Source organism: Nylanderia fulva, unplaced genomic scaffold, assembly GCF_048542155.1.
Source record: "Nylanderia fulva isolate GAGA-0341 unplaced genomic scaffold, ASM4854215v1 Scaffold17, whole genome shotgun sequence".
NCBI classification, from domain to species: Eukaryota; Metazoa; Arthropoda; class Insecta; order Hymenoptera; family Formicidae; genus Nylanderia; species Nylanderia fulva.
The window spans coordinates 4,052,135-4,522,061 of record NW_028189945.1 but is presented as its reverse complement, the minus strand read 5'-3'; the positions used below and the strand labels follow the sequence as shown (position 1 = coordinate 4,522,061).

The window sequence follows — 469,927 nt, the reverse complement described above, 5'->3', positions numbered from 1 at the left end:
TTCTGCGTCGCTGTGCGACAGGAAGATGTAATCGGATAAAAAAAATAACAAAGAGAAGAGACGAAGTAAAACGTTTCAACCAAAGCTCCGATTTGAACGAAACTTTGGACGCGAGTAAAATAAAGAATTTTTCTCGAAAATAACAAATCTCTCTTGTAAACAGAGTTCGGAGAACTCGCGGAGGAGGGAAAGTGACGTAGAGGGTTCTATATAATTAACATATATAGAATATTCGCTCTCTCTCTGTTCAGAGAGACACAACCCTTCGACTTGTTCTTCGATACGATACGATTATTTAATCTTCTGTCACCTGATAACACCTTTTACTTGAGAAACGTGCATTATAACTCGTCCGGAAATCCAGCGGATTTTAGATGTAATTGTCAAAAAACAAAAAAGTGAAATACACGTCTTATTTATTGAAACAAACTACCATCCGACGAATGATTTACATTCCTGAATTATTTATACGTCGTACAATACGTTTCCTTAAAAATGCTTCTTACTTTTGCGTCGAGAGCTACAACAACAGAATTAATTATGGGAACATAATTCCTCCAATCTCTTTTAAGGAAACGTTTCATTCAATGTGAGATATATTTCGTTGATCTTTGTATTTTACTGAGGTGTAGCGAATAGAGGTGTTACCAGGTAGATGAGTCAACATTTCCTACGACTTATGTATAGAGACCTAAGTATTAATATTCGTGATTATTGCGATTAACAACACACCGATAGCAGACGATGTAACTAATTGAGTGTATATAAGTAAGTCAATTTACGGGTTGCATTTTGGCTATTAAATATATTCTAATTACTATGTAACTCCAAGGATGAGGAGAGGGAAAGAACAAAAAAAATCGGCAAACTCTAAACTCTGAAACGACTTATTGTACATATTCGTATACATATGTACGTATACACGTAACACAGCTCGTGAGCCTGTACATGCAAACGACATACATATATAAATACATATATAAATACAAATATAAAAATATAAAACGAGAGAGAGAAGAGAGAAAGTGCGGCGCGTTTTAGGTCGCGAATTCACTGTATGCAGTATCTCTGAGCACAAGTCTTGAAAATAATTTCAAAATTTATTATATCCACTTTAATTACGTATATAATTATGCATTTTATGTGTGCGCTCCATATGCATTTTAGTGCAATCATACATTATTTTAAATTTATCACATTCTTCGTATTTATCATGCAGAGAAGAAAGATCTTGCTTGTTATGTTTCGATTATATTGGTTTAACAAAAGAAAATAGGCTTGTAAAAATAAATTGGGATTACATTAGCTTTTTTTAAGAAATTTTATTTACATCGGAAGTTCTTTTGCGAATAATTTTGTTGTGAAATTATATCGCTTTTAACATTTTGTTTTTAATGTGAACATGATTATTTTCTTTGAAAATTATTTAAATATTTTTTTCTACGTAATAATTATATTGTAAGAGAAAATATAAATTTCTCAAAACTTTTGTTATAGATTAATGTTTTATTCGTGGACGAGATATAAACTTTGTATCGGGAGCGCGATATGAATAATTATATCGAAAAACATTGAATTTACGTTGTCGTGTAAATGGCTAATCCTTATTTGCGTTCTTACAGAAAGATTTTTCTTATTAAATCATGTATTTATTGTTTGAATTATTCAACTTTTCCCGCCACTTGATCACGTGACACTGCGTTCTGCGCAGGTGTTGATTCTAACCTGACCTTATTGGCTTATCTTTGTGATCTGTAATGGTGACGCACTTATTCCCGCATTTTACGTATGACAGATTGTTCGTCGAGTTTATTTTATACAGTGATTTCCGACGATGGTGATTTAAATAATTTCTCATTTTTTGATTTCTCTTTCCTCCATGCGTTTACATGCGACTTTCGGACTTTTAGAGGTAAAGCGCAAATGTAACATAATTGAGACAAAGGTTTTGTTGTCACTAAGGCTTCGTCCCCTAAATATTCTTCATCATTCGTGTATAGTTTTAAAATTACGAAAAAAAAGATAAAAAATAAAAGTATTATGCCGTTGATACTTACCGTTCTATTGTGTGGTACGAGATTTATATTTTGACTCTATGTCATTTAGGTAAAAGAATATTTGTATTCGCGCCGGTAATTTGTATGAACTATGTAAATATTGTAATTTCTTTCGTCGATTCGCTATAGTCTAAATTAAGTTTTACTTAAGGATAGGCTAATGTACGAACAAAATAAACAAAGATTGAGAGCACAGCATAATGTGGAATCCATTATGATCCGTTTTATTTCTTCAGGTATCGAAACATGCACTTACAATTTAGTCTGCATTAAGTACCTTTAAAATTGTACATTTAATCTGAGCATGATATATAACTATACTGTGAGTTTACGATGATTATTGAGGATTAAATCATTTAATGTTCTATAAAATGCAAACTACAATAGATCAATTTTATAAAGTTACGAGCAATAAGAAACGTGCAAAAGTAAAAAGTATCAAGGAATCATCTAATCACAGAAGTCCAATTGGGAAAAAAGTAAGTTGTTTAATATATATAACAATTTAATTGTATTAACAATGTTTAAATATTAATTTTTTTCTTTATTCAAGGAGAGACAATTCTCAAGCAAATTCAAATCTGCACATGAAAAAGCCAAACAAAACCCATATGAAGTAAATAGAAGAAAACGACAGTGGAATAATTCATCAAGTAGTCAGGTGCATTACTTATCACAGACTGATATGCAAACCAGCTTGACTAAAATTATGGCACCTAAGCCATTTGGATCGCCAACTATTACATTTACTTCTCCTATTAACAGTCAAAAAGGAACTCCTGTGTCAAAAAGCAGTTCAAAATTTAGTCCAAAAACATCATCTCCAATCTCAATAAGAAACGAGTCACATAGGACTGCAAAAATAGTGCGAAGAAAATTATTCGAAGATAGAACTGAGGAATTAATTTCTGAGACAATAAATAATTTAAATTATGCGAAAGAAGGAGCAATATCTAATAATGACATTGATCTGGAGGAAATTTACTCGAGCAAAAAATTTAACTACATGTATAATCCTATAGATACTACAACTACAACAAAATTTGAAATTGATGACGTAATTGTGCCTACAGACACATATTCGTTGCATTTTTTTCTAGCCATTGTTACTGTATTTTCTAATCCAATCAATTGCGGATACTTTAATGAAGATGAATTAAATTTTATCTTTTCGTTACTTACTCTTTCAAAACACGCACAAGCACTGCTAATACGTATGTTCAAGAGACAGCACACATGGCACAGGATAAGTAACATTAAATACGACGAGATATCCACCGATCTAAAACCGATTTTTGACGAGCTTGTATCACGATCTATTTTCAAAAATAATACGGAAGAAGAAGATATATCTGTTTTGCTGAACTTGTTACAAGTCGATGAAATTCGCAAGATTTGTCGAGAAATAAAAGTGATGTGTGGTAAGAAAAAAGAAGACTATGTACAATCAATACTCAAGTTTTGTAATAAGACAAAATCGTTGTTCCCTGGGATGTCGAATCCCGCAACTAAATTACGCACGTCCGTCAACAAGCGCTTGGGAACTTGTGTATTATTTAATGCGAGAGCAAAAGACATATTTGATAGAATAATTACACTGTTGATACCGAATCGAGATCCCACTCACACTTTGGCGGAAGTATTCCGAACGATGCTAAGAGTTGAAAAAAATGAGATAAAGTTTCCAAAAGTAGAAATAAGTGATTTTCCTATCTTTGCTAGTAAAGGACACTTGTTGGAGTAAGTTACATATTAATCATATATAATTTATATATTTTTAATTTTACATTAAAAGAATATTTTATTTGTTTCTAACTTGAATTTTTACAGTTACATTGATGCTAAAAATACATTATCTGATATATTGAGCGCAATTGAGAAAAAACAATGGGTTATTGTACGAAATCTTGGATCTTTGGCCGCGCAACGTTTACCACTCTTCTTGGAGATGGAAACAGAAAGGTAATAAAAATATAATTTACACATGCTCAATTATTTGGTCATGTTGAAGTAAATATTTGTATATTACACGGTTCTTTTGCAGTCTTCAAGACTCTACACTGCCTCATCATATTAGATGCTTTATGCCAGGTTACATGTGGCTCAAAGTTTTGTTTAAAAGCATAGAAGCATTTAAAAAGACTAAAGAAACATTGCCACAGGCGATAGAATTTTTGCGAATGTTAATAAATCAGAATTGTCATATGCAGAATAGAAAAGGATCATGGTTCAGTGAATTGATCAAAATAGAGGTGTATCACATGAAGAATCTTGATTCTAGTGTCGCATTACTATCGGACGCAGTATCGCACAAGAGTTTGACAGAAGTCGACAGATTAGACTTGTTAGAAAGAGCAGAGATGCTCGTTAAGAGAAAAACTGCCATCAGTAAAAATACAAAAGCTACCGTTCAGCATATATTGGACAACGTGCTCAACAAAGCGCGACCAACTTCCCAGACGTCTTCGATCACGATAAAAGGAGTGTTATGCAGGTAATTTATATCAAAATCTTTTTAATAAAAATTTTTAATGAGTTTAAGAAAGATTTAGAAAAGAGATGTGCATGTATGTATGTTTCTAGAAATATTCAGCAAAGGAAATCTTGTTGGTGTATCAGCAACAGCGAAGATGAACAGATGTACGGTTCGGTCGAAAATTTTGCACTATATCACTACAAGGATAAGGGATATTCGAAGGGTGTGCACTGCGAAGGTGCCTTTCCGATTCTTCTCTTTGGCACATTGTTTTGGGACGAGATTTACAATATAAATATTCCCGGCGCTTGCGTATCAACATATCAGAATGCACCTTTGGATTTATATTCGTCGGAATTTTACGAGAACCGGAAAGAGCAGATAGACATAAAACTCCAAATACTTCGAAAATATGATTCGGAAACATTAAGTAAACATTTGAAACACGCATTCGAGTTACATCACGAATACACATGTCTCTATCAGGGCACTATTTTTGACAACAGTGACAGCTTTCAGGTAAGCAATCAACAAAATTTTTGTGGTAAAAGCAATTTGTATTATATATACATATGTTTGTTTTGCAGGAGGTAGCATTTTGTTTAGGAGTAGAAGGTATCCTTGGTATTTGCGAACGGCTCATTCATAATTTCCGACTCTGGAAAGCTGGCTTCCCAGATTTAATTGTATGGAACAAATATACAAAACAGGTAAATAAATTTTTTATATACATAATTTTAAGAGCTTATATATATATATATATATATTATACTCTAGAAAGTTTTATATTTTACCAAATAAAGTGCATTAAATTATAGTATCTCGTTTTTTCAGTATAAAATCGTAGAAGTAAAGGGTCCAGGCGATTCGTTGTCAATCAAACAAAAATTATGGTTGGACTATTTGAATCATCTCGGATTGAATACAGAAGTGTGCTACTGCGAGGTAATCAATCTTGTATATTATGAAAAACAGATCAATATGTTATGTATATTATGTATTTCAATTTTTAAGGCGCCAATGCTTCTGCTACAGTAGTAGTACAGGGTCCTTGAAAGTGATACCTATGAAATAATTTGCCTTTAAAAATCTTCCCACACAAATATAATATATCTATTTTTTTTTGTTGTAGTCAAGTAAAGGACGTAAGCGGGAACACGAGGAAACTATGACGTAACGTCACAAAATGCTTGCAAAGTTAATTAAATATGCATGAAAAAGTTTAAAGCAATATATTTTATATTGTTGTAATATTCTATATTTTATATATTATCGTTTTCTATATTTATATTCTTCCATATTTCAATTCAAATTGTGAAAGTTAAATCGGTGAGATTATTTTACATAACAATCAATTAAAAATAAGGAAGTTGATAATATATACTTACTGCATTTGTCTCGTTGCTGGCGTTTCTTCTATATTAAACTCTGCTACTGGTACATTACGTTGCGCGACTTGCGGTGCAAACATTGCAGCTGGATATACGATCGCTGAGGTTCCTATGACCAAGCAAGCATCACAACTTTTAACAAGGTCAACTGCAACATTTAAAAAAAATGTAAAATTTAAAGTAAAAATACGTTTAATCTTTGTTATGTCCTTTTTATGTTTATGTGATTAAAATTTTTCTTTTCTTTCTTTCCTGTTTTAAATTGTATATTGTTATTTAATTATAATGTTAAGACTTATTTAATGTTTTCCATATGCATGATTTATATGTATGTATATATATAAGCGCGAGATATAATTTAATATTAAACACAATTTCATACGTACAAGCCTTTTGTAGCACATTCTCATCTAGCTGTTCACCAAACCATATGATATCAGGTCGCAGCAAAGCTCCACAATCTTTGATTTTACAACGTGGTAATTCTTCTGTTGGAATATCAGAGGACATAATGCTTGGATCCGGAGATCTGTTTAGATTCATTATTATCATTCCATTGTCTGCAATTATACTTTCAGAATTCTCAATAACATACCCTTTTCCTGCCAATGCTGGACAGATGGGAATATTCTCATTAATGGCAATATTATGACATTTAGTACAGCGTGTTTTGTAGAGTGAACCATGTAACTCCACAACATCTTGCGCCCCAGCCTTTTGATGTAATCCGTCTATATTTTGTGTGACGATTGATACATTTTTACCTTCTGCTATTTTACGCTTTTGAAATTCAGCGACAGCTTCATGTGCCTAAAGAAAGAGAAGAAAAATAAGAATTATATATCTTACTATTATTTCTAAATTTTTATAGATATTTAAACATGTTTTAAAACTGCCTAAAATATAAAGATATATATCATAGAAAATTTAGTTTCCAAATTGTTTAAAAATATTTGACATTTTTCCAGCGTCGTATTACCTTATTCGGCTTGACTTTGCTCACTAATTGTCTGCGATACTCATAAAATTCCCAGACTAACGAGGGGTTTGCCGCGAAGGCCTCCGGTGTCGCAAGACTCGGTGCCTGATATTTACGCCAAAATCCACCGGCACCCCTAAAAGTTGGCACTCCGGATTCCGCGGAAATTCCGCTGCCGGTCAGGATCAGAATGTTGCTGGTGTTCGAGAGGACCTCGCGAAAGGACTTCATGACGTTACGCATGTGTGTCATGTGTGTTTCTCGCGGCAAAATAATTAACAATTCTCGCAAGTAATCATGAATGACAATTCTTACGAGTAATCACGTGTCGGGGACAATCAGTTGTCAAACAGCTGATGACGTATGGCCACGAGATGTCATCGCGATAGCTATCAATAGTGTCAATAGGAGACGCTTCGATCAGTGCGTCTCCGAAAAGAAAGCATATATATTTTCTTGTAGCAATTTCGATATGATCTACATATCATCTTCTACGTTCATAAAACATTGAAAACCAAGTATTTATTGCATTCATATTACCACGAAATTTTTCACAGTAAGTAATTCATAACCACAGATTAATAGATTAATCTATTAATCTGTGTCATAACATATATATTCTGTTCTTTTTTATTTATGTATTTTGAGATGTAGAATTCAGTTTTTCATTTTATGCATTTTATATATTTCAAGATGTAGAAATTGAATCTTTGCTCGAAGAAATTATCTTAATTTTTGCGTAATTTTGTATAAATGTATAGTATTAGTGTTAGAGTGATTGATATTTAAGATTCGACAGTATGATTATTTATAGATATTTTTACAAGATAATTTCGAACTTGTTGAATCAAAAAATTTCCTAAAATAATATTTTCAACGTAGATCTGAGATGCATTGAATATCCTGGACGTAATCGGTGCTGGTGATAATTGCTGTTATCACACAGCTATATTAACCTAAAATTAACCTAAATCTAAATCTGAACAATGCAGAGGGAAGAAAAACAATTAGATTCAGCTTTAGAAGCCATTATAATGCGAGTAAATGATGTAAAAACCTCAATTGCCGCGATGATATATAAAATGGAGCATGAATATGAGACCATGAATTGGCCAAATTTCCTCGACAATTTTGCCCTTATTTCAGGTCATGTAAGTATATCATTTTGTTAATCGAGGAGAAATTATAAAGTAGCATTTATATTTATAGATCTTTGTTTCTGTCTTGAATTATATTTGTTATTATATTACATTTGTACAGTTGACTAGCCTTGCAAAGATGCTCGGACATGATAAAGCACCCAATCTCAAAAACTTAACTGTTCTACCATTACGTTTGAGTCCAGAAAAAGATGAGGACTTACTTCGATTAACTGAAGGTAGAATTCCGACATTTGCACACGATTTGGTTCCTGACTATTTAAGGACAAAATTGGAACCTCAAGCTGAACAGAAAATGATGCAGTTGGAAGCTAAAGCTGCAAATGTTAACATCGACACTTCACATGTAAGACAATTTTGTATATATTAACTTATTTCACAATTGATAGATCCCCTATATTTTCTTTTTTTTAAGATAGTAAATAGATATTTTAGTAAATTATTAGAATATTAAAGTGTTATATACACACATATAATACAATTAAACTTTTTGAGATTATATCTGTTTACATACAATTAAGTATGTACATACAGTATCTCCTAAGATCGATATACATTGAAGCTAACTAAAGATGTTCTATTTTTCTGTTAACGTGCTAACTAAACAACAACTAGGACTACAATGTAAGCTATTAATTAAAATAGCTTCAGCTTTGTTCCATTCGCTTTGGGCTGAGATTGATGTTATGTGGCAAGCCTATTTTTAGCTACATAAATAGCTAATATAATAGATGTTTAATGTTTGAAATTACATTTGCTATGCAATCAGAAATTTTTGTATGGTCCATTTAGCGAGTGGAACAGTGGAATTCCATAACTTATCAAGTTTCTGCGTGCTTCGTTGGGTTTCAGAAACAAGTGGCGCAATATACAAAGGTGGTTAGTCACGTGTGGGATATAGCAAATAAGACACGTGAAGAATGGGAGAGTGAAGCTGGAGCCAGGGCTACACAAGCACAGACCAGCAGTGCTGCGGACACTCATGCTCTTCTGGCTGCTGTGGGAATGGGTAAAGGTTTAAAGGTACATTATAATCTTACTTTTAAATATTCTGACATAAAACAACAAAAATTTTGAATTAAATAAATGATATTATTTTTCCATATGTCTGTCAGATCATGTATGTTATATGTATTGTATCTTTACAGTCTGATTCTATACAAATGGTTCAATCTGGCGTAAATCCAGTAAATAACAGCATGATGGTGGGCAGACCTGGCAATCAGCAGCAGACACCAGGACAAGGTCCAATGGGTAATCCACAAAGTAAGTGTTTCTCTAAAGATTTTTATTTTTTCCGTGCAATGCTGTTTAAAATAATTTTAATTACCTTTTTAATTTTAAATATATTTTACAGTGGGACAAATGAATAAGGCGCCGAGTGCAATTAAAACAAATATCAAAGCAGCATCACAAATTCATCCTTATAGATAAGAGTCATAAATAAGAGTACACCAGTATATATGTAAGTTATATGATTGAAAATACAATTTGAAAATTGGAGGATATCTATAACTTTCTAATTTTTATATAAAGTGTAATTATAGTAAAACTTAATCATTATATATAATTTATTATTTTAATGATAGGATGTAATAAAAGATACACAGACACAATTATATTTTAAAATATATTTTAGTTTTTATTGATATATTATTTATTACAGTATAATAAATAGAAAGAGTATAATAAAGAGTATAATAAGAGTATAATAAAGAGTCATAAATAAGAGTACACCAGTATATATGTAAGTTATATGATTGAAAATACAATTTGAAAATTTGAGGATATCTATAACTTTCTAATTTTTATATAAAGTGTAATTATAGTAAAACTTAATCATTATATATAATTTATTATTTTAATGATAGGATGTAATAAAAGATACACAGACACAATTATATTTTAAAATATATTTTAGTTTTTATTGATATATTATTTATTACAGTATAATAAATAATTTTCAGCTTTTATGAGATACAATTGCATATGAACGAGGAGATATACACTTGTTCATTACAGGCACAATTACAGCTTCTAAGTTTTGTTCATGCAGCCAGAATAAACGATCTTGTAGAATTAATGACTCTGCAGGAAGTTGTAGCATCATTTGCAGACCAGAGTAGATTTTTACAGTTTCTAATCTTTCACTCTGTTCTTCCCATACTTGTGTTATGCCTTTCTCTAATTCATCATGTACGACATTACCTTTATACATATGTGAAAGTTTCGTATAAATATATATATATATATATATATATATATATATATATATGTTATTAGATTTAATGTTAAAAATTATTAATCTTGCAAATATTATATCGTATTATCAGTGTTACCTGCAAACTTTACGTTCGTATCTGGTACTATATCATATCTCAATAACGAATCGTTAACATAAGTTTGAAAATTCAAACATTGGGACTTCCTCGTACCTTTTCGAACTTTTTTCTTGAGAAGGAGATTATCTAGAATACATCTTTTATGAGCAATTGTTCTATGGCATGTACTTACATCATATAATATCACAGACACCTACTTTGTTGCGAGTATAATTCTAGCACGGCTCGAGCGAGAACGTGAAAGGAATGTTCGTCATGTTTCTCTTTGGACATGCTATGCCATTTATCCACCGATTCTTGACACGCTAATCGCAGAAAAGGTATTCTTAAGAACTGCCCTATGTCAAAATTGTACGCCGCTATCGTTTCTCGTAGACAATTTGATAAGGGAAAATTGTGAAAATATTGTTTTTCTTGCATTGAAATCTGTACAGTCTTGGAAATGGAAAGTTTATGATAACAGCAGGAGATTAGAATAAAGAGTTTAACAGACTTCATTTTGCAGAAAATTCTTGATGCGCTTGCACTGAGGTCTCCGCAGGCATGCAATCCAATCAGACATGCATCCGTAAAGTCAGGGAACTCTTGCTGCAAGATAGATTCTATCGTGTCAGTGGAATCACGTGTCACATCGCAATGGATGTATTTAACTTTGGTCAAAGAATCGGGATACAATTTTTCTTGTCTAATACATGCTCTGTTCACGTTTTCATTGTCTCTTTCCAAACCCAGAACTCGGTAGCCGTACAAATAATGCAACATTTGGCATACATAGCCCTGAAAAATTATTTAAAAATTTAAAATTATTGTAGTCCACAGAAATGTAGAATTTATATCTCTTTCGTATTGTTATTCTCTTACCAAACCAGCTCCCAAATCGATGACTGTTTGTATATCATGCAGCTTACATTGCGTGTGCACTAAATGAGCTAAATGTATTATTTCGTGTTGCTTCTTTCGACTGAGACCAATTTTAAATTTGTGTGGCAATTCTATTTCAGAAAGTGGTGTTTCTACAAGTGGCAGTCTAATAAGATTTTGACATTTCTTAACATATGTTTTTAATGAATCGGGCCATTCGAACTGAAACAACAAAAATATATTAAAATAATTAAGCTTGGAAAACTTGACTTCGACGTAACTAGCTAATTTTATTTGACTATTTCACGACGTTTCGACCATTTGGTTGTGGTTCTTTTCAAGTGAAATTTCCATCAATTAAACTGAGATTAACGTAACATCACACCGGTGTTATTTAAAATTGAAAGTTAAAAGTTAAAAGAGGAACACGTCCCATCGTTATGATGTTTCATCAACGACTATATAATAAAATTTGCTAGTTACGTCGAAGTCAAGTTTTCCAAGCTTATTTTCACCACTAGCGACCAATATTAATTTTGATTAATATTAATTTTAATTGATCTTAAAATAATTAATTTAAAAAATTTTAATCTACTATATAATATTCTTTTTTTACTATTTACTAACTTTTATTGTCTTTCTCACTATAAAATTATTGAATTCCTCATTTGTTAGAATTTGTAAATGTTCAATCCAGTCTTTGGGAATTGCATCTAAAGATGCTTTAGTTAAGATCTCGGTTACTGCTATATTATGAAGCCACTGCATGTCATAAAATAAAGATAGTGCTTCGAAAAAGTATTCCTTTTCAGCATCGGTATCCATATGTAAGCTGATTAAAATAAAAAAAGGAAAATTATACTTTAAAGTAATAAATAATTGTAGTAATAAGTATACGATGTTGATGAGCACATAAGGATTGATGAAAATTAGAAAATGAGTAAAACACATTTTTATTTTTCTTTTTTGCTATAGGATACGTTTTTAATATATAAAATATAGCATAAATTACAATATTTATTTAACAAATGTTATGTATTATTAATGTACGTATTACCTTTTCAGGTTCTAATATACTTAACGTTAAAAGTATCTCATAGAACATTACCAGGTGTTTGATGACATGTGTCTTCGCAGTTTAACATAATAAAACAAAACATGTTTTATTATAAATATTACAACTAATTTCATGAAAAAAATAACAAAGATAACTTGATGTCTATTCAGTGGCTCGTGCTTGATCTGCTTCTTCCTGATTTAATACAGTCCAATTTTCTGTGCGCCTATTTAAAATATCGACATTTGCAGGTCCGATAAGTGAACGACCGACTTTAATATCTTTTTGACCAGGTTTCAGGTACTTCTCAGCCACATGCAAGAGCTGCTCCTTAGTCACAGCCTTCAGCTGCTCTCTCTGCCTCTGAACGTCATCATCCGTGATGCCGTGGGTGAATTTAGTCATACCACGATTGCTGGGAGGAATAGGAATGTCGATTTGCTGAAAAACTCCCAGTTTTGCCTCGTCTACATCGCTCTGAGGTAACGAATATTCGATTAGAAAATCATACGTCTTGTCGAACAGGTCGAAGGTACGAGTGGAGTTAGGATCTCTATAAGAGTAAAAAGCGAAGAGTCCCTCCGACGTCAATTTCGCGCCTCCACCATAAGCTCCGCCCTTTTCTCGAATCTCCGGATGCAGATATACGGAAGTGATCAACTTGGAGAGCACACGTAACGGGGCATAGTCCGGATTCGTATAAGGAACTGTCAGAATCGTCTTGGAGCAATAATTCACTGTGTATGGCAGTACATGATGATTACCGCTTTCACTCGTTTCAGTGCTCTGATCGCTGCTGAGGACGTAGGGATTCTTCGGAGAACCCTTCAGTGACTCGTAGAACGCGCGAATACCGTTGACAGCATCGTCCTTGTGTTCCTCGGATAAATTAATGGCCGATCGAAGGTACTCCTTGTTCAAGACGCGTTCGGCTATCTCCTGCATGTTGAGTATCAGAGAGGACAGATCGCGTATCTGAGCTATTTTCTTCATTCTCCCCACGTATTGCAACCCGGAGAGGCTCTCTTTGGCTCTAGCTATCGGTGAGACCAGACTAGCGGCGCTACTCATCGCGTACATGTGACCCGCGTGCGAGATGCCGTTGATGAGGTCAGCTGCATTCATCTTCACGAGCGTCTCGAATCGCTGAGGATCAGTCAGTTTAACATTGTTGAACAATTCCGTCCACAGTTCCCACATGTAGCTCAAATTGCGGTCTAAGCAGTACGATTCTACGAGAATCCCTTCTTCATACTTCAATTCACTCTCCTTATGCTCGGCAATGTGATTCGCGAAGTGCAGACCGCCGGTCTTCAGCTGCATCATCTGGTCGAAGCTCCTGTAATCGTAGTTCTGTGTCCCCATCTTGGCGATGACGTAGTTGAAGAGCGGTACCAGTTGCTTTAATTCCATCGGCAGCGCCTGCGTGCTGAGTATTCCTCGATAATAGGAGATCCCGTTTGTCGGTTGTACGGATAGTTGAAGAGGTACTCCGGATACTTTCAGATCGAGGGTCTTGTATCTCTCCACATCGGTCCTCAAGTCTTCCATCTTCAGTGTTGGCAGGACCCCGACGTCCTCTTTCTTCTGTTGCTCGTCAAGCAAGATCTTTCCATTGACGTAGATTAGTTCCTTCTCCTCCGTGGAAAGCTCCTCCATTTTCCTCTTCAGTAACTCTTGCTCGGCGAGCGCTTTACTCTGCTCGTAATTCTCGTCGGGCGACATGGTCAACGTCAATCTGTGATTATTATCTTTGAGATAAGTTTTGGTCAAATTTTGCAGATACTTGGGATCCTCTTTCATTCGCGACGCGAGTTTCTTGACCGCATCGTTGATTCTCAACGCCTGCATCAAGTCGCCGTTGTGATTCCACAAGGACGTCAGATTGAAAAGAAGGTTCAGCCCGAAATTCGACGTTTGATGCTTGACCTGAAGCTCGATGCCGTGGAGAACAGCTTCGATGTGCTTCTTCTCGAATCCCTCCTCGATAACTTTTTCCACTGTGTTGTCGAAGATACTCTCGACCTTCTCGAAATCTTCGGGCTTTACGCCCTGCAGACTTACGACGAACATCGTGTCTTTACACTGGGAATCGAAACCAGTGACCGGTCCGAAGCCGGTGCTTATGTCTGATTCGACTAGAGATTTGTAAAACGCCGAATTCGGACCTCTGAGCAACAGCTGCGACAGCACATGCATCTCGAAGGTTTTCTGTATGTCGGTTATATCATTGCACAAATGCGAGATAGCGATAGTGCCGTGTCTGCTAGGATCTGCGAGTAGTGGATCGGGCCTGCAGGCGACGTGTTCCTTTTTAATGTTGTTCCACCGCTTCTCCGGCGGCACTTTCGACATAGAAGCGTCTATTCGGTCGGACAGAAAGAGATATCGGTCATTGATGAACTTCAAATGATCCTCCAATGGGAAATTTCCATAGGAATAGAAGCGCGAATTGGATGGATGATAATACTTCTTATGAAAATTCAGGAGATCGATATACTGCAGATTAGGTATGACGAGAGGATCGCCGCCGGAAATCACAGCGTACGTATGACTAGGTAGAATAGAATTCAGCAGACGTTCCGCCAGAATAGCTTGATTATCATTGAAGACACCCTTCATTTCGTTGAAGACCACACCCTTGAATATGATGGGAGAGCTTTTGTCGTTCACGTCCGTGTGTTCCAGTCTCCAGCCTTCCTGACGAAAATCCAGCTCTCGTAGATTCGGCTTGAAGACAGAATCCAAATAGACTGATTGTAAGTTGCGGTAGTCCTTCAAGTTTTGCGTCGAGAATGGATATATAGTATAGTCTGGCCCAGTCATAGCATTCATAAACGTGGCCAGAGATCTCCTCAGCATTTTGAAGAATGGATCTCTGCACGGATATCGCTCGCTACCGCACAAAGTAGTGTGCTCCAGGATGTGAGGTAACCCGGTGGAGTCCATGGGAGTTGTACGAAATCCAATAGAGAATACATTGTTGGTATCGTCCCTGTCCAGATGCAGATATTGAGCACCTGTGCTCAGATGTGTCAGTCTCACCGCAGTGAGAAATAGCTCCTCTATCTTTGACACTTCGTCTACAATAAATCCATGAATAACTTCGCCCTTTTTAAATTTATCCAGTTTATCCTGCACCAGCTCTTTCTTCGGTTGTAGAGCACTTGATTTCACATTTGTCGATGAATGAAGGGCACGATAAATGAATTGTTGTTGCAAAGCTGTACTTCTTAAAGGAGAGTTTCTCGATAAGTTTAACAGCCTCAACATTTTTGGAATAAAAATGTATCTGAAAATAATATAAAATGATATGTCAGAACTGTACAGTTTAATATATATTATAGATTTTATATGTGCTAAAAGAGTAATATCAAAATTATTATTTCTGAATGTCAAATATATAACAATACTTACCAATCTCTCTTGAATAACCCAAGTAGATTAAAAATTATATGTAAATCTTTTGATTGTGTGTGTAATCGAACACAATTTCACTGACAGACATTCCACTTTAATATATTTTATAAAAAAAACTTTTGATTGCAATTAATTGATATTAGTATGTTTTGAAAGAAAAGAAAAAGCCGTATTTTAAATAAAAATATTAAATATAATTAAAAACTGTAAGATTATTAAGAATACTTTGAAAAATTAGAAATGTCTATTAGTGGAGTAGAATGACTATAAGATAGTCCTTAATGATGCAATATTCGCAATAATAATTAAATACCGATGTTACCGGAATAGCAAAAGACATAACCAATGAATTAAAACTTAAGAAAAATAATCTTACCTCTCGTTTGACCAGAGTTTACTGATATTACAACACAATAATGATTAAAGTATTTCTTTATCAATTTGCTACAAAATTTGTTGTCAAGTATCTTTTGTACTTCTTGTAACAAAACGTTGAATTGCTCAGATTCTTATTTGAGAGAGTTGCATATATTGAAAGGTTAGGCTACTATTTTTTTCACATGTGCTTAGAGCAGTTAACAAATAATAATGATAATTTACGAAACTAACAAACACATGTTTTTTTGTCAATAATATGTATGATATTATATGCAAGTGATTATTTTCTAAAGAACTATACGTGTAAAGAGTAGCTCTATGTTTGTATCCAACAATATCGACTAACGATACAAATGCTAATCAATATATACATATATATTTTTTACATTTTTTAAAACAAAATTCTAGATTACATAATTAAAACAAGTCACAGGTATGTGTATAAATTTATATTTTATTTCATACAAAACAGATATTTACAAATCTTGTTTTAAATATTTTTATTAAATATATTATATTTTAAATATATTTTAAATATTTTTATATATTATATAATATTTTAAATATATTTTTATATATTATATATAATAAAATTATATATAAAATATATAAAACTATTTGTAGAATCTTTGTGTGTTTTAATTTATATTATGCAATATTGCAATTATTATTTACTTTATCAATTTATATATTATGTTGTGTATATATTTATAACTTATTAATATATTGCTCAGTATGGCTCACATTATATAATATTATATAGTATGAAAATTCGTGCTATATATATGTGTAATTTGTACAAGCACATATAATACTAACAATTAAAAAGAAATCTAACAGATCTTGCAAATACACTCTCATATAATATATATAAAACATTTTTCTTTCCTCTTTGAGATTTAATTAAAACATTTTAATTATATTCGATTAGACTTAAATTACATTTGGAGAAAATTATATTAGAACTATATTAAATACTTTTTCGACAATTAAAATTTCCTCTGAAGAAGAGAGAAGAAAAGAAAAGAGAATACAAAAAAATAGATAGAAATACAAAATCGCTCATCTAGTATAAAAATCTGAGTTTTTTGCTTTAGAATTTTTAGCTACTGCAACAAGTAGCAGAGAGAGACTGGACATTTCTTCCTTTATCTACCGTAATGGAGTATCACATGAAGAACTTGTGTATATACTACGTCAAAAGTTATACTTGTAGTTAAGTTATCTATGAGGTAAGTAAAAGACACGGACATAGAAAACCGGCATGACTTATAACTAATCGCTAACCAGCTGAGTGTTTTGTTTCAGAATCTTCAGTATACCAGCATGATTTGCAGAGAAGACGACGGACAGCTTCAGCTCCTCCAGCTGCCGCAGCGGCGACTTGTTCTGGGCATTACGAGCATTCGTGTTTGCGCCGTATCTCACCAGCAGACCCACGAGTTTCACGTTGCCAGCTACAGTCGCCAGGTGAAGGGACGTGTCGCCGTTATGATCCTTGACGTCCAGGTCGCAGGTACCGCAGTTGAGCAGTAACTTCGCCGCGTCGACGCGATCGTTGAGACACGCCAGGTGTAGCGGGGTACGACCCTCCGACTTGGTCATCGCGTTCACGTTCGCACCAGCATCCAGCAGCAGCTGTACCATTTCGTCGCGACCGGTTGCACTGGCTACGTGCAACGCAGTCTCACCAAGACTGTTGCAGGAGTTGATCGCGAGCGCCCGTTGTCTTCGCTCGCGCACGAATTTGCGCTCGCCGAGGGCCGAGCAACGCTCGCAGTCGCACAACGGATGGTGGCACAGACTGGTGCGAGAACCCGGTAGCCGCTCGCCTCGATAAACCTCCAATCCCAGATAGTAACAGGCCAGGCACACGTCACCGTCGACTATGGCGGCAAGCAGTTTATCCATCATGCGATCCTGCGCATTGGCACAGTTCTTGGGATGCGACGCGGGTAAGCTCTCCAAGTTGTCTATCGTGGCCCAACGACATTGCTGAAATGGCATCGACTTACGGGACTGCGCGAGAGTCACGTGTTTCTTCTGGGACAGAGCGACGTCGCTGCGAATGTCGCTCGCGGAGCGTTTAAGCAACTCGGCGATGCTCTCGTTATACGTAGCGATCAGCGATGTTTGACCCTTCCTGTTGGTCGACCCGCAGTTCGCGCCGTATTCCAAGAGAATGCCTACGATGGCGTGATAACCCCATCTGGCCGCGAGATGCAACGGCGTGTCGCCGTTGTCGTTCGTGGCATTTGCATTAACCGAGACCTTCATGTGTTCCGACAGGTACAGCAAGGCCTTCACGCAGCTCTCGTGACCACGGTCCACGGCCAGATGCAGCGGTGTATTCCCTTGCGAATCCGTCATCGTGGGATCCGCGTTGGCGTGCAGCAACAGCAGCAGAATATTCTGGTGGCCCTTGACGCAGGCGTAGTGAAGGGGCGTTGAACCATCGGAATCGGTGACGTTTATATCTGTACGACGATCCAGAAGAAAGTCCACAATCACTAATTGATCGTGTAATACCGCGATGTGCAACGAAGTTCGACCTCTGTCGTCCTTAGGACATGTATTTGGCTCTCGAGTCTTCGTCCATGTCCGCTCGCAGGACGCACAGGTGCATAAAGGATGGCAAAGCACGACCTCATCATCCTGATTAGATCTCTCGTAGGTGAGTATCCTCTCCACTTCGGATAGATTGCCGTTCTTGATACACGCGAACAGATAATTGACAGACGAGCGATCCGATTCGTCTATCAGTTGATTATATTTATCCGGATTAATCGTGCACTTGTCTACTTCGCAGATCACTCCGGACTTGATGTGCTCGATCGCAGCCTCCAACGATGTTACCAGAAAACAGGTTTCGTCCGCTTCGTAAGTAGAGTCTGTGGAGAAACGAAATTGTCTCATGAAAAATAATTGTGCTGTCCAGTTCGGCAGACCGACATTAACGACGAGAAACACAAGTATCGGTAGAAGATCATCAGACGAGACGGTAGACGTTCCGCGCGACACGTAATTCACGGTTCTCCTGAGACACTCTATTTTACCCAATATCGTCACAAAGCAATCTAATCGTGACAGTTCCATCTTTCCTCCGTGGACGCGAGATTCCAGGTCCGGGCGTATTCGAAGATCGCTCAGTAGAATCCCGTCTAGATTCCTGATGATCTTGTTCAAGCACGCATCTTCTACAGCGGTACAAGTGGATAATGATCTTAGCAGTACTTCTCTTAAAGCGTACAGAATATATGTTTCTAGCGATACTCTAATATTCCAACAATACTGCTTATTACCAGAGACCTTTTCTTTCAACACTGCGTTTTCCAATAGCATTTTTAAACAATTTGTATATAATTCGTGAACTAAATCTCTCTGAATTTGCATCGATTTGTGCTCTAAATCTTTGTTGACATGTAAGAAGTCTTTGATTTTGGTTTCCAAGTTTTCGTGAAGCTGTTTATCGAGCAGTTCCACTTGGAGAAAATTTACAGCTTCCTGGAGATTCGTGATTATATTCACACAGTTGTCAGAGACACACATATTAACATCCAAGGGTTGTTCTATGCACCTGTGGAGCACAATCGCAATTAACCAATTTAATTAATGTGTAATTTAACATAATTCTAATGCATACTTACCATACAATATATTTATGCAAATTCTCCCTGTAAAAGATTTCCTCGAAGAGCAAACGCGTGGAGTACTGCTCGACGTCATCGCACTTGACAGTCAAGACTCTGTCAACGAGCAGAACTTCCCTGCCATTCAAACTGTCAAATCGAGTAGTGGAGAAGTCCTGCTTAGGGATCAAAATGTGGGCCTTAATTTCGTCCTCTCGCAATTCATGACCGGAGAAGCTTCCGGACCGTGGAACGCAAACGATCCAGCCTTCCTGGATAACCCGCTGAAGTGTAGCTTCATATTCGTTCCTGAGCTCCTGCAGGAATCGATTCTCCGACAGATCCTCGTCGTATTCCGTATTCATGATTCTAATTGATTTCAATATTTAAATTTCCAGCCAATTCCCAGAGTACCGCTGCCAAAATCGGATGTTCATGACAGAACCTAGTGTCAGAAAACAGCTGATGAAGCCAAACCAGAAATGACATCGATAGTTGTAATTATTTTCTATATATATATAAATATATTTAAAAAATTAGTTGTCTTTAATATTATTCTAATTACTTGATGCATCTCATTACAGGCTTTTCTTCATTCTTTTTCGAAGACAGCATTTTTTATTCGAAGAATAAACATGACAGATGGTTGCAAATAAACGAGATTGAAGGTTGGGTTAGGTCCATATTTCATGTTAAGTTAAAATGCGTTCGAAAATTCTACTCGTATGGGGTAGAATTTAATTGACCAATCAGAAGCAAAGGATTCCTTCGCTTTGATTGGTCCGTTCAATGCTGCTCTATTACGAGTAGATTTTTGAACGTATCTTTAGGAAGAAAAATATAGATGTTATTTTGACTTGCCAGTACATAGTTCGTGAAGGAAAATTAAGGATGTTATTTTGACTTCGTCAGTAGCTACCTAAATGAAGAGAAGACGATTAGCATAGTAGAATTATCTTGTTTAAAAGGTAATTATAATTGTCATAAAGCATAATTGAAGCGTAATACTTACTGCAAGTATAGATTTAAGTAATAGATTAATTATATCTATCTTTCAAGGTTAAGTCTAGATGAATATTGTAAACTGTATTTCATATATAAGAGGAGGAGTTATTAATCAAATGCATTCTGAAATTTCAAAATGGCAGAAGCAAATTAAAATATAATTTTTTTATATATTCATATATATTTGCATATTTTTAAACTGTTATGTTATTATGTATATATACAATAAATGAAGGAAGAGTCGAGAGAAGGATGAGAAGAATAGGGATAATGAGAGAGAGGGAGAGAGAGAGAGAATTCTTATTTAATATCAATTAAGAAAGATATATAGCTTATATTCTTTCTTTTTCTCTCTTTTTTTATATTATATCTCATCTATATATATAAAATATATTTTTCAGATTTTGATAATAATAAGATAAGGAAGTGAAGATCAGAGTATGTGTATATGTAATGTATATATATAAATCTGAAAAATATATTTTATATATATATAGATGAGATATATAATATAAAAAAAGAGAGAAAAAGAAAGAGTATAAGCTATCTTTCTTATTCATATATATATATATATATATATATATATATATATATATATATATACACCTCTGGTTTCATTTTACAGCTTGTGCTCTCTGCGTCTTCACTTCCTTTTTATTATCAAAATCTGAAAAATATATTTAATATATATAGATGAGATATATAATATAAAAAGAAAAAAGAGAGAAAAAGGAAGAATATATATTATCTCTATTATTCTCATCCTTCTCTCTACTCTTCCTTCATTTATTGTATATATGCATAATAATATAACGGTTTAAAAATATGAATATATATATATATATGTATATATATATGAATATATAAAAAATTGTATTTTAATTTGCTATTTTGAAATTTCAGAATACATTTGAACTAATAACTCTCTCTTACATATGAAATAGAGTTTACAATATTTATCTATCTATCTATCTATCTATATATATATATATATATATATATATCTTGAAAAAATGTATTGTGTAACATGCATAATAATAATAATATATATTATTATTATTATGCATGTTACACAATACATTTTATATATATATGTATATATATATTAATTATTATTATGCATGTTACACAATACATTTTTTCTGACTGCATTTCTTGTGTCTGTAACACAATCTGCGTAAACATTACGTCTATATCTACATGAAATGTAATATAATAGGCGTTTCGAGAGTGTTATGGATTTATAATTATATATGTAGGCCACATGACACGATCTTTGTAATTGCGGAATATGCATTTTGGATATCAACACTCCATGTTTCTCGCAAAAAAAATTTAAAAAAATATTGCTTTACAAGTACAACTAATTGACGCTTATTTTACAAAATATCGTCTACATAAAACTCGTTAAAAATCGGGCAGTACGTTATTATTAACAAATGACTATTGTACTGTCTGACAGTCATTAACGTAACAATGCACGCGATACGTTCTGTAAGTTTCAATTACATCATGCAAGTATCACGAAATCGAATATTGAGAACGGATAGAAGTTTAAACGCGACACAAAAAATTATTTAATTTTATCGTTCTAAAAAGAAAAATTAACAGCGGAAATTAACTGTTAAACTGTGTCAAATATTTGATGATTAATCTGAATTAATCGTATCTGATATTAATCATTGAATGATGATCGATTATAAAACGCGATTTCTCGTATTTATTGAGTGATATTAAAATCGAATATCTATATAATTTGTTTCCGGTTTATATTTACATATACGAAGATATTTCGACTGATCTTCAATACTGATTTTTATTATACATATAATAAAATCTTCTCCTCTTTTTACAATCTCGGTTACAATAAAATATTGAACACATTATTGGAACTCTTGGAATAAAAAATTTTGATAATATTTTGCACATTATAAATCCATTATAAAATAAAATCTTATTTGCATTTATATATGTATATACATACTCTTCGATTTTTAATTATTTTTAATTTAACAAATTTTCGGCACATTATTAGGGTGACTATATTTTGTTAAAATATGTTAAAAAAAAAATATAGAATGAATAATTACATAATAAATCTTATTGCATATTTTTGTAAGATATACATTTTAATCTTACGAAATATAAAGATATGCAATAAGAAGATTTATAAACAAGTCGGCATAAAACTTATCTATATCTACATCATTTCATTTGATATCACATCTGTGAACGTAATCTGTTCCTAACAATTACAATGGATAATTTGCACGCGTTTTTATTCAATTTTTGATAAAGCATAAGTTGATGTTGAAAAGAAATTACACGAATTCTAGCACGGTTTTGCAAAGTGTATTTTTGCATAGAAATAGCAACTTCGAATTAAAACGATATGACAAATAGAACTCAGCATCTGTAATTATATGTAACGATGTGATTATGAAGGAAGGAAAGAAAACGTATATTATTACGTAGTCTGCGATTTTCAACGAGTCTCCGGCAAACTTTGACGAGACTTGTATTGTTTAATCAATGATGTAAAATAACATTTCTTTTAATAGCTATAAAATAAAAATCGATTTATTATTTATATTGCATATCAAATGAAAAAGCGAAACATAGACTTGTTGAAAAATTGATAAATTAATCATTAATCCAAGGTGTGTTTATTTCTGAGATTAGCTGCTCTCATTTGTGTATTTTGAATCGTGTTATACAAAATAGCTACGTCTGATTGAATTAGTTTGACGATTTATTAATGTATTTTAATTCGCAATAAGATTTGCCTTCGAATTTTCAGAGATTTTCGAAGAGCTCGAATATATTTAAATTTGTCTTCGCGATGATGGCGATTTATGTGCACTGAAAAAAATGACTAAATTAATAAATATTTATTTTAATACTGCCTAATAAATTATTGATTCGAAACAAATATTTATTTGTTTTGAGAAGAATTTTCTTATATCAAATAAATATTTTTCACATCAAATCAATATTATTAGTTTCAAATGAATAATTTGTTTGACAGTATTGAAATAAATTATTCGAATTCAATAACTTTTTTTTCAGTGCATATAATTAATATATTATTTTAATTAATTAATTAAATTATAAACTTAAAAAAATGTACTTAATCTCTTTTCATCTTACATTATCTGCAATATGTACAATCCGTCCATATATTATTCGTCTATCGTCTCTAATTTAATTCCTCCTTTCACGACAAAAGCTACAACTTTGCTTGCGTAAAAGTCGCATTGCGATGCTGATTAACGTACATTCGCGGTATTTAGAACCGTGCGAATTTAACGCTTGAATTATTCAAGGATTATGTATTATGTGAGATTGAACACACAGCACGTATATGTCTTTCTCATTTATCATCGTCATATTTTCTCATTTATATATGGTCGTCATACAGTTGCGATGAGCGTGAAATCCTTGTCAAGAAGCAGGAACATGGAAAAACGATAGACAGAACTAGTGCGCTTGTAAAAAAAACGATATCTAAGATATCTGCGCAAGATCTTTTTTTTCCGGAAGAAAAGCTGGACTATTTTGTTAAGCGCTTAACAGCGCTTAACTTTACGGAGGACACGCGCGCCAAGGACATTTCACGAGTTCTTCGGAGGTGTCTCTCTGCCCATCTCCTTACGCAGCCGCCTCTCTTCCCGATCTCGTATAACGAAGTCAGGATCGTTCCAGTATTGAACCTCGCCGCTGGCGTACACGATGAAGATTATATTCGTCACGATGAAGACAGCCAGGACGATCCAGAAGACGATTCGCCATTGGGTGAGCGTTTGATCGGGCGCCAACACCCCGACGATGTACGGCGTGATTATCCCGCTGAAAGCACCTATCCCGTTCACCAACGCCATCAGAGTGCCGGAATAATTGGGACTAAGGTCCAGCCCGTTGACTTTCATCCCGGGATAGAAGGTACCTGCGAGAGAAAAAGAAAATTTGAAGAGGATTTGTCTGTGAATTGTAAATCGTAATATACAGAAGGTGTCTCATAGGAAATTGCTGAAACTAATCAGCTGTCATTACTAGCACTTTTTCATTACTTTTTTTCAATAAAATAAACTGGTATGCAAACATTTTATTTATATCCATTAAAAACTGCAGACTCTCCTCTTTTCAATACAATTTTTGTTTTCTCAATAACTGCATGCATTAAAAAATGACAGCTGATTAGTTTCAGCAGTTTCCTATAGGACACCCTGTATAAAGATATCGAGTGAATATCCAAGTAGCAAACTGATGTCATTCGACGTCAAAATAACGTACGCTTGGTACCTAGGTAATTACGTACCCATCAGAGCCATGCCGATGGTGAACATGGCCACCACCAACGTATTGTTGTACCCAGCGTAGGAGGCTGCGATGATGAAGATACCTGGACCTATGGAGGCGATGGTGGTACCGATTTTTCGCACGTTGGTGCGCGATATAATGCCCCTGGTGATAATCCGGTCGGCCAGCCAGGACGACAAGATGCTACAGATCCACATGACGAGGTAGGGCAACGACGAGACGAAGCCGTTAGTCTGAATTGGGTATTTAAGTACGCCACTCATGTATTTGGGCAGATCGGTGACCATGGTGAAGAAGCCCCAGTCGTGACCGATCTGGGCAGCGATCAGCGCCCATACCGGCGCCGAGAGGAGCATGTGACGCCAGGGTACGGGTGGTGGTTTCGCGTGAGTATGCTCATTCATACGTTCGTGTAGATATTTGACCTCGCGCTCGGAAATAAAGGGATGTTCGTATGGATTGTTGTAGCAAATCAGCACCCATACGAGGAACCACAACACGCCGATGCCGCCGAACACGTAGAAAACCACGGGCCACGTGTAGGTATGTAGCATCAGTCCGGAGAACACGTTGGACAGGACAGTGCCGATCTGGGCACCGGCGAACACCAGCGAACCGATCATCGATCTCTCCTCCGGTGGCGTCCATTGCGCCAACATAGCGTTCAACGCTGGGAAGGTCGTGCCCTCACCGAGACCCATCAAGATTCGCAACACTATCAGGCCGTCCGACTCGCTCCAATCGACCACCACCGGCGTCAGTAGGGTAAAGATTGCTGTCGAGAGCATGCCGAGACCGAGGGAGTACTTACCACCGAACTTTTCGGCCAATATCCCGCCTGGCAGATGCGTGATGACGTAGCCCCAGTAGAAGGACGAGAGAATGAGACCCTGGGACGAGGAGGTGCAGGTGTGTAAAGGTAAGATTTAAATTAATATAATATATACATAGGCGTCCGCAGGGGCAAGAGGCATATTTAATATAAAAAATGAAAATAAAATTAACCAAATTAAGAAAGAATAAAAAGTAAAAACAAAATAAATTTAATTATGCCCTCTCCTGGAAAAAATTCTGCGGACGCCTATGAACATGTATATCTTTCACATACTTGCGTATATTCATCCCAGTCGTAGCACTTGATACCTTTTATATTGTCCTCATCTTTTATGTTCGTATTATTGAGATGTTTATTTGAACATGTCATTTCTGTAATAGTAATTGAAAGACAGATTCTCATGGTATATGCATTCAGAAGTGCCAGAAATCCCATGAAGGCGAACACCCATCGTTGTGGCACTCGAGCACCTGTAATTGCAAACCATTTTTGCAAATTTTATTTCGTTATCAGTCTCATATCATTCGAGAAGTTTAATAAACTAAGACTTTAATAGCTATATAATTTTTGTAATTACGAAAACATCTTCTGATTATAATTATGTAAAAATGTTGATAAATATTTCAATTGAGTACATAAAAGAATTTAATATCTAAACTATATAAAAAAATTTATCTAAACTATTTAAAATTATATTTAAACTATTTCAAAAATAATATTTATATTATTTTTTAATATGAATAAAAGGAATAGAATCTAATCTACGACGAAAACAGATTATAATGGATTAATCCATTCGTTTACACAGAAATTGTTTATATACTTTTTGCAAGGATTCGCTTTTTGTTGGACTTGGATCGCGTTACACAAGTGCACTTATCTCGTCTATGTAAACTTTGTTATCCCGTTACTTGTGTTACCTATCGCTGTTTTACCACTATCATTGCCTTTTTTTTATACGATTCCTCTGTCCATAAATCGCTCGCGCGAGGAAATTTTTGCACGACTTTACTTTCACTGACCACTTTGAATGCGCGATGACGTTTTGTAACTCGCGAGACAAGACTTTCCTGATCTACATATATTATATGATTACGCGAGTCTCACGAGGAGAATTGCGTTCTCTAACACTAGACAAATATGACAATGTTACATATATGTGTTACAAGAGAAATGTCAATAACTTTCAATTCCGATTGCGCGTGTGAAAAAGTTCCTCTTCGCAAATGACGAAGAACATTTCCGTTTGGTCTTACACGCAGCATGCAGTTTCCCTTCCCCCGTTTTGGTGAATGAACCTTCGATCGCGCGATTTTCTATTCCGCAGCTGATGCGTCCACGTGCGATCACGTACGCACGCATGCACGAGCCTCGACATACGTAATTAATATGTAAGTATCTCTGCCGAAGAGTGTCCTTCCGATTTTTTTCAGCGTGATTTGATCATGAGAAGAGCTCCAAGTAGAACATCAAACTCATCATGATTTTATTCATCACTTAAAAGTTATCTGGACAAAATTATTTTAAAAAAACATAACCATAGAAATTTAAAGCTCCCTAATGTAATTGAGGTAATCGCTTTGTGTAATTTCAAAAAATTTATGTTACTTGAATATTGTTAGAATATGTGCAAATAATAGAATAAATAAATAATTGTAATATATACAAATTTTTTCTAAAATGAGTTTTCCAAAATGACATTATCAGGACATCATTGTGAGTTCTATATTCTACCTGGGAGAGAAATGATCTTTGAGGAGTCTTGTCTGTCTCTTTCGAGGATTTTCCGGTTAGAGAATTTTGCGATATCTACGATGACCATCCAGCCTTTATTTTAGAGGTATCTTTATTTCAAGTAGCTGTCCTTTAGATTTATTTATTTTTTCCAAAACTCAATTTTGTTCTTCATTATTAATTTAGCATTTTTAATGCCTAATGTCGTAAGTAGTAGTATTAACATATGAGAATTTGTACGAAAATAACAGAACCTATTTAAGAAACCAAGGATTTATTTCAACATCTAATCGAAAATTTTTAACTATAAAAATACAGAATTTTTTTGATCGCAAACTAATTTGAAAACATATATTAAGATAGAGCTTTAAAATTTTCAAATTTGTCCTTTGTTCTTTCTCAAAAAATATGGTCACCGTAGCGATATTCTTTTCTAAAATCTCATGCCAAGAACGAACATTCTCGTTCAACCTTTTTCCTCTATAGAGATGATAGCTTAACAACCTGACATTAGCTGTCACTCATTCAAGTCAAGTCGATCGCTATTCTTTTCTCGTGCATGACCTCAAACTCTCTTCGTCGACACCTTCGACGATTTAAAGTCACGTGCAACGACGTATGCATAGAAATTCTTTTCCGTATACCGTTACCTAGCTGTTTAAACCAAGCTGAAGATGCTTGACATGCGTGCTAATGCGTGATCGAAAAGTGAGATCAAAGGATTATTTAGACGCCGTCATTACGTTTCTAACGTTATACTATAAAAAAATATGTAAAATTACATAATAAGTGTATAAATTACAATATATATAAATAATGAAATATGGTATACATTTTTATCGTGTAATTGTACATTTATTATCTGTATTATATATTTGTAATTTTATATATTTTTACGTAATATATTACATAAAAACAAGTGTAAAATTGCACGATAAGTAATAAAAATGTATACATTTTCTTATAATTTTATACATATTATTTATGTAATTTTTACATATTTTTATGTAATATATATTACATATTTTTTTACAGTATACGTATATACGTACGCAAATCGCACATAATCGAAAGAAGAATCGTTCTCACGAAGCTAAGCATTATTTCAAGAGGAAAACCGTCTCCAGAAGACGATTTCCTCATCAGCTTATCGTATATTAAACAACCGAGAATTCCAAGTATTCGCGATTGAGCCATTCCATTCGTTCCGTCATCAATCTCGCGAGTTTTGCAGTCAAACTTTCCTCGTGGAAAGCCGCGAATCGAGGAAAAAAGCCGCTAATACCCTTGTTTCGTCTTGCAAAAAGAAAAGTCATATAGAAATACTTTTCGCACGTCTTGCGAAAATCTTGTCGTACAAATACCGCAAATTCTTTGACGTGTTTCTTGCAAAAAAAAACGGTCGAGGCCTGAGTGATTATCCTGCAGACTATTTTGCGTGAAACATAACTCGATTCGTAATAATATTCGTGAGAAAAAAAGAGAGAGAAAGAGGAAGAGGAAAAAGTTTTTAAAGTGTCTGGAAACAGAAAAATTTTTATGGAAAATTTAATCTTATCTGAAAGAAGGCGTGTACACTTATCGATTTCTGTAATCAAGAAGCATCTCGATTATCACGACGATTGTTTCGCAAGATAATAATACTGTTTATTCCACGTTATAAATCATTGAATATTGAACATATATTTGCTGATTTTTGATACGAAATTTGTTATATAATTAATTTTATGCGCACTTGGAGTTCAGGTAAAATTAATCTATCGAAACACAGAGATAATTGACACATTTTCACACATATCTACAAACAAACACACACACACACACACTATTATATATGCGAGCTTTGTAATACTTTTTTGTATCAATGAAAATATTTAATTCTTTTTTTTAATATTCGAATATTTTTAATATTCATTTTTTAAATATTTAATTATCGTTTTTAATATCCATCTCGTGTATGAAGAAAAAATTAAGGAAACAAGAGATATTCGATAGAAATAATAATTTTTATAGACTCTGTTATCATTTAAAATTTCCACGAGAGGTGCATCAAATCTGTCAACAAGCGATAATTCGATCATGACATTATTGGTCGGACTTTTATCATGGATTTGTGTTGCTATGAAGCATTCAAGTATTCGAAGTAATTGAAATCGTTGAATGAGCTTAACAGATTAATGGATGATAATTGTTTTGTCGTGCAATGAGATCATCGATCGGTTTTTCCGGGGATTAACGCGAAATTTTTATATACTATTATTTCTTTTTCTATCACTCAAAACGAAAAAATAAATTATCGTCGAATATATCCGACGTATCTCGGCGCTTTTGTTGAATTACTACGAGTATGAATTAGCAGAAAATAATTTGAGACGTACACAACAAATGTGATTTATTATTACGACGTGTAATAATCGCAAGGCTTTAGGAATCGCAAGAAGCAGAAATCCGCGAGATATCGCTAAAACCTGCGCGTTACACATACGTAAGATGCAATCGCGAAATAGATACCGAAAAAGCCGTCAAACAATTTCGAAATTACATTTAACATCTCGACGGTAGCTTTAATGACGCTATAATAACGAATATAAATCAATCTGATTTTTTCATGTCGCAAATTGCACGGGATTTATTAATTTTTTCACTTTGGAACTTTGTCTTATCGCGCGTACGAGGGAAACAAAAAAAATATATTTATTTATATTATTATAGATGAGATTGTCGAACAAGTTCGCTTGATAATAACACGCAAATTTTATTATTATTATTTATTAATGCGTAGATGCGGAAATGTTTTGCTATCATTGATTAGATGGAAATCGATGTCACTGTCGCGTGCCGAAAATTCAATATATATAAATTCTCAATGACTGGGCAATCTCTAGCTTTTCCTCGAGTGTGAATTGTCAAAACGATTGTCTCTTTCTACATTACAAATTATTTCGTTTGTCCGCGCTTATCTTGTGTTTACTTATTAATAAAGTGTCGATATACAATAAAATTTCACGATAATATGCGTTCCACAAAGATATTAACGCAAACATTTCGCGAACAAATGAGTTTACAACTTGATTCGTCATTAAAAGATATATCGCGTAAATATTGACGTTTCAATAATTTAAAAATACGCACACGAAATTTGATTTATGTCAATAATAAACGACTTCTTTCATTTATGCTTAAATATTTGGTTGACGTGTTTGTTATGCAAATGATTATTTATATTATAGTCGCAGAAAGTCGAACAAAGCAGTGGAAAAATAGCGTCAATTATAGAAATAAAAATTTATCTTTTAAATTCGAAGCTTGAATCGAATAAGTGAAATCTCATGAAAGAGCAGAGAACAGTATATCTTTAAAAATAATACAATACTTTATATCTTTGACGCGTGTATTGTTCTCTTTTAATTTACAAAAATATTGAAATATACGAATTTTGCATCGTAATAATTTAATTAAATAATTTGTAATAATTGTATTTTATTGTAATTTAATTTAATTTTTTTTAACATATAGACGTGGACATATATGTAAATATCATATACGTCTAAATAAGGATATATACATCTGCACCATAGCTGATCCGAATGATTAATATATTGCGTTCAATAACGAATAAAAAATAAATCTTCATCAGACAAGATTTATTTATTTTCCGAAAACTTCTTGAAGATATATTACTCGAAAATAACGCAATGGTCTGCGATATCATTGAGTGTCGCTACTTGAAAAGACATTGAGGCGATCTTGCACAGTCTCGAGAATATTGAACTTGATAAAACACAGGAACCCGCGGGCGAGAAAGTTTCAAAGAAAAATGCAATTTTGTGATCGATCAAGTTTTTATCGGTCAGATAATTTTACGATCGTTTTTAATTTACAATCAAACTGAATCTCCATAAAAAATCTTTATCAAGCCGCTTAAAGTGTCTGTCGATAATGGTAATGACTAATCGATACGCGACAGCTATAACACACCTCACAACATAATACAATAAATTGAAACTTTATGTTTTCTTCTCAATCGAAAGTCACCTTAATATTCTCAGCTAAAACCTTCGATTCGAAGCGCGCGAACGACTTTACGATGCGATTATGCACCATGTGTGCACAATATATGCATTATGCGTATATATATATAATGCAATATTAAGTTTGTAAACAACGCACCGTAATTAATAGACATAATAATGATGTTTAACTGGTTGCCTACTGTGTTGAGAGCGCTATCTTATCTCGCGGGAAATACTTGCTTGAAGAGGCTTCAATGTTAGATAATAGTTCTCCCTTTTTTTCCCATCAATTTTTATATATCTGTTTTGTCGAGAAAGATGATGACTTTTTTAAAAAAATTCCAAAGGGTTTGTGAAATCCATTTTTCATGCCGGACTTTTCAAAGCGGATATCTATTCTTCTTTAATACGTACAGCGAGATGTTTGCGATCGTGCTTCGATTTTAAACTTTCGTAACAATAGTGTGGTTTCTTTGCACATAAGTAAAAGTGAACGTTCATATATGCTTTACGAGTTTATTTGTTGCGAAAAAACGTGAAAGAAAAAACGGCCTTGACCGAGAGACGTGTGATATGCACGTCAATTTCCGGTAGCCAACTGTCGCGATTTTATATATATTCAAGGTTTGCGAGAGAAATAGAGGAAAAGAAGGAAAAAAAGAAAAATCAGATATGACACATCTAACAATAATCGATAAATAGTATGTTGGATATACGAATTTGTCACGGATCTCCTTTTATTCTCTGACTTTTCGCGCTTTTGATTGAGAGATGACCCTGGTCGATTCCGTTATGTGTAAAGAAAAAAAAGAGATGTAAATTTCGACTATCTATATATGTATGCATATATGTATACTATAGCTCACGCGATTACGTGAATGTCAGGAAGTGCTGTGTAAACGAACGAGTTGCAATTAATGTCAAGGCATTCCCGCCTACGCGGTTAAACGAACGCGAAATTATGATATGATAGACTTCACAAAGCTGTAACCTTTTCAACAAATCAAGATTTCTAATCGATCAACGATCCCTCGATAGTTTTCTTAAGCCGGTCGCATTTTTGTCTAATAAATGAATACGATAAAGTCTATTTGATATACGAGCTGATATTGCACAATTATCATTTTATTTACCGCTTTCAAGTTTTATATTATTTTCAAAAAATTTATCCTACACTTAAACTGCATATTATATTAAAACACAGTGATCTATATAGAAGACATTTATCGTTATGCAAAATGTTTTTTTTATTATGTTATACTTGATATTTTTATCGTGTTGTGTAAATGATTTTTTTTATACTTGTTATATTTAACTCTCGTGACTATATGCAATATCTTATAATTTAAAAATTACATTATTTTATATATATTTTTGCTTATCGCAAAAAAAAGGTATGAAAAAATATCAAACACAATTATCATTTATTTATTTACCGCTTTCAAGTTTTATACTCAAAAAAAATTTTGCTTATCGCAAAAAAAAGGTATGAAAAAATATCAAACACAATTATCATTTATTTATTTACCGCTTTCAAGTTTTATACTCAAAAAAAATTTTTCAACACTTAAAAAAAAATTATTGTACATTTAAACTGCATATTATATTAAAACACAGTAATCTATATAGAAAGCATTACTTGATTTTTTATCATGTTGTAAGTGATTTTTTTTTTTATACTTGTTATACTTGATTCTGATCGTGACTAAGCAGTATTTTATAATTTAAAAATTACATTCTTTTATATACATATATGCATGCTTATTACAAGAAAAAAATGTGTGAAAAAATATCAAAGGTATCATTTCAAGTATTTTATTTCTTATTATTTTTTTTTAATATGTCATTAAAATATCTCGGACCAATGAAATTCATTATGATTCCTTTTAATCGTATTACTCATTTGAAAGACTCGCGGAACACTCGACAATGTTTAACGCTGATCGACTGGTTTTTCTTATGTCTTACAAATATTATAACGTTATGTGATTTTATGCCGCGGCGGAAAATACCACATGAGCACTTTTTTGTTATTATAATCTAGATCGGTGGTATTAAGCTTCTGATAAAATATAAACCACGTAATCTCGTCGTAACAAAGATTCACCGCGATCGATCAGATCATTAATCGGTCTGTTTTATTCGTAATTCGTAGCGATAAATCACAGATCGATCGGATGATATGTATTATATATTCATTCGATAAATCGCAGAAAATGATACAGAGGCGAACGGAAACACGCGAGTGATTTGAATACGAGATCATACTTACAACACACTTTCCACGTAGAGATCATCCTTGAAGATTTACTTCAAGCACGCGAGATACGTCGATGACAATATATGTGTCTCTTCGTTTTTTCTCTTCTAATTATTTCGTAAAAATTCGAAGCGATGGCATTCGCGCACTTCCGGAGGCTGCCCCTTTCGTTTTTTTTTCACGGCAATTTTTGGATGCAAATCATCGCACAAGTTCTGATCGAATTTCCTCCTTCCTGTCAAGCTCTTCTGACAAGTCGCACACACGTGTCGCGAGCGACTGAATTCGGCACCCTCGATAAGTTCGCTTTATATCTGCTTTATGTACTGCTCGTCGCGCATTATCCGGGGTGGGGAAAAATACGAGAGGCAGGTGAGAGCGATAAGCAGCCTCGGACTGCGGAATCGGCGCGTGTACACATCGATGTGTTTTGAAGAGAAAAACCGGCTCATCTTGTTCTCTTATTTTAGGGTTTTCTACTCGAGCGATTAACGCTGGAAGACGACCGAGTCGGCGAGAAATCGAGTCGAATTCGATTTTCTTAATTCGGAAAAATTTCGCGGTTTTTGTTTTGAAGCAAAACTTGTTTCAAGTAGAACAGCGCACTTTCCGCTTCCGATTTTTGCGCGGCTAGAAAATTCCTAAGCGCGCGTTAATCATCCGAGTTGCATTTTACAATGCAGAAAGAATGACTTGTCTTATATTTTATTTCATTATCGCTGAATCTGTCTTATTGTTAGAGAGCTGAAGAAATTACTCTTGAAAAACAATTTTTAAAAATCTGTCTTCTTAATATTCTCGAGAAATATGGGAACTATGCGAAAATAATGCGTATTATAATTAGAAAAAAAATTAGAAGAAATATAAAAATTCTGGATCTTATTGTTAAAGAGCTGAAGAAATTACTCTTGAAAAAAAAAATTTTTTACAATTTGTCTTCTTATAATATTGTCGGAAAATATGGAAACTATGCGAGAATAATGTATATTATAATTATAAAAAAATTAGAAGATATATATATATACGAATTTTGGATCTTATTGTTAGAGCTGAAGAAATTACTCTTGAAAAAGAATTTAAAAAAGTCTGTCTTCTTAATATTCTCGGAAAATATGGAAACTATGTGAGAAGAAAGCGTAAGAAACGAGACGTTCACCTTAAAACTTTACCTTCGATATAAAAATTACTCATTCATTCGTGTCCTCTCTATATAATTATTTTATTTAATTCGAATTCTTTTCGCGTATATACTTTCATGGTGAACGCCGAACATCTCTTCTTACATTTTTGCATGCATGAGTGTAAATTCTGATTCACGCGATTTTGTACACGTGTTTGTCAGGTGCTCGATATTGATATGCGATATCGATGCTAATTATCTTTCAAGCACAACGCAAGGCTGTTGAATCCGACATGATCTGGGGTCTTCTGCGATGTAAAAGGACATGATTTTAAGGCAATGTCAACATTTGCTATTTTATGATATGCCCCCGAAAAGATTTATAAGCACTCGGAGCAAACATATAATTGTAATTAAAAATTATATTTTTATATTAATTTACTTAAATTGCATTAAAATTAAAGGCCTGTTTATATGACTTAAAATTAATTTGGATTAGTGAGTTTTAATAAATATTGCAGAGAAAATATCGAGTTATCATTATTGTAAAATTTTAGCAGTATTGATGGTAAAGTTTATTTCTTCACAATCATTTCATTAATTAATTAAAGATGAATTAAGTACAATATGTTAATTTATATATCATTAATATAATTGCATAACTTGAACATAATTGTGCATTAATGTTCTTTTGAAAAATATTTTGATTAAAAGAAAGCGATGTTCTATCGATGTATTTTAGAACATTAAACAAATTTCATTATGTATATTAAATATATTTAAAGATTTCACATATATATTTTTTAATACTTTGATACAAGATACATATGTATCAAGATGATATTATATTATAATTTAAATAATAGAATAAACCATTTTTTATATATATTAAAAAAATAATTTTTTATATTATATATAAAAAATAGTTATTATTTATTTCTTATATTTGCAATTTTTATTTAAAAATAATCATACGTAAAATATACTTAATAAAGTATATATACTACTGCGAAAAATCGACGTAAAAGGGAAGACGGTAAAAAGAGTGAAAAGGGGGGTGCATAGATACCGTATACAATCAATTTATTGCCACGGTAACGTCAGTTTATATCGTAATACCACAATTACACAACCTCTTTACTCTTTACATACGCATATATCTCCCAGAATAATACACTTTATCTTACCATAAAGTTATAGTGCACAGAATCCGTCAACAATGGAGCCCCGGGATCTCGAAACAATCGGAATAATCGCATTCGATGGTGCGAAAAGCAACACCTGATTAGATTTTTATAAATAACCAAAACAAAACTTCAAATAAAAAAATTATAAATTAGTATAGATGCTACCCAGCAAACACTGATATATAATTGTTACATTGCTATAATAAAACGGAATTTAACAGGTAATATAACGTGTACGTTACATGTAACATCCATGTTAGTTGTAATTTCCCACTCATAGATGTAACATTTTAATATAACATATATTACATTGTAGTTATATTGTAATTATATACCAAATAGCACATTGATGTATTGATAAGTCCGTGCTATCTTGCGATATAATGACAATATAACTACAATGTAATATATGTAATATTAAAAATGTTACATCTATGAGTGGAAAATTACAACTAACATATGCGTTACATGTAACATGCTTAAGTATATAACATTTATATACTGTGTTTGTTGGGTAGTGATTTATTATCGCGAGTTTATGAAATTGGCAAGATTAATCAAATTAATCAAGATAAAGTCAAATTAAAATTTAGAAGCGAGAAATCTCATTGCGAGCTTAATTTATCAAAAAATCTAATCTAGAAAACAATATTCTAACAATTTAAAAAAATTATACGGCATGTTTTACTTTTAATAATATCTTACAATTATATTTATAGTGTATATTATTTTTATTATTTTTTAATTCAATTTATTGTTATTTTATTTGGCGTTTTTATTCATACGTTCAATATAATTATAATAAATTATACTTATTCACTTTGAGGCATAATGAAAAACGCTCTGCGACTACATCCGGACGAGAAGCATTTCCTTTATCCGATGGGTCACAAGGTGGTGATAAGGAACATCGAAAGTAGCAAGCAACGATTTCTCAGCGGTCACACAAACAACGTCTCGGCATTGTGCGTTTCTCCGTGCGGAAAATACGTCGCTTCCGGCCAAAATAATCATCTCGGTTTCAAGGTATGTACATAAGGTCCTTAACATATTTTCTCGTTTTATATTCAATTGTATTTTATGCAATCTTAGCTGCATCTTACGTTTGTCGCAGGCCATGGTGATCATATGGAATTACGAGGAAGGCACGATGATGGGCAGCTACGAGACGCACAAAGTCGGTGTCGAAGATCTATGCTTCACGTGCAACAGCGATTTTTTGGTGAGCCTCGGTGGCAGGGACGACGGCAACGTCATCGTCTGGGACGTCCAGAAGAATTCTCTTATATGCGGTATCTACCTGAAAATTCTCCAACTCAATCTTTCATGAATCTGTGGAACCATCTCGATTATACGTACGGTGACCATCTGTCCTTTATTTTAGAAGGCGATCCTTTATTTCAAAAAGCTGTCCTTAAAATTCTTCATTCTTTCAAAACCCAAAACTCAATTTTGTCCTTTATTTGTTTATTTAGTTAATTTTAATGTATAATGTCGCATAGTATTAACGTGAAAATTTGTACGAAAACAACGGAACCTCTTATCTGGATTCTTTAAAAAACCAAGAAATTTGTTTCAACATAGTCTAATCATTTCAAACTATAAGAAATACGTAGACTTTTGATAATCACAGAATTTTTTTTTATCGATCTTTACTTTGACCACAAACTGATTTGGAAACATATTGAAACAAAGTCCTAAAATGTTTAGGCTTGTTCTTTATTTTTCTCAGAAAATATGCATGGTCATCGTAATTATATGTCAATATTTGATGTAACATTACGGGAAACGATTTTCGCAGGATCATTCGCCAGCAACGACACGAGCGGCGACGCATATAATATCGCGAGGATGCAGTTTCACAGCAAGTGTTTCGTCACCGCAGGCGACAGGACCCTGAAGATCTGGCGCATCGAGGCAGAGAAGCGAAGGGTGCACGGAATCGACGTGGAAGTGGGCAAACTGAAACGTCTCATCAATTGTATCGTCGTAGACGAAACGGACGAGATCGTTTACTGCGGCACTTCCTCCGGTGATATCATTAACGCAAGGTCACATACAGAAATGCCGTTTGAGAAAAGAAACATTTATGTTTATCATGACAATAATACTTATCTTTTAATAGCTTTTTTAATACATTTTATCTGCTTTCAGCATTATCTCTATCGCTATCTGTCTTGCTTAATTATGTTTCTTTTTTCCGTAGATTAAATTTACGCGACGATCTGGAATGCGACTCGCCAGCTCGTTCACCGGTAATGATCGGCTGCTATTCAAAGATAACGCGCGATCTGAGAAAAATGAAGATGGGTGAAGGCGATCTATATTCAGGCGGAGTGACGAGTCTGGTGCTTCTAAAGGGCGGGAAACTGCTAATTGGTACTGGTGACGGTACCGTAGAATTGATCCAAATAATAAATAGAAAGGAAAGTCGAACGCACAAGCCGTCAAAGTTCCCTAATACGCCACAAATACTCACTGTAAGTCTACTTTTTATAAATCTCCTGAGAAAAGAGATATATTATGAAAAAAGAAATATAAAGAATTCACGCGCACGAGATTTGATTTTTGTTTTCATTTATCAGCATCAAAAGGAAAACGTATGTAGCGCCGTGACATCCATGGTTCTGTATCTGAACGAATTTGTACTAGTCGGGACAGCCTGGTGCGAAATCTATCAAATTCAGCTGTCAAATTTTCACATGCGCCTACTCGTTACTTCTCACACTAGCTGCATATACAGCATCGCGTTTCCGCGGTAAGAATCTTGAATTTTGTAACTATACCAGTTGACAAATACAATCAATTAATTATGATACTTTGATGTCGCAGCATCAGTTCGGAGATATTCGCGACAGGCGGCAAAAGCGATATCAGACTATGGGAGCTGAAAAAGCAAAAAGAGATACTTCGTATCACGGTGGCAAATTTTGTTTGTTCCAGTCTACAATTTGCACGTGACGACCAAATACTATTTTCTGGTACATAAAACTTGGTACTTTAATATAATTTCAAAGATTCTAATAATATACAATTGTTGGAAAATTTACTCATATTATTGTTACATGTTAATATATTAATCATTAAAAGGTTTATATTAATATTAGAAATCTTGAAGTAATCTCTTTTATATTTATGAAAAAATATATTTAAAAATCTTTCTGCATATACTTAAAAATAGTTCATAGTTGAAATTTATCACACGTACAATAATGCATGCGTATCGCCCTAAATTTACACTACGGCAAAAGAATTCTTACAATTCATGCTTTTCAGCTTGGAACGACGGCACAATAAGAGCATTCGCGTCGCACAACGGGCAGCTTTATTTCGCCATTCACAACGCTCATACGAAAGCCGTATCTACGGTCGCGGTTACGAGCGACGGTGTGACGCTCATTAGCGGTGGTTGCGACGGCCAGGTAATTTAGTGTTACGCTTTTTCGAAAAAATGCTGTTTTTATTCTAAAAACTCGTCCGATTGATGCAAATTTTGATAATTTATACGAGACATTTTCCATTATATTTGTGCATATAATTAACTCATTATTCCTTTACTTTAAAATTAATATTATCTATTGCGCGTCCATATATTTTAAACTATTTGTATTTTTTAAGCATAATTATCAGAAGTATATTATTTGAGCAAATATGTATATCTTTATCTACAGAATTGATTCGATTTTCAGGTACGAATATGGGAAATAAAAAACGACGTGCAGCGATTAATTAGTATACTAAAGGAACATCGGGGACCGATAACATCTTTGCACATCTCAAGCAATAATGAAAATTTGATTAGTTCAAGCACGGACGGCACGTGCGTCATTTGGGACATAACGTAAGTGTATTTTCTCTAAAATAAACAAAAATTAAAATATATCCACCAAATCTTAATCTTTCGACATATATTTTTTTGTATAAAAGCTTTCCTTTTGATCAACAATTTCATTTAAAATAATTTAAATTTAATAGAAGAATAAACTCTCTTTTTCTTTCATGTTAATCTAATTGATTATGATTTTGAAATAGTAAGTTTAATAATTAAATAAGTTTGATAATCAAATAAATCTAAATTTATTGTAGCAGATGAATTTTATATCATACATTTATATCATACTAGATTTCTAAAAAGGAGTAAAAATAATCTCGTTCTAGGCGTCGCGTAAGGAAACATACCCTTATGGGAAACACAATGTTTATGATGGCACAATTCACACTCGATGGTATCCAGATTTTGACGTGCGGCACGGATCGAAAGATCGCTTACTGGGAGACTCTGGATGGCTCGTTGGTGCGAGAAATTGAGGGTTCCAACGTCGGGACGTTAAACTGCATGGACATAAGTCCCGATGGTAGGTTCTTCGTTACCGGATCCAATGATTGCACTGTCAAGATCTGGGAGTACGACAGCGCGGATCTCCTTCACATCGGTACTTCCCACGCGGCGATAGTCACCGGGAGTAAATTCAGCGCGGATGGCAAATATATAGTAACAACTAGCGCCGATGGAGCAATTATAATATGGAAATGTCCATCCAAAATCATGGAGGATTTCAAGTCTATGGATCAAGCAGGAGCAGCTAATTCTATATATAGCTTGCGAAACGAAGAGAAATTATTTCGGCAAAAAGAAAGCGATAAAGATGTCGCAGCGGATCAAAGTGTACACTCTTCCAAAAAATCGACTTCATCATGTACAAGTAAAAATTATATTATCAAATATAAAATAAGTTGAAACGATATATTTTTAATGTAACATTAAGTGCTATGTAATTTATGTATATTTGTTTAATAATTTATCAGGTGGTGATAGACAGCAGCTATCAGTTGCTTCCGATCGAAGTAAAGGATCTAAAAAGGAAATTTTCGAGAAAAAAATACCCATTTGTAAATGTACATCATTAAGATCAGCGAACACTATATCAAGTACAGGAACACCGAACAAATGTCGATGTAAAGACACAAATGATGAATCATTTAGCAAAATGAAGGAACAGTTAAAAGAATCTTCAGATGTATGTAGCAGAAGATCTATTACATCAAATAATGTGTGAAACAATAATCCATCAATTAAATTGATTAATTTATCAGAGATTTTAATGTTACTATTGAAAATAAATCTAATAACATAAAGCTAAGTTCTTGATGACACAATATCACAAATATAAAGAGAGTTTTATCACAATAAGTTATTTAATGGAACACTTGTATATTATGCTTTTAATGACAAAAATTAACTCTCAACCCCAGGCTTGACTTTTACAATAATGAATGACTAATTTTCCATCTGCGCCATAGCAATCGTATAAATTTTTAACTGTCTGATCAGGAGCAGGTGCAAACGTCTGATTAACATAAAGGAACTGTAAGATAAAGTAATTATTGTTAGTACCATTTTTTCATATTGTTTGAAGAAAAAAGAATATTTTATCACGTACTAATCTCTCATTGGGATCCAACTTGAGGTACTTTTTAATAAATTCGGAAATCCTTCCGATGGGATTATCTTGGCAGACTGACCATTTTTTCTGCTTCATAATCGGAGCATTGGCAGTGGCCTTCAGGAGTATATCAACTATAAAATTCAAGCAAATCTATCAGTTTAAATACAACACACGCATGACATGCACTCATAATTATATATAATCGAATGATACTAGAAATATGAATGTTTTTATACTTTTCGTTTTATCCTTTTGCGCTGTCTGAAGGCCATTTCGTACAGTGTTTCCCTCAGGGATGGTTTCCAAGCTAGTTGGTGCATCCTCTGTCGTTGAATCCGGTGCTTCTTCAATCTTGGTTTCGGTTGTTGCATTGTTTACCTCCTCTTTAGCAGCCATAGTATAGTAAAATATATAGATTCACTGATATATTTAGAGCATATTTAAAATTATCTCACGACATTGCGTTTTTAATATATAAGATAAAATAAATGATTCTTGGAAAAAATAATGTGAAATTATATTCTACATGCACAATATCACAATCCACAATAACAATCAGCTGATTCTTGTCTTCGAATATATATCTAAATAGATGTTCAACGTCACAATTTTTTTTTAATCATGATGTATGAATATTTAGATAGTCGACTTGATGTTAGAAATACTCGAAAATGGCAGATTGTTAGATTGACCAATCAGAACAAAGGAGCAAAGATTTGCTTCAATGACAGATGACGCATAGTAACAGATAAATATTGGCAAAAATCTGATATACTCGAGTAATATTTATTGTTGATTTATTTTCATTATTAGAAAAATTAAATTATTCTACACTTGATGTAATTATTCTATGCATTCTATTTATTAAATTATTCTATATATTTGATTTAATTATATACAGTCTGAAGAAGTTATATGAAATAAAGGTATGATAATATTCTAAGCTAAATATAAGAAATGTTTTGTATTTGTGTGTATTTGTTGGTTATTCCCAACAAAAAGTCAAATAAATAATTATTTAATAGATGTTTGTTTTAATTAGGAATATTACATTATCGCTATGGTGGAAGGAGCTGGATGCGGTGAATTACAACAACTGGTTCAAGAAGAGGAATGTGAGGAACCACTTAGTCATGGAGGAGAAGCTACTCCTCCATCAACACCGGCAAGATCTCAACGTCCAAACAAAACTGAAACACACTCTAATGTATCGGTATAGTATTTTAACACGTAGTACATAATTCAATGTAATTTACTAATTATAGCAATCATATATTAAAAACATATATTTTCAAGTAATATCTTTGTAGCAACAAATATTATGGGAAAATAATACACAAACTTCACCAATCGTTAGTAAAGGAAGTTCCGGTCAAGGGACAAGTCAAGGTTCTATGGTTTCTGGTCGACTTGCTAATACTTCGAGTCACACTGGCAATCAATCTCGATTAACATATTTTAATGAAAAGGAGAAACAAAGGCCCGCTCGACCAGATCCACCAAGAATCACAAAACAGCATAAAGGTAACCGATGTTCCAGAGAATATATTTTATAAAAGTTTGTTTTATCTTGTTAATTTCTTTGTCTTTTTTTTTTGTTTACTTTTTTTATTTTATATATTAAATATATTCACATTCATACTCATACATTTTAAACTTCAGTTAAAACTTTACAATTTTGTTGTACAAACATATATTTATACTTGAGTTTTTTAAGTTTTATATTAAGTGCATTTTTTTCGATTCTGTTCTGGTATTGTTATGTAAAGCCATGGTGCCATGCAAACACCATTGCTTTCTGTCAGAGGTTCCTGATGTTCGTCATATGGAGCAAGCTTTGCTGCAATTACTGGAAGACTTTCACAGTGGGAATTTAAGAGCATTTGGTTGGTATATCTAGCTTTAAACAACAAAATATTTAATAAGATCGTTAATTGTTTTTCTAGGAAAAGATTGTAGTATGGAGCAGATGACGGAAATACGAGAACAGCAAGAACGTTTAGCCAGGCTACATTTTGAGCTTGGCCAAAGACAGGAAGTGGGTGGAGAGCAATCGGGTCTTCGTCAATCGAGCGCGAATATGAGACATTTGCTTCATCGCCTCCAACAGTTGAGTATCTGTATAGAAAAATTACACAGTAAATAATTATCGTCATATCATAATATGATATTGTTATAAATTCTTATATTTGAGATATATAGACTTATACTTGTTCAAAACAATTTTTATAAAAAGTATATTGTTGAATATAAATACATATATGTACGTAAAATATTTTATATTCTGCTAGCATCTAAAAATCGTAATCTTAAGTATGGCTGTTATACAAATATATGTATATTTGAAAGAGAAGGAAGATAGTTGCATAATATAAAGAAAGGAGTGTAAATACATAGTTTCATAATATTATCTAATTGTGAATATTTTTCAAAGACAATTGTATTTCTAATAATTGCATGTAATTGTATATATTATGTACATATAATATTATCTCCATGATGTTACTGCCAGTACTGAAAATCTGTAGTGTACGTAACAAAGTATAGTATTTCAGTATTGGCGGTGAATATCAGAACACAGCCTATGTATATGTTATATATGTACAATATATACTTATTGTATATATATAATATCTATGTGTCAATATTCAGAGTGTTTTTAACAATTAATTTTTAGTTAAAACAATCGCTCTTTTCACAACCATGTCAATTTTATGCTACAATCCCAATATTTTAAATATTTCATTGCTTTCATTTATTGATTATGCAAATTAGATATTCATACAGTTTATATAAAAAAAACACTAACTATATAAATGTATTTGCGTTTTAATTTTTCTGGTCTTTCTATGAGATATTAAATATTTAAGCAAATTGATTGAGAGAGAGAAATTTGCATTTTTGCAAAAAAGATGAAATCGGTAGCTTCACCGCAACGCATGATTATAATTCACGATACTTTACGACGATTAAGTTATGAAAAATTGCCTGCATTCGATGCACTATGGGAACCAAAAGACATAGTTTGGCATCGATGTAAAAGCAACAGAAAAAGACGTATTCTTGGAGACGAATATCTGGAGTGCATAATCAAGTAATGATTTTTAACAAAATCATATTTCTATACATATACATTTAATATTTGTACATATATATTCGTATATACAATAAATTGAATTCTTATCTTATATATATATATATATATATATCGATGAATTAGAGAAAGACCAAGAAGATATATAACGCCAAGTGTAAGTTTAGATGATATACGAAATAAAAATGAGAGAAAATTAATAATTGATTTAATATACAAAACGACGGTAAATCAAGCGGCAAAATAAATTTGGAATGGCCTTAAAGTGGAAAGCTCTTGTTTACTGTATGTAGAACGAGAAAAACTTGTACTATTTTACCACAGCAATCATTATCAAATTACACAAATATATTATACAGTAATAATTAATAGGTCTCGATACGATTCGATAGTTGACTGATCAACGAGCAAAGCTCATTTGCAAACAAGATTTCGAGGAGCTGCTAAAAAATGAGATGACATGCAAAATCGCTCTTTTCTCATGGATGAGACATGTTACAAGGATAAACGAAAAATTAAATACATAAATGAAACGTACTTGTAATATAGTTTCCAATATTGTCTTTTTCGTAAAGAAAGAAAGATCTCATATCATTAAATAATTACATTTTTTAGTCAACCAGCAGTAGACAAAAAGTGCCAGAAAGAGAGCATCTTATAAGGAAATTAATCAAAGAAAATAAATTATCTTTTATGACAAGTTGCCTTTATCGTATACAGGACATAGATCGTACATTGCATATGGAGTGCTTTTAGAGAAAAAAAGAAACTTATCAATTGGCCAATTAAAAGTAATATTTCAACTCATTTTACGAGTGTACGTCTTTTTACATTATTCTAATAAATAATTACAATTGCAGCTGAGGAAGCATGATAGCGATTCAGCAAATATTATAATGATATAGATACACTGTAAAAAGTTTACATATAAATATTACATAATATATTTTATAAATATATATATATAATTATCAATATATATATATATATATTATAAATATATATTATAATATAAAAATTATATATATATTTAATATATTTTATAAATATATATATATATATATATAATTATATTTTATAAATAATATATATTTTACAATAAACAATATCACAAAAGAATAAAAATGTAGCCCTACAAAAAATCTTATAATTTAAAAGGAAGATGCAATTCTTAACTAGTGCGACAAATTATCGAAATATCCGCGCTAAAGCGTAAAACAAAATGAAAGAGCTTGCGAAGCGCGTATTCTTACGATACTTTTCTTATCACGCAAGAGTTGCAACAGTCTTTGTATGTCTTCAGGTCTCGGAGAGCTGAAAAATCCTAAGAGCAGCGCGGACGTAGCTCTGATATAATCATTCTCCGATTTGGAATAGCCTCGAACAACAGCATTTCTGACAATAAAATGACAAAATTTATAATATATATTTTATACGAAATTATATATTATAACGTCGTTATATTTACCTGAGTTCTTCCGCTCTTTGTGGAAGTTCATCTTTCAAACAATTTATCAAAATCTCGGAAAAAGTTTCGAAATTAAAATTCGCTTTTGGTCCCAAATTCTCATGTATCACATGCAATAGTTTCTTATTCTGCACAACAGTAGTGACCTTACATAACGTCTGCCGTGTTACCTGTCGCATAAAAGATATAAATAAGAGAGTATATCAAATATATCTGATATATAATATTAATTAATTTACTTTCTATTATTATTCTTACCATAACTACCATTGTATTTGAGTCTTCTAATCTTATTATCAGAGACGGCAAACAGCTTAGAAGATGATCGATCAAATCATCATCCGGTGAGCTGATTGATCTTTCCCAATTTGTAGCTATCGCACCCAAAGCGTCTATAGCGGCGAGCCTCATTTCCCAATTTTCCTTCTCGATGAACGGTTTCAAGGCTAATATCACTCGCAGACTTTCGGGCCTCTTGTATTGAGCTGATAATAGTTCGGAGAGACCTCGCAACGATTCCAGTACCACTTCAGCCCCGCCTTCCCCACCAGCGCTTTCTTCTAGTCCGTTAAGTAAAGCATCCATACAATTGTCAAAGTAATCATCGACCTGAAGGACAACGATTATATTATTTAAAAAACTATATGTATGTGAGAATAAAGTTGAGAAAAAATTGATTGACTTTACTCACAGATATCTATACTAATTATATACATTTATATATTATATGTTTATTATATAATGTTATATGTTATTATTATATGACGTTTATTATAACATATATATAATCTGTACATCTGTGACTTTACCAATATCGGATCCAAATAAGCTATTCTAGCAAGTCCGATGATGACGTGCTTTCGCACCAAAGACGATGAATCGGTCTTGGATTCGTGTAGAGTATTAATTATAGTATCAAGCCATATAACGCCACAGTCCACTTTGCCGATCAGTTCCGTGTAAAATGTCACGGCAATTGCCCGTTGTATGGGTATGGTACTAGTCACTAATTTACCCAGGATCTGCGCCATGTTCAACAGAACCTCGTGCCTGTTCGTTATGCATTTAATCAATGTTTGTACGATAAATATCACGCTCTCCTCGTTTTGCGTCTCGGAAGAGGACTGAAAGTTTTACATTCACACGATAAAATCTAAACAATTATATTTAAACTGTCTAAAGCACTACTCTTTAATACGTACGGTTTCCACTAGCAAACTATACGTGATTTCCGGCTGAATGACCATCAATATATTAGTTATTACAGAATACACTTCAGCATATGGATTCATCTTCTGCGCCGCCCGATTCGGTACATATCCGTACTTGGTGTTTACCAGTGACGCAGGAGCTTCAATGCGTAGCCAGCCTGAAAGGTACTTGAGGAGAATCGATAACAATTCCGCTAACTGTTTCTGAATCAAGTTTTCAATATTCGGAGATTCTAAAAGATATTTCAAGGCCACGACAACTGACAAGGACGCGAGAGATGCAGTATTATTTTTTCCAGAAGACATCACAGCTTCACTGAACAGACTGCCAGATTTGAGTTTTATCAGTAGGAATTCTAAAGTCTGGAAAAAAATCATGTCCCATCTTTATATGTATATCTCTATGTATATGTATATAAGTATATGTAATATAAAAAAATTGTATGCATATATATATATTAAAAGATAGACATTTACTTTAGGTCCAATAGAGTCGTTATTGCGAATTTCTTCCCAACACAATTTGGTACCTGCATCCAAAGGTAGTGGCTGAGACAAGAGATGTTCGCACACTTCTTCCAGATGATGCTTCATCAGCGATATTATAGCTACTGTTGCACTATACTTGCAAACTTTATTATCAATTTGTCGCATTTGTATAATAATACTATCTATAATATAGAGAAATAGATTTTTGTTAATAATATAGTATAAAATTAAACAAAATTATTCTTTAGGGGGAATAGGGGATACATGGAATTAAAAAAAATCTCTTGTAGAGATTATTCCAATTTTATATCTTGGCCGTGTCCAAGTAAAAATTTGGTGCCTTGTGCACAGGTATTTAATTCTAACGAAAAAATTTAGTTTCGTTTAGAATAACGCACTGTCATCCGCGATTTGGCTCTTATTGCCTATCTTATATATGTTAAATTTATATTTATATTACAGAGCCTAGTTAAACTCTTAAAATTATTCTTTTTTGATGCAGTAACAGCAATTAATTATAGATAATTTGTATACTTTTCATACCAACTAAACAAACGTCGGTCCTAGATATCTCTGAGCCTCTAATTAAAAAATGTTGATCAAGACATATCGCCGCCATATAGCCTGCTTCTTTCGTTTGATAGAGTAGCAAGCCTTCTATCAATCCCTCTGCAAAGCTAACTATCTCACTGTTGGGAATTTTATTTGATACTGCACGAGCTAGATCCTGTTTGTAACAAAAAAATTGCATGTTATAATCTCGATCTTTCATTAATAATATTTTATAATAAATAATATAAGATTAACTGCATGCTTAGTTGTCAAATAATTCAATTATACAAACTAACTTTTACAGTTCCATAGGACAATGCATCGTTTTCAGTTATTTCTTTCTTTATTTGTTCCAGATTTTCAATCGAGGGGCTATCAGATAATATTTGACGGTGACGAGCTGCAATATCCAAAGAAAGAAGTGTACAATCTATCGCTATTGGTCTCAAATCGCAATCATTGTCCGCGCACCAGCAGAAAATTCTCGCTACTAATTTACCAGCGTCCAACTTGCCACCTGGATATGTATACTTTAAAGAATTATAATAGGACCTGTACAAAAGAGGTAATTTACTTTACAAATCTGGCGTATATATAGATGTAAAAGACAATAATATATTGTAATATTTACTGTAGCACTGTATGTAATACGAAGAGAGTTGTTTTTCTTTCCATATTTGACTTGGCTTGCATCCAAGGTAACACTATATCGAATAACTCAGCTAATGCATCTGCTGAATCAGATACAATTTCACTAGATGTGGCACCCAATTCATCTATGACTTGTCGCATTATTTTTGGATTTACAAGAAGAGTAATCTAACAGACAGATAGTGATTAATCATCTCGATGACAATTATATAAGTATATGATTTTTGTAATCTTAATTTTCATACCTGTCCACTGGCACTGATTGTCTTATCCAATATTGCACTGAGAAATATCTCTCTTTCTTCATTATTTAGCATTGGCGCTATACGTCTATATGAAAATGTTTAGAGAGAGAAATATACTTATTACTTATATATTTATTTCTTTTTGAGAGAGAGACACATAATATTAAATAAATATTAAATTTAACATACATTAGAGAGTTTATTGCTTTTAGTATTGCTGGGTAAAGCTGCAACGGTCTATATCCAGTTGACGATTGCAAAATTCCCAATAAAGTGGTCAGAGCAGTAGCCTTTATACGTAAGCCCTTAAATTCGGAAAATTTGGTAGGATGAACAGCATTAGCTACCTACAAATCAACAATCTTATTAACATTCGACAAGTAAAGAATATTTCACACTTAAGTATGGATATTTACAAGCATAAAATTAAATTATTTAGTACTTTATTAAAATTATAAATTAAATTACTTGTTCCAAGACTAACAGTCCCGCTTCTTTTGTAGACAGTTCCTTAGACTCGTTCAATTGTTTGACGGTCCACGGTAATACGTGCTTTTCATACGCGGGGAAGAATTTCTTCGGATCCACTTTCCGAGCAATTTCAGCATAGGATTGCAACAAACCCGCCTTTGCTGCTTCAGCAGTAGCCGCGGCTTTCGCGTCTCTCATTAAACCCAACAGCTTCAAGGGGACTTTCCTGACGTCCTCGGCAGTGCAAAATTCCTCCATTAATTTCAACACGATATTCAAATGTCGTTTGGCGCAGATGCCGACCGCTCGCGCGAATTCCTTGGTAGTGCCGTGAGAACGTGCGAGTTCGACTAGCAGATTAATGTGAGCATTATTGTTGCACGTAGATGCTAAAAGCAAGGCTACATTCGGTTTGCTTGCTTTCGAAACAAGTTCGTTCGCCACGCTGCCGCCCCACGATTCTCCTTCTAATTTCACGCTCTCTTCCAACCACTCTACCACCTTATTTTCCCAAATTAAATCCCTGCGTAATATCAAAAAACAAATTAAAAAAGCTCTCTCAATAATTATTCATAAGTCAAAAACTAATCTCTGAAAAAGTATTGTTACCATTGCGTGGATTCTTTTGCTCCTTTGGAATTTTTCGGTTCGTTTTGTGCACATTCCTGAGAAAGCTCCAGTAACTTTTCATCCCAGTAAGGTTTCACTCGGTGTCCCATCAAAGGTGCCGCCGCCCTCAAAAAAATCACAACGGCAAGTCGATTAACTGGATCGCTTAATAATTCTAGACATCTACCTAAGACTTTCGTGCCAGGAAAATCCCTCTCGTCTGTTGAAGAGTTTTCACTACATATTATTTTTGTTGCTAACGGAGTCAGTGATTGTAACACAGATGTAGCCTACATATGGAAAAAAGAGCAATTAGATTTGGGTATCACTATACAATAAATATCTTAGTTCTGCGTTGCTTACAGATGCTGTACAAGATGGATCCAGCAATGCATTTATCAAACACGGCCACAACCAAGATTCGGCACCGTTGACTGTTATCGCGACTAAATGTAAAGCTGTAGAACATTCTCTCATGTTGTCGTTCTTCGTTTCACAATGCGACACCTATTCATAACATAACAAGATAAAATTAATCTCTTTATTAGTTTTCTCTAAATTTAGCTTGCACGTTATTTACCAGATAACGAATAAATTTTGCTCTCTGTAACGGTAGAAGAGGAAATGTCGGCTTTTCCGCGAGTGCCGCTATGACACTAATCATTTGCAGTGTATTGTCCTCTCCAAGAGACTCCTGCAGGCTCAGCGCTATTCTTTGCAATATTCCATCATCCTGATAAAACAATATTATATTTTCATTATATACATATATCTCCAAAAACTATTGTATACTTCTATACCTTTGAAAAAGTGTTTATGAGAAATTTCAAAACGACCAGAGCACGAGCACGTTGATTGGCAGTCGGTGACTTTGACTGTTGCAAGATTCTTGACAAAAAGATATGTGCAATAAGTGATTATAATTCTCACAATTTTGTATTTATTAACTAAATATTGAATTGAGAACATTATGCATATTACCTGTCGAGACCTTCTTCAGGATACAAGACAACCAATGATTGTGAGCACTTCAGCACTTCGTGATGGATATGAACCTCATATTGAAGTGCTCCGTAAGGGTTGAGACTAACATATTCGAATAAAATTTGAAGTATATAATCTATAAATGGGTAAAGTGTCTCTTTATCACTTTCGGTGTTGACGCAATTTAAAAGTACAGCTAAAACCCTAAAAAATGTAATGTTACTTGAATAAAAAGAAACAATTGTTTGTGTGAAAGTTAATATATAATACATAGAAGCTCTACTTAAAGTAAAGGAAGAGAAAGAAAGAGAAATATCTAATACAGTCAATTCAATAATTAACTTATTACAGAATATGAAACTTACTTTACTGCAGCCAAACGTGTAGTTGATTTCTTAGAAAGATTTAAACATATAGGTATCAATCTTATAATTCTCTCACTATCTTGCTGCTCGGATTGCAGAGGTATTATAGAAACTAATGCAGTTAAAATAGCTTCTATTGATTCAGAATCACGAGATGTTTTCAACCAATTGTTCATTAGAATATTGTAGGCACAATAGATATCCTCCTCAAAAGTTTGTTTGTTAAATTCTGGGACGTTTGCATTTATCATATAATCATTTATAGCATCACAAAACTTACTAATCACTGTAAATAAAAAATTTAATTGTATACAGTTTTATTAATACTATCAAAAGTATTATAATATATATGATATATATTTACTAAGACAAACTTCTTGTTTAAGAGCTTCTTCACGTATTTGATTTAACATTGGTAACATAATAGTCAATATTATTTTAATAAAGGACAACATCCCATATGGATTCGCTATCGTAAGCTTTTTTATTGTGGAAACTATTGTGGCGTTGGGAATTATCCCATGTCCTAATCTACAAATATAAGATATAAGATTATATAATGTTGTACAATTTGTAAAATTTTTATAATTTATCACTTTCTTTCTGTCTCGAATAGATCAATTTATTATAACTATGAAAGATGATAGAGTGCATACTTAGGCAAAAGTCCACCCATGGCTTGTTTGCAATACATTTTACAAAGTTCCGTCAACAATTCAGCTGCCTCATTTTCAGTCTCTTTTACTAGATTATTTACTGCTATTTCAGCAAAAGACGTTGCTACACCTTTGTTTAAACTTGCAGCTGAATGTCTGCAGATATTGGACATTATGTTCAACAGAGATGCCATATGTTCCATGGATATCTTTTTGAAACAACAAGAGTTATATAATGATTGAATTTGTGCAATATTATACAATGTCTAATTATTATGAATATTATAAAAACCTTTTTATGCATTTCCCAGAAGTATATAGTAGCTCGACTGACAACCATTGGATTCTTCTTGCTTATTCTTTCAATCGATTTAATGACAGATACTCTAACATCTTGATTCTTGTCATCCAAAGAGTTTAACAATGCTCCAATTATACCTAAAAATAAATATTTTAATCATTTATCATTGCAAATATCTATAAAAATATTTAATGGCAAAATAATTTTTTTTTTACTATTACTTAACAACTATTAGTTGCCTATAATATTATTATAAATATTTACCTGGTAATTCAGAATCAATAACCCTCTCAAATTCGGAATCATCATTGCTTTCAAGTTCAGAACCATCATTATTTTCATTCATTTTGATAAACAAGTGTTAGACGAGGAATGTTAGATTGTGTATAAAAATTCTTATATTTTTATCAACTTTAAATTTGTGAGAAACAACTTGTTATACATGTAACAACACTATTTATTTATTAATATTTTTATTATTGTATATATTCTATTTTATATTATATATATAATCTATCATCGAGAAAAAAATGAAACGTGCGTTATTTAATTATATGTACAATTAATATTTAATTAGCAGACTAAAAATGTCATCCACAACGTATTATCTCTGAATCACTGTGTTATATCAATTTACAGCTTACATAGTTTCACAAGTGTTTATATACAAGACATTTCAAGGATTTTTGGCTTATCATAAGATTGTGTTCAAAAATGTATTCATCGAAGAAGATTAGCTCGACATTCTTTATCTTGATTTGTCGATCGAAAGCAATCCTATCGACAAGTGAATTTTAGAATAAACCTATAGCAGAAAAAAATACTAAGAAACGATCATACTGATTGGTCGAGAAGGAAAACGAGATCGATTGGACGCAAAGTTGACGTTTGACATCAAAAGTATCTCTCTTTAGCAAAAAAATACAATAATAAAATCAAATAATTTTTAGGACTAAAGATAAACTTATCTCGTCAATTTCCGTTCGTATATAATTTATAACTTCTTGATATTTGCGCCGAAAAAGCATTTAGGTTACATTTGTGTAAGCTGATCACGTGGTTGCATATTACAGGCGCATTAAAAAACACGTGGTAATGGAATGTTAAAAATTTACAAGATGATTAAATTTTTGCAGATATATCTGGATGAAAAATAAACTTCACAATATTTACTTTTCATCGTTTAATTTTATTAAATGACATATTTGAAATTAATATTAATTATATATTTTTTTTCTTTCTTTCCTCAAGAAAAATTTATAAGATGTATTACTTTAAAAAAATTAATATACATATTTTCAATTATAAAGTTTCTGTTAATTTCTTTTTCTTATAATTTTTAATATAGCTATAAATTTTACTTTAATCGTGAATGAATCATGTATATAAATATAATATAAAATCCAACTTAATATTATCATTGATGAAAGAAGCTAAAAATTGTTAAGAAAATAAATTGATAACATATATGTTATTTATTAAAAAAATTCTTCAACAATATCTCGTTTTCTAAATACAATTATATATTTATAAATGTAAATAAAGTTGAATTGTGTTGCGATGAAACTGCAATGGATTTATAAGATATGGTGACACGATATTAAAGTATTTGGGTTATTTGAACAATTCTTTTTCGGATCTTCTACATAAGAGTAGTCTTAAACAGAGACTGGTGGCATAAGAGTCATCCCATTGCATTCGATGGCAATCTTGACACCAATTACAAAAAAGGCAATGTTTTTTACTACTGACCTGTTAATAAAAAATTATCATTATTATAATATAAAACATTGAGTAATTTGAGATAAAATATATATTAAAAATATCGATACATGTATGTATAAATAATACAGATATACAATTATATATTTCCACTAAGAGATAGTTAACAAAATAATTACAATTTGAATATTCATAACATAAATCATACTATATTAATAAAAAAAAATATATATATATATATATAACAACATTTACGATATTAATTTATTCAAAGTAATAATAATTAAATTGTGTATTTATATATTTTATATTTTAAAAATTATATAAGTGCAATGAATTATGAAGGTTATGTTTCATCAGCAACTCGTGATTGTTTCTCAAGATCTTTTAACAAATGACAATTGTTTACATTGTTTGCGTTAACTTACCATTTAAACGGATCGTAGTAAACATCTTTCACGATCTTCTTAATATTATCCGCCATTGTTTGTCTTTTGTCGCAGACTCGTTCCGAATGAAATCGTTTGAAATCCTCTTCCAACAAAATCTGTACTTATTTCTGCTCTTATCGCTTTAAAGTGCGTCCACGTGTGTTCGTTTTTACGTACTTTAATCTCATCTCTCTGTCTCCTTTCTTTCGTGTCTTCTTCGTTTGACGTCTGAATAGTGGAAGTACAGGAAGTGCAGATAGGAAGAGAGCGTAATGGTCGCTTGTCAGATCAATAACAGTACAAGAGAAGTATGTAAACAATTCTAATTACAAAAGCAACTTCTAATTCGTTTGACAAACCTGAAATAATTAGTCAATCGTTAATGTCAATTTGGAAGAAATACATTTTCTAGTTAGATTTTCTCATTATTTGACACAGTCATTTTTGTATCTGTGGTTATTTTGACAGCTGTCATATACGAGACATATTTTATATATTAGTCATCAGTAGCAACTTCTAATTCGTTTGACAAACGTGAAATAATTAGTCAATCGTTAATGTCAATTTAAAGAAAATACATTTTTTAGTTAGAATTTCTCATTATTTGACAAAGTCATTTTTATATCTGTGGTTATTTTGACAGGTGTCATATGAGACATATTTTAAATATTAATCATCAGTAGCATGTAATGCTGATTGAGGATGATCGAATTTAATGATCAAGATAATTGATGGGCCTACGATTGACACACACATTGTGTAAAATTTTGCGTGTGTGAAAATGGGTGCAGGAAAAAGTCAATTTACTGAAGAGGAATTGCAAGACTATCAAGTACTTATTTTCTTATTATTTTTTATTTTTCAAGAATATATGTATATATTAAATCAAAACTATTTTCTCTGTTTATTAACAGGATTTAACATACTTTACAAAAAAGGAAGTCTTATAGTGAGTATATAATCAGTGAGACATATTTAACTTAAATGTATGCTTAAATAAACATTTATGTTTATTATAAGCATATATCGTATTTCTTATATTATTAATTATTATATATTTATATTTAATTAAAGGATATATAAAATTATATTTTTTTTCTTTATTACAGCGCACATCAGAAATTTAAGGCACTTGCACCAGAAAAAGTTGGACACAATAGAAATGCAAAGCTACCAATGTCTAAAATTTTGCAATATCCTGAATTAAGAGTAAATCCTTTTGGGGATAGAATCTGTAAGGTCTTTAGTTCTAGTCAGGATGGTGATTGTACCTTTGAAGATTTCCTGGACATGATGTCTGTATTCAGTGACGCTGCTCCGAAAGCTGTAAAAGCTGAACATGCATTTAGGATATTTGGTAAGTTTGATATTTCTAATTAGTTTTATTTGTGGAATGCGAGTTAAATTATTTTTATTTTACTGACGCTGCTTTATTAATATAGATTTTGATGGTGATGATATGCTTGGTGTGGGAGATTTGAGACAAGTGATAGATAGATTAACTGCACCTCAAAGATTAAACGACAGTGATATGCAACAACTTCTCCAATATATTCTTGATGAAGCTGATTTAGATGATGACGGTGCTCTGAGTTTTGCCGAATTTGAACATATTATAGAGAAAAGTAGTGATTTTTCCAAGTAAGTTTTTGTATTACTAAATCATAATTTCATTTTCAATTTATCAATAATATTAAAACCTTTTTACAGGAGTTTTCGTATTCGTTTATAAAAGAATGATTAACAAATACTGTTAACAAGATATCTTCTATTACAGTAAAAGACTGAATATATTGATTAATTATAATTGTGACAATGTAGACACATAGGCCTGATATATACTTCAGGAAAGAAAAAAACATGACATTAACACTTGGAGAATGTGCCAAGGCTCTACAATTTAAGCCTAAACCAAAAACGATACTAACAATCTTTTTTTATTTTTTATTGGCCTTATTTATTCTATTATATAATTATATATAATAGATTATATATATAATTATATATATAATAGCAGGAACAGACACAATTATATAAATGTAGTGGTCTAATTAAAACTGCCATACACTATACAATGATATATTAAATACATATATGACGCTCTAATAAATGAAAGAGAAAACAAATCTCTTCTTGATCAATAAATATTCCTCTTCACAAAGTTGTTTTATATTTTATGTGACAAACGTAAATGAATATAATTTAATTATAATTTGGTTAACATTATGAAAATAGTGTCAATTTAAATGTGTTGTCCTGAATATAAAAAATTATTTTTTTATATTAGCACATATAAATTTTTAGATATGTTTAAAAAATACATATCTTTATTTAAGGATATTTAAAAACTTAATTGCACATATTGTTACATTTATACTTTTATATTTATGTATATTTAAAAGAGAGTTATAATTATCCTCCTATCTTATTTTAATAATAATAATATTAAAATTATTTTTTGTTTTACTTAACATATTTTATTACAAAAATCACCAATCAATAATTATTACAATATCTTGTATGTTGTAAGATTTCCCATATAATATATGATATAAAAATGATGTTCAGAATGTCCATGGAATTTACATAATATGATTTTTATTTAGGATTGCAGATACCCCCTAAAATTACATTAAAAAAAATTATTATTAATATAACAATTTATATAGTTGTTTTAAAATGTAAATGTGGCATCTTACGGAAGCTTCATTTTCATAAATATCCAGCATGCAACAAATGACACAAGTATACTGAGAAATCCAACACAAATCAAAAGAACTCTGTTAAGTTTTGGGGTCGATGGGCCGTGAGTCTGATCCAATATGATAAAGCCCAAGCCACCCATTGTAAATAGGAAACTGGAAGCTAAGCCTTCCATGATATATTGTCCATTTACACGATATGGCATAAATGCTACCTGTAAGGATCACTGTTGAATTAACACTAAAGAAATATAATTATTGAAAATAAAAATTCTTTACTTACAGGTCTTGTGTGACCATGTTCATCTGTCGTAGATCCCACACTGGGTGGCTCAACAATTACATCATATATGATTCCTACAAAACATATGTAAGTTCAACAACATTACAAACATTTTTTAATTATAGAATTTTTAATAAACACTGAGCTTTATGCGCAAGATGTGACTTTATTTATATGTATATGACATTATAATAAGATATTTGAATACGATAACTAATATTTTTGCTATGATAATAAATAAAAAGAATCAAGATGTTTAAATCTCTAACCTCCTGTTACCAAGAAGTACGACAGAAGAATGAAGGAGAAAACTATCATAGCACTAGGTTTCACAAACCAGGACGGTTTCTTTAATTTTAAATTAGGCACTTCCAGAATGAAGAACGGTAATCGATAAATATACTCCATTCTTTTGCGATAAAATCTAAAAACTATACGATGGAAAAATAAAGAATTTCCTCCGTAAACATCCACCGACACCGTTGACGTCTACTCCCGTCCGGTTATGCACACGTGTGCCGAAATGATATTTTGTGCCGAACTGTACACCGGCAAACTCCGGTTTTTCATTGGTTGACATCAGCCCTCTGACACTTTCCTATACGTTTATTTCGCAAATCTTTTTCAACTATCGATACAATCACTGCTCAGTCGCGCATGATTTTTTTTAATTTATAAATATGCATATGTGTTATTATTAAAATATTTTCACACTTTGACATACATATTCTTGATAAGAGAACGATTTTTCGAAAACATCGAGAGAGAGAGAGAGAGAGAGAGAGAAATACGCGCGTGATTTAAATACGCATATTTTATAGAAAAATGTAAATAATTCGAAGTTTTTTGTTTACACATCAATTTATACATCTCTTTTTTAAATATAAATTTAGCAATTTAACCTCATTCTCAATTTGTCAATTTAAAGTTACGTGTTCAATGCGTAATCTTATTGGTCGACTGACATTTCGACGCATGAGAAACTGGGCTTTAATATTTTTGCGAGCCGAATGCCGAATGTGGTATATCTCTGTATATTTTTCGGGACTGTGTCTTGTATTTCATGTGTCATTAGTGCAAATATTTGATCGTAATTATTTGTCGGTGAGAAAAAATAAACTCGTGAACACGAAGAATACAAAAAGGATAAAAACACTGTGGTAAAAATTGTATAGAAAGAGTGTACTACATCCAAAGAACGGATTTTCATTAGTGAACACCTAACCTAATCTAACTAAATGTTTAGCTCCCTTTTCCAATAGAAAAGTGCTATTTGCGACATAATTACAGTTGATAACGAGCGTCGTGTCCAATACAATATCGAGTCGTTTTCATTAATATTAATGAGATACTAATTATTCTACAATTTCATCTCGTAATTCATTATTGGTTGAAAGGTTAATATACAGTTTATTATTTAATACATTATTTCTTAACAATGTGATAGTCACATTTTTAAGAAAATTTTCATTGATAATATTAATTATACAATTTTCAACAAATACGTATAATTTTATGTGCTGTTGCAGGACAACAATTTAATGTGTATTTTACCCATATAATGGACATTGTCTAAGATTGATAAGATAATTATTTGCATCAAATTAGCATTACATACAAAAAGTAATTATATTGTAAAGGATGAGCGAGACTCCAACAAATGATATGCCGGAGAGCAACGGTGCAATGGAGCAATCTACTTACAATGGGGAAGCAGAAGAACATGCTGGTAAGCATGACTTGCTTGATTTGTGTTTTATAATGGTAGTTGAATAATTTTTCTCATATCCCTTTTGTTTTATTAGTCAAATCTCCAGTAAGTATCGAAGAGAAAGTACCAGATTCAATATGCGATAATGGTATAAAAAGGAGCGCCACTGGCAACAGTAATACACCAAATAGAACGAAAAAACGCAAGAAGACTCCAAGAGATGCCACTGCGCCAAAACAACCTCTGAGCGGTTATTTCCTGTAATGACTAAATCCAAAAATATTTAGAGTTTATGTTAAAATACTGTTTTTAATGTAATATAATTTACAGGTTTTTAAATGACCGGAGAGAAAAAGTTCGAAGCGAAAATCCGAGTTTAACATTTGCAGATATTACAAAGCATTTAGCTTCGGAATGGAGTAAATTACCAAGTGATCAGAAACAGGTTTGTATCTTCTTGTTATATTTTCTTTTCTTTTTTGCATTTTTATAATAATAATAATAATAATAAAATATTTGCAGCAATATTTGGACGCAGCTGAACAAGATAAGGAGCGGTACAATCGCGAGTTTAACAACTATAAGCAAACTGAAGCATATCGGCTGTTCAATGAAAAACAATCAGAGAGGCAAAATGAAAATAAAAAGGAAAGAAACGGCACTGACGTAAACGTCGAGCAGAATGTATGATAATATTGTTATTTTGTATTTAATATTATTTCTAGTGCAGAGTACTAATAAAAACTTCATTTAGGATGTTCAGCAAGAGAAGGACAATGATTTTACAGGTTTTGATATCCCTATTTTTACAGAAGAATTTCTAGATCACAACAAAGGTAAAATGTTGGTTAAATGTATTCTCGATAAAATAGATTAGTTATAAAATTAATAAAAATATCTGTTATAAAAATGTAGCCTGTGAAGCTGAATTGAGACAATTGCGAAAAGCTACATCCGACTATGAATCTCAGAATGCAGTTCTCCAACGACACGTCGACAGTCTGCATGCGGCTGTAAATCGCTTGGAATCGGAAACTAATCAACAACGAACGAACAATCAAGCTCTACAACGCAATTTGGATTCTCTTCGTTCGCAATTGGCAGGTTGCTTTGCTACCATACCACTTCCAGGTAAGTTTCCCCAGAATAAAATTCGTACGACGATTTTACATAAAAATTCAATGTTTTATTTCTATAAATGTTTGTTTTCGCAAACATATAGGCACGCATGACGGTGCTACATTACAAAATGTCGACAGTTACTTTGAGAGGCTGGAATCGTTATTAAGTGGTAATGTCGAACAAAGTTTACGTAATGCTGTACGCAATGCTGTGTCTCGTCTCGAGTTAATTGGATGACAATCGCCTCCGGGTAATACGTCATTGAAACATCATCGTTCGAGGCATTCACATCGAAAGTAGGGAAAAAATTTAGATGTGTTGTTTTCGACAGTTTGTAAATTCCACTTTGTTCTACCTCGTGGTAGAAACGATACAATTACCATAATTATTTAAGTAAATTACATGTGTATCGCAGCTGATCATTGTTTATATTTCTATGGTATACGTGACAATAATTTACATTTTATTTTACTATTTATATTTTGTAAGTATGATATAGTAACATAATTTAAACTTTTATGTTACATATTTTGATGAAGTCATTGAATACGAATGATTTATGCATTTGTGTATATTGAAATAATTAAATCTATCAGATTCAGATACTAATTAATATCCAAATATATGGAAATCTAGAGCATCTAAATCGTCATTATTTAGAAGTTTAGCGCTTATTAATAAATTTTTGTAATCTTATTACGAATTATTGTCCATATTCAACATATGTTTTTTGAGTTGATTCCATTTGAATCTATAAAATTATAATAATTTTTTTATATTCATATTCTGCTACAAAGACATAAGAATTTTTATATTTAGAAAATTATCATTAGTCTTACCTCAAGGATGCTGCATTAGGTCGATGATATTGTTCAGCTTGAAGGATAATAGCTTCAATTTGTGGAAACAAATTAATTATTATACTTTTTTTTAACGATAGAACAGATCGTATAAATTCAAACGTAAATTGTGTATGTAGCGTCAAATATTTTTGCACTGCAGCAGAAATGGCGGCTTGGAATTTTTCCCTGAAAATATGAAGACAAGATTATAAAGATGACTCGAAATTTAATTTAATATTTCTAAGAAATTTGTTTACCTGATGAATTTATCTTCTTCGTAGTAAGGATTTTTAATTATATCATCAATAAAGTCAATTGTATGTATCTTATGCGGATGATGATCTGGAATCTTCATATAACATCCAAAGATGTTTGGAGAACAAATTTGAATTATATGTTCTATGATATGTTTAGGATATCTTCTTCCTTCTTTAAGCAATGTTTTTATAAGCCAAGTTATCTGTGTGTGTGTGAGAATGTATAATAAATATATTTGCAACCACACAGACATTTTATAAAAAAAATTATTTCTGCATACCAAGTTGGAGTGTTTGTGCATGACGTTGTCAGATGATATATTGTAAAAATTCGACATGAGCGTTTCAAAAATCGAACGCAGAAATTCGGGTTGCGCTTCCTTAAAGCATTTTAACAACGTATCAAAAATTTTAAAGCTGCAACCACTATTAATTTCAGTTATCAAAATTGGCAAATATTGATCAAAGATATCTCTGACCATCGCTTGCAGCAGTATGTCACCCTTGATATTTAATTTTTCCAGGCCGAGAATTACCATCGAGAATATTCTCTTCCCTAGTTGCTTTATATACGAATGCGTAGAATTTTCGGGTACTAAGATAATTTTGTTGATAAGCGTTCTTAACATATCGTTTGGTTGGTTCTGTAAAAGTAAAAATTTTTTTAAAAGATATGAATCTTAATAATTATTAAATTACATACTTTAGTATACAGTGTTGGAGAAATGCAGAGAATCAATGTTCCAAGGCATCTGTAAATCCAAAATGCAAGTTCAGAATCTTTTGTTTCCTCTGTTATAGGTAGCAGAGCCCATTTCTCTACATTTTTGAAGTACATCTTACATTTTGCATTATATTGAAATTTTTCCTGTACAGACTACAGAAATTTTTCAATCAATTTGATTCTGATTATATAAATATCAATATATATATATTAACCATATAAAAATAAATACCTGCAAAGCATTTTGCTTCTTCATGAATGATATTATGAATACTAAAATAGGTTCATCGCTGTTTCTAAATTCGTGCAGATCGCAATCAGATACGAATATTTCTTTAATATCATTGAGGTCGGCAATGTAATTATGCAGTATCTTTATTTCCTCTTTGTCTGTGCCATAACCAATGATAGAACATTTTATCCAAGCCTACAACATGTATTTTACTTATTGACTGCTTCACAATTTATCTATCATATAAATACATATATAATAATAAATGCATTATATACAAACTTGGATAAGAATAATATCGAAATTTGGAACTTCTTTTTTTAAGTTTTGTATAGCTTCTCTATTCTCAAGAATAGATACTAAATAATATTGGGTAATTCTGAAAATATAATGTTATCAACACACATATAATATATTTAGATATTCATTTTTAAATAAATTATTTTTACCTTATATCTTTCAAAAATATCGATGCTGCAAAATGTTGAAATAAAGATACAGCTGAGTGCTTATATTTTTTAGCAGTAGCTGGCTCTCTACCTGCTTCTAATGTAAATATGACAGCTAGTTTGGAAATAATTTTATAATTGTCACCAATAAGGATGGGATCAAAAACAAGTTGGCGAATTCTACTAGCAACAAAACACCATAGTGCTTCTAACATTTTCCTGACACCATCTATAAGCAAGCTTTAGTAAGTTTTCATATATTTCTGGTCTCTCTCTTTTTCAAATTATAAAATATGTATATTATGTAGAGAAAAAATTACACAATGTTTTTTTTAATAAAAATAATACAGACATACCAACCCGAATTGTTACCAGAAATTTGCAAGATGATACATTTGTCAAAAACATTGGCTAGCATTTCCAGCAAAAACCCGATTCTATTCTTTGGACATTCCAAGAGGTAACGATCAATCCAACCACCGATGAAATGATGCTCTCCTAAATCCATCTTGTCATTGTTGGATAAAATCGTATTTAAAACTTCAACAAAACTAGTCATCATAGAACGAGATGTTTCATCTTTACGACAACTTATTAAATTGATCTATTGAACAAAAATATTTCTTTTACTAAATTTATATAATCCACATGTGTATAAATATATTGTAAAAACAAAAGCATACTGTTTCTGTAAAGTGTTCGGCTATAGAGACGAAAGATAATCTTTTTTCGTTAAACAATAGGAGGCACATTAACTTTCCTTTCCAGATTAAATTGTACTTTTTATTATATTCAATGTTTAATTCTTGTGTAGATGGTAAAAAATCTAACATTGTTATACACTGAAAAAAACAATTCACATTTATATAAATATTGTTAATGTATACCTACTTAATAGCAATTGCATATATTTTAACTTACAACATTTGTAACATCTGCAGTAATTGCTAAAGTAATAAATAAGGAAATAAAGTTGTAGAGGCCATTCTCGGAGAACTCTGCAACTTTGTTCTTTGAAAATTTTGTATATACACGTCCTTTAAGTTGATTCCAATATTTCGAATCTGTTTTGCCATATTTCTTTAAAAACGTGCCTGAAAAATTATCATTTTTAGTTGTACAATTAATACGTAAATTAAATTTTGATCAAACTCACCTATCAAGTGCAAAAATATGCCATAGCTAGATTCCTTAGAATGTTCAAACTTGCCATAAATTCTGTTGTTAATTTGTTTCAGAATATCTGCAGCGCTCTTTCTACAAAACAATTTCACATATATATTCTAAATATATATTCTAAAATCTAAAATATACAATTGTAATTATTAATTTATGTACAAATCATTTATATATACTTTTCAAGGGACAAGGCCCAAGGCCCGGAAGTTTGTAATAAGAATGATTGGTTTAATCTCTTATGGAAACAGTCCCAAAGAAAGGATATTATTGGAACTCGCGGCTGCCACCAATTAATAACAAGATCGTGTAGTAGCAATATTATGATTTTGAGTTCAGTATCAAACTCATCTCTTTCACCATCCTTCCCACCTTTACACACGTACGTTTTTAGGATCTTTTCAACTTGTTCACAGTTAGAATTAATCTGTAAATGATAATATACAATACAATAAGTACATATAAATATGTATTTATTTTTTGTGTGAAATTTATTATTTGTTAGTGTGCATTGCATATTACCCTTGATGAATTAGATTGTAAATATACACCATCTATACTATATCCATATAACAAAGCTAAGTGATGTATTATCCAGATACCAAACAGTTCGGGATTTTTACAATTTGGCAGAAAGGAATCCGTGCCTCCAAGCCAGAATATCGTTTCTGTCCGATCTTTACTCAATATTCTATCAATACAACTATTTACATGATCCCAAAATGTCTGAAATTATTTAATATTATTTACAATATGAGAACACTATATTTATAAAATTGTATATTAAAATAATTTACCTTAGTTTTCATTTTTTCTTCCAAGTTATCAATAAATATTTGAAGCATAAGCCATAATTCTCTTGTGCATGTGCAGCAGTATGGTGTCTTTTGTGCAAGATTCATAGTCCAGTTTAAGGATAACTAAATAAAAAAAATATAATATAATATATTAATATTATTATAGAAATGGATTGAATTCATACATTATTTTTATTACCCTATCAAATACTTTCAAGGCAAAGTGCACAAGATCATTAATGACCATTTCGGTAGTATTCTCGAATTGTTCTAGTAATGTATGTGTTTGATATTGATACATTGTAGTCCTTGAATGTATCAATGTAACAAAAAACCATCTTAATTCTAAATGCATATGATAGAGATGAAATTCTATTTGATTACACTGAAAAATGTAAATAACTGTATTAATATTGTATAACTTATTATTTTTGCTTATTTGATACATATATATTAATTACCTTATTGCCTAAGTTAGAAGCAGCACAGTGCAGAATTGAATCCGGCATACCATGTAGTGTATTAAGAAAGCGCTTTATGGAGACAAATAAAGTGTCTACATCTTTGTTTATTTCAGGCATTACTGTTTCCAGTGCACTGAAATCCCATTTTATGCTGAAATATTAAACTTATGTGAGACATTTATTATAATTTAAAAATATTACAGAAACAAAGATTTTCAATTTACCTGTTCATGTATGTACGAAAATACAAAATAAATTCACAAATCATTCTCCTAATAGAAAAGTAATTTACATTATCATTATTGCATCTAGATATTGTAGTTGCATTTTCAATTCTGTTCAATATTTTCAACTGCATTCTGCAATATAAAAAAAAACACATATATATCTAAAATTATTGCAATGTAATAGCTTTGGATAAACACAATGAAGAGATAGCAATATTTTATTAAAAAATTTGTACTTACTCCATGCAATCAGTAAAATGTCCAAGATTCATCACAGCCACAGCTCCAGGCATGACACAGTCAAAGAGCCTTACCTCTGTATGGGCAAAAGGATAATCGGTTTGTGGAAAAAGCACATTGTCCACTTCATTGTGACGTAATAGACCATCTTTGTTCAACTGCCAATCGCTGACATTTACTTTACCATTGCAATCAAAGATAACATCAAAATCCATCTGTACAACTTTTTATTAGACAATTTATTCATATATTTATTATACATTTAGTATTATGTAGTTTATTACAAATTTGATAGAATTACCAATATGTATTACATCATAAATAATAAATATTCTGCATATTTACTTGTGATAAAAGCTGTAATAAAACTTGCGTCTTAATAATTTCAATGATGTAAATTGCATTTAGGCGACCTGGAATTTTTGGCTTCCAAAACGCTTTGAAGAAGCATGTCCAGCCTCTTTTAGGAGCAGACGACTCTCCTTAACTTTCATGCATTTTGGCGGCATTTCCAGCTGGCGCTATCTTCACTCGAGTTCTCGATCATGGCGGCAGAACTAGATGTCTCTCTGCTATGACAAAGATTGGCGGTAAAATATTTGTTATTTTATTGATATATATCCATTGCGCTATTTTATAAAATATAATTATCTTTGTAGAATTAAATTGTGTTACATATAAAATTGATTAATGAAAGGAGATCGCGTTGATTTTGTGGCAAATATTATTTAGAATTGTGTCTGATATTTTCTTTTAAGAAAATTAGCTTTTTTCTTTCTTTTTCTTTGAGGAATAATCGCAAATATATATTTTAGAATAGTGTGAGATTATTTATTAATTAAGATATATGACTTAAACTTAAAAGAATATATAACATAATTTTTTAAAATATATTTTATCCCTTATATATATCATTTTTGCTCTTTCAAAAAAATTATACTTATTTACAATATATACTTTGTAATAATTATATTTTATAAATCTTGAAATATATATGTATTTAAACATTTTTTGTTTTAAAAAATCAAAAATTACAAATTTAAAATAAATCCAAAAGATATTCGTCGCAATTTTTAAAGGAAAATAAATTAAGAATGAAACATCAAAGATTTTGTTCTTTCGCTCTTGATATCTTTATATACATTGTTCTTTGTTTTATTTCTCCTTCCAAGTTTCGGAGATCGCGTTGTTTACAAGCTCGGCTCGGGAGTCGAAGATGGCGGCGGAAACGAGAAGCGCATCATCCGAGAAACAGCCCAACCACGTGCGCGTAATAAATACATAACGATAAAATGCAGCCCCGGCGCGTCGTCGCTCGCCGTTGAACTCGTCCAGGTACCGGGGTCGAGTGCCGTCTTCGGTGTTACGACGTCCTGACAGAGGTTGCCGAAGAACCGCCGGGAGAGTCGTTCCCCCGGAGCATCGAGGATCCGATGACTCACTCGGTCGCTCGTTTGTGATCAGATGACGATGCTGTCGTAGAAAAAACGGGAAGAAATTTCGTAAAACGCGGAGGAAACAGACAAAGACGCGCCAACATGAATCTTGGCCAGCATGAATCTGTCTTTAAAGATTTTCTCGATGAGGTATGTCGCGATTCCTCTCGCCGAATCGAACTCGCGAGATTTGCTAGGTTAGACCGTTTTATGTCAAATTTCTACGCTTTGTATACGTCAGTCACGAGACACGTTCTGTCATTTTGGATCTTCTATTTTTTTTGCTCTAAAAAAATTCGAATACGTATGTCTGTATTTTAGTCCTAATTTTAATTTGGATTAAATTTATTTTAATATAATTTGGAGTTTATTAAAAAAAAAAAGAGAAAGTTGCATAAAAATGAAGTTAGAATAAACAGATTTACATCTTGTTCACATTCCAGTTATGTGCATTATATATATTGTCTTCTCTTTTCTTAAATTGACAAGTGTCTCTAATAAAATGCATTAATTAAAATTATTTAATTACATATCTTTAACCTTAAATATGTATTTTCTTTGGCATTTTATATACACATACATATATATATATAATTAGATATATTTTAAAAACATAACAATTATATAGAATATACAAGAATATATGATTACATAAAGTTACAGAAAAATTTTATATTATATATTTTTGCAGTCTCCTTTATTACAATCCATATTCCGCGGTCATGTGGAAGGAGTTCGTATATTGCTGTCACAACAAGAGGATGTCAATTGGCAAGACAAGGAGCAACGTTCCCTTTTACATGCAGCAGCATATAGGTTACTATCTCAATCAATAAAATCATTATAAAATCTTTTGATTTGTATTATTACATATGTGCATATATGATTTCAATTATTTAAAATGTTTGTTATATTTATATATTGCAGGGGAGATACTGCTATTGTAGAACTTCTTTTGTTAAATGGTGCGACAGCTAATAGTAAAGATAAGAAATGGTTGACTCCTTTGCACAGAGCCTGTTGTTTGGGCACTTACAATGTGGTAGACATTTTACTGAGATATAAAGCAGACGCGAACGCCCGAGATCGTAGTTGGCAGACGCCTCTTCATGTAGCGGCAGCAAATAATGCTGTGCAATGCGTAGAACTTTTAATACCGCACTTATTAAATATCAATGTCACTGATAGGTTTGTACTTTCTATTATTTATCGGATATAATTTCGTATAAATTACAATTGCACTAATTAATTGTCAATAATTTATGATAATATGAGTATTATTATATTTCTAATAAATTTTTTATTATTTTTAGTTATAGCATATAAATTTTTATTGTATTATTAATCTAACAGAGGTGGAAGAACGTGTCTTCATCACGCTGCATATAATGGACATCTCGAAATGGTTGAATACCTGATGCAATTTGGCTGCGTAGTGAATGCCTCTGATAAAAAGGACCGGAGGGCTCTGCATTTTGCGGCGTACCAGGGTCACAACGAGATTGTAAAAGTTCTAATAGACAAAGGCGCCGACGTGGATGTTAAAGTACGCATATAACTTTCTTGTAACACGGGGAGAAGGTGGCTATATGTTATGTTGTACATATATTTTGTATTTGTATGTTAAGGATCGAGATTTATATACCCCGTTACATGCAGCAGCCGCTTCTGGTAACGTAGAATGTGTACATATTTTAATCAACGCTGGCGCGGATATCGAAGCCAAGAACGTGTACGGGAACACTCCGCTGCATATCGCGTGCTTGAACGGATGTCCACTTGTGATCAAGGCGCTCATGACTAATCACGTAAATTTAGGTGAGTCACAGACGACGGAATCTTTTTGGAGAATTTTTGACAAGGTTGGGTAGTAACTAGTTAATTAGTTAAAAGTTAAAAAATTTATAACTTAATTTAGCTTTTTTTAGCTTAATTTAAAATAAGTTAATTTTTAACTTAAACTAGTCAGTTTTTAAACTTAAACTTTTTTCCTTTTTTTTTATCTCTGAATGCTATTATTTTCTTTCTTTAAAATCTTAAACATTCAACAATTGAATTTTTAATAATCATTAAAGTTTAATAAAAGATAATCATTCTATGTCATTCTTACAAGAATTATAAAGGTACTTTTAGTTTTTATTTTTTTTTTGTATTTTTAATTACTAAGAAAACAAAATATATCTATATAAAATATTTCTATATAAAAAACAAAATTTCCTTATTTGTTATTTTATATTTTAAATTTAAAGAATTAACAAATAAAATATTAAATTAAAACATTTTCAAGTTATGACATTTTAATTTAATATAATTAATATTTCTACAAATTAACTTTTAATTTAACTTAAGTTAATTGAATTTTAACTCAACTTTTAATTGAGTTAGCTTTTGGTTCATGCAACTTTCAACATAACTAAATTAATTTTAAGTCATTAACTTTAATTTAACTTATTTTTAGTTTAAAAAAACAATTAACTTATCCAACCCTGATTTTTAGGAATACCGAATTATTCTGACATAATCGGAAATAATTTTTATTGATGCAGAGGCTGTGAATTATCGTGGACAAACTGCGATGCACATCGCTGCCACCAGTTTACACGGTGTTCAATGTTTCAAGATGCTTATACGCGAGGGATTGAAGGTAAATGTTCAGTCGGAGGATGGCCGTACGCCATTGCACATGACCGCGATTCATGGAAGATTTACTCGATCCAAAATGCTGCTCGATGCAGGAGCTTTCCCGGATGCAAGGGACAAGAACGGAAATACGGCTTTACATATCGCTGCTTGGTAAGGTTTCGTTTATGGAAAGGTGTATATATTACGCATATAAATGCATTTACATGCGACATTATCGCTAAGTAAGATGTATGCTTAAGAATACAAACAAGGACAAATTACAGGTTTGGTTTCGAGTGTCTGACAACGTCTTTAATGGAGAGTGCTGCGTCTCCAGCTACGCGCAATGCTCAACAAAGAACGCCTTTGCATCTGAGTTGCCTAGGAGGACATATAGAAGTGAGTTTCATAAAGTTTTCACAATCTAATCTATATATATACGCTGTTTCTTTTCTGATTTAATATCTGAATTTATTAAATTTAATAGGTCTGTAGAAAACTTTTGCAACTGGATAGCAGAAGAATCGACGCGCGAGACATCGGTGGCAGGACAGCTCTGCATTTGGCAGCATTTAAGGTTAAATATATATATATATATATATTTAATATCTTTTTCTACTTTTAAAGTATTATTTATATTGTATAATTTATATATATTAATTATATATAATTATATATTACATAATTTATATTATATAATTATTATAAAAGCATTATATATTATCATATTTACATATACACGGGAGAATACAAATTGCAAACGTTCCGAATAGGGTTCCGTAGATTGCTTAGATTTGCTGTTATCCAGCGGCGCCAACTTTCGCCTCATCGATAACGACAATAGACTGGCTCTTCATCACGCCGCGAGCCAAGGACACTATCCTTGCGTCTTCACTTTGGTCGGCTTCGGGAGCGACTCGAACGCTCAAGATGTGAACGGTGCTACTCCGTTGCATCTTGCCGCAGCGGCATCGAATTCGAACGCCCAGTCAGTAATCAGTCTCTTTATCTCTATCATATTTATATTTTGTTTAATTTATTTCATTTATTTCCATAGATCTTACCAGTGCGTGCAGTACTTGCTGCAGCATCGAGCGGATCCGCATTTACGCGACAAACGAGGTTTCACCGCGATCCACTACGCGGTAGCGGGCGGCAATCAAGCGGCTTTGGAGGCACTTTTAGACGCGCCGTCGCCGTCGACAAGTGTGACGACCGCTTCTTCGCAGAGCTCAGCCTCTACGATTGGACAGGAACAGAAACCGACTCCGCCTGCGTTGACGCCGATTCATCTCGCGGTACAGAAAATTGGAATTTGACATCAATAAAAATAACGAAGCCTCGCACATGCTTGATTTGTAAAATATGTGCGTGTATGTGTTATTAGGCATATCATGGTCACAACGAAATCTTACAATTGCTTCTGCCGCTGTTCCCCGACACGAACATCAAGGAAGACAGCGGGAAGACGCCGCTAGATTTGGCCGCTTACAAAGGACACAAACAGTGCATCGAACTTTTGTTACGATTCAGCGCTTCGGTGTCGGTGCAGGTAAGGATTTTAATTTTTATACTCGATACAAATGTAATGTCGCGCGCTTATTACGTATATAATATACATATATGGCATTTCCAGGATTCTGTTACAAAACGTACGCCCGTACATTGCGCCGCCGCGGCGGGTCACGCCGATTGTTTGGCTCTTCTGCTGCAAAACGCGGATGATCCCAACGTGGTGAATCGTTACGACTCCAAGCAACGAACGGCCCTGACCTTGGCGGTAGCGAATAATCATCCGGAGTGCGTGATGCTGCTGCTGAGGTACAAGGCCGACTGCAATCTGCCGGATGTTAACAAACACACGCCGCTCTTTCGAGCGGTGATTAACGAACGGGATAATCAGCTGGTGAAGTTGCTGCTGAAGCACGGCGCGCGAGTGGCTGTGCAAGACGCGAATGGCAAAACGCCATTACACTTAGCAGCGGCTTGCGGCAGGTCGGAGAAATTACGTTTTTACAAAATATTCTCATCGCATTTACAGAATTGTGTGTCTTATATTCGAATATTTATTTCTAGACTATATGCTTTAGCAGCGCTCGTTCAAGCCGATCCGACCGCGGCTGCTTTGAAGGACGATCAGGGATGTACGGTGCTACACTGGGCCTGTTACAATGGCAACTCCAATTGCGTCGAGTATCTTTTGAATCATAACGTGTATGATTCCTTGGAAGGTGAGTGATTTTCTCGGTGCCTGGGATATTAAGAAAATTGTTTTTAATATTACTATAATATATATTTGATAATATAGTATATATTATAGCATATATTATATATTATAATATAGTATAATGAAGTAAATTAATAGTGTGATATTGTATCGATATCTTTTTTTTATCACTCACAGACAATCTGTTCTCCGCGGTACATTGCGCCGTGTATCAAGGATCCGCGCATTGCTTAGACTTGCTGATCAACAAATTCGGCGGACAAGCAGTTGTGGCTCCGAAGGATTCATCGTGCGGTCTCTTGCATGTCGCGGCCAGCGCCGGATCCGTCGAGTGCGCACGACTGATCCTGAACTCGGTCGGACCGGAACTAGCAGGGCTCGAGACGACCGATTACTTCGGACGGACGCCGCTTCTTTGTGCGGCCGTCAATGGGCAGTGCAACGCCATCGGTAATTACTGATCATTTTTTAAAATCGTGTTTGCGCTTTCATATTAATGAGTTGCATCCTGATCCGATAGAATTACTGCTCGAGTGGAAGGCCAATGTACGTGCTGTCGATTCCAGTAAGAATACGGCGTTGCACTTGGCATGCCAGAGACGACATTCCGCCGCGGCATCGCTGCTTCTAACTTGGATCGAGGCTGCTGAGCGATTCGACGCCGACAAGAACATATCGCAACAGCAACGAGTAGCTATTATCAATATGACCAACAAACAGCAAAGAACGCCGCTGCATCTGGCAGCGAGAAATGGCCTCTTTGCAGTAAGCTGAACTCGCTTATAATAATGTATACTAATATAATATAATATATATATATATGTATATATATATATATATACTAATAATATATACTATATATAAATAATATATAACAAATGTGATAATAAATGTGACATGCAGATCTCTTGTAAAGAAATCTATTTTGTCCAGATTACTCGTCGATTATTGCAATTGGGCGCGAGCGTCGTGGCTGTCGATGCCGTAGGACTCACGCCTGCGTTAGCCTGCGCCCCGAATCCGGCAGTGGCCAAGTGCTTAGCTACTATTCTTGCCGCGCACGGTAAGTTATTTGTATATTTATATATTTTTAAAATATTTAAACAATATTAACCCGGAATCTCTTCGTCTGGTCGCGCAGGTCAGAACGGAGAAACCACGCAGTATTCGCCATCTATTCAGCAAACGTCGGAGGGATATCTAAATGACCGAAATGGCATCGACTCGCAACACAGCTCCGACTCGGAATTTTACTGACAGCGAGTATCGACGTGCTCGGATCGTCCTGCGTTCCAAGCGAATCTGAACATGGAATCGATCGGACGACAATATCGCGATCGCTAGATTAATGTGGACAGGCTGACTTCTTTCCATTCTAGTATAATTAAGACCTCTTAAGAATTCGGACGAGCCGCGTGAGAAATTGTTAAAAAATTGACGAACCTCCCACGGTGACTAGCCACTGTAAGTAGTAATCGTGACAATACCTATGTCTGTAACTCGATAGAGTTACTAATCGACTGCCAAGAGGGGTACGGATGCGTATGTAAGTATGTAACTAGAGTTACTTAAAGAATAGCTAATAGACTTGCTGTAGAACTGTACAATATTCAGAATTATCTCTTCTTAATTTGTAATTACGCATGCAGACCTCAAAGATGCGCTAAGACAAAATTGTTTTACATCACATGACGCGACATTTTATGTAAAGAACATTATTATATAATTTTGTGAAATATATATTTTTTTTTGTAAAAACTTATACAAAATATTAGAGAATGTTTAATTGTCATTTGTCGATGTCGTAACGATATCCGTTTACGATTAACGATAGAATAATTGGTCTCATTTATTTATTATTTATGTTCCAAAAATAGTTAAAAGTTAACGCTATTGCGAAACGGGTCTTTAATTAGGACAAATACAAAATCTTGCAGTTAGCGCTCAGCTGTATTCCTCTTGGACATTATCGCGGTATTGAGATTTATTTATTTTTGACTCTAGCAAAAACAAAAAAAATATCAGGATTATGCCATGAGATCTATTTTTCTCTTCTCTTTTATATATATACATACATAGTATATCTTATACATATATAGTTGAAGACACGAGACATTATAATTTCGCCGTATATGTATGCAATTTCCCTCTCGTAGTCTTAATTTCCAAATTAGTCTAATTAATGCACATAATAGATTTTCTCTACATTTCGAACAATTCCGTATAATTTTCCAAATAACATCAGTAATATAACGCGCATAAATATACATAGGACATAATAGAATTCTCTCACGATCGATTAATCGCGATTGGACCACGGAGAATAATAATTCTTAACAATCGCTAACGAACACATAAATAATAATAATAATAATAATAAATAATAATAGTCGCTAATGGAGATATAAGTAATGATAAATAATAATAATAATCATCATGTTAAGTAGATATATAAATGCATTTGTAAGATTCAACAGGGATAGGAACAGCGGCGTATTATTAATTTTGCAATTGGATAGATGTAATAATCAAAAAAAGCGCAATTAGATGTCAATGCAAGTATCGGCGGATATATAGACAATGCTCAATCAATTGCATTAATCTGTAGATTGATTCTAATTTAGACAGACGTCTTCCATTTTCAGAGCAATATTCTCGGTTAAAAAATCTCGACATTACAACATTAATTATATTTCATTTGCGTTTACACAATCTTTCGTCGAATGATTTTGCATTTATTTTCTGCGTTCTTAGGTATACTTTAAAGATTTAGAGATTATGACGATTTTGAGAGATGATTTGATTTGTCGTATAAAAAGAAAGACGCGTAGGATTACGAATCCTAATAAGGAAAAATGCCGAAAGTATGAATATTTAATTATACCAATGTAAATCCCGTTGTAAATATATCGAAGCGGACCGCGAATTTATCTCTCTCTCTCTCTCTTTCTGGGAGGACTCTGTACACATAAATAAAGTAGGGTAACGTGACAAGGGAGGAAGAAAGGAACGAGCATCTAGCTATTTTCTTAGATATTTGTAGTAAAGCCTAAACTGCCTGACTGTAATTGTACGTCGAAATGAGAAATTGGAGCTTGTACGAGAGGTTTGTAGAGCGAAATCGAATGGAAATGTGTTGGAAACAGTGCTTAATTTTTAAGTGTGTTTTGTGTGTTCTCCGTGTTTTTCTATTTGACACTTTGATTGCCGAATGTCACAAATTATATCTGCATTTTGCCGAAACTCATAATATTCAGATTAGGCTTATTAAGAATTACATTAATTTAATTTTACATTATTAATACGTGAACGAAAGACTATGAAACGAATAAGTGAAAAATAAAATCGCACAATTTCCATGGAAGAAAGGGTCATCCATTTATGTGTGATGATGTGTGATCGAAATGTTACGATGAAAGTTCAACGCGATTATTTTTTTTTTATTATTTTTGTACTTACAAATTTCCCCATAATTTTTGCATTTAATAGATTATAAGCGTGATCTTTAAGCGAGGATATGTATTGACAATTTTTAAAAAAGGCTAATGTGATCAATATCATAGAAAGTCGTATTAGTTCATCGCGCGAAGACGACATTGTGCAATTTTATTAACTTCAATTATACATAGTAGAGTGAAATTGCGGTGTTGTCTTCGCCCGATGAATTTACGATTTTCTATATGTATATATCGCTTAAACGTAATAATTATGTAATTGATAAAATTGTTAATACACTGGGGGAAATATCGCGATCTCCGATTTGTACATGATTTTGTACTTGTGACTGTTGTATAAAACAGGAAAGAGCGAGAAAAGAGCCCGAGCACATCGCGCGTTATCGCTCTCTCACGTGAAAAAACTTCATCGTTGTCATGTGCATATACATATATAAATATACCGAAAAAATTATTTTTTCTAATATGTCCTTCTCTCTCGCATATATGATAGATTTTGCAAAATGTAATATTATATTACATGAGAATTATATCATAGGAGATTTAAGGGATTCCACGCTGCGAATATCACGCATCTGTATCGTGCGAGACAAAAAAGCATTTGTACATCAATATACGTCATTGCGTTTTATTTTCACACGTGGCTCGCAGTGATTTACCCGATTTACGCCTCCGAATCATCATCCCTTTTTCCGAATCTTTTCAATTTCAATTTCGAATATTGTGTAAAAAATTAAATAAAAATTTATTTCAAAGATTTCTATGTCGCACATATTTTTTTTAGATTCTTAAATAGAGATTCAAATTATTTTCCAATTAAATTAAATCCGCAAGAGAGCTGAAAAGTCATTACATTTTATTTTCACACGTGGTTCGCAGTGATTTGCGCCTCCGAAAATCCCTTTTCCGAATCTTCTTCAATTTCGAATATTGTGAATTAAATAAAAATTTATTTCAAGAACATATAGGATATATTTTTTTTAGATTTTTAAATAGAGACTAAAATTTATCTTTTCATTAAATTAAATCTACAAGAGAACTAACTAAAAAGTTATTGCATTTGATTTTCACACGTGGTTCGCAGTAATTTACGCCTTCAAATCATCTTCTGAATTTTTCGAACTTTGTGTGAATGAAATAAAAATTTATTTTAATAAGAATTTAAACATCGCATATATTTTTTAGATTTCTAAACAGAGACTAATTAATTTTCCAATGAAATGAAATCCGCTAAAAAGTGAACGTGTCTACGCCATCGCGATCGGAAAGAGTCGAGATTGACGGCTCGTTATTAGGCGGGAATATCGAGCGAGAAGCCTTCCATCGAGACTCATCGACGCGATGACCCCCGGATGTTTCCGCTCTTTCGCGCCGAAAGGGTCGAGGAGTCTCGACTCCCGAGCGGCGAAGGAGCCGGGGAACGCGGTCGACGGAATTCCTCTAACTTTGGACCGGTAACGAAAGGGTCGAATTTCGTGTTTTGCGATTAGGGCGGCAGAAACGGCGAGGAGTCGTCGACCGACCTCGTCGGCTCCGGGGCTCGGTCTCGAAACGACGGAAATTCACGAGAAATGACGAGCGGCCACCAGGAGTCCACGCGAGCGAGCTAGTGATTGTCATGGCGCGCGGCACGAGAACAGAGTCAACGGAGAACCCTACCGCTGCGCGGCTACCAGGATCCCATGACTCGACGTGGGTGACGCGCGAGTTCCCGTCGACGAGGAACGACGGAAATTCCCGAGAATCAACGAGCGGACGAGGCGGATTACGTAAGTGGTTCCGCTCCCGAGTGCAGAGGCTGAGACTGACACCTCTGGTCCCGAGCCGCGACCCGACCACGAGTCTCGAAGTCTCGACGATCGAGTGTCCGGAGAGCAGGTGAGCGAGCTGGTGCTGCGACCGCTCGGCCGGATCGACGGAAATTCACGAGGTTCGACGAACGGCTATCCGGGGAGCACGCGAGCGAGCGAGCGGCCGGCCCGATCAGCTGATACAATTGACAATTGTATTCGCCGCGTATGCAACGGAGAATGAAAAGGCACGGAAATTCGTGTGCCGGGGATAGAGTACTAGGATCTTGCAGGAGGTGAACGTCGCGATAGAAAGAGAGAGAGAGAGGACGTAAGAAGCCGCGGGTGGGAGAACTGATGAATATCTCGTGTATAAATTAGTTCATTTTTAAAGATCGGCTGTCGGCCAACGCGCATTACTATTAGGCAAACATGTTAGACTGCGAGATCATTGCTTGAAGAATAGAGATAAATATCGCGATATAAGTGATGTATTTCTTGATGATAAAATAATGTTCTTTTTGTCATTTTTTGTTATGTAAGAAATATAATACAAATAGAAGCATATATTATTAAGACGTACAACAATATTGTCTAATCCTAATCGATTATTTACACAACTTATCATGTAAATGAAACTGTATAAATACGTATGGACAAATATTTGTACAATCTGTTACAAAAATAGGCGTCATTAAAAATAAAGTAATAACAAAGGAAATTATACGAAGGAATAATGTTTCCCTAATACACACTTATTTATATAAAATCACAGAAAACATGTGTATATATTGTGTGTTGATATAATCATTGTAATATGCTCTTATGTAATTTATCTTTGATACCGCGCTTTTATAGGAATACTCATAATACTACAGGAACATTTGTTCGGTCGACAGTAAACACGAAGCAAAGCTTTTATACTATTTAAAATCATAAATTAACTAATTCGGTCATTAGTATAAAATAAATAAATATACTTTTCGGAGATATATAACTTAATATACCCGTAAAAATTCACATAAACAAAAGTCTTGTATAAAAATATGTCTTCGAAATCATTTCTTATTAAATATACGCGTGCTCGATTTCAATATTGGTTATGACTCGTTGATCGCATGTTCGTTCTTTCTCGAAGATTTTCTTCTCTAGATTTTCCGGCGGCAACTCCAGGCAGAAGTTGTCGTAAGTATACGCGTTCGTAACGATATTCGACTGCTTCTCCTCCGAAATCGACGTGAATCGCTTGAGGATAATGTTCTTCGGCTGCCACCACATGTTGGAGAAAATCTTGCAAGGACTTGAGCTGTCGTCCGACTTGCGGGAGAACTTTATTTCGATATCGTCGAGACTGCGTCCTCGAGTCTCTGGCAATATCATTAAGGCGAAGACGGCGCCTAAGAGACCGGCTGCGCTGAATATCCACATCGTGATCTCCAGACCGACCACGGCATTCAGATCCGGATACATTTTTATCGTGGCAAACGTCAGTATCTGCGCGATGCTGATCGTAAGACCGCCCAAGCTACCTCTGAATCTTAACGGGTACAATTCCGAGGTCATGACCCACGGTAACGTAAGAAAACCGATCATGGATGCGCCCACGTGGATCCCGATGCAGAACAGCGGCAGCCACGATGGAAGTTCGAATCTGGAAGATCAATAAAAATATTATTTTTGAGAAAAAACACTGAAAGTAAGACTACGAAAGAGTATAAGAGTGTATGTAAAAATTAAATCATGCATGTATAAATCAGACAGAAAAAGATAATAAAACTCTATTGAGATGATCGAGAATGCGAACCTGAAGAAAAGAGCGATTCCCATGGCCGCGATAGCCATTCCGAAACCGCTCACGAAGGCCAGACTTTTTCTGCCGATGGTGTTGGCCAGTCCAGCGCCGAGGATCGACGCAAACAACCTGATGACACACATCCCGACGCTGGCCGCATACTCGTTCACGTCCACGCCGATATCCTCGAGTAGGTTCACGGCGTAGAATAGAATGACGTAAATGCCGGACAGCTGTTGGAGGGTGAAGAAGATGAGGAGTATCAGGAATGGTTTCCACACGTTAGACATGTGCAGCGCCCGCAGCAGACTCTCCTCTTTCTCCTTTCGTTTCGCGTTCGCGTCACGAAGCTCTTGGTACTCTTTGTCGACGTTGAACCCGGGACCGCGTAACCACAGAAGAGCCTCTTTAGCCTCGTCCGTTCGACCCCTCGAGGTCAGCCAGGCTGGAGTTTCCGGTAGCATTCTAGAGAAGCCAATCTTACGTTCATTGATCGTTGTTAAGTGTCACTTCTTGACTGTTTCAAACACATGATATGTTGACATTTTTATTTTTTAAAGAAGATTGATATAAAAAAAATAATTACCGTGTTAATGCGAGCGATAGAATCGCTGGTCCGACGCTGATAGCTGCCGCCCTTTGCCACGTTGTGATGGCACCCAAGGTGTAAACTATCAAAACGCCCAGGGAGACGAGAACTGGTCCACAACTCGCGAGCCAAGCTCTTTGATCTGGAGCTGCTGTCTGAAAGAAAATAGGGTATTTAGATTCTAAGAGAAAATTTTCTCTGTGTATATTAGCGCACATTTCTCTAATGAAATATAAAATATGTTAGATTCATTTTACTATTACTATATTACTAATTACTATTATTATTAATTTTAATTTTTTATGTACATATTAATATTTTTTGCTGTGCCAAATATTAATCAGAGAAACTTTTATAAAATTCTTCCAATGCCGCATTGTCTCACGATTACTATGATTTTCATGGTAAATTCTAAGGAAAAATTCTTTGCATGTAGGAAATATCGGAATGATGTAATCGCTTAATCGTAGCATCGCAGATACATTTCATAGCATCTGCATAGTCGTACCTCGCTGACGTAGAGGTAAAGTCCGTTTGCCATACCGCTGCCGATGCCGCTAACGAATCTACCGGCATACAGCATCGGCACGTCCTTCGATAAGGCAATCAGTAACCAGCCGGCGATGTGCGGTAGCGTCGCCAGGGCGATTGCGGATCTGCGGCCGAAGAATTCGGCGCAGAATCCGGCGACGAGGGCGCCGAGAGGATTCGAGATGACGCCGAGGGAGGCGATCCAGGAGGCCTCCGACTGGTCCGCGAAATTTGACTCGAAGAGCTTCGGGATTAGGATCGCGCTGTATCCCTGAGCCAATCCCACGGAAATTTGTCCAGAATGCGCAGCCAGGCCCGCGAGGATCTGGAAAACAATGTCACATCATCTAATGAAATACTGTAGTACGCGAAAATATTTTTGTTAATGACAACATTGCGATTAATTACTATACGGTAATATTAATGAAAAAAATTATATATTAAATTGTAATATTTTAATATATATATAAAAATTATATTAAATTATTTTTAATTATTAATTATAAATATTATTATTATAATTTAATGAGTATTGAGATGTGTGTGGAAAAAGAATAGATTAATTAATTCAGTAATAATCAATAAATTATATATAATAAATCAAAATTTTTTGTTACTTGCTACAATTTTGAAATATCTAAACTTAAATTTTTAATTTGCTAGAAAAACAGATTGAAAATAATAATGATTAATGTGTGCAGACACTCTCAACATATACGCACACGATAAATACGTAAGTTTGGAGATATTCCTTTTACAATTTGTTTTCGATAATGAAGCGATTGGAATTACAATTTTTCGCGAAATATCGTGTTTGAAATGTCAATCAATTTCCGCGGACGCGTATTGAAATACTAATCAATACTGATCGATTGCACAATAAAACATTAAATCCCGAGGCTGACAAACAAATTTCAGATTCTATGTAAATTGTTCTCTCATCAACACACATTTCGCGATTTACGTAATATATAAATACATACATTAATATCGTTACACTGCATAAACATCATTTGTTATATAATTCAAATAATTAACTTGAAATTATAAAAGAATAATAGTATATAAAATCATTAATTAATGCAGTATCTTGCGAAGTCGTAATAACAATTAGTGTTGCCTGATTTTTATCATGTATGTTATTTTATCATGGCATCAGTTTTAATTATTTCGAATTCGATGAAGCTTTTATGCCTCTCTTAATTTAAAAACATCAAAAGCTATTTATTATTTTATACTAATCTGGAGAATAATAGTCGATATTACGCTTATACTTTCATATAAGAATGTAATTATATTTATAAAATAATCTTATATAATCAAACTTTAAATAAAAATAACACATCATCGTATATATGAATATAATAAAAAATTTTTAATAATTAAAATATATATATATGTATACACTTACATTTTTATAATAAAATATTATATTATTTACACCTCATATTATATAAATATTAGATTATATATGCTTTTTCTATGGGAGAAATAATCTAAAAAATTATTCCTTATTTTTGACATTAAGAAATTTTCATTTGTATTACAAGAAAGACAGCAAATAAACTTTTTCATTATTTCGATATAATTTGGCACGTGTTGAATGTTCCGCAAGCATGCATTTTTATACAAAAACATAGTTTTATACAAAAACAATAATGAATAGTGATATGAAAAATGACGCGGATGACGTGCGTTATCATATATGGTATTTCTCATCTAGTGCGTTCAATTAAAAGATAAATATATATGTATATCACATATAAATATAAAATACGTCTAGACTATACTATGCAAAATTTGTGCGACAAATTGTCGACAGACGAATAAGTCATTCATATAATGATGTATCTCCGCTATTAATCATTATCATTCGGATCGCGAGAAGAAGGTCCATACGTTTCCTGAAGGTCGGATCAAGGTTTATTCGGGGCTACAATACTTACAATATATTGTCGTACAATTTCGTATGGAAATTCATTTCAGAATAATAAAATTTAAATAAGAATTTCCTTTCACTCCAAAAGAAATTTGATTTTTTATAGATCTTTACACACAAATATTAAGAACATTTGCGATTTTAATATAATTATAAGAACTTGGGTTTCTTCTCATTAAAAAAATAAACAAATAGATAAATAATAAATAAAATAATTAAATTATTAAATATATGTATCAACCTTGATGATCTTAAAAATTATGTTCATATTGTTCGTTGGTAATTTTGCACGTTATCAGACGGAAGATCATTGAAGTTGTTAAGAAACAGAGCGTTAAACGAGAGAAAAAAAACGGAATGTATTGTTACAGTCATACATTAGCTTAAAAAATTCTGTGACATCGTACGCGAGCGAAGGACGAAGATCGAGAGAAGGCCGATTTAACAATCGCCTTCTCCGTGAGTGTTTATTCATTTATTTATTTGTAACTCGTCTCCCCTTCGTGGATTTTGTTCGATATAATGTAGGGTTTATGAGATTGAGAGATGACAGACATGTAGAAAATATAAAATAAATATCTGTCCTTTTATCTATTAGCTTTCTTATATAAGTATTTCTTATTTCACTTCTTTAAATTATTATATTACCTATTTTTTATTTATTACATCATATTCACTTTATATATTTTCCAATATTATCTATATTATTTATTATATACTACCTTTCGCCCTAATATATTTTCCATTATAATACATAAGTATATTTAATATACTTAATATATTTAATAAAAGTATATTTAATATACTTAATATATTTTAATAAGTATATTATACGCGTATTTAATAAGTATATTTATATTATATATAATAAGTATATTTAATATACTTAATATATTTTTTATTTAATATATTTTTTATTATATACTTAATTTTATTATACTTCGTTTTCAAATTTATTGTTATCGCGTTTACAATTGTGTAATCAGTGCAAGAAGCACACTCGGCATGCAATTTTCATGTCATCAATCATGTCGGTAATCACAATCAATCTCACATTTGATTGACATTTTCTAAGAGCAAAAATTTGAGCGAAAAAGTTGCACGTATGCGAGCACGTGTGTATTGCTCTGTTCCGTCTGCTCGATTAAATAAATATCTAACAATTCAATCTAAATATATCTCTCTGTCAGATTCTCTCCTTATTTATGTGCTATTTGACATTTGCTACTCTTGCAACAAAATACCGAAATTAAAAATTCTACAGTGCGCATTCCGCGTCGTAATTCCAACCGCAAAAGAATGCAGTATCATCGCGGGCGTGCTTAATTACGATGTCGCTAATCGCGTAATCGTAATACAGAATTAAATGACTTACAGCTTTTTTGTTGCCGGAATGAAGGATCTTCCACCATATCCTTGTTTGCGCGATCATCGTGCTCCTCAGAATGCGATAACTGCAAAATGTTATTAAATAATTGAATAATTTCGCCATGTATTATCACATCAAATTACAAAATATACTTTGAAAATAATTGCAAAGAGATTCATAATTATGCAATATATAAGTTTAAACAATATATTGATTGTTAAAAATTTACTCTATTTATATCTTTTTATACAATAAAACAAAAGGAAAAAAGAATCAAAGAGCTTTCGTGACTTCGGTAAACTCGCCTCTTAATGTTAATAATAGTAATTACGCGTGCAAGTAAACGATGCAAATGCAAATAAATGATTGTCCAACAGATTCTCTAAAAGATTCCACGCAATCTCGTGGAATCAAATTCATCTTTTGAATTACTTGATTCCGTTTATGATTCATTAGTTCTTACAATTCGCTCACTGTCACATTCTATCACATATAATTTATTTACGTAATTTTATCAATCAATATATTATTGATACTTATACATATTATTTTAATTTTTAATTCTATTAATTTTGAGATAAAAACTTCTGTTTTAATTAAATAATATATTCATCGTATTTAAATCCGTAATAATTAAAATAAAATATTTTTGATCTACTCCAAAATAGTTTGTATAAAAATGTTTGTAATAGAACATTTCGAAACAATGATGAAAGACTTTACTGAGCTCTGATTAATTTAGCTCTATTTAATTGCTTAATACATTCGCTCGATTAAACAGTTATTCGCCACTAGTTATTTGGCACTCAAAATGTTTAGAGGCGATAATATTGGATTTGTAATTCATGAGATCGATTCATTACTGTCGTTACTTTTTAATCAGTTTTCACACGCTTAACGCGATTTAATACGGTATGAAAAGGATTAGAGATCAAATGCATTTGATAAAATCGATGTTAATCAATGACGACAGTCATAAATTTGCTTGCAAATGTCAATGCATGCATTCTCATTTTATATGAGACGAAATATGTGTCTCGATGTGAGATCGTTTTATTAATTTGATTTGATAAGTGGATTTAAGGGGACGAGATCACACATCCCTTTTTTTGCCTGTCAAATGCTTAATAAGGTCAATTACGGGAATAATATATTTGAATTGGAGCGATCATTATTTTCGTGTCACATATTCAATTTTTTTTATTCGTGTGGAAAAATTTATAGTAGATTACAACAGATTTTTAAAGATTTAAAAAAAAATTCTAGAGAAATTTCTGTGTCCGAAGATTATTGTGTAAAAACAAGAAATAAACGAAGCTATTGGAAAATCACGGATTGATGTTACATTACACGTTAAATTGTTGCACTTTGATGAACGTACGTTCCTTCGCTATAACAAAGTATATACGTTATCATTGACGTGCAATAACACAATTACACAGACCTTAGATCATTAGATGAAGAATATGAGACAATATTCACTGCAAATTTGCGATAATTCGGTTAACAAACACAAACACAGAATTAAGTATATTTATGGACAAATGCATTTTACAATTTCTCTTTTTTCTTAATGAACAAAGAACAGGTGTATCTAAATAAGTGTAAAAAATTTTAGATGATTCTTTGTCGAAAATTAAGGAAAGTTACACTTTTTTAAAGAGGGAGATAAAAATTAAGTTTTTATTTTTTTCCTCAAATTTCAGATAAATTAAAAAAATAAAATTTGATGTGAATATTTTCCATTAATCAAAAGGATATTATTAATATTAAAAAAAAATAAAAACTTTATTTTTACCTCCTTCTTTAGAAAAGTGAAATTCCTCGCAAAGAAATATAAGAGAGTTTATATTTGTATAAGAAACCCCCCTTAATTTTTGACAAAGAATAATCTCCTAAAATTTTTTGCATTTATTTAGATACACTGCATATATGTATATAAAGTATGTTTGTGTGTTTATTAAATACTTTGAAACGCACTTTCTTAAGCGCAAAAAATAAGAATAAGCAATAATAATAATAATGATCATAAATATAAAACTTTCAAAAATAAAAGAAATGAGAAAGATAGATCACATAAATAAGTTTAGTATTTTACAACCATATTAGCTAGTCTTGACAATAGTTAATCAAATAGAGACTAAGTCCAGCTATAGTTTAAATTCAGCTAATGTTTGTGCAGTCAGTTGATTGTGTACAGTCAGTAGAAAATTATTCTACAGCTTAGTTAGTGCTGAATTTAAAGAAGTGTTTAAAGAACTCAGTTCAATATCGCGGTAGGATAAACATATTTTCAACAACTCTTGTGACTACTTAACACGCTTGACTACTCAAGCTACTAATGAAATTGGCATATAGAAAGTAAAATTGCTAGATCTGTAAAATGTATAGAAAATAAATGCAGCAAAGCAATTTTCTTCTAGTGTCCACTTCGAGCCATTGAAAGCTTTACATAATAAAGTATACTGTGTACGTTTATGCTTTGACATTGAAAATTAATCTACAAACATTTATTACTCTGTTTATCGCTCTGGAGAAAAATACAAGTATTTATTGTTCTGTTCATTGCTCGATAAAGAAAGAGAGAAAGAAAGAAAGAGAAAACGAAATGTAGTAGTATTTAACGCTACGTATCAAATTTGCACATCAAAAAAATGATTAAAAGTTCGTGTTAATTTTGATCATCATTAAAAAAAAATAATAAAATTTGAGAAGTTCATACATGAATTAAACCGGAGCCAAATGCATTTGTCTTAAATTGTAATTTGCCAACTGCAAATTGTGTTGATAACACAATGCACATTTGCATGCTACAATATATTAATACGATATTTGTTTATAATCCAATTAATATTTTAGTGAATTCAGCACTTTGGCAAAACTTGAGACCTTATTTCGAAACGCGTAGGTGGGTTTTCTGTCAAAGTTATTTTTCGAGCGCGCGATTTATAATAATTTCAAAACGCATCGAAGAATACATCAACATATAATTTACATAATGGGAAGACGAGAAAAAATATAGCATTTATCAACATCAGATATCATGAAAAATTAAACTTTATTCTTTCAAATATCTCTATTCTTTTTTAATTAAACGTATTACCATTAAACTCTATTAAATTATTTTAAATTTATATATTAATTTAATTTAATAAAACAATTTTTTAAGTATCCGTCTAATTAATTCAATCTAATTTAATGAAAATACATATGTGTGTAATACTTAAAAAGTAAGTAATTCAAATACGATCAATAATCAAGATAAATATGTAGAATGTAAATGCCTTGCAATTAATAGCTGCGTCCTCTGGCTGGATCAACAACGTGTGGCAAGAATATTCCTCTTCTAATATCTTAAACAATTCTCGCGCCTCTCTTATTGATGCGCGATAGAGATTCACATCCCTCTTCCAGTTAATAAATCGATCACCAACGTATATTCACTTATTTGCGATAATCGCGAACGTTTCAACAGTCATGGACCATTAATTAAGAAGCTAAAAAAGGTGAAAACGATTCTGTTCAACAATCACGGATCAAAATCATCAATCACTCGTAAAAGACAAGAAATAAGAGAGAAAAAGAGAATAAAAGAACACCGAAAGTCTCGTGATGGAATATACTTTTATATAGTCTCGCATTCGTTTCCGGATCGCGAATTTTCGCGATGTCCCTCGTCGTGGTTCTCTTCGCGGTATCGGAGAATACGTAAGTGTATCACGAGCACGTGTTTGTCCTATTGTGTCGCGATAAATCGGGAAGACACAATTGCCTCAACGCAGCGTCGCGGCTTTTTTCACGCTCGACACTGAGAACATTTTCGTCCGCGACTTCACATTTATAGCGACGCAGCAAAGGCAGAGCCGGGGGCTCTCGAAACGTTCCGTTTGCAAAATGCCCTTCCAAACGCCGTCTCTTCCGAGGTCTCTTTGCCGAGGTATCTTCTAGATTAACGAACAGAGATTTTTCGACGAATATTCTTAAATCACTTGAATTCAATAGTAATTTTATTTTACACATATGATAATTATAATAGTTATATATTTATATATGGTAATTATATAGGACAATATCGTATTGGAAGAATTTTATTCTCTGATTGATATATTTACTACAATAAAAAATATTAATGTCTACCACAAGATATAAAATATGTTCGATGAATTTTACTATGAATGCATTAATATTTTTTATTGTACGAAATATTAATTACAGAGAAACTTATAAAATTCTTCCAGTACCACTTTGTCCCACGATTATCATGATTTTCAGAATAAATTCCAAGAGAATTTCTCTTCATAATATATATATATATATATAATATATATAAAAGGTCTGTTCTTTTCAGCTGAACTGGCTACACTAGTTCAGCTGAATCTTTCTTCTTCCAATGTCAAGCAAAAATTATTTATATATAATTATCATATATTATATATAATTATTATATATTATATATTATATATTATATATAATTATTATTGCTATAAATATATATTTAATTAGTATAACTATTATAATTACATACATGTATACATTATACATATACAATATATACAATTTATATACATGTGTATATATTTTTATGAAAAGAATTTTCTCTTAGAATTTACTGAAAATCATGGTATTAGAAAAATTTTATACGAGTTTCTCTGATAAATATTTTTAGCACAATAAAAAATATCAATATATACATAGTAAAATTAATCAAACATATTTTATATCTTGTTGTGGTAGATATTAATATTTTTTATGATGGTAAATAATAAATAATCAGAGAAACTCTTATAAAATTCTTCCAATACCATGTTGTCCCACAATTATAATGATTTTCAAGGCAAATTCTAGGAGAAAATTCTCTCTATGTATAATAAAGATCTAATTTTTATATAATGAGATAGGGAGAAATAATGTGGGATTACGTGGAGGAAAAGAAAGAAAAGGGACAACTCTTGAATAGAACGAATATTCGGATTGATCTTCACGCGAATGAGTAAAAGAATTTTTTGTTTTTCTCGAAAAAGATGAGTTGACCACCGTGATACATTGAATTGTACCTTCTCATGCATAATAATGACTTCTTCCCGTAGCTGAACCGAGCACGTTTTACCGGGTACAATGTGCTATGTTAGCCATTCATGACAAAAGGTACGACCTCTAAAGTAATTGCAAGTCCGTGCGCTTTCATGATAAAAAGCGCACGACAGTTAATAACAATGTGAACAAAACGTAGGTATTTGTTTGTAATCGAGATCTCGATAATCCTGCACATCCCTGACCTACGTCAAGGTAGTTCAATGCGAAAGGCTCGAGAGAAGAATGCTGAGAAATTCTAAATGACGCGAGTTTAGCTCGGTCCATTTTTTTCTTAAGAAAAATGGACTAATAAAGATAGCGTCATTCTCATCCATATTTTCCTTATGCATTGCTACAAATGTTTATAATCACTTCATCGTAGTTCCGACGATAATTATAATTTATAACAATAATAAAAAAGAGATGCGTTTTATAAGAATGATATCATCGTGAATTATTGTTGGCGAAATGTGTACCAGTGTAGTCATGTCGTCAAAATAAAATAAAGAAAATGCATAAGGAAACAAGCTAATATTATTAATAAAAAAGGAGATGCGTTTTATAAGGATGATGTCATCGTAAGTTATTGTTGGCGAAATGTGTACCAGTGTAGTCATGTCGTCAAAATAAAATAAAGAAAATGCATAAGGAAACAAGCTAATATTATTAATAAAAAAAGAGATGCGTTTTATAAAGATGATATCATCGTAAGTTATTATTGGCGAAATGTGTAACAATAGTCATGTAGTCAAAATAAAATGAAAAAAATGCAAGAGATAAAGCTGATATTATACCAGAAGCAAGATTTGCTAATTTTCAGATAAAAAAAAGAACTCTTTCCAATGTGTGTAATATAAATAAAAACATATCTTAAAATAAAATAGTAGAAAAAATTATAAATATAAAATAAAATAAAATAAAAAATAGAGAAAAAAAGAGAGGATAGTTTTTGAATTCATTATAGTATCATCCTTATCAGCACCTCGCAAGGAAACAGAGTTGCATTGAAGTGCAACGACGCCTTCGGCTTTGAGCTCTCTTTTTTCGAAAGCTCATTATATTTTTGCAATCTCACTGTCACCTGAAGACATTCAGTAAATGCGATTATGATCGGCTCACTGTGTATACATACACATATCAATGCAAGTTTAAGTACGGCAAAACGATCTACATCCATTCGCGGCAGGAGGTATGTCCTCCTTAACGATTGCAAAGTTCTACGCTGACTATAAAAAGTCAATGTTACATATCCAACAATAAGGGCGATTAGCGACGATCGTCCCTGATCCGCGACAATGACTGCGAAAACGTCATCTTTGCATTTCAATTCGCCTTCTTTCAGTCTCTCTCGCGAAAGCTCGATATACACTGTAAAAAAAATATGTAAAATTACATTAAAAATATATAAAACTACATAAATAATAAATAATAAATATTGTGTAACATTATGTTGTAGAAATTTCACTTGAAAAGGACCACAACCAAATGGTCGAAACGTCGTGAAATAATCAAATAAAATTGCTAGTTACGTCGTAGTCAAGTTGTTTAAGCTTAATAAATAATAAATGTAAAATTACATGATAAATAATGAAAAAATAAACATTTCTATTATTTATCGTGTAATTTTACACTTATTATTTATGTAATTTTACATATTTTTGTGTAATATATTACATATTTTTTACACTTGTATTTTAGCTAATACAATCCAATTCTTGTCCGAATTTTATGTCAATAAAATTACTTATTTTCAAATTAACATACCACCAAAAAAAGAAGAAACAATATACATATGTCCTTCCATTTGTAAATTGTCATTTCTTAGATTTACAAAGAGAAACTTGCGAAAGATAAATTTAGGTAGAATCTTAATTTAATTAATGCATTAAAATGCATAATTCACATTTACCATATGAGCCTAAACTATTATTACTGTTCGAAAGAACGTCCTTTATTTATGCTCGAAGAATCGCGAACAACTTGTGCGATCGATTCGATCTAATTGAACGTGTGTTAGCTAATTTAACATGTCAATGTTTATCTTGAACAATTCATGGCTCAGAACTTATTTATTTAATTGGCGCCTATCGTTCTTTTTGCGCAAATTTCCTTGATGCGCCTTTAAGATTGAAATTTCTTTCGAGATCACCGGCGGGAATTATACGATTGTCGAGGCCTTCGAAATCAATTTCCGATCCAAGGAGATATCTCTCTTTTTCTTTTCTCTCTTTCTCTTACTCGACTGACCTGAAATCCCTCTTACATGAGTCTCCTTACGAGAGCTCACATGTGGAAATAGACGAAACGGAAATACAATGCTGCGATCTCATTAACAATAAATTATTTTATTATTAAATTAAATTATCAAATTTATATAAAAAAATATATTATTGTGATATGTATATATTGAGCGTGTAAAATCCTGCGCACAACAGAGAAAATATTAAGAATAATAAAAATTAGTTTAAAATAATAAAATTGAAAAGACTCTGATAGAAAAATACAAATTCTCTGATAGTAAGGACTAAGAATCTTTTATATCCACATTTGTATTTGTATATATTTGAGTTTTTTCGATTATTTTAGAATGATTCATATTTCTAATATTTAATATTTATTCCTCTATTGTGCGCAGAGCTTAAGAGTTGTTATTATTATTGTTCCTGCACTGAAAAAAAAATTATTGGATTCGGATAAATATTTATTTCAATATCGCTTAATAAATTATTTATTTGAAACTAATAATATTGATTTGATGTCAAAAATATTTATTTCATATAAGAAAATTCTTTTCAAAACTGATAAATATTTATTTGTTTCAAATAAATGATTTATTAGGCGGTATTAAAATAAATATTTATCTGAATCCAATAATTTTTTTCAGTGTGCGAAAGATAAAATTAAAATATATATATTATTAAAAAATGCATATTTTTCACTCAACCCGTGTTCTATTTATAAGTAATTACAAGAAAGAAAAAAAGAGAAAAACGTTCTACTAGCAACTGATTTATGATCATTTTTTCGCAGTTATTGTCTCCAAATTTATGCATCACAATTTTTTATAATCGACAGTATTGCACATTGATAGCGATTCTAATTTGTGTTTACCATAATATATACATAGGTTCGAAAGCATAGATCGATCCGCCAGATTAATTTTCATCTTCTATGACATGATTAATGTTTTAATTTGCATATATTAGTTTGTCGTAGACACTAAATTGCAATGTGTCGTCGCGCGGCGATATAAATCAGTGTTTGACAAGTATCTACAATACTATACATAGAAATCATTTTCTTTTATAATTTACTCTGAAAATCATGGTAATCGTGGGACAATATGGTATTGAAAGAATTTTATAAGAGTTTCTTAATATTTTTTTACCATAATAAAAAATATTAATATTAACCACATGATATAAAATATATTCGATTAATTTTACTGCATATATTATTTTTTATTCCTTGTAAATATTATCAGAGAAACTTTTATAAAATTCTTCCAAAAAAAAAAACAAATATATTACATCCCATAATTATCATGATTTTCAGGGTAAATTCTAAGAAAAAATTCTCTTCGTGTAGATATAAAATATATTCGATTAATTTTATACTGCACTTCCAAAAAAAAACAAATATATTATCCCATAATTATCATGATTTTCAGGGTAAATTCTAAAAAAAAATTCTCTTCGTGTAGATATAAAATATATTCGATTAATTTTATACTGCACTTCCAAAAAAAACAAATATATTATCCCATAATTACCATGATTTTCAGGGTAAATTCTAAGAGAAAATTCTCTCCGTATAAAGACATGCAAAAAAGTGATGAGTTTTTTTGATTAATATTTACCACCATAAAAAATGTGTTTTTTTGTGTAAAAAACGTGTTAATATTTTTTATTTTATTGTAATAAATATTAATCAAAGACACTCTTACAAAATTCTTCCATGATTTTCATAAATTCTAAGAGAAAATTCTCTCTGTGTATAATAATCGTATTTGATGACACATGTAATTAAAAGACGGTGCACGAAAATACGATAAGTCTCTCATTAATTTGAAGTAATTTTTTGCGACCCTTTTAATTTTTATAAATCCGATTGAACTTCTCAACACAAGTAAATCTCAAATAAAATCGTTACATATCGCAATCGCGATATGCAATGATTTTATTTGACACTTTTAGAGATAGTTAGAGGGAGATTCGAGCCTCCGCGAATCAATGTTCTGTTTGAAGGTCTCGGCTCATTGATCTCGGCGATGATGTGAACAAACGAAAGTCATCTCGACCAGGAAATACGGATTCAAGGATTCGTTTAACACGGGAAGCAACAAGCAACAATCTCCGTGACAAATGACTTTTATGCAAATCACGAAAACCGCAAGCTACTTCCGTTTCTGATTACACTTTGTCGACAAGAATTTCGAGTATTTCCGGCTGATTGAGAAAAAATTCACGTTATCTATGTGTACACGAAGAGAATTTTCTCTTAGAATTTACCCTGGAAATCATGGTAATCGTGGGATAATATGGTATTGGACGAATTTTATAAGAGTTTCTCTCATTAATATTTACTACTAGAAAAAATATTAATATGCACATAATAAAAGTAATCGAATATATTTTATATCTTATTGTGGATATTAATATTTTTTATCGTAATGTAAATATTAATCAGAGAAACTCTATAATAAAATTCTTCCAATATCATATTGTCCCATGATTATCATAATTTTTAGGGTAAATATACTAATTGTAAGAAAAAATTCTATCTGTGTACATGTTTCGAAAACATCGATTTCACAATATCAACGTAAAAACAATATTTAATTATACGATTCTGAATTGTTATAGTTCGCCAGACATGAATATATCTTAAGATCTTTTAATTAATATTCTATAATTTCCAATTATCATTTTTTTTATCTTTTACTTTAATGATCCATTCATCATGTAATGCCTAATGCATTTTACATTTTTTAATATGATGTTTAACTGAAATAAACACGTTCCATTACGGCAACACGTATTCTATCATAATTGTGATATATATTAGATTGTTATGTTAATTCATATTCTTCAATAATTAGGCTATAATTTGCAGCAGTTAATTCGCACTTTCGATGTCGTAATATCTACATTTCTTGATACTTTTTATAATTTTCATGTATATGAAATAGATGAGAACGATGATTAATTATGAACGCGTTAGATCGTATATTAATGCGACAATGACACGATATAATAACTGATATAAGAAAGCTTGAAAAAATATATTTGAAATACATCTTACGATATTTTTTTCTTAAATGTAGCATTACGACGATGACGACCAAATAATCAATGTGACGTACAATTTTAACTTCCTGCTGTTGATACATCATATCTTTGAAACTGCACAAGAAGAATCGTCACACCGTCATATTATTACGGCAGTAAACATAATCATCATAAGTTTATTAAAGACCCATTATTAATATGCATGTCACGACATTCGCGATGCACTCATTCATTATTAAATGCATCGTTTCGTCGAAACATCCAATCTTCATCTTGCTTTATTCCGAAAAAAGATTTAAAAATGCGTTTAGTAATGCCTCTTTTTCTACCTTGTACAGTATTGAGTCAAGATTAAGAGATTACGTACGAAACAGATTGAATAAAATGACACAATAGCAAAATATATGTCGGAGGATGATTTGATTATTCAATAATCATCATTAATTAACACGGTGAATTACATAAATGCGATTATATATGATAGCGATAAAAAATAATGTTTTAATACTATTATTGTTTACATCTATTAATTGAGGCGTAACTCGCGAGAAAATAATTGAATAATAACAGGATAATGACAAAAAATTGATGCATTTGATGCCAAAATTAATTCAATTGTTATCGAAGTGTTGCGTTGCATAAAGTTAACGATTAGAAGTTTTATCTCATACAAAACATACGGAGAGAATTTACCCTGAAAATCATGATAATCAGTGTAGTATTGGAAGGATTTTATAATAGTTTCTGTATGTTGATTAATATTTACTACAATAAAAAATATTAATATGCACATAGTAAATTTTCGTTGGATTTTACTGCACCGAAAAAAATTAATAAATATTTATTTCAATATTGCCTAATAAATCATTTATTTAAAACAAATAAATATTTGTTTTGAAAAGGATTTACTTATATCAAATAGATATTTTTCACATCAAATCAATATTATTAGTTTGAAATAAATGATTTATTTAGCAGTATTGAAATAAATACTTATTCAAATTCAATATATTTTTTCCTGTGTGTGTACATAGTAAAATTAATCGAATATTTTATATTTTATTGTAGTAGATATTAATATCTTTTATTGCAGTAAATATTAATCAGAAAAACTTTTCCAATAACATATTGTTCCAAGATTACTATGATTTTTAGAGTAATTTCTAATAGAAAATTCTCTCTGTGCATACAGATGCATGATCGTCAAGCGTTATAATAATCTCATTGATTCTTGTAAAAATGTTTCCATCGATCGAAGGAATAAGCACTCGTGCGAAAGAAGATCGGAAACATTTGCATAGAAATCTTTATCGAAGGTAGTGCGATTCGATGAATCATGTTTGTATCTATCGTTTTATGTAACTATGATATAATAACAGGGCAAATATCTACGTAGTCGGATAAGATAAGTCATATAAAGTCGCGCGTAATTGCTTTTAAACGTCTTTCGCGTAACCAGTTGCTAAATAATCCCTGCGCACAATTTATTTAAGATGGGCTTTAATTGCAAAGAGACATCGAGAGAACTATCGTCTTATAGATGTAATCTCGTGTAATGAAGGGTTCTTAGAAATTTCTCGTAATGCGAGATGCTTATGACCGCGCGATTACGTATAGTATAAGTATACATTATAATTTGATCGAGTATTGTTACGTCATCGTAATTCACGTGTGCTGTAACAAGTATCAGGTATATACTCGGATTGCGAATTCGCATGCATGTGCAGAAGAAAAGAAAAGAAATTTGATGATTCGATTTGTTGACAAATACATACACAGAGATAATTTTAATTTTCTCTTATAATTTACCCCGAAAATCATGGTAATTGTGGGACAAAATATTAGAAGAATTTTGTAAGTTTTTCTGATTAATATTTACAATAAAAATATTATCTACCACAATAAAATATAAAATATGTTCGATTAATTTTACTATGTACTATATGTAATTTTACTATGTACTATAGTAAAATTTTTTATTGTGATAATATTAATCAGAGAAACTCTTCTTATAAAATTCTTCCATTACCATATCCCACAATTATCATGATTTTTAAGATAAATTCTTAAGAGAAAATTCTCTCAGTATAGTTTCTGAATTAAGACAGATATTCGAAAAAAATTACTTTTAATCACACAATGGTTCTAATTGTTGGCGGCAACAATTCATTCGATATACTGAAAAAAAATTTGTTAACTTGACTAAACCTTTCAACTAAATTACTATTTTGTTAATTGAACATATATTAGTATTTAAATCAAATATACATTTTGTTAGACTTAATATACTATATTTAATTTAAATGTTTATATGTTCAATTAATAAAATGATATTTACATGATTGAAAAGTTTAGTCAAGTTAACAAATTTTTTTTTAATATACTTATTTAAATAATATATCTAATTTATTATCAGTTACCTTATTATCATTGAGATATTTATGTTATATATATATTTGGCAATATATTTACGAATATCGCTTGTGTTACTAAATGTCAAACCAACTTTCAAATAAGTGTTGCAAAGTTTATCTCGCAGATAAATTGAACGAACTGAAAAGTTCTTCGAATTCATGCAAACTTTCAGTGAAAGTCAGTCAAGCGTCTAGTGAAATCATTAGTATACCGATTTATGATAGAGACGAGGCAAAAAGATCGCGAAAGTTCGCGAAGAAAATGCGGACATTATATCACGAATCTTCTACGAATATCTTGATGTAATATGGCGAAGGTAAAATTGCTTTATCGCTTCGCAATTTTTTTAATTATTCGCATATATCATTTTCCATTTGACGCAGAATCGTCAAAGTCAAATGATTCAATTCAAAGCATTAAATCGAAGAAAACAACAATCTCTCACGCAATGATGTCGTTTGCAATTTATAATTACGTAAAAAGATGCCATTATGATTTGTATGGCGAAAATATATATATGTATATATGATTACATTAAACTTGTCTATTTGTACAATCTTATCTCTGGGAACTGATTGTATATGAAGATTTTAAAATTTTAAAAAATAACATAATTATACATATTCAAAATAATCTTCACGTAATTTGACATTTACGTATATAATTACAGCGCTAATTATTAGCACAAAAATGATGTTATTCGCACGTGCTTCCATCGTCATTTAACGCAAACAAAGTGTTTTGAATATCATTCAAAAATAAATTCTAATCTCATGAATAATATAATGCGAAAAATGAAGAAAATAACATCTTATTTATATATTAATCATTATACATTATTCATTTCCTTTATTATTTCGGAATGTTTGCTATGTCAAACGACGACGGAAATCGTGTGAGTAACGTCACGTTGAGTTACGTAGATGTCAAATTAGGCGAGGATTGTTAATTGCGTTATTATATGACAGATTACGAAGATTTATAGTTATTAGGCGCGCGTTTACAATGTGAATTAAAACGCGGACGAAAAATCAAAATAATAAGATTAAATATGAATTTCGCGGCGTTATGCTTGTGTGCTCGACGAAGCGATTGTACTTGTGTGCAAAGTGCGGGACATACATTATGCAAGATACACAAGACGTCCTCGACAATGACCACTGTATACGGGTTACATTGGTACCGACGTCATTGTATTTATGTTGTTAATACGCCGACAAGATAATAAGACTGTGAGAGACGAGATACCCACGTGTTTCCCGCGCAAGAACAAATATTTTTTTTTACTATTTTATGCGATTTGTTAATGATAATGTAATTGCAAGTCGTAAAATTCGCGCGTAAAAAAGATTTGTTAATTTGACTAACCTTTTAAATATTATTTTGTTAATTAAACATATATAAAAATATTTAAATTAAATATAACATATTAAATCTAACAAAACGTATATTTGACTTAAACACTTATATATGTTCAATTAACAAAATAGTAATTTAATTGAAAAGTTTAATCAAGTTAATAAAAAATTTTTCAGTGTATTCTTCCACGTGACTTCCTTAGATTAGACTATTTCATCGACTTTTGTCTGAATAATTTTGTAATTTGATGCTATTCTTTGTAAGCAGTTGAATTCTTTGATATATATTTAAGTATCAAATTAAAATTTTTATTTATTATTAAGGTTCTCACGTAAAATTAGTTAAAAGAAATATATAATTCTATTATTTACTTTTTTCCTAAAAATATTTTGGGGAAATACACAGACTTTCGTGAAGTAAGTGATTCGATCCGAATAAAAGAATTTTACGCTCGTTTTCCACATTATATTGATACTAAGTCCTCTGATATAATAAAAATCTAATATGCGAAAAAACGATGCGTAATGTTTATGCGTGCACTTTATATCCCGTTACATAAGCGCGTATGTAATGATGTAATGCCTTGTTAATGATGTTATATAATCGATTGAGATCGAAAATTTATAAAATGGAAGAGCAATGTTCTAAAAATGAAAAAAAATTGAAAAAAAACAAGAAGAAGCCGAAACATCCGGTATATTTGCGATACTAATTAGTCCACAAAAAGAAAAAACCAACTGATACAAAGTTGTGTTAAAAAAAAGCCGTTGACCTTTTTGATTCTGCGACCAAGGTTCTCAATTAATCAACAAATTTAACACAAAAATAATCAAAAGAAATAATTATCGAGATTTAATTCTTACAGTACTTTTCAATTTAATGACGCGCGTGATCGGTCCCTTTATTAACGTCTTGAAAGATGTAGTTTATTTCGAAAATACACGAGAATTTTAAAGCAAGGACTAAAAACAATTCCATTTCTTTCAACTTTCAAAATCAAAATGTTTTTTTACTGATTTGATACATAACATTTTTCTCGCAAGGGACTGCATTCGAAAAGTTATTTATTTAATAAAATAATAAAATAACAGATTGTAAAATTCTTCTAATAAAATCATACTTATACACGAGTGCCTAAAATTTACATTTTTCGAAGCTAATAACAAGTGAAGCATAAATATTGCCGTTCAATTGCAAAAATAAAGCATTGAGCAGAAATCTATATCCGAAGATGGATACTTCAATACTTACCAATTAGAATTGTTTCTCAAATTGCACCAGTAGTGAGAAACAAATGTAAACATATATATAAATTGGATGTAAACTAGATGTAAAGTCAGAAATAAATCAATATAAAAAGAAACTGCATAAAGAGCAGTTACTTAAACTAATTTCTACTAGTCTGTTCGATATTTAACTGTATTTGATTTACAGTTGTTGTATCAATATAAATATATATTGCGCAAATATAATTTGCATATTTATCCATTTCACAAAAATTGCACGATTTTACTTTTAAATGCAAAATATTTAATATTAATATGCTTAGCATGTTAATATTTAGCATTTAACAAAAATTACAAATAGATATATATATAATCAATATGTAATCAATTAAAATTAGCATTAAAAATTTCAATTTTAAAATAATTATCACAAAATTGTGAATAATAAATTAATGAAATAATAATCAAAAACATGTCGTCAATGTTATAAGTAACAGTTAATTAATTAAAAACTGTCCTACTTATGCATTGACAATAATATTACATTATAATTAATGTTACATATTAATATTACATAAAGGAAAATGTATCGCATTATACTTTTCTCCAAGGAAGTTTTTAATTAACACTTTATTTTGTTAACTATATTTGTACAATGCGATATATTTATGGCAGAGGTTTGACATTACAAACATACACTCTGCAGCATCAATTGAGTAAATCCTAGAATATGCAATTTCTACATATTTATATATATATGTATATATACCTGTTTTTAGTTCCCTCGATACTTTCCAATCAGAAATAGTCATTACGAGCAAAATAAATTTTACTCACGCACATTAACCGTTTTATCTATAGATGCTCTGTATGAGTACAGATATTTAGAGGCATAGAATTCTTTAAAGTATTGAGCTCTGTAATCACGATTTTCACCCATCGCGTTATTCACTTGTTGTTCAAGTTGCCTAACTTTTCTAACCTGGTTCTCATGGTATATGTAATGCAGATATTTTTCATATTCTTGTTGCTGCGATGGAAAAAAGTAGCGTTGCAGGAATCTTTTAATGGGATGCTGCAACAAATGTAGAAAATATTCTTACATAATATATCTAAGAACAGTTAATATATCTATAGTATATAAAAAATGTTAAGTATGCAATAAATTATTGCCAGTAATTCTTACCTGAAGATACTCCCATTCTTTTGGAACATAATCTTCAGGGATTTCCTCCAGTGTAGCAGGACCAATAAACACGTTAACTAAAGTGATTGCAATGCCAACAGGTATAGCACCGAGTAAAACATAAAAGTGAAGATAATCTTTTGTTTTGTGCCATTGGAAACGACTCGGCTGAATGGCCAATGTGCGTTCTGCGGACATACATCTTATTTGTCCTGAAAACATAAAAACAGTTTAGAAATTATAGCCCATACTAGGACAAATAAATTAATAATATCAAAGATTAAGAGAAGCCATAATATTAATAAAATCCTAGCAACCAATAAGTAACTATATAGCTCTCTAACATTATCACAAGTCATCATTTTTATTATTAAATAATTTTATTAAGAAAAAGATAAGAAATATATAAAGAAATAGCAGAGTAGAATTACTAATAAATAATATATGGGTGAAGAAACTTATTATAATAATCAATGTTAAAATATTATCATATAAGGTATCAATATAGGTATCTTATAGATGTTTTAGAGATAATTAATAAATAAAAGCTAACAATTAAAATAAATAAAAATAAAAGTTTTAATGTTTTACTAATTATTTCATAACTGTAGTCTCCTTTTTCGACATGAATATGTCCACGAAATCATATTCCAAAACACTGTGCTATTGTTGCGTAACAAAACACCGGTATTTGCAAAAGTGTATTGATGAGGTTTACAAATATTTATTTAATGTTATAATTGTAAGGAATTGCACATAAATAATCACCGTTCTTCACCAATGCCGTTCTAAAACTGCTGTTTTGCAGCAATTTTTGACTCGCAGTGCGCAAAATGTTACTCCACGCCGCCATTTCTCTCCGATATGAAGGAATACAAATGTGACAAAGATTAAATGGAAATAGAGTATTTACCGACTGTAGGAAAAGGAGGATCGCAAAGTATACTAGTTTTTTTCAATAGATGGCACTCTAACATTTCGTTATTGCAATTGGCTAATGTCTTTTATTTGATAATAATAAAAAATATTTAAAAAATTGGATAAAATGTTAAAAAACTTGGATAAAAAACTATTTATTTTCTTACTTAGATTTAATTTAATATACAGGAAAATATATACTATTATAATTAAAATAATATATTAATATATACTGTTTAATTATTTATTATTATTAATAAATTATATTTTATTAATTTAATTAATATACTAATAATTATATAGAATTTTTATATTGACGTTTCATCGAATCATGAGAATAAAATGATATAATATACTACCTAATAAATATACTCTATTAATTATAATTATTAAATCAATAAAATAATTATTTTATGCTAAATATAAAAATGTTAAATACAAAAATGAATATATAGAAAAAGTTATTTTTAAATCATATGTAATATATACTTAAAATAGATATGTTAAGATAAATAAAATTACATATATATACATATATATATGTATAATAATTGTGCATCTTTTGCAATCATTATTATATATCTTTGTTAATTTTAATTATAATAAATTATGATTATATTATATAAGAGCTAGATTTGCGCCATTAAAATTGAACAGCATATTTGTGTATCGTTTTCCTGGTTTTTAAATGAACAATAAAGGCGTCTATTAAGTCGGAAATTGTTTTAATACGTTCACATCAATGTGATCCGTAATAGTAGACAGCGATACCGTCAATTTAAGTCGGGTTAAATGAACAATTGAACTTGAGAAGCGATTGTAAATTATGTATGTAATACCCGGTAATCTTTGTGACAGAATCGAAGAAAATTCTGGATTATATCATATTGATATCATTTTTCATCACGGATGTTTTCTTCTTTTATGTAAGTATTTCTATTCCTCTATGTGTGCGACAAAGTACAAAGCTTAATAACAATGCGTAATTATACATATATATGTAATGATCACGAATGATAAATACTTGCGAACATGTCGAAAAAAAAGAAAGATCTGTTGCGCGACAGATTAGTGATTACCCAGTAAGCAAAAAATCATTGCTACAACGTTATTATTGTTGTCAAATATATAGTTTTTAACATTGTATGCAACATCATTATGAACAAACTTTGACATCGATTTAGAGGTTTCGGTAATGTTGAAATTAACATTTTTAATATATTTTATTAATATTTTGAGCAATATATGTTATTAAATAATATTTTTAAAACATTGATAAAACATCAGTTAAAATATTTTTTTAGAATATTTATTAATAATATTTTAAACATATATTTATATATATATAAAACATTATATCATAACGTTTAGAAAATTTATATAAAATCAACATTATAAAATGTTGATTAAATATTTCTTGCTTACTAGGTAATAAGTTATAAATTTCCAGTGTCTTTCCCAGATAGCACCATGTTTAAAATGCACGCATAAGTCATCATTAAGAAATCTTTAAGACATCTTTAAGAAATCTTGATATGATATCCCAAAGACATCTTGAAAACATCTTAAAAATGTCTTATGAGTGCATTTTGGACATGGTGCTATCTGGGTTGTGTCTACCTGAGTTTAACGACATTAATACAATTACATTATCGAATTTAGAATAATATTTTACTTAATCTTTCAGATTTCTTGATTAAATTTAATACAAAAATGTAATACTTTCATATAAAAATTTGCATAGCACAGAGTATCTGTAAAAATTTGCATAGCACAGAGTATTGTTTTTACGAATAGACATTTTGCATTTTTAATTCTTATGCAACAAGAAGCGTCATTAAAGTGTAACAAAATTGTTTTTCACATTCATAAATCTCGAAACTATAAGAATCTTAAGATTCTTATAGATTCTTAAGATTACGGTATCTATACGATATCGAGTATAGTTGATTCACAGGCACAAGAATTTCAAATGTGCGTTTGTACGATACGACACAATGTCATACAAACATTTTCTACTTCCTCATCGCTGATTACGCAAAGTGATAGATTAAAGATAATAGAACGACGATAGCAGGGTGGTGCGTTGGAACATGAATCATTAATTTTATACAGATCGATACAATCGGTATGACAATAATGAAATGCACAATCTTGTATAATGCCTTGTTGCCTTGGTAGATTATCACTTATATGTATGTATTTTTTTCATGTAAGTATATTTTTATTATTTTAAGACTTTGAAATAACTGACGATTACGAGAAATTGATTAATCTTAATTTAGTCTTATATATTGTTAAATATTAAAACATTTCTTCCTAATAGAAATTAACATCTATCATTCTTTTTTCACTTGTTGATCTTTAAACTATTTACTTTTTTTTACTAAATTATACTAATAAGTGTCGTATACTAATAAGTTATATTAAAATTCCGCAAATATATAACAAAACTGTCTAATTAAAATAAAATTAAAATAAATTGAATAATGTAAAATTAAAATAAATTATAATATAATTTTAATTTTGAAATTTTAATTTTAATTTAATTACAAAGATATTTGGAGTTGAATATTAACATGTTTTAGATTGAAATTTTGCCTAAAGATAATCTGTGTATAAAATAAAGATTGAGAGTTTTAGTCCGTAAATTTTTCAATATATTTTCAACATCAATAATTTCTCACAAAACAATCTTTCATAGAGTCGGTTCTAAACAAGTGAGTCATATAGATCACGAGTCGTTCTCATTTCTTTCCCAATTCTTTTGTGTGCTAACAAAAAAATGGAATTTTACTGGTTATAAAGAAAATAACAAAAGAATAAAAATAGAGATATAAATTATCGTCATCAATCTTTCAAAAAATATTTCACAATTTTAAATTAATAAATAAATATCAAAGTTACCGCGTCTTCCTATAAGTCTTTGTTATATCAAATATTGACGTCCTTTTTCTAAGATTCTCAAAATCATAAAATAACTACATAATTACGAGTTTAATAAAATGAATAAAATAAAATAATTTTGGTAATCGGATAACGTTTTGATATAAATTTATATTAGTTTTATATATCAATTCTTCATCTTAGACAATATCACATCCCAGATAGTACCATATCTAAAATGCACGCATAAATCATCATTAAGAAATCTTTAAGACATCTTTAAAAAATCTTATGATATGATATCCCAAAGACATCTTAAAAATATCTTAAAAATGACTTATGGGTGCATTTTGGACATGGTGCTATCTGGGATATAGTAAAGACCGACGCATAGGCCGAATTAGGAAGTAGGGCAGGGTCGGGATTGGTCGTCGTAGCATGACAACAGGGTCTGAGCAACCCTTAGAACCGATCACGCTGACGGATAATGTGTGCTGACGGTGCGTGAGCGCAAGTAGGGGAACGAGTCGACGAGGTTTTCAGATACTCAGGACTCAGTCGCCCACCGACCGCGGCGTCGAACAGAGGAAGCGGGTTCGTTTGCTGATCGATCCCGGATAGCGTCGCGTCAACTCTTTTTTTCCACGAGGAAAAGCCACGGAAAAGCGAGGGAAAGAGAAGTTCTTCACCTTTTCGACTGTTTCGGTTTAGCTGTTCTTCGCTCTAGTTCCTTGACCTTTACGAACAGTCACAGTGCACCCGGCAGGAGATCGATTCTCGGAGCAGGAGGAAGCTTGGCGAGGTGAGTGCTCTGTCAGACAGGGACTGTAGAGATTTTTGTGTAACTCAATAAATTATGGAACCTCATGGAACCTCAGAATCTCACGAGTCTCACGATTTTTAGAATGTATTGTAGATATTTTATTTTTAATTTAAATTTCAGATGTTTTTGTATTATTATTTAAATTGATTTATTTTCTGTTTATTTAATATTTGTATTATTGTTTTCTGGAAGAAGAACGGGGCTTGTATTATAATTTTTTAAATATATTTAAATCTCTACTGTCATCAATTGGCTCGTTGATGCATTATTATTTGCATATTATGGAGGAGAAAATAACTTTGTGTTTAAACTTTGGAGAGAGAAAAAGAAAAGAAATAAATGATAGCAAGTAATGGCAATCTAAAAAGTATACCTGTATGTGTTTATTTACTGCCAGTATTTCACGCTTTGTCAGGGCGTTGATCCGTTCTGGATCGATCGATCCTTTCGAGGTCTTAACCGGAAGCGTGCAAAGATGTCATTAAAATGTTCAATGTCAGAGCGATTCTTGAATTTCCGAGCTGCATCTGAAAATTTGTTCATCCAATCAGTACAATTATTTGCTGTGCTTTGTAAGATTAAATTAAAAAAATCTTTCGTCAAGTTGTCACAATAAAGTTTGCGAAGCAAATTTCATCATAATGTGAATATTTTATATAAATTAAAATTTTTATATCGAGATGATGGAATACAAATGTAAAAAGATCCTGCGAGACGTAGAAACGTAAGGAGATATCGATAGACGTGTTTAGTAAGTCAGCGGAAGTAGAAAACAAAGACGGCATGTTATCAGACCAGTGCGACTTATCGAGAGGAAGTTTAATTAATGTAGTACTCATTCATCGAGATACATCGATAATTCTATAAGATTTTATTAGATTTTAAAATTTATACAATTTTCTACTAAATGTTTACGTTTCGATGACAACAGAATTTTTTCGTGACAAAAATTTTTATTGTAAGCATTTTTCTGTGTCTATGCTTCTAACCATAAAACGTCAGCAAAATTCAAAGCTATAAATTATTTAAATCAAGCTGCATCATGAACTTCACACATTATTATTGACGTTGTGCAATTGCTTTCGCGTTGCAATAGACGATTTTTACAACCTTTATCTCGCGAAGTAATGTGTCACGAGAATCTCATAAAATAAGAATTTATTTTAGAATTGATCGCACCAGGATTGCTTATATCAAGTTTACACAAAGTCACTGTAGAGGCAAACATTTCATTATTATTAGCCTTTTTATTTATTTTCCTATTATCCGTTTTCGTATTATATTATTCACATTGCTTGACTCTTTGTTTCCTAATAATAACATCACAGATAAGTTTGTATTTAGAAGAATAACGTACGAAATTTTAACTAATTTGTATCTGCGAGTCACATTACAGTTAATAGCATTTAACTTGTAATTAAACTGTGCGCAAAATTGTTGACTATATAAGTCAAAATATTTAAATCTATAATGAAAAAAATGTTAATGGTTCGTGCTTATACAAAGAAATTATAAAACATAAACGAAACGTAAATATAAAAATATAATACACGTAATATTTCAAAATAAAATATATTAAAATATTTGTACATGCAAAAGAAAGAAACTGCTAATTAAATAAGATTAATCTGAATTTTTTATAATATTACTGCCAATTTTTTTTTTTAATTTTCGAGTTGTATATTGCTTCCAGTGAAAGACACTTTAAAAGCATCGCTTTCACAAACTAAGTGCCTATATTTTAGAAAACTTCTTAAATTGCGGAGGAAAATTGTATATTAATGTGACCTGACATTTGCCTCAGGAATTCGCATAATTTTCTCATATTTGCATCAATAAACTGCAACAAACCGAAGATCGTTCTTCGCGATAATTGTGCGATATAGCAAGCACTCATCCTTGTATTGCAACGAGCACGCATTTACCTATGAATGCCGACTAATTCTTTCCTCCTTTGCATGACGTAGTCGATAAGAAAAAAAAAAGAAGATTCGTGACGCTAAGATCATCGATAATTTTCGACTCTTTCATGCCATATCTTATCGCAAAAAATTGTATTGTTTACACAAAGTCCAATTTAACTAATATCCAATTTAAATATTAACAAAATTGAATAATACAATACTAATTAAAAATCATCATTAATTAGTGAACAAAATCGAACTTTATTACTTGAACAGCTAAATCATTTCTCTCTCTTTTTTGTTGTTTTATCCTCGTAAGCAATTTGATTCTTCACGCTGTCGGATTCTAGCACAAGCATCATTGATTCAATGATTTCTCGATTCCTTGATGCTCGCTCGGGTCATCGGGGGAAGTCATGCGGGATGAAAGTCGGGTGAAGCGCGCGCGAGTAATTTAGATGAAATCGCCGGTTATACGACTCGACGAGCTCGATTCTTCTGGAATCCTCTGGTAGTGATCGTTAGGTACCATCGAAGCCGTAGAAACGTTTGATAGCAAATCCACGCTCACGCGATCACGCTGTTTATTCGCCACGCACGTTGCGATGATACGGGTTTTATCGTGGATAAATACATACGAATGTTCGTAACGGAGAAAATAAATAATAGTAATCGGAAGACATCCTATAAGTTTTCTATTTTCATTTTATTTTGTCTCTGTTTAAAGTTAAAGATAACTGGCGAGGACAAGTGATAAAGCGCGTGAAAGATAAAGTTCTGTCAAAAATTGATGACAAATATGTATCGCGTTTTGTTTTGATTGTGAGGCGCAAGGAGAAAAATCGGTTTTGCGTCCGACAGAGAAAGTTATGCACGCAATGCCCTGACCACAAAATTGCTGTAACGCTCTGACCGAGATATCAGATAGTTTTATTGAAAATAAAGGACGAATGAGACAAATCGTTACTTATAGGAATCTGATTCATTCGCATCTAATTAATATCCAACGAAAAGGGAGATATTAAAAAAAAATGTGACTAAAACAGGGGAGAATTTCAGAGACAATAAATTTTATAAATATTTAATTATATATTAATATTATATAAATTTAATATATAAATATTAAATTATATTAATATTATATTAATTTAATATATAAATATTAAATTATATTAATATTGTATTAATTTAATATATAAATAGGTATTAAAATATTAATATTAATTTTATAAATATTCAATTATATTTTATACAGTGTTATATTGATCAAAATTCGAGTGACGTTATGACTTAATTTCAGGCTAAAAAATGTTGGCTAGTCAGGACAATATTGAGCAGAGTTGATGAAGACCTATTCCTGGAGAAACACTTAATTGATTAATAAGAGGAAAGAGAGGACACAGGAAACATATCGCTCGTTGATCAATAATAATTTGAGGGTGAGGCAAGAAAAACAATGGATCCTTACTCATTAAGGTAAATATTATACCTATATTAATTTATCGCGCTTACGTCAAAGAAATCGCAAACTAAGTACAAAAATTTGCGATTATATAACGAATGATATAATTGTTTTTTCGTATTTATAATAATAGAATAAAGATGAAAAAGAATAAGTACGATTCAATTTATTTTAAGTCATCTTCTTCGATTTATATGATTTTATGTTTAATATAAGCGCTTGGAAGAAAAATTCACAGAAAAATAAAATTGAATTAATTTTTTATGTTGTTGATGGTTTATTTGATTTTAATTGTGTACGAGAAATATTCCTTCAGATTTTTCGACAAAATGTATAAAGATGGAAGCATAATTTTTTTTCGAAACGTCTAAGAAATACGCAGACATTGAATAAATAAGCACATGAACCGTCTTCATAAATATCCATCAAATCTTCAAATAGCTTAGACTTTTTCTTTTCTCTTTGTCGAGACGATTCTTTCCTATTCATGAATGATACACAATACACATACAATAACGAAGATTTAGCTAAAGCCTACCCTATTATCTGCTGACAATGAGTCCTTTTTTTATTTCGGCATTACCTAAATTCTAAGGAATTTTAATTCTGTGTTAATTAAGCGCACAATTTAAAACATCTTTAAAGAAAGATTTTTTAAATTTCTTCGAATTTTTTTTCTCGCCATACACTTCTATTTCAGTATTTCGAAAAAATATATACGAATTAAACAATAAATACGTTGAACAATCTCTGAGAATTATGAAATTGTCAGAGTATGATTCCGAATCAAGATAAAAGATGATAAACATTTTAAAAACGTAGATGAGCGATTTTATGCCCGCGGGTATTTCAACAGGAAGAGATTTACATACATACTTATTCGAGGAACCAGTTTCGCAAATCATAAGTTGAACTACCTTTAATTTGGCAGATACTTACAAAGTCTGAAATTATATTTTGCAATTCTGGCGCATTTTTTGCAAATATACAAGCAGTTATTTGATATTTGCTCTTTTAAAATTATAAATTGTTGAAGTCTCTGTGATTGTACGGGACACGAAAAATCTTCCATGGAAGAAATGAGATAGTTTTTTAATAAAATGTTTTGCTGATTTTTTATTGTATTTAAATTAAATTAAACGTATTGAAAGGACATTCAAATTCGATTACTGAATTCGTTGACAACTTATTAAACATTATTTTATTTTATATTTTAAAGTTAGGAATAATCTCCTAACTCATTAACTGGATATCGTTTTTGATATCCAATGTATTTAAAATACAATTACGATAAAATAATAAGAGTAATTTTCTATAATCAGGACGAGTTGGTTAAAAAAAAAGCTCACGTACATATCAATATTGATATATATTCGATAGATATACTATTTTTCAATTTATATCAGCAACAGGTTTTTCAGGTCGTACTTGAAAGGAGGGCTCGCGAATGAATTACTTCGATCGATTGCCAATTAATCTTTGACCTCAAGTTATGCGTATGACGTTAGTAAAGCTCGTGACAAATTGTCTCTCGAATGTCGTAAGGATACTTGTAGACCTAAACAGACGCAAGAGAATTTGCAGATATTAGTTTCGTGTCAGAAGCACTCACGTGTCGCACTCGCATTTCGCTAACAAAGTGCGATCGATGAGGAAAAATGATAAAAGCAATCATTTCAACTTGATAATAATTCCTAATATTTGTTTCATATTTGTCATGAGAAAAGAACATTTCTACACGGTGATAATTTTCTCTTATTATCTTCTTATCATTTTCTCTATTTATCCTGAAAATCATGTTAATTGTGGAACAATATAGCAATGAAAGAATATTATAAGAGTTTCTTTGATCAATATTTACCACAATAAAAAATATTAATATGTGCACAGTAAAATTAATCGAACGATTTTATATCTTATTGTGATAGATATATTAATATTTTTTAACTTTACGTATCGCAATATCATTTTTTATGTAATTAAAAAGAAATGTGTGCTAATATACAAAGAGAATTTTATCTTAGAATTTACCCTGAAAATCATGATAATCGTGGGACAATATTTGTTTGGAAGAAATTCATAAGTTTCTGTAATTAATATTCACCAAAATAAAAAAAATTAATGCCATATCACAATAAGATATAAAATATGTTCGATTAATTTTATGTGCACAGTAAAATTTATCATGTTCATATTAATATTTTTGATTGTGGTAAATAATAATCAGAGAAACTCTTATAAAATACCATATTATCCCACGATTACTATGATTTTCAGAGTAAATTCTAAGAAAAAATTCTCTCTGTACACAAGTAATTTTAAGATCGCCGCACTTGACATAAGGAATACGCGACATGAAATAGTTTGCGATGATGTAAGTTGCGCGTGATGGTCGCATGAGAAATGATCATTCTGAATCGAAATGCAAGGAAGTTGCATTACGAAGTCTTTTTTTTATGCAAACGTTTCATCACAAACAGATTTGATGACAATTCTTTTCTTAAATTTGATTATATGCAGTTATATAGTTTATCACGACAGGGTATAAACACTAAAGATAATATAGTAAAATGATAATGCAGAATAAAATATCTTGAATCTTATCGAGAACATGCTTACCCGGAACTTTTTTGATAATATTTTCATGGAATTAAATTCATTATAAGCGATTTGAAGATGTTATCGATGATGCTTATAATGACGTTATTATAATATTCATAGAATGGTTTCCCAGACAGCACCAATCCCAATAACATTTTTGCATAAGATATCTTTAAGATGTCTTTTCGATATCATATCACAAGATTTCTTAAAGCTGTCTTAAAGATTTTTTAATATCTTATGCGTCACGTTTAGACTTGGTGCTGTCTGAGTTATTTGTAGATATACTTATACGTCTATAGCTAAATATTTTTTTTTATCTCGAGTACTTCGATTTTTTGCAATATATTAATTTCGAATAAAACATAATGGTAACAAAAAATTGTTTCTCGAATATATCGATGATTTGTCCGCCCGCGATTATTATTATGTCACGATAGTATTGTGCTTTATTGAATCAGAGCCAAGGTTAACGTCGAGAGTGGTTACGAGTTCAACGCGTCTACTTTTAGCGACGTAGCCTTAGGACACTCTCATGAAGAATCCTTCGATCGGCAGTAGCAGGTGATTTGTGATTCGGAACCCGCACGGAATAATAAACGGGTCTATTGTACCCGTTAATAATAATAAAAAGAAAAAAACACAGTTAATAATATATATCGCCTATCGCTGAAGAGTTGAACGGAAAGGAATACGGAACATATTTATAATTAGTCTCGCGAGTGAATATGTCCTCAATAACACGCAAAATACCGTGTAGTAGTCAGCCACAGCAATTAACTTGACAACATGTAGCGAAGTGAAATAACTACTCTCCGCCTATCGTTCGTATGAGAAATGTCAAATGTAAGTGCGCGTGCGATCGTACGAATGTAGCTGTCAAAGAAGTGGAGTAAAATATTTAAATGCGCACGCCCGATGAGTAAAGACTGACATAATGGAATAAAGCATCACATATATCCGCGAGCAAATATGTATATCGGATAGAATCGTTACTGCAAGAGTCGGTAATTTAAATAATTTACTTATGTCTGTGTGTGCCACGTGTGCTTTTGTATATATCTTGCGAAAAACCTCATATTGTGCGCCTTAACTTACAATTAGTACGACTAGTCGGGATATGTAGGTGGAAGAACAAAAAAATAAATAATGAATAATAAATGTTGCGTCCTGTTCTTCTCTTCACTTTGGCGAACAAAATTAGAAAAATGACTGAATCTCTAATACATTATTCGTAAAAAATGCATGATTTGAGAAATGAAAATCTGCGAATAATTTATCTTGCGGAGATCTTAGATTCGACTGAGAGGCTTGTCTTATTTTTGACGAATAGAAAATAATAATATAAATATTTGAATTTTTTATTCTAATTTTTTAAATAATTATATTATATATAAAATCATTTATATAAATGAGAGAAAGTTCAATATTAAATTTTGAGATGCTTTTACTTAATATTTTGCACTTTTCGTATGATATTTGAAGAAGTTACATGTGACCTTAGCAGAAATAGATTTTTGGCAAAGAAAGAAATAACAGCTTGTTATTTTCTAATAAACTTGTAATCGTTTCGAGAAAGGACGTCTGAAAAATATACATTTCGAAAATCATCGCATTTTCTGAGGTAACTGTATAACGATTGCAAAAAATGATTGAGGACTTATTATTGCATCTGTCCGTGCGGATTTCATAAGAATCTCGTATAATCGCGCATCGAATTTCATAAGAATATAATAATTTTATTCTCATCAGATAAGTGAAAGAAATGACCATGAAGATGCAATACACACAAAATTCCGAATTATTAATCTTTTTCATATGTCAATTAGCTGTAAACACTTTATAGCAAGTATTGCAAAATTTGCCACCCACGTTTATGACACAATTAGAAACCTAAAAAAAAGGGTTTCGCGTAGATTGTTTTGAGAGATCACAAATAACACAGTAATATTATATAATCAATTAAATTGTCAAATATAATACAATAATTAGAGGCTAAATTTTTAGTAAGAAATATATCTAAAAGTATATGTATATACTTTTAATAGAGTCGTTAAATTGTAATCTGTTTGTCTTATTAGAGCTATTATAAGAAACTACGAATAGTTTCAATGAGTGGAGTGTTTGACACTACATATCAACTAACGCGCATTAATTCATTAAACACGTAATCGTATCTAACCAAGATCATCCAATTTATTTTTAGCCCAGAATAAACACAATCGTCTGTTCAACGAGAACGTTTTAGACGCTTCGTTGTATCGAATTAATTAATCATTAACCAAGTGTCTGTGTGAATAGAGTTATAACAACAAAAAACACAGATTTACATCTATTTAAAAAACTGTATACATTACACATTTCATCATAAAAACCTCACGATTTATGTAAATTACACATATGCGAAATATTTATTTATATTAAATATTTCGCATATAAAAAAATTTATAATAAAATAACAACTTTTTTCACAAGATTTTTGACTAAATTACAAGACATGTCCACATAAAGTTGCCAATATAAAAACGATATATAAATTTATTGCAATAAATCAGATCTGATAATAAATAAAATACGATGCAGCAACGCGTTCGATAACCGATCCACGTGATGTCATTGTTATGCAAAATAATATCGTCTGGAAATTATTGTATTTTGGCTCGCATTTAGACAGCACAACCAGCGCCTCTCTTTTTCATGATAATTATTTAATTACTAATTACTTTCTCTGAACTTATACGCAGACATTTAAACAATATCACGTTGTAAATTAAAAACTTATATTTTTTATAAAAAAGATCAAATCATAATCGATAGTGAATTATTTATTTTATAAATATACTTTTGTGTCACTTGTATTTTACGTCATGATAATTTGTTCTCAATAATTTTTTCAAATTATCGATTTATATAAAAAAGTTATTATTGATATAATAAATAAAAAAAGAAAAATAAATAAATAAATAAAATATTTATTGCAGACACAATATGACATCAATGCCATTTATATTTAATTATACATATTATATTTGTATTTGTAATTGTATTTAAAAATATAAATTATTGTCTATATTTCGGATAAACTTAGTTTTCGTAACTCCTATAATATATAGATGTTAAATTCAGCGATTTATGAAAATTAATACGAGGAAAGAAATCAAAAAATTTGATAAATATTTTTATTTACTTAATATAATCATGCTTCTCAAAATAATGCGACTTTTGTATGTGATGCTACAAATAAAAAATTGTTAAGAAAAATATAACGCTCATATTGCGTGTAATTTTATATCGAGATTTCGATATTTTCGATCTACAAAAATTATGTGATAAAAATAAGGCCAACTTATCGAGCTGAATATTCGAGATGTTCAGTCAACTACCATTTATTACATGTATAAATTATGAAACTACAGTCATTATATTAAAACTAACGCAAATTACAATCGTATATATTATCGTATATAGTATCGCTCGATAAGTTGGCCTTATTTTTATCACTTTGTTTTCAATATACGAGCGACAATTTGTATTAATTTACAAAAATTATATTATTAATCGGATCAGATAATAAAGAATATCATTATATAATACGAATTTGCTCTCTTTTCTGTATTTTACTTTTAATACACACTATATATTAATTACAATGCAACTATAAAATAAAATCATTGTATGTTTCTGCAATAAATTATTAATCGCGCATTATGCTATAATGATAAAAATGTTTATATTAAGTCATTAAGTTTAAGTGTTCTTTATTGTAAATATTTTGATTGTTATATACATGATAACACGCCCGAATTGAAATTCAACTTTGAATTTATAGCATCGTTACCGATGGCGCGTTTCGACATACGAATTTATTGTGAACTCAAAGTTTACAATCGATGCAATAAATATTTATAAAACGTTATTTAAAAAACACGTGATAAGACCAGGTGACATTCGCCGCGTCGTCACTTTAATAGTATGCATAGAAACGTCGAACAAACAATTGCAGCAAACGATCGCTGTATAAAAATTACAACAATGAGTTCGAAAGAATCGTGGTAGATCGTAAAGAAATGACAGTGAAATATTCACACCAGTGCAACGTATTATTTATCATGTTATTTATCGTTCGGTTTATTTGACGCATTGATGACGAATGTTTCAGCGTGGAGCGAGAGGCTTCGAAGAATATCGAGGAAAACGAGCGAGAGTGCTTCAAAGATGCGATCGTTTCAAGCAGAAGCCTCAACAAAGGTTTCGTCGAGCCGACGAATCTTAAAAATGCCATTCGAGAGGTATCTGCGAGGGATAATTATTCCTATTTTTATTTTATAGCAATAACCTGTTTTCGACGCAAACGTAAAATTTTTCCGAAACTTTATTTTTCCATCGAATAACGTTCAATCTCTCTTCTCTTCTTTAACCAATAAATTAAATTTAAAATAACGTTTTTATATTTTAATTAAAAACTTAAATAATATATATGAATAATTTATCAACATATTTAACAGATATCATAATATATGAGATAGAAAAAATTACAGATAAAAAAGCGATGATCGAAAGAGTAAAAAAATAGTGAGTCTCGCGAGGTATTTATTATGCGGAAACTATACTGTCGGCTTTGAACCTTTGTAGATTGTCGCGTGCATCGTCGCGGCATCTTTCCACATAGCAGTAGGTCTTACTATGGCATATTCAGCAACTCTCATTCCTCATCTCGAGAAGAAAGATGCGGAGCTGTATGCCACGAGAGAGCAGACTTCCTGGATAGGTAAGATTGCACGAATACGTAGCACAGCAATAATGATAATTAAGCATTATTCTGCCTCAAGGAGATTACGCATATTTTATAATTATTTATAATTATAATTATAATTATATTATAAATATATAATTATAATTATGATTATTTATATTATAATATATATTATATTATAATATAAATAATCATAATTATAATTATTTATAATTATAATTTTATAATTATTTTATAATATTTTAATTACGAATTGCAATAAATACTGAATTACCTCGTCATATCCGCGAATAATACGATTTGCGCTGATAGTTTCTCGAAATGATACGAAGCAATTAATTTTAATTTTTACGATACTGGAAACATTCCCCAAAAAATGTATATACTGTAAATATGTAATCAGATTTTGCGTAGTCATTATTGATAATATTGATAAGTGACTGCCTCTTTTATCGATAAAATATCGTCATGAGAACTTACGTAAAATTACGTAAAAAGTTATTGCAATTATCAGAGAAGAATCACGTGCGTGTGTGTCTGCTGTTTGATCGACGCGCTCGATCAAATTTCGTGCTTTGATTAAATTTGCGTTACGCAATTCAATCAATTTGCGCCCATCCGTATCGCAATCTTCGCACAACACGTGGACATTTACTGTCTTCGTGCTACACGCATGCTTTTAATCTAGAAAACCGATAATTGTTGTTGGCAATTCTAATAAGATTTTTATATTATCGCGATAATAATATAAAATTTTATTCTAAAGCATTATAAATAAAAATTGAAATTCGCAAAAGACTGCGATTAAAATGCGGGGAGAAATACAGATTTTTATATAAAATGGAAATGTGTATGCAAGGGTGCAAATCTAAATAAAATCAGACAAATCAAATAACAAATAAATAAGACGCACAAGATCAGAGAAAGCAAAAAATTCGATCGATCCGACTTGTTTCAGCCAGCCTGGTCGTGATTTGCGCGCCTTTTGGCGCCCTGTTGGGAGGCTTCCTGATGGAGACGATGGGTCGATTGAGGACCCTGCAGATCGGCGCGATTCCCAGCGTAATCGGCTGGGTGCTTATTGCCTGTTCGACGAACATACCGATGTTGCTGGTCGGTCGTTTGCTGTCCGGGATGTCAACCGCCCTGGCAACCTCGCCGGCGATTGTCTACATCACCGAGGTGGCCAGACCGGAACTACGTGGTTCATTGATCTCGTTCGGACCGACGCTGGCATCGTTCGGGATGTTATTGTCTTACTTAAAGGGTGCTTACCTAGATTGGCGACTAGTTGCCTGGCTCAGCATCATCTACTCGATTGTGCCGATTATTATGGTGCAATTCTGGGTGCCGGAATCGCCCGTCTGGCTCGTCTCGAAAGGGCGCATCGATGATGCCAAAAAGTCCCTGGAATGGTAAATCCATATTAAGCAAAGTTCATGAGATTCCTTACATTACTTCAAACAATATAGGTCATAAATAAGTATAAATTGTAATAATTAATTACAGTGATGAATTATTAATTATTAAGATAATATTAAAGTAGGACATCGATGAAATTTTAACTTTGTAATTAAATATTGCAAATTGACATATGTAATGAGAAACTTTGTAAAACTTGGTAATATTATTGATATTCGCAGTAGAAAAAATATTATTCGCAATAAACTTGCAAGATTTTAATCTCCGTGCAATGTTTCTATTTTTATCGCGTGCACGCATGTATAAATGATTAGTGACTCTATAATTTGTCGGTCTAGGCTTTACAAGAACGAGACGTCGCAAGGCAAAATGTCAGTGGTCGAGGCACAATTTACCACTATTATGAAAGAGAATGAAATTAAATTGAATGAGCAACGGCGGAGTAAACATGGCAATGCGTCGAATAAATTGCGAGGATTTTTAAAACCGACCGGATGGAAACCAATGGCGATACTCTTCTTGCTATTTTCATTTCAGCAGTTCTCCGGAATTTATATTACATTGTTTTATGCAGTGACTTGGTTTCAGGTAATCAAATATATTCCTTTTATATACATAATAAATTTAAATATTTAATTTTTTCTCTTTTATATGTTCCAAAAGATATATTCAATTTATAGTGATTTTTACAAATAGAAATATTTGGTTATCATCGATAATTGATTTATATGAATTGATGATAGTGTCAAAAGAGATAGTATGAGGAATATTATTAAATCTTTGATTTATAGGAAGTGGACGCGGGTGTGAACGAATATTTGGCATCGATTTTGGTGGGCCTGACGCGTTTTCTCTGCTCTATGGTGAACACTTGGCTATTAAGACGATACAAGAGACGACCGTTGTGTATAATTTCATCCTTCGGGATGGCGATATGCATGATTGTTTCCGGTTATTTCTCGTTGAACATCAAAAATGGCGATCGCAGCGGTTATTGGGTAAGTTTCACGATTAAACTACTACAAACTTGATATAATATATATATATATATATATATATATGGCTTTATTTTAAATTCAATTTTCAATCTTATACAGAGAGAATTTTTTCTTAGAACTTACCTTGAAAATCATAGTAATCGTGGAACAATATTGGCATTGAAAGAATTTTATGAGTTTCTCTGATTAATATTTTTTTACCATATAATAAAAAATATTAATATCTACCACAAGATATAAAATATATATTCGATTAATTTTATTGCACATCTTATTTTTTATTTCTTGTAAATATTATCAGAGAAACTTTTATAAAATTCTTCCAAAAAACAAATATATTATCCCACAATTACCATGATTTTCAGGGTAAATTCTAAGAGAAAATTCTCTCCGTGTAAAGACATGCAAAAAAGTGATTTCGATGTTCGCAGGTGCCGGTGCTCTGTCTGTTACTTTACGTGTGCACGTCGATGGTCGGGATGCTGACTATTCCCTGGACCATGACGGCGGAATTGTTCCCGACCGAAATCCGCGGGATCGCTCATTCCATTAGTTATTCCATGGCAAACGTGCTCATGTTCGCCGCGTTGCAGAGCTATCGAAGTTTGCAAGCTTTCCTGGGAGGTACGTGACATTTCGATTATTCAATTATATTCTTATCTGTGACGACATCCGATTAGATTATTATTTTAATATTTTTTGTTCAATTCTATTTATAACCTTGACATTACTATCGTTTAATCCAGTTTGAACGTTTTCGATGATAAAAATTAGGCAAAAAATCTTTTTCATATCTCAAAGCGATAAAGCGAAATCCTATATTAAGGAAATTGCTTTTTATTAAGGATCATATGCAGTACAATGGTTTTTCGCCGCTGTTTCCGTCGGCGCGGCTGTCTTTGTATGGTTGATGCTGCCGGAGACGCATGGGAAGAAGCTGTCAGAGATCGAGGAGTACTTTCACAATAATTTCCTGGCCTTGGGAGCAGAGACGAACAAGAAAAAGCAACGAGCTAAGAGAAGAGCCCAGGAAAAGACAAAATCGCCGGCGACCGAGCCGCTCAACCCGAAAACCGTGCAAAACGTTTAAGATCTTTTACCCCTCTTTCCTTTTCGCGATCTACGAATTTTGTATATTAATACAGAGTTCGAGCGGTCTTATAGAGAAAGTGACCAAAGTATTATATATCCGTGCTAGTAGCCTCGATTCTTATACACGACCAATTTTTTAATCACGTTGCTGTGCATTGAACTGTGCGCACGGGATATATTTTATGATCGCGTATAAAATGCAGGTCATTTTGATACTAATGATAGTAGAATTCAATGTTCGATGTGAGTCGCATTTAGCAAAAAATATCCGGCGAGAATGTTCGGAAAAATATTTTATAGAAGAACGAGAAGTAAAGAATGAAGTGTGAGAAGTAATACATTTTTTGCTTTTAATATATTTTCTTATAATGTATTTAATATTTATTTTATTGGTCATTTTATATCGGTCAGTAATTTTAATTTTAATATTTAAGAAATATTTAATATTTATTCTAAATTTAATACTTAAACGATAGAAATGAGTGTTGTTTGATGAAAAAAAATTTGATTCAATCTAAATCATAAATTTAATATTATAGATTTACTATTTTATCTTTGACAACGCGGATTATCATTATTATAATGTGTACGATAAAAAAACGAAGATGAATCATATCAAATGTTTCTCCGATAACCGTGTTTCTCGTCGGATTGAAGCTGATAACGCACGTCGAAATATATAATGTTATATAACGAGAGAGAAAGGGAGAGAAAAGAGAATCGCGGGAAGTACGCGACAGTATTTTGCAATTTGCAAAAATATATATATGTTCCAAGAAATATATATGTCCACGCATAGTGCCTCTCCATTTCTTTTTTTTTTTGTTTTTTTTTTCCTATCAAGATTTCACGCGAGAAAATCATCGTTACAGTATTATATCGATCTGATGTCGCGTAGATAGCTAAATAGATTATTGTTATATAATAATTTTATAGATCGCGCCATAGATTCTTTAGTTTCTTTTAAACGATGTTATCACTCCGGTCGCGTATCATTTTTTCACAGTAGCATAACTGCGATACAAAAACAAAATAGATATAGAAAAAAATAATAAATGATATAAAAAAAAATATATATATAATACGTGTCAAACACATAAGTACGGTATATAAATGCCGCAATAATTGCAATTGTGTTGCTAAACTCTCGCATTCCGTAAAAAATCAAGAGTATATAGCGATGGACTTGCAATAAATTTCTTGAACAAATCGAGCAATTTCTTTGCGAAATCGAGTTACACAAACTTGCTGTGTCTGCGAAAGCGAATGGAAATTTGCGAGGACGCTGGAAAATGAATTAATCAATTATACCTAATTATAATTTGCTCGATTTCGATCATATCTGTCCACATATGGCAGTTGTTTACTTAAAGCAAACACTTAAGCTATGCTCGGGGAATACTTAATTTAGCGTATTAAAAACTATTTAGACGGATTGTATTTGAAAAAAAAATTAATCATAAAGCCATCATAAAAACGTTGCAAAAACTTGTTCAAAATTTTTGTTCTATTAATTTATTGTTTTTGTATCTATTGATTTGAATGGCAAACAACGATGCAAATATAATTTTGCGCCTTTTATTCAAATTTAAATAATTAGATATGTAATTAAAATTTTAAATAAATCATTTCATAATTATCTATTCTAGAGTGTAATTAATCAGTAGATTATTTAAAAAATATTATATGTATCAACTAATAGATAATAATTAAAAATGCATCACTTTATATTATCAATTGGTCATAACATTTTACTTGTTCCGTCTAAATAGATTTCGAAATGTAGTGTCTGATTACAAAAATCCGCGACAAACGATAAATATATTCGTCAATTCACAAAGATTGATCGAGTTTTATTTTTTATATCTCGAAATATTTTATAACTAATAGATTATCACAGTAAATAAACCTTCCATAATTTTCGTATTGACGACTCGATGTCGTTCGTCGCGATTTTACGCAAGACACATTTCACCTTCGATTAATCGATCGGTTTCATCGATGTTGTGATCAAATGTTCGATTATTAATGAGAATTCTCATTCAGATAATAAAAGAAGTTAAGCTCGATGCAGCCGGCCATCAACAAATGTACTTTTATCACATGTGATATCGTTTATTTTCTTGTTTCTGTTTTTCGTGAAAATGAATAAATTATTGAAATATTCAATTTATTTTATGGCTAAGAATGTAGTAAAGTATTGTTTTTTGTGTAATTGTAATTGCGCGAAAAGAATGACTTATAAAATATTTTGCGAAGAGAAGATTCTTTACAAGTAGTGAATAAATTTGTATCAAGAGTTCGATTACTGAAAGATCGGCGGAACTATTACGACGAATAAATTTAGAAAATTCATGTATTTTTTCTGCGTTTCGCTACTCTTTTTCATGTGATCAAAATAATATTTATGTCAATATATTTTGTATCGTTATACAAGCTTTTACTATAATATACACATGATGCCAGTGTAAAGTTTATTGAATAAAGCGATTGTAATTATTTTCCTACTTTGTTTTTACATTATAATCAGATAAATAATCCCAATAAAAGTTGCTTAAAAATTATTAGTATAACAATTATGTAACCATAATAAAATAAAAATTAAAAGATGTTTAAATATAAGCATTATGATTATACGCATATATTCTTTTTTCAATAAAAATACAGGATTAATTAAAAAGACCGAATTAGAACTTAACGTTTATTTCCTCGGAAGATTCTCGCAATAATATTCTTGATAAAGTTTTAACTTTAAATTAATGAGCGAACAAAGATAGAAATCATTATCACAATTGCCAAACTGTTGCGACAATTTCGTACAAAATTGTTATTTATATCCAAGAATAAAAAATAAAAATTTGCATTATTCAACGAAAATATGCAGGAAGTAGAAATAGCTGCTAATTTGTAGCAATACTTTTTATTATGTCACAAGTTGGCAATTACAATAACAATACAGTAATATATCATCTTTCGCAATAATCGTTTACGATTTATCAGCGTGAAAAAATCTCAATAGAGTTCTTTTGCTTTTGTTTTATTTGCCTCTCTGCCTCGTCTCAAAACGTCGCTATGCGCCATACTTTTCTTAGGAATCAGCGGGAAGAATTGGAGATGCGGTGCAAATAAGACACCGTGTATATCTTTTTTTTCGGCAAGGGAGAATCCGAAGGGATCGAGGGTGCAACAAATGTTTCGTAAGCGCGATCGCTAATATAAAACATATTTCATCGGATATTTCTTTAATCGGTGCTTTCAGAACACCTTGCATGTGGTACAAGCACGATGATGAGAAAAAGCGATCTTGAGATCATGGTTTCGCAAATTGGCGAAACCATAATCACGCGCGTTGACGAAGATAATAAACTATGCCACGCAGTTTAATAAACGTGAACCGTAATATACGAATAATTAAATGGAAAGTCGCCATCTCTTTTCTCCGACAATTTAACTGACTAATTCGCGCGACTTTCGCGAAGAGGCGGATTAACCTTAATTAGGTTCCTCGTTCTATGGCGAGTGTTGGATTTAATTATTCGGAAAATTATTTGGATGAATAACAATAATACTCACATGCTCGTCGCCGTGACTGGAAGCAAAAGAAGCCTCTTCGCACTCAATTAAAGTCCCGCGAAAGAAAGCACGAAATTTCAAAGGCTCGGAACTGCAGTGCAAGCTGCTGAATGAAACGCGCGAAAACTATTAAAGTGATGGCGCTCGCATCGGCGGCAACGTCACGACATTTCAGGGTACGTTTCGAAAGTAGCATTTTTATATCGACCAATCAGGGCACAGACATTTTTTCTCGCCTATGCGCGGGTAACTTTAAATATAACATGACCGATAGTACGAGAGATCTAATTACATCTGTCTGTTCGCGAAAATTATTACTCAAGATTAAAAAGGCATGACTTTATTAAAAAAAAAAAAAGAATAGCTTTATATGAAAAAGATGAGTAGGAAAAAAATTCATCGGTATCATATTAGCTCTCTCTTATAAACTATAAAAAAATTGTTCAAGTTTTTCCTTAAATAATGATTTTTCCAAATTTAAGAAGCGTATATCGCATGGCAGATCGCACGCTGTCAGTCAATTATTATGTATACACGTGAATTTGTATCAATAATAATTCTCTTCGCGGGATAATAAATATTAGGGTATCTTGTATCATGCACAAAGCGAGCTTTGAATAAAAAATTGCAACATGTATGAAAAAAAAGCATCCATAGGGCGGGTCGACGCTTAAGAACAAAATTCATTATACGCGTGAGAAAAGGGTAACACGTATCAACAAATATTAAAATAACGCACAAAGCTTATGTTCTAGCATCTATCGAACGATCCCGGGTTCGCATGAAGAGGAGAAAAAAGAGGGATCGCCAAGAATCATCCCTTAACGCTCGTTACACAAGTTAAATCCTTACGTATATCACACACGCATTGACAATTACAACGCAAGTTTCGAATATCGATATATAATAATAATAATGCTCGTTTAAAACTTAACAGAACAAGCGAATCGATAAACACGATCACCACGCAGAGTCTGGCTGTGTCAGAGAGCCTCTCGTATCCTCAGCACGACCAACGCTGCAGGCAGTGACGATGAGCTACCTAATATCTGTATATCAATTATTATATTAGGTTCTACATATTATATATTGTATAATATGTATATGTATATACATAATCGTGATACACATCAGGCTCTGAATCGGTGCGAGCCGCAAATTTATGCCGCCTTACTCTGAATATCGAAAATTGGAGCATTCAATGCTAGAAAGAGTGACGAAACATATATATATAATATATATGTATATTTATATATATATAGTCCCATATATAATATATATGTATATTTATATATATGATTTAGCAACATTCATATTTCAAATACATCTTCAAATTTAAATTCGACCCGACGTATAGAGATGTGATTCTTGCATTGAATTCTCTAATTCTACGCACAATTTTGCCTGCTCCTTAATTAGCGCATACGGACCTTTAGCGGATTTAAAGGTGCGATTAATCCGTGAAAATAACGCGCGTAATATCGTTTATTAAATGCGCACAACCAAGTTCCTTCTCGCCTCTTTTTCTCGAAAGCCTACTAAATCGTATTTGTCTCGACAATAATTCAGCTTTCGAATAAAGTGTCACACAAGCAACACGCGCATGCAAATTGGGCGCGTAGAATAAAATATTTTATTCGCGAAACTTTCGAGATTCTATTCGGAGCGCAGAATGGAAAAAATATCGAGTCTGCATTGTAATACACTATCTGCTACACGAGAATAATCAATGTTTTTATCTCGAAGTTATTTTCACTTTATACGACGTCGGCAACAGAGAATTAGACTTTGTATCTTCTCCTTTCTTTAATTTCGTCTGTACTATCTGCGAAATTGCTCCTAAGTGATGATGAAAGACAATCAAATCCCGTCGCTTCGACGCCGAAGGCACCAAGTAAAAGAAATACAGTCTGTCGTTTTTCTTCTTTTTTTTCTTCGAATTGCTCCTCATTTTATATTCAATATTCTTTTATTTTTTGGCACTATTTGGCCGTATTGTGTTCGAGACGTTTGAATTACTGCGTCATCACGCTGAAGTGAATTATCGAGGTATTATTAGAGATTCGTGTTACAAGGCGTTTGATACCAAGTGGACACACGATTCTATATCCAATACATTTGTAATACTTACGTCAGACAACGCAAACGTTTCCAAAACAAATTTTCAATATCTCGTAATACTCTTCAATGATTCACCTTATTGAATTTATAATAAAATTTTATTATCCTTATATATATATATTTATATAGTGTATCTCTCGACTAAATATATATAGTAAGAAAAGGACAAAAAGAGGATCTACATATAATATATATATATATATATATATAATTTTTTTCTTATACAATAAACAGAAACGACAATGGCACAAAGTGTTACTAAACTCGTTACGTTAGCGTTTGATTTAGCGTTCATTCAATTGGCAACGTGATGAATAGTTTAAGTGTTAACGTTAGTCTCGAGCAGATCGATTTACTAATCACTGTTACTTTAATTATGCTTATTTTTTAAATATACGCGCTCAGCATAGAGAGAACAAAAAGAGCAATTTTGATAAAAAATGGGAGAATATGTGGCTGACAAGGGGAGGGCGTGGACTTGGGGTCACCGATTTTGAAATGCGTTTAATATAGTATAGTACTCTATTAATAAAGTACTTGTGCAAAGGGATAGGGCGCAACGCTTAGCCATTCTTTAGAAAACTAATATTAGCGTTGTTTATATACCGAGTATTTCGGACCCATTTTCGAGATGTCGGGGTAGCTCAGGCGTTAAGTGCGTGGTAATAAGTTCGCGCCCTCCCTTTGTGAAACATATATTTTTTTTAAATATATATCTCAGCCACATATTCTCTCATTCTCTCACCAAAATTGCTCTTTATGTTCTCTCTATCTCTTTCTCACACACATATATTCCTCCTTGTATGTATATATGTATTATTTGTGTGTCTATGCATGGTCTCAAGAAAGACTATTTCGTTTGTGTCTTTTACGTCATTGTGCGTCCTTGGGAATCTGACTAGCACGTAGATTTCAAACGAATAAATTATGCACACATTTTCTTTATCACGTGTCGTTGCTATGAGATGCACCACGACGTATTTCGCCGGACACGCGATTACACTCGGCACTCGGTAACAAGCATACAATATAATTAACGTAACGTTCACTGGTAGCTCACGTGATTAGTATTCGGCTGCGCACTGAGAGATATTGAATCAGTAGACAGTGATGTTGCCTTGCATTCTCTTAGTTATCTGGTTTATTTAAGTGTCTCATGGAAGAATTAAAGTATTATGAGGAAAAATGTTCTAACACTACTATGTAGTTTGCAAAAATGTGAATGATAAAAAGCTCGGCCAACGAAAATACTGCATTTTCTGAATACTGTGACTATACATTATAAAACACAACGTAACTTGCATGTATAAATTCTCATATGTACAGTATACGTGTATCATGTTGTAAGAAAAAGAAAATAAAACAAAAACACCGATTAACAGAACCAAAAAAATGCCCACTTTGTAAATGGACACAGTAATATTACAAAAAAATAATTCTATAATAAAGATAAAATATATTGTAATTGCCAGTCAATATAGAAATTGCAAGGTTGTAAGTTTTATAGCGTTTTCGATTGGGGTGCACTGGCTGCACTGAGTGTCAGGCGCGTCTTCGATTGGCAGTGCCAATGCGTACTTGGCTAATGTTGCGTGTTCGTTTGAACGCACAACACTCGCATAGTGCGCACTCAGTGCACACTAAGTGGCACGAGATATTAGGTCTGTTCTTTTTGGCTGAACTCGTTGCACTAGTTCATGTACTAGTTCAGGAGTAATGCAGACTGGGACAGCATGTTGCTGTCTCTGCACTGCACTGGTTGCCCTTGCTCAAGACCTGGGGCAGGCAGTACAGTGAACTGTTGCACTAAGTTTGATTGCACTGATGAAAAGAACGGGCTTGTACGGTGTCACTACCGAGCACCGGTGTCGAAAAGAACGCTTCAGTGCACACTTCCTGAACTAGTGCAACGAGTTCAGCCAAAAAGAACAGACCTATTTTGACGGTGCCAGTTCAGTGCACTGGATGCATGCAAGCAGTAGGGCATTCTGTTGAACAATAACGAACGAAAATTCGACAAAATGAGCAATTCGGATTTGGCTCTTTTTAATATTTTTGGAATCTTCTTCTAGTTCAAGCGAGGAAGAAGAAATAATTACAACTCTTCAAACTAGAAGAATAAATCAAAATTATCTAAGATAACTTTACATCTTATATCTTTAACTCCACAAATTAAAATTTTTATTAAACTACTTAAATCTATATAATATTCTTAGAATAATATAATTAAATTTAATTCCAAAAACTGTAAATTATGTAGCATGTGTGAAAAAAATGGATAATGACACTGTAAGTGTTATATCTTTTTATATAAACATCGAACCTATACCCTTTTTTAAAATATAATTAATGTACTTAATGTAAATAATAGCGATCTAGTCAACTCAAGTGGCACTGAAAATTTCGGCGTGTTCCTTTTCACCTGCACTATTCAGTGCAATCCATAGAACTTGTCCAGTGTTCGTGTGAACTGAGTGCGCACTAACTTTTTCCCAATCGAAAACGCTATTAATTGACCACACTGGCTAATAATAAATTAGTTATTTATATTACACGTGCATGGAAAGTCGTCCATTACGTGCGTATCTTCTGTGCGAGAAGTAACTAATTCTACACACGAGAAATTTTCCACTCGAAACAGTGCGGTAATATCTCATTCCCGCACAGTATCATTCATTACCACACAGCTCATTTCCTCACACTCTCCTTATTCCCCAATCATATCACCCCGCAAGTCTTTCTTTAAATAAAAATAGTAATTAGCTCTGTTAAACTACAATAATTGTAAACAAAGAAGAGCTATAAGAGCTATTAAACATAATACAGTTGTCAGATGATATTAATAAAATCTTTCTTTAATAATAACATTTAGAAAGACAGGGCCAACTATAACGAGCATATTAAATTAGTGAGAGATGTAATGTCAACACATAATTACTTTATTTGTTAGTAAATACAATGATAATAATAAAAAATAAACGTTTCGGCTGTTACCTCAGCCTTCTTCAGTAAATATAAAAAAACAATAAAAATTTTTTTTAAATAATATCAATTTTAACAAATGCGTCACCCAATATAAATTTAATGATTCATCAAAAAAACCAAAGGTTCATTACAAAATAGACTCTAATGCGTAATATTTCTTAATTTTATTTTTAAAAAATTTTTATTGTTTTTTTATATTTACTGAAAAAGGCTGAGGTAACAGCCGAAACGTTTATTTTTTATTATTATCATTGTACTTACTAACAAATAAAGTAATTATAATAAGTTTCAATCAATAATATGCGCATAATGTAACCCTTTACATCAATTTATGGCCTGAAGAGAACCCAATTCCAGGGTTGAAACGTTGCCTGTTCAATAAATAACTTTTTATTATTAGTCAGTGTGGTCAATTAAAACTCACAACCTTGAATTCTATAATCCTTTTACGAAGAATAAACGAGTTGTAAAAAAAGGCCTCTAACGAGCAAATTAATTAATTTATGAGTTTTTAATGTCCAGTAGTTTTGAAAACGCAGCTGCTAGTCAAATAAATTTTTTCTAAAAACCGGTATTACAAGATTTGGCTGAGCTTTCCTCGGTTGTCCTCGGTAGAAGTTTTAATATTATCCGATATTTTAATCTCAAATTTATCATCGTTTTCCATGATATTTCTTATATCAAAAATAACTAAGAAGAATGAAATATATAAGGCTCTGATAAAATAAACACAATAAAAATCCAATAATAGGCCAGTAAGAGCCTTCTTATATCAAAGAGCCGAGATTTCTTATATCTATCAAAGATAATGTTTGCATATGATGACCTGTGACAAGAGCCAACAGAGTAACTAACTTTTTCGATAATTCATCAAGTGAAACATCATTATTAGAATTTAATTTACACCGTATAGAGCTCTGTTGTACTATTGTGGGATTACCACCTCTCCTGTCGAGTTCAGGACTGTGAGAAGATTTTGTTTCGTCCGCCCATTATTTTATTTATTACTGTATTATGCGCCCGCAGCTTTGTGTAACCGCAACGCTGCTGGGCCGCATGCCCCCACTTATGTCACTAGTGCGCGTGGAGGGAATGAATTGTACTATTACGAGTGGTACTATTGCGAGGCTCCAGTGTATTTAAATAATTCAAAACTATTTTGTCCCAAAGAAAGTAATTGAGTACCACCTTTTCTCGGCTTCTGTTCACGGCTGACGCAGGCGTGACGCGAGTGGCGCGACTTTCCCATACAGATAGTAGGGACACGATATTAATGTTAATGAGCGTATGTATGGAGAAGTAGCTTAAATGGAAAGTTCGCGGGGTGCAACTTATCCGGAGTCTACTGTAATATTAAAAACTTATAAGTTTTTATTAATTAATTTGCTTGTTAGAGGCCTTCTTTTACAATTATGTTTTACATTTCGAGCTGAAATTATTTTTTAATAAATTTTATGAATTGTTAATTAATAAAGAACATTAAAGCCAGTTGGATTGCATGTTTTCTCATATCTTACTGACCCTAGAAGATATTCCAATGAAAATCAATTGAATCGGTCGGGGGCCGAAAATTGGCCAAATCGAGCATGGTCCTTTCTTAATATTATTTTAAATTAAAACTTTTGTACTCGGCTCGAATTATTGTGTTACAATAAAAACAAAATATCGACGACGGCAATCGGAGCCTGTGCGGATGTCATGCACAAAATTAATAAATTAAAATGAGATCTCAAATAAAACTCATTTATTAAATTCTAAACGTTTCAACCCACTTCGGTTGTAATGTCATTCTCCTCTCTATTCAAACCGTTTGGCCGTCGGAGTGTCTCCCTAACGGTGACCATCGTCAGAAAGGAAGCAGAACACATAAGTGACTCCCTTACCCTTTATAATGAAAATATGTTTTAAAAATTTAAACTATATAAATTTATTTTTTGAATTATTTTTTTAAAGATGAAGTAAAATGAAGGTGTTCATAGAATTTTGAATTAGAAGTTCAAATTAGAATTACTTCAAAAACACCCGACAGTAAAAACAGAGAGAAGACGATGCTACACGTGACACATCACTCTAACGACTGCGGATTTATTTTGTTTGCGGATTCTACTGAAGAAGACCCCCGAAGTGGGTTGAAACGTTTAGAATTTAATAAATGAGTTTTATTTGAGATCTCATTTTAATTTATTAATTTTGTGCATGACATCCGCACAGGGCTCCGATTGCCGTGAATATTATTTTGTTAATTCGTTCTAATAAACGAGAGCATATCATAGCAATATTTGCCGAAGTTATATGACGCTCGCGTAAAAAAACTTCTTACTCATCTGTAATTAATTATATAATATTAATAATCGCACTTATTTTTCTACAAACAAATAGTAACACAGCACACATAACCCCAGGATAATCATCGTGCTGGTTTCACAAGCAACATCACTGTCGTCTCGAGTACCGTTTCACGCAAATCGCCAAGTGACGCACACACACATACACACATCATCAGTCTCTATTGTATCAAAACTTCCGAGTCATATTGATAAAACCATCGTCGACCATCACGGATTGGACTTACTGAGAAAGCTCATTAGCATTCGCTCATGCCGCGCGCCGAAACGGGCGAATCTCTTAAGTATCGCGACCCTGAGAGTCGTGGTGGTGGATGTTAGTTAATTTTTACTGTTGCTACGCGGACTGGCAGGTGTACTGTTCGCCTGTTGATGCGCACGTTGTATATAAATATTTAGCAATTTCAGTTTGCTAGAGTACAAACAGCTTAAGTGCGGCTTCAGCGCCTCCTCGCCAACCGCGACGTGAATCGCCACCATGCAAAAGACTGCACTCTTGCGAACCGCACTTTCAGCATCATCATAGGCCTATATATTTTTATAAATGATATATTATATATGTTTTCAATACTATATTAATTCAATATTCTTTTTCAAGAGAATCTATCTATAAACGCTTAATCCAAATTACCTTGATAAGGCCCGGCATAACCTTGGCAAGATGAGGTTCGATAGCTTCGCGTCCCCAATGTTCTACAACCTTGTGTAACATCTTTATCGCGCCCATATTTAACGGATACGTCTCCGTGGCGATTATAGTGGAAACTAAATGTATAATCTGTTCAGGCTTCAAAACCATAGCCATCGTTGCCGCGCACTTCTCTGCGTTCCAATGTACCTATTACAAAGACACGGATAGTAAGTGTGTTGATTTCTATCAATTAAAATAACTAAATCGATACTCACCGGAGATCTACCGCCGCTTCCACTAGAAGAATCAACTTTCTGATCGTCGGATTTGTAGGCATAAATAACTTTCAATACCAGCAACTCATTATAAGAAGAGAAGCATTCTATCAGTTCTTGACATTTAAGCATATCAATTAACGTTTGAAGAACTTCTACCTGTATAACTTTAGCATCGTTGGATAAGCTATCTAATAAAACTTTGAGCACTTTTCTGAAACATCAAAAATTTATTAAATTACTTGGATTAAAACTACCGAATAAAAACACGCAAAATTAAGAGTCTAGACATACTTGAAATTTCGTTTGATATACAACGCATCCCCTTCGCGAACAAATAATTGAAATTCTTGTAACACCGATACTTTCTCCGTAGTTTGCGCTACTTTAGATTGTAAAGTTTTAACCATATTATCTACAATTTCTGGTCTATTCGTTAAATCGGGCGATGATCCTGCGTATAAAAGTATGATTAGATTTCAATATTAAATTCAAAAGAAATTTTTAACTTAAAAAGAAAGTTAAAATACACACCGTGCGTTTTGTATCCATTATTCTCTTGAGGTAGAATCAAGTCACCAGCGATTGTATCAGATCCGTTTACAGTTATATTACTAACAGATCGTCCTCGTTGCGTTGGTGAAGAAACTGACGAAGATCGGCCCTAGAAACATTAACGATAAAAATGATATTATATTTTTCTGGTCAGTTCCTATTTATTGTATCTATATTTTCTAATTCAGCTTACCGAATTGGATAAAGTGAGACCTTCTATTCTTTCTTCCACATCGGCCATGTTGCTGATTCCACTGTCTTTGCTGGTAGTAGCTCTCTCTAAACGCTCGAAGCCGTAATTTTGTATTTCAGCAGTTGTGCGTCGTAATGATCTATTTGTTAAAGGACTTTAAAATTAAAATGTCTCAGAATTTTATAATGCATTTATAAAAACACAATGTTATACGATCAATACGACAAAATGATCGTTCACGTACTTGTACACTTCCTCCATATTTTCATCTCCATCGATTTCAGTTTTCGCATCCGTTTTAACGTCGTTCTTCGCTTTCGTTCGAGCTGGCGAGCTCTGCGCTCTAGGCGGTGGTGTACCGGGTGAGGCCGGATTACTCGAAGCGGATGATTTCCTTAGATGATTCTGCACTAGGGGCCAGGCTGTTTCCTGAGAGAAGAAAACAATGATTCAGCACGAGAACGAGAGATATAAGAAAAGAAACAACGCTGACGAATAGCTCGTTCAACACATACCTGATAATATTTCGGTAACTCGGAAAGTATCATAGTAACTTGAGGCGGATTGAGATTGTAAAGTGATATCACAGCGTTCTGCGCGTGCCTCTTCACGTCTTGACTTTTACCATCGTTTGACCAGTCGAGCAGTCGCGCAAGTGCTGTCGCTGCAGAACTGGTCAGCGCGGATGGTTCAGATGTCTCGGCGATCTGAGTGATGAATTTCAATGCTGCTACTTTCACGCGAGAATTTGGTGTTTGTGTTGGATCCGTCAGATACCTCATCACAGCTGGTAAAAGCTGTTGTCCCGGAAAATAGTCCCTGGACATAAAAATCATATTACGTTAAAACACATGTAATAATTGTAATAAATTAAATAATATATTAATATAATTAATATAAAAGTATCACGTGTAAGATTTGTATAATCCTCACCTTACGATATCAAGCGTTCTCTGGATCTTTGTTTGTATAGATCCCAATAGATCAGTGCCCAATTTATTGAGCAATCTTGCACATAAAACGTAAAGCCAGTCGCCAAGACCTTCGCTGTGAGTCATCACTAGTTCATTCAATGTGTCCAGAAACAAACTGAACACTTTAGTATGGGAATCCATGAACATTTTCGTAAAAATATCGGTCACTCTACGCAAATCTGACGATGTCAATGTGTTTCCGCTATTCAAATAATGCTGTAAGGCCACTAAGCCTTCTTTTCGATCTCCCCAATGTTTATGAGCACAATTTTCAATAATTTCTTTGATGTCCTGCAAAACGAGAAAAAAAACCATTGTGTTTCTTTCCAACTTTTAGTTTCAATATACATAGTTATGTCTAAGTATTTTTGATGTAATGTAAATGTATCTTTATATAAAAAAAATAATGTTTTTAAATGTTAAAATACAATTGCTGCATTTTAAAAATATTTAATGAATTACATAGTCAATATTTTTTTCAATGTGTGCAGAAAAATAAAAAGAAGGTAACAAACCTTTGGGATAGACTGATCCCATAGATCACGGTATAGTCTCGGTTGAGAGCCACTCCATGAGTACGACTAATGGGTAGATGGGCGATGGAGATGTGGAGAACAGAACGGCGTGTGGCGTTAGTCAATAAATACGCCGCAACAAAACCAAAAGAAAAACCAGACACATGCATTAGCTACATCTTCATACAGTGCTTAAAAGTGCTTTTTGGTATTTTTGAAATATACTTCTCTTTATTTAATAAAAAAATTTTTTTGTAATTAAATAATACAAAAATTAATATTAAATTTCTAAACAGAAATTGTATTATAAAGCAATATTTTTTATTTTATTCTATATATTTGCATGCTACTGAAACTGAAGTATTATATAAGCATTAATTAATCATAAAAAGCGATAAGAATCTATTAATTATCACATAAAAAGATGTGTAAATTCTTAATATTAATATATGATATATAAAAGCATGATATATGAAAATAATATGAAGATGTACCTAGTTTGTCAATTCAAATTCTTATGAACGCTAGTGTGTTAATTTATGAGAATACAAGTTTAACGAGATAAAATATTACGTAACTTCGATTTTTTGCTCGAAGTAACATAAATAGATATTGCAGCCGATAAACGCGCCGTTTTTTCTAATTTTTCAATTCTCAATAAAATTTCTACTTACATCGCTAGCTCGTCTGTAACCATCTATGCTTCGTTCCGAGCATATGCTGCTGTTTTCACTGTCGTCACTGTGATCTCCTTTGCCACCCGGTATTCTGGTGTAATTGTCAATACTGTCGAAGGTCAGAGCATCTGCCAAAGCGGACTCCGCCTCGCGCGACTTTTGCAGCATCTTCTGTGCCATGACTGGTGGCCTGGTGCTATCCGTCGGTGACATATGTAAATTTCTTCCCCTATTATTTTAAAGAATTCACGTCAACAGCCGCTCAAATAAATCTTCATAGCATTTGCGAGAACGAAGATTTGTATGCACCTTAGTTTGCTCGCGAAACTTCTGTCCATCCCAAATCTCTGTGGACTGGGCTCGCGACTGTTGCTTGTGCTGCCGATACCATGTCCGGATAATCTTCTTGGTCTGCCTATCAATGATTCGCCTTCGCGATTGTACGTGGCGTAGCTCAATCTAGATGACGGGGAACCTGATCTGCTGCTCGCTGTTGGGAAAAAAAATTCAGTTTTGTTAAGAATCTTTTCATTACAGTATGTTTCAATTATTACATCATTTTTTCGTGAAAAATCATGAAACGTACGTTGAGATTGCGAAACTCCTGACACTCTTGTTCTTGTCCTTGCAATTCTTTCTGGACTAGCAACTGCGTTAGGATCCGGAGATTTACTAGGACGAGCTGATGCAACATAAAATAGTGTAATTATATTCGCTGTATTTTATTAATAATTAATCTTGACAATAAATTAGGATGTTACTCACGAAGTGCTGCTGCTGCTTTCTGTCTACTCATATTCGCATACATTGTCCTAGCTTTCGCCCTTTGAGCAGCTTGCAAATCGATTGCGCTAGTAGATCTGACTCCCGGTGTACCTCGGTCTGTAGAAATATAAAATGGATTAATTTTACAAAATAACTTTATTTGACAACTTGTGTGCAAAATAAAGAATTAAATAAAAGCTCAACGTAAGACAACAGCTCCATTTGTGCGCTAATTTTTTATAGTTGCAGTGTGATATAACATGTATATAAGTGTGACCTCTATTTCTGAGGTAAATAGGGTAGAACAAAATTACAATGACTATCTGTTGGTCTTTGTAGTATCGGGATACCAGACTGACGATAAGATCGAGGCAAAGACGGAGTACGTCTGAGCGAACCTTGAGGTTGACCAATGGTCTGATGCAAATTTTCCGTACTACCTTCATACGTTTAATGCAAAGAAGAGAAGTCACAAAAAGAGCAGCATGAAAACAGAATGACAAGTTCTTTATATTAAAATCGCAAACACGAGAATATACAACATCAATATATTCCAAGTGCAACGTAATTGGTTTTAATGGAGCGTTCTGTTATAGACATAAACTAGCAGAAAATCTTCACCTGCCGCGCTCATCGCAGGTCTAGCTGTACGCGGACTAACACTCGATGATCTCGCATTAGCCACGATATTTAAGCTGTTACTACTGCCGCTATTGCTGAGAGACATCAAAGATCGTTTGTATGACGCGTCCAAATTATTAAGTAATATCTCAGCCTGCTCTGGAAAGTGATTTTTAAATGCCCAGAATGATCTGTAAAGAGAGAAAAAATTATTAAATCAACTTCTTTGTAAACAAAGGTATATATAAAAATAATGTTGCCAAAAATGCTTACTTCCTGGCGAAAACTCGCGCTTCCGCGTCGGAATCTGCGATGCCCTTTTTAAGTGCGTCCGGCAATACTGTTATGTGCTTCTGCAATATCTGCGTAGGCCAGGTCTGCAGAATTAGAGCCAGATATTCCCAGGACGCTTTGCGAATGTCTTTGCTCTTGTTGCTCACGCACGATATAATAATAGGCACATATCGACTACAGTGAGTATTTTGAAGGATAAACCGAACTGCCACTGCACCAGCTGTCGCCACGACCTAGTTACCGTGTGAAAATGGCGGGTAATTAAAACTCTCTTACCTTTTATAGAAATAAAGCGGAGATAAAAAATTAACAGATACAGAACGACCGTCGTAAAATTCTACAAGATGTTGACGTTTGAGAAAGGATATAGTAATTAAAATAGATACAACGAATCGAACAATCATCGGATCTGAATGACAGAAATCTAGTATTATTATACGCGTGACTTACCTTGGCACTGTTCTGTATGAGGTTCATTAACGTGAGCAAAACCGCCTCGCCAAAACTGGCGAATTTGGTCTTCAGGCTCTGACTCAGAAAGGCTAGAGTTACACACGCCTCTCGCGCTACTTGGGATCTAAGGTCTGTGCAGGCCTGATCGAATGGTCGCTGTACGCTCTTTAGGCATTCGTGGAAATTTTCGTAATTAGTACCACCCGCGAGTATAATGGCCCTTAATTTTTTCATCTGCAAAAATAAAAAGACAATATAAAAGACCGTCATCGAAGCGTAATGGAGATTTAGTTTTTCGAAGCGACACGTACGCTATCTGTTCTCAGTTTCCAATCCTTCTTATCATCGCCCACAATATCCCTGATAATCTTCATCTGCTCCTCGAGGTCCCTTGCCGAAAATAAGGTGACAGTAGGTACATCCTCAAACGAAGTGATGAAGTACTCTTCATCGACAGCTCCGGCTTGCGCTGGATAAAAGACCATAATGTTTGAAGTATTCGTTTCAATACAAAATTATGTACATTGTGTATAATATAATATACATGTATATGTGTTAAATAATAATTATTTCCGAGAACAATATTCTCTTCATGCTTTACATTTTCAAATTAATGATTATGATACTAAGTTTAAAAGTTACACGATTTGCTATAAATACAAGCAGTCATCATACAAAATGATACGAAATACTACATTACAAATTAACAAAAATGATAATTGCAAATGATAATAAATAAGCATTGTATCGTTACACATGAAAAGCGGTATAACCGAGCAACAATGCATAGAACATTCACCAAATTCTTCTAATTAATAAATATTGATTATGATGTATCATAATGGACACAATAAATTTCGCTATATTATAGAACAATTGAAAGTCTTTACATATGATTTTCGAAAAGACTGAAATATGTAGATGTTAGAATAATTGCCAATAGAATTTAGTGATTATATACCTGATGTCGATCTTACTGACAGAGTTCTTTTGACAGTTGTTGACCTTGGGACCGTACAGGATGAACCAGGGGGAGCTGTCATGCAAGCGAACAGTTAGCATATCCTCGTCATCGAAACGTCAACGTCACTACGTTGACCTTTTGTTGGCGAGTTTTTCCGATTGTGTATTGTTAAACAATGCCAAAGCATTGCGCATTGCGGTTAAAACGTAAGCGTAAATCAAGTATTATAGTGTATTTTTCATATGTGCGTTTTGTTTGCTGATGAGAGACTTGGATGCTTCTGCGACATTCGTCCACACTGAGTCACGATATTCACATACATCATACATCCAAACATACATACATTTTAGGCGAAACAAGAAGACACATTTCAAGTGACATTTACATGAAACAACTGCTTATAAGAAAAAGCTCGCTGATTTATACGACACAAACTAACACTGTTATCGTTTCAATAAATGAAATATTGACATTCAACATTGATCTTCTAGCCGAATGACTTCAAAAAGTACATTGAATATAACAATTTTTATAAATTAAAAATAATTTAATCCACACCATATATTTAACGTCGACTACTACTTGCGCAATTTTCACAATAATAACTAATTTAAGAAAAGTTTTAAAGAAATTTACTTCATTGTTTCTACTCTTGCAATATATCATGCTCTCAATAAAAAAATAATATTAGATTGGTGATGTAAGTCACAATAATAATTAAAATCGTGAGATGTATGAAATGATCTAGTAATATTTAGATATACCTAAGGCAGAAGATGGTGTCCTAGCGGGCCCAAATTGACCTCGTTTCGGAGGCATATTCAACCTCTTGACAGGAGCAGATTTGATCTGCAACACAGATTTTTTTTCTTCGTACAAAACATCATATCTATTTATAAAGTTGCAAATGAGGTGCTCTTAATGCACGAACTTTATACTTACCGCTCTGTCGGTTTCATCGCTGTCTTTGCCAACTGAAACAAAAAAGAAAAATGATCAAGATCAGGACTTTGCGCATCCTTCTTCGCTAGTTAAAAAAACTTCAAAAGTATAATTGAGAAAATATAATACTTTGTTATATTCTATAATTTTTACAATTATAATCTCCCTCGATATTGTTTTAACATTGCCACATAAATATATTATTGCAAATTATTATGTAAATTAATATGTAAATTAATATGTAAATTAATATGTAAATTAATATATAAATTAATATATTAATAATAATATATGAATTTGTTAATATATTAATATACATATAAAAATATACATATAATAATATACATATAAATTAACGTTACTGTGTTACGTAAGATAACGTATTATAATAAAAGATATTAAAAATATTTAAATAAAAATATCTGAAAATGTTGTACCAATTTATGCATTAATATTACAATTATTTTACACAATTAACGTAGAATAGCCTTCTCAGGATGTCTAGTAAAATTTGAAAATGAAACTGAAGGACATTTCCAGAAAATTTGGACGATTTTCCAATAGTATGATAAAGATGTCCAATGAACCAAAAACTTAATTTTTTTAATCAAATCGATATAAATTGCACGTTAATGAAAATTAACATATGTATTACAAATATTTGATATAATATTCTCTTACATTTTATTTGTCCGCTTAAAATCCATAAAGAACTTATGCGTAACTCATATTTTTGGACACCGTGGATAAAACATAATTGTATTATTTACAATTAATAGGATATTTTTTATAACTTGAATAATCTCAGCTGATTGTTTTAGCTGAATGTTTAGAATCTATGAAAAATTCAAGTGCACATTTCCATCAGGATTTTTAAAGAACGAACAAAATTCTAGAATATTTGAAGGACTTGAAGGATTTCATCAAGGATGACTAGACACCCTGCTTCTGTTTCGGCAAAATTATAATTCATGTACCTAGATCTGGGTACAGCCAAGGCGGCTTGTGGATGTCGCAGTGACATCCTCGTGCCCTTGCACCAGGATGCTTGACTATATTATCCCATTGCAATATCCATCTGCTGCTTGCGTCCCACAATTTTTTATCGATACTGGGATACTTCTTTAATCCCCGACGCAAGCAACAATGTCCCGGCATTAACATGCCAGCGTCATTCATCGCGAATGCGTATACGATGATACTTCAGCGGAAGCAGCAAGGATAAATTTCACCGCAGATAGCAACACAATTATAACGTTGACATTTCGCCAATGTCATCATCATCTTAACAAACCAGTTGCGGATGAATCTTTTTCATCTCTGTTGTAAATTTTTTTTTCAGCAGATATAAATAGCAATTCCAGAATGATATTGTCACAACTGTCCAATTAGCGATTTGAAAAACGAAATTATGCTAAAAAGACATTTAGAAATTCGAGATTTTTCAAGGTACTCTCTATTATCCTTTATTTTATTCCGCGTCAGAGAAAATTCCATCACGATCCTTTGATCGGCAAAAGTAAAAATAAATGAACTATTGATTTTTTATATTTTTTCGATGGTGAAAAATTCTCAAGAACTACGACAATATCGTTCTCAGGATGCGATAAAGAATATCGCGTGTAACGAGCACAGTTATCTAAACTGTTGACACACAACAGTTTAGATAACTGTGCTCATTATATGCGATACGGTACGACAAATGAGCGTTCAAATTTATTAATGCTCTCGCCCGATTCGAGAGATTCTGGCTAATGAATATTATGTGAGTTCACGAAAGTGTAAAATCTCGAAACGCTGCTCGCGAAACTCATAAATGCGAGCAGCGCAAATCCAGTGAAAGTAATCTTCATTCGTCTTTTCCCGCGGACTTCGTCGTAGAATTAATTTCTAAATCCTAATTGGATTCCCGCGAACGTGCTTTATTAATTTGCCGCTGTAAGCGATTCATTAGATCGGTTAATTTCAAGGGATGCGCGAATTTAACGAGTACGAGATTGATCGACGTGCTGCTGGATTTCACATTTCGCACAAAATTACATTCGTCTAGCGATGTATTAAATCAGAGAAAAAAGTTTCATGATATTTGGAGTTTCCAATAAGAAATGATGATTTATTTTCATAACGAAATAAGTATCGAAGTCGTTAGCTTACACAGAGATACTGCAAGGAAATTTAACTTATTTTCAATTCTTTTGAATCCTCTCTCGTAATGTTTCAAGAAATAACTCAATCGATGAAATTCGCAAAACTCGTAACCAGCATCGAAGGGAACCGCCTAATAAATCATTAAGAGAAAATGACTGGAATTATGACGTAAACTGGCAGTTTGTGAGCAAATGACGACGGTAAATGACAGTGATTTCTCTCTCTTTCTGTTGGATTTCAAGATTGCCAGTGTAACAGTTCCTAATTTTACTCTTGCCTCTCTCGCAAGCACCTTATTATCTACCTTCCGAGCATTCTTTGCGGTCGTATTGAGCGCATGCACGCGCTCTCTTTCGCATTAAGAGGTTCTGTAATATGCAGCTGCGTGAGGCCGTTTATAGCGGTACACTAAAGATTTTTTCTTCTACGAGGCAAACACTCGACATTTGTCACGTCACTCGAGCTTTATACAGTTCTAAGTCGTTAACAAGCTTTAATCGTTATTTCACTATATATTGTGGAGGATTTTCTCTTAGAATTTACCCTGAAATCTCATAATAATCGTGGGACAATATATTGAAATAATTTAAGAGTTTCTCTGATAAATATTTATCACAAAAAATATTAATAATGTACATAGTCGAATTAATCGAACATATTTTATATCTTATTTGTGGTAGACATTAATATTTTAAACTCGTAAAATTCTTTCAATACCAGATTGTCCCACGATTACCATGATTTTCAGGATAAATTCCAAGAGAAAATTCTCTCTGTACAGGTAAAAATCAATAACGTAATTATGCGCGTTTGTGTAGTAGTTTAGGATTTTAATAAATACAAATCGCTCAATTATTCAAAATTTGATATTATATGCTTTAGAAATATATACGATACTTATGCTGATCATTCCTTATTTTAAAGGACAGTTCTTTATTTCAAGTAGCTGCAATGTCTTTTAGATTTATTCATTTTTTCCAAATTCAATTTTGTCCTTCATCTTTCATTTAGCGTTTTATTGTCTAATGTTGTATATATATATATATATATATATATATATATATATATATTAATTTGAGAATTTATAATATAAAAATTACCTCATATCCAAAAACTTATTAAGAAACCATAAAGGTTTGTTTCAACATAGTCAAATTAGTTTCAAACTAAGAATAAGAACGTAAACTCCCGATAGTCACAGAATTATTTTTTTTGCTCGTCGAGCTTTGGTCGCAAACTAATTTGGAAACATGTTAAAACAATCCGAAAATTTTCAAATTTGTCCCATATTTTCTGTCAGAAAATGTGGACACCACAGCTATAAGTAAAAATCAATAACTTAATTTATTATGCACGTTTTCGTAGTAATTTAATATTTTAATAAATACAAATAATATTATAATATATTGCTCAATTATTCATGTTTCTTTAGAAATGAAACGCGATGTGTAAATAATAATTGCAAAATAACAGAAATATTGATTTTCTCGAGTATGAATATAATCAGTTTAATGTTCTTCGACAGTTCAACATCTTTTTACATATTTGCTATGTGTGCACTAACAACAATCGATGATTCAATAATAAAACGCAAAATATTATTGAAGATATCGCTAACAATAATACTGTGCAGATTTTCTTTAGCTATCGGTCGGTGATCGCGACCCATTTCTTAATATCCTCGATATACCGGTGTTCTCTGTCCGATTCCACAATGAATGTACACACACACGTGCCGCGTTACATGTAACAAAACCGTTTAATGAGAAACCTCGTTTTCTCACGTTACAGATAGCATCGTCTCGCGCGCCTTCTCTTCTGACGTTCATTCAGATCTCCGCGCGTCGTTCATGAGTTGCCGGCTCCCGAAGCTCTTTAAAGCACAGATATATCGTATATCTACAGACAATGTAGTCTCGAGTAAACTAAAGAAAACATTACACAATACAATGCATATTGTCACACAAATGAATAGCGACGATTCTATACAAAAATAAACATCAAATTACTCATTTTCATGTATGTTAATCATAATCATCGAGAGGGAAGAATCAGACTTTATGAATATATTACAGAATAAAGTAAATTCAACAAGTCCAGAATAAAAAAATTAACATACAATTTTATATAACAAAAAAAAGGAAAAGAATTGGCATCCTTAAAAATAATTATGTAAAATTGTATCAATCGAGGGAATCTATGTCACGTATAACTTTCAGTTTGGCTAAATATAGCTACGGTTATTTATTCAATTTATCTCGAGAAGGCTCATATACGAACATTTTTTTCAAGGGGAAAAAAAAGAAACGAGCGTTTGATTTGCATCAATTTGTTCCTCGGGGCCTGGAAACTTGTACGCGTCGCGTTTTGTTTTAGGAAATAAAAAATTCATCCCACTTCCCGGAATCGGTTGCGTCACAAACGCGCCGATCGGCCTCTATTACGCGTATATACAGCCCATTACCACACACGTGCGCGGCGCATTTATTGCCGACGTGTAGATTAACATCATCTAGCGGTTAAACCGCCATCGTTCACATATAGAAAAAGGGACATCGAGCCGCACATTAAATCAAGCAAAAAAAAAAACCGAGCGAACTCCCTATGAAATGATATCCATACCGCGAATGATAACGTTGCGCGCTTTCAACGCTAATTACGCGATCGTTCCAAAATCTTGATTAAAACGACCCTTATTTATCCCGAATAAATCTGGGTCTTCGTTTCACGCCTCGTTATAAGGCAATTTATATGAAACAATAAGGGCGCTACTTTGCGAAATTTTCTCTTCGTCGAAACACCGGCAACACTATTTAAAAGGCTTGATCTCGATAATGATAATTATTTTTTCCCCTTCGAAAACGCGAAATCCTGTTTCTCGCTCGCTTGCATAAGGATGTGTTATAAAATATATATAAAAAAAGTTAATAGTCTCAAGATTGTTTGCCTTGTTCGCAATTACATTTCGTTTTTATGATTGAGGCAAGCGGAATAATAATTAATGGAACATGCCGACAGGCACCACGCTTAGCTATCTATTAATTCGAAACGCGATATTGCCTTCGTGTACGAGGAATTTCAAGTGAAGTCACATTTTCTAGAGAAACGACGTTCGCATTGTATTACATAATTACGGCTATTCCCTATTATAATCGTGTAACGTTGAAACGCGAGTTCTTGCATTTCTGACATCCTCGTTGCGGTGAAAATGTTCGAGCGAATATCGTCTACTAGTTCGCGGCCGAGAAAGTGCATTAATAATTCCGGCCGACTCGTCCAACTCGGTCTTTTTGCACGTTCGTCTTTATACAACGCACTTTTGTCTCTCGCACAACAGTGCGTGCGCGGTAAACTCCTTATCTTTTTCAAAGGCGACCCGAAACGTGACATAAATATAGAGATTCGTGACACGATGACGTAAAAACGTATTCGAGGACGAAAAAAATGATTCTAAAATATTTCTAAAAGAAATTCGGTAAATTGCTTTGTAAATTCGCTTATTTTTCAGACATTTTTTTTAAATTTATTTTCTAAAGAAAAAGAGATTTCAGGTTCTAAATTCAAGTTCTGACATTTGACAATTTTTCTTTGTTTATACACAGAGAATTTTATCTTAGAATTTTTCCTGAAAATCATGATAATCGTGGGACAATATATGGTATTGGAAGAATTTTATATAAGTTTTCTTTGATTAAAATTTACTACAATAAAAAATATTAATATCTATCAAAATAAGATATAATAAAATATATTCGATTAATTTTGTTATATATATATATTAATATTTTTTTTGTGGTAAATATTAATCAGAAAAACTCCCACGATTATACCATAATTTTCAGGGTAAATTCTGAGAAATTCTCTCCATGTAGAAGTAATTTATTTGTGATTGCGTTGTAAAAGAAATTATTCAGGCATTTACTTCGAAACTGGATATTGCGTCGTGCAATTCTTTTTCGAAATAACTATATGGTGGTCATATTTTCTGAGAAAATAAAGAACAAATTTGAAAATAAAGAACAAATTTAGGGCTTTGTTTCAACACGTTTCTAAATCAGTTTGCGACTAAAATGAAGATCGAGCCAAAAAAAAATTCTATAATTATCAGAAGTTTACGTTCTTATTCTTATAGTTTGACATTGATTTGACTATGTTGAAACAAATCCTTGGTTTCTTAAATAGGTTTCGAAAGGAAGTTGTTTTCATATAAATTCTTCCATTAAGACTCTAATGTTAGACAATGAAATGCTAAATAAAAAAATAAATGTCAAAATTGGGCTTTGGAAAAATGAATAAATCTAAAGGAGATAAAAAATAGCTACTTAAAATAAATGACTTCTAAAATATTTCTGAAAGATATTCTATAGCTAGAATTGCTAAATTCCTATTCTCAGGCATTTCGAAAAAAAAAAATTTTACATTCTAAACTCACGTCCTGACATTTTACAAATTTTCTTTCTCTAGAAGAAGTTTATTTGCGATTGCGTCGTAAATGAAATTATCCAGGCGTTCACTTCGAAACTGGATATTGCGTCGTGCAATTCTTTTTCGAAATAACGCGACTCTCCGCTTGCATCCTCTCGTCCAACAACACTATTTCTCACCGTACGTAGCCGCGGGCGCGGAACAATCGGACTCGCATAAACTAGTCTATGCAACACTATAGGATTACGACGTCGAGTCGAGCCGTTTATTATCTCTCGTATCGCCTTTGTCGCGGCACTGCGAAAATTCCTTCGGCGACCACACACGGTCAAAATCGTAGTCGCGTCGTCAGGAAGTATCGCGTGTCATCGATTGCATGAATGCACAACGACACGGATGCGATAATGCATCTCGTATGCACTTATCGTTAAAAGTCCCCGTGCAGCGTCGCGCGAGGTAAACACATCTCGCGACCTCGCTTCGCGAGATGATCGAACGGAGATATAATGATCAATCCTGAGAAAAAAATTCAAGATACAACAAAACAATTTTTTTTCAACTGCACAATCACAGGAGGGTTCACTTTACGAAGACGACCATCGCGCTTTCATCGTTCACGAGAAGCGTGTCGCGTGTTTCTAATAAGCAGCATATATATATATCGAAACCACAGAGATCTCGCCAAGATTACAAACGAGGGAAATCGATCCTCGCACGTGACACGAAGAGAGAAATAAAAAGCGCAAGAGAAAAGCACACGATCGCGACAACTCGCTGTACGAGGCTACCTACGGATACGACGCGTCTCTCACGTTGCTAAACGCCGACTCGTTTATTCGACGCCGCGCCAGGCTCCCGAGAGTAAGCGCTTATGCGCGGAACGCGAGTAAAGCGGTCGAAGAGGGGGTCTCGCACGGACCTTCCCCTATCGTCGGTGCCCCGTCGTTGGAAGGGGCCAAAGGCCGTAGGGACGAACGAGGGAGTGTGGAGTCTGCTGTCTGCTTTTGCAGCAGACCGATTCCGGAAAATCAATGCCAGCGATGTTATTGTCAAGTGTGTCATCGGGGACAATGGCACAGTCGCGAAAATCTATCTCCTGCGAAGTTGGCTTGTGCGATTTTAGTCGGCGACGTACACATAATAAGTACATATAGATTGTTAAATTTTGCAAAATATTTTGCATTTCGAATTATGTCGAATTTATCCTGAAAATTATTTCAGGGTAATGTGGGACAATATAATGTTGGAAGAATTTTATAAGTTTCTCTCTGATTAATATTTATCACTATAAAAATATTAATATCTACCACAATAAGATGTAAAATACGTTCGATTAATTTTACTATGTACATATTAATAAGTATTTTTTATTGTGGTAAATATTAATCAGAGAAATCCTTATAAAATTCTTTTATATTAAATTTTATATTGAGATTTTATATTAAAAAGAATTATATTAAGAAAAATAATATAAAGTTAATTTGAATTCAATTTATAAATTTGAATACTTTTTGACAAATCAGCTTGTTAAAGCGTTAATTTGATAATTTTTGAAATATGTTATAAACTCGAATAATATATTTGACAGAAATCAGCTGATAACTGTCAAACATATTAATCGAGTTTAAAGTATTATAATATATTATTTAAAACGTATTATTTTTTATTTTATTTTTCTTTCACAATTAAATTTGTATAACCTTTATATTTCTTATTATATATTAATATTATATATAAAATTTATAATTATTTTTATACTTTCTATAAATTTTATTATCATACAGTTATTTTTTCTGACTTATTTCGATATCTGTTTTGCGCGTGCATGACAGAAAAGATGCAGTCTTACGTCAAGTCTATTTGTTGCATTCAAATCGTAATTAAAGATCGACGATTACATTTTTTCCCCGCGGCAAGAAACTGATCACATCTGAAATGCTAATGCGAGATGATTATCTATCGTTATGTTTTACGCATAGTAAAACATCATTACATTTTGCATCGTGCATCCGCTCGAACAAAACCCTGAAGCTCAATCAGCGAAAAAGATTGAACAGCCGAATTGTGTTCCGTTAATAATTACGGAGTTAATTGGTGTGCGCGTATATATGGGGATAATTAACGCCGGCAAGAAAGATTGAAAGTCGACGATGTGTCGCAATCGCTCGAGAAATGCACTCGCGAGATGAGACGTTGAAGCCTTCTGTCTTCGTCGCTTTGCATTCATGCGTGCAAAGGTACGAGAGCTGCAACTGCGGAACGTCGCTGCTTTCCATCGCGTTATTAACGTCCGAGATGAGATCGGCCGAGTTTCACCGGCCGAGAACATAAAAGGATGCCGTGCAATCGGGATCGGGCATTGACTAATCGATTTATTCAGCCGAAGATCCGAAAATGATCAATTACCGATTTCCACGTGACCGAAAAGTGGGTTCGCGAAAATTATTTAGCTCTTTTTTGTTCATTCTAGAGTTAGAATTTATTTGAATTATATTTACGGTGTCCATCCGTTTTTTATTTTAAAGGACAGTCCTTCATTTCAAGTAGCTGTCCTTTAGATTTATTCATTTTTCTAAAACTTAATTGTCTTTTATTTCTCATGAAGCGTTTTAATGTCTATAATGTCATAGTATTGAACATGAGAATTGTATGAAAACAATGGAACCTCTTTAAGAAACCAAGGATTTGTTTCAACATAGTCAAATCAGTTTCAAACTAATAACAATACGTAGACTTCTGATAATCGCGGAATTATTTTTTTTATTCGTCAATCTTAACTTTGGTCGTAAACTAATTTGATAAACATGTTGAAAACAAGCTCTAAAATTTTCAGGTTTGTTCTTTATTTTCTCTTCGAAAATATGGCGTAATTATATTAAAGTCAGAGTAATTATATTAAATTAAAATAAATATAAAATACCTAACAAGATGACAGAATAAACATAAAATAAATATATAACAAGTCAAAATGTAGTTCTTTTTGCTAAATAATAATTTAATTTTCCAAATTTTAAGATTAATTTTTTGGGATCCGCCCGTGTGCGCGAATTTCTTTAACGGGTCTTACATATAAAAGAACACCGCCGCGCGATTTCGCAAGAAGGACAAATTGTCGACTTCGCGATGGAAACAGGTGGGTGATTGATGCGGTCCGATTCAATTTGCGCCAGTTTTTAAGAACCGGCGCGGCGCGGTTTCCGATCGCGGCAGAAGCAATCGAGAGAAAAGGAAGGGAGGAGAGATTAATGTGGACCGCGAAATAAAAGGATCGGTTATGTCGACAAGTAATAAACAAGAAAGGACCGAGAGCTCGTGTCGAAATACGCCGCCCTCGTAAATCTGTCCGCTCTTCGCGTGCTTTAGACCGAAAACACGTGACCACGTGTACACGAGAGAGATGTTTCGTAAGATTTCGTACAAGATTTCGACGACGGATCCTCGGACGAATTTATAGTCGACTTTTCTTTTGCGAGAATTTCGATTGTTGCCAAAAGAAACGAGAGAAACATCGGGAGATACTAAACGTTATGGGGTTTCATTGAGAATTAACTTTGTAATTCGCAATCAATTCCAGTAGCTCGAAAGGATCGATTCGAGGTAAGCCGCGATTAAAACGCGATTCCGCGGGCAGCGGGTAATAAATTATTATCGTTGACGGAGGTATCGCGCAACCCCTAATTAACGCGCGACGCGATGCATTAAGGCATAATTAAGCGCGAGATATAGTTTGTATACGATTGGATTAAGCGGATCGATACGTGATTATAATGTTCGATTCTAACGATAAAAATGCGTTCCTGAGCAAGAGATATAATTCAGATTATCTCATGTATATATCTCATCTCGGATTTAAAAAATATATATTACGCATATCTCTGTTTAATTATTCACTTTAAAGAAACTAAAATAAGCTGAATAACTGACCTTTTTTCCAGTTTATACACGAAGAGAATTTTCTCTTCAAATTTACCCTAGGCTCAAAATCATGGTAATCGTGGGACAATATGGTATTGGACAAATTTTATAAGAATTTTGATTAATATTTATAATAAAAAATATTAATATAATTATATATAGTAAAAATTACTGTGTACATATTAATATTTTTTATTGTGGTAAACATTAATAAGAAAAACTCATAAAATTCTTGCAATACCATATTGTCCCAATGATTGATTACCATAATTTTCAGGGTAAATTCTAAGAGAAAATTCTGTGTACAAAACTTACATTCAACTCAAGTTAAACTGAATAATTTCGGGTTTTTAAATTCATATAAAATATAATTATATATACATATGTGCGTTATTATAATGTATAATAACTGTGTTTAGGAAAAGGAAACCAGCCGGGGATGCTAGTTGTACAGTTTAGGGTCAGGCGACGCTAAATAGTCCGGCCACTTGGCGCGATGTAAAATACCGGAAGTGCATATAAACGGCCTCGATTCGCCGTGACTATGCACATTTCCACGTGACGATGCAATAATTCCATGCTTCGCGATAATAAATAATTCGAAATATCGGCGGGCAAAATTGGCAAGAACCGGGTCAACGGAGTTTCCCCACATCCAGGTATATCCTTTTTTCTCTCTCTTTATTCTCTTCTCGTTCTGTCTCTGGCAATTATACGATTGCATGCACGATGGAAGCGGTATCGATAATTACACTCGACGATATAATTAACGTATATATACGGACGTATATGTGCCGGCGTGGGCCGAGGGATGTGTCTTACATGCAGTGTTGTGCTTAGATGATTTTTAAATTAGCTATAAAGATGAGATAAAAATATGTAAATTCATCTTAGATAAGATGATGATTTTGTTTTAAATATATCAAGATAAAATTATATATGATTCTCCTAGATAATAATATTTAAGACCGCTTTATATATAAACACATATTTATAAAAAAATGTAAATTATAAAAAGAATATTAAAATATATGTATTCATATTTTTATTTACTTATGACTGCTTAAGTTCAACTATTTAAGTATTTTTATGTGCCACGATTCTAAACTAAAATTATTCTAATATTACATATTTCTATTATCTATATAAAGATAAGGTGACGCTGAAGTTTCATCTAGATGATCATCTATAAAATTTTGATTAGATAACAGTTTATATGTCTTCTTTCCTTTCACGAAGATCGAAAACTCGCCTCCTCCTTAGAAATTCAACGTGAATGTTGTGTGTTACGGAACTGAGGAGTATTACGGAAGAAGCCGGGGAAGGAGTTAGAAAACACGCGAGAGAGGTTTCCATACAGCCAGGAAATTCTCGTATTTCCCGAGCGATATGGAGAATCGTCCGGTCGGTGTCCCTGGTGAAAGCGAGTTAGCAATTTAATTCGTTGCTAATTAACGCTAACGCACGCCCGCGAATTCGCAATTCCGAGACGTGGGAGAGATAAGGTTTACGATACAAAAGAATTAACACTCTGGAACATCACGCCGGAAGTCAACGATCTGCGCAATCTCTTTAGAAAACGTGATACTATTTTCAAGCTATTTCATTGGAAAAAAAAAAAAAATCAACGTTCCATTTCTTGAGATATTTAAACCATGATTTTGCGGTTTTTTTTTTAGACTTTATATAAATCTCTCCAAGTGAAAAATATGAGAAATGACACACAATTGTAGTTACGGTGTCCGCTGAAGCGGGACTCGGATTGACTTTTGAAATGTCATGCTCGAAGGTCAATTTAAGATGGGCAATCAAACGTCCCGACCACTCGCAAAACAGGATCATTACGGACACCATTATCGGCGAAAATAAGCCGGCGCTTGAATTCCGCTTTTTGCGCTCCGCATTGCAAAAAGAACGAGACATATAATTGGCCGCTAAACTAGGTAGTCTCCCGACGACCTTCTCGTCGGACAAAGAAATAATAATGCTCGAACATAATCGAAGGGAATCGACAGCATTCAACGTGCATCAAAGACGCGCCGGTGGCTTGAAAAATTATCGCCGGTTAATAAATAAAGACGGATTTAGTGCAAGATGCACGGCGAGACCTTATACCGTTGATTAATCGCTTCGCTTCGCAAAAAGAAAGAAATTTAACGTCTTATTCCGACGTCGAGCTTCGCTTTTGCTTCTTTTCCCGATTTTTACACTCATAAAGGTAAATTATAATCGAATTAAACCTGTCATCGATTTACGATGAATGAAAAATAATCTTGGTGAAAGTTTTGTAAACCTTGTTCGCGAATTAAATTCACTGCGATCTTTTATATACCGTATTTTATAAAATAAATATCTTAAAATATGCAATAATATATAATAATCATTAAATAGATTTGAACTGAAAATTTTGCGCAAAGATTACACAGTTCTTCATTTTACGGATGCTTGGTACTCTTTTACAGGGATTGATAAGTGCTTTATTAAATAAGTAAGAACCTCGTGAAAAACATGACGTAGTTCGGTGCGAGAAAATAAATGAAAAACAAACACGAGGGAGAAACTGACGATCGATGGTAAGATTTTCTGTTTGATGTTACGCGCGTCCATGAGATCATCGGAAAATGTGAACGTTGATATCCTCTGCCGTTAGAGAGACAACGCTAAGAAGAATCGCCCACATGGCTTTTGCCTAGTCGGCATCGAGAAGGCAGGCGATAACAGGCCTTGCCGTTACATAATAGCGTACACACGCTATTTATCGGACGACGCCATGTGTCAGATTAAACAAACAATTATTATATCATCACAGAGCAATTTGTCTCTTCGCCTTCCAAGAGAGAAGATAGCGCGCAGATTTTCCGAATGTCTTTTCAATTTTATTATCGATATTTTGCGAAAAATTAGCAAATAAAAAATAAGTTATTTTATATAAACACACGTTTTGTTATATTTAATTACAATATTTAATTTTAATATTTCTACATGTTCAATTAACAAAATAATATTTAGTCGAACGATTTAGTTGACAATTTTTTCTCAGTGTACCTAATTTAATTTTTTCTCGTATGGTATATAGACGAAATAAAGACATTCAAACGTCAAGATTTTTATTTCGTATTGTTACGCGATATTTCTAATGATTAAAAAATGAATATTTTGAGCACTCGAAAAGCTCGTTTTATTGACCGGCTCTATGAAAGGTTAACGGGGCAACGGTCAAAGAACGCGACGAAAGGGCAGCAGCCGGGCGTTCTTCTGTGTTTTTCATATCTGATCGGAGGCTGGAATCGTGCGCTGTAGCCGCGGAGATAAATCTGCGTGTTGCCACCCTACCTTTCACTTGCGCACGTGAGCATGCATCTCGCTGCCTTCGGGATAAGGTCGCGTAATAAGGCGTGAGTTTAAGAGCGAGAGCGCGGGTGGACTCGCGGTGTGAATTCACGATGTGTTGTTACAGGAAGGTAGTCCCCAATCCAAGTAATCGCGCCCGATAGCGCGATTATCGAGATCCTATAATTAACACACAGACAGTGTGTTCTGACGTGTAATCATTCGAATCTAAGATCAAGCTCGTTTTTCCGATTTCGATTCGTAGCAATCATACGAAGAAAATTTCTTCCTAGAATTTACCCAAAAAATCATGACAATTGTATAGAAAGAATTTTATAAGAAATCTCGATGATTAATATTTATATAGCCACAATAAAAAAGATTAATATGTACATAGTAAAATTAATCAAACATATTTTTTATATCTTATTGTAGTAGCTATTCATATTTTTTATTGTGGCAAATATGAATCGGAGAAACTTTGATAAAACTCTTCTTATAAACATCTGCCAATATCATATTATCCCATGATTATCATGATTTTTAGAGGGTAAATTTCAAGAGATGATTTTTCAATGCATTTTTTTCTGCAGTGTCAGATCTCGCAAAAATTCCTTACCTCCCTTTCCTTCATTCTTAAAGTTAGAATTTATTTAAATTATATTAAATTAAAATGAGCATAAAATAACGAGATGATATACATATATAATAAATATATAAAATAAATATATATGGAGAAAATTTTCTCTTCTCTATAATCATGGGACAATATGTTATTGAGAGAATTTTATAAGAGTTTCTCTGATTAATATTTACCACAATAAAAAATATTAATACGTATATGTAGTAATTTTTATTATGTACACAGTAAAATGAATCGAACATATTAATATTTTTATTGTAATAAATATTAGAGAAAGTTTTATAAAAATCTTCTAACACCATATTATCCCACGATTATCACGATTTTCAGGGTAAATTCCAAGAACAAATTCTCTCGGAGTATATCCGGATCGTATAAATATAGTACATATTAGAGTTGAAATATATCCTGCGAAAGGTTGTCAGAGAGTTGCCAATTAATTTCGCAAAATACGTTGTATCCTTCGCACGGTGGCCGACATTTATTAATCGTCGCGCGTCGATTTGAATTCGCAAGAGAGTAGAGAGAGGAGGTCTCTTTTTATACTTTTCTAAGATGCAAATCAAGGATCGCTGGAGCGTTCCGGAGAAATCGCGCAGCACTTATGTGTGCCTGTGAACCTCTAACACAACACAATCCTCGGCTGCATGCGGGGTCACGGGGAAAGAGAGAGCGAAAACGAGACTTATGCAAATTTTTGCTCGCTCGCCAGGTTCGCGTAACCTTTCCGTGTCGCATAACTTCGTCGTGCGAGGATACCGTCGTCGTCACGATGACGATTTTAATCGGCGTCACAGAAATCCCACTACATAACGCGGTGCGTTGTGGAAAAAAAAAAAAAAAAAAAAAAAAAAAATTCATCCCGCGATTCTAATTCGCATTCGTAGAACGTCAAAAACACGGCGAACGGCCGTCAGGCGTACATATATAGTTACGTCACCGCCGACCGCGAAGTATGTGTAAATTATATTTAGAAAAAAATACAAAATTGAATTTATGCAAAGCATTATTAGGTAAACGTTTCTGCATGAATGAATATATGTTATGCATGAATGAGGATGTCGATGTATAACACGTGTTGATTGACGATTAATTCCTCGGTATTATTTTCTCATTACGAGAGTAATTTTCAAGCTTTTTTCGTATCGAATAATTTTAATTAAATTATACCCTTTTCAGGTAAATATGCAAAATAGATGTTATAGAATTCAACTTTAATTAATATTTTGGGACCTTTTAATTTTCGAGATGTGTATATAGCGCGTGTGTTACTTAATTATTGCGAGAGAAGGTCTAGAATATTCATGGATGCATAATCAACGTGTGGAGAACATGTAGCGGAACCGCTAATAACGCCTGAGATTGATCCCCCGGACTTTGCTATGACCGGAAGTTCGAATGTCCATGAAGGGGATGCGCGGCTCTTCGCGGAAGATCGCTATTAGCGCTTCACGGCTATTTTGAGTTCTATTAATATCTTTGAAATCAAGCGAAGCGCCGTGACTTCTTCTGCCAAGCCCATGTATGATCTAATCGTGACCGATGTGTATTCACAGGGTGTAGCAAAAGGAAATGAACTCAAAGTTGCGCGCATCTTCGACTCTGGCTCTGACAGTAAGAGGGAGAGAAAGAGAAAACGGATAGTGTAAAAAAAACTCGTAATATTAAAATTCTATTTAAAATTCTATTAAACTCTCTAGCCGCTACTTTCGTCAGAGATGATGGATTGCTTCACGTTAATTGATAGTAAATATTTAATGAGCTTATTTGCCGCTTGTGACATTTATGTCGCAACAGCGGTGGTTAAAATTTACTTTGATTTATAATCCCTGATACGAAATATAATTATAGGAACAAATAATAGGGAAGATAACCTTGTCCAACAATGAGAACTATCTGACCTTTCGCAAAACTATCGCGCAGATAGTGGTAGTAATTAATGACGGCAACTAATAATCGCATCGTCACGTTCGAAGAAGAAATAAATCGCGGAACCTCCGATAGAACCACCGAAAAGATACGGGACGCAAAGATAAATTGCGGAGGTCGCGAAGCGACTTAAGAAACTCCTTCTTTACGATCTTAGCATTTTACACCGCGATCGATTACGCAAACAGAAGGTGTAGACGAACTTTTGCTTTTGGTCGGACTTTTCCATCAAATCGAAGCGGGAAGCGCGAAAGAAGTCGAGTTATATACACGATTGCTGACGCGACACGTGTAATATTTGTGACCGAAATTTGAATACCCGTGCAAGCCGTGCAAATACAAGGCCGTCCGTTTTCAAGCGAAACGGTCTTAGCTCCGGTATGAATTACAGGCGCGGCGTTTGAAACAATATATCGTCGATATGTATTGCACCTATCGCGACGACGCGATTCTATCCCGCTCCGTATGCAATATTATGTAATCTCCGCGACGGTGTGCAGATAACGCGAATTAGCGACCTCATTGTATTGCTCGTTCAAGGAAAGGAAGTTTTACGCGAAACGGAATATGCGGCTTTGCATAAATTTTATCCGCATGTGGAATTAGCTTCCCAATATTTGAAAAAAATTTAATTTCTACGTCATTTGATTACGCATTGTTTGCCATTTTTTCATTTTTGTTTTGCACACTTCTGGAAAAATAATTATTTAACCAAAATTTGTGAGATTAACTTCAACACTAGTTGCCCCCCTAGTTTCTAAAAATATTTTTATTTAATGAGGATAAAGTTTTGTTTGCATGATTAAAACAAAAAATTTTTTAGAAGAAATTTATATTAAATTTTATCCTATTTTTTTTAGAGATATGCAAATCAAAGTTAATAAATGACAAATATGTACAAATGCGCAATCAAATGTTGTGTAAAAATTCAGTTTTCTTTTAATGTTGGAAAAGCTTTTCACGTATTTTTTCAGATCTTATTTTTAGCAGTCATTAAGTTTCAGTCATCATTAATTTTCCTTTTCTTTTTCTGAAAGCAAGGAGGTAAAAATTCCGATCCGAACCGGAGATATCGACGTGTCGTTAAATCCAAGTCGATGATGTTCCACGCGGTATACCGGCGAGTATTCTCGTCACATAGTGGAACATACGGTCCTTGGTAAATATTCATGATGTATACATGTAACGTTTAAATTACAGAAGATAAAGTGAGATAGAACGAGCGGAGTGAGAGGAGTTTTCCTGGCATGCGAAGGCAAAAATCTCACTACGTGATAGACTTCGTGGCTGCGCGATGGCAGCACGATACAAGCTGCTCTGCACGCGTTGAATAACGATATAGGCCCGAGGGTGACACGCGCGTGGCACACTCGCGCCGTTTTTCATCACCATCGAGCTTTTAAATTAAGCGATATCCCGCGGCGCCAGAAAATTTAATCGGTTCACTCACCGTCAGATGACATTGCTAAGGGTAGGAGATCGCCGGCAGCCTTCAGTTGATCAAACTTCTCTATTAACAGGAGCATTCTGTAAACAGAACAAAAGCGAGTTTACATAATGTTGTGATCATACATTTTATTACAATAAATTTCGCTTACTTGTGACAAAATTATCCCCCCATGATCACTCTATCTCTCGAGCGAGTATAAACCTCGAGACCTATTGTCTATTATTATACTTATCTGACTTATATGTATGTGTGAACTGAAGTTTTAATATTTTTCTCTCATCTTTTTGAAAGTAATTTTTTAAAATATATTAATGAGATAATCATATCACGTGTTTAATATCATATTATAACCGTCAAAATTTCATTAATTTTTAAAAGTTATTAAAAAAAATAAAATAAAATAAAATAATAAAATTTAATAATTAAATAAAGTTTTGTTTTTATTACAATTTATATTTGTGAATTAAAAGTCTAATGTAAGAAATGTATGCTACAAAAATGTACAATAAGAAACTTCGAATCTCTTTGATGATAGCTTAGCTTGCTCGCTTTCTACTCGGTCTCGACAAATCCCTGACATAACTCTTGGGCCCGTAAAGATAAGCGAGTTCACGAGAATACTTTTGTGCTGCTAGTGACCTCCAATTTGTTGTCATATATAAGCTGAATTTATTGCATTACGTTACACCAACCGGTTATAATATGCAGTGAGAAGGCTTTCACGAGCGATTGAATCACTATTAGAAAATATGCCATGAAATTCTTCTCGCAGACTGAAAACCGAAAAGAGAATCCGCTTTCACTGGCCATTTCACTTACTTGGCTTGCGGCACATTGTGCTTTCGTTGCAAATCGACGCGTAATCTCTCGCCTACATGTCGATAAATGTCCGCCAGCGTATTCAAAGCGGTCTCCCGAACCTTTTCCGAAGGATCAGACAGCAACTTGACAATGCTCGGGATCACGCCCGACAGTGCCATCTCGTCTGCTCCATGTCTGGAAAGAGACAAAAACATTCCGTACAATCCAAAAACTTTCTACCGTTCTCTACATAATATTTTCAAGAAATCAAAACTCGTGACTTACTCATTCAGCGTTGTCGTCAACAAAATTAGAGCTTCCTCTCGTAATTTTGCATTCTTGTGATTAAAAGCAGGACGAAGTCTATCGAGAAGATTTTGGGGTGACATGCATCCCTTCTCCATGATCTTTAGGAGCACCAACTGCGCTTTTTCTCTAGTAGCATCTTTACTGTCCCCTGCAATGAATGCAAATTTAATCGTCAGTTCTCGCACGCATGACAATGTGAGATATATGAAAGCAGGAAGAGAAGGAGATATTGTCGAATCGCGCATATGTATATGCAATTTATTCTCAACAGCTTTGCGAGAGAGCTGAAAGCGATCGACGGACCGGTTCTCGACAAATATGGTGTACATCTGTCATAGACTTCAACCTCATTAAAGACATTTAAACTCCAACTCCGTTCTATTTGAAACTCATTTAGCGATTAACTGATGATTCATTCAATACGCAGCGAAACTCGCTTCTCGGATAAAAGCTGACAAATAGCATAGTTTTCTAATCAAAAACTTGACGTCAAACAATCTATTTTCTATTTTCGTATCACAAGTACTTTAAGGATATTTATAAGCAAAAATATGAGTTTTTATTAGTATCAATAATTATCGTAAGTTGCGAAATTGTCAAGAATAATAATAGAAAGTTTTTCAGCGCTAATATCGTGTATTGTCGATTCAATCTCGAAGATGATTTACGAAACAAGTGAGTGGAACAAATATCTCACCTAGCCTGTCTATCGTCGGTTGAATGATGGTGGAGATGTAAGGCTTGAAATCGTGACCCATCCGATCCGCGAGAAACGTAAGGATCTCCAAACCATTTTGCACAACCTGTAAAAAGAAAAAAGCACACACGTGCGTCGTTTGAATAATATCGACGATGACTATAGCGATGGCAATGATTGTCCTCCTTCGGCAAAATCGCATCGTCGCTTTCGCGCTGATGTGCATCAAGGCGATCGAGGTCTACCGGATAATTTAGCGAACACAGAGAAAGTGTTCATACGGGGAGGCTCCATTACGAGCTATATTAATTAACACTTCCAACTACGGCAAAAAAGATTGGCTAATAATAGAAGCGCCTTGAGGCAATCGATTCTTGTTACCGATATCTTGCAGTACATTTTTCGTATTCAATTATATAATTAAAGTTATTTTCAGTATATCTTGATATTCAAAATATTTCGATGTTATTTATTCTCTATATTGTATATTATTTCCAAACATTCTATTTTATATATGTCGAATGTCATTTTTTGTAAAATAATTTTTAAAAAAAGAAACAAATAAAGAAAAAATTATTAAGAATTAGTTGTTTTTTGAAAAATATACTAAATTAAATATTAATTTAATAATATATATCTTTCTTTTCATATAATAACATTAATCAGAATGTAGAATAAAAATAAAAAATAAAGAGAAAGAGCAAGTCTAAGAGATTGCAAAATTACGGCGCAATATTTTTAGGTAATTCGGGTGATACATATCGATCCGGAGCTTTTTTGAAGTCAGAAAATTGCACCCTTGCATGCTTCGTTGCTTCTTATTCGTTATTATGCTTCACCTGTCCCGTCAAATGTAAAATGCACGACAGAGACAAATATAATGTTTTCTTTAATTAAGGAAATGTGCAATTAACTAACCAGCGAAGCTCTAATTGCACTTGTTTAAATTTATGTTTAGTGATTGTTTAACGTGCGTGGGATTGTATGATGATTACAGTGGAAGATGCAATTAAGTAGCGCACATTATTAAGATTGACGATAACACAGCGTAATTAACATCTTATAACATTGAACATATTATAATTCGCAATTTAAAATAAAACGAATATTTATGAATGTTGACAATTTCAATTTTCAATTAAATGATTTGTGTATCTAATTATTATCACAAACTGCAAAAGCGTCCCAATATAGTGCGACGTTTAAATACAGTTAACGAAGTGCTATACATAGGTGTATAAACCTATTTTCGAGTCGCGGGGTAAACGTTCTCTCAGGGCTATCGTCTGGTTGTGACATCATTGCTCAGTACCGAGAGTTTTTGCTTTCCTCTTTGGCTCTTTGCTGTCCTCCGCGTCATTATCTCGGACAGAAATATATGCTCTTCTAAAATCTCTTCACAATCGTATCAACATATTATATAAACAAGTTTCTCATCGCACGCGTCTATATTGTATCGCAAAATGTAAACATCTTGATAAAGTCTATCTTTGAACGTATCTCTCTCCGATATCACATAATTATATTGTTTATTTCAGTAAAATAATAATATAATAATTGTGCAAGACTTATAGAAATATATATTTATGAAAATATTATGTCGAAAAAAATTATTAGATAATAAAAGTTTGAAAGACAATTTTTTCAGCCTGATTCTCTCTCAAATTTTCTCTACATCTTCTAAATATGCAGAGAAATTGTCTTCAAGAAAAAGTTTTTCATCAAGAATTTTTATTTTCACTATGATGATCTTTTTGCAATTTTTATACAAGATGACAAGTGAATATTTTTGAAGATATTAATAGTTAAAAAAAATGTAAGTAAAAGTTGTAACATTTTAGAGAACATATACTTCTCATAGTATTTATTTTTTTCTATGTCAAGCTACGAAAGATCTTTAATTTTTTAATTTCGTTGCATTCGGTTTACTATGAATTACAATTGTGCATACTAAAAATATATGATTCTTAAAAACTTATTGCCTTCAAAATTCTTCTGTGTGGCGGTTTCATATGGTATTGGAATAATTTTATAGGAGTTTTCCTGATTAATAGGTATTTACGGTATTTACCACAATAAAAAATATTATATAATGTGTACATAGTAAAATTAATTAAACATATTTTTTATATCTTATATTGTGGTAGCTATTAATTTTTTTATTGTGGTGAATATTAATCTAAGAAACTCTTATAGAATGCTCCCAATACCATATTGTCCCGTGATTACCATGATTTTTAGGATAAATTTAAGAGAAAATTCTCTCTATGTATGTATGTATTCTGAGAGACAAATTAAAAAAAAAAAAATTAATTTTACCTCCAATATCATCTGAATATTTTTGAAAAATGATTCTTTATCGCGCGCCTAACTCTGTATAGCGAACGTACAATGAGAGCCACAATGGTGGCAAAAAGATTACACATAGAAACAATGCGCGAGAAGAGGTCGAGCGTAACATAAACGACACGCACGCACGTACGTCCGCGTGGGCGAAAGTGCTCCGGCTTTACTTGTCAAACTTGGGTGCACAGTCCGTTAAAACTGTTGTTAAAGCTACGTGGGAGGTTGCGGGTCTCCTTTATACGACCGCAGAAGTACATCGCGTGCAGATTCACATCCGCGGGGCGCCACGTGGTCGGCGGAAATGAACCTCGGAGGGACGTACGTTATTAAACGGGCCGTTGAAAATTCGGGATAGTCGTATTTTCGGGTACGTTCAGATATATCGGGTATCAAATATGTCGCTGAACTTCTTGGCAATTTAACAGAGACGCGACAGGAAGCGAGACGACAAATTTGCCGACGATTATGAAAGCGACTCGAGTTACACGAGTTTCGTCAAATTAAATTAATGTTTCTTCAAATAATGAATATTTTTTAAAGCGCGAGAGAAGAGAACACAAGAGAGAGTCTATTTTTAGACGAAGGCCATTAATTAAATTACTTTCGTAATCGTCACGATTAAATGAATCGTGCGGTCGATATATATAGTAATCGCATCTAATATGCCAGAGTCAGAAAATTGTTTCTCGCTTTAGAAAATAAATCGCGCCTGTTGTTTTATATTATATTTTTTGAAGCTTCTTACACGTTGCGAACGCGACCCGAAAGACGAGAAAGGGAGAAATGCACAATTTCACCACGTCCGAGAGTCGGTCGTCGTCGATTTGCAACGGACTATATTTGGCAGCCTCCATATATTCCTCGGTTATCTCTTCCCCCTCGTGAGACAAACAGGCTTTAATGCACGAGATAAAACTCGATAATTTCGGTGCATATTCGTTTTTGTTTTTGTTACAATTTTGAGATAACACTACACCAATAATCGCAAAAATTATCCTGAAAAGTTAGTATTATATTCCCGATTCCTGAATGTAAATAAAATTTACAACATTTTAAGAAACATTAGTATATCACAATTTTTCAATTCACGAGGCGGGCATCAAAATAATTGAGATAAATCGAAAGTTATCTCATAATCATGTAGATCTTGGCTCTTGAAAAATAAATCGATTGAGAGCCGCTTTGCGACACAGTCGACCATGACATATACCTTCATTAATATATCGTGATTTCCCATTTCTCGATCGCTCACGCACACATAAAAATGCTGGACATTTGCATATTTTTTCTAATCGCCGCGTGCAACGAAGAAGTATATTTTCTGCACGTAAACGTAAGAGTAATGTTATATAAGAGAGAGATAAAAGGTGGCTCGAGTGCACATATGATACGTAAAAAACATCGAGGTGAGGGTGATGTCATACTTTAAATCCTGAAAAGGAAACATCTCTGCGGTGAGAAAAAAAGCGAGTGAAACGCGTGACGAAGATCGCGGCGGTTTGATTCGCGTTTTGTCCCGTGTCCTTGACATCGATACGGTGCATACCGTGTCTCGCAAAAATGGTACAGCTATCGTGCTATAAGGAGAAACATTGTTAAATCTAATTATACATGACGATTCACAGCTCGGCGACCATAATTCGACGACAAAAGAGTATTCCGCGTATTGTGTCGTACCCTGAAAAATATGTTAATTTGACTAAACCTTTCAACTAAATTACTATTTTGTTCATTAAACATTAGTATTTAAGTCAAATATACGTTTCATTAAATTTAATATGTTACATTTAATTTAAATATTTTTATATATTCAATTAACAAAATAATATTTAGTTGAAGAGTTTAGTCAAATTAACATATTTTTTTTAGTGTATATACTTACATGCATTTATTCATATTTTTACGTTTCAATGCAAAGTATAGCGATATAAAAACAACGCGTCTCATTCGTATCGATTATGCGAAACAAAGCGAACGAAAAACACAAACAGAAAATATATCTATTTCTTAAAACTAAAATAAAACTGTATATAATATTTTTATTAAAAGAAAAAAAATATTTTTATTAAAAAAATTACGTATAATAATAAGATATAAAATTGTCTTCTGATTTTATATAGACACTGTATATAGACTTAAAAAAAGTTAGCAATAAAACTGCGTGGTCAGTTCTTTCATCTCGTTTCGGAATCGAAAGACAGAAAGAGGTCTCGCGTTAATTAATTCGAGGATAATTAAAGGGGTATGTTTTGCTATTTTGGCTGCTTGCCAGAATCGTGAATCAGAGCGTTCATCTGAGATTAAGGGCAGCTTGTATTTTGCATCCTACGTGACAAACAGCCAGGATATTCATCAAGAAACCGACCGAGAAAGCGGAGAGACGCTCTTTTTAGCAATGCGTTCCTTATTTTCTCAACTGACACAATGGATCGTCGTGACAGCTGAAAGACCGCTTTTAACGCACTCCCGGGTATACATGCCATCGCAAATCTTATTTCTCTGCCCCACCCCATAAAGGTGAAAACGCGTGACACTTGCGGTTCGATATATCGGCTTCAACAAGTGGCTCCGGACAATCACGTATTCAGAATGATTTTCGTATACAAAATTTTAAGCGCCGCAATTAAGCGCAACACGCGCTTCCGCTGCCCATAATTTCGCTCGTTTTCAACTGACGTTCGATTTTAGCCAGTGCATTCGACGCAAATTGAATGACGCATTGTGAAAGAGTGAATAATGAAAGCCATTCGCGAGTTGAACGGAAGCTACATGTCAATTTTACGATCGTAAAAATAGATTTTTAAATATTAAAAAAAAGCGTCCAATTTGTCTGAATTGACCTGACTAAAAAAAGCAATCGGTAAATTCTGAGAATTGCATATATGAGACTCAACGATGTGAAATTTGACCTCCTAACGCAAATAATCGCAAAGATTATTTTAAAAATATAGAAAAATTGTAGATACATGTATAGAAGAAATAGAGAGGTGACTCGTACGATAATAAAAAGTCGCGCTAAAAATAGCAGTGAACGCTGGAGTGTATCGATATATACAAAACTACGTGTGTGAATTGGTTCGTGTATACATACATAAAATATTAAATACCGGGGATCATGCATACTGCAAAAGCATCTCTAAATTCTCGCAGAAACTCTCGATTCAATTAATAATTTATTATATCGCAGAAATACTTTCGCATTCCTGTAACCAACACGACCGGAAAGAGAGAGAGAGAGAGTGACGTAAGACGATCTGTTCGATGTGCTTCGGCTAGTTATTTAAGAGAATTCGAACAGGAGTATATCGATTTACACGATCACGAGTTACGGTAATTTGATAATTCGATGCAATACGAGCAAAATTCCTGAATAAGTATTATGCAATCTCGAAGCGAAGATACATTAAGTATATACTAAAAAAAATTGATTAACTTGACTAAATCTTTCAACTAAATTACTAATTTGTTAATTGAATATATATTTTAGTATTTAAGTTTTGTTAGATTTAATTTAAATTTAAATAATTTTATATGTTCAATTAACAAAATAATATTAAGTTGAAAGGTTTACTCGAGTTAACAAATATTTTTTCAGTGTATAGTAGTTATCAGAGAGAAAGAGAAAAATATATTTTTTATTGCGTAGAATCCCAGTAATAGCGGACAATAGTGATATAGCATCGATTATTTTATAAGATATCGATTTGTTCATTAATCTACTTTACGAAGAATGCTTTATCGAGGCAACTCGTTTAGATCTACAAGTGTAACATTGCACGAGTCATAACATAAGTGTAATTGTGATGAATCATATCATTACCTCGCTCAAACGACGAGAATAATTTCTTACTCCTACTCGGTTTCGAACAGATTTTGTCACACGATATAGTAGACCTTTCAACATTTCAGCCAATAATAGCTCGTAAACAAATCGTTGCGTCCATGTAACTATATCTCGTCAAATTTATCGCGATTGTATAAGTATTGTGCAATCAACGACTAAGTTCTTTTCTAATCTCAAATAATTATTGGAGTTATTGGAGTATTTTGATATCAATTCTATTTTTTAATGTAAAATTTATTTTCTACACGGAGAGAATTTTATAGAAGAGTTTCTCTGATTAATATTTATTACAATAATATATACATAGTAAAATTAATTAAACATATTTTATATCTTATTGTGGTAGATATTAATATTTTTATTGTGATAAATATTAATCAAGGAAACTCATAAAATTCTTCCAATATCATATATATATTGTCTCCTCTTTACCATGATTTTTTAGGATAAATTCTGTAAGAGAAAATTTTCTTTGTTTATGTAACCGCAATTTTATTTGATTCTTCAAATAGGCGCAACGCGTGAAAGTTTTGTCACGATTAAAGAGGATAGTGTGTGAAAAATAAAGCTCAACCGAAATCGCACTGTCGACTTTACCTGGCGGTTTAAATCCCGCATCAAAGTTTCGAATCGCTCTCGATACTCCATTAAACTGTCACTCAAAAGTTATTATGCATTTCTCTCTAAGGGCTCAAGAACTCGCGTCCGTACACGATCGGCCATTACCGGAGGACATTTAGCGACTTAATGGCTCCGACTAAAACTGATCGACATCCCTGCGTCGATCTTTGCGATACGCTAGCAAAAGACACGTTATACATACATGGCGTGAAAGTTTTTTCCCTTATTCGCAAGTTGAACCGAATCACTCTGTGATTTTCTTCGACGAAGCAAAATGCATCGCGAAAAATGCAGAGTAAATCTTGGAGTCGATTTTTTTCTCAATAATATTGTCATTTATTTATCTAGAGAATTCAATTTCTATACACAGAGAGAATTTTTTACCCTGATAATTATGGTGTAATCATGCGACAATATATGATATTGGAAGTATTTTATATGAGTTTCTCTAATTAATATTTACCACAATAAAAATATTAATATCTATCACAATAAGATATAAAATATGTTCGATTAATTTTACTATATGTACGTAGTATAATTTACTATGTAAATATTAATGTTTTATTGTGATAAATATTAATTAGAGAAATTGCACAATTACGATGTGTGATTTTCAGGGTAAATTCTAAGAGAAGATTCACTCCGTGTAAGATTAAGAATCAAGAGAAACACGAAGAAAATTAGTCAAACTAATTACAAAATATATCGTAATGTCGTCTTCAAAAATCTAGCAAGAGAAAGAAATATGTATATAAGAATATTGAGGTTGTAGGAATATATCTCAATCGGCAACAATAACATCATAAACTCGATTGCTCTTGATGCAGATTGAGCAATTTAAAGGTCGAACCGGCGAACTCTTAATTGTGTAGATCTTTCGAATCTTGAAATATCCTCTCTCGGTGTATCACGATTTTACAAAGTGCAACGTTCTTTCGCAAAGGTATAGAGTTATAAAAAAATTCAACATGCCTACAGACAAGTGACGAGAGAAAGAGAGAGAGTTTAACAATAACAGAGATGACTATTTTTATGACTGAAGTAAATTAAATTTAAAAACATTTTGAAGCGCGTTGTAAAGTGCGATATCTAAAATAACCTGGAGATTCTTATCGCGATCGTTCGAGTATTAAAAGTTAGATACGACGTACAACATTGCAAAATACATGAAATGAGAACCTCTGCTTGCACTAGGTAACGGATTGACAAACTCGACACGCCCCGCTCACGATCGTACGAAATTAAGACTGATAAAGCCCTAATGTAATATACAATTTCTTACATATAGGATATAAAGAAGAGAGAACGAGGTGATATAAAAATCTATGCAATAAAGTTATAGGAAACAAACATAAAAGCGTCATAAAACACATTAATGTACATTTATATAAGCAATTTGTATACTGGAATTGGAAAGATATATTCACGTTCGTATATATCTTTCTCTCTCATATTTATTTCTTTAATTAATATTAAACTATATCTCTTGAACGATGAGATATACAAAAATATATGACATCATTTATCTGTTTTAGTTTTTATTTTTATAGATATTACCTCGTTACGTATAATATTCGATAATTTTATTTAAATTTATTCCTCGAGCCTCTTATATTTATCAACGGACGAAATAATTGCGGTTGAAATCGCGATATACGTAAAAAATAAAGACTCGTCATGTGCTGATAAACATCCTGCTTCGTCAATATTTTCACGAAACTACGCGCTTCTATTCCGATGCGTAAAAAAAGGGCGGCAATGCGTCAATTAACATAGATAGACCACAGATCACCCACATTTCGGAACAGCACTTTTAATTTATCGTCCGGAACGCGTTTGTAAATCTCATTGTTCTTTTTAATTAGGCATTGCGCAATATTAGTTATCATGGTGAAACGTGTGAGCTCCCGTAATCTCAGGTATATAATATTACGAATCATCGCGACATCTCAATTCGCGACTCTCCGGATTGTTTACAATCGTTAATTCGCGGCGTGCACTTAATTCCAACCGTGACGACATTGATCTTTTGTACACATTAAATAAGTAGATAACCGATTACTCTCCCGAAGTAACAGAGTCGCGTCCAGCTGAATAAAACATCCTGTATCCGTGTATCAGATCGCGGTATGTCTTTAATAAACAGCGACCATGCCGGTCTTAATCCCCATTCGTTTCGAATAAACACATATGCCATATATTTAGTGTTGAATATCTCCGAACGAAAACAGCCAATATAGCGATTTAAAATACAAAAATGATCTTCTCTTGTCGACGAATAAGACGAATTTCATTTTATTTTAAATATTATTAGAGTATTATTTTCGCTCACATATATTTCAAGAATGAAACTTATTTTTAAACTACTATCATGTATATGTAAGTGACTATACTATACGGAGAAAATTTTCTCATAGAATTTACTTTGAAGATCATGGTAATCGTGGAACAAAATAGTATTGGAAAAATTTTTAAATAGTTTCTCTGATTAATATTTTTACTATAATAAAAATATTAATATATACGCACATGGTAAAATTAATCGAATATATTTTATATTTTATTAATATCTTATTAATAAATTGACAACTATTTGGGAAATTTATATTTAAACTCTACTATGCATATTTACGGATATGCACAGAGAAGAATTTTAAACGAGTTTCTCTGATTAATATTTTACCACAATAAAAAATATTAATATCTACCACAATGAGATATAAAATATGTTCGACTAATTTTATTATGTACATATTAATATTTTTCATCATGATAAATATTAGTCAGAGAAATTCATAAAATTGTCTCGAGAAAATTCTCTCTGAATAGAATAAAAGTTCTTATTGATATCAAAAGACCTGGACCCAATTTTACAATCACTAAATCGGTTGTTCCCGCTCTTAGGCAAAGGTGATAATAAGGGCAGTCACGTTCTCACGTGCGAGCGCGAAAAGTGACGTTTTATGGAGCGCGCGATGACTGATCAATCGTCTCCTTTCTCCATTTATGGACGGCACGTCATGTATTTGCGCTCAACGAGGAGATTTAACCGCAAATCTACAACGTCACTTAAGTGTTAAGGGCGAACTGTATCTAGTCGATTAACTCCCTGCACCCTACATCCCTGCCTCAATCACAACCCATCTTGTACATAATACAGAATTATGCGCGCAAGAGACGGAGCCTCCAGCGATAACAAAGCATTGCAAAAAAATGAAAAATATAATACAAAAAAACAAACATTACATGTATTTGCCGGCATAATAACTATTTTAAGTACACGCTGTGCTTTTAAAGTAGTAAAAATAACATTTAGCTAACGGGAATTGAGCTATTAATGACAGCATTGTTGAATAATAATAAAATAATAGAATAATCTCTCTTCATATATGTCACATGCAATGTCCCTTTATTGACATTGGCACTAAGCGGCGCTACTGTTTCGTCACTGTGTATCGGTCGAGAAAAAAATAAAAAAAATATTCTCTTTAAGATGAAGAGATGTTCTCTTACTTCGCTATTTCAATAAGGTTTTCTCTAAACAAGCGAACAATACAAATGCTCGCAAACAATACAAGCGCTTCGGAAAATAGGTGGAAAAATAAGAGTAAAAATATATATGTGAAGACAAAGTCGTGACGGAGTGCTTACTTTAGGATTTCCGTTGCCAAGCCACGGTATAACGTTGTCGATGAACATGCCGATGTCCTGGCACTCGATGCTATTGGTCAGGTCGCCGAGAAAATTCAGCAACACGCTGCCGACGTTCAGCTTCTTCTTGATATCCGTCGTTGACAGGAGCGGCATGAAGCCGTCCATATCACGCGGATTCACCGCCATGGTGAGCGAGATGGACTCCTGACGTCGCGCGTCCTCGTCGTCGTCGCCTCACTGTCGCCTCCTCCGCGGGTCCGTCGAAGAAACAAGGACGATACGTGGAGGAGAGAACCGCTTTGCACTCGCTCACGTCAGACACACATCACTCCCGTTCGTCGCGACGTCGGTGCCCTCGAATACTTAGGCGCGGAAATGATATCTCGCGTCCTTCATCGTGCCATTCGGCGAGACGAGGAACCGTCCTCGCGCGAAAACACAGAACGAGAGGGCGATAATTTTCTCAAGTAAAACACACCCCGGGGGAGGTTGTATTACACGAGCCCGGCGATGCGATGTGCTCGGCGTAAATTCGGCACCGATTCTCGCACAAATCGTCGTCACCGCTAGTTACTTCAACCACCGTCGTCGTCGTCGTCGCCGCCGCTCGTTCCAACGTTCTTACGTGCGGCGCGACCGCTTTAAACGAGCACGTATCTCCGGGTGTCGCGCGGACGATACCAAGGTCACGTTGCGCACGACTGTCAGTCCGCTTGTCGTCCACGTCGCACACCGCCTGTAAATCGTAACTATCCGGATCGCGAGACGCGGGTAAACGAGATCATCGGCACCGTGTACGCGACGCCATTTTCGTTTCACGATTCACGACCAACTTCGCCGTGTCGCGCGCCACGCCGCCTACAGTGGCGCCACCTGCCGCCCGCCGCGGGAACTCATTCGCCCGCGTTCCAAAATGCATTTGTCCTTCTTCCTCCTCTGTTTTGATGGCCTCTACAACCTATTTTTACAACTTTTTCATCAATTTTGCTCGACAGGTAGCATATTTTCGTCTCTTTTCAGGCAAATTCTAAAAAACATAGACAAAGATATGTTAACTGTCGGATAAAACTGATGAAAAAATAGGAAAAAATAGGCCCTTAAAGCCATTAAAACAGAGAAAGAAGGACAAGAAGTTTACTCGGCCAGGTTGTAATAATATGATGAGATAATTAATAATGATGATTGTGAGATTATATTTTCAATTATGTAAGTGTGTGTGTGTGTGTGTGTGTGTGTGTGTGTGTGAATGTAAGTGTAAATAATTGTTCAAAAAAATCACTCACAAAAGCGCGCTAAGAACACGTCCACACTCGGCCAAGGACGGCAACTCAATGCACTCGCCGGCTTCGTTGCCGCGCGCGACGCCGCTCGACCAATCAGAGCGCGCGAATCTCTTCGCTTTGATTGGTCGGCGTTGGACGCCACTCTACAGTGGATTTTCGAACGCAGGCCTCTTCAACCGTTCGCCGCTGATAAAGTTCGTTTGAATTCGCGTCGTTTCGAATAATTCTCCCATTTTACAGTGATTGACATCGTTAACTTGTTAATTCTTCCGTGTTTAATAAACGCATTTGCATACGAATTACGTAAATATGAAAAGTTTAATAGCTTTCCGCGTATTATTATAATCATTTCGTTTTAAATTATTTCGATATCGAACAACTTGTGTTAAAGCATCGCGGCCGATGTTCAATCGACGATTGAGCAAGGTGAGTAAAAAAAAGAATATATATTTTGGCTGTGATTTTGATTAATTGCGAGTTTATCGCGTATTGTTATTTATCTGATTTGAATTCTAATGAACGACAGGCATACATACATGCACGATTTGCATACACTGTATTTCGTAATGAGATTTTAATGAAGATAATGATATATATATGTATATACATAGTTACATTCACATATACAATATTAGGTATGTACAATATAATTTTTTGTTATCGCTTTTATACTTATATTATGCTCTCGCTCTCGAAATCCATCCTCGAAAATATATATATATTATTTCTTGAATGCAATCGCGAGTCGCGATTATAAAGTTGTGATTATGTGGAATTTCGACGAACAGTTTTCAAGCTCATCTAAAATCGCATGACTTCCGTGATAATCGCGAATGAAAGAATCGCACTACGACAAAAGAAGTGCGTATACTTTCATATAGAGTATAGAGCTATATATATATTACAATATAAGGATGGCAACGAAATTGTTCTCGTCAAAAATATAATTTGTTAAAATCGTAAAGAGAGTCGTAATCGATTTTACATTACAAAGTGCATTACATCGCGTTTACACGGTCCTGATCCATTTTTTAATACATTCTTGATTAGCATATAATAATAATTCAAATCAGCTGATTGCTTCGAGTCTCGCATTCAATGCTAATATATAAAATATGCACGATCTTACAATTAGAATAAATATTATAAAAGGTGATAATGAATGCGTGTAATATGCAATATTTTCAAAACGTGGTATATTTTTTGATAGCTCCGATATTTATATTCTGCGCATTAAAATTGTAAAATACAATCTCTGTTAAAAGATATAAGATTGCCACCATCCTTATATAAAAATTGACAAACGCTGTATGAAAAACAACGTCAATTAACAACGTCGATTACAGAAAATTATGCTCAAAATAAATAGGATATATAACTTATACAATTTATATATTATATGTATGTATATATATATATATGTATGTATATATATATATATATATATATATTTATATATATGTATGTATATATTACTTTTTATAAATAGCGTATTGCATACAATCTTTTGCACTAATATTTTCGTTTGACGATTGGACAATCCAACTAAATCCCTACAATTGCTAAGAGCTATATCACAATATGTGGCAATAAAAATGATGGAGCTAATAGTTAATTCTTACTTGTCTTGAGTGTTTGAATTCGCTCGAGTACGCGCTTCTGATCTATTATTATCACGATCATTAGACTGTCCAAAGACTATTCTGCTTACGATAATTTGTATATTCGCGAATATACGCTCTTTGCTCTTATCGCATACAATCAACAGCCCTGTGAGATGCTTAATTGATAAATATATATCGTCCCTGTATCGCGTCTGAGCGAAAAATATTGAAAAATATCTTGCTGACTGGTCTATTTTTACTTATTTATGTCACAAAGCTTTGTATATGAAACAGCATACTTGTCAAAGACAAGCGAGATTCTCGATCCGTACCCAAAATACGTTACTGATCGCACAACGATTTGTTTTCGCGTTCATATAACGAAGTTAACGAGTAATTAAACTTAAAATGATTCGGAGTTGAAAGTACCTCTGATGTTAACAGTACAATTTGTACATTTTCACTTATATATGTTTAGAATTGCATTATGCTACGCTTATGTACAATTCGTTTCGCATTTTAGAGAGAATCTGACTGTCAAAGTCATAATTGGCATCTTGTAACTTTCTATAGGATTCTTTTTTTCTTACTGTACGTTTCACGCCTCGCGGATAACTTAATGGACCGAATAATTCGCATCACGACGAGAAAGACAAGGAAGTGCTTATCATAATCGGTTATCTTTAAATGTAGTGTACAGAATGCAATCTTGTCACATCATTTCACCTAAATTAGATCTAGATTGTTTGATATCTCGCTGTGAATATCACGATATTCGAATATATATCTGTTAGACATACTCTCCGAGAGACCTTAACGTGATAGCAGTCGCACGTAAGCAAAAAATAGTCAATGCGACTCGGAATAAATTTGTGTACGAGTATCTAGATTAAACTACACAATCTCCTAAAAAATTAACTACGTATTGCTTTCTCAGCGAATAATGTTTCATAGAGTTTTACCAAATGCTAAACGTTAGAAAGATTTTATAGAATAGGTTTGAAAATGTCACAAGTGACAATCTAAAGTATCATGTAAGCGTATCCACAAAAGGACATTGTTAGGCTTTTTAGTATCCAAAGAACTAACAAGACACTTTTAATATAAATTCTAAATTGACTAAACGATTTCAACCAATATTAAATCCTTATTAAATATTATTTTTATAAATCAATATAAATAACTTGTCGATTTACCAAGCTAAATTCATAAAAAATATTTTCGTATAATCAATCTAAAAATTGTCTTGAAATAAAATTTTTACTATGTCCTATATCACGTGATAAAAAAATTATAAAAATGTAACAACAAAAAAAACGTAGTATATATTCAATATCTTAATGGAAAAAAGAATGTGCCTTAATTCTATTCCATCTTATAACGCTCTTGAACACTTTCTATTGTTGAATTTTTGCCACTCAGTTGCACAAATCTTTCTATGGTAAGGCTATTGTTGTTGCTGCAGTTGTGTCAATAGTGGACATACTTCGACCAAGGGAGTTCCCAGAATTTCTTGGCATACTTGATTCATGTCTGGCTCCATCATGAGTGAAGAAATCTGATCCTCCGTTAACATCTCCACACTATTGAAAAGTTTAGTAAAAAAAAAAAATTATATTAATATCATATTTAATTGAAAAGAATACCTCAGTAGAAAACTTACCTAGCTAAACTTTCGCTGTCTGATGTCTCTTCATCTGCATTGAGATAACTCATTGTCTTTTCTAATGGACTAGGGACTTTCTTTCCTTTAATTTCTAACTTTTCTGACTTTTCAGACTTGTCCTTATCTCTCTCCGCTGTCTTTGGTTCACTAGAACGTCGTTCTGTTAAACTAGATATGTTTAGCATCATCATACCATGACTGAGTAATTCCTTGACACGCTCCCCAGTACCGCCACTCCACAACATATCGAGAGATTGTCTTCTGCTTGAATTTGCTGAAATAATATTGTTTATATATATATGTGTGTGTGTGTGTGTGTGTGTAAGCTTAAAGTATAAACATTTTCTCAAAGAAACACATTTATTCACTTACTGGAACTACCACCACTAGCTTCGCCACCAGCTGAACTTCTAGTTATCCAATTGGCTATGCTACTATCGAGTTTGCCTTTATTTTTTATCGAAGGGCTTCTCGTAACTTCGGCTTTTTTCTCTTCGGTCAGGGTAATTTCATTTACTTTCGACATTGTGGGTAAAGACTTTTGCGTTATTAATCTTTTTCGATTAAACTGCTCTTTCGGCGGCTCGGCAGTTACGCTAATTTGCTGAGTAGCTTCTGGACTTAGATCCATCGGTAGCGGTTTGTATGGAATTTGATCTTCCTCATCGGAATACACTTCATTGTTATAATAAACTTCTTCCGGCGAATTGTTCAGGCTGATTTCCGTCCACTCATCTCCATTGTGAGTAGCAGCACTGTTCTTGTTATCGTTTACAGGGGTCTGAATTTTTACTCTCTTCTCGATAGGAGATATAATGCCTGATAAATCCGCCAAGCCTGATGCAGAAGAACTCGTGTGATTTAGAGTCGATACGATATGTTTCGAATCGGTGGCCGCGATGCTTCGTGGACGATCTCGTTTTATGTATTTACGAGGTTCGGTAGACGAGAGATTCAGATTATTTAGGCCCAGATATTCTGACGAAGAATCTCTTTCGATCTGAAAAAAAAAAAAAAAAGAAAAAATATTATTATTTAATAAAACTGAAGAATAATAAACAATTTGGAGAGACTTATCCATACTTACTCTTGTAGGCATAGGACATTGCACATTCGGACTCATCTTGTCGGGAAGGCGTAAATATTCGTCGCTAGTGTAATCTGTACTGTCAGGAGATCCAGTTACACTAGAATCCGTCGGAGTTGCCGTGTTGGTTTGGGTGCTGGAACGATCGGGCGCATCTCGTGAATGTTTATCGTAATTATCCATACCATCGTATCTCCTTGTCTGTCGGAAAAATATAATAAAAATTTTATACACAGCTCAAATTATTATTACTCGCACGTAACTGATGTAATTTATACCCTGTGAATCTCGTCACTGATCTTTTCGAGATTTCGTAATGCTTCTGCGTATGAAGCTTTCGCTTCACTAACTGATCTCTCCAATACACTGACTTTCAGCTTCTGCTCCTCCAGCATTTGATTAAAGTGCGCTTTCATCTCATAGTAAGGCCTGTGTATTGTAATTATTATATATTATTTTTTTAAATTATAATTATGCAGACAAATGATATTTATATTCATAATTTTTTTGAATATCTATTTATATTACAGTAGTCTATGCATAATTTAAATTGTCACATAGCATTCTGATTAGGAGGGGAAAAGAGCAACTCGACAAATCGTGTGTGCAGTGTACTTATCGTGAAAAGCTCAATTCAAAAAAGTAGCAGGTCAATTTGAAATATTCTGATATATAAATATAATTCATGCACAAGATCAGAATAATGGTTTGAAAAAAATAAATGAACAAGGGGTTGAATAATTTGATAACATACATACAAAATAATATTGTGTATTAAAAAATAAATAAATAAAAAGAATATCTATCCTACTTACAACATGAGCAAGTTGTGCCTGTAGGCGATACTGTTTATCAGAAGCAAGCTGCGACGTGCACCCATACTGCCAACATGAACATACAACCAAAACACATAAATACCATAATAGGTCTATATAGAAAACAACATAACATAATAATAATCATTCAAAAATAGCTCAATGATTATTTGAATGGGGAGTAAAATATGTCAACAACAATGAGAAGAAATAATGAGGTTTGACATATACCCAGATAGCCACAGTAATTATTATAACATCATTTTGATGTCAAAATGCATCATTTGCTATCAAAATGATGTCATAATAATTACTGTGGCTATCTGGGTAAATAACTATTTGATAAATTAACTTGGTTGTATACAAGGTTTTTTCAAAGTGGGCTCATATTAAATAATAATTATATGCAGTACAATAAATAACTTCATGCATTAAAAAAATTATTGAGAGAATAGGAATATTCTCAAACTCCATTAATGAAAAGGTTGCAAGTTTCTTACATACCTAGATTTGGCAATAGTGCGTTTTAAATCGCGCTGCAACCTTTGAACTTCGTGTTCTGCTTTGTGATATAGTGCTGTTGTATGCCTGTGTTCTGCTTCAGAGAGAGCTCTCTCATGCTCTGATTCATTAACTCGTGACGTAGCATGATTCAACATTTCCTATATTTTATTATATATTATAAATATTTCTTTTTTATATTTTGTCATATTGCATATTATTATAATTTTCACTACTGTAACATAATTAATAGACTTTACCTGCCAAGCATGGTCAAAGCATCTTCCTTCAGTTCGCAATCCTTCTTCTGCTAAGTAAACCATTTCTTTAGCTGCTGAATGTTGACTATTGGCTCTTTCAAATCTAATTGCAGCCTTCTGCGTTTCTTGTAATGCCTATATAAATAATGTTTCCAGAATTATTTCTATATCTAGTGAGAAATAATTATTTATATAATTATAGGTAAAAAAATTTTTTACCTCTTTTGCTTTAAATCTAGCATCGTAATACGGTCTGGATTTTTCAATGCAAGCTCCAAGTTTCTTAGCTAACGTATCGATCTTGATTGTTGATTCGCACAATAATTCTCTAAAGATTGCTCTTGCTTCCTAAAAAATTATAAAATACATGATATAACAAGATTAATTATATTAAAATAAGTATGATTAAGAGATGACACACAAGTGATAACTTTGTGGAAAAAACTTTAATCTCAAGTTATAAGTCACATAGCATTTATTTCTTTAGATGAAGTTGTCATAACTGATTGTTGTTAAGATTATCTTCTCTAGTCATTATCCATTTGCATATATCTTACATAGCAATCACCTCAATAAAATCTAATTGCATCCAGTTCTAATATATATAACTTGCCAGCAATTTTGTTCTTCAAGCATCATCAGCAGATATCGCAACATAAAATCTAGGCATGCAAGAGATTTTTGCAAATACAAAGTGATGTTTTAAAAAGAAATACTTACATCTAAATCAACTTCTAATTTATTAATGTCATCCGTAGCTGTGTTTAATCTTTCAAGTTCAATCTGAAACAATATCATGTTTTTTATATAAAAGTATGTATACATATATGTATACATATATAAAAGCTGAATATAAAATAGCTGTACTTTTTAAGTAATAAAATAATATAATAATGTAAAATTTGTATATACATAAAAGATATATTTTACAATTATAATAATAATAATTTACATATTCATCTTTTCAGACTATCAACATTGACATAAATGAAAGAAACCTCTCATATATATATTATGCCCCAATTTCTTGCGTCGAAATAAAGTTACTGGGCAACGAGGGTAATTTAGCACGCGCTATCGTGATACATAATAGATATTTGTCGGAGCCGGGTGGCAGAGGGGGAAATAAGAATCGGGGACGTTTTATAACTCGGCTATGTATGTATATATAGGGCGGAGAAGGGAAAAAAATACAGAGACGTTCGCCGAGAAGAGAACGGAAATGCTGTCGCAATTCGTGTCGATTCGAATAAGAACCGACAGTAGTTCACGTTCTCCTCTGTTCACGTGTAATTAATCGCGGCCGTCTTTTTTTCGACGGACGGCGAAATGTCAATATCGCGCGGAGTCGTCGGGAGGATCCGCGACGGAATACGCGTCCAGGAGGCGAATCTCACCTGCACTCGCGGGTCCACCGCATTCGTCGACGCGATCGGTATCATCGGCACACTCTTTCTGCACACGTCCACTCATAATTAAATCTAGAGAGTGAATTTTATTTACAGCTCTACATGCCACCTGTGCGCGTATCGTCTGCTACATATCAGGTGGCCATGTTGGATGTCAAAGCGTATATAAAATGCTGATTATAGCAGGGCCGTCGTCACGCTGCCAGGAAGGCGGGGAGAGGCGTAACATTTCTTTTTTTTTGGGGTCCCCCGAGAGTTTTCGCGGGGTTGGAAATGTTATCTCTCAAAGGTCGCGTGATAATGTAGCTAAACAACAGATTAATGGATTTGCGAAAATTGCATCGCTAAATTTATATAGTTGTAGCATAAAGTGAATGTTTCTTATAGAAGTTTTCCTAACAAGAATTTGATACACGGATATAAATTTTTGCAAATATATATTTTTTTTAATTATGAATATTAATGTATATTTCTATTTGATTTTTATATAATTATTTCTTCTTCTTTAGAAAATTAATTTCGCGAAAGTTGTAAAGCTATACAACTAAACAAGAGATTTATATTTTATAATTCTTTCTAATTATAAATATTAGCGTGTACAGATCGATCACAGTTGTCTATATTTTTTATTCGATTATATTAATATGTCTTTATATTTTTTCTCTTCTTTAGATAATTAATTTCGTGAAAATGTTAAAGTTACAATTAAACAAAACAATTAGCTTAATGTTTATTGTACATACGACAATTATTCATCTCGTTATTGATCATCAATTATTATCTCGAATGAAACTATTCTGTGCAGAGTACTTGAGCGCCGTTTGACTTTCCCGCCAATGTGACGTCACGAGGACGATTCAAGATGGCGGCGGAGTGCGTCGTTAGGTGGCGTCGCGCGCGCCGGAGCCGCCTGACTCGGCTGCGTATCTTTTCCCACTCGCATTGGTGAGTCGTGTGTCCGTCGGAGCAGGTGGATTATCTATCGTTCTCCGGGGAAAGCGGCGGCCCGTCAGCGAGGAACGTCACAATCATCGGACAGCATAATAATCGCTCGCCACCGGTAAGTGAAAACTCACACGTATATTGCGTTGCACAAAGGGAAGAAATAAAGATCATAATATATACTTAGTGCCGCACAAAACGCGCCGTCTTCGAATTTAATTTCGAATGACCGACTGGCCAAACAAACACAAAGAAAGTATCTTCCGAGGCATTGCGCACGTATCCTCACACAACTCGGACTTTCTATTTCGGCATTTTTATTACCGAACGATCGAGCGTGGCTTCGTTGGAAGGAGAGGCGCGCAATAAAGGTCGCAATCGCGGTGAATCCGTTTTTCTCTATATACCTGCTTCGTCGTATCTTTGTTTCGATTCTCGAGAAAAGATCGGGGTCGCAGATCCTGCGCGTGTCCTTGCGATCCGGTCACTCCTTGTGCACGACATCGAAAGCAGCTCTCGCCTTCCTTCCCGCGTTTATTTATATTTACCAACATTTTATCTCGGAGGATGATTGAACTCTCTTTCTCTCGTCGCCACAATTGAGATTCGTCAGTTTGATTTTCATGTCGTTATTCAAATCGACATCAAAACAAAATCGTCCCTTTACGTTTTCTGTGAAGGATTCAAAATATCACAATTATTTCAGTGTGACATTATTAATCATTCATTGCCGTCGACACGTCAAATTTTCTTACGCGCGAATGTAAAAGTGAATTATATTATTGTGGAGATTATTTCCTGTATATTATCGAAATATTTTAACTTTTCAAAATTAATAATGTCGGTCTCGAACTCTCAGTTATGTATGTATGTACACTTGTACACCATTGTTTACATCGCGCGAACGTGTGTATATTTCATATTCGTGTTTTGATTTGCACGTATAGAGAACGCGTTAGATATAGATTCAGAAAGTCCGAAAACGATTCCGAGAAAAGAGGAACGCGCGAGAGTTGAAAACATGTTATGTATCGGCGTATCAATCTCCGATTGATCCAACATGATGGCTGTTCAAATTGGTGGTTTAATTGTAAATATGTAAATATGTCAATAATGTCAATAGTCGCGCGGCGAGCAGCTTAAATTTCTGACGTTGCGCAGAGTGAATCGACTCAAGGACGCCGCGAAAATGTTTGCGCGCGCACGCACAAGTGCCGTCAAATGTCAGAAGCACTTTTACCGTACGAATCGTGACCATTTTCACGCGTGGATTATCTCCTTTCGATTGATCGAGTGACGAAATTTTGACCAAGTCACACATATAAACATATTTCACTCGAATTATCTTGAAACTATTTCAAAATATATACACGGAGAGAATTTTCTCCTCGAATTTACCCTGAAAATCATGGTAATTGTAAGATGCATTTTATAAGTTTCTTTTTGATTAATATCTACCACAATAAAAAATATCTACCGTAATAAGATATAAAATTAATATAAGTGTAAAAGACTTATAGGAATTTATATGGATAAAAATATTATGTAAAAAAAAATTAATTATATAGAAGTTAGAAAAAAAAAATTTTTCAGCCTGATTCTCTTTCAAATTTTCTCGACATCTAAATGTGCAGAGTTGTCTTCAAGAAAGAGTTTTTCATTAAGAAAGATTTTCATCAAGAATTTTCATTTTTACCATATTTTACGATTTTTATATAAGATGACAAGTAAATATTTTTAAAGATATTAATAGTTACAAAAGATGTAAGTAAAAATTGTAACATTTCAGAACACATACACGTTTTATAATATATTTGTTTTTTTTCTATGTCAAGTTACGAAAGAACTTCGACAATGTAATCGTATTAATATTATATATTATCTATGATATTGATTAACATTAAATGTTTTAATCTCATTATATTCATTTTAATATGAATTACAATTATACATATTAAAATATATAGTTTAAAGAACTTATTGCCTTAAAAATTCTTTAGTCTTCAGCTTCAGGGTAGAAAATAAACTTATCAAATTCTTCCAATACTATATTGTCCCACGATTACCATAATTTTCAGAATAAATTCTAAGAGAAAATTATTCTCTCTGTGTAGTTTTCGTCAAATCGTCTCTTTCCATCTCTCTGTGTTTTTCAGTATTATTTTATTATTTATTAGGATTATTTATTAATTATGTGTATACATATATTGTACACATTTCTTCTTGAGTGTTGAAGATATTAACATTGCCAGTCGTACAGATAACTGTTCGTATCGTACGAACGCCCACTGTTCGTCCTGGTGATTGTATGTTATCGTATATATATCCTTAAATTCGTATATATATCCTTAAATGGAAAATTGTTCTTAAAAACGTATCATGTTATTATTATATTTCATGATTATTTTTTATGTGATCAACTGTTTGAGAGCTATATTCAAAATATAATAATTAAATGCTAAACTAAATAATTAAATAACTAAATCTAACTAAAAACGTATACAGCGATTTAAAGAGACACGAATTTATTCATATATTTAATAAAAATAATATTGAGTAATACTTATACAAATATATAAAATATAAAAGAATATATAGGAAATTCAGAATTTTAATGAATTTTTCTTCTTCAGTATAATAAATCATCATTGTCTGTGAAGCGACGGAAAGAAAAAAAAGCTGCATGAATAATTTGATAAAATTTTCCATTCACCGAAATGAGTACATTCTAGGATGATAACGGAGTTTTCTTGATAGTACGGTATCTGCGTGTCTCGCGCTTTAATCACTGCCGCACGAGTCGTCAAAATGATTGATTAATCGAAGCATGCAGCTTTCAATTAGAACGGGGATTAAACCGTCACCCAGTGTATGGGAATGAGCAACATCGTCGAGTATACAGTTTGACGAATGCGTGCGTGTGCGTAGCCGGTTGCAGGTCGACACTGAGGCTGACAAAAGCGACCGGTTTAATGGCTAGACGAGATAGAGCCGAGCTGAAGCGAATCGGCTTTTAAAGAGTCACCCGGTGCACAAGACTGCACGGCGGAAGACACATCGAGAGGAACAGCCGGTGCGTGTGCGTTTTGCTCGCAGGCAACGCACCAGCCAGGTATTCGAACCTTCCGACAGGACTTGATGGCGTCACGTCACGGCAAACTATGTCTGCCTCGAGTCGCTCCGTTCTCTCTCGTACCACTCTCCGTCCTTTTACGTATCATTTCTTATCATTGCTCCTCAAATAATCTGTCAAACACACGCGCGCGCGAGCGAGCGTTCCGCTTTCGGGCAGACATATGATGTTGAACAAGCGAGTTTAAAAGGCGTAAAAGCAAGGGGAAAAAAATCTCGTGAAAAGACGAACAACGAAATTTTTATGTCTCTATTTCAAGGCGATATCCAATTTTTATCTGTAATTATTTATTCATTTATATACAGAGAGAATTTTATCCTTAGAATTTGTATCCTGAAAATCATGGTAATTGTTTAATACGAGTTTCTCTGATTAATATTTACCATAATAAAAATATTAATATCTGTCACAATAAGATATAAAATGTGTTTGATTAATTTTATTAATACATTTATTAATATTTTTATTGCGGTAAATATTAATCACAGAGAAACTCTTATAAAATTCTTCCAAAATCATATATTGTCTCACGATCATTGGAAATAAATTCTGTTTATTTAAATCTTTGGAAAAACCTGGCTTTAATGTAGACATGTCGTAAAGACGTTTAGAGAAAAACCAATTATCAAGTCTATTAAATTTTATTACAAATGATCGCTATCATTTTGATTGCTAATAATTGCATACTTTTTTATGTAATCTTAGAATTAAGTCTATTACACACTTTTTGCTTTTTAAAGCTAAATTACTATCGATTACTCAGTTTATTCTACGATATACAGAACGATAAAACAAAACGATTTTAAAACGATTCAAATTCATGTGAAGAATCCACGAATGCATCCCGCAGTTGGTGATCTTCAGTCACCCGGTACGGACGAGGGTAGCAATTTATATCGGTAAAAAAAAGGAACCGTGGAAATGCCGGTCGTCAGACAGAGGCAATTTGCTTTCTCGATGGCGAAATAATTTGCATTTTAAGCGTTATCGCGTGATGCACCGATAACCGCTGGAGACGTCTGGATGCGCTTTGACGACACGCGTTCAACTCTGCCGGAAGGTTCGCCTAGTTACGACACTGCGAGAGAGCAGCAGGAAAGCGGTAATACCGCAAAGGAACGGTCGGACTGTTGTTTTCGTTTCGCTTTGTCTCCGGTGCTGGTATTCCGGTGCTGCCTACATATGCGAGCCATAGTGAGCCATAGAGTATTGTGAAATGTCATTAGACCTGGACACGAGCGACGCGGAGCGTAACAGACCCCGATATTAAATCACAGATTTTTAAACACGATATCAAATGACTAATAGTCCTTTTTAATTTACGAAAAGAGAAATTTCAAATATGAGTTATTTAAAGTTAAATAAAATTTATATATTTAATAGAAGAGGGGGAGTCGCGCTTTTTTTTAATAATAAAGTTTAAATCGATCGGTTGATTGCAATGAAACTTCGGTTTTACTTTCTTCTGCTCTTAGAAATGACTCGCACCTGTTAGAGCCCACGAAAGAATCTCGCACCTGCGAGACAGATGTTGGTGTAATCTTTCATTCTTCAGATTTAGCATGAAACGTTTTACGCTACTAATCCTCAATATAATTCAGTTTGTAATATTAATCACATCGTTACTCATCCTTGTGAATAGTTTTACATAATACCGGTAACTAACTCGTACAACAAAATTTACACGTTTGTATGTTAATTATATTTATTAGCAGGCAATATTCTGCGCGTATATGTGTGAAATTTATGTTGCACTAACATACTTGATATATCTTCACATTTCAACTGGAACATTAGCAACCATTTAAATTTTGTTTCGAAGATACCGATTGTAAGAAGGAAGTAATATTCTAACGAACGGGCATTATCAGTATGTTTTCAGTCAACATTAGAGAGTCATATTTTATCTATAGCTGTTGATATATAAATATACCTAGTTTGTTTTGATAATGGTATCGCAACGAAACTTTCATGTAACTCTATATCTCGAACATTGTCGCTACGCGTGGACATAACGGTGCGGATGGCCCCGATAGGGTCACCCGGTACATAGAGAGAAAGAGGACTTGGTCGACCTTCTGTTCGTGCAACGACACATGTCGGCGCACGAAAATGCGGGCTGAGGGACGGTCAGGTCAAGAGCATGGTCGAAGGGACCAGCTGGTTTAGAATAATTTTGCGATTGAAGTTCGAGGATATTTCCATGGTCGTAATAGGGGCATTGATCACACAAATTAACAGGATCGGTCAAGTTTAAGGGCTTCGCGAGATCACGAAAAATATTGTGCCCAGCTTTGAAGAGCACAAATAATTAATTTATTTTGATTATATTTTAAATTGTTATATTTTTTGAATTTTAATTAGAAATATTCTTCTAAGTATAATTTTCAATATGACACGAAGAGAATTTTTTTTTAGAATTTATCCTGAAAATCATGGTAATCGAGGGAGTTTCTCTGATTAATATTGATCACAATAAAAATATTAATATGTGCATAGTAAAATTAATCGTGGGAGTTTCTCTGGTTAATATTTACCACAATAAAAAATATTAATATGTACATAGTCACATTAATCGAACATTTTATCTTATTGTGATAGATATTAATATTTTTCATTGTAGTAAATATTTAATCAGAGAAACTCTTATAAAATTCCCACGATTACCATGATTTTCAGGGGTAAACTTTAAGAGAAAATTCTCTGTGTAGTTAATATACATGCTATATAATTATAATTTTTAAAAATTTATTTTCAATTAATCGGAGCGAAAGTGATTTATTGCAAAGTATGTTTATCTGGTATAAAACAGATTTTGCAGATTTGATAAAGCAATCGATGAATTATTAATCCGTCGTATGCATTATTTATGAGTCGAATTAATGGGGAATAAGTTTGAATGTCAAATTGTGCAATGTTTCATCGGCGCTTTTTATATTATTTACACATCTATGGAAACACATCACGGGTGTGCCGTGTGACGGGAGACAGACACTTTTGTACTCGGTAATCGTAAAAAAAATGTCCGTAAAAAACGCCACGTAATGCGGAGATCGGCAATCGACGTCACCCATGAATCGCTGTTTATTCCGGTGATTAATGCACGACTTGCATTCTTTGTTTGCGAAATTTGCATGTACGGTTCTCTCGTACATCGAACATAAGTACTGAGAGAAGCAAAATATGAATAAAAAATAGTTATCAATCTCTATGTGTGTATTTATACACATTGTTCACGTGTTTAGATGTGAGATTTTAATATATTTTGTTATATACTTTAAAAGCAATTATAAACCTTGTCGACTAATGAAATAATAAATGAACAGCCTCATTGTTGAGATAACTGATAAAATAAACGCTGGTCGATATGCGTCTTTAAATGTTCAATGTATTATAAGAATGGGATTTAAAGGAAACGTAAGAGGAAGGCCAAGTAGGAAGTCGACAGTTGCAACGTGACTATCAGCTTCTTTATCCGTATTCTCGAGACGGAACGAATCCGTATCTATACGTATGTACGTTCTGCACATATGGAAGATACGCACATGCACGCATCGCTTGCAAAGCGTTCGTTCACACGAACGCGTGAACTGCATTCCACGATCAATTTTATATACTCCTGTCACTTGAGCTTGCTTCGATTCGATCTCGATACTTGTGACGAGTAAGCTTTTAATTTAACCGCAAAAAATCGAGACGCTTGATTTTGATCTTCACACGTTTTTATAAAATAGAAATCTTGTTGACAGTTAGTAGCTATAAACTCAAAATAATGATATATATAACTGTGTTTCTGGTTCTTACCTGTAACTTGATGTATGAATTTCTGCTACACGTTATCATTTCTAAATAATTATTTTGCATTTATCCGATTTCATGGCCGTGCGTTGGCGATTAAAGACCGCGATTAAAGTTGAAAAACCGTCATCGCGGAACTGCTCATTTCTTCCCGATAACCTTCGTTTGTGCATTGTCGACGCGGAAATTATACATACCGAATCCATCAATTCTATTCTATCCTAATACCAGCCGTTTCCGTAATCATCATCGACGTCAGTTCGATGATACAATGGTCTGTGCTTCGCGTATCGCACCAATAATTTCCGAGTTATTAAATTCTTGTTTGATTGATTAAAGAATTTTCCGGGAAACATTCATTGGCCAGGTTTAACGAATGGAAATCCTTAGAGATATACTGTTGCAGAGTTTTATTATTTCCGCTTGAGACGTATTATTCTATACACGAATTGAAAAATTGTCTGCCACGTGTTTCGTCGGGCATCGTACTATATTATCAACTTGAAATCTTACGTTACATAACACGTATATGCTTATATTGCAACAATGCATTATCACGGTGTTAATGCATTGCAAACAATTTCTCGAACCTATTGATATTTTTACATCACGATGTCGAATGATGTGAAAATTTGATTCGTTGTTATGCATGAAATAAAATCTCGAATGTTAGAAAAAAAATTGAATGTGGAATTGATATTTAATGACATAAAATCAAGAGGAATTTAAATATTTTAAAACCTTCTAATGTTCCGAATTATTTGAGGACTATTTAATTATTTAATTTGATGATTTATGGAGAGTTTTATTATATGATATACAAATTACTTGAGTGTTCAAGATTCCGTTCTATGCTTGGCTCGAGTTCTATCAATATTTTTACATCACGATGCCGAATAATGTAAAAATTTAATTTTTTGTTGTGGATGAAATAAAATCTAAAAAAAAAAAATTAGATCAAATGTGCTGAAATCCGATATTCATGTCATAAAATTAAGCCAATTTTTGCGAATGTATTGAAATATTTTAACTTCTTCTAATGCTGCGAATTATTTTAACTGTTCAAACTATTTAATTATTATACTAATTTGATAATTCTATTATTCAAACTATTTAATTATTGTACTAATTTGATGATTCATTGTGAGTTTTATTATACGATTTAAATTACTCGAGTTCTCATGATCCCGTTCCATGCTTGGCTCGCGATGATTACGTGGCTAGAGATTGCGATTTCACGCCCGTGCGCGTGATCCGTGCGTTTTGCGCGAACGTCATTACGAAAAATGAAAGTGTAAATCGAAGCGTGCGCGCAATAAGAGAGAGAAAGAAGGAAGAGAGAAGTCACGTAGAAAAATGCATTCGCGGCTGCACAATAAATGCGACGCATCGATATTTTTGCGGCGTATGTTTCTCATTACTGGGAATTTCAAGAGATAGATCGCAATTCTGCCTCTTACTCCCTCGTTTTTATCAAGTGGGCGTACTAGATGTGTATGCAAATGCGTTTCCAGTGAATCTTTCACGTACATACACATATTTGCAAAAGCGTATTATATATATCGCGTGCAGACAAGATCGCTTCGATTAGTCGCAGATTCCAGCCGAATTACGCACCGTAATAATTATTTCTCACGTAATAGAAAACAGAAAACGACAAGTCACCGTCGCGCACTCATTTTTTTTTCTTTAAATAAGCACCAGGTCACCGTTATTATGTAAAGTAAAGGCGCAATGTGTGTACGTATACAAGAATAAATCCTTGTCCCGTTATCGCCTAGCTCTACAATTCACAATACCCGTAAAATAGGTGATCTCGAGTCGGGAAATATCACGGTTCGGGTTTCTCGCGAATTGATTTGACATTCGATGACAGTTATACTTACGTTACGCTTTTGTAAAATACTCTTTTCTGCATAGACACAATTTGTGAATTTTTTTATTCCGCGATATATCCCTTGGGGGATAATTATCCGATAATTACGCGCGATGATATATCCGAATTTTTTTTGTTTCACCGACGATATGTATGTTGGACACGCGAGCGAATCGAGAGATACTTTCCCTATACTTTCGCGCACACGGACTACTACTAGTAACGATTAAGCATTGTCCGGATTTGATCGTCGCCGCCGCGAGGTGAAACCGAATTTGAGAAAGTTTTGCCGAAAAGATCGACGAGAGACGGTTTTGCCGAAGATTTGCATATCCAATCTGGGATCGCGAGAGATATCGAACCTAGACGAAAGTCTATTCGCGGAAGCGGCGAATGGAAAGGAGGAACCAAAACAAAAATTGTGCAACCGGAGATCTCCAACCTTTTGATTGTATAATGAATGAGACGACGCGAGAGTGGCGACGCGAGAAGAGAAAAAAAACTGGTTTTATTTTGCCCGGACGCTGAATCACACCTATAAAGCCTGTCCTGCGTTTAACATTCCCGCACTCCGATTCGATTCGATTCGACTCGCTTTGACGCCAAAACGCTTTAACGCGGTGTTTTGTTTGGGAAGTATTGCGTTTTGTTGTCCCGCAATACTTGACACGCGGAAATCCCGGACTTCTTTTCGCGAAAGCCGGTTTGGGCGCGGAGATAAAAATCACTTTCTGTTTTTGCAGCGCACGATTTTAACGAAGCAAAATTTCTAATCGATCGCCGAAACGCGAGAGTTGCTCCGATTCAGGACTTTACACAGAGAGAATTTTCTCTTAGAATTTACCCTGAAAATATGCTCCATATTCAAATATTAACTTTACTAGATATATACATTAATATTTTTTATTGTGGTGAATCAAAGAAAACTCTTATAAAAGTCTTCCAATCTTCCTTTTCAAAATTAAAATAAAATTTTAATATTTAAAGTTTTTTTATTTATTTTAATTTGTAATTTTTACGTTGATGATCAGATAAAAAATAGTTGAAAGGGGATTATTTATAACGAGTAAACTTTTCGCGAATAAATCTCATTAATTTCTTTCAGAGTAATGATTTGTGATCGTGGCAGGAAACAATGAAAAGAATGAGAGAAAGAGAAAAAATGATGGAAAAATTTATGATCTCGCAGTCACGCACCTCTTACGTCGCGCTTGCGGAACGGCCCTCGTGATTTCGCAATTCGGCATTATTTTCTCACAAACGGTAGTTGAATGCGCATTCTCGCTGATAGTGAGCACTCATAAAAGCGAAACGTTAGTATACGTATATGTATGTGTGTAAACGCGGGGTCACTTGCTGCGAATGTTTCACATTTATATACCGCGGCAAAGTGCGTAGAAGTGCACGTGCATCCTGTCGCGAAACCTCGCCCTGAATTTCACTTTTGTGTGCGTGTGTATACATATGTGTATGTATGTGTGAATGGCTTTATAAAATTCTCAGGAAGGACATTTGCGAATTTTTGCGCATAACTTTGATCTTACAGAGATAGAGAGAGAAAGAGAGAAATTTGAACGGGCGAAAGGATTTTATAATTGCCCATACGACAGTGAAAATCTCTCCTGGCTGCGAAATCGCAGTCTCATTCGCGGGGAACGAACGCGAACGACGTAATTTCGGACCTAAAGTCTAGAGTCTAGACCTCGGTAGTGTTTAGGGTGTCTAGCGGTCAGGGAAATCTGGAAAACCGACCATTCATTATCAGGGAATTTTAGAAATCTGGTCATTCATTATCAGGGAATTTTAGAAATCTGGAATTGTCAGGGAAAAGTCAGGAAATACTATTTATCTGGATTTTTTCACATTACTCTACATTTGTCTCGATAATTAAAAATTTTTTATTAAATAAATATAAACTTTTTCTTGACTTCCAGGACGTTAATTTTCTGTATTGTTTAAAATCGATTCATCTACAGCGTGTTCGTTAATTTATATTTTCATCGTCGTGTTATTTTATTTCAACGTGTTTGATAGAGACAAAACTAAAAAAGAAATGTGATCTAATATAAATAAAAGAGATGATTATTTAAATAGTTTATAATGACATGTTTGTTTCGTACATAATGCAGATTGTATAATTTACTAAAATTTTTAACTTCCGAATCTTTTTATTGTTGATAAAAATATCTCAAGGATTTCATGATTTAACATTTAATTGATTTATCATATAGATATATGCAAATTATATATTTGGAAAAAAAAATACTGAAAAGTCGGGGAAAAAATGAATATCTGGTCTTGGAAAATCTGAAAAAGTGAGGGAATTTTTTTTCATTGAGTCTGCTGGACACCCTGATAGTGTTGCTCGTCGAAAATGACAGCTGTGTTTATTCGTGACAATTGACGTTACGGTTCATTCTCCCGGTATATCTATAGCGGGTCGAGTGAATTGAATTCCCCGAGTGATTACCGGGTTTAAAGGTTCCAGTCCGCGCGCACGTTAACACATTCGCCGACGAGCTATGAATAGAAAATGGACCGAGTAATCATCGTCGGCCGATTGTTCCGAGAGAGACGATCTCGGTCGCGGCGCCGGTTATCCTCTTATCTATTTAGCGCGAAGGGACCGAGATGGAATGGATCTCTTGATCGTAAGAATATATACGACTTGGCCTCTCTCTCTCTCTCTCTCTCTCTCTCTCTCTCTCTCTCTCTCTCTCTCTCTCTCTCTCTCTCTCTCTCTCTCTCTTTGCTCCCTCATCTTCGTCCTCCTCTCTGTAACGACCCGCGATGGAGGACGGACAGGCTCGGCGGTCTCGGCCGTGGCTGGTACCGCCATCCTCTCGTATCCCTTCTCATTCTATCGGATCATCTACCATCAACGATCGCGCTACTCTATTCTACGAAGAGCCGGCGCGACAACTCTCGACCGACCAGTTCCTCTCTCTCTCTCTTTCTCTTTTTCTTGTTCTGGCTTCCAAGTACTCCGGAGATACGAATTTCCGCAATCTGTTCTCTTCGTCTTTTTTTCCCTTCTCCGACACACCCTTTCTTTCATCTCATCAGAATCTCGAAAATTCCATTACACCGGCGTGCCCACAAATAATCGCTTAATTTGACGTTTCGTTGCCAGTTATGTTTCCTCATTAATGACAGATAGATAACGAACGGTCGGAGTAGGTGGATCGTGAAGGATGACGGGTCTCTCGACCCGACCGTGGCTGGTGGTACCACACCACTCCGTATCAGTCGCCGTTCCACCGAATAATCTACCTAGGCGACGAGCGATTCGACTCCCACGACCGGCCGTTCAGAGTCAGAACGACGGAGGAGAGGAGATCGGTTCGGTTCGCGCTCGTCCGGTTCTTCTCGTCGTTCTCCGCTCATCTTGCTCCGCAACGTGGTGCTCGCGAGTTCGAGTCTCGAGTCAGTCCATCGCGAGCCGTTAGTCGGATGGTATCATCGGTACTCTGTCACGCGTCTTGGAATCTTGCACATCTTGTCATATATTTACCTTCTTCTCTCTGCGAAGTTTGGGAATGCGCGACCTCGTTGAATGTCAGTGAATCGTTTGCACGTGCAAGGATAGTAGGTGAGTGACTGTTGCGCGAGAGATGCGACTCGATGGTTGACGTAACACGTTATTTTTTAACAGAATTTAATACATGCACTGAACAAACATCTTTATGCATTAACAAATATTCTGTTGGAAAATGAGCGAAACGGAATTACTGGTTGAATCTATCAGAATTCCTTTTAATGTAACAAGCATCTGGTTTGCACAACAAATTAGTTGTTTGTGCAAACAAGATACTTTGTTGCATTATAAAAGGAATTTTGGTAGATTCAACCAGTAATTCTGTTTCGTTCATCTTGGAACAGAATTTTTGTTAATGCAAAAAAATTCTTTTTCCAGTGTGGAAAAATTTCACACACGAGCATTATACATGGAGAGAATTTTCTCTTGGGATTTACCGTAAAAATCATAGTAATTGTGAAACAATATGATAATGGAAGAATGTTATAAGAGTTTCTCTGATTAATATTTACTACGGTAAAAAATATTAATATCTACCACAATAAGATATAAAATATGTTACATATTAATATTTTTTATTCTTTATGAAAATCTCTCTTGATGAAAATTTCTTCTGTATATTTAGAAGATGAGAAACAAATAATGGTAATAAATAATAAAATACTGTAATACTGAAAAGCAGAGAGAGGAAAAGAGACGATTTGATGAAAATTATACAGAGAGAATTTTCTCTTAGAATTTACCTTGAAAATCATGGCAATCGTTTTTCTAATTAATATTTATCACAATAAAAATATTAATATGTACATCTATATAATGAATTTTACTATGTATGTACATAGTAAAATGTAAAATTAATCAAGTATATTTAATACCTTATTGTAGTATTAATATTTTTTAGGGCCGCGGTTGTTCAAACTCTTGGTAAATTTTATCTGACAAATAGCATATATATTTATCCCTTTTTTTATAACTTATTTCAAAAAAGACGAAAATATGCTACTTGTCAGATAAAACTTACCGAGAAAAATCAGTCTTTTATCTCTTTTTTTAAATTAAAAGAGACAAAGATATGCTGTCGGGTAAAATTGATCAAAAAATTGGAAAAATAGATTTTTATTGTGCTAAATATTAATCAGAGATGTAAATATAAGATTATTTTATATAACATGTGTAAAGATATATATGTGTAAAATCCCGACATTAAAAGATCATTGTTTTAACGCTGTCATTATATGTCGACTCCGGAGTTATCGACATCCGGCCAACGCGCGAGATAGTCGGACCGACGTCATTCGCACGTGCAAAATCTCCTTGATTAGGCTTAATTACCAACGCATCGTTCCCATCGCGCCGCGGATTCGAAAGTCATCGCACGGAAGCGTGCGTACAGGACACGCGAAGATGGTCCCTTCATCCGTAACGCCGTAATTAATGGCTAGCTAATCTCGCGATAAGCTTCGTGTAATTAGCGGCTGATTGTCTGCTCGCTCCTCTCACGGAATACACTCGCGGAAAACACCTCCGCCTAATCTTCTCTCAGGGAGGTGCAAATAATAAAATGGGTCATTCCGTTCTATCTCTATCTATCTCTCTCTCTCTCTCCGCGCGAGTGAAAACGCGCGCAATAAAATCGCTCGGACGCGAATAGAATCACTTTCTTACGTCGAGATCGCGAGTCCGATCGCGCGAGCGACGAGCGGAGAGAAAGATGAAATCATAACGACTTTGTGCGAGTGTTGGTGCGGGCTTTTCAGTGAAATCCGCAAATTACGGGCGGGCGCTCCACTTTTCCTTAAGCGTCGCCGTTTCGTCGATTACTTTCTTACATCGAGTAACACGCTCGAGAAGAGACCTCCGCCTCTCGACCGGAATCGATCTTCGACTCTCGAAGATAGGACAATCGGCCGCGAGTTTCTTCGTCGCACCATTAAAGGTGTTTTATATCCTTCTCGCTTCTTCTCTTAGAACTTCTTCTTCTCTAGAAGACGTAAATATTCAACGCGATATGATACGCCTATAACTTTACTCGAAGGAAAAGTTTGTATTAGCAACCAAACAATGATACTCTAAAAACAATGGAGAAATTATAATTCTCGTTTTTATAAGTATATATTGTAATGGTAAATTAAATGTTATTTTCTATATTTATATACGATTTATTTCATTATTCATCTGTTTGTATTTGCTGTAAAGAATAAGTGACAATTTTGATTAGGCGTATTATACAAACATTATAAACACACGGCGAACAGATACATTATATGTACACAGAGAGAATTTTCTCTTATTGTTAGAATTTACCCTGAAAATTATGGTAATCACGAGGCAATATGGTATTGGAAGAATTTTATGAGAGTTTCTTTGGGTAATATTTTTACCACAATAAAAAATATCTACTACAATAAAATATAAAATATGTTCGATTAATTTTACTATGCACATATTAATATTTTTTATTGTAGTAAATATTAATCAGATAAATAACTCTTATAAAATTTTTGATTATATGATTTTCCAAATTTTATTTAAGACACATTTTTTTAAGCATAAACTTACAAATATTCTTCGACATTATTTTAGATCATATATCGTATTTATTTGCTTAACAACAGACTGCTGACATTATATATTTTTTAAAAGTGACTTTAATATTCGCTCGTGCTTGATGCGTTCCACTCGCGCGCGCTATATATATTCACGCCATTATAATTTCATTCGGTCAGAGTGAACCAAGTGGATTTGAGCGGAGATAAATTTATCACTGCTTAATTGTGCGCTCGTAACCGCTCAATGGCTGATAATGGCGACAGTAAATCTAACGACAATTAGCCAGGCCGCGACGTTAAGCAGCGCGCCTCTCTGGATAAAAGATAATGACGCGGTTCTCATCCCGTTTTCTCGCTGCTATATGCTGCAATTAGACGGCAGAGCTACTGGGAGAGTCGCAAGTATCTCAGGAAGTAACAGTATTAGTTTTTACAAGGCCGTCTCTCGTTCACCGGTTGCCCTCTAGGGGCACCAAAAGGCCGCACCGTTCGCTATAGGGTGTCTGAAAGACAGTGTTGTGCTTAGATGATTGGAAAATTAGCTAGATAAAGATGAGAAAAATATGTGAATTTATCTCTGATAAGATGAAGATAATTTTGTTTTAAATATATCTGGTTAAAAGGTAAAATTATATAGCGACTCATCCAGATAATTTTCTAGATAATAATTTTTAAGACAGCTTATATAAACACAGTTATTAAAAAATGTAAATTATAAAAAGGATATAAAAATATACGTATTCATATTTTGATTTATAAATTTTGATCGGTGATCGATCGCGGGTTTGTTTCATTTTGAAATGAACCTAGTGTGTCGAAATGGATACGTGACACAATGACGATACGTCTATATAGGAATCTGTTGTTGAAACAATAATAATAATGCCTGAACGTTTAAGTGATGACCTTTAAACCTCATCTCTTCCAAACAAATTCTATTTCTATCGCTTTAAAATCCGTTTACAACATGCATATACATTCGCTGCGACGTAGTTCAACATATGTTTGCACGAAAAATGACGATGCAACTCACGAGTGCGAGTTTTTCTTTTTTCTTTTCTTTTATTATCCGTGGAATTATTGAAAAAATTACAGCTCGACGCAGCCGAATCGAGGACAGCGTTATATAATCTTGCCGAAACATTGTTTTGATTTTTCGAAAGTGTTATTTTTCATACAAACAAAGATATATCCCATCTTAAGGAAAGGCTATCGATGTTATCGCCATAAATAAGTTTCGAAATAAGTAGGCTGAAAAAGTATTATTAAGCGCCACCAGGCACCATTAGTGCCTCGCGAGGTCGCCGGGTTATCGAAAGACTGAAAAATTCGTGTCAAAGGTCGTCGGCAATCAATACAAGCGTCAAACGTTCGTAAAAAATCACGTCGAGACTGATAGCGTTTGACGGGCACCGTGACTTTTTTTTCATAAATTCAGTCGTGCTTTATCGTGTCTCGTTGCTCTGAAAAGGCAAAAAAAGGAGATCTCGAGTACGTGTCAAATGAGCGAAATTTAAAATTCACTTTAATGGACGTTTTCTGAAATCTTGAAACTTCTCCTGACGTGTTTTTTTCTCAAACTCTCAGTATTTATCTATGTTTATGCATAGATATAGGAAATACATTATCGTGATGCTAGACAATGTTCAAGAACTTTGGAGAACATAGTTCTGTTATTTGTGATGACAGTGACATATGTAGTTGGGGCACATTTTTTCACGCACAGTTTTATCTACAATACGTGAATTATCAAGAGACGCAGTAATGTCTCGCGGCTATCTCGGAAAGCTGCTAATGTTTTTATTTCGTTTGGAACGAGATGATATTTTAAAAAATATAGCTGCGTTTATATATATATTTGTGTCCCGGGAATATCTGTTATATAACAGATATGCAATAGCACGTATCGATTATATGACAATTATAAAAATCTCAGGATTAAATTTATGTTACATGCAAATCGGAGTTTGAGATGCATTTTGTATGAGGAAATCACATTCATCAATTAACACATGTACACAGTTCATTATCATGTGATGAGAACCAGGATTTAAAAGCGACAGCGCAAGTAGATATATCTCAAAATACAAGCGTATATATCAGCGTTTCCTTTCAGAAGAAGAGAATAATTTTCACACAAATCTTGTTTCTCCGCGATTAACAACACTATACAATCGATCTATACGTACTTTTCTATCATGCTTGACGCGATACATAATTGTCCGGAAGCGGAAAATTTTCCGTTGGCACATCCTGCACACGTAATGTAATACAATAGCACATTTTACGTTTGGTGTGGGAATATTAGACGCTGGTTTCTTTTCGCTTGTTACCTGGGCATTGTACCCACAACATATCGCTGCCATAAACGCTATGAAATAACGCGCTTATATTTAAAGGCAGATATAGAGCGAAAAGAACAAGAAAGCGTTGTTGCGTGTCAAAACTGACTTTTTAATGAATACAAATATCGAATAACATTAATGAGTCTGAAATAGGTCAAAACACACGTTTTTATCTGCAAAATATATAATTATATATACATAGGAAATGTAAGAAATATAAAATGTTTGCGAAACAATGATGTCATTAATCTTCTAGTTATTAAAGTTGAAAGGATAATGGTTAATAAGATAAGAGATAACGCAAGATAAGAGAAGAATGCGCGTTTGATTTTTTTCCAAGCGAAAATTCTTTACGACGGAAGATTAAAGCTGTTCGTGATGGCTGATCATGTGGGTCACGACCCACAAGATTTTTTTTTTAAATAGCATTGCACCGAGAAGGCGTCACAGGAACTCGAGAGAAAGTGCGACCGAGGGCATTTTCTAATTGACCGCATCCGCTGGAAAAATAGTTTACCTCGTCAAACTTATAGTCATTCAGTGGCGATTAATATGGTCCACAGGCTCTCGGCTAATAATTCTTAACGCACTTTTCCACACGTCATCCTTTCTATGCAAATCGAATATTCGCTCGCGTTTGTGCTATCTTTTTGCGTTCCGCTCGCCGCGGATCGCGCTCAAGATTTCCTTTTATTTTTCGAATGAAAGTCTTCGCTATAAAGAATGATTCTAATAATAATCTCAAGCGACTCTCTCTCGATACATTCGCGTATACCTTTTTAAGAAATTGATTCTCTTATAAGAAACTGAACACGTCGCATTCTAAAATTTATCCAATAACCTACTCAAACTTTACGAATCACAATATCGTCTTTCCATGTAATTAAAAACAAACGTGCGCTAATATGCACATAATTTTCTTTCAAAATTTACCGTGAAAATCGTGATAATCGTTTTATAAGAGTTACTCTGTTTAATACTTATCACAATAAAACAATTAATGCGTATCACAATAAGATATAAAATATGTTCGATTAATTTTACTACATTTATTAATATTTTTATTGCGGGTAATATTAATTAGAGAAACTTTACAAAATTGTTCCAATATCATATATTGTCCCACGATTATCATGATTTTCAGGGAATATTCTAAGAGAAAATTCCCTCCGTGCATGTTATATTTAATGTTTACTACGTTAAACTTTTTAATTTTAAGCGAATTAATTTCAAGCACGTTTAAAAATTTCTCTTATAGAATTTATCCGCTCGCCGCGGATAAATTCTACCACATATATCTATCACACACAATAAGATATGTTTGATTAATTTTACTATATATACATAATAAAATTTACTTTGTATATATTAATATTTTTATTGTGGTAAATATTTATCAGAGAAACTTATAAATTTCATTCAATACCAATTTTCAGAGTAAATTTTAAGAGAAAAATTTCTTCGTTTACATTATACATATTTAATGTTTACTACCTTGAATTTTTTAAGCGAATTAATTTGAAGCACAACGTTGAAAAATTAACAAATAAAAGAATTAGAGAGAGAGCGGCTAGATCGTCACTATTGTAAGAACAAAATTGATTTCGCCTCGATTTTCGTCATAGAAAGGGGGACGCCATAAGGAGCGGCTTTGATGCGAACAGTGATGGGTAAGATACATTTAAAATGTATCTCGATACAGATACAGATACACAAATTAAAATGTATATATAGATACAAATACTCAGATATTTTAAAAGTACTTCAGATACATATCAGATACTTTTAAATTATATTTTATCTATAATAATGGTAATTTGTACAAAATACTATATAATTCTTTTATCTTTATTAATATTTTTGTGTATATTACGACTTTATTTGTTAGTCTTAACATGGGAGAAATGTCTCAAAGATCTTGTTATTCAAACTATTTCGCCATATAATACTAAAATTTTACCAATGCTTAATAATCGCTCAACCGGTGTTGATGACCATATATTGATAACTTGCAGTCTTGATCTTTCAAAAATTTAAAGAAGTGGACTATTAAAAAAAATATGTGAAAATGTATCTGAAAAAAGCAATTCAGATACCATGTTTTATATCAATCTATCAATAGATACAGATAGAGATTCTTCAATTCAAATATATCTCAGATGCACACTCAGATATTCAAGGATATAAGCAATTAGCAGATCAAAAACGAAAATATCGAACGTTCCCAGGGTGTCCAGCAGACTCAATGAAAAAAATTCCCTGATTTTTTCAGATTTTCCAAGACCAGAAATTCATTTTTTCCGTGACTTGTTACTATTATTCTTTCCAAATATGTATATAATTTGCATATATCTATATGATAAATCAGTTAAATGTTAAATCATGAAATCCTTGAGATATTTTTGTCAACAATGAAAAGGTTCGGAAGTTAAAAAAAAACAAAAATTTAAATCAATTATACAATCTGCATTATGTACGATAATCGAAACAAACATGTCACTATAAACTATTTAAATAATCACCTCTTTTATTTATATTGTATCCAATTTTTTAGTTTTGTCTCTATTAAACACATTGAAATAAAATACACGACGATGAAAATATAAATTAACGAACACGCTGTAGATGAATCCATTTTTAACAACACAGAAAATTAGCGTGGGAGTCAAGGAAAAATGTATATCTATTTAATAAAAAATTTTAACTTATCGAGACAAATGTAGAATAACGCGAAAAAATCCAGATAAATAGTACAATTTCCTGACAATGCCAGATTTCTCTGATCGCTAGACACCCTGGTCCCGGAGAGGACGTTCTCGAAGAACGAGACCTGGGACTCTCGACGAGGAGCTCGACGTCGCACGCGCGTACATCCAAGGTTTAATTCGGAAATGGGCGCAATCGCTTTTTTGTGCGGTCGAAGTGCGCGACGATGGCCGCGCCATTTGAGAGGCCATTTAAGCGCTGAAAGGTGGAGAGGTTCGGATTTAATGCACGACTTCCTCCATTCCTCCCACGTATAGGCCGGCAAAGAGGTCGAGAACGCCGAAGCCGCGTGTGTTGCGTTGGCCGTCGTCGTCGTGCGAGATCTGTGCCGCTCTCTTTCTCCGTCGTGCGATAGGTATACATCATCAAACTGTCCGCCCTCGTTCCTTATACTCTTCTTGCGTGTTCGCGGTTTGCCGAGCACGATTACGATTCGTGGCAGACAATGGCGATTACCCGAAGCGATTAAACTGGCATTCCGCCAATTATAAATCCTGCCGATCATCGCAACAAGTCCCTTTGATTATTCAAGGTGCAGCCGCAAACTGCGTCGCGATTGGAAAATTATATTATGCTGATTGATGAGCTCGACGCACGAGAAAAAATTGGAGCAAGTTTTATAATGATTAATAAATATATTTTTAATTTTTTTCGTTATTTTTTTAATTTTAATTTTTTCTAATTGACGAGCTTGACCGACAATAAATTTGAAAAAAATTAAATCATTTTTTAATTGCACGATATTGTAATTTAAATTTTCGTATATTCGTTGACTATTGAGAACGAAAAAAATTAAATGCATGCTATATATTCGATGATCATAAATATATCCGCGCAACTTGTATGTATAATTTTCATTATAAAACGGATAAATACGTGTGTTGGCGTTACACATGTCTACCTCCCTAATAATACATGCGATAGATAATAAATAGTTGCGCTCTTTTCTCTCTTTTATCCGGATCCCGCGCATAGATAACTATCTTCTCGTATCCATATTTCTTTTAACAACGTTATATGATTACAGATTACGAATTATCCCTCTAATTGACATGCTGGTTTATTTTTTTTCGCGTCACGAGTGATCGAAGCTCCCTTATGGGAATTTATCGTGAAAGTTGCGGTTATTGCTTGCAAAGTTTTCATAACAAGGAGGGAAAGAGAGAGATGCACCGTTAAGATTTAGCTCGCAATAGTAAAAGTTGCCTTACAATTTATTACGCGAAAGCGAGCGACTCGGCTATACGTTCATTATTAAATACAAAAGTAAGTCCGAGCAGAGAGTGTAGTGTACGACTACGGTGACCATCCTTTATTTTAGAGGACAGTCTTTCATTTTCAAGTAACGGTCCTTTAGATTTATTGCAAATTTCCTTTATTTAAAAAATGTTGTCTTTTATTTTTTATTTCGCGTTTTATTGTCTAATGTAGTTTAATGTGAGAATTTATATGAAAAAACGGTACCTCTTTCTTGGTACCTATTTAAGAGGTTTTGTTTCAACATAGTCGAATCAATTTCAAACTATAGGAATAAGAACGTAAACTTTTGATAGTCACAAAATTATTTTTTTTGCTCGTCGATCTCTTTGCACGGTTGCAAACTGATTTGGAAACGTGTTGAGACAAAGCTCTAAAATTTTCAAACTTGTCCTTTATTTTATCTCAGAAAATATGGTCACCGTAGTTATTTCAAAAGAGAATTGCGCGATGAAATATTCAGTTTCGAAGTAAACGCCTGGATAATTTCTTTTACAACACGCAATCACAAATAAATTTCTACTTATACACGGCGAGAATTTTCCCTTAGAATTTACCCTGAAAATCATGGTAATCGCAGAGGTTTCTCTGATTAATATTTACCATAATAAAAAATATTAATAATGTATATAGTAAATTTACTATTAACATAGTAAAGTTATTGGAGCATATGTTGTATTAACGTTTAGAATTTATATGAAAACAACGGTACCTGTTGTTATCGGGGTCTACTTTAGAAACCAAGGGTTTGCTTCAACATAGTCGAACCAGTTTCAAACTACAAAAGTAAGAACGTAGACTTCTGATAGTCACAGAAATTCTTTTTTGCCCGTCGATCTCTGGTTGCAAACTGATTTAGAAACATGTTGAAACAAAGTTGAAACAACCTAAAATTTGCAAATTTGTCCTTTATTTTTTCCTCGAAAACATGGTCACCGTATGTACATACATATGACGCGTGTGTTGCGTATGTACGCAGTATTTGCAAGACGGGACCGATTCTAGAGAGGCCATCGAAGAAAGTAGAACCTTCGTCGCGTCATGCACGACCGCGCATAGACGCGATAGCAACTTTGCGAAGGCAGAATCGCACGCGAGAGGCGCCTACATCCGCCAGGTAGATTATCCGCGATTCGCGTTTCGCGATAAGAAAGATGGAAAGTATCGGTTTTTGCGCCGAACGCTCCAAGGTGTATCGCAGAGGACTCGCCTCAATTAGGCAATAATCGACTCTATGTGGCGTGTGTTTCTCCTCGACACGTAATTAGCTATTAATAGCAACGCTCGCGTTATGAACGACCTAAGCGAATAGCTGGTTTTTCTCCGATCGAACGTGAATAAATTCTTTGGTGGCAACAAAATTCCATCTTTAGGGTGTCCAGCAGACTCAATAACAAAAATTCCCTGACTTTTTCAGATTTTCCAAGACTAGAAATTCATTTTTTCCCTGACTTTTTAGTATTATTTTTTTCAAATATATAATTTGCAAATATCTATATGATAAATTAATTAAATATTAAATCATGAAATCCTTGAGATATTTTTATTAACAATGAAAAAATCCAGAAGTTAAAAAAAAAACAAAAATTTAATTCAATTACAATCTGCATTATATATATCGAAACAAACGTGTCATTATTAACTATTTAAATGATCACCTTTTTATTTATATTATATCAAATTTTATTTTTAATATATTTTAACAAATTATAATACTTGTAGTTTCATGGTATCTCATATTTTAATAAAATTAATGTATTAATTTTTAATAAAAAATGAATTAAAATAAAGTTCTTGAACAATATTATAATTCTTGAGCAATGTTATAATATATTTTGAAATATATAATACATTGCAATAAAATAACACGACGATGAAAATATATATATTAACGAATACGCAGTAGATGAATCGATTTTTAACAACACAGAGAATTAACATACTATAAGCGTAAAAAAAGTTATATTTATTTAATCAAAATTTTCAAATTATTGAGACAGATGTAGAATAATGTGAAAAAATTCGTATAAATAGTAAAATTTCCTGATTTTTTCCCCTGACAATACCCGGTTTTCCAGATTTTCCTGACCGCTGGACACCTTGATTTTCCGTATTGCGCTTGTATTATTGTACCCGGAAGAGCTCGGCATTTAGCAATTATTTTATCCGTCAATGATATATTACAACCTGCACGTACATCCCGTATATATACATACATGATACGCGTGCAACCGGGTAAAATAGATAGATGGGCCCTTTCACATGCGTAACGGAATGACATTCGACGATGGCCGGAATCGACAGTCGAAATTCCACGTGTCAGAAACGTGAACGCGAAGCGATCGTGTCTTGACGTACAAATGAAAGGATCCTCTATTCGACGCCACTCTTCGGAAAGAACACAAAGACAAGTCGTGGCCGCATAAGGGATCCTGCGTTTTTCACACAAACGGCACTGTTGAGGCAACCGACATTACGACAACTATTGTTCAAAAACGTGTACGTCGAGATTATATTTTTTAATTTGATATTCATGACGTGATGTAAAAATGTTACACTGTATAAAATAAAAAAAATTAAATCTGCAAACGTTTTGCGAGAAAAAAAGAAAGAATAATATACAAGTATCCGCAATGTATGAATAAAAATATTTATCTGAAGAAAGAAAAATATTTATCTCATTATACATGAACAAGTGGTTATCTCATTCGGTTATAAAATAATCATAATTGAATGCGGTTCTTTTTTACGGATCATATATCATTCATTCAGAATGTTATCGGGATTAATTAGGCTTCGTTGACTTGTAAGTTAAGACGTAGTGGACCTATGTAAATATTTTTATTGCTCAACCGCTTTAATATTTATATAAAACGAAAGACGCACAACGGTTTTGCACTTTTATAAACGGAATTTCTAAACACAGGCGGATATTAAAATAGAATTGTACATACATACACGTGATGTGTGTGCGCGAGCCGCGTGTGTGTTCACAAATAATAATAATAATCACTCGAGACTATCTATTAGCGTTCGATCAGAAGATGATGCGCCGCAAAAACGTATGCTAATAACTATACGCGCGTTGTTAGCACGAAACACATGCGTGTAAAACTGCACTGTGGCATTAAAAGACGCATTCAAGGATAGCGATATGTATGCGTTAATATGACGCTTCATCTATTGCTTGAAGCGCGAAAAATTGCCGGATGATAAATACGATGATGCGCGAAAATTGAGTGCCGCGCGCAAGTGCATAATTAAATTACAAGAGATAATATAAAAAGACTTACGCACGTAGACTGTTTTAATTTATGGCATTAGACTCCTAATGAATCGACCGATCTTATCAATCGTAAGATACAACGTATGATTGTATGTGAAAAATTTATGCGAAAGAACAAAAAATTCCTTGAGCGAAAACTTTTCCTGTTACGATTTAAACGTCGAAGCTGTATAATTTAGCTTTATTTTCTTAATCGAGCTGTTATCCTCGATTCATCGGACAAAGCTAAGGTTACATGCGTGCTTCTGGAAGTATACAACAATATTAAATTATCAAGAGCAATTTCAGCTCATTGGTACTCAATATAATTGATTAAGGAAATACCAGTCTTTCGATTTAGGAGAGAAAATCCAATTCGCGATCAGATCGATTTTAATATAACGTGAGTCGTACTAAAAAAAAACAGTAAATTCGAGCAATTTGAAAGAGTAGAAAAAAATTAACATTCTATAGTAATTAGGAAGTTGCAACACGCAGAAAGCTTGTAAGCGTGCCGTCTTTGCGGCGTTTCGTCGATATACGACTTTGACATTACTTAAATCGCCGGCCCATTTGCAAATCATTAAAATGTATAGTTACCGCGGACAATCGCGTCATGAATAATGAATAATCATACGTTGTTTCTCCTGGCCTCCTGCAGCCATAAGTATACACACACGCTCCCGTCGCGCCAAATGTCAACAACTTTCGCCGCCAATTTTGTCGGTCGATGAAAGCTTTCGGCGAGAGCTTCTCTTTATCATCGCGTTCATCATCATAACGTTATATTTTTTCCTACGCTATATTAATAATTTATAGTAATTTTAAAAACGATTTGAAGCGCTTAATTTTTATACTTAACCCATGAAAAGGGATCCAACTAGAGCGATTACAGGAAACACATGTTATTTTATAACTGGACCATCTCGGTCGAAGGCAGTTTTTCCTCAGGTAAAACGACGATTGTCGCTCGTCTAATCGCTTCATCCACCGTTACACGTCGCGTGTAGTCTTTTGTCGTGGAAAAACGCTTTCATGGAATTTGTGTAATTGCCCGACGACACTGGCACCATTAGAGACGACCGTTAAACACACAGATCAACCGTAAGTCTATAACGCGTTTCTCTCTTTCTCTCTCTCTCTCTCTCTCTCTCTCTCGAACTGGCTGTGCATATGGTTCTGTGTTGTATACATATAGTTGAAGCGATAGTTGCGTAACGTTCAAGGTGAAACTCCCCCACCGTCAACGAGACAATCGCTGCTGCTGCAGCTGCAACAGCTGTTGGCCACCATTGGCGGTGCCGGTTGGTCAATTAGTATCGCTGTTAATTCAATCTTCGCCTCGCCTAGATGCTTCATGAATCCGGTGGGCCGGATGAATTGATGGAGTACCCGATCATCCGAAGCCCTGTACTGTTCGCATCCAGTGTTGGGTATCTAGATACATTTTGTGTATCTGAGTGTGCATCTGAGATACATATATTTGAACTGAAGTATCTCTATCTGTATCTATTGATAGATACAAAACATGGTATCTGAATTGCTTTTTTTCAGATACATTTTCATATATTTTTTTGAATAGCCCAATTCTTTAAATTTTTGAAAGATCAAGACTGCAAGTTAACAATATATCCGAAGCCCTGTACTGTTCGCATCCAGTGTTGGGTATCTAGATACATTTTGTGTATCTAGATATACAGGTGTGTATATATGTATACACCTTGGATATGTCGTCAAGCCTGCACGACCTGTTCCATCATCTCGTTGACATTCAGCTTTCGGAAAAAATATCAAGTGTATATATCTTGATAAGGCACTCCTTGTTTATTTATTTAAATATTATTGCAGTGCATGAATATTAATTGGTGATGCAAACAATTTTATTATATTAAATATCGTGAATATTTCATTTTTTTATGTTTGAATTTTTATAGCCAGTATTTTTCGAATATACATATATTTTGCATGATTACGCCAACTTTAAAGCTTATGAGTTAACGCAATTGATGGTTCTTAATGAAATAACCGGCATAAATATTATAAATGAAATTGAACATGTAGAAGAAGAAATGGAGATTTAAAGAAGCACTTGGTTCCTGTGTTTATGTTTTATTCGACCCATATTTTATTCGTGTTAAAGTAGTTATGTACCGCCAGCTTAACAGACGTATCTGAAAACCCCTCAGCGAACTCTTGGACTTTCTCGCTCGCGCGTATCGAGCGGAAAGATTCCAGTCTCGGCCGCTCACTCGTGATTGCGCTCATTGCCGAATTAACTACGAACGTCAGACGTTCCCATTCGTACGAGTGGAAGAGTTCTGAGGCTCTTCATGCTCGACCGAGTACAACGGTAGATGACATCAAATTCTGGCTAAAAACGCGTGCATTCCTCTACTTTTTTTTTTAACGAGAAACATGTTAATCTCGTCGGTTCAGCTCGGGAAAATACTTCTGCGCTTCGCGTTACGCAATCAAATTCGCGAGTGCACGCGAAAAGATATGTCCAAATATTTCGGCCAGCAAGGTAAATTTGAAATTCCTCACGTTGGCGTTTATGTAATTAGCCTAACTAAAGAAACGTCAATTAGCGATTTACTATCACTTTCAAAATTACAATCCTTGGTCTGTTATTATTTTCTTCAAATCTTATCTAAGTTTAGATCTTCAAATCTTAAAGTAAAATTAATTTATATAATAAAATTAATTTAATATAATATATATAGACGATTTACAGTAATTAATTCGCGATATCGTTGATGCGCGTCGTATAAATCGCGAACAGCGATCGGAATATTTCAGATATATTTTACATCATTATTCTGTCATACGAGAGTTGCGGAACAGATACGGATATGGGATATCGCTTTAAAGCTAGAATATGCGTGACGAGACGTGCTATATACCTACGCAATGCGTCGATCGCGCACCATCTGACGTTTCTATCTGCACGTATATGTATGATCCAATTGGAACGCTTAATGTATCAAAGAATGAAGTAGTGTCATGCGCGAGATGATGAAACGCGAAAGGATTTAGCCTTCGTCTTCAAGGTTGACTAGTACACTGCGAACAATCGTTCGTGGTTTGAGTCGATTTACACATGGTTCGAGGCTTCTTCGAGAAACAATAAACTCTTTACGAGATCCTCCGTTTAATTTGAAATTACCATAACAATATCTGTATTTTTTAAGCTAAAAAAAGAAGGCAAAAAAAATAGAGTCCGCGAAACACGAAAACATCAATTGGACACTCGAAACGTGAAGGAAAAGTTGATGCGTAGCGTCATGTATATATGTGTTAACGTGCATGCAATTGACCTGCTTCTCTATGTAAATACACGTGCACTTGGCTGCGTCGAAAAATTCATTCGCATTTCTCAGATAGAGAATGATAAAGAGAACTGGATCTAGAGCGCGGATATAAAATGCAGGCGGAAGGGAGGGAGGAATGATTGAGAGACGTCGAACAAAGATTTCGCGATTGCAATCGTTTCCAATGAAGGAGCAAGGAGAGGACAGAATGCACGCCCTCGTTGCATTCTCCTCCAGGGCCGCGTCAATACAGACCTGCAATTCATAGCATTGATAGCAGTTGATTGTCCAGTATAATAGTGCAGAGTACGATATAACGTATATAATGATTGTTAACAATTATAGCCTGATGATTGAAGCTGTTTTAAGATGTTCAATCTATATATTTATAGAACTTATGTACACATTTACCTACTAATTGCATTATACAAGTTTATCTGGAGGCGGTGATATAACTGTCGAGTTATAATGCTACCCCCTTTCTAAGATAAAATGAGAACGCCCTTTATAGCGTAATGATTGAAGCTGTTTTTTCAGATGTGCAATCTATTTATAGAATTTATATACATATTTACTAATTATATTATATATATAAGTTTAGCTGGAGACGGTGATATAACTCGACAATGCTACCCCTTTTCTAAGATAAAATAAAGCTGTTTTTTCAGATGTGCAATCTATTTATAGAATTTATGTACATATTTATTATTTATATTATATATATAAGTTTAGCTGGAGACTGTGATATAACTCGACAATGCTACCCCTTTTCTCAGATAAAATAAAGTTGTTTTTTCAGATGTGCAATCTATTTATAGAATTTATGTACATTTACTAATTGTATTATGCAAGTTTATCTCGAGGCGATGATATAACTCGACAATACTACCCTTTTCTAAGACTATAATAAAACTTGAACGCCCTTTGATCGCAATCTCTTGTTGATGTAACATACATATGTAGCTGTTGCGCCGAGAGGTTTTAATGCGCGGATTACGGAGGATAGAAAGTGATTTTCCGGACACAGAGATATAAAAGCAAGAGAGACGACTTGCGACGAGGTTGTGGAAATAGGAAGAGAACGGCAACCTGGATAGTGTCCAAAACTCTTGTTCCACCTCGTAGAATGTCGAGGGAAAGGAAAAACCATAGAGTTCCGCCGTATCGTTCTTAATCAGCGGCGCCTTTAATTTAAATTTTTCCCGAGCAATCTATCTATAAGCTTTCGGAGCATTTGTTGTATCCAATCTCAATTGCAAATTTAAAGCTTTGTATTAAAAAATTAATTTTTTCACGCGCTAATCGAGAGATGGCATTTATGTTGCAGAGTCTAAAAGGTCGGTAGCAGCCAAAAGCCGACAGCATGAGGAACTCGACGATACTGAAATGGGCGCAAAATTCGGCGAATAATAAAAATCAGCCGAATAAAAATGGAGGTGAGTAAAAATGGAGCTTGATTCATTAATATCGGCTCGCTGCTATTATGGCGAAAATTGAAAACCATAACTTGTTTGTTCGCAGGAACGAATAGGAACTGGATACACCCACCGGACGCGCTCCAAAAAGGACACATCGCCTACCTAGTCAAGGTACTGTGCTATATATGTTCCTATAATATACCATAAAATTTCTTTCACATTCAAATAAATTCGTGTTCAAGCAAGGGCGTGTAATTTATTCTGAATTTTAATGTATTCAAATATTTTCATTCCTGTAATTTCAAAATTATTATTTTAACACGACAATTCGCATTGAAAAGTCTAAAATTGTAAATAAAAATAATGACATAAAGCATCGAACAAAATTCTTTTTTTCTTTTTGTATTAATTTTTTCTAAGATTGCATTTTTCTGGAATGCAAAAGTATTTTCTTGATTAATGATATGTGATGGCTAACACATGTGTGCACGTTGGGCAAGGTTGTGGCACGCGATTGTGAAACCGTGGGATAAACAAAGTGACAAGTCTCATCCTGGCACCGTTTCCCGATACTCGAAGCCGACTCGAATGAAAGGTCGAGGTCATCGCCGACGCATGTCGTCGATCTTTTGCGACCACTTTTCCCCGCGTTTATTTATTTCATCTCCGGCAGATAATTGAGTCGAAACTCGCCGAGCGGGATATCTATTACGCGTTCGTGGAATTTGTCGACACGCGCACGCCTAATTATCTTTCACCGCTAACGAACGTAATTAAGCCAAGTCGATTACTTTGTCGGGTGAAACGCGTGAATTCGTGCGCACTGCGTGAGAAAAACAGAAGAAATTGCTGGCAACTATTAAGTAATAATTGGCGGAAGGATAATGAAAACAATTGTTTCAGAGTAAAATTATTCAACCTTTTCTTTATTCTTTTTTTTCTGTCTTTTCTTTCTTATTGTAGATAAAAAATATTGCGCTATTTTTTTAATTGTGTACACTTGCAATATATTCTTGTAGTTATTCTATCTTTTTTCTAAAAGATATATACAAATTAATATAAAAAATAACAAATTATATAAAATGTAAGAATTTGCGATAATTGATTCAGCAAAGCACTTGAGATCTTTGTATTAGCAAAAAGAAGTGCAAGAGCTGTGGAAATAAAAATTGCAGACATTTCATATAAAATTACTCGAATTGGATTTAATGACGGAAGGAGTTTAATGTCTTGTAAAAAAACGACGAGCTGATGTGAAACGAAAGTGATCCGAGTGACTTACACTTTCTATAGCTGGTTACGAATTTCATTACACATTTGCGGAGATGACTTGCACAGAGATAAAGCAAAAAGAAAGAAATCACTTCATAATTCGCGTGGAACTATTCTACGCTCGAGGCGCGCGTTCATTCATTTCGTGTCACCCGGAAAAGTTGCGCAACGCGTAACCGTGCACCCGTCTGCCTTTCGTTTCGAATTGTTACCGGCATGTATGTAAGTTTCACCATGAATGCGAATACCATCGCGGATGAATTGTTGTTCCAGAGACGCTGGGGACCGAGTCGACGTGTCGCGCGAGTTCATTGAACTTCGAAACTTTGCGAGCGGCCAGATTTCACTATCTCACGAACGAAACGACGTGTGTCGTCAGCACCTAAACGCGAAATTGCGGAATTGTATCCGGATTTATCTTTTTTTTTCGTTTCGATTTTCTCCGGACACAAAATACGTATCTTTCATATTTTTGTCGATGCAGCGTTACTTTTAATTGCTCATTACATTAGGCTTATTACAAAAGTTACAACTATCTTCTTTTTCAATTTTTGTAATCTATAATATATTTAGAAATGCGCATTTACGAATTTTCTGATTTGTTTAATTTATATACGTTTATGTGCTTCTATATCATATTTTTATGGCAGTTGATGTAAATCCTTACTTTGTTCTGCAATGAAAATTAGAAATGAGACGCAAGAAATGAAACACGCAATTAAATTGTCAAAATCAATTTTATGTATCGTTCAATTACGCATTAGATCCGATCAGATTTGCGTAAGCAATCGAACGAGACATGATTTCCTCATCTAGGAAAATGTATATATATATGTATTTGATCGAGAATATAAAAGTATCCAAAGATCATTAAACTACGCAGTAAAGCTTCATTGTAGGACGATAATCACGCAATTTATACATGTTGCATTTATCGCGTCGTTTATGTTTCATTGGATTGAAATGAAGAAAATATTTTATCGAACAGGAGGGATGCCGTTAGATGTGCACCAGATTCTCCAAAGTTATTACGAAACATTTCCGCTTTTTTTCATTTGCTCCGGTTTGCGAAATTGCGATAACCGCAAGCTGTTCTATTAATTACTGATTAGTATGCATTAAATGTATATATTTAAAGTAATTTTCTGTCGACGTATGTACATCTAATTTTCCTATTTGTTTACTGCACATGTCGATCAAATATACATATGAACATTTTTTCTTTTATCAGTATTAGCTTTAATTCGTACGGTGCATTCTGACTTATATCTGTAAACGATTAAATAACTTTTCTCTCGGAAATATTGCCTTGACGAGAGATATTGCGCGCTGCTGCTTTATTAGATATACATGTATATGCAAAAGATTTATGACGATTATAATGCAAAACTATGCAAGCCGTGGAAGAATGCGGTAAAAAAATCTACATCGTTAATAAAGAAGTATATTCGTGTCACGTTTTAAGCGTATATTTTTCTTGGAAACGTTGTTACGTGCTGCATTTCCCACGCCGTGTTGTCTCGTACTTGCTGTTTATTTTTTATATATTACACGGAAGGAATATCCGTCTGACTTTATTTCTCATTATATCTTTTTATCTGATTTTAGTATTTGGGCAGCACAGAGGTGGATCAACCTAAAGGCATCGATGTCGTCAAGGAGGCGATTTGTAAGCTGAAATTCAATCAGCAACTCAAGAAGAGCGAAGGCACGAAAACGCCGAAGGTCGAGCTTACTATAAGTATCGATGGCGTGGCGATACAGGAACCAAAAACAAAAACGACTCCCAAGGTTCGTTGACATAAAAATAGCTTTTTTCTCCGAGAGAATTCCTTGTCTTAGTTACTTTTCATGGCTCGATTACTTTACCGTGATTTGATCGAAGATTATTTTTACAGCGAATTATGCATCAGTATCCGTTACATAGAATTTCGTATTGCGCCGATGACAAAGGAGAGAAGAAATTTTTCAGTTTCATCGCGAAAGAGGAGGATGCAGAGAGGCATACGTGCTTCGTTTTTGTCAGCGACAAATTAGCCGAAGAAATCACGCTCACCATCGGTCAGGCCTTCGATTTAGCTTACAGGCGATTTCTGGAAACATCTGGTAAAGATTTGGAAGCGCAGCGACGCTGCATGGTGCTACAGCAAAAGATAAAACGATTAGAACACGAAAACAACGTTTATCGGCAGCGGCTGCAAGATATCGCAGCTATTAAAGGCTCGGTTAGTGCGCAGATATAAATAAAGAATATTTTATAAAATATTTTTATAATGTATAAATGGAGTTTATATTTTAATATTGATATACTGATAATGAGTGTGTCTGTATATGCAATACTGAATGTGGCTAATCTCGTTTTAGGCGGATGTGTCGGCGTATCTATCACAGCATAATTTACCCGACATTCTTCACGTACTTGGAACTCCGACGGATTCGTCGCAAGTTAATGGCTCGGTTAGCAAAGCATTACTAAATACAAGCAGCGACAGTAACGGAAATACGTCTAATGGACCTCAGCAACCACCGCCAGTGCCGCCGCGAAGTTTCGAGAAAAGTTTCGATGATGATTTTATGGGGTACGTACAGTCAACAAATTTTATTAATCTCTTTTTTTGATTTTACATTTTTTTTTATTTTATAGAAATGAACCAGTGCCAATACCGTCGGTGGGCACAAAATTGGAAGGGTTGTTGATGGATGAATTTGAGGAAGATTTCAATCCAAGGGCTTACGAGACCGCAGCCAATGGTCTTGCCAACCATCAGTCAAACAACAATCCGCTCCTTAATGGTCAAGTATCTTCTGGATTAAACTTCTTCTCGCAATCTAATGGTACGATCAGTCCTCCGCCTCTGTGTAAGTATTTATAATTGATGAAAAAAATATACATCTCTTTTATTATGTTATCCCTGAAAATATTATATTTTCTTTTCAGTGGCGCCACCACCAAAGACGAAAGATTCGAGACGTCAAAACGGAGTCAAAGAAGATTTATTCGGTAGCATTCCTTTCAATCCCACGCCAACTTTAAATATAAAGAATGAGTTTAAGGATCCATTCGAAATGGGAGAATTCGGAGCTTCGACTATGACAGCAAATCCTAGCCAGCAGGAATTGGAAAATGCTATTGGTCTACTAGACAAGAGGCTGCTGGAGATGAAGGTAAAATCATGCAATTTCATTCGGTTCTTAAATTTTCCAGACTTTTTGCTATAGATAGATTGTAAAATGAAATACAATATGTAATGTAAAATTTTTAGGATGGTTTTAGTAGAGGGCTGTGTATTGGAACAGACGACTTTTCTTTGGAGAGCCTGGACCCGCTGCGAAATTAAACTCGTCGAGTAAATCGGAAGCTAAGAGCACTCGAACAAGAACTTCATTAGTACTCTCTAATGCAGAGTACGAAAGACCAATTAACGGATAGAGTAATTAGGAACTATGTCCTTAGGAATTATGTCCGTGTAAAACCAAAATTAGTCAATTATTACTATTATCCTGCTCGTATATTTATGATCATGCTCGATATTTATGGTACACATAAAATAATTTTATAAGGCGTATCCTTCTACGCTCGCTGGTATAATCTATTTTGTTCGCTTTAGAATTGGGGTCCAATTTGATAACGCACTTAGAACGCGTTATCGTTGTTAATAATGAGTCAGTGAGACAAGATCTCAAGTTGACTGCTAGAGTGGAACGAGATATTATTCTAATCGAGGCCACGTAATTTTAAACGAGAATTTGTTTTACACGTGCGGCGCGCGCATACACATATACATGCATACATACGTTAAAACAGATCTTATCGCGAATCTCTCATATCGACGATGGTATGCTTGCGTCTTTTATATTTTTTAATGAGATATTAAAAAAAAAAGAAACTAATGAATATTATAATCTTGCAGCCACCAAGTCGGATAATGGTGAAGGCCGAGAAATCTCTTAAATTCTAAGAGTTTAGTTAAGAGAAATTTGCAATATATATTTTATACTCGGCTTAGTTTATAAATTAGTCTCTTCATTCAATCATCTGTTTAAAAGTCATCTGTTGTAAAATGTGCTAGTAAAATGTGAGTCACTTTAACACAATAATAGACGACAAAAATCTAGTGGAGCACTAACCATCTGTAGCATTAGAGATCACATTAATAATATGAACGCATAGCTTTCATAGTCCATTGATTGAATTTGTACGCTCCACTCTCTGTCCTCTTTCTTTGATCTGTCGTACTTTTATTCCCTACATCTTTCTTTCAAAGATAACATAATCGAAAAGAAAGGTTTAACTCTAGGAGCATGAGAGATTCTAGTTGTACATTTTATAGTAATCTCTTAAGAAAATCCACCTCAAATTCATTGGACTATTCAATTACAATATAGGGGATAGTTGATACTAAATATATATTACGATAATAACTGAACCGACCAACGTAATATGGAGTGTTAAACGAGTTTATACTATACAAAGTGGATTAGTAATTATGTACATATGGACTTCTATATCTCTTATTATTGTTGCTATATTGTTTAAGATTCATAGTTAAGAATATAGCATATGATTATTACAACTGAAATATTGAATATTTGATGCGTTTTCCTTATAATTCAATATATTAAATTTCGGAGTAATCTGAAAAAGTTATCCAATCGTCATGATATCCTTTTTGCAACTAAGATGTCATTTATAAATTATTCACATTTCCAACTTTTAAAAATTGATTTAACATTGATTTAGCATCATCAATGTTCATAAAATTTCACATTACATCCTTTAAAATTATAAGTAATGGCGTTTCTAAAACTAGCTTTCCTTCTTTTTCTGCCATTTTAATCAGTGATGTCATATCCTATCGAGATGCAGATAATTATGGTAAGAAAAGATACAACGCAAATTAAAGTATGTTAAAATATTAAATATATGTATATAAATTTATATAAAGAAAATATGCAAGAGGATATATGCTACGATCTTCAAGAATCGTATGGTTACTCGCTTGCTGAAGAATATATATTTTTTCGGAAGAATTACAAGATGAGGTGCAAGTTTAAAAAATATTTTATATTAAACAATTATATAAACCATTTTTTATAATTATACTATTTTTAGAAAATATCAGCAGTAGAAATGCCTTTACAATTTACAAGAATCAATTTATACAGAGTCTCGAAATAGCGAATCATTAAAGAAAATATTGTCATCTACTTGCGCACCTAATGAAGAAAAATATGTAATAAGTATTTAAACATTATGTCCAATTATTCGCGATTACATATGACAATAATTGATAAACTTATATTTTTATATCATGTATCATTGATTCATATTATGAACAATCAATGGACTCTGAAATAGTAGAAAAAAACCTAATCTACAGATAAATACGAAAGTCTAAAATAATTTTCCGAATGTAATAAATGTGACGCTCTATCGTTTAGAATTCCAGCGCTTTTGAATTTGGCGCGTTTTTCTCGCGCGAGACGATACGTCACGTGACCGCTGGCGGCGCCAGCGGCGTGAACGTGGCGCGGCGCGCGCTGCGTCAGTGTTCCGCGAGCCTCCATCGTGTTTTGTTCGTATCCTAGCCCGGTCCCGGCCTCCATCATCGAGTCTGCACCAGGGTGGGAGGGAATCGCCGCCGCCTGCAGACGCGAGAGCTGACGAGAACCGCCACAGAGACAAAAGTGCCTTCTTCCTTCCTCGCCGCGAGCCGAAGATCCCACTCAGGATGGCGGACGACAGCCACGAGAACGGCACCAGCAACGGCGACGTGCCCGAGATCGAGCTGATCATCAAGGTGAGTGTGCCACGCGCGATCGCGAGCGAGATGGATGCGATTTGGGGGGGAAGGGAAAGACGCAGAGAGGAAAAAAGGAGGCGATCGTCTCGTGCGCGCTTTGGGCGTGGAGTCGCACCGAGCGCTCGCTTTATCGCTCCCGCGGGAAGTCTCGAGGGAAATAAGGAGAATCTAGTCTCCTCCTTCTCTCCCGACGCGACCCTGACAATCGACCGCTCCGCGGAAATAATATCTTCGTCCGGTCGTCTCGGACGCCCGACTTTGTTTCCATTTCACCGAAGCCGTCCCATGGAAAATTTTCGCTCCGTAATTTAATCGAACGGTACGTGCATAATGCATGTGCACATAGGTTGTTGCTCGCCTTTTCGCGAACCTCGACTCGCACATGTGTCATCGCGTCGTAGGCATCCTCTTCGTATCTAACGTTACATCAGGGGTCAAGACCGGTTTGCTCCGCGGCTCAATTCAATTTCTGACGCCGCGTACCGCTAACCGTTGCGCTACTCGTCGTCGCGAATAAGAGGATGATTTTCGCGTGTTTTTGTCGAAATTACACACCTTACGTCGATCTCTCGAGTGAATAGAAAATCCGCGCAGATCTGACGCGAAATGCAGTTTTAGATTCTATTTTTTATTTTTATTATTTATATTTATATTTTTATATTATTTATATTTTTTATTTGTCTGATTAATGTATATTTCACGTATAAAAGCTGAATCGCGCGAGTGTCTGAGAATTACGTTACACATTTCTTTACGCATGGAGTCATCGAGGGCGCCGTTCTCGCACACACACACACACTCTCTCTCTCTCTCCCTCTGTCGATTCGTTTGTGTATTCAGCGGCAGATAGGACGCGACACGACGGAAAGAAGACGCACGTCGTCGTCGCGTCCCTCGCGTGAGGACGGGGAAATGCGGGCGAGAAGTTGCGACCTGGAAAGTGGTCGCGACGGGAAAATGAAAGGCCTCTCCGCGGCTGAACTAGCTTTTCCCCGGGTGCCGCCTTATTAGAATCCGGACGGAGATCGCGATTGTCGAGATCGATCTATATTTGCTTGCGCGGTACAAATTCCATCCATCACAGGCTGGCGCATTCCTATATCTTATCGCGGATAAATCGCGCGACGTTTAAATCTTGCTTTAAATCTTTTCATTGCGATTAATATCGATCGTAGAAATATCGGAAAATTTCCTTATTAGGAGTTCTTTAAGGTGTCATCGAAAAATCTCTCGATATTTCATGTCTTTTGCTTTAGAATATAATTAAAATGATATATGATTTCAAACATTATTTTTATAACTTGTTTTAATAATTTGAAAAATGATATAAATACTTAAATTAGAACATCTCGTGATATTACTTGAAAATTTATTATTTAATTTTATTTATTTCATGGGAAAGGTTGAATGCTAATTCTTTTTACGACCGCGAAAGGACAAAACGGAATGAGTTGAAGCAAAATATGTACGCTATGACGTATTTTAAAAGAAAAAAATACGATGTCGTAAACACGTTCATCGATCTTGCACGATATCGTAATTTCGCGATAACGCTATATTACGTTTTGATTTTGATTAGATAGCAGCAGCGGTTATTTGCGATCGCTATTATTCGTATTTTCGATCGACTCGATTCGTTCGAGGGTGTGAACTCGACGCGAAACTTTCTTTTCACCGAGTTTCCAAGGGGAATGACTCCTTATAAGCGGAAACGAGCTACCTTCGACAAGTGACCATTAAAGAGCTTGCGATTAAACTTTCGCCGGGACCGATCGGATTTCTTCCGAGGAAAATTATCATCCTTATACGCGGTGGTAGACCGAGATTCCACATCATGCATCATTGAATTGTACACATGACTTTCTCGCAAGAAAAGTGTAGTATTTTTTCTCGAAATTGCAGAACAATTTTTTAAACTTTTCTACACTGAAACAGAAATTGTTGAATTGTACACACAACTTTCTCGCAAAAGAAGTGTAGTATTTTTTTTCGAAATTGCAGAACAAATTTTTTTGAACATTTCTACACTGAAAAAAAATTGTTGACTTGACTAAATTGTTCAACTAAATTACTATTTCCTTAATTGAATATATATTAATATTTAAGTTAAATATACGTTTTGTTAGATCTAATGTTATATATAATTTAAATATTTCTAAATGTTCAATTAATAAAATAATATTTATATTCTCTCGTAGCACAAATATAATTTATAATTTACGTAGTGATGTGCAAAACATTTAACGTAAACATAATTTTGACAAATTAAATTAAGCATCAGGTTGAAAACTTGAATATTAATATTATTATTGTATCTATAAATATAAATATTTGTTATTTCTACAATAATATACAAAAGGAAATGAGAACAATGCATCGCAATGATATGATTTAATGCTGAATTTTGTCGAAAGCGTTCGCTCTTTACTGCTGATCCTATTGTGCGAAGAAATGATTGCCATATCGGTGCAACCTGTCCTCGAATGTGTCAATGAGAATTTTACGCGAAGGCGTTTCAGATAAAACTGACTTATTATCATTTCGATTGTTGCTTAGATAAATATTCAGGTAGTTCGCCGTAAGCCGGATATTTGTTAAAAATGCATGTCTCTTCAGCGCATATCTTTTATGATAAAACATGATAAAACACATGAAATTGATAGTAAATTATCAGCCTCTTTTATACGCGAGATACAGAATTAAACGATAAAATTAATTAATGCATCGTAATTTATGAAAATTTAAATCTTACGAAAGCTCTTGTATATATATCGCTATATTTTATTACGTTTTAATTAATTATATAATAATTATAATGAAGTCTATATATTACAACGTATTTCTAAGAATATCATGAGAGTATTGCCGACAATTTTCTGAAAATAGCGTATTTTGGATCGCGAATATATTAATAAATAATCATGATGCGAACATTCGAATTAGTAAAAAAAAGCGCGCGTCGTCCGCATTTTCTTCGTAACGAAAATAACCGTAAAGACGCGATTATTAAACGACGGACCGTTTAATTTATTCGATTAATGGGGTCAGACTGCGTACAGTCGAGTGTACCGGGGCTGGCTGTACCGTTGTTGAAAATCCAAGAGCGGCGGAATGACAGGTACATATACGCAGCCGCACACGGCTATAATTCTGCATTCGATCGTCAAAATCGCACGCGCGAAAGATTTAATGGTAAACGGATCGACCTTGCACTCTCGGGAAGCGATCATGCGAGGTCTCTCGGGTAAGTGTGTCAAACGGGACGAAACGACGAGCGGCTACTACGAGGTCCTCCTCGAGATTCTACCGTTAAACGATGGACTCCTTTACCTTCCGCTTTCCTCGCTCTTCTGGCTTTCCCCGGCTTCGATATTACTTCGTTTCCTCGGATCTCCTCTATTATATCTATTACATTTAATATCTATTACATCTAATACGGTGACCATCCGTTTATTTCAAAGGACAGTCCTTTTTTTTCAATTTCACGGAGAGAATCTTCTCTTAGAATTTACCCTGAAAATTGACATTGAAATTTTATGAGTTTCTCGGATTAATCTTTACCACAATAAAAAATAATGTACGTAGTAAAATTAATGGAACATATTTTATATCTTATTATGGTAGATATTAATATTTTTTATTGTGGTAAATATTAATCATAGAAACTCTTGTAAAATTCTTCCAATTGCCCACGATTACCATGATTTTCAAGGTAAATTAGAAGAGAAAATTCTCTCTATGTAACTGTCCTTTAGATTTGTTTATTTTCTTAAAACTTGTTCTTTATTTTAAAATTTTGTCCTTTAATTAATTTAGCTGGATTGCTTATCAATCTCCAGAGTTTGAGTTTTGAATGTAGAGGTAATAATAACTTTAGTCTCAAATTGTTTTGGAAATATATTAAAACAAAGTCCTAAAATTTTCAAGTTTGCCCTTTATTTTCCTTGTTTTTTCTCTTTAAACAAATGGTCACTATAATTATATCTCTATGAATGTTTCGAGAACTCATATTTATTGAAAATAGAAGAGTGTAAATTAAATCTAAAAGAAAAAAATATAACAAAGAGTTTGCAGTCGCAAGGGAAGCGAAACATATTTTTAAGACAAAAAATAAAAAAAAAATTGCCATTTGTAAAGAGACAACGGAGAACAATTCCTGTTTTTCAATCTCTTTCTTATGCAAACGTTAATTTCTATGTTCCTTTTAACTGTTTACCCTATTACGATTTAATTATAGTGTTTTAATGATCTCTTTTTACGATGTTCCATCTTGCTAGAATTATTTTTCCGACCGCAGTTACTTGCATTAAAATGAAAGAGTATCGCACAACCACACCTGCGGCGCGATCGATCAGACTTTAATCTCCTCTAAGGTCATTGCAAACGTGTCTAGGTGGAAGACAATTCGATAGTTTGCATAGTCGCTTTATAAACATAACATCACATCGCTGCAACGAAGCATGGAAAAAAATGCGTGCGCGAAAAGGAGCCATATAGGCGCGTATAAAAAAGAAAACGTTTTAAACGCGAGACCGAAAGATATTAATGTTGAAGTGGAAAATCCAGGAAGAAATCGGAAAAACATCGTTCTTCTAATAATATCCGCTTACGAGTATAATATTTCTTCGCTAACAACGTCTTGACACCGACGATTGACATTTTCTTTCCTGCTCATCGTTTCATTCAGAAAAGATGGCGAACGCGTTGTAAAATTATGGCTCTCACCGCATACATACATATATTTCCAGAAGTCGTATTCGCATATATATGTGCATGCATTTGCCTATTTCTATTCGTAACGGTGTTGTCATACACAGGATGAACGTTTTGTACGTATGGAAATATTATAAAAAAAAGAGCTAAGAGGAGCATCATCTTCCTTATATAGCATCACATTATACATATATGAATTATTTATTTGAAAAGCTGATAGTTTTTAAAAATTCAGTTTAATAATAGGTACACAGCTGATTGATATCACACATTTTATTAGTATATATTTATTATATTTAATTATCATACTTAAAAATACTTCTCGCGTGGTTTAAGACTGAAATTACACCATTTTTTAAGTCATTATCCCTCTTGTCGGCAATTTTGTCAAATTGTTCGAGATATAATTTGTTCCAAGATTTATCGTTCGAGAAAAAAAGAATTCTTCGACAAATAATGCGCCGCAGGGCACGCATTATTCTCTTCCGGGCATGTGGAACAAGGTTGTTCGCGATATATTACCATTAACGATATCACCGATGCGTACATCGCTCTTAACCGGTCTTCCTTTTTCCGCTCGATTTCTTTCCCTAGTCTTGTTTTCCGCTATTTCGGTACAGCTTCAGAAAGAGAGAGAGCCTTGCAACGATGTCGCGGGATCGCAATAAACGCAAACCGCATACGCGCTCGCGTAACAGACATTATTATAAACTCTTCTGCTTCTCGCGAACGTAATCCGGGATTCCTCGGCGAAGATTCCTGTTTCCACCTTAACTCGCATATATCGGCCGTAAATATGCTGAATTCGATTAAACGTCATATCTCCTGATGCGCGCGTTTAGGAAACCGCTTGTGCTGTGACTTTTTCGAGGAATGGAATTCGCCTGCGTATATTTAATGCGTGTGCCTTATTTGTTTCACGGGGAATTAAACCGCGACGTGCAAATTGAAATGGCCTGAATAAATGGTATCTCGGAGAGGGAACGTAATATATCAGACGATCGTGCGAGAGATATCGAAGAAATTTAGCGCATCTTATATTACGTCAGGCGTAATAAGATTCTGACGGATTCATTATATTTTTTATTCCAAATATCGATGGATATCGATGCGTATCGAGATGATAGGTACTGTTATAACGTGGCGTACGAATTTTCAAAGCTTTCGTAATAGAGAAAGGAGGCGAGGCTGGCGAGGTAAAGGGAGATTGCAGCGTTCGAAGAGATGAAAGATGCTCAGTGTCTTCGTGACATTTGATCCACCATGAGCCTTCCTCACACGTGACTCGTACGTGAATACCTTCGGCACGAATACCAAACACGTTGGATTTCCGCATAGTCTCGAAAATATTATTAACTGTAAATTGTTACCATTCGTTTGTGCCGCTCATATAGGTACTTTATGTCTTATGTAAGCTCAATTTTGGTAACGTCAATTGGCTCTACACAGAGAGATCATTTTTTCGTAGAATTTACTCTGAAAATCATGGTAACAAAATTTGTGGGACAGCATGGTATTGGAAGAATTTTAAAAGAATAATTACATATTAATATTTTTTATTGTGATAAATATTAATTCGAGACTCTTACAAATTTATCTTTCAACACCATATATTTAAATTCTAAGAGAAAATTCTCTCCGTGTGTAATTCTTTTTTAGTTTTGAAAAACTATGACAAGATTGAATAAACTTAATATTAAAGGTAAAATTAAAATAATGCAACGCAGGTAAAATGAAAATTGATAAAACCATGTTTGCGCGAATTATTTTCCTTTCCGTTGCTTGCTAGGCGTTGCTGCACGCCTTATTTGGAATAAATGACTCATCATAAAGTCATCTTGCACAATCTCGTGTACGAAGGGGAAGGACAACTCTTTGGATATACATGTATATACCTTGGAATTCTCTATTAACATAACTATCGCGCGAAAAGCGGAGCTTGAGGGTCAAATAGAGTCTTCGCTCGTCTTCGCCAAATTATTATTCCATTTTTTTTACATTCTCGTACATTCTGGAAATAATAGAGCTTCGTCGACAATGATACTTTGAACGTTACAGAGAAAAATAATTTCGATATTATATCAAGCGACTCTGAAAGGTGTTCTACAGATGCGTCTGTAATGAATATCTGAAGAATCATTATGACACACATTTGCATATATATTACAATTCAATGATAAGAGCATTTGAATCTCATTTATAAGACGAATAGGACTTAGAACAAGACGCGGCAAAATATATAGCGTTAATTAAAATATCTCGATATATTGCAATGTTTTATAAATATGTGACTTTAGAGATAATTTTATTTGTAAATTGCGCCTTCTACTTCTACTTTGCTGTCAGTTTTATAGAGATGTTTTTGAGAATTTATTATATTTAAAAATAGGGTAGTATGTAGTATGCGTATGATTTTTAGAGAGCATCTTGTCAACAAGCGACTCTACATCTCTAAATTAAACCGACGATGCTGTCAAATATTTATAGATGGTTTTTTTGCATTTCAAATATTACGCATGTCTGAAAAATTACATTATAAAATATTTATAAAAATTCGATAGCATTGTCACGCTTTGATTTAAGGGACGCACAGAGTTGTTAACACACAGAGAATTTTCTCTTATAGAATCTACCCTGAAAATTATATGGTAATCGTGGGATAATATGATATTGGAAGAATTTTATAAGAGTTTCTCTCTGATTAATATTCACCACACTAAAAATATTAATATCTATCACAATAAGATATGAAATATGTATGTTCGATTTTACTATGTAGATAGATAAAATTTGCTATGTATACATATTAATATTCTTTATCGTGGTAAATATTAATCAGAGAAACTCATAAAATTCTTCCAATATACATACCATATTGTCTCAATGATTGATTAGCAGGATAAATTCCAAGAGAAAATTCCCTCCGCGCAGGATCCTCTCCGAGGATCATACGCGCTAAATAGAGCCTTGACTTTCTCACAACATTGTGCAACGTCCGAAAACGGATCGTGCGTCATCGCCGAGAAGGAATACGGAGATGCGAGCGCGAGAGGAACCAGCTGCATGACGCATATGAGACTGGAAAGTAAAACATCGGTTGGTAGTAGTAAAACGATAGTAACAAAGGCTGGATGATATCGCGATCTCTTCATTTCTCTAACCGCGGCTCATTCTGGAAGAGCGCGGTTGATTGTTGACGGCCGGATGAAAATAGAATCTCCGAGAAAGAGAAAGAGAGGCCTGGCGAGCTGCCGGGATTCGATTTGCTCGAATTACGGCAATACCGCGGGCAATCAGCAGGCCTGGCCTTACGAAGGAGAGCGATTACGTTACACAATGTACGGGTTGTTTAGCTACCATCGCTTGAGTGAAGGAGCAAAGTATCGGGATAACGATCAGAATGGAATGTCGTAGCGAAAGATATTCGTTCACACAATTGTCCATTAGACACGGTATTGGATACAGTATACTTCGTACTAACAATTCTCGGTTAAAGGTTGAAAACTATGAACGCGTGAAAGATGCACAATTGGATTAAATGCCAGGGAGAAATCAAACTCGACGATTAAAGGCTGACTAAGGTATTGAAAAGTAGAAAGCTTTTTTTGCAACATTATAAAGTGAAAAATTATTTATAAAGATTGATATAGTCTAAAATTGCTTAGCATTAAAAATATCAGGATTTGGGTTCAGAAATAACGCGTCTGTGGAAAAAAAGGAACGAAAATAAAGAAGAGATAATTTAGATCGGCAGATTGCGTAAGTTTTTTTTTGGAATGACCATGAGCATCACAGAGAGTAGGACGCGTCAGAGAGCGAGTAAATAAACCGTGACATCGGGGAAACGAGAGCGGAGCTCTAGCAACTTTGGTACGACGTACTCTCTCTCGATTCGACCGATCGAGCGGGAGAAAACGTGGTGGGACTCTCGTCCGGGTTTGACTAATGGCTGGGTTTGCTCATCACGCGCGAACACAAAGATCTGTGCGTTTTGCCACGCCGTTGTTGGATACGCGCACTAGTTGCGCGATGACGTCAGGGCTCTTATCGCCCGGAGATACAAACAGGATAATCCACGAGATACCACGGAATTTACATGCCAGCTCGCTAGTAGCCGCGAAAACATAATAAAATATTTTACAATTAAATTACAAAAACATATCTCTTTTAATTTAATATTTATTTTTTATTGAACATATATTTTTCAAATAGCGAGGAAAAAGAGAAGAAGAGAAAGAATCTATTATTTCTATTTAAAAATATATTTTAATTATCTAAAAATATATATATAGCGAAATTTGATTCACTTGGATTCCGTCTAACGCAGAAAATATTGTTTTTAGGCATCGACGATCGATGGCCGTCGAAAGGGCGCCTGTCTCTTCTGCCAGGAGTACTTTATGGATTTGTATCTTCTGGCGGAGCTAAAGACGATTTCCCTGAAGGTGACCACCGTGGACATGCAAAAGCCGCCACCCGACTTCCGTACCAATTTCCAGGCCACCCCGCCACCCATCTTGATCGACAACGGCGATGCGATATTAGAGAACGAGAAGATCGAGCGACACATCATGAAGAACATCCCTGGCGGGCACAATCTGTTCGTACAGGATAAGGAAGTGGCCACTCTCGTGGAGAACTTGTTTAGTGTGAGTGTCAATTAAATCCAAATCGAAAGTGAAATCGATCGAGAAATCAAACTGTTTGAAATCGTATCTCTCTTTCTTTAACTAAGCGAGAAATTACATGTGTCTTTGGGTTTGCAGAAACTCAAGCTGCTGTTACTGAACGCGAAGGACAAGGACAAGGATCCCAAGTCCTCGTCATTGATGGCGCATCTACGTAAGATTGATGAGCATCTGGGTCGCAAGGGCACGCGCTTTCTTACCGGCGACACCATGTGCTGCTTCGATTGCGAGTTGATGCCGCGGCTGCAGCATATCAGGGTCGCCGGCAAGTATTTCGCCGACTTCGAGATACCGGAGACCCTGGTGCATTTGTGGCGGTACATGCACCACATGTACAGGCTCGACGCTTTTCTACAGAGCTGCCCGGCCGATCAGGATATCATTAACCACTACAAACTGCAACAGGTGAGGCGCGCGGGTCGACCTTTAATTGCATACAAGTTGGCGGTTGAATTGAATAATTAGCACTCTTCGACGAATGCCTTTAATTTGCACCCACACTTCTTGCGATGACGCAATTATTACATTCGCTATGCGCAGCAAACCGCGATTTTTCCCACGTCCGTTACCGATGTAATTAAAACGAACTTCCGATATTTTATTGCAGAGTATGAAAATGAAGAAGCACGAGGAGCTGGAGACGCCGACCTTCACCACGAGTATCCCGATTGAGGTCAACGATGATTAGGCTGGATCTTCCTCGAGTCTTGCGATCGCGTGACTTTGATTAGACATCGAGATCGAGACTTATATCGAAACGGCGAATCGTCTCGACAGAGTTTCAATGGCGCGCGCATTTTGTAATTTAATATCTATTATTATAGTATTTTTAAAACAAACGGGAATTTTTCCATTGAAACTCGCGTCTTTCCAGCTGCCAGCTCGTGCCCTCGCCGTATCATTGATCGATTCATATCTTTTTGCTAAAGCAATCATTGCTGAATGCCTAAATCCCTTTTCTGGGATCAAGTCAGGTGTAAACGAATTAGCTTTTTTACCGCAAACGACGCGAAAATATATATATATATATATATATATATATATATATATATGTATGTATGTATAAATAAATATAAGTGCATTAAGACTTAAGTCTTAGTATCAATAGATTATCAATTTTCTCTATTTTTCTTTTTTCTTTTTTTTTCCTCGCTATGTATGGCATACATACGTAGTTTTGACCTGAGTAGTATTAGCAAGATTTTAATTTGCTATTATTGATTCAAGGCTTAAGTTGATTGGAAGAAGCTATCATGATTTTGTCACTTTTTTAATGGCAACAATCGTGGAAACTAATACCAAGAGTGCAAAAGAAACGTATGCATTTGCGGGAATTAAATTGGGTGCCATTATTATATCTTTGAAAATTTAATAAAATTTATTTTAGTCTCTTTAAATAATTATTTCTAGACATTAGTCTTACGCGAGAAACGTAAGTAAAGTTGAATAAAACATAAAATATAAAAAATATTTGAGAGCTAACATGTTTCAATATTATTTGCGTAACTTTTTTATAAATATGTTAGAGTTTTCTTAATTATTATCTCTAGTTCTGTTATAAGTTATTGTAATAATCGAAATATTTGCGTTTAATGGAAAGAATATGGAGTTTAAAGTCATAAATTTGTTTAACACAGTTTCATGTTTCTAAACGCGATTGCATGATGAACGCATGCGTTATCGATATACATAGAAGAAAAAAGGAAACGTTTCGCTATATCTTGCAAAACAAAATGGTGCAAAAGTGCATACGTTTCTTGTGAATTCCGCGGTGTAGGTATCTTGTTATATTCCCGTTTCATTGTTAGCACTTTTACTGATTTTTACAAACGAAGAACGAGTATTGCAAGCGTAACGTTCTCCGAAGTTTCTCGAGTCGAAAGCATTTAAAATAATAACGGCATCCAAGAGCATCGACTCTGCTTATTTCCGCACTAATACACAATCCACTGTTCCAGAAAAACAGAAAACGAGCGATTTTATACTCGTAAGCAACTGTCTATTTTCGCATTAGTAATTCTATTATTATTATTACTATTATTATTATTATTATTATTATTATTACTATTGTATTATTAATTTTGGTTTATATATCCGTAAAAATCAATATACCAGTGTTTACATTTAACGCCTAGAATCCCATCATTTATCACGGTAAGAATATATGCGGCATGCGTTATCTATATGTTATTTTTATATATCTGGCGTTATTTTTTCTGTATATTGTATATATAATAATGTTTTCATATTTTGTAGTGTATATACAGATAGAGTTAATACAAGATTTTTGTTCAGTACGCGTTATCTGTAAATAATGAAGAAAATGGTAAAATCATTAAGCACAACGAATGCAAGGTAATTAAAAAAAACTCCAAATCTTTATAATTATGTTAAATTATAAAAAAAAAAAAAAAGATTAAGCATTATCTTCATTAGTATATTTTTTATATTTTCTACAAATGTTTCTCGATCATTTTGCTGATTTATAGTCTCACAATTTTTTTCGCAAAAAAGAGAATCTCGAAGTCGAGAGATATTCGGATACGAGATATACCGAGGGGGAAGAGGACCGTATCCGTCGCGACGTTGTCGGTGTCCACCGGTCTCGTACCCGCTCTAAAATAGCACGCATCCGTCCCTTCCCTCTCGTAGCGAGCTATTATGACGCGTCTCCCATTCATAAATAGGGACGGCGCTTATCGCCGCTCCGAGCGGCGGCCATCTTGGCTGCGCGAGTTCCCGTCGACGACGTCGTTCCTCGAAAAATCCACGAGGAATATCACTCGACGCGCGAACGGAGAGACGTCGCGTCGCGCGCTCCCTATTCGAATCTCGCGCGCGCGGAAGTCGCGGAGCGGAAGTGGCGCGCGACCAGCGCGGTGGTTAGGCGCTCGGCGCACAGCTGATCAGTGGCTTCGACGGACGGTAGCCGTTCGGATCGTCGTCGCGGCGGAAAACGCGGAAGGAGGCCGGTGCGGAGCAGCGTGTGTATCAATGTACGGAGGTGACAGGTGAAAGGTTCTCCGGAAGAGGACGAGACGAGGAGAGAAAGAGAGAGAGAGAGAGAGAGTGAGAGATTTAGGAGTTCGTGAGGAAGAGGAGGTGGTGCACAACGACGTCGCAGCCCGGCCCTCGTCGGACGTTTCCGATGGTTGCCGTCCGGTAAGTGTCGACCCCGATCGGGACCAATGAATTTTCGGCGCTCCAGGACGCCGATCGTCGTCGTCCTCGTCGGCGGCGGCGACGTGGACGACGGCGTCTCGCTGAAAAAGTGGGGAGAAAGAAGGAGGCGCGCGACACGAAAATACACCTGCGGTGGAATGCACCGGATGGATACAACAACAATGCGTGGACGAAAGAGAGAGATTCGGCCATCGTGTCCGGTTTCGCTCGCGTTTGTGATTCCGAGATTTTCGTCGTCTCTCTCGCTTCCCTTTCTTCCTCTTTCCTCCGATCGAGTATTCAAATATGTGTGTATGTGTGTATATATATGTGCGCATGGGCGTCCGCAGGGGGGAGGGCAAAGGGGGCATTTGACCCCCCCTGGAATTAGTAAAAGAATTTAGCATTTGCTCTACTTTTGAATGAACACTGAAATTGATTTGCATATCAAATAGTATATAGAAAATATATAAAAAATATTAAGAATTTTTTTCAAATATGCGTTATATAAAAAAATAAATATTTAAAAAAAATATATATATATATACAAGTTAATACATATATGTATAATAATATTTATAAAATATACATATAAAAAATACATTTAAAAAAATAAAGATGACAAAAAAGTTAGATTTTAAAAATTAAAGAACAAAAAAATTTAATTATGCCGCCTCCTGGAAAAAATCCTGCGAACACCCACGTGTGTATGTGTGTGTGTGTGTGTGTGTATATTTATTTGATTCTGAATATATAAAAAGCATAGCGTGGCGCAGCAGCTGGTAGAAATAGGTTTATATCGAAACCGATGTAGGTTTCTATCTTTAAACATGTCTACGCCGATGCGCGGCATAAATGCGAAATAAAAAAATTCTTCTGCGATGTCATAGCTTCAATCGTTGCGTAAACAAATTATGAAGATAATCTATCGCGAACATGAAAGCCGATACACGCATTATAAATGTTAACAATTGCGTGTTCGTATAAAAACATAATATTAGCGAGCGTAAACAAACTGGATAAATTTCTTTTAATTTTAATGAATGCGATTTATTTTTCGGAAATTTTTACGTCACTGCAGAAACGGAGAATTGTCAGATAAATTATAATCATTTCATGTATACATAGACGAAAATGCTAAATGGGACTTTGAGCAGAATAGTTACGATGACCATATTTTCTGTGAAAGAAGATAAAGACCAAACCTGAAAATTTCAAGACTGTTTCCAAATTAGTTTGCGACCAAAAGAAATCGACGTGCAAAAAAAAATTAATTCTGTGACTGTCAGAAAATCTATACATATTCTTTGAAATTAATTCGACTATGCTGAAACATATCCTTGGTTTTTTAAATAAAGTCCAGATAGAGGTTTAATTATTTTAATTTTTCAAATTTTCATATTAATACTACAGCATATTAGACATTAAAATGTTAAATAAAAAATAAATCAACAAAGTTGAGTTAAAAAAAATGAATAAATTTGAAGGATAACTTGAAATAAAAATGGTCACCGTAAGAAAAATATAATTTTTTTTCTTTTTTCGGAGATGTCGCATAAATTTGGATCGTAAGAGACACGAGAGAACACGGATGCAAATTTACTCTCTGCTCGACCGGAAAGGTGTCGGAGGAGGGAAAATGGGAAAGAGAGGAGGCGAAAAGCGTATTAGTTGTACGACAGCCGCGGCCTGTATCGCTGCATCAATTTAACGTTCTGCCATAAAACAAATGTATCGCGTGCCTGTCATAACAAGCCCGCGATGAAGCGTTACATCTCTCGCTGCGTCGGTTTATTTAAAGTCGGAGTACTAGCCGACGATTGGCCGACAGGGCCAGGTGCTCGTCTCCTGCGATTGAGACGTCCTGGGGCGCCGATTGATGCGCCGCGACGTCTTGCACTCGGAGCGTATCTGATCGCGTAATTAAATCTCAATCGTACGTCAAATTCGGACAGAATTTATGCACCGTATAAAAGTGCTTTGACCACAAAATTCTGCAAAAAATTGCTACAATTTTAATTTTTATTAAACTTATTACATTCGTGAAAAAAACGACCAATACTGGACTGCAAAAATCTTCTTTATTTATTTAATTCATGACGTTTCGATCACTGTGGTTTAGGTCTTTATCAAATGATTAATTCTTTTAACGTCATGAATTAAATAAATGAAGAAAATTTTTGTAGTCCAGTATTGGTTTTTTTCACGAATGTAATAAGTTTAATTTAATTCTTACTGACGACTAATCAATTAACAAAGACATCAAAATATTTTAATTTTTATATTCAGTCACGATATCATCCTTTTATTTTGATAATTCTATTATTATTGATACGCTGGGAGAATTTTCTCTTAGAATTTAGCCTGAAAATCATAGTAATCGCGGGAGTTTCTCTGATTAATATTTATTTTACAATAATAAATATTATCTAATATGTACATAGTAAAATTAATCGAAGATATTTTATATCTTATTGTGATAGATATTAATATTTTTTATTATGGTAAAAATATTAATCAGAGAATTTTTTTATCAAACTCTTGCAATATCATATTGTTCCACGATCACCATGATTTTCAGGGTAAATTCTAAGAGAAAATTCTCTTTGTGTATATTAATATGAAATATCAAAAGAATGTAATTTCATGGATATTCATTATTTTTCTTATTTTTTATTTTTTTTAATATTTGCGATAAAAATGTATTAAATTCCAACAACTCAGAAATTTAATAAATTCAAGGTACCTGACTTTGAATTATGTAAATTTAATCTAAATTTAATGAAGTAATGTAGCAAAGTAATTTTTCGCGATTGCTTTCACTGTTGACGCAGGAAGGAGAGAAATTTTCTCCGAGAAATAATTCGACGACGATTACGCAACCACCGATAAATTAGTCGTCAGATCCTCTCGGTAATTTCGTTTAATGGTTCAATTAAAATACGCGTGCAAATACTGCGAATACTCGCGACGGTGAAAGTTTTCATCGGAACGTGATTGCTTGTTATGCATGGAATTTGGATTTAAAGGCCGACAATGTTTATATTTAAACGAAAGAGTAGCTCGAAGAATCCATATCAACCCTTTTAAAAATAATTAAATAATTAAAAATAATTAAACATAATTGAAAATTATTTCTTTTGTGTTTTGACATATAAAAAATATTTTTTCATAAAATCTCGAAGCAAAATTCAGAATATTTTCATAATTACTGGCATAATTTTTTATCATTTCTGATTAAGTGTCGATATCAATTCTTCGAGCGACTCTTTCGCTTAATAATAAATTAATTATTTTTTATAATTTTTAATATTTAATAATTTGTTAAATTAAATGACATGAGTCTCGAGTGAACCACGTCGGATTCAACAATATTAAATGAACTGTAGATACATATCAGAGAGACGTCTAAAGAATTGTGACACTTGCAGATACATAAGACGATGGATGGCATAGGCGGGACGTTTTGCGGTTTCTCGTGTGAGAGGGAAAAAAGTGTGAGAATATTGTCTTCGGTAGCGTTTATTTTTGCCACACGACTTATCGTACGGTTGTGGTTAACGTTAACGGTGCGCGCGTCTCACCCGTCAATTATTATTCTTGGTTCCTTATTTTCGTCTGGTGGCTGCGCGGACCGACTTTGACGCCCCCGATATACATTTACATACATTAAACTCCGCGACGCGGATTAGCTCTTGTCGTGTCGGATTTACACGGGTCGTCGACGTCGAATCCGCGCGTCGACTCTCTTCTGCCCTTTCTGTCCCTTTTCATTTGTCGATATTGAAAAGGGCATAATTACGATGTCCACCGTCCTTTATTTTAGAGGCCAGTCATTTATTTCAAGGCTGTAGTTGTCCTTTAGATTTATTCATTTTTCTAAAACTCAATTTTGTCTGTTATTTTTTATTTATTTTTTATTTTAATGTCATAGTGTATACGACCGTGCATAGTATTAACATGAGAATTAATATACATGAAGAATTTTTGATGGTAATCGTGGGACAATAAAATATGTTCGATTAATTTTATACTACGTATTCATATTTTTTATTTTATTGTGGTAAATATTAATCAGAGAAGCTCTTACAAAATTCTTTCATTATATTGTCCCACGATTATCATAATTTTCAGGGCAAATTCTAAGAGAAAATTCCCTCTGTATACGAAAACCTTTTTAAAAGAATTTATTTTTTCTTGTTGATTTCTTTTGGTCGCAAACTGATTTGGAAACACGTTGAAACAAAGTCCTAAAAAATGTTCAAGATTGTCCTTTTTTTTGTCCGAAAATATGATCACTATATAATCGATAAGGAGATAATATGACAACACATATATGAAATGCACATTCGATATGTTCGTAAAAAAAATATATTCGACATACTTTATAGAGTCTTAAAATAGACTTACGAGGCACGCCACGACTCCAAGTCGCTACTCACGGTTCATTACGTCCGTACGTCGCCGTGCTAATGAAACGTTATTACGTGCAATTAGCTCCCGGGACCCGTTGCGAAGCAACAGGTGCCGCGGACAGCCGTGCGCTTAGTAATTTTAAGGACTCATCGCGCAATTCGTCACGTAATTCTCGTGGCGATAAAAGGCAAAACGTAATCGTTCGGACCTCTTCGTGGTCCTCTCTATTAAGAGCTCTCTTCTCTTCACAGAAAATTGACGGAGGGGTCTCGACACCTTTGGGAATTGTGTCTCTTTTCGCGAACTTAATGTTCCTGTTTTTCTGTGGATCGCTCTTTCGGCCTCGGATTTCTTCGAAGAGGCGGATTTCCGCGGCGCTTAAAAATAATTCCGCGCGGAATAAAAGAAAACGAAAGGTGGAAATACCGGGGCGGAATCCGCTTTTCCTCGTGTTTCTACATCACGGAGCCAGACGAAAACAGCCGCGCTGCGTTCGTGTGTCTCCTGGGTATTTCATGACACAAATATCTTCTCGGCAGCCTGGAATTCCGCTTTTCCTTTTTCGCTTGTCCCGACGCCGAACGGCGCTTTCGTTTCTCCTCTTAAAACGATCCCCGTCTCGCCGACGAACGTCTCCCGACTTTCCGCGATGTGTGTCTCTATTTTTCTGTCGATATGTAGAGAAACTTTCATTGTCAGTCGCAATTTTATCTTTCCATCGAAAGTGTCGCTCGAAAATGTCAAATATGTCTAAACTGTAATACATTTTCTCTTAGCTATACGAATTCTTTGAATAAGTCGAAGGGAAACTCGAAATGCCGGTTAATTTTTCGATTTTGGATAACACACACCTCCAATTTTATAATTATTCGTAAAGTTAAAATTTTGTTACAAATAGTTCAAGCTGAATTTTCCGATTTAAATATAATTTCGCGGACAAAATTCGCCACGTTCAATCTGCTGTCACGACGCGTTTAATTTCGAGTCCACGTTCCCCGCGATAAGTATCGTCTATTTAATTTGTCACAGAGCACACGCGACAGCGGCTATCCTCGATTACATTCTACGCCATTGAAAGAGTGCCTTTGGCACGAACAGGTTGATTTATTCGGCTGGTTGTGCGCGAGATTCGCGAACAAGGACCGGAACGAATTCGCGCGGCCACCATCTTCGAATCCCATCTGCCCACTCGCATTTATTTGCATTTCGCTCATTTACATATAGACTTGATTTCGAAAATCTCGAGAAAGAGAGTGAATTACTTGCCAAAGATTGTCGCGAAGTAAACGAATCTAAAATAATGTCCGCGGAGAAGCAATATATTATATTCTTCCACATACAAAAATTTCTACAAAATTCATACAAAAAATGCTATTTAATTTGTCTATATTTCTTTTTTTTTTATTTTTATGTAAAAGCTACACAGAGAAAATTTTCTTTTAGACTTTATCCTGAAAATCATGGCAATTGTATACGACAATATGGTATACTGAAAGAATTTTAAAAGAGTTTCCCTGATTAAATATTGTATATACTCCATAATAAAAAAATTAATATCTATTGCAATATATACAATAGATATACAAATATGTTCGATTAATTTTACCATATACATATTAATATTTTTTATTGTAGTAAATATTAATCAGAGAAACTCTTATAAAATTTTTCCAATATCAATTTTCAGGGTAAATTCTAAGAGGAAATTTTCTCCATGTACGTCTAGAAGTGGAGGGAAATGATGTATCGAATTTAGATCAAATTAATTTACAATTAATGAATTGAAGAACAGACACGTTTCGTATCTCTTCCGACGTTTAGAGACACGAAATTGTATATATAGGAAGCGATGTAGAGCCACGCGCCACTTTTCTCTCTGATTGATGCCTCACTCACCTGACTCGCGATCTCGCCAGGTGCGGAATGAAAGAAAAGGAAGCGGCGGAGATTATTAATTCCCTCTAGCACTTTATTTCACCGCGTATGGACGTGTGCCAAATGCGAATTCCGAATGCGACCGAAGCTTTTTCGTCTCTCCTTCGAAGTCTTTTCCAATCGAATTGGCGTCGCGCGCGACGTTCGCCAAAACCGAGCTCTCGTGAGAGCAATTTAATGCAAATCATCGCATCCTGAGAGAGTATTTTTTTTAAATTAATTTAAAAAGGAAGTCGACGGTAATTAGGGGAAAAATGTTCTCTGTTTTTTAATCATCAAAAATCATTCACACTGGTCTCGCGTACAATACTCGTACTTCATTATTTTGCCATTTTTTTCTACATTTGTGTTTTTCTATATTATAATATACTTTTATCTCTTTTTTTAGGTACTTTTAATTGATTATTATTACTGGCATAATGTACCGTTTGAAAAAAAAATTTAGCTACAGTCTCGCGCTAGCGTCCTTTTTCGCAAATAAACTTATCCGCAAAATTGCATCATAGTGTCTTTAGTACCGGTTAATTATGCGACGCTATTACGTAGCAGACCGCACAGGTGTCCATCGTCTTCCTACGTAGCTGCCAATTCCACGATGTAACGGGTGTCGTAGAGCGATCAGTCGCGTTGGAATAGATCAGAATTTTAAATTAGCCCGCGCAGATTTTGGCAGTTTTTGAAGAAAAAATTCTGCAATGATTCATCTCGTGCGTAAGCATACATATTTAGATTTCTTCTGAATACATATATCAGTTTATATAGTTGCTATTTTTTAGCTATACTATTTTTAAGAAAGATAACAGCAAGAATACGTCTTGTAACAATACCTAAATATTAGAATGCAAATAAAACACATCTTTTTGTTATTAAGATATAATTTCGATCAGACCGATGATGTCGATTGTATTTGCAGGAAAACAATGTAAGCTTGTAGACGACATAGAGGGTCAAAAGGAATTCTTCCCGGGAAAGGATGACGTAGATTTGTCTAATTAATCTTGAGAAACGATTGAAAAATGAACAATGAATTAGCCAGTCAAGTTATAAATATACAATAAAACGTGGCATGTGGAAGAAAGGAACTTTTCAAGACTATGACCCGTCGAATCTTCTCCCGAGGAAGGAAGACAGACAGAAAGGGAAATAAACCTGCAGTTTCGCCGCGTTTTCCGATTGCCAGGTTCCACAATCTTTTTTTCGTACTTTTTCCCGTCATCGTCGCACGTGATCGGGTCACATAGAAAGTCCGACTCGCCGATCGTCGTTTTTCACGCTCTCGTCCAACTTTCTATCAGCGCGACGTCGAGATCGAGATCGCCCCGACAAGTCTAGGAGGAGCGCTCTTTCGATCTGGATACGACCCAACTCGCTTATCCAATGAATTACAAAATATATACCTAGCTTTCTGGGAAAGCTTCCGGATCGCGTTATTACGAGAGAACCTCTTGGCTCGTCTTACGTTATCGCAACCGATGATCATTACACAAAAGCCGAGGGAAGAGAAACGCGGGTGTGTCCTTCTCTCTTGGCGCGCGCTCGCTCGGTTATTAGTAGCGTAAATTTATGGGAACGCCGGACTACATTGTATGCCGAGACGTAATATGTAACGATATATAATATACGTGGCACCTGCAGGTAGAGGCCCTGCCAGGAGGATGGGGGCCCACGATGGGGGAGTGCCACTGCTCTAACATCACTATCATGCAGCTGTTCCACGAGCTGAAGCAGCAGTTCCCCGCGCTCCCTGATCACGTCGTCTCCCAGTGCATCGCCCAGGTATACAGGTGTCCGTCCCGGAGAGTGTGGGCCTGATTCAAACAAAACCCCTTTTCCCGCCGATCTCTCGAGCACCCGGAGAGAAGGAGAGAATCGCTGAAAAACTAACTCTAATCGCCGCAATAACGACTAACCGCCGCGCCGGCGCTTAACACGGTTTACGATGTACGATTTATAATGAGAATTGGCAAATCCTCGCCTCCTTCCTCGCCTGTATGCATCGTTCAATCCATTTGCACGAGCGTGGAACCTGTGTGTATCTTGTTTAAGTATATATATATAGGTCGTTCTCCACAAAAACCTACCTTCATGTACATTTGGATTTCTTTAGCCGGTTTGGAAATTATTTTGTTATATATATTTTTTATTCGAGATTTAAAAATATACAAATTCATGTAACAGAAAGAAAAAATTGCAAAGATGAGATGCAATAAACCATATTGATATATATTTTCGTTTTGCTCAACATCCGATGAAAGATTGCGTCCAAATTGGCCGAGGAAATGGAAGACTGTGCATAAATCTTTCTCTCAGCATCACACACACACATATATCTTACATGTACGTGCGATGTCCGGGAATAATTATAAGCGATCGCGCTGGTCTCGCGCGTTCAATTTTCGGAACGCGGCGAGGAGCCCGAAGGAACGTGGGAACCGCGAGGTCGGACGTGCGTTCCGCGACATATATTCCCCGATATTTGGACAAATCGACGTCACGGGGAGATCGACGCCAAACTGCTGATCGTAGGTACGTGTGGGTTGCAGAACAGTCACGATCGGGAGATATGCGCGAGGAGCCTGCGGGCCACCCAGGAGTCCCGTCCGTCTCCGGGCGCGTTTCCACCGCCGGCGCCTTGCATCGGGGTGCAGCAACAGCAGCAGCAGCCGTCATCTCCGCCGCAACAACGAGACCAGCAACGTTGCTGCGCGATGAACCAGGTGCAACATCAGGAACAACCGCGCGGCATCGCCGTCGGCGTCAGACGTCCCCATCGACCGGCTTCCTTGGACATCGGTATGACACGCCGTTGCATCCCTTCTGTAGGTTGCATCCGCGCCGTCGCGACCTCGACGAGCCCTCTCGTCGTTACTCCCTCGTCCGCTCCAGCCGTCTGCACGTCGCGGGGCTTCTTCGACGAGGGTTGCACCGTCAATAGCAACGGCAGCAACGCGCCCTCCGGCTTCGAGCTCAACGTCAACGTCGCCTGCAGCCCCGCGGGCAATCGCGGTACGAAATGCTGAACATGGAATTGACATCGTATTCGCAATATTTAACGTAGAGCGGAAGGAGTTATATAAGAATTTGTACAAAACTCCGTCGAGTTTATATATTATTGGATATGAACCAATATGAATGTATAAGAGGAGCAGGTTTTTAATATTTTAATTATTTTTCTCAGGCGAGATATGTTTCCATATTAATATACGAGTAGCTGAGCTACCAGTATCGAGCGTTAAATATGTGTACATACGATTAAGCGAGACTGAGAATTAGATACGATGGTATCGAATCAAAAGTGATCGCGGCACAATGAGAACTTTATCTCGCTGATAAGATAAATCAAGAAGAATGTCTATACATGTTGAAGAGATTAATGAAGCGAATCGTATAGCAACGCCAAGCGTTTTCTTCTCGGAAGTAATCGAATCGTTATTCTTTTGTGGCGTACTTCTATATTGCGGATGTTATTGTAGAAATTATCAATCGCGCTCGCATAAGCTCTCACAATCATCATTCAGAAACTCGAACGGACCAGTAGACTCGTAAGTAGACTGCGAAATGCAAACATGTACCGTCGACTTCTCTTTTGATTGTAGCCATCGACTCTAAAATTGGTCGCGAAAATGATTGAAAACAATTTAAAGACAAACAGGAACGATATATTTAATTCGACCCAAACTAGTCAAGAAAATTTTTATTTTATTTTCACAACGTTTCGACCATCTGTTTTTCGTCCTTTTCAAGTGAAAAATTCCTTGATAAAAGCGCAGTTAGTTAATACTGTTGTCATGATTATTAAACAATATGATTATCGGACTTTTTTAAAAACATTTGAAATAACTTTTGAAAGAAAGTAACCGCATCTTATCGTTTTAAAAAAGTCCGATAATCATATTGTTTAATAATCATGACAACAGTGTGAACTAACTGCACTTTTATCAAGGAATTTTTCACTTGAAAAGGATCAAAAACAGATGGTCGAAACGTTGTGGAAATAAAATAAAAATTTTCTTTGGCTAGTTTGGGTCGAATTAAATATATCGTTCCTATTTTAAATACCACTATCGACGTTTTATTAAATATTCACTTTGATTAAAGACAAACGTTTGATTGTAATTTTACACCGGCAGATTTTCGAACGGTGCCGACAATCGGTGCTTGTAAACGAAGCGACCTCGTCGTCGTGCCACGGCCTCATTACGCCGAACCTCTGTTAGCCGCTGGGACGTCCGGAACGCAGATCGATCATACTCGAAGCTACACCTCGGTCAGCTTGACCCTCAGGCCGCCTTCCTCCGAGCCGCAACCCCCGATCGATATCAGGTCGGAGGGATCCAGCCTCACTTACTCGACCTCGTCCCTGGATCCGCGTGGCTTTCAGAGTCGCCTGCAGATCAGCATCGGTCCCGGAAACGTCGGTAGCGTGGCGGCAGCGAGGATAAGACCACCGATGGCCAACAGCCTGTTGTCATCGACTCAGACGAGTCCTCAGCGGCCGCCTGGTACGTTCTTCATTTCAAACTATCTAGTCCTTTAATAGTAATTTGGATGCAGTTTATAATTTATACACAAGAGAATTTTACTTAGAATTTATTTACTTATTTTTATTGTAAATAATTTTATGGTAAATATTAATCAGAGAAACTCTAATAAAATTCTTCCAATATCATATTGTCCCATTATGATTTCCAGGGTAAATTCTAAGTAATTTATTATATATGTAAATTTTGATAAAAGTAGGTAAGATCTTCATCGAAGAACCTGTAACTAAAATTAATATGGAATTTTTTTGGTTTGCATCCTAGGACTTCCGCCAGGACCGCCGAGTCAGCTGCCAAGACCGACGACAACGACGATGAGCGCGCCGACTACACCCTCCGTACCACCAACAACGAATATCGTCCCAATTTGCAGTCTCCCGACTACGCCTTCCGTACCCGCGACGATTGGCATCACGTCTCCCTCCGGCGCCAGCGTCGGGGAACACACGCAGTCCGCTCCCGATCAGAACCGATCGCCATTGAGTCAAAGTAATGTCAAAGGAGATTCGCGGAACGACGACGAGCTTCCCGACTGCGACTACTTCTGCGGCTGTATAGCGTTGCAGAAGCGCGCGCACGTGTATATTTACCTGGAAGTCACTCGGTCGCACGTACTACGCCCACGCACGCAACACCGGGAACGTTATTTACGCATTCCTGACCCCACGCTCCGGGCTATACATAGCCGCACGCCGCGGTTACAGCTACGCGGACCACCTGATCGCGGTTTTTCTGACCGCGAGAGTCCGCGCGTTTCCTGGACGTCGCTACGTTAAACATTCCCGTGGCCTTCGTTCTTTTTTTTGCGATTAAGAATTATTACTTAATTATAATATTATAATATTATAATGTTGTTTACAACGCATGCAACACGTTCTTTAATTTATAACGTAGATGCGAAAACTGATGATGAAAGTGCTTTGTCTAACATATGTTATCATCGTGATCAATAAAATCGTAATAAACGACAAGGCATAATATGATAAAATTAACGAATCGCGACCGCGGCAATGTCATTACTTGCGAGAGTGTTCTCTTTCTCGCGGTGAGAGAATTAGAAAGTCGTCGTTGTTAAAGTAAGTTTCGAGGCGGTTCGGCTCGCCTTATTTATGTATGCACTTAAAATTGTTATTGGAATTTCCAGTGACGGAACACCAAAAGAAATTGATCGCGGAACAACTGGCTAGGAAGGAAAGACTCGCTAGGGAATTGAGAGCTGAGAAAGGACGACTCGAAGCGATGAAGAAAGAAGTGCAGGCTCTCACCAAACCAGTGGATCCTTTGGTACCCCCTCAAGTATGTACAACAAAAAAAATATGATATAATTGCGCGATATGAATGCCTTTCGAGATGTGTATTTTAATACAAAATTTTTGCAGGAGTTGAAGAGACGACTGAGGAGCGAAATATATATGCTGCAGGTCGAGTGTGACAGGTTGGCCGATCAAGTGGACCAATGGTCAGACAGACTAGGTATCTATTTTTTATATTGTGTTGTTAAGTACAAGATTATAAGAAGTTTGCAAGCAAATTCAAAAATTGTTCTTTTAGTACCACTGGGCGAAACCAACGAGGAGTTTTATCAGGGCATTTATACCGGCCAACCGTTGCCGACGAGACCGCTGAATCCACAACCGCCACCCTTGCCGAGTCAACCCCCGGTATGGCGATCGGAACAGCCGACGACAATCGCAAGCGATGAACGGGACGGGCCGTCGTGGGTCTGCACTATGTGTACTTTCGACAATCATCCGCTAATGAATAAGTGCGAGGAGTGCGACATGCCGAGACTGTTGAACCCCAGCGGCAGTGCAGGTATAGTGCACGGCAATTCGTCAGGAACGACTTTGTTGTCGTCGTCCTCGTCGGCAGCGGCTCATTGTGACCGTGAACCTCCTTCAATACCACTCCAGCTACCCAGAATAGAATAGTTCGTTGCCTAACAGCATGCCGTGTGATTTGTGATATAATTTTCGCGGAAACTTGCTAATGTTATTTTGCGATTGGACGATGAAACACTAATCGATCGAACTTTGAAGTTAATGCGATAAAACATTTATATCAAACGTGATATTATTTTATCATCACCTGTATTTTTAAGAAATTTTTAACAAGTGTGCTATTATTAAACTATGTTATAAAAATTGTGTATTTAATTATGATTAATTAATCCTGTTTTTAGCATAATAAAAGAGAACAAGATGCGCGATCTTGTTTTCACTTGTTTGTTAAAGATGTGTGTGTATTTGCCGTATAATTAATTAACAATTATTTTTTACATAACTCTTTAAAGTATTAACATTGTTGATAGTGTGAGTATTTTTTAGCAAAAAATATCATTTTGACTCTTATTTAAGGTAAGGAAAGGCATTTTATGCTTTACAATTATATATATTATTTTATTGAATTTTATAGCAATGCTATAAAACGAATCTCCAATTTCAGGGGAAACGCAAGATATTCATATACGAGTAACACATCATCATAATTTTTCGCCAAGACGTAAGTATAACTCTGCTTTCGTTGAAATAAAATTAATACTTTTTGCAGACACAACATTTACACTACATGTAAAAATAATTATTTCTACATATTACTTCTCCAGGTACAGTGCACAGTTGGGTGGTATGACATGAACTGAATTAGAAATTTTTAAAGAACTGTATATATAATTATATTTAAATTAAATAAATTGTAGGAGCTCTAAGCGATTATATTATTAATAGAACATGTGACTAATGTAATAATTTAATTTTTTATTTGCAATTAGTGTGTATATTACGCGTTATTAGTTAAATAGTTCGTTGTAAAATCTCTGTTTTCAAGTTGACACTAAGTAACTAATTGGATTTTCTGACATATTATATCTTTTTCTCTGGAAAAATTTCTAGAACATTTAGATTTTCTCAACGATACATATCAAGTGTCTATATAATAACGAAAGATATTTAACTAAATATTACACAAAATTATATTTCTCTTCAGATTCTTATTTGTATAAAAATTATCGCATAATATGTATAAATATAAAGTAATTTATAACAATTGTAGCAACATTCCGCCACATTATATAGCCGTACCCCTCTCCAAATTCAACTTTGTCTCCCGAGTATATTCGCCGTAGAATCTTTCCAATTTCTGATTGAACTTTGCATTACGTTCGTTAATATAATCGATATCCGCGTCGTCGTTATGCATTCTACGTCTGCTATACTTCTCCCTCTTTGCGATCCTATAAAGAAAGATGTGAAACATGAGCTATTGAAGATGATGCACTTTCAATCATTAAAAAATCATTAATTTTACTAACTGTTTTTCCAGATTGGTGACCATTTTGTCAATTGCTTCTTTTTTATCCTCGTGCAAGCCATGTAATATCGTATTTCGGTCTCCATAAAAGGCAGGTCCTAGCTTTTCCTTTGTTTCTTCGTATGCTTCCATATTTGGCTTGATATTCTTCACTAATCTGTTATACGATCGTATCGCTGCTTGTTCGTAATCTGAGAAACCTGGGTCCGGATTTTGTTTGCTCTTCTTCTTTCTAGCTATTCTCTCTGCTTCTGTGGCGTCAACATTCAGCAATTTCATTCGTTCGTAATCTTCACCCTGTAGAAAATACAAGTTCAGTTAAATAGGATGTTTGTGTATCTAGAAATGTGAAATGCCATCGTGATATATGCTAATATAGTACTTTAGTTTCTGCTTCTTTCCTAGCAGCTTCGTCTTGCATTATCCATTCGGCCTGTCTCTTGCGAGACTCCCAGTTGGCAGGTAGCTTGTTCCTCTTATCTTCCTCTACAACTTCCTTGTGATTCTGCATTCTGGCTTCATTCTGTTGAATCAATTTAGTCAATGAATAGATAAATTATAATAATTCTAGAATTATATCTATTATAGAATTAATATCTAGATGTAGATTAGATTGACTACATTAGACTAGCACATGGATTCATTCAATAATTTTGGAGCCAGAAATAACCGATGCAAATATAAAGAAAATATTGAGAAATATTTGACTTTTCAGCTTTAAAGCGACAAACTAATATTGATTAATTTATTTCCAAAAGATTAAATTGTAAAACCAATAAAACGTTTCTAAGGTTAGCTCTCTAAGGTTACTCGAGTGCGAACTCACCCTCTTGGAGTGAAGTTCCCTGAGTCGTTTCATCCTCTCGTCGTACTTTGCTTTCACGGAAGATGCACTCGAAGATGCGGCATTATCCATCTTCAAATACGATTTTCAAGCAAACTCACGAACTTGCAAAATAACCGAGCAATTTGACAAGTCAACAGAGAAGCCTGAGAAGCGTCATCTATATCTGAAAAATCCAGACGCAGAAGCACGTAATCAATCCCAGCCGGTAAATCGCTGACTGTCGGTAAAATCGGTCCCTCAAATGTCATTACCACGTTTCGTCACCAGATCTCGACTCGCGAATTCCACGAAAGGAGCCATTATCGTCGAAAGCTCGGTGCTTTGCGGACGCGATAGCACACACACACACACATACAGTCCCGAGTCTACAGGTTTCCAGGCTTCCTCATCATCTGGTAGATGGATCGTACGTTCGTATACAACCCTCCTACCATATAGACGCCTCTCTTTTTATCCCTCTGGCCTTCGCGCGATTTATACCTTTCCCTCCGATCGCTTCCTCCCTCTCTCTCTCCTGCGTTCGATTCGAGACTCCACTTTCTACGGGCTTTTCGAGATTCCCGCGAGTAGGGCGCGGACGAAGGGACGGATGCAACGCGCGAGAGACACAGACAAGACAGAGACACCGTGACGCATCGACTGGAGCGAAGGCGCGCGCGTGAAACGCGACGTCGAGTCGAGGAGCTCTCTCGGCCTCGGCCACTCTCAGCTGTGCGGGAGCGAACGAGAGTGCTGTGACAAGAGAGAGAGAGGGAGCATGGAGACCCTCGAGTCGAGCTGCGTGTGCCGTCTCTGCGGTCAGCACTCCGGGATCTCCATCAACATCTTCGACGAGAGCGAGAACCACGTCAGGAAGATCAACGCCGTCCTGCCTATCATGGTACGCATCATCGTGTTATGTTGCTCCTTCTCTTTCTCTTTCCCTCTCGCGATTTCTCCCTATTGTATATATTCTTATGGAGAGGGTGTCCACGTTCTCTCGCGTGACGTAAAGCGCACCCTCGCTTTGAGAAACGCGAGAGCTCCGAGATTAATTAATTATTAGAGCTGGTTTTTTTTCGATTCCTTCCCTTTTCATAGGTCTCCGATGTGTGAAGAAAGGATTTTTACGAATTATTAAGAAATAATGGATATTTTTATGGATCTTCTATCGGACACGCGGAATTGATGTTTACGAGAAGGATCATGAATTCCAGGCGGAATGGCACGCACGTGCTTTTTTTGTACGCGTCACTGATTCCAAGAACTTTTGGCGCGAAACGATAAATTCCTTGTTTGTTTCTTCTTGGAGAATGGAATTTTTGGTTTTTGTTGATTCAACTATTGAGATTTGCAAAAGTGAGGTTATCGTTAAGCTTTGCTCGCCAATGCGTTCCGAAATATCAAGAATGTGGATTTTTATTGCGTAACTTATTGAGACTCGAAGAATTTAAATTATGTATTTTTTTTTTTACATCGGCATATTACGATTTTTTGGATTTTTTCTCCATTTAATTACATTTAAAAAATGTTTGTTCTTGATATCAATTTTTTATTCTCTGCATTTGCTTTTTTTATTTTTAAACATAAAGTCAATTTATTGACTTTTTAATTTTCGAGACTTTTAATATTAAAGATTGAAATACAAAAAGTGTATATGAATATATTATATATTATATTTTTTAATATATTTCAAATATATATATATTTATACATATAAATTTATAAATATATTTTTATAAAACTATAATTTAGAATGTGTACATGTATGTAATTTAAGACACTTGTTAAATTTATGTTTAGAGGAATAAAAATATCTTGCAGTACATGGTTACAATAAACATACATAAATAACAAAAAGAATTTAATATTCTATTAAAGCGAAAATTATGATATATAAATAAATTTTCAAATTCGTTGAATTTCGGTTCAATGTATATAACTTATAAGTTGAAGACTTTTTGCATTACTTTTATACACTTTATAAGTTATAATAATTATATATCTTTCTATTCAGATTTAATAAATCATAAATCAAGAGAATTTTAAGATAAGATATCTCTGAAGTAACAGAGATTATTCACGTACATCTTATAAGCTTACATATTTGTAAAAAGAAAGATTAATCTACCTATAGATTTCATGATGATAAATATCAAATTAAATTGCTTAATCATTCTTTTTTTTATTTTTTTGTAAATTTTAAGGTGTTATAGGGCGTATACTTACATTCGTATTTTACATATTTGTCTTCAAATTTTTATTTATAGTAAATTATACATATAATTCAGGTTGAATATATATAATATAGAATAGAATTATAGAAAACGCTCATTTGTCATTGAATTAATTGAGTTGAATTAAATAACAAACTCTAAACACGTTTCACTACTCGGTTATTTTAGAGTTATTATAGTGAGCTATTAGCAAAGTGAAAATACCGCGATAATATTAATGAACGGAAGTTTCCAAGCTTGTGCAGCATGTCATTAAACGTGTTTATCATATACGCAAATTTATTACAACATGGTGACGCGCGCTCGATTATTTTTAATTTATTTTCTGAGATTCGAAAATTTTATCTTGTCCCTGTCCTGAGAATTTCATAAAGATTATGCCATTCAACAACAATCGAAAGATTCAGTGCAATGCAATAATTTTATTATTCCTTATTTTTTAGAAAGAATTTTGGAAACATAAATCGATGAAATTAAACTTACAAAGATTCATTTTTTATCAAAATTTAGTTGGATTAATTTTTTCTCAAGCTTAAAATTAATGTTTTATTTTTGGACAAATTATTATTATTTTTTGGGGGGAATAATTAATATTTTAAATTACACATCTTAAGATTATTTTACATCTAATTTGTTCATAAAGTAAGCCCTATCATACACTCCTCATTATTTGCTTTGCGATGCACGAGCTAAGATAACAACCTCTGTTTTATCGTATTGAATTAATATCTTGTTTGAGAAAAAAAAGAACGAATTGGGTGTTATATACCGAAGATTGTTGAAAGCATTGATTGATTTTTTGAAACTGCTCAACTGATCACATTTTTTATTCGTAATCTTGTTTTTCAGGTGCACGAGCTGGATCTACTACCGAAGCAAATGTGCCACCGGTGCAGCTACAAGCTAGAGGAGTTCCATAAGTTCTACATAGACTGTCTGAAGACAGACGCAGCGCTCAAGAGCCAGTTGTCATGGATGCGAAAGGATCGTGGCAAGGAGAAGATCGGCGTGCCGATGGTGCACATTGAAAACGTGAAGATTAAGGCAGAGTCGCTCGATTATGACGTATACGAACTGGAACCACTGATGGAGAACATGGACTACATCAACTCGATTAATTCGATGGCACTTCCTGCCGAGGAAATTCACAATGGATTGACATATGCGGCGCTCTCGCGTTGCCGATGTTGCTGTAATAAGAAGAGCCAAAGCAGAGCCAAAAAACCTATGACGGAATTCTGTCGAAATTATAAAAAATCTAGATGCGGCCAGATCGCGGGTGACTCGCGAGAGAGGACTTTCGAGAATACTGCCCCCAGATTAAGATCGATCAAGAAGAACCTTTTTATCCAAGCGTTTCCAGATTGCCCGCAGAATCGTTTGCCGTGCGTCGACGCTATCGAGAACGCGCGAGATCGTTTGACCGCAAACACAAACGCCAAAGATGACGTATCATCCCTGAAAACGCGAAACCGTTCTTACGGTGAACTCGGTGAAGCAGTTCCCAGAAGTCAAATAGCTTCGAGAAGCACGATAGTGCGAAATTTGAGACCTAGGAAAAATCTGGTAAACTATGCGTCGAATAAGAAGAAAATGTCGATTGAAGTTGATCCAGGATCATCTCTAACGAGTAACTCGGAAATTTTGCATCTGAAAACCACGTCTGCGTCTCATTTTAAATTGACTCGACAGATCAAGGTGGGGAAAATGGATGATTTAGAAGGACGCAGTTTAAGACCAAGAAGAAACGTCGTGGATTATCAGGAACCGAAAATGAGGAAGGTATCTGATCACCGTACAAAGAGGCGCAAAGTGGAGGACCTGGAGCAGAGCTCGAAGCATTCGAGAAATGAAAATGCATCTTCATTGAATGAATTTGTTCTGAAACTTAAAATAAAGCAGGAAGTTTTGAATGACCTGGAAGACACGGTGCTCGATGAAACGACCAGCGCGATACCTCGATTACCGAATAATTCGCTCGCCGATCTACCCGCGAAGGTTGAAGCATTGACAAGCGATAATAACATCAGCTTACGAGATAACATGCCAGATTACTTCAAGCCGAGTCATCCACAATTACGAGATAAGTTCCAGCTAGCCAAGCGAAAATCATTGTCCAACCGAATGACCAGGCTGACGAGAACGAAGAAGATCTATCGATTGCCCACGGCGAATCATTCACCAAAATGCCTGAGGAGTCAGGATGCTTTCCTGAGAAATGGCAAAGCGAGGAAGAATGATTACATGGACTGGTCGGAAAAGAAGTCACCAACGAGAAAACTGATGGACGTGATCAATAAAAGCGCGAAGACGAAGCCAGCGATGATGAAGCTGGTCGAAAGCATCAAACATTATTGCGAGACGTGCAACGTCAGCTTCGAGAATAAGGAATTATTCCAACTACACAGGTGCTACTACGATTGATCTTTTCTCACGTGGCCGAATTGTCGAGAAATATAAAAGTTTACGAACTATCTAAAAATCTAAGATATTTGAAAGAGACTTTTAAATATCTTCGCAAGGTATGAAGGACTTTTCGAGATATTAAGAGGTAAAGTATCTCGATGCGGAAAAGAAAATAATTAGGAAATTCTTCATTTGTGGTTGTATAAGCATGCACATGTATTTATAAACTGCAGATTATTTTAATGACTTCTAATTTCCGGATATCTTGCTTTCGAAATGACAAACGCGCGTTTTATTTAAATCGAATATATTCTATTTGATTACAAGATTAAATTCTTGTTCGTAAACTGTACCTGTTTAAAAATTAAAAATTTTAGCAAATTAAAAAATGTTTCCCAATTGCCAGTATCTTCTATATAATTATTAACTTTTTCTTCTTTTTTGAAATCGATAAATATTAAGATTATCGATAAAAACACGTAGACAATAAATGGGAAATAATAAAGTTTTTTAATGTACATATTGTACGTTATTTAGATATTGTATTATCATCTGTATATTATTTTATCTTTACTATATCACATTTATTTTGTGAACAAGAATATATGTATATGCATACTTATACCTTGTTTGTCGATTTATGTAAATGTTAAATAATGAAAATTGTTACATACACTTAAGATTTTACGTAGGAAATTCACAAGTCGCCTTCAAAGATTAAGAAATAAATTTAAGAATATATAGATAGGTAGAAGTCTATTTTATGAAAGACAAGAGATATAAAATATATGTCGATATAAATTTCACGAGAATATGTGATATATGTATATGAAAATGACCGATTTTGTGGAAAATTCGATATACAAATAGTTTGTTAACATATATGTAATAATCGAAAAATTACTCTTTTTACACTACTTTGAAATTTTATATATTAATACGATCAATATTTTAACAATATTGAACTATTTCGAAAAAGAACATATTTTATTAAAAAAATTTTTAGAATTTTATTGAACATTCAAATTTATCAACATTATAATGTTACAATAAGTATGGATTCGTTAAGTGATTAATTATACTTTATTTCAGCATTGTTAGATCATTAAATATAAAAATTAAATAAAATTAAATTATCAAATTTTATCCACAATAATTACATTTATTTTTTAACTGCATATAAGTTCTCATCGTTGTAAAGTGCTTCTCTGAATCACCTGTCTGTTAATAACAAATAAAGAGGTAGATGTTGTTATTTCCTAAAGATATATCTTTCTCATATCATTAAATTAATAAATATTATACATCTACATAAAGTATATATATATATAATTATAATGTTTATATAAAACATCCTGATCCTATATATCATTCTTTATCTTTTCATAAAAAATACTATTTTTTTATTCATATTTTTATATATAGCATAATTAAATATGATAATTATGTTAAAACATGTAACACGACAAATTAAGTGACAGTAAAAATCTCTTTCAACGAAGAAAATAATTTTTAATCCATTAAATTTACGCTATACACGATAATGATTATAATTTATTAATATTTTGAAAAAACGCTTATATATATACACATTTTGCATAAAATGCGATTTTATTAATTTGTTATTTAATTTGTGTACAATATTCAGAGACAAATTTTTATCAAATGTAATTATATTGACGATATATATGTATATATTTTTACAAGGGAACTATTTTATTTTGTCGCGCACCTTCCCTCCCTTTTTCTCTCCCCCTTTTCATCCCCCTCATTCCACTTTATATTGCGTGAGCCGTAGCGTAGCGGCAGCCAAACGAATTACAGGTAACAAACAAACAAAAAGTGTCAGATATCAGAGTTTGAAGAAGATGACTGATTACATACAGTGTTTTGAATTAATTTCATCTGCGGCGAAACAGTGAAATGTCTTCGGATACCGGAAAATCGCCGCGAATCGAAGATGTAAGTTTTTCTTTAGTGTTACTTACATTCACAAGCTTTCGGGTGCTCGTTTAACCTAAATCTATCACTGCAGATAGTGCGTCGAGCGATATTTCAAAATCTTTTTCATTAGATGAATAAGGATAGGCATTTTATGCTTTGGGCATAATAGCATGTTCCAAAAATTGTTTTTAAACATTAATTTTAATAGTTATGCATAGTATACACTTAATATTATATTAAATTAAACACTTAATATTAAACAATTATATTAAACAATTTTTGACACATGCTATTATGCTCAAAATACATAAAGTGCCTATCCCTATAGGTAAAATAAACGGGTGAATATTCATATGTTGTATTCTCTTTTTTTAGTTGATCTCCTCAGAAGATGATACTTTGGGATCCTCCGTAAGTCTGAGTGTTGGGGAGAATTCCGTGCGTATTAAGAAGAAAAGCAAATCTACCAAAGAAACTGAACAATTATTGGCTGATAAGAGAGATGTGCAAGACAAGTGGTGGTTGAAGAGACCTGAAACACGTCTAGATGTTTTAAGTGCCAAGAATACAGATGCAAAGGTGAAACAGTCTCCTACCCCTATGTCGGATGTCAGCTCTTCTATGAAAGAGTTTCTTGAGAAGGAAAAAATGTGCAAAGTAATTGATTTAGTCATGTAATATTGCGATAAGATATTTTTTATAATTCAATTTAGAATAGGGGGTTGCGAATATTTTTATTTGCTATTGTTTCTAACATTACTTTACATGTGTTTTATAGACAGTGTCAAAGAGCGAAGGAGAACTGAAAGACAAAGATGATACTTTATGCGATATACTTGCATCTGTAGCTTTTGATAAATATCCATCAGATTTCGAAAGTAAATTTTTATATAACATATAAAATTAAACCATTTTTTTATACAAATCACAATGTTTGTATTTAATTTATGTACTTATATTTATTATAGATGCTACTGATGAAGATATTGGTAGTATATTAGAAGAAATGAGCAAGATTGCTGGAGCATTAAGTCCTAATTCAGGCCCTGAACGTACCAAATCTGGCGATTCCAGTAAAAATCCTACCGAAGAAGAGAAGTCGGTAGAGGAATTATTAGAGGAAGCTGAGAAATTAGTGAGGAAAAACAGTAATACTTTGTCAAAAAGTATATCCAAATCTGATACTCTAGTACCGGAAATTAATGAAGATGAAAGCCTAAGTAGAGTAAGACAATTAGAAGCTGATATTTTTCAATTAATAGAAAATGAAGTTCATAAAGAAACAGAAAAGATAAAGAGAAGTCCGAAAAATGAGAAAAAACGGGAAAACAGTCCCGGAATCGAAATCGTTTACGAAAGCTTAAGTAATTTGAGACCACCGAAGACATTGGAACTTCAAAGAAGAAAATTTGAGGAACAGAAAGTCGAAATATCAAGCAGTTCAGATTTAGATGATCCGATTGAAAGACATTCCAAGTCCGAGGAATTAAAGAGCACAAAGAAAATGGAGATGGAGAAGGAGAATCTGCAGAAGGAAATCACGGACGTGGACAAGAATTTTTTCGAAGATTTGTTGAGAAAATCCAAGGAAAAGGCGGAAGGCGGGATATCTGGAAGCTCTAGTTTTGGACAGGAAGATTTCTCACACTTCTTAAAGTTGCTTCAAGGACAAAACATGGACAAAAACGAGCTAGAATCAAAAGAGTCTAATGTAGTTTACGATCTTTTTTTGAAATCTACCAATGGCGAACTATCAACTGTAGAGAATCAATTAGTTAATGGCAAAACCCCGGAGTTTCCGGAAAAAGAATTTTCTGAGATATTAGAAAAGGAATTATCAGGCTCTAACAATGCAAACGTTGAACATGAAATTAATGAAAGTGATTCTAGTGTTAGCGAAAGACAACGAGCACCTAAAAAACGAACACCTAATTCTCCATCAATTGCAGCAACACTTTTGCAAAGTTCTAAAAAAGAATCTAAAAAATCTGTATCAAAAGACATAGAAAGAGAAAGCAATAAAATTGTAACAGAAGGCAATAAAAAGTTGGCTAATTCTGAAAGTGAATTATATACAGTAGGGTTGACACCAAGATTAGAATTATTTGCGGATGCAATACCCAAACTTATGGCTGAAAAATTAAATGAAAATGTGAAAGAGAATACGGAAAAGGTAGATTTGGCACATAAAGAATCCATAGAAGTGAAGATTGAGACAAAAGTGGAAAGTTTGCATGTCGCTAAAGCATCCAAAACTTCTAGGATTGATCATCAAGAAGCATCTGGTAGTGTTTCGAAAAAAGCAATAGATCCCTCTAAAACCGATCGTGTGGTTAGTGCACCGAGCAATAAACAATTAAAAAAAGAAATAAGATTTTGTAAGTCCAAGAGCTACGATCAAATATGTCAGCCTCCTCTAAGAACATCTCTTGAAAATATCAGAATTAACAAAGCATCGGATGTATCTAAGAAATCTGCGAACTCAGTCGTAAGAAAATCATCAGTGATAAAACCAAAAGTGCAATCCCGATCAATTTCCAAAACTATAACGAAACCTAATGCATTTCTAAAACCAAAAATAGATTCCGCTAAAGCTGGATCCACATCTAATTTACCAGCTGCGTGCAAAGGATCTCAATTGAAATCGCCCGACAGTTACAGAAAAAATTTGATGGCTGCCGGAGATTCGAAGCAGATTACAATGAAACGTGATTGGGAGATGTTATGTCGCGAAGAGAGGCATAAGAATTCTCTTCTAAAGCAACAATTGGAAGCCGAGGCGAAGCTGTACAAAAGTCAAATCGAAGAGATGCGTGTGTCCTTCGAGGGTGAACTGTTTGCCTTGAAGAAACAGAATATAATTTTGAAAGCGAGAGTCGACGAACTTTCTCTAAACGAAAGGCTCCAGCCTGAAGTTCCAGCTAAGAACGATACAAAGATCGTTCTGCTAGAACAAGAATTAGAAAAGCAGGAGAACCTAATCCGCGCTTACGAGACCGAAAACAAGAAATTGATGCAAGACACGAAACGTATGCAAGAGGAGTTGAAGAGTTTGCAGTCTAAGCAGAAGATCACGGTAGCAGAGGCGAACGATATGCAACAGCTCACAGATCGGGTGAAGGATCTTCAGGAAGAGACATTGAAGCTGAATCTCGAGGTGTCTGAATTGAGAGAGAAAAATAGCGATTGCCTGCTCAAAAATGACGATTTGATTCAACAGAACAGTTTACTCGCGGACGAACTGGAGATGTTCAAGGAGCAGCTGAGAGCTAAGAACAACTTTATCACGGATCGACTGCAAGTGATGACCACCGCGGAGTTAGAACTGAAGAAACAAATAGAAGATATGAGTATCAAATTGAGCTCAAAGTCGGAACAGCTGCGAGTGACGAAGCAGGAATTGGAGAAGTTTCAGCGAGATGTATTGCCTTTGGAAAAGGAACTGTTAGAGCTCAGAGTTAAAGAGGGACATTTGCATGAAAAATTGCAAATAAGCAAGAGTCATACCGAGCGCGAGAAGCAGCTGACCCAGAAGCTCAAAGATCAAGTTATTCTGGACAATAAGAAAATCATAGATCTGAATAGGCAAGTGCGCGAGTTGGAGCGTATACTTAAACGGAAGAATCCCGATTCGGTCTCGGCTCTCATACTCACCGCCAATTCGGAGCAGGAGAAGATTGGTTCCGAGAAAGTAAAACTCCTCGAGGAAAGAATAGTGAGTCTCGAGAACGAGATTAAAGCCAAGGAGGATATCGCGCAACAAAATTTAGTTGACCTGCAAAAGAAGTTCTCCGATATGAAGGAGAAGTACGCGGCTCAGATAATGGAATTGGAGGGAAAACTATTGGAAGCTACTACAAAGGAGCACAAATTGTACAACGATATGTTTACCCAGACGATCAGGCATATTGAGAGCAAGAATATGGAGACTAACAAGAGAGACGATAAAGCTTCAGCGATGGAAGAAAAGAAGGATCAAAAAGCAATGAAGGTTGGACCGAAGTCTCAAAATCCGAAAGAGGACACGCATCTTATCGCTACTATAAGAGGCTTGAAACTGGAAATCACGAACAAAGATAAAGCAATCTCGAAGATAACTAAGGAGTATCAGGAATTACAGAAGACAAACCGGAGATTGCAGAAGGAACGGGAGAAATTGTTGAATGATCGAAGGAGCTTTAGAAGTATGGATTTTGAGAGGGCGTTCCGAGGACTGAAGAACGGCGAAGGAAACGATCAGAATTCAAATGTCTATCAGAACGGACACGTTTCCGACTCGCAAAGACTGTCACAGTCGACACCAAAGTTATATGATCCGATGCAGTACACGGAGAACGGCAAAAATGGAGTTATCAAGAAATTAACTAACGAAAACGACATTTTGAAAGAAGAGCTGAGTAAAATGAACAAGGACTTCATGGCTTTAAAGAGCAAGAGGTTGCACGATTTGAATCTCTTGCAGGAGGAACACGAACGAGAAATTGCTACTCTTGTGAAGGAGTACAGTGTCAAATTCGGAGACTCTAAAGTGGTAAAGTTACAGGTTTGTAATGCTTAGCAAGCACTTGGCTTTTTTGTATTTTATTTGTTCTTTTATTATCTAATCGCACAAAATTTAGAGTAGATCTTTGCTTGTGTAGAAGAAACACTTTGCTTCGCTCATTTTATTCATTTATCATGGCACTGAAAATTTTACTATGTCATACTTTTTATTTGTCAGGGTCAGATTAATACTCAGGGGGCGATCATATCACACTTAAAAGAGCAGATCGAAAAGTTTCAAGACTACAAGGAGCAGGTAGTCGTGCTGAAGGCCGAAAGAGAGCATCTAGAGAATAAAGTGAAAACACTGACCGAGAAAATCAAGTACTTATCAACGCCGGTATGTGAAATATTTAATCAATTTTTAATCAAATATTTAGTAAACCGTACTTTTAATCTTAAAAATGGGTCTCAAAACATGATGTTTTTATTTCAGGGAACGGAACAATTGCAGTTGCTGCAGGATAAGATTACGATTCTCCAGCAACGGCACGAGAGTAGAGAAATGACCTTGCAAACGTTAATTCGCGACTTATTGAGGAACCGAACGCATTGCAAGGATTGTAAGAATGAGAAGGGCAAGAATCGTCAGCTTTGCTACTTTCGGCAGGAACTCGATCATATTTTAGGGATGCTACAAGAGATCGCTAACGTCCATTGATATCGCTGAATCGAGAAATTGTCTTTATCATCGTACAATGTCTTTATTATCGTACAAAATCGGACGGTTCTCGATTCGTAATCGAATATTGTGATAATTTTTACAGAAGTAAGACTTGCGATGTAATTTTAAATAATTCTCGAGAAAGGCATTAGATATATAGATATCAATATAGGTGCGTAAACGCGTTTATCCGCGTTATATTTAGCCAAAATATTTAGTCGATCCTTCCGTCGATTCTTCCAGAATTTTAATGTGAGGATTATTAATGTTATTAATGCGCAGTCTTCTTTCTCGCATCCATGATACACCGTTCGTTCTGCGAATTCGTGCCTATCAGCGTGAGATTCACGCGTTATTCGATAGGCTCGGATCACTGCCAAATAAAGGAACATTATTGTGAAGTAATAGTCCAATAGTCCAACGACGAACGAATATACTGTATTACTTTTCAGATTTCTATATTCGTCGATTCTCTTGCTGCGCGTGTAATATCTTGAAATATTGTCTGCTTTATTAGCATAATTAATTTTTATTGAATTAAAAATTAATTTTTAGAATAATTTTTAGAATAATTTTTAGAATAATGTAAGATATAAGTCATTGTAAGTCATCACATTCTTAAAGAATTAAGTCATATTTTTTACTTATTTATTTATTTATTGATTTTCGAAAAAAATACACAGCTGTTTGTACAACAATGTACAATTGCTTCTAATAACTTCTTTTTCCATCGATCTCGCTGTAGTTTATTTCTTATAACGAATTATATGATATGATATAATTCAAGAGAGAGAAGAGAAAAGAAAGTAAGCAAAAAAATGAAGAACTTATTACGTATATGACTTTCTATTTTTGCGTAGAGTGTATACTGTCTCCTTTTTCTTTTGTTTGTATTTTCGTTCGATTGATCTGTATCGATGGTTTCGTTTCTAATATAATATCATTTTCGCGTTTGATTTCAGGTTCTCCGTCCTCTGTTTTTCAATTGACTTTTTGAACACATGATCTTAAACTGTGCCCATGTCGCTTCTTCATCGATGCTTTAATAAGGCGTTCGTTGTAATTTGGATCAATCGAACAATTTATCATAAATTTTGCATTCGTGATTTGCTAATTATCTTGCGGCAACTGCAGTATCTACACACTTTTTCTCTCTGATTTCATATGCGAATTCTTTTTTTGTTCTTACGTCCTCGACATTTTCTTTAGATCATATATTTTTTCGTCACATGCTACGATTTCTTATTGTCGTTTTTATAAAAAATAAGTGGAATTTGTCCATTATTTTAATTACTTTCTGTTGTGATTCTTTTGTTTTTTCCCTATTCCGCGTATTCTTTTCCATCACTATTTTCTGTTTTTTCTTGGATTTCCCGGAGTTGCTTCGTTAAAAGTAAGTATATGTGCGAAGGCATTCGAGGTCTTAAAAGGAACACTGCCTCGTTTAAGAAATGTGAGCCTGAAACTCAAATTAAAAGATAGAAAGTTGGACATAAACGTTACGACGACAATTATTTTGCACTTTTAGGATAAAGATCCTAAATATCTGTCCTTTTAGGGCACTTTTACGATTAGGTTTTTGGTGTTTCAGGCATGATCTCGAATTGTCCCTGTGTCTTCTTCATTGGTTTGCTTTATTGAAGTATAACGAGAATGAATTAAATATAAAATAATTTATAACTAGAGACCATAACAGAATAATTAATAAAATAATAAGGAAGGAAAGGGAATTAAAAAATGAGAGTAGTGAGTTTAACTACGCGACTCTAATACTATTTATTTTCGGACAAAATATATCTTCTTAAAGATACATATATGACATTTTTGCGGAATACATACACACTGTACATTAATATACATTAATATCTTGAGTAAATTTGGAAACATCACATTGCAAGAAAAGATTTTCATTAATGCAATAATAAAATCGACACACAGAAGCAGGTTCAGAGAGCGGTTATTAGTGCCATTTTGGGAATCAACTATTTTTTCCTTTTATCCAACTATAAAACGTTGCATCTGCTGTACCATGTTGTTGCTGAAAGAATAATATATATTTTAAAATATATCGATAATTTTTTAAATATATATATATTTTTTTTTATTTTTTATATCATTACTTATTATTTTATTATTATTATGTGTTTTTTCGTGTTATCGTCGTTTTATATTTATTTTAATAATTATTCTGTTGTAATCTCTAATTATAAATGATTTTATATTATTATATATATCATTCTCGCCATATGTATTAAAGTATTTTATAATAATTTCATATAATCTGATATAATATATGTAGAATAATTTTGTATTTGTAATAAATCTGTAATATGCAATTATAATATATTTTAAAATCTTATAAACAATTTATAATTATAGTATATCTTACCCAAAAGTTTTTTTGCCATTATAGATAGAAAGCCCGTAAACCGTACAAAGTGCCAGGACGAAAGCTTGTCTCATAAAGTCATACGTTGTAGGATATTTGAAAACTTCATAGTTCATTGATTCGGGAATGATTTTCGCTTGCATTTTCTCGATGCTTGTGTCATGCGAATTCCTTTCCCATTTTGTTGAAAATCGATTATTAAATGCGATCCTTTCCATCCTCTCAACAGATAATGTTCGTCGTTCGCGATTTTCTTCAGGAACATGAGAAGCTCTAACAACTCGAGAACGAAGAGAAGCGAATCGCGATGAGTCCTTAACATTCAAATTCGATGATCTGCGACGCAATTGTCTAATAGAATCTCTTTCAGAAGACTCGACAAGTCGATTCTCGACTGATCGAGCTACCCGACGCTGCTCCAGATTTCTGATCTGTCGATCGCGTCGGGTATCCGACCTCTCTTCCGATGTACGAAGATTTCTGTTTTCGTAAACTGATCTATTCGCTCTGCGATCCATTACTCGCATCGAGATTGCGTTGCGTAGGTCAGAGTTACGCTCCACACGTCGATTTTGCATCCTGGATCCTTCGCGTGATCTCGAGCTGTCGTCGATCCTTCGCTCGATCGATTTTCGCGAGTTAGCGGCAGATCGTTCCTCCAGATCCCTTCGGTGAGAAATTCGCAGTTCTGCGGCTCGTCGATCTAGACGTCTGTCTGCCATCCTAGATACTTCGCGCGATCTCGCGTTCTCATCGATTTTCCGCTCGGACGATCTTCGGGAATCGAGACGCGTCGTATCTGGATTACTTCGTCGTTCTAAGACTCGATTTTCCGAAACTCTCCTGGACGCTCGTCGTTCAATTTGTTCGCGAGATTGCTGCGGGACAGTTCTTCGTTCGTCGCGAGATCGGTATACGCGATTCATCCTTTCACGTCGCTCTGTTGAAGAATCTTGCGACCTTCGATCTCTAGACTCTCTGAATTGTGCGAGTTCCCGACGATACATCGAATTACGATCGAAGGAACGGGAAGAGCGAATGTGTCTTTCACTTCGTTCCCGATTCGAGATGTCTTCGAAATCATAAAGCGATCGTGCTGGAATAGTCCTAGAATTTTCTCTCGCAGCGCGCGAATCACGTTGACTTACGATTCTTTGCGAACGATTTATCCTCTCTCGACGTACGTCCTCGGACGAAACTCGCGACCTCATACGGTCTAGAGATCTTCGATCAGTAAGGCGATTCTCCACTCTTTGGTGCTCGACACGATTCCTTTCCATAGATCGAGTCAAAGATCTACGTTCAGAGGATAATCTGCGTTCGTTAGACCTTTCAATATTTGACTCAACCGATCTGACTCGCCTGTTAAGTATCTCGCGGTCGAAATCATTGACACGTTCCATAGATCGAGATTGCAATCGACGATCATTGGATCTGACAAGATCTCGGCGAGAATTCCTAGCAACGCGATCGAGGAGAGCGCGGCGAGTGTCGAGTGATCTCTCTCGATTTCGACGATTCAGATTGTTGTTACGATCGATGTTTCCTCGTGCGATATTTTCCGAATGAGCCCTCAGGAGACTTTCGCGATTTTCGCGACGACTCGATCGTTCCGCATCTCGACGTTCGACAGATCGCGATCCGCGTTCGCGTATCTCAGATCGATAATCTATGCGAGTTCGCGTCAGATCTCGGTAATCGCGACGACTAGCTAGAACATTGCGCGATTGTTGCCGATTGATCTCACTCGGTCCTCGTCGTTCCATCGAGAGTGACCTGCGATCGCTCGTACGAAGCTGAAGATTCGAAGAATCTCGTCGATCCGCCGAGCGATCGACGCGATTTTGCCGATGCGCGATTCTATCGAACTCGCGTCGCTCACGTACGGATCGGGAATTCGTACGATCGGCCACACGGCGCTCGAAATCTCGCACAGTAGAACGGCGATCGGTTGCTCGAACGGATAAATCCTGCGATCGAGAAAGCCGAGTGGCGGAATCGAACGAGTTTCTGGCGTCCGTGATTCTCTTAAATCGGGATTCTCGAAATCGGTTGATAGATTCGTTGTCAGATGTACGAGTCCTGGATCTTGAAAGTCTCCCGATCGCCCTTAGATTTCTGGATGTTGGTTCTTCAATCTTCTGCGAATCGATTCTAGACTTGAAGCGATCAAGACTTAGCGATCGAGAGATTCTTCGAGATGTAGGTGACTTGGATACTTTAATTTCATTATCGTTGATCGGTTTGGTAATTTTCTCCGGCTCAGTAATCAGATGTGCAGGCATTTTGGCGAAAGGATGTAAGTTTGGACAGGCGTCCACCCTAGAAATGATAGATAATTTTTATTTTTGAGACCGAAATGTTCTTCCTTATCTTTAAGAGATACTATAGTAATAATATTAAAAGAATAGAAATTAATATATAAAATAATAATAAATATCTATATTTCTTTTTTTAAAGATATTATATAAGATATTTAAGTTTAGTTGAAAGGTTTAATCAAGTTAACAAAGTTTTTTTCAGTGTATTAATGTAAAATTAAAAATATTTTTTTATAAATATATATGAAAAAATATTGATTTAGTTCATACTCATGGGGAGCTTGATGCGTGAGTTCGGGTCCTGCGAGACTACCGGAATGTCCCTCCCTATCTCTGGATACTAATCCTAAAGTCAGACATGCGAGCGATACTATTAAGAGTCCGATGTATTGCCACGATCGTACGGGCAAAACAACGTGACGTGTACGTCGCATCCTGTTGCAAAATTTCCAAATTCGTTATCTGTAATCGAAATAATTTATATATGTAATTTTGTTTGTCTGCAATAAGTTTCCGCGTGTGAAAATTGCGAAAATAATAATGTACACAAAATTGCCTTACAATTTTGAAAATAAAATATTTTTTTAGATGAAAAAAGTGTTATTCTATCTTTTCATTTTCTTTTATAAAAAATTTTTGCTTCGAAATTTGAAGTAAAGTATTTCGTATTAAGTTTCACGCGATTTTAGAATATTTCAGAAAGCCTCGACGTTGATAAGTCATACCTGAGAAATTCAAGACTGCCGTGATCAAGTTCGCTGTAGGTATTCCTGAAGGGCTTTGAAGAGCTCTTCACGTTTTCGCGAGATGCTCTTCCTCGGAGCTCTGGAAAACTGCTGATGCTGATCGCCCCGAGGGAGTGGTTTTTATACCATACGAGACCCACGACGTAATTCGATAGAAATGCAATTCATCGCTTATCAACAGCGACCACATGGTGCCCCATATACTTGCGCGACAAGATTCCCATGAACAAAGCACGAATGGGCAATGTTGCGAGCGGAAAGATTGGAAAACCGCAATACGTTTGGATTAACCAACCGGAAAATTGCGAATCAGGATGACGGTCGATCGTGGGTGTCCTTTAAAACTCATTGAAACTTCATTCTGAAGGATTTGAATCGCTTTCAAATTGTTTGATCAAAATCCACTTGAAATTAAAATATCTCTAATATACTTAATGATGTCATAATAATTACTGTGGCTATCTAGGTAGAAGATATTTAATATCTCCACATTTATATCAAATTATATTTTTTTATTTTTTGAGTTTTAATGATTAGCGCGATAATTAACTTTTTTTTTATAATTCTGCAGACATAGAAGATATAGATTGTTTATTCATTAAAATATTTGTTTTAAACGGTGGATTAGTCTAGCAAAATTCTACTGCATTGTATATTATATTCTTTTGTGAAAAAATGGAAATTGAAAAAAAAAGAATATTTCTAGGGTATCAACAGAAATATATATTGTACAACGTTTACAAACACATTTATTTTTATACAAAACTCTCATTACAAAATGGGAAGATTGTGTATGTCTTATATATAAATACGCATTATTAATATATATTTACACATTATATTATATTATATATTTCTACATTTATATACCTATATATATATTCATAATGTGCGCTAGCTCGATAAAAATTTTTGAAAACTTCTGTTCGTTTACGAAAGAAAGTGAGCAGCAACATAATATTTTAGGAACTTCCCGATCTGTTTCAAGGACTCGAAAACCGTTCGAGGAAATCACTCGTGCAAGGTAAGATCGCTTAAATTAATAAATTAAACAGGTTTATTTCGTAAATTCGGACATGTACAAGAAACGTAACATAAAAAAATAATTCGCATCATAATCGCGTAATCTATAGTGAAACTCGCATTCGTCCTGTAACACTTATCATTAACTATAGTTGACTTTATTTGCTCGAGTGTCTTACAACATAACAATCGATACGATGATGATAGTGACCAGATTTATCACGGAGATATAAAAAATTCCAGAAGAACCAGACGTGTTCCTAAATTCGGTACAAGTTGTGTCGTTTATTTCCGGTAATGCCGTGTAATTTGGGAAGGTCTGAATATCTGTCGGCTGAAACAGAAATGAAAAAATTATAAAAAATATATAACAATAGCAATAAAAAATTATATATATGCAAAATTATAAAAATTGTGAGTTTAATAACTCTTTCTGGTATATATACATATTAGAAAAACATATATTATATAATAATATTACTATACGTATAAGAATATACAGGTACATATTCTTAGCTATACGTAAATACAATTTTAAATTTTGATTAGAAGTGTTTTAATTGCATTGAGAGATTTTACCAATGCCAATTGGTCGTCTCTTTTTCTGCAGAATGTCATATGTCTGCCGTGATAAAGACTATTTTCTATCGATCTTGCTAGCAATTCTTCCGTCCATGGCAAAGCCAGCATATGTTCAGCCATAGTGCGACCTGGAAATTCATCCAAGAAAACCATTGTTAGAAATATTTTCTAGAATTACGTTTTACATACAATATTTTTATTTATTTATATTTTTGTTCTTTATTTTTTTATTATATATGATATTTACCTCGGAATTCTGCGGGCTCCTCGATAATGAGTCGCGAGAAGACGTCCTCGCTTTCTTTCGTGTGATCTTTCATCGCTCTTAACGCGGACTCAGCTTCTTTAACAAGAGCCTTATCGATATTGTCTGCTGGTCTCCCGAACGGAGAAGCGGCAAGCTGTTGTTCATAAGTCGAAGGCAGAGTCAAGTCGGTTCTGAAAAAGAAATACTAAGTTTAAGCCAAAGTGATAAGATTAATTAATTTTCGATCAAAATAATACTCCATGCATATACAATAAAATTCCAATTTTAAATCTACCTTAATTAATATTGAAAAAATATGTTTTAAATATAATTCTTTTCAATAAACAATTCAATTAAATTAAAAGATTTTTCTTGACAGAAGAATTAATAACGATTTATTAAATTATGATGTGGTCTAATAATACTATGCGAGATAACTCACCCATTCATGAGGAATAGCTTCTCCAAGTAATCCATCGTCATCCCCCTGAAGCTGTGCACGCCGAGGGTCCTGAAGAGATCCTTGACAGGTGTCACGCTATAGCAACCAGCGAGTGATGTCCTGGGATAATGTAGAACGAAGGCCAGACACATTTCCTGGGTAGCCGCATAGCCGCCTAAAGTCGGTTTCGTTCTATTCAAAGTGCCATAAACGCATTCAGCGACGAGCTCGTCCCCACGTAACACCTTCACTTCCTTCTCCAACGTATGAGACTGTTGATAGTCGAAGTCGAAGTGATTGTCCTGGACTATCGTCGGCAATTCTTTACCTCGTCGAATGTGCTTCAAGCTGAGACGACGTCCGGCTAAATGTGAATGCAGGACAACCGACACGATATTGATACCATCCTCGGGGAACGTCTGGAAAAGAAATTTAAATTAACTCTTTTAGTTTCATATATTCTTTACTTTATTATTTTGTTCACGTTATCACGTTATTAATTTTAAATTTAAATGTTTATTTTAACAAAAAATATTCTTATGAAAATATAATTTATATTCTTATAAAAAATATGAAATACTGCTTTCAATTTCCATTTTTCCAACATTACCTTATTGGTGCAATGCGGAGTGCAGTATCCGGCGGTAGCATATTCCTTTTGCTTCGGGGGTACTAAATGAAGAGGGCTAACTGCGACACCGGCCACGAGGATGCCTGCTTCCTGAGGACGAAGTTTCGGAGTCAAGTAGAGTCTTACGCCGCTGCTGTCTTTTACTTTCTTCATGCTCGGGTTATTATAGTGGACTTCCAGCATGTAATACGAGCTCTCGCCGTGTTCCGCTACAGGTATACCGACGTGTTCCGGCATCCACTCCCCTGTGGAATATTTTACTTTTATTAAACTACTTATTGAACAAAATTGTTAAGCAATATAATTTGTCGCTCGAAAGCTTCTTCTCTCGATTTCTCTTTGACGCGGGTAAGATTGCAGAGTAAATAACAGCTTCGCCAACATTTTGAACGTATTTTGGCGGAGAATTTTGTGCAAATTCTCTCGTCGAGGGGGACAGAGACTCGATCGTGGCTTCAACATACTTTGTCTTCACTTTGTAGATAATTTACCTTTACTACCACGAGCCCAAGCGAGGACGGGTTGTAGACACGATTCCCATACTCGTGGCATCGTCGGACTGTAGCAAGGGGCACCCGACATCCTGGCATGCTCGCCGAGGATCGACGACGTCGATGCGCACTCGTACAGGATCACGTGATGGACCAGATCCTCGTTGGCCTTCTCCACGAGCGGCGTGTACTGAAATTATAAACGCGATGAGTTCAATATTTCACATCTCATTTTTCAAATTTACATGAAAGAACTTTCGATCGAAAATATATATTTTAGCTTGATTCGAGCAAAGTTTCACAGTGGGAAGCTTGGGAACAGTCGCAAGATCGCATTGACAGTCGGCGAACGTTCCGGTACACGCAGTGACATCATTCCGGGTCTTTGCTTTATTCTAATGACGTCCACGTCGTGCGACGTCCGGCATGAATGATCGTGATTCGTGAAGCACATACGAATCAGGCCCAACCTTTTGCATTCCCGGGACTTATTCTTTCCTCGAGAGATTCGCGTCTACTTGAGAAACCTGTAGCGAAAATTTGCATCGCCGTGTACTGACTTACCCCTATCATGTGATGTTTTTCTCTCAGCGAGGAGGCCTTGAAGATCTTGCACCAGTAGATGGTGTCCGTGTCGACCACCTCAAACTGTCAAAACGATGATGGTATTAAAATTACAATTCATTAATACGCGCATAGAATTAAGAAAATCGTCGAAACAGATTAATCATTTCTCTTCATTTATTCCTTGGCATTAACTTCGTCAGAATTGATATTATTTTTTATAACGTTAAAATAGTAAGTGAAACCTTTATATTTTTGTTAGCTATAAATAAAGATGAAAATGAGGGTGAAGAATTGTGTATTTCATTACTTTACCTGGTTAAGTTTCACGTCCCAGTGTCGTATATTTCGAGTTTCTCGCGGTGGCGAATGTGCCGCAGCTGTCTTCAGCCTTAGGGCCTTTCCTCCTCGTCTATTCTCGTGCCACATAGCCGTGTTTAATTCTGGATCGGTTGGATGTAGAGCCCACAGTACTCTGACGGTGTCCTCCTGGAATTATACGAACGAACTTCGCTGTTTAAACCGGCAACGATAATATTCATATTAAAATTTAAGATATTAACGATTGGAAAAATTGGATATTTTATTTTGGAAAAAATCTCTATCGCGACAAATAATATTCCAAACGCGGATTACATAGCATGCAATTAGAAGCGGATCGCATTAATCGCCAGAGGGTTGTGCTACGATGAGGGAAGGGAGGTTGGAGGGACAGACGGCATGTTAAATGCCCAAATACCGCCGCGGGAATTCGAAGCAGCGGGGCCTCGGGGTCTCTTAAAAGCTGCGGGGCCCCTGCTTCCCGGGCATAAATCGAAAGAGGGTCCTCCGCGAATTCTACGGAGTCGCGACGGTTGTATAGTAAATCTTCCTTTCGCTTTCTCTTTCTCTCTCGTTTCCTCGGACCCTTTCCTCGAGGATCCCGTTCGAACCGGTACGAACCGCAGTGAGATATGCGCGCAGCAGAACTTGCTTTCTTTGCACGCGTTTTAATTACAGAGTAGCAGATTAGAGGTCGGAAGGTAATTTGGCGTTTGCGAGGCGCGATAAATTTCCGGCCCTCGCTGCGTTAATGCACGCTTGCGAATCATCCTGGCATCCGAATGACTCCTTTCAATTATGTGTAATATTTGAAGTCCCTCCCGGGGAGATTCGGAATCTATAAGATTTATTTTTAATCCAAAGTATGTCTCTCACATTCTCGTGGCAGAGATTTTAATTTTATAAGCGGCTGTTTGTCATTCATAATGTTCACCGTCTACAATATTTTGTGTTGAATTTTTAATTTACAGCAATTATTCGAAGAGGAATATATAATATTGTGTTCATCATCAAGTTAGATATTAACGACTTGTTCTTTTTGTTAATTAATGGAGATATTAATTTTTTAAGGTAGAGCGGGAGACATTTTATAACATTTGAAGAATGAATAATTACTTATATTTAATTATATAACAGAAATGTTAATATGTAATTCATTATTTTATATTTTAATCTTGAGACTTACTGTGAGCCGATGATCCTGAGGGTCGCACGTCTGCCACTTCCTGGCGAACGTGACAGTGGTATGGGTTTCGTTTTGCGAACCACCGAGTACCCTGACATCCTGGGACGTGTCAGTAACCGGTGCGGCCTTCATCTCGATACCATGTGAGTCCTGGAACACGAAGAAGAGAGACGTTAGAATTATCGTCAGGAGGTTCAACGTACCCGTCGAAATAAGATGCCGCGGGCCCCAAAACTCGCTCCTTGTACCTTGGATGAGAAATCGAGAGTTTTATCGGGTCAGGTGAGTGCCAGATGTTTGTATTCGCGGCGAATTGGGACTAGGGACTCCTGTCCGACGCAATTTGTTTCTTCGGCCTTACCTACTTTCTCTTTTACTTTGCTTAAGTAAAGTACGACGAATGTGTCATTTTTTTATATGTCACGCCGCGGTTTTCATTCATGTTTTAAGGTCGAGCAGCCTGAATGACGTATGGTTTGTCACAACAGAGAAAGGATGTTTCATCCATACCTCCGAATGAATCACACTTATGGGTTATTTAATTAATTTGGAATTCATATTTTATTAATTAATTAATTAATTTAGAATTATTATGCCCTTAATAAAAATGTTAAATTAAAAATATACAAAGAATTAAGTAACTTGAATTCCAAAAGGATAGAATATTTTTTATCCTTATTCAAAAGTTTAAAATATTTGCAAGAAAAAAATAATTTTACCAAAATCTTTTCTACAAAAAAAAATTGATTAAGAATTTATCAAAAACTCTGCGGAATTATGTGACAAATCCGGTCCACACCTTGCATGTACGCGGTTGCGATTTTATGAAGAGATGTCTAAAATCACGGGCCAATATTTCAGTGCCCGGCGAGAAGGCGGCAAGACTTTGAAAAGAAAAGAAGGAAGCGAGATTCCCCCAGCTGTTATGGTAGCGCACGCGAATAAGGGAGGCAGGCCGCAGGCGTTTAGGTCCGTTGGGCCCCGGTTACGGTGGGTCGCACCCTGACGTGCGCGGAGCGAGAGCGGCGAAACCCTGAAAGGGAAGTCTCCTTCCTGCTCGTAATGAATCCAAATAATTGCCGCGGCGTCGTCATGCCTGGTGGAGTACTACGTGTCTCGTAACGAGCACGTGTAGAAAGGAAATAGTAATAAGTGCGTCTCGCGAAACGTTGCGAGGAGCCGGCGGAAATGTGAATAAGGAAAGATACGAAAGAGGGATGAGGGCGGGAGGGAGATGCTCTCATCACCATTAAAATGATCTGCAAAGTATTTGTATCTCTGCGCATTTTGTACTTTAAAATTATATATTTTCGTCTCGCTGTGATTATTGTGCTATCATGGCCGTCTGCAGAAGGCGGTAAGAGGGAGCATTTGCTCTCCTTTTGAAAGAAATACTGGAATTTATTTATGTATTTAAAAATGAAAATATAACAAATTAACAAAAAAATTAAATTAAAAAAATTAAGCATAAACAAAAAATTGAAAACTAAAAAATTAATTATGCTCCCTCCTGGAAAAAATCCTGCAGACGTCCATGGTATTGCTGACATTTTATACGCTGTATTTTCATCACTTTAACGAAAACTGTACACTGAAAAAAAATTATAAAATTAATAAATATTTATTTCAATATTTGCCTAATAAATCATTTATTTAAAACAAACAAATGTCTACCTGTTTTGAAAAGGATTTTCTTATATCAAAGAAATGATTTATTAGGCAGTATTGAAATAAATATTCGAATTCAATACATTTTTTTCAATGTAACAATGTTTATTTGTTGTCTATATATTTTTAACATACCAAGATATGCGCCTAAAAAAGTCAGAGATTATTATTAAATATAAAACAGAAGAAAGGATTATACATATATTATAAATCTTCAATAAAAATAAGGATCACTCTTTCATTTTTCTCTTCAAACTTTTTCGCAGTGACTTCATGTGTGAATATATGATTTTCGATCTTCGAGTATATAGATAAGTGGGATTAATTACAATCAGTTCCGTTAACGGGGAACAACCCGAACGTCCGGGTGTCATAATAATACGCGTGCATAAATCTTGCCGGAAGGCTACGAGAATCTTTTTTTTTATCTCGATCACAGTGGTATAATAGCATCGCAATTTCGTAGGGTTCAAGTGCGTTCTCACGAAGTTCGCGACGGTTTTCTCATGGCATCCGGATATTCTCATCGCCATCAGGCTAATTAATACGGTCCTCGCGTTGTTCGGCGATTAAAAGGTCTGAGATCCAAAAAGAAGGCCGTTTTTTAATTTATTCGATCGTTATCGAAAAATTGATATTTCACAACTGAGTCTATCCTTCAACGTGTGAGAATCTCACGCTAATTTTTAACAGTAAATTTGAGTCATTTGCATATCTCGGCAGTCCCTTTTGTAATTTCACACTAGAATAAGTTATTTCGAGACACAAGATCGAGCCGTAAAGGCAATAACTAATTAAACTAATTTATCGAGAACAATTCTAAGCAACATAGGTGATTCGCGTCTGGGAAATTAATTATTTCGAAAACTAGAAAAAATTCAAAAGAAAAAGAGAAGAGGAAACTCCATCGAATTCTGATGATTGATTATCGCGATTGTCTGTATCGAAAGAGAGGGAGGAGATGAAAAATGCCGCAAAGTGGCTCGTTAGACGAAAATATTATGCAAATGATCCGCCGAGATGTGAGCCGGCTCTCGACATAGACACCTGATTTTCTGCGATTGTGAGTCACGACGCCGCTGACAACGACGTGTCTCGTGTTCCCGACTTAAAAACGGGTTCTCTCACGGTGCAGGATAACGAATGCGTCCACGATGTCATTATCGCGATCATCCTCGCGCGAAGAGCTACTGTTCGAGGTTCGTTAGTCGCTCCAGGATGTATAGTCGATGAATCGATGACTTTATCGATGCGATGAGAAAGAGGAGAGAGAAAATTGCAATTTAAATCCAAGTCAGGATTCAGGACCCAAGAGAAGAGAATCGAGAGGTGTTTTCGATCCACTTGGCACGCACGCCTGCGAGACGCGGAAAATTAATTCGACGGATGTGACGTCACGCTCGTTCTTCCTGCGAGAGTCGCACGCGAGTATCTGCTCGCGAGGTGTTCCCAAGATATACGGGCAAGGATACGAATCCTTGAGCGGTGACGCGGATCCTGGCTCCGCCGCGAGACATTCTTTCTCACCGCATATCTAATCAACTTTTTATTTATCTATCGCAATGTGAGATTCACGAGGCATCGCCATAAGTGTGACCTGAGCCAAGGAGATAAAAAAAGGATCTTTTCTAGTTTTTCTAAAGAATCGTAACCTGCTTTAAAAATCTGCTATAAATTGCGAAGAGATACTGCATCATAAGTTATTCATATCAGGATTAACAATAAGATCGGGATTAAGATCGGGTCCGTCGAGAGATCGAAGATCCTTCTCGGGTGACGCTTCGACAAGGGAACAAAAACAGAATGTCGGGGGACGCATCGTTTTCCCGCGGTTTTTTCGCTTCGCACACAATGCGTGTCTCGTATGAATGCCGATCGCGTATATTTTTATAGAAATATACGCGAGATCCCGAAATCCCGGTCGCAAAATATTCCGTATGGAATGTTTTTCCGTAAGATAGATCGTAGCGTCCACAAAAAAGGAAACGTGCGTTGTCGCTTTGTGCCCCGAAAACGGTTCCCATGGATCCCATGGTCCTGGAGAAAAAGGAAGGAATTTCTTCGAAGAGGCGCCACTAGCAGAACGATGTTCGCCAGGTGTTTTGATGGTAGCCTCTTCTTCATTTTTTCTTCCTCTCTCTTTCTTGCACTTTGAAATATATGTGCATTTGGGTCGCTCTTCCCTCTCGTTCCTTTCCCTTCCTTATTCTTCCACTCCTCTTTTAGCTTAGCTTGCTTCTTTACATCTTGCTCTTGCCTGCACCTTTCTCTTTCTTTCTTTCTTCTCGCTTGCTCTTTCGCTCCCGACTCGTTGGTGAAACCAACCGCACTGTCTGTTTTTCTCTCTTCTTCACATGTATTTGGTACCTTACCTTTTCCCCTTCTTTCCGAATCTCCTTTTTACCACCTGGCAGAACAGCAGCTGGTAGCAGTTCGCTCCTCGGGGAGAAGGGATAAAGGATTTCTCTGTCCTTCGGGAACTCCGAAGAATCGACGTGGTGATCGGTGATATTTGCTCAAATTATTATGCTTACAGATTTGTAACTCGTGTAATTTGGTTGTATTATTGTAAAGAGATCAAACGACAAATCTGTTTAATTGTCTGATTAAAATTAATTATTTTTATTAATTATTTATTATTAATTAAAATATATTATTACCAGAAAATTATATTAAAACATTTATTTATCATAGTAATTATGTAAAAAATTAATTTAACTAGCTGAAGGGATAATAGTGCTTTTTATCTTGTTTTTGAATATATTTTAATAGTACTATACACTGAAAAAAATGACTAAATTAATACGTATTTAGTTCAATACTGCCAAATAAATCATTTATTTGAAATAAATAAATATTTATTTGTTTTGAAAAGGATTTTCTTATATCAAATAAATATTTTTCATATCAAATCAATATTATCAGTTTCAAATAAATGATTTATTCGACAGTATTGAAATAAATACTGATAAGAATTAACTAAATTTTTGTTCAGTGTACACAATATACTTAAATATTTTTTTAATGCTTACGAGCCAAACTGAGCATTAAAAAATCTACAATAATATTAAAAGTATCGAAATAAAGCAGCGTTGTAGAACCTACACGGAGAAAATGTTCCCTTAGAATTTACCCTGAAAATCATGGTAATCGTGGACAATATGGTATTGGAAGAATCTTATAAGAGTTTTTCTGATTAATATTTACCACAATAAAAATATTAACAGGTCCATAGTAAAATTAATCGAGTATATTTTATATCTTATTGTGCTAGATATTAATATTGTTATTGTGGTAAATATTAATCAGAGAAATTTTTATCAAATTCTTGCAATATCATATTGTCCACGATTACCATGATTTTCAGGGTAAATTCCAAGAGAAAATTCTCTCTGCGTACATTTAGAAATGATTATTAGAGAGGAAATCTCGCAGTTTGCCCCGTTCGTTTTTGATTTCTGAACTGATTTACTTAGTCTGCCTTCGAGACAGAGAAATGATGATTATGCCGAGCTTTTTAGTCGCAATTCCGGTCCCGGTTCTCACGTGTCGGCGCGGCGTCGGAGAAGCCGCGCGTACGCGGTTAAGCGCAATTACGCGCGGCGAGTCGTTAAGGCTCATCGTGGCCGGTTTTACGAGCGGTTACGCGGAATAATAATCAACGAATTAAAATGCGGTTGGAAAGCCCCTCGTTCGGGAGACGCCTGCTCGGGGGTGCGCGCGTCCCCCGCAATTTGTTCGGCGGACCGCTTAACGATTCTCGCGGTTACTACTTTAATCGCACGCGGAGATAGAATTCCTGCTCTCATCGGTCGCACCGATCGACTTAAAGACGCGCTTTAAGTCAAGAGAGAATCTTCAGCTCCGACAAAATGAATATTTTTTCGTATATTTCTTTCTCGCAATTATTTTATTATTAAAACAATTAGAACTCTAAAAAAAATTGATGAGATGCTGTGCCATTAATTAAATAATATATAGAATATGTGCAGTTATCTTTTCGGCGTAAATCAAGGCTTACTTGTTTGAAACAACGAGTTTTAAACGATTTTAGAAATTCTGTGTTTTCGACATTTCGAAATAATCGAGAACTAGGTAAAACTTTCGTTGGAACATGAGAGTGCTTCTGCGAACCAGTTTCTCGGCGGTTCGACAGCCAGTAACAGCGCTAATTCGCTCTCTTTTTCTGAGCGTTGTTTTCTGGCCTGGAGGCGAGGCGGAACCCGAAAAAAGGGGGTCCGTATAACTCTCATCAAGCCGCTACGTATTACCGGTAAGTATACCAAGTAACGTCAGTATGATAAAAAAAAAATGAAAAGAAAAACTTGTGGTAAACAAAAAGGAAGAAAGACGTTTTCGTGGTTATTTAGGACGTTAACTCTAAAGTTGTTATCTTGATATCAAGCTGTCTTGTAACGGAGATGAAAACTTCCGCGCTCTCTCTTTTATATTTATTTTTTCTATCAAATTTTTTATTAGTTGTATTCCATAAAAAAAATGTCGAAATATCTCAGAATTATTTTATGTATCAGAGTTTTAAACCGTAGGAATTAAATCGACGAGTCTTTCCTTTTTAAGATTAATATTGGTGCTTACAAATTTTTTAAAATTAATTTTTATGCACGGTGCATATTTTTTCTGATTTTTAAGAGAAAAGCTGATCTTGTTTCGATATGAATAAAATAAGAATTTTTATAAGTTTTACAAATGTGTTTAATTAAATATAAGTAATTATTTTCTTTCGTTATTTTTACAAATTTTTACTTTTACAATATTATATCTCTGTGCTTCTAGTTTCTGGTATCAAGAAGTTTCGACATCAGATATTACTTGCAGACCGGTTTACGTATAGTATTGCCTACTAAAAGCTTATCTCAAAAAATTCAACGAGTTTACCATCTCGATGGAATCATTTAATGTGATAACTTAGATAACGTTAACACTTTTTATAACCGGAAAACATGATTTCAAATAGCTCGCAACATTTAAATGTCGCTACCTCTATTAATTACAAATTTTTTAATTAATCCAATATTACTGTGGGGTGTTCTCTCCAGTTTACGGCAGGTTGTTACAGACGTTGTAAAGTATCGGGCTCTCGCAAATCCGAAGAGCGGATTACGAGAAGAGAGAGAGAGCACGGAGGAGATCGCGGTAAGAAACGATAATTCAGCTACGTGATTCCGAAGGGTAGTTCACTGAGAGTGAACAAATGGCACGATACGGACGATATTTTATTTGACCAGAATGGACCGGTTCCGCGATGGGAGAATTGTAAATCATTTGGCTGGGTTATGCGAAGAATTCTGGAATAAGCGCCTCGTCCTTCCTTTATTAATAATGCCTCCTCGGTGTATCCGCTCGATTGATTTTATAATCGATACTTCCGTCCGACGTGCCTTCTCTGGTCCCCGCTTATGTTATACCTTATTTGGAATAAGAAGACGCAAGAAAAAAATTCGGCACGGTATTTCTCAGAAATTTGATCGAATATACATTTCATTAAATTTTTCTTTCTCGAGAACAATACATTAATTTTAGATATTTCTCGAATATACATTACTAAAATGAAAAGGCAGCTTCGTACAAAAAAAGAACGATTCTTATTAAGTTCGAAGAAACACCGACTGAAATATACGTTACCAAGCACCAGGTTAATCTTAATCCGTGAAATATTCTTCTCCGGTCGAAAGGGAATTTCCTTTCGTCTTCTTTTCGTCGCCGCAAAGAACCGCGGTGTAATGCGTGAAACGAGATAAAGCGGTGGAACCGACCGGACGACTTCCACGACACGAAGAAGAAGAAGAAGAAGAAGAAGCGAGGTAAGGGAGCAATGATTAGCGCGAAGACGGATCAGATAGACAAATTCTCTGGCAAATTCCTTGGTTTCCTCTTTGTACGGCGGATAATACACTGTACCATAGGTGTCCGCAGAGGGAGGCAAAAAGGGGCATTTGCCTCCCTTGGAATTAGATAATAATCTTTAAGGTTTGCCAGTAATAAAAATCTTTCCTCAATGGTAAAAGTCGGCCAAAACTGGCAATCTTTTATTATAAATAATTAATTAAAATACAACGTTGAGCAGTGACTAAGATTCTTGCTAACTGTTAACATCTATTTATTTCTTGCTTACTTCTGTCAATTTTACATTGTTCATTAAAACAATGGTGAATATTGTCGGTGGTATGCAGTGAATTTGATTTATTGTATTAATTTATTATGCATTTACGTTTGATTTACTTGAAAAGGGCTGCAATGACAGCCGAAACGTTATATTTTAATTAATTATTTATAATAAATGATTGCCAGTTTTGGTCGACTTTTACCATTGAAAAAAGATCCCTTGGAATTAGTCAAAATTTTTATATATCTTTGTATCGTCATCAAATTTTTTTACATGCAATTGCCCTCCTTGGAATCAGTAAAAAAATTAAGCATGTTCTACTTTTGAATAAACCCTGGAACGTATTTGCATATTTAATATAAAAAGAAGAAAATAACATAATAAAAATAAAATTTAATAAAAAGAAAGATAAGAAAAATGAAAAGCAAACAAATCATGCACCGTCCTGGAAAAAATTCTGCGGACGCCCATGATCCTGTACCCCATAGGTTGCAGGCGTAAACATCTTTGTTGTTGACGCCTAAGTTCTACGGCGTAGCTGTACGCAATAACACCATAAAGTCGAGCAGCTGCCTGACCCACCTTTGGGGCACATTCGAAGATATATATAAATTACCGAGACGCTCTTTCTACCTTTCGCTTCTCTTTCACATCCACACCTTTTCCGCGCCGCTAATCGTGCTATTAATACACGCTACCGGCGTGACGAATCCTTATTGCACCTCGAGGCTTGCTATCTACGATTTTTCACCATTACAGGTAAAAATATATCTTTCAAACTTTTGCCTCTTACATTTACAAATAATTTATTTACTTTGATAATTAAATTAATGATAATTATTAAATAATAAATTACACAGCGAAAGAAGTATCTTTTTTCCTATCAGATTAGTCGCATTAATTTTGGTGTTCTTTTATTTAAGAATTTTTTAACGCGACGCGATAATCATTAATCACCACTAATCCGGCTATCATCCAAGACACGTTAGGGATTTTATTTTTGCGTTTCTTCGGCATGTACGCTGCGCTTTGTGAGAAGATAGCGGCCGAGTATATCCGCGCGGGAGAGGTCGACGTTGAAGTGGAATTGGAAAAGAACGAAAACGTGTTGGCCGGTGGTAGAAAACGAAGAAGAGGGCTCTCGTCCGGGATAATGAGAAAAAAATCGCAGCGAAATCTGGTAGGAGAAGGTGGTGGCAGAGGAAGAAGAGACGAATGGAGGAAGAAGGAGGCTCCGTCCATGCACCGTTGCGCTCGACTGTCCGTCCGTCTGTCCGTGGACGTCCTGAACGGACCCTGAAGAGACCCGCCGGGACCAGAGACGGGGATGGACGGATCGCAGATTACGTGCATTTCAGATTCGCTCGTGCAGCGACTCTGTATTTCCCGGCGCGGTAATAAATTACGATCGTAATCGTCGTGTACATACGCACGCATTGTCGGTCACGCTGGACGACTCTGGACGACTCTGCGGATTGTAACCAGCTGGCTGCCGACGAGATCCATTCACCGGCGAATCAATAGCGATTCATTAATTATCCGATTTTACTTCGCGAATTCCTTCCGATCAGAGGACATCCGAAGGGTGTCCAGCAGACTCAAGGAAAAAAATTCCCTGACCTTTTAGTATTATTTTTTCCAAATATATAATTTGCATATATCTGTATGATAAATCAATTAAATGTTAAATCATGAAATCCTTGAGATATTTTTCTCAACAATGAAAAGGTTCGGAAGTTAAAAAAAAAAACAAAAATTTCAATCTGCATTATGTACGATAATCGAAACAAACGTGTCACTATAAACTATTTAGATTTTTAACAACACAGAAAATTCGCGTGCTGAGAGTCAAGGAAAAGTTTATATTTATTTAATGAAAAATGTCAAATTATTGAGACAAATGTAGAATAATGTGAGAAAATCCAGATAAATAGTAAAATTTCCTGACTTTACCCTGACAATTTCTAAAACTCCCTGACAATGCCCGGTTTTCCAGATTTCCCTGACCGCTAGACACCCTGAAAGGATGTTCAGATGTCCTCTTGGATTAGGCATCCTGCTCGATCGAGACATAATTAAATCGCAGATTTAACGATCCACTTTTTGATTTTGATTTTCTAATTTAATTCCCTTCAACTCACTCCCTAATTCAAGCGCATACTTTACTTGCATTCACCTTTTAATCCGCGGAACCTATTAAGAGGTCCCGCTATGTCGGCCGATTCTTTCGGAGCTTTCAGGGTCCGAGGTATCGCGTATTTCGATTATATATGTATATGTATACACATATGCACACATATAGCCCCATCGTTTCACTGGACCCGAGTCTATCTTTTCGTTCTTCTCCGCAGCGAAGATGCTCGAAGATTCGCGCACGGCCCCCCCGTCGACGATGTCTGGAGGCCTTGACTGGGCCCTCTCTTTGCCCTTTCGTCCCCGATCTTCGCACACGGCCACGCAAAATTCACATACGCAACCCTTATATCCACATCGAGTGTGTATATCCTTCGCCGCCGGCGCCTTCAGCCTCCGGGCCGGCTGAATCCGAGTTTATGTATATGCATCACGTGTGCATCGGTGCAACAGGTATGATATTTGTCAAACGCGAATTTCTTTATGAAACATCATGCGCATGTTATATACCTATGTGTATACATATATGAACACGTCGGGTTACCGTCAACGATAACAAATTGTCGTCTCAACGGGAGGCCTCTGCGCGCCGATTATGATGCTCGCGATTAAAAACGCCTTCTTGTTTCTAGTAAGAAAAAAAGTTGATTTGCATCGATCATTGCGCAGCGCTGTAGCTTTTAAATTATAGTATTATATATTAAATAAAAAATTTATAGATTGCGTAATATTTAAAAAATTATATATATATAGGTCGCATTGATTTAATATATATTTTATTGAAAATATATTTCTACAAATATAAGAGGTAGATTTATATTCTTTGTCAATTGTCAAATTTTTTATAAATTTGCGAGCAGTGTTGTGCTTAGATGATTTAAAAATTAACTAGATGAAGATGAGATAAAAATATATGTAAATTTATCTTAACTAAGATGAAGATAATTTTGTTTCAAATATATCCAGATAAAAGACAAAATTATACAGCGATTCATCTAGATAACTTAAATTATTTTTAAGACCGCTTATGTAAATACATTGCAGTTATAAAAAAATGTAAATTATAAAAGGAATATAAAAATATATTTTCATTGATAAATTTCTATCGCTTACTGCTTGAATTCTACTACTTAATAAAAATACTTAAGTATTTTTACGTGACTATTGACTCTAAATCACAAATTATCTGAACATTATTCTACATAATTTAATAAAGATAACACTTTTTATTATCTAAGATGGAGACATAGATAATACATATTTTTATTATCCATAAATATAAAAATAAGATGACGCCAAAATGTTATCTAGATGATATAATTTTATTTAGATAGTTTTATTAGATAACAAGAAACACTGCTTGCGAGAAAGAGCACGATATAATTACCTGAAGACGTTTCTATTAATTTACGCAAATTACGTAATTATAATTTACAATGACGAATTATCTTTACGTTGATGAGGCACATATAAGGTCCGTCTCGTCGGAAGATTTACAATTCATCAAGGTAAGAAGGGCACGCGAGGGTAGATCGATCGCGTATACGCGTCGAAGAAACGCGCGGCGAGAGGTCGGACGTAAATTTATCACGACGTTATCTCGTCCGTTGTGGAACCGCGTTCGTTAATTTTATCCCGACCCTTTCTTGGATCCGCGCCTCTCTCCTTCCTCGCCGATTCGTGCCTTTCCTTCGCCATCCCTCGTCCCTTTCTTTCGTCTCACCCTCTTTTCTTCCAACCCTCTTGCCCGAGTTGGGTCGAGATCAGGTATAAAATCGACTCACGAAAATTCGAAGTCGATGGAAAACCGCCGTTCGTTCGTTCGAATTTTTATTTCGGATGACTCTAAAAAAGACTCGTCCGGGTATACATCGCGTGACTCTCGTGAAACCGCGTTTTGATCTTTTTCCTGGCGAGAAGACGAGGCGCGAATTTGCTCTGAAGAAAAGAAGAATTTTTGCGAAAAGAGGGTTTACAATCTGGACAATAAATGTAAGAGTCCCCGATGCGGTAAAAATAGAATCAATTCGTCTTAGGATGGAAGAAAAACGCAGAAGAAAAGGATGCTGTTACGAAGTCGAATAATAGTAATACAAGAAATTGCCGAGCAAATTCCGCGTTTTTAGCCTCCGCGTGTTAAACGGAGGAGGGAAAAGGAAGGAATTCCTTGAGGCCGAGCGTCGTCAAGCGTAATGAATATAAATTTAATTAAGATTAGGATTTCGGAGAAGAGGATAGGGTCCGGGCCGAAGCAGGTTCTGCGGACCTTCATCGTTTAGTCCTCGTCTCTCCGCTGGGTTCTCTGGTACCTGGTCACCAATTAAAACGTCTCGTGCCACTTTTTTTCCGAAATTTTAATTGTCACGCGATGATTATCGCTCTACACTATAATAAATTATAATTATGCGAGCCATTATTTTTGCCCACATCAAAATTATATTATTACTGACGGGCGTATAATTTCTCTTTAGCGGGTTTACCGTCCTACGCATTTTTCAAAGCCTACCCGCGATACATCGATATGACGAAGACGAAGACAGCTTCATCGGACGTCGTGACGTCGCGTTAATTAACGTTTCTCATTAATACGATTCGGTATTGCGTGAGCAGGCTTCGAAAGCTATTTCGTCGCTCGAAACGGAGAGAGATGCGGCTCGGAGCTAGTCCTGATACTCCTTTTGATGTTTCTCCCCCCATATATCGGAACCTCGCGCAGGTCCTTCAAGCTCGACCTCCCTTTCTGCTCCGGCCGCCTTCTTAATCTTCCTTTAATTCCCCGGCTTTCTCGTTTCTTTAATTCCTTTTTCCCTTCCTTTCGTTTTCTTCAGTGCTTCTTCCATTCTTCTTCTTCTTCTTCTTCTTCCTTCATCTCTCCACCTCGCTCTCCTCTCTTTGTTGTCGCCCCCTTTTTGTATACCTATCTCCCTGCTTCGTAGCCTTTCGCCGGCTCTTTTCGCCGGAGAGAGATATGCGCCGACAGGTTTCGAACTGTCTCGTGGGGAGCTGTTTCGGCGTGAAATCAAGCCGAGGAGTTTGTTTCTTCCTCCTTGCTTTTTCCTCTCGAACATCTCCGATATTGACGTGTCGTCGTCAAGAGCAATCAAGATTATGTGTTGCCATATACGATTGACATATATTACAAGTTCTACTTTATATACACGCGTATTTACAAAAATAGCAGTTTTATCGTATTTTATATTATTTTATATTTATTTTAGATTAAAGATATTTTATTCCAATTAATTACGGTTAATTATCCTGTAGACCTCTCGAAAAACTTCTTTGACAGAATTTTATAATTTGTATCTCTCCTCTCTCTTCTCCTCTCGCGTCTATTTTCTATAATAATTCTGACGAACTGTACTTTCATTTAATCGTTATGTGACTCACAAAGATAATCGAAGAAAAAGTGTCGAGATCAAGATGTGTTGCGCAATCGATAGACGATAAGAAGAAAACGAGTACTTCCCACACGATTGAATGACGAGACAGCGATCCATTAGTTCATCTAGTTAGATCGCGATCGTTTCATTAATCCTTGTTCGCATTCTCATACCTATACACAAGTCACTTTTTGCGCGACGACCGCGTTAATTTCATTTCGCAATCGCATGAAAATAATTTTTCGCGTATATAAAGCATCATGGGGAAAAATTATTTATGAAAATATATTTACATATTTTAATAAAAGTAACTAATGTTTCAGGAAATTAATTATTTGAACAAAAAATAGTTTCAGAAAAATTGATATAATAATTATAAAGGATCAATAATCACGAGAAAAAAATTATTTATGAAAATATTTATATATTAATTTACTTTTGAATAAATTTTTCAATTAAAATAACTATTATTTCAGGAAATAATTATTTGAACAAAAAATCGATAATAAATAATGTATTCCAGTGTATGCGTTAATAATGTAATATCATTACAACTACATATAAGAAATTGTAGCAAGAATTCGACAATATAGACATGTGTGACTCTAGCTTAGTCAGCAGGTTAAAGTTATGCAGCTCCGATACCTTTTTGTACGGCGAGGACCGCGAGGCCCTATCTTTTCTTTCCTATCGATCAATCTTATCATTGTGACATCGGAATAAAGTCCAGCAGGAAACTTACCAGCAGATTGACAACGCCAGTGTGATCGTCCACCCAAGCGAGTAAGATGTCTGCGCCCATCATATGGCTCTTCTCGTTGAAGCCGATGCCGACATAGCCCAGGGTCTTAGCAGTGACCCTAAACGTCACTTCCTCGTTGTCCGAAGGATCCCACTCGAGGATCACGTCACCGTCCTCGTCCAGCTTCTCGTACCTGGTGAACTTTGGCGCTTTGGCATTAAATACTCCTCGATTATTTCCACCTTCCTTCGCGCTTCTTGCGAATCTCATCTTCTTGTCCTCGATGTGATTCTTCATTGACTTTTCCGTGAGAGGAAAATACTTCTTTGGTATCGGGTTTTCCAACAGTTTCGGTATCCTTTTGAAACTTGGATCATCGAATGGTTTCAGATTAATTCGCTCGTTCTCGCTGATGATTTCAAAGTCCAAACTCTCCTTGTTGTTCTCCATTTCTTCGGGATCCTCCAAGTTTTCCGCTGAAATATCTCCTGCAAATTCTAGAGGTTCGACGACGAATTTTCCGACATCAGTTTGATTCTCACGAACGATCGGAGGTTCGTTGTTCCTCAAGTCTTTAACGATGCTAGATGCTGTCGATTTCATCGTTTCCTCAGGATCTTTAGAATCTTGCATCGTATTCGAGAGCATTTGGTGTTGATCAGGATTAAGATTCTTCTCTTGTTTATTCAAATGGTCCAAAGCGTCTTTTATAAAAGAGATTCTCTTCTCTTGTTCATTCAAATAGTCCAAAACGTCCTTTGGATAAGAAATTTCCTTCCAGGCTATCCATTGCTTCCACCACTCTGGCTCCTCCAATCGTATCTTCTTGTAAATTTCCAACTGCGATTCTTCATCCTCGGAGCTCCTTTTTATCCTTCTGGAAACGGGATGTATAGAATGTCGCTTATTACTGTACAATTTTGTCCTCATAGTCTCATCCATGTGCTGAACATAAAGATCCAGCAGATCGCACTTTACGATCCAACATATGATCGATATTACGATCACCCTGAGTAGCAACATCTTCCGCTTCCTGATTCTTCATACGATCATTTAAACAAATTTTGCCGTTTATTTCACTTTTTCAATATTAAGATCATTAATTTATCTTTCTCTTTTTTTCTTTCTTTGTTCTATCAAATCAAATACACACAATCGAAATATTCAATTTATCACTATCATCATTTAATTGTTATACTCGAATTCAATTGTAATCTCTGTGAAATAATTATTTACAAGCATCGTGTGTTCGCAAGCTTCAGAAAAAATTATTTTTTCAGGAATAAAAATTTGTTTTGTTTGATCGGAAAGTTAATTTTGATTAATATCTCGAACTGTATATCTACGCGTGCAAAAGAAGAATGAAGATAACTCGAAATGTGTTAATCACCACCACCTTTTTTCACGATTTTTCGTCAATTCGATTTCTAATACACAGGCCTCGAAAACGATCTTCCTTCATACATGTTGCGCGCACGACAGTTGTGCCGGGACTAATTTAAACACGCGGCTGCTGCTCTGCCCCTGCAGATGCTCGCAGCTGCTTACCTGGCTTCGGGTCCCCTTCCTTCAGGGCCCTCCGATATAGGGACGTGTTACCGACTTGTGTGTATTCGTAGCCGGCAGCCGCATTAAGCCGCACACATATACAATTTTTCTCTTTCACGTATCTTTCCGTTTCGACGTAGAAAATGAAAGGAAATTGAATCCACACGCATCTACGCAACAAAATAAAATTTTTCCTTTTCGTTGCTGAAAGTAACAGGAACAAACAATGTTTAAGAGCAATTTCTAATTTAATTTAGTTTCGTGGGTTTTTTTTTCAAAATAGTGAAGCCAAAAAGTGTCAATTATGATTTTGCTTTATTCGAGTTATTTTACTTAAATGCACTTATTCTTTCTCCTTTTAACTGATATTTTATTTATTATATATTTGTTTTTGCAACGTTTGTCGTGGATCAATTTGCGTTTTTTGTATTCGGCTCCGAACTGTTTATAACATTTTGCGACATGCGAGAATAAATTTCTTGCGATATATATATCGCATTGCGAAAAATCACAGCGGTCGCAATATGCAAAAATTTCCTCTTCACGATTTCGCGAACGTGTTTACTCGGATCGCTGGAGCGCAATAATTGCGCGATATACGATTATTACGCATATATGATTATTCCAGCATCGAATGCTGGCTCGTTCGCGCGTTTTACGAGAACGCTCAATAATAAGGGACGAAAGAAGAGGGATCTCGTCGAGGCGTTTCCTGCGGAAGCGTCCCTCCCTTTTTTTCTTTTTTGTAACCGGAGACTTATGCACACGTCGATGGCAGTGTACGGCGGTGCTGATGGCGGTGACCTTCTCTCTTTCTTGAAAAGAAACGAGGGGCTGTAAAGCAGACTGCAGCAGATGCAAACCCTTGGCACGCGCCCTTCTGTTCCCCAACGATATTCTCGCGGCGACCCTCGGCCCTTTTTCGATGAAGCAGCGCTTGCGAAACTTCGCTCCTTTTCAACTTCGACAACTTTTAGATGTGAATTTTACTTTTTTATATTTATACACAGTGCTTAGATAATTTTAAAATTAGCTAAATAAAGGTAAAATATATAAATTCATCTTAGATAAGATGAAGATGATTTTGCATTTAAATACATATATTTTAAGACCGCTTATGTAAACACAGTTATAAAAAAATATAAATTATAAAAAGGATATAAAAATATATTCATACTTTTATTTGTAAGTTTTTATCACTTATACTGCTTAAGTTCTATTATTTAAATATTTTTATGTGTTATGACTGTAAACCAAATTATCTGAACATTATTCTGGATAATTTCATGAAGGTAACACTTTTTTTCATCTAAGATGCAGATATAGGTAACACATTTTTATTAATATCTATATAAATAAAAGATGATACCAAAATTTTATCTAGATGATCATTTATATAATTTTATTTAGATAATAGCAAACACTGCTTATACAGTTAATACATTATTTAATATCTTTCTGAATTAAAATAGATTATTGTGTGTGAGAGTTATTGAAGTATCGCGTGAAATAAATTTCTGATTGGAAATGTATTGGAAATGTATTGCACATTTATTTATATAATGTATTACGATTTATATGAATCAATAGTCGATTCATATCAATATCACTGAAGGTGCTGTTGATTCAGTGTTTAATCGTGTGAATCCCATCCACTCTCGGCGGCGATATATTATTCCGCTTAAGCGTGCGCACGTGTTCATCAGAAGCCAACTGTATCGAGTTGCTTCCTGTAACTCTGACATTGAAACACTATACTTTACGAGTGAGACGGGTTGCCGATCCTTATTCTTTTAAACGAGAATATCGATCGATAGTCGAGAATACAATGTCTCGCGTAAATAAAACTCGACAAAAAATTCAGCAACCCAAATTTTGCAAAATTTCATTGTGTTTATGCGTATATGCCGTTCTAAATCATTTAAAAGCTCACGATAATTATTAAAAGACTTTTGAAGACGTTTTTCAATAAGACTCAATTAAGAAATCCATTAGATTATACTATGATAATTATGTTCAAAAATAAAAAATAAATATTTTACAATCTAAAATAAATAATGTGTGATTTTTAATATATTTATTTTTTGTCTTGACGCAAAGTTTTATCGAAATGCAGTTTAATTTAATTTTACGATACACATTATTGACACGTCCATCGTCATTCGTATATAATTCTCGCCGACAGGAGCTAATTGACATCTGCGAAACTAGTTTGGTCAGAAGATTCGTCGACTGCGAAGAATCAAGATTTGTTTCATGGCATGCCAGATTAACTTTATGACGTCGATATAACGATTTGATTTACAGCCTCATCGACATAAAGGAGCATCGTCTCTTAGAGCAAAATGGACAAATCGCTCGATTGATTTTTCCCATCAACTGGGCACGCTGAGGAAATCGCAAACGGTATTCTTATCATGAAGAAATGCTGCGAGAAGATGTACGACGATACGCCGATCGTATATAGAAGTCGTATATACGTTTGTATGCATCCGGCGAAATTATTCATCTCTCCCACTCGGTTACCGATTCGTATCGACGAGAAAGAGGAATCCACGACGCAAATTGCGCAGCCCTGAGAAAAATTGGTGAAGCACCGCGCGAAGAGCATAAGAAGCAATTCATTCCTATCGATTGCACGTGCATGCGAACGAATCATTGACACCAGGACACGCACGATCTCGATCGCGTATTCCGCGCGCGTATATTTACGCGCATCGGTGCCCGAAATAAATCGTTGCGAGACGAGCTTTCGTCCGCGCATACCAAGACGAAATCTCGCGGCTATCGCATCGCATCGATAGATCGATATTAATCGATTTTTTTTACGCTAGAATTATTCCCGCCTCGGAACTGTTTGGAATTTTTCGGAAGTCTTAGCTCAAAATCTAAACAGAACAATTATAATCATTTACGTGCTGTACATTTTGCAGAAATTAAGCCATATAATCTAATATATAATTTTGACATATTAAATAAACGCTCTTAATAAATGCTGGGATAAGATTTCGATTAGCAATGTTTACTTGCGGTAACAAAATTGTAACAATTGGCGTATAAGATGGTTTAATATGTCGAAATTATACTGCATTATAATTAATTTCCGCAATGTGCGGCATATAAATAATTTGTTGTTCTGTTTATTAGGTTTCGAGTTAGAACTTTCCAAAAGTTCGGTGGCAGTTATGAGACGAAAATTAAAACCATCTCTACCTGTTCACCTGTCGTACGCACGCTTGGCATTATATACACCTGCTACATAATCATACTTCGCCTCGGCATCTGCCCTCAAGGTTTTATATTCGATCAGCAGAACTCTATCCAGTTAATTTTTTCTATATTGATAAATATATATGTATATAGATAATTTAAATTTTTAAATTTGTATTATCTACATAATTTTAATCGAATTTCTACTATATATATAATTTTTATTTTCCAAATTTCTATTAACTACATAACTTAAATTCACCGAATTTCCAATTTGTACGGATTAGAGGTCGCAATTGTTTAAATAAATTGTCAAAGTGATATTTTTCTTGATTTAAAAATTTTTCAAATATGATTTTCTATCAACATTAATATCGATTGCAATTGCTAAATACAATTACAAATAATTCCAAAAAAAATGCGCAAGTGGATTTGATATATCTTAAAGTCGGGGTCTGGACACTTTTTTATAAGAAATGTCGCGCATTAAGTTTCCTGAATCTGGCACACAGCTTTCAAAAAATTAATTTTCGGAAAATATAGTATTTCGATTGTAGTTAATGTAAAAGTAAAAATTATGATATATATGACCAACACACGATTTTAACATATCTCAAATTCGATTGCGCAGTCTTTCTTAGAATCGTTTGAAGTTGATTTTAGTGATTTTCGTTCCGTTTGTAATTGCACAGTATAGAAAATGCAAGTGTTAAAAAAATTGTCAAAAATGATTTTTGACAATTTTAAAGATTTTTTTTAAATCTGCTTTTTCCATGAATATAAATTTCGATTGCGATTGCTACAAACTACAAACGAGTTTTAATCATCTGGAAAAAGTTTTGAAACAAATTTCAAAATTGACAATTGATTATATGTTTAAACAATTGCAATTTTTAAACTGTGCAGCTACAGACGAATAAAAAATCACTATAAACGATTCGAAAAAAGACTGCAAGCGGATTTGAAATACTTAAAGTCAGGAGCTGGGCATTTTTAATATGTCGCTTTAAGATCGATCTCGATCTATCTTCGCTTAAAGGCTTACTCGACTAAGAGATGTCGCATTAAGTTTCGGGAATCTTATTATAAGTCAATAAGTGATTTGACGAGAAACGAGATATGAGCGAAGCACAAGAGGGAACGAGACCTTTATAGAAATTCAAGAAATGTTTCTCAAAGCCTGAAAATGCAACTGCAATTTGATATATCAAGTTTATTCTAACACGAAATCCGGTCAATACTTAAAGATGTAATATTTTTCTATCGCTTTATCAAAATAAATATAATGAAGTAAATACTTCGACTCACATTTCGACAATTCTTCTTCAATCTCGGTGTACTCCGCATTTCTCGCCAGTACCATTCATTTTTTCTGTAGGAGACCAACCTCTGCGTCCGAGAATTGTCGTAAAAACTTCAGACGTACTTAATTTCAAGTTCCGAGAATCCTGGCGAGAGGCAAAAGAGAGAAAAAGAGAGAAAGAGAGGAGAATACTCAAGATTCACGGTCGATGAGATCAGTCTCGCGCGCACAATCGCGATCGCATTTAAATACGATAATTAACGGCACTAATTAATATTCACACTCGTATTTCACGAACCGGACCGGTGATGAACGCGCGAACTTTAACCACAAACTACGCGAAAGTTCACCAGAGGGCAGCATTATATCTACAGATTGTGTTCGGAAATATACTCACCTATACTTCGATTGGTCGGTCAAATTCACTCTGACCAATGGGAAACCGAGGATCTCTTTGTTCTGATTGGTCAATCGAGTGCTTCACCCAAGGAATATATTGTCGAACACAACCTAGAATGTTGCTGCTCTTTTCCCTCATTCACGTTGTTTTCTTTGCATAATAATAAAAATGGGTAACGCTGCAGCAAAAGTGGAAGCGAAGCCGGAAGAGAAAAAGAAATTAAAACCTTGCTGCGCCTGTCCTGAAACCAAGAAAGCGAGAGACACATGGTGTGTAATATAATTCAGAAATTAAGTATATGTGATTAATTATAGGTTAGACATGTGATCTTATATTTTTATTTCATCGTTATTTGTGCATTATTCATGCTATAATGTATTGCCAGCAATTATTCTCTTATTTTTAAATAAGAAATGTTAAATAAAAAAATTAATTTAGAAATAATTTTTTATAAAGTATTCTATTTATAAAATTTTTATCCTAAAGTTATGTTTAATATGCTTTCAGTATCATAGAAAAAGGCGAGGAAAATTGCGGAGATCTTATAGAAGCGCATAAAACTTGTATGAGGTCAATGGGATTCAATATATAATGAAGATACAGGAAAATAAATATTTGTTACCAAGATATTTGCTATCAAGATCTACAAGGAACTTGTGAGAATGCTTAGATCTTAATAGACATATATATATATTTATGTATACATGTCTTTGTAAATAATTTTCTTTCTATGATAGAATTTATAGTGAAATAAAAATGAGTATTATGTTTCTCAGTGGAGTTGTGCGAGGTTCATATACTGTAGATAACTTTAGTAATTTTTATTTTATGAACACTTGAGGAATACAAAATAATTTGTTGTGATGACTAATAATAAGAAATAAAAATCATAATTTTCCTTTCGATAGGAATTTAACTAAATTTATCTCCTGTCCTGATTATTTGTTTTATTAAATAGCATATATATTTTAACTTTAATTTCTGTAAACCTGTAATAGGTTAATAAGAGAAATCACATATGTTGGGAATTCTAACAAAGCATATATTTTAATTTGATGTGTGGCTAATGCGAAGGTTTTAGTCTTGCATAACAATTCCACAGTTTGGTTTCCCTGAACACTCCAAATAATGAACAGATTCTTAAATCGATATATGGTGAAATCCAGTATTATAATAATAATTTATCATTTTTGACAGATCTTACAGTCAGTCAATAATGTTATTGCAATGTGGTCCTACTGGGCTGAAAGACAAATTTACATTTTGACTGGTGCACCATAAATATCGAAGCTATAAAACAATGACGCGACGTGAGCATCGCGTTCTCATTAAATGGTCGCAAATATATTTTTTTAACTATAATAAATAGACCTTAGATATATATATCAGTATAATTTATGAAATATGATAAGAGTAATATAATGATAATAATTCACTAAGTCACATAAATCGTAAAGTGTATAATATAAATAACAAGTAAATGGACTTTTTGTTCATCTATCCTCTCATTCACAGCGTTGCGTTTGGACTTACGAGCTAAGACAAGTAGCCTAAAGTTCGATTGGATAATTAAATAGAATATTTATAATTAATATGAAAGTAGTTGTACTTTATGTGTGTGTGGGCAAAGTGGTGAAATACGATATAACGAAGAGTGTGCATTTGTGTGATGTGTGTGTATGTTAGTATATAATATAGAATATATATGGAAATGCGACTTAGTCACACACTTTTGCAGACACTCCAGATTCTTTCATAGAAGCGTTTTTAGCAATCAAAATGCGTCAAAGAATATCTTTCGTATTGTATCATATAAAACTTGTCGCAAGGTAGTATATATACCATACGGCTCTCGGCACTTTTTCTATTGACTATAAAAGTCGACAACACTTTGATGGAAATCTTTGTTACAAATTGTAGAATATAGAACGAGACAAGTGCTGGGAACACCGCATTGATTCTGGAGCGTTTTCAAGAGTGTCTCTCGTTAGATGTCTATGAATGATCAGCGTCGTATTGATAACAGCATCACAGCTACGAAAATCTCGTTTTTTTTCAAGCTCTGCCACGATTTTTTCGATGGTGCAACCGATTGGTCGACTAAAGATTAGCACAGCCTGTTCGGTGCGACGAAAATTGAGCAGAACATTTTGGACAAGAAATGACGATTGATTTAGCACTTATCTTTCCTCTCAAACCTTTCGCCGTCGCGATTATGATAACTCCATGGATTATCACATTATCGCGCATAATATGGCAAAATTTATTAAAGATAAGGACTTTCTCCGTATTTTTTTTGGGGGGGAAAAAATTGCATGCTAGAACAGCGGCGCATCGCAAAGAGCTTTTATGATATTTAAATGTCGGCTCCGCGAAACTGTCCGCCGTGCTGCAGACTTTGCGCAGACACAACGATTCAAGGAATTAGTCCATTATTAATGATTAGAGAGAGATGCAAGAATATATTGTTAAATAAATACGATCTGCAACTACTACAATGGAATAAGTCTGCTAGCGATAGAAGAACATAGGACATCACGGTCACGTAACTTCAAGGATATCGGATAAGATTGGTTTGAGGCAGTAGTCTATAGTCTTCACCCGAGGTTCGACTGCTTCTCGAACCAGCAACTCTCACCTGTCTTGAGGAACACGCATTGATCGTAATACTTTACTTTGCTGAAAAAAAAGATAGAAAAAATGAAACAGACGCGCATTGTGTATTATCAATAAATGATGAGGCAATTCACAAAAACATATATTACTTGATACTGCGCTTCCGTATCCATAGTACCGATTACAGCCACAACTTGGTACTGTCTAGCTTTCATTGACGCGGTAGACTTCCGTACTAGTCTCATCGCACCGGGTGCGCTACTCGTGCTATTGAAATGTGTCATTTGCGGCGGACTGTGACTCGGATCCAGTACCAACATGGTTATTGAACCGTCCCTCAATTGTTCCACACCCATTATCGTTCTGCTATGTCCTGAATTTATTAACATTGATGAACATCAATTAGTAAATAGATATTTTAACTTTAAAAAGATATAAGAAGAACATAATTACCTTGATGTTGAAGATAAAGAGGTGGCTTAAAGTCCTCGCATCGTTGAAAGTACTGCAAGACCCAATTGAACAATTCAGGATGACTACCGTCAGAGCTAGTAGGTCTATGAAAGTCCACCAGTTGACACCTGTACAAAGCCAGGAAGAGAATAATGTGCGTCGTATGACTTGACAATCGTTCTAAAACGTGGAACTTACTTTATCCTCAAACTAGACAGCAACGTGAATACTTCCGTCGCACCGATCCATTTTCTAGTATTAACAAGTTTACCACCAAGTTGCTCCGCACCCTGTATATCGAAGCCCTGAGCCCACGCCCATTCAATCATCTTTTGTAATCTTGAAATTGACGGCATGGAGCTGCGCAAGGGATTTTCCGTGGAGCTATTGCCACCGGCACCAGAGCTCCACGCTTTGTAAACTAGCTCGTTATACCCTGTGTGCTGCAAGAGAGATGAGATTAGCATCTGCATATTTCTATAACCGCAACCCCAGCCTTTGTCGCCGTAAGTCGACGCGTAATGGTCCACAGTGGAACACATCCAGGTATTCACTACGTTACTGCAAGCTTGACTAATGGCTCGTACTTTCGGAACCAGCCCTGTGAAAAAAATAAATACCATATTAAAGGTTTTCAGAAATAATTTTGTTACGTAAGGAATATTGTAAATTATTTACCGCGTGTACAAGAACTGCCATCGTCAATGCCGCTACTCTCGGCGGCCCTGAGCTCGATTTGCCTCTCAAAAAAATCGGCCACCGTCATTTCGCCCGCATATACAGCCCGCTGCATATTAGTGACGCTCTGTTCTCTGAAGTTACCCTGATTGTCCATGCCATATTGTGCTCTCAGCATCTCAAACTCGCGTTGTTCGCGCAGTTTTCTCACCTCCTTCTCCCTTCTTTCCATGTCTTTCGCTAGCATTCTATCGGTCGACACGTCTGGTGTCACAGGCGATGGTGTGCTCTTCTTGCTAAAGTGTTCATCGATGTGTGCCATTAGGTCGTCATTATTTTTAAATAATGTACTAAGACATACAGGGCAGGCAGGTGTTGAATCACTACTGATGGTAGCTGTATCGGATTGTGAGGTTGTTCCATTTGCAGGACTATCAAAAATAAATCAAAAAACATAAATTTAATATTCGCTCGTATATTGTTGAAACAATCAATATAGTAAAAGAGGCCAGCATAACGAGCATTAAATAGAATGTTAGAAATTTATTTAATATATTCTGCAAGCATTGTTAAACCGAAAAAATATCAATCGAATCGGACAAACCGTAAATTTACAAAATCTTACATAAAAGAATTAGACGTTTCGACTGCACGCAGTCTTCTTCAGTGTTACATAAATTATCAAGTCATATCTCAACCGCTATTATATTACATTAATATCCTATCGAATTAATAATGTTAGAAATGTGTTACGTGTCGCAATGTGTCTTATCTGATGTTTCGTCCATCCGTGAAATTTCTTCGTTTCTTTGCGAGCAGCTCGGTACATTGTTGGAATTGATACCGAGCTGCTCAGTGAGGCTTATCTTGATGTTTTAAACATGTTAACAAACAGATGATAGATTACTAAAAAGACAAATAAGACATCAACATTTTTTACATAATAACTTAATATATATAAACACTCTTAGCTTGTTGACTTGATACAGTTGGAAGTGAGATATCTTAACGAACTAACAGTTATAAAGTTTTTTAAAAAATAATGTGAAATCAGCATAAAGAAATTTAAAAGTAAGCCGAACAATTACGTAAGATTTTATAAATTGTGACCGATTATTAATTGACTTGATTGTACGCAGTGCATACCGTTATTAACCATTCTCGCAAAGAAACGAAAAAATTTCATGGGAAGCATTTTATAGCTTAAGAGGGATCTCTACACAAAAGGATTCATGAACAAAACATCAAATATGACACATTGCGACACGTAACACATTTCTAACATTATTAATTCGATAGGATATTAATGTAATATAATAGCGGTTAAGATATGACTTGATAATTTATGTAACACTGAAGAAGACTGCGTGCAGTCGAAACGTCTAATTCTTTTATGTAAGATTTTGTAAATTTACGGTTTGTCCGATTCGATTGATATTTTTTTCGGTTTAACAATGCTTACAGAATATATGAAATAAATTTCTGATTCTAACATTCTATTTAATGCTCGTTATGCTGGCCTCTTTTACTATATTGATTGTTTCAATAAATCAAAGATTTATCATATAATTTTACTATTAATTTACTGTTATTTTATAGACATAATGCTATATTAAATAATAATATAATTGAAGCAAGTGGACACATCGTACCTAAGTATATCCTTGTGCTCAATATTAACGTGTAACTCAAGATCAGAAGAATTCGGAAAAGACGTAACACAAAGCGGGCAGTTGAAGATTCCATCACGAGACGGCGGAGATTCTGGTGGGAAGGACGGCGAGGTGAGATCAAAGTGTTGGCGATTGATATGCTCTTCTAGTCTCAGTGGACTGTCGGAACTGTAGGGGCACATTGGGCACTCCTGCACTGGAAGTTTTGGGGAAGCGTGCGAGCGCAGTTGCAAATTTAGGCCTGAACGCAGCGGTGAACCTTGACCAGCTGCACCTTCCAGCACTGAATAGAAAAAGCCATATGTTCATACCCACACAGCATAAAACACTCAACAGAAATGTTGCAGAAACATTTCAGTTTCAAAAAAGTTTCAAGTAACACTGAAACGTCATTATAACATTTAAGAAACATAACATAGAAAAAGTAACATGTGAAACATTTATGCAATCATAAACATATTTGTGACAAAACAGCGGACATTTTCACGTATGTAAGACGTATATGAAACTTTTTTGAATAAATTTTGCGAAGGTCTCTGAAATGTTTTGTGCTGGGTATTCCTCGCATTCCCACTATCGAATACAGTTTTGAACCACATATATCCCTTACCGGCATTGGCATTGTTACTGTTGTTATTGTTGTTATTATTATTCACATTGGGATTTGTTATTTGAACGTCCGGCTTTCTCGGCGGCATTTGCTGCTGCTGTTGCTTGACACGCTGCCCCAGAGAACTGCCCCAGCCATTCTGCAGATGAGGTGGTCGCAGAGACATGGACGGCGAGGACGCTCGACATTCGTCCCGCCTGTTGTGCTCGTCCATCAGCGAGTCGTCGTCGATGAATGCCATCATATCGTTCTCCGGGGTACTGTAAATATATAAACAGAGCGTTAGCACGATCATATTGATCAATAAAGAAATAGAGGACAATATTTATATGTACGCCAATGTGTACACGAAAGGCTCGAGTCTTCCGTTTACATAATAAGAAAATGTATCTACGAAGAGTGTTACATTTCAGTCAAAACAATCCAATTTCTGAGGCATCGCCGCTTTCTCGCCCTTTTCCACATGACGTCAAGTTCTTTCCTCTCACACTCGAATATTTCTCTTATTCATAAGAATTTTCATTTATCGAGGAGCTAAATTCTCCTGCAGCTTTATTTTGGATTCACACGAATATATTTAAAGACACTTGGCACAGTACCGTTCTCAGACAGGTAGTTTAAACTGTTAGTCACATGGTTCTTCAGGGAGATTCAAAATGTCAGCAAAGTTACTAGAAATTCATGGACACGTCGGTAAATTTCATCGACGTGTGATAATCGGAATTTTGTGCTCGCACGTGCGTTGCGAAAACATGTCGAAAATTATAGTTAATTTATTAGTCAATTAAATAATATAAATAATTTTAATTAAATATATATATATATATAATTTTACGCATTTATATATGTATTATTACAGCAAAACAAACGCAACAAAATGCTGAGAAGAATTAAGATAAATAATGACATTTCTTATTCGTATTGAAATTACTTTTTTGCGAGTTCTTCATACATAATTCAAATAATGACAAGCTACTTTTTGATTGTTCACAAGCTGTTATTAATGTTAACATGTGTAAATCTGATTTTAAACTATACATAGAATTTTTCAGTTTCGAGATTTATATATATTATTTAAATTAATTGATTAAACAAAAAAAACAGTCATTAAACGTTTCGTTTTAATTGTTTTTTTTTAATTATTAAATTTAAATCTGTATAAAAAATTTTTAAACTATTTATTCAATTTTTTGCCAAATAAGTTTCTTGTGATTCATATATAAAAAAAAATGATTTATAATTATCATCTTTATTTATTATTAGGGGAAATGAGGTAAAGTCGGACAGGGGATTAAATGCGCGCGTTAGCCGTCTATTTTTGTACCAGACATATTACGGAACAGCAAATGGGGAAAGATCATGGATAAAATTAGATAATTAATATTTATCTGGCTTTAGAGAAGATATATCTTTTATGTATTAGTTCTTAATATAATTTTTAATATCATTTTTTCGCGAAAATAAACAAGTAACCAATTTATTTCATCTATTTGCTTTTATCTCATTTTCCCTTTCAATAATAAAAAAGAAAATATATATATATATATATATATATATAACTTTTTTGTTAAAGATTAATATATAAATTTTAAAGAAAGGGTGATGGCCAAGAGACCTCTGTTTTTTCGCCCATATTATAGGGTCGAATTTTGGGACCTTAAATTTCAAACTTTTTTTTATGCCAAATAGTACTATTAGATGAAACCTTAATCCCAGTAAAATTTCAAGATGACTAAAACTGACTAAAAACCAGTACTTTCCCCCCTGTATCTTCGGAATCGTACCTATGCTCATCTTGAAATTTTGGGATTAATGTTTCATCTAATAGTCCTATTTGCCATGAAAAAAAGTTTGAAATTTGAGGTCCCAGAAATAGGTAAAATTTGCCATCACTCTTTTACATATTTTTTTTCTATTATTTCATAGAGAAATCTAGACTAAACGAAAGTCTGAAAAGAAGCTATGGAAGTGATAGATCTATATACTTATTGTACTGTTAAGCGCACCTCGGAGTCAGGTAGTCCGGGTGAGCGCTGTTGACGTGGACCAGCATCTCCGTAGGCGAGATCTCACCCAGATCACAGAACGGGCAGTTGGCAGCGCCCTGGAGATGATACTGCACCATATGCGAACGCATCTCCTCATCGTTGAAGCCTTCCAGACCGCATATCTCGCACGTGTAGTTCATCTCAGGTGGTTTGTTGGATGCCATTTTTCAGCGTGTCCGAGGGATAATGGTCTTCCAAATCTTTCCAGAAATTTAATTGAATAGATTAATGATTATTGTACTGTAAATGTAACACCGACTTGTCTCGCGCGATAAATAGGATTAGTTTGAAGTTTCCATAGTGAATATAATGTAAAAAGAAAAAGACATTCGCGAAGATCTCAGATAATGTAATCCTTTTATATAAATATAGAATATTTATATAATTATGTAAATATCATTAATAGGTATTTGCAGCAAAAAATTCTCGATTATTTTGGTTATATAGTACATGGTTATTATATTGCAATGATAAAATTATTATGCAACGTGTGTATAATATCCTGCAGAATATAAATAATAATTTATAATTTACATAAAATGTAAATAAGATTAAATAATATTAATAATATAATTAAGTGTATGTGTGCATTAAAATACTCTATAAATAATATAAAAATAATTATATCATAATAAAAACTGGATCGTCAAGTTTATGTTCACGTAAAAACTTATTTTCTATTATAAATACTTTTTTTCTCTATTTTCCTTTGCTTTTTCTATATTTATATATTCCAACATTCTCCATACCATCGGAAAAGCTCTTTACGAAGGAGAAACTTGATGAGGAAGCATTTTCATCATGATCGAACGATACGGAAGGAGAAGATCGGCGCTAGTTGTGATTACTTTTTAGATTTACTTTAGAATTACTTTTTCATTTACGGTACATCGCAGTACTTACAATTAGTACGCGCGGATACTTTATGACGGATAATTTAAAGCGATTTCGATTAGTTTCTTCTGACAATCGATATGCTCTCAGGATAGTTTGCTTTCAACGAATAAATTATCGTAATTTCTCGATTTAATTCGTTCATATCCTTGAAAATCATTTTACGAAGAATCCTCGTCATGACTGATTCAATTAAATAAGAAAAGTTGATTGAATCTTTTTTATATAATATATAATTGATAAAATTTGTTAATTTAATTTAGTTAAAAATAAAACAGCAAATAAAATAGAATAGTTAATGCAGATATAACATCTGATTAATTTGCATTATCATACACTATCCATATAATTTAATTTCAGAAGCAATCGCGCGCGCAAAAACACACGTTTTAACAAATTGTTATAAATTTAATAAAATGATTTGAAAACGAGATAATACAAATGAACACTTGGGAAAGCATTTTCATCGTGGTAACATCGCTCGATCTTCCTGACATTTCCCTTTTTTCCCTTGGGAGCGCGATCGAACCGGACATCCCTTTCGACGACCGTGAAAAGGGGGTTGCATACTAACGACGTTACCGAGTACATCTGTCCTAAACTTTCCAGGAAGAAGAAAAAAACTTGTCGAAAATTTCTCTTTTCCAGCGAAAAGAAATTAATCGAACAGACTGAAAAAAAATTGAAATAATAAAAATGTTGATGACGATAATCTAGTCACTATAATAAACTTTAGTCAATTTAATCGCGGCGTATTTCAACCTTGATGACGAAAATAGACTGAAAAACGTATTCCTCTTTCGAAGCACCGAACGTTCATCACTTGAACTCACTGTATATATATATATCTATAACGTGGCTTCTCTCACCTCCTCGGCGATTTCACCCCCGCAGCGACTCCGGCTATCAGCCGTGTCTAATGCCGTATCGCGACGTCGGGGCGGCGAATTAATCGATGGACACACGCCAGTCGAAGGCCAGCAGGAAGTCCGAGAGAATCCATAATTCTTTCCCGCGACGGAGAGCAGACGGTTCCGCGATCAGCTGCGTTGTCGACGACGATGATGACGACGAAACGCATGTAACGTCGCGACGACGTGGGCAGGAGGTGGGCAGGGGGCGTCGCGATTCTTTTTATTTGCTCGCCCCCGATGAAACTAGGCCACCGAGTGGCGAGAAAACGGCCGCCGCTGGGTCGGGTTGACCCATTTCTGGATCCCTCGTGCCGACGAGTACGCGTGCACTCGGAAGCCGATCGTTCGCCTGGCCTGGCTGGCTCGCTGGCTGACTTCCTTCCTTCCTTCCTTCCTTTCTTTCTTCGACGGCGCGGCTCACTCTCTCCTGCTCACCCAACTCGTCGGATCGATGAACATTCGCGCTCTCCTCGTGGTAGGCCCTCGCGCTCGTCCCGCGGAATCGCGGGACCGCCGATTGCCTAACACGTCGCCCGGTCGTTCGGCTCCATATGGCACAACCGCCGCAGTCGCTCCTCCGTCCGGACGATTTTACGGCTCACCACCTCTGCCTGGCGCGCAGAGAGTGCCCGCCACCATCGTCGCAACCACCCCCGACGACGCTACCATCAGCGCCGCTCGGCACCCTTTTAAAACACGCTGTCGGTAACGCCGATGTGGTCTCTCGCGAGGGTGACTCTGTTCTGTTCTGTGAGAATCCCAACACGCGGTATCGGCGAAACTATCGATCGCATAACGTTATAATTATGACGGTATGTATATAAGATACATTGTCAAAGTGCAGTACGCATAGTGTCAATTTTTTTATGTATTATTAATAAAACGATACTGAAAAATGTATATATTGCGCGCTAATCTGCGATACCGAGAACAGCATTGTTCATTATCGCACATTCCAATTCCTCTAATCTGCTCGGTCGCATTGTCCCCGAGCTTTCTGTAATGACAGATCGGCGCGTAAAAGGAAAATGCCGCGGTGCGCATTATTGCAAATTGCAGAATGCAACGCGAATCACGCAGGTTGGTGCCGTTGTACGGACAATGCGATTGACATCACGGATTGCGACCTTTTATTATTATTCGAGCGATCGCGAACGTGTCGCGGCATCGTACAAACGACCGACCGACCGACCGACGTATCGCGAATGCAGATGCGAGCGCTCGGGATTCCGTTCGCGACAAATTTGCACGGTAAATGCGATTTTTCACGATGGTTGCACGACGATGTTCGATTTGCTGACTTTTCAGCTTGCCCTCATTGACATGCGGTCGACGATCGCCGCTGAATACGTTCAACGAACTGTTTATTCCTCTTTCCCTCTCTTTTTCCGTTTTCGCTCCTCCCTGTAAAAAATAAATGAGTCAGAATAAATCGAAGGGAATTCGTTTCAATGGAGAATATCTAATTTTAAATTAAGATTAAAATATATCAAACATGTTAAACTTTCAATTTCAATCTTTAGCATTTATTAAATCTTTATCTCTTCCTCTCTCGTAACTTTTTATTTTCTCTCGCTAATCAAACTTTCTAACACTTTCTCTTTGGCAACTTCTTTTAATTTTTCGACGACAATGAACTTCTTAAACCGAGGTTTGCGATGAATCAAAATTCGCGTCTCACTCATCTCGTTGGACGCATACGATGCCGTCCAATTAGCCGACGAGTCTGCATGAAGATAATTAATAATCATCCCGAGTACTTAAGCGAGTTAAATCGAGTCCGCGTTGCCGGATCGTCTTCTTAGTATTAGATCGTTCCGATACAAAGAACGTCATCGAGAATGTTTGTCTAGAGGAAATAAATGGACAGATGGAAGGAAGGCAAACCGCGATAATTGCGACTGAAATTTTAATACTAAAGCGTTTAAAATTAAGACAAAAATGGTCTAGACCGAGCTCAAGGCCTAATAACTATAAATCAGTTTTCTTTTACTATATTTTACTTTATATATAATATAATTAATTCTGTTAAGCTTCGTATAAAATTATGTAAAGCTAGAATGAAACGTGGGCGAAAATAATGGAGTTGCATTTGCAAACTTCTTGTTTACGACGGAGTTCGGTAAAAAGTTCCTGGCGACGCCAGCTCTAATATCAAGGCCTTACAAATTAGCTACGTTCACCTATATGGAATAAAGATCCTTATGGTACCTTGTCCGATGAGGTTCGATGAGGTTAAACCGGTATGCACTTTGCGATGACTCCGATCGCGTTCGCCAATCGGCGAAACTGGTTTCCTTGGAATTGGCACTCGCGTGTGGAACTCTTTGGCAGAGAACCCTCTCCGGAATCCCTCGGGGGACAATTGAAATACGTCCTCGCATTCTATCTCGAATGTCTCTATCAAGCGATAACGTGAAGCTCTTTGAAATTTCGGAGAAATGGAGAGAGAGAGAGAGAAAGAGAGAGAGATTCATAACGACTAGACTACGTTGAATTTCTGAAAAAAAATTATATGAATATCAATAAAATCTGTAATTATCGCCAAAAGAAATGAATATGAATCGAGGGTAATTCTTTCTTATATAATTTGCTGGTGAATAGGCGTCGTCGGGATCTCGAGAATTACATTCTTGCGACCGACTTGGTATCGATCGCCGCGAGCGGATCGACTTTGCGTATCGTTAATCATTGTTAATTATCTATGCGCGACAGGTAGCGGCGGAGCCGGTAGCACGGAGGTCCGTTCGAGCTGTGGTCCAGCGCGTGTTTGAATATTTATACGATCGCGCGCGATTAACATAGCGGACGTGTCTCGGGAGAAGAGACTCGGATCGCGGAACTGGTCGCGCGTTTACTTTACGCGACTGCTGATCGGGGGTGGACTTTAGTCTGCATTTCTATGATTGCCTTGGAATCGCGACGACGATGATGACGAATGACGAGAAAAATGTTCGAGAGAATCGCTCGTATTTTTATAACAAAAATATAATTAGACGCGGATATTATGTAAGAATATATATAGTATATTACATCAGCAAGCTTAGAAGAGAAAAAAATAAATTCTACTAATGATTGATGGAATATTGGTGCGAAATTGTGCATTCTTAACTTGATTTGCGTAAAATTAGTGGCTTGACACATTTTTGCATAACACCCGCCAATTGTGCTACGTAACGCAAATGACATACCACGCTGCTGTCATTTACATCGACAGTAGAATAACGGCCTTTTCCCCCTTCAAAGGGACAGCTGGGAGAGAAAGAGACGAGATTAAATGGGAAAAGAGAGAAAGAGAAAGAGCTATCAAGAACCGGTCGTCCGCTGCCCACGTGCGGATTGAAGGCGATTTATCGGGGGAATAAATTAATAAATTACGAGCGCTCCGAGAATCCGCTCCGATCAGTCAATCAAATATCCGGAGACGACGTCGGACATGTTTTCGAACACCCGTTGGCCGACGAGAGACATCGATAAAAAATGGATGGACCCTCTCTCCGCGGTCCAAACTCTGACTGCGTGATAAATCAGACAGCGTAGAGAAATATGCAAGTTATGCAGTTCAAGGAAATCTCGCTCCGACCTTTAATTAAGCCGTTCATCGAAAACGATGCAGCGGGCATCAAGCTTTTTTAACTAATTAATAACTCTGCATTAATGATTAATTCATTGCGGATCTTATCTCGCGATAATATGCCTTTAGAGTCTGTTTAAGCCAAATATGTACAAATGCAAATTAAACGTTTGATCGACATGATCCGAACATGAAGATTAAATATCTGAGACTTTGCGTCTGGCTGAAGTATCGATATCTCAGAAATGTATTACAAAGATTTACGTCCGTCATATCGCAACGTTATCAGCGGAAATTACGTTGCCTATAGCTGGGTTATCAGCTTTTCTTCTCGGAATACGACGCCACTCGAAGTTACGAGGCAATGGGGTCCGCAAAGACATTAGATTTATGGGCACGGACTGATTTTTGTTCGAGACTTGCCAGTGTGTCTCGACTCGAGAAGTATACACTTAAGAAAACGTTGTAGCCGGAGAATGAATATGGTCAAGTGGTCCATTACGCATGCTCTTTCGTCCAATTCGTTCCTATCTTCCTATGCACCATCCTAATTCGACGCGCTGATGAAACTCTCGATAACTGAGCTACATAAATATTATAATTCGTCTGTTATATAATACGAGTTTAAAAATGTCGTGATTAAAAAAACTAGCTTATATCGATGTTATAAAGAAAGAGAAAGCACGATTTACTATACCTAAAAATTTATTTTGATATTAAAATAAATTTATTTATGTGATCTGATTTTAATATTTTTCTATCTATTGTAAAATGTATTTTCAGGAACAATGATCATTAGCTGGATTTGAGAAAACATGTTTAACTTCTAAATCACAAGTTATTATCTCGTAACTATTTTGGATTCCTCGAAAGTTATTAAAATAGCAAAACATTAAATTCAAACTAGAATTTTTCTGAAAAAATTGTTTACCTATAAAAGTTAAAGGCAACAGAATTTTCTTACTACGTGTACACGTTAAAAAAAACCACTCAAAAACGGAGATCTCATCACGTCGTACGCGGTTAAGGGACGATGGAGAATAAATAAAAAAATAAAAAAAGCGGTAGAGTATACGACCGAAGATGTCACTATTGTGACAAATGCACGCACTATACATCTCTTCCCACCCACACATGCAATTTCTCGCTGTGTTTCTGTTCTCCTCTCACTCTTTCTTTCTTTCCCTCGCTCGCTCTCGCCCTCGTCGTTTCAGTCCCCTCCCGATACTCGAAGGGGCACCGGCTCTCCTCTCTACGTTTCTTCCTCTCACCCACTCAGTAAAAAGCTCAACTCGTAAATGCCACGAAAAGCTTAGTCGTTCACGAGCTGCGCTCGAGTACACACCTCGGTTCTGTACAAGTGTCACGCGTGTCCCATCTCGACATGTGAGTCCACAGAACGTCTCTAAGACTGACATCTTTTTCCCTCCCGTCCGCCTTCTCTTTTTCTTCTTTTTTTCTTTTTTTTTTTTTGACAAATAAACACGTGCTCGCGTGCATTCGGTGGTGACATGAGGTGAATTCGCACGTGGTTGCGGAGGGATTCAAAGAGTGTCTTGCAAGAGCGCACCGATAAAATACACTACTTAGCGATGCTGCTGATAACAACAATTGCAACCCTTTTCGCGCTGGTTGTCGCGAATCCTTTCCTCGAAGCTGCGCAAGGTAATTCGCCTTTGATTATTTTTCATGCACGATTTATTTTGCGATGTTAAATGACTGAATAAAATTAAGATTTACTGTAGAAAGTAATTTTAATTCATCTGTTTTGTAAAGACTTTTGCTTCTTATTTGCACTTTGCGCTTCTTATTTTTCGCACTTATTTTTCTGAACCTCTGCAGATAAAAAGTGAAATAATAATTTATGATTAATACATTTTTTAATTTAAAAGAACAATTAAGGGAATCGCATAAAATTAGAGATGTTATTCGATCGCTGAGAAATCGACAAGGCACGATCGTATCTCGGTCGAAATATTGGCAGTAATATATTTTACGGCGGATCCAGCAGGGGGAATCTCATGGCGACACGTTACTTATCACGGCGCCAGATGAACCGTGATTATTTTTAAGATCGGTCAGCGCGATGTCGCACGACCTCGATGGCTGTTTCGCGCGACGCGCAAAAATACGAGCCCGGGACAGATTCATTGAACCCATTTCTCGCGGAGAGTGTTGTATGGTAAGAAGATGTCAACGACAACATCCCAGCATCCCGACACATGTGGTCCTTTTTTCCTCTCATCTCTCCTCGTTTTTTCGTCGCGCTGATTTTTTTCACACTACGCACCCTACGTCATTTGCACGACAATTTTTAATGTCTCTCGTCGTTGAACAGTATCGCCTTCAGAAAGAAACGAGAGAGAATTTTTTTATCGTCATTCAAGTTGAGTGCCTTGCTACCAAAAGTGCTCGAATTCTCACGGATCGTTATGTAAAAAACTTTACTTCCTTTCACAATAGTCATTTATTATTTCTCCTACTCAATATTTAAAAGTTTGACTTTTCATCATCAAGATTTAAGATAAAATTGATTATCATCATAATTAAAAATGATACATACATTTTTATTCACCTTAAATAGAATCAATTCAAATCCTGCAAGAGTTAATACTTGTCTGTTCACATGAAGGTGATAAAGATTTTGTAAAATGTTTTTTTAAATATCGAGACTAGGAGAGATCTCAACAGATCTTGAAGTACCCTCGAATTAAAAAAGCGCAAATCCACTTGTGAAATATGCTAACGCATGATAATTACCGCCAATAACTATGCAGATTAACCCTAGATAACATGAATGTCGTTATAACAACATGTGTTTTCGCATTTTGTATTCGATAATTGTAAACTGTTATTTCGGCTCGAGCAATGTGTCGAGAGTTTATTTTATTGAAATGCGATTCCCAGTTCCCGTGTCTCGGTGCACATATACACACCGTTTCTCCTTCTTTTCCTCTTTTCTTTAGTCACTTTAATCTTTCCTGAAATTTACATGGTGCACGTGCGTGTGTGTAAAGGAGGTGTCGCTAACGGTCCCCGGCCTCTTCGCCTTCGGCCTGGCTTGGAGGCGCATATTCGCGTACGCACAATAAGAGAAAAGAGAGATACACACAAGCGGAGGCACTGGAAATGCTCGTGTGCTCTTCCAGTATAAGTATATCCACACACGAAAGCCCCGAAGGTGATAACGTGTCGCGAATATCGTTCGCTCGTTATTCGTTCGATTGTATTTATCGAGACAATGTGGAAAATATGTGTATCTTCGCGAAGAGGAAAATCATATATTTTTATGGACCAATTTTAATTGATTAAACTGTGATCTATGATAACGGAATTTGTTCGTTCAAGAAAAAAATTTGTATGAAGACTATGTAAAATTATATTATTTACTCTCCATTATGCGAGATGCTGCAGCTGATTTTTTTTTTCAGTCTCGTGAACTTTTTGAGTTTACTTTCATTTTTCAAATTTTAAGAAATTTATCATTTAAAGGGGTAGATTATATATACGAAAAGATCGCAGCATTATCGGGTCGTTGCCATAAATCAAATGACGATAGATCTTCCATTCATCATTCATAGTTCTTTCATTATGCACGAAAGATAAACAGAGTCGTAATAGATATCACTGACGCAGATGCGATTTGCATAAAGCGCGAATTGCATCCATGTGTCGCAAATGATTAACATATTACGAGGAGGTTTTTGATGAAAACCGGGGAGTCGGGAAGAGAGAAAGGGAAAGGGGAAAGAGAAAAACGCGAAAGCAATTTATTTACTAGGACTGGAAAGTGTGTAATGTAATTCCTTGTATACGTGTGTATTACAAAACACATCGTGTGATTTATAGCTACGCCATCAAGGTGCGTGAATAATTATAAAGTCCGCGTAGCGGAATTATTATGTAATTATTTTATCTAATGATATACGACACGACACCTTCGAAGATTGAAATGCAGAGAAAAACACAAATTAAACATCGATTTAATCTATCCACCGTCGTCAACAAAAATTCCACGTGTCTCTCTCTTTCTCTTTTTCTCGCTTATTTCATGATATTATATATTTATTATCGTCGGATTAGCGTCAAAGTTTTCCAATTTTCATGCGTTTGCATATAATTGCATACTGCATATACTTGAACAAATATGAAGAAACAGTCGCGAGAAACTTTTTCATCAAGTGTGAGAAACGTCGAACGTCAAATGTCAAACATCAAATGTCAAATATATCGCGCGTGCGATCGTGTATATAATGATGATCTTTATTTTAAATAAAAATAGACTATTCTATGGAACGAGAAACGAATCGTTTTTCAGGCCGGATCCTTGTAAAAAAATTGACAACTTGTCGCGCACATTTACTTACACACGTACGTATATTTTAATATCGGGCAAGTGTGTCGATCGTAATGATCTCCGAACGTATATTTGACGCCTTGTTCTCGAAGAGGTGCGTAAAATCGCCGCCGTTTTACACGCCGAGCGTGTAATTTCGCGCGTGTCTCTCCGCGACTGGAAATTGGAGCAGCGTGACTTATGCAAGACGGCAAAATATACATATATAATTTGCACATACACATGCACACACGCATATACTCTCTAAAGATCACCGATCGAGATCGATACTTTTAATTAACCGTTAACATCCGCTCATCGCCGCCTTCAATCCGCCTTCGTGGACCGTCAATGCATTTTATTATACGCGTCCGTTTATAGTTTTTCAAGTAAGTAACCCTAATGCGTAGGATCTAGTCCAGAGTATCCCGCGCTCAATGAGCTCAATTATACTTTCAAGAGCCGCGCGAAAACCTGCACTTTCGCGAGAGCGGGAAAATACATATTAATTGTCTGAAATTATAACATATATAACCAGTGTGTTATATATTGTATGTATATCGCGAATGTTAATCAAACGAGTTGATAGACGCGAAATAAAATCGTGCTACCATTATTACAGTCTCTATTATCGTGAATAAATGTAGGGATTTCTCGCGATTACGTGCGAGATACTGAGATTTAAACACACTTAAAATTATATACATTTACGTATACCGGTTTTGATTTTTGATTTTAATATGTGCCGCAATTTTTTTAATCGTGTACATATCTCTTTGTAGAAAAGTTTCGAAAGACAGGTATATGGGTCGTAAAAGATAAGCGATTAATTTTCACGTCGGCCGTATCATACAAGGTGTAGGTATTTAAATAAGTGTGAAAAATTTTAGGAGATAATTTTTTATCGAAAATTGAAGAGGGTTTCTTATATAAACATATACTCTTATATCTCTCCCTAAGAAGTTACATTCTTCTAAAGAAGCAGATAAAAATTAATTTTTATTTTTCTTCTTAAAAACTATTGATTTTATGGAAAAAAATAAAAGACAAAAAGGTTTCTAAAGGAATCAAACTTTCTAACGCATATTTTTAGATGATTATATTCCGATCCGTTAAAAAGGTATCAAAATTAAATGGGGGTCGTTAGTTTCATCTCTTTTTAACAATATAGAAAGATAAAAAAATATTAATAAATATCCTTTTTATTAGTCGAAAATATCCACCAAATTTCATTTTTTGAATTTGTATGAAATTTGAGAAAAAAATATAAGAAATTCCCCTTAATTCTCAACAAAGAGTCACCTCTTAAAATTTTTCGCACTCATTTAGATACACCCTGTATATTTACATGCGTCGCCTCCAACGATCGGCAATTAAATCTGTAGCGCGTATGCAAAGTGGCATTCAAAAATTTCAGTGACACGAGTTAACGTCACGCTCGTGCCGAGGCTCGTATCCGGGACTGTATAATTTGGTCGATCAAATCTTTCCCTCTCTCGCGAGAGATTTCCTCTCCATCTGTTTCCTCTCCGGTTGGTTTTTTTACGAGCGGACTCCCTTTCTTACGGTTTGATAATAAAACCGTGGCGGTCGAACGCGCGTCGAGACGAAACACACCGCAAGATCTCTGATACTCGCGTAACAGAAAATAATAAAATACGCGATACGTTAACACTTAATAACGATTATCCACTATGGTAATATAAAAATAAAAAGAAGGAGAGAGCGTGACGGTCCGGAACGCGTGATGAAGCGGTCTACGTGAGGAGACGACGACTTAAGCGAGCGTGTAAACATTTTCTTCGAACGCGGAGAACTTCCTTCGATTTATTCCCCTCTCGCGTGTATCGTTCGGAAGATGACAATCTCTGCTAATCACGAGAAAGAAAAATAAAATTGAGAATTTTCCGATTAAAATAATTACAACAATTATTTTAAGCGGTCCCGTGTGAACTTCGCTCTTTTCTATCTTTTTTTAAGAACATAATTTTTTAACGATATATAGAGAGTGCGTGTGATGATATGTTGTTAAGAAGTCAATTGATCGGAAAGATGATAAGAGGAGATATATCATCCGTGATAATAGTATGTATCCAATTTCAAAATTCAGATTGTCGTACAATATGTGACAAAGAAAGATAGTAATTAGGGAGATACCGGGAGCTTTTTGTGGACCTTCGGCGACACCCGGATAGCATCCTCCGGAGGACCGGTTGTCGCGAGCGTCTTGTTGAGAAAAAAAGAAGCGGGAGCACACAGATCTTGAGAGAAGGGAGGAGAGAGGAAGAGCAGCAAAAGGGTTAAAGGAGATAACTTCCAATAGGCCATCGAAAGAGAGATTCTCGTCGATATATACATGGTGCTATGCCGCGCAAGAGAGAAGCGAGATAAATAAACACATAAAACCTTGTGACAAGCTTCATGCCGGATAAAAACATGTCGAGAGACACGTATCTCGATCCCCCATTGCCCCCTTATTTGCCCCATCTGTTCCTGATGCCCTTTCGCTGCCCACGCTGATTTCCTCTTTCTTTCATATGTGCTATAAAATGCACCGGCTCATTCGATGCAGCTCGAGTCTGATGCCTATATTAATTATATCTAATTTAATTTCTTTGACCTTATACATCAATGGTGTACAATATTTTCGCGAAAATTATCGCGTATATATATTTGCGAATAACAATGTTGCATAATATCTATAATCGATGATGATAGCCGATAACTACGAAAAACAACCGTGTTTGCAATGACCGAGAATTAATTAGGGCATAATTAATGATATCAACTAGATAAGCTCTCGGCAGTATCTTCCTTTTGAAGAATATTTATTCAAAGTTTTTATCCTGCGCTTTCATATCAATGCAAAAAATATTTTAAAAAACAAGAGAATCAATAATAACTCATAGAAGTCTGTTTTGCACACTTCGACATTTTTAAATGCAGAAATAAATTTTTTTGGAAACTTTATTCGCGAAAAGAATCTCGAAGAAAAAGAAGAGAAACTTGAAAGGGAACAATTTGAAGTCACAGTACATCGAAGGAGAAAAGAGATAGCGGAAACTTCGCCCCGAGTGTAATTTTGCCCACAGCTTATTCCGGTTTTCCGGGGCTCGAGGATTATTACGTAGCATATCCGCTGGTAAGCTCGTTATCTCGGGGCGTGGGAGAATCGTCCGGGTTTTACGAGTGCGATGACGATGTCGCGGCTTCGAGCGCCGAAAGATGCAGCTGCAAAAGATGCAGTTATACGACCGTATATGGAACCGCGACTGTGACCGGACGAGAGCCGGACGGAGGAATAACACCAATGTTGCACGACACATTCCCGCCGATCGACATCACCGGTCGTTTAAATTCGTCGAGGAAACGCGCTCCCTCAGTTCCGAGAAAAATTCGCGGCGAGAGAAGAAACGTCGATTCGCGCCGTAAATTACACGCGTGAAGACACGCTTATTGTCTCCGCACGCGCGTGGACTGACATACTGAGAGCTGAGTTTAACCGGACAGGACGTGACCGGAGGACGGGAAGACACAAATTACATTTTAAATGAAATCGTGGAAATATCACTATGTTGCAACAATATTAATTATAGAAAATTCTATCTTAATCTCAACATCATTTATATTCAGTCTCTATTCTGCTCTAATGAGTGCGATTAATATGTATAAAATATCAGCATTATTTTACGTTAAATTTCTCTGTTAGAAATTACAGTCATTATGCAAAATTATGTATAAACATATCTTGTATAAATTTAGTCCCCGCGCAATTTACTACAACTGGGATCTGTCATTATCGGATGCATAGCATCATGCAAGATGGCATGTGGATTAGACGCGCCGTGGCGTTTGAACAACAAAAAAAAGGAAAAATATAAAGTCGTCAGAAAGGAAACGTCGAATTAAAATTTGCAACACGTCTCTTCGGGGCATGACATTATGATCGTGCAACGTGTAATCCATCGAGCGAATACACACGCGCGCGATCCTTCCCAGAAGGATTCGCCGGTATTATTATATTGTCGCAGATACGACTGCGTTTCCTATTCTGTTATGCTAATGTCAAGAGACGGTGAGCGCGCGCGAGACCGAGCTCTCTTGCTTCATTAAGCGCATTAAAATGACAATTTAAAATGCCGTCTGTCCCGCTCCGTGGAATCTTGAATTAGTCAAATTAAACGGTCCACTTTAAGGACGCTATTTGTCACTTCTCGGCGTACCATCGTGTCAATTTATGTATTTCACAAGACGAGAGAGAAAGAAGCCTACTGCTCTAATTATATAATTTGTACTTACCATCTCTTAAATGTTGCGATTCTTTTTCAATCTCGCGATCCTTTCCCAGGTAGTCCAGTAGTCGTCTTAAAAACGGGTTCAATTTTCTTCTCTGCTCCTCCTTTTCTTCGATAGATTTGAATGTAGAGCGCACACGATTCTCTGAAAAAATAACATACATATTCTGTTTATAAGTTGCTGGTAATTTGAACTGCATTCGTCGATGTTTCTCGTCAGAGTCACGATTTCTTCGACTTCTCGGGTAGCGCGTAAACGGATGGGATAAAGTGAAGGGGGCACCGCGTGCAGTTTAGATCGGTGTAAACGCCGGATGGTCGCGAACGACTCCGGTTATTTTTGTATCGTCCGCAACAGGAACCACAAAACGCCGCGTTTTAAGGCGCGACGCACTTGTCGCCGCAAATTTCACGCGGATCGTCAAGGTTCTTTGCGGCGACGATTCGATTAAAGCGTCTTAAACGACCCGCGTGAATTTTTACGATGACGAGGCGGTTACGAATGCACTCGCATGCGTAATGAGCGAAAAAGCTCTCGTGTGGTTTAAGGCGATAAACGAAAAATAGATTGCAAAGATCTATAATAGTCATTCTACGATAGTAACACACTTTGTTTGTAAAATGAAAAATCTAATTCAATTTTCGTACAAATTATTCCGCAATAAATTGAAAAAAAATTATTTTGGGATAGGTAGACGCAACGGAATAATTCTTCGGTGACAAGTGCCAGGTGTTGGTGATCGAAACCGATATCTAGGCAAACATTCGTAATTTATTCTGTAATAGGAGAATGTTTTTCGAGCCGAGCACGCCCTCCTGTTTGCTCAAGAATGCAAACGATCTTTGTGTGGCGCGTCTGATATTCTTCAGTCTCGACAATAAGGCTGTAATTGTAGCTCTTTGTAAGTGTTGAAATGCAAACAATATTTCAAGCTTCGGTAATTGAAAAGAACACTTGAAAGAACACTTTAGACATTTGATAAAAAAATTTATACGCGATATGTACTCGATTACGTCAACCCTAAAAAATGCACTCTACACTTACGCACGTAACCGGAATCGAACGATTCTTCGAAACGAAGCGAGAGAGGGCCACAATTTACTTTTAATTGGTATCTATTAGCTTCATTGTAACGCAGTGCATACGTGTCGGCGCGGTTGGCGGCCCTTACGATTTCAGTCACCATTCAAAAGGCCCCTTTCACACGAGTCACTTTGATCGAACCCGCATGTTAACCCCGTAAAGTCATTAAAGATCTTTCACGTCAAACGCGACACGTCGTTGACAACCGTTCATGTCAAAAATATGGAAATAATCACGCGGGTGCGTTGTTGTGTACATAATTACGTCACAATCAAAGCATTGTAAGGGAAACAACCTATCGTATATCATTAGCGATAACTAAGCGAAGTTGGAAAATTAATCCTTCCGAGGTCTCTTTAAAAGAAAAAAAGAAAAATAACGATCCACAAAATTTATTATGAAAGAAGACTCGAATAAAGGACAGGATATCTTATTGTTCGATTCGAGTGACGCGCCGAACAATTCCCCTCTGCCGTTTAATAATTGAAGACGCTGGGAAGAAAGGGGACACACGGAATGTTTCTCGACTGCACGCCACTGCAGTCGCAACTAGATGAAACGAAAACTTTAATATTTAAGAGACCACCAGTAAAAATACTTGCTGCACGAAACGTTCACGGCAAGTTTTCGACTTCTTTCTTGTTCTATTTTATTTTTCGTCAAATATTGCGCATAAATATATGTTTTATTATTTAAACAATCGTATATTATCATATAGAGATAAATATAAAACTATTCGAAATAAAATAAATAAAAAAAAAAATTTTTTTTTCAAAAATCTTATTGAATTTCAATACATGTGGGGTCTTCGAGAGATAGGCAGAGTTTTGACATATATGTATACATACCCCCAGTATGTAGACCCTTGAAAAAAGATTCTTTTTCTTCTTCTCTATCCCTCTTATTCTGACGTAACGCAGGACATACGTCTGTTTTGTGTCGGACGACAGCCGAAGAGAGAAAATCTTGGGCAATGTGTCCGTTTAACACTGGACTATAGTTTCCATATGTTCTGTTTCGACATACAAAACTAATATCCATCTTCTGTTTCTGTTGTAGAAATACCATGCTGTTCGCTTGCTGCTGGATCTTGTCGGAATGTGTGCTCTAAGGTATGCATTTTAAATAAGCACAACATACTGCACTCTTGAGTTTTTTCTTTAATCTTGAGAAGACCCTCTGAAATAATAAATGCAATTACAAAGGATTGCTTCAACGGGCTATTCTTAAATCTCTTAATTAAAAATTGTAATATAAAAATATATATAAAATTATATAAAAATACATACAAAATTTTTATGCTATGTCATTCTCAATTATTATAAATCATTAATTTTTTTATCTAATTTTAAATAGCACATTTTTGTCGTGCTGTAATTCGTATATCAAAAATAGAATGTCGGTAGTGGTGGTAACGATTAATGATTCACGAAATCGGAGATTACTTATAAATTTAAAGTTAATGTACGAAACTAATGTCGCTAGCGAGATATAAGGATACGACTTTCTTATCGCGATAAGAAATTAGTCGTGGCCGCGCGTTTCGACTCTTGCCGCGGGATACAATCTATTAATTATGCACAAGAGGAGGAAGCCTCGTGGGAATTTCAAAAAGACAATCTCGACGGCATAATCATTCGCCAGAATGAATGCGATATCGCGCGGTTGATAAATATCCGTGGGCCGACCCCGGGACGATAAAGGACACGAAATATGTCGTGTCCGTGGATATATTAGGATCTGGGAAATAAAAACAGGAATATGACAAGAAGAGGGAGAAAGAGAGGAAATGGAGAGATGAAAAAAGGCGAGAAAGAGTAGGGTATACCTCAGGTCGCTTCCTTCGATGAGGGGTTTCTCGATGTGGGGTGCGTCTCCCTGCAGCTTCTTTAGAGAGGTGAGCCTCGTCTTCGAAGATAATATCGGAGACATCGGGGGCCCGCTGCGAGATTTACGCCGACCCCTTCGGGGCGCCCCGCGGGTTCATTCATACGCAAATATTACGAATTGACGCGTTGAACATGGACCGCGTGTTATCAATGATATCGTGTCTCTGTGCAGTTTATTCGAGGAGGAAGGATGTGTATTGGGTGCTCTTTTGTTATTTTCTGATTGCGAAATAACGTATGAGAATATGTTGTCCATATTTTATTGCCAAGACTCGCGGGAAAGTTGTACTGTAAAAATATTCATATATTTATAATATAAATGCAAAAATGGCAAAATAATATACATGTAAAAATATTGATATATTTATATATATTAATATATGTTAGACTTTTGCAAATTCGAGATAAGAAATCATTCACTGGGAAATTCTAACGAGATTCAATAGAATACTGTATAAAAATTTATAGATTCTATATATATAGGTATAATATAGGTAATATATAATACATACATGTATGACTTTGATGTTAGTTTTACGCGATCATAACACCGTTGCTTATTTGAGATGTGAGACACGACAACGCGAGGTGCAGAAAAACTTTGAGAAAGTCGTCTCTCCGGATCGTCTTGCTTGACTACTGATGAGCACTTTCTTCCTCCGGCCATCTAGCAACAGAATAACCGGAAATCGTGATGGAAGGTCCGAGTTAGGTGACAACTTATTCTTGAGATGGACAAAAAAAGATGTCTTCGTCACGTGACGTCTCTTCCTGTTCAAAATATAGTAACATCTTTCTTGCTTTTTCATATCATAATATAAATTTTCGACTCTTTTCTTTTTTAATTGCATTATATATTTTTTATTTCGTATTTTGTGAACGCAGTAATTTTATTATATTCTATTAAAGAGTCTAATAAAAGATAAGAAACATGTGAACAATTATTCATGGTTCTTATAAAAAAAAATTTATGAATGTCAACACATATAATGGTTCATTGTATCGTCGAGGAGGATTATAACTAACTAGTTTTAATTAGTCGACCGACACCTCATCGCGGTCGTTTATAGTACCGTTTGTGAGTTCGGCAAATAAAAGCGCGGGGTAAATTATGAAAGCTTGCGGCTCTATTTCGGTATCTTTTGATCTCGGTTGTAACTCGGAGACTGTCGAGATTGATTTATCTGGTCCGGAATATATGAGCTTTGAAGTAGCATTTATTTTTTGCCAACAATAATATTTCGTGCGTCAAGTTCAGCGATATAAAAATAAAAAACATTTTTTTTCCGATTGCCATTCTATTTTTCATTCGAAAGATTTTTCGTGAATCGTGGACTTTACTAAACATTTATAAGTTTTTCGCAGAAAATAGAAATCTGCCATGAAAAAACCCCCTTTCTATGTTGCTGTTGCAAAAAATTCACGAATGGATAATGCACCCTCTTTCAACATGGCGATGCAGCCCGGCTGCGCATACTTCCCAGAATATACCATGACGAAAATACGTGCGCGGTTTTCTCAGCTCCACACATCACTTTCGCCTCTAACATTTATAACAGTTTAACTTAGCAGAAATATTCTGGAAATACTTTGACTGATTTACTAAATTATTACATATATAAAATAAATTTCGCGACTCTATAGAGAAGAAGTAATAAAATTTGTCATATCTAACAATAAAATAAAAAAATATATAATACAAAGTAAAAAAATATAATTAAAAATATATAATATATAATTAATATATAATAATATACATATAATTAAAAAGATTTCTTATTCCCCATTCAAGCAAGTAATTAAATGTAACTTTATAATAACATATGTATTGTCGTTTTGACAAAAATATAACGCGATTGTGAATTATCAAATATATAAAACTGTAAATTAATATAAAAAAATTGAAAAATACGAATGAATTATCGATAACTTACAATTCGTAAACGTGACCTTTGACTATGGGCGTATCATCAGGCCCTGTCAGGACCCACCGCATGTTGATGGATGGTCGTAACTCTTAGCCGTGATGATCATACCGAGTGGATCCGGCATGTCCTCGCGGAAGGCACCGATTGAATCCGGAATGAGGATTACACACGATATCTGGCTCTGGAGACGATTGTCATTCAGTAACAGGCAGCAGGAAATCGCGGGGCCCGCGCGTTGCATTCATGTCCTTGATTTTTAATGACCGTTAATGCACCATTCCGCATTTCGAATTTCGGAAGCCACTCAATTCTAGACAGACATTAAAAGTGTTGACGCCTCGAAATGTTATTCGTTAAAATAATTTATTAATTATTTATGAGCTCCTTTTGTTTGACTTTATTGTCATTTATATCTTTCTTTCAGAGAGAATTTTAGATCTTTGAAAAGATGTCTGAAAAATGTTTATTCATGTTATGATTTTTCTTTATAATTTATTATTAAAATCTTTATATTTTTCATTTTTGTATGTGGTAATTTTATCTGGTACTTTTAGATGTCTTTGGTGGTCCTGGGTGCCGAAATCGAGGCGAGGGAAAACGCTACTCAACGTCTGTTGGAGTTTTGTTCCATGGAGCTGGTGAGTTTCGTCAATTATGTTTTTAAGGTTCAATCCTGTGTACGATCGACATTCGTTTATTTCGTCCATTCAACTCAAATCTGGATCGGAAGTTTCATGACAATGGGCAACTTAAACGATCCAGGATGTCTGTAACGCGATCCGCGTTTTTCATTCGCAGTGATGGCTTTATGAAAAATGATCTCGAGAGACTTGCGGTCGATCGGTCGATTATGTTACTTCGCTTCCTTCAGCATTTTTTTGCGACTATCTTCTCTCACGTTTGAATCCTTTTTTTCAGATGGACTTCTGGTCCTGCGTGAACTCGACGTTGAATGGTAAGCTTGTCTATTGGTTCGTTGCATCTGAATGTGCAACAGTGCTGCTGTCGCATATTCTAAGATTCATCTAAATTTTTATAGATCTCAAGAGAAATGAGAATTGGATAGGTCGAGGATGCTGCCGCCTTATTCAGAATCCCAGGTGTCGCTCAACCTGCGCCAGATCAGGTTCTACAAATGATCTGAATGAACACTGTCGACCGAGCGACGAGCCCGAATTTTTCTTCTGCCTGGAAAAGCGCGAGGAGGCCGAACAATGCTGCAGCAACGTTTCCAATGACACTTGCAGAACCATCTGCAAGGATATCTTTTACAAGCCTGGCAAGCAGTCTAACTTGAAACTGTATAGCAGCAAGGGTTGCTTTCATCAGATACCCAAATGCCTGAAGAGCGTGGCCGAGGTGAAGCATGCCGAAGATCCGCAGCAACGTTAGTTTATTAATATTTTAAAAAGTTGGCAAATAATTGATGCTGCGACGCGTTTAGTATCAAATTTAATAAATTCTATTTGCGCAGATTTGCACTGCTGTGACGAAGCTACAACACCGACGTGCCTGGACACGTGTCGCAAAATTCTTCACAGCGCGAATACCGACCAGGAAATCATGGACGCTTTGGCAGAAAAGTGTAGCCCGGTGTTACCTCAGTCGCCGATGTGGAGTTGCTTATTGAAATCGGGCTCGACGAAGCCGGCGCGTTTACCGTTAGATGCCGGCAAGATGGCGTGTTGCACGAAAGCGACAAGACTTACCTGCCAAAATTTATGCTGGCGGGCCTTTCAGGCTGATTGGGAATCCGCCTGGGTTCAGTTGGATGCGTTGTGCCTCTCGTCCAGTTTAGAGGGTGACTTGAGGAGATGCCTCGAGGATGCGGACGATTCTTGCGAGATGGGTTGTTCCGGATTGTCTTACTGCGCGCGATTCAATGATAGACCTACTACTCTCTTCAGGTATAGATGACGCGATTAAGGCTTGATCAATAACATTCTCGTTAAATAGTTATGGTCAAATATTTCGCGTCACAATAATTTATATTAAACTTACAATTAGATTTAATCATTCGGAATTAAAATAAAAATTAGTTTCATCATAGATGTGAAATTTAAAATCTCTTGGGAAATACTTTCAATAATAATTGAATATTAATATTTCTCGTTAGAACATGCACAAGTGCAGCTGACGAGGCTGCCAAATGGGAAGCTGACCATTGGTCCAGAGGCGGTATTATTCGTGGATTAGGCGTACCTGTGCGCGTGGCGGCTTCTTGTCCAGCGGAGACTTTACGCACGGCGGCTTGTCTTCTGCAGTTGCGACCTTGTGAGACTAGAATCCACGAAACGCGACTCTGCCGCGAGGATTGCTTGGAGTTAATGGCGAGCTGTGTAGATTGGGCTGCAATCACGGGACCACACACGGCTGCTACCTTGTGTGCTAAACTATCGCCGGGTAGACCGGACGCGCCGTGCGTTTCGTTGAAACCATATCTGGACGATCCGCAGGACGATGAAACGGTGATTCATCCTGAGGAGGACATTACGACGCCGTGCAAGCGGAATCATTGCCCACAGGGTCAACTCTGCGTTCTTCTAACGGATGGCTCCACAATCTGCGTGCCGGCTTGCTCCCTTGGCGAAATGTCGAAGCAATTAGTGCCAGTCGGATCCTGGATCCAAATTCCTCGAACTGATCAGCAGGGCTGCTTGAATATCTGCCAATGTACGGCGCGCGGTCTGGAGAAGTGTCGCACGCCTAACTGCTTTAATTTCAAGTCCTGCTGGGTGCACGATCGGTTTATTCAGCACAAGACTAATTTTTATCTCGAGTGTAATCCTTGTCACTGCTTCGAGGGCGAGTTTACGTGTTCCAAGAAGAGCTGCGGCGAATTGCGTGCGCCATCCTTGCCCTGCGACTGTCCGGCTCATTATGTCCCAGTTTGCGGTAGATTGGGCTTTACCTTCGCATCCGCCTGTCTGGCGAAGTGTGCCGAACTATCAGCTACCGAGGTGGAGTTTGGCAGCTGTTCCAGTAGGGATCCTTGCACGCCTAATCCTTGCAAAAGCACGGAGAAATGCATTCGCAAACCTAAAGTCTGCTTGTCGCGCTTGCACAAAATATGTAGGCAATACGAATGCATGCCGATAGATTGTAATCCGCGTGACGAGTCCAGCGGACCGGTCTGTGATCGCGAGAATCGACAGTATCCTTCTGTCTGTGCCATGATTCGAGCTGGAGCCACTTTGAGCTACAGAGGACCTTGTTTGAAGGGTTGTAGTCTAAGAGGTCCGGTGTGCGGCATCAACGGCGAGGTTTACGTCAATGAATGTGCGGCTTGGGCCGAGAGAATTCTCGTAGATTACGAAGGTCCCTGCGTTGCCGTCGGTCTCATAGGAGATCAAGCAAAACCTCGTTGCGGTGATGCTATACAATGTCCTTCCTTGGTAGAACCATACTGCATCGGGGTCACTCCTCCTGGTGCCTGTTGTCCCGTTTGCGGAGGAGCAGCAAGATTGTTTTACTCGAAGAAACAGGTAGGTGCTTCCATTCAAATAAAACGTCTTCCTTCGTCGTCTTCTTTCTTTCTTCGTAGATATTCTAGAATTTTTTTAGATACTTTTGTTGCTTACAGAGAGATATATTTATGATATATTATGTAAATTATAATAATATTTAGTTTGTAAATTTTTGTCTAATTGAGCTAATTTCGTTTTCTTTGTTTACTTAACTTATAGTTGGAAAGAATCTATTACATAATGGATGAGGAAGCTGACAAGGATTCTGTTACTTTGGAAGCTCTCCTGGTCGCTTTAGGTCGTCAGTTGCAAGTGGCGCAATGTGCAATCCGGGGTATGATGACGCCCGATTGTGATGTCTTCATTATTGTACAGCCCGTTAGTAAAAAACCGTCGGCGTTACAATTGCGAGCTTGCGTGACGGAAACGGAAAAACTCGTCACCAGAATCACGGAGAGAAGTCCAAGAATCGCAGCGGAAGTTCCTCTGGGTTCATTGACCAGAGCCGAGATAGCTCACAGTTATGTTTCTAGTGCCATGAAAATTCGAGTTTGGCTCACAACGATTGTCCTGTCTACCTTCATGTTAAAAGTTACATCTTAAATGCGATTATGTCATAAAGAGAAAATAAGATTTATCGCTTATTCGAGGTATTATTGTGTTCAAGTTATAAGCGATAAAGCTTATTTTTTCGTTTGTTCTGGCTGCTGAAAGTCTTTTTACCTAATCGCGATGTCATTCGCCGTGGCGAATGTCTACAGCGTGTCTCGTGTCTGTGATTCTTCTAGTGCCTTCTAGTAGCATTTAACAGGATGTATTTTTAGTTACTGATTAATATTACCAAAGAAAAAAAGAGATATCAAGAAGATGTACAAAGAAGTAAAATTTCTTGGGCGTATCGAGGACATTCATTATAAGCAAATGTAAATAAAAAAATGACTCCATATAAATTTAAATTATATATACATTACTGTGTATTAATTGACATATCAGTATATCGAATTCGCATATGTGATTTTATACAGCGTGTCCTTCCAAAGATTCATTGCGACATTTTTTGAAAATTTTATTATATTTTTGTCTAATGGAAAAATTAACATGCAATTTTATCAAAAATGAAAGTATTCTATGGTTCTTTAGCACACGCTGCATAAGTAAGTATGGTTTTACGTTGCTGAGTGTTTCAAATTTGTATCTTATACCGCGAATATATAGATTACTTGAATAGAATTCGTCAAGGAAATAAATATATATTCGCATTTTATTTATAAATTTGCGAAAATCAGGATCGCCTGCAGTGGTTCGTGCCAATGATATTGATAATGCTCCCATAATTGTTAAGTATATTTTGTTATTGTATTAAAAACAAATATTTCATATTTGTATGATTAAAAACAAGTATGAAGTATTTGTATGTATTTGTATTGTTAAATATCGATAAAAACAAATAGTTTATATCGCAATTTATATGAATAATAAATTTCTATAACTTTTATCATATATGTAGATGTAATAATTATATATAGATAATTATATATATATATATACATATAATATTGTTATATATTATATTATATATATAGTATATATAAACCATTACATATATATATATATATATATATATATATATATATATATATAAAACCATATATCCACACATATATAATATTCATGTAACATAATATTAATTAATATTATATTTATATATGTATATATATTTCACCAGAGTTCGAAATTTTATAAGACTTTGTATCGACCACGTGATGCAGTGTGAGCACCAGATGCCTGCAGCTTGATGAGTTCTTCTTTGATAAGCCGAGACACTTCCGCCTTGGCTTTGCTGACTGCTAACTCGCTCGTAGATTCGATCGCCAGGTATAGCTTCCTTTCGCCTTCCGGTGGAGTTTTTCCAGGCGCGATATACGTCCCTCTCACTGTAAGACCCGCTTCGGAATATTCCGAAATCTGAGCTAGAGCCTCCTTGCTCGTGACTCGCCATCTCGCTTGCTGTGGGAAATCATTGATTTCGAGCTCCTCTTCATATTTGCGGAACGTTTGCTCACCCGTTTCCGCATCACTTTCCACCAGATCCTCTTCACGCGGTTGATAATTTAATTTAGTGTTCAGTTTTGCTGCTAGCTGTTCAGCGACTGTCTTTGCCTGTGCAGAGAAAAATAAAATAAGTATTATTTATTTACAATCGTAATATACCGTTAACAATAACTTGGATCTTACTGTAATAAGATTCGTAGGTCCTGCCCCTTTGAGTATGGCTTCCGCCGCTTGTTGAGTGGCACCCTTCGCTTCAGCGCCCAGATTCTTAGCAATATTTATCTTCGATGCCAATCTCCTAGCTAATTCTAGTTTATCGGTGGCGCTAGGCACCGGTTGACCGGGTACCGTGATGTTAGTTGCGGTTGGTCTGGCTATTTCGCGAACTGTTCGTTTAGGTGCCAGCATACTCTCGATCTGTTGATCGATATCATTTTCTATGTCCTCATCGTCGGAATCTTGTAGTCCCAGGGCTGCTTTTTGGAATTTCTTTTTCTCGTTTGCTAAAGCAGCTTCTGATTCATCGAATTTAAATCCTTTGCCACTGAAACCACCTCCGGTGTGGACCTTCTTTCCATCCGCGGCTTGACGAGCCTTGTAACCCTCCCATAACTGACGCAAGGGTTCTGGAACTGGTACACCTGCTAATTCATGCGCTCGTAGAATATCACCGGCATAACGTTCCTGCTCAGATGTAATAAAAGTATACGCGTACCTAAAGGAAAAATGTAACACGATTAATTTATGAAATACTTCGTATTGTTAAAATTTCAAAGATTTTTATCTTACCCTTTATTTCCAGCTCGACCAGTTCTACCACATCTATGCACGTAATCTTCATAGTGATTAGGGCAATCATAATTAACGACTAATACCAAATGCTTGACATCCAAGCCTCGAGCGGCGACGGAAGTGGCCACGAGCAATTTTGTCCGTCCAGCTTTGAAGTCCAATATAGTCGAATCTCTGTCGCATTGATCTATACCGCCATGAAGAGACATACAGGAATATGAAGCTTTCATAAGATCTTTCAGCAATGTGTCTGCATTTTCTTGTTTGTCCACGAATATAATAGTGGAACCTTTATCTTGATAATGTCCAAGAATCTCAAGTAATTTATAAAACTTTTGGTCTTCCTCGAGTACAACCACGTGCTGCTCGACGTCTTTACAAACGACGGAACGTCCACCAACCTGCACCTCAACAGGTCTCGTAAGAATTCTCCTGGCCAACGCCTCCATCTGTCGCGGGAATGTCGCGCTAAATAACACAGTTTCTCTGTCCGGTCTCACATTTTCCATAATCCGCATCACTTGTGGTTCGAAACCCATATCGAACATTCTATCGGCTTCGTCGAGCACTACATATGTCACGCGACGTAAATTGGTCACACGCCCGTTATTAGCAGCGAGCATGTCAATCATTCTTCCTGGGGTGCATACAATAATCTCGGCTCCTCTTTTAAGTTCCGCTATTTGCTCGGAAATGCCAGTACCGCCATAAACGCACACATGTGAAAGACCCAAGGATTTGGTAAATTTTTTCGAATCTCTACCGATTTGCATGCATAATTCCCTAGTTGGTGTCATAATCAATGCAATCGGTCCGTCTCCATCAGCCAATGGTGGTTGATCGAGTATATGACGAAACATTGGTAATAAAAAGGCTAGCGTTTTTCCACTGCCAGTTTTTGCTATACCTATAAGATCGCGACCAGACATAATTGCTGGAATTGCTTGGCATTGAATGGGTGTTGGTTTTTCGTAACCAAGTTTTTTCAACACTTCTAATTCTTTCTTAGTCACGCCACATTGCGCCCAAGACTTGATAGGTTTTGGACAACCTTTACCTTTTACACGAATACCTTCTAATTCTTCTTTGTACGCCTCTACTTCTTCTAGTGTCATTCTTGCTGCAAATATATAGTATTATTAGATATTTAGCTAAATAATAAAAAAAATTATAATCTAGCATATAGAAACGTATAAAAAGTCATACCAATTTCAGGAACTTCGACGTAAAAAGATTTTCGAAATGGCTGATAATCTGTTGTAGCATGATCAACTTTAGCTAATTCTCGCTTCTGCTTGTTTGCTATACCAGCTGCAGTCTCATGAAGATTCTCGCCTTCTTCTTCACTGGAATATTCTAATCCATCTTGATTTTGCTCAATCAATTCTCCCTTTTGCTTCTGAACTTTTTTTTTAGCCACACCCGTTACAATAACTACACTTTGAGCACCAGAATTCGTGCCATTGTTGGCATTTTTTGGAGCTTTACTATCAAATTTATTTACTTTTCTCACTTCTTCTTGAACCTATCGAGTTAATAAGATATAAGTATATAAATAATATAAAAGTATATATACAGAATTATAACTGCAATATGAGATGCGATAATACTTGCCTCTGCCATGAAAGCATCAAGTGGATCAATCTCCTCCTCTTCATCTTTTATTTCTTCCTTCACTTCTTCAACTTCTTCCTTTACACCTTCTTCTTTTGCCTCCTTGGTGTTATTCTGTACCACAGGAGTCTCTTCATCACTATCATCCTCAAGAGACCATTTTTTCATGGGTAGCTGAAGATTTGCCAAAATAGATGTCTTACCGTCTTTTTTGGTTGCTTCCAGCTCTTTCTTTTTCCTTTCTGCACGCCATCTCTCTATCCTTTCCCTTCTCTTTTGCATTTCCAACTCTAGTCTTTTTTGTTCCTCTTCCTACAATATTAATTGCAACATAAGCTGCTTATCTTTCATCATATTATTTCTCAAGACTTACCTTATCTAGTTTTGTATGGTCAAAAGGCAATTCCTCGCTGTCACCCTTCTCTTTATCCTTTCTATCACGTGACCGAGACCTGTTTGATCGCTCTTTGCCAGAGCGCGAAGACTTTGAGCCTGTAAGACGCTTTTCTTTACTGTCTCCACTAGTATACCGAGAACAATCAATGTCAACAAATTATTTCATTGTTACTATTTTTACAAAAAGCATCTTCGATATATTTGTGACTAAACAGAAAAATAAGTGCTATGGGCAATCGTTTCTTTTCTGGTTTTAAGATACCGAAACTCTTTTTAAAGGTGTACCGTTTTCTCTCGCGATCCCTATCCCTTTCGGAACGTTCCCTTCTGTCACTCCTCTCTCTATCTCTGTCTCGCGAACGACTCCTCCGCTCTCGGTGACGTCCCTTGTCCCTGTCTCTCTCCCGGTCCCTGCTTCTGGATCGTCGTCGTTTTTTCTCAGGCTCAGCCGATCTAGACCTCGACCTCGACCTGGATCTTCGTCGATGATGTCTATCCCTACATTAATTCACAATAATTAGATCGATTGATGAATTCGGTACGTAAACGGGGTATCAGTGACATAACCGCAAAATACAGGATGCGATATATTTCACTTACTTGTCGCTACTTCGCACCATCTCGATTCGATGATGAATATATTAAGCCAGTATTCGAATACTTAAATTGTCAAATTTATTGTCTACACATTTATTTTGTTCCTACCTATTATTAATTAACGTTTTTCACAAACAAAAATATTTCGTAATTTATTTCGTGCTTGCGCTATCTCACTGACGCCCTCCTTTTTGCGGTGGCTGATGCGAGAATGAAAGAGAGAGAGAGGGGAGAAGAAAGACAGAGAGAGGGGGGGAGAGAGAGAGAGAGAGAGAGAGAGAGAGAGAGAGAGAGAAGAGAGAGAGCAGCAGCAGCTATATACACCAATATTTATTATACTAGATAACACAAGCGCGCGCTAAACAAATTATTAAATTATAACGCATAATAAAAATTCAAGAATACTTATGTACTGTACATAGTAAAAATTCGGCGAATAAAAATTTAAAAGATAATGGAAATTCAAGAAATTAGGTACACAATGAAAATTCAAGAATAAAATTATGTACATGTAGAAATTCAGCGAATTAAAATTATTTACATAAAAGAAATACGACAAATTACAATTATATACAATATACATAATAGAAATTGGGCAAATTAAAATTATTTAGATAAAAGAAATACGATGAATTAAAATTATGTATTTAATAGAAATTAGAAATTCAATGAATTAAAATTATGTACATAATAGAAAATGGAAATTAAAATTATGTACGTAATAAAAATTATGTACATAACAGAAATTCGACAAATTAAAATTCTGAACATAATAGAAATTCACGAATAAAAATTTTGTACATAATACAAATAAGAAAATTTAAATTTTGTACATAATAGAAATTCGGTAAATTAAAATTATGTACATTACGGAAATTTGGCAAAATAAAATTATGTACATAATAAAATTTCGGCAAATTAAAATAAAAATAACGCTTCCCTGTCGCAATAGCCCACAACGAGGCAAAAAATAAGTATTATAAGTATATATTATTATATATATTATTTATTGCCTATATAAGCAATAAATAATATATTATTAATAATACATATATTCTGTTTTTTTTGTTTATCTTTTGTTTATAAAGCTGTGTAAAAAAAATTCTAACTTTTAATGAAAAAAAAACTATTTTGAAATAGAGAAATTTTAGTAAATAGAAAAAATTGATAATGATTAAAATATAAAGCTTAATATGTCTAATAATGAATTATAAAGATCAAATGTTTAACTCATATACGCAATAATTAATATATTATAATTAATCATTTTCTATTTTCTACAAGTGCTCTATTATAAATTAGTTTTTTTTATTTACAATTAGAATTCTCCTTTACACAGCTTTATAAACAAAAAATTGACAAAAAAAAATAGAATAACATATTCGTTCTGCACATTTATGCCATTATTATAAAAATATTAAACAAGAAAAATATTTAATCTATAAAAAATAATCCTAAAATAAAGCAATCGACTAATATAATACATAAAATTGGGTATCTAATCATCATATAAATTATAAAGTTCTGCAAGCATTTTACTCGAGAACAAGCATCAGATTCAGATTGCAAACTATCGTTATTTGATTGTGAACAACTAAAACGTTTAATATTAGGTGTTAGCAAACTCCTCATACGTGACTTTAAAACCAAGTAGACCCTCAAAAATCTCTCTACTTTCTTGTCTGTGCACTCCTTGAATTATTATTATGTCTCGACATAATTTTAATTCACCATATTTTTGTTATGTATAAAATTGATTCTCTTCAAATTTCAAGATTTTCGAATTCTGCTTTTTCAATAAATATATTTTTCGATTGAAAATGTTCTAAACAATTAAAATCGATTCTAAACAATACTAAGCATGTGAATCTTAAATATCTTAAAATTTGACACATTTTAAATAATTCGTTTCGTAATCTACATTGATCTATCTTAACTTAATGATTTTTAATTACACTTAGAAATTTCGTGTCTTTAATATTTTTATGTAAATGTGATTCCTGAATTTGAGAAATTAATTTTTTAACACAAAAAACGACAGCATTTCAATCCAAAGCCTCCTCAATGTAAATATCGAAATTTAAAATTGTGACCCGACTTAAAAATAAAGCAAATCCGAAAACGCAGTATTATTTAATATCGTTTCTAATTGTGAAAAATAATATTCGTTTCGCTTGTAGTTGTACGCTTTAAAAAATACAGTAGTTTAAACAAAACTGTCAAAGTTGATTCTCTTCAAATTTCAAGTTGTTCGAATTCTGCTTTCTCCATAAATTAACTTTTCGATTGAGAATGTTCTAAACAATAAAGATAGATTCTAAATACGACTGAGCATGTATATTTGACATATCTTAAAGCTTCTAACTTCTTAAATTTTTCGCTTCAACATCGAAATCGATCTATCTTCGCTTAAAGACTTTGAACGCACTTGAAAATCTGTTTTTAATATATATTAAAGTGAATCTGACAACTAAATATAAAAAATTGATTTTTTTTTTTAATACCGAAAATGATAGTACGTCGATCGCTCGCGTCGTCAGTCGAAAAATCAAAAGTTCAAGTTTTTCCCAAAAATGAAAATAACGCAAATCCAAATCAACAGTCTTATTAAGAATCGTTTATAGATGTGTGAACTGAAATTCGTTTCGCTTTAAATCGCACACTTTAAAAAATACAGCAGTTTAAACAAAACTGACAAAAATAAATTTTTTCAAACTGAAAATAACGAAAATCCAAATCAGCAGTCTTATTAAGAATCGTTTATAAATATGTGAACTGAATTTCGTTTCGCTTTAAGTCGCACACTTTAAACAATACAGCAGTTTAAACAAAACTGTCAAAAATAAATTTTTTCAAATTGAAAATAACGCAAATCTAAATCAGCAGTCTTATTAAGAATCGTTTATAGATGTGTGAACTGAAATTCGTTTCGCTTTAAATCGCACACTTTATAAAATACAGCAGTTTAAACAAAACTGACAAAAATAAATTTTTTCAAATTGAAAATAACGAAAATCCAAATCAGCAGTCTTATTAAGAATCGTTTATAGATGTGTTAACTGAAATTCGTTTCACTTTAAATCGGACTCTGTGAAGTTGGCACGGCTTTTTTCGATTTTCAAAAAAAACATATGAGTTCTAGTAGCACTTTTAAGAGTTCTAGAGTTCCTGATAGGTTTCGCAAATAGTTCTGTCAATTTAAGGTCAAAAAACGAATTTTTTTAAAATGTCGTGCTAACTTCCCGTAGCACGACACTTATGCAAAAAAAATTTTTTATTTATGTATTTCGATAGATTTCGACGAGATCTAGAGTTCCTGATAGATTTTAACAATAGTTCCGGCGAACTATGCATTCTACGAGTTAAAAAACAAAATTTAAACGATATTTGTAAAAATTTTATTTTGTTGTGCTAATAGAAATATTCATTTCTCACGGCGCAATTTGCGAGCTCTAGGATAGTTCTGACCTCCAAAATAATGTTCGACAATAGTTCTGTCGATTAACCATAATTAACTTAATTAATTAATAAGCTATTATAGCACGACATCGCGGAAGAGTGTCGTGCTAGTAGAAATATCTATTTCTCTGGGCGCATTTTACGAGTTCTAGGATAGTTCTGACCTCCAAAATAATTTTTGATAATAGTTCTGTCGATTAACAGTAATTAACTTAAATAATTAATAAGATAATTATAGCACGACACTCGAACAAAGGGTGTCGTGCTAAGTATATATCGCAGTTCTAGGGGGGGTTTTGGCCAATTCTCGTAGAGTTCTATGCTTTGCAATTATTTTTAAAAATAGTTCCGGCGATTAAACATTTTTTAATAATTTTTAAAATTTTTTAATGTCCGATTTCAGCACGACACTCGAGCAAAGGGTGTCGTGCTGAGTATATATCGCAGTTCTAGGGAAAGTTTTGGCTAGTTTTCGTAGAGTTCTATGCTCTGCAATTATTTTCAATAATAGTTCCGACGAGTAAACATTTTTTAATAATTTTTAAAATTTTTTAATGTCCGATTTTAGCACGACACTCGAGCAAAGGGTGTCGTGCTGAGTATATATCGCAGTTCTAGGGAAAGTTTTGGCTAGTTCTCGTAGAGTTCTATGCTCTGCAATTATTTTCAATAATAGTTCCGGCGAGTAAACATTTTTTAATAATTTTTAAAATTTTTTAATGTCCGATTTCAGCACGACACTCGAGCAAAGGGTGTCGTGCTGAGTATATATCGCAGTTCTAGGGGGAGTTTTGGCTAGTTCTCGTAGAGTTCTATGCTCTGCAATTATTTTTAAAAATAGTTCCGGCGAGTAAACATTTTTTAATAATTTTTAAAATTTTTTAATGTCCGATTTCAGCACGACACTCGAGCAAAGGGTGTCGTGCTGAGTATATATCGCAGTTCTAGGAAGAGTTTTGGCTAGTTCTCGTAGAGTTCTATGCTCTGCAATTATTATTAATAATAGTTCCGGCGATTAAACATTTTTTAATAATTTTTAAAATTTTTTAATGTCCGATTTCAGCACGACACTCGAGCAAAGGGTGTCGTGCTGAGTATATATCGCAGTTCTAGGGGGAGTTTTGGCTAGTTCTCGTAGAGTTCTATGCTCTGCAATTATTTTTAAAAATAGTTCCGGCGAGTAAACATTTTTTAAAAATTTTTAAAATTTTTTAATGTCCGATTTCAGCACGACACTCGAGCAAAGGGTGTCGTGCTGAGTATATATCGCAGTTCTAGGAAGAGTTTTGGCTAGTTCTCGTAGAGTTCTATGCTCTGCAATTATTTTTAAAAGTAGTTCCGGCGATTAAACATTTTTTAATAATTTTTAAAATTTTAAAAATTATTAAAAAATGTTTAATCGCCGGAACTATTATTAATAATAATTGCAGAGCATAGAACTCTACGAGAACTAGCCAAAACTCTTCCTAGAACTGCGATATATACTCAGCACGACACCCTTTGCTCGAGTGTCGTGCTGAAATCGGACATTAAAAAATTTTAAAAATTATTAAAAAATGTTTACTCGCCGGAACTATTTTTAAAAATAATTGCAGAGCATAGTACTCTACGAGAACTAGCCAAAACTTTCCCTAGAACTGCGATATATACTCAGCACGACACCCTTTGCTCGAGTGTCGTGCTAAAATCGGACATTAAAAAATTTTAAAAATTATTAAAAAATGTTTATCGCCGGAACTATTTTTAAAAATAATTGCAAAGCATAGAACTCTACGAGAACTAGCCAAAACTCCCCCTAGAACTGCGATATATACTCAGCACGACACCCTTTGCTCGAGTGTCGTGCTGAAATCGGACATTAAAAAATTTTAAAAATTATTAAAAAATGTTTACTCGCCGGAACTATTATTGAAAATAATTGCAGAGCATAGAATTCTACGAGAACTAGCCAAAACTCTCCCTAGAACTGCGATATATACTCAGCACGACACCCTTTGCTCGAGTGTCGTGCTGAAATCGGACATTAAAAAATTTTAAAAATTATTAAAAAATGTTTAATCGCCGGAACTATTTTTAAAAATAATTGCAAAGCATAGAACTCTACGAGAACTAACCAAAACTCCCCCTAGAACTGCGATATATACTCAGCACGACCCCCTTTGCTCGAGTGTCTTGCTGAAATCGGACATTAAAAAATTTTTAAATTATTAAAAAATGTTTACTCGCCGGAACTATTATTGAAAATAATTGCAGAGCATAGAACTCTACGAGAACTAGCCAAAACTCTCCCTAGAACTGCGATATATACTCAGCACGACACCCTTTGCTCGAGTGTCGTGCTGAAATCGGACATTAAAAAATTTTAAAAATTATTAAAAAATGTTTAATCGCCGGAACTATTTTTAAAAATAATTGCAAAGCATAGAACTCTACGAGAACTGGCCAAAACCCCCCCTAGAACTGCGATATATACTTAGCACGACACCCTTTGTTCGAGTGTCGTGCTATAATTATCTTATTAATTATTTAAGTTAATTACTGTTAATCGACAGAACTATTATCAAAAATTATTTTGGAGGTTAGAACTATCCTAGAACTCGTAAAATGCGCCCAGAGAAATAGATATTTCTACTAGCACGACACTCTTCCGCGATGTCGTGCTATAATATTTTATTAATTAATTAAGTTAATTATGGTTAATCGACAGAACTATTGTCGAACATTATTTTGGAGGTCAGAACTATCCTAGAGCTCGCAAATTGCGCCGTGAGAAATGAATATTTCTATTAGCACAACAAAATAAAATTTTTACAAATATCGTTTAAATTTTGTTTTTTAACTCGTAGAATGCATAGTTCGCCGGAACTATTGTTAAAATCTATCAGGAACTCTAGATCTCGTCGAAATCTATCGAAATACATGAATAAAAAATTTTTTTTGCATAAGTGTCGTGCTACGGGAAGTTAGCATGACATTTTTAAAAAATTCGTTTTTTGACCTTAAATTGACAGAACTATTTGCGAAACCTATCAGGAACTCTAGAACTCTTAAAAGTGCTACTAGAACTCATATGTTATTTTTGAAAATTGAAAAAAGCCGTGCCAACTTCACAGAGTCTTTAAATCGCACACTTTATAAAATACAGCAGTTTAAACAAAACTGTCAAAAATAAATTTTTTCAAATTGAAAATAACGCAAATCCAAATCAACAGTCTTATTAAGAATCGTTTATAGATGTGTGAACTGAAATTCGTTTTGCTTTAAATCGCACACTTTATAAAATACAGCAATTTAAACAAAACTGTCAAAAATGAATTTTTTCAAATTGAAAATAACGCAAATCCAAATCAGCAGTCTTATTAAGAATCGTTTATAGATATGTGAACTAAATTTCGTTTCGCTTTAAGTCGCACACTTTAAAAAATACAGCAGTTTAAACAAAACTGTCAGAAATAAATTTTTTCAAATTGAAAATAACGCAAATCCAAATCAACAGTCTTATTAAGAATGGTTTATAGATGTGTAAAAGTAGAAAATCCAGATCGCAATCGCGTCGTTTCAGAAAATCGAAAAAATACAAAGTCAAATTTTTCCCCCAAATTAGAAAAATACCACGGAAATCCAAATCATCGTCTAATATAAGACCATACGTTTTTATTCGACATGTGTAAAACTGAATTATCGTTTCGTTTGTACACTCACCGCCTTAAAAATTACAGTCGTTTAATATGAACCTGTCAAATATGATTTATCTTTCAATTTACAAAGACTTTTCAATTTGTGTTGTATATTTTTTACTTTGGGAAAACAAAGGATTTCGATCAAGCCCAAAACGTTCCACAACATAAAGAAATTGTATCTAAATACAACTGTGCAGAGTAACTATGAAATTTTTTAAAGTCGGTTACACTATTAATACAGAATATTATTGCCTTCTCAACTCTGACAAACCGATCTATCTCCGCTTAAAAATTATTGCACTAATGTAAACAAAATATGTGTTTTTTAAGTGCAATTGTACATGTAGCTCTCTGAATATTCAAATGAATTTATATTTATATACGAGAAACTATATTAATATAAAACTATGTCTACGTCGCGCCAATTTTACTCACCATATTATATAGAAACTTATCAATAATTATTGAAACTTTTAATGAATTTAGAAACAAAAATAGCGTATTGCCATTTTAAGAAATTATTTTTATTTAATATTAAGATAATTAATTATTTCTAATTATTATATTTCCATATAGTATTTTTAATAGTAGTATATTAATTTATTCTCAAGTAGTGTTTTATGTTTTCTATCTACAACAATTAGAATGTTTTTTCATTTTCCATTCGATTAAACTTTTGTTTGGTTATTCTTAGTTATGTCAAACAAAAAAATAGATCAAGTCGCATACAAAAAGTTACTTCACCCCAAATTCACCGAAAATAAAAATAAAAAAATCCGAAATGTATATCAATTACAGAAAAAATATTAACATTCCACATTGCATTAAGTTCGATTATCCCAAACCATATTCTCACTTTTATACATACCATCCAACTTTTACTAATTCCAACTGCATGCTCTGACTGTACTCCCATATGGATATTGCTGGGGGGGGGGGGGGGGGCAACAGAAATCAACTGCACATTGTTTTTTACATTATATTTATATCATATTTGCAAACAATTAAAGTATATTCTCGCACTAAATAAATATAATTTACACTTTCACAACAGATGCACATTCGTGCACAATTAATAAACGGACGTACGGACGAAACAAAATTTACTATACACTTGGCACAAAAATAGGCAATTTCGGGCACTTTCACCGCATCCCGTTAATCGATCAGTTCGATATTAATCGCATTTTGCGAATAAAAAATTAAAACAGAAACAAAAATTTGTTAAAAAAATATCCCTTTTTCGATTCTCGATAAAGCGAAGCGTCCGAGTTTAAGATAACATAAACGCCATCATAACATTCCCATTAAATTTATACTCGTTAGAATGTCAATACATAGAAGAATATAATCGCAGACAATAAATCTCCCGGCGCAGCCGACGTTTCTATACGTTATCGTCGCGAAGCCTAAACGTCACTCACATCAGGAAGAACACTTGCGCGCCACGGCAGTTACTCGGAAGCGTCACAAAAGCTCAAGCGAAGTGAGAGCGAGTGAGGGGCGCCCCTCACACAGCTCGCCATTCCCCAAATCACGATGTCCGCGACTCCCGGGGCCCCCGTACCGACCGCCGGGCTACCCGTCACGACGATTAGGGCTCCTCGCGAGGCTCTCGGGGAGCGAGTAGCGTCGAAGATAAGCGCGAAATGACGGCGGAATAGTTTCAAACGAGAAACGTCCTCCATCCCCTTCCCACCAATCTCCGATTCGCGATCGTTCCGAGGTCCCCATCGAGGCCCGGATGCTCTTCGAGCATATATTCGGTCCATCACGTCGAAACACGACACTCCCGGACACTCCCGGACACTCCCGGACTTGCACTCCCGTTCGCGTTACTCGCGCACGAAATCCAAACAAGACGCGGAGCATTCGCGACGCACAGTCTACTCCTTCGCCGCTGGACTTGTACTAACTGGTGGCGGCGCTGGCGGAAGTTCGTGACGTGGTGACGCCACGTCAGAATCGGCCGATTTCATGTATTACTACGCGCGGGAATTTTCAACGCGTAAATAATAAATAATATATAATTAGCAAATGTACATAATTTTAATTCGGCGAATATCAATTATGTACATAATTTTATTATAAGGGAATACATAATTTTAATTCCCGATTTTCTATTATGTACATAATTTTAATTCGTCGAATTTCTATTATGCACACAGTTTTAATTTTTTATTTGTTATTATATATACATAATTTTAATTTGCCGTATTTTTATTATGTAAATAATTGAAATTGTACATAATAAAAATTCGATCAATTAATATTATGTACATAATAAAACTTCGGGAATTCAGGTATTAAAATTATGTATATAATAGGAATTCGGCGAATTAAAATTATAATCATATAATAGAAATTGAAGAATACAAATTATGTACATAATAGAAAGAAGATCGAGGACAACAGTTTCAAGTGTTTGAATTAATTTGGTTCAAAATATCTATATATAAATATCTTGATGTTTGAAGCGGCATTAGCGGCCGTATTATTTGTTTATTTATTCCTGTAGATATTACTAGTAAATGAATAAATAAATAAATGAATAATGTAATAAGATGACACAAAACACAAGACTTGAATCTATTGTCACTTGGATCTAAATTTTAATAATTGACAGAAAAAGATGAGAATTTCTACAATGTAACATTGTAGACTTGTCTTTTCCAGCTAAATAAAATTAATTTTTTTGTATATTGCGTACACATCATTTTTTCTATGATCAGACTGACAATGAGTTATTTGATATACGCAGCAGTAGAATAGATCAAGTTTGATTAATTTAATGTATACTTTAATCAAATCCTATAAATTTATTCTAGAAATATCAAGAACGTTCAGACTAAGAGATAAAGAGTTTTCTATTTAAATAATTAAGAGAGAGAGAGAGAGAAAGAGAGAGAGAGAGAGAGAGAGAGAGAGAAAAGAAAAAACCAAAATTTTATTCTGTGTTTAATCTTTGTCTAAAAAGAAATTTATTATTAAATATTTATTGTTAAATATTAAAAGTCATGAAACTCTGTGATATAATTGATTAAACTTCTGTAAAGAAAAGATCAATCAAAATCTCGCAAAAAAGATATTTGCTTAAATTAAAAAGATAACAAATTTACAGAAGAATTAAATAAGACTATTTATTGTTAAATATTAAAAGTCATGAAACTCTGTGATATGATTGATTAAACTTCCGTAAAGAAAAGATCAATCAAAATCTCGCAAAAAAGATATTTGCTTAAATTAAAAAGATAAAAAATTTACAGAAGAATTAAATAAGACTAAACACTCTGTAGATTTTTCTATATTCATTATTTTATTTATTTAATGTGCATATAACGTTATTTAATAAAAAGTAGAATTACAAAATTATTTTGTTATATATCTCGTAATATTTATATCTTCTTTTAAATTGGAAAATTCTAAGTCATTTTTAAAGAAAAACAAAATATATGAAATTAATTTGCACATCATATATTGTATATAATATGGTTAACATATAGCTGATCGTATGTGAAACAATCGCTTGTTCATAATTCGTATGTTATCAGTATGTTATCATTCGAATCTTTTTATCAAATTCGTTGTTGTAAACGTCATTCATGAATCACTAAATTACGTATCACTAAATCAAATTAAACGTAATATTTGATCAAAATTTCGATATTAATTTACTCTATTCGATATCCTCTAATATCAAATTAATTTTAATATTAACGGTTTTTATTATGACTATTATATTATAATGTTTTTTTTTTATTATTAATATTATACAAATATTAGAAATTGTGAGTTGGGTATTATTTTAATAATAAACTTTTAATATTGCAATTATCAACAAGTTATGTATTATATATATTATAAATCAAGAACTCATGTAAAACATATTATTATGTAAAACATATAATTATGCATATAATATATACATATAATTGAATTTATTAAAGACTAAAAAAGTTAATAATTATTTTATACATATATAGCAAACAATGTCTCATCAATTAAAGAAAATGAGAACAAAAAGAAAAATGATATCAAAAGAAAAGAAATATATTTGTTCGATTAGCGCGAATTATTAGTCGGAAAAACAACGTTTGTTTTTTTATGGATTTCTGATAAATAAATTTTGTGTTATATTTATAGTATAGAGTTTACGTTCTACATAAGTAAAAAGTTACAACGTGTGTGGCACACGCTTGTGTTTTATTCTAGTGATATAGAAGATTTGCTTTAAAATAATGACTTCAATACATGCTTGCAGTTTGTTTAACAATATAAAAAGTCCTTATATTTTTTGTGGACTACTTCCTTAATATTGATTTATACCGTCTTGTTCTCTTTCTTTGTTTTTCTTTTCTTCTGTGACCTACCCATTTCTCGTATGACCGATAATCTCGCACTAATACTGGTTTTTTGATTTTGTTATCCAGTCAATCAAGTCAAATAATTAATTGTAGCCGTGACCGTGTATGAGCTGCCAACGACCTACTTTTCTTGAGCACATCCCGAACGGGGACGAGTGAGAGGAAAAGGAAAAACAAGGTGGGGAAGTACCGAAAGAAGCAGATATATCCATAGCGAGTTCCACTTTTGTTATCAAATGCCGTTATATTTAATCTTGGTCCACGACTTTAAGATTAACCCATAACGGTCACCGAAATTTCTGTTTCCGCAATGTAGCTTCACAATCGAATAAATGGACGACTAAATGTGTTTTATTTCTTTTTATGAAAAAAGTATATATTTGAAGTATCTTAAGTTGTTATCATATTTCATAAAATATTTTTATAAAGATTATTTCTATACAAAAATTATAAAATGCGCAGCAAATTCGATACAAGAAGCATCGAATTAAACTAATTTTTTTTAGAAATTATTTGGTCAATAACAATTAATAAACACAACGATCTATAAGAGAATAAAGCAATTATATTTCTTGGACATTTTTAATCAATAGTAAACTGAAGTGAAAAAACTATTTTAAATATTTTTAACATATTGTATATATTAGTATATCACGATGTGAATGGATTTCGTATTAACATATATTAATATTTTTATTTTTAGAATTATAAAGCTAAAATTTTTAAACACATTGAAATAAAAATTTTAAAAGATAAAATAAATCTATGATGAATAAATGTTTCTTTTTTTTTTATTCTCAACACAATTATATGCATTTACATTACATAATTGACGATTTTTAATCAATAAATACTAATACAAGAATATATTATATATTCTTTTAAAGTTAAAAAAATATATATATATATATATATATATATATATATATATATACTTTTTAACAATATTTTCAATAGCAGCTTGAGATTACAGCCATATCAATCATAATCGTAAAAACCCAACAGTAAAATCATAAAAATTCTTTTTATAGCTTATTTATGATTATGTTGTAAGAGTTCACAAAAAATAAAAGGTTTGATGAATTTTTATTTGCAATCTCTGAATCTGTAATATTAATTGTAATCATGTAAAAACACGAGACTAAAATAAATAAAAATAGATATAAATCTAATTTTGTTACAATAGAATAATAGAAGATTATTTTTCACTTTTTGTCTTATAAGTTTGTGACTGTGTTGCAAGAGCTCGCAAAAAACAAAAAATTTGATAAATTTTCAAAACTTGAATGTAATAAATAGGTATATTTTTCTCGACTCTTTTAAATTTTTTTCTTCGATTTTTATGAAATTGCAGATTGCTTTAGTAAGAATGCGACGTAGCTTTATCCGCATTATCTTTAACACGTAAATCTGACAATGAGTTCATCGCAAACCTGTTAAAGGTATATACATATATCGACCACTTAACCCACTATAAAGAGTACATAATCCTACTTCCCTGCTGTAGATCGTTAACTTACTTCTTAGTTAAAAATAATGGAAAATAAGATCGAATATTCCAGATCAGTATTTGTAACACTTCCAGGCACTCACGTCTCTTATTAGCCTGATAGTCATCGTAATTATTTAACGTATGACCATTTGCCGACTGGTTCGCGTACACAGACTCGTTTCTAACGAACAATAAATATTTGTCAGCTCGTTAAAGTTAGATTGCGTGATGTGCAAAAGAATTTTACGACACTTTCCCGTTATTCAGTTTATGAGATACAGAATTCGTGACTTTTAACTGTCCGCAATTTCCTGACTATCTAAAATTAAAAATTTTAAGAATATATATTCTTGCAATATATATGTATATTTTAATTTAATGAAAAATTAGTTACAATAATTTTATTTAAAATCTCGCATGTTTTACCTAATTTTGTTATTGATAAGTTATTTAGTATCATAAACTTTTTAGATTATTGAAATTTTTCTTATAATTATTAGAATATATTTGCCAAATAATCATAGCGATAAAATATTTTTTGCTACATAACAACTAATTATAAAATAATCTTATTTCTATTATTTATATCATTTTTATTGCTTTTTATGTTAACTGAATAACGTACTTGAATAACTAAATATATACAAAATAAATACATATATAATTGTGTCATTTTACCATTTATGTGACATTTATTTGGGTAACACAGAAACTTCTAGAGGCATTTTATAACTTGTTATACGATACATTCATCATTAACGTCCAGCTGATATATTCTTGAATGTACAGTATTAGCAATAGTAAAATATGCCGTTGGCGCCATCATCTAACGGTGTCATTAGTCATGCTTTCATTCTTCTGTATAAACATTGACACATAAACTACGGTTCTATCTATTTTCCAATTACAACAAATCGCAGTCTAATGTCAGAATACGATATTTCCTTGTTGTGAACTACAATATATCTTCGTCTAACGATAATTGTAGCGTTCTCATTAGTTGATTAATTAAGTTATACTTACGTTGGCCAATTGTTCGCAAATCAAAGCGGAAACTACTGGCATAGATTCTGGACTTTCGTCATGAAAATTACAAATATGCTTGCCCGCATTAAATAGTGACATTCTTTAATTTTGAAATTTTTCGCTAGTAAAAGTTGAAAGCATCATTAATTTGTAAACAATAAAGCAATAAAAAAATACTCAATAAAATTTTGATTAAGAAACATAAAATTAATCAAAGAATCACATTTATGCACATCTTGCATTAAAAAGCAATACATATAGAATTTAGAATAAATGCAAAACACTAATGATATAAATATAAAATAAAAGTTATAATATATCTATATTTCTCCAAAGAGATTATTAAACTTTTAAACGTATTTATTAAATAACAAACTAATTATTTAATAATAGTAACATATACACATATATGTACTTTTTGCTATTTTAGCGCTATTAACATCAACTGTAAACAATAATTAATTAGACGATTAACGATTTATATCACGTCTACCTGTAAATAAGCTACATGTGTTATTATTATGATGATCGAGACATGTAAATTGCCTTTATAAACTATATTATATTTTTTCTTTTATTAGTATAAGAATTATTATATAATTTAACATTATTGTTTTTTCTTATCAGTAGTTTAAATATTGTTTACTTTAATAAATTTAATATCCGTAACTTTTAAATACTTATAAAATTATAAGTAATATAACATGCAAAACATATGACTAATATTTTATCTATATATGTATATTTATTCCCTCATTTCAATTACAGAATTATATAGATTTTGAAAATTATGTCAGTAATTATATCAAATTACAAGAATTCTAGTTTTGCAAATCAAAATCTGTTTGTTTCTCTTCCTCTTTTTCTTCTTTCTTTTTCTCTGTCTCTCTCTCTACTTAACTTGCTTATTCCGGACAAACTGACTAAAAAATCCGCTTAAATATTTGAATCTCTCATTTTTTTCGTTAAATAATTAATGTTTTTCTCTCTTTCTCTCTCTCTCTCTCTCTCTCTCTCTTTTTATTTATTTCCCGGTTTTACTGAAATTAAAATATTTGAAGCATGCATATAGACACACACATTATTTATTTACAATATTATACATATATATGTACAATATTATAAGAAATTTATAAACTTTAAAATTTATAAATTTTATTTCTAAAAATTATAATACATTATTTACAGCCATAAAGTTGATTATATAAAGATTTGTTCCATATTTTAAAGTTGAAGTTATGAAGAAAACCACAAAACGTAGTTACGAATAAGTTACATCATTATCTGCATCATTATCATTTCTCAAATGTTTCTCTTAACTCTTTTTCACGTTTTTTCCACATACGGGTATATCTTGCTTATTCCGGTTAAATACATGATAAACAAATATTTAATTCGTAGGAATACGATTGAAATTTTCTGTGACGTAGGCATGAAAATGAACTAATTTGCATAAAAGAAAGTCATAGATAGATTTTTTATTCAATCAGGAGTATACGATGACCTGTATTGTTATTTCTTTTTTCGATTTCAAGGTGACCTTTCATCGAACAATCAGATATTCGAATTTATGTAAATCCAAATAACGGAAGCACCCACAATATGTCACAAGAAGACGATCGCTGGCACTTTTTTTAAAAGTGAAAAGCAAAATCGGTAACATTCGTGCGCGAGACAGCGTTGGATTACATCGACAGGTTCTATTCATATGAGGTAAGTGGAGGACTTCGAAAACGCATTTGTTAACAATAGCAATTTGTTCAAAATAAATTTAAATATTATTAAATAAAATCACGTATCTTATTTCATCTAAAGAATACATAACAATATAATTATATAACAATATGATTATATAATAAAGTATGTAATAAAGAATATATAAAATATTACATATTATATGTATATAAAATAATTACAGAATAGATTATTAATCTTTACATGCATTTTCCCAAACAATGAAATTTTGAGCAAATTTTATTATATTGATGATTCAATGACTAATAATAAAAATCACAAAATATTTTAATAATAAAAATTACAAAAATTTTATTAAAATATGATCTAAAAATCTAAATTAACAGATATAACAAGAATGATTAATAAACTCTTTAAATAAATTGAAGTCGCCAGTGAAAAATGATTAATGTTGAAAAAAAATTAAGAAAATTTTTAATTTTTAAATTATATATTAAATTTTATAGATAATATATTTATATATTACGGAAAGAATTTGCGAAAATGACCGTGAAAATATATGTTACGTTAAACGTGCAAATAATACGAGCATTACATTATTTTTATCGTGACACTTATATACAACAATTACAATAATTACAATAATTACAATAATTACAATAATTACAATAATTAAGGCCATTGATAGATGATAAGGATATGTAACGTAGACTTGTGGCTCGTATTATTTGCACGTTTAACGTGACATATATTTTCGCGGTCATTCTCGCAAATTCTTTCCGTGTTCTCCTTTCCTCTGGCACGTTCTTCCACTCCCATCTTTCTACTGCTTTCACGTCTCCCAAGGATCATCGTGTCCCATATATTCACATGTGTTTCCTTTCTTCTTTTCCTTTCCTTATTTTATCAGTTCGCAGTCGACAGCCACCAAATATAGAGCTATACTTTTTGCGTCTACTTACTTTTTTATTTTTTTGTTCCTTATCATCAGCTACTTATTGCTGTTATCGGAAGTGACGAAAATCAACAAGTGCGGTGGGGATCGGAGGATACATTTGTCGAACGGTGATCCTCTTGACGGGCGCTCACCACAAGTGGGCGATCAGTTTTTCGTAGGACGTGTCTCTCTTCTCATCGTATATCGACGAGCAGCGAGACGCTCGTGAAGCAAATCGTATATCGAAGTTTATCCGTTCCTCTTCTTATTTTAATGTGTTGATTTTGAGCAAAGACCACGAGTACCAAAAGTTCCTGCATTTCAAAGTTTGAGAAATAATAACAAGACAATTCAGTGCTCGTTAAAGAAAAAGTGAGTATGCTACGAATAAATGTGAATTTCTCTGTTGTGAACACGAGTAAAAATCTGTGAGACATTTGTATCGATTATTTATTCTTATGTTTGTTGAAATTTTAACACAATAAGAGTTACTTTAGCCATTTATAATGGTGTTCTTATAAGTTAATGTTATAAAATAAATAAATATGATAAATAATACATTATTTTTTTGTTTGCATTACTGATAATGATCAATATTAATAATGTTACAAACCATTCTGTGTGCGATTTATGTGATAAGACAAAATATTTAATTAGATATAGATATATCGCACTTATGAAATTTATGTATTGAGAAATAATATTTTATATCCACGTAAAAAGCGAACTTAAAATATTTTGCCTACTAACTTAAAATATTTTGAACATATTCATTAAATCTATAATATATATACTGAGACACATTTTTTATTATAAAATAGTGAAAAATTAATTTTAATTTTTACTTTACATGAAATTTTCATATTAAAAATATATAAAGAAAAGAAAAAGTAAATGCAAATTTTTTTGATCTGTTGAAAGATATGGTTTAAAGAAAAAGAAAAATGTTCAAATCAATTAAAGAAAAATTTAAGACATATTTATTGAATAAAATATTCTGCGTTCTTATTTCCTATTTCCTACATAGAAAATTTTACATTTATATATATCATGTATCAGAGTTTTTCACTTTATTATTAATAATTTCTTTTTACATTTTCTTTTTAATTCTGTAAGTGTCGACAATAATGAAGTAAAAAGAAACCTTTAAAACTAAACCGTACATGATAAATATAAAAATTTAATAAGTACGTTTTTATATTCATATTTCAGATTCCCTACATCTGAGCACATTACATCACCGACATGGCTAGTCTTATACGAGACGTAGTTAGTAATTATAATGAAGCTGTGAAAAATATTAAAGGTGAGCTTATTAACACTATAAAAGTAACTAATTTTTTGAAACAGTATTCTTTTCAAACAAAATTCTTTTAAACAAGATAACATAAATGAACTATCTTAAACGGTCAATTATATTAAAACTTTATAGTTCTATAATTATTTACATAACAATTTTATGTAATTATGAAAACATTAATGATATTCAGTGTGCTTACATCAAATTTCTTTTGTAGTATTATAATATCTTGTTTACATAATTAATTGTATAAATTTCGTATTTGCAAAAAACAAAAGAAAAACAATTTTGTAAAGTATCTTCACAAATATGGATGCAATTTGGACAATTTTAATTACACTTGTCCAAAAAAATCAATTTGTTATCTTAAATTCTTGCAAATATATCTAAATATAATATATGTTATAATATATATATGTATATATATATGTATATATATATATATATATATATATATATATATATATAGTGTGTATATATAATATTTGTTTTTTAAAAAAACTATTCAAAAATATTTATTTTAAAAAATCATTAAGAAATATCTATTTTCCATTTCGTATTTTAAATAAATGTATGAAGAGCATTTTACATTTTGCATTTGTAAATGGAAAGATTTACAATTATTTTGTATTTTCTATTTTAAATATATTTAAACACCCATTTTTTTTGGATATCCCAGGTATATAACTAAATTGTTAGATAAGCGTAATGTAATCATCATATTACATCATTTGCATATAGTATCTCACTTTATTTTTAAATAGAAAAATTCAATTTGATAAATTAGTTTTTAACTCGGATTTATCCAAAAAAATTCATACATTTATACAAAAAAAACTATTATTATTCATTTAATTAATATTCATCATAAATATTTTATATTTATATTAATTGCATTTTTCCAACGCATATATTATCATATATTTACATCACTTCGATTATCTGATTTAAACTAAAATTATAATTTATGAATAGCGTATAAATAAATGAATAAATGAATTGATATTTGTATTTTAATAATTCATAAATAATCCAAACAGAATCTATGTTCATTATCTGGAGAGAGATATCGGTTTCAGTTCAATTCTCTAACAGACACATGTATATATATAAATAATTATAAAATATGTAAAATTACACTTGTTATTTAAGTAAAATAATAAATATTTTAAATTTGATAATCCAATTAATTTTAAAAATAATTTAAAATTGATAAAAGAATTTGTTTATACATTAACTAATTATCTATTGTACAATTGCTATTAATTAGAAATTTTCGACGCGTTTTATGACTTTTCCAAAAAATAAATGAATCTTTCTTTTATGACAGATCCAGTAATAGACACATGGCCTTTAATGGGATCTCCGGGACCTGTATTATGTATTGTCGGCGTATATTTAATATACGTCTTGAAGGTTGGACCAAAAATGATGGAGAAAAAGCCAGCCTTTCAGCTGAATACCGTTATGATTTTATATAATGCGTTTCAAGTGCTCTTCAGTATCTGGCTGGCAAGTTTGGTAAGTCTTCTGTTATAATTCCGTATCTCTTTGATTAAATGCATAACAAATTTAAATATAATAAGATTTAGTACATATATAATAATCTGTATAACTCACCGATTTCAGACACGACAAGTCGATATTAAAGATTTATTCACTTTTCACGGATGCAATTTGCATTTACCTGATGCAGAAATAAAACACAAACAAGCAGTGGTAGGAATTTTTTCGTAATTGTCAATAATTGTAAATTATTTGATTAAATTTTAACAATTTTCACAGTTAAGCAAAAACACATTAGTAAATAATATAAACACATTTTTTAACAATAATCATATATATGTTTCGGATAGATATCACGATTGGCATGGTGGTATTTCTTCGCAAAAATGATTGAACTTCTCGACACAGTAAGTAAATATATATAAAAATAAAATTAACTAATTAATTATAATAATTTAGTGTTTAATATGTATTAGTTGATTCATAAGGATTTCGTAAGACAATACAGTAGCATTTGTATCGTGCTGCCGTTATTGTTTAAAAGTACACCATTGTTTCGTCATTTAACCGACAAAAGCAGTCGTAACCAACTGTATTTTGAAATACGGATGAAGCGCTTTGTTAAGTCGACTGTCAATAAGTATTTGTCAATTTCATACATTGTCTTAATTATATATCAGTACTTGTAAAAATAGATTGTCTTTAAAAACGTTCTTTTCTTCACACACGTTATCTCAAAAATATCACGTATTATAACATTAGGATAAAATAGAAAAAAAGATTTTTAAAATTTAATGTAACTCCTAATATATTTTTTTTTAAAGATATTCTTCATTTTGAGGAAGAAGCAAAACCAGGTGACTTTTCTTCATGTTTATCACCACTCTTCAATGGCCATTTGGTCATGGTGTTACTTAAAATTTTTACCTGGCGAACAAGGTATTGTCGTAGGATTCTTGAATTCCGTGGTCCACATTATTATGTACAGTTATTATTTCGTCGCGGCACTTGGTTCCAAATACAGAAAATATCTCTGGTGGAAAAAATATATGACTAAGATTCAACTGGTAATTATCTCTCAAATTTAATGTTTTATTAATTGTAAATTGCCAAAGAGTAATTTACAATTATTCAGCAGTATACGACATGTCATTGATCTTATAGATCATCTTATCAATATATCTATTTAAAAAATTTTAACATTTTTAATAATAATAGAATTTGTAGTATTATATATTTTAGAAAAAATTATTTTATATCTTTTTATTAATTCTTTTAATTAATATTTAAATAATGCTAATATTTATACTGCTGAATATCCTTATAGAAATTTATCACTAGTAACGCCAATTTATCACTTATTTCGAGTACTTGATCATTTATTTCAAGTACTTAAATTACTGTATAATCAGTATTTTAAGTACTCGAAATAAGTGATTAATTAGCCATACTAGTGATAAATTTCTACAAGAATATATGTATTATAATAACTGCTCAATAAATGCTGTTTAATAAAAAAATATGCAAAAGCATTGTTTACATAAATCAGATTTAATAATGGAAATTTTTGTCTTCTATTTTTTCAGCTGCAATTCGTATTAATGTTATTCTATCTACTATTAACATTGGTCATGGATTGCCGATTACCGAAGGCTTTGTCCTACTTCTTTGTAACAAATGTGACAATTTTTATTTATTTGTTCAGCGACTTTTATCGAAAAGCGTATAAAACGAAAACAGCCTAATAATAATTAGAAAATTAATCTCGCAAATAGTCAATAAAAAATTCGAATTCGAATGTACTTATATCTAAAGTTTTAAATAATAAATAGATTTTAATGAAATATTAATAAGATATATTCTGACAAAATATGTAAGAAGATAACTGCAACTCCCAGTGCAGCAATCTTGTATATTTGTATCATTTGTTTTTACAATGAAAAATGTTATGTAAATAAAAATATCAAAATGTGAAAGCGATCAAAATGCTTGCAACTTTGTAATTTATTAGTAATACAATTACAAAGATTTTATATTTAATCCTCGAAACGATTGTTTTCTAGATTTAGTTATTATTTGACATTGTATGTATATCAAAACTCAATCTGTTTTAGAAGAATTAAAAAGAAATAAAGAGAAAAAAAAACAACATTCACTCGGATTCAATTTATTGTCTGAAACAAAATGTGCGAAGTGTAATAAACCAATTTTCCGACGTTAAAACTTTCTAAATCAAATTAAAAACATTGCATTATTTCACGAAGGAAAAAACTTCTAAATGCAATATCAAGTTTTTTTAGTCGGACTCATGATTTCTATATTATTATTAGATTCTGCGTTTATGTCAAAATATAAAACTTATCAGCATTACAAATATTTTACTTCTAAAATATTTCTATAATTATTATGTTATACATATAGATACACATCAAAGATCAGATTCAAAATGTAAAATATAAAGAAAAAGTTATTAACATTGAAAAGTAGAATACACGTTTAATTATACATATAAAATATATATAAAATTATATATAAAATTTTAAATATTTGTACATACATATATGTATAGCAAAAATTCTAAACATGTACTTAAAATTTACATGTATATAATATTATACATATTTAAAATTTTTAAATTTCTGCAAAATTAAATTGTGTTTTGTAATTTCTCTATTCAGGTAACAAATGCACATTATTTGACATCAAAATAAAGTCATTTAGTGTGCTTACTGCTTAAATATACATATACATTGTTGAAATTATATAAATTAATTAAATATAAATGCATAATATATATATATATATATATATATATATTTATATATATGCAAAGTTTTATTTATTAATAATATAGCTACATATAACATATAAGTGTAAGATACTGAAGAAATTGAAGTAATTAAATTAAAAATTATACATACATAAATTTATACATATATAAATTATTAAAATTCTTATAAGCAAAGATAAAGTTTCGTGATTGTTCAAAGGTAAAATCAAAGATTACCACGGCGTTAATATCGTATTAGTGATACACACTTTTTTTATTCTACAACAAAAATTATACATTATATGATACAAAAATGCGATTGACATAATAATCCACCCATTCGTTCGAGATCGCGAGATTTTTGATCGAAGTTTTTGAGCAATTGATTCACAAATCTGAAATTGTGATTCTTCAAAGATAGACCACTTGAAAGACTATTTAAATTAGAAAAAAATATATAAAATTGATAGTTATTTACATTAGAAGTTCCATTTTAATATCTCCAAAAAATAAGACGTGCTCCGATAAACCTTAAAACCTATATATATTTTATTGTCCGTATCTCTAGATACAAAAGCATTATTAAAGCATCGGTATGTAAAATTAGACAAAAGAAGATAAAGGAAGTAATCGTGGTATACTTACCACGGGATACTCATAGCAATTATCAAGCAAGCTTAAAGCCATTTTCTTTGGATTCATTATTTTAGCTATCAACGTTTCTCTTCCGCGCATCTGATATTGTTTTTATTTTCTAAATAAAAGAAGCTTTATTTTAAATTTAGTATTTAAGTTATGTAATAAAATTCGAACAAATAGAATGAATAATAGAATAGTCATAGCACTCACAGACACGCATTTATCTATCAAGATTATTTAAACAATATAAAAGAAACTTTTTTATAAACATTTCATATAATATAAATAATAATAGTTTATTAAATATTTTTAAGTAATAAACATATTAGTTTGATAAATAATTCTGAAAAATTTATAATTAAAATTTTTTAAAATAATATTTGTGAAAATAGTCGATTTTTCGTTGAAAAAAGAATAAATGATCGAAATTTGGAAAAAATATTTCTAGCAAACAGAAAACACATATTGGTTGAACTAAGAAAAGTCAAGTCACAAAACTATAAGCATATTTACTCTGACAGACAGAAAGGCAAAACACATATTGGTGGAACTGAGAAAAGTCAAGTCACAAAACTATAAACACATTTACTCTGACAGACAGAAAGGCAAAACACATATTGGTGGAACTGAGAAAAGTCAAGTTACAAAACTATAAACACCTTTACTCTTTAAATAAACGACGAGAAATTTTCTAGATATTTAATTGTTGCAATATGCAATACTAAATATTATGTACAGTTTTATTTAAAAAATATAATAAAAAAAGCAATACCTTTAAAGTTCTTTTTTCGTATATACGTTTCGTTTAATTGACAATTAAGGTTTTTAATCGATTTTAACATTGTATCTACATTACCATATTATTCTATTCAAAAAATGACACTTATGTCATGTATTCATTGTATATTTTTTGTTCCTAATATGCCTACATTTGATATATAGATTTGATTATTGACTTGTTCCGAACACATTTAACGCGTAATTTCGAAAGTTATAATTTCAAAGTGTTTTGCTCGTGTACGCATATACTTACATTATGTACGAATAGCTACAATAATCACTCCTAATGAAAATATTCTCTAAATTTTTAGATAGAATAGAATTAAAATTTTTTTCAACCAATGTTTATATTAATCAAGAAACTCAAGATAAATTTAAAATTTCTTAAAATTTTATGAATTCAGAATAAATTTGGCAGTGTTCAATACACGTAAAATTTGTAACTTCATAAATAGCTAAAACTTTACAAATTGCACTTTATATTAAAACTTATATTTTACTTTACATCTTTCTCAAAGAACTATCTTCTTATAAGATAATATAATATAAAGATATAATATAATAAAGAATATAATATCTTTATACATTATACTACATCATTGCATTGTATCGTACATCATGTATATAACGGCAAAAGATAACATTACTGAAGCTTTTAAAAGCGCTTTTGATTGACATATTTTAATTAAATGGTTGTATATTATGTCCATATATTGATATAATTAATTATTGATTTCTCTATAATTCAAATGAATTTTTGAAATATGCTCTTTTGAATATCTTTCTATAACTTTTCATTAGCACCCATGAACGATTGATATTGATACGATTTATAATATTCGTTAAATAACTATCGCAAAATTGTATACTTAGGACACGCGATATTCCTTAGTACCATACATTTAGTGCCGTGATTAGCTTTAAATGATTAATCGCATTAGATACGTCATTTATAACAAAAGTATTAGCTCGCCATCACAGTGATCCACATTTCTGCGTTTCTGTTCGTATTCTCCTCGCGATCTAAAACCGCAATTCAATTCGCAATTATATAATCACAATTAAGCCTACATAATCTTATAAACGTTGTCAATGAATACATGCTGCACATAAAGTTAGTAAACCGATGTCTCAAAAGCGAAGATTATGACAATAGCAAGGCTTTTTTTAAATATGTGTGAATATATTTTTTCGACATATATTATGTAATGTTTTATTAATTTCTCGAGATCTATGAAATGATTGATCTCTAGCTGTTGCTATGTAAAAACAACATTGCTTTTCTTAAAATAACATAATACATATCGTACATTCTGCGAAAAGAATGAGCTTGACGTAGCACAAAATGTTATAATATTTATCATTTTTTTATAATATCTATGATTCGCAATTAGATAATAGATAGATTATCTGCGACGAAGATATAACAAAAATAAATGAAATAAAATGTTCTTTCGTACATTTCGAAGAAACAAGTCATATAATTTACTTATTATTATTAATATTTCAACAAAAAATCTTCATTTTCAAACATGAAAAACATAATTTTTGATTTTTGAATTGTATCTTGCCAAAATTATCAAGATTATCACGCTCAAACAGAGTATATTCTATACACAGCTATAATAAAAGCATGAATGAATATTTAAAGATTACAACGAAAGTGAACACATAGAACTCTCACAATAGTATTTCCCGTTTGAAACTACTACATGGAAGAGATTTTAATTGAGCGAATCTAATTGAAGTCAATATATTATTCAATTTGAGCTATATTAAAATATATATATACGCAATAGTTGCATATACATATATGTTGTAATATTTTAAACTGTAAATTTGATATAAATAATTACACATAAATAGACAAGAAATGATAAAGTTTGCATAATTTACTCAAATCATATATGAAATGAATATGTGTGATAGTTAAAATATCCTACACACACCCTAATTAAATATAGAAGTTTCGACATTGACTTAACTGTCAAAATACAATTTTGCTATAAATGTAAGAATGCGCTAAAGATAAGAAGATGCAAAATAAAATATGCGCAATAGACGAATCGCTTAATTTGTAAAAAAAGGAAGCTTAAAAATTCAATTGCTTAATAATTGAATGTATTCTATCTGCACTGATGTCTGTGGCCATCTCTTCGTTACAATTTATTTCACGTTGTGCGCGTTGAATTCTCCTTTTCAGCGGCACTGAACGTTTTTTACGGTTCTGCCATGTCGGCAAAATTAACGGGATAGACTGCAGTTGCGATTCAAGTAAAAGAGCAGAATGATAGTGGCTGTCTCATTGCGGTCGCGTCATTTTCTTCCTCCTTGCCGTTTCCGATTACTCGGTTTTCCCTTTTCCGTTTAGTATCTCGTCGTTGCTCACTTTCTCCGCGACGCCGTTCGCTCTGGCCGAGTTCTGGATCGACGGTGTTGCGCCGTTGCTTTCCTTCTTCGGGGCGTAAGCATTATTGTAGAAATCCGAGAACAGGAAATAGAAGAACACCGCATTCGGCAAGACGAAAGCTAGCGAAAATTTCGGATAGTCGCAGTCGTAGAACAATAATTGGAGGTTGTGCAGAAAGGCCAGACAGAATTGAGTCTATTGATCAAAAAAAAATTATCGAATTAACATTGTTTATAAATATATGATGGAACCGCTCAAATCAACAGCAGATGTTGAATAAAAGCAATTATTAAAATCGAAAATCGAAATTTTGAAAGCAAATTTTAGTAATACTTTTATTTGATTATTTCTTACCATTTGCAAAGTGGTAATATACTTCTTCCACCAGAGGTACCGCTGAGACAGGCGATGAGGAAGCAACGCTGCCAGTAAATAATAAGTGTACATGATGATGTGCACAAAGCTATTAATGATTCCTGCAAGCGAATACGTATCGAGTCAGTACGTATGATTCTTGATTGTTAAAACTGTGAAAAACGAATGATACTGGAGATAACGCCATCAGAAGAGAATAAAAGCTCGAGTTATGTTAAGTTATGTTATATTAATCCTTACCTATAAAAATACCGTGGCCTCCGGGATAATATTTCGTAGCGCCCCACGATATCATTGGCATCACAGTATGATGGTACATATGAAGAAACGTGATTTGCTTTTCCTTCTTGCGCAATACGAAGAACACCGTGTCGAGGAGCTCCGTGAGTTTCGCCAGAAAATAAAAGTAAACACCTCTTGCGACCTACAACAAACATTGTGCGCAGAGAAGCGCAAAAAAGATATAATTAATTTCAACCGTTCCGCTTCCATCGATGGTTACGCTAGAAAAATTTGATTGCAATATTCCTGTGCATGTTCGTAAACTTTGCGTTCTAGATAGATACGTGTATTTCATACTTATCTATGTGGAACACAATGCTACACTTATCTATGCAGAACGCTTTACTTGTTGCGTGAAAAAAAATCACAAAGCGATAAGTGTGCAATAATCCTTCAAAGTATCATCAAAGACATGTAAAGTGCGAACGTATTTTCGAAAGTGAATCGCGATTGTAACTTAATTAACGCAACAATTTAAGAAATTTATTAATTATATTGTTAATTAGAATGCGACACATTTACGTACTCTCAGAGCGCGAGGATTATACGAAAAGTCCACCGGTTCACATCTCCAATTGTAGTGTTCACTGAGCCATGCGCCGGTTAGGCCTTCCCAAAACAACCACGTGCTAATAATTATCTGTAGAAAATTGTAAACGACTAGAGTATTTTTTAATTTGTATGGCTTTCGATGTTCCATGTATTTCGGTCCCCATGATAATACGAAATAAAGATAGCCAAATATGATACTCATGCCCGGTATGGGTGACGATATAAGAAACCAGTCTCTAGTTCGAGGATCTGAAAAGAAGGAAATAGCAATTAGAAATCGAATAACAATCTTCATTTTGCCTCCAATATGTGGATATCAATGTAACCTTTTTATATATTATTCCAGTATAAATTAAAATAAATTTTAAATTATTCCAGTATAAATTTAAAAAAATTTAAATTATATTATTAATATAATTAAATTTCAAAATTAAAAAGTTTCTGTAAAAGAGGGCAAAAACCTGAATTATTGTTCTTTCAAATATTTCTCTTTTTTTATTATTATATAAGTAATCGACATACACATTACAAAGCACATTCTTTGTTTTTTAATGCTACTTACAAATAATGTAATTGCATGATGATATTGATTCTACTACCTCTGAATTAAATTTCCATAACTATCTATTGTAATATGTGTGTACTTGATACAAGATTAATAAGTTCAAAAGAAATATTACATTATCCTATAGGTTGCGTATTGAAAGTTGAAAATAAAGAGTGCTAAAGTAAATAAAATTAATGATATAACTACATGCATTATACAGTATTTATGATTCTGTAATACAATTTAGTTCGAATTTAAAGGTTGTATGCAACGACGAAAAGGGATGTAAAAAAGATATAATCACACCACGAGTAGTAAAATGTAATTATATAGCTTGCGTTGTTGTCATAGTTCTTCCCTTTAAAAAATCTTACAATTCTTTTATCACATTTAATCTAGTGTAAATTTACCAGATAAATCATGGAATAAAAAGTGCCAAACTCGTACTGCTGAATTGTTGTAGATCGTATTCGACATCCTGTCGATCGTCGGCGGCGCGCTGATATTCATTGTAGAAAGTTAGCTGAAAATATCATTTCATTTTATAAATATTAAATTCTCATTTCAAGGACTTATAATATATATAAGTATATTTAAATATATTCTTGCCAACACATATATGTATATATTCAAAAATCTCTGTATAAAATATATATGTATATATTTTATAATTAAATCGATATATATGTATATATTTTATACATAAAATTTTTATTGTCAATAATACTTGTTTAAAATGTTTATGCATCTGTTTTCAAGTTAAATAAAGTGCATAAATACATGTAAGTTTCAGGAATTTTGTATGCAAATCACATCGCATAGACAAATCGTCAAATTTTGTTACAAGCATCACATCTGTGCCGTTTTCATTCGCAAGCAAAATTTACCGAAGAAAAATTCGCAATTTGTCATAAAAAGAAAATCCCACTTTTATATCGTCATTAAAGTCGCGAAGCCCTAATCGAACAGCATGGAATTTTCTTGCGCAAGATGCGCGGTTTGCCGATTGCTGAAATCTACATTCCTCCGATAAATCTGCATACGAACCGGTTCGCACACGTCTGATATGATCCAATGTGGTCACAATAAAAGAAAAAAAAATAAAAGAAAAAAGAGACAGGAAGAACCTGCTCATTTTCGCAGCCTCTAATGACAGATCGAATTGCCATTTGGCATTGCTCAATGGCAATGAGTTACATCGTTAGAAAAGCATATGCAATCGCGAACACTTGGCATGACGGATGCCAATCATGTTAAACTTGTTTCTTTCTTCCGTCATCGTATTAATCCGCGGCAAATTGATTCGACCATGGATTGCATCGATCGGTCTAGGCGTGACAATCTTTTAACACACCGCAGCATCCTTTCCTCCTAAACGAGTAATTTCTTTCAAACTTTCTAGAGAGATATAAAAATGTTTTAAAAAATATATTTTGTTTTAATTAATTAGGCAAATAATATATATTTTGTAAACTTTCTACGTCAATAATTTTACTTCCCCTAAAAAATAAAATGAGACATCCATTGAAGAGTATAAAACCTATTTCGTGTATTTCATTTATTATGATATATTATATTATGGTATTATATATTGTTATTTTATATATTATTATTATATGTTATTATATATATATATATATATATATATATATATATATATATATATTATCCTTCTTATCTTTCCTACATAATTACTATAATTTAATAATACCACATTTCTTCGTGCTCAAATACAATTTTCCATCAAGTGTCGACACACTTTCATACCTGTCCAATGTGCGCGTTCGACTGCTTCTGATTATTAATGTTTTTGGTGTCATTATCTGTCTCGACAAAACGCAACCGCCTTTTCAACTTTCGCTATAAGAATCAAGTAGAAGTGCGCGCGATGAATGATAGATCATAGACCGGACTTTTCACTGGGAGAGTGAGAGTAAAGACCGAAAAAAAGAAAAAAGACGGAAACCCAACGTGTAATTATGACTAGCGGTTCGACAACGACTAATATGACTTCATCACGCACGAACGATCCCTCGTTAGAAGAAGCTATCCTAAATATACGTGTGCAACGCAGACGATAGGAAGGCGTCGCCATATTTCCTCCTTATCCTCAACCACTTTTTTCATGGTCCAACCGTCTGTGAAATATGCAGATTGTCTACTAAATCACGTAGCGAGAATACGGTTGCTCATAGTCACAAACAAGGATAAAGAGTTTGGCATAATTTTTCCAATTAATTACACACAGCTTCTAAGAACAATTATTCTCACTCGTATTTCGTGAGAGATATAATCATTGATTATATTATTATTTAGTAAAACTATAATGTAACTAAATACAATTTGTCAAATAATTATATAAATATGAAAAACGAAACTATTAGAATAAATAAATACCGAAAGTATTTTGCTGTTTATAAAATTACAATTTTTTTTTTTAATCTTTCAAAAATATTTAAGATTATTTCTTGAACATTACCGAAGCTTTAAAACCCAATGTTTGAAGTTTTATACAAATGCTTAAAAAATATATTTTCCACGTTATATTTCCACATTTACATTTTCTTTTTCTTTTCGATGATGCGCAATGATAAATCATTAGTAAAGCGCGCTCTAATCGAAACACTTCGTATTTCAGTTTCAATTTATGCTGATTGTATCCTCAATTTTCAAGGAATCGATTTCTTCATAATTGCACGATGTTTCGTAATAGTTTTCTTCTTAGCTATGTATTAACAGTGTAGTTTTCACATACAACTTTGTATGTTCTTATTCATACACTTCAAACATGATGATTTAACTACTCTGCAGGTTCTCTTACACCGTTTAATGTAAAAATATGATATTCAATCAGTAGTTGATAAATCTCTCTTCATTTTATTTTAATTCATCCGACTGAATGAATAACTCAAATAATGTATCGCTATTGAAGCGAAAAAATCATCACGTGTATAACGTTATATCTTTCAGCATAATCCGAATTTTTCTCGTGATTGCTAAACTCGCGTCTATCTTATATTATTGCTCGTCGAGGAAAGAAGAGTTGCGGCTTACGAAAATCGTAAAATCGCGCGAGCTTTCGTCAAACCGAACATTACATCAATTGTATAATAGGACATTGGATGCAATGTCGTTAAACTGCTCTTACATAACATCTGTCATTTTAGGACATTTTAGATGACCGGTTTCTCGACGCTATCGTCAAAATAGCCATTCATTCAACTTAATTTACGAACTTAACAGTTTAGAGACTTCTCCTCAGTTGTTACATACAATTTAATTTAATGTCTCCTTTTTCGTCTTATAGTTTTCGATATTAAGTAAACTGCTATATTAAGTAAACCGCAAACTGTGAAATAGTTCCTGATTATTAATGTAAGCAATCATTCCTAAGATCAAACAAGCCTATAATTTATAAACATAAAAAGTAATGTCGCAAAAATAATTCTAACTTCAAAATGCAAAATATAAAAAATTTTCATCTAATTATATAAACTTTTGTTTAAACAAGTTTTATATAGATATGTGTTATGGTATATACTTTCCTATATATATTATATTAATTTATGTGTAAAATATTACATTTAAATTAGATACGCATTTCGCGTTTTTATCACGTTTTACCGAATGTTTTTGCTGAATTTTCCGCATGGTCGATATATTGTTTCATTAGTTTGGTTTCATGGTGAGGCGAATCAAATAATTGATATTGATATTGAATAATTGACACTAACATAAATCGCGAAAACCAAAGGTAATTTTCGAAAATAAATAAAAAATTAAAAAAAGATCGTTTTGATTAAACGACAATTAATTTGCACGGATTTGCAGTCGGTCAACGTAAGAATATACTTTTATTCTATTCATTTTGCAAGAATTTACAAATGTTTTCAATTACTTTCTGCGTGTATGTGTAATGGCTAAATGTTTTATACATTAATTCAAATGACACATTTTTCTCTAACTCGTTTTCTCAATCGTTCAAAATGCAAAATTAAAACTGGAAATAATAATAATCGCCAGCACTTTGCGCAACTACATCCAATTATTCTCGTTATTATCGCGTATACGAAAAGGGTACAATGAAATGCCAGTTTGCAACATGCAGTCAGACATCCTCCTATTATCGATGTCTCACATTACGCTTCATTGACACATGAATTATCGACCCGACAGGTTTTACATAATAAACCGCCAAAGAGCTATATATTCCCTACGCCACCGTCACATATATACAGATATATATATACGTTTTCTAGAATGAACGACCGACTTTGTGAAACCGACAATTGCTTCAGGATCATGCAAATGACTGTCAATAAATTCGCTTTGCGAAATGTGCCACCGCCAACCGATTTGTCCTTTTAACGACGCATCATGCTCCCTCCCTTTTTTCCTTCTCCTCTCAACCCGTTCGTTTTAGAGCATTCATGTACGTATTTGTACACGCGACCGCATCTCGCGTACATACATCACACGTACGATTCTATTGCCCATCAAGGGTCCATAATGGTCCGACTGCAGTTTCACTTACTGTTGCAACACGTGCTTCTTCGCTGTTTCACTTTTCCCGACATGCACTTGTCTCAATCCCGATCTCTCTGTTTCTCTTTTTCCTTCTTGAACAAGATTATCAATTTAGATTCTGTCGCATCCTCCCAATGCAAGTTGCATCAGTATTATCTGAATCAAGAAAAACATCTAATGGATCATGATAATTTTCTTCATACATAAATCTTCGCTTTCATTTTTCGCGATAATATCTATTTAATTTTTATTTTATGTTTCTACTAATTTTATGTGCGCATATATACGTGTGTATTTTATTTAATATTTATTTATAATACTTGTAAATTTATTTATTGTAATAGCATTAGATGCTTTTTCTTTCGCATAATATCTTATTTTTATGTTCTTTTAATTTCAGTTTTCTTTTTCTTTTTTATCTTACGTGCAATTTTCTTCTTTTTGTGTCTGATTCTAATCATGCTTGTTCAATATAATTTTTATAATTTATTTTGAATACTTCAAAGAATGTTTAATCACATAGAGTGAGATAAACTCATTGATTTAATTATTTCCTTTTTCTCGCTCTATTTCTTCATGTCCGCTTATGACAAGTTCGTTGTAGATATGTTCATTGTAGATATAATGTCTGTTTTCACTCTCTTCCTTGTCGGTACGTTTCAATAATGTACAATTTGAATAATTGCATGTTATACATTCTAAGATCACATTATCTCAACATTCCATCACATATCGATGATAGATAAACTTGAGAGGAAATATATCATATATATTATTATAGTTCACTGATCCGCATCTTGTTGGTGCAAATTGCAAAATCTATTCGTAATTAAGAAGTATTATATTATAAATTTAGAGTACATATCGCGGCTAAGCAAAAAAAAAAAATATGTTTAAACTATGCACACACATTTAATTTCTAAGAATATTTGCAAAACAAAAAGTTTAAAAATAAACAAGCCTCTCTTTTCGCAAGTTTTTTTCCTATTTACTTATGATCTTCTTGCAATAGCTGATTCAATCTTTGCATTAAGTAAATTTCATCAACTTTATTAAAAGTAAAATTCATGTAAGAAATGTATACGCATGTATATTATCATACACACACACACACACACACACACACACACACACACATATATATATATATATATATATATATATATAGAGCAAAGTACAAGAGAATGGTTTTAAGAGCTGCAATATTAATGAGCAATTATGTATTCATGTGGTTCTTAACAATGGATTGTGTTACCAGCATTCACGGTCAGTGACACAACCAACATCATTGCTTCAAGTTTAATGCAACGCAAATGATTATGAACACTTTGATGCTTATATTTTACAGTCTACTTGCGATAATTTGTAGTAAGATTATTATCAATAACGCTACAATTTTGTGTATTTATTGCTGTTTCATAATATTATAATAGATGGAAAATAAACACTGATTAAATAACACAAATTTAATTAACAATACGTAATATCTTAATGATCCTGAAAAGGAGAAGTCTTCAAACCACTTATATCTAAAACTTGTTAAACAGTGAGAAAAAAAGTGCACATAAAAACTTGATTATTTTCAAGATTAATGTAGTTAGAAACTAAGCAAAACTCAAGCCTAATTAAATTTGTGGAAGTAATTTATCTTATCGCAAATAAGCATTAAGTCTTGCACGCATGGTGAAAGTGAGAGAGGTATAACATTTTGATTTTTTTCTATATTTCTTTCAAGCTTAATTAATTTTTTCCTTTTAATTAAACTTTTATTAATATTGCTCATTAAAAATTCATTAAAAATAAATAATATAATAATTTCTAAACGCAAAGTAGCAAAAAAAATCTTGATTAGAGAAACAGACATTTTAATTTCATCCCCTTGAATTTCTAATGTTTAAGATGCAATATTTAAAAACATATATGCTAGGATATATTCAAATGTGTGTTACTAGGAACTCTTCTCTTCCTCCTCGATGCGTTTCTATGTCACGTCGATCCGAAGAGCTCGCGAGTACCGGTTCGCCAAGGAAGTCATACACCTCTCGTGTAAAATGAGTTTGCTCTGTCTGCTGCGACGTGCGAACCACGAGTTTATTGACCAATGACGGGCATTCAGGGAAGGTATATCCCGTGGTTTCAAGGAACTTACTTGCAGCAATAGGAAATCGCGCAACATTCATTTTCTCGTGATGATTAACATTCGCGTGTCGGTCTCGTTAATTGTCAACTGATTACGTATGTTTTCCTAGTAGATAGCAAATTATATGTAACAAAGTGGAGAAGAAATTTCCGCAACAAAAAAAACATATATAGAGATTTTTTTACTATTATTATACTATTGGGTGTAACGCTTGAATAATTCACGATCAGCAAGTCTACGAGCGCGAAAATATGCGATTAAATATCTGTTTTGCGCACGGTTGCAAATAAATTTAAATACACGATTATTTTTACTCTAATATCTATTTGAAATCAAATTCTATTTATTCGTGTAATCGAACGTGTATACAATTAATTGCCTATAAATATTCATCAATCCATGCATTATTAGAAGAAAAATTAAGAGAAATCTTTCGTTATAAAAAAAGATTATATATATTGTATTATAAATTCTCAAATTATCATCATCTTAGCAATTTCGCCGAATGTATATCTCACGCTTTTTCTTACATCTCAATACTGCATGACCCCTCTAAAAGATTTTGCAAATACTTAAGATCGTTTACTTTACGCAAGCTATTTCAACAGAGACCCATTGTACTGCTCATCTTTAAAGTTTTATTAATAGCTCTCTCTCTCTCTCTCTCTCTCTCTTTCTCTCTTTCTGACACATACACGTATTCTTTCCTTTTTTTCTTTTTTTATCTTCGCAGTAATGTCTTTGAATAGAGTTGCTAGAACGCATGATTTCATCGCCTCTATGCATCAGTACTCTATCATGAAAACATATACGATGGTAGTATTGCGTTATCTGGTAATTTCATGACTGTAAAGTCGGCCGTCGTTCAATTTTTCGAATACATTTTATATGTTGCAACAATTCCTTGCGATATTATAAGATCGAAAAAATTCCAAATGATTTATTGCTAGTTGTGTTTCTCACTGTGCGATATCCTTCCCGAGATTTACGAGACGCTCAGATAAAACTGTACTTATCCTCGTAATGTATAATTGGCCTTTAATGATTAAAAAAAGAGAGAACCAAGAAAATCTATTAAAAATTATCGAGAACCTCGACATTGCAATCGAAAAAAAACTTATTTAGGATAATTATGGTAGTCGCACACGCAAATGTCATCGATACCGACCCTATTTTCATGACAGCGCGATTGCCAAATTATAGAGTAGCAATCTTACGACTTACAGAGTGAATAGAAAGGAGTTAGCAATAGTTCACACGTTGCAGTGATAAAGAAAGAACATAACGAATGACGTGGTACAATAAAAAAAATAATATTAATGTCGATCGTAAAAATAATAGTACGTTGGGAAATTATATGGTCGCAAGAACTTGACATAGGAGCTGCAATAAATGTGGGAAAAGAATAATAATTGTCAATTATGCAATTTTTACAAAGCTATTGACAAAACTAACGTGATCTATCGATAATGTGTAATTAACATGAGAATAAAAACTATAATTATTTCTATAAACGTTAAAGTTAAATGAGGTCTAACTAATTTTTTATTTCCACAATAACTTGACTTGAAAAGAATTCGAGCGGCAATAATTGTAATGTATAATTGTATAATTTGTACATTTCAACTAATATAAGCAATGTCAAGTAACAATTCCTCGAAAATAAAAAAAATAGAAAAATTGTAATTGCACAACAAACTTGAGATCATTTAGATATATCTATACACCGTGTTAATTGTCTTGTTCGAGATATTGTATTTGCATATTTTCCGATGTGATAATATTTCGGAGATATAATAATACAAAAGGAACTATTTTATAGATATTTTAATTCTCTTCTAGCTCTTTTTTATAAATTAAAATATATCACACACGTATGAAAGAATATATATTTTTCCATAACATTCCAAATCTTAAAAAAAAACATATCACAATCAAATAAGCATAAGCTGCGTCATTAGAAATCAAATTCTTTTCAATTATATTTACATCACAGTTTGAACAATTACATTTGACAGAGTTTCTTGTAAAATGTCATAAATTACGTCATAGTTATTAAGTAAAATGAATTATTGAAAATGACATATTGAATGCAATACTATACAAGAACCTAGAATTCATATATTGACAGTTACATACAATAGTAAGGGTCATAATATTTATAAAAAAACAGTAAATAGTAGCCTCTTAAAACTTTGTATCTATGCAGCGATATAAATTATTTAAATATTATTCGTCTCGCACTTCAACAATGTAATCAAGCTATTTGATATGTAACACGCTTTTGTCATAAATTTATACTGCTAGCTATGTTTAAGCTGGATTTTTAGTATTTCGATAAATTTTACATTTTACTTTATAAAATATCTCAAACAGACTATAAAACAGATATACAGAAATATTGTCATATGATAGTGACATGTAGAATAATGAGTATTCTGATTTTCCTTAGTTCTCTAAAAATTTTATACAAATAAATAAATAAATTATACAAATGTAAAAAGAATATATTTTTATACAAAATAATTCATAAATGCACGATGATATTTGAAAGAGTGAATGTACATATTGAAAAAATAAATATTATTTAAACATCTCACTCATTTGCTGCAACAATGACATAACTAAAAAATCGCCCTTTTTAAATTATTAGTACAAAGAGAAAGATTATATTATATGTACTATTATTATATGTACTATTATTAAATCGTGTCTCCTAAAAAATCACAATTTTTGAGTTATGTCACTGTTACAGCAAATGAATGATATGTAGATTGTACATATCATGTTCCTATATTGAGATTTTAGGAAAATGCTTAAGTGTCTGTCTTATTTCTGAACATACATTTATTGAGAGATATATAAGATAGACACTTATATAAATCAAAATTTCTATCAAATCACTTTCTAATTGTTTAAATTTGAATTGCAACAAAAAAAGTAAAATCAAACGCATTTCTCCTTTCATCTTTCATAATTCAAAAACTATCCTGTTTGTGTGTTCAAATAATAATTTTTTGAATTTATTTTAATGTGTACATTCCATTAAAATATTGCTGTGTATTTTATAAATAACCCTATATAATGCATTCCTATAAATGTTTTATATCATAGAATTCTAATAAAAACGTAAGCTACATTCAATTCAAATTTGCATTGTTCACTGTAATCAATTGTATTAATTCACAGAAATTAATTAGTAGAGAGGCTTTTGCTTAACAAACATGCTTTTGAGCAATTCTCAATCTCGTGATATCAACCTTGCGACTTGTAGATTCAGGATTACTTATGCTAGTAAAGTCGACCAACATCGTAACAACATATCATTGATTTCCTGCTACGCTTTCTTCCCGTTGGCCATTTCACCGTCGATATACACACATATGTATGTACAAAGCGCTATACAGAAAGTTCACGTGCAATAGAGCAAACGGGTGTTCAACGACATTCATGCACGCGATCGCGTGCGTTCGCGGATACGCGCATGCACGCGTCCGTCTGTGCCACGTGTGTGCGGCTATCAACGAGGATCGCATCACTGACAGTGAAACGAACCTACGACCTCTCTCGCATAGACGTATGATAAATGATGTTCACTTTAAAATCTCATTTTGTAATGTCGCGTTACTCATAGAGAATATGTATATTTATATAGTCGAATCCATACATATATGTATAAATCAGTCCGATTGGAAAGTTCAGCAATTATATTAAAATTTTAATGAGAAAAAAATTGTTTTACAAATCGTCGTCTTAATATCGCAAGAATAACGATAAAATATAATTTTTTTAATTTAATTAATTAAAATAAATTATTTTTTCACATATCTATACGATACGTAAAATAACACTAGAAAAAGACAGTTTTTTTTCTTAAATTCATATCGTGGATCGAACAAAAAGAAATCTCGTTTTTAATTTTAAAATTGATAAATGTTCCTTAAATTCTAATGTTCTTCTAAAAATATTTCATTTCTTCAACATTAAGATATTCAATCTTTGTGAAAGTAAAAGCGGAAAGTATCGCCACTGAAACTCTCTAACAAGTTGCACACTGTAATAATTAGCACAAATACGAGCAAACATAAAATACAACTAAACTGGACAAGTATTTAATCTGCATAATGAAGTTTTATTTGAGGATGACATAAATCGTCTCCTCAATGCCATATCGATTATTCGACAAAAATAACCTATTATGTAATAATTTGTCGAATTTTTATAAAAGAGAAATAAAATGTTTCGTTATTCTTAATTACATATTCAATTTAAAAAAATTAAAATTAAATTAAATTAAAATTAAATAAAAAATTTGCTTGCTTAATTCATTTGCGCCACAAGTGCACCGTAGAGTAGGAAATCTATCAAATACAATGATAATGAAAAACAATTTGAGCAAATAAAATATACATTAATAAGTTCTTGATTACTACAGCATATACGTGCAAATTGAAAGAAAAATAACTAATGTATTGCTCTATAGCATTAAATCTCGAGGAAGAGTGCCATATATATTATTTCCGTGAGTTATGTGTATAACACCAGTATCATTTCGACGCTTTCAACATGCAAAGAATTTATACAAGTAACAACATAAGAACAAAACGTTGAAAAAAAGAAAAAGAAAACGACCTGGTTTCGTTTATGTTTCTTTTTATCCCGCTATTGTTAAAAAAAAGATTGAGTCGCTGCTCTTAGAGTCAATGCAAGAAAGTTGTATATCAGAGTTGTGTACCGGTATAATAAGACACATTTTGTATCTTTTTTAATACTTTCACTACCAAGTGCACGAGCAAGAAAGATATTTCCGTGCTACAAAAGCACTATATTTGATTGAGTATTGCGATATTATTATTTCCAAGCCCGTTATTCGCGAGAGATTGAAGAAATCGAAACTAAAAACTTCGTAGTGAAAGCGTCGAAGTAGCGAGAAGTAAATATTTTACAGGAGATTTCCTGTTATATTTGCATCTTCTGGTAAGAATTCTTCTCTCTCTCTCTCACTATCTCAACCCAATTTCTCTCGTTTTGCCCCAACTTAATTCGCCGTATATTAATGTTACATGTACAACGAAAGTTAAGAAATCATTTCTATGAAGAATTCCTCTCGTTGTCGCTGTGCAAATTTCAAGACGTGTCAAGAAGAAGCATAATTTTTTTTACATTTTCAGCGATTAGTTTTTTCGCTGAGAGTGCAACTTGCATGTGCAATATCTATCGCGCATCTCATCTTTATCATAATATTGCGTATGAAGTGAAATCACTATCGCAATCGTGGCGCTTGTTAAATCTACATCGAACAAAATCGGGCGAACTATTTTCATTTCTCCTCTCTCTTAATGATGCGCAAGTACCGGCGCTCGTGAAATTGCAATGGAGAAGTCAAGTGTCTCTCTCTCTCTCTCTCTCTCTCTCTCTCTTTCTCTCTCTCATTATATGAAACGCGACACTTTCCTTCCGGAAATACTAATCCGAAGGATAGTGGTTAGTGGCGTCAGCAAAAACTAATGCTTCGATCTCTTAGGAAATGATACAGACATCGACAACCCCTGTCAAGCTTGTGGATTGCGCGAAGAAAGTAGCGATGAATAATTTCGCAGAGAAAAAAAAAGTGAAACATTCCAGCAGAGAGGCTTACCTTTGGAATTTAACTAGCGTATCACGTGTAAAGATATAATTCACTGGTTCATCCTCTGGGATCGTCCGCGCGGAGCGCAACCACGCGAGCTTCCTCCGCTCACGAGAATGTCGCAGTAGTACAACACGACGATCTTGTGGACGTGCCGATAATTCTCGTTTAACCGATCCGACGATACGAGACGATACAATAAAAAGAGAGAAGGTAAAAAGGGAAAGCTGATTTTCTCGAAGAGGGATTAAACGCGCACTGATCGATGTAATCGATGAGAGGAAATCGATTACTCCTACGATGATCCACAGTGATTTCACGGCGATCGAACTCGCGCGATCCAATGTTTCCAAAGGACTGAACGACCGATCGCGATACGTTTGGAGTAAGCCCGCGATGTTGTTTCCACCTTTGGAATTGAATAGCTGCAAGAAGTGGGGTGCTAAACATTTGAACACACGGCTTCTCGTAAGCACAACGTCGACGGTCGACCGGTCGATGTTGATGGTGGGGTGCCCCCGAATGACCAGAGTAGAGGTCTCCTTTCTCGCAATCTCTTTCACCGGTCCAGTTTTACTCGATCTTTCTCTCCTCTCTCTTTCAAGGAAATACCATTTGCAGTTCTTGTCGTAGTTACGTCACTCAAGTTGAGAAAGTTGTATAAGATCACGGTTCCTTTCGTGATATCGACAAGACGCATATGCACGCATTCCTAGTCTTCCCTATACTGTAGCTGCGTGATACTCTTATGAGAAAACAAGAGGAGGCTCGCGAAAAGATTTGTCACATTAAGTGACAATAGATGACGCTTTTATGAAACGAGATGACTAAAAAGCATGTTTTTTATCAAGCTTATCTTTTCAGGAAATTTTACCTATAAATATATTTTATTAATAAGGTATAATCAAAGTTCTTTTTTATTTATGCAAAATTTGCGCCAATTTAAAACTTACTCAATCCCTTTTTTCTGTAAATGTCATAGAAACTTAAAGAAATTATTTTCTATATACTACATTAAGTTTAATTAGTTTTTACTTATATTACTACTTTGCACTTGTAGATGTGCAATAATGTATTCGATGTTTTTTAAATTAAAGAGGTAGATTCTTGAAATTAAAGTTCTTCACATTAACTTAATTTCTTTAAATTAGCAGATTTTTATTCATGAGCCTTCTCACAATTATTATTTACTATCGTATCTATTTAACCCTTTGACAATTGCAAATCATAGTCTCGAGGTTAGTATTGACGCATACATTTAAAATTTGTAATATCATTTTCCGCAAAAAAATGATTATCAGTAAATACGTTATTTAGTAAAAAGTAATAGATTTCTAATAATATTCAAAACACTGAACAATGAGCAATTAATGCTAAAAACATTAAAATATTTTTTTAATATGCGAATATAAAGTATTATCGGTGATATGTAATTTAATTTATTGAAACAATATAATATGTATGTGGTCGTAATAAGATTATATTAAAAGAATATTCATAATACATGATATCACACACATACACACACAAAGCAAAGAAAGTAAGAAAAAATTATTTCCAGGCTCATCGGAAAATTTACAGTTCACAATTCTATTTTAATCACGTAATTATAACATTGTATATTCAAGAGAAAGGGATAATTATCGTTTTGGATCTCTCATTACTTACATTACTCACCTGTAAACACACAATCTGATAGCGTGTGTTGCTTGTATCTTTAAATGAACACCGCAGATTATTCGCAAAATCCAACTTTCTTTGTTCATTTTGATATTTGCCTAATATTAATTGTAAAACATTTATTAATTAAAAACGGAACGCATATATTTCTCCATTTCTCTTATAACAAAAATTCTTAATTTTTTAATTCACCAATAAATATTCAAAGAAAATTTGGCTTTCTATCTAAATTAGTTTAATTTAGTTTAATGTTTTATCGGCTTAATTAGCAATCGATTTTCTGCATAATTAATTTATTGATAAAAGCGTAAAAAGTTTGTTACCCAATTAAATTGCCGGCTACCTGCTAATGTTCGCAAACATTTTTACACACAATATATATGATAAAAAAGTACATAAAAAGTATATGAAAAAAGCACAATATAAAACTGCAAAAAAACTGATAAAACACATTCACCCACACAAAATAGAACAAAAGATATATGAAATATGCATTATTCAACCAATGCTTATATAAATTGAAAGACGCAAAAGCATTTTGCTAGTAGCAGTAACAGTTAGTGCATTCTTAGTAAATTAGTTTTAGAGAGATTCGAAAGTAGAAAGATTTCTATCATCCGTTAGCTTGTACTATAGTTGTAATCAATTTGATTTTGATTACGATTGCAAATTATAGGGTAGTCTCGAATATTTTTGCAAGCTATATTTCTATACTTTGTTAAAAACAAATTACATTGTTAGAAATAGATAAAAGAAAAACTTTGCTAAATATATTATTCTATATATATATATATATATATATATATATATATATTAGTCTAATCTTTATGCCATATATATATATATATATATATATATATTTACAATAATATAATTCAGACATAATATCATTGAATATTGTCTGAAATATTATTAACAAAATGCTTTTACAAAATAATTATTTCTATTTCTCTTTGCGTAAAAATGATCTTCGCACAAAACTCTTAAAATATACTCTTAAAAAAATATCAACACTTTCTTATTCATTATATAATGTTGATATTTGGAAAGTTTCTGTATTGCCCGACATTCTCGTAAAAAATAATTGGGCCTTTACAATTGTTCTCATATGAAAGTGTTATTAAAAAATAGAAAATAAGATGTTCCGTATAACAATTAATCAATAAATTAATATATTAACATCATGTACAATTTGGTTACCAAATAATCTGCTTATATTTTCCCGCGAATTCCTTTCCTGCCCGCAAAGACCTTGAATGCGATACCGTCGCGCCGGAGAAAGGGTAGAAGAAAGAATCAAGCGAGTTCGCGCTATTAAGGCCAAGAGAGAAATCGCGCGAAGGTATATCGTAGATATATCTATATCATGATTCAAGGGAAAAAAGAAGGAAAGGAAAAAAGCTCGCTCAACCGAGCAACGACTCGACGAGAACCAGGAGAACCGATCGGTCATTCGCCAAGGTCGTTCGCGCAAAGCACGAACGATTATGTCATAATTGCCATTAAATGTCGAGTCGTCATTCTATCTATACAGCTATGCTTCTGAAACAACGCGATAACTGTACCACAAATGTAAACGACGGCTATAATAATCGCGCCGAGTTTGTCACTATTCAGCTGACGTTTATTACAAGCGAATTATATCGATATTGCAATTCACTAATATAAGGTTGCGATTTACAGTGAAAGTTGTAACTATTCCATCCAAGATGCAATGTTGATTAATTAACGCTATTAGTAATTCAATCGGCTTATATAGACATTGAAAAATGACTTTAAATTTTTTTCACTCCTAAAGTGTCATAAAAATCATTTCACGCCACGAGATGCATCATATATCTCGGAGCTTTTAATTATATAAATTATGTCGTAATTTATGTCAACATTGACTTAATTACACCACCCAAAAAATCAAGTACACGAAGCAATGAGCGAAGCATTTTACAAGAAAGCATATAGATATGTATATAATACTAACGGATATAAAAGACTTTATCTTATTGGCTTATAGGAACAAAAATATATATTTATCGAAATTTTATATTGAAATAAACCTCATCTAATTTAAGTTCCCTTAATTTGTTCAACCTTTGTTTTTATTTACATAATTTTAATTTAAACTGTTACATATAATCTGTATATTTCTCTGCGTGCAAAGATTGAAGAGAAATTCTCGATATCTCTTTAATCTCTGAATATTTTAGCACTTTAAATAATTAAGATTAAAAGAATAACTTATCCATAAAAATGAATTATTAATGAATCAAAAAAAAGTAAAGAAGAGTTTTGTTGTCGTGGTATTTTAAGAAAAAATTATTTTTACTTGAGCTAGTTTATCATTATTGTAATATAAATAAAAACTGCAAATAAAACAAAATGAAGAATCACTTGCGCAAGGAGTCAGCGATTTTTGATGTACGCAGAGAAAACATACTTTCATTCATCCATAGTGAATTTAGGTTAATTAATGCCTTTGGCATGCCAATTACTCGTTTAGTACGTTTATTAGTTTCGAGAATAAGAAAGTATATTAACATTGTAGAAAGATACTGTCGGTGTTATTTGTTACTTAATTAGACAATCACATTATATCGCAATTGTTGTTGATATATTATAATATAATGTAATAGAGATATAAATTGGATGTCTGATTTAATATGCTTTATAGCAACTTACCTAATTTCATATTTGAATAAAAATATATACATCTTAAAATTATATATTAAAAATTGTTCATCATAAATCGTAAAATAAGAAGTCAAATTAATAATAAAAGCGGTTCTCCAATACGATATCGAAGAAGAAATTTCACATGCTACATATTAGTATTTTTTCAAGTATGCATAAAAATAATTTTCACAAAAGCATTCTCGAATGTTTGTATTTCACAGGCACACTTACACATATTTAAACAAACTAAATATATTTTATATAATAAATTTTAGATATATATTTCTTTTAAATTTAAAGCAAAATGTGATTTTATTTTTCAAACATTATATTTTCTTATTCTGAATCAAATCTAATGAATAAATTTTACTGCATTAGCAAATTACTATAATAAAAGATATAGAAAAATAAACTTTAAGATAAATATATCATAATAATATTACCAACTCAAAAATAATTAAATCAAAATATAAATTTTAAAGTAAAATACCGCTTATAAATTCGTACGCATAAATTAATCGTATGAAAAAAATGAAATTCACATTCTTTATGAATCACATCGATATACCATGTGAATGCCATGTGATACATTGATTTTTGCGTCAGAAGATCAATCATGCGTGACATATCTTAAAAATCATTTTTCTTTTATCAAATTCAATAAACCTTGAACGATACTTTAGTCGATATATTTGCACGTGTAAACTTTTTGCACCTGGACCACAATTCAAAATCAATTATTTACTTATCTGAATTCTGCAAGTCAAGTTGCAAAATCGGTTGCGTCCAATTGCGAAATGCATATTATTTCTTCGTGAAAAACTCGCAAAATCGTGCACGTTTGCACTATTGCAGAAGGATATATTAAATATAAGTTTTACATATATACATATATGTATATATATATATGTATACATATATGTGTATTTTGTATGTAGTAAATGCATGTATTTATATACCTATATATTGACGCACTTTACTTTTACCATACTTTTACGCTCTTTTACGCCAGCCAAGCGGCGAATGCGGGTCAACCGACGAAGACTGAGAGTATTCGATGAAATCGGCCTGTTTTTACGAGTTATTTAACTGCAAGAAGTTAATGTGTCCGATGATATTTTTTAAAAATTCTTTGAATCTTTTACGATATCTCGTTTTGAGAAACGGTAATAAAGACGCGACAAAATTCTACGCCAATTTGATTGTATGCCGTTTCAGGAATAATTTGGTCGTAATTTTAATCTAAATTACACTATTACGAACGATGAAATGAAATTCACAAAAAGGGAAAATGTCATACTATTTTTACAAAAAAATAGAGAAAAAATATATTCACATTAATCTATAAATAAATTTCTTAATTATAATTTACCTTTGTTCTAAATTTTGTATGTCACTATAATATCAAACAATTAAATCAAGGCATAGAATAACCCAATAATAACGTGATAAAATTATAAATACATTTCGCGCACAGAACACTTCCTGCATATATTTAAAAAAATTTGTTTACACGGAACATAAATAGCAACAAGACTCTGAGAACATGCGTCGAATATAAAGAATCTCGTTATTACGAGACAAATTAAACGCATAATTGTCTATTACGATCGTCTAGTGTGACACAGATTGCGACGTCCCTCGACTGGCTCTATCCACCGTAAACAAACCGCCAACAAGGACGAACAGGTGATTAGCGGGGAGCAGAGAGCAGTCGCGACATCATGATTGACAGTCTGACGATTGTCTATGTATCGATGAACAAGATCGTCGCTTACCGATCGCAGAAAATCTCGCCACCAGTCGAACGTACGACGCGGAGCAAATCGAGCATGTGGGAGCGAGTGAACAAATGAGACGGGTAAATGTCTGCTTTCTCTGCATACTCGCCTTCGGTATTTGAACGAGTGTTGCAATTTCGTTGTTGTCGTCGTCGGCATCTTTTATGCAAAATAGGTTGGACAGAACGCGACGTTAATTCTGCTTTAATCTTTCATTAAACTCTTTCGTGAATCCATTTTTGATATACATATATATATATATATATATATATATATATATATATGTGTGTGTGTGTGTGTGTGTGTGTATTCTTTTTTTGATTATATATGGACGTTGATTAATAATCATATATATTGCTTGAAAATCTCAGGATTATAAATGAATAAAAAATGTAATAAAAATGTACCTATCCTAAAATATATTCTAAATTCTAATTGTAAGTCAATAAAATAAATGTAAAATAATTTATAAATATTTTTATAATTCAAATATTATAATAAAAATATTTTATAATCATTTTTTACAGGTTTCTTTAGATAAAGAATTAAATTTAAAAAAGCCACCTCACTAAAAACTGATTTACAGTTCAATACAGGTGGCAGCAAAATACATTTTACACACACTTCGTTTTATTTTTCCAATGTTAATTAAGCTAACATTGCGCCTTTATATCTTTATCATCGTTTCTAATCTGCCGATTGGTAGATTGTCTTTATTAGAAAACAAGAAGGATGTGCACAGAAAAAGATATTCAATTATGCAAGCGACCTATTTACACTATAATCGATTATACGATAGGGCGATGGATTAGACAAGATTAGTTAGACAAGATGCAAAAATATACATTGTGGTGTCGAAAGATTCAAGAGTATTTGCCTTCGCTTTAGAAATCCTCATATGCGTTATTTATTTTTCTGTTAATGACTAACACAAATAGTATTCAAATCAAATCGATATATACATTAATGTAAATTATTTTCAAATAATTTTATTCTATATATCACGGATAGCCAACGTCCGGTCCGCAAGCATATTCTAAAATAAGAAATATTAATTAAATACCTCGTGGTAGTGCATAAAATATTTTTTATAAGTACTGCTAAAACAAGTCCAAAACCCGTCTCGCAAGCTAAAGTTCTGCGATCTCTCAATTGCCTCAATAAAGTGAGACAGGGAGTAAACAAAAAAGAATCGACTCTCTCCTTTTTTGTACCGTTGGATTAACTTGTATTAATCTATATATAGCAATAATAAAAATTTAAAATCCCTCGAAGAAACTAGTTGGGCATCCGTATACTATATATCATTAATAAGTATTTTTATACCAAAATCAAGTGGGAGAAAAATAGATAGCTAAAAGCACTTTAACCCTCATTTCAAAAATTGAATCAAACTGTTGATATTTCTACTTAACAGTGTTTAAAGAAATTTAAAAAAAGCGAAAACGAGTATGTTCATCTTAACTGATAAATATTAGATAAATTACAAAATTAAGTCGTTAACTGATGAATAGTAACAAGTATATCGAGAGAAGAAACAGCTTTGATTATATTGTGTATCCTTATTTGAATATATAATATATCGCAAATGTATTTAAAAGTATGTGGACAATTATGCGAATGTAGACAATTACACATTAAGCGGTTATTTTAGCATCTAGTTAATCCTTTCCGTATACATATAGCCAAGTGTCGACAATGGTTAATGACCGCAAACTGCTCATTTATGCTCAAACATTGACTATTGTCGATAATAGATTGTCTTTCGACAAAATTTTATTTGCAATTAATTAAAGAGATTATAAAAAATTCCACCATTCAAGAAAAATAATATATGGAATTTTCACTAGATAATTTTTCGGGACTGAAATTTGCGACGAAAAGATGAAAATTATCACAAATCACAGAAAACATTAGATTTCGCATAAACGTATAAAAGGTATTCAATGTTTTGCATTATTTTTTAATGAGAAAATCTTTAATGTATTTTTTTCGTAGTGAAAATAAGCACCAATTCTCAAATTACAAACGATGAGAAAAAACAAAAATTTGTTTAGATTAAATTTCAAAAAGCTAAGTGTGACAAGATTACGTTATTCATACAAAAATGCACTATAAAATCGAAAGTTTTTACATTTTCTTTTTTTTACACAATAACATTAGCTGCTCTGATAGTTTGTCTTTCAATGAATTATGTATTAAACTTTTGACTCAAGATTATTAGTGCAGTTTAAATTAAATGTATTTTTGTGGAAGGTAACATATAGAAAGTTTTTCTAATAAATATTTAACAATTTATTGCTGCTCATAATGAAATTTCGAACGGCAAATAAATTTGTATCTACAAATTATTGATGATGATGTTAAAATTTAAAGATATACTCCATTTTCTAAAATTATCAATGATGAAATAAAATTTGGACATTAATTAAGTATGCGATTACAGTCTATCTTATCGATTTGTTCGCAGCGTTTAATTAACTTTATTTCGCGTTGTAAACATATTTCGCACTATTGCTGCAACTGGAAATGTCCTCGATAGCTACGTAAACGAAAATGTCAAAAAGTCATGGTTTATCCACGAGCCGTTTACCTCGCCGTGCAATTTATGAGGATCGCAAAAACGCGACGGGACGCATCACATATATTCTAACGAAGCAAAACTTTTGTAACACTCTTCATTTTATCGAAATAATGCAGTATGTTATTTGTTGCCGAATATTTATCAACTGCGTCCCATATTTTCGTAATCAAATTATTAGTACCGACTCGATGCATCTATTTGGAAATTTCATTTTACTGCCACCGCCGTTTAATCTATTAAAGCAGCATTTCTTAATGCTTTACTTGATGTATTAAATAGAGACAGAGAACGAGAGAAATTGATAATATCTGCACGTTGGAATAAGTTAAGTAGAAATATGTAGATGTCAGAGTTTCACGCAAATATGACGGGGATCATATGTTACTAACTTATTACTTATTACGAGTAGCTTCGTAATGCGTAATCTTTATTTTTCCAAAATAGTTTTGAGATTAATAATAAAATAAATGATTTGAAATAATGATAGTAGTCTTAAATTGAATAATTTGTTAAATCAGTTTGCTTCATTTTCATAGAGGACAAAGAAGTACATTATGCACGTGCGCATGTATGTGTGTGTGTGTGTGTGTTTTGTGCTGAGATCGTCATCACATGTCATTTAGATTGAGATGAATTAAATCTCAGACAGCGCATAATATCGTCTTGAAACAAAGTTGAGATATAATGATCAAAATGATTAATGCGAGTTTATATTATATATCTAAATATATAAAAAATTTTTGACCCGATTTGCGAAAAATTGTTTTCCCATCGCTCGATTAAAGTAATTACAGTAAAACAATAATTGAAACTAATAATGCATAATTTATCCGCTTTTCTGCTTAATCGGTTGACGTACAAACTGAAAAACCATCGATTAAAGAAATTTATTCTACGAATTTATATATGTTATTTATGTATAAATATGCAATTTGAATGATTAAGGGTAGATAATAAGTTTTTATAATCGATCAACATACAATTGCACTATCACAATTGTTGCTATTCAAGAGAGAAAGAATATGCATTAGAATTTATTAATATTTATGTATCTGAGAATTCATATACGATAAAAGCAAATTTAACTAACAAGTTAAAGAGAATAAGTTAAGGCGGACTTTTTATATAAATGAGGATAAGTTAAAGAGGAAGTTTTTTTATCGATAAATTATTACAATAGATCGATCGACTAGTAAAAATATATAAAGTTGACTATTAAAGCTGTTGTACATATAATTTTATCTAAACTTCTAATTTAATTAATTAATATTTTAGTGAATTTATATTATATAAGAGTTTTAACAAGGCTCTGTAATATAAATATAAATTTAACGTATAAGACGGGCAACAAGAGCCAAATCGCGGATGACAATGCGTTATCCTAACGAAACTAAATAATTCTTCGTTAGAATTAAATACCGGTGCATAAGGCACCAAATTTTTACTTGGACACGGCCAAGATTTTAAATATGAAATAATCTCATATTTTGAGATTTAATTTCAATACCCCTTTAACCCCCCTACGGAAAATAAATAAATGAATGCAAGAGAAAAATATAGATCCGAAAATCGCTGAATCGCGAAAGGTCTCGGGTTCGTTTCCCGATTCAGCGATTTTCGGATCTATATTTTTCTCTTGCATTCATTTATTTATTTTCCGTAGGGGGGTTAAAGGGGTATTGAAATTAAATCTCAAAATATGAGATTATTTCATATTTAAAATCTTGGCCGTGTCCAAGTAAAAATTTGGTGCCTTGTGCACCGGTATTTAATTCTAACGAAGAATTATTTAGTTTCGTTAGGATAACGCATTGTCATCCGCGATTTGGCTCTTGTTGCCCGTCTTATACGTTAAATTTATATTATGTTATTTTATAAAAAAAGAATCCTCATATATATGTGAGACACCTGATGAAAAGTTGAATGCTACTATAAACATGCGGACACAGCATGAATAACGGTTGCGGTGCAACAGGCGTACCTGATTTGTTATGGTATAGTATATTCAATGTAAATGTAATATAAAATTAACTATTCAAATTTTAAAATATTAATCTTTGTTTTAATAGACACACACATGTCTTACTGCTACGATACATTTTTCGATCTGATGTATTCGCAATCGCATTAATATTATATCTGTAATTTACTGCATCGTATATTATACTATTTATTTTCTTATTTTTCATTGATAGATTTTGATAATTAATGTTAAATTAAATCAATGCATAAATAATTTAATATATTGCATTCATCTAATTTAGATACGATAAATGTCAAAAATTTTACAATGTCAAAAAATATAAGAAGTCTCACCCATTAGAGAGATTTTTATTTTCTCAAATATGTAATATATATTTAAACAAATTTAAATTAAAAATTACAAATTGATATAACAACATATAAATTTTCTCCAAATATAAAAAAATGCTCTTTATATATGATAATTGCGTTTCTATAAATTAAGATACAAAATACTAACGTAGTTATTTTTACAAGGGTCAAATTAATGGCTGGTACCCGAAGAATCAAATTATGATAATTTCAGTCTTAATTCTCTCATTTTTCCTCTATGCTGTTTTATTATCTGCACCGTTGTAAAACGTGTCTGCGCTATTTTTATGCTGAAGAGATATTTTATCCGATATAACTATGTGTGTGTGAGAGAGAGAGAGAGAGAGAGAGAGAGAAAGAGAGAGAGAGGCAGTCTACTTTACTTTGTGTTTCATATAATTTGAAATTATTTCATATTTAAGTATATTATTATATAAAAATTATATTTATATTATAAAAATTACTATATTATAAATTTTATATAATAGGCTTGAGATATGTGTGCCTATATATATATATATTTTAATTATGTATATAATGAATTTCGCAGAAGACGAGAACAAAAAATGAAATCCACATTTTTTGAGCTTTTAAACTTTAAAGCTAAAAAATTTCATTAAAACAGTTATCATTTTTTAAGAAAAAATATTCTTAATACACTGAAAAAAGCTTATATATATACTGCCAGCATACTATTCCAATATTTGATGAACATTAACAATAAATGAATAAATTCAAGGAAATGATAAATTTAAAAATAAAGTATATAAATAATGAAAAATAATATATTATATGCATTACTCTGTTCACAAAAGAGTCATATATATCTAACATTATAGTTTTATACTCTTTTAGATGTATTAATCTCGATCACAAGCAAAATTGATTGCATTATCTGTATATAAACAGTGCATATTTAAAATATCTAGAAACAAAAAATATATTTTATATATATTTTAAAGAGAATTTTTATATTTAAATCAAGTAAATTACGTCTTCGCTGAAAAAATGCAATATACGAAATAATATACTAACACTAATAAATGCCACTTTATATGAAAGAATCAGTAAACAAATGATCTCTGATTTCATGATCAGAATGTTTTACTCGTTACAAAGAACCACAAAAACTTGTGAACATTCGGCCTTTAAGAAAAATCTCTTGTGATATATAGATATATCTGTTTTCAGAAAGAATATCGTGAGACGTCTAAAATAAATCACAACCTCGAGTCAAGATAGTCCTTGCTATTGTAGACATAGAATAATTTTGAATGATTAATTCCTTGTAAATTACAGCATTTCCCATAAAAAATAATAAACTTATGACGTGATTAAAAATACAAATATTTTTATAATATAACTAATCGAGAAATTTATTTAAAAATTATTTTACCTACGAATTAATGTAAAATCCGACAAAAAATGCGGAATGTCTGATGCCCTTGACTGCCACATAAAAACAGGTTTTTTCCAAGTTGTTGAACGTAAGCAGTTTTATACTAATTCTATGTATAATATCACGCAAATCAGAAGATACCCAGTGTATTTCTTCAGGTCTCAACAAAATTTTCTGAGGTTGATACCTTTCAATTATTCATAGATATTTTTATATGATATTAAAAATTTAATCTAGTTTTTCTTCTTAATAATTTCTTATATCGATTAAATATATAATCTAATATAGTTTATTATATAAAATGTACATAGTAACATTAATTTTTAATTAACACATGTATGTTAAATTTAAACAAGAATATAATGACATATAAAAACATTAACATCTTTGACATTTTATAAAATATCTGAGATATCCTTTACAAAGATGTTTTGAATTAATTAAATTTGTTCACTTAAACAGATAAACTCTGCTAATTCATCCATTTTAATAAAACTGATATTAATAAAACTACACATATATCTAAGAATCAAAAAAAGTTTTCAATTGTAACCATATAATTTTTAAGATTTCATACACATTATAAAATAAAAAACATTTTTGTCTTCCTTTTTAATTTTATAGATTAATTTAAATAAATTCTTCTCTTCTCATCCTACAATTTTATATATATTCTTGCATTTCTTGATATTCTATAAATTTAATTAAAATTATACAAAATAATATATAAAAATTGTATAGATTAAAGATCTTCTGCAGGCTACAATGTAGTCGTCTTTCTTTGTCATAACGCGACAAAGCAAATTTTTTATTCACTTTTTTCGTACATACACTAATGGACTTATATTATAATCTTTTTTCCGAAGATAATTATTCAAAGAAAAACGGATAATGCAATCAATTTTGCTTGTGATCGAGATTAATACATCTAAAAGAGTATAAAATTATAATGTTAGATATATGTATGACTCTTATGTGAACAGAGTAATTATTAGAATCCTTTTTCTTTTTCTTTTTTCTTTTTGCATCTTTAAACTAAATCAAAATTAAATAATTACTTTGATTAAAAAATATCTTAAAGACAAAAAATACAAAATAAATAAATGTATCTAAAAATCACAACAAGCTTAGGTATAAACTAAAAAAGGACACGAACAATATAATGCGCAATTTTTTCTTCTAAAAAATATCAGAGAACTTATTTATATAACAGCATAGTTCTACATTATAAACTTTATATATTACTTTCAAGCAAACAGTAATTTGCATAACCATGTTAGCGGCAAATTATGATGTGAATGGAAAATGTCTTACGCCACTTATCGGAAAATTTAACCGATCTAACTAATGCAAAAGATTGAGATACATTTTCTATTTATAAAAAATATTAAGCAAAAATAATTCTCTTAACAAATTGACTTTAGTTGCCATCGATTACATATATATTTTTATAAATTATACAGTTTCAATAAATTTTATTTATATTGCATATTGGACTATATCACGAAAAAAAATTAGCCACCGTAGCTAAATTTTAACTATGGTAACTAATATTTTTTAGCTCTTAGTTTAACGGAGAATTCTATAGCTAAGAAATATTAACTATCATAGCTAAAATTTAGACATGATAACTAAATTTCATGTATAATATACAAATTTGGATATGATAACTAAAATTCATGTAATTCGTGTATAATATAGGGACAGCGAAAATTTAACTATATATAGTAGATAATTTTTTCAGTATATTAAAAATTTTTTTTGGTATACGATAGTTTTTCAAATCAATCAATTTTTTGCTTTAAAGTTAAAAGTTTAATTTTTTGTTCTCGTCTTCTCCGAAATTCATTATATACATAATTACAAATTGCTATGGAAATTTTGTAATATTTATTGGATAATTAAACACCTTCAGTATTTCATTTTCATTTAATTCAATGAATTGCAGAAATTTTATCAGCATACATATGACGTTGATCGTTTAGCTGCAACGGTATATGTATTATGCGTATTGTGCTGACAAATCGAAATTTTCATCGTCGCATTACATCACAGGCAATTTATCCCCTTCCCATTGCAATCCAATTTTATAAACTTTGATTGTAGTTTACGATACACGACTTTTTGACTGTTCAAGTTTCTCGCAAGATTTTCTGCAAGCTTATCTGACACGTATTTGGCTGTTAGCTGCCATACAGTTTTTACGAGTACACCAAATAATAAACATTTTTCTCCGATATTAAAAGATAATATCAAATATTTCAAATTTTCTTTATTTGTATTATATGTTAATTTTAATTAAAAATGCATTTAAAATGGTTATTTTTAGAATTTGTATTTATTATAAAGTATTGAGAAGCTTTATACTTCATAAAAAAATATTTTAATAATATAAGAACGTTTCCCCAATTTTTCACATTAATGTACATTTTATGTGAAAGAGATAATAAGTTCTATTAAAATTTAAATTAATAAAAAATGTTTTTTGGACCAAAACATTTATATTTTACAAAAAATTGCAATTAATAACAAAATTTTGATAGCCTCAACGTACACTTCTCTCTTTCTCTTTTTGTCTCTCTAGTATAAAAACTTGACTTAATGATGTGTCAATTGTGTAAAAAATAAAAAGTATTTAATATTCATATATTATATTAATATATGAATCCTGATAATAGTTTCTTTATTGTGTAAAAATTTCATCAAAATCGTAATCTATCTAATCTGCACTAAATTCATTCGCCTAATGCAAGATTGCATCAAGAGCTTGATTGCGTATGAGAAAGATATAAAAAATTTAATATTGTGCAATGTATTTGTAGTTAACAGAGCGAGTGACGAATACTTTAAAGAATATTTTAGAGTACATCCTTGAAACGTAATATTATATATATATATATATATATATATATTTGGAAAGTTATTATATATTGCAAAATCGAAAATTTGGAAGAAGATATGTAATTACACATAAATCAATGTAAATTTAAAAATTATTGATATTTTATAAGTATTTAATCCGTTGAGTTTTGGTTTAAAAAATATGAACTTGAACTACATATTATGACGCTAAAATATTTTCTTTTATTCGTTTATATTACTTCGCTCATATTATTTCTTTATTCAAACCTATTATATGAACATAAAAATAAAAAATACTATCAAACAAGTTTTTTTCATTTTTAAGTATATATTACGCATAAATGATTTTTCTTTTAACAATTGCCATATCAACTAGACAATGAGCTTAAAGTAACAGTAGGGTTAATGATATTTTACGTCAATTCAGAAAAAATTTAAATAAAACAAGATTCTATAAGAGATATCTATATAACAATAAAAGTTATTTTAAAAATTAAAATTACTTCGATATCTCAATCTATTAGATATAAAAAATCATTGCTTTTTATTTTTAATGAGGAAATTCTCATTTACATTTACGACCGGAAGATTATTAACTTTAATATAAAATTATATACATATATATATATATATATATATATATATATGAGTGAAATTAGTACGATAGTTCAATGTGCTGCGTGATTCACACAAAACCAAGGTTAATTAACGCAAAATTAATTCAGTATGATGTAAGACAAATTTAAATATATTTTTAGATAAATATATTTAAGTGATGTGTGCGTGTGTGTGTTACATACACCAGTCATAGTATACAGTCCAAAAATTGTACGATTTGTCCTTATAGCACCGATGAGCACGCTTTAGTTACGATTGCATTGTACATTTTTACAAATCAAAATAATACAAGGGAAGGCTATATAAACTGATGAGCTCTCAAGACGAAATCCAAGGCTAAACATTTAATTTCCGAAATTATGTCTGCGTATAGTGATGTGCTGTCGGAGATAAATATTCGACCTCGGCTTTGAAATGTTACGCGTTTCTCTTTCGGTACTTCACGCCTATTGAGTTCGACAGCGTTCGTTTTGCGTCCACGGAAATCAAATCTAATTTCAATGTCGATTACTTCATCTTACCAAATATATGATTCATGACTTTTGTATAATTTAAAAATCTTGAGATTTTAGATATTCTAAGTACACACAAAGATCTACTTCAGAATTGTATACTAATATTATGTATATGTATAATCAAACTTTATATGAGCAATTTAAGAAAAATTAGAATTTAAAATCCAATGGTACATGTCCCATTTATTCTTGGTTCATGATTTTTTTTCATATATATTTAAATATTAATTTACATTTTGCATATATATTTCATAAATTTTTTGATAGAGCAATAAATTATTGCGCAATTTCCATATAATTATTAATAAATGTATAAATATATATACTGCCTCGAATATTATTTGTTGAATTATCTCGGATATAATATACCGTATAAATAAAAAGTATGAAAAAAAACTGCCACGTAATAATATTTATACACTTTTTATACAAACTTTTTGTCCGTAAAATACTCTCTGTTGTGCGGCAGAAAATTGCGCATTATGTGTTTGCCGTGTGAAGATTATTTGCTATTAATATTAATGTAACAAGTTTTTTCTCTTACAATTAGTATTAATTAAAAGGAGACTCTTATATAAATACAATCATAAAACGTCATAAAAACGTAAACGGTCTCTTGAAAAAACCGAAAAACAAATAGAAAAGACGTCATAGAAAATGTATCAACATCATTGAAGAACAAGACATTGCAAAATAAAATATTCATAATAATCTCTGCCATATAATATGATTTTCTATATCAGAAGTTTAGGATTAAAATAATAAGATAACAGATTATAATTTTCACACCGCCAATATCCATTCTCAATGCATCTTTTTTATTTCTGACTTATCCACTATCATCAATATTATTGTATTATTCATATTTTGTGTAGAATATTATCTGTTTTTTTCTCGATTTTATAATGTTCTGATTTACTATCTAACAATTTTTTGTATTGCATGCATGTTAATATTGTATTATTAGTTACAAATGTATGCATAATTGTATCAATAATACGGAGTACCCGAGAAAATACTGGAAAACATAACATTCTTTATATTTCTTTTGAAGTCGATATATTTCTTCTTAATAAAAATATAGTCATGCACGCGTGCACACAAATATAACCGTAATCTTTATGATTACATAATTACCGAAATTATTTCAAGGATACCTATAAAATGATATTTTTAATAATACTATTATTTCTCTCAATATCCTAACAATCAAATATAAAATTCTGTTAGAACCGACTGTGTTTCAAATTGATTAGAGTCTAAAAATGTATTTTCGTTTTTGAAATTTAATTTTCCAACAATTAATTTTATTAAATTATTTGATTATGTTATTAAAAATATACAAGAGTATAGCGGAGTCGCAAACTATATGTCTCTATTTCTTTGTTTTCACGCGTTATAACGCGTCAATCTTTAAAAGAAATTACAATTGACACTAGATACACATCTCGTCTACTTTTACATAGTATAGAGAATCAAAATATCAAGCAGTATTTCAATAGATTTCCCACTGAAAAATAAGAGCGCATCCGGAAATTACAAATCGACAAAAAAGAAATATCGAGAAATCGGTCGTAATAAATTAGCGTGGAATTACCAGGAAAAAAAAAAAAAAAAAAAAAAAAGATGACGAGACATTTCAGGGAATACCAAAGTCCGCTCTTCAAATCGACCTCGACATCGTCGGTCCTCGGCGGAGGCGCGGCGTGTTTCGAGCGGTATGTGACCTTGGCCGAAGGGTGTCACGCCCGTGGTACGTCGACATCGGCAAGAAGAGGCGCCTTTCTTCTCCCCCAGACACAGGCCTCTTGAGAAAAGCGACCTTGACTGAGTCGCGGCGCGGGGTTTGCAGACGATCACCTGGTAAGGCCCCGATCGGTGCAGCCCCTCCTCGCGCTCTCACGCGCGCTTAAACCCCACTTGAGTTAGCCAATACTTAAACCGCGGACTTACCGCGCCGCGGACTATTCCCGCAGCATCGGCCGTTGGACCCATAAGCGCACGTCCACGCATTTGTCCACACGCGCGTATACACGCGTACACGTCCCGGTTCGGTGCGCGACCTCCGCACGATCTTTCGCAGGACCCGACCAGCACCGATCGCGCGTACGCGATCGTAGGAGTATATGTAGCTGTCTACGCGTGCGCGGTTTTTTTCGACCCCTTTTTTTGATCCCCCGCGCGAAAGAAAAAGGAGAACCGCGTGAGCAATCGGTGCACGAAGTGACGACAGCCTCCCTCCGCGACCCTTCGCTCGTCGGAAGGGGATCCACTCGCGATCGGTATCCATCACCAGTGTCCGCGGCATCGGTCGACAACGAGTCTCTCAGGTTCGAGGGAAGTGCGCGAACGAGCGAGTCTCCGATGATCCTTTTGATGCGTCGCTCGGATTTCATGCGGCATCATTGAATCGCGTAGAGATCGGTAACTTCGGCTGGCTTCGAAGTAGCCAAGAGAGTAGCAGAAGTGGTGAAGTGTGCGAAGTGCCCGGCCAGTTTCTGATCGACAATCGAATCCGGTGGAACGTAAGCGGAAGGTAAGCGCGTTTCGGAAATCCCGGGGAAGAGAATGGAACGTGGAGCGAGCGAGCAAGTATGGTCCGAAATGAATTTTCGCAGCGAGAACTCGAACCGAGTCCTTAAACGGATCGGCGCACTCGTACGCGTGCGGACTTGATACCAAAAAAAAAAAAAAAACTTGCATCGCGAAAATCCGCGCGAGTATCGAGTCGCTTAACTTTTTTTAAGATATGCTGTGTCTGGAGAAGTCGAAGACAATTCGTCGTAATTAAAACTCATTGAGACTATCGTGTTGAACTTTTAGGAATATACAAAGACGAATTCTCTGTGGTGGAGAAATATATTTTTTTTCTAAAAAAAATTATATCGCTGTTCTAAAGCCTGTGTCCATGATATATATTAGAAATCCAAGTTCTCGGACCGAGAAATGATTAGCCAATTTACAATTTTGATGAAAAAGCAACAATTTGATTGGCTACACATTTCTTGGTCCGAGACCCGAAATCGCGCGACCTGGTCAAATGCTCGAAGTAGTAGAGCAATACGCTAGTGTCATACAAGGGTTCACAGTACGAAGCGGTACCTGCTCCCTTAATTGGCACGGGGATTTAACAGAACGGAAAGATTGTAAAACAGTTTTACTCACTACAATATCGATGATGCAATAACGGATCCACAATGTAATTAAATTGTCTGCATTTTATATGCCAGACCTGTTTAATATGCAAAAGCTACATTTAAATATCTTTAAATCCGGTTGCAACCGGAATTATATATTTTATTTGCTATAATACATTTCGTACGTTTTTTCCCAGATGATCGCTCGATCTCGTCGCGTTAATTTTAATTAATTTAAATATTTAATTGAGCTTTGGAAAATAGAAACAATGACTTTTAACGTGAGATGTCAAAAAAATTTCAGAAAATTCTTTGTAAAAGTACACGAAAAAATTAAGAAATAATGTGCATGGGTTGGTATGTGTATGTGTGTGTGTGTGTGTGCGCGCGGGTGTGTGTGTGCGTATGTGTATACACGTGCGCGCTCAATATGCAAAAAAAAATTATTAACGGTGATATTATTTTTCATTGCATATGATTAAATGGAGATTAAAATGACTTTATTACTGAACGCTGGACTTTGTTGCGAAAATAACCGTTGTCTAAATCATATCCTGTTTGTTACTATCGATAAAGTGGAACAAGTAAATTTTCTTCGACGCAACTGCATCGTAATTTAACTGTGTCACATATATGTACATTTTCACGTCATAGTAAATCTCCCCCTCCAAAAAAATTCCACATTCATCACTTTTGGCATTAACCTTCACTCTTTCTCTCTTTCTCTCTCACTCCCACCTCGCCCTTCTCGCTCTTTCTCTTTCTTTCTTTGCTACAATATTTTGATAAATTATTCTGTTAAAAGTAGGTCAAATTTGATCGCATCTTGCGAAAGCCATCTTTTCGCATAATATGCAATATTTCCGAACAAAAAGAATGTATAATAATAAATAATTTTTAACAAACAAATTATGTATGAAGATAAATACGCGCGTGTGTAATTAATATAATAAATAGAAATAAAAAATATATATACATTTGTTGAGTGTCTTTTTGATAAAGTTAAATTAATAATCTTATAAAATACATTTACTATTTTCATAAAATATATCATTAAATGTATGTTCAGTAGCTTTTAACTAATTTTATAAAAGAACATTTAAAATATATATATACTCTTCTAAAGAAATTTATTTTAAAGAGATGCTATAAAAATATATTAAGAAAGTGAGAGAGAGAGAGAGAGAGGAAAAATGTCATTAAATAAATAATGGAATTTATTAGCCTGTCTAATATTTAAATACGTAGATATATATTCTTGAAAATGGAGACGCACCTGTATTTCATAATTAAGAAGGAAAATATGTGCGTTAGAAACGTTGCAATTGCCTTAATGCAAAGTGCCTGGCCCTATCACGCTGCATAAATGCATATGTTGTTTCGGCAGGTGACAGAAAGAAGATCCTTTCTCAAACTATGTAGAAACTTCACTCGCCTCGCTGGTCTGTGTACACGAGCGCGCGTTTGCTTTGCATGGTCAACTACCTGTTATAATGTAACCCCCACGTATGTGTCCAAGCACGTGAAATGCGTCACATTACACAACCGTCTCGAAACACGCCATAATATTCGGCACAAGGTCGCTGGACCGTTTTCGAGCCAGTTTCTTAATAGCGCGACGCGATTTCGCGTATCCGAGAAAAATTAAGTCTACCCTTTTAGAGCGACGTCAAAGATTTCGGATTTTTTAGCAAAACCCTTGGTTCATTACCATTTATAGGATTCCAATTTAATTAGATCCATAAAATGCATGGGAAAACAATATCCATATTAATATCTTTATGTAAATAATAAATTCAGATTATATATCAAATGATGCGGAAATTTATAAATTATGTATACAGATCAAATCATTTAATTGGAACTTAATAACTTCATTATTAAATAATTATTAACAAATTATGCACATTGTCTTTGCTTGAATACAAATAAACAATAATATCCCACTAAAAAAGAATAAATCATTTATAATATTGTTAACTATCAAAAAGTTTTTATCAAACAGTGAACAAACATGAAGTTGAATAAATAAGATTAGAATGGCAAAAAAGATGCACTAATGTGAAATACCATCCAAAATATATTTTTTACACGTAATTAAATAATTATGATAATGATCCTTTTCCTTTTTTGAGATTATGTATACTTATAAAGTCATCTTTGTAAGATAAGAATAGTACATCTAGGAAAGATAAGGATATTTTTTCTTACTATAAGAAAGATACGAAATTGTTAAATATAACTTATTGAAACATCAAATATAAAAAATGTCGCATAACATTACGATAAGTATTTGGTATGTTATAATAATATGTAAATTATTCGATAAGAATGATGACGTATAAGATATGTTATAAATCAATGATATTACTTGAATTTTAATAAACTTGAGTATGAAGTTGGAATTTTCAGACATTGATCATATTCAAATTTATTAAAAATATCGTATCGTTTGTGTATTATACACACATATATATATATATATATATATGCACAATTCTTACATCTCATTTTCGGTTATTAAACTTTTAAAAATCAATATACAAAGAAGTCAAGAAAAAGATTTTTGAAGCTACTTTATTGAGAAGCGTTCTTAAAATGATTAATAAAATCCTTGAGATTTTATTACCTAGCTGATATTCAACTTGAAACTAATAGAGATGATAAAAAATAACCATCTGATTAAATATAATATAAGCTCTTCGTTAGTCTCTGTCGAGATGAGTGATCATCGCGATGCAAAAAGTGTTGTGTGTGTGTGTGTGTGTGTGAGACGAAGAAAGAAATAAATCTCATATTTACACTAGAGATTATGATTTCATGTGACACAATACATCTCTCCACAAAGCTTTGAAGATATTTTATGCTAGTCAAGGCTAAGATCTCTCCAACTGCAGAATTTCGAAAGAACGTTAACACGTATCGTTGCTTTTATCCAAATCGAGGACATTGAAACACTTGAGAATTGCAGGCAATTACTTTCGAGTTGTTAACGATAACGACGCTTTCATCTCTCCTTCAACTATTACCTTCTAATTTACGCACTTAGCGTATCGGTTGACAACATCAATCAATGTCTAATCTGGTATGAGTTTATATATGTATGTATAACATCCAGAACTTGAGAAATAATTTAAAATTTCATGAAATTTTTTCATTTAGAATCCTTGCAATAATATTTTATTAAAAAAAGACTTGCCAATCTTCGTTACTTTCAATTTTGTATATAGGATTCTATATTTTTATATAAATTATTTTTTTATGATATGTCCTCTTTAAATCATTTTACAATTTTACTATAGATCATTTGCAAAAATTCGTCCTCTTCATAAACAGTATAAGATTAGCAAACTCTTTGGAAAATCTTAATGTAGAAACAATATTAGCAAAAAAACGTGCTTTCACATCGAACAAAAAAAGTGCGATTTTTACGTTTCGCTGACTGGGAGCATAGTCGAAGTAAAACGTTAAACGACGAATTAAAAAACTGAGGTGCGCCTTATAATTAACTCGCATAAAAATGCTCCTAGAAGATCGGCTGGCAAAGAGGAATTACGAGAACAAGATGGGGTAAAGTTTTACGACGCGATTATTATTCCTACTCGGTAGCCAAATAAAACCATTACGTTAAATAAATTTAAATTATAAATTTTGAAAAAATATACAAATATACCATGCTATAAATTGTTAAAACTTAACTGCTCTATCAATCTACTATATTTGTAAAAGAAAAACAAAAGTGGAATAAATTATCAAATTTTCTTGCATTTCTACGAAAGAGGAATGTTGAAACTCGAGAAAACGACCTCAAGTAAATAACCTAGAGAAGAGAATGTACATAATTTAATATTGATTTAAATCTCTGCGACAACATAATATTCGTTATAAAGTTGTAACATAGATACTTTACTCCTACTTTCCCTCATTTCTGTGTGACAAGTTGAGAAAAATATTGCAAAATTTTCAAAAATGGAATTATTAATCGTGCGAGAATAGAAAATATCGCGGCATCATATTTATCTCATCATTATTTCGATTTATATCCCATCATTACCTTAATCTTGGACTTTGCCACTTGCACGTGTAATATTGATTAATTCATTTGATCTAACTCGTTCCAAATATGTTTAAAATTAAACATATTATATTTCGCAGATATTCTGAATCCGCACTATATATCATCGTTTCATTCATGAATCATAAATCTGCGCTTTTACCTAGACATTTCTAAATAAATGACGTCGTTACTCTCGTGGAGCGGTGAAAACCGTTCTTAAAAGTCGATAGATTTCGATCGCGCAAGAACAGGCTAGTAGCACAGAGAAATTAGCGAATAATACCCGTTTTTTTTTCGTATGCAAGAAAAGAATTACACGATGACGTATAACAAGTAAATCGATAGAACTTGTTTTGCGATATGGAGCATGCGTTTCCATTTGCGGGCACAAATAATGCAGGAAGAGCAACCGTTAAAGGAACATCGATAACGAACGGTAATGAGCATTGTTAGAGATACTAGACTGAATAAAAGTAAACGAAGAAGAAGAAATAAGAGTCAAACTAAGGATCATGTTATCTGTAATAATCGTATACAAACATCGTGTTCCATTTCTCTCTTTAATTAATTAATTTTAATAAGTATGACAAATAACTCCATAATAATATATATCTTTTCAAACCGAATCTCTAATCAAGAAAATAAAATTAATTGTTTTTTACGAACAAGAAATAGGAGTAGAAAGTGGATCGATCTAATATATAAACCCATTAGAGCTCTCATCGATCTCTTTTTTTCTTCTTTCAAAATTTAAATACTATCATTAAAGTCATTGTTATGAAATGGCAAACAAGAAACTATGGTACAAGTTATCCATATTTTCTAGTTTGTCATTAAAACCAGTAAAACAGAAAGCGTGTATTTAAATTACACACACATTTATATTACATATTGACATATTATATATACATAGAATATATATATATATATATATATATATAAACATATATATACTTTATGTATATGTATATACTTCGAAAGTGATTCAATTACAATATAAATAAAAATAATATAATTTTAAATTTTTACACTTTCGAGGCAAAACATATATAATACAAGATCAGATGTATACTAAAAAGTTTAGAAGACTTTAATACGATTATATCAATTTCTAAGAAATTGTTTTTGCACATATATATATATATATATATATATATTTATATATATATATCACTTACCTATATATCACTTCATATCGTTTTACTTTCAGATTCTATTTTAAATTCTATAAATTATTCGCATATATATATATATATATGCGAATAATTTATAGAATTTAAAATAGAATCTGAAAGTAAAACGATAAGAAGTGATATATAGGTAAAAATTCATTAACCCACAAAGACTAAAAAATCACTGAAGACACATCATTAATAGCCAAAGTAACGTAACCTACTTAACACGCTCTCACCAATTATAACATGAAGACTCAGGAATCAAAGAAAATTGTTCAAAACATCAATGAACTCAAGTAAGCAATATTCTATCAATCATGTGCGTAACATCTATTATTATGATTCTTTCTTCGTGTATTTATTTCTCAGAGGAAAAGTTTTATCGCAAAAAATAAGATTATTTCATTCATAACTCGAATATATCATTGCTGTTTGATAATTATTAAAATATGTATTCGAAAGGGAAATGATAACATAATCAAAAAGAAATGCAAGAAAATTAAAGAAAAAAAATTATAAATAATAGAAAATAAAATCTCTTGAATTTCTCTCTCGAAATCAAATTCTCTTTTAAGTATTCTCTATTGATAATTTAATTAATTATACAATTAATTCATAAATTCATAATATTACGTGATTTAATAATTCATTATATACTTATGATACAATGAAGTTTTCAGAAAGTTTTCATTATGTCTGTATTTACTTTCGTTGGCAAAAATTTCACGTTTAACCGGTACTCAGATAACTTTTAATGAATTCCATGTAACATTTAATCATATTCGCCTTGTTTGAAATGTACATAAATGATTCTTATAAATAGTTGCATAGACACAATATACTCAATGAGATCTATATCTATCAAGCATATTGTCGAGCACACAAAAAGAATGAAAAGAAAAGACAACCGATATACGAAACCGGTTCACGAAACCCTCGATGGAAGATAGAATTATTCTTTTGTCGTACTATTATTAATGCTAGTTCTGACGTTTTACCAGTTGCGGATGTGCTTTCTTGACACGGTTGTAATCCGGTCAATATGCCGCATCAAGACCGCAATTTCTTAATTTCCTTGTTGCAATCGAGCCAATCGCATTCTTTTTGCATAAACACACAATGCCGTTAAGTAAGTTCCATTTAATCAACTCTTAACAAAAATATTGCTAAACGTTTATTATACGCATGAAGCAAAAAGCTGACGTAGCAAAATAGCGCATAGTTTTGAATCGACCGAGAAAACAAGACGAGGGAAAGAGAAGAGCTATGCAATTGCATTCGTGAGATTAGAGTATGTACGATTCAACATAAGCACGAAATATTGTGCTAAAGAAATAATAGCTCCTTTAACTTTATTTCCAGAATTCAAACACACGAATTAAAAATATTTAAATTTTGACGGAATGACATAACGCAAATAAGATTACATAAAAAATGAGGTCCAAATGCTCGAAATTCTCTTCAGAGCCGAAATGTGAGGGAAACATTAAAAAGTCCTCGGACAAACGGCATCGAGCAAAAGTGATACACACGCGCGTAAAAATTTGGATCGGAGGCAATTAGTAGCACGAGACCGGAAAGTAAAAGAAGAAACGCGTGCGCGCGCGCGAAAGGGAAGAGAGTAGTCGCGTCTGTGAGAAAGTGCGAAGAAGTGCAGAGTAAATCGGTAGAGAAAGAAAGAAAGAGAAGAGATCGAGGAAGGAGAGGAGCTAAAGAGGAAGAAGAGTCTCTCACCTCTCTCATAAAAACGGCAAACACCTTGCGTTACACAGCCTAGCCGATCCGGGCAGAGGCCGATCGGCAATTAAACGGGCCCGGACGACCCACTTACCCACTAAACTCAAAGAGCCATCCTGGCTTGCACGGGCACGTTGCCATCATATCATCGGAATTCTCTCTCTCATTGAGAGAGAACTCGACGACACCGGCTACACGGCATTTCTCTCTTTCTCCAGCATCTCCCTCTGCTCGCCACCGTCACCCGATCTCATCTTCCTCGTATTTTCGCGGCCGCGCCGAGACTTTCTCTAATGTAACGAGTACCGTTTTACTCTACGGATTGCGCCGTCTGCGCAGTGTACCGGCACCGAGAGATGAGACATTCTCTGAGATGAGACGGCACGGATCAGGATTCGCATGTCGGACGTCTCACGTAAAACGCGTGCCACTATTAACCTTGTCGGATCCGCAGCTCTCCCCGAGAGAGAGAGAGAGAGATATAAGCCATTACGATAATATTGATTAAATTGAATGCTGAATAGGTTGAAAGGTTCACTGTGCAAAAAAGTATTTTTCGAATTATCTATAAATACGTATATATACGTACTAAATTAAATATATACGTGCGTGCATATACGTGCATAAAAATGCATCGTTCTTTCTTTTATATATATATATATATATAAATATTGTATTATATATATTTCAAGATATTGTTCTTTTTCTCAAAATTTTATTTCTCTCTTTCCATGATTGAAGAAAATTGATTTTTCGCTTATTCAAGAACGAATAATGTAACTGACATATAAACAATTTTTTATAATTGGAAAATTTATAGAATAAAACTAACGGTGAATAGCGAGATAAAATTTAATTCAAACATTAAATGTACTTGCGAATTCTCTGTCTAACGTGGCGAAAAAAAACGTGAATGAAATGTGAAACAAAAATTCAATAAATTAAATGAATAATTGTTCTGAATTCTAAATATAAAATTTAGCGTAAATTCGCATAATGTAATAATACTTTCACTTAGGCAATATAGAAATATTTGTAGAAACTTAGATCATTAACCTAGATTCTCTTGATAAACAGTGCGGCGCGTTTTTTGCGTAATCTTATAATCATAAGCAACATTAATATCGTCGAGGAGACATGATCGCGTTCAAATAACGCGTATGTCCGGGATATATCTGAAATCCAAAGGTTCGGATTCGTAACGTTGTAACATTGAAGAATTACAAACGCGAACGCAAGGCAAGAGAGCCTCGACGTCTCTCCGTTTCAGAACAATGCGCATACGCAATTCACGCTTATACGTGCGCGTACGTGAAAAGTGATGGTAAAAACTAGCCGTTGTAAATCGTACAGAAAAAGGCGAAGGGCCACGCAACGACATTGAGCAACCTTCTTTCGGCGTGCAGTCGTTACTCCAGTTTTCGCAGTCCGCGGAACTGCAATATCAATTACGCAAACTCTCTGGCCTTAGAACACGGCGTCGAGGCGATGATTAAATCGCGGCTCGTTTACTTTTCTAGTCTACTTGCTGCCTGCCCATCTCCCGTATCCTTTTTATAGAGATTTATAGACGTATTTCGATAACTGCGCGCGCATGGATAAACGCAATACCAAAATTTTACAATAGACAATGTATTCCCTGTTCGTATAATTGGACAAGATTGTGCGCCATGTGCGGCTCATTGTTTAAGAAAGGTCCTTGAAGAGAATAGTCGGTTCTCCAATCACATGTTATTTGAAAAATCTTTAACGTGTAATTTAATGTAATATTAATCCCAAACGACTGTTCCAAGGATCTTTTTTACAGACAATGAGCCGCATGGCACACAATCGAAAATGACACAAAAGTTCGGAAAGATAATTAAATTTATAAAGATGAGATTATAAAGATAAGCTTCATTTTTCAGACTATGTTTCTGGAGCAACTCGGAGCTTTTTGAAAAACTTTGAGTAATAAATCGATCAGATTTTTTTAGAATACAATAAATGTTGTACATACATAAATTTGGTACGGTGACGTTCTTTAAAAGATTCTAATACATAATATGAAAATGCATATTGCAGTTGCATCATAATTACGGAAATCATGAGTAATCAAATTGTGAGGATGTCGTCGTTACGATCTTTTCTATCTCGTACCAGACACGCAATTCTCTCCAAAGTATCTTTAAAAAATGATAATACTTGGTTCGCACGTCCGCCGAAAGCGTCAGACTTACATCACGCAAATACGGAAATCATAAGCAATCGAGTGTTACAAATCACGAAGACGACTATTCTCGCGATTCCGGTTCATTCGATTAGCCGGTGTCACCCAACTTGACAGCGGAAAAAATACACCGAGGAAAAAGTCTCTCCGAAAGGTGATTATGATTACGTGAAAAGTTTTCAATCGGGTGCGGAAGTGAAAATCGACTGCGGCGACGAAAATGATTTGAACGATTACGAGGACTGTCTCCTCCATCGCGAATCGGTTGTTACACGCGAAAATTCGCACGACTCATCTATAATAATCCGACACAAATCGTCAGATCTGCGGGAACGTAATCTAATGACCGTATGATAAAACGGTATTGATGCGTGGTACGTAAGATTACGCGATAAATTTTTTTCGCAACGAAGACAGAGCGGCAAGAAAGTGCTGTCCATCGGCAATAATTACGACAGTAATAACGACAAGTTCTAAATCTCGAAAAGTGCATTACGTGACGCGACGAAGACGGAGTGCCGAACATGCAACGCACAATACTCAATTATCATCTGCGACTGTCCCCGACGATTATGCGAATTTATCGGAAAGGATCAAATATTCGTAAGCACGATTACGTTGTACAGTAAAAGTTGAGTGCGCGGGATAATCTTCGACGAGTCGAAAAACTATCATTTTATATTTTTAGCTATTAATTTTTTCTCTCTCATCTATGTTTTAGAAATCGCGGATACTGCTAATATTTCAATAAACACATTTTATTTTTTCTTACAATTGTATAAATATATGATCAAAGTGTACAACGAGAACGATGCGTATTATATTAAATCAGATCAAGGAATTAATCCATTGCTATACATTCGTCTGCGTTTAGCAATAGTCATATTGATCGAGAGCTTCGGTTTCTAGAAGCTTTCGAGAAATCATTAGAAATCAGCCTCAGTTAATCATCAGATGACGATAATGCAATTTAGCACAGAACAGAATCATACATACATCTGTTCCGTTTACTTGAATATAGAGATTGATTTGATTTAGAATTCGATTCATATTCTTCGTGATAGGATATATATATATAGAGAGAGTATTTTAAAAGTCTGAAAATAATCCAATGTCTCGTAAGCGCATTTTAAAAAATGTTTCAAATAAAAATTATAGAGTTTAAAAATATCTATTTACAGACCCTATCGTTTTGACTTAAGGTCACGACAAAATCATCTTGAATTTTTTAAATGGAACGAGCATATGTTTTATATAAATACATTTTTCGTAATATTCTGTATAAAAATTGTAAAGATAAAGTGGTCAAAAAATGAATAGTTTATGATTTTATATACTTTAACACGTTGATATACTTTTACATAAATATAAACTTATATATATTTCATCAAATATTCATTTTCCGATAATCTTACCTCAACTTACCTCAACTACTTTTATGCGGATAATAATGAGAGAAATTAATTAATATAAAACAATTGTTTTTAAAATTAAGTATATAATTTGCAACTAGTAATTACATATATTTTCTTGAAAACTGTGTTCTCATTATACCAATTCATTTCTCTCATTATTTTATGCATAAATGTTGAGTTAATTCAATACTTCACTTTCATAATCATAAAATCGAAAAAAAATCTTTTACGAAATAATTCATAAATTATGTAACATTATGTCAAATTAAAGTATAAAATATCTCGTAAACTCATTCCTTTTTTTATCCTTATCCTACATAACTTTTTATATAGAATATTACGTGGAATCGTTTTTAAAATAAAATAAATAATTTAAGATAAAAAATCTGATGTACCATTTAAAAAATTCACGATGATCTTGCTTTGATGATCTTGGCAACGCCATCAAGGTCAAAATAATAAGATATGTTAAATAGATTAATGTATGTACATATATAATATAATTATTAAATATTTAATTCATTTGAAATACATACATATATTCTTGACACACGTTATTTTGAACTCTTGCATTTCTAGCGATACATAATGTATTGTTAAACGCGAGATTGTGCATTAAATAAATTACAATAATTATTTCTTAAATTATTAACTACTCATACTTTACTAGAGCGTATAATACTTTTGTTAACGTTTCTCTTAGAAGATTGTTTGAGAGCGAAGATTCGCTCGTAATGCTTTAACTTCGCGCGTTGATTCAACGACGTTATATTCGCAATTCTCTGACATCATTTCGTTCGCTTCTAAAACAAAGACTCAGTGATTTATTCGATCGTATGCAAAACACAAAAAAATTACGAGGTGATTGATGAAGAGGATAAGAACAAAAAAGGGAGGAAGGGAAAAAGGGGAGACCAGTTGATATCCGTATAAATAAAATCGCAGCGAAAGCGTGGCATGATGACTTCGCGATAACGCGAGAATTCTTAATGACATCCTCAGAACTTCCCAACCCGTTGCATTCATATTCATACGAGCCTTGATCAACGATTAGAATATTACACGTATGTGTAATTGCGCGTATCAACGTGAGTGGAAAGAGTTATTGGCAAATCTCGACCGATTGCGGAATTGCATTGTTTAAGAGAAATATATAATTCATTGTGTCATTCAGTCTACGATAGATAATAAATCTCTCGTATGCATATGCATTAGAAAGAAAGACACATTAAAAAACGAATAAATATTAATTTCCTTGAATAAATTAAAATTTATTAGAATATTAATAATTTGAATTTAAAAAAAATGTGCATATATGTAATTAAAGTAATTTAAAAATATCTTATTGATTTTTTCAAGTTCATTCTTCTACTTCAAAAATGACACATTACATTTTTTTTATTTTTAATATAAATTTGAATTTATTCAACTTTATTAATAATTTATAAGATGTACCATTTTCGATCAAAGATAGGATACTAACTGTAGACGGCCTGATAAAATTGTAGAATGCCTTGCCAGATAAAAATATTAAGACCTGATTCGAATAAGAAATTAATCTGATTGAGCCCGGATCGCGCGCAACTAACTAAGCGCAACCCACGCGAGTGACAGACTATGCATGTATATCCGGCAATATGAACGGGACTAGGCTAGGTATTTATTAAACCTTGGAATGTAGAGACCTGAAATTCCTTGAGACTTTACTAAGATATTAATCCTTTCATCGAGATGAAAGAAATAAGGTCGCTCTTCCACATTCTCGATTTAAAGAATAATAAAGAATAATAGTGATTAGCACATACGTATTAATTACGTATGTTTTCGGAAAGAATACATATTTCTCACGTTCACACCTTATTTATTATCCACAAATTAAGATGTCTTTCCCTCGACCCGATATGCAATCACTATTTTGCATATATCTATACACATAGATGAATATATTCTGAAATTGCTCAACACGATAACTTTGATAGTTTACGATTATGTTTAAAAATTCTAGTTCAATGGGCATGTAACATTTTATTTTTTGATTCGATTAAATGCATGTAAGTTTGTTTTGAACAATGTAGATACCGGTTTGCATATTCTTTTTTCTAGAAATGGCATCGGCGGCAGCGGAATTAGTGGCGGAAAGGGAGCCGGAGCTCAGGCTCGAGATGACGGACTCAAACAGGACATTCGTAGGGGCCCAGGGCTTGGTCAAGATGGCCCTAGATCAATACACGGAGATTCTTGCGACAGTCTCGGATCCGCGTGTCAGCGACTGGCCGCTGATGGACTCGCCTATACCGACAATCCTCATTGTGCTCCTTTACATATACGGCGTTGTCATATTCGGCCCGCGTATGATGGCCAACAGAAAGCCCTACAAACTCAGAAACGTCCTGGTAGCGTACAACGCATTTCAAGTCGTCTTCTCGCTAGGGATGATGTACGAGGTAATGTTCTCAGATTATCTAATTATTACGTAATCGAGCGCGTGACAAAATTAATTTTATCTTTTTAGAAAAATAGAATAAACTTATAAACGAGAATTAAAAAGAATTAAAAATTTATAGATAAACGAGAATTGAAAAGCAAATAAAGATAATGTTTTAGATATTTTCTAAATATAATAATCACTCGATATAGATAAACATTTGATAAAAGTGCTTAATTTTATTTTTCTAAATATAGAATATTTTATATATGTTATTACTATAAGCTAAAATGTCGTATTAAATAAAATATAAAAGAGAAATTGTTTTACTTTAAAGATAATTTAAAAAATTCGCAAATTTAAAATATTATAAATGTGAAAAGCAAAATTATTATAAGAAAAAATATCGCAGAAGATACAATCGTTAGATAAACCAGTACAAAATGATTATTGAGAGAATCATGAAAGTAGACACTTCGACAAAGAGGCACACGAGCTAGAAATCGTATAATTTGCGATCGTGCAACCCTTGGGCGGGAAAACGTGCTCGCGAGGAATGCAAGAGCAATGAAGAGAATGAGGGAAAGAAAGGAAGAGAAAGAAAGTATATGTATGTGTATGTGACTAAAAGAGAGAGAGAGAAAGAGAAAGAAAAGAGAAAGAGAGAGAGAGCTTGATATGACCTTGTCCAAGTCACCCTTGACTTTCGCGTCTTCTACAGCCACCGATAGATTCTTGCTATACAGGAAAACGTACATAACGTGCAAAGTTCATGAGCACTAACGATTCTCAGGATCTAAGGACTCGGTCGACGATCGAAGCCGGTCAAGCAACTTCTGCCTCGCTATATAGGTCACGATGTAAGTATGTCGTCGGTATAGTACAACGTATACACGAGATCGAAAAGGATCGGATCACTAGTCGCGGAGATGACGATGAAGAATAGAGATGGACAGCCGCATACGAATTCACGAGATTGCTACGGTTAACAAAGTGTGACGGTGAAAGGAGATGATGAATAGTTCGCGTAATCGTCGACAAAGAGAAAAAGAGAAAGATCAAGGAAGAAACTTCGACCTAGAACTTCGATTATACTTTGCGAAAAGTCAACACAATCACGCGCCAACGAAATAATAATTCTCGATAATTTCCATATATGTATCTTAATTCAACTCCATCCGGCCTTAATTAAATACAATATTATTCAATCAATTGTATTACATATGCTAAATAGGTCTTAAATAAGTGTCTTATATAACTACCAATTGCTTCGTTGCAATGTTCATGTAAATTACTGTAATATTACTAAAAAATAATATGTTGATCAGACAATCATAGAACTCAACAAACTGACTTAAAGCGAGCCAGTTAGATCGTTCGCCGGAAACGAACTTTGCATAACGTTACCAACTAATTTTCGCTACGCGAGAACAAGTAAGAAATAAAAAGGAAATCAAACAAATTTATAAAATAAAATTTATAAAATAAGTTATGAAACAAATTTTCGAAGAAATAAGACTCACAATCAACTTTTCAATTACTTCGAATTAAATTTAATTATTTTATGTCTTAATTGATTATATAATCATTAAGTTTATTTTTTCTAATTAATAACACTTCTAAACATTATTACATAGAAATATTAAACACACACATAAACGAATCTTTAAAAATTATGAAAAACTATCTTTAATTAATTTAAAAAAATTTAAATCTGTCATACAACTTTTAAATATTGTAGATTTAACATTTCTATAATCGATACTGTTTTCGATTCGTACATTTATTTTGGATTTAGAAAAGGTAACTACTATGTAAAAATAATCATTTCAACATTTTCAGAAATTTCATACAAACATAATACAATTTTATACAAACATAAAAACAAAAAATATATTTCTTTTAAATTTTGAACAAAGATTTATTTTGCCATAAGCTGTAATAATTAATTGGACATATAGAGCGTGAATCTGTTCGTAAATTTAATGGAAAACTTGCTCAACAAAGTATCTACAATTCTAGTAGAAGAGATGCAATCTCCGCTTCTTTGGTGGTAACCTTGACCTACTGATTACCGCATAACCAGGCGTAGCGAATATCTTTAGCAACCTTGTTCTGGACAAGGTTACTAAAATGCGAAAGCATCCGCTTTGTAATACTCTAATTAAAATATTAATTTCGCAACTCATTCTTCCACTTGTTAAACGTTTTGATCTTTCAAATGGCGAAAATATATATCGTGAACTAATTTATACACTTATACTTAACGTACTTATTTAAACACTATACTTTTGTACTTATGTCATTCTTATTACCATATTATTAGTCAATATATTTTTTAACAGATTTTTTAAAATTCTGTTGCAGACATAAAATAAATGGCTTTAAATATTTTTATGAATTTTAAGTATATATTAATGTAATTCTATATGTGCATATTATTAATTGTACGCGTTCTTATCGCAATCCTTAATATAAAACTTTCTTAAATATATAAATATTCCAAAAGTTTTGACATAAAAAATTGTTGCGTCGATATTAGATATAAAAAAATTCTGAAAATGTTGAAATCATACTTTATAGCAGGGTTTTCCAAATGCAAAAAAAAATATATATATATATTAAATATAATTAAAAATGTCAATTTATTATCTCCGTATCATCTGTTACAATCTCAACTGCGACAGGAAATATGCGTAAAGAGAGAAGTGTAATGTTTCATACCGGGGCTATACAATCTCGTCGTTGCTCAATCAATCTATGCACTCATACGCGTTTCGTTAGCAGTGAGACATCCTGTTTTCGACTTTCCATAAAGTGCTAAGCCTCGTTCGCCACTCCCAAGGCGCATGTTCAAAAATACAAAGTAAAATTCTGTATGGAAGGTCAAACAACAAGATTTTTCATGCGCAATGGAATGGATAATGAACGGTTGCATCTACGCGAAAGTTTATTTTGTAGAAGTGACTAACCGCAGTAACTGCTATTTCTGTTAGAGAGTCAGCCAGGATAGCTTTTTATATGCACGAAATGGGATAACTTTTCAAGATATTTCTATTCGTTCAATTATGCGATAATCTTAGTTCACTTAAAGTTTATTATACTCACATCTAATCTTTAACAGCTGTTCCTTTTACATTAAAAGCAAATAAAGTAACACACATGAGCCGTCACGGTCAAGTACGATTAATGAGATGATGAAAAATGAGCCTCATACAAACTCTTTCAATATATATGAAATGTATTTCATACAAAAAATGTTAAACATACTATACTTCCTACAAATAAGAACGTTTACTATCTTTTATCAGTAAGCACGTACAAAAAAACGTTCTTTCTCTTACCGAAAATATTGTAAAACTTTCTCAAATGTTTAAACTATAAAATGACCAAATGTAATAAACTGAATAAAAAATAGTCAAAAGTTATAAGAAAAAAAATTGTAACCTATGTGGAGAGATAAAGAATAGGTTTATTATGCAAATAGTAAATAAAATGTGTAAAAATATGCAAAACAGATCATGTCGGCTTTAAAACGCATAATTTCTCCTGATTTATGATTAGTCACTTGCTATACAAAAGTTGATAATGAAATATAATGCACAATCTTCAATGCAAATATTTATAACCCAATTCGAACACCAAATCAACAGAATAATAATGCTATATTTATTTAGGACGTAATTAGCGATAAACGATTGCATATCTACCCAAAAAATATTTTTAATTTACAGAATTTCTTATAAAATAGAGCTGTTTAATTTAAAATTATAAATTGTGTATATTATTGTTCTTTAAATTGTAATGATTTTGTAAGGCATGTTTAACTTTCGTCATCTTTCGCAGGGAAAGCAGAGTTCGGCGCGACCCAATATGGCGAAATAAAACAAATGTTTGCTCAAACCGATATTACACAAAATTATATTTCATCAACTTATTATGTTGAAGCATTAAACAATTCTTGTAAACATCGAAATGAATTGAGACACCAGTTATTTTTATCTGATTTACGAGACATTAAATTACATTAAGACTCAAAATTATATTGCAGCTAATTGATATATACATATATATATATATATATATATATATATATATATATAATTAGATATTTTCTATTTTCTTATAGCATTTGATGTCTGGATGGCTACTTGACTACAGTTACAAGTGTCAACCGGTCGATTATTCTCACAATCCATCCGCTCTGAGGATGGCGAACCTCTGTTGGTGGTACTTCATCAGCAAATTTACAGAATTCGCTGACACGGTAAGATAATATTTATTCATTTTTATAAATTTACGTGACATCAATCAAGCAATAATCATGCAAAAGATCGCGAATCGGCAAATTTTAAAGAATCTTCAAGATTGTAAAAAAAAAAAAAAAGAAAATTAAAAAGAAACCAGCAAAATAAATATTCGAGCCAACATGTAATTAGATAAAATTAAACATACAAAATAATTATATTAAAATAAATACAATAATAAATTTAAAAAATATTATATACAGGGATTTGTAATGAATGATAAGAATATTTCACGCAAAACGTCATACTAAATATGATTGACAATTTTCTTTGAAATGGTGCCATCAAAACATTCAAAACGACGTTTCCCCATTTAAAATATATGTATTAATTAATAAAATGTTTTCAGTATAAGATTTCGAGACATGATTAATTCTGTTATAGAATCAAAATTGAAAAGATGCAATTTTATATAACCAAATATCCATCTAGCATAATATTCACATTTTGTTAAATAAAAATATCACAATTATCAATTTTTCAAACAATTTTCATTGTTCAATATCTCAATGAGTAAAAAGTCTCGAATATAAAATCTATTAAATTAAATATCTAAAATAAAAAAGAACAAAACTCTATTATCTATTTGCAAAATTTAATTTGCACAAAATTTCCCTTTCTCTCTCTTCCTTTCATTTTTTAAAATTTTTTAAAATGAAAATATCACGATTATCAATTTTTCAAACAATTTTCATTGTTCAATATCTCAATGAGTAAAAAGTCTCGAATATAAAATCTATTAAATTAAATATCTAAAATAAAACAGAACAAAACTCTATTATCTATTTGCAAAATTTAATTTGCACAAAATTTCCCTTTCTCTCTCTTCCTTTCTGTCAAACTGTATAATTAATTAAAAAAAAAAGTTGCATAGCTTTACTTTGCTTGCTTGAGCAAGCAAAGTAACAATTGAACGAACTACCCTGTACTTGCGACAGATATTCGTATGCATAATAAATAGATCGGGAGGTAAAGAAAGAGGCGGAGTACGCGGTTAGGATATTTCACCAGAATAGAATAATCACGTACGTATGCTCGTATATCCCTTCTCACAGCGCAAGAACCCTTAAGCAATCGTTTCCATTAGCGCAAGCGGGCAGCGCCGAATTGCTTGTCGAGCATGCAATAATGCTGGCGGATAAAAGGAGTAGATAAAATTTAATCGGCCAATCGCCGACTCGTTTGTTAGATACCTTGACCGAAGGAGCCAACAATTTACGAAGTGGATGTTTAACTATCTACCCTCGCGAGAGAGAAAGCGCCTACTAGACTTTCGACAGTGCGTGAAATCCAACCGAACATAGGAATCATCGCAAAACGGGTTCTTTCATTGTTTGTTGCTCAATTTTGACAACCAGTGTTGCCACTATCACGTTTACCGTACTCGAAATGAGGAAAATCATCACACTCTGTTAATGGACGCAGATATTTTTGAGAATATATGCAGTATAAGAGTTTCATTTGCCGAATTATCACGACAGTGAAATGTCATTCATTTCCCTAAATACTTTTATAAATTCTTTAAATACTTTTATCAATAATCAATAGCTTTTTGTCATTTATTTTTATTGAAAAACAGTTGAATAACTTGTGAATATATGATGACTTAAGAATATATGATGACTTGAGAATATATGATATGAATACATATGATATATATGAATATATATGATATGAATACATATATACATTTTCAAATGAACAAAAATTAATTAATTAAAAATTCAAATAAAATATACAATAATTTTTGATAAATAAACTATTATATCAATGTACAATAGTATGTTATGTAACTGACTATATCATACTATTTTGATATTTTCTTTAATGAAAAAACAACATTTAAATTTCTTTGTTAAATTCACATTATCTTGAATCCATTTAATGTAATATTTAATGGGTTAAACGGACGCATTCCTATGTAAATCATAGGTCAGCAAATCTAAGCTGAGTGACAGGAAATTACGACCTCAGAAAATGTTGAAACATCATTACTCATCGAAATTTCAGATATTCTTCGTGTTGCGCAAGAAGGACAGCCAGGTGACATTCCTGCATTTGTACCATCACTCTCTCACACCTTTGGAGACGTGGATATGTGTGAAATTTATCGTGGGCGGTCATGGTACTTTGGGAAATCTTATAAACAACGCAGTACATGTCATCATGTACGCGTATTATATGTTAGCAGCTATGGGTCCAGAATATCAAAAGTACTTATGGTGGAAAAAGCATTTGACCACAGTACAATTGGTAAGTATGCGAATCTAATTAAATTCTTTTGTAAACTAATATCCATATATTATTTCAAGAATAAAATTAAAATTAAATCAGGCCAAAATATATGCAATATTTTCAAACGATGTGTTTAGATCGAATCCAAAGACATGAAAAATTAATAGATATATAAAAATCTTTTTTATCTATAATTATATAATTAAAAGCACAGTTTAACGCACAAAATTATAGAGGTAGTCCCGAATTATATATTGTTTAACATGACCTAATAGAAATAATCTGAAAAAATCGCTATTTCTAAAAAAAATTTAAAGTTCTCAGTTACTGTTCTTATGATAAATGGATCAATTTATTATGCGTCTCTGGGGCAAATTTGTTCTCTCCTATTCAAGTGCAATGTATGCAATGTATAATTTGCAGTGTATAATTCGATTCAATGTCTATTGCAGACATTGCAGACATAAGAATGTTAGGTGAGATTCTGGGCGAGTATAATGCAGCAAAAATGCACACATGATCCATCGTTTGAAACGCGAGTGTATGGCAGTATCAAGCGATTTTCTCAATGCGTGGATCAAACCGATTCGCGATACCTTCTTCTTGCACAACGCAGGTTTCGCGATAATAATCCGCGTCGTTGAAAGTGAACGGATAGAAGCACTAGTGACCCGTCGTGCGTGTTTTAAAGGTTTAAAGGGTGTGCATCGGTAGCACGTAAAATATGCTAATTGTTCGTTAAAACACGTAGCATGTTTGCTTTCCTCCTACGAGTCCGCTTTTCGATGCAATATCTACTTTTCTTCTATCATTAATAACGTCAAGATAGATAAACAGTGTCTTCAATAAAAATTAATGAGTGCTAATTACAAGACGATAAAATAATAATTTTATATTTTAATAAAATGAATACATTCTGTCTCTTTTTTTTAAATAGAGACAGAATAGGAAATTTTTATAACTGTTTATAAAATTGTGCCCTCGCTTCGCGTCAGTAACTAAAGTCTATGATCAAATCTACGATAGAACGTACTTTTCATTGCCCGTTTTTTTGCGTGCTACTTTACTGGTTGCGGTTTAGGATCCAAAACAGGTCTCGCAGCAGTTCGGCGTTTCTTGTTACAATAATAGTGGCGATTTTAAAAATCAATCGAGCATTTTAAATCTATGCAAAAATTGTAATAAATACTGTATCAAATTTGCATATACAAGAAACTGGTAGACATGTTTCTGAGTGCAGTAGAAAAAAAGTTGGATGAAGATTATTAAGCTTATTCCTAATTCATGAATCTTCCTTATATTTTTAGATTTAAAAATTATTACATTCAGATAATATAAATAGATGGGAACAAAATACGATTATTATAAAATCACTTTTTTATTCGTATCCATTAAACTAAGTTTAAACCCTCTTAAAATTTTTTACTACATCGATTATACTGCTCGAAACATATTTAAGGGGAAGTAAATTTCGTTCATTCCCGCGTTATTGATACCCCTTCGAATCGAGAAATATCTCGATCTCTGCTGAATGGAGGGCAAGTTTTCGACAAAGTATAGGCGCGCCGTCACCCCTTCTCTCACAGGAGATATATAATAACGTTGTTCAAACGAACTCGCGATCGCTCGTGGATTCTGGGCCATCGGCTACACATTCGTGCTCGTTAGAGATCAGTCGGTCCCGGTCTCTACCTAGGCAAAATTTCATTGCGCCGTGTGTGCGCACGAAAGGTAGGGGTGAGGGAAAGTGAAAAGTACAACGCGCGCGCGTTGGGCAATTCGACTTGACTAGACCTCGCTTTAAAGCCGGCCACCGGACCTGGCCGACCACGCTGACGGTGGCGCAACAATTTGGCATTCCGATATGCTGCGTACTCTATGGTACACTGTCTTGTACCACTATCACCTCACCCCGGCGACACCAGCATCATCATCACCGTCGTCGTCGTCGTCGCGGGCGTCGCGAACCAGCCGCATACCTACGAAGCCTCACCTAAATGCTCACTTATCCCGGTTTATCTCGCAAGACCATCGATCCGCTACATACCTGTAGAAGTACAGGTGTACTTGATTCTGTTCGCATTTTCCCCCACCCCCTCCGAGGAGTTTCATCTCGCGAGAGAACGCGCAGATAGATAAGGATATGACTAGCATTTAGAAAAAAGAAGTTTCGTCGATGGCGAAACTATTTAAGTCGAATGGTAGATAGGTCGGTCGTTTGATCCTTTAACGGACTGCAATTGCTAAATCGATTGTTGCGACACTGAGAACTTGAACAAATATGTAATTGTTCTAATTAACACGTAGTGTTGAAAAAATTCAGTGATAACAAAAGATTCAAAATTATAATAGAAATGTATAAGTATCGATTTGAATCTTTTGCAATTTCGTTTGTCTTTTATATATAAATAGGCTCACAAAGAATTAAAAGTTGGATTATAACGACAGAAAATATTTTCATGCCTTTCTTGCTAAATCTAACAGCAAGGTGTCTGGCATTTAAGTAAATAAAAATGAGAGAAAAGGTTTTAGTAAGTATCCATAAGAGATTCTTTACACATACGTTGCAATATATCAACTGCAAATGTTAATTTATATATTGCACGATATATTGGTGCCTGCCTAAGTATGGAAAGATATAATCAATCACTTTGAGGTCGGTTAAAATCAATCAAACTCACATTTCGCACATATATTTTTAATTAAATATTAGAGTAGTACAACAAAAAAATCTTTTTCGTTGACTTGATAAATTTAATAAAAATGCGTTGACATTTAAATGCGAATAGAAATTAAAAAAACTTCAAGAAATTATTCACGCAGTTTAACAGATTCTATGTACGTGATTCGTAAGATGCCAATGTCGCAAATGTCAAATTAGCACGATATGATAGCATATTTATAATTCCCTAATTATAATTCCTTCGAAATAATGTTAGCTTGCAACCGTTGCTTGTTTTATATATTTCGAAAGGATTAGAATAGATTGGTACCGAAAGTATATCGCGATTATAAAGCGTGGACAGGTTTTTACCAAATAAACACGCGGTGAATTTATCGGTATAGTGCGCGAAAACTCGGCTACATATACATATACACTTACCTGTACTTTCTATAAGTCGATTAACGGTGTTTGACATTTATGTGTGACGACTTGCCTCGTTCAATAGAATTTTTTTTTATCATACCGATCCTCAAAAATAATCCGAACGTGAAAAATACTAATTGTAAAGTAAATTGTGTTCAAAAAGATTTAAAAGGCTCTCGCCCGTAGTGTTTCATTCACGGATCGGCCTCTCGATCGTTAAGAGAACGAACATGTGGTAGGCAATAGATTTATGAGTAGTTATTGCTACATAATGTAGATATTGACGTATTTTCTTCGAATTGCTTGATGAAGTCAATCGTGTTACAAAGTTAAGCGAACGAATCGTTATACGCAACACGATTCGGTAAGAGAATTGAGGAAAAGATCTTTGTGTAAAGGATATAGTATACGGCGTATAAAATATGACGAAATCAAGAGTAGTAAACCAAATATACACATAAAATAGAGTGTGTACAAAAAAAAAGATGTAAAATTAAATTAATTATTTTGCAAATTATAGGTTTTATATACTCGAAATCTAAGTTCCCACACTTCTAATGTATATATATACATAGGTTTACGTTATTAAATTTATTAATATTTTTTTCACTCACCAAAGTTGATTTCTAGTGTTCGAATACTGCCAAATCTGCATTAACTTTCAGGTGCAGTTCTTCGTGGTATTCGTGCACAGCGCGCAGGCCCTCATTTTCGACTGTGGTTATCCGAAACTGGTGGCGGGTCTACTTCTACTTCACTCGACGATCTTCTTCGTGCTCTTCTCTGACTTCTACAGGACTGCTTATCGTAGAGGAAAGTCTGCAAAGGAATTTAAGGCTGAATAAAATACATGAAGGATGATATGGAGAAAAAAAATCTTCGTTCTTATGTTGAACGAAAATATACACAACATATACACATATCATGAATTCGTTCAAATGTAGCTCCCTTCTACACCGGTGAATCGACTTCGAAAGCCTGTCTCCATGCTTCGTTAATCTACAGATAAATATATATATATTCAAAATATACCATTGCAAAAGGAAACTTTAAATACAAGCAATGAAGAAAATATCACAATTCTTAATGTAAAAGTGATGAAATTATCAAAGGTGAGAAGAAAGAAGTATACGATGATGAGTAAAAAAAGTGTATTACCGCACCTCTTTTGCGTCAATACTTTCATATATTTATAGCATTTTCATTTATATAATTATATATGTATATATATATATATAATATACATTAAAAATTTATATATATAATTTATTTATATATATTATATGTGTATATATGAAATATATAAATTTCTAAAAATAACAATTAAAAAGCTGCAAGTAATGACAAAAATTAATGATGACAGGAGAAACTGATAAATGAAGAAGACGAGTCAGTTGGCCAATAGGTTAATCGTATTAGACTCTCATATCCTCTCATATCCGTTAGAGAAACGATATATAATGAGAAATCTAAGATGACACAGGAAAGAGTGTGCATTAGAAATCTCTTTTTATTCACTAATGCGACTATTTCGATCGCATTTGCGACAGATGTAAGATGTAAACCGTATTAGCTTCTGACACAACTTTCCGGCAAAATAATCGAGGTCAAACAATTCACTGGTTGCGAAGTAGTAAATTATTGCTTCCGTAAGGAAGAGAATTTTTATTCGTTACACCTCTCGTGTCCTCTTCGCAGGACATCTCAGGTCTCGCGCACACTTTGGACGAACACTTCTAAAGCATCGACAATTTAAAATTGCCTTTATCAGCCTTCCATCGCTTTTTTTTATTGAAAGTTTAAAAAAACATTCAATATGTTACACAATAATAAAATAAATCTCTACATAAAATATAAAGTATAGAAAAAGCTTTAAAGTTAAAAGTTTACAAAATGTAAAGAGAGCAACATAGAAAACGAAACAATGATAAAACAATGTGAAATTACATTGATTACAGATTATAATTCAAGGAGATATACGCTTTGCCATATTAGAATTATTTGTCTTGAAAATTGTGCTCAATGCGGTTATTCAATCTCTCAGAAGTTCTGAATCATCGTGTATCGAGCACACCGATCGGTCCTAAGTGTGTGTCATAACTTATCATTAATAAATTTCATACAAGTTAACTACATTTATTTCATCGAGAGGTTCCATGTAACAAGTAGAATTATACTGTATATATAAAAATAATATATACACGTGCGCTGTCGACTCCAGCTAAATGATTGCTAAATGATTGATGATTCGGGTTCCATTCACGAATATTCACACACGATTACGAATTGTAAAACGCGCGTTTGTAATATTATCGCGAGCGCTTTTGATTCGTATTCTTTTCTAAAAAAATTTTAATCTCGCATCGAAAACTCTTTTACAAAGCTGGAATCTTTTGTATCGAATCTTTGTGTGCGCTCAATGTAATACCATCAATGTATTGCATCGATTTATTACAATCAGAAAAATTCTTATTATATCAACTAAAAAATTGCGTGGCTACAAATGCATAATACCAATCTATTATCAGGTATAGGGTATTTTGCGAATATTCAAGCTCAATGTGTTTCTACTCTTAATGTATCTATTAATTGTGTCTATGTATTTATTGATAAAGAATAAAATAAAATATAAAAAAAGATAGTAAATGACATAATTAAATAATTCAGAAAGACAATCAGCGCGAAGCAAGTTAAATTAAAAATTCGAAATTGTTTTATAAACAATATCCATTGGTACAATTTTTATAGATAATTGCGAAGCCGATTATACTTTATACGTATGTAAATTGAAGAGATACGTAAAATTTGATAATCATATTATATATGATATTGCATATTCAAAATGTGTCTTGAACCATGCTATATCATATGTAAAAAGAGGCGATTAGAAAATATATATACACTCGCCAATGTTAACGAGACTCTCGAATATACCGCAATGCGGATTTACGTATTATGAAGTCAACAGTTCAATGTGAATCAGCTAATATACGAATAATTTGCATATCAACAACGCACTAGTTAATAAAAAACGTTTGCGTAATTTTTATTCAAAAAAAAAAATCGACTAGTGATTACTGCGTAACTCGTAAAGAACGGAGCTATATAGCTTATCGAAATCATCCACGTATTATACACATAAAGGGAAAATCTAGTTTATACTATATTTTATTGCTCGATTCGTTCTGTCGAACTCACTAATCCGTGAGTGGCACAGAAATTGAAAGAGGCGATATTAAAGACATATTTATTATTTCATGTATAATATAAAGGAGATCCCGCGCGGAGACCCTACGTTACGTAATATATCTCACCACTGTCATTACTGCGCTTTCACGGGATTGTTTACATAGCGATACGCGAAAATGAACGAATACCGCGAGGAAGAGCGATCGGAACCGGCGCGGACACACACGGCCGTCCGATGCCGTCGAAGAGGATCCGCGAAGTAGCAGGTTCGCGGCGCTTTCTGTACTTTATCGATTGCCACGATATAAAGCTGCGCAGCTATAAAGGGCACCGAGAGCACGCATCCCGCGTACGTGTAGTGATGTTGGGGAATGCGGCGACGTGAACACTCGAGGGGTTTAACAATTGTAATTAATAAGTTATTCAGTCTCGAGACGCGAGACGCTAATTTTACCTCCAATCTTAGGATTATCGCTCATTTGCGTACGACGTGCGACGTCTTGTACATATTGTATTTCTTTTTTTTGTAACAATAAAAATAAAATATTAACTATAAATCCTAGATTTGCATAAATCAATTAAATTATCCTTGCTACTATATAAGAAAAAAATTATTATATATACATCTGTTCCAGAATAATTATATAAAGAAAATATTGATTTTTCACCAAATATCTTTGAGATCAAATAAATAGTCAGAAGTATAGTTTATAATTACAGTTTGCAACAAATTATCAAAATTGTTTCAAATGTAATGTATCATATTTTTAAAAAGCTCAAAATAATTTTTGTATTTATATTAATCTTGTCAAATTATATGTATTGAACGTTTCATAAAGTGAAAAATCTAATCATTATATATTTTATTGATATAATTTATATACAATAGCAATTCCACCTTTTGGTATGTGCATCCTAAATTTCTGACGACAACAATCAAACTGCATTAGAGTTCTATACAAGATTTTCACGCTGCTGCTGCTTGTTGTATCCTCTTTTGTCTTTCGAGGAGACGGCGTTCTCTTTCATATTCCTTCAATCTTAAATTATAACTGTAAGAAATGTAAAATTTATTACAATGTACCCCTTGATATATTTTATGCATATATACCTTGCATGTATCTTGATATATTTCATGCTATATTTAATGTTATAATTACTTACTCATCAACTTGGCACAAAGCATATTCATGTCTTTCATGTGCACACTTTATCATAAAAGGAAAATGAATCCTCTTACATTCATGTAATTCTAACCACTTGTGAGCACAGTAATCGCGTTGTTCAAGTGGGATCTTTGCAGCTATCATATCTTCTTCCGATATCTTCATCTCTGTAAATCCAGCACAGTAAGCAAAATTTAAATACAGCATGCATCTTCTAAATAAAATTATAAAAACTGTTGACTGTCGATATATAATTCTTCAGATAAACATTGTAGATTGACATTCAAATTTTAACGCATTTTAATTTTTCAAGTTTTGCTTAATAATAAAGCAAAAATAGCAAAACATTACAATATAAATGAACCAAGTAAAACAATTGTCAATTAAATTAATCAAATACAATTACAACTAAATAAAGAGCACAATAAGTTAGAATTTTTAGTTCGCTTTCCACGCATTACTTCAGTAAAACAGTACAGATATTTAAAAATTATCCTCTTTATAACAAAATTATCTAATAAATTGGCGATATGCATATTTTATACACCTAATTATATCAGCAGATGTAAAACAACAATACATATAGATATGGAATAAAATCATAATTACATCATAATTACATCACATAACTTCAGTTTGTGATAAAGAGGTGCAAGATAATTTGATAATAAATGTGCACAGTAAATTTCGATAAGATATATATTTTTAAATGGTCAAATCGAACAACAATAACAAAATACTGTGTAGTTAAAGTACTTTTGCGAACGAAGTTAGGTTAGATTAAAATGACAACACTTGCCTCTGGGTTTCCGACCATTTGGAAATCCCAACATCGGATCGAAAGTCGGTGGTCCATTGGGTTTGGGCATCGTATCAGGATGTGTAATATAGGTAGCGATGAAATTACCCATTTTTTTCTTTAAATTACATTCAATGGAGCGATCGAAGACATCCGAGGACAATGTCGCGTATCGTACTGACATCTATTGATACAACTTATGTAACGTTGTACTACGTTCGAATAATAAAAGCAAAATTACTCCGCGTGAATAAGGAAAATTATTTATACTTTATATTATGCGAATTATTAAGTTATTGATAAATTAAAACTTTCACTTCTATATATTTCGATAATTTCTAATTACGAATCGTTGATAAATTGAAAATTATATTTTATAAGCTTTTATAAAAATCTAGAAAAATATATAAAAATAACAATCTTATTTATTTATCGAGGCAAATTTGCGCAGTGGGCCTTTGAACTCCCTGAACTTTTGTCTCATTAATTTATCAATAGCCTATATAATGAATAATGTATGAGAAGAGTTAATAATAAAATGAATTTCTGGAAGAAATTCTTTTTATTCGGATATCACTGAAATAAACATTGATATGTTAAAATTGTTTACATGTAATAATAAGGACTAAATTTAAACATTTTCGCTTCAAGGCTACAAAATTATCATTTTATCTTTATTTATATTTTAAAAAAATCAATATGAGTGTTCTTGAAAAAGATGCTATCTGTGTAGTATACAATTTCTTATCAGCATCATATACATAATATCACATCCTACTCCACATAACTGCATACTTACAATGGGATGCTTCATGTTTTTTCATCAGGCTTATATTATAAATACAACACAGAAAACAAGTTACTCAATCATCATCCTCTTCCATGGGTTCTACAGCTCCGCTTCCTACAATATGTGAAAAACATTATATAATATGCACATAAAATGTATTAAAATTATATTGTAAAATTTATATTAATCATGTTGCATTATTTTAATTGTTTCTAAATCAAAAAATGTATGTCTAAGATGTTGAAAACTATTATATAATTCAAAATATGCAAGCTCACATACCATTTTGCAATCGCTCTTCACCCGGTATATGTCCAGACTGCAGCAATTTGCTGAGTCTTTGTACCTCTTCCAAGGAAGATGCGTTTGTAATAGCCTCACGAATTTTGTTACGCTCCTCAGGTGTGGTCAGAGGTTTATCCGCAGCTGCACCCGCCGTTTGTGCTTTGACCTTCTTTGCTATTTCACGTGCCATTTCTTTACCACGATGACTTCTAAAGTATTCTACTGTCATTTCACGTTCTTTCAATTTGATTTTCCGGAAATCAAGTAATTTCAGTTGTGGAAATCTATATATAACGTATTGTCTGTAGTGTGGCTTAGCTGATACTGGATTTTGGAGCAGACACAAGCTTTGAAGATTCTTTAGTTGTATCAAAGGCTCTAGATCCCCCAGTTCTTGTATCATATTGCCAGTTAACATCAGAGTTTGCAAATTTGGTATACAATGCTCCAATCCTTCCGCAATTCTGACAATGCGATTATTATTAAAAAACAAGGTCTGTATTCTTTTCAAAAGTGGGAATCCATCCAGCTTACGTATATCATTATCAGAAAAGTCTATTGTGTCAAATTGATCCTATATAAAAAAGTAAATAAATATATTTACTGTAACTACAGTAAAACTATAATTTGTTATAGTTTTGCATCTTATAATTATTATTAAACACAAAAATATAAATTTCTGTGTGCTACGTTGAGGAAAAAATGCCTCATATATTAAAGGAATACATATGTATATCCCTAATTAAAAAATCGCCATCGATATAATACAAATATTGTTTCAAACTTCGAGTCCGAAACTTTCGACATAAAAATATAAAAATCGATGTAAAAATGAGTTATAATCGTGCCGTATACGCGATGCAAATACAAATCGGTGTTCTTTTTTTTCCTTTTTTTTTAACAGTTTGCAAGTAAATAGAATGCTCTATTTTGAAGATTATTTGTCAAAAGAAACATTGACTTACCAAAGTCGCCCCCAGATTCTCGATGGTGGGTATTTTGTATCCTGTAACATACGAAATAAGAACAATATGTAATAAATGCAATGTGTAAAACAACAATAGGAAAAGTTCGCGCGCGGCTTCTCTCACGAACCTCTGAGATCTAATTCACGATCGCGCACAGGATTAATATATTGCATCGATTGTTCTATCAATTCCGGCGTTAATTTCACCATTGTGAGTGGATTAACTGGTTCAACTTTTAGTTTAGAACGAAATTCCAACTTGTTTTGCGACCGGTTATGATACTCATGCTTGATTGTAGACACAAGAATAATGAGGTTATGATATCAGACGCTGTAATAAAATTAACTAGCGACGCCAACGATGGAAGCGAGTACTAAAACGACAATTTCGAAACTTATCGACAGTAGGTACAGCATCAATTTAAAATTTAAACTTCAAACTTTAAGAGAAATTTCATATGTGTTTGCTATCACCAAAGAAAAACCCACTAATAATTAACTAATAAACAAAAAATAATTTTATCACTCAGTATCTAACATAAGAAAACAATAAACATTGAAATTTCAATAAACGCTATGATAAAATATGTATCAATTTTATTTTTAAATATCAATTAGTTATATAGATCCAAGTAGAATATAAAACTCATGATGACATCATGATAACATCACTTAAAAGTCATTTTGGAAAACATTTTTATATATTACAATATTATTTATTTGTTCTATTGTTCACACATATTCTAACAATATTCAAGCAACATAAATTTATTTAAAATTATATAAAGTAATTGTCTTATATTAGGGAGCTTTAAATTTGTGATTCCCTTTGTCATTTTTAAATCATTTTTTAATCATTTTTGTCCAAATGACTTTTAAGCGATGAATATAAAATCAAAATGACATCATTATGAGTTTTATGTTCTAGGGGAAGCTTTTTATTCTATCAGAATTAATAAAATGATAAAAACGCATTTTTAAAATTTTATAAACTTAATTTACTTTAAATATTATTGTGTGATAATTTATTTTCATTGATGTTTTATCGTCAATTGTAATCATATCTGATTTGCAAAAAATACATATATATATTTTCATTGAACCTTAATTTTTTACAATGTATAGAAATACATTCTGATTAAAAGTTGCCTACGTCTTTTTTTATTTAAAAACGAGATAATAAAAACTGACTCAATTTAATGATTTCATAATATGACACATTTATAACGTTATAACAGCAAAATCTCGAACCTAAAATAAGTGATGCATAATATCTAGTTGTGTACTCTGATCTATATATAAGATGTAATAACCTTTTTTTTTTATTTCCGGAAGAATATAAAGAGGATAAAAACATACAGTTTTTCTAGCCTGCTTATTGGTATGCATGTGGATATACATGCATATATTTATAGTATTTATATTTACAGTAGATAAACAACCAACATGTAACCTTCAGAAAAGTATAATTTAAGAAAAATATAAATAATGAACTTTGCGCACTGCGTATATAATCTTATTTTTACGGTCCCATATATTCTGTGTTCCTTCATCGTTTTAGCATGCTCAGATTCCACAAATAATATTGCAAGACATCTCCTGCGCGAAATGGCAATCTGTCGTAATATTTATTTAAGATTGCGAAATTATTTAATACGAATGAAATGCAATTAAGCGAAAGCTACAATCCGGTTTTTTGTTTTAAACTAGCGTATGATAAACTAGATGTCATAAATACTTCAATATTTACAAAATACTTCTCGTGGTATCGTGTCTATAGATATTAATTTAAATTTGAATTAGTTACACACACACACAGTAAAGAAAATAACTAAAAAATAATTATTGAATGTTTGACATAGTCATACTCAAGTATGTCATACCTTATAAATATAATAGAAATATATGTGATTTAGTCTCTAGAAGATTTATAAATAACACAATAATGAATATAATATATATGTTTGTAAAGATTGATATAAAAATGTATTGATATTACAAAATGAACTATAATAACACATTAAATATTATTTAAAAGTCCAAAATTAATTTATAAAATAAAAATAATCCGAAAAATAATTAAAATGTAAAAATATAAAAATAGTAAAATTGATGTATACAGAATTTTGATTTTCTCTGTATACGCGTTATTTAAAAATGACAATTGATTAATTTGAATAACTTTTCGGGAACAACTCTAGGACATACTTTATATGTCTAATATAATTCAATCCTATTCACTTAAAATAAAATATTCTTATCCTAAAGCTGCGATGAAACTGTTAAAGTTGTAAATAAACACAACATAAATAAAAAAAATTGCAGAAAATTAATTCGGCCCATTTATCGCAAAGTAGTTTTCACGATACACATAATAGTAGAAATATTACAATTCTAATTCGCGAGCTTCAACTACTCAAGGAAACGTAATTGCGCAAGCAATAAGACCCTTCTCGTCGTTTTCTTGAATTAATACATTGTCATATACCTAAATCTTTTTCTGTATTTCCATCTCATTTTCATGATTAGCGCAATATTATTGCCAGTACAAACTTCATTGCAAAAATATATGTATATAGTTACGATATTATGCAACGAACATTATTCATATACGTCAACCAGTCAAGATCAAAAAGAAACTTGAAAAAAGGACATTATTACTCTGTTAATTATTACATCAAATATTGCAATCTGTTGTTCAAACGTTTACATCCTGCAGATATCTAATTACAGCACATTATCATTTTGCTTACATGATTACCGATCGTTTATAATAATTTTTTTTTTTTAATTAATAAAAGAAATATTTATGCAGCCATAATGTATTATATATACAATTATCGATACATTTTAATAACTTTCAAATGCGATGGAATTATATCATAATCAAATAGCAAAATCACGATAATGTTTCTTAGATATTTGAAAGAATAATTATTATTGTTCGGTGTCCTTTTTACAAACGTGAAAAATTTAAGAACAAAAAATTGAATTATGTTTAATTGGCGGAACAAATAATTTCCATAATCAGAAATAATTTTTAACGATCTAGAACGAGAAATTTAAAATGCTGGACATTAATAACATAAATTCATTAACACGCATGATATATGACATAATGCATAAGTATATGCAATGACTTTTATTCAAATTATTCAAGTGGAAATTGAAGATAAAAAGTTGGAAAAATACCTACATCGTAATGTGCATTTACGATAATACTTGCAAATTGCTTCTACCTAATTCTTTTTAAGTGACTCAGTAACACTAATTATTATTTTCATAAAACACTGACATACATAAGAGAATGTTGTATATCAAATTCTTTATTCTAAAATTGCAGATTTTACAATAATATAAATAGATCTAAAAATAAAGCGTAGAAAAGAGCGTTTTCATACGTGTTTTTAACGGTAAAATTTATTCTCTGACACTATAAACATTTTTCTAACAACTGTCCTATAATACCTTATAAATAATAAAATCAATTTATAAAAATTTATGTACAATGAAAAAATAAAATTTGAATTTTTAAAGTAATAAAGAAAATTAAAATAAAAATTTTCCTAGCCTTCCTATAGCTATAATAATCTTCTTAACGGAATAAATTAGTATATCATGTATATGAATGCCGAAAATAAATTTTCATTAGAATATTATTACGAGAAAACAAATATTATACATATCCTATATTGCTAAAGGAAAAATACTGGATATACCATTACTCTTATATTTAACCTTCATAAACTAGTTTTTCCTATGATTATGCAAACATAGCTATTAGAACAGCAATGGAAAGAATGTTTTCACTTTATAATAATTATATATATATATATATATTTTTTTTTTCTGTGCCATCATGCAATTAATTGAAAAATTATTGATATATTTAAGGGGATCCTAAAACAAAAACTATATAAATCTATATATATTTATTGATTATACCAATTGTTTTTTACCTGAAATTAGAACGCTTTCTCCTTTGTTAATATTAATACTTTAATTTGTACAGGAGAAAAAGATTTATCAATCTGTATAGCCTTATATATATCTTGGTTATAGAATTATGAATGCTTAGAATTTATAATTCTGTAATCAAGATATATGAAACTATATAGATTGATCAATCTCTTTCCCCCCTGTACAAATTAAAGTATTAATATTAACAAAGGAAGAAGCTTTCTAATTTCAGGTAAAAAACAATCCGTATAGCCAATAAATAGATTTACAGTTTATCTAATCTCATATTTTGTCGATAAAAAAAGAAAAAACAATAGACTTCTCAAAGCATCCTTCGGAGTTCGGCCAACCGTTTAGGATCCCCTTAAATTTAAAAATATATTAATCCAGGACTATTATTTTTTAGAAAAATTTATTAGATTTAATGATCAAAATCTTTATAGACCATCGATGCTAAAATGTGTTAAAATCATTCGAGCACAATCATTCTCCCGTATGATGTAGTTTAATTTAAAAACAAATCCAAATCAATTTAAACAAATTTATATGAATTTATTCTATTCTATTTTATTCTATATTATTTAATCTAATCTACTGTTTATTGAGATCGACAATTTGATTTTAAATTTTATTAAATTATCTTAAAAATTTAATACTATAATAAAAATTTATAAATGTCTGCATAATCTGTACAATTATTAAATTAAGATTAGAATTCAAAAGAATCAGTTTTTATATTAATGCATTAATCGCACAGAAAATATTTTTATTATAATGAAAAAAATCGATATAAAAATTGCACAAACAAGATATAGAATATCAAATTGGAAATAAAAAATTGAAATGTGCTATGTTTGTTTTGACATCGTTGAATCTTGTCGCTATTACTTGCTACACCATTAACTGACCACCGCGAGAAGTTACGCATAAAGTATAAAGTAAAGTATGTGTAAAACTTCATATGGAAAGGTAATACTTTACGTTACGTAAACAAGCAATGCACGTTTAAACGTATGATTTACCGGACAATGAACGCCATCGATCGTGCATTCATTCTCGTCACACTGATTCCGCGTATCCTTACAGAGTCAGACTTCTTAGGATTGTATAATTATTAAAGTGGATTTTATTATTTAAATGCATAATTGAAAACATTTCTATGCAAAAATGAGCTGTAAATGACGGAATTTTATTACTATAATGCCTTGACATTAAACACAGATAATCCCTTCCATCTTAAAACATTCCTAAAAATATATTATCATAATTTATAAAAATAAATTTGACGATAACATATATAAATGTAAGGAAAAAATGTCACACTACATAATAGTTTATTTCTGGAAATTTCTCATTATTTCCGTATTTGCGTAATGGAAAGTCACAAGATTCTTATTGACAATGTTAGGAGATAAGGAAAGTTTTAAGTTGATATAGGAAAATTTTGTATATATTTTAACAATAAAAAAGAAATTCTTATTTTAAACATCTCGGAAAATAACAGAGAGTATTCAATATTAATAACAGGAGTTTAAACATTCCCTTATATATTCTAAAATTTACAATTGTTTTCATATATTCCAGAAACAATTTTTCTAAATTTAAAATAATATGTGCATATAAACACAATTAATTTTAATTACTATTAGTTATTAATTGTGGGAGAATATTTTAAAAGCAAAAAAAATGACCAATCTCGGATTTCAACCCTAAATTTTTTGAAAAAATACAATAAGTATAAATAAAATGAAGAAAGAATTAAAATAAAAAAACAATATTTTTCCAACATAAAATTATTTCTCAAAATAAGAGAAATGAAAGGGATATATATATTTTTGGACGTTATTTGAATAGCAATCATAAAGAACGATATTACGTTTTTTCAAGGTTAAATAGATATCTCGCGTTCCTATAGAAGGCCTCTTATGACGTTTTGAGTACAAAGTGAATTCGTATGTATATAGGAAATATACTGATCGCCAATCAGGGACTTTGATTCTTCGACCGCCGAATACATAGCGCGCAAATCTTGCGTATAGTTTGAAGGTCAATGTGCAAATAAATTGCTTCTAAATGAGCTAACAACTACGCCGATACACAGCTATGAGTGTATGGTAAAATTAAATAAATTTAAAAATCCCAAAATATGTTGTCACAGATATAAGACTGTGTGTGCTGTCATTAATACGATTCATTTAGTTCAGATAAGACTGAAAAAATGTTATAAAAAAGAATAGCATACAAATGTGATCTATCATGTCTTCTTTTAATTCTTTTTCAGATAATTAAGATAATTGTATTGGTCGTTTTATTGCGCAAATGAAAGATCATTGAACGCGGCATAAATATCGAAGGACAACAAGTTTCTCCTGACCAGGATCCCCTTTGAGTGCGCTTGCATAGGACGCGAATACAAATTCCATCACACTGAGCGGCCTATTGATGAAAAAAACACGTCCAATACTGTCGTTTTTTTTGTCCGTTCTGGGGACATCCCAGAAAAGAATCGAGCATTAATCTTAGAACTTCCAGAAAAAACCGAACCATTGATGAATCAGTAAAATAATCAAGCCGGAATCTTTCCATGGAAAAAACTCGTAGAAATAAATATTTATACTTGGACACGCAAGAAACAATATTTTAAGAAATTATGCGAAACATGCAACGCTTATTTCCTGCTTAATTTCATCTTCCGGTAATCGCAAATCTCATAGAAAAAAAACTGTTCAATGTTCAAGAACACTTTAAAAAGAGAAGCTTATCTCATCAATCGTAAAAAATATTCCTTAATATTTTAAATTTTGATTAATAATTTATTAATGATAAATTGCAAATACCATATTATAGCAATTTTTTCTGTAAAAACAGAAAATATAATTACGTACTTATATCAGAATCATATTTTGATTAGAAGATAAGAGAGAAGTAATTTTATTTTTCAACAAAATATGACTTTTTTCAGCAAAATATGATTTTATAGTAAAAAAATTGCAAATTTTATGAAATATTTTTAATTTCTTTAATGTTTTTAGAATCTTTATAAAATTAGAAATATTTTTAATTATTTCGATTTTCTCACGATATTTCAGACAAAGTACGTTTTGCCGAATTTGAATAAATAAAAATTTCATGAAATGTTTAATTAAAGATTAACTGGTTTACATGATGCTTGTTATTCTGAAACAAACTAGCATCTTCCGCTATTTCAATTAATTCAAAATGTTACTTATGATAATAACAAAATTATTAATTTAAATTAATTTAAATTAATTTAAATTTCATCGCTTAATTACTATTCTCACAAATATCTTTACTAGAAATAATAAAAAATATAAACAATTATATCTCTGGAATGTCTCATTAAAACATTACAAAAGATAACATTAGTCGTAATATATTTCCATTTTTAATAACTGCATTTTGACATTATAATTCTTGTCTAATAATACATAAAAATTTGTTTTGTTATCAAATCATTATTCGACTTCTATTTTATATTTATAGTCAAAATTAATATATAAATTGTACTCTCTTTTTATCAAACAATACAGTTACACTAATTTCAAAATAAAAGGAAGGAACAATATTGCAAGGAGCAAATATATAGTCCAAAAGATGAAAGAAAGAAATATAACACAAGACGAATATCATTTCAGTTAGATTACACGGGTTGTTGGCTCAGGTTACGCGAAGTAAACAGCACACATCAACGTATAGCAAAACGTGCGTGTACACCTTTTGCGTGCAAACAGTGTCTTAAAACTCGAATGTGCGCACCCGTCATCCTCGTGCCGCGCGAATTTTAATTCCGAACGATAATCACTCGTGGTATGGCAATTAACAAGTCGCGGAATGGCACGGCCAAGGTCATCTTGGTAGTAACACCAACGCAAAATTTTCTTTGCAAGTTAGGTTCAGCCTTTGTCTCCTTTATCTACAGTCTTCATTCATTACCGCAAATGCTATGTGGATGCGACGTTACTTCCTTATCCATTTCGGCATTAATTTCGTATGACGAGTGTTTCATTAATTTCAACAGCTCCGAACAAATAAGAGGAATGCAAGAACGTGCGAATGATGCGTTCTTAATAGAATAAATTTAAATTGATAATAGAAAAAGAAAAAAACATTTATCTTTGCGATTATATATTCGAAGAAATATCTTCACAATCTAGATGTTTTCGTTGAAGAATAAACAGAAATCATGCATATTCCGATAATACTTGAATTTTAACTTGTACTATCGTTTACCTAAATTTTTTACTTCGAAATTCATTACTAGAGCTCTCGTAATATTTTCTTACCGCAGATACTTATCTTTATACCGTTATAAATTGCTCTCGCTAAATCTCACATAATTTTGTAGCACTCTTCAGCTTCCGTCATATACGCAATTTGAATACGGATTCGAAGAAGCACTCGACATTCGTGCTCATTGGCATTTCGCGTGCACGCTCTCTTACATATAAGGACCACCCAGTGCCAAAGTTCGTTGTGCGCATCGCGAATAGTAGTAAATTATATAAATGGCACTTGTCTCGATTGCGTCTCGATCTTGCAGAGTGGTTCGCTCGGATGGCTCTTGCACGCATCTTGAATGCCGATTTCTAATCGATACGTCGCTTATGATCGTTTGCATCACGGACGTACTCTATCTAACACGCACTTCAAAGTACTAATTTAATTCGACACAAAAATCATGTTTTGATCCATAAGTGCGATGAAGGTTTCAAGAAACGATGCGACCTTCTCAAGCTCCTCTCTTTTAATCCTTTGCATATCTTTGCATTTATATATATATTATTTTCTTATTAATCAATACTTAAAAATTCGATATTATAAATATACCGAGGTAACTAAATACGCACATTAATTTAAGTAATAAATAAGCGCGTATTAAAATAAATGCAGAAAAGTAAAGAAATAAAAAATGTAATTAAGCAGAGTGGTATATGTAATGTCGCGCATATTTTATAAATGTTAATGTTAATAATAACATTCAGGCGTTAAAGAAGAAGCAGAAATTTATCTCTCTTCCTATACTGTAAAACAAACTTCCGCATTTAAATTGATTATTTTTAAATTACCTTTGATTTCGTGAGATAAAATAATTAATACACAAGCAACAGTCTGTGGAAAAATACAAAATTATATTACATGAGTTGTTTACGTGAAACAAAAGATAGAAAAATCTATCCCATAATATGCATTCCAAGTTTGTGTACAATCAAAATTTTCGAGACATTTATGCTAACAAAAAAATATAACTTTGTGTGTGTATATGTATATCACATATTTATAAATTTGATCAAAACACCTATAAACTGTTATTCTTGCATATCAATGTAAATAGATGCCTCATGTATATCACATATTTATGTATACATATATATATATATATATATATATATATATATTATTTTTCATTGTTATAAAGCCCCAGATACAATGGCAGGCAACAGGCAATATAGGAATAAAAAATAGAAAATATCAACCATTCGGAAAAAAAAACAGATATTGTTCTCTGCGTCTATTGATGGATATTTTATATTTCTTATTCCTATTGCCTGTTGCCTAGCATTATATCTGTGGCTTAACTGTGTAAATTATTTCGATTATGCGGATCATGGATATATAAAGATAATATAAATCATAGCAGTGCTACGTAAAGTATTCATGATTATTTTTGTATGACCATGCAAAAAGTAAATATGCTAAATAATGTGCAAAAGTATATATGCTAAATGCGAGTTTATTTTTACATATATTATATTATTTTTACGTATAAAAGTTTCTTTTTACACATATTAAGAATTAAAGTATGCAATAAAAAGCAAATGAGTGTGAAAAGTAAAAAAACAAAAGAAAGCAAATTATATTTTATTCGTGCAAGATGTCACTATATTTAAATCATATACTAATATACTTAAATCGTATAATAATACGATAGTGTAATGCTTATGTTAACAATAGGGTTTAATATTGAAATTGTTACCTACATGTTTGATATATAATATAACATAAGAAAAATCTAATATAAAAGCAAAAAATTATTACACATAAATGTATTTTAATTATATTTGCATTTAATCATATAATTAAGTACTTGTAAAATTATTATCACAAGATATAAATTATCATAAGAAACATTCAATGTCACAAAATACTTTTTATTGTCGGCACGTAAAAGATAAATTGTACGTTGATATAATCCTTAAAAAATATTATTAATGGCACTTGCGAAGAATAAAATATAAGACTTTAATAACCTATAAACTCTAGAAATAAATGTATGCGCATCTCAATTATATAACTTGTGTTTTTGAAATAATTAAGGTAATTATTCTTATCAAGCATACATGTATGCGCTTGACAGAATAAATAAAATCACAGAAATCGAGTGTTAATAAGCACATAATAAAAAATACAAAATATAAAGAAAAATATATATTTAAATAAAATTAATTTTTATCAATTGGATAGTCAAAAACAAAATATCGATTAAATCGATATAAATAGACGCTTCAACTGTATAAAAATTAACACAGTTTTCCGCTGTGTTTAAAATAAAAATAATTAGAAATTATATTTATATTACGAGTATACATACATTTGTATAATATAAAACATGTGTAATTTTGTACATTCTATTTGAAACATTTGGAAGAGAAACTAATTTATTAATATTTTTAAATTATTTTATTACTTTTATGCAACTTTAAAATTTTGAATCAAATATTGATTTCGTATTTAAAAGATCAATATGTAAATAATTTTTTAGTTTGCGGATTATATCAAGTGTCATTAAAAACAAATTCAATCGATAATTATTCCAATTTGGAAATTCCAATGGAAATATTGCTTATATCGACTACTCATTCTAAGTCATAAACGTCTACTCGTAAATAATGTGCACGATGTTTAAATAACTTCAAAAATTATGTGTTACAACTAGAAATATAATTTTCACAATACGTAGTATAGTATTATATTATCGATAGGATATGCATCCACGAGAGCTGTATTTCAATCTTTAATATTTCAAGGTAAATAGATAATAGCTAGGTAGGTAGATAAGTATAGATAGATATTAGAGAGACACATATATAGAAACGTATACTGTCTTGTGCAGTTATGTACCAACGTTATTATATTGTCTAGATTTGAGTTTCGACATGCAATTAAAAGGAAAAAGTAATCTGGAAAAATCCTTCATACTTGAGTTATATTAATAACCGGTTATATATGAAACAAGTAACATTTAATATAGAGCCAGTTAAAACCCAATCAATATAGAGTAGACAGTATGAATAAAGAAATTTTTTCTCGAGGATATATAAAAGTTACAAAAATAATAATATATGAAATTAACATATATATGTATATAAACATCCTCCAATCGTGTATTTTGATCGGAATTTGTCAGCAACAACAGGTGAAATGTCGTTATTAATAATCATGGAATCATAAAGCTTATAAATATATGTAAATATAAAGTGTAATATGTAAATATTACACTTTTTTGCAATCCTTTTTGTTTTGTTTATGTCATGATAATAAAAACAAACTTAATTCTCAATTATCGCACAATAGCGCGATACATTTTTACATATTCGCTATTATATATACATATATTAATTTGAAAATTCGCTATGTATATAATATTTTTTTAAAGACACAAAGAAAAACACGGCTTTTGAAATAATAATGCAAAATATTAGCACTTTTTTACATATTTTTAGCTATCATTGTACTTTTATACATTATATTTATCATGTAAAGATTGTGATCCACCTAACTATATTTTTAACTAGATTATTTAAGAATCTTTTTAGCACCACACAGAATTTTTCCTGCCGATCTTACACTTGTCAAATAAATTTGTGAAAATAAAAAGTATCTTTACGCGAACAGTTTCTATATCACTGTTATAATTATGCCCAGTTGTAAAAAAAATTCTTGACAAACATTCACTGTCTATGAGTCTCGCAGCCCGATAACTCAGTGGTAAAACCGCATCGTCACTCACGACCGCGGAGCATCTTCTATACGCTTCTCCTCTGCAGGGATGATAGTAAAAGCAAAAGCATGGGTTTGCCCGCGGAAGCAGCGGATGGGGAAGGTGTGTAACCTACGACACGTTGAGGAAGGTGTTACACGCGGACCTAAGAGACGATATAAGGCCCCCACAATGACGGTGCGGCCTCAGTTTGTCGACAGGTGTCTCGCGCCGGAGATATTCACCCACTCCCGTTTGGTTCTCGTATCAGAATCGATTTGTTTCCTTCTCGAGTGTATTGCTCGCGATAATCACTCGCGATCGCGAACTTTAGCTTACGAATTCATCATCCCGCGTTCGCGGTGAAAAATTGCTACATAGACCCATCTTCCGCATTCACGGGATTTCATAACGATAGAAGCACGCGGAGAAATAGCAAACAGTGAGTATTATGCACAAGTGATTTCACGTGTTTCGCGTGTATCGCTGTTATTTGTACGACATTATCGCTGGATATTTATACAGTTATTATCTACGAGACGTACTCGACTGAACATGCTTAGGATGTCAAAGTATATGCTTGCGAGAGCAATCATGCTTTCCGTTGTACCTGCATTCACACAGAGAAAGACATGATACACATTTACACATTTTTTTCACATACTAAAACGCTCAAATTAGATCTTTTAAACGGCGATATTTTCTATACGCTCATTATAGAGAAATTTGCTCGCTAATAAATAGTGTTATGGTACCGGAAAACATTAACGCTCCCAAGTGTACTGCATCCTTTTGACTTATATGTAACTCTCATGTATGATTATTATAATATCTATTTTATCTTTATTTACGAATAGTATTCACTTGGATTTATTTAATAAAATATTAATACAATACTGAGTAAATATTAACAAATAAACACCTACACATTGCACCATGTGAAAAATTACTTATCGAATCATCGTCTATTGTACTTGAATTGTACGCAAACAGGCAAAATAAATTATACTCAGGAAATACGTCATTTATGTTGAATGTCAAATAACAGTCATGCGAGAATTGATCTCTATGTGATAAAGATAAGCGCCGCGCGATACTGTGACGTATTTTATTCATATATGTATACAACAATAAACAAAAGAGACAAATTAAATAAAGAAATACGTCGATTTTTTTGCAAAAAATGCATCGAAGATTATCATTAGATTGTTCTTCGGATTGTATGCAAATTATGTATTTGTTACTTTTTGCTTAGGCCCGGTTTCACCAACGCGAGTTAATCTAATTGGTCCATTAAACTATATCTTTGTCTCTTTTCAGATACGTTCTTAAAAAGAGACAAAGATATAGTTTACTCGACCGATTAGATTAACTCGCGTTGGTGAAACCAGGCCATTCTACGAGAGTATTAATAATGTAAACAAATTATATATATAATATTTTTAACTAATTATTGTTAATTAATTAAAAACGTTATAATTTGTTCACATTATTATTGTTTTTGTAGAATATGCATAAAAAGTAACAAATGTGGCATTTGCATATAATTCGAAGTTTAAATATCATTAATTTGAATTTTTGAAAACTTGAAATAATTTTGTTTCAAGTTTTCTTAAAAAAAAAAAACTTATATTTATATTCTCTCTATTTAGAGCATTATTCATAATAAAAAAAGTAAGTAGTAATAATTTGTGTAAGTGTAAAGTGTAAAGAAATATCTTAATAAGATTAAAAGCTATAGAACTCTGTCTCTTATTTATTTATATCTAAATATTAATAAGTATTTAATAAATATTAATAATTTATTTGTTTTTTATCGCGTAAAACATCAATTAATTAATTATTGTTTTGAGCATTTTTCGACAATTATCTTTATAATAATTGATATTATTAATTATAATAATTAAATTATAGTAATAAATAATTTCAATGTCGCAGACGTATAGACAAACTTAATTCTCCGTCAAGTTGTAGACACAGGGAATTTTGTATCAGTAACAATTCATCAGTATTATCTTAAAAATATTAATACACTGAAAAAAATTATTTGACTTAACAAAATCTGCGGTCGAATACGTGCAAATAAATGTCAATGTAATAAGAACTAAATATTTTGATTAATTATAATTTTAAACAAAATATTTAGTTCTTATTACATTGACATTTATTTGCACGTATTCGACCACAGATTTTGTTCAGTCAAATAATTTTTTTTTTTCGTGTATTATTGTTCGGTGTTTACTCTATATATTTATCAAAGAAAAATATTTGTACATATGACAGTTATTACATATATGAATATGTTTCAATCATAATGTTATCTAAAATCACACACACACACACACACACACACACACACACACACACACACACACACACACAAAGTATGACATCTAAAATTCTTTTACAGATGATTAAAGAATACGCGCGCGTACGATGATGAAGATTAGGTCATTAAGTTATATATAAAAAAAGAATACTAATTTAAAAAAAAAAGGATAATTTTTAAAAAATCTACAAAAAGGGGATAATTTTAATAAAACATTAAAAACTCTTTGTCCCTCTTAATTTTGCCAATTTTATCATTATTGAATTGATAAGTTTTAATATTGATAACGCTAAACAGATAGCAGATAAATATGTTCTGATAGTTAGTGAGTATGTGTGCGTGTAAAAAATTAAAAAATTATTTAGACAATTAATCTGTAATTGTTAATCGCAAATGCAATTAATTTATTCATCAATAATTGATTGACATATCTTTTTAAACGTTTTGTTTCTTTTTTTAAGATTAAGAGAAATAATCAATTTGTAAAAAAGAAACGAAATTTTTAAAACAATAATACATGTTAATAAATTATTGATCGATAAATTAATTGCATTTACTAATAATTACAGATTAATTGTTTAAATCATTTTTTTATTTCGCAGAATTCAGCATTTTTCGTAAAATCTTGATATTTCAAATTTTCTAAAAAAAATATATATTTGTTTTTGTTTTATTTAATAATAGTATTCTATTTAGCAGTAATATAAACATACTTAATAACTCTTTAAATTCTCATAGTTTTATATTCCTAGATAAGTATATATGTTTTACATTTAACCTCCAGATAAGTATGTTTTGCATTCAAATAAGGTCCACCTTGACAGAAATTGTTGAATACATATGAAGTGTGAACTAATGATCATTCAGAGAGTCATTATAGAATGCGTCATAGAGATTTTAGTTCATATCATCTTTTTCCAAAACATAATTTAAATAACGATAAAATTAATAAAGTCGCCAGTGATGAGTAAAACCATATATACAAATTTATTGAAATTTCGACTTAACTGGCCAGTACAATTTAATTAGAAACACTACGTTTCGACCTTAGGTACGGGTCCGTTTCAACTTTCAAGATGTTGATTCGACAGCAGTAAAATTACTAATGTAAAAAAAATGTTTTATTCTATGGCTCATATTAATTTTTAAATCAACAACCATCGTGTATATTTGAAAAACTAGTCAATTTTAATCAATTATTATTTTCTCAAAATTGAACAAATATACTCTGTTGAAGAAATAGGAAAGACGTCTATTATCTCCAGAAAATTTCAAATATTTTCGATATATTTATAATGTATATAAAATAAATGTTCATATTATAGAAACACACACGCATTCTCCATAAACATATAAATATATAAATTTCTATTTTAACTGTATTATATTATTTTATATCGCATATACTATTAGATGTTGAAATACCGATATATGTAACAGAGAGCTCTCCCTATAGCAATGTATGTAACGATCTAGAAAGGATTGTGTACTTGTGTAGCCAACTATCATTCGTCCTTCATAGTCTCTTTCCGTTTTATTTTCCAACACATACCACGCTTAAGAAAATATTTTGCTTCATACCTTGAGAGGTCGTGAGCGAATTCCTTTGGTCGGAACATAAAAACGCGTAACAAAAAGGGGGTTAAGATGAGAATGAGAAATGTGCTACGTGCACTGTAACATTTATCGAAGACGCATATTTTAATGGAGCAAAAACGTCGCGGTACACTTTCGTTCTAAGATAAATACGGCAGAATGCACCTGATTCTCCAAGCAAGTTTTTAATGTCGCGACAATTGAAATTACGTCACGAGGCAAGCGCGCAACATTACTGTTTACATTGCAAATCCGTTTCCCCATATTATTTTTCCTTGTATAGTTCGTTGAAGTACGCGTGATAATTATCATTCGAAAAAACGCATATTAAGAAACAATTTGAATTTTATGAGATCAGAGTCCGCGCGTGTAATCGCGCGCAGGTAAACTCTTCAGATATACATATGAATGGGGAAAGAAATCTTGTCGCGCGTGTACACTCGTACGTACAAAAATAATACGGCTACATTAAAGGTGTCGCGGAAATTCCGCGACGTGATTATCGTATTTTTAACTTGATTTATGATCGTGCCTCGAAGTGTGTTTACGAATTCTATTACGTGTTCGTTCCGTCGCGTCAAAAAATAAAGATTGTTCGACAAACGGTTTCACGGAATAATTGCCAGAAAATGAGCCGCATAACGTTTAGACCGTCGATCACGAGAAATCTTTCCGAAGCGTTTTGCGAATCAAAGTATTATTGCGAGTGAGTTGCTACCAATAGCAAACGTTACCATTTCTTATACTACTTTTTAATGATTTGCTGATTACTTATACAACCTAAGGGCAACCTATAATCAAGAAAATTTGTTGGTATTACAGAAGAAAGTATCGAAGAAAGTGAGATATTGCACAATAGTTGCAAGAATGTCGCTCTACATCTGCAGGACATGATTATACAAATTTTTATAGCGTCTAATTGCTTTGATGCATGTCACTGTGCGCAGTTTGTACATCTCATAATACAATTTTCTCAGATACAAAAAGAAAGAAAGAAAAAGAAAAAATATAGGTAACACATGTACATGCACGTAGATAAGATTCTATTAAGAAAGATCCATTCGACCACAGAGATATATCCACTTGAATGCACCGAAGACCCTTGGCTATAATAAGCTTTTCGTCGTCCAATAATGCAAATTAAATGTCGACACCTATGATTAGGTATTGCGCATCTTTCAAAACATTCGTTTGGCATTAACCGCAACAGTCGCTGCAGGTGCAAGCGATGTCGAGACGCGGCGGAGCGGAGGCGCAAACAGGATTACAAGACGAGTACCGTGCGACTACGAATCCAGGACGCATGCGAGGGACCGCATTTTTTTCGCGGCAAGAACGAGTTCTTTAGCTACATATAGTGTCTTTAGTGAGACGGCTTAACTTTTCCTTTCCGCGGCGAATGTGCGGATTGCGAAATCCCGCGAGTAAGCCGCGCTGATTTAGCACACGTTTGTCGGCTTCTCGCAGAGTAATGAGTTTCATTTTCGTGACAGCCAAATCACGAAATCCCTGACGGAAGACGCGGAGAAGAACGCACGATTTTTTATCTTTTAAAAAACCCAGGAACTCTCTGAATCTGAGAAAAACGCACGATTTTTTTATCTTTTAAAAAACCTAGGAACTCTCTGAATCCAAGAAAAGATATTGAATTGATGAAACGATCGAGAGAGAGAAGGGGAACACACTGAACCGACAGGTTCCGATAAATGTGCACTTGTGAATGCCTACATAAGTGTCATTGTGAATTAATAGATCATGAAAAAAATTAGCTTTTCTAATCCATCAACGTTTGTCATTGTTTGTTTAATTATTTTCATAATTTTTCATATTTTCATATTGTTTATATTTTCCTGTTAAACTTTCCTGCTACTAGATTTTATATAATAAAATCACAAAAGCATATAATATTTCTCAATGAACAATAAGTTTCTAGCGTTTTACCTTATAATATGACCAGCAATTTGAAAAAATATTTCTTATTTTAGCACTATTATATCATATACAGCTCAATAGGAATAAAATGTTTTCTTATTAAATCTATCGATTTTTTTATATTCAAATTTTTATAACCAAATCTCCAATAAATAAATTCAATTTAATTCATATAAAATTAATTTTAAAAAATATAATTATTTTGTCATATTATGCTTTCATTCTCAAGCGCCTATTGTTTAAAACTTATTGATCTTCCAGCATTCTCGTTGAAAAGAGATCTATTTAAACTTGTTTAAAAAATTTATAATTAGTAAAACATCTATTTAATATACAGCTTCGAGAATAGTGTTAAATCGTAAATCAAATACTATTCACATGTTGCGCGTCACTATAAAAAAATATAAGTTTAATCAGCGTTTTTATCGTAGAAAAATCAAATATTGACATATTTTTAATGCGTTGAAGGTGTCGCTACAAAATACTGAACAATATTAAAATGCGAGATAAAATCACTTATAATTGCAGATACATTTTTTCACATTTTTTCGCGTTTTTTCTCAGAATATATTATAATGTTGAAAGAATAAAATTACAATAATAATTTTAATATTGCAAAATCTACTAGTCATCGATAAACTAATCATAAAATGCACTTTGTAATGTCTGATTTTTTAATTACATAACATGTAGCATAATGTTTAATAATTTCAGCACCATAAATCTCATACTTTACTCCGTAAATTTATTATTTATCTTCAACATGATATTAATTTACTTCGGCATACACACGGCAAAGTTTATTAACTTTTATTTATTATGAAAACTTTTTAACTACAGAAATAAAAGAGAGTCACGTATGTTCCATGCAAGTTGTAAAACTCTTTGCTCGAGAAATTGAAAGAGTCACGTTTTACAAAATCTATCCTTGCGATAATTTACAAAAAGAGTCACATGAAATACAATATTGTCTTATATTATTATATTCGAAAAAAAAAGAAAAAATGCATACTCAAAGTAAAAACCGCGCCGCGAGAAGGTGTACTTTTTCTTGCATGTATTGTAAAACAATGTGGAAAAACATATCATCGATGCATTTCCGACTCGTTTTAATCGGTAAAAGGACTGAGTTCTAATTCATAACCGGAGAGTCGCGATTCGTAAATCCTCGTCAATCGTTCGCGTCAACTCTACCGCAGATCGAGATCAAGTCACGTGCCTTACGATCCAACGAGGCCGAGGTCGAGAGTTCGTCGAGGTGCAGAAACCGTTTCGTTGCGTACTTCGCGGTTTGTCGAGGTAAAAAAAAAAACGTAAAAATAAAAGTCGCGTGTAGCACGCACGCGATACGACGATATGTTAGATAATATATTATTAGAATTGCTATTTTATGTATGGCTAATATATCATTCTATTTATTTAGAAGAGTAAAATCGAAATTTTAGGCCTGTCAATATTATCGATTGTTAATTAATCGAGTTTAGAAGAAAAATCTACGTTTAAATCGTCTGAAAAAATATTTTAATATTTTTTTTATATTACATAATTCGAATCAAAAGCAAGACTTATTACAACTCTTATTATAAAATTTAAGAGTGTGTACTTATTACTTTAATTTAAATCCTTGTATTAATTGCTGAATTTTCGTCGATATCGATTGATCGAAATAATATAATCTACAAGTTGTTCTACTCACTTATATTCACAATCTGTCAACGTAATAAACATTAAACTAAATCATCTTCTCATCAATGACGCTCATTATGTAATATAAAAAATCATGATTTGTCAACTTTTAGTTCCTAGTTTTGTAACAACTATATATGCGTGCACTTAAAACATATACTTAAGCCATATTGCTCAAGTAATAAACATAGTCATTTATATCATGAACGATAATACTGGACGGTCTTATTAAGCATCTTGCATAATAATATCAATAGAGAGATTATTGAACTATATTAATATTTCTTTTTCTACATTTCTTTGTCTACTTTCGCTCGAAATATCAGTTTGAATAACTAAATTAAATTGCTACGTATAGCTATATGTGGTTGAAACAAATGATTAAAATGATAATTGAAATAACATAAAAATGACAAAAGTATCACTTTAATTTTAGATGGCGCAGTTAATACAAATAATATACGATGGCTATCGAGACTTGATGGACAACAAGAGCGATCCGAGAGTCAATGATTGGACTATGATGAGCAGCCCGTTTCCTACGTTAGCAATTTGCCTATTTTACGCCTATTTCGTTAAGGTCCTGGGACCGAAGCTGATGGAGAATCGAAAACCTTTCGACCTCAGAAAAGTGATGATCTGGTACAACCTCTTTCAAGTAATATTCTCGACGTGGTTATTCAACGAAGTGAGTTTCGTACACATTATCGAGTATAAAGAAAACTTGTCGAGATATTCTGTATTTTGGATTCTTCCTTTCACAGAGTTTGGTTGGCTGGGGTGGAAATTACTCCCTCAGGTGTCAACCGGTTGATTACTCGGACAATCCACAAGCATTGCGAATGGCGCGGGGTTGTTGGTGGTACTACATCTCCAAGTTCGTCGAATTAACGGACACGGTCTTTTTTGTATTAAGGAAGAAGAATGACCACATTAGTACTCTTCACGTTATTCATCATGGTTGTATGCCTATGTCTGTTTGGTTTGGAGTTAAATTCACTCCCGGTAAGTATTCGATATTTTTGATTAAGAACACGATCAATTATCTTGAAATTCAAGAAGAGTCTATTCTCTTAAAATGCTCTAATATAGAAAAAATTAATCTCTTTCTCAGTAAAATTTATTTAAATATATTTAAATTGATTTTAATATTCATCAATGTTTTTTAGGTGGTCACAGCACCTTCTTCGGTTTCCTGAATACCTTCGTACACATCGTAATGTACTCGTATTATCTTCTGGCGGCACTTGGCCCGCAAATACAACCATATTTATGGTGGAAGAAATATCTGACAACCCTGCAAATGGTCCAGTTCATTCTCGTGATGGTCCATGCATTCCAGCTACTCTTCATCGAGTGCGATTACCCGAGGGCCTTTGTGTGGTGGATCGGCATGCATGCCGTGATGTTTTACTTCCTTTTCCGCGGCTTCTACCAGGAAGCGTATAAGAAAAAGGATTCGAAAAATGCATCGAGCAAGCAAAAGGTTCTTAAGTACGATAAGGAGCAAAATACGCAGTGTGTTCAAGATGACAACAAGGAGACCGAAAACGGCGTGATATATGCGAATCAATATAAAATGGCTACCGGTTACATTTCGGATAGTGGTCTTAGGAACCGCGTGTTCATCGACAATCGAGGTTTTAATGAATGACGACAAGTTGACATTAAAAGAGACTTTAATTGCACATCAAATGTACATTCAACTATGGATTATCGTACATAGAACGCTCCGCCAGTTGCTATCCTCTGGTACCGTGATCGAATATAATATAAAAACAGTTGAGAAAACAGACTAAAAACATATTTATAAAGAAATGAAAAAGAGAAAAAAGAAGAGCGCGTTGAACGTAATTTTTGGAAGTCTGAACTTGGTAACATTCTCTCTGAGTGTTTCGAGGCGGAATCTTGTATAAAGAATTGTTTCGTGTGCTTTTTGTGTTGTATATGAATGTATATAAATGAATGCGTGTGTTTTTATGTGTTCGCTAGTGTATCGCGAGAAGTGGAAACAGATTGGACAAATCGCTAACGAAATTGACAAAATAAACAAAATATTGTTTTCCTCAGTAGGAAGCGAATCAAAGCGTATCGAGTCTTCTATCAATTTTATATATACTATTTTATATATTATATATTATACTTTTACCCCCCAAGAGCGTTCTAAATTTCTTGTCGATTATACGATCATGTTTATTTCTTGACATTTCAAAAGAATTTTCAGTCTGCATTAGATCTGTGATGAATTTTAATTGCAAGTTAATAACAAATAATAATAATAAAATATTCTTTGACAAAGAGCTTGCACTAATTAATTATATTTTATTGTTTTATTTTTAACTAATAAAGATCGAATTATTATTTTTATTTATATTGCTATATTTTTTAATTAAGAAGATATTTGTTTTCCAGAAAATTTATGAAATTATTATATATATAAAATAAGCACATCATTACATATATGCTGCATATTTTTCTAAATTATTATAAAACAAATTAAAATACTTTTATGTTAAACTTTCTCGTGTAAGATAAAGTTCTCCTGTAAGATTAATCATGCAAATTTATTATTTTTTAAAATAATGTAATAATATACCAATATTTTATGTTTCGTATTAAATGAATAAAGAAATATTTTTTATATATGTTAAAATATTAATAAGCAAAATTATAATTGCTTGTCAATATAAATCGTTTCCCCAAAATATTTGAAAGCTGAATGTTACGTAACATAAAACCCCTATTTGTAAAAAAAAACAGAAGTTTCATTAATTATAAATAAAAAAGATATAAAGATCTGTGTATTTATATACGATTACAAAAAATATATTTATTATTATTTTAAAGCAATTAAATTGTATGATTTAAACATGTTTTATCATCTTTATCTACACAATAAAGAAGTCCTATTATAATTTGTCAAATATATTAATTTTAAATAGTAAATAGTATATAGTATTATAAGTAGTATAGTAATTAGTATTGTAGGAATTTTAGAGTTTCAATCAGTCGATCGATTCGCCGCTGACACTTGCGTTATGTTCTTCCCAAGATTGTAAAGAGATGATACTTTTTCGAGATCGCAGAAACATTGAATAACGATTCTTGAAACTTTACCAATATACTTTTGGAATTTTGTCCTTTTTATATAAATAATAAATAGTACCAAAAAAAATAATGTATATTATGTAAGAAATATTAAAAAAATTAATATATATATGTATATATATATATATATATATATATATATATATACATATTAATTCATATTTTCGCATTTCCTTATTGCACGTTTAGTATTCTAATACATAATTAGATCAAAATTTAATTTAATCTATGAGAAAATAGCGCGTATCTTATTTATGCGCCACGTGTATTTAATGCGAGTACTTTTTAGGTAATATTTTTTCAGAAATCAAATACTACTGTTGATATTTCTGCAGAGATTCCTTTTCAACCATCTGTAGATGAAATTGATCGATTGATAGATCGATTGATAAATATTAAAGAAAATATATCGATATTATTATTCTAACTTTAATATTTATACAAAAACTATTTCATAAAGACAAAATAGTATATTTCTTATTGTTAATTAACAATCAAAGATCTTTTTGTAATAAGTAACAATTATTTTTAATAAACAAATCTTAAAGAACTCTAGTGCAAGCTATATTATGTAATATTTAATTTCTGCTGCATTTATTACTTAAAATTTTAGAAAAACGTATCTCTTTGTATTTTAAATTAATGGTGTAAGGAAATTTTATAATACAATTAACAAACAAAAGTCAATTAATTGAATTATAAATATAGTAAATTTAATTTAATAGTAATGTAATAATAACTTATCCTTATCTTTAATAATTATAATTCTTAATGTATAAAAGAAATTCTTACTAAAGAATATCAATTAATAAATCAAATAAAAATATATAACTCCTATAATTATTATTCTTGATAACCCAATGTGATACATGTTGGTAATTATAAAAATTTATTATAATTTATTTAAAATTATAAAAATGATAACAAAATCAATTCGATATGATCTATTATAGTTATACAGAAAAAAATTTGAAGATTTTATATGCGTAATCGTACACTATAAAAGATTTTAAATTGAAATGGTAAATAGATATCAGATTCTGAGAGCTCGTTGTAAACGAGCGAAATATATCCTGTACCAAAATTCCATTCAGCTCGAAACAGGGACGGCCTAATCGCGCGCGCCTTTCCTGAGAATGGGCGAAAGAGCCGGTGCTAATTTTCAATGGTGAAAGTATACAAACGGTGAAAGTCTCCCGAGACGCGATATAAAATAGCCATCGAGTACTGAGCTTGCATATAACCGGTCGCGTTCCATACGCATAAATAACTCATATGCATTCATAGTATGTATAGATGTGAGATGCATCTCTCTCATCTCCAGACCGACTTTTTCCCGCGTTTTAATGCCGACGCACAATAAATCGATGCTGTGCGCGCAGCTCGAAAAAAGCGCGCGGTTTCATTATGCGATTCCAGTGAAAGTACATCGTTAAATCATTCTACGATTATGTAATATTTTTATAAGACTAGAGCATTATGATGAAATATATAAGTTGAATTTCAAATTGAGTGAAATTAAGCTTGATATATCAAATATCAGCCTTCTTAACGATTACATTTTTTTATTTAAATGTTTTCTATTGGCAAAAATAAATGAATAAATAAATGCTGTGTATTGAATCTAAAAATTAAATTAATATCTATTTTAATTTTATATTTTAATTGATATTTATTAAATTCTATCTATTAACGGCAGTTATAATTTTAATTTCTTCTGTTTAATGGAATGCATTTTTATGACTGCCGCGTCTTTGATAAAGTAAAAAAATGATTAAAAAATATTCGTATATAAATACATCTGTTAAAATTTATATATATGTATATATTTAGCGGAAATACTGAAAATAAAAACGATAGTGGAAAATGATGAAAATATAGCACACATTTTAGCTATCTGTATAAATACAAATCAATACATTATCGCTCATAAAACTCGGAGAAAAATATTCTCTTTGCACATTTGAAACATCAGCTATAAAATAGTATTTTGTACCATGAAATGTTTTTAATAACACTTGCTTTCCTTTATATATATTTATATTCTTGCATAAGAAAAATATGAGGCAAAAGACCGTTTAATATCACTTTCATTATTACCTAATTGTAAGTTTACTATATATTTTCCCCCTACACTCAAAATATACAAATACATATTTTTACAATATTATTTCTTGCTAAAGAAAGAATATGAAAAAAACAAATCGTTTTTTAGATAAATTGTGTATATTCTTTTCCGAAAATATAAAAATATATTTTATCCAATTTGTTCATTTTTGCTTCTTATTTTCAAATTATCAAAATCATTATTCATCATAATAATATATAACAGATATTAAATATGAAAAAAACGTCATTATCTTCTGACTTCTCAATATTATCTGTTTATAATTCATAAGTTCTTTTATGCGATTAATAAGGTAATAATCATAGACATAATTCTTATTATATATATATATATATATATATATGGTAATATTGTAAAAAATAAAACGTAGACAAGAAATTAATTTTCAGATAATGTATCAGCTTTTTGCACCTCTTTTGTTCTTCTCTCAATATTGTTTTTAATTTGCGTTCGATTATTTGCGCATAAAAAATGCGTATAAAAACTGAGGAAAGGTTCGAAGGTTATTTCTTCCATGGAAAATTAACACATCAGACGAATTATGCAGCGAATAGAAAAACGCTCAGAAAAAGATGAATGCTGTTACGTAAAGAGCTAATGCAAACGTCAAGCATCAAGCAATGTCATGTCCGCCCGAGAAGTATAAAGTGAATGCATGACATCGCGCTGACGTGATTGCGCATTTGCTAGTTTCTGAAATTGTGATAGAAAATTGAACCAGGGTTTAAAAGTAGATTTGAATAATTACGATTTGTCTAACTGTTTCACATTTAAAGCTCGGACAAATAGTATATTTCAAAACAATAAGCAAACTGTTTGATCTAAATTGAAAATTTTAATTACAAATATCTATGAATAATCAGTATAATATATGTTTTACGTTAAATAATGTAATACCACAAGTGTCAAAATAACAATATGCCAAAATGTATCCTTATTCATTATCTCCGGTTGTTACAAACTGGTTTAAAAAAATTACAAGAAGTAGCATTTACTTAAGTATTGTAACACTTTCACACACAAGAATTATGCATATTCTATTTAATATAAAAAATTAAATATAAAGAATCATCCAATATAAATATTGAAAATTATTTTAATTAATTTAATTTATAATTTTTTATTCTCCTCTACTTTAGCCTGCGTACAATGCATATATTATGATAAACATAAATATCACTTGTCCATCTCGACCATCAAAAAATCCTAAAAATTAGACTTAACCACTTCAACAAGTCCTTAAAAAATGCAAAGAACAATTAATAAACTCCTCATATAGATGTCATTCAAATAGCATTAGCACTAATTTTAAAAAAACGTACTTGTGTCCAGCATGTGTCAAGATCATTCATCATTTAAGCATCTCATTATTGGTCACGTAAATACTATTATATATGAATAGAATAAATTTTTATGCATGCAAAAAGTTGAATTTGAGTGTACTGAGATATAATATCCTTATGATGAAATTATGCACAAGAATTACATTTTTATATATTCCAGATTTAATATACAATATCTTAATTTATATATATATATAAATTTTTTTTTGCATTCTATACATATCCACTCTAACGCCCCTATTTTCAAATGTTTCTCGTTTATAGAGAAATTAATAATAAAAAGAGATATATCGGTATATCATAATTTTATGCTGCTAATTCTTAGAATTATGGAAAATTTTATTATTCGCGACAGCATCGATCGAAAATATTGACAGTACAAGGTACACTTATCGCTATGTGACATTCACAATTCAATGAAATGACGCACATGTCATTCACGTTAATTTTTATAATATGCGCAAGATCTCAGCAAATGTTACCACGTATAATTACTGTCAGAATCAACATGTGTCACGATTGTAAGTCAAGTTTGCAAAGTGTTCTGAAATATCAAAACAAAATAAATAAGAAATATATAACCGAACATATTAAAATAAAAGTACGAGAAAATGATAAAGAGAAGTCACGTTCTTTCATATCTATATTATATATTCAATTAGATTCAATTTTAAATACGTAATATAATGGTATAATTTCAAAGATTTCTGATTTCGGAAATTGACCGCTGAGCTGCGAAAAATAAAATAAGAATAAACAGCAGAAAAGTATACGTGCAAGTTTATTTGTAAAAATCGTCCAATATGTGTACACAAAAATATATAAACTTGCACATATACTTCTGCTATTTTTTATTTCATCTGCGTCCGTGTTTTAGATTCAAGTTTCGTAACCACAAAAGTTATTCGCCGGATGTTAGGAATTTCTAGGTCGACTAGAAGATTCTATGGAAATAATCTACGACCAACATCCCACGGCTGTTCATAAGGGATCGCAGTAAAAGATCGCTTTCGCCAATGGTCTCTATAATCGACACACACCGGCATACATCGCAGTTTGCGTAACAAGCTCGCATACGGAGACTGTTATGTAGGAACCAGCGGGACCGCTCTTTTCGAAGTAGCCGGAATCGTGCGCTCATTCCGGTCCACTTACTCATACTTTCTTCTCCCAATCTGCTCGTGGCGAACTTGACGCGACGAACTTGCATGATAGTTACGGGAATAGGTGAGGAAATGCTAAGCTAAAGAGCCTAATGTGAGACTCGTACGATTCAATTCGACAGATATTTCCAGCACATTGTTTTAATCATTTTATCATTAACTGGCCTTAGATTTTTAATTAATTATATTTGTTTTATTTAATTATGCAAGAAAAAAAAACTTGCACTTTTGATGTATTTCTACGCGTCAAAAATTTTCCGAAAATTTTGGAACAGACCAAGTCTGAGATCTAATATCAAATTTAATCACTTAAAAATATATATAAACAATATATATGCAAAGTGTGATTTAAATTAAAACTTTAAATTCATGAGATGTCTCGTAACACTGTTGAATAATTGTATAACTGCATGAATATATAAGTACAGTTCATAATATATTATAAATAATGTATTAGTAAGATATGATATATGTAGACTGTACGACACATCAGGGTATAAATTTATTTACCTGATTCTTAATTAATAAAAATTTTAGATATTCTTGGAGAGTACGATAAGAGAGAGAGACTCTTACGAAATCTTAATGAAATAAAATTTTCTAATCCTTAATCCAATTCTTAATTAAATAAAATGTTAGATATTCTTGGGCAATAAGAGAGACTCTTACGAAATCTTGACAAATATTAATTTCATTTTAGTTGACCCAACTTTCGACAAATAGATATATATATATATATATATATATATATATATATGTATGTTTCGATATTCGGCAAATTATATTGATGATAAAGAAAGAATGGATATATCTGTGAAATATATATATAATATATGTAACGCGCGTAATACTTTGACATAATAATTGAACGAGGGAGAAAAAGAGAAAGAATGCGACTTTGTTTAATCTATAAATGTAATGTAATGTGTGACATGAGCTCTGTTATGTACTTCCTTATTTATTTTTCTTAATGTACCCTTCGATTAAGACTTTTATGAATTACAATATGGTGTAGAAATGAATTGCAATGTTAATATACAGTGTAATATGCACTACAATGTAATGTAACATAGAACATATAATAAAAAATTATATTATCATACGAAAATATTCTTCTACAGAGAACATATATACATATATTTATTTTATACGAATCAATATTAGATTCTTCTCTTTTTGAAAAAAAATAAAGCAAAGATCGATACTGAATTAATAAACATAATTGAATATCGGAACATCGGAAAAAAAATAAAGCAAAGATCGATACTGAATTAATAAACATAATTGAATATCGGAACATTTTGCTTAGATGTAAAGATTAACATAATAAAAATTAAAATAAGATATTATATGTATATTTAAAATATATATATATATTGAAAAACTTTTACGTTTACGTTTTAAAGAACCTGAAATTACGTCCGTTGTATAACTGTATAAAATGCCGCTAGATATAAAAATATTACACAATTGATTCTATTTACAGTTACACTTACAATAAAATATGTTTTAGATTAGCTAGCCTTCTTTTTCTAGGAATGATTAATTGTTTTTTACAGGAATGAGATAATTTCAAGCAAGAAACGATCGTAAATAAGAGACTTAATAAATAAATGAAGAATGATACGTATAAATTATTACAAATTAATGATTAAATATAAAAAAAACAACAAAAAAGGCACGCACGTTCGCGATCTCCTAGACTTAGGCAAATTTCACACGCGTTCATCATCGCGCTAAATTTTCGAAGATTAAACCACGCACCGCAGGATGGCGCCTCATTTGCAAAGCGTCCTCGCCGGCTTCGTGCGTCTCGTCTACTCGTGCTTATTTCCGTCGCGCCCTCCAGTTATCGCCGGTTTCCTTCGTTTCTGTTCAGAGATTAGCAATCCGATCCAATGATTATACAAGAAAATAAGCTCTTCTTGAGCGTACATCGCGCGTAATTTCGTTAGAGAGAAAAACGAGAAAGACATAAAAAAAAATCGCGACGAGAAGACGAAGACGAGCCGGTGCGGAAGCTGCGCGTGACAGGTGACGTGACGGGAGAGCACGACGGGATCTTGCGCGTTACGGACCTCGTGTGCGTGTGGGGCGACGTAGTGGACGGCAACGTACGAAGTGGTGCGCGAGGGACATGTTTTCGGGTTAGTGGTCGGGGAGGCAAGGGAGGACGGATCGACTACGTTCGGCCGGTGGGCGAGCGAGCGGACGGCACAGACGAGAAACTCGTCGGCGGCAGTGGACGAACGGTAGCGGACGGCGGCAGCGGAGCGTCGGTGCTAAAAGGCGTGGACCGTCATCGCTCGAGCGCGACGAGACCGCGTGTGCGAGATATCGGACTCTCATTTTTTTTTCTCTCTCTCTCTCTGTCCCTCTCTTTTTTTTTTTTTTTTTTTTTCACATCCACCGCCGCTGCCGCCTCCGCCGCTTGACGGTGACGATAAAATTCGCGATCGACGCGGGTCAGTCCTTATTCGAGTTCGTGGAGGCACGACGGTACAAAGTGACAGCGCACACGCCTCTCGCGGATCGCTCGCATTACGTTTCGCGGCGTACTTCATCACGCGAAGGGAAGTAACGACGATCACGGAAGAACAAGAAGAACCGTCGAGGTTGTTGCCTCCGCGCTTGCTGTTCTCGAGCGCGGAAGGTGGTGCGTCGCGTGCCGCGCGTTTATGTGCGCGGTCAGGTGACAGGAGGAGAGACGACGACGACGACCGTGTGGAATTGCTACCTCGGTCGCCGTTTCTACCGCGAGATTATATAGTCGTCGACGAGCCGCCGCCGGCTACGTGGTGCACGAGAACGAAGGACCGAACGCGGGACGTGGAGGACAGGGAAGAACCTCGCGAGAAGGTGAACGGAAGGATACCGAGCAGGTGGGTGTAACCCGTGTGCGACAACCCGTATATACGTGTGCACTTTGGGGGAGAGTCGCGTGATCTTTCGTGCACGCGCGCGTGTTGCCGGCATCCAATGCAGGCATTTTGAGGTTAAGTGACGCACCCGCGATCGATCCGCGTCCGATGAGAAAAACCCGAGAACGAATGCAGAAATATGATACCCGGAACGCGCGCCCGAAACGGGAAAGACCACTTTTTCTCTCAACTGTCAGATCCGTCGGAATTTCAGGAATGTGACCTCGTTTTCGCCGTAAGACTCCGCATTATCTTATAGACAACGCTCGTCGCCGAAGACCGGCGTTTAATTTATTATTCTGCACACATACACGCCAACATTGTCCATTCTTTCTTTTTCGGATGAAAAATTGCCGATTTTGTAACATTCATTTCTAATAATTCGTTTAAACGCGGGTCTCTATTTAATCGCGATCAATCTATTGCTCGGTTACTCTTTAATGTAAACATTATGAAGAATTGTGAAAAGATTCGAGATTTATTGTCAGCCAAACCTTGACGTACAAAATAAAATTTGAATGTAAAAGCATCGAGAGTGAATTTATTTCTTCATATTCAAATTTTTCTCGAATAATTTATGCTAATCCTTTGTAGTGTTATATTTCAGTATGCAATAATATATTGTAATATTTATATTTAAAATATTCATATTAATACTGATATTAAAAATATAAAAATAATTAACATGCATATGTTTAACATGTAAATTAAAATACATAAAAAAATTATATATTTTTTAAATTTTATAAATAATACATGTTATTTTTTTTATTTGATTTGATCTTATTTCTTATTCTATGTATTTATCTCATATTAATCCAAAAATAATTTACCTGTATTTATTATCTGTTTTGAATAATCTAAAAATAATTACTAATAATCATTACATTACGCAAAGCAGACCCGCAGAGTTAATGTTTCTCTCAAGGATAAGTGATGCAGACACAATCTTTCCTACGTTTTCTGAATAATTGTGGTTGTTACGACATAAAGATGCAAAACGAAGTGATTACTTCGAAAATGTGTATTCTATATTATTCCCTTTTTTCTTACTTCGCGTGTTTATAGCATGATTGTACACATAATCATATATTTATGATCAAATGCAAAAAGAATTAGAAATAAAAAATAATTCTTATTTATATATATATGTATATATATATATATATGTGTGTGTGTATGTGTGTGTATGATTTATTCTGCAAATATTTTTAAAAACCTATTACATGGCCGAATTATAAATATTCAATTCTTTTTTTTGCTCGACGTCTGGAATCGCCGAATAATATAACGATTTAATTAACGTATTCAATATAAAGCTAGAATATATATATATATATATATATATATATAACATACATATATAATTTTATGCTTTAGGTAAAAAAATTTACTTTCGTTATAATCATCGCGAATCTCGCTACTGACGACTCGAGCATTCGGCGCTTTCTCTCTTACGTTAAGCAGCACGTTGTTGAACTGTCATTGATTCGTTAACCGCACTGAAAATGAAGGTGCGAGATCGTAGTAATGCTTTGCCGCGTTGTCGCAATCATCACATTAATTAAATCGACAGATTTGATATCTTTTTCGAAAAAAAAAAATATATATATATATGTATATATTAATTAAATAATATTAACAATTATGAAGGCAATATATGATCTTATTGATATATTCATTCTCTTAATATTAATAATTAATGTGAAAGACTGTTAATTAAACATACGAGATTCAACTTGCATTTGATAAAAATGTTATTGATTATCTAAAGTCTAAAGGTTATATAGCCGGATATAAGATGGTATCAATATTAAGGGGTCATCTAGTAAAGAGCTCAATAAGAATCTTGTGAAAATTATTTTTTAATTTTACGAATTTTTTAAAATTTAGTAAAACAATTCAAAAAATTTTCTTGTAAAAGAGAAACATTTCTCGTCTTATTAATATATTTTTTCATATCAAAAATTCATAAGCATTAACACAACATCAAGACAAATTAAATTCAAAAAACACGTCTTTTTGGTATGTAAAAGAGAGAAAGTGGCTTATAAACCGCGTTAACATTTTTTTTAGTTTAGAAATATTGCAAATATTTTGAAAATATTATTCGCGCAAAGGCATTTTTTACCATCTTATCCGGCTATAATCTTTCTTATCAAATGATAAATAGCTCGAATCGCTAGGAATTCGATATGCTCCAATCGAGAACTTTTTAAATTGTACGTTAGATATATTGCTTTTACGTTTAATGGTCAGCATCAAAAACATTCCCTAAATAAATGCTAATTAAACAGAACTTTACTCCGAGAATGAACATTCATATTTTGAAACAGCAAAATTAAAACTACGAATGTAATAATATCGCATTAATGTAAATCTCTGCGAAAGTTAGTAAAATATACGTATAAAAAACATTAATTAAAAAAGAACCTGTATTTTATATGGAATATAAATTCAATGCTTCAGATTTTTTGCAATGCTTTTCTCTTTTTTCCCAACATCTTTCATTCTCTGAAATCTGCACAGTATCTCTATTTGTAGAAGTACCGCTATTTCCCTGGAGATTCAAAAGCATTTAATGCTTCACGGAAGAATCCTTGCGGTTAAGTGTAAGAAAATTGACAATTACTTTTGTTTGTATTAGAATCTATTTTGCTCTAAAAAAATATCGCCAGATATGAAAATTTTTAATCGATTTTAATGGTACATTAATTCTCCGGATTTATTATACCAATTTCGAATTTAAGCATCGCGACATACGAGAAGCTGTATGAAAGTTGATGATACTTTATTGTCTTAGAATTGATCCAAAGCATATTTTAGAGAATGGATCTTGATAAACAGTAATTGCCAATTTTTATGTAAATTGACATGTCAATATTAGTCAACATACCGAATCTCTAATGCCTCTATTTAATTACTTAAAAACTAACCAAATCACGATAACGTTGTAATTGTATGCAAATATGCAGGAGATTATTCTGCCTCTGTAAAATCAATTTGTTTACTTGTGGTATTAATGCACTGATCGCAAAAAATATTGGGGGCATATGTCTTGTATTGCGAAAAATTAGATGATATCTTTCACGCAGGATTGCTTTTGTTAGTAAATAAATAAAAATAATAAATATCAAACATGTGTATGCATGGTTTTTTACGTGGGTTATTAAAAAAACACGTTTGCGTGCTTGTTTCTACTTTCGGACTCCACGCACAGTGCACCCCTGTTTGTTCGTTATTCAATATTTATGCAAATCCATTCGAATGGAAACGCCACGAGCCTCACACACATTCTCTTGGTCGGATTAATCGAAACGATCCCGAGCACGACCCGAAAAAACACATAGTACACCATGTAAATATAGAATATACACGCTTCGATCGCGTGCTGACGCGAGGTGAATGATAAACGTTTCGTTTCTCGATTATATGCGATTGAATTGTATTCTTATAAAATATGAGATTCAGTTCTGTGCGTTTGGACAACGAAATTTTACACTTATTGTTAGCAGGCTAAAAGTATCTAAAAAATTACCGATATGTACGTTAAGAATTGTTGTTTGTGTATAATACGATTATAGATTCATGTGATTAGTAGCATTTAATAAATTTTATACTAATATTATCTGAAATTGTGCAATGAGAAAGATCCTTTCGAAGAATTTGCTTACGAAAGAATTAAGAGAAAGTGTGTCTGCATGACCGGTTACGTACGGAAGTTTCTAACAATTCGTATGACATTTATTTTTATAAGAATCAATTAAAATGGCTAATTAAAAATTAATCTATGCTGAGAAGTTCTTTTTAAATAAAATATCAATCAATGAATAATCATGGAAAATATATAGTATGCAATATTAGATTATTATCCAAGCCCATCTATTGTCCAAACTTATGCGATTAATGTCCGATAAATATTACAAAATGACACGTATTTCTAGTAAGCAAATTTCTTATCAAATATTATGTTTTTGCAATATTCACGACCTCAGTGATAATCGTTACAGTCAAACGTGAGTTAAACTTTTTTTGCATTGTCTTGCGCGATAACGTTTTCTGTTGCAATTATTAAAAAGTATACAAAAAATATTCGATAATTAAATCGACACGCGCGGCCTTGTTTTTTATTGCCGCATAACATTACGCCTGCAAAAAAACAATAAATTAATTATCTTCGTTATTATTTAATCCTTATACTTATATGTCATAAAAAGTTATAAATTGCAATGGCAAGGGATTAGAACTTTTTACTTATAGTGATCGTGAACTCTAATAACACAAAATTTATTCATCAGAAATTCATAAAAAAATTAACGTTTTTCCGATTAATAATTCGCGTTAATCGGACAAATAGATTCCTTTTCTTTTGATATTATTTTTCTTTTTGTTCTAATTTTTAATTGATAATACATTGTTTGCTATATATGTATAAAATAATTATTAACCTTTTTAGTCTTTAATAAATTCAATTATATAATAAATCAAATAATTATAAACGACCCAAACTGACATACAAATTATCTTTATTGTTGGTTAGACATCATAATAAAATTAAGGACAACGTTTCGACCCTTGTTTTGGGTCCTTATCAAGTCTAAAAAGTTACAACAAAATATATATATATATATATATATATATATATATCATTTAAGAAATATTAAATCATAGAATGACAATTCATATAATAGTCATTTCTAATAAATACGTAAACAAAAACGCACATTAAATCGTGTGAAATTTAAACATACTTGAGATAAATTAGAATAAATAACTAAAAACCTTTTTAGAATCTAAAACATATTAAAGCACTTTATTCTAATTTATGTCAGGTATGTTTAAATTTCACACGGTTTAATGTGCGTTTTTGTTATGTGGTTTACGTATTTATTTGAAATGAGACTATTATATGAATTGTCGTTCTATGATTTAATATTTTTTAAATGATAAATATATTTTTTGTTGTAACTTTTTAGACTTGATAAGGACCCAAAACAAAGGTCGAAACGTTGTCCTTAATTTTATTATAATGTCTAACCAACAATAAAGATAATTTGTATGCCAGTTGGGTTGTTTATAATTATTTGATTTATTTTATTAATCACTGGCGAGAAAAAAGGAATTACTCTTATTACTCAATTATATAATATGTACATATTATATGCATAATTATATGTTTTACATAATAATATGTTTTACACGAGCTCTTGATTTATAATATATATATAATACATAACTTGTTTATAATTGCAATATTAGCAGTTTATTATTAAAATAATACTCAACCCACAATTTCTAATATTTGTATAATACTAATAATAAAAAAACTAATAATAATAATATAATACTCATAATAAAAACCGTTAATATTAAAATTAATTTGATAGAGGATATCGAATTGAGTAAATTAACATCGAAATTTTGATCAAACATTACGTTTAATTTGATTTAGTGATACGTAATTTAGTGATTCATGAATGACGTTTACAACAACGAATTTGATAAAAGGATTCGAATGATAACATACTGATAACATACTACGAATTATGAACAAGCGATTGTTTCACATACGATAAGCTATATATTAATCATGTTATATACAATATATGATGTGCAAATTAATTTCATATATTTTGTTTTTCTTTAAAAATGACTTAGAATTTTCCAATTTAAAAGAAGATATAAATATTACGAGATATATAACAAAATAATTTTGTAATTCTACTTTTTATTAAATAACGTTATATGCACATTAAATAAATAAAATAATGAATATAGAAAAATTTACAGAGTGATTAGTCTTATTTAATAAATTTTTTATCTTTTTAATTTAAGCAAATATCTTTTTTGCGAGATTTTGATTGACCTTTTTCTGTAAATTTTTTATCTTTTTAATTTAAGCAAATATCTTTTTTGCGAGATTTTGATTGATCTTTTTCTGTATGGAAGTTTAATCAATCATATATCACAGAGTTTTATGACTTTTAATTTTTAACATTAAATATTTAATAATAAATTTTTTTTAGACAAAGATTAAACACAGAATAAAATTTTGGTTTTTTCCTTTTCTCTCTCTCTCTCTCTCTCTTATTTATTTAAATAGAAAACTCTTTATCTCTTAGTCTGAACGTTATTGACATTTCTAGAATAAATTTATAGGATTTGATTAAAGTATAAATTAAAGTATACATTAATCAAACTTGATCTATTCTACTGCTGCGTATATCAAATAACTCGTTGTCAGTCTAATCATAGAAAAAATGACGTGTACACAATATACAAAAAAATAAATTTTATTTAGCTGGAAAAGACAAGTCTACAATGTTACATTGTAGAAATTCTCATCCTTTTCTGTCAATTATAAAGATTTAGATCCAAATGACAATAGATTCAAGTCTTGTGTTTTGTGTGATCTTATTACATTGTACATTTATTTATTTATTCATTCACTAGTAATATCTACAGGAATAAATAAACAAGTAATACGGCCGCTAATGCCGCTTCGTACATCAAGATATTTATATACAGATATTTTGAACCGAATTAATTCAAACACTTGAAACTGTTGTGCTTAATCTTTTAAACAGTACTTGGAGGCAATATATCATGTCAGAGAAACGTACTATAAATACATATAAATGAATTTCAATTAAAATAAAATGTAACATTATTATAATGAACTTTTGAAATATTTTGAGAGAGAGAGAGAGAGAGAGAGAGAGAAGCTCAAGAGAAAAAGCTAAATATCTTTCTCTTCTTAAATTATTTCACGCGCCATGATTTAAAATGTTAGAGAAATCTGTAATTACGAGCAATCATTAATAAAATAATGTTTATAATTTTATAAATTATAATATATTCTTCAATGATCTCGCCATATTTTAAGACAATCATAATATTTTTCACATTTATTGTTTTGAAAAACTACTGTATCATATAAATAATATTGACGTAAACAAGTCGAAAGATACAGAGAAATTAACTAATACATAAATCATAATAATCTTGCTAAAATTTCGACATTTCTTACATAACACATTTGCTTTCATAAAGATTTCATAAAGATTCGTGGATTTGTGTCAGAATCAAACAGAAAGTGTAAATACCTGTTTCTACCAACGTCGATTAAATTAAATCTCCGGTTAAACTATATGTTTGTCTATTTTTAAGAACTTATTTAAAAAGAAACAAAGATATAATTTAACCGGAGGTTTAATTTAATCGACGTTGGTAAAGAAATAGACCTAAGGAGTATCATTAAAAAAATCTCATTAAAAGAGAAGAAAAACTGTTGATCTATCTGATAGTAATTATCCGGATACATAAAAATAGTACAATCAGTATTATATTGTGTTTTGCAATCAGCTATTAAGTTAAAGAAAAAATAAACATAACTTTAAGGCATTGTTTTATAGTATATCCATGCTGTTCCAAGAGTATTTATCTCTTTTATTGGTTTTTTTTAATTGTACGATAAAAAGTCATTCAAACGTCAACTTATATTCAGATTTCTTAAATATAAATTCTGTAGCGGTTTATCTCTTACATATGTCTTTCTATTGCAAAATATAAAAAAACTTCAGCATTAACAAATTTTATTTCCAATTACGACATTAGACGCGTTACTCCAAATTCATTATCGCGCGACTAACAACGGTTTGCTCTACTTATCAGTGACATAAAGCTGGTCAGTTTGACCTTTACGATCATGTTTATAAGCGTTATACCACTGATGATCCAATTTTGCATGTAAATCACAGATTTTATCAATATAATGTAGAATTTTTATTACTTTTTTTACTTTTTGTGCTCATTTCTTGCAAATAAAAAACTGTTATAAAACAGTTTTTATGCAATATTAACTTATTAAATATTAATGTGATTTCACGATTTAAAAATGACATTTCGATATTGCGCGCACATGTAAGGCTATCTGAATATACATATATGTAGACTACTTTTTTTTCATTTAGCTTTTTTTGTATATTACGTTAGAATATTATTGCACATCACAGATCGTTATTAACAAACAATTACGATAAAGCGCGTGACAAAATCCGGTCGACAAAATATCTATAATCAAACACAGCGCTTACATCCTCTCATTTAACTATGTATTACGCTACCGTGTCTGGTGCAATTGATCCTGACGCATTCGTAATCGTATGTTTAGTAACTTTCTCGCGGCACACTTTGGCGCGGTGCCGAAGTTGGTCTTTCTCATGTCACTTTCGTATCTATCTCCTTTTACTTTTTTTTGAAGGCTTGCCGTCGACACCTACTCAACTACATGTTTACGCAATACGTGTAATCGATTGAGGAAGCTACGTTCCCAGAGAGAAAGAGAAAGGGAGGGGGATTTATCCGATTCAATAAGTCGCGGCTACATCAGAACTTTTTTTTCTTTTCAACACCGACATGCCTTGTCGCGTGCTCTATTGTGCATTATCTCTCTTAATCATTCAATGGCATGTAGAACAGAGATAAAATAAAAAATCGTTAAAATCTCGATGTTAAAATAGATATGAATAAAATCGTAAATATTAGTAATTACATAAATATTTCTATCAATATGCACGCGATTGCTTTTAATCGCTAAATCTTTTTGATAATAAACTAAATCGGAATCTTTATTTTTAATACAACTCTTTTTCGTCTTATATTTTTTATTGCAATTAATTTTCTATAAAAAAATTTTTTAATCTTAAAATGTTTGATAATTATTAGAAGCAAACCTACGTTAAAATAAAATAGAAAGCTCATTTTTAAAATAGATAATTATTAAATAAATTTGTAACGAATTTCGATATTTATTTCAAGTTAAGAGAGAGAGAGAGAGAGAGAGAGAGAGAGCTTTTGATATAAATACTTAAATACTAAAAATATATTGCTTACATCAGCGGCTTATTTTTTAAAAGATATATATATATACACAAATATATAATACAGAAAATTTGCAAAACGTTCCGGAACGGTCAAATATTTAGGGAAAAAAGCATTAAAAAAAACGACGTAGACAAAGATTGTGTTTAAAAGAATCCACTTAGTGATTTAAACGGTTTGATTTTAAATAGCATTGCTAAGGTTGTATCAAGGTCACCTTGAACTTTCTAAATGGAACCTCCATACTTTTTTATACATATACAAATCGATTTCTCACAATATTTTGTATAAAAAGTTATACGAGTAGGATGGACGATTAAAAAGTGAATAATTGACGAAATATTTTACATTCTAATTTGACATAAATTATAAAATATCTCGTAAAATATTAATTTTCTATTAATTTGATAGTCTTACCTTATAATTACTACTTTTATCTCTGTATACTTTTATCTCTATAATATAATGATTATGATTAAGTGTAAGGAAAACATATTGTTTAAAAAAAATATGTGTATATATCTTAATATTTTTTAAAATATGTGTATATATCTTAATATTTTTATGTATACATAATAATCGATTGATAAGAAACTGTACACAGATAAAAAGATTTAAGAAAAAAATTAACTACGAGTTATATAATTGTTAGTTGCAAACTACATTTTTTTTCTTAAAAACAATTATCTATATTCAGTTTCTTAGCAATCGATTTCACTCATTATTATGTACATAAAAAATATTGAGATAAGATTATTAAAAAAGCATATTTAACTTATTATGTCATATATCGATACGGATATTTATACATCAACGTATGAAGTCTAGATTTTATTAATCTTTTTTTTTTTTACTGTCGAGATATATCATATACCAATAGATGTCCAGAGAGTAGCCAAAGGAAGGTCCGAAATAAAAATATATATTTTCATCAAATAAAACGATATTATATATAATATCAATTAGTTGAAAAAAATAGTTACATAATGAAAAAATAATTACTATATTATTAAATATACAATATACATATTTTATAGAATGTTGAAAAAGATGACAAAAGAAAAATTAAATAAAATTTTTAAAAATTAGTTGGTCAAAGATTCTATCATAAAAAGTAATTGTGACAAGTCTATACATCATTCTGTCTACACAGTCGCTCGAAGTTACCACACTTGTCTTCTAAAATTTAAATATGTATAAAAAAGTAAATACTCTTTCTGTAATCTATAATATATGAGTTATCAAATTTTTCAAGCTTGTACATTATTGAATTAAGATATATGTAATCAATCATAATATGTATAACAAACTAACGATATATTGAGAAAAATTATTATTTGTCGTAAATATTTACTGTTTTCAAGACTAATAATTTTTAATCATTTTTTAAATTAAAGTTTGAGAAATTAATACAGAATAATATTTCACGCTATTCTACTTGACAAATTCATCACTTTAAAAATCGCTGCAACTTAAAAACATTAAAGAATAAAACATTAATTTACATCTACAAATTAAATAAATTCCTTGACATTTTCGTTAAAAAGACATTGACAAATAATGTTTGACATTATTTATGCATAATGACTATATCGGCGTGCAAGGCAGTAATTTATTCGCGGCACACGGAAAAATCAAAGTCAACATCGTCTTTACACCGTTTAAACAATCACTGTACCTGATTCGTATGCGCTAACTAAGTGCACTTATCAAATATGAATTGACTATATGACTATATACGTACGTCAGTATTCAGTTTAACGCGATCGACGCGCGTAAATACGCCTACATATGTATATATAGTACATAGTCTTTCGTACTCAACTACGCCTATTTCCTTACATCGCGATTAAAGCTCACTGTGTCAATGGCAGCGGCGTTCAATGATCGTTGTCGAGTAAAGAGCTAGAGACCCGACGAAATGTTAACTCGAGCTCGACATTCTATCACGGATGACCGTTACTTTGACCCACTAACAAGGGGAATATCACGATATTTGACGTACAAATTTAGCACGAGGCGTAAGTGATCACATATCAGAAAATCGTGGGTGTGTGTGTGTGCGTGTGCGCGTGCGCGCATATATCAAGTAAGGGACCCAATTATCATTTTAGACTACTAAAGCTAAATTGATACAAGATAAAACTTTAAAAAAATAATTTTTGCTAACAGTATTATTTTCATACTTATTATACTTTTGGTTTTTACGTAATATTATATAATTAAATCTTAAAAATTTGCGATTAATTATTATTTATAGATAAATTTACCTACATATTTTTGAGGCTATAATCTTAACAAAGAATTCTGAGATTAAAGAATATTTTTTAATTAATTTTTAGTTATATAATGAAGTGGGAATAATCATAAATAGAGGGATATGTTAAAGATATATTGAAAGGTTCCTTTTTTTCATTGTAGTATAAATATCGATTACGGTTGAAATATTTTATATGTTTTTGCTTGATTCTTCTGATACGTCATTGAAAAATAAAAAAATGTATAAAAATGAAGAGATTCTTGTTGACACGGGAGATTCTTGTTAATAAAAATAAAATAAACATATACAAAATGTGTGTATGTGTATTGTCTATTTAAAATTATGATCGAATGTAAATCGTGAAAGAGGAAGAGTGAGGAAACATATAATATATAAATAACTTTAGCTTATAGCTTATATCTCATTTTGAGAATGTTTGATTTCGTTCTTGAAAGTAAAGTATTAATTAAAAATAATTATATATTTTGTTTTCAGATCTTATTCAAGATGACGAGCGCAGTGACAAATCTGGTACATAGATATAGGGACCTTATGGACAATCAGTCCGGTAAGTTCGATTCGTTTTAATTATATCAAATTATATTAATCTCTCTATACATTTCTCTCAAATTTCACGACTTCTATCTCTTTTAACAAATCTAGGAATTAAAATATTTCAGTCTTTTATTACGAAGATTAACGAGTTATTTAGTCACAAAATATATACATATAATACTATATATATAAAGATAAAATTATAAATATGTACTTTTACTCGCACGTAACATATTGAAACCTATTCTGTTCTAAGATATCTGTTAATTTATATATCCAAATATATTACTAGCTCCTTTTTTTAGGATATCGCTCTCGATATTATTAAATTATTAAAAAAAAAACTTACCGCGATATAATAACTGATATACTTTAAAGAACATGAATATATCGTCTTAAATGTGTTACGTACATATAAAGTTTTAAAGGCACATACATCAGAAATTTATTGGACATGTGCTAAAAACTTTTTGAATCACAGAATCGAATGACATAAGGTTCTGTTCGTGTCATTTTTATGGGACTTGTTAAACTTGCGAAATTGAAAAGTAGTCTTCATATATTTTTTATCACATTTCTGTTTTAACACATCGTGAATGGATTATGAAGTTTTGCAATAAAATGTATTCACGTGTACGCTACTTATTTTTTACTACCGCGTAATATTGTAAAGATACCGACATAACATGATGTTTATCATAATAAATCGATTAGTAATTACGCGATGATTGTAATATGCATATATAATATTTGTAATATGCATATATGTAACATTTTTTTATAAAAACTTGACGCAAAAGATTTTATATATCAATAAAACGCAATTCCCTTGAATAATGTTTAGTTAGAAGAATTTTATTAAACAAACGCGCGTGTTTCGATCTACAATGTTAATGAACGAAAAAAGATAGAAATCGCATTTCATATTCGCGAATATTCTTACCGATCGGAAAGAGGATACGAAAGAAATATGCAAATTCACTCAAATGCCATGGTCCAGAGAATGATGTGGAGCTTTTCGCCGGAAATCCCGCATGTATTACAACCGAAATATTTCAACAGTTCCGAGAGTCTGTTTACCGCGCGTATTTTCACGACGACGAGAAATCTCCCTCGCCTTCCCTCTTACAAATTCTTTTTAGCGCGAGTCAATATCGTGTCATAATGCCACAAGTCGAGTTCGTTGAAATTTGGGAGTTATTTGCGAAGCAAAAATTTTAAATTTGCTAAGTAGGTCTGCAGAAATGGCTATAAATGATTATACAATACATTTAAAACTCATCCTTGATATGATGCGCAATTGTAATAATATACAATATTGATGTAACTCAAACTATATGTATATAAAACAATTCGAAGTAATTAATTTAATGAATCAATTTCCAAGAATAATTATTTCATACAATTAAATTTTTCAATCTTTAAACAAGTAATGAAGTCTAACGGTAAAAATTACATAATTTCGCAGAAAAAAAATTTCCTTTGGATGCAAATTTTTTTTATAAAATATTCGATAAATAAAAATCTAATTTTTACTTTAAAATAATTTAAATAATAAGTTGTAAACAACATTGTATTATAATAAATATGTATTAATTATAAATTTTTTATCAAAAGTTTTTCAAAAATTTTAAAATTAAAACCTATAGTATACATTTTGTATACATTATACAATAGTATAAAATAAATTATTACCGTAAAGCTAAACAATTAATTTCGCAAGTAACAAATAGTAAATAAATTAGAAATTCTGCTCATCTCACATTTGTTCCGCCTAATGCCTTATTGGACCTGCTTTCCGCCTTTTTTCCTCTTGTTTGTTCCTTACGTCGTAGATCGTAGCACTCATAAGACACTCGCAAAAACACGGTTAATTACGATCGCACGCACTAGAATACAGTAATTGTGCGCCACTTTGTGCAGCAGTCCCGATATTATCAGAGAAAACGCGTGCTTTATTATATTGTAATAAGAGAACAACAAGAAAATTATGTATAATTTATATTTAAAATTGTTTGACATATGCATTTCAAGTTCATGTATAGTGCCGCGAGTTTTCAAATTTATTATTTTTTTTATTGCTTTTATTACTTTATTGTTAGAATATATGTTCGTATTATTAAGAGTAATTCTACTATATCGCATTATAACGTAAATAATAAAATATACATATGATATTATTTTTTTGAGATAAATCATATTTAACATCAAATTTTTATTACACAGATAATAAGTATCAAAATATTTATATATATTATTTTAACTTAATTATAATTATAGTATAATACGATTTAAAAATCGATTTTGTACTTTCAATTTTATAATGATCAAAAAATTTGAAAATAAGGTCAATGAACAGATTCAAAAATAAAATTGCGAAATAAAATACCGCGCTACGCGAGTCGAATTAAAATATCTGTTAGTTAAGATAATAATAGAAATTAAATGAATTACAAATTGATAACTTTTTATTATAATCCTAGAAGATAATCGAATTTAGCATTTTGTAGCATCTGAATTTGTGAGCAGTATTATAATTTCTAACATTTTATTTTTGAACAGTATTGTAATTTCGAAAGAGAATACATGAAATAAAAAATGAACAACACACGAAACAATTCAGATTACTACCTCAACATTTTAATGTCGACGCGTAAATGACAACAATAATGTATGTGTAAATATAATAGCATTCTACAAATTGCAAAAACATGAGCTAATTTTTGTAACCTGTATATGCATACAATATAATGCGTTATTCTTTACATTTGATCATCCTATTGTACTACGACTTTGCATATATAAATGAACAAAAGTAGTTTGACGGTTAACGTGTGTGCCGCATTATTATCTCTTGAAATATAATTTTGACAAGTATTAGTAGATAAAATGCTATTGTTATATTTTATATATAATTATAACAATTACCAACCGTAGTTCTATTTAAAGACTCGCTATTATTATTTTTTAACCGGATATTAACTTATGCAAGAAAGTCGCGAGTTTTGAGAATTTTTTGCGAATTTTTCAATGTTTTTTTTAAACTTGTTAAATGTGTAGAAAAAATTTGGCATTTAAACTTTATGATTGATCAAAACGCATATTTTACAAGACGCCAATTTATTCGATTGAAATTAATCACACACGAACAGTCAATAAAAAAGGAACATAATTTTTAGATATCTCATTTAGTGGATATTTATCTTTTTTTATTTTTTTTTTATTCATATATTTAATCGATATAACGAGAGATAGTAAGATTATTAAAATGCGAATGTGTTTATTAGCAACAAAGGTAACAATGTCGCAGTGAATACGTGCACTTGCAATGTCGCACGATTTTGAAGTGTCGAGCAAACTGTACATAATTAGCTGTATGTATTTAACGTTGTTTTCCTGTCACAATATAATAAAGCCTTGTGTAAGATTTATATCGGGAGTGTTGTGTCCAAAGTAGCACACGATCGTCACATTCTTGTGTATACGATTGTAATTAACCGTGTTTTTACGAGTAAGTCTTGAAAGTAGAGATGAAGAAACAATAAGGAATAAACAAGAGAGGAGAAGGAGGAAACCCAGATTGAACAACGGCAAAATTGCGACTTAAGCAAAATTTATAACTTTTGTGCGAAATTATTGCTCGTTTATTGCCACACTAATAATGTCTACCTTATAGTATACATACACATATATGTGTGTATGTATTTTAAAAAGATACAAATTTTTTTTATAAAATAAATGATGAAAACCTAATTTGCATATAAATAAGGAATTTAAGGAATTATAAATGTTAAAATGTATAGAATACTATGTACAAAAATATATATATACATATGTATAACTATTTGTAGTCATTCCGCAGATCTAATTAGTATTAATAAATTTTAAAGTATTGTTCTAATTGTAAGAATGTTCTAAACTTTAACAAGCTTGCCAGATTCTCTTTGTTTTCAATTTCTCCGATAATCCATTCAAAACTTTTGATTAGATTTTCTAGATAAACACGTCATTTAGCAATAGTTCCTGTTTCAATATCTTACGTGACATTCATGTAGAAATACGAACAAAGAAAAAATTTTAATTTTTAATAAATATTGATATTTTTTGTCGATTTTCTCGGTCATTTCAATAAGATCTTATTATTGGTTAAAAATTTTTGAAGCTTAATTTTTTTAAACCTTTCATTGACAATCGTTTATACTTTAACTGTAACGTGATTTTGAAACAGAAATTAACCCTAAATTAATTGATAAAAGATAAAAAAATATAAATAAATTCTAGTAATTCTAAAATTTATATTTCTGATTATGTGAGATTTGATATTTTTGCAACCAAGTATTTACAAGAGAAATAAAAAACAAGAATATAAAATAAACTTAATAATGAATATATATGAGATAAGATAATTTATGACAGATTTGTTTAATTACACGTTTAATACGATTATGTATTATTAAAACGTGTATATGCTTGTTCTAAAGAGAATGAAATGAATTTGACGTAAATAATATATATATTTGTGAATGGCAATGAAAGCGACGTTTGATACGGGGTAAGATCGGCGTTGTCTTTAATTGGGGCGTGACTGAGCAAGTAAATTGACGCACAGTCGTTTGACGTTTCGCCGTGTCTTGAAATCGATGAAGGCTTCTGTTGTTAGTGCAGGGCGAACGATATATATATTTTTTCTTTTTTACTGTTACAACGTAAACTTCTCGTACTTTCTCGTGTCATGCGCGGAAAACAGAGCCGACGAAGCGGCGTCGGTTCGTATTTTTCACTAATCATAGACCGTATAGACATATAGGCGCCCGTGGTCGACCGTGACGATAAACGCCCCCGATTGCTGATTTCATCAAAGTCTCCGTAAAAGCATTACGTGACGGTTAAACGTACGGATAGACGAAATTCAATGCAATATTGTCCGTTGCCTAGCATTTCACTTTGTCATTACAGTTGCATGCCTCGTACATACTTTGTACATACCTCTGTTTACACCCACTTTCCTTTCCAATACTTAACCGGCATGCGCTTGTGACATGTCGTGTCTCTTTTTGTTATCGATTCACAAACTCTCTGTTAAGTACATATTATTTTTGCATGATACTTTTCCACGTCAATATAGCATTACTGCAATCTCTTTCGGAATTATATACAGGTCGTCGACATTTATATCCGCGGACTAGACGGTCAAACTATAGTTAATTAATTAACGATAGCGTGCGCTATTAAAGTTGAAGCGTACAAAGTGTGGCGCGTAATATATCGACGACAAACCACGCCGCATCGTCAGCTCGTAATCGAGTTGTCGAGCAATCGTGTTGTGACCGAGAACCGAAGCCTTCTGCTGAGAATGTTGAAGAAAAAAGCAGAGAAAGAGAGGAAAAAAAATCGTTCCGTGTATCGGTCTCGTATCCGTTGGGTCGCATGAATGCGAGGGTAATTTACCGGAAGGCGACTCTGCTTGCTCGTTCGCGCCTCGTGCACGCACTCGGGCCTTTTTCTGCTTTCTCTTCGTCGTCGAGGGTGGATAGAAAAATGGCGATGGCGTTACTAGGGTGCTCGCGGAAGAACGAACATATTGCTACTCGGGATAATCATTCTTTCCTCTCTCTCTCTCTCTCTCTCTCTCTCTCTCTCTTTCTTTATTTTTTTAGGCACACATTTAAAAATTTTCTGAAAAAAAATAAACGCGTAAATATGCGATTCGACTTGGTCGTTTATTACATTTTTCCTCCTTATTACAACATATCGGCAGCTTCTAATGCGAATTTGTCGATGATGTAATAGATTCCTGCCACACAGCATTTTCTACCGACAGTTTCGAACTTCGACCCCGTTACAGGTGCGCGTCACGACATTGCGTAATTACGAGGACGACTTTTAAATCGTGCTCACGTGTGCTCCACTTTCCAATGCGCATATGATGTACATACATTACGAAACGTCAATTGTCTTCGCGCGAGAATGGAATTTCGGTTTACTTTTCCACCCTTCCTAAAATCTCGCTTAGTTCTTTTAAATGACTTATTCTCGCAAACTTCTCAAACTGACCTGCTTTGCACACACATCTGTGATTGTTTCTTATTATATATGTTTATTTTTTTTTAAGTGTTCTTTTTACTTGTTTTCAGATCCCAGGGTAAACGATTGGGTATTGATGAGCAGCCCTTTTCCGACCCTAATAATATGCCTGTCGTACGTTTACATTAGCAAGTTTTTGGGACCGAGACTGATGGAAAACAAAAAGCCTTTCGATCTTCGCAGGATCCTCGTAATATATAACCTCATACAGACGCTCTTTTCCACTTGGATATTTTACGAGGTTCGTTTTTTTCTTACATATCTATATTATTCAATTTTAATACCGAAATAGAAAAATTTGCACGATTTCCTCTAATTACTATCGCGTACCTAATGAAGAATTATATTGTTAATGATTATAAATTAGAATAAGAAAATACGAAATCAAAATTGAATTGGATCACAAATATCATGATATTTTAAATATCTGTCTTAAAATATAACACAAATTTTATTAATCTTCCTCTTTATTAATTGATAAAATAAAAGAGTTTTTACTTAACAATCACGATCTATGATCTACGATCTCTGATATTTACGTAAACGTCGTAAAACAAATCGATAAGATTTAGTTATTCGCTTCATGAATTCACAATTACGGCGATTGTTTATTCGCATGTCAATCAAAAAGATACGGCTTTCAATTATTCATCCCTTCTCTTCCCCGAGTTTCCTTTTGACGTAATCAATAATTTTCTCGACCTGAACAAGCCACATGCGATTTCTTAAATCGAGGGTGGATCATTCTAGAGGGAAACCACGATCTCTCTCGAGAGCTAAAATAACTCCCCACAGAAAACTTTATTCCGTTCACTTATAATAATTGCCACTTAGGATATATTGCCGAGACGGATCACTTTTAAAGCACCAAATAAATTTCTTTCACATTATTAATCTTTCCTGTTTCTTAAATCTTAAATTATTCGCATTTACAAACATCTAAATTATAGAATAAAATATGTAAATCAATGTCATAATAATTTGAGTAATTATTGTGAAACGTGTCTGTAAATTTCTATCTCGATTGTGAGTAAAATTTTATTGTTTTTGCGAAATAATAATAATCGTGAAATAACAAGACAATAAAATTCAATTAGAAATACGACCGAATCATGACATTGATCTTTAATCAGACAGAAATTACTACAATATATGTACATATACTGGAATGTATATATTTCAATTTATTATGAATGATAAATATATGCACATATTAATTAAATGTATATATTTATAAGTATACTTACGCTTGAACTTGATTACACCTGCACACTCGAATTAATGCTTAGTTTTTTGTAATGAGGGTATCGCGACCTACTATTAAAAAATATTTATTTATAAAATAAAATAAAATTGTAAATAATTGTATTATTTCTTTAATCGAGAAATTGTTAAGACAAATTGTAAAAATAACATAAATAACGTAAATCATTTATCGGTTGAAAAGTTAGAGCTGCCATAGCAAATAATTATATTCCTATGATCATACGCGTGGAAATACATTGCTTACATTGCAGATTAATTTTTTATATTTATTTTTTTTTTTTTTTCATGTATACGTATCTTACTTTCTATTCACGGATGGATATGAACCGATTGTTAAAGAGATGCCATTCGTATTTGAGCCCGTAATCAATATTATGTACACGTATCTCGATACAGTTACGCGTATACGAAAGTATCATCAATGTCACGTGAAAGTAACCAAAATTTTATCACGTCGAGAAAGATTATGACAATGACCAAAATAATTTAGATTACAAATAAATATCTTTAAAAATCTGCAACATAATGTACACGAGACGCGCATTGTGTAATACACGCCATATGATTAAAAAACGCGAAAATGATTAACTTTCGCAATTGTACATCTTGTACTTTAAATTTCTTCATTTCTTTTTAATTTATGTATCTAACAAAATTTATAGTTTTTTTGCAAACTGTGGAAAAATTACTAAAATTTATAGAATTATTTAATTTAGAATGTAGATATGTACATCTTGAACGATATGCTATTTTATATTTAAAAATTGATTATTCTATATAGAAGAATGTTCAAGATATTTTTTGTTCAAACAAAGATTATTGTCGCGCAATTGAATTGCTTTCCTCAGTCAGTTCTTTCTAATACGAGTCGATCTTACTAACAGATTCTCTAATTTATTTACGAATATATGTTCGTGTAATCCTTTTGAAGTAATACGGTAGCTCATCTTGTTGGTTCTAAATATAGAACTTCATTGAATTTAAATGAAATTCTTAAATAGCGCATCAAATGTTTACGACATTAACCCATTTAATTAAAGTTTTGCTATGTAGAATGCATTTGAATAAACGCTAAATTTAGCGACAGATTTGTCGATGTGAAACCTAAAATTGACTCTTTCTTTTTAAAAAAAATTTTAATTAATTTAAAAAACGTTTCGATATTTTATTCAAACCAAATCGCACAAGAAAATATTTAAAAAAATATTAATTAGATTATTCAAATGCTAGTAGAAAAATCAAAGGTTACAATTCAACGACCAATTCTAGCACAAATTTTGTATTATTAATTCAAGACGACGTTTCGACCATCTGCTTTGTCGTCCTTATCAAGTTTTTGGTGGTCAATATAATTCTCAGCATTACGAACGCAAATCAAACATATTGAAATTCAACATATTCTAAGTACTGAGTATAAAGTAAAAAAATTAAAAAGAAAAACCGTCATGTCAGTAAGGAACTTCGTCATGAAATGTTTCTTTTTTTAATTTTTTACTTTATACTCGGTGCTTAGAATATGTTGAATTTCAATATGTTTGATTTGCGTAATTCTGAGAATTATATTAACCACCAAAGACTGCATACTTGATAAGGACCACAAGCAGATGATCGTCTTGAATTAATAATAAAAAATTTATGCTAGAATTGGTCGTTGAACTGCAACTTTAAAAAAAATATTATTTGTAATTTTACAACTTTTAACGCTATGCGTGTGTATGCTAATTAAGTAACAAATTAAACTTTAAAAAAATTTTTTTATCAGTCATTCTCCAAATGTTCAGTCATAATAAATCATTGACCTTTAATTATTCTATAAATTATATCTATATCTTGAAAATTTATCAAAAAAAGTTGGCTGTAAATTAGCCAAAAAATCTTGTTATAATGACCAATGTTTCCTTTCCGTTTTCGAAATTTAATTATTCAGTATTATTTGTTTTATTCATTATTTGGAACAATAGTATACAAAAAATCCGATCATTAAATGCATAACTCCTATTGTTAAATATTTAGTAGAAGGATACAATATAAATGTTAATATTACGCTAATATATCATGTTGAATACATTTATACGTATACATAATTTTATATACTTCAAGGTTATATAAGGAATTATCTTTATTTTTTATCATTTACAGTTAGACGATATAATAACAATGCAATTTTGTAATTTTCTTACGTGTAACAGTGAATGCAATAAGCAGAATATTGAACTAAATTAATGAAAAAATTAATAACTTTGCTTATACGATAGATATTCCGCGATGCATGAAATTGCCCATTTAATAATACCAATCACGCGTAACTTGACATGATTGTCAAATCTGTCATAAACTGCGAGAGAATGCAAAACAATAAATTGCACTTATTTTTCTGGCAAATTTCACTATTCACAATAGATCATAAAATTATACAAAAGAAGAAAATGTGATAATATTTTCTTGATATTTTCCCACAGTTTTTTCTATTTTTTTCCACTTTTATTTTTCTAATGTAATGGTTTTATCTTCAAATATTTGCGCGCTCATTTACTTTAACTTTTTATATTTAAATCTCGATTAAAAAATGGATTGTAACTCAATGGGCGTAACTCGACGACAATTAATAATACGAATTGTTATATAAACGCGAACAGGGAGTGTGTAGAACTAATTTACTCCGCAAATATAATGGTCGTCTTTTCGACGCGCAACAGATTATAACTGTACTGTAACTCCTGAATATAATTGAAGCCACTTAGCGAATTAATTTCACACTCTCAACAACTTTATGAACATCCGACGCCTTTCAACAACGCAAAACAATCCTTAAATTCCAGCGAATTGAGTTTAAACGAACGGTTAACGCGTAAATTACACACGCAGTTATCTGGCGAAAGTGTGCATATTCATAACTAGGTAATGCACACACATATACACAATCGAAGAACTGCATGCGTATATTTATCCATGCATTTTAAACGTTAAATATTAAATATTAGATTTGAGATCGAATGTATCGCGTTTTTACGTTATTTATCCGTATTTTACAATAGCGCGTTGTTTACACGATTTAATCAACTATTTTTAAGGCCAGTAAACTTACTTTTATTGGCCATAATTATTCTGGCTACATCTAGTCAAAGATTTTAGGTAACGAATCTATCTACAATCTACAATTACGATTTATAAATTCGTTACCTCAAAATTAAATAAAATTTATTTCACTCACCGACACCGATGTACAACAGCATAGTTGATGTTCAAGTTTCACGTTGTCTCTGTAACATATAAATATAAAATTTAAATTATAACAACGTGTAAATTAATTACTATTTTAAAAAATTCTTATTGAACGCGTCAAACTTCATATATTTGATGCATAACAATAATAAACTATATGTAAATATACATTAATTTTATAAATTAAAAAACAATTTTTTAAGCAGAAACTTTTTATAGGATTTATATATTTATATAATTACTTAAAAAATTATATATCTTTAGTTCTTTTCTCTTGTTTAAATTATTCAATTAATGAATGGAATTAATATGATTTATAATACTTAATAAACAAATACAATAAATCAATATAAAAATATATACCTTAGGGTTGCTCTGCCGATGCCTGATGCCTTCCCCAGGCCTCCTCCTCCTCTCAGGTTGTTAAGATCCGTTGATTAACACGCGCGATACTTTTAACGACACTCCCGCACTTGTACGCGCGAAATACTTTTAACGACACTTTCACACTTATACGCGTGATACTTTTAACAGCACTCCCGAATTTTACGTTGTCTGTAACATACAAATATAAAATCTAAATTATAACAGCGCTCAAAAATTAATTACTAAATTCAAAAAATTATTATTAGACACGCCGAACTTTATATATATATATATATATATTTGGTACATAACAACAATGAAATATATATGCAACAATATCACATAAAAAATTCTTCTGATTTCTATAAGTCAATAATTTTCAAGATGTGTATAAAAATAATAAAATAATAAAAGATACGATTATTGTTAAAAAATGTCTTGAGAGGGAACAATATAATTAAACAATTTGAACTATTTGTTTAGTATTTGATGAGCGGCTGGGCGAAAGACTACAGTATCCGATGCCAGCCGGTGGACTATTCGTACAGTCCAATGGGCCTTAGAATGGCGAGAACCTGCTGGTGGTATTATTTTAGCAAATTTACCGAGTTCTTCGATACGGTAAGTATTGGTTTTAATTTGTGGATATTGATTGGACTATGTGATGCAAATATAAGAGCATCTTAGAGAATCTTAATTATTTTGTCTAAATTAATTTATAATTTTTATTTTTAAATTTCAGATATTTGTTGAAAATTCTTTCAATAACTTGTAGTGAAATAATTAACTTTTTTCTTTATACACTTATGCTTTAGATTTTTTATTAAAATATATCGAAATCTCACAGCTTATTCTAGTTCTTTTTATTTATTTTCTCATTAATATAAAATAAGCTATCAATTGCATGATTTATAAATTTGTAATATGTCTAAAACGCAAAATCTTTCAAGAGCTTTGAATTGAAAAATATTTGTTACGAATATTTACGAATTTAGATAAAAATCAATTGTTGGAGAAATAATGTTAATCCAAAATTATTGAAATAACAAGAAAAAAAATTAATTAAAATTTTATATGTATTTTTAGCTATTCTTTATTCTGAGAAAAAAGAATCAACAAGTCTCAACGCTTCATGTAATTCATCACGGGGTAATGCCCTTCTCCGTATGGATGGGGGTGAAATTCGCACCAGGCGGTCATAGCACTTTCTTCGCCCTTCTAAATACCTTTGTACACATCGTGATGTACTTCTATTATATGGTAGCCGCGATGGGACCACAGTATCAGAAGTACATTTGGTGGAAAAAATATCTTACTAGCTTGCAAATGGTAAGTTTACCTCGCGTTATTACAATATTAAAAATGATAACTACAATGGTCATGAAACCACAATTATTGTGTATACTTTACGGGAGATTTTCTCTGCGAATAGCATCCTATTTAATATTTCGCCGACAATTGAATGTCTTCTGTTATTTTTTAAGTATTGTATATGTTACAAAAAGTCATTCAATTATAAGTATATATAAAAATTGTAATATTATAAAAAAAACTTAATTAAAAAATATTGTGGTATGATTTCTAAGTATATTCATAATTTAATCGCTTCTTCAAATATAATATATACAATAATGAATAGCGGGAATTGAAGAGCGGTTTTAGTGGGTACAGTAAAAAATTGGTAAAAAAAGTATAACGCGTAATCAGAAGAATAATTGTTTTCTCTGCGATCAAATAAAATTAATCAAATAGATGAAATTGACAAAAGTGGAACAAAATGAGTCACCAATTGATTTCTCAATTTGAAGTCCCATTCACTCTGTATTCTCCTATTCTATCAGCAGCATTACTGTTTCTCTAATGTTGAAAACGTTATATATTGAATGTATGTTCAACAATACTTTGATTCCTATCGAGACACAAATTTTATGCCATAATTTTTATTATTGCTTTCACAATTACTTACTTCACTGTTTACCTTCCGAATAGATTCAATTCGTGCTGATCATGTGCCATCAATTCCAATTGCTCTTCACCGAGTGCAATTATCCACGAGGTTTCATGATCTGGATTGGTCTGCACGGTGTTCTATTCCTCGGACTGTTCTCGGACTTTTACAAAACAAAATATGTGAGCGGCACCAGGAGCAAAAGCTCCGCGAAGAAGATGCACAACGGTACGTCCGGTGGAGGTTGTATGCCGATTTTGGATGAGAACGGCAGCGCGACTCACAACGGCGTGTCTTCATATGCCACGATCTACAACAAGGAGTACAACAGCTGTTATAGCAACGGCACGAACAATGGTTATGTCGCCAACAATAACATCACAGATAAAAAGCTTGCTTAGGACACGTCGCGGCCTCATTGGAAGCTCGAACATTTTAGTCGATGTGTCGGTCATCTACTCGTCTCGTCGTATCAATTACATTTGTCTATCATGAAAAATTATCTCACAATATGTTTACGAATTTATACGCGAAACTGCGAAACCAAACTACACTTATGTGTAAAGAGAAACGAAGAGACGATGAGATTTCCGAACGAAAGAGCGGACGTGTATAAAGCGAGACATCTCGTTATATATTCTGCATTGTTAGCAGAGCAGAAGTTGTGTTCACTAACATAGTGTCATCGATAAGACGGCTGTTATGACGTCCGTGTTTAAAAAAAAATAGAATAAAGGATAGAAAAAAACGCGCGATGCAACTGATCATTAACTGCGCAAATTTTATTTTCCAGTATATTACATAAAACATAATGTGATCTTTAAATTAGAGCCTTGTAATATCTGCGATGACATCATCCAAAATTATTAACAATGTAAATAAGATAATTATCTAAAAAATATAAAATTATGATTTTTATATTTGGCATTATATTTGACAAAATTATACTAAATTTTTACATTGCAAATAGCTTGAATAAGCTAACTAAAAAATGATCAGATTTGCTATAAAAATAATGCGAGAGCAAGTCGAATTAAAGCGCACACATACGACGAAGAATGCAGAGCATTCATCATCGATAATTGGCAAGGACGGCGTGTTCGCTATGCGTGTATTGTTTGCTGGTTGTGTACGTGTTGAGTACAAGCGTGGATGTTGTTTAGTTATACGTAATTTTTTCAAGTCATTTTCCATTGAGGCACACTACTGGAACTAAACCCTTTCCCTTTATTATTATAATCAACTATTTTTTCTCTTCCCCCTTTCTCTCCTCTTTCTTTTTCTTAATTGTGTTTAAAACTTCAATATTCTTAAAAATTAATAAAATAAAATTATATACAAATTAATTCGTTCAAAATATCGTACGGCAGAATTGGTTATATGATTATGTTGGCAATCGTTAATCATTTGTAAAGTTTTTTCTTTTAATTTATTTTAAAAAATGATGCTTTCTGAATTTTTCTTTTTTTTATGGCAGATAAATTTCGCAGAATAAATATAATTTTTCAAACATAATAAATTTATTCTGTTTGTCTTAGATTTTTTAAATTAAAGTTTCTAATTTTTTTTAAAATTATTTATATTGTCTTATATATGACTTGAAATTTTAATGTAACAATTTGTCAACATGACAATTTTATATGTATATGGATAAATTATATTTGTTATCGATATTATTATTTCAAAATAAAGTTTCACAGACGAAAACGTTACGCATTATTAACGGCATGTGCCAACTTTATCAACTAAGTCCATAACTTTCTATATATTACTAATTTATTATGTAGCTTGATTCTACTATTGACGATGCGATAGTATCTGCGATATAAGTTGCCGAAAAGGATTCATTCGTCGCTTCGATCGTTTTGGTCTTCGATACGAGCGGCTTCAATAAGCCGCACTGCGGCTCGTTATCGTGGTGCACAACAGAACACGAACGCTTTAATCGATTGAAAAAAGTATACGATATTCAAGTCGCGAAAGTCACGAAGCTCTGTTGTAGAATCAAGCTTCAAGGGAGCGCGCACTAAATAATGAGCCTTTCTTACACGCAATCCATTAATTTGATCAAGACGGTCGCAAAACAAGTCGTACGAATGTGTTTCAAGAATATGTATGCATACACGCAAATAATACTATATTCGAGGGAAAGGGCAAATGTTTAGAGATCGTATTATTCGCACTATAAGATTAACATATTTGTACACTTCCTATTTTTATGAATATATTATTTATGATGATCTAAACATAATAAAAATCTTTAATGATAAACATGTCTCTCGATTGTAATAAACTCCACCTCGGCTATTTTTACAGGCGGATAAAATGGTTCTATCGAACGAGAATGAGAGATCTAAACGTAGAGTAAGTCTTCAGTCGTGTTCGTCACAATGAGCTCCTTTATGAAAGTATACGTACAATTGAACAGATGATTAGCGAAGATTAGCGGGACAAACGTATCATCGAAAAGCGTTCGTGCATTTTTTATTTCATTTTTATAAAGTAGTTTCTTTTCTTAAATTTTCTTTGATTATAGTCGCGCGCGAGAACGTATTCTTAAACAAATAAGCGAAATATTTGTTAAAATTTGACTCTTGTATGTATATTTTTGTCGCACTTTTATGATGCCAGTCTGATTTCGACATTGTAATATTGTAATGCGCTGTTGTATAAAAGATTTTACAATAGCTAATTGTTTTTAAATATTTTTTATTTACACAAGAAACTAGAAGAGCATATTAATGATTAAAAATATTCTATTATTTTATAGTGAAACAGATCAAATAATATTTAATATATTAATTATTTCCAAAAATATATTTAAGAGTGACAATCCGATCTTTCGTTTCTTTTCAAAATCATTATTTTAAATATTTCTTCTAAAATTGTTATTATTTGTTATTTATTGTTTTGTTATTAATTCTTCTGTTTACTCATATTTATAAAATACAACTTATACAATATAACTAAACAATATTTATTTGTGTAAAATATGACGTAAACTGTCAGAAAATTGTGAAAAATGATATAGTAATGATGCTTGACTATAGGCTTGCAGTAGTTTACTTGTGTAAATCCGGATATATGAAATATGTTGAAATTATATTGGACGTAATTTCCATAGATCGTTATATAAATATTAGGGTTAATTTTTTATGCACGAATACAATAACTTAGATTTCCGATCTATTGCAATAAATTCTGTGGAATTGATATTACAGTTGACATTATAAATTTTGCATCGTACAAATTTGATTATTCATTATATGTATATCGAACATGTACTTAGCTTTGTTATTCTGGCTTAGCATAAGCATAAGTATAAGAAAGTAATTATAATGAAGGGCAAATGATAACGCATATGCATAATCTAAAGAACTGCCATAATTGAGTGACAGAGTGTGCACAAAAATTTCATATGAATGGGAGAGAGAGGTGAATTGAAAGAGGAACATAATTTAAGACAAATATTTAGTCAGTTCTTGAGTGTTCAAGAAGATTTTATGCTGTATGGTTTATCTTACAATATTGCGATAAAAAAAGTTAAATTAATTAATAGTTAGATCTATTGTTATACATTATCATATTCTTATTTAATTTGTGATACTACGGTATTACGGACACAATAATATTGTCCTAATTAACATGTTTAAGAAGAAATAGTTTTTGCGAAATAGTCACGCAATAAAACAGCGTTTTCGTTAGCAATTCGTAATTTATGACTTTTTCTGAGTATCACTATTAATTTAAAAAAACATACTGCAACGTGAGATGTATCAATGAAAAGAATTTCATTGATACACGAAACGCGAATGTGAACAATTGAAAGATTGTGCAACGCGTTTAATCTTTGTTCCTCACTAGACAACTAATAGATAAAATGAAAAAAACTTTGCTGAGAAGACAAGGAGAAACTTCCAATCTTTTTTGTACTAATATAAACGCGATACTTTTTCTACGAAGATATCGTTGCTACAACATTTTTTTATTTAATTGTATTTTATCAACTTAAGCAAACGAGCAAAGATTCCGTTTTGCATCAAACTCACAATATTTTTGTAACGAAAAACCATGTCAATTCCAATTTCTACGGTTTTACAATATAACTTTAATCTTTTATAAATTGTAATTTTCTATTAGAATGGCTGTTTTTTTATTGATTGATAAATTAGCGCAGTAAAGACTAATGCACTTTATGTGACTTTCTTATATTTTCAAAAATATTTTAATATGTATATATTGTTTTCTTTTACTTTTAATTTTTTTTTTTCAAATTAAAATTTTAATTAAAAATTTAAATTGCTTCTTTATAAAATTAAAAATTAACAAAAGAAATGTGCTAAAAACATCGCAAAGATATCTTCTAGACATCTTTGTGTCATACAATAGATTTTGCGCAAATTGCAAACAGCCATAAAATTGCATGACAATGCTAAGCTATAACGATACTTTACGTGTTCATAGAAGGATGATCTGCGCGTATTATTATTGTGTAATGTACCGTCATGTGTCACAATTTCATATATTCTCTGGGCGCACTTCAAAAATTTAAGGAATGCGCGAAAGGCTGCGACATAGTGAAAAAGCGTATCGCGTCATGTACCTAAACTTTACGAACTCTGTAATAATTCTCATTATATTTTTGTACATAATTGGGAAAAATTTTACGAGAGAATAAAGCAATTAAATGAAAGA

The 469,927-nt window shown here is 33.1% G+C and overlaps 40 protein-coding genes and 2 long non-coding RNA genes across 81 annotated transcripts; 20 read left to right on the top strand and 22 right to left on the bottom strand.

Annotated features, from left to right (window-relative positions):
- The first annotated feature begins 1,475 nt into the window (after nt 1-1,475).
- LOC114944276 (fanconi-associated nuclease 1) lies at nt 1,476-6,172 on the top strand. Of its 2 annotated transcripts, XM_085481225.1 has the most exons (9): nt 1,481-2,106; nt 2,294-2,536; nt 2,611-3,797; nt 3,888-4,019; nt 4,102-4,551; nt 4,641-5,052; nt 5,121-5,243; nt 5,368-5,478; nt 5,666-6,172. In XM_085481225.1, exons 2-9 carry the CDS (start codon nt 2,417-2,419, stop codon nt 5,708-5,710), a joined length of 2,580 nt encoding a protein of 859 aa, XP_085337351.1. In that variant the 5' UTR covers nt 1,481-2,106; nt 2,294-2,416; the 3' UTR covers nt 5,711-6,172. The 2 variants fall into 2 exon arrangements, with proteins under 2 accessions (XP_085337350.1, XP_085337351.1); XM_085481224.1 differs by lacking the exon at nt 5,666-6,172 and having other exon boundaries at nt 1,476-2,106; nt 5,368-5,608.
- On the bottom strand, nt 4,241-7,276 carry LOC114944279 (NAD-dependent protein deacylase). The gene is made up of 5 exons (XM_029320123.2): nt 6,904-7,276; nt 6,520-6,734; nt 6,311-6,453; nt 5,922-6,072; nt 4,241-5,597 (listed from the first exon to the last, which is right to left on the bottom strand). The coding sequence occupies exons 1-5, from the start codon at nt 7,153-7,155 to the stop codon at nt 5,543-5,545; spliced, it is 816 nt and encodes a 271-aa protein (XP_029175956.1). The 5' UTR covers nt 7,156-7,276; the 3' UTR covers nt 4,241-5,542.
- MED8 (mediator complex subunit 8) lies at nt 6,940-12,049 on the top strand. Of its 2 annotated transcripts, XR_014924411.1 has the most exons (8): nt 6,940-7,459; nt 7,786-8,054; nt 8,164-8,409; nt 8,916-9,086; nt 9,212-9,329; nt 9,421-9,528; nt 9,730-9,810; nt 10,031-12,049. XR_014924411.1 is itself a non-coding variant. In XM_085481226.1 (7 exons), the coding sequence occupies exons 2-6, from the start codon at nt 7,890-7,892 to the stop codon at nt 9,495-9,497; spliced, it is 777 nt and encodes a 258-aa protein (XP_085337352.1). In that variant the 5' UTR covers nt 6,940-7,459; nt 7,786-7,889; the 3' UTR covers nt 9,498-9,528; nt 10,031-12,049. The 2 variants fall into 2 exon arrangements, 1 of the variants encoding a protein (XP_085337352.1); XM_085481226.1 differs by lacking the exon at nt 9,730-9,810.
- Nucleotides 9,962-16,185, bottom strand: LOC114944277 (methyltransferase-like protein 25B). The gene is made up of 6 exons (XM_029320121.2): nt 16,120-16,185; nt 11,894-12,098; nt 11,267-11,488; nt 10,603-11,182; nt 10,403-10,531; nt 9,962-10,271 (listed from the first exon to the last, which is right to left on the bottom strand). Exons 2-6 carry the CDS (start codon nt 12,089-12,091, stop codon nt 10,027-10,029), a joined length of 1,374 nt encoding a protein of 457 aa, XP_029175954.1. The 5' UTR covers nt 12,092-12,098; nt 16,120-16,185; the 3' UTR covers nt 9,962-10,026.
- LOC114944274 (presequence protease, mitochondrial) lies at nt 12,204-16,183 on the bottom strand. Of its 2 annotated transcripts, none has more exons than XM_085481223.1 (2): nt 16,120-16,183; nt 12,204-15,615 (listed from the first exon to the last, which is right to left on the bottom strand). In XM_085481223.1, the coding sequence occupies exon 2, from the start codon at nt 15,594-15,596 to the stop codon at nt 12,486-12,488; it is 3,111 nt and encodes a 1,036-aa protein (XP_085337349.1). In that variant the 5' UTR covers nt 15,597-15,615; nt 16,120-16,183; the 3' UTR covers nt 12,204-12,485. The 2 variants fall into 2 exon arrangements, with proteins under 2 accessions (XP_085337349.1, XP_029175950.1); XM_029320117.2 differs by lacking the exon at nt 16,120-16,183 and adding an exon at nt 15,741-16,108.
- Nucleotides 16,186-16,753: 568 nt separating the features above from the next.
- On the bottom strand, nt 16,754-20,450 carry LOC114944302 (ankyrin repeat domain-containing protein 27-like). 3 transcript variants are annotated; one of them, XM_029320169.2, is made up of 4 exons: nt 20,316-20,450; nt 19,769-20,195; nt 19,178-19,698; nt 16,754-19,012 (listed from the first exon to the last, which is right to left on the bottom strand). In XM_029320169.2, exons 2-4 carry the CDS (start codon nt 20,113-20,115, stop codon nt 17,397-17,399), a joined length of 2,484 nt encoding a protein of 827 aa, XP_029176002.2. In that variant the 5' UTR covers nt 20,116-20,195; nt 20,316-20,450; the 3' UTR covers nt 16,754-17,396. The 3 variants fall into 3 exon arrangements, with proteins under 3 accessions (XP_029176002.2, XP_029176000.2, XP_029176001.2); XM_029320167.2 differs by having other exon boundaries at nt 16,754-19,698; nt 20,316-20,449; XM_029320168.2 differs by having other exon boundaries at nt 16,754-19,698; nt 20,333-20,449.
- Nucleotides 18,931-21,186, top strand: LOC146723766 (uncharacterized). The gene is made up of 3 exons (XR_014924410.1): nt 18,931-20,247; nt 20,335-20,418; nt 20,663-21,186. It is a non-coding gene; the product is annotated as an uncharacterized LOC146723766 (long non-coding RNA).
- A 2,041-nt stretch (nt 21,187-23,227) lies between these two features.
- On the bottom strand, nt 23,228-34,222 carry LOC114944308 (dietary and metabolic glutamate transporter). The gene is made up of 4 exons (XM_029320174.2): nt 33,930-34,222; nt 26,184-26,380; nt 25,074-25,965; nt 23,228-24,701 (listed from the first exon to the last, which is right to left on the bottom strand). The coding sequence occupies exons 1-4, from the start codon at nt 33,952-33,954 to the stop codon at nt 24,370-24,372; spliced, it is 1,446 nt and encodes a 481-aa protein (XP_029176007.1). The 5' UTR covers nt 33,955-34,222; the 3' UTR covers nt 23,228-24,369.
- On the top strand, nt 23,846-42,160 carry LOC114944307 (cilia- and flagella-associated protein 52). Its single transcript, XM_029320173.2, has 13 exons — nt 23,846-24,745; nt 25,062-25,461; nt 25,544-25,994; nt 37,051-37,250; nt 37,339-37,516; nt 38,026-38,275; nt 38,431-38,704; nt 38,810-38,982; nt 39,057-39,205; nt 39,501-39,646; nt 39,914-40,065; nt 40,383-40,927; nt 41,031-42,160. The coding sequence occupies exons 3-13, from the start codon at nt 25,958-25,960 to the stop codon at nt 41,279-41,281; spliced, it is 2,355 nt and encodes a 784-aa protein (XP_029176006.1). The 5' UTR covers nt 23,846-24,745; nt 25,062-25,461; nt 25,544-25,957; the 3' UTR covers nt 41,282-42,160.
- Nucleotides 40,918-42,257, bottom strand: Atg12 (Autophagy-related 12). Its single transcript, XM_029320179.2, has 3 exons — nt 41,908-42,257; nt 41,666-41,802; nt 40,918-41,590 (listed from the first exon to the last, which is right to left on the bottom strand). Exons 1-3 carry the CDS (start codon nt 42,065-42,067, stop codon nt 41,468-41,470), a joined length of 420 nt encoding a protein of 139 aa, XP_029176012.1. The 5' UTR covers nt 42,068-42,257; the 3' UTR covers nt 40,918-41,467.
- Nucleotides 42,258-42,379: 122 nt separating this feature from the next.
- On the top strand, nt 42,380-50,580 carry LOC114944309 (uncharacterized). 2 transcript variants are annotated; one of them, XM_029320178.2, is made up of 6 exons: nt 42,380-42,597; nt 42,714-42,884; nt 42,982-43,195; nt 43,441-43,557; nt 43,618-43,780; nt 48,842-50,580. In XM_029320178.2, exons 2-6 carry the CDS (start codon nt 42,732-42,734, stop codon nt 48,873-48,875), a joined length of 681 nt encoding a protein of 226 aa, XP_029176011.1. In that variant the 5' UTR covers nt 42,380-42,597; nt 42,714-42,731; the 3' UTR covers nt 48,876-50,580. The 2 variants fall into 2 exon arrangements, with proteins under 2 accessions (XP_029176011.1, XP_029176008.1); XM_029320175.2 differs by lacking the exon at nt 48,842-50,580 and having other exon boundaries at nt 42,381-42,597; nt 43,618-44,081.
- LOC114944305 (maestro heat-like repeat-containing protein family member 1) lies at nt 44,583-53,714 on the bottom strand. 2 transcript variants are annotated; one of them, XM_029320172.2, is made up of 22 exons: nt 53,032-53,714; nt 52,759-52,904; nt 52,467-52,675; nt 52,175-52,341; nt 51,811-52,096; nt 51,443-51,649; nt 51,262-51,349; nt 51,042-51,194; nt 50,825-50,968; nt 50,462-50,751; nt 49,850-50,375; nt 49,571-49,728; nt 49,382-49,466; nt 49,117-49,304; nt 48,782-49,037; nt 48,477-48,660; nt 47,922-48,115; nt 47,436-47,807; nt 47,043-47,357; nt 46,492-46,842; nt 46,234-46,403; nt 44,583-46,160 (listed from the first exon to the last, which is right to left on the bottom strand). In XM_029320172.2, exons 1-22 carry the CDS (start codon nt 53,111-53,113, stop codon nt 45,971-45,973), a joined length of 4,761 nt encoding a protein of 1,586 aa, XP_029176005.2. In that variant the 5' UTR covers nt 53,114-53,714; the 3' UTR covers nt 44,583-45,970. The 2 variants fall into 2 exon arrangements, with proteins under 2 accessions (XP_029176005.2, XP_085337343.1); XM_085481217.1 differs by lacking the exons at nt 52,467-52,675; nt 52,759-52,904; nt 53,032-53,714 and having other exon boundaries at nt 52,185-52,242.
- Nucleotides 53,715-54,982: 1,268 nt separating this feature from the next.
- On the top strand, nt 54,983-57,046 carry LOC114944272 (calcium and integrin-binding protein 1). The gene is made up of 6 exons (XM_029320116.2): nt 54,983-55,228; nt 55,564-55,752; nt 55,835-55,869; nt 56,030-56,277; nt 56,363-56,561; nt 56,631-57,046. Exons 2-6 carry the CDS (start codon nt 55,702-55,704, stop codon nt 56,650-56,652), a joined length of 555 nt encoding a protein of 184 aa, XP_029175949.1. The 5' UTR covers nt 54,983-55,228; nt 55,564-55,701; the 3' UTR covers nt 56,653-57,046.
- LOC114944324 (oligosaccharyltransferase complex subunit ostc-B) lies at nt 56,634-58,506 on the bottom strand. The gene is made up of 4 exons (XM_029320216.2): nt 58,175-58,506; nt 57,906-57,979; nt 57,620-57,837; nt 56,634-57,541 (listed from the first exon to the last, which is right to left on the bottom strand). Exons 1-4 carry the CDS (start codon nt 58,311-58,313, stop codon nt 57,523-57,525), a joined length of 450 nt encoding a protein of 149 aa, XP_029176049.1. The 5' UTR covers nt 58,314-58,506; the 3' UTR covers nt 56,634-57,522.
- A 359-nt stretch (nt 58,507-58,865) lies between these two features.
- Hmg-2 (High mobility group protein 2) lies at nt 58,866-62,082 on the top strand. Of its 2 annotated transcripts, none has more exons than XM_085481221.1 (8): nt 58,866-59,302; nt 59,435-59,634; nt 59,711-59,876; nt 59,947-60,061; nt 60,139-60,300; nt 60,380-60,452; nt 60,532-60,747; nt 60,839-62,082. In XM_085481221.1, the coding sequence occupies exons 2-8, from the start codon at nt 59,547-59,549 to the stop codon at nt 60,973-60,975; spliced, it is 957 nt and encodes a 318-aa protein (XP_085337347.1). In that variant the 5' UTR covers nt 58,866-59,302; nt 59,435-59,546; the 3' UTR covers nt 60,976-62,082. The 2 variants fall into 2 exon arrangements, with proteins under 2 accessions (XP_085337347.1, XP_085337346.1); XM_085481220.1 differs by having other exon boundaries at nt 58,871-59,302; nt 60,371-60,452.
- On the bottom strand, nt 60,781-66,707 carry LOC114944321 (protein MMS22-like). Of its 6 annotated transcripts, none has more exons than XM_029320212.2 (20): nt 66,492-66,707; nt 66,147-66,369; nt 65,904-66,038; nt 65,677-65,830; nt 65,415-65,600; nt 65,216-65,338; nt 64,941-65,144; nt 64,598-64,845; nt 64,399-64,499; nt 64,164-64,336; nt 63,926-64,084; nt 63,615-63,846; nt 63,243-63,471; nt 63,076-63,172; nt 62,794-62,988; nt 62,541-62,714; nt 62,119-62,481; nt 61,838-62,040; nt 61,578-61,766; nt 60,781-61,489 (listed from the first exon to the last, which is right to left on the bottom strand). In XM_029320212.2, exons 2-20 carry the CDS (start codon nt 66,359-66,361, stop codon nt 61,435-61,437), a joined length of 3,435 nt encoding a protein of 1,144 aa, XP_029176045.2. In that variant the 5' UTR covers nt 66,362-66,369; nt 66,492-66,707; the 3' UTR covers nt 60,781-61,434. The 6 variants fall into 6 exon arrangements, with proteins under 6 accessions (XP_029176045.2, XP_029176043.2, XP_029176042.2 ...); XM_029320210.2 differs by having other exon boundaries at nt 63,603-63,846; nt 66,147-66,361; XM_029320209.2 differs by having other exon boundaries at nt 63,603-63,846; nt 66,492-66,706.
- A 623-nt stretch (nt 66,708-67,330) lies between these two features.
- LOC114944323 (uncharacterized) lies at nt 67,331-76,523 on the top strand. Its single transcript, XM_029320213.2, has 17 exons — nt 67,331-67,732; nt 68,274-68,398; nt 68,510-68,770; nt 68,936-69,128; nt 69,211-69,400; nt 70,129-70,375; nt 70,489-70,603; nt 70,692-70,781; nt 70,978-71,192; nt 71,262-71,502; nt 71,592-71,756; nt 71,841-72,199; nt 72,281-72,435; nt 72,609-72,881; nt 72,952-73,196; nt 73,365-73,494; nt 73,573-76,523. The coding sequence occupies exons 1-17, from the start codon at nt 67,685-67,687 to the stop codon at nt 73,686-73,688; spliced, it is 3,168 nt and encodes a 1,055-aa protein (XP_029176046.1). The 5' UTR covers nt 67,331-67,684; the 3' UTR covers nt 73,689-76,523.
- On the bottom strand, nt 74,948-99,663 carry LOC114944268 (trehalose transporter 1-like protein). Of its 5 annotated transcripts, XM_029320105.2 has the most exons (7): nt 87,520-90,592; nt 87,181-87,393; nt 83,903-83,981; nt 80,566-80,913; nt 80,055-80,212; nt 79,481-79,933; nt 74,948-79,327 (listed from the first exon to the last, which is right to left on the bottom strand). In XM_029320105.2, the coding sequence occupies exons 3-7, from the start codon at nt 83,957-83,959 to the stop codon at nt 78,745-78,747; spliced, it is 1,599 nt and encodes a 532-aa protein (XP_029175938.2). In that variant the 5' UTR covers nt 83,960-83,981; nt 87,181-87,393; nt 87,520-90,592; the 3' UTR covers nt 74,948-78,744. The 5 variants fall into 5 exon arrangements, with proteins under 5 accessions (XP_029175938.2, XP_029175935.2, XP_029175939.2 ...); XM_029320102.2 differs by lacking the exons at nt 87,181-87,393; nt 87,520-90,592 and adding an exon at nt 99,286-99,663; XM_029320106.2 differs by lacking the exons at nt 87,181-87,393; nt 87,520-90,592 and adding an exon at nt 94,274-95,189.
- Nucleotides 99,664-99,871: 208 nt separating this feature from the next.
- Nucleotides 99,872-101,323, bottom strand: ND-SGDH (NADH dehydrogenase (ubiquinone) SGDH subunit). Its single transcript, XM_029320147.2, has 3 exons — nt 101,215-101,323; nt 100,447-100,658; nt 99,872-100,335 (listed from the first exon to the last, which is right to left on the bottom strand). The coding sequence occupies exons 1-3, from the start codon at nt 101,297-101,299 to the stop codon at nt 100,090-100,092; spliced, it is 543 nt and encodes a 180-aa protein (XP_029175980.1). The 5' UTR covers nt 101,300-101,323; the 3' UTR covers nt 99,872-100,089.
- Nucleotides 101,324-104,795: 3,472 nt separating this feature from the next.
- Nucleotides 104,796-121,804, top strand: LOC114944250 (facilitated trehalose transporter Tret1). 3 transcript variants are annotated; one of them, XM_029320066.2, is made up of 9 exons: nt 104,796-105,052; nt 108,278-108,453; nt 115,200-115,329; nt 115,673-115,808; nt 116,752-117,208; nt 117,554-117,803; nt 118,007-118,213; nt 118,645-118,837; nt 119,059-121,804. In XM_029320066.2, exons 2-9 carry the CDS (start codon nt 108,434-108,436, stop codon nt 119,301-119,303), a joined length of 1,638 nt encoding a protein of 545 aa, XP_029175899.1. In that variant the 5' UTR covers nt 104,796-105,052; nt 108,278-108,433; the 3' UTR covers nt 119,304-121,804. The 3 variants fall into 3 exon arrangements, with proteins under 3 accessions (XP_029175899.1, XP_029175900.1, XP_029175898.1); XM_029320067.2 differs by lacking the exon at nt 104,796-105,052 and adding an exon at nt 107,452-107,502; XM_029320065.2 differs by lacking the exons at nt 104,796-105,052; nt 108,278-108,453 and adding an exon at nt 111,269-111,604.
- LOC114944251 (uncharacterized) lies at nt 105,447-117,229 on the bottom strand. Its single transcript, XR_014924409.1, has 2 exons — nt 117,069-117,229; nt 105,447-105,600 (listed from the first exon to the last, which is right to left on the bottom strand). It is a non-coding gene; the product is annotated as an uncharacterized LOC114944251 (long non-coding RNA).
- Nucleotides 121,805-121,992: 188 nt separating the features above from the next.
- Nucleotides 121,993-169,333, bottom strand: chb (CLIP-associating protein). Of its 8 annotated transcripts, XM_029320108.2 has the most exons (27): nt 168,301-169,333; nt 157,836-157,941; nt 157,115-157,286; nt 156,848-157,024; nt 156,029-156,105; nt 138,189-138,220; nt 138,011-138,095; nt 137,244-137,318; nt 136,594-136,751; nt 136,280-136,516; nt 135,809-136,062; nt 135,536-135,726; nt 135,229-135,354; nt 134,915-135,031; nt 134,736-134,831; nt 134,459-134,639; nt 134,147-134,378; nt 133,473-133,538; nt 132,917-133,248; nt 132,499-132,802; nt 132,228-132,412; nt 131,984-132,122; nt 131,770-131,899; nt 131,530-131,689; nt 131,236-131,449; nt 130,961-131,167; nt 121,993-130,857 (listed from the first exon to the last, which is right to left on the bottom strand). In XM_029320108.2, exons 1-27 carry the CDS (start codon nt 168,487-168,489, stop codon nt 130,651-130,653), a joined length of 4,449 nt encoding a protein of 1,482 aa, XP_029175941.1. In that variant the 5' UTR covers nt 168,490-169,333; the 3' UTR covers nt 121,993-130,650. The 8 variants fall into 8 exon arrangements, with proteins under 8 accessions (XP_029175941.1, XP_029175942.1, XP_029175944.1 ...); XM_029320109.2 differs by lacking the exon at nt 133,473-133,538 and having other exon boundaries at nt 168,301-169,330; XM_029320111.2 differs by lacking the exon at nt 135,229-135,354 and having other exon boundaries at nt 168,301-169,330.
- Nucleotides 169,334-170,145: 812 nt separating this feature from the next.
- LOC114944253 (uncharacterized) lies at nt 170,146-177,101 on the bottom strand. The gene is given in 12 exon segments (XM_029320071.2): nt 170,146-172,773; nt 172,854-173,130; nt 173,229-173,856; nt 173,944-174,144; nt 174,222-174,372; nt 174,759-174,824; nt 175,263-175,420; nt 175,520-175,654; nt 175,739-175,867; nt 176,240-176,302; nt 176,917-176,937; nt 176,939-177,101. Coding segments are annotated over 12 exon segments (2,019 nt in total). The 5' UTR covers nt 176,993-177,101; the 3' UTR covers nt 170,146-172,637.
- Nucleotides 177,102-177,853: 752 nt separating this feature from the next.
- LOC114944254 (PTB domain-containing engulfment adapter protein 1) lies at nt 177,854-212,978 on the top strand. 3 transcript variants are annotated; one of them, XM_029320075.2, is made up of 9 exons: nt 177,854-177,988; nt 207,036-207,144; nt 207,230-207,297; nt 210,007-210,189; nt 210,297-210,623; nt 210,763-210,977; nt 211,043-211,233; nt 211,337-211,563; nt 211,662-212,978. In XM_029320075.2, exons 2-9 carry the CDS (start codon nt 207,072-207,074, stop codon nt 211,734-211,736), a joined length of 1,359 nt encoding a protein of 452 aa, XP_029175908.1. In that variant the 5' UTR covers nt 177,854-177,988; nt 207,036-207,071; the 3' UTR covers nt 211,737-212,978. The 3 variants fall into 3 exon arrangements, with proteins under 3 accessions (XP_029175908.1, XP_029175906.1, XP_029175907.1); XM_029320073.2 differs by having other exon boundaries at nt 177,855-177,988; nt 211,043-211,257; XM_029320074.2 differs by lacking the exon at nt 177,854-177,988 and adding an exon at nt 190,026-190,269 and having other exon boundaries at nt 211,043-211,257.
- A 953-nt stretch (nt 212,979-213,931) lies between these two features.
- Clic (chloride intracellular channel protein 5) lies at nt 213,932-225,710 on the top strand. The gene is made up of 4 exons (XM_029320076.2): nt 213,932-214,199; nt 223,259-223,564; nt 223,682-224,008; nt 224,211-225,710. The coding sequence occupies exons 1-4, from the start codon at nt 214,131-214,133 to the stop codon at nt 224,289-224,291; spliced, it is 783 nt and encodes a 260-aa protein (XP_029175909.1). The 5' UTR covers nt 213,932-214,130; the 3' UTR covers nt 224,292-225,710.
- Nucleotides 225,711-226,707: 997 nt separating this feature from the next.
- Nucleotides 226,708-240,526, top strand: Tab2 (TAK1-associated binding protein 2). Of its 6 annotated transcripts, none has more exons than XM_029320079.2 (11): nt 226,751-226,765; nt 233,505-233,823; nt 234,030-234,296; nt 234,752-234,892; nt 235,660-236,122; nt 237,247-237,618; nt 237,922-238,146; nt 238,802-238,953; nt 239,037-239,130; nt 239,209-239,472; nt 240,103-240,526. In XM_029320079.2, exons 4-11 carry the CDS (start codon nt 234,785-234,787, stop codon nt 240,291-240,293), a joined length of 1,869 nt encoding a protein of 622 aa, XP_029175912.1. In that variant the 5' UTR covers nt 226,751-226,765; nt 233,505-233,823; nt 234,030-234,296; nt 234,752-234,784; the 3' UTR covers nt 240,294-240,526. The 6 variants fall into 6 exon arrangements, with proteins under 6 accessions (XP_029175915.1, XP_029175910.1, XP_029175914.1 ...); XM_029320078.2 differs by having other exon boundaries at nt 233,505-233,827; XM_029320082.2 differs by lacking the exons at nt 233,505-233,823; nt 234,030-234,296 and having other exon boundaries at nt 226,708-226,765; nt 240,103-240,159; nt 240,263-240,526.
- Nucleotides 240,036-242,510, bottom strand: LOC114944258 (pre-mRNA-splicing factor Syf2). The gene is made up of 4 exons (XM_029320084.2): nt 241,793-242,510; nt 241,349-241,489; nt 240,968-241,263; nt 240,036-240,889 (listed from the first exon to the last, which is right to left on the bottom strand). Exons 1-4 carry the CDS (start codon nt 241,880-241,882, stop codon nt 240,724-240,726), a joined length of 693 nt encoding a protein of 230 aa, XP_029175917.1. The 5' UTR covers nt 241,883-242,510; the 3' UTR covers nt 240,036-240,723.
- Nucleotides 242,448-247,703, top strand: LOC114944257 (uncharacterized). Its single transcript, XM_029320083.2, has 2 exons — nt 242,448-242,693; nt 244,879-247,703. The coding sequence occupies exons 1-2, from the start codon at nt 242,571-242,573 to the stop codon at nt 246,451-246,453; spliced, it is 1,698 nt and encodes a 565-aa protein (XP_029175916.1). The 5' UTR covers nt 242,448-242,570; the 3' UTR covers nt 246,454-247,703.
- A 522-nt stretch (nt 247,704-248,225) lies between these two features.
- LOC114944248 (uncharacterized) lies at nt 248,226-255,623 on the top strand. Of its 2 annotated transcripts, none has more exons than XM_029320063.2 (6): nt 248,226-248,397; nt 248,755-249,036; nt 249,158-249,257; nt 249,348-252,910; nt 253,100-253,261; nt 253,358-255,623. In XM_029320063.2, exons 1-6 carry the CDS (start codon nt 248,359-248,361, stop codon nt 253,580-253,582), a joined length of 4,371 nt encoding a protein of 1,456 aa, XP_029175896.1. In that variant the 5' UTR covers nt 248,226-248,358; the 3' UTR covers nt 253,583-255,623. The 2 variants fall into 2 exon arrangements, with proteins under 2 accessions (XP_029175896.1, XP_029175895.1); XM_029320062.2 differs by having other exon boundaries at nt 248,227-248,397; nt 249,348-252,922.
- Nucleotides 255,337-259,147, bottom strand: LOC146723764 (uncharacterized). Its single transcript, XM_085481216.1, has 4 exons — nt 259,021-259,147; nt 258,566-258,757; nt 255,975-258,296; nt 255,337-255,623 (listed from the first exon to the last, which is right to left on the bottom strand). The coding sequence occupies exons 2-4, from the start codon at nt 258,727-258,729 to the stop codon at nt 255,581-255,583; spliced, it is 2,529 nt and encodes an 842-aa protein (XP_085337342.1). The 5' UTR covers nt 258,730-258,757; nt 259,021-259,147; the 3' UTR covers nt 255,337-255,580.
- Nucleotides 259,148-260,075: 928 nt separating this feature from the next.
- LOC114944249 (MOXD1 homolog 1-like) lies at nt 260,076-280,059 on the bottom strand. The gene is made up of 10 exons (XM_029320064.2): nt 278,579-280,059; nt 264,529-264,678; nt 263,337-263,510; nt 263,022-263,105; nt 262,458-262,647; nt 261,946-262,211; nt 261,336-261,754; nt 260,894-261,084; nt 260,644-260,774; nt 260,076-260,398 (listed from the first exon to the last, which is right to left on the bottom strand). The coding sequence occupies exons 1-10, from the start codon at nt 279,599-279,601 to the stop codon at nt 260,240-260,242; spliced, it is 2,787 nt and encodes a 928-aa protein (XP_029175897.2). The 5' UTR covers nt 279,602-280,059; the 3' UTR covers nt 260,076-260,239.
- A 5,073-nt stretch (nt 280,060-285,132) lies between these two features.
- On the top strand, nt 285,133-285,942 carry Cox17 (Cytochrome c oxidase copper chaperone COX17). Its single transcript, XM_029320221.2, has 2 exons — nt 285,133-285,308; nt 285,547-285,942. The coding sequence occupies exons 1-2, from the start codon at nt 285,208-285,210 to the stop codon at nt 285,629-285,631; spliced, it is 186 nt and encodes a 61-aa protein (XP_029176054.1). The 5' UTR covers nt 285,133-285,207; the 3' UTR covers nt 285,632-285,942.
- A 118-nt stretch (nt 285,943-286,060) lies between these two features.
- Nucleotides 286,061-297,405, bottom strand: LOC114944327 (zinc finger-containing ubiquitin peptidase 1). Of its 2 annotated transcripts, XM_029320218.2 has the most exons (10): nt 297,137-297,405; nt 294,881-296,329; nt 293,076-293,317; nt 291,070-291,329; nt 290,439-290,742; nt 288,787-289,217; nt 288,307-288,709; nt 288,109-288,236; nt 287,805-288,028; nt 286,061-287,718 (listed from the first exon to the last, which is right to left on the bottom strand). In XM_029320218.2, the coding sequence occupies exons 3-10, from the start codon at nt 293,279-293,281 to the stop codon at nt 287,674-287,676; spliced, it is 2,001 nt and encodes a 666-aa protein (XP_029176051.2). In that variant the 5' UTR covers nt 293,282-293,317; nt 294,881-296,329; nt 297,137-297,405; the 3' UTR covers nt 286,061-287,673. The 2 variants fall into 2 exon arrangements, with proteins under 2 accessions (XP_029176051.2, XP_029176053.2); XM_029320220.2 differs by lacking the exons at nt 293,076-293,317; nt 294,881-296,329; nt 297,137-297,405 and adding an exon at nt 291,476-291,714.
- A 2,258-nt stretch (nt 297,406-299,663) lies between these two features.
- Nucleotides 299,664-316,859, top strand: Reck (reversion-inducing-cysteine-rich protein with kazal motifs). Its single transcript, XM_029320217.2, has 8 exons — nt 299,664-300,164; nt 309,274-309,326; nt 312,586-312,669; nt 312,950-312,986; nt 313,071-313,418; nt 313,506-313,938; nt 314,148-315,516; nt 315,718-316,859. The coding sequence occupies exons 1-8, from the start codon at nt 300,092-300,094 to the stop codon at nt 316,099-316,101; spliced, it is 2,781 nt and encodes a 926-aa protein (XP_029176050.2). The 5' UTR covers nt 299,664-300,091; the 3' UTR covers nt 316,102-316,859.
- On the bottom strand, nt 316,445-321,144 carry Prp5 (pre-mRNA processing factor 5). Its single transcript, XM_085481214.1, has 8 exons — nt 320,953-321,144; nt 320,638-320,850; nt 320,330-320,477; nt 319,957-320,268; nt 319,549-319,867; nt 318,340-319,462; nt 317,734-318,265; nt 316,445-317,658 (listed from the first exon to the last, which is right to left on the bottom strand). The coding sequence occupies exons 1-8, from the start codon at nt 320,970-320,972 to the stop codon at nt 317,236-317,238; spliced, it is 3,090 nt and encodes a 1,029-aa protein (XP_085337340.1). The 5' UTR covers nt 320,973-321,144; the 3' UTR covers nt 316,445-317,235.
- Nucleotides 321,145-332,047: 10,903 nt separating this feature from the next.
- On the top strand, nt 332,048-342,547 carry bond (elongation of very long chain fatty acid james bond protein). 2 transcript variants are annotated; one of them, XM_029312254.2, is made up of 9 exons: nt 332,048-332,630; nt 336,506-336,683; nt 337,657-337,974; nt 338,815-338,908; nt 340,233-340,423; nt 340,532-340,621; nt 340,759-340,815; nt 341,233-341,475; nt 341,995-342,547. In XM_029312254.2, the coding sequence occupies exons 4-9, from the start codon at nt 338,848-338,850 to the stop codon at nt 342,151-342,153; spliced, it is 801 nt and encodes a 266-aa protein (XP_029168087.2). In that variant the 5' UTR covers nt 332,048-332,630; nt 336,506-336,683; nt 337,657-337,974; nt 338,815-338,847; the 3' UTR covers nt 342,154-342,547. The 2 variants fall into 2 exon arrangements, with proteins under 2 accessions (XP_029168087.2, XP_085337339.1); XM_085481213.1 differs by lacking the exons at nt 332,048-332,630; nt 336,506-336,683 and having other exon boundaries at nt 337,317-337,974.
- An 875-nt stretch (nt 342,548-343,422) lies between these two features.
- Nucleotides 343,423-407,248, bottom strand: sit (stuck in traffic). 2 transcript variants are annotated; one of them, XM_029312251.2, is made up of 7 exons: nt 406,602-407,248; nt 403,902-404,106; nt 349,174-349,286; nt 348,191-348,465; nt 347,623-347,806; nt 347,362-347,483; nt 343,423-347,202 (listed from the first exon to the last, which is right to left on the bottom strand). In XM_029312251.2, exons 3-7 carry the CDS (start codon nt 349,271-349,273, stop codon nt 346,942-346,944), a joined length of 942 nt encoding a protein of 313 aa, XP_029168084.1. In that variant the 5' UTR covers nt 349,274-349,286; nt 403,902-404,106; nt 406,602-407,248; the 3' UTR covers nt 343,423-346,941. The 2 variants fall into 2 exon arrangements, with proteins under 2 accessions (XP_029168084.1, XP_029168083.1); XM_029312250.2 differs by lacking the exons at nt 403,902-404,106; nt 406,602-407,248 and adding an exon at nt 361,069-361,461.
- On the top strand, nt 379,974-407,038 carry LOC114938344 (very long chain fatty acid elongase AAEL008004). The gene is made up of 5 exons (XM_029312253.2): nt 379,974-380,038; nt 393,336-393,676; nt 397,787-397,924; nt 399,975-400,217; nt 403,953-407,038. The coding sequence occupies exons 2-5, from the start codon at nt 393,338-393,340 to the stop codon at nt 404,130-404,132; spliced, it is 900 nt and encodes a 299-aa protein (XP_029168086.2). The 5' UTR covers nt 379,974-380,038; nt 393,336-393,337; the 3' UTR covers nt 404,133-407,038.
- Nucleotides 407,249-407,324: 76 nt separating the features above from the next.
- On the bottom strand, nt 407,325-408,653 carry ND-B18 (NADH dehydrogenase (ubiquinone) B18 subunit). Its single transcript, XM_029311974.2, has 3 exons — nt 408,442-408,653; nt 407,641-407,809; nt 407,325-407,528 (listed from the first exon to the last, which is right to left on the bottom strand). The coding sequence occupies exons 1-3, from the start codon at nt 408,623-408,625 to the stop codon at nt 407,444-407,446; spliced, it is 438 nt and encodes a 145-aa protein (XP_029167807.1). The 5' UTR covers nt 408,626-408,653; the 3' UTR covers nt 407,325-407,443.
- A 315-nt stretch (nt 408,654-408,968) lies between these two features.
- Nucleotides 408,969-465,542, bottom strand: U2A (small nuclear ribonucleoprotein polypeptide A'-like U2A). 3 transcript variants are annotated; one of them, XM_085481212.1, is made up of 6 exons: nt 465,251-465,542; nt 463,282-463,473; nt 462,908-462,956; nt 410,482-410,522; nt 409,514-410,090; nt 409,087-409,345 (listed from the first exon to the last, which is right to left on the bottom strand). In XM_085481212.1, exons 3-6 carry the CDS (start codon nt 462,927-462,929, stop codon nt 409,305-409,307), a joined length of 681 nt encoding a protein of 226 aa, XP_085337338.1. In that variant the 5' UTR covers nt 462,930-462,956; nt 463,282-463,473; nt 465,251-465,542; the 3' UTR covers nt 409,087-409,304. The 3 variants fall into 3 exon arrangements, 2 of the variants coding, with proteins under 2 accessions (XP_085337338.1, XP_029167806.1); XR_003821028.2 differs by lacking the exons at nt 462,908-462,956; nt 463,282-463,473; nt 465,251-465,542 and adding exons at nt 408,969-409,017; nt 410,612-410,814 and having other exon boundaries at nt 409,241-409,345; XM_029311973.2 differs by lacking the exons at nt 462,908-462,956; nt 463,282-463,473; nt 465,251-465,542 and adding an exon at nt 410,612-410,814.
- On the top strand, nt 422,637-432,352 carry LOC114938251 (very long chain fatty acid elongase 7). Its single transcript, XM_029312108.2, has 4 exons — nt 422,637-422,884; nt 430,422-430,673; nt 430,750-430,990; nt 431,155-432,352. The coding sequence occupies exons 2-4, from the start codon at nt 430,422-430,424 to the stop codon at nt 431,637-431,639; spliced, it is 978 nt and encodes a 325-aa protein (XP_029167941.1). The 5' UTR covers nt 422,637-422,884; the 3' UTR covers nt 431,640-432,352.
- On the top strand, nt 439,582-467,503 carry LOC114938208 (very long chain fatty acid elongase 7). Its single transcript, XM_029312053.2, has 6 exons — nt 439,582-440,609; nt 452,287-452,359; nt 458,481-458,671; nt 463,768-463,905; nt 464,371-464,613; nt 465,274-467,503. The coding sequence occupies exons 2-6, from the start codon at nt 452,299-452,301 to the stop codon at nt 465,631-465,633; spliced, it is 993 nt and encodes a 330-aa protein (XP_029167886.1). The 5' UTR covers nt 439,582-440,609; nt 452,287-452,298; the 3' UTR covers nt 465,634-467,503.
- The last annotated feature ends 2,424 nt before the right edge of the window (nt 467,504-469,927 follow it).

Bases quoted from the DNA above. Each gene is read 5' to 3' on its own strand.
- Cox17 (XM_029320221.2), top strand. From the start codon at position 285,208: ATGGGTAACGCTGCAGCAAAAGTGGAAGCGAAGCCGGAAGAGAAAAAG. The intron at 285,309-285,546 runs GTGTGTAATATA...ATATGCTTTCAG, and splicing joins AAGAAAGCGAGAGACACATG to TATCATAGAAAAAGGCGAGG.
- LOC114944254 (XM_029320073.2), top strand. From the start codon at position 207,072: ATGAGGAACTCGACGATACTGAAATGGGCGCAAAATTCGGCGAATAAT. The intron at 207,298-210,006 runs GTACTGTGCTAT...ATCTGATTTTAG, and splicing joins ACATCGCCTACCTAGTCAAG to TATTTGGGCAGCACAGAGGT. The intron at 211,258-211,336 runs GTAAGTATTTAT...TTTTCTTTTCAG, and splicing joins GATCAGTCCTCCGCCTCTGT to TGGCGCCACCACCAAAGACG.
- LOC114944272 (XM_029320116.2), top strand. From the start codon at position 55,702: ATGGGTGCAGGAAAAAGTCAATTTACTGAAGAGGAATTGCAAGACTAT. The intron at 55,753-55,834 runs GTACTTATTTTC...GTTTATTAACAG, and splicing joins AGGAATTGCAAGACTATCAA to GATTTAACATACTTTACAAA. The intron at 55,870-56,029 runs GTGAGTATATAA...TCTTTATTACAG, and splicing joins ACAAAAAAGGAAGTCTTATA to CGCACATCAGAAATTTAAGG.
- chb (XM_029320108.2), bottom strand. From the start codon at position 168,489: ATGGCGGTGAATCCGCGTGATATGGACGGCTTCATGCCGCTCCTGTCA. The intron at 157,287-157,835 runs GTGAGATATTTG...CATTCATTGCAG, and splicing joins ACCGACGATAGACAGGCTAG to GGGACAGTAAAGATGCTACT. The intron at 131,690-131,769 runs GTGTGTATTTTA...TTTTATACGCAG, and splicing joins TAATGGATACAAAACGCACG to GATCATCGCCCGATTTAACG.
- LOC114944276 (XM_085481224.1), top strand. From the start codon at position 2,417: ATGTTCTATAAAATGCAAACTACAATAGATCAATTTTATAAAGTTACG. The intron at 2,537-2,610 runs GTAAGTTGTTTA...TCTTTATTCAAG, and splicing joins GAAGTCCAATTGGGAAAAAA to GAGAGACAATTCTCAAGCAA. The intron at 5,053-5,120 runs GTAAGCAATCAA...TTTGTTTTGCAG, and splicing joins ACAACAGTGACAGCTTTCAG to GAGGTAGCATTTTGTTTAGG.
- LOC114938344 (XM_029312253.2), top strand. From the start codon at position 393,338: ATGGCATCGGCGGCAGCGGAATTAGTGGCGGAAAGGGAGCCGGAGCTC. The intron at 393,677-397,786 runs GTAATGTTCTCA...ATTTTCTTATAG, and splicing joins CGCTAGGGATGATGTACGAG to CATTTGATGTCTGGATGGCT. The intron at 400,218-403,952 runs GTAAGTATGCGA...ATTAACTTTCAG, and splicing joins ATTTGACCACAGTACAATTG to GTGCAGTTCTTCGTGGTATT.
- LOC114944305 (XM_029320172.2), bottom strand. From the start codon at position 53,113: ATGAATGAAAATAATGATGGTTCTGAACTTGAAAGCAATGATGATTCC. The intron at 52,905-53,031 runs GTAAATATTTAT...ATTTATTTTTAG, and splicing joins TATTGATTCTGAATTACCAG to GTATAATTGGAGCATTGTTA. The intron at 50,376-50,461 runs GTAACAATACTT...GATATTACGCAG, and splicing joins GCAAAAGAATCCACGCAATG to GGATTTAATTTGGGAAAATA.
- Prp5 (XM_085481214.1), bottom strand. From the start codon at position 320,972: ATGGTGCGAAGTAGCGACAA. The intron at 320,851-320,952 runs GTAAGTGAAATA...GAATTAATGTAG, and splicing joins ATGGTGCGAAGTAGCGACAA to GGATAGACATCATCGACGAA. The intron at 318,266-318,339 runs GTAAGATAAAAA...TTTTTCCTTTAG, and splicing joins GGTCGAGCTGGAAATAAAGG to GTACGCGTATACTTTTATTA.
- LOC114944324 (XM_029320216.2), bottom strand. From the start codon at position 58,313: ATGGAGTATATTTATCGATTACCGTTCTTCATTCTGGAAGTGCCTAAT. The intron at 57,980-58,174 runs GTTAGAGATTTA...TATGTTTTGTAG, and splicing joins GTACTTCTTGGTAACAGGAG to GAATCATATATGATGTAATT. The intron at 57,838-57,905 runs GTAAGTAAAGAA...TGATCCTTACAG, and splicing joins AACATGGTCACACAAGACCT to GTAGCATTTATGCCATATCG.
- LOC114944249 (XM_029320064.2), bottom strand. From the start codon at position 279,601: ATGTTGCTACTCAGGGTGATCGTAATATCGATCATATGTTGGATCGTA. The intron at 264,679-278,578 runs GTAAGTTTCCTG...TTCGTGTTCCAG, and splicing joins CTGGCGTTGTCAATCTGCTG to GACTCACATGGTATCGAGAT. The intron at 261,085-261,335 runs GTGAGTTATCTC...TTTCTTTTTCAG, and splicing joins AAGCTATTCCTCATGAATGG to AACCGACTTGACTCTGCCTT.
- U2A (XM_029311973.2), bottom strand. From the start codon at position 410,693: ATGGTGAAATTAACGCCGGAATTGATAGAACAATCGATGCAATATATT. The intron at 410,523-410,611 runs GTTCGTGAGAGA...CGTATGTTACAG, and splicing joins TCGTGAATTAGATCTCAGAG to GATACAAAATACCCACCATC. The intron at 409,346-409,513 runs GTATGTGAGCTT...CACATATTGTAG, and splicing joins TGAAGAGCGATTGCAAAATG to GAAGCGGAGCTGTAGAACCC.
- LOC114944327 (XM_029320218.2), bottom strand. From the start codon at position 293,281: ATGGCATCCAACAAACCACCTGAGATGAACTACACGTGCGAGATATGC. The intron at 290,743-291,069 runs GTAAGGGATATA...TTTTCTATTCAG, and splicing joins CAGTAACAATGCCAATGCCG to TGCTGGAAGGTGCAGCTGGT. The intron at 287,719-287,804 runs GTAATATATGTT...CTTTTTTTTCAG, and splicing joins ATACGGAAGCGCAGTATCAA to CAAAGTAAAGTATTACGATC.
- ND-SGDH (XM_029320147.2), bottom strand. From the start codon at position 101,299: ATGGCGGCGTGGAGTAACATTTTGCGCACTGCGAGTCAAAAATTGCTG. The intron at 100,659-101,214 runs GTGATTATTTAT...TTATGTTTTCAG, and splicing joins AACGGCATTGGTGAAGAACG to GACAAATAAGATGTATGTCC. The intron at 100,336-100,446 runs GTAAGAATTACT...CATTTGTTGCAG, and splicing joins AAGAATGGGAGTATCTTCAG to CATCCCATTAAAAGATTCCT.
- LOC114944279 (XM_029320123.2), bottom strand. From the start codon at position 7,155: ATGACACACATGCGTAACGTCATGAAGTCCTTTCGCGAGGTCCTCTCG. The intron at 6,735-6,903 runs GTAATACGACGC...CTCTTTCTTTAG, and splicing joins GCAAAGTCAAGCCGAATAAG to GCACATGAAGCTGTCGCTGA. The intron at 6,454-6,519 runs GTATGTTATTGA...GAATCTAAACAG, and splicing joins CCAGCATTGGCAGGAAAAGG to ATCTCCGGATCCAAGCATTA.
- LOC114944323 (XM_029320213.2), top strand. From the start codon at position 67,685: ATGAATCTTGGCCAGCATGAATCTGTCTTTAAAGATTTTCTCGATGAG. The intron at 70,376-70,488 runs GTAAGGTTTCGT...GACAAATTACAG, and splicing joins GCTTTACATATCGCTGCTTG to GTTTGGTTTCGAGTGTCTGA. The intron at 71,503-71,591 runs GTACAGAAAATT...ATGTGTTATTAG, and splicing joins TGACGCCGATTCATCTCGCG to GCATATCATGGTCACAACGA.
- LOC114944274 (XM_085481223.1), bottom strand. From the start codon at position 15,596: ATGTTGAGGCTGTTAAACTTATCGAGAAACTCTCCTTTAAGAAGTACA.
- LOC146723764 (XM_085481216.1), bottom strand. From the start codon at position 258,729: ATGCGACGTACACGTCACGTTGTTTTGCCCGTACGATCGTGGCAATAC. The intron at 258,297-258,565 runs GTATGAACTAAA...TATCATTTCTAG, and splicing joins ACGCATCAAGCTCCCCATGA to GGTGGACGCCTGTCCAAACT. The intron at 255,624-255,974 runs GTAAGATATACT...TTATTCTTTCAG, and splicing joins AATGGCAAAAAAACTTTTGG to CAACAACATGGTACAGCAGA.
- LOC114944248 (XM_029320062.2), top strand. From the start codon at position 248,359: ATGTCTTCGGATACCGGAAAATCGCCGCGAATCGAAGAT. The intron at 248,398-248,754 runs GTAAGTTTTTCT...CTCTTTTTTTAG, and splicing joins AATCGCCGCGAATCGAAGAT to TTGATCTCCTCAGAAGATGA. The intron at 252,923-253,099 runs GTTTGTAATGCT...TTTATTTGTCAG, and splicing joins CTAAAGTGGTAAAGTTACAG to GGTCAGATTAATACTCAGGG.
- LOC114944321 (XM_029320210.2), bottom strand. From the start codon at position 66,361: ATGGATTTTGATGTTATCTTTGATTGCAATGGTAAAGTAAATGTCAGC. The intron at 63,847-63,925 runs GTATGCTTTTGT...TTTGTTCAATAG, and splicing joins CCGAACACTTTACAGAAACA to ATCAATTTAATAAGTTGTCG. The intron at 62,989-63,075 runs GTTTGTATATAA...TACATGTTGTAG, and splicing joins TCGATATTATTCTTATCCAA to GCTTGGATAAAATGTTCTAT.
- LOC114944302 (XM_029320167.2), bottom strand. From the start codon at position 20,115: ATGAATACGGAATACGACGAGGATCTGTCGGAGAATCGATTCCTGCAG. The intron at 19,699-19,768 runs GTAAGTATGCAT...TGTGCTCCACAG, and splicing joins TTGCATAAATATATTGTATG to GTGCATAGAACAACCCTTGG.
- Clic (XM_029320076.2), top strand. From the start codon at position 214,131: ATGGCGGACGACAGCCACGAGAACGGCACCAGCAACGGCGACGTGCCC. The intron at 214,200-223,258 runs GTGAGTGTGCCA...TATTGTTTTTAG, and splicing joins AGATCGAGCTGATCATCAAG to GCATCGACGATCGATGGCCG. The intron at 224,009-224,210 runs GTGAGGCGCGCG...ATTTTATTGCAG, and splicing joins ACCACTACAAACTGCAACAG to AGTATGAAAATGAAGAAGCA.
- sit (XM_029312251.2), bottom strand. From the start codon at position 349,273: ATGAATATCAGCGCGCCGCCGACGATCGACAGGATGTCGAATACGATC. The intron at 348,466-349,173 runs GTAAATTTACAC...CCTTCTTTTCAG, and splicing joins TTTATTCCATGATTTATCTG to ATCCTCGAACTAGAGACTGG. The intron at 347,807-348,190 runs GTACGTAAATGT...TGTTTGTTGTAG, and splicing joins ATAATCCTCGCGCTCTGAGA to GTCGCAAGAGGTGTTTACTT.
- Tab2 (XM_029320077.2), top strand. From the start codon at position 234,785: ATGGGGGAGTGCCACTGCTCTAACATCACTATCATGCAGCTGTTCCAC. The intron at 237,619-237,921 runs GTACGTTCTTCA...TTTGCATCCTAG, and splicing joins GAGTCCTCAGCGGCCGCCTG to GACTTCCGCCAGGACCGCCG. The intron at 239,473-240,102 runs GTATAGTGCACG...CTCCAATTTCAG, and splicing joins GAACCCCAGCGGCAGTGCAG to GGGAAACGCAAGATATTCAT.
- LOC114944277 (XM_029320121.2), bottom strand. From the start codon at position 12,091: ATGGATACCGATGCTGAAAAGGAATACTTTTTCGAAGCACTATCTTTA. The intron at 11,489-11,893 runs GTTAGTAAATAG...TTGTTGTTTCAG, and splicing joins TAGTGAGAAAGACAATAAAA to TTCGAATGGCCCGATTCATT. The intron at 10,532-10,602 runs GTAGGTGTCTGT...GATGTATTCTAG, and splicing joins AGAATTATACTCGCAACAAA to ATAATCTCCTTCTCAAGAAA.
- LOC114944309 (XM_029320175.2), top strand. From the start codon at position 42,732: ATGGTGGAAGGAGCTGGATGCGGTGAATTACAACAACTGGTTCAAGAA. The intron at 42,885-42,981 runs GTATAGTATTTT...ATATCTTTGTAG, and splicing joins AAACACACTCTAATGTATCG to CAACAAATATTATGGGAAAA. The intron at 43,558-43,617 runs GTTGGTATATCT...TTGTTTTTCTAG, and splicing joins TGGGAATTTAAGAGCATTTG to GAAAAGATTGTAGTATGGAG.
- ND-B18 (XM_029311974.2), bottom strand. From the start codon at position 408,625: ATGTCAGTACGATACGCGACATTGTCCTCGGATGTCTTCGATCGCTCC. The intron at 407,810-408,441 runs GCAAGTGTTGTC...CTGGATTTACAG, and splicing joins AAATGGTCGGAAACCCAGAG to AGATGAAGATATCGGAAGAA. The intron at 407,529-407,640 runs GTAAGTAATTAT...CATTTCTTACAG, and splicing joins GCTTTGTGCCAAGTTGATGA to TTATAATTTAAGATTGAAGG.
- LOC114944307 (XM_029320173.2), top strand. From the start codon at position 25,958: ATGAGACCCTGGGACGAGGAGGTGCAGGTGTGTAAAG. The intron at 39,206-39,500 runs GTACATAAAACT...CATGCTTTTCAG, and splicing joins CGACCAAATACTATTTTCTG to CTTGGAACGACGGCACAATA. The intron at 39,647-39,913 runs GTAATTTAGTGT...TTCGATTTTCAG, and splicing joins GCGGTGGTTGCGACGGCCAG to GTACGAATATGGGAAATAAA.
- LOC114944258 (XM_029320084.2), bottom strand. From the start codon at position 241,882: ATGGATAATGCCGCATCTTCGAGTGCATCTTCCGTGAAAGCAAAGTAC. The intron at 241,490-241,792 runs GTGAGTTCGCAC...TTGATTCAACAG, and splicing joins GGGAACTTCACTCCAAGAGG to AATGAAGCCAGAATGCAGAA. The intron at 240,890-240,967 runs GTTAGTAAAATT...CTTTCTTTATAG, and splicing joins GTCACCAATCTGGAAAAACA to GATCGCAAAGAGGGAGAAGT.
- bond (XM_029312254.2), top strand. From the start codon at position 338,848: ATGGCTAGTCTTATACGAGACGTAGTTAGTAATTATAATGAAGCTGTG. The intron at 338,909-340,232 runs GTGAGCTTATTA...CTTTTATGACAG, and splicing joins AGCTGTGAAAAATATTAAAG to ATCCAGTAATAGACACATGG. The intron at 340,816-341,232 runs GTAAGTAAATAT...TTTTTTTTAAAG, and splicing joins TGATTGAACTTCTCGACACA to ATATTCTTCATTTTGAGGAA.
- MED8 (XM_085481226.1), top strand. From the start codon at position 7,890: ATGCAGAGGGAAGAAAAACAATTAGATTCAGCTTTAGAAGCCATTATA. The intron at 8,410-8,915 runs GTAAGACAATTT...GTTGGGTTTCAG, and splicing joins TTAACATCGACACTTCACAT to AAACAAGTGGCGCAATATAC. The intron at 9,330-9,420 runs GTAAGTGTTTCT...TATATTTTACAG, and splicing joins TCCAATGGGTAATCCACAAA to TGGGACAAATGAATAAGGCG.
- LOC114938251 (XM_029312108.2), top strand. From the start codon at position 430,422: ATGGCGCAGTTAATACAAATAATATACGATGGCTATCGAGACTTGATG. The intron at 430,674-430,749 runs GTGAGTTTCGTA...TTCCTTTCACAG, and splicing joins CGACGTGGTTATTCAACGAA to AGTTTGGTTGGCTGGGGTGG. The intron at 430,991-431,154 runs GTAAGTATTCGA...AATGTTTTTTAG, and splicing joins TGGAGTTAAATTCACTCCCG to GTGGTCACAGCACCTTCTTC.
- Hmg-2 (XM_085481220.1), top strand. From the start codon at position 59,547: ATGAGCGAGACTCCAACAAATGATATGCCGGAGAGCAACGGTGCAATG. The intron at 60,301-60,370 runs GTATGATAATAT...AACTTCATTTAG, and splicing joins ACGTAAACGTCGAGCAGAAT to GATGTTCAGCAAGAGAAGGA. The intron at 60,453-60,531 runs GTAAAATGTTGG...ATAAAAATGTAG, and splicing joins ATTTCTAGATCACAACAAAG to CCTGTGAAGCTGAATTGAGA.
- Atg12 (XM_029320179.2), bottom strand. From the start codon at position 42,067: ATGGCTGCTAAAGAGGAGGTAAACAATGCAACAACCGAAACCAAGATT. The intron at 41,803-41,907 runs GTATAAAAACAT...TGAATTTTATAG, and splicing joins GCAAAAGGATAAAACGAAAA to TTGATATACTCCTGAAGGCC. The intron at 41,591-41,665 runs GTACGTGATAAA...TTTATCTTACAG, and splicing joins TGGATCCCAATGAGAGATTA to TTCCTTTATGTTAATCAGAC.
- LOC114944250 (XM_029320065.2), top strand. From the start codon at position 111,576: ATGAAGAATCCTTCGATCGGCAGTAGCAG. The intron at 111,605-115,199 runs GTGATTTGTGAT...CGAATGTTTCAG, and splicing joins CCTTCGATCGGCAGTAGCAG to CGTGGAGCGAGAGGCTTCGA. The intron at 118,214-118,644 runs GTAAGTTTCACG...CGATGTTCGCAG, and splicing joins GCGATCGCAGCGGTTATTGG to GTGCCGGTGCTCTGTCTGTT.
- Reck (XM_029320217.2), top strand. From the start codon at position 300,092: ATGCTGCTGATAACAACAATTGCAACCCTTTTCGCGCTGGTTGTCGCG. The intron at 313,939-314,147 runs GTATAGATGACG...ATTTCTCGTTAG, and splicing joins AGACCTACTACTCTCTTCAG to AACATGCACAAGTGCAGCTG. The intron at 315,517-315,717 runs GTAGGTGCTTCC...CTTAACTTATAG, and splicing joins TGTTTTACTCGAAGAAACAG to TTGGAAAGAATCTATTACAT.
- LOC114944308 (XM_029320174.2), bottom strand. From the start codon at position 33,954: ATGATCTCTACGTGGAAAGTGTGTT. The intron at 26,381-33,929 runs GTAAGTATGATC...TTGCAATTACAG, and splicing joins CTCTACGTGGAAAGTGTGTT to GTGCTCGAGTGCCACAACGA. The intron at 24,702-25,073 runs GTACGTAATTAC...TTTCTCTCGCAG, and splicing joins CATCGGCATGGCTCTGATGG to GTACCTTCTATCCCGGGATG.
- LOC114938208 (XM_029312053.2), top strand. From the start codon at position 452,299: ATGACGAGCGCAGTGACAAATCTGGTACATAGATATAGGGACCTTATG. The intron at 458,672-463,767 runs GTTCGTTTTTTT...CTATTTGTTTAG, and splicing joins CCACTTGGATATTTTACGAG to TATTTGATGAGCGGCTGGGC. The intron at 463,906-464,370 runs GTAAGTATTGGT...ATGTATTTTTAG, and splicing joins TTACCGAGTTCTTCGATACG to CTATTCTTTATTCTGAGAAA.
- LOC114944257 (XM_029320083.2), top strand. From the start codon at position 242,571: ATGGAGACCCTCGAGTCGAGCTGCGTGTGCCGTCTCTGCGGTCAGCAC. The intron at 242,694-244,878 runs GTACGCATCATC...CTTGTTTTTCAG, and splicing joins ACGCCGTCCTGCCTATCATG to GTGCACGAGCTGGATCTACT.
- LOC114944268 (XM_029320102.2), bottom strand. From the start codon at position 99,338: ATGTTTACATTTGTTTCTCACTACTGGTGCAATTTGAGAAACAATTCT. The intron at 83,982-99,285 runs GTAAGTATTGAA...AACATTTTGCAG, and splicing joins TTGAGAAACAATTCTAATTG to TTATCGCATTCTGAGGAGCA. The intron at 80,914-83,902 runs GTAAGTCATTTA...ATTGTTTTCCAG, and splicing joins ATTCCGGCAACAAAAAAGCT to ATCCTCGCGGGCCTGGCTGC.